The sequence below is a fragment of the Saimiri boliviensis genome, chromosome 10, assembly GCF_048565385.1.
Source record: "Saimiri boliviensis isolate mSaiBol1 chromosome 10, mSaiBol1.pri, whole genome shotgun sequence".
Taxonomy (NCBI): domain Eukaryota; kingdom Metazoa; phylum Chordata; class Mammalia; order Primates; family Cebidae; genus Saimiri; species Saimiri boliviensis.
Window position 1 is genome coordinate 18,607,392 of NC_133458.1, and position 576,716 is coordinate 19,184,107.

General features: G+C 43.8%; 5 protein-coding genes, 5 non-coding genes and 5 pseudogenes across 18 annotated transcripts; 11 read left to right on the forward strand and 4 right to left on the reverse strand.

Moving 5' to 3' along the window:
* Positions 1–27,290: 27,290 nt before the first annotated feature.
* Positions 27,291–178,824, forward strand: KIAA1549 (KIAA1549 ortholog). Of its 4 annotated transcripts, none has more exons than XM_074379018.1 (21): positions 27,291–27,578; positions 91,680–94,367; positions 98,868–98,956; positions 100,043–100,220; positions 102,199–102,329; positions 104,233–104,416; positions 106,254–106,313; positions 107,538–107,686; positions 113,302–113,479; positions 117,799–117,983; positions 130,803–130,999; positions 132,742–132,857; positions 135,635–135,649; positions 141,272–141,477; positions 142,856–143,079; positions 144,122–144,275; positions 151,091–151,408; positions 161,409–161,455; positions 170,077–170,234; positions 175,208–175,353; positions 177,341–178,824. In XM_074379018.1, exons 1-21 carry the CDS (start codon positions 27,392–27,394, stop codon positions 177,593–177,595), a joined length of 5,865 nt encoding a protein of 1,954 aa, XP_074235119.1. In that variant the 5' UTR covers positions 27,291–27,391; the 3' UTR covers positions 177,596–178,824. The 4 variants fall into 4 exon arrangements, with proteins under 4 accessions (XP_074235119.1, XP_074235121.1, XP_074235120.1 ...); XM_074379020.1 differs by having other exon boundaries at positions 177,389–178,824; XM_074379019.1 differs by lacking the exon at positions 135,635–135,649.
* Positions 71,994–72,100, forward strand: LOC120365431 (U6 spliceosomal RNA). Its single transcript, XR_005580373.1, has one exon. It is a non-coding gene; the product is annotated as a U6 spliceosomal RNA (small nuclear RNA).
* LOC120365353 (small ribosomal subunit protein eS10-like) lies at positions 80,890–81,376 on the reverse strand (annotated as a pseudogene).
* LOC101046739 (translocon-associated protein subunit gamma pseudogene) lies at positions 82,455–83,276 on the forward strand (annotated as a pseudogene).
* On the forward strand, positions 135,827–135,933 carry LOC120365438 (U6 spliceosomal RNA). Its single transcript, XR_005580379.1, has one exon. It is a non-coding gene; the product is annotated as a U6 spliceosomal RNA (small nuclear RNA).
* LOC120365429 (U6 spliceosomal RNA) lies at positions 149,815–149,921 on the forward strand. The gene has a single exon (XR_005580371.1). It is a non-coding gene; the product is annotated as a U6 spliceosomal RNA (small nuclear RNA).
* On the forward strand, positions 161,462–163,821 carry LOC141580034 (small ribosomal subunit protein uS15m pseudogene; annotated as a pseudogene).
* Positions 178,825–199,557: 20,733 nt separating the features above from the next.
* TMEM213 (transmembrane protein 213) lies at positions 199,558–208,895 on the reverse strand. Its single transcript, XM_003929750.4, has 3 exons — positions 208,811–208,895; positions 205,602–205,673; positions 199,558–203,855 (listed from the first exon to the last, which is right to left on the reverse strand). The coding sequence occupies exons 1-3, from the start codon at positions 208,890–208,892 to the stop codon at positions 203,686–203,688; spliced, it is 324 nt and encodes a 107-aa protein (XP_003929799.1). The 5' UTR covers positions 208,893–208,895; the 3' UTR covers positions 199,558–203,685.
* On the forward strand, positions 208,836–307,656 carry ATP6V0A4 (ATPase H+ transporting V0 subunit a4). 4 transcript variants are annotated; one of them, XM_074379021.1, is made up of 23 exons: positions 208,836–208,922; positions 222,741–222,827; positions 237,269–237,495; positions 240,302–240,435; positions 242,665–242,743; positions 243,031–243,125; positions 249,445–249,570; positions 250,023–250,117; positions 252,257–252,383; positions 257,051–257,133; positions 257,790–257,883; positions 260,649–260,861; positions 263,952–264,102; positions 265,980–266,119; positions 268,932–269,089; positions 275,591–275,684; positions 281,615–281,733; positions 284,743–284,959; positions 287,223–287,324; positions 294,376–294,507; positions 297,326–297,443; positions 302,262–302,433; positions 304,730–307,656. In XM_074379021.1, the coding sequence occupies exons 4-23, from the start codon at positions 240,319–240,321 to the stop codon at positions 304,821–304,823; spliced, it is 2,526 nt and encodes an 841-aa protein (XP_074235122.1). In that variant the 5' UTR covers positions 208,836–208,922; positions 222,741–222,827; positions 237,269–237,495; positions 240,302–240,318; the 3' UTR covers positions 304,824–307,656. The 4 variants fall into 4 exon arrangements, with proteins under 4 accessions (XP_074235122.1, XP_010338670.1, XP_003929798.1 ...); XM_010340368.3 differs by having other exon boundaries at positions 294,382–294,507; XM_003929749.4 differs by lacking the exon at positions 237,269–237,495.
* A 350-nt stretch (positions 307,657–308,006) lies between these two features.
* Positions 308,007–309,098, reverse strand: LOC101044948 (cytochrome b-c1 complex subunit Rieske, mitochondrial pseudogene; annotated as a pseudogene).
* On the forward strand, positions 308,946–423,486 carry SVOPL (SVOP like). Of its 2 annotated transcripts, XM_003929748.4 has the most exons (16): positions 308,946–309,549; positions 326,095–326,210; positions 326,678–326,769; positions 332,783–332,881; positions 345,801–345,872; positions 349,246–349,370; positions 353,542–353,605; positions 366,711–366,836; positions 369,972–370,100; positions 380,737–380,810; positions 382,803–383,008; positions 383,994–384,105; positions 385,741–385,822; positions 390,717–390,806; positions 420,031–420,144; positions 423,140–423,486. In XM_003929748.4, exons 2-16 carry the CDS (start codon positions 326,129–326,131, stop codon positions 423,149–423,151), a joined length of 1,479 nt encoding a protein of 492 aa, XP_003929797.2. In that variant the 5' UTR covers positions 308,946–309,549; positions 326,095–326,128; the 3' UTR covers positions 423,152–423,486. The 2 variants fall into 2 exon arrangements, with proteins under 2 accessions (XP_003929797.2, XP_010338668.1); XM_010340366.3 differs by lacking the exon at positions 420,031–420,144.
* Positions 386,600–386,728, forward strand: LOC120365498 (small nucleolar RNA SNORA40). Its single transcript, XR_005580423.1, has one exon. It is a non-coding gene; the product is annotated as a small nucleolar RNA SNORA40 (small nucleolar RNA).
* Positions 423,487–431,803: 8,317 nt separating the features above from the next.
* On the reverse strand, positions 431,804–560,755 carry LOC101043963 (transcription intermediary factor 1-alpha). 2 transcript variants are annotated; one of them, XM_074379023.1, is made up of 19 exons: positions 560,085–560,755; positions 507,176–507,294; positions 492,219–492,366; positions 488,546–488,678; positions 481,067–481,183; positions 477,287–477,401; positions 474,235–474,381; positions 463,034–463,151; positions 454,246–454,412; positions 448,309–448,482; positions 444,906–445,079; positions 442,008–442,143; positions 440,840–440,912; positions 439,705–439,873; positions 437,955–438,283; positions 436,806–436,938; positions 435,655–435,729; positions 433,762–433,911; positions 431,804–432,996 (listed from the first exon to the last, which is right to left on the reverse strand). In XM_074379023.1, exons 1-19 carry the CDS (start codon positions 560,449–560,451, stop codon positions 432,787–432,789), a joined length of 3,054 nt encoding a protein of 1,017 aa, XP_074235124.1. In that variant the 5' UTR covers positions 560,452–560,755; the 3' UTR covers positions 431,804–432,786. The 2 variants fall into 2 exon arrangements, with proteins under 2 accessions (XP_074235124.1, XP_039328824.1); XM_039472890.2 differs by having other exon boundaries at positions 454,144–454,412.
* Positions 496,133–499,729, forward strand: LOC120365352 (cyclin-dependent kinases regulatory subunit 1 pseudogene; annotated as a pseudogene).
* On the forward strand, positions 528,816–528,919 carry LOC120365513 (small nucleolar RNA U13). Its single transcript, XR_005580435.1, has one exon. It is a non-coding gene; the product is annotated as a small nucleolar RNA U13 (small nucleolar RNA).
* Positions 560,756–576,716: the final 15,961 nt, after the last annotated feature.

The window sequence follows — 576,716 nt, forward strand, 5'->3', positions numbered from 1 at the left end:
TCTACTAAAAATACAAAAAATTAGCTGGGCGTGGTGGCACGTGCCTGTAATCCCAGCTACTCAGGAGGCTGAGGCAGGAGAATTGCTTGAACCCGGGAGGCGGAGGCTGCGGTGAGCCGAGATCGCGCCATTGCACTCCAGCCTGGGTAACAAGAGCGAAACTCCATCTCAAAAAAAAAAAAAAAAGAACACTAAGGTCACAGGCAGGAGAGAGACACAGAGAGAGAAAGAGAAGGAAAATGGGTGAGTTGGGGTAAGCGGGTTAGGCAGCTTTAGGACTGGCTGGAGTCAAACTCTGGAAACTATCTGAAGAAATTTATGCTGAGCCAAGTATGAATGTCACCATGGCCAGTGACACAGCCCTCAGGAAGTCCTGAGAACATGTGCCCAAGGTGGTCAGGGTACAGCTTGGTTTTATACATTTTAGGGAGGCACAAGACATCAATGAAATACATTTAAGAAATACATTGGTTTGGTCCAGAAAGGCAGGACAACTCAAAGTGGGGGGTTGGAGGGCGGGTGCAGTGGGTTTCCAGCTTCCAGGCTGTAAGTAAATTTTAACATTTTCTTGTTGACAATGGGTTGAGTTTGTCTAACGACCTGGGATTGATAGAAAGGATATGTTCAGGTTAAGATAAAAGACATGGAGACCAGAGTTCCTTTGAAGTTATTATTATTTTTTTTTTCAAGACAGTTTCTACTCTTGTCACCCAGGGTGGAGTGCAATGGTGCAATCTCGGCTCCCTGCAACTTCCACCTCTCAGGTTCAAGCAATTCTCCTGCCTCAGCCTCCCAAGTAATTGGGATGACAAACGCCTGCCACCAGGCCTGGCTAATTTTTGAATTTTTTTAGTAGAGATGGTGTTTTGCCATGCTGGCCAGGCTGGTCTGTGAACTCCAGCCCTCAGGTGATCTGCCTGCCTCGGCCTCCCAGAGTGCTGGGATGACAGGAATAAGCCACTTTGCCCTGCCCCTTTGAAGTCTTATAGTGGCTGCCCTCAGGACAATAGATGACAGGTGTTTCCTATTCAGACCTTTAAAAGGTGCTAGACTTTTAGTTAATCTCTTCGGGATTAGGATGGCCTGGAAGAAAAAGATCCAGTTATGTTAATAAAGATTCTTTACAGATGAAAATTTCCCCCAACAAAGGACAGCTTTGCCCGGCCATTTCAAGATACGACAAAGAAACATGTTTTGGGGTAAAATACTTGTTTTTTCTTCCTTGTCTCGTAATGTTATGCCAGAGTCAGGTTGGAAAGTAAGTCATGATATATAGGGTTAAATAAAACCCATCTGATAATGGTTTGGCTGTGTCCCCACCCAAATCTCAACTTGAATTGTATCTCCCAGAATTCCCATGGGCTGTGGGAGGGACCCAGGGGGAGGTAACTGGATCATGGGGCCGGTCTTTCCCGTGCTATTCTCATAATACTGAATAAGTCTCACGAGATCTGATGGGTTTATCAGGGGTTCCGCTTTTGCTTCCTCCTCATTTTTCTCTTGCTGCTGCCATATAAGAAGTGCCTTTTACCTCCCGCCATGATTCTGAGGCCTCCCCAGCCATGTGGAACTGTAAGTCCAATTAAACCTCTTTTTCTTTCCAGTCTTGGGTATGTCTTTATCGGCTGTGTGAAAATGGGCTAATACAGGTTAAATAAAACCCATCTGATGAGAATTTATGGCGTGTAGGGCATGATTCCCCAGACCCCTTGGATAGGAATTTGGACAAGATACAAAAAATCAGAGCTTAGTCCTCACTAGTTCGAATAATAACTGTGGGCTCTGCGATGTAGCATCTGCCCCAAGCTGTCTGTCCCTTGCTTTGAGATGATTAGGGCAGGGGAGTGGTGTCCTATAGTATCAGAGCCCAATAATGTGGCTGGAAGGAGCTGGGGGCTCTGGACTGGTTAGTCTGATGAAAGGTGACTTGAGGGAATCATTTTTTATCACTAGGAATCCAATAACCCTGAGAGGGGCAGTCCTTCTCTAGTTTCAATGATAAAACTTCAGGTACACAAACTTTTTTTTTTTTTGAGATGGGGGTTAGCTCTTGTTGCCTAGGCTGGAGTAGTGCAAACGCACAATTTCGGTTCACTGCAACCTCCGCCTCCCGAGTTCTAATGATTCTCATGCCCCAGCCTCCCAAGTAGCTAGGATTACCGGTGCCTACCACCACGGCCAACTACCTTGTTGTATTTTTAGTAGAGATGGGATTTCACCGTGTGGGCCAGGCTGTTATCGAAATCCTGACCTCAGGGAATCCACCTGCTTTGGCCTCCCAAAGTGTTGGGATTACAGGTGTGAGCCACTGCACCTGGGCACAGAAACTAATAAAACACTTGGTTATTACAATGTTTTAAGTACCTCAGTCCTTCCTGGGCAGGGCTTAACATTAGCTATCTGCCCAAATCCCATACCGGGTGATATGCTGGTGGTCACTTGGCTGTGGATTTGCTGCCTGGCCATCCTTTTGTATGAGACACCTATAATAGTAGCAGATAGTTTGCAAAAAATGGCTCAATACCTCTCCCTATATCCACATCCTTTGCAATGTGAGTTTGCAGCTCCTCCAGTCAAAAGATGGAGTCTCTCTCCTTACTCGTTGAATCTGGGCAGGCCACGTGACTCCTTTTGACAAACAGAATGCAGGGGAAGAGAAGGTATACCAGTTCTCAGCCCCTCTGAGAACTCAGTAAACACTGAGGCACAGGATACTGTTGACAAAAAAGCCTAACTCTGTAAAATACTTGAAGAGATTGATTCTGAGCCAGATGTGAGGATCATGGCTCGTGACACAGCTTCTGGAGGTCCTGAGAACATGTGCCCAAGGTGGTTGTGTTTCAGCTTCATTTTATACATTTTTAGGAGGAAAGCAGTTCCAGACATCAAGCAATGCACATAAGGTGTACATTGGTTTGTTTTGGAAAGGTGGTACAACCCAAAGGGGTGGGGAGGGGCTTCTGGGTCATAGGCGGTTCTAAAGATTTTCAGATTGGCAATAATTTTTGGTGGGGGGTTAGGGTCTTGCTCTGTTTCCCAGGCTAGAGTGCAGTGGTGCAGTCATTGCTCACTGCAACCTCTAACTCCTGGGCTCAAGTGATCCTCCTACCTCCTCGACTGGAGTAGCTGGGACTACAGGTATGCGCCACTATGCCTGGCTAATTTTTCTTTTTTCTTTTTCCTTTTTTCAGGTAGTGATGAGATCTCACTATGTTGCCCAGGATCGTCTCAAACTCCTGGATTCAAGTGGATCCTCCTGCCTTGGCCTCTCAAATTGCTGAGATTACAGACATAAGCCTGTAAGATCTGGCCCTGATTGGCAATTGGTTGAAAGAGTTATTTAAAATACTGGAATGAGTAGAAAGGATTGTCCAGCTTAAGATAAGGAACTATGGAGAACAAGGTCTTATTACATAGTTAAAGTCTCAGAGGTGGCCACCCTTACAGATAGGCAAATGTTTCCTATTCAGATCTTTAAAAGGCGATAAATAGATGGCAGATGTTTCCTATTCAGATCTTTAAAAAGGGCTAGACTCTCAGCTTATCTCTTCAGTGTCAGAAAAGGCCTGCAGAGAGGAGAGGAGTCTCTACAGAATTTAAATTTTCCCTATAAAAGACAGCCTTGCGGGCTGGGCGCTGTGGCTCACGCCTATAATCCCAGCACTTTGGGAGGCCGAGGCGGGTGGATCACGAGGTCAAGAGATCGAGACCATCCTGGTCAACATGGTAAAACCCCGTCTCCACTAAAAATACAAAAAATTAGCTGGGCATGGTGGCGCGTGCCTGTAATCCCAGCCACTCAGGAGGCTGAGGCAGGAGAATTGCCTGAACCCAGGAGGTGGAGGTTGCAGTGAGCTGAGATCGCGCCATTGCACTCCAGCCTGGGTAACAACAAGAGAGAAACTCCGTCTCAAAAAAAAAAAAAAAAAAAAGACATCGAGAAACTGTCTCAAAAAAAAAAAAAAAAAAAAGACAGCCTTGCAAAGCCACTTCAAAATAAGTCAAAGAAATATATTTTGAAGGTTGGGTATGGTGGCTCACGCCTGTAATCCCAGTGCTTTGGGAGACCAAAGTGGAAGAATCACTTGAGGTTAGGAGTTCAAGACCAGCCTGACCAACATGGTGAAATCCCGTCTTTACTAAAAATACAAAAATTAGGCAGGCGTGGTGGCACACACCTGTAATCCTACCTACTGGGGAGGCTGAGTCAAAAGAATTGCTTGAACCTGGGAGGTGAAGGTTGCAGTGAGCTGAGATCACACCACTATACTCCAGGCTGGGCAGCAGAGAGAGACTCCATCTCAAAAACCAAACCAAACCAAACCAAAACATATATATATGGAGAGAGAGAGAGAGAAAGGGAAGGAGGAGGGGGAGAGAGAGAGAGAGAGAAAATAATTTCAGGGCCTGCTGTCTGTCTGTCATATGATTATGATAGAGTCAGGTTGGAATTTGGTATCTTATTGCTACAGAGTCTGTTTTGTCAGCCTTAAGAACTCTGTTTTAATGTTAATGCTGGTCAGCTGTGCCTGAGTTCCAAAGGGAGGGGGGTATACTGAGCCACCACACCCCCTTATTTACCATCATGGCATGAACTAGTTTTTCAGGTTTACTTTGGAATCCCCTTGGCTGATAGAAGGGATTCATCATTCAGTCAGTTGTGGGGGAGGGGAGAGTTTAAAGTTTTTTTTGTTGTTTACAGTATATACAAGGTCACTTACTTCATGTGTGATAGAGATGGGCTTTGAACACAGCAATCTAACTTCGGTGCCTGCTTTCTTCATTACTCTCTTTTTCTGCCATTCCCCTATTGCCAGTGAGACCTAAGTTTCAGTCACTCTCAACAGGCTCCAATGCCATTTCTTTGCCTGTCTACCCAATGCCAAATACCTAGTCCCAAGATAAGATTCTGTTAGTATCATTACCCATCTAACCCAGTCCATAGATCCTTCTAGAGGTTTCCATATTCCTTTTTCAGAGAAGCAGATAGTTCAAGTACATGTTAAAAAGTCTTTTCTGGTGCAATACTTTATCTTAAGACAATGTAAAAATTCTGTTAACTCTTCAAACTGTGTCACCCATTAGTTTTAGCATCTATTGATGATTCCTGCCAGAATCAGTTATTATCATGATGATTACCAAATGGTAATTTGTCAATTCCATAATTTATTCTACTTTTATTGGTTGGCTTTCTACTATAAGAGAATAATTTTCTCTTTTTATTTTAATATCAGTGTAGACTCATGGATTCCTTATTCAATGATTATAATCCTTTACTGTTGTACAGGAAAGGGGTTCTGATCCAGATCCCTTGAGAGGGTTCTCAGATCTCGTGCAAGAAAGAATTCGGAGTGAGTTCATAGAGTAAAATGAAAGCAAATTTATTAAGAAAGTAGTGCTGGGCGCAGTAGCTCACACCTGTCATCCCAGCACTTTGGGAGGCTGAGGCAGGTGGATCATGAGGTCAGGAGTTCGAGACCAGCCTGACCAAGATGTTGAAACCCTGTCTCTACTAAAAATACAAAAACTTAGCTGGGCGTGGTGGCACACACCTGTAATCCCAGCTACTCAGGAGGCTGAGGCAAGAGAATCACTTGAACCTGGGAGATGGAGGTTGCAGTGAGCCGAGATCGCGCCATTACACTCCAGCCTGGGTGACAGAGTGAGACTCTGTCTCAAAAAAAAAAAAAAAAAAAAAAAAAAAAAAAAGAGTAAAGGAACAAAAGAATGGCTACTCTGTAGACAGAGCTGTCCTAAGGATTGCTGGTTGCCATGATAACATAAGGAAGTTACCCTATATGGTCTAAAAAGGGGAAGCATGAATAATCTACCCCTTGTTTAGCATATAATCAAGAAATAACCATAAAAATGGGCAACCCAGACCTACTGGGCTGAGAATGCAGTCCAGTAGGTCTCAGCCCCATTTTACCCAGTTTCTATTCAAGATGGAGTTGCTCTGGTTCACACACCTCTGACATTCCCCCCCGCCCTCCATTTTATAAGAGAACTTTTTTTTTTTTTTTTTTTTTTTTTTTTGAGACGGAGTTTCGCTCTTGTTACCCAGGCTGGAGTGCAATGGCACGATCTCGGCTCACCGCAACCTCCGGCTCCTGGGTTCAGGCAATTCTCCTGCCTCAGCCTCCTGAGTAGCTGGGACTACGGGCACATGCCACCATGCCCAGCTAATTTTTTGTATTTTTAGTAGAGACGGGGTTTCACCATGTTGACCAGGATGGTTTTGATCTCTTGACCTCATGATCCACCCGCCTCAGCCTCCCAAAGTGCTGGGATTACAGGCTTGAGCCACCACTCCCGGCCCTATAAGAGAACTTTTAATCCTAAGAGTTGCAGAGGGATGGAGATCCATCTTCTTCTTCAGACTGAATAGGGGTGATGACATTTCTGCCTAACTATTATGGTCTGTTGTATTTGGGGTAGAGAGAAGATCGGTCAGAAAGCATCAGTATGGTGAGAGCCATTCATAACTTTTGAGTTCTGACAGGAGGTGATATCTGGAAGATTCATAAGAGTTCAGTTTAAGAAAACATTCAGTAAGCTTGTCCTACATTTCTACACAAAGAGTACAACAGCAAAATATTCCGTAAGAGTTAAGTAAAATAATCCCAAGTAAATTAAATTAGAAAGCTTTCCATGAGCTGGGCAACTATTGGAACCAAGCTGATAAGGGATTGCTAGCTAATTCCAATATGTGTCCTGAATTAGAATATTGATTCAGATTTTTACTTTACCCATAACTCTTGTTTCTTCTGAGCAGCCAGAGATAACTGGTTGGTTCACAGGAATAAGCAAGGTTAGCCTAAATTGCAAAAACAAACTTAAAACAATGGATGAGACTAGAATTTAATAACAAGCATACCATAGTTCTTGAAACATGACTTTTCTCTCTCCAGTTTCCCGTTTTTACTAAAGACAAATTATGGCAAGACTGATTTGTTTTATTTTACTTGACCTGATGTGTATAAAGTACAGCAAGAGTATTTTTCACATAAGCTCTTTTTAAATTGACTTTGATGGAACTCTGCTATATAGAAGGAATCTCAAGCCGGGCGCGGTGGCTCAAGCCTGTAATCCCAGCACTTTGGGAGGCCGAGGCGGGTGGATCACGAGGTTGAGAGATCGAGACCATCCTGGTCAACATGGTGAAACCCCGTCTCTGCTAAAAATACAAAAAATTAGCTGGGCATGGTGGCGCGTGCCTGTAATCCCAGCTACTCAGGAGGCTGAGGCAGGAGAATTGCCTGAACCCAGGAGGCTGAGGCAGGAGAATTGCCTGAACCCAGGAGGCTGAGGCAGGAGAATTGCCTGAACCCAGGAGGCGGAGGTTGCGGTGAGCCGAGATCGCGCCATTGCACTCCAGCCTGGGTAACAAGAGCGACACTCCGTCTCAAAAAAAAAAAAAAAAAGAAGGAATCTCAGATAAGGCTTTTCAAAAGCTCAGCTCAGCCGTGGGTGTGTACCCTCAAATACCTATGAGTTGAGTAAATTCCTCACCTTTTGAGGTCCCAAGAGAACCTGAGGCTCCTGGACCTGTGAGGAAATGACATTCTTCACTTACCACAGTCCTTGTAGAAGCCATGTACAGGGACTGTGTAGGCAAGGTATGAGGCCAGTTCTCCAAGGGGTTTTTATTGGCTCTGTAAGTCAAGTTTAATTTCTCAAAGGGAAGCACACCATTCCAGTCAAAGCCTTGTATCAATTATTCCAATTGTGTCCTGTTACAAAAGAAAACAGATTCTTATTGCACTTATGCAAATAACTATTGCCATAAGTTAAGAATGCTCACAAGTAGTTTCTAAATTCTGGAGAAATTAGGTAGAGAGAAATAAATATGCTCCAAATTTTGTTCATAGGAGTATGCTTTACTCAATTGCTAAAAGCTGTAAATAGCTCAAAAGAAGTTTCCTTGACTCTGAAAAGCAAAGCAAAGGATTAGCAATGTTTTAAGCAACATTAAAAAGATTACTTCAGTTTTTTTATTGGTTCAGTTAGTTTAGTTAACTCCTGTCTTGCTTGATACTCATGAACATTTTAGCTCTCTATGAGAGTTCTGAAAATTGTTTCCTCTATTCTAATGTCACAATTTTCAAAGTTATTAGAAACCTGCATTCAGGAAAACCTGTTAGAGTCCAATAGCCAATTATAAACCACCTTCTAAAGAGGATTAAAACAAGACAGCAATTGTCTGTGGATGCCAACATGTTTTAGGACAGCTACATTCAAAAACACAATCGATGAAGAAATTTTGTTACCTCTGTCATATAATCATACAATGATTTTTTTGTAACAATTATACTTATTAAGAACATACAGTAAGTCATATCAGAATTATAGGAGTTTCCTATAATTTTGGAACATATACTAATAATACATTTATGCAAATATAGCCCAAAGAAAACCAAACACCATTTCATATTTGATAATGCTTCCTGTATAATTTTTATACCAAAGAAGCCAAATGTCACTGTTGCATTAGTGCACTGTTGATGTCAAACTCAATTCTTAATGAAATCTTATAGACAAATGTATTGTCTTAATCAGTTTAATGATAATAGTTCCAAGGTAAGATTTTCATAAACCTTTTATAACCTTTTACAAACTTTTACAATATCAGTTTGATGATAATGGTTCCAAGGTAAAATTTTCATAAACCTTTTATAACCCTTTATAAATTTTTGTTAAAGAGCAGATCATAGCCGGGCGCGGTGGCTCAAGCCTGTAATCCCAGCACTTTGGGAGGCCAAGGCGGGTGGATCACGAGGTCGAGAGATCGAGACCATCCTGGTCAACATGGTGAAACCCCGTCTCTACTAAAAATACAAAAAATTAGCTGGGCATGGTGGCGCGTGCCTGTAATCCCAGCTACTCAGGAGGCTGAGGCAGGAGAATTGCCTGAGCCCGGGAGGCGGAGGTTGCGGTGAGCCGAGATCGCGCCATTGCACTCCAGCCTGGGCAACAAGAGCGAAACTCCGTCTCAAAAAAAAAAAAAAAAAAAAAAAAAGCAGATCATAAGCAGGTTTTTGCACTAAGAAAAGCCTGTTGTACTTTTATTCCAATGTTCAATTTATGAAAAACTGAGTGATACCCCTTTAACTTTAACCAATATCTTCAGAATTTCTTTTACAAGATTAATTTTTCATAAATGTTTCACAACTTGTTTAAGCCTTTAGATTTTTCCTAACTTAAAACAATCCTTTAACTCTTTTAATCTAGGCAAGAAAAAAATCCACATTCCCATGACTTCTTATCATCTTTTGCCCAAAACACATTTATTTTACTTTCTTTATGTATCTTGCACATAAAACTGTTTCTTCAGTAGTCTCAATTACATGTTGTAATGTTTACCCTTAGTGACTTCTACTTTTGGTAACACACCTTGGTAAGTAGCAATTTTAATTGTGCACTACATGTGGAGCCTAACCTAGGACATACCAGGCAGAAGTGCAGATAAGGGCTGATGCCAGCATAGCTAGGGGGCATGGCTAACTCTTACATGTCCTAGGCCTTATCTAGAATCTAAAGCTCAAAAGTTCAAGAAGCAGTCTATGACCTTAAAAGCATTTAGCAAACTTAATATCTGCCTTGGATAATTTAGACCAAATGCTTGCATTGTGAAGATATTTTAATTTTACCAATAATCTTTAAGATTGTCTTTATTTCCCAAAGATTACTTAAGTCACATGAACTAAAAGGTACTATGCTTTTTAGTTTTCTGATAAAACATTTGATTTAAGCTCTTATTATTATTAAACCAGTTAGTTAAAGCTCTTTTATATTACACACACAACATACATAAATAGACAGACAGAAGATAAAGGATCATTCCGTAAGCTGGCAATTCAACCCTAAGCCTGGGCCACCATTATGAAAAGAGAAAGCATGGCCACATGGTTCCCAGGTCAGGCTCCCAAGGATGTACAAGAAGGAAACTTCATCCAGTTTTTTTCAGGGACCTGCAACAAAGTCTGTAACTGACCAGTTTGCTGGGCCATCTTGAAATCTGAGCTTATAGCTGTCCCAAGCCAGTGTTCTATCCTGAGGTACCCCTCTTTATGACAGAACAATACAGAAAAGACACACAACACATTCACTATGGCTTACAACTAGCCTCATAAATCCTTTTTGTTTTCACCAATCAAAACTTTACAGAGGGGATAAACAGTATTTATTTTTTATTTTTATTTTTTTAACCATTTAATCAACCAGTGTGCACAGAGAGAGAGAGAGAAAGGAGAGCATTGCCCGAGGCAGGGTGGGAAAGGCTAGGTGCTCAAAGAAGCCAGAGAAAGACCCACCCATTGCAGTGAGGCTGAAAAGTTCAGGAGGCTGCTTGTAGGCAGTGAGGGATCTTTTCCAGCAGTCCTGCCAGCTCTCAAATTTCCGCTCTTAGGCAGGAAAAAGCTCCCCGCGTCCCACGATCCTGTACATGCCTAATCCTGTCACCCACAGCCATTTGCAAAGGATTACAGGCATGCACCACCATGCCCAGCTGATTTTTGTATTTTCTTTTCTTTCTTTCTTTTTTTTTTTTTTTTTTTTGAGACGGAGTTTCGCTCTTGTTACCCAGGCTGGAGTGCAATGGCGCGATCTCGGCTCACCGCAACCTCCACCTCCTGGGTTCAGGCAATTCTCCTGCCTCAGCCTCCGGAGTAGCTGGGATTACAGGCACGCGCCACCATGCTCAGCTAATTTTTTGCACCATTAGCAGAGACGGGGTTTCACCATGTTGACCAGGATGGTCTCGATCTCTTGACCTCGTGATCCACCCGCCTCGGCCTCCCAAAGTGCTGGGATTACAGGCTTGAGCCACCGCGCCCGGCTGATTTTTAGTAGAGACAGGGTTTCACCATGTTGTCCAGGATGGTCTTGATCTCTTAACCTTGTGATCTACCTGCCTTGGCCTCCCAAAGTACTGGGATTACAGATGTGAGCCAACGTGCCTGGCCCCATCTCATCTTTTTATGATACTTAGTAGAGATGAGGTGTTGCTGTGTTGCTCAGGCTGGCCTCAAACTCTTGAGATCAAGTGATCCTCCCACCTCAACCTCCCAAAGTGCTGAGATTATGAGCAAGAGCCACCATGCCTGGCCAATTTTAATGAATTCTTAGAGACCAAGTATGGGCTAGCACGTCAATTTGTAATAGCTCATAGCAGAGGAAAATACTGAGAAAGTTATGTAAGAAACACCAAAAAAAAAAAGACTGTGATAATTAAGTCTTCCCTCCTACACACAGTGTCAGAGATGAGATGATCCCCATATTATAGAAATGTTTATGAACACAGAAAAAGATGAAAATAAAATGATTAATACCTAGTTTGGATAAGGGGCCGGACGGCTGGTGCTGCCATATACTGCTGGAGGAAGGAATAGTGGAAAACAAGTTGGCTATATCAGAAAAGCTTTTAAACATATACATGCTAGGCTGGGCGCGGTGGCTCAAGCCTGTAATCCCAGCACTTTGGGAGGCCGAGGCGGGTGGATCACGAGGTCGAGAGATCGAGACCATCCTGGTCAACATGGTGAAACCCCGTCTCTACTAAAAATACAAAAAAAACTAGCTGGGCGTGGTGGCGCGTGCCTGTAATCCCAGCTACTCAGGAGGCTGAGGCAGGAGAATTGCCTGAACCCGGGAGGCGGAGGTTGAGCCGAGATCGCGCCATTGCACTCCAGCCTGGGTAACAAGAGTGAAACTCCGTCTCAAAAAAAAAAAAAAAAAACATGCTATGCGATCCAATAATTCCAGCTGCTGAAATGTATTATATACTAACAGCAAAAAAAGGTAGAGAAATTTACTTATACAGTTGTTTCTATTTTCCAGCAAAAAACAGATGGCACACTTAAGCTGGAAAAGTGAAGTGAATTTAATGAAGGACTATTTATAAAGGCATGGGCAGGGTTAAGGGAAATCAGCAAAAGATAGGGGAGTACTCTGGGGCTAGGAACAGGAGGAACACCTTTCCACCCTAAGCATGAAGGTGCAGGGGAGAGAGCTATTACAGGAACCCAGCGAGGGAGGTCACGGTAGAAGAGAACCTCCAGCCGGGTGTGGTGGCATCTAGTTCAGCTAATCAGTAGCCCTTTGGGGAGCAAGCTTGGGGCAGAAATATCTTGATATCCCTTTTGTCCTATCCTCGGATTTCTTGCTGGTGCCTTCCCTTTACCAAACCTACTGGAGTCTAGAGGGCAAGGAAGCCCAGTGATGTAAAGGTCAGTCTCCCGAACCAAACCAAACAACATGGTGGAGAAGGGTAGAGGATGCACCGAAAGCTATTCAAAAGATCCAGCACGATGTTTGCCACGGCATTGCTTATAATGGTAAAATATTGGAAACCATCTAAAGTCGAACACTTGGGAATTTGCAAAACAACTTCTATTAGGTTCATATCTGGGGATATGTGCCACCATTAAAATTTAAGTTTTGGAAGTAATATTTATTAAGATGAAGAGATGTTCATAATCTATTGTTGAATGAAACAAAATTTTGTATACACTCTGATCACAGTTTTCTGTCATCATTTTGTGTGTGTGTGTGTGTGTGTGTGTGTGTGAATTTTTACATTAAAAATGTCTGGGCGAATCTAATGTTAACAATGCTTCTTTGGAGGTGGTGAGATTACAGATCATTTAATATTCATAATTTTGTTTCTCTATTCTGCTTTTTCTACCATGTGTAATAAAAAAATTAAAGTTCTTTTTTAGAAAAATGAGAGAGATGGCATGATCCCAGACTAACTCTGTGAGTTAAATAGGTCCTATTATTAATGCTGATAAGGAAGATTCCTTAAAATTTCTATTAGAAGCCAATTTCATTTACACATAGTTGCAAAATTCTTAATTAAAATTTCAGCAAAGACTTGGCAATAATAATCATTGTATATTTAACTAGAGGCCAATTACTGCAGTGGGTAACTTACCTGATTATCTAACTTATTTTCATACAACCCTATGAAGAAGGTATTAACATTTCCATTTTAAGGTGAGGAAATCAAAGCTTAGGAAAAAACCTATGTCTAAAGATACATGGTTAACAAATGGTAAAACTATATTCAAAGTCAGGTCTGTCTTCATCTAAACCCAGTGTTTTCAACCCCATGACTCAATAGAAGTTATCTATCTCCAAATACAAGACCAGCAGATCAAAAAGAAAACTTTGAATGTATTACATCATGTCAACAGAGTGAATAGTGAACATCAGAAGAATATAGACACTACTAAGACATTATGTACTTTTTATTTATTTTTGGGGGAAGGGATCTCACTCTTACCCAGGCCTGAGTAGGTCTTGGCTCACTGCAACCTCTGCTCTCTGGGTTCAAAAAATTAAATTCTAGTAAGCTCTAAGAAAGAAGAGACCAACAGAAATTACTTATTTGGATGGAATGGGATAGATGGGGCAGGCTGGGGTGAGGAGGAATGCATCAGGTGCAGGGTGGGTGAAGGGAGAAGGACACGGGGCCTGCAGGGTGGGTGAAAGGGAAGGGACACAGGGACACCCAGGGCAGTGCCTGGAAGGACAGTGCCACAGGCTGGGCTTCCCTGAAGGAGTCTGCAAACCTTTGCCGGGCACGCTTAGCAGTGCATTTTATTTGATGGTTGAGAGGGAAGCTTTGGAAGTTTGTTTTTATATTTATGAAATGTTCATTTTCACTGGGGATATTTTATCTGCAGATGTCTTTTATTTTGGGGACTTTCTCAGACATCTGCTGTGGTCACCGGTGATGGTGGCTGAGTTTGATTTTAGCCCACATGACAGGCAAAGACTACCCAGCAAACTTAAACTGTGAATTTCAAGTTGATTCTCAGAAGTTTACCAGGGCACGGTGCTGGTTAAGCTGAGGAGGTAGGAGGTAGTTATTATTATTTGTATTATTCCCATTTCACAGGTCCAGTCTAGAGAGTTGTGTTTGCTATGTAAATCAGTGTCTATCATGAAACAAGTCTAGCAATTGTGATCAGATCTGAATCATGTTCATATGTTGGCAGTTTCTGTGAGTTTTCCATGCGACAGCCATCATACTTTTTTTCCTGCTCTAGAGTTATGCTGTCCAATATGGTAACACTACCCACATGTGGATATTTGAATTAAAATTAAATGACATTAAAAATTCAGTTCCTCAGTGGCACCAGCCAGAACGCAAGTGCTCGATAGCCATTTGTGGCCAGTGGCTACTTCACTGGAGAGCACAGGGCTAAAGAAGAGTTCCCCCATCTCAGAAAATTCTGGGCAGTGTCAGTCTAGAAGTTTCTTAATTTTCTCTTTAAAATAGTGGATGACTTCCACACACGGTTGCTTATGGGCAGATAATTTTATTATTCAGCTTCTCACAATTTTTATCCAAGAGCCTATAAAATTCAATTTCGATAAACATACTTTATTGTCTGGAGATTGTCATTTCCTAAAGGGCAGAGATGTTCTTCCTCTATTTCTGTGGAGAGGCTTAGTTCACTAAATTTAATAAGTGTTTGCTGGTGCCAATTACTGTAGCATACTGAACTCTGCACAAGGCCAAGCAAATGTCATGTCTGAGGCAGCCTTAATATTTCTCAAGCAATCTCTGTTTGGTTTCATAGCATGTAGAAAAGGAATCCGGCATTTCTTGGCATCCTTGGAAGTTCGAGATGTTACTGTGTCAGTGCAGGGATGGGTACATAGACGCCACAGTTCTTCCCTAGCAAAGAACTATGGGCAAACTCAGGGTCCCCACTTAGATTAATTCACTACCTCAGGGAGCAGAAATTGGTAGGATGAGGGGTAAGAGACCAGCTTGGAGCTTAGTTCTTGTACTTCCATGTATTCAATCAACAAGCATTAAGGGAACCCTATGACCTGCCAAGCATTGCAATAGGCACTGGGGACTGAAGAGATGAAAATGACAAGGTCCCTGCCCTTGAAGAACTTATAATCTAGTGGGGAGCAGACAATGAAGGTTTAATTCCATGCGTCCAATTTTAATTCCATGCGGTAAATGCAGTGACGGGTGTCAGGGGCACTATGAGGAGATGAGGGAAATCCTCCTGCAGAAGCAATGCCCACTATTATAGGAGGCCCGAGAGCAGATGTCTCTATGCTAGGAGGACTGTGCATCTGGGAATTGGGGAGAAAAGGGTGTTCTAGAGAAGCAGAGAAGTTGGGACAGATGTATAGTTGATGTGGGTTTGGCTTCGTTCATGTAATTGATGGAAACTCATGACAAGATGGAAGAGCAAGGAGCAGACCTGGACTATTATCATTCTCCTCATTCTGAGTTTGAGCCAGAGTTGATGAGTTTTAGAGCACAGTCATATGTGAGTTGGAGTTAGTGGAATGCCAGAGAATGAGGGTGACTCTAAAAATAGCTGTCACCAACTGTTGCCGTGATTCTAACGTGGATTTTTGGCATGCTTCGGGAGAGCTATCCGTGGGTTTGGGGCTATAGCAGGAAATGACCATGGAGAATGTGGGCAGAGGACTGAGCCAGTTGATCTGCGGCAGCTTGTGTCTTAGAGGGCGGGGGCTTAGAGGCACAGGAGGTGAGAAAAACTGCAGTAGACAGGGAGGCAACGCGTGGGATCTGCCTCAAGAACACTCTCATTTGCCGTTATTGCTACCAAATTGTGCAAGAGGAGTAGACATCTCCAGGCCAATCCATCCAACCAAGGATCCTGGTTTACATCCTTTACCCATCGTCATGGGCACTCAGTATGTGTCTGTCTCCACGAGCTTCCCTTCTGATAGGCAGAAAGTCTTCCCTAGTGATTTAGGGAGACGGAGGTAGTTATTTAGTTGAGATCATGGTAGTCTTTGGCATGGTCTGTCTAACTCATGGCAGGTCTAAATCTGACCTTCTCCTACTTATTTGCTCTTTTATCTTCAAATTCCTCAAAATTGCTTTTCCTCTAGTCAGGCAGGCCTGTCCGAGGTCACATTCTGTTCGTTTCTGCCTTCTTGCCTTTTGCTTTCCTCTATAATACACTCTCTCTTTCTCTTCTTTTTCCTTCCTTTAACAAATCCTACCCATTGTTTTCAATGTTCAAGACCCAGCTCATGTAATCTTTTCCTCTGTAGGATTTTTGTGTTTTAGTCCAAATCCTGCCATCTGCCATGGAGACATTGATGTTGAAGAGAAGAAATCACTTTAGAGACCACTTAAGACCTTTATCTTGATTAATCTGTTCTTTCTCTCTTCTTTTGGAAGAAGACTGTTCGTTCTTGTAGACATTTTCTAGTGAAAAGACAAATATAACATCTTCATCACAGGAGAGGATGAATGCCCATAATCCCACTATCTTGATACAACAATTTTCAGTACTGCACACTTCCCTCTCAGTCATGCATATTGTTTTATATCAGCTCATAAACCATTTTGTATTGTTTTTTTTTTCCTCCAGTCAACATTATAACCCAAACACTTCCTATGTTTTTTCACAGAAGTATAGCATTCCCACTTGTTACTGTACTGTGATTTTATCTAGCCATCAAGTCACTCTCCTGATACTGGACATCAGGAGACATTGGACATTGGGCTGCTGAAGCTGTATCTCTCTCTCTCTCTCTCTCTTTTTTTTTTTTTTTTGACATGGAGTCTCACTCTGTTGCCAGGCTGGAGTGCAGTGGCACGATCTCGGCTCACCGCAACCTCCACCTCCCGGGTTCAAGCGTGTGTAGTAATAAATTAGGTGTATGAAAAAGTACAGGTTGAGTAGGGTTATGATGGCTATAACAAATAAGAATCAAGTGATTCTCCTGCCTCAGTCTCCCAAGTAGCTGGGACTACAGGTGCGCGCCACCACACCTGGCTAATTTTTGTAATTTTAGTAGAGATGGGGTTTCACCATGTTGGCCAGGATGGTCTCAATCTCCTGACCTCATGACCCACCTGCCTTAGCCTCCTAAAGTGCCGGGTTTACAGGTGTGAGCCAGCTGTTGATTCCATCTGCTCTTAGCTCTGAGAATGATCCACTGATCCCTCTCTTGCATCGTGTTCTCTCATTGTCTCCAGACACCTCTTAAATGTACACAGATGTTTAGTCTTATCTATCCTAAAAAATATCTTAACCCTGTTACATGCCACCCTCTGGGGCCTCCACCACTCGCAACCCCTCATACTTTTACCCCTTCTTATCTGCCTCTCCTCTCCGCACTTCAACATGGTATGGAGGGGTCTCAAAAAATTAAAAGTAAAACTATCTTATGATCCAGCAGTCCCATTACTGGGTATATATTCAGAGGAAATGAAAGCAGTTGAAGAGGTATCTGCACCCCCATGTTCACTGCAGCTTATTCACAAAAGCCAAGATATGAAATCAACTTATATGTCCATCATGGAATGAATGGATAAAGAGAATGTGATGTATATAGACACAATGGAATACTATTCAGCTTTAAAAAGGAAGGAAAGCTTGTCATTTGAGACAACATGGATGAACCTGGAAGACATTATGTGAAATAGAATGAGCCAGGCACAGAAGGACAGTCTTTTTTTTTTTTTTTTTTTTTTGTAGAGACAAGGTTTCTCCATGTTGGTCAGACTGGTCTCGAACTCCCGACCTCAGGTGATCCGCCTGCCTCAGACTCTCAAAGTGCTGGGATTATAGGCATGAGCCACCCCACCTGGCCTGACAGTCCCTTTTTAACAACTCATCTCCAAGTCCAAAGAGGTCTTCTCAGTCCTGTTGTCCTTGACACTGACTGTCCCCTTTATTTTGAAACTTCTTTCCCAGGCTATTGGTGACACCACATTTCCATTGTGCTTCTCTGCGTTCCTTCTAGATCTTTTTTTTTTTTTTGACGGAGTTTCGCTCTTCTTGCCCAGGCTGGAGGGCAATGGCACAATCTCGGCTCACTGCACCCTCTGCTATGGGGTTCAAGCGATCCTTCTGCCTCAGCCTCCCGAGTAGCTGGGATTACAGGCATATTCCAATGCACCTGGCTAATTTTGCATTTTTAGTAGAGATGGGGTTTCTCTATGTTGGTCACGCTGGTCTCGAACTCCTGACCTCAGGTGATCCGCCCACCTCAGCATGAGCCACTGCGTCTGGCCCTCTCTAGATCTTTCTCTGCCTTTCTCATGGACTCCTCTCCAGCCTTTCCAAAAGGAAGGTCTTTCTCCTGGGCTCTCCTTGGCCCTCTTTTCTTGCCTTCTCCCCTCTCTAGGCAGTCATTTACTCTCACGTCTTTAGCTAATGATGCCGTGCGAATGATTCCATATCCATGGTCACATCTTCCAAGCCCTCAGCTCACCTTCGCCATCGCTGGTGTCAGCACAGCTCCCTGGTACTGGTCCAGCATCTCACAGCCAGCACACTCAGGACCCAACCCTCCATCTTTGCTTGTCACCCGGGCTTTCCAGCTGAGTCCCTTTTTTTCCTATCCTTTCACAGATGGTCCAAAACCTCTGAATCATCTTTCATTCTTTCCTCTCCTCATATCTCGCCGACTGATTTAGCATCCAGAATGTGCCTCCTCCATTTTCTAATTTCCATTCAAAACCACAAAGTTTTTCTTTAGAAAAATTTTGAAATACAAAACCAGGCCGGGCGCGGTGGCTCAAGCCTGTAATCCCAGCACTTTGGGAGGCCAAGGCGGGTGGATCACGAGGTCCAGAGATCGAGACCATCCTGGTCAACATGGTGAAAACCCGTCTCTACTAAAAATACAAAAAACTAGCTGGGCTTGGTGGCACGTGCCTGTAATCCCAGCTACTCAGGAGGCTGAGGCAGGAGAATTGCCTGAACCCAGGAGGCGGAGGTTGCGGTGAGCCGAGATCGCACCATTGCACTCCAGCCTGGGTAACAAGAGCGAAACTCCGTCTCAAAAAAAAAAAAAAAGAAACACAAAACCAGTATAGGCTGGTGTCAAAAATTCAAACGATATCTAATCTGTCACAGGAGTAGAGCTAAATAAATGAAAAAAAGAAAGAAAAAAGTTCATATGATATGATGTGTATTAATCACATGTAATATTATTGTAATCAGGTGTATGATTATGTGGGGCAAAAAGTGAATTTCTCTCTTCATAAATTCATTCCCCAACTGCTCTCCAAACTTGATTTCCTTTCCCAGTAGAAATGACTGTTTACACTCATACTTTTTTTAAAAAGTGGATTTATAATCATAATCACACTTCTTTCATTAGTGGGATTATACTATACAGTATCTTACTCCCCCATCACCATGTAATGCGTGAGTCTTCCACGGAGAGGATACAAAGTCCATAAATAAATCCACACATACATAGGCAATTAATTCTGAGAAAGTATAAAGTCAATTCAATGGCAAAAGGACAGTCTGCAACAAATGGTGCCATAACAAGTAGACATCACACACACAAAATTAACTTCAGTCTTTCAATCTCACAAAATATATACAAGTTGACATAGATGGATCATAGACAGAAACATAAGGGCTAAAACATTAAGTTTCCAGAAAGAAACATGGGAGAAATATTTGTGACCTTGAGCTAGGCAAATATTTTTTAGGACACAAAAACATGAACCAAAAAAGAAAAAAATAATAAAGTGTATTTCACCAAAGTTAAAAACCTCTGCTCTTTGAAATATACCATTAAGAGATTGCAAAGGCAAGTTATGGACTAGGAGAAAACATTTGTGAAACACACATTGGATAAAAGATATGTATTTAGAATATATAAAGATACAATTTGGTAACACAAAGACAATCCAATTGTAAAAAGAATAAAAGATTTGAATAGACATGTCACCAAAGAAGACATATTGATGGCAAATAAACACATGGAAAGTGTTCAGTATCATTAGTCATGAGGACAAGGAATATTAAGTGCACAATGAGCTGTCACTAGACACTTGCTAGACTGGTTCAGATGAAAAAGGCTAACAAAAGCAAGGGCTAACAAGGGTATGGAACAACTAGAACTTTCATACATTGCTGGTGGGGATCTAAAATACATCCCACCTTGGAAGACAGTTTGGCAGTTTAAATTTACCTTCATCACACCATCCCGTTAAATTTCTATTTATCACATGACTTAGCAGATCTAGGTATTTACCCAAGAGAAATGAAAACATGTGTTTACATAAAATACCTACAGACAAATGTTTTTAGCAGCATTATTCATAATGACCAAACACCTGGAAACAATCCAAATGTTCATCAATTGGTGACTGGACAAATTGTGGCATATCCATTCAATGGAACACTACTACTAAGCAATAGAAAGGAACAAGTTACTGACACATGCAACAACCTGGATGAATCGAAGACATTATGCTAAGCAAAAGAAACCAGATACAAAATGCTACATACTGTATAATTCTATTTATATCAAAAGGCAAAGCTGTAGAAACTGAGATCAGATTAGTGGCTGCCAGGGGGAGGGTAGGGGACAGACTGTAAAATGACATAAGGGAACTTTAAGGGCAGTGGAAATGTTCTATACCTTGAATGCGGTGATGGTTACAGAATTTCATAGAGTTGCTGAAACTCACCGAACACTTTTAAAAGCTGAATTTTCATCAAACTGTAAACTGCTTGTGATTGTGGATGACTTTGTTCTTTGCTTCTTGTGTTTTTCGGTTTTCTAAATTGTAAATATTAACTTTTATTTTTTTGTTTTTTTGAGACAGAGTTTTTGCTCTTGTTGCCCAGGCTGGTACATATTAACTTTTAAAAAATAAAGATTATTCTAAAAACCTGAGAAAAAGGTGATTTTTTTTGTTTGTTTGTTTTGAGACTGAGTCTCACTCTGTCACTTGGGCTGGAGTGCAATGGCATGATCTCAGCTCACTGCAACCTCCACCTCCCGTATTCAAGCTATTCTCCTGCCTCAGCCTCCCGAGTAGCTAGGATTACGGCTCCTGCCACCACGCCCAGCTAATTTTTGTATTTTTAGTAGACACAGGGTTTCACCATGTTGGCCAGGCTGGTCTTGAACTTCTGACCTTGTGATCCACCTGCCTTGGCTTTCCAGATGCTGGGATTACAGGTGAGAGCCACCTCGACTGGCCAGAAAAGATGAATTTTATCTGATTGAATTATGTCACTAAGTTTGCCTGGCTGAATGAAACTTGACTTAAAAAAAAAAAAAAAAGGAAAAGAAAGTGAGCTGATTTTACATTTTGATAGATAAGTTTAAATTATCCTCCAAAATGGCTATAGCAGAATTTAAGAGTACCTATTTTGCTATACTCTTGCACAAATGAATATAATCAAAATTTTAAAAACTTAGTCTATTTGATGGTGAAAAATGTGATATTCCTTGATACTTCATGCATGCCACATTAAGATCTTGTTCTGGCTGGGCGTGGTGGCTCCAGCCTGCAATCCCAACACTTTGGGAGGCCAAGGTGGGTGGATCACGAGGTCAAGAGATGGAGACCACCCTGGCCAATATGGTGAAACCCCATCTCTATTAAAAATACAAAAAAATTAGCTGGGCATGGTGATGCATGCCTGTAGTCTCAGCTATTCGGGAGGTTGAGGCAGGAGAATCCCTTGAACCCAGGAGGCAGAGGTTACAATGAGCTGAGTTCGCACCACTGCACTCCAGCCTGGCAACAGAGTGAGACTCTGTCTCAAAAACAACAAAATAAAAATCTCGTTCTAATTGGTCTCCCCATTTTTAGTTTTCTCTCTCTCCAAATCATCTCATATATTGTTAATAGAGTCATCCTTCTTGTGCTTAGTTCTAATAATATCACAGCAAATCTCTAATGATCCACCATCACCTACAAAGTGAAGTCCAAACGCTTTAGTCGGATCTTTAAGCTCTCCTGGTTCTATGCCAGCTTCCCTTTTCTCTCTTCTCTGCTGTGTCTTTCTTTTAGTCAGTGATTAGAAAGGCTGACTCTTCGAGTTCTAGCTCAGTGATTCTTAACTCTAGTCTGTACATCAGAATCCTGGGGAGCTTTTAAAAGACCAGACTGTCCAAGGCTTGTCTGCAGAGATTTAGATTTAATTGGTCTGAGGTGTGGCCTGGGGGTGTTTTGTTTGTGGTGCCCGGGTGATTTTAATTTGCAGTCGGCATTGTGAACCACTGTTCCAGCTGATCTGGCCATCAGCTGGATACGTTTCATGCATTCCTGCCTTTACGTCTTCTACTGTTTGTCCCTCCATCTGGAACACCTGTCCTGTTCTCTTTAGCTGTCCCAAGTCCTACTCATTTTTAGGGGCCCCCTAAGGCCCAGCTTCGATGCAACGCTACACTGAAGCTTTGCTTGATCTCTTATGCAAAATACGATTTCTCCTTTTTTGAACATTTTTTAAAACTTCCTTTTCACACTTGTCATGTTTTGCTTTGTAATATATAGTGTTTTTGTTTGTTTGTTTTTGAGACGGAGTTTCGTTCTTGTTGCCCAGGCTGGAGTGCAATGGCTCGATCTCGGTTCACCGCAACCTCCGCCTCCTGGGTTCAGGCAATTCTCCTGCCTCAGCCTCCTGAGTAGCTGGGATTACAGGCACGCGCCACCATGCCCAGCTAATTTTTAGTATTTTTAGTAGAGACGGGGTTTCACCATGTTGACCAGGATGGTCTCGATCTCTTGACCTCGTGATCCACCCGCCTCGGCCTCCCAAAGTGCTGGGATTACAGGCTTGAGCCACCGCGCCCGGCTGTAATATATAGTTTTTATATTTGTTTTTTCTCTGTAAGACTGTAAACTAATTGAATAACTGTAATTAATCTTTCTTCTTTCTCTTTCCTTCTCTCTTTCTTTTTCTTTCTCTCTCTTTTCTTTCTTTTTGCTTTTTTTTTTTTTTTTTTTTTTTTTTGACACAGGGTCTATCTCTGCCATCCAGGCTGAAGTGCCCTGGCACGATCACAGCTCATTTCAGCTTTGACCTCCTCAGGCTCAGGTGATTCTCCCACCACAGCCTCCTGAGTAGCCGGGACTACAGTTGCACACCATCATGCCCAGCTAATGTTTGCATTTTTTCGTAGAGATAGAAGTCTCACTATGTCCCTCAGGCTGTTCTCAGACTCCTAGGCTCAAGCAATCCACCTGCCTCGGTCTCCCAAAGTGCTGGGATTACAGGTGTGAGCCACCGTGCCTAGTCTTGTTTTGCTCGCTATTATACCTTTAGTGCCTGGCATATGGTACATGCTCATACAAATATTCATTGAATTTAATGAATGACCTTTGTGAACATTCATCTTATTTTGTATAATTCTCTTAACAACCCACAGCTAAGCAAGGTAGGCATGTGAAGCCCATCACCAGATAAGAATATTTGAGGTTTGACACCACATGTTCTCACTCATAGGCAGGTGTTGAACAATGAGAGCACATGGATACAGGGAGGGGAGCATCACACACTGGGGTCTGTCGGGGGGAAATAGGGGAGGAACAGCAGGGGGTGGGGAGTTGGGGAGAGATAGCATGGGGAGAAATGCCAGATACAGGTGATGGGGAGGAAGGCAGCAAATCACACTGCCACGTGTGTACCTATGCAACAATCTTGCATGTTCTTCACGTGTACTCCAAAACCTAAAATGCAACGAAAAAATAAAGAAAAAAGAATATTTGGGGTTTGAGAGTAGGGTGAAGCACTTTGTTCAAGGTCATAAGCTTTTGTGTGACAGAGCGGAGCACAGAACTCAGCCGTCCTGATTCCTATTCCAGGGCTCTCACACTACCCTCTACTGACGTGCAGCCATCCTTGAACTTCAGTCTCTCCGACCCATCCTCATCCAGACCCACCCCTAAGAAAGGAGGGGCCCAGGCCAAGAGTACGTGTAGGGGCTCACCCAGCCCATTTCACATTTGGCATGCTGATCGATACTTCTATCAGCAAGTTACATGCCAAGCAAGCAAACTGTGAAATAAGTCTGTTCTACCTTAACATATACATGCCTTCAGAATTGTTAGGCTGGTTCACAGGCAGGATTCGCAGACTTCCTGCCGCTGTGAGCAGAACATCGCACAGCCAGGTTGCCATGTGAACCTGAGGTGTGCTCGATTGCTCGATCCTCTCTTCCCACCCCTGGTCCTCTGTTTCATTCCTATAGGCTTCACGTGCACTTTTTTTTTTTGAGACAGAGTCTTGCTCTGTTGCCCAGGCTGGAGTGCAGTGGTGCAATCTCGGCTCACTGCAACCTCCACTTCCCAGGTTCAAGTGATTCTCCTGCCTCAGCCTTCTGAATAGCTGTGATTACAGGTGTGCACCACCACGTCTGGCTAATTGTTGTGTTTTTAGTAGAGACAGGGTTTCACCATGTTGGTCAGGTTGGTCTTGAACTCCTGACCTTGTGATCCATCTGCTTTAACCTCCCAAAGTGCTAGGATTATGTGCATGAGCCACTGCACCTGGCCCATGTGCACATCTGTAGATACCCCTCCTGCGTAAGTCCTGCCCCTCCCCAGTAAACAACTACCCCTTGGGACCAGACACACGCTTGATGCAGCCTTGGGAGAATGGACCTGAGGAAGAGGCCATATAGGCCTGAAGGTGGGCCTAGGGTGAAACGGGCAGGAGGCCGGGGTCCTGCGAACCTGAGCATGGGAAGATGGGCTGCTGCAAAGGGTGCTTCCTGGACTTCCCAGACTCTGTCCTGCGGAGAGAGGTGAAGTTGGAGAAGGCCCAGAGTGGGGCCCTCCAAAGTTGGGGCCTGCTTTGCCTAGGTCTAAGGATAGTTCTGAGCCTACCTCTCCTGGTCCCCAAACCAGACTGTAAGCCTATTGAGGACCTAGGCTAATTTTCTCCCTCCTCTGGAGGGTGTGTGGTGTAACTGGAGATGACAATTTCAGTTGGAGTTGAGCCTGATGGACATAAATGAATCTCTCTGGCTTCTTTATCTGTGAGAATTGGTTGAGATAATCTTTAAAATCGACTTTAAAGTCTTGCACACACACACACACACACACACACGTGCACACACTCTCCTACCTCCAAGGACCAATCATCCCCTCTGGGTCTGCAGAGGCACACCACCTACCAGCTGGACTGGGAGCCTGGGAGGTGGTTTCCCAGACGCGGAGGCAGAATGTCCTAAATCCTAACAGAAATAAAGTTTTGTTTTATGCCTTCAGATCTTGGAGACCAAGGTACCCTAGGGACCTCACTTTCCTTAGAGAGGTGGTGCCCATGAGACATTCCTATTATCTCAAAGTTCCAATTTTTTTTTTTTTTTTTTTTTTTTTACTTCCAACTGATGTCAATCTCTTAATGGCAGAGCAAACACTATTGTCTTTTTGTTGGCAGATAATGGAGAGGGAGCCTCCTATATTTTGTTTTGAGATGAAGTCTCGCTCTGTCGCCGAGGCTGGAGTGCAATGGTACTCCGCCTTCTGGGTTCAAGTGATCCTTCTGTTTCAGCTGAGATTACAGGTGTGTACCACCACACCCAGCTAAATTTTTTTTCTAATTTTAGTAGAGACAGGGTTCTCCATGTTGGCCAGGCTGGTCTTGAACTTCTGACCTCAAGTGATCCACCTGCCTTGGCCTTCCAAAGTGCTGGGATTACAGATGTGAGCCACTGCGCTGGTGATGCAGCCTCTTTTCTCTGATATCGAGAGGGGTCTAACGTAGACGGCAGCTTGCAGGGGGCTGAGGCCAAATCTGAAGACCAAACCTCTTCACTGGTGGAATGCATGCTCTGGCTCAAATCAACAAGTGTTTACTGAGGGCTTATGGGGGGCCATGGGAAATCCTAAGCAGGACAGCACCAGATTTCGACTTCATATGCATTTATTGGGGGTGGGGTGGGGGATGTGTGTGCAAAGCATCAATTCATAAAAGGTAAAACAACACAACAGGACAAGACCATTCAAGAGTTGGACAAAGGCGGTGGTTTGTGGTCAAATGTGCTGTTATCCAGAGTTCAGAGAATAAAGAGAAGTGTGTGAAGAAGAGGTACCAGATCTATGGCCATGGTGTCCTGGGACCAGGCATAACCGGGCAGTCTCTTAGGTACTTGCCTGCGTGTGCAGGTAGAACCCTCTTTGGGAGACAGGAGCAGTTGCTGTAATAAACAGAGGGGCTGTGTGATGGGGAGGTCATAATAACGTGTAAAAAAACCCCCAGGAACATCAACAAAAGCTGTTAACCTTTATTCTCATTTTCCTTGAAACTACTAGGTTTCAGGTTTCAAGTACCTACCTGTAAGGATCAGGTGGGTACTTACAGAAGAATGCTCCCATCCTATGCTTAGGAAGAACTATTCGCCAAGGGCAAGCCGCCCAGATGGGCTGGAGCTGCAAGGCTGGGCAGCCCCTTCAAGGGCTGGTCCTGGCAGGGGAACCCGACTGAATAGCCACCAGGATCCGTCGGTCAGTGTCATGACTCACATTTTCCACTCTCTGCCATTGTTTTTTTGGACAATAAGATAGTGCCCCACATACACATGGCTAATACCTGCTTGGTGCAAGAATGCCTGAGGATGCAATGATTCAAAACCCCCAATGCCTCCTCCCTAGCCCCTGAAGCTGAAGCCACGGGGCGTCTTCAGAATAACTCGCCTGGCACACAGTAGGTGCTTGACAAATATCAACGCTCTTCTTCCCGTTCCTCCTTCCCCCAGGACTCCAACCTTCAAATGCTCTCTGGGCATCCTCTCCACCCCCAGGAGCGCTACTTTCCCTGAAACAGCCTGGCGGTGCGGGAGTCTCCCCAGCTCCACGCCCACCTATTCGCTTCGGCAGCCGCCTGCTCAAGGCCTGCTAAGCGCCGGGTCCCGCGGGCCTCCCAGGCCCTGAGCCCGGGGTCGCTTCCCGAGGACCCGCAGAGGTGGCCGCACCTTCCGAAGGCAGGAAGGCGGGGGAGAGCTGCGTGCGCTCTGCTCGCCCCTGCCCTGCGCGCTGGGCTCTCGCGCCGGAGTCCGACTTGCCCGGCTTTGTTCCCTCCGCAGCTGGAGGCCGTCCTGAGAGCGCGGCGCCCCACACACCTGCTGCCCGCACGGAGTCGGCGGGAGAGGAGGAGCGAGGGCGGCGAGAGGCCCCCTCCCCGGGCTTGCCGGCCTACCCCGCTCCGAGCGCCCCGGGCAACGCGCGGGGGCACCAGGGCGGCGGGACCCAGGGGTGGGTGCGGGTCGGGCGGCACCGCCCGGCCCGGGCCCCCGCGCCCCTCGCGCCCCCTCAGGGAGGCGGGTCCTGGGGGAGGGCTGGGCCCCGCCGCCCTCGCCGCCTTCGCCTGCTCTGCCGCCCCGCAGTCAGGCAGCAGCAGGCGCCTGGCCGGCCGGGAGGGGGTGCTCGCCGCCCCGCGCCCGGGCCCGCGGCTCCGAGGCTCCGAAGGGGGCGGAGCGGCGAGGCGGGCGTGCGGCTGGCGCCCCTGTCCGCGGTTCCGGCCCGGCCCGCCCCCGCCTCGCCGGCCTCTCTCCGCGCCGGTGCGCGGCGCCCCGTCCCAGCCGCAGTCGCAGCGGCCGCCCCGCCCGGACCCGAGAGCTGCGGAGCCGCGAGGCCGGGCCGGGGCGCCGGCCGGGAATGCCGGGGGCGCGGCGCCGACGCCGAGGCGCGGCCATGGAGGGGAAGCCCCGCGCCGGGGTCGCGCTGGCCCCGGGGCCGAGCGGTCGAGGGCCTTCCGCCCGCCGCCGCCGCCGCCGCCGCCCGGGGCTGCTGCTCCCCGGCCTCTGGCTGCTGCTGCTGGCCCGGCCGGCCTCGTGCGCCCCAGGTAAGCCCCGCCGAGACCCTCGGGACGCGGCCGCGACCCCGCCTGCCTTTATCGCTGCTGTTTTCAAAACCCCGGCTTTCCCCGCCCATCCTCTTTTATTCTCCGGCTCCCTCGCTGTCCTTTCTGGAAGATGCTTTGCCATTCTTCTGGGGCCCAGCAAATAAAGGCACGGGGGAAATAAATAATTAAAAGGAGCAAGCGAGCGGCTTCTGGCCGGTCTTGCTAAGGGGTCTGCAAAGCTCTTCTCTTGTCCGTGGAGCCCGAAGCGGCTCTAGTGGCTTCGTCTCCGAAATGTGCCTGGTTTTTCCTGCAGAATGCAGGCAACGGACTGCTGTTTTGTGCAAGGCTGTATGATGTGGCATATCGAATGTTTTGAGATACTTTATTGTCGGGGCGATGGGGTGCCGTAACACAGTATTGCATTCAGGGTGTGCTTTAACACAGTATTGCGTTACTGGGACTAGCCCAGCGTCCCCCAGATGCGGGCAGGCCGGGACCCCAGTGTAGCAGGACACAAAGAACATTCAAAGAAAACCTCTTGGAAAGCGCCCTGGGCACGGATCTTTCCAGGGAAATAGCGATTGGTATTACTTCTGCAAGGCATTATTAGTACAATGGAGTGTGAAAATATTTTGATTCTTAAGTGTCAGGGCATGAAAGGAGTAAGGGCTGTTTTTAACACAGATTCATTTTAGTGACTGTTCTTCAGTGTGGAACGAAGAGGCACGATTTATGAAGAAGCATGAGGGTTTTGTTGTGGAAGAAATGATTGAATTCCTATTGCTTCTCCAACGTGTTTGTCTACCCTGAGCCCATACCCAGGATGGTCTGGAAACCATCTCTGAGCTGACACCGCAGGCCAGCGATTGTCCCAGCACAGGCACTTGACCACTCTGAGGCGGAAAAGGAGAGGTGGAAGGAGCAGCTCGGGGTGGAGAGCTGCTGCACACAGAACAAAAAAACAGAAAGCCGGGAACGCTCCTGCGATCCTCCCTTCTCGTGGGAGCAGGGCCAAAGGGCTGCTCAGTGGCTGGCAGGAATTGGAACCCATTTGAAGGTGTTCTTTGGACCAGTGAGAATTATAACCAGTGCCGTAGAGGGGATAGTTCAATAGAAGCACAGGGAGGACTTCAGGGATCAAGGAACGGGCCACTCTGCTTACCAAAGAGGAAACCAAGGCAGAGAAGCGCCTTGCTCAAGGTCACGGTCATCACCCCCCACCCCCGCGCCCCCCACCAGCTCTTGGCCCATAGACAAATCCACATATCCACACCCGAAGTCTCCGCAAAGGTTTCCCATATCTGGGTGGGACCGGGTTGCGGGTGACAGATGAGTCTCTTTTAGGCAGTGTACAGCTAGTGCAAACACCTTCCTCTAACGTGGCAACTCCCGTCTCAGTTTTGCTCCCGTGAGTTCCAGCCCTGTGTGTCCAGAGAAGATGAGATCGTCGTGAAGGGTTGCTTGGCTTTAGTCAACAAAGAGAGCCCATCTGATACTCGTGGATTCTTCTGTCACAGGACACAGCAGATACCTGGTTTCCACTTCCTGAATGATTTCTGTGTGCCAGGTGTCGAATTTTATATAACGATGCCAATCACGTTGTGAGTCAGGCATAGTTATCCCCATTTTACAGATGAGGAAACTGAGGCGTTGAGTTTAGGTTGGTTTGGCTTCAGACGCTATGACATGCTTCTTATGTGCATGATGCCTTCCCCATGTGAGTGTGGCCATCTGTGGGTACTGCAGAGGTGGAGGAGAATATAAATGCTGCTTCTGGTAACTTTAAAATGAATAGTGGAGCTGTTTGTACTGCCCATTCCTAACTTTCACTTCTTTAGAAGTCCTTTCCTGTTTTCCCTCTCTCCTCAATACAAATATTCAACCTGGAGACATGAAATTAATTATATTTCCATTCTAGAGCTGACATCATAGAAACAGAGACTTCATCCTTTCACTAATTTGTATATTGACTTCAGCTGCTGCCAGGCTCATAGACTGGGAGCTAAGGAGTGGAGGGCATGGCCCTGTGCTCCAGGTTCCAGTTGGAAACAGAGCAGTGAAGGAAATACAAACCCTTGCCCAGACCATTCCTGGGCAGGAAGGCAGGGTTCCTTACGGATGACCTGCTGAAGGTGGCCACATCTGCTTCTTGAAGACTGTGAGGAACGATCGTGGTGGAGGGTGGCTTCCTGATATAGCTAGGCTGTGTGTAGGCTCCTGGGCGGTGCTGTTGTTCCCGGGAGGAGGGTGCATTGCAGTTGCTTGGGCCACAACTCTTCTGTGTGCCTCCAGGACACGTGTGCTCCCAGTCCTAAGTCTGGTATTTTCACCAGGAGATTTGGAAGTTAGGGAGGTTTTGCCGAACACTGTCGTGGTAGTTGGTTCTCTCTCTAAGGAATAAGCAGTGCTAGTCAGAAAATGACATGGCTTAGCCCTGTTTTGGACTTCCTATGTGAGGCAGCCTGCCCTTCGTGGCTGTCTGAAAGCTATCTCCTCCTTCAGCCGGCTTCTCTTTTCTCGTTAACTTTTGTTCAATAGAGCTCACTTTCCAGGTGGTCCCCTTATTACAGTCTTTGGTTAAATCTCTATGTTGTATCGATTTCTTGTCTATTTCTATTTCATTCAGCATTTTGAATGTGCTTTAAAAAAATTTTTTTTACGAGTTTGGTCTGACTGTTTACTGTTGTGGAAACAACTTGTCATACCTTGGACTTACTTTTGAATGCCTTGCTCTTAAGCGATTAGCCATCCACAGTGTTAAAACAAAGAACACGCCCCATTTCTTCACCTTATTCGGAGGTAAGTTTTAAAAAAATAATAGTTATTATGAAATAGATTGCTTTGTAAGGGATTTAGAAGTTACTGAAAGATACAGAAACCAGTCACCCATAATCTCACAGCCACTAGATAACACTAAATAGTTTTGTTCTCTTTTTGTTAGCATTAAAAAAAGAATTGAATTACCCCACAATTGTGTTTACTACCGTTTTCACTCGACATTTACCTTAAGCATTTTTCCATTCATTAAATCTTACTTGGAAACAACTTTCTATCCTAATGATTCATTTTTTAATTTCCATTTTTTGGGCTGCTATAAGTATTGCTGATGAATAGTTGCATAGAAAAGGCCTTATGTATGTTTCTGTGTGTGTGGGGGGTTTTCTTGAGTATACATTTGTGGAAGGGGTATTAGAGTGTGATTAAAATGTAAGACCCACCAGGCTGGGTTTCTGCATGTTTGTTCCAAATGCTGGGTACCTAGTAGGTACTCAGTATGTGATTATTGAATGAAGCAACGTTTGAAAGTTACAATGCTGACATAAGCCCTTGAGGTTTATGCAGGGGTCTCCCATGATCACTTGCACTGAGTATTATTTCCCTTCATCATTGGCATTGAATGTTACTTTAAAAGCCCTTGTTAAATAAATTTGTAATACATTGTTTTAACCTGCACATTGACTGCTTTACACTTGAGTATTTTTTATTTTGTATTTGTGTTCTGTGAATTTTCCCTGTGCTTTATTCATTTACCTGTTGTGGCATAGATAGGCATTTAAATCTTTATGCATTATAAAGATAGCAAGCGTTTTTCTATTTGTTGTGTTTTCTTCCTTCCAGAGAAATTTCTTATAAATTTTAAATAATTCGGAAAGGTTTTGGTTATTTTGATTAGCAAGACCTGCCATTTGTTCTTTTAACAATTTTTTATTGCATTCATGCTTATAGTGTGTTACTTTTTTTTTTTAATGTGTTACATTTTTATCTTAATGCACTATTTTATTATTGGCCATTTCTAGGTGAATATTTATGCTTTGGGAGTGGTTTAGTATATTATAAACAAATATTTAAATGTTTGGAGAGTGCAGCCCCTAGGCCTCCTGCATCAGCATCATTTGGGGATGTGGGGTGCTTGTTAAGAATTTAGATGCCTAAGGCTCACGCTTAACCTCTAAAGTAACTCTGGCTGGCGGCAGTGCCTAAAATCTTCATTTAACCAGTTCACAGCTCATTTTTAGGCACTGAGCATTGGAACCACTGATCCAGATACTGTAAACCCAGTAACTGAAAATCAGCAGTATTTTGAAGATGTAGTAGTCCTTCCTTATCTGCAGGGGATGTGGTCTGGGACCCTCAGTGGGTGCCTGAAACTTAGGGTGGTATTGAACCCCATATATACCATGGTTTTTTCCTATATGTACCTGCCTGCAATAAAATTTATTTTAAAAATGAGGCACAGTAAGAGATTAACAACAAGAATTAATAACAAAATAGAACAGTTCTAACAATCTGTGTTAACAAAACTTGAATGTGCTGTGTCTCAAAATACCACAAAATATTTTCAGACCACAGTTGACCTCTGGTATCCGAGACCTTGGATGAGGGGGGACTACTGTATACCAGCTTGGAATTGTCTTTTACTGTTAGAACAGTTGATTTTAAATAATTATGTTGAGGCCAGGTGCAGTGGCTCACACCTGTAATTCCAACACTTGGGGAGGCTGAGGTGCAGGGATCACCTGAGGTCAGGAGTTCGAGACCAGCCCGGCCAACATGGTGAAACTCTGTTTCTACTAAAAGTACAAAAGTTAGCTGGGTGTGGTTGCGGGCACTTGTAATTCCAGCTACTTGGGAGGCTGAGGCAGAAGAATAACTTGAACCTGGGAGGCAGAGGTTGCAGTGAGCTGAGATTACGCCACTGCACTCCAGCCTGGGTGACAGAGCGAGACCCTGTCTCAAAAAAGTAAGAGAAATAAAATGTCGAAACCATTTTCTGTTACATGTTTTTGCTTGGTTTTGTTTGGGTCGGGATTGAAAGGGTGCAGAGGACTGCATTTTCAGTGCTCACTCCTGCCCATTTGGGAACAGCTGCTGCAGTCCCTGTCAGGAAGTGCCTCACTTAATCCTGAAAACAGAACCCAGCCAGGGACTTGTTAAAAGCCGCTAGGGACCTGGGAGCCACAGGTTTTTCTATCAGTGCCCTGAATGACAGAGGCAGCTAATTCCCATCATTATAATGACACGAGGTTGATTTTCCCAGATAGGAAGACACTGTTCTAACTGATATAATTTCTTTTCAAGTTGTGCCCGCCTACCTTTCATCTGGAGCTCACAATGCTGATTTCTTTTTCTTGTTTTTTAGGCAGCAGGATTTGTTGAAAGGTGAGTCAGAAAACCTGGGTGTGTGCCTTTCTGCCCATAACTTTGTGACTATGGACAAATTACCTTGTTCTGGGTTTCCTCCTCAGTGTAAGAAAGGGTTAATGAGATTAGCGCTAATCTCATTAACCCTCTAGCTCCTTGTAGCTCCTTTCTCCCTGTAGCTCCTACATATCAAGTCAATATCTTGGATGTCTTGGAATGCACTTATAAGCAGTATTTGCCCCTTTTCTGTTGGGTTGTTGTGAGTGTCATTTCTCTTTGCCTAGTAGATGTTTTAGGCCAATGACCTGCTGAAGGCAGCTCACTCTCACCATTGCAGATGGCTCTTCTGTTTAAAAACTCCCTTTATTCTTCCCTCTTACATCCACACAATCAGGACACATACTTTGCTTTCTCTTATTCTTTCTCTTTGTCTCTTTCTTTTTCCATCTCCTTTGATAGCGTCAGGCAATTCCTTCTCATTAGTGAAAATCTCATCTTGTAGTCCCCACACTCAACATCATCACTGCTGGTAGCTTGTTAGAAAATGCAGACTCTCAGGGCCCACCCCGGACCTTCTGAATCAGAATCTGCATCTAACAAGATCTCCCTGGCTGGGAAGAACAAGTGCCTCCTGTTCCAGCCTGCTGTGAATAGGTACTGTTGGAACACTGAAGGCTGTCAGCCTGGACTAACTCTGGAACTCTCCAAATCTCCAGAGACCTTGAGAGACACCTGCTTTTGGGACTGAGTCTGTGTGAATAGTGTGCAAGAGGTATATTTCCTTTGACCAGGCAACTAGATTAGAATGGTCCCCTAGACCTGCTGTTTTCATTCATTGTGAGCATTTGACTGGTTGTTAAAATATTAAAATAAGGTCAGGTGCAGTGGCCCACGCCTGTAATCCCAGCAGTTTGGGAGGCCAAAGCAGACGGATAACCTGAGGTCGGGAGTTTGAGACCAGTCTGACCAATGTGGAGAAACCCTGTCTCTACTAAAAATACAAAATTATCAGGGCATGGTGGCACGTGCCTGTAATCCCAGCTACTCAGGAGGCTGAGGCAGGAGAATTGCTGGAACCCGGGAGTCGGAGGTTGTGGTGAACCAAGATGGTGCCATTGCACTCCAGCCTGGGCAGCAAGAGCGAAACTGTGTCTCAAACAAACAAAAAAACAAAAAACAAACACTAAGATACAGGCTGGGCACGGTGGCTCATGCCTGTAATCTTAGCACTTTGGGAGGCTGAGGCAGGTAGATCACTCGAGGCCAGGAGTTTGAGACCAGCCTGGCCAACATAGTGAAACCTTGTCTCTACTAAAAATACAAAAAAATAGCTCGGCATGGTGGTGAGTGCCTGTAATTCCAGCTACTCAGGAGGCTGAGGTTTGAACCCGGGAGCAGAGGTTGCAATTAGCTGAGATCGTAACACTGCACTCCAGCCTGGGCGACAGAGTAAGACTGTCCCAAAACACAAAACCAAACCGCTGAGAAACTATCATAGCAGTTGGTAAATAGCTGCTGTACTGAATATCCCTTGCTCCCCACCCCCAAGTACCCTGGGCCTCACTACCCTCTTTCAGGACTCGTCTCCCACGGACCACTGCTGCACTCACCTCACCGAGATCCAGCGGCTGAAGGGTTAATGCTCAGCATGACAGTTGCCTCAAGGACTCTGCTTTAGTTTTTTGGCGGAAGACCATTCTGGCAGATGTGAGGTGCTATCTCATTGTGGTTTTAATTTGCATTTCCCTAATGATTAGGGATGCTGAGCAATTTTTCTTTACCTGTTGACCATTTATGTGCCTCTTTTGAGAAATGTCTGTTCAGATCCTTTGCCCATGAAATTAGCATAGCTCCCTTTCCGACTGTGAGTGCCTGTGCTCCACTGCTGTTAACTGTGTTGACTGTCGCCTGTACATTCATTCATTTTTTTAAACTTATCCCAGATCCAGTACTTAAAAAAAAAAAAGTTAGGCTGGGCACTGTGGCTCACACCTGTAATCCTAGCACTTTGGAAGCCCAAGGCAGGAGGATTGCTTGAGCTCAGGAGTTTAAGACCAGCCCGGGCAACATAATGAGACCTTGTCTCTACAAAAAATACAAAAATTAGCCGGTGATGGTGGCATGCACCTGTAGTCTTGGCTACTCGGGAGGCTGAGGCAGGAGGATTGCTGGAGCCCTGCAAGTTGAGGCTGCAGTGAGCTGGGATTGTGCCACTACCTGCCAGCCTGGGCGACAGACTCAAAAAAAAAAAAAAAGGTGGATTAAATGTTGCACTCGATGATGGTTGAAGTCATAGATGTGGAAGACATGAGTGAGGGGGGAGCGTGGAGAGTTAGGAGAGAAGGTGGCCAAGGACAGAAACCCTGGAAACTGGCATCAAGGAGAGGGAAAGAGAAAGAGGAACACACAAAGGAAACTGACCATCATGACAAAGGAGTGTTGTGAGAGCCAGGAGAGGGGAGAGAGTTTTCATCTAGGTAAGTGATCCGTCATGTCAGACGCTGCTATACCAAACTCTTTCTTTTTTTTTTTTTTTTTTTTTTTTTTTGAGACGGAGTTTCACTCTTGTTACCCAGGCTGGAGTGCAATGGCGCGATCTCGGCTCACCGCAACCTCCGCCTCCTGGGCTCAGGCAATTCTCCTGCCTCAGCCTCCTGAGTAGCTGGGATTACAGGCAGGCACCACTATGCCCAGCTAATTTTTTGTATTTTTAGTAGAGACGGGGTTTCACCATGTTGACCAGGATGGTCTCGATCTCTCGACCTCGTGATCCACCCGCCTCAGCCTCCCAAAGTGCTGGGATTACAGGCTTGAGCCACCGCGCCCGGCTCCAAACTCTTTCTTGAAGGATGGGATGAGGGCCAACTGATCAGAATCCCCTGGGATACCTGGTGAAAACCCGAACTCATGGTCACGCAAGAGCTGCTGAAACAAGTGATGCCTGAGGATTTGTATTTTTGAAATGTTCCACAAGCTCTTTAGGTTATTCTTAGGCGTGGTGAGGTTTGAGTTACTCCCTATCACTTAATGGTGGTGGGGGATGGGGGGAGTTGGTGGAAGTTTTAAAAACATGTTATAGACTTGATTGCCTTTGTAGACTTCAAGGAAGAGGCAGTAAATAAAAATACAGTGGTTGGACCAGGCATGGTGGCTCATGCCTGTAATTTCAGCACTTTGGGAGGCCAAGGCAGGCAGATTACTTGAGGTCAGGAGTTCGAGACCAGCCTGGCCAACATGGTGAAATCCTGCCTCTACTAAAAATATAAAGATTAGCCAGGTGTGGGGGTGCGCACCTGTAATCCTAGCTACTTGGGAGGCTGAGGCATGAGAATCGCTTGAACCAGGGAGGCAGAGGCTGCAGCGAGCTGATTGTGCCATTGCACTCCAGCCTCGGAGACAGAGCAAGACTCTGTCTCAGAAAGAAAACCAAAAAACAGTGTTTGAAAATTTAAGAAAGTAGACGGAGGAACTGATGGCTAATTCACCGAAAGTGAGGAAGTTCATGTGAGCAGTGAGGACCACCCTAAGAAGAGTTGGGAAGAAGTAATACTGGCAGAGGGAATCAGAGGGACTGGTGGAGGCTGGGAGTGAGGTCTAAGGTAGTAGGGGATATTGCCAGGGATCCCGCCAAGTGATTTTTTGTCCTCAGGCACTGGACATTCCAGTGTGTCTGGGAAAGGTGAGCCATTGGCCTGAGCCAGGGCTGGGGAATCGCAGGGCAGGTGTGAAGAAACAAAGGGGATTGAAGGAGCGGGCAAGAGGTGGTCTGGATGAGGTGGTGTGGGGTCTGGTCTGGATGAGAAAGGGAGGGAACCATGGATGGAGCATTGGGAAAGGGACTGGGAGGAGGGGGTGCAGCTGAGCTCCCAGGGCCGGTGTTGGGAGAGAGGTGGGAGAGGCGGGAGGTGTTGGAGTGTCATTGTGCCAAGTCTCAGAAGTGGATCATCTCTGCTTTTGGTCTTGGGTGATGCCCAGGGTCGGGTGTAGCAGTGGGAATGAGTTGTTGCAGTGGAGCATGGAGGAAGGCTTTGGCGTGAATACCTTCTGTGGATGTTGAACTTGCCAGGAGTGAAGAAGAAAGGAGGTGGGCCGGGCACTGGCTCCCCAGTGAGTGAAGGAAAGCTTTCAGAGGACTGTGTGTGGGAGGGGAGACGTCCCTCCTGAGTCTGTCCACTGTGCCATTGCCACGGTCACTGCCCTCGTTCAAGCTCCCAGCCTCTCTTCTCCAGGTGACTGTTGGGGCATCTACTCTACTCTCGCTCCTCAAAGTTCATCCTTCAGCCAGAAGGACCTGCTAGGAACAGGTCACGTCACTTCCTCCTTGCTTGACCGTCTGCAGTGGCTTCCATGGTTTTCATTACACTCCACTTCTGAGTCGAAGCCTGCGTGCTCAGATAGCAAGTGTACAGGGTGGGGTGGGAGTCTGGGATGTGGGAAAATGGGCTCGGAAGGTGCAGCATATTCCACATATTGGTACTGAAAGGGGTGAAGATCTTTCCAGCAAGAGAAGTGAAGTAATGCGATTTGGAGGCTGAGTTTTGCCCTCTTGAGGTTGAGGTCCAGCTGCAAGATGGTCTCTCAATGCTAGGGGGTGGGTTTTGTTGTGGCAGATGGCCACTGACTGGGTAGGACCCAGCCCCTCGGAGGGCCAGCTTCTGCAGCTTCTGCAGCATGAAGGGTGCTGTGTGTGCGCAGGAGTGAAATAAGGTGGGAAGAGGGAGTGGTAAGGTAGAGGCCATCTGTGCAGGTGAGGGCTAGGAGAAGCCGATCTGGGGTGCAGTTGGAAAGGGAGGCAGAGAGGACAGGAGCGAAGTCTCCTGGGGGCTTGGAAGGGCTGGGATCTGGGGCAAGAGTGGAGGGTTTGTTTGAGAGAGGAGGAAAACAGAAGGAGAAACAGGTGGCTCGTCTGGGACAGAGACGCATGGGGGAGTGAAGGACTATTCGTGGAGGGTGGAAGGCGAGCAGATCTGGAGAGAGGACAGCAGCGTAGGGGGATTGGGAGCTTGAGAAAACACAACTGGCCTCCAGAGGAGAGTGAGGAGGGAGGAGGGGAAGAGTTGCCAGGCAGTGGCAAGGGCCCAGTTGTAGTTGGAAGGCCAGTCTTGGTCACAGTCCAGGCGGATGCTCTGCTTGTCCCTCCAGCAACCTGGGTGGCCCAGAGCCTTGTTGGAAGATAGGAAAGGCAGGCTGCAGCGGTCCTGGAGTGTTGTGTCGAGGGCAGGGCAGCTGGAAAGGCTCCTCGCTCCTGCCTGGTGGTTTCCTGGTGGTTCCCAGTCCTTTGGAGTCACTTGGAAACGCTCCTTGTCGCTTCTTTCTTCTTTGTTCTCTTGTTTGGGCCTGAGGAAGGAACCCTTCATCACTTACTGTTTTGGGTGATAGGATTAATTGTGGAGCCAGATCGTCTGAAGAGCTGCCTTAAAACCCTGGGTAAATCCCACTGGGGAGCTTTCAAAGGAGGAAGCCCCAAACATACAAAACAGATGCTCTTATGGAGCCAGCTTCCAGGGGAACTTGGGCAAAGCCCAGGAGACAGGTACGAGCAGGTGGGAGGCTGCCAGGTCCTTGCTGCTCCAAGTGTGGTCTCCAGATCAGCAGCATCAGCGTCGCCTGGGAGCTTGTCAGAAATGCAGAATGTCAGAGCCCACCCCGGACCTGCTGCATCGACCTTTTGAAAGCATCTCCAGGTGATTTGTATGCACACCAAGGCTTGAGAGGCTCAGAACTGTGCAGTTGCTCATTGAAGTTGGGTGTATTTCAAAGATTTTTGGTTATCTAATTAGTGGAGGAGAGTCCATAGCTCATAAAAATGCAGCCCAGGTCTCAAGTCAGCGGGGAAAACGGAGGGTAGGAGCAGTAGTGGGTTCCGAGCTGAGCTGGCGCCTAGTTGGATGTGCTGCTCAGAGGAACTCTCCCCGCCCCCACCCCAGCGTGCTTACCAGCTTTAGTCCAGGCCTGAGTTCCCTGAGCCGGTCTTAGCAGGCGCTAGGGTGCTTGACTACCAGGAATGACAAAAGCACTTGGAGACAGTTGAAGCAAAGGGGTGTTGAAGCTGAGGCGGAGGCAGAAGCGACCCACATGTCGGTGGACAGAGGAATGAATAAACAAACTGTGGTCTAGGGGGATGTGGGGAAGGTTAATAGGTACAAAAAATAGAAAGAATGAATACGTTGAGTTTATATAGGAAGAGAAATTTTTTAAAAAGAAATTTAAGAATGAATAAGACCTAGTATTTGCTAGCAAAGCAGGGCGACTGTAGTAAAAAATAATTTAGTTGCACATTTAAAAACAGCCAGTATGATTGGAGTGTTTGTAACACAAAGGATAAATGCTCGGGGTGATGGAGGGCGCCATTTACCCTGATGTGATTATTATGCATTGCATTCCTGTATCAAAGCATCTCATGGGCTGGGCACAGTGGCTCACACCTGTGATCTTAGCCCTTTGGGAGGCCAAGGTGGTCAGATCACCTGAGGTCAGGAGTTCGAGACAAGCCTGGCCAATACAGTGAAACCCCGTCTCTACTTAAAATACAAAAATTAGCCAGGCGTGGTGGCGCAGGCCTGTAATCTCAGCTACTTGGGAGGCTGAGGCACGAGAATCGCTTCATCCCGGGAGGCAGAGGTTGCAGCAAGCCGAGATTGCATCACTGCACTCCAGCCTGGGTGACAGTGTGAGACTCCATCTCAAAAAAAAATCTCATATAACCCATAATTATATATATCAACTATATACCCACAAAATTGAAAATAAATAAAATTTTTAAAATGTGGTCTAGCCATACTGTAGAATATTATTCAGCCTTAAAAAGGAAGGAAATTCTGACAAGTGCTACAACATGGATGAACCTGGAAGATGTTATGCCACGTGAGATGAGCCAGTCACGAAAAGACAAATACTGGAGGATTCCACTTCTTTTTTTTTTTTTTTTTTTTGAGACGGAGTTTCGCTCTTGTTACCCAGGCTGGAGTGCAATGGCGCGATCTCGGCTCACCGCAGCCTCCGCCTCCTGGGTTCAGGGAATTCTCCTGCCTCAGCCTCCTGAGTAGCTGGGATTACAGGCACGTGCCACCACGCCCAGCTAATTTTTTTGTATTTTTAGTAGCGACGGGGTTTCACCATGTTGACGAGGATGGTCTCGATCTCTTGACCTCGTGATCCACCCGCCTCGGCCTCCCAAAGTGCTGGGATTACAGGCTTGAGCCACCACGCCCGGCCTAGGATTCCACTTCTATAAGGTCTCTAGAGTAGTCAAAGCCATGGAGACAGGAAGTAGAAGGATGGCAAGGGCCTGGGAGGGGGCGAATGGGAAGTTATTGTTTAGTGGGGACAGAGTTTCAGCTTTGCAAGATGAAAAGAGTTCAGGCTATCAGTTGCACCACAGTGTGAATATACTCAACATTGTGGAACTGTCCACTTAGAAATGGTTAAGATGGTCAGTTTGGGGGAGCTAAGTGGTAAGAACTTATGAACAGAGAATCAACAGACACTGGAGTCTCCTTGAGGTGGATGGGTGGGAGGAGGGAGAGGAGCAGAAAAGATCACTATTGGGTACTGGGCTTAATACCTGTGACACCTGTTTACCTGTGTAATAAACCTTCACTTGTACCCCCCAAACCTAAAATAAAAGGATGCTGGGAGGTCGGGGGTTAGGGGAGGGATAGCAGTAGGAGAAATGCCTAATGTAGATGATGAAAGATGGATGCAGCAAACCACCATGGCACATGTGTACCTCTGTAACAAACCGGCACGTTCTGCATGTGCACCCCAGAACTTAAAGTATATATGTAAAAAAAACTTAGAGACACGTCATTCAAATGTAATACATGAACTTGTCTGGCTTCTAGTTCAGAGACAAACTCTAAAAAGACAATTCTATTAAAGCTAAATATATTCATAATCTATGACTCAATCATGTCCCTTTGGGGTATATATCCACCAAATTAGTGCTTAAGTCCACAAAAATAATTTACGAGAATGCTTAGTTTATAACCAAAAGCTACAAACAATCTAAATGCCCTCCATGGTAAAATGAACAAATAAATTGTACTAAATCCATATTATGAAATACTATACAGCAAGGAGAAGTTGAAATGAAAGAACAAATGTGTCACAACTGCAAAGGTGAATCTCATAAATATAACATTGAGCAAATTCCATTTATATGAAGTTCAAAAACGGGCAAAACTAATATACAGTGATAGAAGTCCAATGGTGATTACTTTTAGAGGTGGGAAGGAGCTGTTATTGGCTGGAATAAAGCACAATCAATCATTTGGGATACAGAAAGTGTTCCATATCTTGATCATGGGGATAGTTACAGGGTGTATCGTATGTAAACATTCATTGAATGGTGCACTTAAGATTTGTGCATTTTTCTGAATATATGTTATATCTCAATCTTTTTAATAACATAGAAACTAAAATAGAAAGCTGAAACCAAGAAGGAAATATTATTGGAGCACAAGGTTTTATACTTTGGCTGTACTAGATAGGTTGACAAATCAAGCTCTGTTGACTATCTGACCTCTAGTTTGTTTCCTTTTTAAAAATATTGATATACCACTGCTGCAATGAATTACCTTTAAATAAAAATTTCTGTTTAACATTAATACAACGATGGTAAATTTTATATTTTTAACCACAGTTGTTTTTTTTTTCGTTGTTATTTTTACTTCTGGAATACATATGTAGGACATGCAGGTTACATAGGTAGGCATGTGCCATGGTGTCTTGCTGCACCTATCAACCCCTCATCTAAGCCCAGCAGGCATTAGCTACTTTTCCTAATACCCTCCCTCCTCCCACCGCACCCTGCCACAGGCTCCGGTGTGTGGTGTTCCCTTCTGTCTGTCCATGTCATTTCATTGTTTAGCTCCCACTTACAAGTGAGAACATGCGGTGTTTGATTTTTATTCTTGCATTAGTTTGCTGAGGATAATGGCTTCCAGCTTCATCCGTGCCTGGTGGAGTGGGAGCTAGCTGGTAGGGAAGCAGGAGTGGACGTTGGTCAGAGCCGGGAGCCACAGTGGTCTTGGTGCAGAGCAGGAGCACCTGAGAGGTGCTTGCCAGCAGCGGAGGCAGGTGACAGGCTGGGACGGAGGGGCATCCGTTCAGGCTGGATCTGGATGGGCATAGGGAGGCACATCAGCCACTGGTGGCCAGGCCAGTGGTGAGGATTATTGCCCTTGGCTTTGTAGCAGCAGCAAAAATCTCTGAGCCTCTCTGCCCTTGAGTTGCTTCACCTCGCCTCACCATGCTTGCACTGTCGAGTGCTTTCTCCTGGACAGCTGTTTGGTAGAGGATGGGCTGGGGGACTGGGCTGGGGAAGGCAGCTCTAGGAAGGGGTTAGAGTTTTCAACCTGGGCCTGAAGAGAGTCTTAGGAATTTGAAAAATTAGATGGTTTTTCGTAGCCCCTGAAATTGGGCTTTTCACTATCTTAATGCCTTTTGAGAATACAATCTCTTTATTGGCTTTTGCCTGATTACAAGAACGATATGCATTCATTGCAATCATTTGTCCTTGCTATTCCCTCTGCCTAGAACTTTCTCATCTCAGAAATAATTGACACAGTTTATTCCTCTTCCTTCAGGTCTCTGCTCAAATCTCCTGTTATCAGGGAGGCTTTCCCCAATGCCAGTGTCAAAAATTAGCAACCACCTCCGTAGTTCCTCTGCTCCTGCCTGCTTTTTTTGCTCTGTGACACTTATCGTTGTCTTCTACATATTTGTCTGGGAATTCGGCCTTCCTCCCCCAGACTGTGGACCGCACCAGGGCTGACTTTGTGTAGTTCAGCGGTGTTTGTCCATGTATTCCACAAATCTTTGAGTGGCTGCTCTGTGCAGGCACCGTGCTGGGCCCTTGGGATACATCAGTGGACAACGTTACTTATGTGATATATTACTCTGTGGTGGGTGCCGTGTGTAAATGCAGCAGGTAAAAACAGCTTGGACTGATGAGTTGCAGTTTTAATCTGGGTGTTTCGGGAGCCTCGTTGAAAACGGGGCTGGATTCATTTGCTCGGGCTGCCGTAATAGCGCATCACATGCTAAGTGGCTTACGCAACCGAAGGTTATTGTCTCATAGTTCTGGAGTCCAAGATTAAGGTATCAGCAGCACTGTGCTTTCTCCGAAGGTGCTAGAAAAGGATCTGTTCCAGGCCTCTCTCCCAGCTTCTGGTGGTGCAGTGGTTAATACTGTCAACTTGATTAGATTGAAGGATGCACAGTATTGATCCTAGGCGTGTCTGTGAGGGTGTTGCCAAAGGAGATTAACATTTGAGTCAGTGGGCTGGGAAAGGCAGAGCCACCCTCAATCTGGGTGAGCACCATCTAATCAGCTGCCAGAAAGGCTAAGATGAAAGCAAGTAGAAGAACGTGAAGAGGCTTGACTGACCTAGCCTCCCAGCCTTCATCTTTCTCCCATGCTGGGTGCTTCTTGCCCTTGAACATCGGACTTCAAGTTCTTCAGCTTTGGGACTCAGACTGGCTTCCTTGCTCCTCAGCTTCTAGTTGGCCTATCGTGGGACCTTGTGATTGTGTGAGTTTAATACTCCTTAATAAACTCCCATTTATGTATGTAGCTATCCGATTAGTTCTGTCCCTCTAGAGAACCCTGAGGAATACGGGTGGTTCCTGGCTCATGGCCATGTGACTCCAGTCTTCACGTGGTGTTCCCTCTGTGTGTATGCATGCAACTTTCCCCTTTTCATTGGAGCTGGGCTCACCCTACTTTAGTATGACCTTATTTTAACTACACTTGTGATGACCCTGTTTCTACATAATGTCACATCCAGAGGTTCTGGGGTTAGGACTTCAACATGTGAATTTTGGGGACACACAGTTCAGCCTGTAGCGGTGACATGTAAACTAACATTTGAAGGTGGCAAGGGGGCAAGACAAGCATGGGGGAACAGTGTTCCCGGCAAACGATGTGGCCAGTGCAGAGGCCTCGAGGCAGGAGTGTGCCTGGGGTTGGGGGAGGCAGAGGAGGCCTGTGCACCCGAAGCAGGGGGTCGAGGCCGAAGGCAGCAGGCGCTCAGGGGTAAAGGGAAGTGGGTCCTAGGGGTGGAGGATCATAGAGGGTTTTGCTCAGAGGGTGATGTGATGAGACTTACAGTGTAAAATTTCTGGCACATTGAATAAAGTCAGGTGGTACAAAGAAGGTGTAAATTAGAAAGCAAACATCACCCAAATCCTACCAGTCAGACAACTGCTATGACACTTCAGTGTCTCTCCTTTCAGACTTGTTTCACATGTACAAGCACATACACAGAAAGCAGTGGTATATTCTACATGTGGTTTGGCAGCTTGCTTTTTCTGCTTCACACTTTATCACGGAATCTTTAGTTGTCAGGAAATACAGATCCACACCATGATTTTATTCGATGCTGTGGTTGTTCCACACTTCATTTATCTGGTTCTCTGTTGATGGGTAATTGTATTGCCTTCAGCTTTTGATGTTACAAGAAAACGTTGCCGGGCGTGGTGGCTCACGCCTGTAATCCCAGCACTGGGGGAGGCTGAGGTGGGTGGATTGCTTCAGCCCAGGAGTTCAAGACCAGCCTGGCAGCCCGGGCAACATGGCAAAATGCCGTCTCTACAAAAATACAAAAAGTAGGCATGGTGGCATGCACCTGTAGTTGCAGGTACTGGGAAGGCTGAAGACGGAGGATTGCTTGAGTCCAGGAGGTTGAGGCTGCAGGTGAACCAAGATCGCACCACTGCACTCCAATCTGGGCAACAGAGCAAGACCCTGTCTCAAAAAATGAAAAAATAAATAAATAAAAAGAAAGCACTTCTATGAGCATCATTGTGTATACATCTTTATACACTTTTCTAATTACTTCCTTAAGATAAATTCCCAGAAATAGACTTGCTGGACTAGGTAGTATGCACATATTAATTTTGGTGCATATTGCCAAATTGCTCTCTGGAAAGGCTGAAGCAGTCCACTTTCTCTCTAGCAATCCATCAGAGTGCCAGCTTGCTTCTCCCCTTCGTAATACAGGCTATTACGATTCTTTATTGACTTTGCCCAACTCTTAGGTAAAAAGTATGTCCACTAAAGGTACATTTCTCTGATCGTTCATTGGCATTTGGGCCTTTGAATGAGGTCCTCTGTGCACTTCTTTCTCTGGTCCTCTCCTGCAGAAATCTCAGGGCTGAGCTGGGAATAATAATAAGACCCAACAATTATAGAGTGCGTGCTGTGTGCCAAACATCGTGTGAGGAGACGGTGTCTCTGGTTTAATCTATGCAATGATTGTATGAGGTAGGTACTGGAAGGATCTCCGTTTTACAGATGAGGAAAATAAAGCTGAGAGAAGTTAATTGACTGGCTCAAGGTCACAGAGCCAGCAACAGTTTTTCCTTCCCTGGGGGTGGAAATGTGCACCCCCAATCATGGTCTCCTCTGTTCTGGATCTGGGTTAGGGAATGACTCTATGATCTCTCCCATTGAAGCCCCCAATCACAGGCTTCGCTTCCAGGGCAGAGTGAGCTCTGTGAACAGAGGCACCTGCCAACTTCCTGTCCCTGTTAGAAGCCCTGACTGTGAAGTCACACCCTGGTCTAGTCACCTGGTCACCCTGGCCTAGCCCATAGAAGATGCTCACCAAACATAGGTTAAGAGAAATGAACAAAGCAGGCTTTCAAAAGCTACCGTGTTGTGTGGTGGTGCATTTTACTTTATTTCAGCAGGTTAAACATTTTAACAATAAAAAACCCTCAAAAAGTTAAAAATCAATTATGAGCCATATTCCATTGTCTCCAGCAGTGAGAATAATATTTTTCTTAATACTGAGTGGCATTTTCTTACCGCATTTCTGCTTTTATCACATCCTGGATTGTTTCCTTGCGGTTTTGATACCATTTTTGTTTTGTTTTGACTATGCTGTTTTTCTGTTGGTTGTTTCTGACAGCAGACTGTGTGGTGGCATACATCTTCTCTGTTAATTAAGTTTGCGTATACCGCTGGTTTAAAATCAATTTCTCATTTATTTGAAATTTTGGTGGGAGGAAGTCGATGCCTTAAAATAAGTACCTTGTTCAAAAGCTAACTGGTCCAGCCAGCTGTCCTGCTTCATTTGTTTTATATGCCCCTTGAGCCTTTTTGGTTCTTCATAAAACGCAGTGTGTTAACGCCTTGCGTTCTTGCCTAGATCTGGTATAAAGTTTAACCTTCTGAATGAAATCTTGGACCTGCAACTGTTCTGTTTTGTTCATTGTAGTTTATATTGACTTTACTCATTGACAGCCTTCAGGTTCCTCTTCCAATTGTGTTCAGTTCCCCTGAGAGGAAAAGGAGCTCTACTTGCAGAATGTATACCCTACCAGTCCAGATAAACTAGCAGGGATGTGGAAATACTCCCCGAATCTCAGGAGCTTTCCCCTTGTGACTTCTGATGCCCCCAGGCAGATCTTTCCCTTCGTCTCTCTCCTGCACCTTTTGCATCTTGTCTGGTTCTGGGAAGGGTGCTTGCCTGGATCCTGTTTTTCGTTCTTGCATCTTTGTCTTGGGTTTGCCAAGGTGGCAATGGAATTTCATCAGTGGGTAGCCCTATTTCCTCCTGCCCCTCGTGGGCTAGCCTTGTGATCTTCTCTGACCAGCAGAATGCAGCAGAGACAACTTTTGAGCCCAGGATCTTAAGAGGACCGCTAGCTCCTGCTTCGTTCCCCTTAGAAGCCAGCTGCCCCAGATAAGTCCTACTATAAGGAAGTATAGTGTAGATGAAATTCATGAAACGTTGCCAAGTCTGTGGGCAGACCAGTGTGTGGTGGTTCCAGGCCGGCATGTCTGCATGACTCAGTCAACATTGTTGGAGCACTCACTGCCATGTGCTGAGCACTGTGCTAGATGTTGGGATGTTAAGAAAAATATGGCAGTCAGTCATGGCCCTCTAGCAACTCTGTCTTATGAGGGGAAGTAGTTCTGTACATAAGTGACTATCCAGTGGCATGTGAATTGCTATTGCAGAGGACTGCAGTGGTGACGCAGAGAGGGCAGTAACTGTTGGTGGATGCAGGACCACAGAACTGTGGGGGATGTTCGAAGATGGATGTGAGATGGTACATTCTTTTTTTTTTTTTTTTTTTTTAATTGAGATGGAGCCTCGTTCTGTCACCTAGGCTGGAGTGCAGCGGTGTGGTCTTGGCTCACTGCAACCTCTGTCTCCTGGGTTCAAGCAATTCTCCTGCCTCAGCCTCCTGAGTAGCTGGGTTGGGACTACAGGTGCATGCCGCCATGCCTGGCTAAGTTTTTGTATTGTTTTAGTAGAGACGAGGTTTCACCGTGTTGCCCAGCTGGTCGTGAACTTCTGAGCTCAGGCAGTCGCCCTCCTCGGCCTCCCAAAGTGCTGGGATTACAGGCATGTTGTTGAAGGGGAGCATCGTTTCAGTTATCTATTGCTGCATAACAAATCACCCCAAAAAAGTATGGTTTAAAACAGTAATGGTTTATTATTTCTCATGATTCTGCGGATCAGGAATTTGGACTGGTCTCGGATGGATAATTCTCCTGCTTCGTGAAACTCCGCTGGGGTCACTCACTTGGCTGCGTTCGGCTGGCTCCGGGGCTAGGCTTGAAGGCTGAGGCTGTTTCACCCCCACCTCGTATCTTGGCGTTCCTCACATGCCCTCCCTCTCTCTTCCCAGGTGGCCGGCTTGGACTTCCTTATAGTAGGACTTTGTATGGGGCAGCTGGCTTCTAAGGGGAATGAAGCAGAAGCTAGGGATCCTTTGAAGATCCTGGGCTCAAAAGTTGTCTCTGCTGCATTCCGCTGGTCAGAGAAGATCACAAGGCTAGCCCACGAGGGGCAGGAGGAAATAGGGCTACCCACTGATGGGTCAAGTAGCATAGACATGGACGTTGATGGTGGCCGGCTTCGGAGATTAGCTGCCATATGCACAAAATGGTTTTTTTTTTTTTTTTTTTTTTTTGAGACGGAGTTTCGCTCTTGTTACCCAGGCTGGAGTGCAATGGCGCGATCTCAGCTCACCGCAACCTCCGCCTCCTGGGTTCAGGCAATTCTCCTGCCTCAGCCTCCTGAGTAGCTGGGATTACAGGCACGTGCCACCATGCCCAGCTAATTTTTTGTATTTTTAGTAGAGACGGGGTTTCACCATGTTGACCAGGATGGTCTCGATCTTTTGACCTCGTGATCCACCCGTCTCGGCCTCCCAAAGTGCTGGGATTACAGGCTTGAGCCACCGCGCCCGGCCACAAAATGGTTTAAGGTAATGGAGAGAAAAGATACAATTACTTGGGAACGTTTTCAGAGAAGACAACGATAAGTGATAATAATAGACAATAAGTAACTAAAATTTAATGTGCACTTACATATGTCAGGCATTCTTCTAGGCAGTTGATATATATTAATTGTATTAAGCCCTTTAATCCTGATAACAATCCTATCCAGTACAATGATGAATCCCATTTTACAGATGAGGAAATATACAATGAGATGAATAGGTCACATAGCTGGTAACTGACAGGGGAGAGAGTCACACTCCAGTGCATCCTTGCATAGGGAGAATGGTGCCTCTTTCACTGAGACAGGTGGGAAGAAGGGAGTGATGGCTACAGGTTTGGATGCATGCAGGTAAGGGGGTGGGAGGATGATGCTATCGTGGAAGTTGATGTCTGGTAGCTTTTTTCTTTCTTTCTTTCTTTCTTTCTTTTTTTTTTTTTAAGAGACAGAGTCTCTGTCACCTAGGCCAGAGTACAATGCCGGAGTGCAGTGGCGTGATCATCTCTCACTGCAGCCTTGAACCACTTGGATCAAGATGATCACGCCACCGCACTCCGGCATTGCACTCTGGCCTAGGTGACAGAGTGCTGGGACTACAGGAATGAGCCTCTGTGCCTGGCCACATTTTTCTTTTTGTTGGTGGCATAGTCATCATTTAAATGAGACGGGGCAGGAGCAGGTCAGGTTCTATGAGAAAAGTAGTTTATAATTATAGTATCTGTGGGTCACAGAAGGAGGACTAGAGCAGGAGGCTGTGAAAGGATTGTTGAGTGGTCCTGGCCTGGGGGAGGTGAGGACCTTTTGTGTGCAGCAGCACCCTCCCGTGGTCCTGTGGGGAGTGACAGCCTGGCAGCCTCATGGCAGGGTAGGGAAAGCGCATCATGGGGCTGACCCCAAAGCGGCTCTCTTAGCCCATGGTGGGAGTCTAATAGATCTGTTTTCTGCCCAGCTGCTCTGTTTGCCTTGGTCTCACAACACTTCCCCCAGTTGCTTTCAGAATGCAGCATTTCCATCACAGACTTCAAAAGAAGAACGCCAGGATCTCCTGGCATGGAGCCCTCCTGTGTTCTTTGACCTTTAATTGGATGCCTTCCACGTGTCAAACTTCAAGTCTTGAGACTGCTCCTAGGACAACAGGAGCAGCTTAGACTGGGATTTCAACCACCTACCATGTCTCTAGAAGAGACCCCACTCTTTGGTGGGCCAGAAGATGTGGGCATTGACCGTCACTCAGATCCAAGCGAGGGACAGTTGGCTCCTGCTCCCTGGGCTTGCTGTCCGATGGCCTGCAGGGGGTCCGTCTGTCGGAACTGCACAGGGAGAGGTTATGAGGGCATGGAGGAAAGACGCAGTTCGTTCCCATTCATCCCTTTCTATGGCCCATGTTGTGTGGAGTTTGCAGCGCTCTTGGAATTTCCCAATATTCTTATTGATGACAATCCAGAAGACATCACCACATGCATTTCTAGTCCTACAGGGCCTTAGAAAGCATTTCTTGAGAAAAGCGCATGCAGTATGGAAAGAGCAGCTTTGCTCCCAGCGGCTGCAGATACACGTCTATGAGGTGACTGCTGTGGCAGCCTGGGCTCCAGATGGGGGTGTCTGGGAGGTTCAGCCCTTTGTTGGTGTTGGAAGCATTTTAACATGTATTAAATTTTTTTTGTGTGTGTGTGGCTGGGCACAGTGGCTCACGCCTGTAATTCCAGCACTTTGGGAGGCTGAGGGAGGTGGATCACCTGAGGTTAGGAGTTCAAGACCAGCCTGGCCAACCTGGTGAAACCCTGTCTCTACTAAAAATACAAAAAAATTAGCCAGGCGTGGTGGCAGGCACCTGTAGTTCCAGCTACTCAGGAGGCTGAGGTGGGAGAATCCTGCCTCAGCCTCCTGAGTAGCTGGAATTATAGGTGCCTGCCACCACGCCTGGCTAATCACTTGAAACTGGGAAGCGGAGGTTGCAGTGAGTGGAGATCGCACCACTGCACTCCAGCCAGGATGACAGAGTGAGACACCATCTTGAAATAAATAAATAAAATAAAATAAAATTTATTTGTTCAGAGATGAGAGCTCACTGTGTTGCCCATTCTGGTCTCGAACTCCTGGCCTCAAGTGATCCTTCTGCGTCAGCCTCCCAAAGTGCTGGGATGACAGGTGTAAGCCACCGTTCCCAGCCTAGTGTATATTTTTGACACAGGATTTACACTGTGTCACAGAGCTGCAGGGCACAAATTCTCCTGGACCTCAGTGGCCCAGTCAGCCTTTCACCAACTGGAGTTGGGCGGTCACTCTAATTCCTGTTTGATTCACCCTATCTTGGAGTAATGTTTTGACACATTTCAGAGCTTGTTCGTGTTAAGGGACCAGTAGTCTATCTTTTGCCCTCCAGTCCTGAGAACTGACCTGGTCCCACACACATGTGACATTTGGAATTGAAAATTGTTAGTCCTTGAGAGAACTGTTTAAAGAGGGGTCGGATCTGAGTAAGAGGCACTGTTGCTCTCTGGTCATCACAAAGGAAGTTAGGTTTACACCTCTTGACCCAGTAGGTCAACTCTTAGCAATTTATCGAGTTACACCTCTTTGACAGTAGCATCTACATACATTTATAAAGAGATTTGTTAACGGATCTTCTCATCCAGAAAAAAGTAATGTTTCTAACTTTAACGTAAATTTGTATAAATTCTAATTATGACCAAACTTTCCTGACGTATTTCCTGCTGAAATAATTGATAATCAACAATCAGGGTTAAAAATAATCGTAACAAAGACGACATTTTCTCCATTGGTCAAATGTGGATTAGGTTAATTGCAGGCTTTTTATGGGAAGAAAACATAAAGACCCTTTGTCCTGTGCAGTTTGGGCCTCTCTGCTGCAATCCCCGACTCCCTTTTTCTAGTGGTGGGAGGCCTGTGAGTGTCACCTTTTTATTCCACAATGTCCACCACAAGGTACTGCATGAGAGACGAATGCATGAATGTGCAGATAAATGGTACTTTTCTAGTTGTGTATGGTTATGATTTGTGGTGCTATTTAAGTCTTGATGTTTAGTTGATTGCCAAGAGGGAATCCATTAATATACACCAGAGTTTTAGAATTATATTAAGGTCATTTGTTTAAAATATAATGTATGAGAACTTTTGTCCCAGCACTTTGGGAAGACAAGGCAGGCGGAATCACTTGAAGTTAGGAGTTTGAGACCAGCTTGGCCAATGTGGTAAAACCCCATCTCTACTAAAAATATAAAAAATTAGCCAGGTTTGGTGGTGGGCACCTGTAATCCCAGCTACTCAGGAGGCTGAGGCAGGAGAATCACTTGAATCTGGGAGATGGAGGTTTCAGTGAGCTGAAATTGTGCCACTGCACTCCAGCCTGGGTGACAGAGTGAGACTCAATCTCAAAGGAAAAAAAGAACTTTTGGTCATAGTGCAAAAACAAATCTGTATATCTCTGATCTTGTAATCGGTACCTACCTGGACAGGAACAGCTTCTGAATCTTACTGGTTTGTTTGGATCACCTTGGGTTGTTGCTGAGTGACCCGAGGAAGTATCTGTTGTCCACTGTTAAGGAGTGCTCGGCAAAACCAGTCCTCTCTGTGGCAGGGAGGAGGAATAGCTGATGTGAGATGGTGGGATACTAATAAGCTAAACTAGGGGGAGAGAAAGAGTTTTCAGTGACAGTCCCAGCAAGGCTGTCATCATGGGACGTATGTGAGACTGTTAAGCTCCTGAGTCATAGAATTTTACAGCTGGGAAGTTATATAAATATTCATATATATGTCAATTTCCACTTCTGTGGCCCTGACAAGATGCCTCAGGGCCTGCAGCTTGGGGATCTAGGCTGCAGGAGTTGAAGACTCTTCCTTCAGGGCACAGCCAACAGAACGAATTTCAGCCTTTTAATCATTCTGTCTGAGATTCAAATTTTGGGGAGAGAGCCTGGGGCATGGGATACTTGCCCATCACTTGGTCAGGAGAGAATGGGCATCCTGAGTGATGGTGGTACCTGAGATCCGGTGCCACGGTGGAAGGAGTGTTCCTCAAGGCAAGACTTGTGTGTGGGGGTGGGCGCCAGGCAGGCTGAACCCGCAGATGTTCCCTCCCGTGGCCCGCGCATGTGGGTCACATGCCTACTTAGGCTCAGCATATGCACACAGGCACATGTGTAATTGTAAACATGCGTGTATCCAGAGGATGACAGTTGTGCAAAGACAAGGAAAGACAAATGTGTATTCACAGACGTTGCCACAGCAAAATACAAAACATGGATGCATGAGTCCAAGTGTATGGGTTAATAGCAGTATATGCAGAGTTGCACGTACAAGGAAATGCACGCATATATGCAGACATACTGACTCATGGGTGTGCACCCATTGTGAAATGCATGGTTGTTTGGAGGGGAAGGCTGAGCAGAAGAAGTGGACACAGGAGAGGGAGTAAGGGACAGTAAAGATAAGGAGGTGGCAGCGAGTGACTCTGGAATACCAGTTGCGTCCATAGGTACATGTTTTTAGGAAAGTTGGCCGGGTGGTGGCCCATGCCTATAATCTCAGCACTTTGGGAGGCTGAGGCGAGTGGATCACCTCAGGTCAGGAGTTTGAGTCAAGCCTGGCCAACATGGTGAAACCCCATCTCTACTAAAAATACAAAAATCAGCCAAGCGTCATGGCACACACCTGTAGTCTCAGCTACTTGGGAGACTGAGGCAGTAGAATCGCTTGAACCCGGGAGGCGGAGGTTGCAGTGAGCCGAGGTGGCGCCACTGCACTCCAGCCTGGGTGACAGAGTGAGACTTCATCTCAAACAAAAAAAGAAAGTAGTCGGCCAAGATTCAGGATTTGACATTGGGTTTCTGCTTGTGCCCTTATTGCTGGGCTCTCGGCTCAGTTTCTTGCCAGTGTGTTCACTAAGTTCACTCGATCAGGACCGTGTGGTGCCTCCCGTGGCAGTGTTTCTGCTTTGTTCAGTCCTTGTTTTTCTTGATCTGCCTGTGTTACTGGAACAGCCTCCTCTCCCCTCTCCTGCCTGTTGCCTGCCTCTCTTACCATATCGCTCTGGCAGTATGGTCACTCCCCACATGGAGAACTGCGCTGAACTGTTCTCTGCCCCTGTGCCTTTGCACATGCTGTTCTCTCTGTGCGGAATGCACTTTCTCTTCTTTATTTGCTTGATTCTGTACCTCCTTCTGGAAGGCTTGCAGAAAGCCCAGAATGACTTAGATGCTCATTGTCCCTGTGCATCCCTGTTGTAACTGTGACCACCATAATTGTTCCTAACTAGCTTTTTGAGGACAGAGATCGTGAATAAGTCACTCTTAAAGCCCCCTACCTAGCACTGGGCCTGGCACAGATTAGGCCCTCAATAAATGTTTGTTCAATTGTTAAGTGGGTGGATGTAGGAAGGAATGCTTCTATGAGTGAACAATTAAATAGGTAAGTGATTGTATGAATGATTGAATGGACTAGAATTGGTAGTGACTTGGTGTTTTAGTCTGTTTTCACACTGCTGATAAAGACATACCTGAGACTGGGTAATTTATGAAGGAAAAGAGGTTTAATGGCCTTATAGTTCCGTGTGGCTGGGAAGGCCTCACAATCATGGTGGAAGGTGAATGGCAGGTCTTACATGGTGGCAGACAAGAGAGGATGAGAGCCAAGCAAAAGGGTTTCCCCTTATGAAACCATCAGATCTCGTGAGATGTATTCAGTCCCATGAGAACAGTATGGGGGAAACTACCCCCATGATTCAATTATCTCCCACTGGGTCCCTCCCATAACACGTGGGGATTACGGGAGCTAGAGTTCACGATGAGGTTTGGGCGGCACACAGCCGAATCGTATCACTTGGTGAATTCAGTACCGTGGCTTCTCCCCGGACTTGTGAGTTGCTTTAAAAAGCTGGGCTTCTTTTCATCTTTCTCTGCCCCTTAGCTGCTTTCTCCTCTTGAATCTTAACTCAGAATGCCTTTTCATATCTTCTCTCCTTTCTTGAACATCATAACCACTCTCTTGGCTTCAGGAGTGGCCTCCATGTAGTTGAACCTTGAGCTACATATTCATCCCAGACCTGTTCCATGAGCTAAATCCCTGTGGGTGATTAGTTGTCATTTTAAACCCAGCACTGACTTTGGGAGGCCGAGGTGGGTGGATCACTTGAGGCCAGGAGTTCAAGACCAGCCTGGCCAACGTAGTGAAAACCCATCTCTACTAAAAATACAAAAATTAGCTCAGCATGGTGATGCACACCTGTAGCCTCACCTACTTGGGAGGCTGAGGCAGGAGAATTGCTTGAACCCAGGAGGTGGAGGTTGCAGTGAGCCGAGATCATACCACTGCACTCCAGCCTGGGCGACAGAGCAAGACTCCGTCTCAAAAAAAAAAAAAAAAAAAAAACCACCAAAAACCAAAAAACCCTCAGAGCTGTCAGTGCCTGAGTTCCCTGCATGTTGATTCTCTCTCTGTTGGGATAAAAAAAGTTTGTCTCTGATTACAAATGTCCTCATTTGTAGGTACTTTGGAAAGTACAGAAATATATTTAGTAGAAAATAATTATCTTTATTTCTGCTGCCTAACAATAGCTATTACATAAACAGTTTGATATGTGTCTTCCTAGTGTTTTAAAATATGTATATGAGGCTTTACTTTTTTCATAAAATGGGATCATGCTATCTATACAATTTGCATCTTGCAGTTTTCACAGTATTGTAAACATTTTCATGCCATTATAACCTTTCCCTCTGCTGTGCCGTCACCACCAACATCCATCTCCACAACACTTTTCACCCTGCAGAACAGAACCTCAGCCCATCAAGCAACTGCTCATTTCCCCTCCCCGCATCCCCTGGCAACCACCCTCCTACCTTCTGTCTATGAATTTGACTCCTCTAGGTACCTCCTATAAATGGAATCATCTGGTATTTCTTTTTGTGCCTTACCGTAATGACCTCAGGCTTCACCCGTGTTGTAGTGTGTGTCAGAATTTCCTTCCTTTTTGAGGCGGAGTGATACTTCGTTGTGCGTCGGTACTATAGGCTGTTTATTTATTCTTCAGCCAGTGGACAGTTGGTGGGTTGCTTCTGCCTTGTGGCTGTTGTGAATTACAGTGATTTGTTTTTCACTTCTGCTTTTAATACCAGCTGGTGGACAGTGGGGAGCAGGGACAGTGTTTGACTCGTCTCCGTTTCCTGGAAATCTAGTGGTGTCTGTGGCACATAGTAGGACACGGATCGGTGTTGGAATGAAGACATGGCAGAGGCAGTCGAGAGGGCTTCCGAGGAGGGCTGTGGGGGCTGGGACTTAATCCAAGGGCTGCCGTGGTCTGCGGTGCCAGCAGCCTCTTGGGCCGTGTGGCTTGCATGCCCCAGGATGTTCCCGTCTCCCTGTCCCCCTTATCCTCAGCCCCGGGGTCCCCCTTCCAGACGCCCCTCACATCCACAGCTTTTCTTTCCCTGGCTTCGCTTTGGTTTTCCCCACCTCATCTGAGATCACTCAGTTTCTTCTGCAGTGCGGGAGTCTTCCTGCAGTTCTTGCCAAGCACCCTTCTCTTGAAGCTTCAGTTGCTCTGCATGAGCCGGGTGCCGCTCCAGGAGTGGCAGAGGCTTCTGTGAGCCTGGAGGGTGGTCGGAGAGGACATCCAGAGAGGGGACCCAAGTGGAAAACTGCCTGTGGCATTGTTGGGGGGTGGGTGGTGCCATGGAGGCAGAGGAATTAGCTGACAGACAAGGGGGAAGAACCAGACCTTTTTTTTTTTTTTTGAGACGGAGTTTCGCTCTTGTTACCCAGGCTGGAGTGCAATGGCGCGATCTCGGCTCACCGCAACCTCCCCTGCCTGGTTTCAGGCAATTCTCCTGCCTCAGCCTCCTGAGTAGCTGGGATTACAGGCACGCGCCACCATGCCCAGCTGATTTTTCATATTTTTAGTAGAGACGGGGTTTCACCATGTTGACCAGGATGGTCTCGATCTCTCGACCTCGTGATCCACCCACCTCGGCCTCCCAAAGTGCTGGGATCACAGGCTTGAGCCACCACGCCCGGCGAACCAGACCATTTTTGGCCAGAGAGCAGGAGCCGGAGTGGTTCTCCCAGGCTATCGGAGAGAGCCTGCGCTTTGGCAGGGGCGGCTGTTAAGGATGCCAGCTTGTTTGATAAAATCCAAACTGCTTAGTTTGGCAGTTCAGGTCTTCTGTAGTCTAACCCCAGTACCCACCCAATCTTCATTGTGTCCATACAGGAGCGGCCCACACTATGATTTAGCTGTGCCCCGTGAGGCTTTCTGTTCTTTCTTTAATATCTTACTCGTGCTCTTTTCTCCAAAGGGAGCTCCTGCCCAGGTTCCCCGGTTTTATAACTTTTGGCCATGTTCAGAGCAAACTTTAGCCCTTACTTTTACCAGTAGAATTAAATTGCATGAGTGCACTCTACTTCACATTCTTTTAGCAATTTCTGTCTACCACTGTATATTTATTTGCTGCTGTTAGAAGCTAATTTTATTATTAATCTATGTTTTTATGCATATATCCTTTTTCCCTAAGTAGCTTACTAGACCATTGCCAGCATTTTGCACATAGTAAAATTGAGCTGTTGATTACTAAACATAATATTTCATTGACACTAAGATGCCATCAATAGTGTGATGCACCATTTATTTTCTGTACCTCTGAGAAAGATTGTGAAGAAAAAACGCTGCCATTTAAACCGTATGCACCAATAACTGTAGGTTTGCTCTGATTTCAGATACCTTAAAATGTGAAAGGAAAGGTCTTAGAATGGATGAATCACAATAGATATGAAATAAGTGCTTATTTAATTTATTGTGTATATATTTATATTGTATGGACGATAGATGAGAAAATTTATAAACAATGCAAGAAAAGGCCTTAACATTTTATTATTGAAAAATTTCCTAGCCGGGTATGATGTCACTCGACTGTAGTCCCAGCGACTTGGGAGACTGAGGCCAAAGAATCGCTTGAATCAGGGAGGCAGAGGTTGCAGTGAGCCGAGACTGTGCCACTGGACACTCCACCTGGGGCAACACAGCGAGACTCTGTCTTAAAAAAAAAAAAATTCCAGTTAAATTCTTGTTGAGTGTCTGCTTGGGAAGGTGGATCATATCACTTTCCCTTTTGAATTCAGTACATTTACTTGTAGTATATGCTCTTTCTTCAGGAAGCTTGCCTTATTTTATTTTACTTGTTTTCTTTCATATTTTGTTTTTATGCTATAGATTTTTAAGTTTGTGTGTGTGTGTGTGTGTGTGTGTGTGTGTGTGTGTGTTTTGGCAGTGTTTTACATAGGAGGAGTGACCCTTCTTAAAAATATATCTTTTTAGAATTGCTTGTTTTTATCATTGTTTTTTCCTACTATTATTGTGTTTGAAAGGAAAAGTAGGGATGAAGCTGCACTTACTATTGTTTACCTTTTTTTTTTTTTTTGAGACGGAATCTTGCTCTGTCACCCAGTCTAAAGCGCAGTGATGTGATTTCAGTTCACTGCAACCTCCACTTGCTGGGTTCAAGCGATTCTTGTGCCTCAGCCTCTTGAGTTGCTGGGACTACAGTTGTGTGCCACCATGCCCCACTAATTTTTGTGTTTTTTAGTAGAGACAGGGTTTCACCACATTGGCCAGGCTGGTCTCGAACTTCGGGCCTCAGATGATCCACCGGCCTTGAAAAGTGCTGGCATTACAGGTGTGAGCTACCACATCTGGCTACAGCTGCTTTTAAAACAAGAGTGATTCGCTGGGCTCAGTGGTGCGTGACTGTAGTCCCAGCTACTGGGGAGGCTGAGGTGGGAGGATCGCTTGAGCCCAGGAGTTCTGGGCTGCAGTGCGCTATGCCAGTTGGGTGTCCACAGTAAGTTTGGCATCAATATGGTGACCTCCTGGGAGTGGGGGACCACCAGGTTGCCTAAGGAGGGGTGAACCAGCCCAGGTTGGAAACGGAGCAGGTGAAAACTCCCATGTTGATCAGCAGTGGGATCGCGCCTGCGAATAGCCGCTGCACTCCAGCCTGGGCATCATAGGAGACCCCGTCTCTTAAAAATAAATAAATAAATAAAGTAAATCAAGAGTGATTCGGAACAGACTTTGAAGCAACAAAATTTGATCACTTCTCCTCTTAAAAGAGAGCTAACTCATTTGTCCTCCCAGAGGAATCCATCACGTGGTGATAGGAGAATATTCTGAATATTCAGTCTAGACTCCCTTGTTCTTTATTCGCCTCAGGCTTCTCCTTGCCAGGCTTTCTCCTTATTAGACGTTACTTACCAAGGGTTTCCACTCACTTGGGGTGGTGGTGATGCTTGTTTTAAAGGCGTTCTAGAACCTTCTAGATAGAACATCTCAGGATCTGAAAATCTCAAGACGACCACAAAGTAACAAGCCATCAGAACCAGAGCTAGTGTCTCCAATGCCAGGTGCAAGTTTCAACGCATGAAAAATACATTTTCATATTCGGGTATGCACGTTTTGTTAAAGAGGTCCCATTAGGCGATTCTTGTATCAGCAGCTGGTTAGAACTTCAGGCCCTGGAGATTCACATCAGCCCTTCACAGCTCCTACTGCGCAGTGGTGAGTGACCTTTAAGATCACCATTTGATACACAGAGTCCTCAGTTTATTCCTGGGAACTACATTATTCCTGATTTTTACTGGCTGAGAAGAACAGAAACGAGAAAACATGTTTGTCTGCCTATGCTCTCAACCCCATTTTCCCCTAGGGGTCCCGATTGTTAGAGTACTGCTCACTTGCCTTAGTCTGATTTCTTCGATGTGCCTCGTGTTGTTTAGATCCCGAATCCTGGATTCTTACTTTCCAGGCCACGTTATTAATAATTGCATGCACAGCTGGCATTATTTTTGAAAGCTTGCCGTGTATCAGTCCAGTGGCTCTTGACCTTGTGCAGATTATAATCACCTGGGAAGTTTTAAAATCCCAGACCATACTCAGCCACCTTGAGTCAGAATCTCTGGGTGTGGGATCCAGGCATGGGTAGAGTGCCGGGGACTTTGACCTGTGGCCAGAGTTAGTGGTTTCTGTGCATTCACCCATGCAGTCCACGTAACCACCCTGTGTGTTCTTTATAGACAGAATCACTGAGGACAGGATTGGTTAACCCAGCATTCGTGGAGCTTCCAATCCAGTTTGTCCGATCCCAGAGTGGATTATTTTAGTATTTCTTTAGTTGTGCGCTGGAGCCAGAGTGTTTGATTAAAACCAAGCAGTTGCATTCTGTAGTATTTATAAAAGCAACTCTTTAATGGTCGTTTCTTTTAAATTCCTGGCTGTTGCTTCGACATCTGTATTATGTTCTTTTCTTGTATAGGTTGCTCATCACGATGTATAGAATTTCTCTGTTGGTTCAGGAGTATTTGCCACATGAGCATTTTTATGAACTCAGATTGTCCCTGAATGATCTTAGAGGAGTGACTTTTTAAGTTTTGGGTACTTTAGAGAAATGTTTGCTCATTTTAAATCAGCAGTTTTGTGGGGAAGGCAGGTGTCGTCATCTGACAAGTGGGTTTGTAGCCTAAGCCAGCACGATCGGGGAGCAGCTCACTGAACTGCAGATAGAGACATAGGCAGTGCTGGGGTCAGCCTGTGTGTGCAGACTGTTCAGAGAAAACTTGCGGGAAGGGGATGGGAACTGTGTGCTCAAAGAAACGCCCAGGGAAGGGAAGGAAAGGAAATAGGAAAAATAGTTTCTCCAGCAGGGTCAAGGAGAAACTGCTAGGGAGAGAGGACTGCTGATGTTTGAAGGTGAGGGAGAAGACCCTAGTGAAGTGGGAGAAGCAAAGACGAGGGTGGAGGGAAGTGTCCGTGAACCCTGCATCCTGTGATGGATCTGGGATTCAGCTACCTCCAGAGGGAGGGTGCGGCTGGGCGCGGTGGTGCCTGTCTGTAATCCCAGCACTTTGGGAAGCCAAGGCAGGAGAATCGCTTGACCCCAGGAGGTTGAGGTTGTGGTGAGCTGAGATCGCACCACTGCACTCCAGCCTGGGTGACAGAGTGAAACTGTCTCAAAAGAAGAAACAAAACAAAACAAAACAGAAGGGAGGGTGCATAGGAGGGAGAGGGGGTGGGCAGGCCTGACCTTGGGGTTAAGGAGTAGGTCGGGAGGTAACTTGTGACAGCTGGGCCGAGGTGAGGGTGAGGTGGTCCGGGACCTCATGTGACATGATGCTGATAACCTCAGCAGGGTAGAGAGAGCGTCTGATGAAAGTGTGAGGTTTCAGCCCCAGGGGAGGTCCGGAGTCCTGGAGCCACAGTGAGGTGGGACTTCCCACCTCCCCACCACCCGCTGCCATGCCAAGACATACATGCAGGTTTGGGCCAGAGCTGGTGGGCCTCGGCCGCCTTTGCTGTCAGTGGTGCCTGGGAGCAGTGTGGAAGATATGTCCCTTTTTTTTTTTAAGCAAACCGAACTCATGTGACGGTTGCCCTGAATGTGGAAGATAAATCTGAAGTGATTATCCTTGTACCAAATAGTCTTTAAATGACAAGGGTCCCCTAAGCTACCTTAATAGAATTTGTATTCCAGAGGTGAATTTCCACACAGCTCTTCAGGAATTCATCTCACCGCAGGATTAAGTGAAGGCTTCCAGTTCCTCCTTTCTTGAAAGACTAGGAAGGCTGGAGGGGAAATTCGAGGCAGGCTTTGCCTTTTCTGAGCCTTAGCTGAGTGGCTTTCACACTTTGTTAAGGGGATCTGTTAGGCGTGTATGTGCAAATTTGATATTTAGTTTTTGAAAATTTATATATATTCTGACATTTTTTTTACAATTATAGTAAAAGATCGAATGTGTTAATATATGAGTATTCATAAATATACAATGAATTTTCACAAACTGGATGGCTGTATGGCAACACCAAGATCAAGAAACAGAACATGGCCTGCCCGTCAGGAGCTCTCATGCCCCCTCCTGTCACTGTCACCCCCAGCTGAAATATTAAATCAGCACATGCAATCAAGCCATACACACTTTTTTTTTTTTGAGACAGAGCTTCACTCTGTCACCCAGGCTGGAGTGCAGTGGCACCATCTCAGTTCACTGCAACCTCTGCCTCCCGGGTTCAAGTGATTCTTCTGCCTTAGCCTCCTGAGTAGCTGGGACTACAGGCACACACCACCATATCCGGCTAATTTTTTTTTTTTTTTGTATTTTTAGTAGAAACGGGGTTTCACCATGTTCACAAGGCTGGTCTCAATCTCCTGACCTTGTGATCTGCCTCCTCGGCCACCCAAAGTGCTGGTATTAGATATGAGCCACGGCACCCAGTCCATACACACATTTTACCGCAATGGAGACCACCAAGTGTTAGCTTATGTTACTGGGGTAACTTGTTCCTGTGCAGATCTTGAAATAAGGTGGCCTCAGCCATCGTCTTGAAACTTTGGCACCAATTAGGAAGACTGTGGGGCTTGGCACGGTCTTGAAGTCAGGTATTCACTGCTCTCATGACGTTGCGTGAACTGCCCCTGGCCCCTGCTGGGGTTGGCCCAGATGTGTTAGAGTGTGTGACCCTGGGTCTCCGAGAGCCTGGTGCATCATAGGCCGTCTTGGGGTCTGTCGTAGGTCCTCAGCGCTCCTGGGGTCTGTACTCATGCAAGGCCACACAACTGTTTGGTGACTTTAGGAACTTTTTAACCTTGCAAACATTTCCTGGTACTCTCCTTTTAAGCTTGAGCCAGATTGGACCTTTATTCATCCAGTTGATTGGCGCTGGAATACTGGTTTAGGTGTTACTGGAGTTCTCCAGGGTGGCATTGGAACCTTGTCTCTTCACCAGCTGTATGCTGAGAGACAGCAGAATAGGCTTTTGGTCTCCATGGCAGGGCATGGGAAGAAAACATTAGAACTTCCATTTACTTTTAAAAAAATACTGATTTTGTATTTAAAAATAAAATTTAACTTTTACTAATACCTAATATGTGGGTCAATGCTGACATTATCACTTGGTCTATATGACAGAATGTTTTGTGTCACATATGGAGAGTGAAGTGTCCTGAGGACAAACAAATCCCATGCCATGGAGGGGTTGATGGTGAGTTTTTTTTTGAAATGGAGTTTCATTCTTGTTGCCCAGGCTGGAGTGCAATGGCATGATCTTGGCTCACTGCAGCCTTCGCCTCCTGGGTTCAAGCGATTCTCCTGCCTCAGCTTCCTGAGTAGCTGGGATTACAGGCATGCACCACTACACCCAGTGAATTTTGTGTTTTTAATAGGGATGGGGTTTCTCCATGTTGGTCAGGCTGGTCTCGAACTCCCAATCTCAGGTGATCTGCCCACCTCAGCCTCCCAAAGTGCTGGGATTATGGACATGAGCCACCTCACCCGGCCCTGAGTTTGTCACTTTTTTATCTTTCAGTGACTTGGGGTAGATGAAGGTGATGACTGCTCTGTTAAGCGAATTTTCAAATTATAGAAATAATTCCAGGTTTTATATTCACAAATTTTCCCTTAGTAGACAAATGACTCAAAGTGATTTTTTTTAAGGGAGGAGAGTTGTAGATTGGAGATGATTTTAACAGTGCAAACACAAGCAGGTAAGAAATGACAGAGCTCTTACTCCTAGTATGAGCTCCTTGTCAACCTCATTACCCCCCCAAAAAAAGTATAAACCCCATAATCCATTGTACTCTCATGGTACAATTACTCTTTCTTTTGCTTCGCTATAGGGAGAGGTCAATCTCATTACCCCATAAAAACAGTGACAGTATCTATTGGTTTGCAAGGGCCGTGTAACAAGGTCCCACACACTGGCGGCTTAAATGACAGAGGTTGACTCTCATAGTTTTTGGAGCTCAGAAGTCCAAAATCAAGGTATCAGCAGGGCCATGCTCCCTCTGATGGCTCCAGGGAGGATTCTTTCATGCCTCTTCTGTTTGCCTGGCAGGCCTGGGCACTCCCTGGCCCATAGCTGCATCACGCCAGCCGCATGGCTGTCTTCATCCTATGTGTTCGCAACATCTTCCCTCCATGCGTGTCTTGTCTCTGTGTCTGAATTCCCCCCTTTTCATGAGGACCCCTTTCATGTTGGATTACAGTCCACTCCAGTGACCTCAGTTTACCTTGATTGCCTCTATGAAGACCCAATTTCCAAGTAAGGTCACATTTTGAGATAGTGGGGGTTAGGACTTCAACATGTCTTTTTGGGGGATACAATTCCTCCCATGAGATTATCAAACCAGACGTGATAAGAAGTTGGTCCCTGAGGCCCGTGTGGTGGCTCATGCCTGTAATCCCAGTACTTTGGGAGGCTGAGGCAGGTGGATCGCTTGATCCCGGAGTTTGAGACCAGCCTAGGCAACATGGTGAAACCCCGTCTCTACAAAAAATACAAAAATTAGCTTGGCTTCATGGTGCATGCCTATAGTCCCAGCAACCCAGGAGGCTGAGGTGAGCAGATTGCTTGAGCCCAGGAGACAGAGCTTTCAGTGAGCCGAGATGGTGCCACTATACTGCAGCCTGGGCAATAGAGTGAGATGCTGTCTCAAAAAAACCCCAGAAAAGTTGGCCCCTGAATATTGAGATTCAGATGCATCAGAATGACTGGAAGTGTAGTTTATATCTACGGTTATTATCGAGGAATCTCAGAAAAGTTTGGTTTTGCCTTCAGATGTTAGCAAGTATATTATGAGGTTATTTATTGTATGTTTCCTTCATTATTTTAAAACTTGGTATAATGTATGTTTTGTAGGATTCTTCATATGAAAACAGGAGTCTGTGTATATAATTTTAAAACAAAGTATATAGGTGGAGGTGTACTTGGGAATTTTTTTATTAATGGGATGTGGACTCAGGCAATGTGAGACCACCCCGGGGCTGGCTGCTCGGTGGGGTCAGGTGCATGCAAACCCTGGCTCCACATCTTACTAACATTCAGCCTTTTTGGGTTTTTCAACCTCTCTAGCTTCAGTTTCCTCATTTGTAAAGTGGGTGTGAGGAAATTAAGTGATGTACTGACAGAAGGTGCTTCGCCTAGAATTTGGCCTATAGTAGGCATTCAGCACATGGAAGCCATCATGGATGCTAAGAAGTTCACTTGTTTTCTGTGGTAGCTTATTTTTTTAACGTTTCAATCTTGGGTCAGCTGGTCAACATGGGGCTGCAAATTACCCAAGAAACTCAGCTACTCAACTGCATGAACAGTGGTTCTATACTAATGGACTTAAAATGGAAGGGAGCTAGAGTTGACTTACTATCCTGCTTGGCGGGACCATGTAGGTAAATACAATCCCAGTGGATGCTCTACTGTGGCTTCTCCTGCACCTGTTGGCAGTGGGGGCTGCTGGGAGACCAGGGGTTGTTTACCTGCTCCCATCAGCCTCTCTCCGAAGGCCACACAGTAAAGCTGCAGTGAGCCCCGGAGGTTCTCAGCTGGGCAGTGTCACCTGCAGAGGCACTGGGCAAAGCCTGCAAGCCTTTGCTGTCATCATAGTTGGGGGAGAGGCATAGTTGGGGGAGAGGGGGTGGGGTCAGGGATTCCAAAGAACTGGGGGCCTCTAGATGCCTCCATATAGAACTGCTATTAGGCCTTTTTTTTTTTTTTTTTTTTAAAGGTACGGTCTTGCTCTGTCACCCAGGCCGAAGTCCAGTGGTGTGATCTCAGCTCACTGCAACTTCTGCCTCCTGGGTTCAAGCGATCTTCCCACCTCAGCCTCCTGAGTAGCTTGGGCTACAGGTGCATGCCACCTCGACTGGCTGAATTTTGTATTTTTGGTAGAGACAGGGTTTTGCCATGTTGCTCAGGCTGTTCTTGAACTCCTGGTCTCAAATGATCCACTCGCCTTGGCCTCCCAAAGTGCTGGGATTACATGCTTGAGCCACCGTGCCTGGCCAGGCGTTTTTTTTTTTTTTTTTTTTTTTCAAAGTTCTGTTTTAGAATATCTTTAGCCTGAGACAGACTTTTCCTCTTCTCCCTATGGCCAAGCAAAAGAAAGAGTAATTGTGCCATGACAGTAGAGTGGTTTAAATTTTCACTGAAGATAGCCTGTGTTTCTTATCTAAATAGGGTCAGTAATCAAGAGTCTTTTTATCTAAAGGCCACTGATTCCTCTGCAGAAATCAACTAAGGCTTACATACAAGCAGAAAACAATGTTTTAAAGAGAAAACTATAACCAGTGTTAATAAGCAGAGAATAAAACGCCTCACTCAGTAAATGTAACAATGAATGTAATATATTATGTGACTTCATATTATTATATGTTAAACAAGTTAAAGAGAAAAGAGCAGATGAGAGGCAGTAAGAACATGGGACTGGGGAGAGGCAGGCAAAGGATGGAGAGAGCTTAGGGTGGGAGACAGCAGAGGGGAGGAGAGAAGGGGAAGGGGGACTTGTAAGCTCAGTTAGAGAACCCTCTTTTTTCTTCTTTTATTATTATTATACTTTAAGTTCTGGGGTACGTGTGCAGAACGTGCAGGTTTGTTACATAGGTAGACACGTGCCATGGTGGTTTGCTGCATCCGTCACCCTGTCATCTACATTAGGTATTTCTCCTAATGCTATCCCTCCCCTAGCCCCCCACCCCCTGCTAGCCCTCCCCTAGCCCAACACTGCCCGACAGGCCCCAGTGTGTGATGTTCCCCTCTCTGTGTCCATGCGTTCTCATTGTTCACCACCCACTTACAAGTGAACATGTGGTGTTTGGTTTTTTGTTCTTGTGTCAGTTTGCTGAAAATGATGGTTTCCAGCTTTATCCATGTCCCTGCAAAAGATATGAACTCATCCTTTTTTATGGCTGCATAGTATTCCAAGAGAACCCCCCCTTAAACATACTGTTTTTCAAGCTTCCCGTTGACATCGATTGTGGACATTCTATTTTTTTGATACGCAGTCTCGCCCTGTCATCTGGGCTGGAGTACAGTGGCACAATCATGGCCCATTGCAGCCTTGAATTCTGGGGCTCAAGCCATCCTCCTGCCTCAGCCTCCAAAGCACTGGGATTACAGGCATGAGCCACTGTGTCCAGCCTTTGTGGATATATTTTTTAAAATCACCACATCAAATGAAAAAAATATGTATCTTTTATAATCTAATTTTAAGTGATCTGTGTTAAAGGATGATTTTAATATGCCTGTAAGAAAACATATTAGCATTCTGGTTTTAAAGTAGAGGTGGCCAGAAGTCACAGTCTTGGGCAGGATGGCGCAAGTGACTTCATGCTTTAAATACATAAAATTGGTAGACAAAATGTGAGCATGGAGAGCCAAAAAGTCTCAGCTCAAAAGCAAATCATCACCTGTGAGGACCAGAAATGATCCAGAGCTGCCAGGTGAGGGCAGAAGCTGCCCTTGACCCACCAAGTACCTTGGTTTGCACAGTGCAGCTGAGACCTGAACACAGCAGATGCGAACAGCCCAGAGGTAGTGCTTAGACAGGAGCTGTCAACACGGCTAGAGTGGAGCGTTAATAAGGAGATGATTAACACCTTCAAGAAGCTCTGAGAACTGCCTGGAAGGCTGGGGATGAGATGTCTTAGACAGTGGCTACTGCTAAGGCACCTGGCGGGAGTGTAAAAATGTGCGTTCCTGGGCCCCACCCCCTCAGAGTCTGGGAAGAGGCCTGGAGATGCATATTTTAAAAAGATCCCCAGGTGATTCTGAGAGCAAGACTCCTCCTTGAGAGACGCTATCCTGGTAGAAAATAAGTGAACTTTAAAAAAATAATAGCTGACCCAAGTTAAACTGGGATAAGGGTATCTAACTGGACCGAGGAGGTTTTTCCATTGGATGCCTTCAATTGGCTGCCTTAAAATATTTTTTAGTAAAATATGCATAACATAAAATTTACCTTTTTTTTTTTTTTTTTTTTTTTGAGATGGAGTCTTGCTTTGTTGCCAGGCTAGAGTGCAGTGGCTCGATCTTGGCTTACTGCAACTTCCGCTTCCCAGGTTTAAGAGATTCTAGTACCTCAGCCTCCCAAGTGGCTAGGATTACAGGCACGCACCACCACACCCAGCTAATTTTTGTATTTTTAGTAGAGATGGGGCTTCACCATGTTGGCCAGGATGGTCTCTATCCTGACTTCATGATCCGCCTGCTTCGGTCTCCCAAAGAGTTGGGATTACAGACGTGAGCCACTGCACCGGGCCAAAATTTACCATTTTAGCCATTTCAAAGTATTCAATTCAGTGACAGTAAGTACATCCACAGTATTTTGCAGCCACAAGACTGGCTGGACAGGGTACAATAGACCCCTGTCTAGTTCCATTGCACCCTCCTTGCCCCTGGCAGCCACAACCTGCTTTCTGTACCTATGGGTTTGCCTTTTCTGGATATTTCATGTAAATGGAATCATACAGTATGTGTTTGTGTGTGTGTGTGTGTATGCGTCTGGCTACTTTCAGTTAGCATAATGTTTTCAAGGTTCATCTGTGTTGAAATATGCATTGGTCTTCCATTGCTTTTTGTGGTTGAATAGCATTGCGTTTTATGGATAGATCACCTTTTATTGATTCATTGATTAGTTGGTGGACATTTGGGTTGATATCATCTGTTGGTTTTTGTGAACGATGCTGTATTCAAGTAGAAATTTTGGTTTGAATGCTTGCTTCCAGTGTTGTTTTTTGGGCATATAGCTAGGTGTGGAATTAGTGGGTCGCGTGATAATTCTATGTTTAACTTGTTGAGAGTCCAAATCCCTGCCAAACTCTTTTCCACAGTGGAAGCACCAGCTGTGTATAAGGGTTCCAGTTTCTTCATAGTTTCACCAACACTTATTTTTCACTTTAAAAAATACAGCCATCCCATGGGTATGAATTGGTATATTATTGTGCTTTTGATTTTCATTTCCTTGATGACAAATAACATTAAGCATCCTTCTATGTACTTCTTGGCAAATATATGGCTTTTGAGTGAAAAGTTACTCAGATGCTGGGCTGGTGTTGGGGCTGGGGTGGCTGCAGAGACGTTCATTAAAGGATACAAAATATCATCTAGAAGCAGTCAGTTCAAGAGATCTATTGTACAATGTAGTGATGATGTTACCAGTTAATACCAATATATGGTAATCTTTAAAAATGCAAAGAGAGGGCTGGGCATGGTGGCTCATGCCTGTAATCCCAGCACTTTGGGAGACCGAGATGGGTGGATGATCATGAGGTCAGGAGTTTGAGACCAGCCTGGCCAAGATGTTGAAACCCTATCTCTACTAAAAATACAAAAAATTAGCTGGTCACAGTGGCACACATCTGTAATCCCAGCTACTCAGGAGGCTGAGGCAGGAAAATCGCTTGAACCTGGGAGGTGGAGGTTGCAGTGAGCCGAGAGCGTGCCATTGCACTCCAGCCTGCGTGACAGAGTGAGACTCCATCTCAAAAATAAATAAATAAATAATGCTAAGAGAGTCCTGCTCAGAGACTCCCACCTATAATTCCAGCACTTTGGGAGGGTGAGGTGGGAGGATTGCTTGAGCCTGGCGGGGTTCAAGACTAACCTGGGCAACATAGCGAGACCCTGTCTCTATTAAAACAAAATGCTAAGAGACTAGATGTAAGTGTTCTTATCACAAAAACTAACCTATGTGAGGTAATACGCCTTTGTTAGCTAGCTGGATTTAGCTATGCCACAACGTATATATACGTCAAAACATGTTGTACGCAACAAACACACAGCTTATTTGTCAATTATTAAAAAAAAGTTGGGGGGAAGCACAGTGGCTTACGCCTGTAATCCCAGCACTTTGGGAGGCCGAGGCGGGCAGATCACAAGGTCAGGAGTTTGAGACCAGCCTGAGCAACATGGCAAAACCCTCTACTTAATTAGCTGGGTGTGGTGGCAGGTGTGTGTAATCCCAGCTACTCAGAAGGCTGAGGCAGGAGAATTGCTTGAACCCAGGAGGCGGAGGTTGTAGTGAGCCAAGATCATGCCACTGCACTTCAGCCTGGGTGGCAGAGCAAGACTCTGTCTCAAGAAAAACAAAACAAAACAAAACAAAACAAAACAAAACAGAAAAGAATAAAGGAAATAATTTTTGAAAACTTATTCATTTGGGTGGTGTTTTCCTCCACAGGCGTGAGTTTTGTGTGCAGTGACTGAGACTGCAGGCGCCAGGGGCAGACAGCCCAGGGCTCTAGTCTACATTCTCTGGCAGGAATTTGGGTAAACCTGACGTCTCTGTGCCGCCTGCCCTGCTGTAAAATGGAGATGAGAACAGTGGCTTCACCATTGGGCTTTGTGGGACTCGAGGGGGACTCGTGGAGCATCTGGGCACAAAGCAAGCACTCTGGAGTCATTCATCATTGCCACTGTGGTCACAAGCGAGGAGATCGGTGATTATTTCCATGCGTCTTCCTTGTGGGTCTAGCAGGCTGCCTTAGCTTCCTCAGAGGAGGAAGATTGTCTGCAGGAATACGCATTGGTTGCTCATCCGCTGTTCGAGGCCCAGGCGGCCCTTAGTAGGTTGCTGGGGGCAGCAGGCAGGTCTTTGGTTCATTGTGTTTCTTGCTTGACTTTTGTTACTTCTGGTCCAACCTCCAACTTACTTTTGCAGGTAAGGGAGCGCTGTTTCACTAGTGCAGTGCCTAAGAAAGCTGGTGGCTGAGACAGTTCCCAGCTTTTCATACCGCTGCTCTTTGGGTCTCCTCGTGAGCCTCAGCCACCAGAATCAGGTTCCAGGTTTTCCTGTGGCAGCATCCCCCTGCAATGGTTCAGAGCCGATGGCAGGAGCTAGCCTCATACCTCTCTGGCTTTAGCATCTGAGATACTGTTTTCACCGTGTTGCTCTTTTACATGTTTAAACCTCCTGAAGTTGATGGGCCTGTGTTGAGATGCAGTGAGTAGAGTTTCCAAATTGGGAAGCAGTTTTTTTTTCTTTCTTTCTTTCTTTTTTTTTTTTTTTTGGTAGAGACGGGGTTTCACCATGTTGACCAGGACAGTCTCGATCTCTTGACCTGGTGATCCACCCGCCTTGGCCTCCTAAAGTGCTGGGATTATAGGCGTGAGCCACCGTGCCCAGCCTGGGAAGCAGTTTTTAATAGAATTCTTGTTTGCCTTCAATTAGGAAAATTTTTGTATAGAGCTGCTCAAGAATGATATTCTGGAAACTTCTTTTGCAAACTCTCAGTACACCTCTTCAGAGAGGCAGTGTGGTGCTGTGCCCAGAGCAAGGGGGTTTGGCAGTAGATGGATCTGGGTTCGAATCCTGGGTCCATCCCTTACCAGTTGTGGGACTTAAACAAGTTACTTAATCTTTTGGCGCCTCGGGTTCTTCACCAATGAAGTGAGAAGGATAATGGAGCATAGCACCTGGCAGAGGATGGCTGTTGGTCACACGAGCCTATAAAAATTGAGCATCGTGACTTTTAATGTGGTCGAATATACATAACGCAAAATTTACCATTTGAATCACTTTTAAGCTTACAGTTCCGTGGCATTCATTACAATGTGTTTAACATTTCCTTATTTCCTTTTTAGAAGAGTTTAGGCTCCCTCATCTTACTGGTCCCTGAAGGTTGTCTCCTGCTTCCCTTCCCTACCTTCTTGCAGCAGGCTGGGCAGTTCAGTTCAGCAGAGTGCTAATTGCTCTCCGGAGTGGAAGTTCTTTAACCCAGGGGGAAGTATAGGTACCTGTGAGGCTTGGCTATTAATAGAGGATTTCTCAGGGTCATTAAGTGATTATGCGGAAGGCATTAACTGGCCTCTGTTTTTGAAGGGAGGAGGAGTCTTCTGTTTACGAAGATATTTTACGGTTTATTAACACTTCTCTGAGTAGGGGATGGGGAGAAAAGGATTCAGATTCTTTTTTGCTGTTTGTAGAAACTCTAGGAAGAAGAGGAATTTGAAACTGTTTAACCATCGTGTCTTCAGGTTATTTCAGCACTTCTTTAATCTGTTCTTTGGAAACGTGCTGTAATAAATGCACTGCTTTGGAGATATTCTGACATTGCTATTGCCTCCTTCCCTCCTTCATAAGTGTCATAATTTCCAAGATCTGCCTTATTCTTTACTTACTGTCTTTATGGAACTGTAAACTTTGGTGGGGGAGGGGGCTTTAATACATTCACAGGGTCAGTGATGTGTGTGTAATATTTTTAAAGAACAGTACACAAATCAGCATCTTTGTATTGAATTTCTCATCAGATGACCTATTAAATGTTCTTACAAAACACAAATAAAGTGATTGTGCCAGACTACAAATTACTATTCTTTCTATAATTCCAGTGTTGGAATATCTTTTTAAATTATTTTTTGAAAGAAAAAAATTTTTTTATAGCAATGGGGTCTCACTGTGTTGCCTAGGCTGGTCTCAAACCACAGGCTTCAAGCAGTCCTTCTGCTTGGGCCTGCCAGAGTGATAGGATTATAAGCGTGAGCCACTATGCCGGGCTAGAACATCTTTTATTAATGCAGTCTTAAAAAAACCCAACCTCCCTAATGAAATAATGGATGGAGGCAGTGTTGATCAGTGACTGCTTAGTCATTATGTGAAGAGTTGATGAGGAGCCTTGTAATGGGTGGAGAGGGCTGTCACCTCTTAAGCCCTTGACAAATTTTAGTATCACTCAGAATAGGACATTGAGAAATCAGGCACCTCCTGCTGTGATACAGTGGAATTACAGAGGACCCCCTAGAGAGTATTCTTGCCAAAAACATTGATTCTGAACCTAATGAAGCCTCTTGATCTAACAACCAGTTTATCAGAAATTTGGGGGAAGAACATATTCAATGACACCATGAGAAGATAGTCAGCCAAATACAGAATGTGGACTGTCTACAGGGACAAGTGACCTCTCTTCAACAAGTAAATAGTGAGAGCTTAAAAAAGGGAGAAAAAAAAAGAGGAGAAAACTGTTATAAAGTTAAAGAGACCTAAGAGACACATGAACCAAAGCAATGTGTGTACGTTGTTTGGATTCTGGTTAGAAGAAAGCAATTGTACTGGTACACAACAATATTTTTGTACAATAACAAGCTCTGTCGGGCCTTTTTTATAAGGACAGTAATGCTATTCATGAGGCATTGGGGTCCTCATGACCTATTCACCTCCCAAAGGCCACCAAGGAAAACCAAGTTTGAAATGCATAATTAGTGTTTGCTTCAGCAGCCCATATACTAAAATTGGAACGATACAGAGAAGATTAGCATGGTCCCTGTGCAAGGATGACACCCAAATTCGTGAGGTGTTCCATATTAAAAAAAAAAAAAAGAAATGAGATACATAATTAGGTGATATTAGGAATTATTTTGAATTTTGTTGGGTGTGATAATTATATTGTGGTTATGATTTTTGAAAAGTCCTTATCAGAGATGCTAAAGGATTTATAGAAATGAATGATGTCTAGGATGTGCTGTATTTGTGTTTTAAAAATAAAGTTTTTCGGGTTGAAGTTGAGTATTGGGTTCTAGTCTTTCCACTTTTGTGTATGTCTGAAACTTTTATAATAAAATGTTTAATCATTTTTTTTGAGAGAGGGTCTCACTCTGTCACCCATGCTGGAGTACGGTGGCTGAGATCTCAGCTCACTGCAGCCTCTGCCTCCCAGGTTCAAGCTATTCTCCCGCCTTAGCCTTCAGAATAGCTGGAATTACAGGTGTGCGGCACCACGCCCAGCTAATTTTTGCATTTTTAGTAGACACAGGTTTTTGCCATGTTGGCCCGGCTGGTCTTGAACTCTTGTCCTCAGGTGATCCACCCATCTCGGTCTCCCAAAGTGCTGGGATTACAGGCATGAGCCACTGTGCCCGGCCTATAATAAAAAGTTTAAAATGCCAAAATTGGGTTGTTTGGCAGCATTTAAACATTTTATCGTAATAGCAAAAACAAGCATAGAACTCTACATGGAAGGGACTGCAGCTTTAGAAAATTGCCTTCTGGCTTATCTATAGATTCGATCTGGTTAGTTTCTCGTCAAATTCATATTTACATTAACTTCATGTCATTCCTTATCATGGAGTCCCACAGAGCCCTCAAATAAACCAAGAGAAGTCATCATTATAGACACTTAGAGAGTTAATGCTATGGATAATTGCTAATCAGTAGGCTCTTCATACCAATAAGCAGGCAGAACAGGGGGTTTGAGAAAGATTGCCAGTGAATGGAAATAAATTAAGGAAGGATGAGAATGAATAATATGTATGCTTGACTGAATTGGATTACAGAAGTCTATGTAACTGGCACTCAGTGTGGTATGTGTCTTAGTCTGTTTGGGCTGCTATAACAAAATAGCTTGGACTGGGCCATTTATAGACAATAGAAATTTATCACTCACAGTTCTGGACGCTGAGAAGTCCAAGATCAAGATCATACATAGCAGACTCGGTTTCTGATGAGGGCTTGTTGCTCATAGACAGCGCCTCCTGTGTGTCCTTATATGGCAGAAAACTCTCTCGGGCTTTTTAAATAAGAACACTAATCCTTTTCATGATTAGGGGCCCTCATGACCTAATCAACTCCCAAAGGACCCTTCTTCTTCTTCTTTTTCTTTTTTGAGACAGAGTTTTGCTCTTGTTGCCCAGGCTGGAGTGCAATGGTGAGATCTTGGCTTACTGCAACCTCCGCCTCCCGGGTTCAAGTGATTCTCCTGCCTCAACCTCCTCAGTAGCTGGGATTACAGGCACCCGCCACCATGCCCAGCTAATTTTGTATTTTTATTAGAGACAGGGTTTCTCCATGTTGGTCAGGCTGGTCTCAAACTCTCAACCTCAGATGACCTGCCCACCTTGGCCTCCCAAAATGCTGGGATTATAGGTGTGAACCCCCGTGCCTGACAGGCCCTATGTCTTAATACCAACAGCTCAGGGTTAGGTTTGAACATATGAATTTTAGGGTGACACAAATATTCAGACTATAGCAGTATGATTGCTAAAGTTGGCCCCTCCTGACTGCAGCAGAGCACCCTTAAATGAACGTGTTACTGAAGGGCTTGGAGGTCAAACTCCCCCCACCTTCCTTGATATCATTTGACCCCAATGATCATCTTTCTACAGGTAATCACCAATCTGTATCGTTGGCCCAGATTTCTCTCTCAAACCGTAGAGTCACATTTCCATCCACCCCAAGTTGGCACCTCACCTTCCATTTGAGCTTCAAATGACAGGTTCCCCTTGGTGACCCACACCATTCATATCAGCCATTTGCACATCTGTCAATCTCCTTCCCACTTCAGGCCGCTGCACTCGCCACCCCCTCTGCCTGCAGCAACCTTCCTGTCTCTTTCTCTCTCAGCTCCTCATCCTTTCCTGACCTTCCTTGTCTGTCATTCTCCATCCCAGCACCTTGCTTATTTCCTTACCAGTCTTCTCAGTTCATCATTATTGTCTGTCTCCTTTTCTCAACCATGAAGTTGTGAACAGGGGACCTTTCCATCTTGGCTAACACTTCATACCCTGCGCTAAGCTCACATGGCTGGTAGTATTTGTTGGACTTTGAATAAATGAATGTTAGTCTTTGGGTTGGACAATGGGAGGCACGCTGATGAGACACAGCCTCTTCCTTCAAGTAGCTCGTGATCTGGGGTGGGGTGAGGGGGACAAGTGAGTAATGAGGAAACCAAGGATACAACTTCAGTGTCATGAGAAAAGCACATGCAGAGTTCTGGGGAAGATGGAAAAGGGGGTTCTCGGGTATGATAGGAGTTAGGGGAAGGAAGAGAGGCCAGTACCAGTAAAGGGAACAGTCTGCAAAGGCGTGGTGGTCAGAGCACGCGTCGAATGGTTGGGGCATGGGCTGCTGTGGGGAAGGGGGATCCTAGTGGGACAGGCAGGAATGGGGAGCTGAAGGCTCTTTTGTGTATCAGCTGAGGGCTTTGGATTTCTGAAGGCTTTTAAGAGCCACTGGAGGATTTTAAGAATAAATGACTTAGTTCGATTGTTTCTTTTCTTTTAGATGAACTTCATGTATACAGAATGGATTGATCAGCTCTGTGTGTTAGAAAACTCGAGATGGATTGGAATAGGCTAGAGGAGACTGCAGAGCTTAGGGTGGGTTATGGCTGGTAGAGAGAGACCATAGCCTGTCTGATTACCATGGCCAGGAACACACACCTCTGATCAGGGCCAGAGCAGTGACAGGACGGGGTTTCTCAGCACACCTTCCCTTGGCCCACAGCCCCAGCGTTTGGGGTGTGTGTGTTGGGGGGGTGGGGGGAGTCACACATCTCTAGTGACACTGCTTGGACAAGTTGGGAACTTGCCATGCTGGAAGTACTGCCCCCCTTTGCATATAGGGCTTATCACACCACCTAAGACGCACTATAGACGCCATTTAAAAGGATGTTTGTGGATGCCGTGGCCTCTCCTGGTTTCCGAACCAAACTCAGAGCGGGCGAGGAAGCAGGCGATGTCTGTGGTCTCAGGACACCTCTGCCTCCTGCGCTCCAGTGTCATGGAAAGCCTGTCTCCCACAGAAGCTGTGCAAGGCGGGGTTCTGAGCAGGTCTTCATAAGGTCTAAGTTAATTGGTGGCGGTGGGAGGAAGGCGTGTGAGGGTCAACAGTGCTAGCAGGACCTGGCTGTGGGCACGAGATGTTAAGTGGCATATGGGGGAGGGTCAGAGTTTTTTAGGAGCCTGTTGAATACTAAGGTGGAATTGCCTAGTGGGCAGTTGGAACTGTGACTTAGAATCAGCTGTGACTTTTCGTTGTCTTCCCCATCCATCCCGTTGGTGCTGAATTTGATCATCTATCTTACCTTAGTGCAGCCTCTCGGACTTGGAACTTCTTTTCTGTTGCCTTCACTGTCCTGATCACACTCCTGGCCCCATCAGCCATGCATATCTGTGTGTATGATGGAGCACTATTTTATGCTTCTTTCTGCTCTCCCAGATTGATTTTTCCGCAGGATAACTTTGGTCAAAAAGCTGCTGTGCTCAAAATATCCGATTGCGCCCTATTGTCTGTCGACGTTCTCACACCCTTGGGCCAACTTTTCTAGTATTATTCTCTCCAGCCAAATCCAGCCACTGCAGACACATCCCACTTTGTCCAGATATGGTGCCTTTGTCCTTGCTGCTGCTTCCAGCTGGTGTGACCCCTCTCTCCCTTAAGCCTCCTGATCCCTTGATATAAAATAAAAGCTTAATTTAGAGCCGAATTAAGGCATTGAGCCTGCTGCATAAGCTGTTTACTGTTTGTTGGACTTAATACCCCCCAGGGAGGCGGTGGTGTCTCCTGGCTGCTTGGGCATTGGTGTGGATGTTCACTGCTGCTGGCTCCTGCTGTTGGGAGGCGGGAAAGTGCCTGCTCATGCTGAGTCATGGGATGTCGTGTACCACCCCTGCTCTGAGCGTAATAGGAGACAGAAGATTATCTGGAAGCTGATAGTGTCCTTTTCCCTGTTGTTCCAGGACTGTGTTTTAAATTAAATTATTTTAGAAACAGATGGTCGACAGAGAATTTTTTTTGCCTTTGTTCTTAGTGAATTGAGTTATTTAGTTGAGTTTGTTTTGGTTACTCAAAGTGCTGACGATCTTGCTTTCTAGGTTGGTGAAAGAGGATTGCGTTTTATTTGGGAAAGAATAAAGCAAAACAAAGCAAAACAGAACATCTTCTAATAAATACTGTGCACCTTGCCTTCAATTAAACCAACATTTTAATATCCTTAGCTCCTCAAATGTCATGTACAGAAGTAGTTCCTAAACCCCAACCTGGTGTTTTAGGTAGAATGGTTGAATTTTTTTTAAGTCTTGCCGTATCTGTATTTCAGTATTGTTTGGTCGCAGTCATTGTTTTCTGAAGTTACACATGAGTTCTCTTTATGTTTGGGTGAGGTCACTAATTGTTATCTGTGTCCCATCTTTAGAGAAGGAAATGGAAGCGGTGACTAATTACGAGGGATTTCTCTGGGGGAACTGAGCAAGTTGGAGATAGAACGCGCCCAGTTCTGTTCCCTGTGGAATGTTCTGGAGACTTCGGCCCCATTGTCCGTCACTAGATGGGATTGTGTTTTGCCAGTGCTGAAGAGCTGTGCTTTTTATGAGCTGGTATTTTTCCAGCTAAAACTGAAGCTGCCTACTGCTGGTATCATGACCATTTATCATTTTGGGTCTCCCCTTTCTCTTTCTGGGGAACCCCTTATGGTTTGAGGGTTACAGAAAACCTCATAGCATATGCACAGGGTCCTATTTCCCTTCCACTTGGGCAGTCAGACGTCAACACCCATTTTTCAGGTAGTAATTATCAGGGACTGCATATCTTGTTAGCAGATGAGGGAACGGAGATCCAGGAATGTGAAACGGCTCCTCCAGGTGGGCCGGGGTGAGGCCCGAGGCCTGCAGGCTCTCATCTCCAGCACACACTGTCACACCATGGTGCCTCTTATTTGAGTCAGGAATCAAAGATGTTACGTATGGCAATTCAAACATTTTAATGTTGTCTGTGACCTAATAAAAGTCAAGAAACAAAGGATGTCAAAGGAAGACTTCAAAATGAAGTTTAAGAATCTTTGTGAACTAGGCCAGGTACGGTGGCTCACACCTGTAATCCCAGCACTCTGGGAGGCTGAGGCGGGCGGATCACCTGAGGTCGGGAGTTCAAGAACAGCCTGACCAACATGGTGAAACCCTGTCTTTATTTAAAAAAAAAAAAAAAGAATCTTTGTGCACTGAAAACAGATGGGGGTGAGCTGCAGTCAGTTACTTTTCATTCACTCCCAGGCTGGTATTTTCTGTGTTGCAAGATTATCCAACTACAGCCTGAAACACTGATCTGGAAACAGCAGTTTTTCCTCCCATGGACATAGGAAACCTGTCTTCTGGTTTTAGGCAGAGCCCGGCCATCCTATCTCATTTCCATGGACGGCTCCCTCTCCTCTGCCCCTCCAGGTCTTTCACGAATTCTCCCCTCACCTGGTGTGCTCTGCCCCATCCCTCAGCCACTCCTGACTTTCTGTGGATGACCTGACCTTTTTTTTTGTTAATAGGAAATACTGGATCCAGAGGAGCCCTTTAACCAGAATTCCCACAGATTCTCACAAGTAAATCTATAAAGTTTCCCGGTCTCTGCAGTCTCTCAGTCCGTCCTCCATGGTAGTAATTTTCAGGGACACTGTCTGGTGGAGGATCAAAGGCCACTTCTTCTCTGGGTTCGCTCCTTCCCTCCTTCTTCTCTCCCTCCCTCCCTCCCTTCTCAGCCCCGAGGGCTCCTCACTGGTCCTTGCGTCTTCACTGCCATCCTGTCCTCTGCATTGCTCCATCGGCAGTGCTCTTACCCTTTTGATGTCATTTGAGTCAACCTTTGTTCCACTCATAGGTTCCAAAACACCAGTAAGAACAACCACGCTAACAAAAACCTATCCATTACTTTCTGAGTCCCATGCCCAACCTGATGAATGAGCACCTGAGGTTTTTTTTCTTTTTTATTTTGCAAGAATTTTATTTTATTTATTTTATTATTATTATTATTATTATTATTATTATTATTTTTGAGACGGAGTTTTGCTCTTGTTACCCAGGCTAGAGTGCAATGGCGCGATCTCGGCTTACCGCAACCTCCGCCTCCTGGGTTCAGGCAATTCTTCTGCCTCAGCCTCCTGAGTAGCTGGGACTACAGGCACGTGCCACCACGCCCAGCTAATTTTTTTGTATTTTTAGTAGAGACGGGGTTTCACCATGTTGACCAGGATGGTCTCGATCTCTTGACCTCGTGATCCACCCGCCTCGGCCTCCCAAAGTGCTGGGATTACAGGCTTGAGCCACCGCGCCCGGCTTATTTTATTATTTTTGAGACGGAGTCTTACTCTGTTGCCCGGGCTGGAGTGCGGTGGTGCGATCTTGGCTCACTGCAGCCTCTGCCTCCCGGGTTCAAGCGATTCTCCTGCCTCAGCCTCCCGAGTAGCTGGGATTACAGGTGTGTGCAACCATGCCTGGCTAATTTTTGTATTTTCAGTAGAGACGGGGTTTTGCCATGTTGGCCAGGCTGGTCTTCAACTCCTCACCTCAGGTGATCTGCCTGTCCTGGCCTCCCAAAGTGCTGGGATTGTAGGCATGAGCCACTACCACCTCGCTGGCCTATTTTGCAAGAATTTTAGACATAAATTTGCAAAATTAATGCACAGAGTTCCCATATACCCTCATTCAGCTTCCCCTAATAATAACATCTTACATGATCATAGTGGAGTTATGAAGTTAGCATTGGTTCAATGCCAGCCATGAAACTACAGACTTTACAGGGTTCTTCCAGTTCTTCCTCTTTTGTTCTGGAGCCCAGTCCAGACTTGCACATCACGTTTAGTTGACCCGGCTCCTCAGTCTGCTCGAGCCTGTGACAGTTCCTCTGTCTTTTCTTGCCTTTTATGACCTTGGCATTTTTGAAAGTTGAGTATTTTATAGAACATCCCTGGTACTGGGCCCATCTGATGTTTCCTCATGATGAGAGGAAGCGTTTTGCATAAGCTGCTTTGCCTTTTTAGAAACTTACATCTTTAACCAGCTCCTTGGTGATTCTTCTCTCTCATCTCAGAACCAAGCGACTTCCCCAGATCCTCCAGGTGTCTGCTCCCCTCCCCGTCGCACGCAGCAGAACTGCTCATCAAGTTGTCTGTGTGGATCCCGTTTCCTCAGCCGCCCTTTGCTAGTCAGCCTGTCTTCTGCCACCGTCAGACACGTGCATACCTAGAGGGCCTCTCCAGCCTGCATGTGCTTGATCTTTCAGGGTCATTCAGCGCAGCGACCCTTCCCGAATATTCACCAATTCTCTGTGTTCTTGTCACCTCCCATTCCTGGTTTTCCTCGGTCTCCCTGGCTTCTCCTCTTCCCATTTGCAGGTTTATCTCAGGCTCGGAAATCCATTTGCATACTTAATATTACCATGTGAATTTCCCTAAAATGAATCTCAGGCTAGTGCTTCTTAAACTTTAATGGGCACATGAATCACCTGGGGATAGTGTAAGACCTGACTTTCATGTCTTACTGTGTAAGAAATACATTTCCTGGCTGGGTGCAGTGGCTCACTTTGGGAGGCTGAGGCAGGAGGATTGCTTAAGGCTAGCAGTTTGAGACTAGCCTGGGCAACAGAGTGAGACCCTATCTCTGCAAAAGAAAGATTAAATAAATTATCTGGGTGTCATGGCACATGCCTATAGTTCCAGCTGTTTGGGAGCCTGAGCTGTGGGGGACTGCTTGAGCCCAGGAGTTCAAGGCTGCAGTGAGCTATGATTGTACTCCTGTACTCCAGCTTGGCTAACAGAGCATGACACTGTCTTTAAAAACAACAACAACAACAAAAGAAATATATTTCATAAGGCTCTAGCTGCCATAGGTAGTGATTCCTCTCATGGGTCTGAGGAAAGTACATCAAAAGCATTCTGGAAAGGGTTTACCATTCTAGATGTCATTAAGAATATTCATGATATGTGAGAGAAAGCCACAATATTAACATGAATAGAAGTTTGGAAGAAGTTGATTCGAAACCTCATGGATGACTTTCAAGAGTTCGAGACTTTGCTGGAGGTAGTGGCTGCAGATTGAGTGGAGAACCTGAATTAGAACCTGAAGATGCGACTGAACTGCTGCACTCTCATGGTCCAGTGTAAACAGATGAGGAGTCACTTCTTATGGATGAGCAAAGAAAGTGGGTTCTTGAGATGGAACCTAGTCCTGGTAAAGATGCTGTGAACATCACGGAAATGACAACAAAGGATGTAGACTGTCCCATAAGCCTAGCTGATAAAGCACTTGGCAGAATCGGAGAGGATTGACTCCAGTTTTGAAGGAAGTTCTGCTGTGGGTCTAATGCTACCAAACAGTGTCACAGGCTACAGAGGAGTCTTTCATGAAAGGAGCGGCAGTTGATGAGGCAAACTTCATTGTCTTAAGATATAGCCACCCTAACCTTTATCAGCCCCCACTCTCAGCCAGCAGCCATCAACACTGAGACAAAATACTCCACCAACAAATAGACCAACTCGCTGAAGGCTTAGGTAATTGTTAGCATTTTTTAAAAGTGTTTTTGCCTGTAAGTTTATTCAGTGCAAAACAATCCTCTCCAATTTTACTGAGGTCCATGACCAAATCCACCTGTAAACTGGAATTGGGCTGCTGACCCAGCCCCAGCCTCGGCTTTCTTGTTGGCACCAGGGGGCACAGCACTTCGTCTGCAGGTATCTCTGTTGGCTTACCCTCTTGTGAGTCTTGCAGGTCGCTCACCCTCCAGACCTTTAGGCCGAGGCCTGCCAGTCTCTGGATGGCTGCGGTGTAGAGTGGCAGGCACAGTCTCCGGGGGCAGATGAAGTTCATCACAGAGATACTGGATACCCTCATTGGTAAGGTGCCAGTAGAAATGTTTCCAGGCAAACGGTTCCTTCACGTACCCTCAGGACTTCAGAGACTGCATGGCCTTCATGACATTGAAGGTTGACACATTCTTGTCTGCCAGCTGCGGGTGCCTAGGCATGTGGACTTCCTTCTTGGCCACTATGACTCCCCTCCTTAAAAAGGAGTTCATAAATGGCAATCCAGTTCTTCATAGGCATTAACATCCCAGCGGCTGTAGGCTCTGGAGCCAGGGCTGGAAAGGAAAAAAAGCAGATAATTGTTAGCATTTTTAGCAATGAAGTATTTTTAGTTAAAGTGTGTGTGTGTGTGTGTGTGTGTGTGTGTGTGTGTGTGTGTGTCTGTGTGTATATATATATATAAATATATTTTAGACATAATGCTATTGTGTACTTAATAGACTACAGTATAGTATAAATGTAATTTTTATATGCACTGGGAAACCAAAAAATCTGTTTGACTTGCTTTATTGTGATATTTGCTTTATTAAGTTGGTCTAGGACCAAATATACAAATCTCAAAGGTGTATTTATATGTCAAGAATGCCTTTAGGCTAGGCGTGGTGGCTCACGCCTATAATCCTGGCATTATGAGAGGCTGAGTTGGGTGGATCAGGAGGAGTTCAAGACCAGCCTGGCCAACGTGCTGAAACCCTATCTCTACTAAAAATACAAAAATTAGCTGGGCGTGATGGCACATATCTGTAATCCCAGCTACTCAGGAGGTTGAGATAGGAGAATTGCTTAAACCCAGGGGGCGGAGGTTGCTGAGACTGCGCCACTGTACTCCAGCCTGGGTGACAGAGTGAGACTCCATCTCAAAAAAAAAAAAAAAAAAAAAAGCCTTTAAATCAGAAAGAAGAAGACAGACAGTCCAGGAGAAAAATGGGCAGTAGAACTGAAAAGACAATAGCAGAGGCAACATGAGTGGCCAGCAGTTATTGACAAGGTGATCAACCTATTATAATGAGGGAAATGCAAATTAAAACCACAAGGTTCACACCAGCCAGATTGGTAAAAATGTGGAAGTCTGGGGCTGTTGAGTCGTAGTGAGGATTTGCTGCCATCAAGTTCTCATATTTTGCTCATGGGAGCATAGATTGGTTCAACGACTTTGAGAAATTATTTGGTATTATTTAATAAGTTACAGGTAAACATATCCTCTGATCCTGTAATTGCATTCTTACACATACACAGATGTACATGCGCACACATTTACATAGCACATACTTTAAATATGTGCACCGGAAAATGTGTAGGAAAGTTCATATCAGAAATGTTTGGCTTTTGCCCGGCTTGGCGGCAGGCGCTACCTTCCCTGTTGTAGTCTCCCGCTCCGCCATGGCTCCCAAAGGCAGTTCCAAACAGCAGTCGGAGGACCCGCTCCGGCAGGATTTCAGCCGCAACCTCTCAGCCAAGTCCTCCGCGCTGTTCTTAGGGAACGCGTTCATCGTGTCTGCCATGCCCATCTGGTTATACTGGAGAATATGGCATATGGACCTTATTCAGTCTGCTGTTTTGTATAGTGTGATTACCCTGGTAAGCACATATTTGGTAGCCTTTGCATACAAGAATGTGAAATCTGTTCTCAAGCACAAAGTAGCACAGAAGAGGGAGGATGCTGTTTCCAAAGAAGTGACTCGAAAACTTTCTGAAGCTGATAATAGAAAGATGTCTCGGAAGGAGAAAGATGAAAGAATCCTGTGGAAGAAGAATGAAGTTGCTGATTATGAAGCTACAACATTTTCCATCTTCTATAACAACACTCTGTTCCTGGTCTTGGTCATTGTTGCTCCCTTCTTCATATTGAAGAACTTCGACCCCACAGTGAACTACATTTTGTCCATAAGTGCTTCATCAGGACTCATCGCCCTCCTGTCTACTGGCTCCAAGTAGACCATGTCTGCTCGCCCCCTGGCTTTGTGTCTATGGGTGGCCTGTGGTATATGGAAAAGTAGCAGGGTGGTCAGGGTGGGAGACACACAAGATGTTTTTACAGTCTAGAGCCTTTAAAAAACCCAACAAAACGTAATTCAGTATTTGTTTATTGGCTGTTTTTGACAGATTGTTGAAATTAAGTGAATTGAAAAGGGGAAAAAAAGAGAAATGTTTGTAATAACAAAAATTGGCAGTAGTCCAACCCTCCATCCACTATAGATGATCAATTTTGGCCTGTTCTTATGGTGGAATTCACGTTGAAGTGAAAATGAAAAAATTATAGCTGTGTACAAAAAAAGACATAGGTGAATTTAAAAAAAACAATATGGAGTGAAATAAGTTGCAGTAGAATGTGCGCAACGTGATCTCATTTTGATAAAGTTTGAGAACATGCAAAGCGAAAGAATCTATTATTTAGGGCCACATATATATGGTCACACTATAAAGAATAGCACGGATTTGAGAAATGCATAATTTAAAATAGTGGCTACCTCAGTGGGGAGGAAGGACGTCGGGAAGGGTTACGCTGCGAACGTCGCTGGTAAGGGTAACGTTCTTCTTCCCAAACTGGGTGATGGGCACTCAAGTGTTCTTTGTATGATTGACATAACTTATATATGTATATGTATTTATAAATAATATTATCTCCTTAATATTTGATAATAAAGCCGGTACCAGTTGGCGAAGTGGGTAACCTGGTAGAAGGCATTGGTGTACATTTGGCATTGGAGAAACATGGCGAAGGCACTTTTTTCTAAACCAGGAAGAAAACTAGAAGGTGGGGAAGGGGAAAGGATGGTTTTAGGAACAGCACTAAAAATCTGCCTAGGACAACCTGAGAACTAGAAGAAGAAGAAAAAGTTGGCCAGGTGCGGTGGCTCACCCCTGTCATCCCAGCACTTTAGGAGGCCAAGGCAGACGGATCACTTGAGCTCGGGAGTTTGAGGCCAGCCTGGCCAACATGGTGAAACCCCACCTCTACTAAAAATACAAAAATTAGCTGAGTGTGGTGGTGGATGCCTGTAATCCCAGCTACTCTGGAGGCTGAGGCATGAATCGCTTGAACTCAAGAGGCAGAGGTTGCAGTGGGCGGAGATTGCACCACTGTACTCCAGCCTGGGTTACACAACAAAACCTGTCTCAAAAAAAAAAAAAAAAAAAAAAAGAGAAAAATTTGCTGGAGATTTGTGAAATTGGGGGGTGGTTTAATGATCAACTGTTTTTGTTTAAAAACTCTTAGAAATCCTGGGGGCCAGGAGCCCTTGTTTTTTAGATTTCACATTCCACAGAGAGTTGAGATGACTCATCATGTTTTAAGAAACTCCACAATTTAGCGAAGAAGCAAAGATAATGTTTCTGTCTGGATGAAAGCTCTTTAGAGACGCTTGACACTGCTGTCCCTTGGGCCTCCCAGGCCAGCCCTCAGGGGAGGTGGTGTTTTGCCAGCATCTGTGCCTGCAGCTGTGAGCTGTCCCCAGGTGGATTGCGGGGCCTTGGAGTCCAAAGCATGTGCCTGCCCGTAAGTTTTAGTAACAGAATTTAGCAAGTGCTTTCAACTCAGTTGTACTCTAACATAGTTTAGGTTTTTTATTTTTTATTTTTTTGAGACGGGGTCTGGCTTTGTTCCCCAGGCTGGACTGCAGTGGCACAGTCTCAGCTCATTGTAGCCTCCACCTCCTGGGATCAAGCAATCCTCCCACCTCAGCCTCTCAAGCAGCTGGAACCACAGGTGTGCACCACCGTGCTCGGCTAATTTTTGATTTTTTGTAGAGACGGGGTTGCACCGTGTTGCCCAGGCTGGCCAGCTCTGGGGCTCCAGCCATTTGTCCACCTTGGCCTCCCAAAGTACTTGCATTATAGGGGTGAGCTACTAGCACCTGGCCATTTAGCATGTTTTTTTTGTTTGTTTGTTTGTTTTTGTTTTCTTTTGAGACAGAGTTTTGCTCTTGTTGCCCAGGCTGGAATGCAGTGCACCACCTCAGCTCACTGCACCTTCCACCTCCCGGATTCAAGCAGTTCTTCTGCCTCAGCCTCCCAAGTAGCTGGGATTACTGGCATGCATCACCATGCCCGGCTAATTTTGTATTTTTAGTAGTGATGGTGTTTCTCCATGTTGGTCAGGCTGGTCTTGAACTCCCAGCCTCAGGTGATCCTCCTGCCTCAGCCTCCCAAAGTGCTGGGATTACAGGCATGAGCCACTGTGCCTGGCCCTAGCAGTTTTTCAACTAAATTTTCTTGCCAGCAACTTTAATTTGGTGGCCTGATTTGACAAAACTCAGTGTGGTATGAAGAGCCCTCAGCCGCTAGGAATGCAGAAACCTGCCTCGTTCTGTGCTGGCTCTTCCGGGTGCTATTTTGAGTCTTATTTGAACCATGAGGGATTGACCTAGGTCCTAAAGGATCCATTAATCTAGAAAAATACATGATTCCATGATTAACGACTATAGTTCAGGAAGATTTCCAGATAGAAAAACATGACTTAAAAAAATATATAAGGGCATTACTTGGTCTTGCTTGTGACAGTCTGAAACAGACAGGTTTTGGAGACAGCTGGGCCTCTTCCTCACTAATGTGTCATCATGGAATTGGTGTGACCTGTCAGTGAGAGTGCCGTGGTTCCCTGCTGTGACGTCCAGCATGGCCAGAACCTGGCCAGGGCCAGGCACAGGTGCAGGGTAGGGTCCCAGTGAACGCGGATTTGCTGCCTAAATAGAGAAGAGGCCTCAACGCTGGCTACTTGGAGTGGGTGGTAGGGACGCGTCAGCTGGGAGTGGTGCAGGAGTCCAGGGTCCCGCGTCATTCAGGCAGGCGTCACAGTCTGAGAAGCACCCATCTCACCCCAACCCCTTTTCTTTCTCTGTCATCCAAGAGAGACGCTTTCCCTCTTTTGTGAACCTACGCTTTAGAGCTTGAAAATTGATCTCCAGGGCTTGAAATTGGAGTCTCTGATGCCTTTTATGCTGTGAGAGACTTGCCTGGGTTTTCTAGTTTCCTCCTGAGTTAACTGCAGAAGTGATTCCCCTTGGCACCGCAGCCGCTTTGTCCCTCCTGGGGCTTGGCACAGAGAAAGAAAGAAAAAATGCCTCCCAGCTTGGCACGCCTTCCATTTCTGAATACGAAGTTTTTGTCCCCGTCATTTCTAGTCAGGAGAATTTTTTTTGTCCCCATGGCTACTTTGCCTTCCCCGTTCCCTGTCCTTAGAAGGCAGAGTTGATTTAATTCTAGCTTGCATCAGATACCCAGGTTCATAAATTAGCCACTAAACATTGCTTTTCTTTGTTATTTTATCTCTTGCAGTCTTCCAGTTCACTTCCAAATGCGTCTGTGATTTTTTTTAAAAGAGAACTTGCTCCTTGTTCAGATCTAATATTTCAAAACAAACGATAACGTAGCAGTTTAAAAACAGACACATAAAATGATTTATCCTTAGGAAAACGTTCAGAATTCTGTGGCACCCGATTTGACAGAACTGTGATGTTATTACTTCTTACATTTATAACTTGTAAGCCTTTGCTGTAGAAAAGAACAGCTGCCATTTTACTGTGGTCAGTGTGGTCATAAGTATCATGTTCTCTTTCACCTGTGCTCGGGATGCGACAGGTAAGTGATACAAGCACTCAGGCAAGGAATCCTAGAGCTGGGGTGTGTGGAGGACAACAAATGCCTTAGAGTATTGCTGTGAAACAACTTAAAATATTGACGAAAAAATCTTTCTTATATTGTTTATTCATTTTAAAAGTTCATATGATGGAGAAAGAAATATGACCCTTTAAGCATTGATGAAAAAATCTTTCTTTTATTGTTTATTCATTTTAAAAGTTCATATGATGGAGAAAGAAATATGACCCTTTAAGCATTTTCTATATGGTTTAAGTTGGTGACTTTCAGATGCTAGGAGAACCAGCTGGAAATATTTTACCTGGGGCACTAAATATTATTTACAAATTTTGGTATATAAAAACAAAAATCTATTTACAGAATTTTGTCTTAACTCTTGATCTCTGGCTCTGCTAGTAAGTCGATAATACCTCTGGCTGTCCCTCTTATAGCTTCTATGCATAACTATTTTAATTCCATATAATATGTCTTTTGTAAACTCACAAATTACATAGCAGTATTACTGTTCATTTATACCATCAATATTTGTTTAGATGTAACCATATGTTTATCTTTTTTTTTTTTTTTTTTTTTTTTTTTTTGAGACAGAGTCTCGCTCTGTTGCTAGGCTGGAGTGCAATGGTGTGATCTTGGCTCACTGCAACCTCTGCCTCCAGCTCAAGCAATTCTCCTGCCTCAGCCTCCCAAGTAGCTGGGACTGCAGGTGCGTGCTACCACACCCCAGCTAATTTTTGGTAGAGATGGAGTTTCACCGTGTTGGCCAGGCTGATCTCGAACTCCTGACTCAGGTGATCCGCACGCCTCAGCCTCCCAAAGTGCTGGGATTACAGGTGTGATACACCACATCTGGCCATATGTTTATCATATATTCTCTATTCTTAGATCTTCTTGCTGAAGATAATAACCCATCTTCTTGAAGGGTATCCTTATTTAGAAGCTCCTTTACTGTGGGTCTTCTGTTGGTTTAACCACTGTTAGCTGAAAATGTTTTGATAGAGAGTTTTCCTGGTTATTCACATCTAAGATGTGAGATAGTTTCTCTCAGCCCTTGAGGATTTTGTTTCATTGTCATCTGGCTTCTAATTCTGTGAGGCAGTTACTTTTGCTAGTTTAGTTGCTGTTTCCTTTTTCTCTGACTGCTTTGACAATTTCTCTTTGTCTTTAATCTATGGTATCATTATGTCTATAGATACGGGTGGTTTTTTTTTTTTTAAATTCACTCTCCTTGGGATTTTTTTGGTCTTTCTGAATTGAATGGTTCATGTCCCTTATTAATTTTGGTAAATTCTTAGCACCATGCCTTTGAATATTATGTCTACCCTATTCCCTTTTTTTTTTTTTTTTCCTAAAACTTTGAGGAAATGTATGTTGGACTGTCTTATTCTGTCTTCTATGTCTCTTAACTTCTTTTTTAAATATTTCACATTTCTTTGTTTCCCTGTGCCCTTTTCTGAGTAATTTCTTCAGACCTATCCCCCAGGTCACTAATTCTTGCTTCAGCTCTGTCTAAATTGCTGTTTTACATGTATATTGAGTTTGAAATTTATTAATTATAAAATTTTTATTTCTAAATGTGTTAAAAAGTATTTCTGGCCAACTTTTATAGTCTCGTGCTCATTACTCATGTTTTCAGTCTTCTCTTTTTTTTTTTTTTGAGATGGAGTTTCGCTCTTGTTACCCAGGCTGGAGTGCAATGGCGCGATCTCGGCTCACCGCAACCTCCGCCTCCTGGGTTCAGGCAATTCTCCTGCCTCAGCCTCTTAAGTAGCTGGGATTATAGGCACGTGCCACCATGCCCAGCTAATTTTTTGTATTTTTAGTAGAGACGGGGTTTCACCATGTTGACCAGGTTGGTCTCAATCTCTCGACCTTGTGATCCACCCGCCTCAGCCTCCCAAAGTGCTGGGATTACAGGCTTGAGCCACTGCGCCTGGCCTAGTCTTCTCTTTATTATTATAAATGAACTGAATAGAACTTTAAAAAATGGATCTCATAATTCCAGTATCTAAAGTCTTTATAGATGTGATTCAATTTAGTTGGCCTTTTAAAAAAATACTTTCTTCATGGGATTTCTCTAGACTTTTGTTCATGGTACTTTGCTTTCCTGTGTATTTTGTAATTTCTAATTCTGTGTTCTGCAGCTCTAGCTGCAGGAATACTTTGAAACCAGGCTGTGAGTGTGTTCTTCTGGGCATGTTGTGTGTTAGTTTCTGACAGGTGCTAGAGACCTGGTCCACTTTAAATTATGACTCAAGCATACAGTTGTCAGGACCATACAGATAATACAGGGACGATGTTTCGTACCATAGCCATACAAAGTCAAAGTTGAGACATCTATTTTTCCTTTGTTTGACTTAAACAGCAGAAAGTTATTGTCTTACCATTCTGGAGGCTAGAAGTCCAAGTTCAAGGTGTGGGTTCCTTCTGAAGCCTGTGAGGGAGAATCTGCTGCAGGGCCCTCCCCTAGCTGCTGGTGATTTGCTGTCAATCTTTGATGTTCTTTGACTTGTAGATACATCATCATGATATCTGCCTTCATCTTCACATGGTGTTCTACTTCTGTGTATGTCTGTGCCCAGATTTTGACTTTTATTTGAGATGGAGTCTCACTCTGTCTCCCATGCTGGAGTGCAGTGGCGTGATCTCAGCTTACTGAACCTTCCGCCTCCCAGATTCAAGTGATTCTCCTGCCTAAGCCTCCCAAGTAGCTAGGATGACAGGCATGTGCCACCATACCTGGCTAATTTTTGTATTTTTAGTAGAGATGGGGTTTCACCATGTTGGCAAGGCTGGTCTTGAACTCCTAACCTTGTGATCTGGCTGCCTTGGCCTCCCGAAGTGTTGAGATTACAGGCATGAGCCACCGAGCTTGGCCCAAACTTCCACCTTTTATGAGGTCATCAGTATATTAGATGAGGGACCCACCCTACTTCAGTATGACCTCATCCAGGCTGATTACATCTACTGACCCTGTTGCCAAATATGGTCATATTGTGAGATCCTGGGGGCTGGGATTTCAACATAGGAATATTGGGAGCATATAATACAAGTCATAGCAGTGTCTTAACCTGGATTTAACCCCCAGAAAGCAAAGCCTGAGACATGAATGTATGTGCATATTTTATTCTAGGCCATGATCCTGAGGAACAGTAGCGAGAGACTGAGGAGAGTCCAACAGGGAAAAGGGAAAGTCAGTCCAGGGTGCTCTCAAGTCGGACTGTATTGGAAGCCAGTAGCTGCTTTTGCCGTCTTCTGAAAAGTGGACATATTTCCTCCTAACTCACTCTTTCTCTGAGATTATGACACTTCCTGCCTCCACTTTTGGAAAATGGTCTTCAATTGGGGTCTTTCCTTGTCTAGGCTAACACTTGTCCCTTGGTCCCCTGTGGCCTAAACAGCAGGCCAGCTGGTCCAGAACCTGCCTTGGATCCCCAGTCTCTGCCCTAATGCAGCTCCTGTTTTATTCCCGCACTCAGCACTTTCTCCTTATGGTCTTGCAGGCCATCCAGTCGCTTAGAAGATGGTTTTCAAACATTTCTTAAGTAATCTTAAATGTTCTGAAGTAGAGAGTTTTAAGATCTCTAGTCTGCTATATTGCTAGAAATAGAATAGAAATGACTTACTTAAAAAAAAAATAGAGTGAACTCAAGACTATCCTTATACCATTTCACACAGATATGTTCTGATAGACTGCTGGGATTAGAGAAATGAGGTGTTGTTATGGATTGTGATAGTTGCTCAGTCCCCGGCCTGGGCTGCCGAGGACCGTCCCTGGGCCCTGGGCTTTCATCAGTGACTGGGCTGTCACTTGTCCTGTTTCTCTAGGCTACGTTGTATCTGAATTACAGGTGGAGAGGCCTCAGGTTACTAAATGATAATGTCAGCTGTCACAAGGTTAAGGAATAAACATGTTTGAACAGATGTTGGGATAATCCTTGGATTCCATTCATTTATCGAACTGTTACTGATTGAGCTCCTACTATAGATCATTTACTGTGCTGGGCACTGGGGAGGCAGGTATACAGTGCCTGTCCTTAGAAAGCCCGGAATCTAGTGAGAAGACAGTTCATTTCGGTGGGCATGATAAGCACAGGGAGAAGTCTAGGGCGAGGCGCCAACCCAGCTTTAGAGAGTTGAGGATGAAGCTCTTATCTGTGCTGCGTCTGAAGGGCCAACAGGAGCCATCCAGGTAGAGAACGGGGAAGCACATTCCAGGTGGTGGTGAGAATGTGCACAGCCATGGAGGCCACGGGGTGTTTGGGTTTGGGGAACTGCCAGGTTCCAGAGCATAGCTGGGAAGGCCTGAGAGTGGGGCAGGATATGATGGAAGCTGAACCTGCAGGAAGCCTGGGGCCTTCATGTGGAAGCCTCAGCCACTGTGTTCGGGAGCACAGCTGGAGAACGAGGGAGCTCTCTAACTTGGGTAGTGACTGATGTAATGAGTTGCTGTGTTCATTTCTCTTAGAAGCCAGCTTCTATCATGGAAGAGAAAACACGCAGGCTCTGGAGTCAAGGCAGCCTTATATTCAGATTCCAGCTCCACTCTGTCTGGGTGGTCTTGAAATTGATTTGTTTACCTTCGGGAAATCTCTCTTTCCTCATGTCATAAATGAGAGAAAATGGACTAAACAGCCTCCTCTGTTTCTGGTATCCCATGGTTCTGTGGGAAAAACTAAGTAAATGTGTAAACCCCCCCACCTCCCCGCGACCCCAAACACACACAGCTTAGGTTAAAAACAGTGGCCAAGTTTAGGAATATGTGCAGATATTGTCCTGATGGTAATTCTGTCCATTTCTGGTTTCCAACTAGCTGTGTAACTTCTGATGGTGATTCATGGATATTTACGGTGAATGGATGTTTGTTTGATGAGTAAATTCTCTCATGCCTGAAACGAAACGTTAGCCGTGTGGCTTCCAATGCATTGCGCTAACCCAGCTCTGATTTTCTCGATAGATGAGCTCTCTTCGGAACAGCACAACCTTTCCTTATACTCCGTGGAGCTCGTGCTGAAGAAAAGCACTGGGCACAGCGCTGCACAAGTGGCCTTAACAGAAACCGCGCCAGAGTCCCAGCACAGCAGTCCCCTCCATGTCACAGCCCCGCCATCTGCCACTACTTTTGATACAGCCTTTTTTAACCAAGGAAAACAGACCGAAAGTACAGCAGCTCACAGCATCTTTGTGGCAACTTACGTGTCGGTGACGAGTAATGAGGTGGCCGTCGATGACGATGAGATGGATAACTTTCTGCCAGATACTCACTGGACCACTCCACGGATGGTTTCTCCAATACAGTATATTACGGTCAGCCCACCGGGGCTGCCTGGAGGAGCGTTGGAACCCATGCTCACTCCATCATTACCCATGGTTTCTTTACAAGATGAAGAAGTGACATCGGGCTGGCAGAACACAACGCGACAACCAGCAGCATATGCTGAATCCGCCAGTCATTTCCACGCCTTTCGGTCAGCTTTTCGCACCTCTGAGGGCATCGTTCCAACTCCTGGCAGGAATTTGGTGCTTTATCCTACTGATGCTTACAGTCATTTATCAGGCAGGACTCTGCCAGAGATGGCGGCTTCCCTAACAGAGGGTGTGGAAACCCCCCTTTTTTTAAGCTCCTGGTCTTTAATGCCACAGCCATTAGGCAATGGCGTTACTAGACCGTTTCCCTCCTTGGGGGAGGTCTCACAGCCTCCAGAGGAGGTTTGGGTCACAAGTACAGACAGATACCCTGATGTGACCACTGTGTTGAGTCAAAGTCTAGAAGAAACCACCTCTCCAAGAACATACTCTACTGTGACTGCGTCACACACTGCCCTTGCATTTGGCAGGACACATTCTGCATTGCTTTCAACCTCTCTTGCATTTGCGTCCTTTTCTGCTCCACCAACCGATGTTTCGTCTAAGCCCTTTCTCCCTAGTGACTCCAGCAAGACATCAGAATTGCTCAGCCATTCAGCTCTCTCCAGTCCCGTGGACAGCACTCCCCTCCTGAGCCCGGTGTCCTCATTCAGACCACACACTTGGTGCGCAGCCTGCACTGTGGCTTCACCTCGGCACGTTCTGGCCACGAGCCTCGTGGAGAAAGACGTGGGATCAGGGGATGGTGCAGAGACCCTGACCATGACCGTGCTGGAAGAAAGCAGCATCTCTTTAATGAGTAGCGTCGTAGCAGACTTCTCTGAATTTGAGGAAGATCCTCCAGTGTTTAATACGCTTTTCCCCTCCAGACCTGTGGTCCCACTTTCTTCCAGATCCATGGAAATCTCAGAGACGAGTATTGGTGTTTCCGCCGAGGTGGATGTGAGCAGCGTGACAACCACACAGGCTCCCCCTGCGCATGGCCACCTCTCTGTGCCGGCGTCACTCCATTCCGCTGCTGGCTCCTTGTCTGTTGTGGAAACGCAGGTGATACCATCCAGCGTGACCGCTGCGTTCTTCTCGGTCATCACCAGCATTCTCCTTGATTCATCTCTCTCTGCCATAGCGAACAAAAACACACCATCGCCTGCCGTCGGAGACCCAAGTGTTTTTACGCCTTACAGCGTGGTTCCTGCAGTGGAGTCTTCACTTTTCTCTGACCAAGATTCTTCCAGTTTTTCCGATTATAAACCCGGAGGTGCTTTGAATTTCGTATCCAGCTTTTTCTCAACGCCCCCGCTGGAACTCAGCGGCTCCGTCTCTTCACCTTCGGAAGCGTCTCTGTCTCTGATGCCGAGTGACCTGTCCCCCTTCACGTCTCAGCCTTTTTCTACCTTGGTTGAGACATTTAGATTGTTCCACTCGAGTGATCTGCAGTCATCTCGGTTGTCTCTTCCCAGCTCCACAGGTCTTGAATTTTCGCAGCTGCAGCCAAGTTCTGAGCTGCCTTTAAACACCGACACTTCCCGACCTAGCCTCTCTAAAGCGTCGCCACGGTCAAGCTTCCCTTCTGATTCTCTGGAGTTTGTTGGAGCGTCGATGGTTTCACGGATGGATTCAGAAGCTCATTTTACCTCAGCTTTCACTGAAACTACCTCCTATCTTGAGTCTTCACTCTCTTTCCGTGAATCCGCAGTCACCACACTGGTGCCCCCCAGCTCTGGGTCTTTTGACATCTTGACTGCCGGGATTCACGCAACTTCGCCATTGACCGCTGTCCACGCAACACCCATTTTACCTGCGTTTTCTTTGTTCTCAACTCTGACACCTCCTGACGATCAAATCAGTGCTACAGACGGTCACGCGTCTGTCCTAGCCTCTTTCTCCAAAGCCATTCCCACTGGCACGGTGTCGATCACTGACACATACCCGCCAGCAGGGTCCTCGTTTGTTTCTGAAGCGACCCCCTTCCCTCTGCCCACAGAGCTGACCGCCGTGGACCCATTGCTCACACCCACAGAGGTGCCACTGAACAGCTCCACGGAAGCGAGCCCAGCCAGCACCGGTGCTGCCACTGCTGGTCCCCTCGACTCCATCCTGATGAGCGACGCCCCAAGTCAGAGCCCCCCAGAGAGCAGCGCTGCTCCTCCCCTGCCGTCCCTGCATCCCGTGACCGCCTTCACTCTGGAAGCAGCAGTCGACACGCCGACACTGGCCACCACCAAGCCGCCATACGTTTGTGATATCACAGTCCCCGATGCCTATCTGATCACAACTGGTAAGGCCCAACTTCCTGCCGCCTCTCTGGAGTGGGCAGTCTTTCTAAGGAGCTTGTGTGCAGTGCCTCTGGGGCCCGGAGCTTTGTGGTTAAGAGCAGAGGCGCTGGGCTTAGATAACTCCCAGGTAGCATTCCTCCGCTTACCTCCTTCGAGTTCTCGGGACAGTTATTGAGCCTCTCTAATCGTCTGCTACCTCACCCATTAAACAAGGAGCTTAGTTAAACCTGCTTCATCGGGCTGGTGTTCAGATATAAAGGCATCAGTGCCTGCAGCACACTCCGCCCCTGCCTGCCGTATGAGAGGCACACGCGGGATGATGCCTATTACTCAGCAGTCACAAGGAGAACAGATATTAGAACAAATCCAAGAACTAAGCAAGCCTTGGAAGTTCTTGGTAGGATCTTTGTCCTGCCATAACCTAGTAGGTGCATAGATGACATAGTTTAAGCAAAACACTTTTTTGTTTAGTTCAAACAATGAGTTGGGCAACTACGCGTAAGGGTAACCCTTGCAATTTCTTACTCATTTACTCTTCTTACTTTTCTTTGAAAGTAGACTGCACTTTGCTCTCATAAGTCCCTGTAAATGGTACTTTGGTCCTGAGGAAAGAAAAGTAGAGGCCGGGCGTGATAGCTCATGCCTGTCATCCCAGCACTTTGGGAGGCCGAGGCAGGTGGATCACTTGAGGTCGCGAGTTCGCGACCTGCCTGACCGACATGGAGAAACCCCGTCTCTACTAAAAATACAAAAAAATTAGCCAGGCATGGTGGTGCATACCTGTAATCCCAGCTACTCGGGAGGCGGAGGCAGGAGAATCACTTGAACCCGGGAGGCAGAGGTTGTGATGAGCTGAGATTGTGCCATTGCACTCCAGCCTGAGCAACAAGAGTGAAACTCCATCTCAAAAAAAAAAAAAAAAAAAAAAAGAAAAAAAAAGAAAGAAAAGTAGAGGAACTAAATGTCCTCTGAATCCGGTTTCAGCCTGTGGTTCCCTCCCCCGGCAGCCTGGGTTGCTAGCAGACTGGCCAGCAGCTTCCCTTGCAGTGGCATGACTGTCGTGGGCACATGAAGCTGACGTCCCCCTAAGGACATGCCTGATAGGTAGACTTATTTTAAGGGTAACCTCCTGCGATGGTGGCCTGCTTGGTCAGGGTCTCCGCATTTCTCCTTGCAAGAGATGACAGGTGTGTGTGGTCTTGAGGGCCATGACTGTGTCTGAACCACAGCTTGATTGATTCTGGTAGGAGTGGAGCACAGAAATGGAAAAGGGGACAAAAATGGCAGAAGGGGTAGAGGAGTGGGGTGGAGTGGACCAGGAAGGAGAGGAGCAGAGAATGTGGAGGGGGAAGAGGAGGAGAACGGTGGGTCTTTTCCCTCCTGCGATTGGGGCACGGGGCTGGGAGCCTTTGCTGACCGTCACAGTGCCTCGTCCCTCTGAGCAAGCAGGTGGGAGCGAGGATCCTGATGGCAGGTACGTGTCAGTGATCAACACCGTACTGGGGGAATGGCTTTGGAGAAAGAGGCTGGGACAGCCTCTTCTCCCTACACCTCAAAGGGAAACAATTCATTATTCCATGTGACAAGGGATGATTGAGCACTTAGTATATGTGTGGTGCTTCTGGAAGCTTTTAGGGATATACAGATGGGTAAAATACAAGCCCTCCTTTGAGCAGCTCAGGGCCCAGGAAGATGGTACTGAGCCACAGAGTAACGGTGGTTACCATGGAGTTTCCAAAAGTGGCTGTTTGGGATGATCAGGGACAGGTTCAGAAGAATGTGAAACTGGAGATTCCCACAAAAGGAAGAATAGAATGTTGTCATTTGAGGATGAAGAGACAGTGTCTTCTGGGGAAGGAGACAGTGATCATGGCTGGAGATGAGGCGCTGTGATGGAAGGAGCTGGTAATTATGCTAGGAAACGTAGCTGTAACAAAATCAGGAACTTGACTCTCAAGATGAGAGCAGTCCAGAGAGGAAGGAAAAGCCTTTCTCATGCACATGATACTTTTCTTCCTTTTTACAAAATTATTACGAAGTAGGTACAAAATTGTTACAAAGTGGTCAGTTGTAAGCAGCTCATTAAGAGAGTTATTGAAAGCTTCTTTAGGAGTCCTCATAGCTGGATTTAACTTTCATATGCAGTTTACGCTTAATGACATTTGGTGCCTTTATTAGGTATCCATGTATTTTTAACAGCTTTTTGGAGTAAAATTCAGCCATTGTAAGTACACTTGAACAGTTTATGTAAATGTTCAGAGTTGCGGATAAGTGTCCATTCTATTAAATTGTGTCTTTTAGCAGAGATAAGTGCCGTCATTTGCTCCCGGTGATACTTTTGACCCAGAGGAAATAATGGCTTATTTCTCATCTTCATTTAGATTGGACCTTGCTGTCCTTTTCATAGTTATCTGTTAGTGAGAGTGTGGTGAGGGGATTGAGGTGACTCCACGAAAGGATTCTTCGTGTGCACTCTGTGATGGTAAAGCAGAGCCACTCTGGGTGCTGGGGGTCCACAATAGCGGAGGAAGCACTTGCCTGCATGCACCCTGGGAGGCGTGAGCCGCGCTTCCACCCAGAGCCTTTCTGACCCTGTGCTGCCTCTGGAAGTCTCTCTTGCCTCTCTTCTGTTAGCTCTGGAAAAACTAGACATTTGGGAAAAGATCTATAAGAGAGTTGTTTGCTGATGATCCCTTTTCCCAAAGACTAATGTCCTCATATCCTAATGTTGCAGTTTTATATCTTTCTCAGATTCCCCAGAGAAGGTGGAGGTCATAGTGGTGACTGTAGGGACTTTGCAGAGTGACAATTGGACCGATGATATCTTTATCTATGTGGGGCGGCTTACAATGCATTCTTCCTGCTTTCCTATTTAGGGGTTTTCTGTTTCTGATTTCTCATTCTGCCTCTATTTCCCCAAGTTTAGCTCTTGAGTTCCTCCCCCGCCCCTCCCTTCCCCTCCCCTCCCTCCCTCCCTTCTCTCCCTCCTTCCCTTTACCCCTCCCTCCCTCCCTCCTTTTCTGCTCCTTCCTTCTTGTCTCCCTTCTCCCTCATTTCTCCCACCCTCTTAATTTCCTTTTTTAAATAAGGCATTTTTCCTTCTTTCTACTCTTTCCCCTTTCCTTCCTACTCATTTTATCTTTCCCTTTCAAATCTATGGCATAGTCCAACCCACTTGGAGCCTATGTGGGCTATGCAGAATTGGCTGCTGGTATGACTCAGCAAGGTGGTTAGGGGCTGTGGATTTGTTCCAATGGCCTCATAAACTAATAAAGAAGCCCCCACCCACCTTTAAAAAAATGCGGATCACTGATTCATAGGAAAAAACAATCAAATGTAACTTAAATATTTGTTTTTTAAAGAATGAAGAATGCAGAATGATTCAGTCTCCAGTTTTAAAAATTAAAATCAGGAAATGGAAAGCAATTACAGGATCAAGTGTATTCTAATTCTGCATTATGGGAAGTTGATGGAAGAGGAGAGAAAAAATAGGGAAAAGAAGAACAAGCTTATTAAACACTGGACAGGCTTCTTAGTACAGATCTTTAAATGGAACTTTTTAAATGTGAAGAAAGTTAAATAGAACTAGACTTTGGTTATGAGAAATATTTTCTTTTCTTTTTTTTTTTTGAGACGGAGTTTCGCTCTTGTTACCCAGGCTGGAGTGCAATGGCGCGATCTCAGCTCACCGCAACCTCCGCCTCCTGGGTTCAGGCAGTTCTCCTGCCTCAGCCTCCTGAGTAGTTGGGACTACAGGCACGCGCCACCATGCCCAGCTAATTTTTTTGTATTTTTTTAGTAGAGACGGGGTTTCACCATGTTGACCAGGATGGTCTCGATCTCTTGACCTCGTGATCCACCTGCCTCGGCCTCCCAAAGTGCTGGGATTACAGGCTTGAGCCACCGCGCCCGGCCCCAAAATATTTTATTTTCTACATAAAATTTTAATATGTGGGAATTGTGGAAATCTTTTTTCCTTATTATTAGTGGTAAAAACTCTTCACGTTTTGCCTCGAAACAGTAGGGTAGGAGACCTTATTTTACAGAGGAAGGCGTCATCCGGTTTTGTTGAGTAACATTTTAAGGCCGTTTAAAATGTTACTTCTGAGAGCTTTTAAAGCCTCCTGTTTTGTTGTGAGGGACAGAACCAAGAGGGAGCCTGGAATTTGTCCAGGTGAAAATGAGAACTAGAAGCCCCTTGTCCCCTGGCTGGGTCATTGCTGCCGATTCCTGATCTGACCTGTCTGGGGCAAAGATGGTTTTCTTAGTGTGTTGAGCTGATGCTAGGCAGAGTTGACCTCATGTCTTCAAAGTCCCCACTGCTGTTCTTTTCCAGGTAGTTAGCAGCAACTAGATCCTTAACCCCTGTTCTGTCTTGGTCTGGCCTTTGTTTTACAAAAAGACTTTTGGAGTTGCTAACGCATTTTGGCACAGTGCTGGGGTCCAGAGATGTGATTCATACTGACATTAAAATGCATTTGGTGGTTGGCTTTAATTTGTAGTGCTGGCCAGAAGAGCTGTGCAGGAGTACATCATTACAGCAATCAAAGAAGTACTGAGGATTCACTTCAACCGTGCAGTGGAACTGAAGGTGAGTCCCAGAGGCTCAGGAGTACGATGTCTGATGGTACCGGGGCGGATGTGAGAACCCCAGGTTAGAGGCAGGTGATTATGGCCATGGAATCATTCTCTTTCCTCTCTTCCCTCCTGTCCTGGGTAACTCCTGCTCATCATTTGGATCTCCACTCCACTGTCACTACATTGGGAAGACCTTTCCTGATCCCACATGAGGTCAGGGTTAGTCCTTTGGGGGATGTGTTGGCAGAGTTGGAACAAAGGGCTCTCAGACCAGAGGCAGCAGTAAAATCATCTATGTGATTTTACTTCCCTTGATTTACCTGAAAGGACTTGGATTCGTGTTTACATTAGATGTTAGAGTGAGTACAGGTGCATCTTTCTGGACATTTGGTGGGATAGAGATGTAGATCTAAGTCTTTTAGACTGGATCCCATGCTGGTACCACTTCTCAATGATCCCAGAAGGCCACGGTCCATCTAGAGCAGAGTCATCCAGAACCAGAACTGCAGCCCACGCGTGGCGACACAGCAGTGAAATGGGGCTTGTCCAAACTGAGATGAGCTATGGGGGAAAATACATACATGCAGAAAGACAGATAGATGACAGACTCCAAAAATGCAGTGAAAAAGGAGTGTAGAATATCTCATTAATAATGTTTGTATTGACTTCATGTTGAAATGATATTTTAGATATGTTAAATAAAATGCATTTAAAGTTAATTTCACCTGTTCTTATGTCTTTTAATGTGGTCACTAGAAAATTTTTAATTACATGAGTGGCTCCTTGTATATTTATTTTGGACAGTGCTGCTCAGTAGAGTAAGTACCCCTCTCTGTGTGTTTTAAACACAACAAACACCTTGAATGCCCTATAACTCATTATTACTGACTGTTCCTTCTTGCTGCTCTCATAATTTTGTGCTGTTTTTGCAAAGATTGACAGAGAGTAAAAGCAGTAACTAAAATGAAATTTTGATGATCTGTGATGCGCTGCCCCTTCATTTGAAACTACCAGTTTTTTAGTTTATTTATAACTTTTAATTTTTCTAACACAGCTTCCTTTTAAGTTTGAATTGTCTTTGTATTTCTTACTTCTCTAGGTTTATGAACTATTTACTGACTTCACTTTCCTGGTAACATCCGGTCCTTTCGTTTACACGGCAATATCGGTCATAAATGTGCTTATAAACAGTAAGCTTGTGCGTGACCAGACTCCTTTAATCTTGTCTGTGAAACCTTCTTTCCTTGTGCCAGAGTCCAGGTTCCAAGTTCAAACAGGTGAGACAACTCAACAGAGTTGTTTTGATTTGTAAAAAGAATTTAGTTTTATTTTTCTGTATTTAAAAAATATTGGAAATCTTTTGTAGAATTGATTATGATGATGATGATTTTTAGAGACAAGATCTCACTCTGTCACCCAGGCTGGAATGCAGTGGGGTGATCATAGTTCACTGAAGCCTCAAACCCCTGAGCTCAAACAATCCTCCTGCTTTAGCCTTCTGAGTAGTTAGGACTAAAAGTGTACATCACCATGCCTGGCTAATTTTTTTGAAAATTATTTTTTTAGACCAGTTGTGGTGGCTCATACCTGTAGTACCACCACTTTGGGAGGCTGAGGCAGACAGATAGCTTGACCTCATGAGTTTGAGACTAGCTTGGGCAACATGAGGAAACCTTGTCTTTACAAAAATAAAAAAATTTAGACCAGGTGTGATGGCTCATGCCTGTAATCTGAGCACTTTGAGAGGCTGAGGTGGTTGGATCACTTGAGGTCAGGAGCCTGAGATGAGCCTGGGCAACATGGCGAAGCCTCATCTCTACTAAAAATACAAAAATTAGCCAGACACGGTGGCATATGCCTGTAATCCCAGCTACTTGGGTGGCTGAGGCAAGAGAATTGCTTGAACCCAGGAGGTGGAGACTGCAGTGAGACAAAATTGTGCCACTGTACTCCAGCTTGGGCAACAGAGTGAGACCCTGTCTTTAAAAAAAAATTAAAATAAGTTATGTTTTGTAGAGACAAGGTCTCCCTAAGTTGCCCAGGTTGGTCTTAAACTCCTGGGCTCAAGCGATCCTTCTGCCTTGGTTACCCAAAGTGCTGGGATTATGAGTGTGAGCTACCACACCCGACCTTATTATTTAACTTTTAAAAAGTGTTTATAATTATGGGAAATTTCAAGCATATACAAAAGTATATAGGATAGTTTAACAGACCACCATGTACTCATTGTGGGTCCTCAATCATTTTTCTGTTCTGGCCAGTCTTGTAGCCACACCCCCATCTACCATCTGCTTCCCCTCCTCTTGCACTATCTTGAAGTAAATCTCAGGCATTATATCATCTCACCCACACATATTTCAGCCTATATAGCCTCTAAAAGAGGAAGACTTTAAACATGTATATGAAGTTAACAGTACTTTCTTTTTTTGGGAGACAGAGTCTTGCTCTGTTGCTCAGGCTGGAGTGCAATGGTGCGATCTGTGCTCACTGCAACCTCCGCCCCCAGGCTGGAACAATTCTCCTGCCTGAGCCTCCTGAGTAGCCGAGATTACAGGTGCCTACCACCATGCCTGGCTAATTTTTGTATTTTTAGTAGAGATGGGATTTCATCATTATAGCCAGGCTGGTTTCAAATTCCTGATCTCAAATGATCTGCCCGCCTCAGCCTCCCAAAGTGCTGGGATTACAGGCGTGAGCCACCACGCCTGGCAGTTAACAGTAATTTCTAAATGTATTTGACTTTTCACTGTAGACATAGTCAAACATTTACAAAAGTAGAGAGAATAACATACTAAGCCTACATATACCCACCGTTAAGCTTAAAAAAATTATCAGCATCACCAATTTTGTTTCATCTATCCCCCATGAACGTTTTTGTGGACACTAGAGTGTTTTAAAGCAATGCCAGATGTCATGTAATTTCACCCATAAATACTTAAGAATTAATCTACAATGAATTTATATACATTTGAAATGGTTCTATCCCTTGCATCTTTTGGTGCTCACATTCTTATCTTATGTTATTTTTCATTTTAAAATGATACCAGTCACCTTCACATTGCATGTCTTCATTTACCGCAAAGTCGCTTTTTACATTTCCATGCAATATTAAGTAGAAATGGTACATCACAGGACTTAATCCCTTGCTGTGGATGAATTAGTTAATTTAGATACTGTGTTTCTCTCTCTTGATTTCTTACCACTTCAGAAGCAGGAACACCTCATTGGTGAGACTTTGCTTGTTTTTCTTTTCAGTCCTTCAGTTTGTGCCTCCAAGCGTGGATACTGGCGTCTGCAACTTCACCCAGCGCATCGAGAAAGGCCTAATGACAGCTCTCCTTGAAGTGAGAAAACACCACCAGGGAACGTATAACCTCACGGTGCAGGTGAGAACATCACTGAACGCAGAACAGAAGGCTTTAGCCTTTAAAGGGGAAATTGTTCCACGTCATTTAATTTAGGATGCACTTACCTCTTAGTCCCTCCAGTGGTGGAAACCCAGTTTACCTGGGTCGGGATGGATCTCTTCCTGTGGCGTAGGGTCGGCGTAGTGTGCGTGGGCTGAGCAGCTTTGAAGGTTGCAGAGTAGCTGGTACCCGGGGAACTCAGATATGGTGAGCTGAAGAGACGTGACCATATTCAGGAAATTCAAGAATTACCTAGAAAGGAATGGTGTCGCCCTCAATATCCAGTGGGGGAATGTCTACCCATACTGTTGTTTCCGTACAGCTACTAAGAACAGGCGTTGTACGTATTGCATGGAAACTGCTAATGTTTTTATATTTCTTTGGTTTTTTTCCGTCTACATTCTTTCCTCTCTTTTTCCAAAATGGATGTCAAAATAGATTTGGGTGCTCCTGGATCCACTTTCCATGTTTCTTATTTTTTCCTCATATTTTCCATCTCTTTTTATTCTCTGTTTCTACAGTTACTAAATTTTGTCTTCCAAGTCATTAATTTAGTCCTTAGTTGTGTCTGTTATGTTATGCAATCTGTCTGTTGAATTTTTTAGCTTCTTTTTCATTGTTCTTTGCTCCGTTTTCGTTGTAGGCTTTCCTGTGATGATACAGTATTGCCTTGAAAGCCTCTGAGGACGTTAATTAGAATTGTTAAAATGCGTCTCCTGTTCCCTAAGTCATTCCTGTTTTCTCTGCAGTCCTTGCTCTGCGTGTTGATCTCCATGCTTTGCTTTTGTGCTGTTTGTTTCTGTAAATCTGGAGACTGCTGGTTTGTTGTTAGGAATGAAGAACCAAGTTGTTCATTTTAGTAGCTGGCACGGCTCTCCCCTTGAGCTGTGGGATATCTTTCTATGTCAGCTCCATCTCCTGGTGGGAAGATTCACTGGAGCGCTGGGTCCGGGGCAGAATATGTCAGAGTGGGCTTCTCTCTGGGTGCGGTGTGTGGTCAGATGCAAGCAGATGGGGAACCCCCTCCTTCCAGCGTCAAGATAAAGAGGCTCTTCCTGGGGGACGGGGCACTTCAGTGTGTGTCTCAGGGCAGAGCCAGCTAGCTGTGTTTTCATTCATTTTCTTTCCTTGTCTGTGGTGTGCATGGGAGTTGTCTTAGTCTCTGCCCACCTTCTTGCTTAGGGCCCAGACCTGCCATAGTCCTCTTAGGCAGGGGTGTGTTTTCCCCAGGAGCGGTTCTTTGGCCTGTGCTGGGTGAGGGCCTGGCTGCTGCTAGCACCTCTGTGTTGGCCTGGGTGTGACAGTTAGGAAGGACTGAGGAGGAAGGCAATGGACTCAGCTCTTGGGCACAGCCTTGTGATTAATTACACCGATTACCACTGTGGAGGCTGCTCTTGGTCTCGTGCCTGCTGGTCTCCACCACGGAGCCCCTCCTGGTCCTCTATGGGGAGCATGGCCCTCTGCTCTGCTGTAGCTGGTGCTTGTGTGTATGTTGGATCCTGGCTCACTCCCTTCTGGTTTATATCAGTCCAGTCCCATCCTTTCTCCCTCCGAGGTTTTTGACGGAATCACTGGTTTTCTTCCATTCTCAGTGCAGGTGTGGATTCATTCCCCTTTGTTCAGCTTATTGTTATTTCAGTGGGATTTGGGGTAGGAGGGGCTGTACATGTGCTCAGTTCATCACTTAATATAAGAAACATTTTCAGTAAACTGAGCATTTAAACTCTTACACAGGGAACCAGGTTAGAAAGCCAGTTATTTTTCCTTTAAACACTTTACCTTCTTTTAAAAAAATCAGAGGACCTGTGAGAGAGAGAGATCAGGGTTAAGCCGTCAGCAGAATGTTTTATTTTTGAAGCTTATTCTGGCTTCATTCTTTCAGATCTTGAATATCACCGTCAGTTCCTCAAGGGCGACTCCTCGGCGGGGCCCGGTGAACATCACCTTTGCAGTTAGAAGCGCACAGGGATTCTTGAATGGGTCGGAAGTGAGTGAGCTGCTGAGGAACTTGAGTGTGGTGGAGTTCAGTTTCTATCTGGGATACCCGGTGTTGCAGATTGCAGAGCGTGAGTACGGCCCCCGTGGACACGCTGGGGAGGTCATGTGGCAGGCATTGTTGTTGGTAGACCTCTTCAGAAAATTTTTTTAGTTTTTAAATGACTTGATTTTTAAAACATTATTTTATTTTTTTCTTAAGGTGTTAGGGTACCGGTGGCATTTGGTTGCATGACTAAGTTCTTCAGTGGGGATTTTTTTTGAGATCCTGGGCGCCCATCACCCCAGCAGTGTGCACAGCACCATATTTGTAGTCTTCTATCCCTCGCCCCCCTTCCATTGTCACCCACAAATCCCCCAAATCTAGTGTATCATTCTTATGCCTTTGCATCCTCATAGCTTAGTTCCCACATATCAGTGAGAATATACCATATTCGGTTTTCTATTCCTGAGTTACTTCACTTAGAATAATAGTATAAGACTTGCTCTTCTAGTGAAGTTTTGGATTCACAGCAGATGTGATCAGAAGCTTGAGTGATTTCCCATATACCTCCTGCTTCTGCGCATTTGTCACCTCCCCTGTTATCAGCATCCCCCGGCACAGTGGTCCATTCGTTACAGGGACCAGCCTGCATTGACGCATTGTCATCACCCAGAGCCCATAGTTTACGTTAGGGTTCACTCTGGGTATCATGACTGTGTAATGACATGCAAATGGCATGGATTCTCCATTTTAGTATCATACAGAGTATTTCCACCTGGACAAGTTTTTTTTTCAAGTGAAATATCTGACTGAGTGGCAGAATATAAATCTGACAAAACTGGATTCAAGCCAGGTGGGTCTGCAGAGCTCTGCTTACCCACTGTGCCTGGCTTTATTACTCGGAGAATAAACGGGTCTTATTAAAAAGTACACGAGTTCTGGAAAAGGCCTAACTGCAGGGAGCGAGAATGGATTTGTGGTTGTCAGCGCTTAAGGGCAGAGGGAAAGTCCGACCACAAAAGGGTGGCAGAAGGCAGTGTTTTGGGGGCGATGACACTGTTCTGTATCATCATCGTGGTGATGATTATGTGACTATGTATATACATTTATCAAAACCTGTAAAACTGTATGCTGAAAAGAGTGACTTTTACTGTAAATAAAAAAAAAAAAAGTGAAAACATGAAACCGTTCTTCCTGGCCAAAGCAAGTAGGTTCACAATGCAAATGGAGGCAGACGGCCGCGTTGGGGTGAGGCGGAGGTGGGGGGTGAGGAAGGGGAGATATTTATTTAAAAAAAAAAATAGTAGATTCCAGAGTTGAAGTCAGGCCAAAAAAATTCAGATTCTTTTTCAAAATGAAACAACCAAATGGCCTAATGATTTGTAATGTATTTCAGCATATTGTTAATTAAAAGGAAGAACTTTGCAAGTTATTCTATATGAAAGTAGACAGAGATAAAGCTTTTATTTACCAAGAGCAGCTTTCAGTGTCCGTGGTGCATATATGCCTGCAATGAGCCTGCCGGACAGCAGGAGCCCACTGACTGACCCGGGGCAAGTGAACACATGTGGTCACTTTACCCTGAGACATGGCTGGAAAAGCCAGGCTCTGGGGTACACAGTGTGAACATGCTTTGCTGTGGAACAGTGACATTCAAAGGAGATCTTGCAGGTGACCTCTCTGTGCAGCAGCGTCCTACGATGTGGCTGGAGCCAGCCCTTCATTTCTTTTTCTCTCTCTCTTTGTTCTTGAGACAAATGTGTTCAGCAATTGCTCCTGTTCATGTCCTCACACGAATCTGACATTTTGTTCTTTCATATTTAGAGCTAAGTCGTAAAGGCAATGTGTTGTGACTTTGTTGTAAACCTGGGGTTTTTTTTCTTACAGATTTTTTTTCTCCTTCCCTCATTCTTTCCCTTTTGTAGCCTTCCAGTATCCACAGCTCAACTTATCTCAGTTGCTGAAGTCCTCTTGGGTCAGAACAGGTATGTTTAACTTATGTAATGTTTTGGGTGCTGTAAGGATATACAGTCTAAGCAGGCGTATTGAGAATGATGCTGCCTTTCCTGTTTCCTAAATTTAGGGCAAAATGTACCTTAAATTCTTGGCAAAGAATGAATGAGAAAGGGATTCAAATTTGGCTGTGGGCATGTATCCCACTGAGTTATAGAACAAAAAGGACTGACTTTCTTTAAAATTCATGCCTCAAGTTCGGGGCAGAATCTAACAGGAACTGACAATCTTCTGACCCAAAACAGGGTGAGGTTCAGAAGCAAGAATCTCTCTGTCTCTCTCTCTTTTTTTTTTTTTTTTTTTTCCTAAAAGTGTTGTTTAGTTTAATAAGGACAGGCAGGGTGGCTTGGCACCTAGGAAGCTTTTTTCTTTTTTTGTCTTAGGGGAGGGGGTCAGGTATTTAGAGGTATGGGATTGCAGTTAAAGGCTTTCTAATGTAGTGCACAGAAGTCTGAACAGTAGTTACGTTTAGCTGCCCAGCGTGCATGCAGCACAGGAACTAGCTGGGCACGAGACAGCATGTGGAGTAGTGAGAGTCACCATTCACGGGGTTCCTGTACCTTGCAAGTTCTCTTTGCTGAACACACAGCATCTGATGTCAAGGCCCCGCTTCTTTGCATGGTGCCTTCAGCGGTCTTTTTCAGGTAATTTCCATAGTAATGAAGTAACTTGCTCCTGGTTGTATCTCAAAGAACTTAAACCAGTTCTAGTTGAAAAACACATGTTCCTTCCTCCTTGACCATGTTGGCAAGTGATTGTCGAGATAATCTTGTCTGAAGTAGATAACTAAAGATGGGCAGGCCTCCTTTTTTCAAGTTAGTTTGTGAGTCCAAGTCTCAGGGCAAGATCATGAACTCACACCAATTCCAGAAGTGTTGAGATAAATGCAGATGAAGTGTTTGATCTTGTGTAGGCGTCCTTCACGCCAGAGAGCCTGCAGTGCTGAGTTCCTGGGACTTCTGCCTGCCAGTCTGGGTAACACTGAGAGCTTGGAGCTTAGATAAGATGTATGGGCTGCGTTTCCTGGACTCTCCCCATTCCTGATCACTGTGTCTCCTTTTAATGTCTCCTGTCTAGGGACTGGCAATTTGTGGCAATCTTGCATTAATTTCAAACACATATGCACACACACACACACCCCGTTTTTTCACTGCTGGCTTGTTTTGGGTGCCGCATGTGTTTTCTTTTAAATGTAGTTCTCCTGGGTGTCGTGGAGAAGCAGCTCCAGAATGAAGTGTTTCAAGCCGAGATGGAACGCAAGCTGGCCCAGCTGCTCAGTGAGGTTTCCACCAGACGCCGGATGTGGAGAAGGGCCACTGTAGCTGCGGGGAACAGTGTGGTGCAGGTACTCCACCTCAAAGGACGAGGGGAAGGAGAGAAGGAGAGGGAGAGCTTGTGTGAGTGCACACACCGTCGGAAACCCTGTATTTTTATGCCAATAAGAAGTGCCATGAGAAAATTCTGATTTAGACTGATTTCTATATTGGGTAGCAGGTGAATCTGGCAGCATTTCAGTTCAACTAGCGTCTAGACAAATATTTACCAAGGCCTTAGTAAGTAGTAGGATAACGATAGACCTTGGGGAGCAGAGCAGGATTGTCCAACTGGGGCCATACTATCATAGGACCTCGTTTATCAAATAGTAGTTTTTAATTAACAAAAGTGTAGCCTGTCTGATAGAATGGTCCGTATTATTGATAGCACCGTAGTGATATATCATTCAACTGGAAGAGACCGTAGATCAGATAGAGGAAAATATGCCACCCTCTGCTTGAGCACTTCATTTTCTCTGTTTCCATGGTATCATGGAGTCATCACTTTGGTTAAGATTTTCAGTTTATTTTCTGAGTGAAATCACATCTCTTTAGAAATTACGTAGCCAATTAGAGAAATTTTGAAAAAGACATGTAAAAGATGTGTAAGGAATAAAACGAAAATCACCTAAAATTCAATCAACCAAAGAAAATCACCGTAAACATTTTAGCATATTTCCTTCCATTATTTTTTCCTTGGGAATTCTGTATTAACATTTGGATGATACTGCATACATCTTTTTGTAGCCTCTTTTCACTTGAGCTTGCTTTCTTTCTGTCTTTTTTCTTGAGGTAGAGTCTCGCTCTGTTGCTCAGGCTGGAGTGCAGTGGCACAGTCTCTGCTCACTACAACCTCCACCTCCTGGGTTCAAGCGATTCTTCTGCCTCAGCCTCCCGAGTAGCTGGGATTACAGGTGCCCACCACCAGAGACACCTGGTTGTATCATATTACCCTAAATCTTCTTTACTTGGTAAAACTGGCAGACAGGTACAAAAGACGGATTTGTTTGAATTGAAACGTGACCCATTTAGAAATGCTCATACTCACAGGAAGTTGGAGGTTGGAGCTGTCCTTAATTTTCATCTCCATATGCATTACGTGGATTTTTTTCTTTACCAATTGCTGACTTGTTGAGCTATGAAAATGGGATATTTAGAGCTATGGCATTTCAGAAACAGGAAACCCGGGTAGAACTCTGAAGCAGGGGGTGTGGGCTGGCAGGCAGGGTGGGGAGGTGGGTGGGTTAGAGGCATTAGAGAAAAAGACGCAAACGACATTGGCTGTGGGTGGCTGGGTGGGGGTGTGGACGTGTTGCCTCAAACTGCATCATTGTCCTCTAGCCCTTTTACCAAGTGTGTCCCCCTCATCATAACCCCCTCCCAGAAATGTAATTCTTAGGTTTCTAAAATAGTTCCTTTGCCAGATGCAGTAACTTACAGCGCAATTTCAAAACTAATCACAATTGGGAGTAATTATTAAATAAGTATTAAAAAAGAACACAAATTAGAATGAATTATAAAAGCTTTGTCTCACTCAACAATTCCTGGCTTCATAGAGCCTAAGGCCTAGGTGTGAGTTCACTTAAACACATAAAACTGTTACAGGATACCATAAAAGGATATAATACGGTGCTAAATTTGACATACAAGCTCCCTAAATAGGCATGCAGGGTTAGGAAAGTTAACCAGGCTGTCCAGGCGAATGTGCCGTCTGGTAGATTGCTTATAAGCCGTGAGCTCTGCTTCTCTTCCCACTTAGAGTGATGAAACAAGAAGATGTAGACAAGTATTTGTGTACACAGTACATGGCTGTCCATCAAAACTTAATTTGTAAACGTGAAAGTGTTGGAACAATCTAGATACCCAGCAACTGGGGAATGGGTAAATAAAATTATAGTTAATCTTTCTGTGTTGGAATTTTATGCAGCCATTAAAAAAAAATCAGTGAGTGATAAAGAAAAGTGTTCAAGTAGGCCGCCGGGCACAGTGGCTCACACCTGTAATCCCAGCACTTTGGGAGGCTGAGGTGGGTGGATCACTTAAGGCCAGGAGTCTGAGACAAGCCTGGCCAACAAGGTAAAACCTGATCTCTACTAAATTTATGAAAATGATCTGGGCATGGTGGCCTGTGCCTGTAATCCCAGCTACTCAGGAGGCTGGGGCATAAGAATCACTTGAACCCAGGAGGCAGAGGTTCCACTGAGCTAAGAGCACACCAGTGCACTCCAGCCTCGGGGACAGAGTGGGATTCTTTCTCAAAAAACAAACAAACAAAAAACAGTAACAACAAAGCTCAAGTGAAGAGAGGTTACAAAAGTATTTATGCTGTGTAATCCAAATGTTAATATAGAATTCATGGAGAAAAAACTATAGAAAGAAAATACTAAGGTGTTTATAATGATATTCTTTGGTTGGTTGAATTTTAGGTGATTTTCATTTTTATTCTTTCTTTCTTTTTTTTTTTTTTTTTTTGAGATAGAGTTTCGCTCTTGTTACCCAGGCTGGAGTGCAATGGCGCGATCTCGGCTCACTGCAACCTCCGCCTCCTGGGTTCAGGCAATTCTCCTGCCTCAGCCTCCTGAGTAACTGGGATTACAAGCACACGCCACCATGCCCAGCTAATTTTTTGTATTTTTCGTAGAGACGGGGTTTCACCATGTTGACCAGGATGGTCCCGATCTCTTGACCTCGTGATCCGACCGCTTCGGCCTCCCAAAGTGCTGGGATTACAGGTGTGAGCCACCACACCAGGCCCCATTTTTATTCTTTCTATCTTTTTTTGCATATGGTTTTCAACATTTCTCCAATTGGCTCGGTAATTTCTAGAGCGATGTGATTTTACTTAGAAGATAGATTTAAAAATCGAACAGAAAATGGCAACCAAAGTGATGATGACTCCGTAATACCATGGTTATGAAGGTTCCAGATAGGAATCTGATAGGTCTAGAGAGAACGCTGCGATTCACTTTTCCTGGCTCACTTTCCGCCTGGGTGTCTTAGTCCATTGATGTTGTCGTAAAGGAATACCTGAGGCTGAGTCTGTAAAGAAAAGGGTTTATTTGACTCACAGCTCTTCAGGCTGTACAAAAAGCATAGCGCCAGTGACATGGTGAAGGCTTCGGGCTGCTTCGCCTCTTGCTGGAAGGTGAAGCGAAGCCAGTGTAGAAATCACATGGCAGGAGAGAAAGCAAGAGAGAGAAGGGAGGGAGGTGCCGGGCTGTTTCCAACACCAGCTCTCTCAGGAACTAGCAGAGCAAGAACTCATTACCTTGAGGTCAGCACCAAGCCATTCATGAGGGACCTGCCTCCCTGACTCAGATACCTCCCATCCGGCCCCTCCACCAACACCAGGGATCACATTTCAACATGGAGAGTTAGAGGGGGTCAAACATCCAAACTGCAGCAGTAGACAAACCTGTAGAATCTTTCATCAAGGTAGGTATCACTGGGTTTGTGGGGATTTCTACAGTTTCTACAAGAAGAAACCATACATTTAAAATTTGTTAGAACTTTTTTTTTTTTGTGACAGATTCTTGCTCTGGCCATCCAAGCTGGAGTGCAGTGGTGTGATCTCAGCTCACTGCAACCTCCATCTCCTGGCTTCAAGCAATTCTCCTGCCTCAGCCTCCAGAGTAGCTGGGATTACAGGCACATACCAGAATGCCCAAATAATTTTTTGTATTTTTGGTAGAGTCAGGGTTTCACCATGTTAGTCAGGCTGGTCTTGAACTCCTGACCTCACGCAACCTGCCTGTCTCGGCTTCCCAAAGTGCTAGGATTATAGGTGTGAGCCACCGTGTCTGGCCTAGAACTTTTAAAATGCAGTAAGTAGGTACATGGGTAGAGAGACAGGTGGATGTAATCTACTTCCTTTTCAGTAGCCCTTTGATAGCATTTCATTCTAAAAGCTAATAAAAAGTTAATCACACTGGGTGTGGTCACCTGTGCCTGTAGCCCCAGCTACTTGGAAGGCTGAGGTAGGAGGATCACTTGAGCCCAGGAGTTCTGGGCTGTAGCACTATGCCAATTGGGTGTCCGCACTAAGTTTGGCATCAATATGGTGACCTCCTGGGAGCTGGGGACCACCGGGTTGCCTAAGGAGGGGTGAACCGGCCCAGGTCGGAAATGGAGCAGGTCAAAACTCCCGTGCTGATAAGTAGTGGGATCGAACCTGTGTATAGCCACTGCACTCCAGCCTGGGTAAGATAGCAAGACCCTGTCTCTTAAAATAAATAAATAAAAATAAAAAAAAGAAAAGTTAATCACCACAACGCCATTGTCAGGGAGGGAGTAGCCAGTCTCCTGACTGGCTTTGAAATAGCAGCCAGAGGGCAGGACAATGAGTCCTTGTCAGGATGAAGCATAAAGAACAGGTTGTTGAGGGAAGAGGGTTTAGATGTGTGCTGTTAAGGATCTTTAGACATGATCTGGTAGAAGGAGTTCACAGTGAAATCATACAACTGCTCATCTGCCAGAAGTTTCCCATGATGAAGGAGGAGTCCAACAGCTCTTTCCAGAGCACAGGGTAGCATCCCACATCCACACATGTGGACAGAGAAATAGCAGCTGCATTTTGCCAATGGCAAATGTAGAGACCAAAGATGTAAATGGCGTGTGTAAAAGAAGGAGCTCGGAGTCACCGCTGATCCTTTTCTTAGGACAAAAGTCTGGAGTTTTCTTAGAGTCTAAAGGGGCAATAAAATTGTTGCATATTATTAAGAGAAATAGAGCGAAATGAAAAGGTGTTGTAGGTCAAGTGTGCTAGATTTTGAAATAAGGGTATAAAAAGATTGCCTTTTAACACCAGAGAGAGAGAGAGGTTTTGGGATGAATCAAAGTATTATTTGACCCACAAGATTATGAATTTATGAGGTTTATTGTCCGTAGACCAATAGTGGTGGGGGTGATTTTGTTCTCCAGGATGCATCTGGCAGTGTCTGGAGATGTTTGGGTTGTACCTTGGGCCGTGCAGGGTGGGGGCATTGGTGGGTTGAGGGCATGGATGCCACTAACCATCTACAGTGCTCCCCACATCAAGGGATTGTCGGTAGAACTGAGGTTGAGAAGCCCTACCCTAGAAGAATGAGGAGGAAGTATCAGTAGACTCAAGAAAGACAGAACCTTTCTTTGTTAGGAGAGCTTGGCTGTTAGGCAACTGTGCCACTTTGCTCCTGGCCAAATAAACCCTCCTTCCTCCTGTTAAAAAAAAAAAAAAAAAAAAAATGAAGAAACGATTGGGCAGAACCATTAATAGTCTCAGAGAACGAGGGAAGTACCTAATCCCACGGTTAATGTTGGGAGGATGGTGCTCTTGTATGATGTGATCAGCACGTCCGAGATTGTGGGGACAGTTCTAGACCACCTGGACTCACCAGCCTGGTTCTGTGCATCCTCCCTGCCCCTCTGTCCCAGAGAAGAGGTAGAGTGAGATCAAGCAACCTGCTACTCCACACAGAGGAACTCTCCACTGTCCCTCTTCCCATCAACAGAGAGCACCGTGGTGATTCTGGGCCCCCCGGATCCCTTACAGAGCTTGTTATGAGAATTGGAATAAATCCTGAGTGACACGGTCAGGATTCAGCGACCTGAGAGAGGACATCCAGAAACCCAAGCTTCTGCAATGTAGATGGTTTCTGTTATCTTTCAGGTGGTAAATGTGTCGAGGCTGGAGGGAGATGACAATCCTGTACAGCTCATCTACTTTGTGGAGGATCAAGATGGAGAAAGACTCAGTGCTGTCAAGTCTTCGGACCTGATTAACAAGATGGACCTCCAGAGAGCAGCCATCATCTTGGGTTACCGGATTCAAGGCGCCATTGCCCAGCGTAAGTGCCCTGAGGTGCTGTTGCCTGGGCAGCGCTGGGCTCCAGAGCCAGGCTCGTCCTGACAGTGAGCTCTCAATGTGAAGCATTCTGATGTGTGTAAACCCTGATGGTGAAGTACCAGTTGTTAAAATTCATTCACCGAGACCTTCTTTATTTGGATTTCAGTGGCTTGTAGGTTTGGCCTACACTGCGGTTTTTTTCTACCTAGCGCTTTACGTGTGGAGTGTTATAGTGATTTATGCTACCTTACATCAGCTTTAATAGCTGTCCCTCATTCCTCTACTACTTCTTTTTTTACTATTATAAATTTTGTCTTAGGCAAAGTAATGTGTTTGCTCTGTATTTATTCCAGAATCTTCTGTGTCCTATTTTGAACATTGGCAGGGACAGTGAGTCATGCAGGAAGCGGAGAGGTACACCCTGGATTTACTGGCTTCCTTCAGGGTCTTTTAACACAAAGAAGTCCTTGATCCTTCCCCTTTTCAATCCTGTTTCTCTCCTACCTATCCTCACCCCTCTCTGCAGTGTAGACAGAGGTGTTCTGATGTTTCTTTATTATTGTTGGAAGATTTCACCCCTGCCTGCCTGGCCCTGGCTGCTCTCAGTACTCTCCACCACACAGATTTTGAGTATTTAAAAGTGAAGAAACAGGAGGCACATGAAATAGTGTATTTTTCTAAATATACCTTCAGGGTATGAATCAGATCCCTCTTTTTTTTTTTTTTTTTTGAGAAAGGGTCTTGCTCTGTCACTCAGGCTGTAGTACCACAGCTCACTGCAGCCTCAACCACCTCAGCTCAGCCTCCTGAATAGCTAGGACCACAGTCACTATCACCAAACCTGGCTATTTTTTTTTTTTTATCATATGTAGAGACAGGGTGTTGCCATGTTGCTCAGGCTGGTTTTGAACCCCTGGGCCCAAGTGATCCTCCCACCTTAACCTCCCTAGGTGTTGGGATTATAGGCATGAGCCACCATGCCTGGCCCAGATTCCTCTTTCAATGTCAGTGGTTTTCCTTTATGATTCTGCAGGCAGTCTTGGTAAGAGCTTGGTGAAACTTGCCCCCAGCAATAAAAGGAGAAGTAAACATTTAGAGGAAATCCAGCATCAAAGAATACAGAAAAACTCTCTATGGAGAACATGTAGGAGATAAAGGCAGTTTTTTTGTTTCGTTTCGTTTTGTTTTTAAATTATCCTTGGTAGTGGAAGGTTTTTATGAAATCTGTACTTGTCCCTGGAGACCAACCAAGATGAGAGCTGATGGGCATAATTTCTCTGTTTTATGGAAGATGATGGGAGAGTATAAGGAAATAATCACTGGCGTTTGTGTTTGTGTATTTGAGATGTGATCACATACTGACGTGTTCTTCTCCAAAGCAGTGAGCAAAAAATAACAAAAGCACTTCCTACGTTTCTTCATATGTGCTATTCCTGATTGTAGGAGATGTGTCCTATTCCAGCCAAGCACTTGACATTAAATAGTTAATTGCAATAGGATATGGGCACCTTTCAGATCTGATCTTGTACCTCTTTCCCTCAGTTTTGTACTGAAAACCACGTGGGTAAAGATCGTGGGATCTTCAGGGCTGGCGATTGAAGGAAGCTTCAGCTAACACCAGGGAAAGCCCAAAGGCAGCCCCGGGACACTGGTGTTAGGGCCCAGTTTGATCAAATTCTGCCTCATCAGGGTTTTCCTAGGTTAGAATAAAAAGAAGCAGGTATGATGCCTCACGCCTGAAATCTCAGTACTTTGGGAGATGGAGGCAGGAGGATCACTTGAGCCCAGGAGTTCGAGACCAGCCTAGGAAACATAGCAAGACCCCATATCTACAAATAATAATAATAACACGCAAGCTGGGCATGGTGGGGCATGCCTGTGGTCCCAGCTGCTTGGGAGGCTGAGGCGGGAGGATCACCTGAGCCCAGGAGGTCAAGGCTGCAAGTGAGCTTGGTTATACCACCCCACTCCAGCCTTGGTGACAGCCCGAGACCCTATCTCAAAAAGAAAAAACAAACAGCCACCCTCCCAAAAGAACTAAGAAGAGTATCCAGTTGTTTCATCTTCTCAGTTTGATTCTATCCCGACTTCCGTTTTGTCAGTTGCTTTTATGCAAAATGAGCTACATATTTAAACTATATTCAACCCAGATGAAAAAATACAAGTTTTTCACTCTTTGTGGCTTTTTACCACATCCCATGCAGCCTCTGCTCTAATTCGTGCTTTTTTTCCTGGTGCATTTGATTTAGAATGCCTGCAACCTCCCTTGTTACTCCCTCAGGTGTCTAAACCCAAAGCTAAACCAGCACCAAGAACCTTTTTCGTTATTACGTCATAAGACTTAGTCCCTGCCCATGACAACTAAGATGTTTTTGAAGAGACAAGACTTGGCGTCAAGACTGGATGAATGAGCGCAGAAGTGTAGCACATCACGGATGATCCATTTATATGACAAGAAGCATTTTAAATGAGCAATAAGGTGCCCTGTGCAAAACAGAGAGCTAGTGAAGGACATTAGGGTGACCGAGGAGTTGAAGTGCTACTGTCCTAGGCCCTGGAAGAGGAGGAGTGGAGGCGGGGTGGGATGGGGGTGGCAGCAGGGTGGGGAGTGGCGAATTCAAAATGAGTAAGATTTGCATCCTGTAAAGTTGACAACTGGTACCTTGAATAACACCGTTTTGATAAAGAGTCATGTTTCAGAGGTTTAGGGAGAGAGACAGGTGGGGCAATGAGAGCAGTGCCTATGGGATACTTCCTAGGATTTAGTTTCCAAATTAACACATTGAAGCTTCATTTCAGAAAACATAAGAATCATCTTCCTTCTTTGTTTTTTTTGATACGGAGTCTCACTCTGTCACCCAGGCTGGAGTGTAGCAGCACGATCTCAACTCACTGCAACCTCTGCCTCCCGGGTTCAAGTGATTCTCCTGCCTCAGTCTCTGCCAAGCAGCTAGGATTACAGGCACGTGCTACCATACCTAGCTAATTTTCGTATTTTTAGTAGAGATGGGGTTTCACCATATTGACCGGGCTGGTCTTGAACTCCTGACCTCGTGATCCACCTGCCTCAGCCTCCCAAAGTGCTGGGATTACAGGTGTGAGCCACCAACCCCAGCCCCTTCTTTTTTGTTGTGGTCAAATATACATCACTAAATGTACCGATTTAGCACTTTTAAGTGTGTACTTCAGTGGCATTCAGTACATTCACAACACTTTGTGACCATCACCACTATCCATTTCCAGAACTTTTTCATCATTCCAAGCAGAAACTTTATGAATTTTTTGTAGCTACCTCATATAGGTAGAATCATACATCGTTTGTCCTTTCATGACTGGTTTGTTCCATTATCCTGATGTTTTTAAGGCTCCACTGTGTAGCAGAAAGTATAGATTTTCCTTCCCTTTTAAAGCTGAATGATATTCTGTTGTATGGCTATACCACATTTTGTTCATTTATTCATCTATGGATGGATATTTGGGTTGTTTTCTTGTTTTAGGCTATCATGAATAACGCTGCTGTGAACATCAGCATCTCTGTCATTTTTCATTGCTGAAGGGGAAACGACCAGTTGCTACATTCGTTCCCATGTTGTATCTCCTCACTCTGGTTTGCTTTGTGTATGGCGCTAGGATGATAGGAAATTATTCATGATTCATTTACTTGATCATTTTCCCCTTCCCTCACTAGGACCTAATCACCTTGAGGGACTTGGCCTGTTCATGTTGAGTCTCAACTTTCCAACTGTGTCCAGCACACTTAATAAACATTTGTAAACATGAGAAACTTGTAGTAAGGGGAGGGAGAAGGCGGTGCAGGACTTTCTTCCATAAACCCCCAGTGGAGATGCGTGTGCTTTATGTGATCTGGGAGGGTGTCAGTCCTGTTGTACTTGATGCAGCGGTCAGGACTGTGTTCTGGAGACATAGCTGTTTTTCTCTTCACTTTTGAAGGGAACTGCCTTTGTATAGAGTTGTATAGAATGAGTTTGGGCATGGAAATGTCCTGCAGTGAAAAGTTAGGGGTGAGCGAGTAGAAATACTGGAATTCGGGAGACCAGGAATTAACCTAGTGGTGGTGGTAATTCAGCCTTGTAACTTTGGATATATCACATGTATCATTGTGATCCCTGCTGTATTCTAACCTAACCTTGTATATTGTGTTTCTTTGTTGGTCATATTTCCTGTCATCAGGAGGTTAAAACCTAGAACCAGTTATCTGGAGCTGAAATGTCAGGGACTTCTGAGTTTCTCATAGAAGAGACATGCAATCTAGAAAATGAGTGAAGGAGTTATTGAAAGGCCTTTCTTCCTTGCCCACAGCTGTGGACAGAGTGAAGAGGCCATCTCCGGAATCCCAGAGCAGCAACCTGTGGGTCATTGTTGGTGTGGTCATCCCGGTGCTGGTGGTGATGGTGATTGTTGTCATCCTCTACTGGAAACTCTGCCGCACGGACAAGCTGGACTTTCAGCCTGACACCGTGACCAACATTCAGCAGCGTCAGAAGGTAAGGGGCAGCCTCTTCTGCCAGTGTTCCCATAAGCAGTTTCGCGGGGCAGGGATAGGATGAGTTTATGCTCTTGATACTGGAAGATGGGGAAGAGGGCTATTATAGAAATCTTCTGGTTTTAATGGTGGCATCGCTTTGCCTTGTTTCTGCTTCCTGAAACTTTGCTTCTGGGTGAGTAAATAAAGTCCAAGAACATGAAGCTGTATACAAGCTTATCCATGATAGGCGCTCTGGGTTCTGTGATTTTTATTTCATTTTATTTTTTTGAGACAAAGTCTGGCTCTGTCACCCAGGCTGGAGTGCAGTGGCACGAGCTTGGCTCACTGCAACCTCTGCCTCCCAGGTTCAAGCAATTCTCCTGCCTCAGCCACTGAATAGGTGCCATTACAGGTGCGTGCCACCACACCTGGCTAATTTTTGTATTTTCAGTAGAGACAGGGCTTTGCCATGTTGGCCAGGCTGATCTCGAAGTTCTGGCCTCAAGAGTTCTGCCTGCCTTGCCCTCCCAAAGTGCTGGGATTATGGGCGTGAGCCACTGTGCCAGGCCGAATTCTGATTTATTTTACCCCTGGATATTTTCGGAGAACAGGAGCCAAGGGAGGCTTTCTCAGATCTGTTTATTTCATACGCCACTCCATAGGGCAGCTGCTTTATTTTCTGTTCGCCATATTTGGAAGCCCACTTATCCACCTTGATCCTTAAAAACCAAGCAGTACATACCTTGAACATTTTAACTTAAAATATATGAACAGACATTTATCTGCCAATCCTTCCGCATATCCCAAGTCTTGTTTTGCTTTGTTTTGAGCGTCACTTTACGGAGAGGAATCATGTATGGTCTTTCTCGTAATAACACCCATAATGTATCAGTTTCAGGTTCCAGTTTGGGTTTCTTTAGAGAAGAGCAAAGCTACCTGAATGCAAAGTTCTCTAGATTTTTTTTAATACCTTCCCCCACTCCCTGTCTCCTAACTTTGCAGACTTTTGAGTTGATTCACCTACATCTAATTTGACAGCAGATTTTAAGTAATCAGTTTTTCCTATGTCTTTCCAAAGCATGCAACTTAGGTTTTATAGAAATAGCAATTTTCTTTTCCCACATACGTTTCAGCAGTTTCCATAGTATTTGAGGGCCACACCAGGTTTCAGAGCAAAGAAGTTGACTTCTGGTCAACATCCGGCTCGCCTGGTATGAGCAAAAACATGCCAGAGGCCTAGAGGAGAACTCGCTAGCACAGCATAAGTATCAGTCAGCCTGTTTTCCAAGGGAATGGAACGTGGTAGTCAGTCCACTGTTCTTAACAGTCTACTGGATTAAATGAACCCTTTGTGGGTCTCCTGGATTTGAAGGACTCATTCTGCTTTCAAAGCTTGATAAAAAAGCAAAAGGCAAAAAACTAAAGAATAGGCCAGGCACAGTGGCTCACACCTGTAATCCCAGCACTTTGGGAGGCCAGGGTGGGCGGATCACAAGGTCAGGAGTTTGAGACCAGCCAGGCCAATATGGTGGAACCCTGTGTCTACTACAAATACAAAAATTAGCCAGGTGTGGTGGTGTGCGCCTGTAGTCCTAGCTACTTGGGAGGCTGAGGCAGAAGAATTGCTTGAAATGGGGAGGTGGAGGTTGCAGTGAGCCGAGATCGTGCCACTGCGCTCTAGCCTGGGCGACAGAGCGAGACTTCGTCTCAAAAAACAAATAAATAATTAAGTAAATAAACAAAGATTAAAATATTGCCTTATTTATTCTTTTTTTTTTTTTTTTTTTTTTTTTTTGAGACGGAGTTTCACTTTTGTTACCCAGGCTGGAGTGCAATGGCGCGATCTCGGCTCACCGCAACCTCCGCCTCCCGGGTTCAGGCAATTCTCCTGCCTCAGCCTCCTGAGTAGCTGGGACCACAGGCATGTGCTACCATGCCCAGCTAATTTTTTGTATTTTTAGTAGAAATGGGGTTTCACCATGTTGACCAGGATGGTCTCGATCTCTTGACCTCGTGATCCACCCGCCTCGGCCTCCCAAAGTGCTGGGATTACAGGCTTGAACCACCGCGCCCGGCTGCCTTACTTATTTTTAAACTTTATTTTGGTTGTCTTGGTATGAAAAATTCTGTATTTACAAACCTAGACCTGTTGAGTGAAACAAAAAATGCATTACTTTAAAATTTATTTTACTTTTATAAAAGCGTATTTTTTTTGTATGAACTAACCAAAAAAATGCAAAATCTTGGTTAAATTGCAAGCTTACGGCTGTCACAGACATTAAAAACATTTGATATATTAATATTATGCTTGTTACCTATTTGCGTTTCTTATTTACATAGTCTGCTAAGATTCTTTTGTTCTTGGGATGCTGGTGAATGGCATGGGGAAACCTGGAAGAAAAGGTGATTGGTATCCTAAATGATTCATAGTGTGAATTTCATCGTAAAAAAGATCAACAATAGGCTTGGAAATGTTTTTGTTCTGGTGAAGAGTGTTACAGAGAGTTAACCCACACAGACGGTTATGTATTTAGGTCTTTTATGGACCACATTTTCTAACGTCAGCAATGCCTTGGAAGTCCATCTATTATCTGTTACTTCAGGAAATGATCAGAGGACAGCATCTCTTGGGTTCAAAACAGAATATTTCCCAAGCTTTCTCCTTCTCTCACTTTTACTTCCTAAGCATTTTCAGGTCCCAGATATTGGGAGTCAAACGGATAGTTTCAGATGGAACTTCCAGCGCTTAGAGTTGCTTTTTCCTCCAGGGCTGCAAAGATCTGCACATACATTCTGACAACACATTTACAGAAAAGGCCCTGCAGGGAGGATTCCCCAAAAGATGAACTCTCTTCTGATACTGTTAGGAGGGCAACGCCTTGCCAGTGTTGCAGAAGCTCAGGCTTGTTTTGCTTGGCACAGGAACTCGCCCTATAGATTTTGTCATGTGTTTATAATGACGCTTTCCATTTAGTTTGAAAACAAATGGCTTTACTTCACACGTCTTTCTTTTAAGGCCATGTGGCCATAGTGAAGGGCCTCTAGCCTCGTCCTTAGGGTAATTTTGCAGAGATGCCACCCTCCCCTGTGACTTCAAGAGTTCTTTCTCCTGCCTATGTGGCTGTTGTCTGTTTCCATTCTGCTCACTCCACCTTCTGATGCGCCTCCCCGCTCCTCTCTGAAATCCTTCAGCAAATCCCAGAGCTGCAAACATCTGGAAACAATAAATCTGCTGACCTAAAATCCACACCCCTTTCCCCTTGTAACGAGAAAGAAACCTCTTCAGATTGTCTGGGAGTAGATTAATTTTGAAATATGATAGGAGGGAGAGGCCATTCTGTCTTGTTTTGAAACAGGGCCTTTGCTTATTTTCAATAATAAAGAAAACCCACTTAGCTTTCTTTTATCGGTATTCTCTATCTATAGACTAAAGTTGTCATTTGTTACTATTGCCTGAAAAACTCCAGCTTGGATCTTCTTTATCATGATTGGCATCGGCTGGATACCACTGCCCTTGTGGAAACTTGTTCCTTCTGATGGGAGATAGTCTATACGAAGGCGTCCCCAAACTACGGCCTGCGGGCCGCATGCGGCCCCCTGAGGTCATTTATCCGGCCCCCCGCCGCACTTCAGGAAGGGGCACCTCTTTCATTGGTGGTCAGTGAGAGGAGCACAGTATGTGGCGGCCCTCCAACGGTCTGAGGGACAGTGAACTGGCCCCCTGTGTAAAAAGTTTGGGGATGCCTGACACCTTGTTATTGGTGTCAGAGCTGAGCTCCTGACTGCCCTTGGTTGCTTCTAAAGGGCAGTACTTTGGGCAACAGACTGGGGCTGCCTACGACACTGGGTGTCACTCACCAAATGCTGAGCATTTGTTCTGAGCCAGGCCAGATCCGGCTCAGTTACCAACACAAATAGCACGCAATCTCTGCCTTCCAGGGCTTTAGTAAGGGAGAAGGACAAGCCGTCCAGAAGCAGTTATCCGGAGTATAAGGATGTCTGCAGAACACAGAGGAGGAGTGCAGGCCACTCCAGTGGTGGGGTACCTCCACCTTCTTCAAGGAGGTGATGCCAGGGCTGAAGCTTCATGGTCGAGATGAAGATGGGCCCAGCAGGGGAGCAGCGGGCAGCTCAGGAAGCTGGAGCAAAGGTCGTAAAAAAAAGGGTACAGCCAAAACTCAGGTGGCAGAGAGCCAGGCTCTGGGGAGTTCTCAGGATATAGAAGGGATTGCAAATTACGATGTAGGCAGTGGGCAGCCATTGAAAGGTTTTCAGCAGGGAGAGCAGCTTGAACAAATTTGCATTTGGAACAGTCCCTTCGGGAGGCAGTGTGGACAGTGGATTGAAGAGAGGCTCCATGAGAATTTTGTTCTATCAGTCAAGGTCAGCTCACTCCCTGTGGTTGCGGCTTGATTCTCTGCAAAGGTCCCCATCACACTTAACGTGGAGGTGGTCTTTGTCCGCCCACAGCTGGCCACACCCTGCTGGGTGTCACCTGTGGGTGGGAGAAGCTGGGAGCACTGCTCTCCCAAGCTCCAAGACCACAGGGTTACCGGAGTCTCTGGGGGAGGGCTGCCCTGAAGACAAACAGATGGCAATAACTCTGCCTTGTCTTCACCTTCTAAATGGAAACAGCCTGGAGGCTGTGGTGACTTTTCACAAATGACATCAATCAGGTAATACATGCTTACAATGGCAGTGACTACATGATGGCACACTTTTATTCAGAAGCTTTTGGGGTTTGCTCTGTTTCTATTGTCATCTTAACTGCTCCTGCTTAGGGGCTCAGGCTAACCAGAATACTGGGGGCTTCCCTGGCTTCCGGTGCCACCTGGGCGGAATTGCATTCATGGCCGACGTGTTTACAGTCACCAGGCGTCTCTCTCTTCTTCCTTGGCTGACCTGCCCACCAGCCAGTCTCCTTGGCTTGTTGGCGACATATTCCAGAGGGGCACAGACACTGTGGCCTGTTCCCTCTGTGATAGATGAAAGAAGGAACAAAAGAGCCATCCTTCTTCAGAAATAACTCGGTCCTAATATGAATATTGAATACCCTAATTAATCTTGACTCTTCTTTTAGAAAATACTGATTTAACCTATGCCGAGCGAGGGAGGGAGCTGGACACATGGTACACCAGCCAGACCGAACTCTAGATTCTATTTTAAAAGTAGAAAATCTAGTAAAAGTGATCGGGCAAATAGGGATGAGACAAAAGAAGGGAGGAGGGGCAGTGTTCCTCTAGGCTTTCCCTTTTGTGTATAGATGCTTTTGTTCTGTGCATCATAAGCACAGATTGGTTGCCACATTTCTATTGCTATGGAAGGCGATGGCTCACTCCACTTCTGAGAAGTGCCAAGATCTAATGGATATATTTAAAGATGTTGGTCAGAATCAACTGTAAGTCAACAGGGCTTGTATATTTCATTTATGACACGTGCCCTTTTCTTGGTTACCCATGAAATCCAGTAAGTTTGGGAGTTCGGTTGACTGTTTTGAAATTCACTGGCCCATCAGATATTTCTTGAGGGACCCTGGGTCACGTCGCGTTGCTGACTTAAGGAAATATTGTATCCAAATTCTTATTTACAACTAGATCTGATGCCTTAGAATTCTTAGCTGTATATTAACTGCTTGATGTTTCATCAATCAACAGTAATGATAATGGCGTCAGCATCATTTGTATGATACGTCGGCATTTATGAAGCATTTTCGTGGATACTAGCATGTTTTTTACTACACAGGCCCTGAAGAGTCTGTGAGGAAAGACATTTAGATGCCTAGGCCTGGGCTGCGAAGACCGCCCTATAGAGGCAATACTGTTTGTATTTTTGCGTTACTCACTTTGGAGACCTGTGCTTTGGGGAGGCCATCTGTAGCTCCTTCTCCAGTTTTGGGAAAGCAAACCACCTAACTTGTTAAAAACAAAACAGAGCCGGGCGCGGTGGCTCAATCATGTAATCCCAGCACTTTGGGAGGCCGAGGCGGGTGGATTACAAGGTCAAGAGATCGAGACCATCCTGGTCAACTTGGTGAAACCCCGTCTCTACTAAAAATACAAAAAATTAGCTGGGCATGGTGGCGCGTGCCTGTAATCCCAGCTACTCAGGAGGCTGAGGCAGGAGAATTGCCTGAACCCAGGAGGCGGAGGTTGCGGTGAGCCGAGATCGCGCCATTGCACTCCAGCCTGGGTAACAAGAGCGAAACTCCATCTCAAACAAACAAACAAACAAACAAACAAAAAAACAGAACAGTTGCCCAGTCATTAGAGGCGTTCACTTTCTTACTGGGAAGTATACCAAAAAAGGATTTCAGCAAGATTTACTAAATGATGGAGGTGATGATCAAATGATTGTGCATTATATCTGTTTTCTTTCACTTAGAGGCACCTTGTATGTAGTTAAATGAGGTGCTGCTGGGGTAAAAGCAACCCCCTAAAATTGGAAATTGCCCCTGCTAGGATTTTTATCATCAGCTGTGAATAAATGGCATCAAATTTCAGTTTTCTCAGCCATCTGAAACAGCCTTGACAGATGGACATTTGAGAATTATATGGATGGATTAGTATTTCCTTTCAATATGGAAATAACATTTATAATCATATTTCATAAATTAGGACTGCATGTCAAAGTCTGAGAAAGGAATCATCTTAATCACACAGAACGGGTTTTTTAATGTGTAGGAGTGTTACCTCTTAGCCTGCCTAATTTTTCATACACCATACATTCATCAGTGATTTGCTTTTAAGAGAGCAGTTGAATCTTTGTGGAAATTTACAACAAAAGGAAAAAGTATTTGACTAGTAAGTGCGGGGTTTAGAAAAGACACATAGATGATTGCTGTTAAGTACATTATGGTAGAATCCAAACATGTTGCTGTGTAGTTAATTCAAATCTAATAAGTACACAGGGACAACAGATAAACCAGCAGAGAGAGGAGTCATGGACCAGTGAATAAGAGACTGGCATTCAAGCGAACTGGACACAGATGTGCAGTATCCAGTAATCACTTGAAAGACGTTAATGAAAATATCCTGCAAGTCTGAGGAAATGTGCAGGAAAGTATACAGTATTAACTCAGCTCTCTCCTATTTGTTTCTTTGAAGTTACAGTTTTGATCTTTCAGAAGTAAACATGTTGGACCTTTTCACTCCTTTTTCCTTTTGATACAAAACATGTTGTTAAGGGCCCAGCTGAGTCCCCGTGAACAAGGGTGCTTGCCAGGCTTTCATTCCTGAAGATGGTGAGCTCCCAGAAAGCACGTGCTTCATGGCACCTCTGGTTTCCCACACCCTGCTGCCCAGATCTTGAACGTTACAGTTTTCATATAGAGAGATAAAGCACAGAGCCCTGTCATGAGTTTATCCCCGAGATGACATGAGACAATGCCCCTGGGATTTCTCACTGCCATCCTCTTCTCGGTTCTCATTGGATTTTTCTGCGGCAGCAAAGTGTTCTTCAATGATTGGAGATGGCAGAGGGGAAGCTGTGAAATAAAACCCTCACTGCTGCTGCTGCTTCTGCTTCTGCCGCTGCCTCCTCTACAGAATATCTAAGTTCACGTCTTCCCAACGTGGAATGAATTGTCCTATTTCTTGACTATATTTCTCTCTCATTTCTTTAAGAGAGAAAGCAAGCCATACCACAAGTTGATTGTCCCTTGATCTACCAAGACCAGCATTTTGAATTGTGATTTTATTTGATGTTCCCGAGGTTTCTGCATCTCTGGCCTCTCTTCCGTAAAGTGGGAGGACTTTGGGAAGGGATGAGGGGAGGGGAGCCAGCATGCTGCCCGGACCACAGGCTCAGGCCTGACAGCGCTCAGGAAAATCAGTGGTAGGTGGGGGCTTGTACAGAGGTGTGCATCTGGAATCATCCCCGTAAAAGGGCCACCTACTCCTAGAAAAGTGTGTGTCTGCACCCCGGGGTTTGGGTAGACCAGTTGAAACTCAGGATACTAGTCCATGGATCAGATGAGTAAATAAACATATTTTATTTAAATACTTTTTAAAAAATTATTTATTTTTTTAATTTTTAAAAATTATACTTTAAGTTCTGGCATACATTCACAGAATGTTTAATTCATGTATTTAAATAAATAACGATGTATTTTATGTAAATATTTAACAATAAATTTAATTTAAATAAATAATAATTTATATAAATGCTTAATAAATTTAATTTAAATAAATATTTAATAATAGGCCAGGTATGGTGGCTCACACCTGTAATCCCAGCACTTTGGGAGGCTGCAGCAGGCAGATCACCTGAGATCAGGAGTTTGAGACCAGCCTGGCCAACATGGTGAAACTCTGTGTATAATGAAAATATATATATGAAAGTTAGCTGGACATGGTGGTGCACGCCTGTGGTCCCAGCTACTCAGGAGGTCGAGGCAGGAGAATTGCTTGAACCCAGGAGGTGGAGGTTGCAGTGAGCTGACATCCTACTCTTGCATTTCAGCCTGGGCAACACACTGAGACTCCATCTCAAAAAAAAAAAATTTAATAATAAATAAATTCATTTAAATACTAAATAAACGGGGCATGCATTGGAGCAGCAGTTTTGGGGTTGTCATTCGCAAAACGGTGTTCTTGGGCTGAGGGGCTGTGACGCTCATGTACTGCTGAAGTGATGGTGTAGACTACTCCTGTAACAGGAGCTCATTAATTGGAAAACAGAGGAAGTCAGTGTTCGCTTTTTGTTTCATTTTTGTAAACTGTATTTACTGTAAGTTTTGTCCCCCTCTACTGGCAGAAATCATTATTGCAGATGACAATCCTTCCGTTGATCTGAGAATTTTAGCATGAAAAATCACGTCTGTAATCCCAGCGCTTTGGGAGGCTGAGGCAGGAGGATCACTTGATCCCTGGAGTTCAAGACCAGCTGGGCAAGGTAGCAAGACCCTATATCTACAAAAATGTTTTAAAAATTCGCCAGACATGGTGGCACACGTCTGTGGTCCTAGCTACTTGGGAGGCTCAGCTGGGAGGATTGCTTGGGCCTAGGAGATTGAGGCTGCAATGAGCTGAGATTGTGCTACTGCACTCCAGCCTGGGTGGCAGAGCGAAGCTGCATCAAATTAAAAAAAAAGACCTTAGATCACAAACCTAAGCCACTAATGTTGTCACTCATTTGTGCATAAAGTTAGCACAAATACGACAAAGCCTTTTGTGTCTGTGTGTAATCCATTGTCTAAAAGCACTCCGTACGTCTGTTTGGGCTTTACATTTTGACCAACAGGACTCTGAGGGGGTGTGCATGTGAGTGGAAAAACTCAAACCCTGTTTCTCCTCTGCTCTCACACAAGTCATCACAGAAGACTTCTGTGGCCAAATTTGTGGGGGCTTTCCTCCCACACCAAGCCCCGGCGATCAGCTGGGTGTCCTTGAATTCAGTTCTGACGCTGTCCACTGGGAGGTAGCCTCAGATCCGACAGATGGAGGTCTCAGTCCCCAAGCCTGCCCTCCTCCATCTGCACTGGTCACAAGCATAGGTCTCTGGAACTTCTGACCAACTGGCTTCAAGTTGGGGTTCCCACCATCCCTTTTTGGGGTTAATTTGCTAGAGCAGCTCACGGGACTTAAGGAAACTCTTATGTTTACCAGTTGATCACAAAGGATATGTTAACAGAAAAACCGCACTCTGTAAAATATCTTAAAGAGGTTTATTTGGAGCCAGTATGAGTGACCAGGGCCCCGAGAAAGCACAAACCCAAGAAGCTGTGAGTAAAGGGCCCCGAGGGGGTCAGATTACGATTTGGGTTGATGCTGTTGCCACTGCGTCTGGCTGGGCCTGTCATTGTGGGCGGTAAAGGAATTTACCGAGACGGTTGTAGGTAAAGAAAGGCAGATGTGGCCAGTCATGATGGCTTGCGCCTGTAATCCCAGCACTTTGGGAGGCCAAGGTGTGTGGATCACCTGAGATCAGGAGTTCGAGACCAGCCTGGTCAACATGATGAAACCCTGTCTCTACTAAAAATAAAAAATTCACTAGGTGTGGTACACGTGCCTGTAGTCCCAGTTACTCGGGAGGCTAAGGCAGGAGAATCGCTTGAACCTGGGAGGCAGAGGTTGCAGTGAGCCGAGATCATGCCACTGCAGTCCAGCCTGGGTGACAGAGTGAGACTCTGTCTCAAAAAAAAAGTGGGGGGAGGGAAAATTTATTAGCGAAAGTATGAAGGTAATGTTGCAAGTTTGCACTGGCCAGCTAGCAGAGAAGAGGCTGTCGGCCAAGAGATGGGGGCAGGAGGGAAGCTTTATTGGGTCATGCTGCTGGGGCTATATGCAGAACGAGGTGTTTGGGAGCAGGATATCATGCCAGCAGGTTGTCTGTGATGATCCAGTTCTCAGAACAATTATTCCTGGGACCCCTTCCGCGTTGTTACTTAGCAGGATTCCATGTATACGTTTTAAGGAGACAGGAGTTACAGGAAAAGAAACCCAATACGTAGAAGCTCGGCCTCAAAAGGTGGGATATCTTGAAATGAGGGGCTTCCAAGTCTTAGGTATGTCTTAGGGATTCTTTAGTTGGCAGTTGGTTGAGAGAATTAAGTTTTGTCTAAAGACTGAAAGTCAGTTCAAAGGAATGCTTAAGGTAAGGGATCTGCTGTCTGCCGTGTGATGCTATACCAGTGTCAGGTTGAAAAGTAAGCCACATTATACCAGGCTAACTAAAAATAAAACAGTGTAACCAGATGTTATTGTTTGTTGGATGTCACTTAACCCTTGCTGTGCATAGCTTTAGGTCTTGTTTATGATTTGGTATCTTAGTACCACAAAGAGTCTGTTCTGTCAGTCTTACAATCTTGTTTTAGTAATAATGCTGGTCAGTTTTGCCTCAACTTCTAAAAGAGAGGGGCTGTGATGACGCCTGTCCCACCTCCCTTCCTGCTACCACCAAAAACTCAGTCCTTCAGGTATCTCTGAAGTCCCTTTGGACACTGAGGCCGGGGAAGAAATCACACAGGCTATGCTGGATGGGTCAGAGCGTGGGAGCGTGAGAGAGAAGTCCAGCCTGTGTACGGATGACTCCAAAAACGCCAGCTTCTAGAGCTGGCCCTTTGGGAAATCAGAAAACCACTAAACATTTCTAAACAGGCAGATTTCTAAAATCCAAGCACACAGGACACTGAGGAAGCAGGAAGACAGCCCGGCCATGGCATGTGCATAAAATCACGAAGACGTGAGCCCCAAATCTTAGCAGTAAACATGGGAAGGAATGAACAGCTCTAGGGATCAGGCAGAAAGACCTAGAAGCCAGACAGACACAAGAGTAGCTGGGATTACAGGTGTGCACCACCATGTCTGACTAATTTTTGTATTTTTCTTAGTAGAGACGAGGTTTCACCATGTTGGCCAGGCTGGTCTTGAACTCCTGACCTCAAGTGATCCACCTGACTCGGCCTCCCAAACTGCTGGGATTACAGGCATGAGGCACTGTGCCTGGCCAACAAATAGCATTTTTGATGACATAGTATCTTACCACAGCTGTAGAAGCTAAGGCCTGGCATCCCTAGTTGCAGGCTCAGGGGTCTGTCATGGGTTTGGTGTGGGGTGATGCCTCGTATCCCTGGAGAGGAATCCTGCATCCAGCAGTTTGAGTGGGGATGTTTTTGAAGAGCCCTTTCCCCTTCAGTTTGGTGCCCCATGACTTCCTTTGACCACTTCTTTCTAGAAATTCTTTGTTCCCTTGGCTTCTATTACATGGAACTTTCCAGATTCTTCCGTTTCTCTGAAATCACATTCTATTTTCTTCCTTGCTTTTTCTCTTCTTAGCCCCAAACTATTAGATGTTCTCCAATACTTTATCCACAGAATCGGTATTTATGTTGAAAAACGTAACTCCCTTACTGTCACCTTTATGGGGGTGGTTCTTGAAGTCACATCTGAGCCTGCACGTTCCCCCAGGCCATGGTCCCCCATCTCCAGCTACACCAAGCTGACATCCTTTGGGGCCTTAAATTAAGTGTGCTTGAAATGAAGCCTGTCATTTTGTCTCGAGCCATCATTCCTGTGTGACTCGCCTCTTTCCCTTGGTGTCACTTCCAGGCTTCACGATGATGCCCTGGCCAAAAATGTATGTCGTCATCAGCTGCTTTCTCTTCCTTTGCATCTTGTGTCTGTCTGGCTTCTAGGTCTTTCTGCCTGGTCCCTAGAGCTGTTCATTCCTTCCCATGTTCACTGCTAAGATTTGGGGCTCACGTCTTCGTGATTTTATGCACATGCCATGGCCGAGCTGTCTTCCTGCCTTCTCGGTGTCCTGTGTGCTTGGATCTGAGAAATCTGCCTGTTTAGAAATATTTAGTGGTTTTCTGATTTTCCGGAGGGCCAGCTCTAGCAGCTGGCGTTTTTGGAGTCATCCGTACACAGGCTGGACTTCTCTCTCATGCTCTCATGCTCTGACCCATCCAGCATAGCCTGTGTGATTTCTTCCCTGGCCTCAGTGTTCTCTGGTTCCTGATATGATCTAGAACATGCTCTTTGTAGCCTCCTCTTTCTGCTTCCAAGCCCTGGCTGTCCTCAAGGCCTGGCTCTGGTCCCCATGACCCTATAAAGAATATCTTGCTCCTGCCCCATGGCACGTGGCGCGCTGCCGTGACAGCGGGTCAGGTGTTGTCTTAGGCTCTAGCTGTTTTGTACTCTTGTTTAATCTTTCACAAGTGTCTGTCTTCTCCTCAAACTCTGCGTATAAACAGAACCTGGCACGCAGTCCATGTTTCAGTGACGCTTGTTGGATTGGAGTGGTGGAATTGCCAGCACAGTCTTGGGTCAGAAGTTGTGTTCCTCTCATGAGCTTTGGATTCGAGGTTAACAATCTTGTTTGTATGTGTGTGTTTCAGCTGCAGGTCCCTAGTGTGAAGGGTTTCGATTTTGCTAAGCAGCACCTGGGTCAACACAATAAAGACGACATATTGATTATTCATGAGCCAGCGCCACTGCCAGGACCTGTGAAGGACCACACCACGCCCTCGGAAAACGGAGACGTGCCAAGCCCCAAGTCAAAGATCCCGTCCAAGAACGTCCGTCACAGAGGAAGGTTATTACTGGGCTTTCTGTATTGTTCTTGGTTGCAGGCATGCTTCTGTTATCAGGCTGTCAGTTTCCGATGTCACAAGGGCCGACGGTGAGTCCAGCCCTGCCTCTGCAGCCTGGGAGACTGATGACTTGGCCAAAGTCTCACACGAGTCCAAGAATGTTTCCCAGCCACTCCCACGGGCTGCCAAGGAAGGCTTTGTGATTTCTTTCCCCACGCGGTTGAAGATCATGAATCACTATCTGTGATAGTTTGGTGGCCCCTGTCAGACTTGATTAGGGATTGACCAGCTCACGTGTATATATCCCAAGGGGAGCATGCTAGGCCCCGTGGAGATAATATCAGCAATAACATATAAGGAGTGCACGGCACCCAGTACACGCTCAGCCTGTGTGAGCCTCTGTGTCCATGCCTGGGATGCCAGCAGCTGCTGTGACTGCATTGCTTTGTCTGCAGGTGACCTTCATCACGTCCTCCTGTGTTTTCTTTGTTTTCCTCCGGCTGCTCACGTGTGTCACCTTTGTTAGGATATCGCACAGGACTCTTCACCACCTCCTCCCTGCCCCGCTCCCCATTCCCAGTTCATTTCTCTTCCTCCTCTTAAAGGATAGCACATAGAGAATTGCTCATTAATTTTCCAAACTACCTGGAAGCCCCTCGTCACCCTCTGACCCTGTGAGAAGGGCTGTAGCTCTGTGAAAGAAGACACAGTTCAGAATCAGGTGTGTTCAGTTGACTTTTGAGCACAGGCTTTGGCTACTGAAGCCTCCCGTTGTCAGCCTTTCTTTGAGCGTTGGAACTCTAAATCCTGATTTCCTGCTAAGAGCAAAAAAAGTGTGTGATCATACGAACATTTGAAACGATGTCATGATTTCTGTCTTATCAGAAAACCTACCCCGGGGGTTCTGGCCTAGTTTTAAGAATCTAATAGATGTCAGAACATGATCTTTACAAAAGAAAACGAGTTATGTAGAGAGATGCTCTTTGCTTAATGATTTTGCTGGCTAAGAATAAATGGAATCATTGAAGATTATTTAATATGCAAGTAAAATTTTGCAAAGTCTTTTTTTTCCTTGCCTGCTTGTCTTGTCATTGATATTTAGTCACGGCAGCTCAGTGGTCTGCGTGGTTAATACGATGTTTTAGCATCTTTTGGGGCACCAGCATATCTTGGCATTTCACATTGTCATTGAAGCCAGGGAGCCTAAGGAATCAGGGAGCTAATGGATGAAGGATTTTTCCCTGGTGCAAGCTGGGTGCCACAATACCCTTGCTTTTTATATATAGAATCAAATCTCAGTATAAGCACGTCCCAAAGATCTGGGGTTATTTGGGGTGACTGCAGGGCTACGCCAGCTTCCCGGGGATTCTCCAGATCTAGTTAATCCTGAACCCCAAGTCCTCTTTGATCCAACTGATGCTAAACCCAGATTGCTGGTCCAGAAATGACAGGGCCACGGGCTGGGCCTTGAGCCCTGGTGGCTGTGGGACCTTCCTGCTGTCTGGCACTTGTTGAAATGCAGCCCGCTGATGCATTTAGTAAGCTGTATTAGTCTGTCTTCAGGAGGTGACTATGTGGTGTTAATGTTATCCTTGAAGACACTGTGCTGTGGAATAATTTTTTCGATGGTTTCATTTCTGCTGGTTTTGCCTGGAAGTCCCGACTTCCACACCCAAATTAATGGGACTTTTTCTTTTTCATTCTTTCTTGTTTCTGACACTTGCAATTCATTTTGTGTCTGCAGAGTTTCTCCCTCAGATGCTGACTCTACGGTCAGCGAAGAGTCCAGCGAGAGGGACGCAGGAGATAAGACACCGGGAGCCATCAATGACGGCGGGTCCCACAGAGCCCCGCAGAGCGGTCTGTGACACTTCTGGTTCTTCCCGTTACAAGTAGTCCCTATGAGAGTCTATAAGGCTGAGGCCTCACACTAACTTCAAACGCTAAACCCTTAAAAAATACCTGTGAAATGGGGCATTCATCATTCCCATGGTTGCTCAGCACCAGTTGTCAGCATTTGATGTGGTATTGGTATCTGCTTTGGGGCTTGGGATTCACTGGGGGGTACATGTTAAGGTGAATAGCCTCATTTCACTCTGGTTTAGAGTCCTCATGATTTTCCTGTCCATAGGTCAAGGAGGAAGTGCCCTGAAACCAGATTCTCAAAAACCACCCCCAGGATTCAGTAGCTTTCGTAGGAGCCAATTCAAGGATTCACAGCCATCACTGTCAGGAAGTTGTTTGTTTATCATCGGCCCAAATCCGTTATGTTTAGTGTTGTCCCTAGATCTTTCTTCCAGCAGGGGGTTAGTGTGAGCAGATGGTTTAGCATGTTTGTGTGTGGGGTCCCGTATAGCTTCATAGGCCAGGTATGAGATGAGCCTCCCTCCTGTTCTGTGAAGACTGATGCCCTGTCAGAAAACGAGACCTACAGGTCTTTAGACTTGGGAGCATGTTTTTTGGAATGATAGCACGGTAGCTTGTTTTAGTGTAATCGATTGTATTAATTAGATGTGCTACTGCAGCTGTTGTATTTGCTGGAGGTTTATTTTGATTTAAGGATTGTATTTCAGTAATACAAAGATAATTGAGAGGCCGGCCTCAGAATGTTATTATTACTATTTTTTTTTGAGACAGGGTCTTACTCTATCACTGAGGCTGGAGTGCAGTGGCGCGGTCCCGGCTCACTGCAGCCTCGACCTCCCGGGTTCAGGCGATCCTCCCACCTCAGTCTCCCCAGTAGCTGGGATTACAGAAATGTGCCACCACATCCAGCCAATAGCTGTACTCTTTTTGTAGAGACAGGGTTTCACCATGTTGTTTAGGCTAGTCCTGAACTCCTGGACTCAAGCGATCCATCTGCCTCAGCCTCCAGAAGTGCTGGGATTACAGGCATGAGCCACCACGCCCAGCCAGGATATTATTTTTAACAGGAATTTTTATACTGAACAGTTTTTAATCATAAATTTCTGTGTATGGAAATGCAGCACAGCATGAACTGTATTCTAGATATGAACAGACTCTGGACAGAAGCCCAGGGGCCTCTCCTCTCCCTGACGCGCTTGTGACCTCAGGGTCGCTCAGCCTCCGAGGTCCGGTGGGGCTCCCCTCGAGTCCTTGCAGTTCTTCCGGCTCCTCCCACTTGGTTCTTTTATAATCTTAAGGATATCCCCTTAGAAAAAGGGAAGAGGGTTTTCTTTGGATCTAGTTTTTCAAAATCTGAAAAATTATTTAGCACTGTGGTAACAGATGCTGTTTCAGATAGACGGGATTAGAATCTAGTTTTGGGAAAGAAATATTTGGGGGAAAAAAAAGAGCTCTGGATTTTATCAAGTTCTGTTCATTGCTTATCTGAGCAAACCTTTCAGTGCCTATGTTTAACTCCTTCTGATGGTATTACAACCAGTATGGTCTATAAGAACAGCAAAAATCAAACACCACTCTTAACATAGGTTCAGAATCCAGGTAGCCAGCATTACAGCTCTGGGGCCCAGAGTTGAATGTGAAGGAGATGAATTAGATGATTTTGTGACTATTAGAAGCTCAGATGCTGCTGTTATAATTTGAAGAGATATCAGAATCTGTACATTATTTTCATGTTGTAGAAAGACGGTTTTCTCACTATAAATGTCAATATACTTTGAAAACTTTGTTTACCTCTTGAAAGGTGCTATAAGATAGCTTTAATGCTGCCGTATAAGTATTTTATTGCTTGCATAGAAACTTAAATATCCTATTTTAAAATATTCTGAGTTTTTGTCCTAGGTTTGTTACTTTATTTTTTAATTTTTAAAAAACTTTTGCTTTTTGAGACAGTCTTTCTCTGTCACCTGGGCTGTAGGGCAGTGACACGATCTTGGCTCACTGCAGTCTCTGCCTTGCAGGCCCAAATGATTCTCCTGACTAAACCTCCCAAGGAACTGCGATTATAGACATATGCCACCACGCCTGGCTAATTTTTTTATTTTTAGTAGAGACAGGGTTTCTCCATGTTGGCCAGGCTGGTCTCGAACTCCTGGCCTCATGTGATCGCCTGCCACGGCCTCCCAAAGTGCCGGGATTACAGGCATGAGCCACCGCGTCCAGCCTATTTTATAATTCAGATCAAAATCTTTCTCTTGTTGCCAGCCAGAATGAAGTAAAGGTTAATGGAGGCATAGGGCAGGGAGGCGCTTGAGACCTATTCTGGAGCCCTCTTCTATGTTGCCCTGGGATCAGCGTTTCCTCTCACTCCTGTGGGTGGCACAGTTACCGGCTCTCAGGCTTCTTGGCAAGGCTTTTGACAGCTGTCCCAGGTCATGTGGCGTATTAAGGACCCACCTTGCAGTGGAAGCTGAGAGAAGACTCTTGTTTCAGTTTTGGTAAACTGGAGGTTGTGTTTGATTCCTTTACTGGCTGACTGTTTCTGGAAGGTGACTAGACCATGACACGTACCCTCACGGCCATCCGTGGACCCTTAAGAGATTACTTACTCAAATGTCGCTGTGTTCACAGTTACTGCAGCTCTAGAATAACTCACATCCTAACCCCTGGTTACCCTTAGTGAAGATGGGAAGGGAGAGATGAGGTAGGAGTGTGCTGCCATTGCTGTGTCTGTGCATAATTGTGGTTTTTCTCTCTCTCCTCTTCATCGTCAGGAATATACCAAGTAGGTAAGGATTGCAAAATACTCAGCATTCTTTTATGCTCTCCTTAGATTGCATGTGTGCAAGTGTGTGATTTTTAAGTAGTTAAAACTTCATTCCTTTGCGTTCCACAAGTTCCAAATTCTAGAATTTCACATGCAAACTAAGCGGCCGTTGACTTTTGCATGTGCTAAGGAGTTTGCAGTGCTCACTTAACCAGCATATATAATAAAATTGAAACGCAACACAGAACATTAGCATGACCCCTGCGCAAGGATGACATGCAAATTTGGGAAGCATTCCATGTTTTTTTAAAAATTAAAGAAGTTTGCCAAATAGTTTAAATGAGATTGAGTTCATATAACATTGAAGTTTTTCAAGCAATTTGGGAGTACCCATATATAAAATGATTGGGTTCATAAAATATAATTCTTATCTTTTCATGAAAGCAGATTCCCAGAGACCTTTTCAAGGTAAAACATAGTGGAGATGACTGTAGTCATTGAGTCATCCATTTAGCACATGCTTACTAAACGCTGTGCTGTATCAGGTGCTGGTGACACAGTGAAGATGAGACAAATGTGATTCCTGTCTCACAGGGTAGTAACGTAGGCTTCACACCTTGGTAAAGATGCGATTTTTCCAGCCTGGGCAACATAGCGAGACTCTGCCTCTACAAGAAATAGAAAAAATTAGCCGGGCATGGTGGTGTGTGCCTGTGGTCCCAGCTACTGAAGATGCTGAGGTGGGAGGATCGCTTGAGCCTGGGAGGTCAAGGCTGCAGTGAGCTGTGATTGCATCACTGTACTCCAGTCTGGGTGACAGAGCGAGACCCTGTCTCGGGGGGAAAGAATGTGGTTTGACTATATTTACCTGTAGATAATGAAATAATATTTCTTTAAAAATGCTCTCTTGCTTTGACATTTCAGTAATTCAGACTGAACTTTTCTCTTTCATTCTGCTTTGTTGGCATTATCCTATTCTGTACAATCCTGTATATGATTACATGTTTTTTATTTTTATTTTTTGGCTTACCCTGTCTGGACTGCAGGGGCACAATCACAGCTCACTGCAGCCTTGACCTCCTGGGCTCAAGCAGTCCTCTCACCTCAGCCTCCTGAGTAGCTGGCACTACAGGAGCATACCATGCCCAGCTAATTTTTTATTTACTTTTTGTAGAGATGAAGTCTTGCCATGTTGTGCAGGCTGGTTTTGAACACCTGAGCTCAAGCAATCCTTCTACCCTAGCCTCCCAAAGTGCTGGGATTACAGGCATGAGCCACCATGCCCAGCCTTTTTCTTTCTTTTTAAGATTTTTATTTATATTTTAACTGATGATAAAAAAAATCATATATATTTATAGTGTACAACATGATGTGCTTTTGCTTTTATTTTTAGTTGGCATATAATACTTGCAAATATTTATGGGGGACACTGTGATATTTCCATGTATGAATATACTGTCTGATGATCAAATCAGGGTAATTAGTGTATCTGTCACAACATAAGAAGTTATCGTTACCTTGGAAACATTCAAAATCTGCTCTTCAAGCTAATGAAAAATATACAATAAATTAGTAGAGTCACCTTACGGTGCCTACAGGTGCTAGACCCATATTCCTCCTCTCTAACTGTGCACTTTTATTTTTATTTTTTTTGAGACACAGTCTCACTTTGTTGTCCAGGCTGGGATGCAGTGGTGCAATCATGGCTCACGCAGCCTTGACTTCCCAGGCTCAGGTGATCCTCCTTCCTTGGCCTCCCGAGTAGCTGGGTCTACAGGTGCACATCACCATGCCAGATAATTTTTTGTAGAGATGGGATTTTGACATGTTACCCAGGCTGGTGTAGAACTCCTGGGCTCAAGTGATCCTTCTGCCTCAGCCTCCCCAAGTGCTGGGAGTACAGGCGAGAGCCACCATGTCCAGCCTCTGGTTGTGTTTTTGTATCTGTTAACCAACCTTTGTCTTTGTCCCTCCCCTTCCCTTCCCAGCCTCAGGTGACCATGAGTCTACTCTCCACCCTAGATCAGCTTTCTAGCTTCCATATACGAGCGAGAACAGTGCGCTGTTTATCCTTCTGTGCCTGGCTTATTAATGTCATCCAAGCTCGTCCATATTGCTGCAAATGGCAGGGATTTCATTCTTTTTTATGGCTAAATGGTGATGTTTTAATTTATGTATGCATTTTGGAAGGGCGAAATCGAGCTATTTACCATGTGCATTACCTCAGATGCTTATTTTTTTGTGATAGCACTTAAAATCCACTCTCTTAACTGTTTTCAAGTATACAATATATTGTTATTAATTATAGTTACCACGAAGAGCAATAGGTATCTTGACTATATACTAAAATTTATATCATTACTCTTAAAAAATAAGAGAAAGGGGTTTTAATCCCAAGTTCTTGCCTTAAGGCAGAATTCACACAGCATTAATCTCTGTGTGTCCACTGTACTTTGTACTAATCATTATTATACAAGTAGCTTTTTTAGAAACATTGTGCAGTGCATAGCAAACAATATATATTATATAATTAGAACATATATTAATATATGATATATAAATATATATAATGAATATAATAGTTATATATTACTAATTGTTATATATTTATATAATATATATTTACATTATATATAGTTCTATAAACCAAAATATACAATTATAATATATGTGATATAATTATATGTGTGTGATATATAACATACATTATATATATATATGTTAAAAATTAAGGCCAGGTGCGGTGGCTCACGCCTGTAATCCCAACACTTTTACAGGCTCCCGCCTGTAATCCCAGCACACCTGTAATCCCACCAGCCGAGGCAGGTGGATCACGAGGTCAAGAGATGGAGACCATCCTGGTCAACATAGTGAAACCCCGTCTCTACTAAAAATACAAAACATTAGCTGGGCATGGTGGCGCGTGCCTGTAATCCCAGCTACTCAGGAGGCTGAGGTAGGAGAATTGCTTGAACCCAGGAGGTGGAGGTTACAGTGAGCCGAGATCGTGCCATTGCACTCCAGCCTGGGTAACGAGCGAAACTCCCTCTCAAAAAAAAAAAAAAAAATTAAAAGCACCTCTTTTCAGCCATGCTGAAGGGCTGGGCTCCGGGCAGTATGGAAGCTGGAAGATTTTCTGCACCTCTGACTTCCTCTCCTCTGCTTAGTCCCTCAGCTCTGTAGAGTGGCCCGAGGTCTGTGCATCCCCTCCTTCTCTGGTTGCAGTCTGTGAACAACTAAGCAAGGATGAAGCAAGGACTGTGACTGCAGTGGGGACGGGGTGGCCGGGCTGTGGACAGGAGTCCAGTGTCAGGCTGCCGCTCCAGTGGTACCCAAGCAGGGCTGACAGCACCGTGGGGAGGGGCCTTTTTTGTTTCTATGCCTGTCACCCTTGTCTACCTGCAACCCAGAGGTCTCTGCCACCCTGGAGGAAAACGATCCCACCTCTAGGTATCAGTAGCTTAATGGGCTACCCTCTGTGACATTTGCTGTTACTCTACAGTCTGGGTTAGCAGGGCTAGCCTGTCTGGTGAAGCTGATGATCTTCTTTTACGCATTACGCCTGCGACTTCAGTAGCTGTCCCTGATGAATGGTGGTGCCCGGCTGTGCTCCCACGGCACAGATAGTCAGGTTCCTTCTAGGTGTGGGGCCAGGAAAGAAAGCTTGAGCATAGCTGGAATCCAGACAGTGGTGCCCCCTTGCTAAGAGAGACATCATTCATTCAGAGTCAGACAAATAACTTCTAATTGCTTGGGATAATGAATATGATTCAAATTGAGAGAAAATACAGGCGTACTTACCAATGCTGTGTTTTCCTTATATGAAATATCAACGACCGCTTCTTACTGCTTTGCTCTCATCTATGTTTTCTGCACTGAGGAGAGACCTTTGTATTTTTCACTTATGCTTTGAAGTTTCAGATGTCAGGCTTTTGTTTAGAGGCAGTTTCTGCATGCACGCATTCCCTCTGTCAGCCTGCTGGTCATTTATTTGAAAGCAGCATCCAGAAGTGACTGTGGCTGATTAGAGGAAGGGCACAAATTGATCTTTTTTTTTTCGGCGGGGCGGGGGTACAGGGTCTCACTCTGTCACCCAGGCTGGAGTACAGAGACGTGGTCTCGGCTCACTGCAACCTCTACTTCCTGTACTCAAGGGATCCTCCCACTGCAGCCTTCTGAGTAGCTAGGACTACAGGCATGTGCCACCACACCCAGCTAATTAAAAAAAAAAAAAAATGTAGAGACAAGGTCTTAAACTGTATTGCCTAGGCTGGTCTCAAACTCCTGGGCTCAAGCAATCCTGCCTTGGCCTCTCAAAGTGCTGGGATTACAGGCATGAGCCACTGTGCCCGGCCAGCTGATCTTCTTAAGTGTGACTAATTAGCTCTTTCTACTCAGCCGTGCTGTTTATTTTTCTCTTTCTCTTTTCAAAATTAAAATCTATTCGGATTATCTCTACTATCAAAATAATAATACAGAAAATCCTTATTATCAACAATAAAAGACATTGGGAAAAAAAATCCCATCATGTGAAGATTCAGTCTCTGTTAACATTTTTGTGTTTATTTTTTGTCTTTTTTGGTGCATTTAACTTTCTTTTTTTCCATAGGTCTGATTAGTTTTTAAGAAAATTATTGCAGTTAAATATTCATAGCCTAAAATTTGCTGTGTAACCATTTTTGCATATACTCTTTACCAGTTTATAAAATAGGAACTAGCGCTGGAAGCATTGGCTCCTGCCTATAATCCCAGCAGCACTTTGGGAGGCTGAGGCAGGCGGATCACTTGAGATCAGGAGTTCGAGACCAGCCTGGCCAATATGGTGAAACCCTGTCTCTACTAACTAAAGTATTAATACAAAAATTAGCCTCGTGTGGTGGCACGCACCTGTAATCCCAGCTACTCAGGAGGCTGAGGCTGGAGAATTGCTGAAACTTGGGAGGTGGAAGTTGCAGTGAGCTGAGATCATGCCACTGCACTTCAGCCTGGGAAGAAGAGTGAGACTCCATCTCAAAAATAAATTAATTAATTAAAAAAATAAATAAAGTAGGAACTAATTCCCTGCAAGCAACAGCTTTTTCTTTTCATGTGTCTTCAACTTCATTTTCTTTCTACATCAGAATTGAAAAGTCATTTGACAACTGGTACATGCCTGCATGTTCTTATCTTCCATTTTCTCCGTAGTATGACGTTGCCTTGGCAACTAAGTGTGTATCACTCCAGCAAGCTCCCTCCCTGATGGTAGCAAGAGTTCAGAGCTACTATAAATGTATTTTCTAAAAGTTCTGTGAATGGCTTATTGACAACTGAGCAACTTCAGGCTCCTTCTGGCCTGTATTCTTTCTGGCTGAAGATTTTGAACCATAGTTGTACAAAACAGTGCAGCTTTTGACACAGTATCATAGTGCTTTCCTCACATCTTCTCTCAGGGCACTTGTAATTTTTAATGAAGCTAGAGGATACAGTATATAGCCCAGACGATTTAAGCTCAGAGAGTGAAATTGCAAGTTCTGCCACTGGAGTGGGGATGTATTTTTGGTCATGGCCCCATCTAAGGATTCTTTAAGGAATAATTCACAATTCTGATTATTTGCTGTTTCTTTAAATGACTTTCTGTATATGTTTTGCTTTTCCTTCTGTTCAGGACCACCACTGCCCAGTTCAGGAAACGAGCAGCACTCATCAGCCTCCATCTTCGAGCACGTGGACAGGATCGCCCGCCCCCCGGAGGCTAGCCGGCGGGTCCCCAATAAGATCCAGCTCATCGCAATGCAGCCGATCCCGGCACCCCCTGTGCAGCGCCCCTCCCCAGCTGACCGAGTGGCAGAAACCAATAAAATCAACAAAGAGGTATTTGCTTTTATTAAAAAGACTGTTAATTCAAAAACTCAACTGGGCACAGTGGCTCACGCCTGTAATCCTAGTACTTTTGGAGGCCAAGGCAGGCGGATCACCTAAGGTCGGAAGTTTGAGACTAGCCTAGCCAACATAGTGAAACCCCATCTCTACTAAAAATACAAAATTAGCCTGGCTTGGTGGCATATGCCTGTAATCCCAGCCACTCGGGAGGCTGAGGCAGGAGAATCACTTGAATCCAGGATGGGGAGGTTGCAGTGAGCTGGGATCATGCCACTGCATTCCAGCCTGGGTGACAGAGTAGGACTCTGTCTCAAAGAAAACAAAAACAGAAACAAAAACAACTCACACTCTGACACTCTGATTTGGTCAGTGTTTGAAAATGAGCGTAAGTTACAGTATCAACTGGTTATTAAAGTCATAAGCTGTTGACAAGGATTCTTAATGGAAAACCTCATGCTTGTTGGAGATCAGATACTGTTCATGGAACTGTGGGGCGCATTGGCAGACGTGCAGAAAAGTGTTAGCATGAACGACCAGGGGCTGCTCTCCTCAGAAAGAGCTGCTTCAGCTTCTGATCCTCCTCACGCTAAGACTCCATCTTTGGGGATGACACTCTGCGGGGCAGGAGGGTCTCATGTCAGGGAACTTGTTTCAGTGACATTAGGTAATTATCTTCCTTATATCTTTCAGTCTTATTTAAAAATCTCTAAAGGAGGAAAATATTCTTGTCTCAGGGCATATTATATCTAGCTATCAGATGTGTCTTCAAAGTTGTCACCAGCAGATTACCAAGGTTCGAGTGATTTTTTCCTCCCTGCTTTTGGGAATGGTGACAAGACTCCAGTGCACCTTGCCTGGGCTGTGCCTGTCACCCTCTTGGTGACTCTGTGGAAACTACAGACAGCAAATTAAGGGTGGGCGAGATGAGCAAAGCAGGAAGGCTTTCCTAAAAGGCTTTGCTGGCAGGCGTGGTGGCTAATGCTTGTAATCCCAGCACTTTGGGAGGTCAAGGCAGGCGGTCAGGAGGTCAGGAGTTCAAGACCAGCCTGGGCAACATGGTGAAACCCCGTCTCTACTAAAAAATACGAAAAAAAAAAAAAATGAGCCGGGCATGGTGGCAAGTGCCTGTAATCCCAGCTACTCAGGAGGCTGATACAGGAGAATCACTTGAACCCGGGAGGTGGAGGTTGCAGTGAGCTGAGATCATGCCACTGACTCTAGCCTGGGCGGCAGAGTGAGACTCTGTCTCAAAAAAAAAAATACATAAATAAAAATAAAAATAAAAAAATAAAAGGCTTGGCGAAGTGTGTGTCCCAGAAGCCTCCCAGGACTTCCGCGGCTGTCGTTCTCTCCTGTCCCCCTTCCTCAGATTCAGACCGCGCTGCGGCACAAGTCTGAGATCGAGCACCACCGCAACAAGATCCGCCTGCGCGCCAAGCGCCGCGGCCACTACGAGTTCCCGGTGGTGGACGACCTGTCCTCGGGCGACACCAAGGAGCGGCACCGGGTGTACCGCCGGGCGCAGATGCAGATCGACAAGATCTTGGACCCCACGGCCAGCGTGCCCTCCGTGTTCATAGAGCCCAGAAAGAGGTGGGCTGGGCGCCTGTGGCTGGGCTGCTGGGAAGGGCGTGCGCTTTGGGGGCACAGGAGCAGGACAGGAGCCCCTCTGCTGCTGTAGGGCCTGTGGCAAAAGGACCCCATCCGCGTTCACGCAGAGGTCACTGAAAACAGTTGAAGGGGTCCCTGCACTGAAGGGTGTGGAGGCCCCTCGGAAGGCATCCTCTGGCTGAGGGTCACCTTGGTGTGGGAGGCGTCGGCCTTGTTCTCACCTCTGCCCCTCCGCCTCTCTCTTTCAGTTGAGCCTGTCTAAAACCGCACTCACCCTTTCCTTCCCACCCCAGCTCCTTCTGTGGCCTCCTTGGTTCCTCCTCACCTCCCACTCTGTCACCTCCACTATTTTCATTTCCGGGAGCCACCCAGGCGCCCAGCTGCAGGGTCTGGGGTCTCACCTTCTCCCCGGCCTCCCAGACTCCCGCCCCAACATAGATGCATTTTCCTTAAACACAGCGCTCATGTATGTCCTTCTCTGCTCAAAACCCGGGTGGCTCTCATTGCCTGCCAGGTGGGACGTGTGTACCTGTTGCAGGCTGGTCCTGCCCCTCCACTCCAGCTCTTTTCCATGGGTCAGCCACACAGACAGAACCGCCACCCAGGAGACCGCCTGGTAGTCCCTGGGCATTCGCCTGCCTGTGGTTTCTGCCCCTGGCACCTGCTTCCCACATCCCTCCCTGGCTGCAGGTCCTGTTCACTCTCTAAGACCCCGTTCGGGCCCACGGGGCTAAGGGTCCCACTGACCTCTCCTTTTCTGAACGTCTGTATGGCTAAATGATGTCATGAATATAGAGGGCTTTGTATCATTCTGTGTTGCTCCCCGTGGGTTAATAGGTCTGTTTGGGTAGGTGCTGAGCTTCCTTAGAGCAGAGGTTGTGTCGTAGGTGCCGTTTATATCCTAGAGGGTATTTACTCCAGTGGCCAGCGCATGCTGGGTGCCCAGGGTACTTAGTGTTTAGTTGATAAACCAGTGGCAAAAAGGGTTATTTCCTACCAAGATAATTTCTCTTTTTCTTGGCAGCTCACGGATAAAGCGTTCTCCCAAGCCTCGCCGGAAACACCAGGTCAATGGCTGTCCTGCTGATGCTGAGAAAGACAGGCTCATCACCACAGACAGCGATGGCACCTACCGGAGGCCCCCTGGCGTCCACAACTCGGCCTACATTGGATGCCCAGTGCGTGCCCATGACTCCAGCTTCTGAAACCGGGGCAGGGCGGGGCAGGGCGGGGCAGCTCCTAGAAGATGCTCCAAAGAGGGCGGAGAAGCAGCCCAGCCTCCGCGCCGTGTGGTGTCCACACCTGACGGCTGATGCACCAGGGCCCTCTAGGTCATGAAGTGGGTGGGGTGGCCACCCTTTCTAAGGGGAGACTTGAGTCCCGTCAACCAGGGTGCTGCCGAGTGCCACCTCTGGAAACACACTCTGTGTTTTTCCTCTTTATATGTAAGCCTTGCTCTCAGACTTCACAGTGGGACATGTTCGAGGTTAACTGGGAAACAGAGAGAGAGAGAGAGAGAGAGAAATAGCCTCACGGTTTTTTTTCCTTTTCCCTAGTCAGAGGGTTATTTGGTTTTGTTGTTGTTTTTTATTTTTATTTTTTTGTGAGACAGGGTCTTACTCTGTTGCCCAGGCTGGAGTGCAGTGGTGTGATCATGGCTCACAGCAGCCTCAACCTCCTGGGCTCAAGTGATCCTCCCACCTTGGCCTCCCACAGTGCTAGGATTACAGGTGTGAGGGCATGACCCTGAGATCAAGAGTCTCATGCTGTACTGACTGAGCTAGCCCAGCTGGGTTTCCTAATGGGAGGAGGGATATTTAGGGTTTTATTTCCCCGTACTGCCCTTGGAGTGCTAATAAGATAGTGCGTTTGCTTATATATATTTTACTTTTATGGGAGAAAGAGCTTAATGGAAATTAAGAAATAATGAATGGTGGCTCATACCTGTAATGCCAGCACTTTGAGAGGCTGAGGTAGGCGGATCACTTGAGCCCAGGGATTGGAGACCAGCCTGGGCAATATAGTGAAACCCTGTCTCTCCAAAAACTACAAAAATTAGCCAGGCATGGTGGTGCATGCCTGTAATCCCAGCTACTTGGGAGGCTGAGGTGGGAGAATTGCTTAAGCCCAGGAGGTTGAGGCTGCAGTGAAATTTTTGCACCATTGCACTCCAGCCTGGGTGACAGAGCAAGACCGAGGCTCTAAATCAATCAATCAATCAATCAATCAATAAGGGACTTTTTCTTTTTCTTTTTCTTTCTTTTTTTTTTTTTTAAAGACAGGGTTTCACCATGTTGGTCAGGCTAGTCACGAACTCCTGACCTGAGGTGATCTGCCCTCCTTGGCCTCCAAAGTGTTTGGATTACAGGCGTGAGCCACCACGCCTGGCCAGGGATTATTTTCCCTAAATTAACAGAGGTCCAGACAACTTTGCTTCAAGTGTTAAAGGCAGATATTGATAGCATAAGATGCATACACACAGACTGCACTGAGTAGGGGAGAGAGACCCGGCCTCACTTAATGCCCATGAGAAATACAGACACAAAGACACCCCAAGACAGAGAGGACGAGCCAGGTGCAGCTAACCTCGGCAGCACTGGAAAACGCAGGGCATCCTGAACTCCGTGCCAGGAGAGCCCTGCCTTGCTGCAGCAGGCGCCTTTCTCTTCCTGGAGGTACTCACAGGGCCAGCCTTGTTTAGAGACATGTTAGCAAAAAGCACACCCTTCCAGAAGGGATTCACGATGGACGTGATCGCCTTAGATAGAGCTTATGCCAGCAGCCATGTCTTAGTTGAGGTTTGTATTTTTTCCTAAATTATACAACTAATAAGCACTTAAAGATGCTAAATATAATTACACAAATACTATGTATACTGAGTATATATAGTATGCTATACAGAGATGGGGCCTAAATACAACTGAATTATGATCATCTGAAAGAACCAGACTTTTCCTTAGGAACTTATGGTATTTCTAGGCTCCTGAAGACTGACCTTCTTGATCTACTCATGAGGATTGGTGTGATTCCAGAGAGTTGGGCCTTCTATAAATCAAAAAACTACTCTCTTCCTCAGAATGAATTGAGTAGTTCCTGTTACTTTCTAGATGTAGCGCTTGGCTGCTCTTACAGTAGGTGGTGCTCTTGTGCTGTGTTGGGTTTTGGGGGCATTTGGGCATCTGTGGGGTTTGGCTTGATCTGGGAAGCGCTTCCCAGGGTTGTCACCTGGAGCTTTTATCTGTGCCAAGTGGAGGCTTGGTGTGGTGTGGAACTAACAGATAGAAAGGGCAGCCTCCCTTCTTCCCCTTCACTTCCCCAGCCAACCTGGGCTCCTCTCTCAAAGGAATCTGTGGGGAGCCTTCTCAGCCCCCTCCCTTTGATTTTTTAAATGCTTGAGTTTTCTATGGGGGGGAACCTGTCTTCATTTGCCTGCCTCAGTGACCCTAGATGAAGCTTCTTTCACGGTGGCTTGCACCATCTTTTTTTCTTCCTTTTTTCGTTAGCAGAGAGTGCAGATTCTCTGGGTGCAGAGAATCTTTTTTCTCTGTGGGTGCAGGGCATCCTGTGGGTGCAGAGCAGCTTTTCCTGGAAAACACCACCCCAGAGGCCTTTCCTTCAGAGACTCCTTCTTTCAAAGATTTCCCCAAAATAAAAATATTCCTCAGATTTTGAATTCTGAAGCACTTACTTTCAAAGATAATGCCTTTCTCAGAAATCATCTTTTCTTAGGTAGTTTACCTTCCAGCCCCACCCACACACCAACTTTTATTAGAGAATCAGTGGTGTATGTACAGGTTTTTTTTTTTTTTCATCTTCAAACCTATACTAGGGAAGTACTATGTGTTTTTGAATTACATTGAATTTTCCATGTTCCCTTCAAAAATACCTTCTCCTTAAGGGCTCTGTTCTCCTAAGGCCAAGAGAAATATTCTTTGGTTCCTTGTAATGAGGGTTACCATTATAATTCAGGCCTCACTGGAAATCCAGCCAGCTGCCTTTTTTTGTAAGTAATTTTTCTTTTTTTGAGACACTTCGGCTCTGTTGCCCGGGCTGGAGTGCAGTGGCGCAATCACAGCTCGCTGCAGCCTCCATCTCCCCAAGCTCAGGTGATACTCCCACCTAAGCCTCCCAAGTAGCTGTGATTACAGGTGCATGCCACTTTGCATGGCTGATTTTTGTATTTTTAGTAGATCTGGAGTTTCGCCAGGTTGCACAGGCTGGTCTCAAACTCCTGGGCTCAGTGATCCTCCTGCCTTGGCCTTCCAAATTTCTGGGATTATAGACATGAGCCAACCAAGCCTTGCCTAAATAAAGTTTTATTGCAACAACCACACCCATTCGTTAGCTTGATATCAATGACTGTTTTTGCTGCAAGGCAGAGGTGAGTAGTTGCTACAGACTGTATGACTCAAAAAATCTAAATATTTACTGTCTGGTCCTTTACAGAAAAAGTTTGATGCAATTTATCATCCAATCCAGACACTTTTGAAAGTGTAAGGGGGTGTCCTCCCCCATAGTGGGACAACAGGCATAAGCTGAGGTGGTCCTGGGCAACCAGGCTGTGTGATCACTCTCTTACAGCACCCACAAAGGATGGCAAAATTGGCGCCAAAATACTTAACTTTGATGACTAACAGTAAACACATGCAGGTTTCTTTCTGAAGAATGATAGACTGTATCTGAACACGTCTATGTGAAACATCTGTATTCTAAATATAGATGTTAGAATATAGAAAATTGAGTAAAACCTCTTCTTGGCCTGTAAGTTCTGACAGTCTTGCCTGCAAAATGAGGAGAAAACAGGAAGAGGAAGGACAGGAAGCGGAAGTGTCCTGGCCCAGGCGCTCCCGGCCTTCTGGCAGGATTCACGGGGCCCAATGGGAATCCAAGGGCACCATCCTTCCCATCGGCAGGTCGCCTCTGTCGTGTAGAAGTGTAGCCTTCTCTGAAATGCTGGCTGCCAAGAATGAGATTGGCGGTGGTTGTAGCCGCTGGGGCCTCTCCTCAGGCATCTGAGATCCGTTCCCACAGTGGAATCTCAGTGTCACTGGCAGTTTTTTGGTCACCATGCTGCAGTAGAGCCACACAGGCAGCCACCGGAATCACCGCCAGGAACGTCGTTTCTGTCTCTGGAGAAACCCTCTTACTTGTCAGTAGGCTGTTCCTCCAGACACGCCCTCCCTTCTTTCCACCCGTGAGCTGTAGGTTGATGGTACTTTGCTGACCAGGGTTCCTCATCTGCTCTTCAAGAAGATCAAGAATTGGAGAAGGGCCTGACTGTGGACCTTTATCCCCCATAAGAAAGGAGCACAGGTTCCTTCCAAGGTGACATCATCAACCAGAGGCCACCTTGGGGCTCCACATTCTCACTTAGAATTCCTTAAGGACAAATCTCACTTAGTAGAACCTCTACTGGGATATTGCGATTTGGGAGAAGTGGACTCATAAGCCCAAGCGTGTCACGTGCATGAGAGGGAGGTCACTGGTCGAGACTGCCGTGGAGAGAAGAGCAGAGCACCTGCCTCACCCCACAAGGGCAGTCGCTGCTTCCCGGCAGCTGGTGGTTCCTGTGTGCGGTGAGGGCCTGGTCATGCCGGAGCCTCAGACTCTACAAAAAGATCCCAGAAGTCTGAGTGTTAATATGAAATTTCCAGATGTTTAAAATAATGGTTATCCATGAAAAGAGTGTGCAGGCCCAGTAAAACCTGTCTGTGGGCTGACCGTGGTTTTACGAGTTCCGTTCAGTCTCAGTTTGGAGTTAAGAACCTACTGGCCTTCACGCTGGCAGGAATAATAACTGATCACCTGTTAGGAAGCATTTTCCAGACAGGGGGTTAAGGTGAAGACTATGTCTGTGGAGTCGTTTATCTTTGTAATAGACTCACTGATCCAGACGGTAAGGGAATGTCTTCCTTGGCCCCTTGAGTACGATGGTCCACCTCGCTGGGCTAAACTGCAGGCACGTAGCAAGTGAAGCATTCTAGATAGAGGCTGCCCACCCTTCCTCACAGAGGAGATGGGGTCCCCAGCCCCTTGAGCAGAACCTCTTCTCTCTTCATTGTGATGCTGCAGTCACCTTGCTGTTTGGGCTTGTGGAGCCTGTAAGACCAGAAAGGACTCTGCTTCCGTTGGTTCCTAATTTTGTCTCTTACAGTTTGCCCAGTGTAGATTACGACCATGTTTTCCTCATAACAGTATTGAGAAATGAGATTTTTTTTTCTTTTCTTTTTTTGTTTGGAGATAGAGTCTTAGTGTGTCGCCAGGCTGGAGTGCAGTGGCGCAATCTCTGCTCGCTGCAACCTCCACCTCCCGGGTTCAAGAGATTCTTCTGCCTCAGCCTCCCAGGTAGCTGGGACTACAGGTGCATGCCACCACAGCCAGCTAATTTTTGTATTTTTAGTAGAGATGGAGTTTCATCTTGTTGACCAGGATGGTCTTGATCTCTTGACCTCATGATCCGCTCACCTCGGCCTCCCAAATTGCGGGATTACGGGCATGAGCCACTGCGCCCAGCCTCAAAATAAGAGTTTAAAAAATCTTTATTGTTGCTTATATTCCTACCTCTTAAACAGTAGGTAGAGAACATAATTGAAACCTTTCTTAATGACTCGTGATCCAGAGATACCTTCATTTTAAAGACAAATGGTTCTGAATAGTTTTCGTAAAATATTGTAATTGCTTACACAATATACTGAATTTTTTTTTTAAGAGTCTAGGGTGCTCGCTTCGGCAGCACATATACTAAAATTGGAACGATACAGAGAAGATTAGCATGGCCCTTGCGCAAGGATGACATCCAAATTCATGAAGTTTTCCATAGAAAAAAATTAAAAAAAAAAAAAGAGTCTCGGTCTCTCTGTCACCCAGGCGGGGATGCAGTGGGGCAATCATAGCTCACTGCCACCTCCACCTCCCAGGCTCGGGAGATTTCTCCTGCCTCAGCCTCGCAAGTAGCCAGACCTGCAGGTGCTCACCACCACCCTCAGCAAACTTTTAAGCAATTTTTTGTAAAGATGGGGGTTTTGCTATGTCGCCTAGGTTAGTTTCAAATTCCTGGCCTCCCTGGAAATGATCCTCCTGCCTTGGTCTCCCATGTTGCTGGGATTACAGGTGTGAGCCACTGTACCCAGCCCACATACATAGTTTTAATATGCATAATTTTGAAAGTTTTGACCTTTTAAGGGTATGTAAGGCTATTTTCTGACAGTCAATAGACTGCTTTACTTTTTGGCTTCTATTTATGGAAATTTTACTAGTTTTTTTTCAGTACATATACTTTGAAATACATTTTTTGGCTGTTTAGGAGCTTTCAGTAAAAGTGTTCATTTCCAGGCACTGAAATGCTTTGGAAATAGAGTGTTATTGAAAAACTGATTGTTGAATGTTGCCAATGTTTTTCTGATTCAGGCCTCCCCATTCCTTCCCATGAAATGTCATGCACGTTCCTCAGATGTCATTTTTTAAATTTTTTTGAGACAGGGTCTCACTCTGTCATCCAGGCTATAGTACCATGATGTGATCATAGCTCACTGCAACCTCAAATTCCTGGGCTCAAGCTATCCTTTCACTTCAGCCTCCCAAGTAACTGGGACTACAGGTGCACATGACCATACCTGGCTAATTTCTTTCATGACCATACCTGGCTAATTTCTTTCTTTTCTTTTCTCTTTCTTTCTTTCTTTCTTTCCTTCTTTCCTTCTTTCCTTCTTTCCTTCTTTCCTTCTTTCTTTCTTTCTTTCTTTCTTTTTCTTTCTTTCTTCTTTCGAGCTGGAATCTCACTATGTTGCCCAGGCTGGCCTTGAACTCCTGGCCTCAAGTGCTCCTCCACCTCAGCCTCCCAAAGTCTTGGGATTCAAGGTGTGAGCCACTGGGCGCAGCCTCAACTGTCAGTTTGTAATTCTTAGGATAGAACTTCTCCTCAGTGTCAGGAAAACCGTTGAGGGTTGCCACAAAAACTCATGTGTGATTCTTCCTTTGCCATTTCCCACTGTAGTCGGATCCTGACCTCCCAGCCGATGTGCAGACGCCATCCTCAGTGGAACTGGGGAGGTATCCAGCCCTTCCCTTCCCGGCCTCCCAGTACATCCCACCGCAGCCATCCATCGAGGAGGCACGTCAGACCATGCACTCCCTCCTGGACGACGCCTTTGCCCTCGTGGCCTCCAGCAGCCAGCCTGCCAACGCCACGGGTGCGGGCCCAGGAGTCCCACCGGGCCTGCCGGTGAACAGCACCCCTTCCCGGGAAGAGAGGCGAGCCACCCAGTGGGGGTCTTTCTACAGCCCAGCCCAGACGACCAACAACCCCTGCAGTGTAAGTACTGGCCTAGAATTCTCTGGTGGGCAAGATGTTAAAGCTTTGTTGCCTGACTGCCACGCTTTGAAGCTCCACACAAAACTGTGGCTGCATTTTGGTAAGAATTAAAACACGGATGATGGGTCTTAGTTTTGATCTTCTACTATATTAATTCTTCATGTTGGAAGTATCCTTTTACGCAGGTTTACAGGCTCATGCCTGTAATCCCAGAAATGTAGGAGCCCAAGGCGGGAGGACTTTTGCTTTGCAGAGGAATGGAGGGGGATTTTATGGAAGCTTCTTTCTGGGTTCCTCACAGTATCATGGAATGGAGGTGGGGTAACTGTCGAATGCATCCTTGTTGATGTCCCCAGAAAAGTTGCAGTTTAGAATGTATCCAGATCATTCAGCTTCTTCTACAGCCACCTGGTACTGGAGAGACCCCTGAGGTTCCGGGACTATAGGCAGCCAGTCCCCATGTGGGCAGTGACAGCCACCTTCAAATGTCAGCTTCCCGTCTTAGGGGTTGACATTTCAGCATTTCGTCTGCCTTGGTTATCATTTATGTTTTTCTTAGACAGTCCTTTCAAGTTTACCTTCCTGAGAGACGGAGAAGTAAAACTCAAGGAAGTAAAGCTAACATTATTTTCTGCTAATTTTAGATGAAATGATTGGACTAAGATTTGACACTGAAGAGAAGTTAATAGGTCATGGTATGAATTTATTAGACAGAGAGTGTTTATACTGGTCCACGTTGTGATGGTGAAATTGAGTGGCAATAACCATATGGTAAAATATTTTTTACCTCTGAAATGGATTTGAATTTTCAAAGCAGGCCTTTAGCAATAGCTTGTTTCTTTCGGGGCATGGGAGGCATGGAGCCTACAGTGTGGGTACCTGCTGTCATGTGGGGTGGGGTGGGAATACCAGTCAATCGAATCATCCTTGTTTTTAATTTTAATATATAGCTTGTTCCAACAGATATCTTCAAAATTATAGCTGGTTTATAATTCAGGAAATGTGTGGTACAGAGCAAACCTCGGTGATAAATGTGGATACCGCTGCCATCTGGTCACTAAACTTTACTCATTTGCTTATCCAGTCAAATATATTTACAAAGCACCGGCTGGATTGTAGGTCCTCTGCTTGGGTGCTGGAGATAGAGTAGTGTCCAGTACAGGCTCCTGTCCTCCGGTTCTTGCATTCCACTGGAGGCTCTGAGACAATCGAGGCTCTGTGGACAATCGAGACTGTAATTCCAGTACAGCATGGAAGGTGCCATGGCAGGAGGAGGTGATGTGGGAGGGGCATCTCGCAGAGCCTTGAGGTCTTTTGCGAAGGACTTTTCTGGACGAAATAGCATCTCTGTGGAAGTCTCAAGGATAATTAGTGGTTGTCAGTTGAAGAATGTTGCAGGTGGTGGGAAGTATAGCAGAGGCACAGAAATTAAAGTGTATGGGACAGGCTTCTTTTGGACAAGAGGGAGGAACAGAGCCTGGGTTTACCTTCCTTCCTGAAACATGAAAACACTGAAAGGAGGGCTGAGCGCAGTGGCTCATGCCTGTAATTCCAGCACTTTGGGAGGCCAAGGCAGGTGAATCACGAGGTCAGGAGTTCAAGATCAGCCAGGCCAAGATGGTAAAACCCTGTCTCTACTAAAATACAAAAAATTAGCTGGGGATGATGGTGCATACCTGTAATCCCAGCTACTCGGGAGGCTGAGGCAGATAATTGCTTGAACCCAGGAGGTGGAGGTTGCAGTGAGCCGAGATCACATCACTGCACTCCAGCCTGGGCCAAAGAGTGAGACTCCGTCTCAAAAAAAAAAAAAAAAAAAAAAGGAAAACAAAAACACTTAAAGGAGTATCTGGGTGACATGACATTAGACATTAGACTAGAAGGGACAGGTATCAATGAGAAGTGAATTGAGCCCTCCAGTTGCTCCAGCTTATGTCGGGAGTTTGTAGTCATGGTGCAGGGGCTAGCACCCCAGGCAGAGCCCTGTGGTCTCCCTGAGTTGAAGAAATGGAGTTTGGAAGTCTGGGGAGGAAAAGGCAGCTGAAGTTCACAAGAGAGAGTACAGGAAAGGAGAGAGATGCCCCGAGCAGGATTGTAGGCATCTGCAGAGAATCTTTGAGTACTGATTGGTTTATGGGTGCACAGAAACTACCCAAAAGAGCCCCCCAAAAAGATCAGAAAAAAACAATCCTCAAAATTCACACAGGCCTGGGAATAAGCTGTTGCTATGGATTGAACTGTGTCCTCCCCAAAATCACAAGTTGAAGCCGTAACCCTCCACGTGACCGCATTGGAGATAAGGGCCTTTAGGGAGGTGATTAAGAGCAAATGAGGCTATAGGGGTAGAGTCCCCATTCAATACAACAGCTGCCCTTAGAAGATGAGGAAGAGACTCCAGAGCTCTCTGTCCAACCAGGTTAGAACACAGAGAAGGCAACTATCTGCAAGCCAGGAAGAAAGCCCTCACCTGAAACTGAACACTGCCAGACGTTGATGTAAGACATTCCAGTCTCCACAACTACCAGAAAATAAGTTTCTGTTGTCTTCATCCACCAGTTCTAAGGTATTTTGTTATGGCAGCCTGAGCAGGTGAATACAGTTTCTTTCCCAGCAGTCAGTGGAAATTGCATGATTCATGCAACATCAGTTAGAGTACTCGGAAGCATTTTGCCTTAAAGCTGTTCTGGTTCCACCTAACAAACCACAAAAGCATGACATCTAAACCCAAGCAAAACTCAAGAATATTTATAGAAACACAAAAATATGCAGCAGTCAGTAAGGTAAAATTAATAATGTCTGCATCAAATCAAACTAAACAGACAAATGAAGAAGCAAGAAAGTGACACACATGATAGAATTAGTAGACACGCGGTATGCAGTGGCTCACACCTGTAGTCCTGGCATCTTGGGAGACTGAGGCAGGAGGATTATTTGAGCCAGGACTAACCTGGGCAACACAGTGAGACTCTATTTCTACAAAAAGGTATAAAAATTAGCTGAGCACTACTTAGGAGGCTAGGGTGGGAGGATCACTTGACCCTGGGAGGCTGAGGCTACAGCAGTGAGCCATGATTGCACCACTGCACTCCAGCCTGGGTGACAGAGCAAGACCCTGTCTCAAAAAAAAAAAAAAAAAAACAAGAAAGAAAGAAAAAAAAAAAGAACTAGTAGACAGGATATTAAAAGAATTCTTACAATGGAGTTCCATAGATTAAAGAAGCTAGAGGAAAGAGTATACACATTAACTAGAAGCATTGAAAATATTAAAGGACAATCAAGCTTAGAAATAAAAGCTACAGTCTCTGAGATGAAAAAATATACTGGATGGGATTGAAGGCAGAGTACATATTGCAGAAGAAAAAAACTAGTGGGCTGTAGTAAGAAAAACGGTATGGTAGTGGCATAAAAACAGAAACACACACCAGTGGAACAGAACAGAGAGCCCACGAATAAATCCACACGTATGTGGTCAGCTAACGTTTGACAGGGGCAGCAAGAGGACGCAATGGGAAAAGCACAGTCTGCTCAGTAAATGATGAGGGGAAAACTAGATTTCCACACGCAAAAGACTGAAGTTGGACTCCTGTACACAAAAATCAACTCAAAATGAATAAAAGACGTACGTGTAAGAACCGAATTATAAAACTCCTAGAAGAGAACATGGGGGAAAAGCTCTTTGACATTGACCTTGGTGATGATTTTTTGGATATCACACCAAAAGCTCAGGTTATAAAAGCAAAAATAAATAAATGGTGCTGCATCAAACGAAAAAGCTCTGCACAGCAGAGGAAAACATTGAAAATGTTTCCGTGAAAAAGGCAACCTACGGAATGGAAAATTCTTATACCACATGTCTGATAAAGACTTAGTATCAAAAATTTATTTTAAAAAACTCTTACAACTCAATAGCGGAAAAATAAATAATCCAATTTAAAAATAGGCAAAGGATTTGAACAGACATTTTTCCAAAGAAGACATGAAAATGGCCAACAGGTATATGAAACAGTGTTCAATATCACTTGTCATCAGAGAAATACAAATTAAAACCTCTGTGAGGCTGGGTGCAGTGGCTCACGCCTGTAAGTAATCCCAACACTTTGGGAGGCTGAGACAGGCAGATTGCTTGAGCTCAGGAGTTCAAGACCCATCTGGCTAATATGGTGACACCCCGTATCTACTAAAAATACAAAAATTAGCTGGGCATGGTGGTGCATGCTGGTAATCCAGCTGTTGTGGTTGAGGCACAAGAATCATTTGAACCCAGGAGGCAGAAGTTGCAGTGAGCCAAGATCATGCCATTGCACTCCAGCCTGAGTGACAGAGCAAGACTCTGTCTCAAAACAAAACAAAACCCTTTAGGAGATACTGCTCACACTTGTTAGAATGAGTATTATCAAAAAAGTTAAGAAATAATAAATGTTAGCAAGGATGTGGAGAAAAGGGAACCCTCGTACCCTGTTAATGGCAATGTAGATTGGTATAGCCATCACGGAAAGTAGTGTAGAGGTTCCTTAAGAAATTAAAAATAGAACTACCACATGACCCAGGAATCCCTGTTCCTGGTATGTACCCAAAGAAGGTAAAATCACCATCTTTTAATGATATCTGCATTCCCATGTTCATTTCTGCACTATTCACAATAGCCAAGATATGAAAATAACCTAAGCATCCATTGATGGATGAATAGATAAAGAAAATGTTGTGTATGTATACAATGGAATATTATTTATCCTTTAAAAAGGAGATCCTGCTGTTTGCTACAACATGGATGGATCTGGAAGACATTATGCTAAGTGAAATAAGCCAGAAACAGAAAGAAAAACATTGCATGATCTCGCTTACATGTGAAATCTTAAAAAAAAGTACTAGAGGTGGGAGGGGCAAGGAAGGGAGACGGAGATGGAAGGATACAAAGTAGGGGATGTGTAGGATAAGCAGGTCTAGAGATCCAAAGTGCCAAATGAGGACTATAGTTAATAAAATTTGATTATATTGAGGATTTTGTTAAATAAGTAGATTTTAGCTACTTCTGTCCCAAAAATATATGTGAGGTGATAAATATGTTAATTTGCTTCGCTGTAAGTAACCATTTTACTATCTGTATGTAGCCAGTACTATTACGTTATAAACTTCAAACATACCCAATAGAATTGTTCTTAAAAAGATATAATGGCCCAACATTTTCCAAATTTGGTGGAAACTGAAAATCCACAGATCCGTTGGTTGGTGAACACTGTGTAAAAAAACATGAAGAAAACTATACCAAAAAAGGCCATAGTCTAAATTGCTTCAAACGAATCAAAAAGATCTTAAAAGCAACGGAGAACAAGAACTCATTATATACAGTGGAACAAAGATAAGGATGACAGAGGAAGTCTCATTGTCCAGAAGACAGTGAAACAAATCTTCAAAGAACGGAAGGACCAAATGATTAACCTAGAATTCTGTATCTAACAAAAATATCTTTCAAAAACTAAGGTGAAATAAAAACGTTTTCAGACATACAGAAGCTGAAATAATGCATCACCAGCTGACATGCATTATAAGAAATGTTACAAGAAATCTTTAAGGCAGAAGTACCGTGATACCATATGAAGACCTGAATCTACATAAGTATATGAAAAACAGTGGAAGTGTAAATATGTGTGTGGGGAATTATTTTTTAAAACCCTCTCTTCATTATTTAAAACTTAAAAAAGGATTGACTCTTTAAAATGAAAGTAATAAGCATATATTGTGGGGGGTAATAAATATATAGAAGTAAATATATGAAACAGCAGCACAAAAGGCCAAGAAAGGAGAAATGGAAGTTTGCTATTTTAATGTTCTATTGTTCTAAGGAAGCAGGATAATAGTGCTTACTGGTAGACTGTGATAAGTGAAAAATGCATAATGGAAACCATGAATAAGCCACAAAGGAGTCAAAATGAAATCATTTTTTAAAAGCACAAAATAAGGCAGAAAAGGAAGTGAAAGCAATAAAGCACAGATAGGAAAAATGATAAACAGATACCAATATGGTTGATTTAAATCCAGCCCTATCAGTAATCATATTACATATAAATAGTCTAAACATCCCTATTAAAGGGCAGAGCTTGTCAGTTTGGAAAAAAAGGAAGATTTGAGTATATGCTGCCTACAAGAAATTTTCATTAAATGCAAAGATACAAATGGGTATTAAGGAGAAGTATGGAGAAAAGTTTGGAGAAAGATATGCCATACTACCACTAATCATAGAAAGCTGGCGTGGCTGTGTTAATATGAACCAAAGTACCTCTCATAGTAAAGAATATTATTAAAGATTAAGAAGATCATTTCATAATGAAGTGGTCAGTTCATCTGAAAAACATAAAGTCTTACATGTTTATATACATAGTAATAGAGCTTCAAAATACATTAAGCAAAAACTGATAAAATTGCATGTACAAATAAATCTACAATTATGTTGATGAGAATGTGAACAACTGGAAGTCTTATGAACTGCTGGCGGAAATGTAAAATAGCACAATCCCTTTGAAAAACAGTTTGGCAGTCTCTTTAAAAAGTTAAACATATATCCTACCACATGAACCAATATTCTATTCCTAAGTATCTACCCAGGAGAAACAAAAGCATATTTTCATATAGAGACTTGTACAGATTTATTTAAAATAGACCCAAAGAAAATAGCAGCATAAAATAGTATTCCATTTATGGATATACCACATTTGTTTATCCATTCACATGTAGGGTCTACTATTTAAAATAGGGTTCTCCAGAGAAATAGAACTAGGTGTGCATGTGCACCCCCGTGTGTGTGTGTGTGTGTGTGTGTGTGTGTGTGTGTGTGGAGAGAGAGAGAGAGAGAGAGAGAGAGGCAGGGAGAGAAAAATGTACTTATTATGAGGAATCAGCTCATGTAAATATGGCTGAGAATCCCATGATCTGCTCTCTGCAAACTGCAAACCCATGGAAGCCAGTGGTGTAGTCTGAAGTCCTGAGAGGTGGATTCCAGTCTGAATCTGAAAGCTTGAGAACCAGGGGCTTCAAGGATGGGAGAAGATTGATGTTCCAGCTCATGCAGTCAGGCAGAGGAAGCCCAAATCCAATCTTCCTCCATCTTTTTATTCTATTCAGGCCTTCAACAGATTGGAACATGCCCACCCATATTGGGGAGGGCTGCCTTACTGTCCACCAATTCAAATATTAATCTCTTCGTGAAACACCCTTCGTACACACCCAGAAATAATGTTTAACCAGACATCTGGGGTATCTGTGGCACAGTCAAGTTGATGCATAAAATTAACCATTACAGTATGTTCTAAGCCAGGCGTCCCCAAACTTTTTACACAGGGGGCCAGTTCACTGTCCCTCAGACCGTTGGAGGGCCGCCACATACTGTGCTCCTCTCACTGACCACCAATGAAAGAGGTGCCCCTTCCTGAAGTGCGGCAGGGGGGCGGATAAATGGCCTCATGCGGCCCGCAGGCCGTAGTCTGGGGGCGCCTGTTCTAAGCAGTGAAGTGAGTTCTGGCTGAGTAGTACAGAGTGGGCACTAAAAGTGGTGAGACATGAGGCAGGAGAGGAAAAGCAAGAACCTGATGGTTATGGAGCCTACACCTCATCCTGAGGGTGATGGCTGCACATGAAAGGGTTTTGAGCAGGTGGAGACATAATTAGGCATGCCTTTTTGAAAGATCAGTCCCATTGCAGAGTGAAGAATGGTTGTCAGAAGCAGAGAGACCAGTAGAAAGCTGTTGTAATACTTTTGGTGAGAGAGTTGGTGGCTTGTGCTAGCGCAATGCAGTTGATAAATCCAAGAGGAGGAATCAGCAGGTCTTCAGCATGTTTAATGGCTGATGGTACCGAGCCAGGGCAGAAGAGTTTGACAGTTCACAAAGGGGAAGAGACGAATCTGGAATACCAGCAGAGGCGCTTTCTTTAGAAATGAGGGGATATAGTTCTTCTAATGTAATGGGAAAGAGGAAGGAAAGGTTGGGCAGAGCTGAAATCAGCTTGCAGCTGGCTGGCAGGAGGTTGAGGAACCAGCCATCTCAGGACTTTAATCCTCACAGCAGAGAAGGCAGAGTCATCCATTGAGAATGAGAGGAGAAATGTGGCAGGGCCAGAGGTTTAAGGGAGAGTAGAGATTTGAAAGACCTGTTACGGAGAATGAGACAACACAGATGAGGGACATAGGAATTATTTCTTAGCCTTGAGGCTGGTTGAGATTGAGTATCATGCAATTGCAGTGGTTGTAATTAAAGTTCTTGAGTTTCATTGATCAACATTCAATACCCAAGTATATGCATTGGGATTGATGAAGACCAGGGCTTTGTCAGGCACGTGTGACGTGCACGTGAGAGGGAGCAGTCGAAATGACAGACCAGGTGCTGCGAAGGAAAGGTATGGAAAGCTAGGGCCATTTAAACATGCCAGAGCTTTGCTGATTCTTCCTCTCAAATCCATCCACACCGGGACAGTAGTTGGAGCCACTGTCATCTCGTGAATAACCTCTCTGGAGTCTCAGATCTCCCTTTAATTATTTGGAAAAAGAGTGGAAGCTTCTTTTCCTTCTCTTCCTGCCTTCGTCCATCACCCGCTTCCCCTTGTTTTGCCTCAGTTGAAGAACTCCACAAGGTTCCACATGACAGCCAAGGGGATGGAAGCAGAGGATCAGCAGATGAAGTCATCTGACCACAGTTTCATATTTAATAATCCCCTCAGAACTCTATGAATGTGGAGATCATTGTATTCTCTTGGCATAAAGGAATAGGCCCAGGGATGTTAAGCCAGTCTGTCTGACTCCAAAGCCTCTACTTTTTTCCTCACAAAATAGATATTTGTTCACAGGAGAGTGTCTGGTTTGGGAAACCATGGGCAGTGCTAGGGGACTGATGAAAAGCATGGTCTTTGGAGTCCAAAAGACTGCAGGAGGAAATCACCTAATTTCTTTGTGAGTTGGTTTCATCCATAAAACGAAGCAGTGAGTACTTTGTTAGTGATGTTGTGGGCCTGCGTTAATTCTCATACAGTGATTAACACAAAATACTAATTCTGTAAATGACAGCTTGGAAAAAGAAAAATGTCATCGCAAGTTCAGAAGCAAGGCTGACTTACTCATCTCAGACAAACCATTGGTTCCAACTGACTGCAGATGGACAAACTCTGCCCACAGTTACCGTTCTGCTGAAATAGCTGATTCCAAAAATAACAATTCAAGTTACTGAAAAGAAATATTGAAATAAGAGTCCCACATATATTAGGGTTAGGATATGTTGATTTCACGAGGAATACAACAGATTTCTTAGATGTGTATTTCTTTAAATCATGTGGCATATTGTTTTAGTCAAAGAACACTTGGCTAGTTCACATTAGCTCAAGGAAAGCGAGTTGACCGAAAAATACAGGAGGCACCTTATGGAACTTACAGGCAGAAAATATAGCTGGGTCTCCTGGGGACCAGAAAACGAGTCAGAAACAGAAGGTGCTGCCTTTGTCTTTTACAGCCTCCCTAGTTTCTGGTTTAATTGTTTTGCAGCATTCTACACCATGAGACAGCATTTTATACTTTAGTTGCTTGAGGTATTTGAATAGGTGCTGGGCACCCACTGGGTCTGCTGATCTTTGTGGCTCGTGTGGTTGGAGTCGCTGTGCTAAATGTGGGCCCTCATGCCTACCTTTTAGCAGAAGATAAAGGTTTGCAGCAGAAGATACAGATGGATCTGTAGGGAAGAGCAGACACAGAAAGCCTGCCAGTTATTCATATTTGTAGTTGTAATATGAAAAAGAAGGAAAGATCTAGAAATTAGTTGTGTCTTTTCTGAAGTCTGGTAGCGCAGGTCCCTGAACTGAAAGCTGCAGCATCACTTGGTGGCAGAGTGCCCGCTAACATGCTAAGATTTAATGAGAAAATAATTCTTTTGATAGTTGATCCTGTAAAGCTGAAGTTACGTTTGCTGTTGTCACTTTATAATAAGTATTAAATATTAATCTTCATGTTATTTTGAATGTCTTCCAGAGATATGAAGACTATGGAATGACTCCCCCAACGGGTCCATTGTCAAGGTAAGGTTTTCAAAACAGGATGTATTACCACTTTTTCACATAGGCTGTTTTTAAAAATTTTATAAATTCACTAATTTTAGCTAATATGAGCACATACAAAACTCTGAGTTGTATATTCTCTTGATCTAACCAGAAGAGGAAGGAAAAAAAGTTGGAATTTAAGTTCTGCTTCCAGTAATGACAGACTAGGTCATTTGGACCAACCCTCCTGCTGAGGACAACTGGAAAAGCTGAACAAGATATTAACGTTAAAAACCCCAGAGAGGATTTTGGTCGAGCTTGGGCCAGCATGGCGACGCTCATGTAACCCGGTCTGTGCCGCAAAGGGGATGGCGGCCGCAGCGCGCACCCCGCGGAGGTGAGCGGTCACCATGCTGAGGGCTGCGTGGAGGGCGCTGAGTTTGATTCAGGCCCCAGTTCCCGGGCTGCTGGGCAGTGGGAGTGCCAGGTTTCATTCCAGCCAGCAGGGCTTGCAACCTCGAAGTCTCCTCCTCCGGGCCGTGCAGCAGGTATGTCATCCAGAAACCAGCCCAGCCAGGCGAGATGATGACCCACCTCCTTCTACGCTGCTCAAAGACTACCAGAATGTCCCTGGAATTGAGAAGGTTGATGATGTTGTGAGAAGACTCTTGTCTTTGGAAATGGCCAACACAAAGGAGAAGCTAAAAGTCAGGCAAGAACAGTTGATGAAAATTGCTGCAAACCCTGAGGACACCAGATCCTGGAGGTGAGAATTGTTGCCTTGATCATCAACATCAGCAGTTATGAAGAACACCTGCAGAAACATTGAAAGGACAAAGCACACAAACGCTATTTGCTGATGAGCATTGACCAGAGGAAAAAGATGCTCAAAAACCTCCGTTAACACCAGCTGTGATGTCTTTGGGAAGGTTTTCCAGGAAACTCAAAAGCTGGAGAAGCAGAAAAGGGCCTTAAAGCCTCTTTAACAAGCAAAGCAGAGGAACAAAACGAACAAAGCAGAGGAACCCAGACAGTCCTACCAAAGCCGGACCAGAGACACTCAGAGACAACCAATAAATTGTTTGATCATTTAAAGAAAAAAAAAGTTAACAGGGCAGTGAAGCGGTGTAGGACCAAGATCCAGGAAACCCAGAAGCATGAGCCCTGCTTCTTGGGCCACTTTTCCCCCAGGGACACCTGCAGATTCCAGAAGAGGCAGCTGGGAAGCCAGGCAAAGCCTTTGACAGACTCCTGGGGCTGGGAGCACGAGGGGAGACCCTGGCAAACATCCAGAGCTTTGAGTTTGGACCTTTAGGGCTTACGCTCTAGGAGTAAGGGTGAGTCATAAGTAGATCAGTCCCTGCAGGCAGTGTTTGAAAGTGGATTGGTGTTGCTCCCTGGCAGAAACAAATGAACACCCCTTTTAGAAGAAGATAACGTCACTCTGGGCCTTACATTATTGCTATAGTAGCTCCCTGCTTCTACACACACACCCACGCCCACACCCAGGCATATGAGAAGAAAAGAAAATACAGTTTGTTTTTTTTTTCAATTAAAAGAAATAGACAATAGAAGCAGAACTACAGGGGATCCAGACAGTGGAGTCATCAGACACAGATTTTAAAATAATTACACTCAGGCTTAATATGGAGCTAAGGTCCATTGTCCAGGAAGATGTAAATGTACTACTTTAGGTTAGACTGTTATAAGTGAAGGATTCTAGTGTAGGTCTAGGCTCACTAAAAGAATGCTTAAATGTAAAATAATAAGGAAGAATAAAATAATCCAAAAGAAGGTAGAAAATAGGAGAAGAAAGAACTTAGAATTTGCAGGACATGCAGAAAGATAATTTTAAATGATAGATTTCTAAATCCAGATCTGTAATTAATTACATTAAATGTTAATAACCAGAGATTTCAATTAAAAAACAAAGGTTATTAGATTTGATTTTTAAAAAATATATTTGACTTATGAGAGACACATCAGAAAATACAAAGATACAGAAAGGATATAGAAGATTGGAACAACATGATTAATCAATTTGACCTAATTGATGTATATAGAACCCTGGACTCAACTGTAAAATGCATCTTCCTTTAAAATGTATTTTAAAAAATTTACCATATGCTGGACCATAACAAATCTTAACAAATTTCAAGAAGTGAAATCACGCAGAGTGTATTTATTAATCCTAGTAGAATTAACTTAGAACAAATCATAAAAGATAAAACCCAAGACTATAAAAACCTTGAAAGACAACCTAGGCAGTAGCATTCTGTACAAAGGAATGAGTAAAGATTTCGTGAAGACACCAAAAGCAATCACAGCAAAAGCAAAAATTGACATATGGGATCTCATTAATCTTAAGAGCTTCTGCACGGCAAAGGCTCTAGTTTGCAAATATTTTCTCCCATTCTATAGATTGTCTGTCCTATGGAATGGGAGAAAATATTTGCAAATTATGCGTCTGACCAAGGCCTAATACCTAGCATCTATAAGGAACTTAAATTTACAAGAAAAAGAACAAACGACCCCATTAAAAAGTGGGCAAAGGACACAGACACTTTTCAAAAGGAGACATACATGTGGCTGACAAACATGAAAAAAAGCTCAGTATCCCTGGTTATTAGAGAACTACAAATCAAAATTATAATGAGATATCACCTCATACCAGCTCAGAATGTCTATTATTAAAAGGTCAAAAATTACAGATGCTGGCGAGGTTGTGGAGCAAAGGGAATACTGTTGGTGAGGGTGTAAATTAGTTTAACCATTGTGGAAAGCAGTGTGGCGATTCCTCAAAGACCTAAAAACAGAACTACCAACTGGTGTCAGAAAACACTGGCACAGAGTGGATCCGGCACAGACCAGATTGTCACGGAAAAGATGCTTCATAAGATGTGTTTTGATTAGTATATTTAAATAAATGTAATGTAATTGATGTTAAAAAACAAACAAACAAACAACGAAACTACCTTTTGACCCAGCAATTCATTAATGGGTAGATACACAAAAGAATATAAATTGTTCAGCTGTAAAGAAGCATCCATGCAAATATTCCTGGAAGCAGTATTCACAATAGCAAAGACATGGAATCAACCTAAATGTCCATGAGTGACAGACTAGATAAAAAAAAAAAAAAAAAAAAGTGGTATGCATACACAATAGAATACTATGCAGCAATAAAAAAGAACAAAATCATGTCCTTTGCAGGAACATGGATGGAGCCAGATGCCATTATCCTTAGCAAACTAATGCAGGAACAGAAAACCAAATACAGCATGTTCTCACTTGTAAGTGTGAGCTAAATGACGAGAACTCACAGACACAAAGAGGGGAACAACAGACATTAGGGCCTACTTGAGAGTGGAAGATGGGAAGAGGGAAAGGAGCAGAAAGAGTAACTGTTGGGTACTAGGCTTAACACCTAGGTGATGAAATAATCTGTACAACAAACCCCTGTGGCATGAGTTTACCTTTATAACATACCTGTGCGTCTACCCCTGAACCTAAAATGAAAGCTGAAAAAAAAGAAAAGAAAAATTTCTATTTGCAAATTAATTAGTACTCTTCTAAATAACCTATGGTACACTGAAGAAATCAAAATGGAAATTGAAACATCCTAAAATGAATAGTAATGAGAATACAATGTATCAGAAGTTGTGAGATGCAGCTGTAGCAGTGTTTGGGGAAAATTTGTTGTCTTAAATGCATATATTGGAAAGAAAAGTGGCTGAAAATCAGTGATCTAAGCATCCACCTCAAGATATAAAAAAAGAAGATCCAATTAAATGGAAAGGAAGTAGAAGTAAAGAAATACTACTACTAATATAAATTAATGAAATAGAAAATAAATACCACATTAAGAGAGGATTAATAAAGCCAAAAGTTAGTTCTTTAAAAACTAATAAAATTGATGGATTCTCACAAGCTTGATCAAATAATCTGTGCAACAAATTATCAATAAGAGAAATTAAAAGGACGCTTAATCCAGATCTTACAGACATTAAAAAGGAGATTTTATAAACTCATTTTTCTTAATAAATTTGGGGCTGTATGCAGTGGTGCATGCTTGTAATCTCAGCTACTCTGGAGGCTGAGATGAGAGAATCACTTAAGCTCAGGAGTTTGAAACTACCCGGGGCAACATAGTGAGACCCTGTCTCAAATTTTTTTTTTTTTTCTTGGAACGGAAAAATTTCTAGAAAGAGAAAACTTGATTAGTTCTCTAACTATGTTTAAAGCAGAAATCATGATTACAGTTCTTCCTACAAACAAAACTCCAAGTCCAGCCGGCTTCAACAATGAATTCTACTAAAAACACTGAAGGAGGAAGAGGTACCAGGATTATACAAACTCTTCCACAAAATACAAAAAGAACACTTTTCAATTCCTTTTATAAAACCAAAATCTCCTTGATACCAGGGTCAAGGGCAAGAAGGACAAGGACATTGCAGGAAGGAAATTGAGGGCCAGTTTCTCATGAATGTAGATATAAAAAAATTGAAACTAAATATCAGTGAGCATAACTCAGCAGTAGATACAAAAGGATATCATGTTACAACCACATTGGATTTCTTTCCAGCAATGTAAGGGTGATTTAGCATTTAAAAACCAAGCAGTGTTAAGTTACTACTTTAAGGAGAATAAAGGAGGAAAAACTTGTGATTTCAATAGATGCAGCAGGTGGTAAAATTCAACATGCAATCATGGTAAAAATCTTAGCAAACAAAGAATAGAAGTGAACTTGTCTATTCTGATAAAAGGTATCTTGACAAATATTACTCAATAGTGAAATGTTAAAAAGCCTTCTCTCTGAGAGCAAGAACAAGTCAAACGTTCCTGCACATGACTTCTATTCACAATTACCCTGTAACAAGGCAAGAAAAGCATGAAAAGAGTAAAGAATTCAAAGAAAGGAGTAATACTGTTATTATTCACAGATGATATGATTCTGTAGTAGCAAATCCTAAAATGTCAACACACACAAATTGTTAGAATTTAGGGAATTTAGCAAAATTGCCAAATAGCAAGCCAACTAAATTGCAAAATAACTGGATATAAAGTTAGTCTACAAAAATCTGTTTTATATAAGCAGCAAACAGAAGACTTTTAAGCCCTCTAAAGAAAGATGTTCACAGATTGGCAACTCAATATTTTTAAAATGTTATTTCTCCTCCTATGATTTGTAGATTCAATACAATCCCATTCAGAATTTCAGTAATTTTTTTAATATGTGGAAACTGGCAGACAGATTCTAAAATTTATCTGGAAATGCAAAGGGCCAAGAATAGCCCAGACACCTTGAGAGAGAAGGAGAAGATGTTGGACCATTCTAAATGTTGTACCTTACTGTCACGTGATTAAGATGGTACAGCATTGCGGTGAGGCAAGGGAAATAGACCAGTCAACCACTATGTGTGGACATTGGTTTATTACAAAGCTGGCATTGCAGTAAAACAGAGTGAATCTCAGAAATCAAACCCAACCATCCCTTCAGTGACCAGAAGTCACACAGAAGAAGGAATGTTATCTGCTTCCTACCTTATTTTCTATTTTTTTAAAAATCCATCACCATTTTCAGAGCGGTTTGCTTTGCTTTTCTCCAGCCTTCCCTACCACACAGCTCTGTGGTCCAAAAGCAGTGAAGGTGACACTGGCAAGGTGAGGTCAGGGGATGCAGGACAGAAGTTAGAGATGGGGACCATGACCGTATAAACGGGTCCAGTTACCCGGGTTAGTCCCATTATTAATAGCTTTCACCCTCGAAAGTGTTGTGGTGTGGATGATGAATCGTATAATCACCCACTTTAAAGGATTTTAGAGTGTTGGATTGCAAACCGTGTTAAGAATAAAGAGGGGGAAATGTAGGCAAGAGGTGGGGGGCGGGGGAGAAGGAGGAATTAAGTGAATGGGAAGAGCTAGTTCGTGGGTGGACGGTCCAGAGGTTGTGGTTAGGTGAGGTGTGGACTCCAGTTTATAGGTCCTGAAGGAGGAGCATGCCTCATGGGAAGCTCTTAGATGTATCAAGTCAGGGGTGTCACACATCCCTCTCTGAGGCCAATCTAAAACAGCGGCAGTTATTTAAAAAGAGTAACACAGGTAACCTGGGTTTCAGTTTATGAGATACACTCTAGAAATCACACTGGACAGTAAGTGCAGGTCAGTCTGCATTCTGACCAAACTGGTGAAATCTGTGAATTACTGGTTCAGCATCATTTGCAAAGAACTATAGAGTGGTCCTCAGGGTGGGGTTCTGAGACTCCTGGAGGGTGCTTGAGACCTTTTCGGGGGCAGGGGGAGTCTGTGAGATCAAGACAGTTTTTATATAGTAAGATAGTAAGATGTTACTTTCCTTTTTCCATTGTATTGACATTTCTACTGAAGTGCAAAGCAATGGTGGGTGAAACTGCTAATCTTTTTTTTTTTTTTTTTTTTTTTTTTTCCTTGAGACAGAGTCTCGCTCTGTTGCTCAGGTTGGAGTGCAGTGGCATGATCTCGGCTCACTGCAACCTCCACCTCCCAGGTTCAAGCAGTTCTCATGCCTCGCCTCCTATCTGGGATTACTTCCGTGTGCCACCACGCCCAAGCTAATTTTTGTATTTTTAGTAGAGACAGGTTTTTGCCATGTTGGCCAGGATGATCTCGAACTCCTGACCCCAGGTAATCTGCCCACCTTGACTACAGGTGTGAGCCACCGTGTCCAGCCAAAACTGCTAGTCTTTAGCGTGCATCCAGGCAGTGCTACCAAATTGTATGAGTAGTCATTGTATTCTTCACTGCTCTGTCATCAGTTTTAAACATGCCGGTTTTCTGTTAGCATGCCCTTGGTGACATAGTCAAAATCATAAATCTTATTAAACCTAGACTCTTAAGTCTTTAGTAGTCTGTGGGACAAAAGAGGAAATACATAGAAAGTATTTCTGTGGAATATAGAATTTTGAAGGAAAAGCCCTTGCTCCCATTCTTCGAGTTAAGACTGAACTGAACCAACTGCTTTTATGCTTTTTACTTGAACAAACAGCTGGGAGACGTGATTATTCAGACCCGGATGTTTGGCAGGCACTGTCTTGAAAATGAATGAAGTGAGCCTGTCACTTCAAGAAAAACAACTGCCAGTCTTTGTTGCTAATGATAAAATGAGCTTTCAAGTGAAAATTTGAATTTTGGAAAGTTGCCTGCCACTGTGAACGTGACAACTTCCTAGTACTTAAAGACTCTTCAGGCTGAGTTCGATGATGAGATTAGTGAATGGGATTTTTCAGTGCTGCAAAATGAGAGGTAACAATATTGAGAAAGTTTGCATAACTCAGTGAACTATGTTCCAAGTGATGGACGTCGTAAGATCAGGCATGGCTTAGAGATCCATTCAAAGTGCAAGAGGGAGCTTTGGGTTTTAGTGTAACAGAGTATGGAAGGTTCACCAGTATCATTTCAGATTACACATCGCAACTGACCCCTGAAGAACTACCACTTGTTGAATTTTGGTGTGGTCAGGAAGAATGTCTGAATTTTTTATTTTTTTGAGATACAGTCTCTGTTGCCCAGGCTGGAGTGCAGTGGCATGATCTCGGCTCAACCTCCCCCTCCTGGGCTCAAGTGATTCTCCTGCCTCAGCCTCCTGAGTAGCTGGGATTACAGGCATGCACCACCACGCCCAGCTAAGTTTTGTATTTTTAGTAGAGACGGGGTTTCACCATGTTGGCCAGGATGGTCTCAAACTCCTGACCGCAGAATCTGCCCGCCTCGGCCTCCCAAAGTGCTGGGATTACAGGTGTGAGCCACCACGCCCAGCTGAAATATTTTTTTAAAAATATTATTCGAAAGGCTATTAAAATACTCCTTCCTTTTCCAGCTGTGTATTCTGTGAAGCCAGATTTTCTTCCTAACATCCAGCAACTGACAGGATGCAAACTATATGAGAATCCTTCTATTAAGGAAATTTGAACAATATGGTGCTACTCTTCTCACTACATTTTTTTGACGGGGGATTGATAAATATAGTTAATTTTAGAAAAGTTATGTTAATATATGTTTAATTGTTATTTGTAAATTTTAAAAATAAGTATTGACATTTTTTCCATTTTAATTTCTAATCTGGTAAATATCAGTACAATCCACATAAACAAGAGCTCTTGGGAGTCCTCAATAATTTTTATGAGTCAAAAGAGGTCTGGAAATAAAAGTTTGAGATCGCTGCTTTAGAACACTGTTTTTCAGCCTTGATGGGCACCAGGATCATGTGTAGTCTTAAAAATTACCACCACGTTGGTCTCACGTTTAGTGCTTCTGTTTGAACTCATCTGGGATGCAGTGCGAGCATGGTGATTTTTTTCAGGCTCCCCAGGTGATGCCAACATGTAGCCGGGGTGGGAAGCACAGCACTAGGCAGATGCTGGAGACAATCAGGCCCTGGGTTTGTCAGTATCAACTGTATTGCAGGCACTGTTCTTAGTGCTGGAGGTAGGGCAGTGAACAAATAGAGAAGTCCCCCCTTCCCTCAGGGAGCAGGAGAGACATCTCTTCCCCTTCCAGGAGGGGAGATGGTTAAGCAGGTAGACAAATAAGTGTTACCTTTCTTAGAGCTGGGGGTGGACCTCATGAAATACCAGGGCCAGGGTGCAGTGGAGTCGTGATGTGCCTGTTTGCTTTGCCTTCAGACCAGGTTTTGGCCCCGGTTTGCTGCAGTCTTCAGAGCTGGTGCCTCCTGACCCCCAGCAGTCACAGGGGTCCGCCGAAGCCCCGTTTGCTGCCCGAGGGATCTACTCAGAGGAGATGCCGTCAGTGGCCCGGCCTCGGCCTGTCGGGGGCACCACAGGTATATGTGGCTATTTAGCTTGCATTTCTGAGCTATGGGGCATTTACTTTTTGGCTAAATGGAAAGAAACTTGATTTTGGGCTTCTCAGAGTGTCAGCGTCCAGCGTGCAGGGGCCTCTGCCGTTTTTCAGGGATGTTTCTGCTCAGATCCTGACCGAGATGGAGGTGGGAAGGGAGAGAGAGGCTGAGCTCCACAGCTGCTGTCTGCCGATTGGCTCTGGAACCAGCCCCTCCGTGTGAAATTCATGGCTCGCTCCCTCCAGGAAAAACGCTTCCAAATCCTTACTGTAAATGAAAGATCTCGCTCTGAGCACTTTGGATGGCATGAAAACAAGAGTCAGTTTTAAAGAAGTTGCGTTTTTCAGCTTGTAACGAACAACTCTCAGAGTCTGGGTGACAGAGCAAAACTCTATCTCAAAACCAAACAAAAGCAAGTAGTTTAAGCCAATTCTAAATTTGCAATAATTGGTTGATATTTTTTCATTATGATTTTTCTAGGAAATTCTTTTATTTTACATTGTCTATTAGTCTGCAAAACAAATCATGTCTCCTGGAATCCTATAGGATTTCCTGAACTTTATAGGTGCTTTGGTCTGCAGTGAGTCTTGATTCCCCTGTTAATTGCTAGATCTTTGAACCTCCCTACATGGCATATTTACTAAGAAAAATTAAGATATATTAATTTTTAATTTAAAATCTGAACGAGCTGGGTGCGATGGCATGTGCCTGTAGTCCCAGCTACTTGGGAGGCTGAGGTAGGAGGATCGCTTGAGCCCAGGAGTTCTGGGCTGTAATGCGCTATGCCAATTGGGTGTCCGCACTAAGTTCAGCATCAATATGGTGACCTCGAGGAGCGGAGGACCACCAGGTTGCCTAAGGAGGGGTGAACTGGCCCAGGTCGGAAACGTAGCAGGTCAAAACTCCCATGCTGATCAGTGGCAGGATTGCACCTATGAGTAGCCACTGCACTCCAGGCTGGGCAACATAGTGAGACTCCATCTCTTAAAAAAAAAAAAATTTTTTTTAATCTGAAAGAATATAGAAATTACACATATAAAACATTCAAAAGGAAATTATTTTTAAATTTCTATTAGATGAAATTATGTAAAAATTTATGGAAAATGTTTAAGATCTATTAGGAGGATTACCTTTTTAACTATAGAACTTTATGACACATGTATATGTCTGAAAATTGCCAATTATTTTCAAAAAAAGAAAATAGCACCTAGGAGAAATTTATAGCACCTCACAATCAAGAAGTATTTTTATTGTAGAAGATACCTCATATAAATTAAGTGGGCCAACCTGAAAAGGTCAGTGGGAAAAGGAAAAAGGTCCAGTTTTTAAATTATTTTAAAAATGAAAATTAATACCATAATGCACCATTTCAATCATGAAATTATTTTTATAATGTGGTATGGTAAAATTAGCATCCAGTTTCTTCATCTGTGCTACGGATATTTGTACTCACCTCCTTGGTGGTTTGGCTGATAAAAGAAGAAGACAGAAGTGCTTGAAATAGTGCCTGGCATAGCAGAAACTTTCAGTATATATCAGCTGCCATGACTGTCGTCACTATTATTCTCAGTGGTGGCATAAATTATTAAACATTTGGAAAGCAATCTGGCAGTTGGACTTACCAAGCTTTGATTTGGTAATTCCAGTTTTGGAAATCCGGGCTCACTCTCCTAAAATCCAAAATATTGGGGGAAAATTACATGTGTCAAGATATTTATCACAGCATTATTTGCATAATAGCAAAATATTGTTAGCTTCCCTAGATATACCTAGTAGGAAGGGCATCCCTGAGGAAATCGTGCAGCTACTTAAGATGAAGAGGGCATAAAAAGCCAGAAAAGGGGAATTTGAGATTTACCAGTTGCTTCCTATGCATTTGATGCTTGATCTGTTTTATCTCTTTTTAATCCTTGAAATAACCCTCTAGGGTAGATTTTTTTTTCTTTTTTTCTGTTCTTGTTACCCAGGCTGGAGTGCAATAGTGCGATCTCAGCTCACTGCAACCTCCGCCTCCTGGGTTCAGGCAATTCTCCTGCCTCAGCCTCCTGAGTAGCTGGGATTACAGGCACGTGCCACCATGCCCAGCTAATTTTTTGTATTTTTAGTAGAGACGGGGTTTCACCATGTTGACCAGGATGGTCTCGATCTCTTGACCTCATGATTCACCCGCCTCAGCCTCCCAAAGTGCTGGGATTACAGGTGTGAGCCACTGCGCCCGGCCCCCAGATTTTTTTTTTTCTTTTCTTTCTTTTTTTTTTTTTTTGAGAGGAAGTTTTTGCTCTGTCACCCAGGATGGAGTGAAGTGGCACTATCTCATTTCACTGCAACCTCCGCCTCCTGGGTTCAAGTGATTCTTCTACCTCAGCCTCCTGAGTAGCTGGGATTACAGGTGCATGCCACCACAACCAGCAAATTTTTGTATTTTTAGTAGAGATGGCGTTTCACTATGTCGACCAGGCTGATTGTGAACTCCTGCCTTGGTCTCCCAAAGTGCTGGGATTACAGGCGTGAGCCACCATGCCCGGCTGAGGTAGACTTTTTATCCCTGCTGGAGAAGTGAGGAATCAAGGCTCAGCGGTAGCCATAGCCAGTCACTCACGGTCACAAGGCTTGTTGGTGGCTGAGCTGGAATGCAAACTCCAGCTTGCTGGGCTCAGTGCTGACTTACGGGGGGAAGCCTGTGCTGTGTTGTTAAGTGAACAACGCAGGATACAAAAATCCTACCAAATGATGATTTCCGCTACTATAGTGGCTTTCCACAGGAGGTGTGCTTTTCTCCCTGTGCAGTTGGTTGAGCCTTTGGAAATGGTGGCAACAGTGCGCTGTTCTTACAGCATTTTGCAAGATTTGCTCAAACAATGCCCATTGGGCAAGGAGCGCTAGTAGTCCTGATCATTTTAATACCGTTCGGGTTTTTCAATAACTGACCTGGTGCTCCAGTAGAGTGCATTGCTCTGCCCAGAGCCATGACAGCTTTTCCTGACTTTAATTATCGTTAAATATCCAAATAAAACCATTAAGGAGTTCTGTTTTTTTTTAATGTGGTTGATTATTGGAGGTTGTTGGTCAGGTATTGTAGCTCACAGCTGTAATCCCATCATGGTGGGTGGCCAAAATGGGAGGATCGCTTGAGGCTAGGAAGAGTTCAAGACCAGCCCGGCCAACATAGTGAGACCCCATCTCTTAAAGAATTGAGAGAATTGAGGTCGTTAATTAGGCAACTGGAGTCAGGATAGACTGAAAGATGGAGGAGGTGCCTCCCTTAGCTTTGGGCGCTTGGAGCCGTTGTAGCGCCAGTTGGAGCATCACAGGTGCGTTTGATGATACCAGATTTGGAAATTTTTTTTTTTTTTTTTTGGAGATAAGAGTCTCACTCTGTGGTCCAGGCTGGAGTGCAGTGGCATGATCTCGGCTCACTGCAACCTCTGCCTCCCAGGTTCAAGTAATTCTCCTGCCTCAGCCTCCCGAGTAGCTGGGATTACAGGTGCCCGCCACCAGGCCAGGCTAATTTTTGTATTTTTAGTAGAGACAGGGTTTTACCAGGTTGGCCAGGCTGGTCTTGGACTTCTGACCTCAGTTGATCCACCTGCCTCAGCCTCCCAGAGTGCTTGGATTACAGGCGTGAGCCACCGCGCCCAGCCAGAAATAAGTATTCTGTTTCACAGTACTTAAGGATCACTTTTTTTCTCTCTTAATTTGCAGTATAGGTGTATTTCCATATGCCACAAGTTGATGAGGAAGAAAACTATTGTTGATTACCTGGCTTCCATAGCCACAGGAGGCTGCAGATGTCTGAACATATGAGTGTAATAGAGTAATTAGCTCTACAGAGTCCTCTGGCTCTGTCACCAGCTCACTGCACCGATGAAACTGGGGGACTGGTTTTAATTATATTGTGGCTACATTACAGACACTATATGAGTTATAATGAATATATACTTCAAAATGCTGAATTTAAATACACATATATCCTGCCTTTTAAGGAAAAAAATAAGCGTATTGTATATCCAGGTTCCTTGTGAATCTCAAAGCCACAAGCAAGAAAGAGCCAGGCTTCAGCTTCACGATGACTCCAAACCTTTCACTCCTTTCTTAATTGATGAGCTGCTCTTTATTGGTAACCTCTACAGAGGTGAATGGAAGAACCTTCTGTTTTGCCATTTATCCCCAGTCCTGATGTCTAGCCACGAAAATAAGGGCAAGCACTGTCAGCCTCTGAATTCAAAGGAAATCAGAGTCGAGCAACCAAGAAGCTCATGGTCTGTTTCTCTTAGGAAATACCATTTCTGGAGATAGAACTGGTACCAAGTCATGATTCCTTGTCCTTAAGGAGTGCACTGGTCAGAGCTGAGCGTGTCTTCTGACAGGGTGTTTTGGGGGGAATACACCCTGCCTAGGCATGGGGAACCCGTGGGGAAACAGTTGTATCAGGGCTGGGATGGGGGTTCCACTGGGCTGTTGCTGTGCTCACGGGGAGGAGGGGTCACCCTCACGCAGCACTTCAGGAGAGGAGCCAGCAAGCTTTCTGATGGGCTGCTAGGAAGCGCATGGGAAAGAGGAATTGGGGATAGGGTATCGTTTTTTAGATCTGAGCAAGTAGGACTGCATAGTCCTGTGTGGAAATGGGGATGGTGAAATGGGGGACAGGCTTAGGCAGGGGTGAATGTTGAGGAGTCAAGAATTCTGTTTCAGACTTTCTGCAATGGGATTTTCTTCTTTCATTTGTTTATTCTGATCGCTTGGTCCACGTTGCTTCGTGGTGCATTTCCCTACCTCCCGGACCCTCAGGAAATGCGGACAGTATGGCCGTTGAGGTGAGATTTCTGGAGCTAGAACTGGTACCAAGTCATGACCCCTAGTCCTGAAGGAGTGCAGTGGTCGGAGCTGACAGTGTCTTCCTCAGCAGCCACACTTGCCTAAAATGTTGACCAGGCCACTCCACCGTGTTCTTCCAGGCTCCCAGATCCAGCACCTGACGCAGGTGGGAATTGCCAGCAGAATGGGAGCTCAGCCGGTAGAAATCCCATCAAGCAGAGGCAGCCAGTATGGGGCGCCAGGCTGGCCTTCGTACGGGGAAGATGAAGCGGGGCGAAGAGAGGCCGTGAGTATCTCCTGTTTGAGTCGCCAATTAAAATTTAGTTATAGGCCGGGCATGGTGGCTCACACCTGTAATCTCAGCACTTTAGGGGGCTGAGGGGTCAGATCATGAGGTCAGGAGTTCAAGACCAGCCTGGCCAACATAGTGAAACCAGATCTCTACTAAAAATACAAAAAAACCCCACAAAAATTAGCTGGGCGTGGTGGCGGGTGCCTGTAGTCTTAGCTACTTCGGAGGCTGAGGCAGGAGAATCACTTGAACCCGGAAGGCGGAGGTTGTAGTGAGGCGAGATTGTACCGCAGCACTCTAGCCTGAGTGACAGAGTGAGACTCCGTCTCAAAGAAAAACAAATGTAGACACAATCCCTCAATTTAGCAGCTTCTGCTTTGTGGGTCCCTTTTTAAAACCGACGTCAAAAAAAACTTCAGATCTCTCTCACGTTTCCCAATTGCTTGTGTTTCGGTTTACGGTTTTAGCATCTCGCTTTGGGGAAGTATATAATTTTTCTTGAGGCAGAGTTCAAGCTTTCAGTAGTAAATTTGAATCTGTAGTTGACTAAACTCTGGAGTTCATGTTTGGTGGGATCGCCGTATAGAAATTCCTGCCCTTCCACAGCATTGGTGATTCATTGTGGGTTTATTAACGTCATTTGTATTGTGACCATGAGTAGGTAATTCTGTAATAAGCACACAGTTGGGGACATTTTAAGACACAGGCTTTCTTTGTGAGACTTCTGTTCGCTCACTCAGTATGAGCACCAGTGATTCCTGCAAATGCTTTCATTTGCTTTTCTCAAGAACTGTACATCCTGGGGGAATAAATTAATGAAGTTGAAAATGAAAACCAGAATATTCCATTTTGTTTTATCCTTATCGTTATGCTATAGCTTTCGTTGCATTTCTGTACCTTCCCAACAGACACACCAAATTCCTTTCATAGTTGGACGCTCTTGTGTAATGAAAGGACACTCACTAACTTTAGAATATGACGTTTCCCTAAAAGAGCCATTGTTATAGTCTCAGATATCTGCTTTAAGTTTGCTACCATTTTTCTTTTTTTTGTCTTCATGTTGCCCAGCTTAGCTTCATGAGGTGTTTGGGGTTGGATTTGGTGTTTTGCTTTTTTTTAAAAAAAAAAAAAAAAAAAAAAATGGAGACAGGGTCTCACTATGTTGACCAGGCTGGTCTTGAACACCTGGCCTCAAGGCAGTCCTCTCTCCTTGACCTCCCAAAGGATTGGAATTCCAGGCGTGAGCCACCGTGCCTGGCGTGGGGTGTTAAGATTTTCCTGTCACATCCACTTTGGAGCACCACTTGGTCACTATTTGGAGCTGGAATGCCGTCTTTGGCTCATGAATCACTTGGCCCCAGCATATGTTGTTTAGTACACAGATTTAAGTACTCTTACATATAAATGCAAAGAGACATTTTTTTCCATTGAGAGAGAAAAAAAAAAAAAACATGAAAAAAAAATTCTGAAAGTGTAATAAATCTTGTGAAACTACTGCCAAATTAATCTGCATGCTGCAGATATCAGCAACACTATTTTATGCTTTAGTGCAGATAACTTTTTAAAGAAAAGGCTCTACAGAGCCCCCAGTAGACAGACAGACACACACACACACACACACACACACACACACACACACACAGTACCTAGATAAAGCGGAAGATGGTGGTTTCGTGGGCTCCAGTCCAGGGCAGAGGCAGCTGCCCCCCTTGTCTGTCTTGCGTGGATCCCTTACCTCCTTCAGCAATCAGATTATCACGCGGCCTTTCACCTCCAGCCTCCCCGCTCCCTGTTCTCCCCCGCCCCCTGGTGTCTTCACCCCTCACCTCCACACGGGGGCGCAGGCAGCAGGGCCCTGTTGGAGGGCTGAGTTCGTGGACGGATGTGGGCGGTCCTGGGAACCTTCCCAAAGCCAGTTTGCACTTGACGTTCCCGCTTTTCCTTCTGTAGGAAGTACAGTAACGTTTGCCGTGTTTTTCAGACACACATGCTCGGACATCAAGAGTATTCTTCTTCACCGCTATTTCAGGTGCCAAGGACTTCAGGCAGGGAGCCCTCAGCTCCTCCCGGGAACCTCCCCCACCGGGGGCTGCAGGGCCCCGGGCTGGGTTACCCCACCAGCTCCACGGAGGACCTGCAGCCGGGCCACTCCTCAGCCTCTCTCATCAAAGCGATCCGCGAGGAGCTCCTCCGGCTCTCCCAGAAACAGAGCACCGTGCAGAACTTCCACAGCTGATCGGCCCGCCTCGCAGATTTGCCAAGTATCCGCTTCCCGTGGAAGCAAGACCGAAAGGAAATCAGCTGAGTGGGTGTTTGGAAGAGGAAGGAGCGCCTCCTGGGCAGCCTGCCCGCCGGAGGGAGCAAGTTGCGATGTCCAAGCTGCCAGAAGTCATGTGACAGCTCGCGCGCCTTTCACCGGGCTGGCAATTGTGTGACCACTTGGGTTCGGCTGAAATGTATGTACTTTGGCCACAAGCCAGCAGCACTTCACAAAAGCAAAACACAAAGCTAAGCTAACGCAAGGACTGCATTCGGCTCTTTTTTAAAGGCAGTGATTAAAATGTATAGACGGCATAGGGATGGAAGGAACCAAGCGTTTCCGTGGGATGGAGACTGGTACGCGTACGATGAACCTGCTGCTTTGTTTTCTGAGAAGAGGTTTGAAGACATTTTATGAACAGCCGGATTTTTCTCTTTTACTCCATAGGAACTTATTTTAATAGTAACATTAACGACAAGAATACTAAGACTGTTTGGGAATTTTAAAAAGCTACTAGTGAGAAACCAAATGATAGGTTGTAGAGCCTGATGACTCCACGCGAAGCCATCACCTGCATTCTTCCTCCTCCTTCTGGTGCTACAGTTCCAAGGGCCCTCCCCCTTCATGTCTGAAATGCAACTTTGGGTTTTTCAGTGGAAGAATAAGTTAAAGGTTTCATTTTGTCCTAGAAAAAAAAAGAAAAAATCCCTCCCAAAGCAGGGCAAAAAGCTGGATATTTATTTGGTTATCCCAAATACAGATCGAAGATTAGATCTCCGTTCTTAATTACTTTTGCTGTTTCCTAATTGGGCACACGTAACTCCTGGCCACATCCCAGCTCAGCACCGATCGCTAAGCCCAATCCTATAAAATGAGGCTTTGGAGAGGCCCTCACTGATACTTTCTTCCCCTTTGCTGTTGATTTGTTCACAAATTATGTTTGAATGAGAAATCTTCTGTAAGCAGAAGTTATGTAATAATTCCCAGGACCACCAAATTGTTATGCATACATCTCCACCAGTCACATGCCCTGTGTTCAAAACCTGGAAATGAAATTGAGTTCAGTTCAGCCTCTCTGTAACGAATCAAGCAGTGTAAAAGAGCTTTGGGACTTCAAGGGAAAGGAGAGAGTTGCTTCTCATTTCTGATTTTATTGTGCTGTTATTCTGTCGAGTGGCTATTAAAATGGTCTTATTCTCTTTGGGCCTAAGAGGGGATCATCTTGATGAAGATTTACTCCTGATGTAAACATTTCCCCACCATTCCAAATCATGGTAAAGAAAACAGTGACAAGGGCCTTTCTGTTTTCTGGTACCTGAGTGAAACTCAGAAGAAAAGCAGGCTTAGCTAAGAGATTTTTCACTATGAACCTGCTTTTATTAGATCAACGAATACAGTCATGCATCGCTTAACGATGGGGATGCATTCTGGGAAATGTGTCATCAGGCTGTTTTGTTGCTGTGCCAACATTCTAGAATGTACTTACACAACCTACATGGTCTAGCCTCCTACACACCTAGGCTGTGTGACATGGTCTATTGCTCTTAGGCTGCAAACCTGTACAGCATGTTACTGTGCTGAACACAATGGTATTTGTGTATCTAAACATATCTAAACATAGAAAAGGTATGATAAAAATACAGTTTTATAATCTTATGGGACTACCATCAATATGCAGACCGTCATTGACCAAAACATCCTTATGTGTGCATGACTGTACTTTTAATTGAACAACAGGTGAGGGGCTAGAATTTGGGACTCGGACTAGTCAAAACCTGTGTATCTGTGCCAAGTTTTGAGATCCCTAAAACAGCTAAAACAGGTTTCCAAAGTGGAATCACTGGATTTCAAAACCGTGTTTCAGGACTGTCGTACAGATTTAGAGTCTTACAATCTGAGGAAAGTTGGTTCTGGGGAGTTACGGTGGAGCCAGTTTTCATCTGGATGCCCCTGAAACAGAAGGGGTGCAGGAGAGTAAGTCTCTCAAGGATGATAAAGGACGGGCGGCATCTTGTTGGGCGATCCTCAGAGGCTCCAAGGAGCACTGGAGAGAAGGGCTCCTTCTGGGTTTGAAGTCTTGGTCTTGGTTTAATACTAGACTCTCCCCAAACTGAAGGATTCTCTTTGCATGTCACTCAAAAATACCAGGTTTGCTGAATATTGTATTAGGAACTTCAGATATCTAAGTGGAATTTTATTCTGGACACCATATAGTGAATTCAAATCATGCGACAGCAAATGGGATAAATGGCCCTTTCTCTCCCAGTTCTGCTCGGTGCCATAAGGGTTTGCATATAGAGTATATTAAACATGGTGACCTCCTTTGAGCATTGCAGAAAGAGGGCTCTCTTTCAAAGTGGGCTGATTGTAACAGCAATTTTGATGCCTTTCAAACTACCATAAAGGGATTTTAACTGTATTTTTATTCTTAGAAACAATACACCTTTAAACAGATGTCCAGACCAAAGATGATGTGTAATAAACAGCCGGCGGTTGTGGGGTGGTGTGAGCAGGCCCCCGGGTGCCCCGATCACCGGCACCCTGTCGGTGGTCATAAAGCACACGTGGTATGTACTTGCTTCCTCCCAAGGCCTGCCGCAACAGTTTCACCAATCACCAAACTCAGAACAAACCAGCTGTGTGGGCAGCACCATCCCCCCAGTCGTCTTCAGACACTCAGTTAACGTGATCCGTGAAAAGAAGGTCCTCGTCTGGATGGTGTGTGGCTTTGGAGTCCATTTCTGGAAGCACTCTACCATGAACAGCTGAATTTCGTGTCTCTTCTTTTTTCCTATTTTAAAACGTTCTAGTGGTAACACAAACTGTACATTTGAGTCAGAATGTTTGGAGACATGATCGTTTTTTTCAGAGTCTACTTTGTCACTCACTGACCGTGTCAGATTCCTTCTCTGAACTTCATTCTCTCCATCAGCCAAACAAGAACAGGCCTCCCCCGCCACCTTCCAGGCTCCCCAGTTGTGAGAATCAGATGCGATCATGTGTGCAAATGTTCTGTGAGGAGGGAGCATAAAGCACCGTGAAAATGTAACGTGCTGTCGATGCGGATGCCCTAGGATGAGCATTGTGATACGCTACGCCCCTGCAGTGAGTGGCTTCACACGTGGCTAATGAGCAAAACAAAGTTCCATGTGACTCATCTTCCTCACTCCCATTTTGCTTTAAATTCCCTTCCTTCGCTAATTTTCAAATGGCATTTATTAAGCATCTTTCTGCTCCCGACTTTCTGGCGTCTCTGGCCCCAAATAAGCCAGCAGACATGAGCCTTGCCTTCTGAGATTTTAGAACCTAAGATAGTACGAGTGGGTATAAAAGCTGGAAGATGCAGATAAATAGCATCAATAAGATTGATTCAAAGAGGTCAGGCGTGGTGGCTCATGCCTGTAATCCCAGCACTTAGGGCGGGCGAAGCAGGTGGATCACTTGAGATCAGGAGTTTGAAACCAGCCTGGCCAACATGGTAAAACCCCGTCTCTCCAAAAAATACAAAAATTAGCTGGGTATGGTGGTACTTCCTGTAGTCCCAGCTGAGGCATGAGAATCGCCTAAACCTAGGCGACAGAGATTGCAGTGAGCTGAGATTGCACCACTGCACACCAGCCTGGGTGACAGAGCAAGAGTCTCTCAAAAAGAAAAAAAGACACGAATGCATTAGGTACCCAGAAGAAGTTGCAGAAGTTGCAGGTTTGGAAATGCGGGATCTGGGGAGGAGCCGTCCACTTCAGAAGTGACTTTGAAGGCAGGGCAGCTACCCAGGCAAATGGTGTGGAAGGAAGAGCCGAGCGTAGGCCTGGGAAAGGCTATAGGCATGGGGTGCAGCTGCCAGTGAAAACGAACCTGATCTTGATCCACTTTAGTATGGGGACACAATCCCCGACTCCACTACTGAGGGAGTTTTAGAAGAGAAGGAAGAGGTGCTGGGAGGGTGCTTTTGCAGTCATACAGCAAGGAAATGACTAGGGCTGTGAAGATCTACAGAGGAAGTGCTCAGTGTGAGGGTGAGGGCAAGGGAAGAGGATGAAAATGATGAGAAAGACATTGAGGTCGTCGTTTCGAGCCGATCTCGGCAGTGTTTGGCCACGCCAAATCCTTTGTGGAGCATAGTGAGTTATCAGTATATATATTCAGCTTTTTTACAGCTACCTACAGGTTTTCTCCAAATTTTGTTAATTTCGTAGTGTTTTGATTTGGGTGGCTTTTAAGCTGCGGGTGTTTGCCAGCCAGATATTTCCTGGCATGCAGCCTGTGAAGCAAAGCACAGGTGAAGGCAGGCACGAAAGCTTTGGGCTAAAACCAGCAGTTCTTTGCTGTAGCAGTCTCTCATTTCCTGCGGACGGGGTCACTGGTCCTGCATTTGCACAGTAAGTGCTCCAGTGACCAAACCAGTCACTCGGACACTGATATGCAATGCATTAGTGGTCATTCACAAATTAATCATTACATAAGCCTCTCCTACCCCTTTCATACTAGATTCTCAGACATGAATGAATTTGCCGTTGGGAAGGAAAGCTGGTTAAGGTTCTGGGCACAGAGGTAGGGGGACTCCAGTCTTAACTCCCACGCTAACTTTAGTGGAGTTTTCACTGTTGTCATTTCTACCTCCGGAGCAAGTCTCCAACACCAGTCCCAGAGCCTGCTTATCCATATTTGCCCTGGCCGGGAGCAGGAGAAAGTTCACTTCTGCACCAGCAGACAGCATGTGAACACAAAACACATTTCTATGGCATAGTCAGTTGAACTTCATTTTTACATTTAACATGTTAACACATTCTAACAGGGTTTCTATAAGCAGCTGCTATAACATAAAATGTAATAGATTTAACGCTTGTTATCTAATGAACAAGGAGTGTGTGTACTTCAGGTTTCTTTTGATATTCTTGGAGGTGATTGTCAGTGTTTAAGTAGGACTACTTTCTTCACTATGAAGATGACTTGAAAATTGCAACATCATGGTACATTGCTAAGTTCATGCCTGTGTGTTTGACAGTGGGCTTGATCATTTATCTTAAAACACAGCAGCATTGAAATTTTGGAAAAGAATGTTAAATGCCTTTGGAAACATGAAATAAAGTTAGGAGCCAGTGAGAAAGTGACAAGCAATGAATGTCTTAATGCACTATAGTTAAAATGGCTTCCCACAGGGTAGAGAATTATCCAGGATCCTTACTTTTCCTTCTTCCTCTAGGTCTTTCAGGGGTCACTTCACATTTCTAAAAAACAGTGAGTAGTCTGGGCCTGGTGGCTCATGCCTCTAATCTCGACACTTTGGGAGGCTGAGACAGGAGGATTGCTTGAGGCCAGGAGTTTGAAACCAGCTTGGGCAACATAGTGAGACCCCGTCTCTACAAAAAAAATTTAAAAATGAGCTTGGCATGGTGGCATGTGCCAGTAGTCCCAGCTACTCAAAAGGCTAAGACCGGAGGATTGCTTGAGCCAAGGAGTTGGAGGCTGCAGTGAGCTATGATCATGTCACTGCACCCCAGACTGGGCTACAGGGTGATGTCCCATCTCTTAAAAAAAAAAAAAAGGAGTGAATAGGTAAAAGGGACAGAGGTGAAATTTTGAGTGATTTGAGTCTCTTGCAGTCTCTGATTACGCAGAACCTTTCTGGGCTACTTGAGCGTCAGGATAGTCTTTCTAGTACTTGCCAGATTTCAAGTATTCATAACTTGACTCCCTAAGTGTACAAGTTGGAAACAGTACAGAGCCAAGTTCAAGTCACATACCCTGGGCTGTGCCTCCTGCAAATGCGGGGAGAGAAGAGGGAGGTACTAGAGGAATTGAGGCTCCACTCACTCACTTAGTTGCTCTAAGTACGGGAGAACGCGTTTCAGAGAAGGGGAGTAGAAACACCCTCCACTCTGCCCTCCTCCGGAGCGTCTCTGGGACGCATGGAGCCTGGGCTAGCGTGAACAGGAAAGGTTGCTCGGCACAGCTGCCCTGGCGTGCCGATTTGTCTCCCCCTCCTTTGCCAAGGAGGCTCTTCCTGCACACTCATTCCTAGATTATGAGCGTTCATGTACGAAAATGTGCAGAGCAAATTGAGGCCACCTGTGGCGTCAATACTGCAACTTAAAACTTGACAATCATAGTTTGCTGGTCTCAAACAGGCACTTAAATCTCAGTATGGGTATACGATTTAATAATCGACCCCTCCCTTCTATTTGTCGGTTATGTTTCTATTCTTCAATAGCTGCACTGTTTTCTAATGTGCTGTAGAGTTTTTGAAATAATTTATGCAAGTATTTGGTTTCCATGTTTACAGTTTATACAGCTTTCCTAGCATTTTAAATGGAAATGTCAATAAATGCTATGAATTGGTGTCAAAGTGATATTTTCTGTTGATTTCCTTTGCAACGTGATTGTTTTCTTGTTTGTAAAACGTGAGATGTTGGATGAGATGATCTTTCTGTTCTCTAATTTGGTGTCTCTGGTGAGAACATCTAGTCTTTTGTTACTGGTGGAGGGTGTCCAGGTTTTTGGCGTCTTGAACAAAGAATTGGACAAAACTCAAAAGCAAGGAAAGAATGAAGAAATATGTAGAAAATGAAAATACACCCCACAGTGTGGGAGCGGGCCTGAGCATAGGGGCTCAAGGACCCCGTTACAGAATTTGTGGGGGTTTAAACACTCTCTAGGGGTTTCCATTGGTGTACGCCCTATGTAAATGAAGAGGATTAAGTAAAGTCACGCGGTCAATACAATACCCTGTGGAGATCTTTCCTGTCCTAGCTGAAGGGTGACTCGGCCTTCTGTTCCCTATCTCCGGACCCCATTTTCCTGCCTCACTTTCATTGTCCAGGGAATTCAGTTGAAGGTATTGTATTCAGTGTGTGGAATTTGCAGACTTGTTTTCACTCCTGTTGGCCTGTGCCACTCCTTTCTACTCCGTTTAATTTGACTGCTACCCCCTTATCAAATGCATGGACTCCCTAAGAGCAGATTCAGCTTGAAATTAAAACATGAGTACCATACAGTTTAGAAAGAGGAGAAGATCAAAGTCCACACAGACTTGAAAGGTAATAGGGTAAACCCGGAGTTGTTTACAAAACCCAAGACAACAAGAATCCCTTGAAACTTAGAAAAGAGGATGGGCATGGTGATTCATACCTGTCGTTCCAGCACTCTGGGAGGCCGAGGCGAGTGGATCACTTGAGGCCAGGAGTTTGAGACCAGCCTGGCCAACATAGCTTAACCCCATCTGTAATAAAAGTACAAAAAAAGGAATTAGCTGTGCGTAGTGATGGGCACCTTTAATCCCAGCTACTTGGGAGGCTGAAGCAGGAGAATTGCTTGAACCCGGTAGGCGGAGGTTGCAGGGAGTCAAGATCGTGCCACTGCATTCCAGCCTGGGAGACAGAATGCAACTCTGTCTCAAAACCAAACCAAACCCCAAAAACAGAACTCAAGAAAAGGAAAAGGAACTCAAAACGCAGTGGAATATGTGGAATATAACAACTAAATGACGCAGAATCCTGGATAGGATCTTGTAATGACAGCAATCACAAAAAGAGAACATTAGTGGGAAAACAGGAAACCCAAATAAAGTCTATAGCTAATAGTGTTGTGCAAAGATTAATGTATTGGTTTTGCTAACTTTATTATGGTTATTGAGATTTTAATGTTAGAGGAAGCTATGTAAAAGGTATCCTGAAACCCTCCGAATCACTTTTGCATCTTTTTTTCTAAATCTAAAAGTATTTAAAATTATAAACATGAGCCAGGCGTGGTGGTTTATGCCTGTAATCCCAGCACTTTGGGAGGCTGAGGTGGGTGGATTACAAGGTCAGGAGTTCAAGACCAACCTGGCCAACTTGGTGAAACCCCCTCTCTACTAAAATTACAAAAATTTGCCGGGCGTGGTGGCACATGCCTGTAATCCCAGCTACTCAGGAGGCTGAGGCAGGAGAATCCCTTGAACCCGGGAGGTGGAGGTTGCATCACAACACTGCACCCCAGCCTGGGTGACAGAGCGAGACTCCATCTCAAAAAAGAAAAAACAAACAAACAAACAATTATTATATATATTTATATAAACAGGAATCTGGCACAGATTAAAGCCCACAGACCTTCTGCAGAGGCTAATATAATCCTGGCCTGTGCATCTACAACCCAGTGACTGCAGCATGTCTCAGGGTAAGCTGCTAACTTTGAAACCACAGTTAACAATTCCAAGTCTTGGCAGAAAATAAGCCTTCAAGAAGGAGAGCTCATGGGATCAACCAAAAGGATAATTTAAATCTAAAAATTCAAGAAAATAGGCCAGTATGAAAGAGATAAATAATGTTAGATGTTTAAAGAGATTAAAAAGAACTAAGAACAGGATATTACATAAAGGTCTAAGCAAATTTGCCAAAACCAAAAATAAGTTCTCAGAAGAAAATGACTTTTTTTTTTTTTTTGAGACAGAGTCTTGCACTGTTCCACAGGCTGAAGTGCAGTGATGCAATCTCAGCTCACTGCAACCTCTGCCTCCCAGGTTCAAGCTATTCTCATGCTGCAGCCTCCCAAATAGATGGGACTACAGGTGTACACCACCACGCCTGGCTAATTTTTGTATTTTTAGTAGGGACAGGGTTTCACCATGTTGGTGGGCTGCTGTCTATCTCAGCTCACTGCCACCTCTGCCTCCCAGGTTCAAGCAATTCTCCTGCCTCAGCCTCCCAAGTAACTGGGATTACAGGTGCCCACTACCACTCCCAGCTAATTTTTGTATTTTTAGTAGAGATGGGGTTTCACCATGTTGGTGGGCTGGTATCGAACTCCTAGCCTCAAGCAGTCTACCCACCTCAGCCTCCCAAAGTGTTGGGACTGCAGGCGTGAGTCAGGCTGCACCCATCCAGAAAGTAAATTTTTAAAGAACACAATATACACACAGTGGTCAGATATTTTAATATTTTACACATAGCTGAAGAAATAATTATAACAGTTTTAATTAATAACTTTATGTTTTAATCTAACTTTAGATAGAAAACAACAAAAATAGTGGAAACTAACTGGTAGAACTTACTACCCTACAAGATTTTATATGCTCCAAATGGAAATGGAAATGATAGAAGAGCAAGGAGTTTCTAGAAACGGGTAAGACTTACAAGAAAGGGCAGGCTGGTCCCACACTCACAGCCTGAACCCTGAGTTTAAATGAATATAGCTGGGTGTGGTGGCTCACGCCTGTAATCCCAGCACTTTGGGAGGCTGAGGCAGGTGGATCATCTGAGGTTGGGAGTTTGAGACCAGCCTGAGCAATATGGAGAAACCCTGTCCCTACTAAAAATACAAAATTAGCCGGGTGTGGTGGCACATGCCTGCAATCCCAGCTACTTGGGAGGCTGAGGCAGGAGAATGACTTGAACCCGGGAGGCGGAGGTTGCAGTGAGCACAGTAGTACAGAATGCAATACTATTCTGTTTTTTGAAAAAGTGTACAAAGTGATTGTGCCATTGCACTTCAGCCTGGGCAACAAGAGCAAAACTCCGTCTCGAATAAATAAATAAATAAATAAATATGGATTTGAGCCATAATTGGCATTTCTTGTCTCTCTCTCTCTCCTCTTCCTCCTTGCAGCTGCCAAGCAGAGCTTAAAGTATAAAGAAAAGAATAACAAGAACAGAGCTCCTTTTGTTCAGCTTCTGAGTTAGGTAAATTAATGAAACATTCTCATTGGATGATGCCCTATTAAGTAACTTGCTTCCCCTACAGAACTGTAGCACTTTCCTTGCCACACCCATCCCGGAATAAATGGAAGTGGGTGAGTTTGATTTCTCTACTGCTAAAGACTTGAAAAATTATAGCTACAAACCTAGGTAAACCACATTTGTGTAGCTGAACTATTTTTTGTTGTACTCGTGCCTAAGTATAGCGTTACAGAAGTGTAAAACACAGAACCTATTTGGAAACTTGGGAAGTTGTTTCTGAGTGCCTGGAAGTTGTTTCTTGTTCCATCAGTATCTTGAAAATATGCATGAGTGTAAGTCCAGGTATATGTTGAAGATACTGCAAATTCGGTTCCAGACCACTGCAGTAAAGCAAATCATGAACTTTGTGATTTTCCACTGTATACAGAAGCTATATGTACACTATGCTGTAGCCTATTAGGTATGCAATACTATTCTGTTTTTTAAAAAAGTGTACGTGCTCTAATTTAAAAATACTTTGCTGTTGAAAATGCTAACAATTCTCTGAGCCTTCAGCAGGTCATAATCTTTTTGCCGGTGGAGTGTCTTGCCTCCCTGTTGATGGCTGCTTTCTGATCAGGTGGTGGTTGATGAAGGTTGGAGTGGCTGTGACAATTTCTTAAAATGCACGACTTCTTAAAATGCACAATTTCTTAAGATGAACTTTGCCACATCAATGGTGTCGGAAATAGATGCTTGGTGCCGCAAAGAAAAATTAGCACTGAGACAAAGGGTCTTTCAGCAACGCAATTTTTACTTCCTGGACTGCAGGAAGAGTACTCTCACTAGCCATCTTGCCATAAGAGTATAACGAATAAAGGAACACACACAAATTTATCCCTTATGCATTTGGGGTTATCTTTTTGCTGTGTCTGATCTCTGTTGGCTGGAGCCAGACCTCACAATCTAAACTAAAACAACTTAAAACTTTTCTAAACAGGTAAAAGCAATGGAGAGCTGGGACATGCCTGTGAGCACATCCAGCACAGATATCTTGGTTAAAGTACAAGGACATAGAGTGTACTACGTGCCTGTAAGCACGGCATTTCTAACAGCTACATAGCTTAGGGCTTAACAAAGTTATTAACACTTATTCTCTAACAAGAAAGGAAACTTTAAAAAGGAATGTTTCTACTTCCCACAAATGGATTCTTTCTTGATGGAAGGTTTCTCTGCAGCATGTGATGCTGTTTGATAGCATTTGACCCACAGTAGAACTTAATTGGAGTCAGTCCTCCCAAACTCTGCCAACTGCTTTATCAGTTAGGCTCATGGGACATTCTACATCTTCTACCTCCTTTGTTGTCATTTCAATGATGTTTATGGCATCTTCATCAGGACTAGATTCCATCTCAACAAAAACCACTGTCTTTCTTTATTCATTCATAAGAACTCCTCAACTGTTCGGGTTTGACCATGAGATTGCAGCAATTCAGTCACATCTGTGGACTCCACTGCTCAAGCTCTTGCTAATCCCACCCCATCTGCAGTGACTTCTTCCGCCGAAGTCCTGAACTCCTCATCCATGAGGATTGGAATCAATTCTTCCAAACCCCTATTGATGTTGATATTTTGACCTCCTCCATGAATTGTGAATGTTCTTAATGGCAACTAGAGTGAGGAATCATTTCCAGAAGGGTTTCAATTGACTTTGCCCAGATCCATCAGGGGAATCAGTATCTATAGCAGGTATAGCCTTATGAAATGTTTTTTTTTTTTTTTTTTTTTTTTTGAGACAGGGTCTCATTCTGTCACCCAAGCTGGAGTGCAGTGGTGTGATTGGTACTTACTGCAACCTCCACCTCCCAGGCTCAAACAATCCTCCCACCTCAGCCTTCCCAGCAGCTGGAACTACAGGAGTGTGCAACTACACCCAGCTAATTTCTTTGGAATTTTTGTAGAGACAGGGTTTTGCCATGTTGCCCAGGCTGGTCTCGAACCTTTGAGCTCAAGCAATCCAACTGCCTTGGCTTCCCAAAGTGTTGGGATTACAGGAATGAACCACTGTATCTGGCCTGAAATGTATTTCTTAGTGAGACTTGAAAGTCAGAATGACTCCTTGATTCTGGGGCTACAGAATGGGTATTGTGTTACAATTGTAAACAACATTAATCTCTTTGTACATCTCCATCAGAGCTCTTGGGTAACTAGTAGCACTGTCTCTGAGCAGTAATACTTTAAAAGGGATCTTTTTTCTTGAGCAGTAGGTCTCAACAGTGGGCTTAAAATATTCTTTAAACCATGCTGTAACAGATGTGCTGTCATCCAGACTTTGGTGTTCCATTTATAGAGCACAGGCAGAGCAGAGGTAGCATAATTCTTCAGGGCCATAGCATTTTCAGAATACTCCATGAGCACTGGCTTCAACTTGAACTCACCAGCTGCATTCACCCCTAACAAGAGAGTCAGCCTGTCCTTTGAAGCTTTGAAGCCAGGCATTGACTTCTCCTTCTCCTCTCTTGCTATGAAAGTACTAGGTGGCATCTTCTTCAGTGGAAGGTTGTTTAGCTACACTGAAAATCTGTTCTTTACAGATTTCATCTTCATCAGTTTTCTTAATTAGAGCTTATGGTTAACTTGCTGCAGCTTCGAAATCCGCACTTGCTGCTTTACTTTTATGCACTTGTATGTTATAGAGACAGTTTCTTTCCTTCAACCTCATGAACCAACCTTTGCTAGCTTCAACCTTTTCTTCTTCAGCTTCCTCACCTCTCTCAGCTTTCATAGAATTGAAGAGAGTTAGAGCCTTGCTCTGGATTGGGCTTTGGCTGAAGGGAATGTTGTGGCCAGATTGATCTTCTATTCAGACCTCTCCGACTTTCTCCATGTGAGCAATAAGGCTGTTCCACTTTCTCATCCTTTGTGTGTGCACTGAGGCAGTACTTTTCATTTCGTTTAAGAACTTTTTCTTTACATTCATAACTTGGCCATCTATTTGGCACAAGAGGCCCAACTTTGGGCCTATCTCAGCTTGTGACATGTCTTCCTCACCAATCTTAATCATTTCTAGCTTTTGATTTAGAATGAAGGACATAGGATTCTTCCTGTCACATGAGCACTTAGAGGCCATTGTAGGGTTGTTAACTGGCCTAATTTGAATATTGTTGTGTCTCAGGAATAGAGAGGCCCCAAAAGAGGGAGAGAGATCGGGGAATGGCCAGTTAGTGGAGCAGTGAGAACACACACAACATTTATTGATTCAGTTCATTGTCTTATATGGGTGAGGTTTGTGGCACTACAAATGATTATAGTAGTAACATCAAAGATCACTCGTAATAGATCACCATGACAGGTATAATAATAATGAAAAAGTTGGAAATGTTGCAAGATTACCAAAATGTGGCACAGAGACCCAGGAGCCTCTGCTGTTGAAAAAATGGCGCCAATGTACTCTACAGAGTTGCCACAAATCTTCGATTTGTAAAAAAAGTGTAGTGTCTGTCCAGAAATCTTCGATTTGTAGAAAACTACAATATCTATGAAGCGCATTAAAGCAAAGTGCAATAGAATGAGCCATGCTTATGTGTACCTAGAGATATAGATTTATATAATTTTTTTCTGCATAACATTTCCCTTGGATGGATCTACCATAATTGTTGCCCTAATGTTAAACCTATGGTTGTTTTTAATGTTTTGCTATTATAAATAATGGAATGCTATCTCTGTATCTCTGTATAAATTGTCTAGGTCTCATATTGTTCCTTTTTTTTTTTTTTTTAGACAGAGTTTCCCTCTTGTTGCCCAGGCTGGAGTGCAATGGCGCAATCTCGGCTCACCACAACCTCCCCCACCGGTGTTTAAGCAATTCTCCTGCCTCAGCCTCCCGAGTAGCTGGGATTGCAGGCATGCACCACCACGCCCAGCTAATTTTGTATCTTCAGTAGAGACAGAGTTTCTCCATGTTGGTCAGGCTGGTCTCAAACTCCTGACCTCAGGTGATCTGCAAGCCTTGGCCTCCCAAAGTGCTGGGATTACAGGCATGAGCCATGGTGCCTGGACAGTGTCATATTATTTGTTTAGAATAAATTCCTGGAGGTAAAATTACTGAAGCAGATGGCCTGAATAGATTGAAAGGATTTTATTCCAAAATATCAATTATGTTTCAGAAATCCTGGTTAAACTTATTTCCCTAAAAAAATGTATATCCCTAATGTTCATGTTTGACAATACATCTAACTGTACCTTCACCAGCATTAGGATTACATGTATATACTTTTTAGCATTTTATAATTTGGCCAATTAAAAAATTCTAATGAGTTTTCATAGTTATCATTTGTAACTATATAATATCCCAAGTAATACTATTTTGCCATTACCTTGTTATTTGATATTTAATTTCTTTTCCCAATATATTGCATTATCTAGAATAGCAAATTATTAGAAGCAACTATTATTTTTCCAGATTATCTCCCTAGCTTTTAGCTTTTTTTCTTTGAATTATTTTTCTATTAGGCAAATTATTAAAATTCGGTTATAAGATGTGCACATTTTCAGTATATAGGATTTTAAGAGACCCCTTTATAATGTGTTGACTATCATTCACTGGTCACCAAATAGAGACAGACCATCTTTCTTGAGGTGTGGCTAAATGGGTATGTGTGTGTGTGTGTGTGTGTGTGTGTGAGAGAGAGAGAGAGAGAGAGAGAGAGACAGAGAGAGACAGAGAGAGACAGAGAGAGACAGAGAGAGAGAAAAGAGAAGATGGAACTTGGCTTCTAATGTTTTCAGCTCAGATTCTGTGACTCACTATATTGTCCCAGTATCTAAAGCAGTCTTGCGGATGAGGGTTTAAAGCAGAGAACTTCTAGCCTGGAGAGGATCAGCTACTTTTAAAAATATCCATGCTGAGCTGCTTAACCTGATGTGACTTTGACCAACTCTTATTATCTCCTTAGGTTTCATGGAAAGCCATAGATACAAGTAAAAAATAAATTATGTGACCAACATGAAATGTTCAGCTGAACATCTCTGGGTAAAAACTTAAAATGTCATCACCGTTAGATAATCATTAAGGTCTGATTTACCTTACATGCAAATTCCTCCCATCATGCAGATGACCCCTGGCCAGCACCCCCGCACCTACGTCCCCACCCCAGGGCTTTTCAAAGGGAGTCACCTGCCCTTGCCCTCGGGAAGTTGGGAGGTGAGAGTTTGTATGCTCCTGTGATTTGGCTGCATTTCATGTGGTCTTCATCCAGAGATGGATTGGAAAGCTGCCATCCCTGGAAGCAGACTGGAGATGCTGGGAGACTATGGGAGGTTTTATTTGTCTCCAGGAAAATTTAGCTCTTGCAGTGATGTATAAAGTCTATGAAAACTTTTTTTAACTATTAAAAGTCATTTTAAAGATCTGGGCGTGGTGGCTCACACCTGTAATCCCAGCACTTTGGGAGGCTGAGGTGAGTAGATCACCTGAGGTCAGGAGTTTGAGACCAGCCTGGCCAACATGATGAAACCCTGTCCCTACTAAAAAAAAATACAAAAAATTAGCTGCGTGTGGTGGTATGCACCTGTAATCCTAGCTACTCAGGAGGCTGAGGCATGAGAATTGCCTGAACCTGGGAGGCAAAGGAGGTTGTGGTGAGCCGAGATCATGCTATTGCACTCCAGCCTGGGTGGCAGAGCAAGACTCTGTCTCAAAAAGAAAAAAAAAAAGTCATTTAAAAATTATTAAAACTCCTGCCTACCTGGCATGTACATTCTAGTGTAAACCTTCTAGGGCACAAGGCTAGAGGTTTTTCTCTCCAGCTTGGTGTGTGACACAGCTGTCTTCTACCCTCCTAACCTGGTTGTGTTGTTTGTTTTCACTGCTAGACAGACTTTCAGAATGGAGTGATAGACAATATCTGCATTTTAGTTCATTTCTGGGAAAAACACACTGTGGTTTCATACAGAGTTCCAAAAAAGTCAACAACAGGGTTGTCGTCTTGAACACATTTTCTTCCTTTGTATCTCCCCAAATCTGGCATGATGCCAGCCTATCTGAGGCTGAACATTTATTTTTAATTTTAATAACCTGGCCTCAGGTATAAAGGTAAAAAAATCTACCCACAGGTATATAGTAAGAGGGAGGACATTTATTATTTAATTCAGCTAAAATGCACACTCCCTAGAATTTTATTCGTAACTATCTTTTTAAAAATCATGTTAGGCTGGGCACGGTGGCTCACGCCTGAAATCCCAGCACTTTGGGAGGCTGAGGTGGGCGAATAACCTGAGACCAAGAGTTCAAGATAATCCTGGCCAACATGGCAAAACCCTGTCTCCACTATAAATAAATAAATAAATAAGCCAGCCGGCATGGTGGCAGGTGCCTGCAATCCCAGCTACTTGGGAGGCTGAAGCAGGAGAATCACTTGAACCCGGGAGGCGGAGGTTGCAGTGAGCTGAGATTGTGCCACTATACTCCAGCCTGGGCAACAGAGGAAGACTCCATCTCAAAAAAAAAAAAAAAAAAAGTTAAAACTAATATGCTAACTCTGATGCAAATTGATAGCAATGTTGTCTTTAGATTCAAAATAAAATTGGATTCAATAAATTGCATTTCATATACCATGGGAATACTATGCATATTATTCTTAGGTGAGGGATAAACATGACTGATGTCTATCATGAAATAGCAAGATAGAAAGAAACAATGAAAAGTCAATTTCCATTTCTGGGTCCACTGAATGAAAGATCCTTATGTCAGTTTAAGTTGTGTGTCATCCCATAGTACTGAGTTTAATTAAGCTGTTTCTGCTGTGACTTAGTGATACTACATCTGGCAATATTTTCCAGGAAAATCCAATCACAGGCCCATGAATGAACAGGTGAGGATTTTCATCCCAGTGTGATATGAAGTGAGACTTGGAGGCGGCTGAGGCGTTGGTCTACCAAAGAACAGAGAAATGAACTGGGTGAGCTCACGTGATAGAACCCTCTGCAGCCACTGGAAACTCTTGACCATAGGCACATAGCAGCCTAAGGAGATCTTGGAAATGTTTTACTACTCATTGAAAACACTTAAGAAGCAGCATGAGCGCCAATGTAAATGCAGACACCTGAACTTATTATAACACTTTCACAAGACACATACAGGGGCTCATATGGTTGCCTGGGGGAAATAGCCATAGAAGAATGAGAGAGGAGGATGGGAATAAAAGAGATTAAAGAGTGAAATGAGGCCGGGTGCGCTGGCTCATGCCTGTCATTCCAACACTTTGGGAGGCCAAGGCGGGTGGATTGCTTGAGTTCAGGAGTTTGAGGCCAGCCTGGCCAACGTGGTGAAAACCTATCTCTACTAAAAATACAAAAATTAGCCAGGTGTGGTGGCAGGCGCTTGTAATCCCAGCTACCTGAGAGGCCGAGGCAGGAGAATCCCTTGAACCTGGGAGGCAGAGGTTGCAGTGAGCTGAGATCATGCCACTGCACTGGTCTCAGCCTAGGTGACAGAGGGAGTCTCCATCTCAAAAAAGTGAAGTGAGGGGACCTTGCAGAGACCAGTGGTGACAGAGTGACAGGGACTAAGAGGAATGATAAACTGGAGTATCTGCCCAGACATCAGAAAGCTGGGGTTAGATGAATAAAACTTCATGTAAAGAAGAGCCGGGCCTATGGGAAGTAGCCATAGGAGAATGAAAGGGGGGATGGGAAGAAAAGGGATTACAGAGTGAAATGAGGCTGGACGCAGTGATCCCAGCACTTTGGGAGGCTGGGGCTGGGAGGTCATACATTTTGGCTGCATGTCATATATTTTTCCAGAACAGATGAGAATAGTTTTCTTAAGAGTAAATGAGCCACTTCTAATTGATTGTGATTCTGCGAAGGGACTTGATAAATGAATTTAGTTTGCTCTTGGTACGTAAGATACAGATGTTATCCTACCAGTACGTTTTGTTGTTGTTGTTGTTGTTGTTGTTTTAAATTTAAGGGATTTGATGCACAAATATTACCATTTCTAGAGTGAGTACTAAGACTCTGAGATGCTCTTAACAGTTTCTTTTTTCTTTAAATAGACTTTAGAGCAGTTTTAGGTTCACAGCAGAACTGAGCAGAAAGTACAGAGTCCTCACCTATCCCCTGTTGCCGGTGCACAGCTCCTCACTATCAACACCCCCAGCAGCCTGGTACATTTGTTGCAGCTGATGACCCTGCATGGCCACATCAGTATCATCCAGAGTCCAGAGTTTGCATTAGAGTTCACTCTTGGTGCTGTACATATGGGTCTGGACAAACGCAGGGCATGTACCCAGCATTATAATGTCCAAGTAGTTCTGCTGCCCTAGAAATCCTCTGTGCTCTGCTTATTCGTCCCTCCCTCCCCACAAACCCCGGGTAGTCACTGATCTTTTTACTGCCTCCATAGTTTTGCCTTTTCCAGGATGTCTTAGAGCTGGAGTCATTCAGTATGGAGGCTTTGCAGATTGGCTTTTTTTCACTCAGTAATATGCAAATAAATATCCTCCGTGTCTTTTCTTTCCTTTTTTTTTTTTTTTGTTGAGACTGAGTCTTACTCTATTACTCATTCTAGATTGCAGGGGTACAAACGCAGCTCACTGCAGCCTCAATCTCCCAGGCTCAAGGGATCCTCCTGCCTCAGCCTCCTGAATAGCTGGGACTACGGGCATGACTACAGGCATGTACCACCACACCTGGCTGATTTTTCCTTTTTTTTTTTTGTAGAGATGGGGGGGGGTGGTCTTGCTATGTTGCCTGGGGTGGTCTCGAACTCCTGGGTTCAAGCTATCTTCCCACCTCAGCTTCCCAAAGTGCTGGGATTACAGGTGTGAGCCAATGAGCCTGGCTCTCCATGTCTTTTCATGGCTTGATAATTTAATTATTTTCTGTGCTTCATATATTGTTTATAATAATACAAATTTAGGAAAGAAGCCACTTGCTCAACCAATGAAAAGAGAGAGAAATTTGCTTGTTTTTAAATGACCATTTTGGTCCTGATTTTTTCTTGATAGAAATGAACATGTCATAAAAGACATGTGAGAATTGCACTTTGGTCCTTTCTGTGTTGGTAGGAAAGAGAAATGTGGTGCTATGTACACTGAAATTGCACCTGAAGTGCAGTTTCACATCAGTTGCACTCAGGATGGGAAACTGAAACTCCACATTCACAGCCTGTGGGATGGGATTGTCATCCGCACTAGGCTCCTTCATCAATGGCTCTTGATCAGTCTGGCCCTGAGATTGATTATGGTTTGGAATTAACTTTTTTAAACTTGAGTCTTTGTTTTTATCACAGTTTGAACAACACATATGCAAATATGCCATGTAGCAAGTGTGCTTTGTACCACTTAAGCATGTAATGGAAGCCAGGTGTTAGACCTTTTTTTTTTTTTTGAGACAGAGTCTTGCTCCGTCACCCAGGCTGTAGTGCACTGGCATGATCTCAGCTCACTGCAACCTCCACCTCCTGGGTTCAAGCGATTCTCCTGCCTCCGCCTCCTGAGTAGCTGGGATTACAGATGTACATCACCATGCTCATCTAATTTTTGTATTTTTAGTAGAGACAGGGTTTCACCATTTTGACCAGGCTGGTCTCGAACTCCTGACCTCAGGTGATTCACCCGCCTCAACCTCCCGAAGTGCTGGGATTATATAGCTAGTGTTAGATCTTATGTTCAGTTTCCTTTTTCCTTAGGTTTTAGCAGCCCTTAGGAACTGCTATGCACATTTTAAAGGGTGCCTCTTCCTTAAGGAAACTGAGTTGTTATGAACAACATGGGCTTCTGCTGGAGGGCTTTCTGGATCCCAGCGGGCAGCAGCATGGTTGCCTTGCATGCTTGAGTTTTACACTCCCATGCATCCTGAAGCCAAGTACACCCGCCCCTCACACACTTGGCATTGCACTCCCTGCTGCGGTCCTGACTCAGGCAGGGGTGGAATTGGCTATAGGTTGTGGGCAGGGAAGGGAAGTGAGCTCAGGGATCCCCAGAGCATAGCCAAGACAAAGCGCTGGGGTGTATGTGTGCATGTGCGGTGTGGGTTTATGAGAGGGGTTTACTGGGAGGGGGCTTCCTGCTGCCCCAGGACTTGGATGAGAGTCCTGGATTTCCCACCGTGCCCCCCGTCCAACTCTCACATAGGTTAGCTCCGTTTGGATGGGCACAGCACCTTTGTACCATGCATATGATGTGCCTGGAACCTGGCCTGGCATCACTCACCTCCAACTGCATCTCTCAGGCCGGGTCTCCACCTCCTGCTCATCCTAGGGATGCGGCCCGGAACGGTTAGAGGCTGTGTTAGTGTTTGGTCAGGTCTTTAAATGTGAGGGGAAGAGGGTGGATGAAATCATTTATGCTGAGGATCTGTAGTTTTTATAAGCCAAGGTTAACGTCTAGTTGAGAAGAAGGCTCAAAAAACGCCTGGCTAGAGTTTGCTCAAGGAGGGGGTGTGTGTGTGTGTGTGTGTGTGTGTGTGTGTGTGTGTGTGTGTGTGTGTGTGTGTGTCTATCCAGAGAGGAGGCAACTTGACTTGGAAGACCAATCCCAGTAAACCAACCAGGAGTAGGGGGCCTCGGAGGAGGAGGGGAAGCAAGGACAGGCCCAGGTTCATGGGACCTTAAATGTAGACAGTTAAGGAGAGGTTGTCTTAAAAAACAATGCAAAATTAGGAATGCAGTATTAGACTGAGGGCCTCGGAGGGGCTCATTCAACTAAGGGGCCCCGAAGTTTAACCTTCTGTAGGTTCACAGCAGATCTGCCCCTGGGGAAGGGTACATGGGGTCCAGGCCATAGGAAAAGCAAAAATGAAGGCCAGGAGGATAGAGTGTTTAAGGAATGGAAATCTTTTCCAACCCGGTTTGCACGAAGGATATGCAGGAGGTAAAGCTAGAGAAATGTCTGGAGATCCAATTCCGGGGCTCTTTTGGCTCAACCTGAGTAAAAATCCTATTCCGTCAGCTGTGCAGAGCCACAGAAGGATTTTGGAGGGAGGTGATTTGATCACTTCTTTATGTATTAGATCACTCTCAAAGAAGTGAGGAGGAGGGGCTGGAGCCAGGTAAGGCTGGAAGCAGATGCCAGGCTCAGGGGGTTTGCAGGCACTCCTACCACATGGCGAGGAAGATTCCCCCATAGATATATGACTTCAAAACAGATGCCGGGGTTCAGACAGAGCAGTTTCTTCATCAAAAACATCTAGATTAATATTTCCCCAAGTTTAAAAACATGCTTCTGTATATTTTTGTGAAAATGAGGCCTCCCATAGACTGAATATTTATGTCCCCCTAAAATTCATGTTAAATCCTAGTGCCCAAGGTCATGGTATTTGGAGGTGGAGCCTTTAGGAGGTGATTAGGTCATGTGGTTGGAGCCCTCACAGTTGGGATTAGTGCCCTTGTAGAAGGGGCTCCAGAGAACTCCTTTGCCCTCTTTCCACCCTGTGAGGACGCAATGAGAAGCCCGCTGTCCGTGAACCAAGAAGTGGACCCTCCTCAGAAACCAAGCAGGCTGGCACCCTGATTTCAGACTTCCAGCCTCCAGAACCATGAGAAATAGATGTCTGTGGTTTAGAAGCCACACAGTTTATGATAATTTGTTACAGCAGTCCAAACTCACTAAGACAAAGCCTAAGCTATCCTGAGACTTGCTTTTGATTAATTCTTTTCTGTTTTGCTTCATATGTTTAGAGACAATGTCTTGCTATGTTGCCCAGGCTGGAGTGCAGTGGCTACTCATAGGCATGTTCACTGGGTACTGCACCCTCGAAGCAATTAATCACTGGCCCCAAGCTGTCCTCCCTCCTCAGATTCCACAGTAGTTGGGACCACAGATGTGTACCACTGGGTCCAGCTAATTAACCTTGCATGCTGTAACATTTAGTTGTTAATAAAAAATTGCATATTTGTTTTGTTTGCCTTAGGTGTCATGCATATAAAAAAGAATAGATTTTTAAATGATTTTAATTTTATTTAATGAATTAATTTTTTGAGACACAGTCTTGCTCTGTTGCCCAGGCTGGAGTGCAGTGGCCTGATCTCGGCTCATGCAACCTCTGCCTCCCAGGTTCAAATGATTCTCCTGCCTCAGCCTCCCAAGTAGATGGGATTACAGGCACCTACCACCACATCCAGCTAAATGTTTGTATTTTTAGTAGAGATGGGGTTTCACCGTGTTGGCCAGGCTGGTCTTGAACTCCTGACCTCAGGTGATCCACCCGCCTCGGCCTCCCAAAGTGCTGGGATTACAGGCATGAGTCATCTCACCTAGCCACTAAATGATGATTTTTAAAGACAGATAATTATGCCACACCTTAATATTTAATAATTTATTTCTACATATGAGATTTTGATACAGACATGCCCCATATCATATTGACTCTGTGTTACATAAACTGTAGCTGTGTTGAGGACAGTGTCTGCTGCTAAAGGCAAAGCTTTAAAATGAAAAGTTCATCTACCATTAGTCAAGTCTTGTTGCTTTAAGTTAGAAAGTTTTATTAGATCCCTGGAAGTTGATGCCTGCTTTTCCTCTCAAATTTTCTTCATTTTTTCTTTTTGAGACAAGATCTCACTCTCACCCAGGCAGGTGTGCAGTGGTGAGATCATAGCTCACTGCAGGCTCAACCTCCTGGGCTCAAATGATCCTCCCACCTCAGCCTCCCAAGGAGCTGGGTCTACAGGCATGTGCTATTAGGCCCAGATAATTTTTTTGTATTTTCTATAGAGATGGAGTTTTGCCATGTTGCCCAGGCTGGTCTCAAATTCCTGAGCTCAAGCAATCCTCCCGTCTTGGCCTCCCAAAGTGCTGGAATTACAGGCGTGAGCCACCACTTCCAGCCCAGATTATCTTTTTTAACTTATTGACAGATAAAGATCTGGTCCGCTGTAATCAAGAAATTTCCTGGCCGGGCGCGGTGGCTCAAGCCTGTAATCCCAGCACTTTGGGAGGCCGAGACGGGTGGATCACAAGGTCAAGAGATCGAGACCATCCTGGTCAACATGGTGAAACCCCGTCTCTACTAAAAATACAAAAAATTAGCTGGGCATGGTGGCGCGTGCCTGTAATCCCAGCTACTCAGGAGGCTGAGGCAGGAGAATTGCCTGAACCCAGGAGGCGGAGGTTGCGGTGAGCCGAGATTGTGCCATTGCACTCCAGTCTGGGTAACGAGAGCGAAACTCAGTCTCAAAAAAAAAAAAAAAAAAAAAGAAATTTCCTGTTGAGGCTAGATCTGAGAGGCAGCATCTTGGAAGTAGAACCAGCAGACTCTATAACCATTTTTCTTTACAGTCTCAAGGAAAAGAGTGGCAGTATTGGTTCATTCTGCCCTTCCTCCTGTGCAGATGAAAGAAAAGCAATTGACAAAATACCTACATTTTAATGTGAGATGGCAGAGACTCCACATACTTCACTTCAAGGTAGTCTAAGAATCTACGGGCTTCCCCAGACTGGAGGGCATCTCAGATGCCAACTGGTGCCCTGACCCTTCACTTTATAAAGCAGAAAAAAATAAAATAAAATAAAATAAAAACCTACTGCAAGGTTTAATGTATGTCACAAGAGCCAAGCTGCTTCGGGTTGGAAGAACAGTGAGCCCCATGCCCACCCCGATTCCATGAAGTGACTGAAATGGCCCCATGAACTTTTGCAGCTCAGCTTGAAACTGCTCATATGGTCCAATTCATCTATTTTTCACTTATAAAATTGGTGCCCAGTGAGATAAAGTGACTTATTTCTGTTCGCATTGACCAGAAATAAATCTTAATTTCCCTTTTCAAAACGATAACTCTCACCGCTATGTCACACACTGTTATATTTTTTAAATGTTTGCAGGTGTTAAAGCCTGCTCCTTAATGAATCTTTTCATCTCTTGGGAAATAAACCATCACATATTGTGGAAATTCTTCCTTTGAATTTCTAAAAACATGGAACATATACTCATATGGTATATCCACAAAATGCACCAGGTATTATGCAGACACTTTTGTTTCTTTCAGATAAGGTCTTACTGTGTTGCCTAGGCTGGAGTGCAGTGGCACAAACATGGCTCACTGCACCCTTGAACTCCCTAGCTCAAGTGATCCGCCTTCCTCAGCCTCCTGAGTAGCTGGGACTATCAGTGTGCACCACCACGCCCGGCTAATGTTTGTATTTATTTATTTAATAAAGATGAGGTTTTACCATGATGGCCAGGCTGGTTTTGAACGCCTGACCTCAGGTGATCCACCCATCTCAACCTTCCAAAGTGTGAGGATTACAGTCGTGAGCCACCATGTCCTGCCTGTTTTTATTTTTTTGTAGAGACAGGGTCTCACTATGTTGCCCAGGCTCAGACACCTCTATATATGTGATCATTTAACACTTTGGAACAAAAAATTCATCCCATTGTACTGATTCAACATCCGAGATTCAGAAATTACCTGTTTTTGTTTTTGTTTTTTGGAAGACTACAAGATGAACCAGGCAATCTCTTCAGTTCCTGTTGTCAGGGAAATTTACTTAGATTTTCTGGAAGAGCATTTGAGCAGTTCTGAGTCATTTGCCTCTTCCAGAGATTGTTTCTGTTTCAGAGGGCTTTCATTTTTCTTTTTTGTATTTTGACTATTTAGAGTTTATCCAATCTAAATACATGTTTTCTCACAGAGGGCAGAAATTGTTTCATAATGAGTCATTTTGTCCTTTCTTTCTTCTGATAAACCTGCCTCTCCCTCCTCTGCAAGAGTTCACGGTGATGTGCAAGGTCCACCCTCCACGCTAAGTGACAGTGACTGTAATTTGCTGAGAAAGCAGTGACCAAACCATTGGCTCCTTCAGAGGCTGGTTATTTCAACCGTCTGGAGAAAAATGGAGGCTCCTAATGCAGAGGGAGGATCTTAAGTCATCTAGAGCAAAGACTCATTTGTTCATTCATTCATTCTCCCATGCACTCGTTGGACAAACTTGAATGGTGTATTATGCCCCAGAGGTGTGAAGAAGGATAAACTATGGAGAGGCCCATTCACATGTCAGGGCAGAGCAGAAGTGCTCTAAGAGCACCAGCTCCAGCTCACCCAAGGATGACCGGAAGGCTCCAGGCAAATCAAGCTTTCGAGCTGGGCTTGGAGGAATGTCCTTGTTTCTCGAGGTGGAGTTGGGAGGCAGCCATCCCAGCAAAGAAAATGTCAGCAGAGAAGCTGGAGACACCCGAATGAGGAGTGGGCCCGTCAGAGTCCTTATTCCCAGATGGCTAGGAGACAGTTGGAGTCCTACAAAGACCTGAATGTCGCATCGAGAAGTTTTAGTCATTAGGAACTACTGACTGTTGTCAGCAGAGGGGGACAGCGCCTATCCTGGTAGCTGCCCGTGGGGAATGGTGAGCTGGGGAGGAAGATCCTCAAGGCCGTGAGGACAGAATGCAATACCCCTGATGTGGTCTAGGGAAAGGCAGTGAAGGCCAGAGCTAGGGCGCCGGCGGGGAGGGTGGGTGGGCAGGAGAGCCGTGGAAAGCCGGAGGAAGCCAGAAGGAGAGCTGGAGAAGGACCCGAGGTGGGGGTGAAGACGGTGGGAGTGTCAAGGGGATTCTCACATTTTTATTTTTAACTTTTAAAAATTTTTTAATAGAAACAAAGTCTCACCATCTTGCCCAGGCAGGTCTCAAATTCCTGGGCTAAAGTGATCCTCCTGTCTCAAGTCTCCCAAAGTGCTGGGATTACAGGAATGAGCCACCATGCCCAACCTTACATTCTTTTATTTATTTATTTTTTTGATACAGAGTCTCGCTATGTCACCAGGCTGGAGCGCAATGGCTCGATCTCGGCTCACGGCAACCTCTGCCTCCCAGGTTCAAGCGATTCTCCCACCTCAGCCTCCCAAGTAGCTGGGATTATAGGCATGCACCACCACGCCTGGCTAATTTTTGTATTATTAGTAGAGATGGGGTTTCACCATGTTGGCCAAATTGGTCTCAAACTCCTGACCTTGAGTGATCTGTCCACCTCAGCCTCCCAAAGTGCTAGCGTTACAGGCATGAGCCACCGTATCTGACCAGTTCTTACATTCTGAAATGACGGTTCAGCCCTGGACGCAAGCCAGGGACAGAAGCCAATGAACAGATGAGAAGGTTATGTGTGTGTTTCTGAACGTGTTGATGATGAGACTAAGTCTTATGTTTCTTGTGCACCTCCCTTGGTGCCTAGAAGAAAGGTTAAAACAGGGCAATTCGCAGAGGGACGATCTTAAGACAGGAGCCATCTGGGCACAGGGGCCCTTGGGAGCAAGGTGCAAGGGCAGCACTGGCTTGCCTTACGTGGTTCTCCTACTCTTTCTTCTTTCCCTTGCAAAAGTAACTGAAGCTTAAAGGTGAAAATGACTTTTAAATAGTAGAAACTATGTTAGCCCTATTCCCCTCCCCCATTAGCCCCGGATTGGTGGCGATCACCGTTTTGTGCACTGAGCCTGTGTCTCACGCTTGCAAGTCCTTGGGCTCGTCCGGAGTCAGCTTCATCAGTTTGTCCACACAGAGCAGGATGAGAGTGAGGAACCAGAGGCTCCAGCCAACCGCCGCCGCGATCCAGCCGTACTCGTCCACCCCAGCGCGGCAGCACCGGGCTGCCTGTGGGCAGAAGTCCACGTCTGGTGGGGAAGGGAGAGCAAGGATGACTGCAGGCACCGCCAGCCGCGCCCAGGCTTCTCTACCGTGAATATTCACAGAGCAATCCACACGGTAGCAGACACTGCTGAGGGCCTCCTACCTGCCGTGCACCGTGCGGAGCGCTTTTACACGTTAGCTCATGCCTTCCTCACAAAGCAACAGGTGCGATTTTTATTCTCCTTTCACATGGAGAGACTAAGGCTGTAACTTGGCCGAGGTCACAAGATGGCAGAAGGAGAACTCGAACCCAAGTCTGCAGGACTCCAAAGCCATACTCTTAACCGCTATGTGTTAGTCCCTATTACCTTTCCTTTTGTTTTGTTTTGTTTTGTTTCGTTTTTGAGACAGAGTCTAACTCTGTCACACAGGCTGGAGTACAATGGCACGATCTCAGCTCACTGCAACCTCCGCCTCCTTGGGTTCAAGCGATTTTCCTGTCTCAGCCTCTCGAGTACCTGAGATTACAGGCAGCAGCCCCCATGCCTGGCCAATTTTTGTATTTTTAGCAGAGATGGGGTTTCGCCATATTGGCCAGGCTGGTCTCAAACTCCTGACCTCAAGTGATCCACCCAACTTGGCCTCCCAAAGTGCTGAGATTACAGGTGTGAGCCACCGTGCCCGGCCTACCCTTTTAAGTGCCCAGAAGTTCATGCTGAGGTTCCTTCATCCAATGAGGGCAGGATAAAAGGAACCAGACAAAATAAAGCAAAACTTTTTTTTTTTTTTTGAGATGGTGTTTAGCTCTGCGTTCAAGCAATTCTACTGCCTCAGCCTCCTGAGTAGCTGGGACTACAGGTGCGTGCCACCATGCCCAGCTAATTTTTGTATTTTTAGTAGAGACGGGGTTTCACCATGTTGGCCAGGATGGTCTCGATCTCAACCTCGTGATCCACCCTCCCTGGCCTCCCAAAGTGCTGGGATTATGCCTGGCATCTTTTTTTTTTTTTTTTTTTTTTTTTTTTTTGAGATGGAGTCTCACTCTGTCACCCAGGCTGGAGTGCAGTGGTGTGATCTCGGCTCACCACAACCTCCGCCTCTCATGTTCAGGCCATTCTCCTGTCTCAGCCTCCCTGGTAGTGGGTGCTACAGGCACACGTCACCACACCCAGCTAATTTTTTGGTATTTTTAGTAGAGATGGGCTTTCATCATATTGGTCAGGCTGGTCTCAAACTCTTGATCCTAGGTGATCCCACCTGCTTCAGCTTCCCAAAGTGCTGGGATTACAGGCGTAAGCCACTGTGCCCAGCAGCAAAACTTTCTATTAGGTAGACATGTATAATAGTGGTTGGTCTATGAATTACTGAGCCCCCTGTGGCCAGAAGTACACGAAGAGGAAGAACATGCACAGAAGAAGAAGAAATATGCATGCCAAGGGGACCAAAACCAAGCTCTTGCATTGGGTAGAAGTTGGACTCGATTTTTTATGGCCTTTCCACCTCCAAACTTCTTCAAGCATTTGAACCTAGGTCATCGTTAGCTGCTGACCTGGGATGGGTCATTAAAGCCATCTGTGCAAAAGATCGTGCACCCTGATGGGGATCAGAGCCAAGACAGCTTTTTAGACCTGCTCTGCAAATAGATCTGGGACAAACCACACTGGTGCACAGGAAGGCCAGGCAGGCCCTTGGCCATTTGGCATCAATCAGCGGAAAATGGGGAGGCCTTTGTCTCCCTCCCAGGCTGAGGGCCAGTTCTAGGGTTAGAGCGGTCGGCAGGAGAAGCTTACTGAGGCACTGTTCCAGGGTCCCCGGGTCTGGGTGGTGGGCAGTCAAGGCTGAATTGTTGTTGCCACTCGCTTCTGGAAGAAAAGACAGGAGATCGTCTTAGGCACTAGCAAAAGCCATTCCCAGGCATAGATTTTGAAATCTTTTTTGGAAATCAGTAGTGAGCATTATGAAAGTATTGTAAAAGCTCCAGTATGGGCATATTGAGGCTTTATGCAACAAAGCTAACTCCCTGTTACGGGCTGAATTATGTTCCCCTCTCCCCAGATTCATATATTGAAGTTCTAACCCACAATGTGATTGTATTTGGAGATGGGACCTTCGAAGAGGTAGTTAAGCTTAAGTGAGGTCCTATGGATGGGCCCTAATCCAATATGGCAGGTGTCCTTATAAGAAGTGGAAGAGGCCAGGTGCAGTGGCTCATGCCTGTAATCCCAGCATTTTGGAAGGCTGAGGTGAGCAGATCACCTGAGGTCAGGAGTTCAAGACAGCCTGGCCAATGTGGTGAAACGCCGTCTCTACTAAAAATAGAAAAATTAGCTGGGCATGGTGGTGTATGCCTGTATTCCAGATACTTGAGAGGATGAGGCAGGAGAATCACTTGAACCCGGGAGGCAGAGGTTGCAGTGAGCTGAGATAGCATTGCACTCCAGCCTGGATGACATGAGCAAAACTCTCTCTCAAAAAAAAAAAAAAAAAGTGGAGACATCAGCATTGCATATGCACAGAGAAAAGTCCACGTGAGGACACAGTGAGAAGGTATCTATCTGCAACCCAAGGAGGGAGGCGTCAGGAGAAATCAAACCCTCCAACACCTTGATCTTGGACTTCCAGCCTCCAGAATGATGGCTGTCAAAAAATAAATAAATAAACATCATACACGCAAGCCCTGAGATTGCCAGAACATGCAGCACGTAGATTGATTCATGAGCAAGGAGTGGAAAGATAAAAAGGACTTTAGCATGAATTCTTAAAGTCCTATTGGCTTGGGGCGTGGGATTGGTTAGAGATCTAAGGCATCCAGGTTCCCGTCCATAACTGACAATAAGGAGAGAGATGAGCTCTAAATCCATACTATTCAATACAGCAGCCACTAGCCACTTGTGGTTGTTCAAAGTTATTAAAATTAAATTCAGTAAAAAAAACTCAGCTTCTTGGTTACATTAGACACATGCCAAGGGTTCCATCAGCGCGTGTGACTAGTGGCTACCATCCTGATAGCACAACTCAGACATGAGACATTTCCACCCTCAATGGAAGTTCTATTATTAGACAGTGCTAATGCTGATCTAGGTAGATGGGAACCAAGAGATGGATGGGACGACTTCCTAGAAATTATATTGCTGTTCAGTCTGCTTCTTTGGGAATGCAAAAAGAGGGGAAAAAAAGGTGGTGGGTGTGGAAACTCTCAAGGCTCCCCTGACTGTGAGTCAGTATGTCCTTCAAAGGTGCTTGTTGTCACACAGCAGGACGAGTTAAGAAACCTGCAGTTTAGCTAAAGCCGTGAAATTGCTGCTGAGACTAATTTTATGCCACCCAACCCCCAAGCCACTCCAATGTCCTGCTTAAAGTATAGTAATGGGCTCGATGCAATCTGTTACTGTAAATTATTTACAGCTAAATGGCTTCGAGCCTGGTCTTTATTTGTTTTGGAGAAACTGATTCCTCGTCATTCTAATTTTCCTTCTGACTCAAATAACTTCCTTGGTCCTAACTTTCATCTCACCTCTACACCTAGAATGGAGGTGTCCTCTTCCAAAGTGAGGGGGAAAAACCCCTAGTTAGCTGAATACTAGGATCAGGTTCAAGCTCATGAAATTGCCGTTGTTATAGGTCAAAATTGTTCAAGATGAGCAATTTTCTGTGGTTCAAAGGAGATAGCCCCGGTGGAAATTCCTAAGAATTTAGACATCACCCTCCTTCCTTAAAAACAGAGCCAGAAGCGAGGCAGGGACTGGCCCCACTTGGTACAGGAAAAGCTGCTGGGAAGACCCAGTTCAGTGCAGTTAAACTTGGCTTTTGTTTTTGAGCTCCCATCGTAAGCAAGGCACTGTGAGGGTAAGTGGCAAGAAACTCGACGCTCTTATTTGGGGAGGGATGAAGTTGGAAAATAAAACCAACGTGTTTACCACAGTTGCTGACATTCACTATGTGTGTTCTATGAGCTATTTCTACGTTCTTTACCTGCAATTATGTCAATTCCTCTTGACCACAGCCCTGTGAACAAGCACTGTGATTGTCCTCATGAGATAAAGGAGGAAACTGGGCACAGAGAGGTAAAGTAATTTGCTGGAGGTCGCATAGCGAGTGAGTGTCGGACACTGGGGTTGAGTTCAGGCTCAATGGCTCAAGAGTGCATGTCTGGAACGTCCACGCCAACACCCCTGGCAGTGGCGACAGAAGAGAGTCTGTGGATGACAGGGGCAGATACAGGACTTGGCGGGGCAGGGCTGGTTTTGAGAAGGGGAAGTCTTGCAGGGCAGAGAGGGTGTCGCAGTGTTCTGAGGTAGCTGAGGACAAGATCAATGCCAGGAGCATGAGATGATAACCAAGGGCCCTCTACCATGGGCTGCAGAGCCTGGCTGGGAAGGACAGAGCCGGGGACAGATCAGCCTTCCAGCCTCCGTAGGAAAATGGGGAGATAACCCAGCATTTCCAGCACCCCGGGGAGGCAGGAGGGTGGGAGACGGCGAATGGCAGCCCTGTGCCGGTCGGGTTTTGTGAAAGTCACAGAGAAAGTACAGGGGGCAAGGAGGGATGGAGGATTTCGAAAAGGGAAGGTCAGACGCAAATGTGCATAGGGAGGACAGCCAAGCAGGGCAGCCTGGGGAAGGCTGAGAAGGAGCCTTCGGGACACAGCGGGCCAGGAGAGTCATTCTGGTTTCCTGATAGGTGAGCCTACAGCAAAAACCTTTTTCCTTTCTTTGTGGCCAAGGCCAACGGAGGTGGCTGCTCCTGCCCCAGCTGAGGAATTGAGAATCTGATCTCTGCCTTAGGCAAACCTAAGACCTACCCCCGCCTCGTGCTCCCCGAGGCCCACCTCCCACCCTCGGCCTAATCCTCCAGATGAGAAAGTTCTGTTTCCTCCTTCCTGGGTACGGGACCAACCCTGGCCAAGGAATCCTCCCCCTCCCCTTCCTTCCCTCCCACCTCTCTTCCCTCCTTCCCTCCTCCTTCCCAGACTGGCCACGAATAAAGCTCAGCACCCTACCTGCCGAGCAGGCCGAGTGGAAGGAGGCGAAGGCCAGGCTGAGGATCAGGACGGCCCTGGTGGCGGCGGTGAGGCGCTGCATGCTGGAGGCGGTGCCGAGCGCCGGGCGCAGGTGAGCCGGTCCCGCGGAGGTCGGCGGGGTCCCGGGGGCCGGTGAGCCAAGTCCGACCTGCAGGAGCTGGAAAGCAGCTCTGCCAGAGGTGAACTTGTGCTGGGTGTTTGGGGAAAACGCGATGGGGTGGAGCAAAGGAAACTTGGCCTGTCACACCTTCGCTCACCTCTCTAGAAGGGAAGTCAAACTGTTGGCTGAGGAGGGAAGGGAGGGGCAAGCTATGCCCTTCTCCGCTGAGCACAGATTTTGTCCTTACTGAGAAAAAAGAGGAGGACAAGAGATACCTGTGCCATGCCGGTTCCTGGGGATGAGTTGGCTGCCGCTCCCATCTGCAGGTGTAGCATGGATGCCCAATTCCATTTGGTCCAATATTCACTGAGCAGCTACTGTGGGCGTTGACTGCACCCTGCTAAAGTCGGGAGACGCCTGCTCTCCAAGTGCTTTCATTACAAACACGCATCATTCAACCCCAGAGCAGGGTTTGAGGAATGGCTTGGGAGTGATAAAGCACTGTGGGTTTCAATAGTGGAGGCTGCATCTGCTGATGGGATGCTTCAAGAGGAAAATGGCATTTGGGGTTGGCCATGGTGGCTCATGCCTGTTATCTCAGCACTTTGGGAGGCTGAGGTGGGTAGATCACGTGAAGTCAGGAGCTCGAGACCAGCTTGGCCAACATGGTGAAACCCCGTCTCTAATAAAAATACAAAAAAATTAGCCAGGTGTAGTGGGGCATGCCTGTAGTCCCAGCTACTCAAATCGCTGGAACCCGGAAGACAGAGGTTGCAGTAAGCCGAGATCATGCCACTGCACTCCAGCCTGGGCAATATCTGTCTCCAAAAAAAAAAAAAAAAAAAAAAAAAAAAGAAGAAGAAAGAAAGAAAATAGCATTTGACTGGGGCCTTGAAGGTTGGCTAGAATTTTGACAGGGGGAGAGGTGAAGATGTAGGTAGAGGGACAGATGAACAAAGACCCAGAGGTAAGGAGGTGTCAGAGGTCCGCTGTGACCACAGCACCCAGAAGCACAGGTGAGCCAAGGAGGGTGAGGTAGGGAGGCAAGCGGAGGAGAGCCGTGGGCTGAGCTTCTTTGTGCCTGGTAGAGAAGTCTGAAACAAAGTCAGGAATCAAAAGGGAAAGTTCTGTAGAGATTTTGAGCTGAGTAGTAACTTGGCTAGAGCTCTGCATTCAGTCTAAAACATTTATTGTACATACAAGGTCTTGGCCGGGTGTGGTGATTCACGCCTCTAATCCCAGCCCTTTGAGAGGCTGAGGTGGGCAGATCATGATGTCAGGAGTTCAAGACCAGCCTGACCAACATGGTGAAACCCCATTTCTACTAAAAATACAAAAAAATTTAGTTGGGTGTGGTGGTATACGCCTATAATCCCAGCTACTCAGGAGGCTGAGGCAGGAGAATTGCTTGAACCTGGGAGGCTGAGATTGCAGTGAACCAAGATGGTGCCATTACACTCCAGCTTGGGCAACAAGAGTGAAACTCTATCTCAAAAAAAAAAAAAAAAAAAAAAAAGTCTCATCCTGGGCATTGGAGACTGAGATGACCAAGATGCAGCTCTTCCCCTTGAGAGCACAGTTCAGCAGGGGCCAAGCCTGGAAGAAAGAAATGTGATGCAGTCTGGCAAGATTCAGATAGGGGTGCCACCGCGATGGGAATAAAAAGGTGAAAGCGATGAAATCTGCCTGAGAGGTGAAGGGGAAGGATTCCCAGAGAAAGTGACATTCGGAGGCCGGGCACGGTGGCTCAAGCCTGTAATCCCAGCACTTTGGGAGGCCGAGGCGGGTGGATCACAAGGTCAAGAGATCGAGACCATCCTGGTCAACATGGTGAAACCCCGTCTCTACTAAAAATACAAAAAATTAGCTGGGCATGGTGGCACGTGCCTGTAATCCCAGCTACTCCGGAGGCTGAGGCAGGAGAATTGCCTGAACCCAGGAGGCGGAGGTTGTGGTGAGCCGAGATCGTGCCATTGCACTCCAGCCTGGGTAACAAGAGCGAAACTCCGCCTCAAAAAAAAAAAAAAAAAAAAAAAAAAAAAAAAAAAAAAAGAAAGTGACATTCGGACTGGGTGTCGAAGTTTGTATGTGCAGATTAGAGTTGATGGGCTTTTCAAGTCAAAGGAATAGCGCAAATACAGGCGAGGGAGCTGTTTGTATGCACACAGCCTGCCACGTGTGGATGTGCTTCTGCACATGTATGGGTCTGGTAAGGGTGAGGGGTGGACTTCAGCTCTGTGGAAAGACATGGAAGGTGTGAATACGCCCCAAGGAAGGATTTCCTATTGGAGTGTAACAGCCCAGAAGAGGCATGATTTTTCTAATTTGCTCAAAGATATAAAATAGTTGGTGGCCTGTGTTCCTGGATTTGGGGACGGGGCCAAAGTGTTTTAGGAAGGCTGATTTTCAGGCAGTGCATACAGGTCCAGTTTAGGCATTACTACTAGTTGAACATTAAACAGTTGCCAAGTAGCAGCTGCATGCCAAGTTCTTGGTGTGGGGGCCTGGGGGTGAGAAAGACCACACAGCTCTTGTGCTCAAGGAACTCGAAGTCCCCACAGAGAGGACACTGCTTAATAGAACAAATGCTGTCCTTGATGTTTTCCTCACAAGTGAAGCCTGCAGGAAGATTCACAGGGCAGGGCTGATTTATCCAGTGGGTACTAGGGATAACAGCAATGCATGGAAATCTCCAAGATTTTCAAGGATCTCAAAAATGTTTGAGACCTGAGAAAATGTTCTGGGATCCAAAATTTGAACAACAGATCAGGCATATTGGCACATGGCTGTCATCCCAGCATTTTGGGAGGCCGAGATGGGAGGATCACTTGAGCCAGGGAGTTCAAGACCAGCCTGGACAACATAGTAAGACCCTGTGTCTACAAAAAAAAAAAAAACACACCAAAAAGTACAAAAATTCAGCCAGGTATGGTAGCGTGCACTTGTAGTCTCAGCTACTCAGGAGGCTGAGGTGGGAAGATCACTTGAGCCCAGGAGGTCAAGGCTGCAGTGTGCTGAGATGGTACCACTGCACTCCAGCCTGGGTGACAGAGGGAGACCCTGTCCCCAAACAAACAAAAATTTGAACAACAAAAAACTGGGCAAAATGAGTAATTGTTTCAAAAGCAAAGTTATATAGTTCATTTGAAATGTTTATACAGAAACGATGTCATGTGGGTTGTTGGGTGCATTTCGATGTGTTTGACACGAGCAGAGCCTGTCCCTCCTATGGGACCAGACCTGGGACATACAGATAAGTACGATGGCCTGTCCGGGGTTGCTGTAGGGTGGGTTGAACAGCATCCTAGCCTAAGCTGAGACGGTCCTATCAAGTCCTATCAGGGAAGCTTTTCTTGGAAGCAGTGAATGTGGAGGAGGGGGATAATGTTTTGTCCCTTGATTTTATCATTGTTATGTGATGTTTTGTGACTATTTTAGATGAGCTGTTTCTAGGACAAACAAACATCTATAGATGGAAGAACTTTGTTATTCCAAAATAGGATAGGCTGGGCCTGGCGTGGTGGCTCATGCTTGTTATCCTAGAACTTTGGGAAGCTGAGGCAGGTGGGTCACTGGAGGTCAGGAGTTCAAGATCAGCCTGGCCAACATGGTGAAAACCCATCTCTACAAAAAAAAAAAAAAAACAACAACAAAAATATTAGCCAAGTGTAGTGGCTTATGCCTGTCATCCCAGCTATTTGGGAGGCTGAGGCAGGAGAATCACTTGAACCCGGGAGGTGGAGGTTGCAGTGAACCGCGATTGCGACACTACACTCTAGCCTGGGCAACAGAGCGAGACTTCATCTCAAAAACAAAACAAAACAAAACAAAATATGGGGGCCTGGACTGGCCACTGATAACTATTAACCCCAAAGAAAGGGCTGTGTGTGTGTGGCCACATTTTACTTTCTGTCACCAGTATTCGCTGTTTTTTCTATTATTTAATTTTTTTTTAGTATTCGCTGTTTTTAACGTTTCCTCACTCATACATTTTGCATCAAGTTTACTTTGGAGGGCATACCAGGAAGTTGCCTTCCTCAAAGCTAGACTTTCTCAAGACTTTTTTTGTTTTTAATGGTTGAGATAGGTATTTGGTTACACATACTCTTTGAAAAGTTCAGGCTGAAATGTCTGTGGCCAGGCGCCATGGTGGTGGTTGGAGAAAGGGTGGCCAAGAGTGGGATTCCAGGGCTCTCATTGGTTCCAGTTTCACCTGTTATCCCTGATAAGATTTCATGTGAAAGAGAAAAGAAGTGGGCAGAGAGTTTCCGGGGCTAAAAGATGGAAAACCTGCCGTCTGTGGGCTGGAATGGCCCCTGCCTATGGGAAGAATATTATACTGTAAAGAAGCTTCTCTTGTGGTTCTGATAGGCCCCTTTGCCACCTGTCCATCTCGGAAAAAGATCTCTGGCCTTGAACTTGGGTCTTTCATCTTCAGTTAACCCAAAATCCATTCAGAGGATTGTGGCCCTAACTGAGCCTGTGCCTGCCAAGCCGCAGCTCCCTCGTAGAGATGGGGTTGATGGCTCTTCTTGTTCCCGGCTCTGTCAGGATTCATTTCTACAAAATAATATCAGGGTCTGGGTGCTTGTGGCACCGAAACATCTAGCTGCACTTAGTTTGTGGAGGAGTTCACCTCACTCCTTGCCCTTCCGTGATGGGTCTATAACTTGGGGAGAAGGAGAAGCTCCCTTTTAGAAAAACTTGAACTACAGGTGTTAAGATCCTGCCATAGAGTTGATGAAAGTAACAAAGTCAGCAAGGAAGGCCTGGAGTCTACCACTCGGAATCATTTCTGGACACTTCCCAGGACGATTAATTCAGCTTGTTCAAAATTGCACTGGGAGGAGGTGCAACTATGGCCCAGACACTCGGAGGTTAAGGAAAACGGGGTCCTTCCTCTTGGTGAAAGCAACCTTCCACCTGGGTCCTGTATCCTATCCCTTCCGTCTTCTCTGAAGTATATTTCTTAATTTCCAAACATACGGAGGTTTTCTAGTATCCTTTTGTTACTGATTTTTAGCTTAATTGTTAGCTTAACTGTGATCTGTGAATATACTTGGATGATTTCTATGTTCTGATATTCTTTAAAAGATACCATAGGACCAATTTTTGCCGTTCTTGAATGTGTCATGCAGTTGTGGGCTCCATGTTCTAGGCAACTCCATTAGATCAAGGGTGCTAATGGTGTGGTTCAGAACGTCTACACTTTTTCCTGTCTTTTAAAAATGTGGTCTGATTATTCTATTGAATACTGAGATGATTGTGGGTTTCTTTCTTCCCTGTGGCTTTGTCAGCTTTTGCATTAAATATTTGAGGCTGTAACTGAGGTACAAACAAATACAGAATTTTGACACCTTCCCGGCAAATTGAACCTTCTTTAAAAAATCATTTTGAAATATCCGTTATCTCTTTATTTTGAGATGGAGTCTCACTCTGTCACCAGGCTGGAGTGCAATGGTGCAATCTCAGCTCACTGCAACCTCTGCCTCCCAGGTTCAAGCGATTCTCCCACCTCAGCCTCCCAAATAGCTGGGATTACAGGCACGTGCCACCATGCCCGGTTAAATTTTGTATTTTTTTTTTTTTTTTTTTTTTGAGACGGAGTTTCACTCTTGTTATCCAGGCTAGAGTGCAATGGCGTGATCTCGGCTCACCGCAACCTCCACCTCCTGGGTTCAAGCAATTCTCCTGCCTCAGCCTCCCGAGTAGCTGGGACTACAGGCGTGCACCACCATGCCCAGCTAATTTTTGTATTTTTAGTAGAGACGGGGTTTCACCGTGTTGACCAGGATGGTCTCGATCTCTTGACCTCGTGATCCACCCGCCTCGGCCTCCCAAAGTGCTGGGATTACAGGCTTGAGCCACCGCACCCGGCTAAATTTTGTATTTTTAGTAGAGACAGAGATTTCACCATGTTGGTCAGGGTGGTCTTGAACTCCTGACCTCAGGTGATTCACCCTGTCTCACTCTCCCAAAGTGCTGGGATTATAGGCATGATCCACCTGCCCAGAACATTCTTTATCTCTAGTAATGCATTTTGCTATAAACTTTATTTTGTCTGATATTGCCAGAGCTACCACAGGCTTTTTTTGTTTTATTTGGCAAGCTAAATCAGTTTGCCATCATATTACCTTCAACTTTTCTAAAACCCTGTGCTATGTTTCAGATACATACCTTCTAAGAAAATACAGTGTCGAAATTTTTTTTTAAATCCAGTCTGACAATTTTTGTCTTCAATTTGGCCACTTAATCTATTTACATTTGATATATTTACTGACGTGTTTAGGTTTAAATCTATCCTTCTACTGACTGGGCCAGTGATTTATACCTGTAATCCCAACTCTTTGGGAGGTCAAGGTGGGAGGATTTCTTGAGCCCAGGAGTGTGAGATCAGCCTGGGGAACATAGCGAAATGCCATTGCTACAAAAAAAAAAAAAAAAAAAAAAAAACCCAAAAAAAACAACCAAAAAAAAAACTAGCTGAGTGTGGTGATGCAAGCCTGTGGTCCCAGCTACTCAGGAGGCTTAGCTAGGAGTATTGCTTGAGCCCAAGATGGCAGGGAGCCATGATGTGGTGACAGAATGAGACCCTGTCTCTAAAACTTAAAAACAAACAAACAAATCTATCATCTCACCAAATGTGCTGTACTCTTCCCGTCCAGCTTATGTTTCTTTTTTCTCACTACTTTTGGATGGAGCTTTTTTGTTATTCCATTTTGTAGAGATTACAATGTGTGTTCCTTTTTTGTTGTTTGTAAAGATTATTTTATTCTGGAACCCAGGAGCATAGATCCAAGTTACTCTGAATATACGTTCTCACAAGTGCATTCTTAACATATCAGAGTCTAATTATTTATTTATTTATTTATTTATTTATTTTGAGACGGAGTTTCGCTCTTGTTACCCAGGCTGGAGTGCAATGGTGCGATCTCGGCTCACCGCAACCTCCGCCTCCTGGGTTCAGGCAATTCTCCTGCCTCAGCCTACTGAGTAGCTGGGATTACAGGCACACACCACCATGCCCAGCTAATTTTTTGTATTTTTTTTTTAGTAGAGATGGGGTTTCACCATGTTGACCAGGATGATCTCGATCTCTTGACCTCGTGATCCACCTGCCTCGGCCTCCCAAAGTGCTGGGATTACAGGCTTGAGCCACCGCGCCCGGCCGCCAGAGTCTAATATTAATTGACATTCTTATGATCTTCACAGATAATATGAAGTCCTCAGAACATTAGCTCTGTTTATCTATTCCTGATTCTTATACCATCATAGTCACGTATGTTAGTTATTCGCATATGTTTTAACCCAGTAAGTCATTATTATTATTTTCCAAGTGAATACATGAGTGAAATGTATTAAATTTATTTACGTATTTATCAGTTTATTGTTCTTGATATATTTCTGCATGTCTGATCTTCCATCTGCGATCATTTGCCTTCTCTTTGAAGAATACCATTTAGTATTCCCTCACTGGAACGATTAACATGCTGTTTTTGTTTGTCCGGATATGTTTTTATTCTTCCTTCATTCTTGGAAAATACCTTCATTGGGTCCAGAATTTAAAGTTGGCAGATATTTTCTTTCAGTGCTTTAAAGGTAACATTTCATTCCTTTTGACTACCATTGTTTCTGTCTACCTCACAGGGGCTCCCTTGCAGATGACTTGTCTCTTTCATTTCTTCGGTTGTTTTTAAATTTTTCTTTGCCTTTGGTTTTCGGCAGTTTTACTCTGATGTGCCCAGATGTAGATTCCTTTTTTTTGTCCTGTTTGGCTTTGTAAGCAATTGGATATGGAGCTTGATCTTATTCATAAGTTTTGAAAACTTCTCAGCCATCGAATACTACTTGCGAACCCATTCTCTTCTCTCTTTTTGTGACTGATTACACATAGGTTTGCTCTTTCTACTATATTTTCTAATTCTTTTACCTTCTTTTTTTATTCGTTCTTTTTTTCTTTTTTTTTTTTTGAGACGGAGTTTCGCTCTTGTTGCCCAGGCTGGAGTGCAATGGCGCGATCTCGGCTCACCGCAACCTCCGCTGCCTGGGTTCAGGCAATTCTCCTGCCTCAGCCTCCTGAGTAGCTGGGATTACAGGCACGCGCCACCATGCCCAGCTAATTTTTTTGTATTTTTAGTAGAGACGGGGTTTCACCATGTTGACCAGGATGGTCTCGATCTCTTGACCTCGTGATCCACCCGCCTCGGCCTCCCAAAGTGCTGGGATTACAGGCTTGAGCCCCCTCGCCCGGCCTTTTTTTTTTTTTTTTTTTTTTCTGTTGAGACAGAGTTTCACTCTTCTTGCCCAGGCTGGAGTACAGTGGTGCAATCTTGGCTCACTGCAACCTCTGCCTCCTAGGTTCAAGCGATTCTTCTCCCGCAGCCTCCCAAGTAGCTGGGATTACAGATGCTTGCCCCCACACCCAGCTAATTTTTTTGTATTTTTAGTAGAGATGGGGATTCACCATGTTGGCCAGGCTGGTCTCGAACTCCTGACCTCGGGTAATCTGCCCATCTCAGTTTCCCAAAGTGCTGGGATTACAGGCATGAGCCACTGGTCCCTTCTTTATTCTTTATCTTTTTGTTTTCCTGTGCTTTACTCTGGATATTGTCTTCTGCCCTATCTTTTATTAAATCTCTTGCCATCTGCGTCTAATCCCCTTTATAACTACCCATTGGGTTCTTAATTTTGATTATCTTAGTTTTAGTTCCAGAATTTCCACTGTGTTCTTTTTATATTTCTTCTCTGCCAGGCTATTCAGTCCTGTTTTTCATCTTCATCAGCAGAGGGGATAGAATTCCTTTAAAATCTGTGTCTGATAACCTCAGTCTTTGCCACTTTTCTCCCATGAGTTCATTTCCATTGTCTGTTATTTCTTTTGTTTTCCATCGTGTGGTCATGTTTCTTTGCATACTTGGTTTTTTTAATTGTGTGCAAAATGGCAATTACACACAATTGTTTATAGAAATAACTTGAGACCTAGGAAAATGCTGTCTTCCTGTAGGCATGATTTTCGTTGTCGTTGCTTTAATCAAGTGCTTGGGAGCAACAGAAACCTGCTCTCATGTCATTCCAGTCTCTGGAATCGAGATAATTTGTGTCAGTTTATTTTGGGTACCTTTTCTTCTATCATGTAGCCCTTTAGAAATTTTATCCCCTGGGCCGGGCGCGGTGGCTCAAGCCTGTAATCCCAGCACTTTGGGAGGCCGAGGCGGGTGGATCACAAGGTCAAGAGATCGAGACCATCCTGGTCAACATGGTGAAACCCCGTCTCTACTAAAAATACAAAAAAAATTAGCTGGGCATGGTGGTGCGTGCCTGTAATCCCAGCTACTCAGGAGGCTGAGGCAGGAGAATTGCCTGAACCCAGGAGGCGGAGGTTGCGGTGAGCTGAGATCGCGCCATTGCACTCCAGCCTGGGTAACAAGAGCGAAACTCCGTCTCAAAAAAAAAAAAAAAAAAAAAAAAAAAAAAAAAAAAATTTATCCCCAAGGAGATAACCAGAGATAAGCACAAAATGCATATCTAGGGTTCTCCATCTCAATATTGCAATGTTTGTAAAAGTAAAAGCTTGGAAGCAGCTTATAATAAAATAAAGGGTAGCTAATTAAAACAGTTTTTGGGGCCAGGTATCATGTCACACCTATAATCCCAGCACTTTGGAAGGCCAAGATGGGCTGATCACCTGAGGTCAGGAGTTCGAGACTAGCCTGGCCAAGATGGCAAAACCCCATCTCTCCTAAAAATACAAAAACTAACCAGGACTGGTGGTGTATGCCTGTAATTCCAGCTACTCAAGAGGCTGAGGCGGGAGAATCGCTTGAACCCAAGAGGCAGAGGTTGCAGTGAGCCGAGATTATGCTACTGCTCTCCAGCCTGGGTTACAGAGCGAGACTCCATCTCAAAAAAACAACAGCAACAACAACAATGACAAATTCTTGGGTAACATTTAATTATTTGGGAAAACGTTTGCCATATTATACAAAACAGAAAAAGCAGGATATAAATCTATATATCAAAATAATTCCAGTTTTGTAATATATACACATATACAATGAAAAATGTTTGGAATGAATCCTCTCAAAACGTCAGTAGTGGTCATATCTAGGATGTACAATTTTGGGTGGTTTCAATTTTCTTTTTAATACTTTTTTGTGTTTCCATTTTTAAATAATGTATATATTGTTCTTATGATCAAGAAATGAAATCAAGTTAATTCTTCTCTTTTTTTTTTTTTTTTTTTTTTGAGACAGAGTCTTGCTCTGTCACCCAGGCTGGAGTGCAGTGATGTGAACTTAGCTCACTGCAACATCTGCCTCCCAGGTTCAAGTGATTCTGGTGCCTCAGCTTCCTGAGTAGCTGGGATTACAATCACCCGCCATCACACCCGGCTAATTTTTGTATTTTTGTAGAGACGGGGTTTCACCATGTTGGCCAGGCTGGTCTCGAACTCCTGACTTCAGGTGATCCACCCACCTCAGCCTCCCAAAGTACTGGGATTACAGGTGTGAGCCACTGTGCATGACCTAAGTTAATACATTTTTAACAAATATTTCACAGGAAAGCAATATAATGACAATGAAACAGATAGACCACATTTTATGTATCTGTCCCATTACCTGGAATAAATTTTCAATATCAGGGAATCTTCTTTTCCATTAAAAAATAAATAAATAAATAAATAAATAAGAAGCTAGCCAGGCACAGTGGCTCACCCTTGTAATCCTAGCACTTTGGGAGGCCAAGGCGGGTGTATCACTTGAGGTTAGGAATTCAAGACCAGCCTGCCCAATGTGGTGAAACCCATCTCTACTAAAAATACAAAATTAGCTGTGTGTGGTGGGGGTGCCTGTAATCCCAGCTACTCAGGAGGCTGAGGCAGAAGAATCACTTGAACCCAGGAGGCGGAGGTTGCAGTGAGCCAAGATTGTGTCACTGCACTCCAGCCTGGGCAACAGAGTGAGACTGTCTCAAAAAAAAGACCAGAAAAAAAAAAAACAACTTTACGTTTTAAGTTTCACACGGTACAGATTACTGCCTATCATGGCCTCTGCTCTTGGAGTGCTCACGGTCACAATGGAATGTACAGACATATCCAGGAATGGTCAGGACACAAAGAAGACTAGAAAGAAGACACAGGATATAACATAGAATTGCAGTTACAATCTCGGTGTTGGAAAACGACCTCAGAGACCATCTGGGCCAATCTTTAACCTCGGAAGAATGCCCTCTGTATTAATCTGTTCTCAGGATGCTAATAAAGACATATTCGAAACTGTGTAATTTGTAAAGGAAACAAGTTTAATGAACTCACAGTTCCACATGGCTGGGGAGCCTGAATAATCATGGCAGAAGGCAAAGAAGAAGCAAAAGCATGTCTTACATGGGGGCAGGCAAGAGAGCTTGTGCTGGGGAACCCCCATTTATAAAACCATCAGATCTCTGAGACTCATTTCCTATCAGGAGAACAGCACGGGAAAGAACCACCCCCATGATTCAGTTACCGCCCAGAGATTTGGGTGGGGACACAGCCAAACCATATCACCTTCCTATAAAGAAAGTAGGGTGTTACCGGAGTTTCATGCAGCTGCCTTTGACCTGTCCTGCTTCTTAAGGTTGTTAGTTCAACTTCTGCTTAAATGCCTCCAGTGACCAGTTTCTCACTAATTTTTAAGACAGCCCATTCATTTGTGGGATAGCTCGGGTAGAAAAGTTTGTGAGTTACTGGCATCAAACAGGTAAGGGCATTTGAAGGTGAAGTTAATACACAATTGGAAGGGAGGTCTTTTCAGCTCTCAACTCTATGATTGGCAATTTCTGGTTCCCTACAATTAGTCTTACCATTTGTGTGAAATCTTTCTGTGGGCACAACAAGCTGAGCCTTTGGTCAGATTCATCTTCTGTTTAATAAACAGAGATGTGTGTTCTCAAAGAGTAACTTTAAGCTAAGGTTTTTGGAAGTAAGCTGCAGGTTTGTGATAAACATTCCACCAATTTTTCTTCTCCAGTTTTGTTCACATAAAACTGAGAGGAACCAGATAGTCAAGTTTGGCCCCATCTTCTGAACATCCAAAGACCTCTCTCCCACTGTGTTTCTTGGCCTCTTCTAAAACTTTCCTTCATTGTCTTTCTTTCTATTTTTTTCTTTTTCCTTTTTTTTAGACAGAATCTCACTCTATCTGACAGGCTGGAGTGTAGTGGCACAATCACAGCTCACTGAAGCCTCCACCTCCTGGGGCTCAAACCATCCTCCTGCCTCAGCCCCCTGAGTAGGTGGGACTACAGGCATCCACCACCACACCCAGCTAATTTTTTTATTTTTAGTAGAGACAATGTCTTGCTCTGTTGCCCAGGCTAGTCTCGAACCCCTGGGCTCAAGCAATCCTCCCGTCTTGGCCTCTGGAAATGCTGCGACTACAGGTGTGAGTCACCACGCCTGACCTCTTTTTTCTTTTTTTGAAAATGCTTTGTCCATTTATTTCATTTTGTTTATTTATTTATTTAGAGACAGGGTCTTGCTATGTTGCCCAGGTTGGAGTACAGTGGCTATTCACAGGTGCAATCACAGTTTATTATGGCCTCAAACTCCTGGGCTTAAGTGATCCTCTCACCTCAGCCTCCTGAGTAGCTGGGGCTACAGGTATGCACCATGCCTAGCGTGACCTTGGAGAAGTCATGTAACCTTGGCATTGATGCCACGTTCTAGGAGGGGAAGATCTGGGGGAATTATGCCTTCCATCCTTTGTGACCCCTTGTCTCTGGGGTCCACAGGACTCTGCAGAGGGGGTACATGCTGCCCAGAAGGGGATTGCTATGTATAGTTCCTAACATACATGCGTGTTAAGTACTGTGAGAAACAACTGAAAAGCTATAGTGATGGCATGAAAAGACCCTGAAATGCAGAGCTCTGGGTTCTGCTTCTGGCTGTGCTACCAATTAACTGTGGGACCTCAAGCAAATTGCATCCACTCCCTGGAGTTCTGTTTTCTCATCCCTAAAGTGAGGAGGCTGAATGAGATGATCCCTAAGTTTCTTCGAGTGGTAGATTTCTATGACTCTGTAGTCAATGCAGGATATTAAGCGGAGAAAGGAGAGAAACAAGCTACTACATTTAAATTCTTGTTTTTCTCTTTTAGAAAGTGGAGGTGGAAATCACGGTATGAAACTTACCTGTGTGATTGAGTGTAAATATTATTACAGAAAACGCACATAACTGGGGAGGTGCTCTCAAGTGAAAAACTTAGGCTAGTGCTGGGTATGGTGGCTCATGCCTGTAATCTCCACACTTTGGGAGGCCAAGGTGGGAAGGGTACTTGAACCCAGGAGTTTGAGACCAGCCTGGGAAACATAGTGAGACTCCATCTCTCTCTCTCTCTCTCTTCTCTCTCGCTCTCTAAACCTTAGGCTATAGGTAAAAAAAATCCATCCATGATAAACTTCAGGGCATTCTGTTATCGCTCTTTTTTTTTTTTTTTTTTTTTTCTGAGACAAGTTCTCACTCTGTCACCCAAGCTGGAGAGCAGCGATGTAATCTTCATTCACCATAGCCTCGACCTCCCCAGCTCAGATGATCCTCCCACCTCAGCCTCCTGAGTAGCTGGGACTACGGTGCACTCCATAAGCCCAGCTAAGTTTGTTTCTTATAGAGACAGAGTCTTGCTGTGTTGCCCAGGGTGGTTTCAGACTCCTGGTCTCAAGCAATCCTCCCACCTCAGCCTCCCACAGTGTTGGGATTACAGACATGAGTTGAGCCCAGCCCATTCTATTCTCTCTATGATAAGACTTCATTTTACTAAATCTCATTTCCAGTTCCTTGGTGACTGGCAGGTGAAGACAGGATTGAAAGGAATGTAAAGCAGCTTTGCTCTGAAGAGAAGAGAAAGAGACACAGCCAAGGTACGCTGAGGTGGAGAAGAGGAAAGCTGGAGGGCTCCGTGGTGGAGGAGGATCTTCTAAGGAATGAGGTGGTCGTGCGCTGAGGGGAGTGGGGAGGAGTGGAGGGTGGAGGAGAACGGAGCTGTCTGAGAGCCACTGGGAGGGCTCTGTGTCCTGGGATGTGATCTAGAGGACAGAAAGTTGTAGAGCAGCAGTGAGCACTGAGACACCTTCCTGGAAAAGGTCGTGGCCAGGAGGAAGTGGAAATGTGCATGGCTCAGATGATCCTGGTTCCAACATCTGTAGATTTGATCTCAGTGTGCTGATTCACGAACTCTTGGACCTTACTATCAATGAATTGCATTCAATTGCATGTGTGTGTGTGCGTGCGCGCATACGATGGAGGAAGTTGAATGTCATGCCCTCTTTTTTTTTTTTTTTTTTTTTTGAGATGGAGTTTCGCTCTTGTTACCCAGGCTGGAGTGCAATGGCGCAATCTCGGCTCACCGCAACCTCCGCCTCCTGGGTTCAGGCAATTCTCCTGCCTCAGCCTCCTGAGTAGCTGGGATTACAGGCACGTGCCATCATGCCCAGCTAATTTTTTGTATTTTTAGTAGAGATGGGGTTTCACCATGTTGACCAGGATGGTCTCGATCTCTCGACCTCGTGATCCACCCACCTCGGCCTCCCAAAGTGCTGGGATTACAGGCTTGAGCCACCGCGCCCGGCCCATGCCCTCTTTTTTTTTTTTTAGCAACCTCAAATCATTCTTTTCTGTCTCAAGCACTTTGTCTGAGTGCATATTGTAATGGATGGTGGGTGGTGGAGTCAGTGCCTGGCCAAAGATGAAGAAGTATTCAGCTTGGCTAGGCTTGGTGGCTCATACCTGTAATCCCAGCACTTTGGGAGGCCAAGGCAGGTAAATTGCTTGAGGTCAGGAGTTTGAGACCAGTTATTGAAACATGGTGAAACCCTGTCTCTACTAAAAATATAAAAAATTAGCTGGGTGTGGTGGTGCACACCTGTAATCCCAGTTACTCCAGAGGCTGAGGCAGGAGAATCACTTGATTGAACCCAGGAGGTGGAGGTTGCAGTGAGCTGAGATTGCGCCACTGCACTGTAGCCTGGGTGACAGAGCGAGACTGTCTCAAAAAAAAAAAAAAAAAAACAACTATTCAACTTGAGTGGGTGATAAAATCAATTATTTGAATGAAGGCGACCTGGTGAGAATTCAGTTCAGAAAAATTAGACACTTTTTAGAAAAGTCAGAGAGTCACTTTTACAGCTAGATTATTATTTTTGGATTAAATTTCTTGCAAATATTTTAGCTGGCTCTCTATTTATCCTTTGTTATCCTCTTGTAAATTGATCTTGTACAGCTGAACACGTGATCATGCACAATATCTTCCTAATCCTGGTTACAAGGATCTGAGAACACAGGAAGCCCTGTGTCTAAAGGAATGCCCACTTTAAAGGAACATAAGTGGAACACTCATCTCTTGACCCTCAAAAGCCATTTTGTAGAAAGTCCTCAGGGCATGAAAATGCCTTGCCAGGGACCTTTGAGGCCAAGTGTAAAGCATTTGGAACTGGCAGTGTGCCCCAGCCTTGTCTAAAGAATGGTAACAGTGGCATGAAACACCAAATGTCAAAAGCAGTGTTCATTTGGATAATATAGAAGATCAGTTCTGCCCTAAGAAAGTTGTTTCTCTCAAGACCTAATGCTGAATTGAAATATTATTTTCCTTCGAAGTATCGACTGAGTTGACTTTGAGAGTATATACAAATATTCTATTTAAGGATTCATAGGAGGATGACTTTCAATGACACAATTAGAGAAATAAGGCTGTATTATGTGGCTTTGGGCAAGTCATTTAGCCTCACCGTGCCTTACTTTTCTGCAAGAGTGTATTGAACTAGATCATCTATATCCCACCTTTTGGGGGCCAGAGCTATGTGCGTTTCTTCTTTCCTCCTTTCTTTCTTCCTTTACTCTTGAGGTTCACATAGGGAGCTTAGAAAGTTTACTTTGGGCTGAGCGTGATGGCTCACTCCTGTAATCCCAGCATTTTGGAAGGCCGAGGCAGGCGGATCACCTGAGGTCGGGAGTTTGAGACCAGCCTGAGCAACATAGTGAAACCCCGTCTCTACTAAAAGTACAAAATTACCCAGGCATGGCGGTGCAGGCCTGTGATCGCAGCTACTCAGGAGGCTGAGGCAGGAGAATTGCTTGAACCCAGGAGGTGGAGGTTGTGGTGAGCTGAGACTGTGTCATTGCACTCCAGCCTGGGTGACAAGAGCGAGACTCTATCTCAAAAAAAAAAAAAAAAAGAAAAAGAAATTGACTCTGGTTTTGGATAAATCGGACTGTGTTTGCTAGTGCTTGGCCTGTTTCAACTTTCCATGAATCAGCAATGCTATGAAATGTTGCACATTTGAGAAAAAAATTGAGCTCAGACAGGAAACTTCTAGTAAAATGTCAAAGATGTCACGGTTCAAAGAGATTGTCTCAAACGTACAGCATGAGTCAGAAAAAGTAGGCGTTCCCATTTAAAAAGTTATTTTTTTGAGACAAGGTTTTACTCTGTCACCTTGGCTGGAGTGCAGTGGCACAATCATGGCTCATTGCAGCCTTGCACTCCCGAGCTCAAGTGATTCTCCCGCCTCAGCCTCCTGAGAGCTGGGGCTTCAGGTGTGCACCATTATGCCCAGCTAATGTTTAAATTTTTTTGTAGAGAGGGGTTCTCACTATGTTGCCCAGGCTGGTCTCAAACTCCTAGGCTCAAGCAATCCTCCTGCTTCAGCCTCCTAGAGTGATGGAATTACAGACACGAGCCATGTACCTGGCCCCATTGTTTAAATTTTAAATTAAAAAAAAAATTTTGGCCAGGCGCGGTGGCTCAAGCCTGTAATCCCAGAACTTTGGGAGGCCGAGGTGGGCAGATCACGAGGTCAAGAGATCAAGACCATCCTTGTCAACTAGGTGAAACCCTGTCTCTACTAAAAATACAAAAAGTTAGCTGGGCATGGTGGTGCATACCTGTAATCCCAGCTACTCAGGAGGCTGAGACAGGAGAATTGCCTGAACCCAGGAGGTGGAGGTTGTGGTGAGCCGAGATTGCGCCATTGCACTCCAGCCTGGGTAACAAGAGCGAAACTCCATGTCAAAATAAATAAATAAATAAATAAATAAAAATAAAAAATAAAAAATAAATTTTAAGAAACAGTCTTGCTATGTTGCCCAGACTGGTCTTGATCTCCTGGCCTCAAGCAATACTCCCACCTCAGTCTCCCATAGTGCTGGGGTTATAGGGTGAACCACCGTACCGAGCCATTGTTCTCATTTTCTAGATGTGTTTACCAACTAGAACTCACTGAATTTGGCGGGGGGCTGGGGGGGATGTTATCAACTGTTCCTTCTCTTGAAAAAAATAAATAAAACCCTCTCCTGATGCTTCATTTCGTCTTCAGCTGCTGCGCTGCTCCCTCCTTTCTCTTCACAGTTGGTGTTTTTGAAAGAAAGTTGTTTGTAGTTGATTTCTGTGCCCATCTTTTTATTTATTTATTTTTGACAGAGCCTTACTCTGTCGCCCAGGCTGGAGTACCGTGGCATGATCTCGGCTCACTGCAGCCTCTGCCTCTTGGGTTCAAGCAATTCTACTGCCTCAGCCTTCTGAGTAGCTGGGATTGCAGGAGTGCACCACCACACCTGGCTAATTTTTGCATTTTTAGGAGAGGTGGGGTTTCACTGTGTTGGCCAGGCTGGTTTTGAACTTCTGACCTCAAGTGATCCTCTCGCCTTGGCCTCCCAAAGTGCTGGGATTACAGGTGTGAGCCACCATGCCTGGCCAATTTCTGTTCCCATCCTTTCTTCACCCGCCACTGACTTTTCTCTGAGTCCCCAGTTCCTACTTTGAATCCTGCCGATTGCACTCCGTTGAAGTGGATCCACGGGGTCCCCAGTAACCTCCAGATCCTTCTCAGCCCTCCCCTTCATGAACACTCCATGATTCTTGAGACGTTTTCTTCTTTTGAGTTCTCACTCTTCTGATTATCCTCCTCCCTCTGTTTTTTGTTTGTCTCCTGTTGGAAATAGATGCTCGGTGCTGCAAAGAAAAATTAGCACTGAGACAAAAGATCTTTCTGCAACGTAATTTTTACTTCCTGAACTGCTAGCCATCATGCCACAAAAGTACAAAGAACAAAGGGCATACACCCAAATTTGTTCCTTATTCCTTATGCATTTGGGGTTGTCCTTACTGCTGTGTCTGATCTTTATTGACTAGAGTCAGACTTCACAATCTAAACTAAAACCCGATTGGCTAACAACTTAAAACTTTTTTTTCTTTTTTTTTTTTTTTGAGACAGAGTTTCACTCTTGCTACCCAGGCTGGAGTACAATGGCACGATCTCGGCTCACCGCAACCTCTGCCTCCTGGGTTCAGGCAATTTTCCTGCCTCAGCCTCCTGAGTAGCTGGGATTACAGGCACGTGCCACCATGTCCAGCTAATTTTTTGTATTTTTAGTGGAGACAGGGTTTCACCATGTTGACCAGGATGGTCTCGATCTGTTGACCTTGTGATACACCCGTCTCAGCTTCCCGAAGTGCTGGGATTATAGGTGTGAGCCACCGCGCCTGGCCTAACTTAAAACTATTCTAAACAGGTAAAAGCAGTGGAGAGCTGGAACATGCCTGTGAGCACATCCAGCACACATATCTTGGTTAAAGTACAAGGACATAGAATCTACTATGTGCCTGTAAACATGGCATACCTAACAACTACACAGGATAGGGCTTGACAAAGAGTTATTAGCACACTTACAATTTATTCTTTAACAAGAAAATAAACTTTAAAAAGAGACTTTTCTACTGCCCACATCTCCTCTGAGCAGCCTTAAAATCCTGGAATTTCTCTGTATTCGGGCTTGGACCCCCATTGCCTCTCCCTAGCTATGGGCTAAAGTGTGCCACCCTGTTCCATTCGTATGTTGAAGTTCTAACCCTGAGGAGCTGAGAATGTGACCATCTTTGGAAACAGGGTCTTGGTGGAGGTAATTAGTTAAGATGAGATTATACCAGAGTGGGGTGGGCCTCTGATCCAATATGACTGGTGTCCTATATATAAAAAGGGATTCGGACACGGACACATTCATGTGAAGGTGAAGGCATAGTTTGGAGTGATGCTTCCACAAGCCAAGGAGTGCCAAAGATTGCCAGCAACCACCAGCAGCCAGGCAAGAGACATGGAAGGTTCTTCCTCATACCCCTCAGAGGGAACCAACCCTGCCTGCCATCTTGATTTCAGACTTCCAACTTTCAGGGCTGAGTGATACATTTCTGTTGGTTAAGCCACCTGGTTTATGGTACTCTGTTACCACAGTCCTGGGAAACTCATACACCCATTCTGCTCCTCAGACTAGTGGTTGTCCAGTGTTTTGGTCTCAGGTCCTCTTTACACTGTTGTTTTGTTTTTTTTTTTTTTAGAGATAGGGTTTCACCATGTTGGTCAGGCTGGTCTCGAACCTCTGACCTCGTGATCCGCCTGCTTCAGCCTCCCAAAGTACTGGGAGTATAGACGTGAGCCACTGCGCCCGGCCTGACACTGTTAAAAATTATCGGAGTGCAGGCTCAGTGGCTCACACCTGTAATCCCAGCACTTTGAAAGGCCAAGGTGGGAGAACTGCTTGAGGCCGGGAGTTTCAGACAAGCCTTGGCAACATTGTGAGATCCCAACTCTACCAAAAAAAAAAAAAAAAAAAGAAAAGAAAATTTCTTAAAAACAGTTGCTGAGAAGATTACGAACAAGGCAAGGACATTCTCCCTCACCACTCCATTTCACATCATAGTGGAGTCCTAACTAATGCCATAAGAAAAGGGAATGAAAACCGTACTGATTAGGAAGGAAGACATAAAATTTTATTCACAGATGACTTCATTGCCCATATGGAAAATCTGAAGGAGACTGGGCGCAGTGGCTGATGCCTGTAATCACAGCACTTTGGGAGGCTGAGGTGGGTGGATCACAAGGTCAGGAGTTCAAGACCAGCCTAGCCAAGATGGTGAAACCTCGTCTCTACTAAAAATACAAGAAAAAAATTGCTGGGCATGGTGGCCGGTGCCTGTAATCCCAGCTACTCAGGAGGCTGAGGCAGAGAATCACTTGAACCCGGGAGGCAGAGGCTGCAGTGAGCCAAGATCGCACCACTGCACTCCAGCCTGGGGGACAAGAGCGAGACTTGTCTCAAAAAAAAAAAAAAAAGAAAGAAAGAAAGAAAAAAGATAAAAAGAAAGAAAATTTGAAAGAATCAACAACAAAAAAGGCTTCTTGGAACTAGTTTAGATTTTGTAAGCGAAACTTGTCTCAAAAAAAAAAAAGATAAAAGATAAAAAGAAAGAAAATTTGAAAGAATCAACAACAAAAAAGGCTTCTTGGAACTAGTTTAGATTTTGTATCACAAATCTCCTTCTCTCCACACCTGTTCATAGGACCAGCAGAAGCAGGGTGCTTTTAGCTGGTAAGGCCAGCAATACACCTTCACTGTGCTACATCAGGGGAACATTAACTCTCTAGCCTGTGCCGTCATTTAGTTTGCAAGGATCTTGATCATCTCTCTGGTTCATAAAATATCACAGTGGTCTATTACACTGATGATAATATACTGATTGGACCTAGTGAGCAAGAATAACAACTATCATAGACTTATTGATAAGACGTTTGGATTCAGAGGAATAAAGTCAACAAAAATTTATGGGCCTTCTCTGTGAAATTTTTTTATTTTTATTTTTATTTTTCATTTTTGAGACAAAGTCTGGCTTTTTTGAGACAAAGTCCAGTCACGCCACACTGGAGTGCGGTGACGTGATCTCAGCTCATTGCAGTCTTGACCTCCTGGGATCAAGTGATCCTCTCAACTCAGCTTCCATGTACCTGGAACCACAGGCATACATCACCACGCCCAGACTTTCATAGAGATGAGGTCTCACTGTGTTGCCCAGGCTGTTCTGAAACTCTCTTTCCCCAGCCATCCCTGACATTGCCCAATGGGCTCATGAACAAAGTGGCCATGGTGGTTGGGATGGAGGTGCTCATGGGCTCGGCAACATGGACTTCCACTTGCCAAGGCCAACCTGGCTATGGCCCCTGCTGAGTGCCCAGTCTGCCAGCAGCAGAGACCAACACTGAGCCCTCAAGATGGCACTATTCCCTGGGGTGATCAGCCAGCTATGGTACTGGGGGTCCATAGACTGGTACCAATCCATGGCCTGTTAGGAACTGGGCCACGTGGCAGGAGGTGAGTGAGCATTACCACTTGAGCCTCCACCTCCTGTTAGATCAGCAGCGGCATTAGATCCTCATAGGAGCGTGAACTCTATTGTCAACTGTGCATGAGAGGAATCTAGGTTGTGTGTTGCTTAGGGATCTGATGCCTGGTGATCTGACATGGAACAGTTTCATCCCAAAACCATCCCCCACCAGCCATCTGTGGAAAAATTGTCTTCTACAGAATAGGTCCCTGGTGCCGAAAAGGTTGGGGACGGCCGCCTTCCTGCATCTCTTAGTGTGACCCTGCTCTTTAATTAAGGTCAATGGGAAACTGCAACACCACCAGCCAGGTAGGACCACAAATGGCTCACACTCCTCAGGAATAAAAGTTTGGATCTCTCCACCCGGTAAAGAACCATGACCAGGGCCGGCCGCAGTGGCTCACACTTGTAATCCCAGTACTTCGGGAGGCCGAGGCAGGCAGATCATGAGGTCAGGAGTTTGAGACCAGCCTGACCAACATGGTGAAACCCCGTCTCTGCTGAAAATACAAAAAAATTAGCCAGGCATGGTGGCAGGTGCTTGTAATCCCAGTGAGCTGAGATCATGCCACTGCACTTTAACCTGGGTGACAGAGTTAAAAAAAAAAAAAGAACCATGACCAGCTGAGGTGCTTGTTGAAGGCAAAGGGAATATTGAATAGGTATTCTGTAGTATAGGTAGTTATAAAAACTGGATACAACCACATCGCCAGTTCCAGAAACAAAGACTATCATCATCAATCAGAATCTTTTCCCTTATTATTATTATTATTTTTATTTTAGAGACAGGGTTTCACCATGTTGGTCAGACTAGTCTCGAACTCCTGACCTCAGGTGATCCGCCTCGGCCTCCGAAAGTGCTGGGATTACAGGTGTGAGCCACCGCGCCTGGCCTTTTCCCTTATTTTTTCTGAACACACTTTTGCATATGTATATACATATTAAGCAAATACCTGTTTTCTTCTCTCTTTTCCCCTTATTGTGAAATATAAGATATATTGATTTCATATCAGTATTTAAGTACTGTTAATTTTACATCATAGTAATGAAATTATGGGGTACAGGAGAAGAATAAACACCCCTCAAGGAGTTTACCACCTCTTCTGGGGAAGAGATTAGTGCAGTTTTAGTCATATCATGTTGGGTGGAATTATAACCCTATCATTGTCTTTATTTGGAAATAAAATGTGGTTTAAGAGTTGTGTAGGGCCGGGTGCGGTGGCTCACGCCTGTAATCCCAGCACTTTGGGATCAGGTGGATCACGAGGTCAGGAGATCAAGATCATTCTGATTAACACGGTGAAACCCCGTCTCTACTAAAAATACAGAAAAAATTAGCCAGGTATGATGATGCGTTTCTGTAATCCCAGTTACTCAGAGGCCGAGGCAGGAGAATCGCTTGAACCCTGGAGGCAGAGGTTGCAGTGAGCTGAGATCGTGCCACTGCACTCCAGCCTGGTGACAGAGTGAGACTCCATCTCAAAAAAAAAAAGAGGTTGTGTAGGGGTGCCAAGCTGACAAGGGCTGGACTTGGGATGGTTATTTTTATGGTCAACTTGAGTGAGCTAAGTGATGCCCACGTAGCTGGTAAAACATTGTTTCTGGGTGTGCCAGTGAGGGTATTTCTCGACTAGATTAGCATTTGAACTGGTAGACTGAGTAAAAAAATATTCCATCTATGTGCCTATCCTTCCACCAATACTACAATCTTTTTTTCTCTTTTTTAAAAAACATTATTATTTTTTTAATTAAAAAAAAAAAAAGATAAAATTTCTGACACCTCCTGCTTAAAACCCAAAAGGTCAGAAGGATCCTGAGGCCCCGCTTTCACGGTTTGTAGTCATACTGAAAATCAAGAGCTGGCGAGCTTTTGCGCTTCTGCTCCACGGGAGGTTTCTATATCCTCCCTGAGCTCACCTTAGTTTTTTTTTTTTTTTTTTAGACAGAGTCTCACTTTGTCACCCTGGCTGAGTTCAGTGGCATGATCGTGGGCTACTTCAGCCTCGACCTCCCCAGGCTCAGGTACTCCTCCCAGGTTGGCCTCCCAAGTAGCTGGAATCACAGGCACACACCACAAACCTGGCTAATATCTTTATTATTATTATTCGTAGAGGTGATGGTCTCCCTGAGTTGCCCAGCATGGTCTCAAACTCTTGGGCTCAAGCAATCTGCCTGTTTTGGCCTCCCAAGATGCTGGGATTACAGGCGCGACCCATCGCACCTGGCCCAGTACTACAGTATTGATTACTGGTGCTTACAGTAAGCCTTGAAGTTGGTAGAGCGTTTCTCACACTTTATTCGATTCAGATCTTTGCTGATACCACCCAGGCTAGAGGAGCAGAGATGCCTCGTTACTGCTCCACACGTGACGTTCACCACCAGTGATGGGGAGGGGAGCTTATTATCAATGGGTGGGGTAACAGTTCTGATTAGGTTTCTTCTGACACCCCCAACAGGGGTGAACAAGGGAGCCTTGTTACCACAGAGTGGGGCTGAGGTTCAGACTCCCCACTCAGCCCGGAAGGCTAGGCTCCCCACTTGGGCTTTGCTGGCAATGGGGTGGCGTTTAGCTGGATTCGAGTGTTGATTCTCTGAAAGTTTTCTTTCTTGGTAGGCTGCGCCTTTCCTGGTCCTTTTGCAGGAGCGAGCAGGTTTTCTCTGGAACTTTTCTGCTGCACATGTTACTGGCTTCTGCTACAATGAGTCTGGAATATACAGGTTGATTATCTATCCCTTATCTGAAATGCTCAGACCAGAAGTGTTTTAGATTTTTTCAGATTTTGGAATATTTGCATATATATATATATAATGAGATGTGAGATGTTGTGGGGATGGGACCCAAGTCTAACCACAGAAGTCATGTATGCTCTTTTTTTTTTTTTTTGAGATGGAGTCTCGCTTTGTCCCCTAGGCTGAAGTGCAGTGGGGTGATCTCGGTTCACTGTAAACTTTGCCTCCCGGTTCAAGTGATTCACCTGCCTCAGCCTCCTGTGTAGCTGGGATTACAGGCACTCACCAACATGCCCTGCTGAATCTTTTTGTATTTTGGGGGAGATGGTGTTTCACTATGTTGGCCAGGCTTGTCTTGAACTCCTGACCTCAGGTAATCTGCCTGCTTCGGCTCAATCTGTAGGAAGTAACAGGAAAACCCAGAGAACTCAACCTCTGTGTTGGTCCTTGCATCTTGAGATTCCTAGAGGCTTTGTTTTCTGTCCGTCTTTCATAGTCTGCTTATGTTCTCTGTGCATATACTCTACAGGGTTTTTATTTTTACTGACTGGGAAGAAAAAGTATTTCTACTCCATTTTTTCCAGATGCAGAAGCCAAAGTAAAAAAAAATTTTTTTTTTTTTTTGAGACAGAGTCTCACTCTGTCCCCAGGCTAGAGTGTAATGGTGCAATCTCGGCTCACTGCAACCTCTGCCTCCTGGCTTCAAGTGATTCTCCTGTCTCAGCTTCCCGAGTATCTGGGACTACAGGCGGGTGCCACCACACCTGGCTAACTTATATATATATATATATATATTTTTTTTTTTTTTTTTTTTTTAAGATGGAGTTTCGCTCTTGTTACCCAGGCTGGAGTGCAATGGCGCGATCTCGGCTCACCGCAACCTCCACCTCCCGGGTTCAGGCAATTCTCCTGCCTCAGCCTCCTGAGTAGCTGGGATTACAGGCACACGCCACCATGCCCAGCTAATTTTTTTGTATTTTTAGTAGAGACGGGGTTTCACCATGTTGACCAGGATGGTCTCGATCTCTTGACCTCGTGATCCAACCGCCTCAGCCTCCCAAAGTGCTGGGATTACAGACTTGAGCCACCGCGCCCGGCTAATTTTTATATTTTTAGTAGAGTTGGGGTTTCACCATGTTGGCCAGAATGGTCTCATGATCTGCCCAACTCGGCCTCCCAAACTGCTGGGATTACAGGTGTAAGCCACCCCGCACCTGGCCCGAAGTAATATATTTAAAAATGTGAAACAGATGATGCCATTCCCTTGCTTAAAATTTTCCAAGGGATTCCCAATGCTATTAGAATAAAAGCCAAATTTCTAATTGGCCCAGCAGACTTCACATGTCTTGCAGACCTCACGTGGTGTGGCGTCAGCCTCCTGGTCTGACATCCCATGCACATATTTCTTTTTTGTTTTTTTGAGATGGGGTCTCACTGTGTCTCCCAGGCTGGAGTACTGTGGTGCGATCTTGACTCACAGCAATTTCCACCACCTGGGTTCAAGCGATTCTCATGCCTCAGCCTCCCGAGTAGCTGGGACTACAGGTGTGCACCACCATGCCTGGCTAGTTTTTATATTAGTAGAGAAGTAGGTGGGGGTTTTACGGTATTTGCCAGGCTGGTCTCGAACTCCTGGCCTCAAAGTGATCTGCACGCCTTGGGTTCCCAAACTGCTGGTATTACAGATGAGAGCCACCACACCCCACTATGTCTCCACTTTCTAAATAAGCCTCTTCAATTTTTCAGATAAGGTCACTGAGGCCCTGGGGTTAAATAGCTTTCCCAAGGTCATGCATGGTAAATGGCAGAGCTGGCATCCTGACTCCGGCTGTCGGGCCGGAGCCTCTGCTCTTAACCATTAGGATGTACTCTTTTTCCCTTATGTTCCTGGGTGGTTTCTGAGCACCCAGACGTTTAAAAACTGCTGCCCCACCCACTGGCTGGGAGACACCGCAAATGCCCGCCTTGGGGAAGAACAGGATAAGGGTGGGCGGGGGAAATGGAGAGGGGAGGGAGGCCCGAATTGAGGCCAGGGTTCCTAGTGCCTCCAGAGCTCATACGAAGGGAGAGGTAGAGTCAACACTGGTAATGCCTTTTTGCAGTTTTCAGTTCTTATCTTCCTGCTCGCCTTTGCAGATCTTGAGTTCAGCCTTTGGAACGCCACCCAGGTGAGTCTGGATTCTTGGGCGGATCTGCCCTGGCTGGATGGGTGGGTGCAGCTCTGCCTGTCAAGAAACCCAAGCAGCTCCCTTCCTCTAGGGCCTCAGTACAGAACACCTGCTCCCTCAGAGGCCTGGGCCTCCAGTGCCCAGGTTCACAATTGCTGCGTCTCCTTAGCTGATTTTTTCAAACCGCCTACACCCAGCTGCTTCCCAAGCTAAAGTTTGATTTCTCACTGTGTTCTCTAAACAATGGTTCTAATATGATCATGCACAGGTATCAGCTGAGGAGCTTATTAAAAATGCAGATCTTGGCCAGGCAAGGTTCACACCTGTAATCCCAGCACTTCGGGAGTCGGAGGTGGGAGGATTACTTAGGCCAGGAGTTGGAGGCCAGTCTGGGCAACATAGTGATTCCCTGTCTTTATGTTGTCACATTTTCTAAAAATAAAAATAAAAATAAAAAAATTAATCAAGCATAGTGATGCACACCTGTAGTCTTAGCCACTCAGGAGGCTGAGGTGGGAGGATCGCTTGAGCCCAGGAGGTTGAGGCTGCAGTGAGCAGTGTTTGCGTCACCACACTCCAGCCTGGACAACAGAGCAAGACCCTGTCTCTTAAAAAAAAAAATGCAAATCTCAGACAATCTAGGAAATTGGAATCCTGATGGGATATTTGATATTAGGGCAAATTTAATAATTATTGAATTTTAGGAGTGACTAGTATTTTATGTGTTTGCATGTGTGTGTGTGTGTGTGTGTGTGTATTAAAGAATCCTTATCTTTTAGAGATATATGCTGAAACATTTTTGAAAGAAATAATATGTGTGGGATTTGCTTCCAAATAATCAGAGGTGGGTAGGGGAATTGGGAAGGGTGTGGATGATAGAACATTCACTAACTGCTGTGGCCGAGTGGGGGGGACATGGGGGTTCCCTGTACTATTTTCTGTACTTTTGCAGTTGTTTTAATGCTTCCATACTAAAAAGTTAAAAAAAAAAAAAAAGCACGCCCCTCACTCATTCTGGGGTAACTTCTAAGGCCCCCCCCGGGGGGCGGGGAGGGGAGAATCCCTGCAGGGGATCTGTGCCATCGCTCTGGAGAAGCAAAGCTGTTGCAGCCGCCCTCCCCCACCAAAAGAAACTACCTAATTGGCTTGTTCTGCCCCGCCCACCCTCTGTCAAATAGTAGGAAAAGACAAGACCCCCTCCAAAGGAAAAGGGTACATTTGCTTCTGTCTCTTTTTACCTGGGCCACAGTGGAAGCTGAATTTTAGCCATTGGGCATTTTGTAAGGAGTCTTCTATTTTTCTTTGAAAGTAGAATGTTTGGTTAATAGTTGATAGGATGGTGTGATTTTTCTATTTTCCAAAACTATTTTTATTTTTTCATTTTGTATTGTTGTTATTTTTGAGTTGGAGCCTGGCTCTGTCACCCGGGCTGGAGCGCAGTGATCTCGGCTCACTGCAACCTCTGCCTCCTGGGTTGAAGCAATTCTCCTGCCTCAGCCTCCTGAGTAGCTGGGATTACAGGTGTGCGCCACCACGCTCTGCTCATTTCCTTCTTTCTTTCTTTTCTTTTTTTTTTGGGGGGGGTGGGGGGACAGAGTTTCGCTGTTGTTACCCAGACTGGAGTGCAAAGGCACGATCTCGGCTCACCGCAACCTCCGCCTCCTGGGTTCAGGCAATTCTCCTGCCTCAGCCTCCTGAGTAGCTGGGATTACAGGCACGTGCCACCATGCCCAGCTAATTTTTGTATTTTCATAGAGACGGGGTTTCACCTTATTGACCAGGATGGTCTCGATCTCTTGACCTCGTGATCCACCTGCCTCGGACTTCCAAAGTGCTGGGATTATAGGCGTGAGCCACCGCCCGGCCTCTGCTCATTTCTTTTTGTATTTTTAGTACAGACAGGATTTCACCATGTTGGCCAGGTTAGTCTCAAACAACTGAACTCAAATGATCCGCCCGCCTCAGCCTCCCAAAGTGCTGGAATTACTGGCGTGGGCCACCGAGGACCCGGCCCCCAAAACTCTTTTTAAACGTTATTTTGTTTCTACAGGTTAAAGGGATATTTTGGTTTGCCGGGGTCCTTCTAAAGCCTCCAAGAATCTTGTCCTCCACCCTCAGCTTCCTGAGGGGCAAGTTACTTTCATTAGAAAACAAATGAATGCTTCCTGCTGAGGACTTAAGGTCATGGCAGAGGGCACAGGGGGGCGGGGGCCGAGCGGGCTGGCCGGTGGGACAGGTTTGACTTCACCCACAACAGGTCCGTGTTGATACAACAGAGCCGCCTCCTGGTTATTTGGGAGCCTGGGAGGAGAAGGAGCCGGGAGGGGCGCTTCGGGGAGGCCACCTGTGGATTCACCGGCTGCAGCTCCGCCCAGGACAGCCCTTAGGGCCGCCAGACTTGTGGCTCCCTGCTGCGTGCATCAGGTCGGGGAAACCACTGTCTACCCCAGACCCCCACCCAGGACCGGCCTGGAGGAAGCTGGGGTAAGAAGGGTGTTGATGCTGTGCTTTTGATCTGCATGAAGCGAATGCCTGGGGTCTCTGGTCTACGTTCGCTTGGCTGTAGTTCTACTAGACTGGGCAGTAGGAAAGCTTTGAATTCATCTTGAAGTCAAAAGGTACAAATATGGGGCCAAACCATGCACTTCTTCAGGGATGATGTTTATCCTCTGGTCCACACGTGGGAAAATGGTTTCGGAGCGCCCACTGGGTGGTCCTGTTGACCTAGACTGGTGTGCTAGTGGAAACAGGGCGTGCGTCTAGCCTCATGGACTTCACTGGTTTGTGTGTGGAGAATCCAGGGAGTTAAACAAGTGATTGCAAATGATTGCTCTTCTGGGAGCATGCAGGAGGGGGCTCAGCTCCTTGGGGGTGCTGGGGGTGCCAGGGAAGGCTTGCGGAGGAAGAAGATCCTTACGTGGAGACTGGAGGAGTGACAAGGTCATGCGGGGCATGGGACGGACAGTGGAGAGGACAGAGTTGAGGTTCCAAACCCGGGGAAAGCCTGGGCAAAGGTCCTGAAGGGGATGGGAGCTGGGGAGAAACACGGGTCCCTGGAGAGGCCAAAGCTGGAGGAGAGCACAGAGGAGGCCAGGTCCTGCAGCCTTTGGCTGGGCAGCTTGAGGACGTTAGACTTGGTCCGACGGGGAACCGGGACAATGGATCGGCCCAGGAGATACTCTGTACATGAACAAGTTAAATCGACTCTGGAGGTGTGGAAGTTCTTCCAGAAGGTTGACTTGGGGGGAAACAGTGTGGTTTGGCAGCAGGAAGGCCATCAGGATCTTTGGGAATAGCTTCTGTGCCCTCCTTCTGCCCTTGGCTCTCATTTGGCCTTCAATTGAGCCATTGGAAAGAGCTTCACTTCCTTCCAATCCCTGGGAGGTGTCCTTCCCTGCCGCCTGTTACCCAAGTGACACCAGAGGCAGTCCGACGGGCAGCATGACTTTGATGGTCTATTAAGGAGTGGAAAAATGTTCAGGAGTGACAAACTGCTACACCCCAGGGTCTGGAATGCATTGATTGCTGTTGGGAGGCCTCTGACGCACCGGGGCTGGGTTTCCTGGCTGTGTATGCTGTGTGTGGACTGGTGGCACTGGCTTGGAGACCATCTCCCAGTTTCACAGTTAAACTCTGGACGTGCCATCTGTTAGAGCATGGTGGATGTTTTAATCTATTTCAGTCTATATGTTTGAGATTCCCCTTTCAGGAGTGTAAGTCTTAGTGTTTTTTTTTTTTAATCAGCAGTGTCGATACGCACTTAAGTGCGGAAATATATCTTGCAGGTCAGTTTTGGCTTACCTAACTCACAGCATTCCCCTCCCCCACCTACCCGTGGGTGTCCTTCTTCCATATATATGACATACAGATTTATTCCTGCTGACTGCGCAGGGCTCTATTTAATCATTCTCCTGTTGATGGATATTTAGGTTACATCCCTTTATTATAATGATTACATACAATGTTATAAGAAACATCCTCGTTCATCTGTTTCTCCCTACATATCCAGATCTATCTGGATAAATAGCAGTAGAAATCTTGATTTGTGGGTATGAGGGATAGACGATGTGACAGACATTGATAAATTGCTCTCTGAAAAAGCTACAAAGAATTTACACTTTAACATTGGATATACCCAATGGGCATATGGATTCACCAAACCTTGTTCTGATGACAAAAACTATTTTTCCTGACTAGACAAATTGAGGACAAAGTATTCTGGAATCCAGAGTTGGTTGGATACCCAGGATTGAGTTCCGGAGTGCCATTCTAGTGTATGAAAGGGCCTGTTTTCTCATACTTTCTATAACTTGAGTCTTTAGTCATATTTTAAAATATTTTGCCAGCCATGTACAGTGGCTCATGCCTATAATCCCAGCATTTTGAGAGACCAGGGTAGGAGGATCACTTGAGTCCAGGAGTTCAATACCAGCCTGGGCAACACAGCAAGATCCTGTCTCAACAAAAACAATTTAAAAATTAGCCAGATGTGGTCGTGCACACCTTTAGTCCCAGCTACACAGGAGGCTGAGGTAGGAGGATCTCTTGAGCCCAGGAGGTTGAGGCTATAGTGAGTTGTGTTTGTGCCACTGCACTCCAGCCTGGGTGACAGAGCAAGACTCTGTTTCGAAAATAAAGTATAATATTTTGCCAGTCTGATGGATGGTATAAAGTGCTATCTTGTTTTTGTTTTTAGAATCAGGATAGCCAAGCATGGCGGTATGTACCTATAGTCCCAGCTACTCAGGAGGCTGAGATGGGTGGATTACCTGAGCCTGGGAGGTTGAGGCTACAGTGAGCCAAAATTGCACCACTGCACTTCAGCCCTGGGCAACAGAGTGAGACCCTGTCTCAAAAAAAGAAAAAAAAACTCTCCCCAAATCAGGAGTGATTCCTAATGCATTTATTTTCCCTGTTAGATTTTAATTTATCTTAAACATTTCATCCAGGCTGGGTGTGGTGGCTCATGCCTGTAATCTCAGCACTTTGGGAGGCTGAGGTGGGAGGATCACCTGAGGTCAAGAGTTCTAAACCAACCTGACCAACATGGAGAAACCCCATCTCTACTAAAAATACAAAATTAGCTGGGCGTGGTGATGCCTGCCTGTAATCTCAGCTACTCGGGAGGCTGAGGCAAGAGAATCTGGGAGGCAGAGTTTGCGGTTAGCGGAGATCACACCATTGCACTCTAGCCTGGGCAACAAGAGCGAAATTCCGTCTAAAAAAAAAAAAATGTCCTAAGGTTTTCACACATTTATGACCTTAAATGTTAATATCTTTTTCTCCTTAGACCAAGGCTGGGCCAAGATGTCGTCTGTGTTTCGAAGTGAGGAGATGTGTTTGTCACAACTGTTTCTCCAGGTGGAAGCTGCGTATTGCTGTGTGGCTGAGCTTGGAGAGCTGGGATTGGTTCAGTTCAAAGATGTAGGTACTGAGTTCTTTGGAGATAAGAGGAAGGCAGGGGCGGGAGCGGATAACTCTTGCACAACACTTGTTTGTGGTGAACAGTAGCCATTGTGTAGGGAGAGGAGCTGTGAGCTGAAATTGATGAAATTCTGTAGTTCTAGTGCTTCTTGCTGGGATTTGTCATGACCAGGCAAGTCATTAAAAAGTGTGTTACTCCTCCCTCCATGTCTGTCTCCTCTGTAGGAATGTCTTGAAGCTCTAATGCAATCACTACATCTAGATGTCATGGAATTTTTTTTTCTTGTGTAGCATCTTCAAACATTGAATATAGCCAATGAGTATGTAGATTACCAAACCTTGTTCTAACTGTAAAAACTATTTTTCCTGACTAGACAGGTGGAGGACAAAGCATTCTGGAGTTCGGAGTTGGTTGTAATACCCAGGGTTGAGGTCCAGAGTGATATTCTGGGGTTAGGGTGTCTTGATTATGACATTGGAGTATCATTTCCCAGGGGCAGTTTAGATCCTCACCAAGCTCTTAGTCTAATTTAGAAAATCAGTCCTTCTTTACTTCTTCACTAAGGTCAAGGTCAGAGCTAAGCTCCTGCAGGGAAGGATCATATCTTGTTCTTCACATCCCTAGTTCTTCACGCAGGACCTCATATGAAGCAGGTCCTCAATAACATTTATTGAGCTGAGCTGAGAGTTGAAGTTGTTTTTTGTTTTTGTTTTTGTTTTTTTTTTTTGAGACGGAATTTCACTCTTGTTAGCCAGGCTGGAGTGCAATGGCGCGATCTCGGCTCACCGCAACCTCCGCCTCCTGGGTTCAGGCAATTCTCCTGCCTCAGCCTCCTGAGTAGCTGGGATTACAGGCACGCGCCACCATGCCCAGCTAATTTTTGTATTTTTAGTAGAGACGGGGTTTCACCATGTTGACCAGGATGGTCTTGATCTCTTGACCTCGTGATCCACCCGCCTCAGCCTCCCAAAGTGCTGGGATTATAGGCGTGAGCCACCGCGCCCGGCCAGAGTTGAAGTTTTGTTTGTGACTATGATACATTACATGGAGCTGTGTAGTCTTCAAGGCCTGGTTGTTTTCATGACCCCACTGAGGATTTTCAGGCTCATTTAGATAGCCAAGCCAGAGAAATAAGGAAAACTTAGATGAAGAAGGTCCTTCCTTCTTTCCTTCTTTCCTTCCCTCCTTCCTTTCCTCCCTCCCTCCCTTTCCCTCCCTCCCTTTCTCCTTCCTTTGACAGATACATGATTTGAAAGATACATGATTTGAAAATGACAGATATATGACTTTCTCCCATGCCGTGGAATTTTTCACTTTCTTGATAGTGTCCTTGGATGCACAAAAATTTTAAATTTTGATTAAATCCAATTTTTTTTTTTTTTTTTTTTTGAGGCAGCGACTTGCTCTGTTTCCCAGGCTAGAGTGCCCTGGTGCAGTTGCGGCTTATTGCAGCCTCAACCTCCCAGGCTCAAGCCATCCTCCTGCCTCAGCCCCCTGAGTAGCTGGGACTACAAGTGTGTGCTACCACGCTTGGTTAATTTTGTAATTTTTTGTAGAGACAGGGACTCGCTATGTTGCCCAGGTTGGTCTCGAACTCCTGGGCTTAGGCGATCCACCAGCCTTGACCTCCCAAAGTGTCGGGATTACAGGCATGAGCCACTGCAGCTGGCCAGGACTTCGTTTCTTTTAGAAACGGTAGGGTGAAAGTTGAAGCATTTGGGCGATTGAGTATAAAAACACCAAGGGGTGTTTTGCCTGTAACTCACCTGTCATGTGCATGGAAGTATGTATTCCTAAGATAATTCCAGCAACTTCTCTAGCATTAAAAAGATAATACAATAACCAAAAGAGGGCGGGGCGCAGCGGCTCACGCCTGTAATCCCAGCACTTTGGGAGGCTGAGGTGGGTGGATCACCTGAGGTCAGTAGCTTGAGACCAGCCTGGCCAACATGGTGAAACCCCATCTCTACTAAAAATATAAAAATTAGCTGGGCATGGTGGTGGGTGCGTGTAATCTCAGCTATTTGGGAGGAGAATCGCTTGAACCCAGGAGGTGGAAGCTGCTGTGAGCCAAGATCACACTACTGCACTCCAGCCTGGATGACAAGTGAAATTCCGTCTCAAAACAAAACAAAACAAAACAAAACAAAACCAAAAAACAAACCAAAAGGAATATGTTGGCAGCTGTTGCTACTAATGTGTGTCTTGTGATTTTTTTTCTCCCCTAGTTAAATATGAATGTGAACAGCTTTCAAAGGAAATTTGTGAATGAAGTCAGAAGGTGTGAATCACTGGAGAGAATCCTCCGTAAGCCAATTTTTTTTGCTTACTGTTCAAATGTGAACTGGCAAGGGTGTCCAGAGTTTGCACATTAACAAATGTGTCCCTATTTGCAATACTTTTTGAGGTGGTCCTGGAGGACCACCTGGAGGGAATGGAGGGGGCGTTGGGGGTGGGATCCCGGAGCTGTGGCAGCTCCTCGGACAATTCAGGCAGCTGAGGTGAGCGAAGGGCACACATCTTGCTTGAACTCGTTTCTTAGTCATGAGGAAACACAGTCACCTTGGGGTTTCTGGTGGGTTTTCATTCCTCAGGTTTTCTGGAAGATGAGATGCAAAATGAGATTGCCGTTCAGTTGCCTGAGAAATGCCCACTGACCCCGCTCCCACGGGAAATGATTACCCTGGAGGTAAGTTCTTCTCCACTTTGCTGGCCTCCCAAGCTCAGGACAGTCATGAAGCCTGTCTCCTGGAAAGCTCTGAGAGCCGCTCGCAGGTCCCGTGCCTGGTTGCTGAAGGCACGGAGGTGGCAGGCTTGCATGACTGTCCTCTTCTCAGGGTTATGGCCCCAGGAAAATCCCAGGGTGCAGTTTTTAAGTCTGGAGAGAGCGGTTTTCCTTTCTCAGCATATCCTGAAGGAAGCTTAGCCCACTTTGAGGAGTGATTGCTTTTGTGGGCTTATGATTCTTACAGGCAGTGGAGTCATCTATGGGGTCCTGCTGAATGGGCTGACTATGGGCTTAATGGATGTTTTCTCATTCTCTGTCTGGGGAAGCAGCTGATGAGTTGGACCCATTCTAGATGGAGGCTGCTCCTCTGATTGGCTTCTGTAGGTCAACTGGGAGAAGATTTCCGTTTTCAAGGACATTTCAACTGCTGGGGCTCCCCCTCTTTCCTTTCCCTCTCTGTTTCCTTCCCCTCCGTCTTTTCTAGAACACTGAACACTGGCTGGGCATGGTGGCTCACCTCTGTAATCCCACCACTTTGCCGGGCGCGGTGGCTCAAGCCTGTAATCCCAGCACTTTGGGAAGCCGAGGCGGGTGGATCACGAGGTCAAGAGATCGAGACCAACCTGGTCAACATGGTGAAACCCCGTCTCTACTAAAAATACAAAAAATTAGCTGGGCATGGTGGCACGTGCCTGTAATCCCAGCTACTCAGGAGGCTGAGGCAGGAGAATTGCCTGAACCCAGGAGGCGGAGGTTGCGATGAGCCGAGATCGCGCCATTGCCACTCCAGCCTGGGTAACAAGAGCAAAACTCTGTCTCAAAAAAAAAAAAAAAAAAAAAAATCCCACCACTTTAGGAGGCCGGGGCAGGCAGATCACAAGGTCAGGAGTTCCAAACCTGCCTGGCTAACATAGTGAAACCCCATCTCTACTAAATGTATAAAAAATAGCCGGGCATGGTGGCAGGTGCCTGTAATCCCAGTTGCTTGGGAGGCTGAGGCACAAAACTCACTTGAATCAAGGAGGCAGAGGTTGCAGTGAGCTGAGATCACGCCACTGCACTCCAGCCTGGGTGACAGAGAGAGACGCTGTCTAAAAAACAAACAGACAAAAAGCACTGAATACCTGCCATGTGCAAGGTACTTTAGAGAGAAATAAACATGACTATGCCCTCCAAGGGCTTGTAGAGCAGATGGTGGGGACAGGAATGAGGGGCAGGGCTGAGAGACGAAGTAAAGAGGTAGGCAGAGCCAGACCGTGGAGGACCCTGGGGGGCTTAATTTAAAAAGTAGCTATTTTATCCTCAGCGGTGGAACGGCTTATTCAGGGTATGGGCAGGTAGGCAAGTCTTCACCAAGCTGAGCCTTTTCTCTGGCTGGGATTTTTTTTTCTTTGAAGATAACTTCAAATTCTTAAAAAATTTAAAGCCATCAGCAGTATAAATTTTGATACTCACATCAAAATATTAGATTGCCATCTTCTAGAAAATATTTTGGACCTTGTCATATTTCTTTTGAGATGGAGTCTTGCTCTGTTGCCCAGGCTGGAGTGCAGTGGTGTGATCTTGGCTCACTGCACCCTCTGCCTCCTGGGCTCAAGCGATTCTCCTGCCTTAGCCTCCCAAGTAGCTGGGATTATGGGCACATGCCACCACACCCAGTTAATTTTTGTATTTTTAGTAGAGATAGGGTTTCACCATGTTGTCCAGGCTGGTCTTGAACTCCTGACCTCAGGGGATCCTACTGCCTTGGCCTCTCAAAGTGCTGGGATTACAGACGTGAGCCACCATGCCTGGCCTATTTATTGATTTTTACTGTATGACAAATTAAAATGGAAAAGTATGTAAAATATTTGTGTATTAATTCAATTGAAAATAACAATAAGATCTCATTACATGCTAACATGTTTTACATGAAAAATGACTCTTTTCCAAGACAAAAAACACTTTCATGAGAAGGGTGGCATTGTTGTGAATTTTTTAAGTGCTTGCCTAATAGGCACTGGTTACTCACACCTGCTTCTGCTTTAAATCTGTTGGTGATATGTTGTTTTTATTGAAATAGGGGAAGGTAATCCAGCCTTACACAGATAAGTAGTTGGAAAAGGGAGGAATATTTTCATCGACTTTTCAAATAATTGTGAATATTCTTCTCTGATACTACACTGAAACTTGACGAGCATAGAGCCTGTCTTGATTTTGTTAAACAGGTAACAAGTACTTTTGTTTTCAAATTGAGTTGGCCGTAGTACCTTTAAAAAGTAATTCATCCAACTGGGTTTAGTTTTGGCCGATTTCAACTATGCCAAGGCACACACATTTTCAAGTTTCACCACTTTAAGTTTAAAAGATTCTATTTTGACTGAATAATAACTAATAAGCTTTCCTGGGTGGGGGAAGCTAAAATTTGATTGAATGGCCCTTTTTATTTTTTACTTTTCTGTGAAATTCATTGTTTTGGTCTTTATTGTTTATCTTTTTTTTTTTTTTTTTTTTTTTTTCTGAGACGGAGTCCTGCTCTGTTGCCCAGGCTGGAGTGCAGTGGCGCAATCTCGGCTCTTTGCAGCCTCTGCCCCGGGGATTCAAGTGATTCTCCTGCCCCAGCCTCCTGAGTAGCTGGGATTACAGGCATGCCCAGCTAATGTATTTGTTCTCTTAGTAGAGATGGGGTTTTGCCCTGTTGGCCAGGCTGATTATTTTCAACCTCAGAGTGAGACCCTGTCTCAAAACAAAAACAAAAAACACCAGCATAAAATTAGGAGAGTATTATCTTTTATCATTCATTGTTGACTGGGATTGATTTGTTGGTTGATTGATGCAACTAACCTGCAGTTAGCTGTGCTCCCCCAGCGTTGCTAGAGAGTCTAATCCTTTGGCAAGATACACCAATGGCTCTGGGTCCCTGCCTCGTCAGTTTCTAAAGCGCCTTTTATAACAGTCCTAGAGGAAATACTAATTCAGGAGGAAGAAAAAAAAAGAGCCATCCCAGCAGAAACTGCCCTGACTTTTCCTTGTTTTCAGGTGTTACTCTCATGCAGCTCTATTTTTATATGATTACATATCCATTATGTACGGTAATGGCAGCATTATTTTTTGGTATCATTAAGTGGAGAGAGGAAATTATTAGGAAATGGAGATTTACTTCCCCCTCCAACTTTGTGTCATTATATCGAGGGTTCAAAACTCAGGATAATGGCTGGCTCTGTGAGGGGACAGAACGGAGTGTAACTGAAGCTGGTTGATGGGTGGATGCGATTTGTTCTGCTAGTGTGTGTTTGAAATTTTCCATAGTAATTCAATTTTGTCTAATCCTAAGCATTTCAGGGGGAGCTAACATTTACAGGATTATCATTTTTTATTGTTATTAAAAAAAATCTCTTTATGCCAGGCATGGGGGCTCAGGCCTGTAATCCCAGCACTTTGGGAGGCTGAGGCCAGTGGGTCACTTGAGGTCAGGATTTCAAGAGTAGCCTGGCCAACATGGTGAAACTCCATCTCTACGAAAAATACAAAAAAATTAGCTGGGCCTAGTGGTGCACACCTGTAATCCAAGCTACTTGGGAGGCTGAGGCAGGAGAATCGTTTGAACCTGGGAGGCAGAGGTTGCAGTGAGCCACGATTGTGCCATGGCACTCTCGCCTGGATGACGGAGACTGTCTGAAAAAAACCGAAAAACAAAAAACAAAAAAACTCTGTTAACAGTATCTCTTAGATGTCTTAGATGGACTAAAAACTATCTAGCATGATGATCTCTTTAGGAGATGACCTTACTCCATTTCCATTTATTGTGATTGCTGATTCACTGGCTTCTTGGGCTATCATTCCTTTTGTTTCTTACGACCCTTCCCTTTCCTGTCTTTCTGAAATACCTGCCAGCTCTTCCCCATGACCCCTTGGTGTGCAAGCTACAGATGACAGTTACACTTGACACCTCAAGACACATAGTCACTCAAGTCTTCTCATAATATCTGATGCTGGTTCAGTGATCACCCCTCTGTGGATATATGTCCTTTTTTTCCCTTTAAGGTTTTATCTTTGTTCTGTGACAACCTGCTTTTTGCCAGCTAAAACGAACTCTCTCTTTTTCTCAGACTAAAAGCTGCTCAGGCTTTATGTTAGCTCCTTGAGCTGGACAGACTCCATCTTAGCTTCTTCATTTTAGTTATTTTCCCACCATTAAGTATGTAACTGTGGTATGTAGCTGGGGCAGGCTGACACTGGGCACCTCCAGGAATGCATTTGTTGATAACAGGCCGAGTTAAGTGGTACCAGCAGAGCCCGGGAATGCAGATGCCGTCGAGCGCCCAGAGCCCCCATTATCTGTAAGTTGTACGTCTTTCATGACAGCGTTACCCCTCGCACCTGGCACTGTTTTATTTCTCATGTACCAGTTTATCTTTTAACTTTTTTGCTTACTCTGCTTTTGTGAAAAATTTGCTTCAGCTAGGCTCCCCCCACTTCCCTTCAAAACTAGGGTATAAAAGACCACCTAACTTTTTCTTAGGGTCCGAGAGAATTTGGGGCGTTAGCCACCTCTCGGTTACTGGCATAATAAAGGACTCATAATTCAGTCTCAGAGTGTGGCGCATTCCTTGACTCGCTCGAGTATAACGGTTCTGTAGTTTCACTCCTGTGTGTTTCAGTGTGGATTTGTTATTGTTTCCATTAAACATTAAATTGAATTAGTAGAATTTGTGTGTGTGTGTGTGATGGAGTTTTGCTCTGTCACCCAGGCTGGAGTGCAGTGGCACGGTCTTGGCTCACTGCAACTTCCACCTCCCAGGTTCAAGCGATTCTCCTGCCTCACCCTCCTGAGTGGCTGGGATTATAGGCGTGTACCAGTATGCTCAGCTAATTTTTGTATTTTTAGTAGATTTGGGGTTTCACCGTGTTGGTCAGGCTGGTCTCGAATTCCTGATCTCGTGATCTACCCACCTCGGCCTCCCAAATAAATTAGTAGAATTTTTCTTCTTTTTATACCTGTAAGGTATAAAACATAAGGATCAGCAAATACCATGTGTCTGTCGCCCTGTGTAAGGTAACAGTACCCACAGGGACACTCATGGAAACCTGGGTGCCCTTCCTCACTCTTCTTCATCTCCTTTCCCCTTTTCCCTTTGAGATCATCATTGTCCTAATTTTTGTATTTTTCTTTATTTGTAGTTTTATTACATATTTATTTTTCTAAATAACATATGGTATAGCTTTACACATTAAAAAATTTTCTCTAAATGAAATTATATTGTTTATTCTTCTGCAACTTGCTATTTTATCATTTCATATATATATATATATTTTTTTAATTTTTTTAATTTTTGAGACTGAGTCTCAAAAAAAGCTTTGTCGCCTAGGCTGGAGTACAGTGGCACAATCTCTGCTTACTGTAACCTTTGCCTCCCAGATTCAAGCAATTCTCCTGCCTCAGCTCCCCGAGTAGCCAGGACTATAGGCATGCACCACTGCCTGGCTAATTTCTGTATTTTTAAGAGATGGGGTTTTACCATGTTGGCTAGGCTGGTCTTGAACTCCTAACCTCAAGTGATCCCTTTGCCTCAGCCTCCCAAAGTGCTGGGATTACAGGCTGAACCACCACGCCCGGCCCCTCATTTTCTGTTTTAAGACTCCATATTGGTTTATGTTTCTGAAGTTATTTTTATTTTTATATTTATTATTATAATTATTATTATTATTTGAGATGAGTCTTGCTCTGTCACCCAGGCTGGAGTGCAGTGGTACAGTCTCAGCTCACTGCAGCCTCTGCCTCCTGGGTTCAAGCAATTCTCCTGTCTCAGCCTCCCGAGTAGCTGGGACTACAGGCACATACCACCATGCCTGGCTGATTTTTCTATTTTTAGTAGAGATGGGGTTTCATCACTTTGGCCAGGCTGGTCTCGACTTCTGACCTCAAATGATCTGTGCACCTCAGCCTCCCAAAGTGCTGAGATTTCGGATGTGAGCCACCGTGCCTGGCCTGGCCTAGTGTTTTAAATGAGGAGAGGTGTGATTTGCCAAAATGTCTTGACTTCTCCATGAAGTGGCCATCCACTCCTCCAAGTACTTCCTACCTCTCATATGGCGATGGAATTCCTAAGAGAGCGTGCACGTGTGTGTGTGTTTGTGTGTGTGTGTGTGTGTGTGTGTATGTCTGTGTGTGTGTGTCTTAGGGTCTGCAATCATGTTATGTGCTGATTCCTTTGATTTTTTTGTCATCTGTTGTGGGTAATGTATGTTAGGAATGTCATAGCACTTTCTGCTGGCTTACCTTCTTTTCCTTCCGGCACAGACTGTTCTAGAAAAACTGGAAGGAGAGTTACAGGAAGCCAACCAGAACCAGCAGGCTTTGAAAAAAAGCTTCCTAGAACTGACGGAACTGAAATACCTCCTGAAGAAAACCCAGGACTTCTTTGAGGTGGTCATGTGGTGATGATTACTAAAGGGGCTGTTCCTCAGAACCTCAGATTTCCATTTTGGAAACTGGCTGGCCTGGGATCTGAGTAAATCGCTCTGTTTCTGTTCCATGGCTGGGCTATTGGTAAGGGCGGGAGAGTATTTTGGGTGGAATAATTGTAGTGCCGGTTGAATTGAAGGCAAAAATATAATGGTGCTCAGTAAAATGTATGTGCTTAAAATGTCAGAACCAAGCCCAGCAGTTGGTTTGAGAAGTTTTAGGGTTTTGGTAGGAAGAGATCAGGGAAGCTTTTTGATCAGGCCAGGAGCACTCTGTTTTCTGACTTTTGTTAAATTTTTGTGGAAAATTAAAGCTTCACTTCACTAAAACCAGACGAAATCTTGAGGTGTGGGTGCCTTTTGAGTCTCCCTAAATATATTTAAATGAGAAAATCATAGTGCTTTGACTTTCAGACGGAAACCAATTTAGCTGATGATTTCTTTACTGAGGACACTTCCGGCCTCCTGGAGTTGAAAGCGATGCCTGCATATATGACTGGAAAGTTGGGGTTAGTGTAACTCCTCTATGTAGATGGGTCCCTGGTCCTGGTGTGTGATTTCTGAGTGAGTGAGTGAATGAATGAGGGAACAAATAGCTGCTGGAATGGGGACTGTTTCCTATGGATGCAAAGCCTTTGCTGAGAAATAGACCCACATGTAACTTACTAGGTTGGTGGAGTTGGAAATGGTGTTAGTTTCTTGTTAGTGGTGATGCTAGCCTTCTTGAGCCTGAAGACTGAAATGTTTATATTGCCCCCACATGGGAAGCTGTGGGGCCCATTGTTGAGATGGTTATCACAACTCTTCCCTGGCGTTGGAACAAGGCTATGGGGACATATGTTTTTCCTTTCTCTTTAAAATACTATTTTGGGGGCCGGATGTGGTGGCTCATACCTGTAATCCCAGCATTTTAGGAGGCTGAGGTAGGTGGATCGCTTGAGGTCAGAAGTTTGAGACCGACCTGGCTAACATGGTGAAACCCCATCTCTACTAAAAATACAAAATTAGCTGGGCATGGTCACATGCGCTTGTAATCCCAGTTACTCAGAAAGCTGAGGCAGGAGAATTGCTTGAACCCAGGAGGAAGAGGTCGCAGTGAGCCAAGATTATGCCGCTGCACTCCAACCTGGGTGATCGAGTGAGACTCCAGCTCAAGATAATAAAATAAAATATTACTTGGAGTTTGAATTTTTATTTTATTTTATTTTTGACATGGGGTCTTGCTCTGTTGCCCAGGCTGGAGTATAGAGGTGCCATCATAGCCCACTGCAGTCTTGACCTCCCAGGCTCAAGTGATCTTCCTGCCTCAGCCTCACGAGTAGCTGGACCACAGGCACTCACCATGATGCCAGGCTACTTTTTAAAAACTGTTTAGTAGAGATGAGGCCTCGCTGTGTTGCCTGGGATACATTTTTAAATGTAATTAGAAATGGAAGCCAGATTTGGTAGCATGCTTATAATCCCAGCACTGTGGGAAGCTGAGGCAGGAGGATCACTTGAGGTCAGGAGTTTGAGACCAGCCTGGACAAAATAGCAAGACTCTGTGTCTACAAAAAAATTCTTTAATTAAAAAAAAAAAAAGAAATGGGATAGTTATGCAGTCAAGTTATTTCCAAGAAGCAGTAATATGATGTGTGATAGCCATGAAAATAACGTGGTGATTCAAAATGGTGGAATTTTGTTCAGTGTCTAAGTGAAATTGATGCATCTGAAAGCATTTCTGAAAGTTATGAGTTTGGGATTTATGGTATTTGTTCAATAATTATATGAGGGCCTGATATTTGAGGCACTAGGCATTAAATTTGAATTAAAAATAAAAATAATGTTTATTGGAAATATTTGATCAGAAGGTAAAGCAGGATCAATGTACATTTAAAGTAATAAGCCAGTGAAAGCCACTGGCTAACATGAGAAGTTTGGGTCAGCAGTTAGCTATATAATTGGATAATGGGAAAAGCAGAGATATATAGACATCAGTGTATGTTTCCCTCTTAGTATTAAAATATTTTTGGGAAAATGCATAGAGACCACTGTTGAATGTTTGCTACTGTTAGCTATGAATGGTCTATCATATTCTTTTTCTTCTGAAATGGAGTTTCATTCTTTTGCCCAGGCCGGAGTGCCATGGTGCAATCTTGGCGCACTGCAATCTCTGCTTCAAGGGTTCAAGTGATTCTCCTGCCTCAGCCTCCTGAGTAGCTGGGATTACAGGCGCTCACCACTACGCCTGGCTAATTTTGTATTTTTAGTAGAGACAGGGTTTCACCATATTGGCCAGGCTGGTCTCAAACTCCTCATCTTAGGCGATCTGCCCACCATGGCCTTCCAAAGTGCTGGGATTACAGGTGTGAGCCACCATGCCTGGCTGGTCTATCATATTCTCAGCTGCACTTAGTGAAGATATAGTATTGGAATGATTAAGGAAATTTCAAGATAGCAAAGAAAACAAAAGGTCAAAGGGATGTGGGGCAAGCCGGGGCTGGATGCAGGGTGGCCTTGGGACCCCTGTCGGTAGAGCTGTGTCGGGGTCCCTCTGCTCACAGACTGAATGGCCCTTCCTTTCACGGTCCGTCTTCACATCCTGCAGGGCCTTCTCTCTGCACCCCAATCCCTGTATCTCATGAATGCCTTTCCTTCTGGCTCCCTAGGTTCATAGCCGGTGTGATCAACAGGGAGAGGATGGCTTCCTTTGAGCGGTTGCTGTGGCGAGTTTGCCGAGGAAACATCTTCTTGAAGTTCAGTGAGATGGACACCCCTCTGGAGGATCCTGTCACGGTGGGAACCTCGGGCTGTGAGAACTTTCTCTGAGGCTTCCATAGCCCTCACTAGAAGCACTTTGTTCTCCCAAAACATGGAGTCTTTAGTTTGATGAGACTAATATATATTTTCTTTCTCCTTTCTTTTCTTTCCTTTTACTTTGTTCCTTTTTAAAAATATATCTTTTAGCTGGGTGTGGTGGTTCATGCCTGTAATCGTAGCACTTTGGGAGACTAAGATGGGTGGATCACCTGAGGTCAGGAGTTCGAGACCAGCCTGGCCAACATGGTAAAACCCCATCTCTACTAAAAATACAAAAATTAGCTGGGCATGGTGGTGCATGCCTGTAATCCCAGCTACTCAGGAGGCTGAGGCAGGAGAATCACTTGAATCTGGGAGGTGGAGGTTGCAGTGAGCCGACATTGTGCCACTGCACTCCAGCCCGTGCAACGGGAGCGAGGCTCCATCTCAAATATATATATATATATAGTATTTGAAATGTCAGTTTCAAGAACTGATTCTTGTCAATACCTTATAATTGGTTCATTCTTCCCAGAGACATAGCTATACTTTTCTCTAGATCTTAGTTATGCTAGTACTATCCCAGGTGGCAGCTGTGTCTTTAAGATCTGAGAACTGATTAAGGTCAGCTTCTCAAGCTTCAATGTGCATGCCAGCATAGAGGTAACTTGGGGATCTTGTTAAAATGCAAAAATTCCAGGCCAGGCATGGTGGCTCCTGCCTGTAATCCCAGCACTTTGAGAGACCAAGGCAAGAGGATCATTTGAGGTCAGGGGGTTGAGACCAGCCTGGGCAACACAGGAAGACACCATCTGTACAAAAAATGTAAACAGTTAACCTGGTTTGGTGGCACACACCTGTAGTGTCAGCTACTTAGGAGGCTGAGGTGGAAGGACAGCTTGAACCCAGGAGGTCAAGGCTGCAGTGAGTGATGATCACGACACTACGCTCCAACCTAGCCAACACAGTGAGATCTTTTCTGCCCCCCTCAAAAAAAAGCCAGGCACAGTGGCTTGTGCCTGTAATCCCAGCACTTTGGGAGGCTGAGGTGGGTGGATCACCTGAGGTCTGGAGTTCAAGACCATCCTGGCCAACGTGGTGAAATCTTGTCTCTACTAAAAATACAAAAATTAGCCGGGCGTGGTGGCTCACACCTGTAGTCCCAGCTACTTGGGAGGCTGAGGCAGCAGAATAGCTTGAACCCGAGACACGTAGGTTGCATTGAGCCGAGATTGCACCATTGCACTCCAGCCTGAGCCACAGAGTGAGACTCCCTCAAAAAAAAAAAAAAAAAAAAGCAAATTCTGATTGAGTGGGTCTGTGTGGGGCCTGAGACTCTGCAGTTCTTGCAACTCCCAGAGAACACTGATGATATATTTGCTAATAGATTCCACACTTCAAACAACAAGGCTTCGAGGGGCTGGTCCCTGAGTGCCATACGATTGTTGCTGTGAATTCTGGGTATTGCTGTCTCACCTTCCAGTTTGCATTTAATCCACTTACCCTTTAATTCCAAGAAACTAGGCTTATTTCTGAGTGTCTATAATCTTTTTCAGATTAAAGACTAAAAAAATTAAATTTTTTTTTTTGTTTTGAGACAGTCTTGCTCTGTTGCCTAGGCTGGAGTGCAGTGGTGTGATCTTGGCTCATTGCAACCTCTGCCTCCCAGGTTCAAGCAATTCTCCTGCCTTAGCCTCCCAAGTAGCTGGGAGTACAGGTGTGTACCACTGCACCCAGCTAATTTTTGTATTTTTAGTAAAGATGGGGTTTCACTATATTGGCCAGGCTGGTCTTGAACTCCTGACCTCATGATCCACCTGCTTCAGCCTCCCAAAGTGCTGGGATTACAGGCGTGAGCCACAACACCTGGCCTAAAAAAAATTAATGAAAAACAACAAAATTCATTTTGATGAAAAACAACTTTAAAATAAATGAAATTTAAAATAAGAAAGATTGTGAAAAAAATGAGAAACCCCATCATCAATTTAATGTCTTTATTTTTATTTTGGCTCTTGTACTATTTTTCTCTGGGGCCATAGACAGGTATAATTTTATATGATTGTAGTATACATGGAAATTTTTTTTTTTTTTTTTTGAGATGGAGTTTCGCTCTTGTTACCCAGGCTGGAGTGCAATGGCGCGATCTCGGCTCACCGCAACCTCCGCCTCCTGGGTTCAGGCAATTCTCCTGCCTCAGCCTCCTGAGTAGCTGGGATTACAGGCACGTGCCACCATGCCCGGCTGATTTTTTGTATTTTTAGGTAGAGACGGGGTTTCACCATGTTGACCAGGATGGTCTCAATCTCTTGACCTCATGATCCACCTGCCTCAGCCTCCCGAGTAGCTGGGATTACAGGCATGAGCCACCACACCTGGCTAATTTTGTATTTTTAGTAGAGACAGGGTTTCACCATGTTGGTCAGGCTGGTCTTGAACTCCTGACCTTCGGTAATCCACCTGCCTCAGCCTTCCAAAGTGCTGGGATTACAGGCTTGAGCCACTGCGCCTGGCCAGAAATTTTTTTCCCTCTTTTTTTTTTTTTTTTTAACCTAATATGAGATCCCTCCCCATATTACTATGCATCTCTTGTAAAGATTATTTTTAAAATTTGACATTGAATCATCACTTTTCTTTTTTTTTTTTAAGAATATATTTTTTATTATTTTATTATTTTTATTTTTATTTTTTTTTTTGAGACGGAGTTTCGCTCTTGTTACCCAGGCTGGAGTGCAATGGCGCAATCTCGGCTCACCGCAACCTCCGCCTCCTGGGTTCAGGCAATTCTCCTGCCTCAGCCTCCTAAGTAGCTGGGATTACAGGCACGTGCCACCATGCCCGGCTAGGTTTTTTTTGTATTTTTAGTAGAGACGGGGTTTCACCATGTTGACCAGGATGGTCTCGATCTCTCGACCTCGTGATCCACCCGCCTCGGCCTCCCAAAGTACTGGGATTACAGGCTTGAGCCACCGTGCCCGGCCGAATCATCACTTTTCATAATCCTGTTCTGACATGTAACAGTCATGGTGGGAGAGAAAGCATAAGCATCTAGAAAAAGACAAGCATGGACGCTGAAGGCCACCAAATGGAAATCATGAGATTAGAACAGATTCCTGATTCTGGTGGATCAGAAGAAAAGAAAACCCAAGAGATTCAGAGAAGGACCAGGGTAGACTCTATGGGCAAAGAAAGCTTTTGGATCCGTATGTGGTGGCTCACACCTGTAATCCCAGCACTTTGGAAGGCTGAGGCGGGTGGATTACCGGAGGTCGGGAGTTCAAGACCAGCCTGCTCCCGTAGGCAACTGTTAAAGAGAGGATTTGTTTTGATAATATTTTAAGGGATGCCTCATGTTTCCACTGAGTTGCTGTGATATTAACCACGTATTTTAGACACCTTATTTCTCATTTTCTCCAGAATGTAGACACCATTATGAGCATCTTTATGCATGTGGATTTTTATTTGCTTTTGAATTACTTCCATAATAAACAAATTCAAGGAAAATAGGATTGCTGGCTCAAAGGGTGTGTGCCTTTTAATGACACATGATGGCTCCTGACAAATGGCCTTTCAGTGATTTTTCTGATTCCACTGCCTTGAGTAGTATGTGATGAGTCTACTGGATTTGTTACAGCTTTTCCAGCAGCGGGTTTTGTTTTTGTTTTTTGTTTTTTGGTTTTTTTTTTTTTTTTTTGAGATAGGATCTCACTCTGTCACCCAAGCTGGAGTATAGTGATATGCTCACTGCAGCCTTGACTTTCTGGGCTCAAGCAATCCTCCCACCTCAGCCTCCCTGGTAGCTGGGACCACAGGTGTGAACCACCACACTCGACTAATTTTTGTATTTTTTGCAGAGATGGGGTTTTACCATGTTGCCCAGGCTGGTCTTGAACTCCTGGGCTCAAGCAATCCACCCACCTCGCCTCCCAAAGTGCTGAGATTACAGGTGTGAGCTACTGCACCTGGCCTGAGTTTTGTAATTTTACCTTTACCCCCTCAAACTAAATAAGAGTGAAAGAGTGCATTGTTTCGGTTCATATTTCTCTGCTTACAGTGAGTTAAACATTTGCATGTATGCTTGTGGAACACAGCTTCCTTTCTTGTGAATTGTCCAACTTGGACTTGACAGGTGCGATGTAAGCAGCAATCTTATGGCACACAAGCAACTGTGAGTCAAAAAATCTGAGCAACTGTATGTATGAGTCAAAACCTGGGCATGGCTTTACCTTTGTTAAATATCAAACACCTACTCATCCCCAAAATGTCAGTGTTGTGTGTTAATTAACTCCAGTGAGCCAGTGTATCAGCCAGCTAGCTTCACTTCAAGCCTTGCAATCTTCTCTTCTGAATGTTTTCTTGTTTATTGTCACATCTCTTAAGTGCGGGGCTTAGAGCTGAATATAAGGTCTGGTTGTGGTCCAAACAGCATAGCGAACAGGGAGCCTCTCACCTTAAGGCTGCATCAGCCTCTGTGAAGTTCTGGACCACCTTGCTCTCAGCTGTGAGCCATGAATTTAGATAAACTGGGGAAAGTTACGGTTTCCCAATTTTAAATGTATGAGTTTTGTAAGCCTAAAAACAGGACTTTACATTTCTCTCTATTACGTTTTAACCAGAAAGAACCCCCCAACTCACTTTTTTTTTTAAAACTTATTCTGATTTTCCAGAAAGAAGAAATTCAGAAGAACATATTCATCATATTTTATCAAGGAGAGCAGCTCAGGCAGAAAATCAAGAAGATCTGTGATGGGTAAGAGGGAGTGAATGGCTCTTTCTTCAGTGATCTGGGCCAGGTAAAGAGATGTGCAATGCCAAATGCACATGACCGTGGCTTCTAGAGGTCAGTAACTTTCTCACATAAAAGTCAGCCCCAGCTGATTTGTCATAGTTGTGAGAATATGAATAGGGAGAACTTGAATACGCAAAATGTGAGGGTAACTAAAAGTGGACACGGTCCCCCTTTCGTTTTATTCCATCTTAGACTCTTCTTCAGCTGCTGAAGAGTAAGCCAACTGCGTGGCTGTTGCTTCTGATTTTATAGAATCATGTTACATGTAGCTCCACAGAAGCAGAAGAGTCTCAGTGCAGAGGATATTAATACATTAATAGATTCTAAAAGGAACAGGCAAGTCCAGCCTGCAGTCTTATTTACCTGACAACTCGCAGATCTTATGGTTTGAATGAAGCTCATTCATGTAACAGAACTGCAGGCTCAATTCACAGCACAAGTGATGTCCTGGGAACACTTAGGACTGGGACTCCTTTTCCAGTGGCCAAAGATGCAGTTATTCTGGGATAGGCTGGTCCTTTAACCAGAGTCAGCAAATAATGTTTTAGCAGAAGAGGGGGTGCAGAATGCTCTGTAGCGAGAACCCACCTGTGTCCCTTGGAATATATTAAACACAGATTTCGAGCCACAGTCTACCCTTGCCCGGAGCCTGCTGTGGAGCGCAGAGAGATGTTGGAGAGCGTCAACGTGAGGCTGGAAGATTTAATTACCGTGAGTGAAGGGTTCGGGCTCCTGATCCGAAGGGGGCTGCCGCCTCTGCTGTTTCCATACAAGCCCTGCCCCCAGCGGCTCTTGCTGGGAGTCCCGCTGGAATATTCGCTATGCATTCTGGCTGTGGCTGTGGAAGGTTTCACAACTGGGAAACTGTTAGATGAGCTAGAGGGGATGACGGTACAGGTTAAGAATGTTTTGCCCAGGCTCAGAATTGACCACAGCCCTAGTCAGCCTTTGGGTGGCCACTCCGATCTGATAAAAGCCACCCTTTATTTCCAGCCTCAGCCTAGACTAAATCTATGATACAACCACCCAGCCAATTAAGTTGAACAACCAGTATAACTGATTCTTTTCCCACTGAATTGCCCCACTGTTTAAGCTGACTGATTAATTCTGTAAAAACAGTGAGTCTAGTTTCACCGTGTGAATGTTCATTCATCCCAAACTCAATTCCTTTATAAAGTATATCACCATCCAGGGTGACACTCAACACATTTATGATCAGAATGCTCTCTTCAATCACAGCAGCTTTGAAAGTGATCACTGAAAAAAGCTGGGCCTCCCTCAGCTGGAAAGTTCTCATCAGTGCTAGAGTGCAGTAGAACTTTCGGTTCTGATGAAAGGGTCACGTGGCCTTTGCTGTCCAACGTTGCAGTCACGAGCCACATGTGGTTACTGAGCCCTTGAAACATGGCTGGTGCCACTAAGTCTTTGAGTTTTTATTTTTATTTAATTTTAATTCAATTTACATTTTAGGGCTGGGTGTGGTGGCTTATACCTGTAATCCCAGCACTTTGGGAGGCCGAGGTGGGTGGATCACCAGAGGTCAGGAGTTCAAGACCAGCCTGGCCAACATGGTGAATTATTTTTACTAAAAATAAAAACATTAGCCAGATGTGGTGGCAGACACCTGTAGTCTAGTCCCAGCTACTCAGGAGGCTGAGGCGAGAGACTTGCTTGAACCCAGGAGACAAAGGTTGCAGTGAGCCAGTTGTGCCACTGCACTCCAGCCTGTGCAACAAAGTGAGACTCCATCTCAATATAAAATAACATAAAAGGAAATAAAATTAAAATGTAGTAGCTGCATGTGGCTATGGTAGAAGTCAACAGTTTTAGATGCTCGGCAATATGTGAAGAAATTAGGTGTGTGTATCTTTCAAAACTCTCAGGCTAGCACGGAGGGTTTTCCAGAAAAATCTGTGTTTAATTTTTTTAATCCTCTCTATTCCTTGTTTGTCACTTGTCAAGAGGACTGTTTCCCCTGAAGCCATTATCCTTGAAATCCTTTTCCCCCAATACTCCATGTTTGATTTTATGAAAACTTCATGAGAATAGGAAAGAAATTCTGCTAAACGCAGGCTTAGATTTACTATGACTTGGCCGGGCGCGGTGGCTCAAGCCTGTAATCCCAGCACTTTGGGAGGCCGAGGCGGGTGGATCACGAGGTCAAGAGATCGAGACCATCCTGGTCAACATGGTGAAACCCCGTCTCTACTAAAAATACAAAAAATTAGCTGGGCATGGTGGCGCTTGCCTGTAATCCCAGCTACTCAGGAGGCTGAGGCAGGAGAATTGCTTGAACCCAGGAGGCAGAGGTTGCGGTGAGCCGAGATCGCGCCATTGCACTCCAGCCTGGGTAACAAGAGCGAAACTCCGTCTCAAAAAAAAAAAAAAAAAAAAAAAAGATTTACTATGACTTGGTTGCTGCTGTGTCGGTGGGTTCAGGTGATCCCAGCTGAGTGGCTTCTGCAGGGACAGCTCCTCTCCTTTGGTTCAGTCTCTGCCAATGACGAATCTTAGACACTATCTGATGCTGAGACATTTGGCTTCTAAAAGTCACATCTGTGCTGAGGTGGGCTTGTCTCCTGGAAATCCCCAGGCCAGGTGGCATTATACTGCTAAGTGACAGGAGTACTGGGTTTGTGAGATGCTTTAGTGGGCCTCATGGCTCTCATTAATCTTAGAGCCACAACATGTCTCTTACAGTGTGTCTCTTACAGAGGCCACGTGTACTGAAACAGATTACCCTGTTTGTTGTATCATCAAAACATAAAAACGATTTCCATTAAATAAATTGTGTGGGCCAAATTATCCATTCCTTCCTTCCTTCCTTCATTTACTTGTCCTTTATTGGAGGGATTATGTATATAAAGGGATGAGGTAGATGTGGTAATCTCTTGGGGTTGCTGTAAGAAATTACTGCAAGCTGGGCAGCTTAAGACAATAGGGATTTATTCTCTCGGGGTCCTGGAGGCCAGAGGTCTGAAATCAAGGTGTCAGCAGGGCCATGCTCCCTCCAAAGACAGGAAGGGAGCTCCCTCCTTGCCTCTCCCAGCTCTGGTGCTGCAGGCCATCCTCAGCATTCCTTGGCTTGTGGGCACCTCCTTCCATCTCTGCCTTCATTGTCACATGTTCTTATCAGGACAGTGGTCATATGGGATTAGGGCCCATTGGAATCCAGTATGACCTCATCTTAACCTGATTCCATCTGTAAAGACCCTCTTTCCAAAAAGGTCATATTTGCAGGTATGAGAGTTTAGGACTTCCACCTATCTTTTATTTTGACAATTCAACCCATAACAATAGGACTATGAGGAATTTAGAGGAAAAGGAAGATACAATCTCTGCCTAAGGGTTTGAGCCTCTGGTAGGGGAGATAAAGGTGCTCAGGGGAATTAAAGGTCAGGTGAGAGCCACAGGTCAAAGGAACCTGCTGTGAACAGCTCTAGGAATGTTGCCTGTGTCCTGTGCTTTTCGTGTAGGTCATAACACAAACAGAGTCTCACCGCCAGCGCCTGCTGCAGGAAGCGGCCGCCAGCTGGCACTCCTGGCTCATCAAGGTGCAGAAGATGAAGGCCGTCTACCACATCCTCAACATGTGCAACATCGACGTTACCCAGCAGTGTGTCATCGCCGAGATCTGGTTCCCAGTGGCAGATGCCGCACGTATCAAGAGGGCGCTGGAGCAAGGCATGGTGCGTGGCAGGTGAAGCCGGGAGGGTCTGATGAGTCAGTCCCTCTGTTGGGCTCTCAGAGGGTGTCGGCATCATGGGTCACATGAACTTCTCAAGTGACTTGCTGGTAGGATTGTTTTCATCATCATTGTGTCTTCAGTTCTCAACCCAACTCTGAGCACTAGGACATAAAAGAAGCGGATCACAAGGTCAGGAGATGGAGACCATCCAGGTCAACATGGTGAAATCCCGTCTCTACTAAAAATATGACAAATTAGCCAGCCGTGGTGGTGTGCTCCTGTAGTTCCAGCTACTCGGGAGGCTGAGACAGGAGAATTGCTTGAACCCAGGAGGTGGAGGTGGCAGTGAGCCGAGATCCTGCCACTGCACACCAGCCTGGGTGACAGAGCAAGACTCCATCTCAAAAAAAAAAAAAAGAAAAAGAAAAAGAAATTCCATTGTTTTCTCAGTGTTTGACAGTTCACCATTTTTTGAACTTTTGTGAGTATATACTGAATTTTTTTTTTTTTTTTTTTTTTTTTGAGATGGAACCTCACTGCGTCACCCAGGCTGGAGTGCAGTGGCACAGTCTTGGCTTACTGCAACCTCTGCCTCCCAGGTTCAAGTGATTCTCCTGCCTCAGCCTCCCGAGCAGCTGGGATTACTGTGTTTAGTCACTCATCCTCAGAGCCCAGGGGAGAAGGACACCACACGCCATGCAGGGCCACACAGGGCTTGCCCTTGGGAATGGTGCTTGGGAGCCTGGTGAACTGGCAGAGGCAGCTCTGTAGTGAGAGAGTGAGGTGACCTTTGGTTCCTGCAGGAGGATGTGATGAGCTTGTTTGAATCATTTCACAGGGTGGCAGGAATGAAACTGATAGATTGAGGACTGCGTGGTATGCGGCTGGTTCGGCCGATGGGGAACTAGCTGGGTGGGAAGCCTGCCCTGCTGGTGACGTATCTGGTGACAGCAGGGGAATCTCATGGGATCTAAAGTGGCCCCTTCTGAGTAGGTGGCATTGATACCATGGGAAAATGGGGGGCAGGAGGAAGGGTTTTCAGGCAGAGGGGTCTGAAGGTAATCAATTCCTTGCCATAGGAATGGATTAGAAGGTGGGAACTTTTTTTTTATCTCCTTTGTACAGATAAAGAAATTCAGGCACAGAATGTAGAAGTAACCTGACCACAGTCCTATAGCCAGAAGGCAGGATTTGAATACAGAAACCGTTCTTCATACTCTCCCATGTCCCCACATCGTTCTTCATACTCTCCCATGTCCCCACATCGTGGTCCAAAAACCACCTAAATGGGGCATTTAAAAAGCATTTCGACCAAGCTGAGTAGGGCAGGGGTGCATCCCTGAGGAAGCGGTGCATGTGCGCGTTGGTGGAAGGCTGGTCAGGGAGCAGGTGGAGGGAGGCGGGGTGGAGCGGGGCCTCCTGAAGGCAGCGGAGGGTCCGTGAGCACTCGTCCAGCTGGGGTCAGGTCTCACTGGGTATGCAGATGGCAAGTGCTACTGGGTGTGCGGTGGCTGTACGGTTCCTGGACAGGGAGCACTAGGAATTGTTAAGATTCGAGTAAGTGGAGGTGGGGCGCAGTGGCTCACACCTGTAATCCCAGCACTTTGGGAGGCTGAGGCGGGCAGATCACCTGAGGTCGGGAGTTTGAGACCAGCCTGACTAATGTGGAGAAACCCATCTCTACTAAAAAATACAAAATTAGCCAGGCGTGGTGGTACATGTCTGTAATCCCAGATACCTGGGAGGCTGAGGCAGGAGACTCGCTTGAACCCACAAGGCAGAGGTTGCCGTGAGCCGAAATCACGCCATTGCACTCCGGCCTGGGCAACAAGAGCGAAACTTTGTCTCAAAAAAAAATCCCCAGAAAACAAAAAGACTCAAGTAAGTAGAACAGTTGCAGTGGCTCACCCTGTAATCCCAGCACTCTGGGAGGCTGAGGTGGGAGGATCGTTTGAGCCCAGGAGATTAAGACCAGCCTGTGCAACATAGCCATGTATAGCTGTAGTTCCCGCTACTCAGGAGGCTGAGGCAGGAGGATTGCTTGAGCCCAGGAGGTCAAGGCTGCAGTGAGCTATGATTGTGCCACTGCACTCCAGCCTGGGCAACAGAGTGAGACCCTGTCTCAGAAAAAAAAAAAAAAAAAAAGACTCAAGTGAGTGGAGAAGAGAGGTGGCTAGTGTAACATGGCCAGTTTCCATGGGGACGTGTGGGGATGGCTGAAGGTGGGAATGGGGGATTAAGGCAATATTGTTAAGTAGTCCTGATCAGAAGACTAAAGAGTTTTGATTTCATCTTTAGGGGATAGGCAGCCTTTGAAGATTTTAAAGCAGGAGTGTAACATGAGTAAAATGGTTCTTTTTTGTTTGTTTTATTAAGAGTGCTTAAGCAATCTGGGTGTTAGATAAACGGAGATGGGAGAGCCTGGCGGAGAGTCTGAGGCTTGGAGCTAGGGTAATAGCTGTGGGAATTGGAGGGAGGATTCCGAAGGGAGGATTAGCAAGCCTTGGTGGGTGATCGACTGACTGAAACCAGAGAAGGGACACATCCGTGATTGTAAGGCGTTAGGAATATGGGAGAACGGACGAAGGAGGAGGGAGAACGTGGCGCTGTTCTTACCCAGGCAGGGACCTGGCTTTGGGGCAAGTTGATGGATGCAGGATTAGGCTCCTGGATTTTGTGGCGTTGGTGACACATTGGAGTTTGAAAGTCTGAGCAGGCACTTAGGAAAAAACTGGGGAAGGGTCAAGGCCATTTGGAAGAGAGGGATGAATTGAGAAAGCAGAGAGAGAGGAAGCATAGAGGGCCACGAGTCGTAACATTCACATTTACAGGAGCTGGAAAGGGGAGATTGTCAGAGACTCCAGAGACTCTCTTCTCTTGATAGCCCTCCTGTGAGGTGGATTGGATAAGCATTGGCAAGGTATTAACGCTCTACAGATGAGGTCGTGAGTCTCAGAGAGATCAAGGGATTGCCCCAAGTTTACTCAGCGAGAGATGGCAGGAGCTGGGACTGTGACCTTGTGTGTGTGACACCCAGCCCAAGACTCTTCTCCTTACGACTTTGTTGCCTTTTTTTTTTTTTTTTTTGCAGGAACTAAGTGGCTCTTCCATGGCCCCCATCATGACCACAGTGCAATCTAAAACAGCCCCGCCCACATTTAACAGGACCAATAAATTCACAGCTGGCTTCCAGAATATCGTGGATGCATATGGCGTCGGCAGCTACCGGGAGATAAACCCAGGTAAAGATCTGGTAAATTGCACAACTGGGCAGCCTGAAAGTGAAAACTAGGTAAGATGTACCCCTGAGTGACTGAGGAGGTGAACTTGTTAAAACTGTGAGGCTTGGGGCTAGGTTAGTAGCTGTGGGAATCGGAGGAAGAAGTAAGATAGTAGGGGCAAGCTGAAGGATTCCTAAATCCTGCTCAGTTTCCTAATACCCTGGGGTGTCGTCTATAAATGGCGATTGGTGAGAGTTGTTCTTTGTCTTCACCTGTTCACCCTTAAACTATAACCTCCTCAGGCAGCTGAAGTCAGTGATTGTTTCCTTCACCAGTTCAATGAGGGCCTTCTCTTGGCATCTTCACGGTTGTAGCTATTGTGTGGGAAAGACACAAGCACACAGAACTTAGAAGACTCGATTCTTGGTGTCCTAAGCTGTGGGATCTTGCAAGCTTGGTTAATAAAATAAAGGCGTGGGCTGGGCATAGTGGCTGACATCTGTAATCTCAGCACTCTTGGAGACTGAGGCAGTGGATCACTTGAGGTTAGGAGTTTGAGACCAGCCTGACCAACATGGCAAAAACCCTGTTTCTACTAAACATACAAAAATGAGCAGGGTACAGTGGCAGGCACCTGTAATCCCAGCTATTCAGGAGGATGAGGCAGGAGAATCGCTTGAACCCAGGAGGCAGAGGTTGCAGTGAGCCAAGATCATGCCACTGTACTCCAGCCTGGGCGACAGAGTGAGATTCTGTCTCAAAAAACAGATAAAACAAAAGGGTAGACTAGATACCCTTTATCCAAGCAGTGCATGGCGCTGTTCTCCAGCCTGAGACTCAGTCTAATTTGTGACCTGTAATGCAGGAGCCTCCTGGGTTGAGGTTCCCTGCGAGCAAACTGCTGGTGGTGTGTGATGCATGTGAATGGTGGAGAAACAGGCAAAAGATGGGTGTGGAGGAGTATAAAAAGCACCTACGAAGAGAAAACTGATCTGAAGTTCCGTCAAACTTGACAAGTTTTTTTGACTTTGTAATTTTTTTTTTTTTTTTTGAGACTGAGGTTGGCTCTGTTGCCCAGGTTGGAGTGCAATGGCATGATCTTGGCTCACTGCAACCTCAGCCTCCCGGGTTCAAGCGATTCTCTTGCCTCAGCCTCCCGAGTAGCTGGGATTACATGCATGTGCCACCACAGCTGGCTAATTTTTTTGTACTTACAAAAAAATAAAACCCCGTAGAGACAGGGTTTCTCCATGTTGGCCAGGCTGGCCTCAAACTCCTGACCTCAGGTGATCCACCTACCTCGGCCTTCCAAAGTGCTGGGATTACAGGCGTGAGCTACTGCTCCTGGAAAGACTTTGTGATTTTTGACAAGTCACTTAGCCTCTCTACGCCTCAGCACATCTGTAGTGTGGGGACTACCTACTCATAGACTGGGCACGGTGGCTCATGCCTGTAATCCCAACATTTTGGGAGGCCGAGGTGGGAGGATTGCTTGCAACCAGGAGTTCGAGACCAGCCTGGGTAATATAGTGAGACATCATCTCTACAAAAAATTTTAAAAATTAGGTAGGCATGCTGGCACACACCTGTAGTTCCAGCTGCTCAAGAGGCTGAGGTAGGAGGATTACTTTGAGCCCAGGAGGTGGAGGTTGTAGTGAGCCATGATCGTGCCGCTGCACTCCAGTCTGGGTGACAGAGTGAGACCCTGTCTCAAAAAAAAATTAAAAAGATTGCCTAGAAACTGATGTGCTCATTTATATGGCAGCTAAGCAAGTGTCAGGGTCGGCAGGGTGAGACAAGACAAGCAGAAAGTCTAAAGGAAACCAGCGCGCAGATTGTGCAGCTGTGGGAGGGAACCCGTGCTGGGGCCTCAGGTGTTGTGCGTCCCCCCTCCACAGCCCCCTACACCATTATCACTTTCCCCTTCCTGTTTGCTGTGATGTTTGGCGACTGTGGTCACGGAACTGTGATGCTCCTGGCTGCACTTTGGATGGTGCTGAATGAGAGACGCTTGCTCTCCCAGAAGACAGACAATGAGGTGAGTGAGTATCCTTGACTGCCTTGCCCCATTCATTTTCAGAATAGGAAAATTTGTATGTGGTTTTCACCTTAGAAATAACACGTTGTTATGAAAAATAAGGGAAAGAAAGAAAGTAAAAAAGAGCCAAAATTAACTTAAAACTTCTGGCCAAAGGTAATTCCTTTGGATGATTTGGGGCTGTCCCTTTCAGCATTTTTGAGTTTTTGTTCATGACTTGATAAAGCATCAATTTTTCTTTTTCATTATGTATGTTTTCTAACCCTGATTTTTTTCTCTGATTATAAAAGCAATATAGCCCAGTGCGGTGGCTCACACCTGTAATACCAGTACTTTGGAAGGCTGGGTTGGGGTGGGGAGGCAGATCATGAGGTCAGGAGTTCAAGACCAGCCTGACCAACATGGTGAAACCCCGTCTCTACTAAAAAACACACACAAAAATTAGGTGGGTGTGGTGGCCCATGCCTGTAATCCTAGCTACTCAGGAGGCTGAGGCAGGAGAATCACTTGAACCCGGGAGAGAGAGGTTGCAGTGAGCCGAAATTGTGCCATTACACTGCAGCCTGGGTGACAGAGCAAGACTTTGTCTCAAAAAACAAACAAACAAAAAACCCAGCAATTCATAATCATTGTAAAAATTAGAAAAATGCAACCATCTAGTGATGTAAAGTCACAGTGAATGTTTTTTGATATCTTTCCATTTTTTTCGTGCTTATACACCAATTTTTCAAAAACTGGCGTCAAGTAGTGCACAGTATTTGTATTGTTTTTACTTAAAATATCACGAGTATTTGTTCCTGGCGGAGCAGCCTGGGACCAGAGCCCTTTCGAACACTGAGAAACCCTGCCTGTCGTTTCCCCGCTCTTAGCTTCAAGTTTCTCCACCTTTCGCGAGGTCCCTTCGCTGAGTGCTGTGAAGGCTGGGACAACTCAAGAGGGTGCATTGGCTCGCAGTTGATTAGCTGGGCAGGCGCAGTGGCTTATGCCTGTAATCCCAGCAGTTTGGGAGGCCATGGTGGGTGGGTCAGGAGTTCGAGACCAACCTGGCCAACATGGTGAAACCCCATCTCTATCAAAAATACAAAAATTAGCCAGACATAGTGGTAGGTACTGGTAGTCCCAGCTACTTAGGAGGTGGAGGCAGGAGAATCTCTTGAATCTGAAAGGTGGACATTGCAGTGAGCTGAGATCTTGCCATTGCAGTCCAGCCTGGGTAACAGAGTGAGACTCCGTGTCAAAAAAAAAAAAAAAGTCCAACAGTTAATAGAAGTTAGTAACTTTAAGTTCATGGTAATACATTTTAAAAAGGGGAAACAGGCTGTAGCTGTGCTCTGATTTTAACAATATCTGCAGGCCAGGCACCATGACTCATGCCTATAATCCCAGCACTTTGGGAGACTAAGGTGGGCGGATCACCTGAGGTCAGGAGTTTGAGACCAACCTTACCAACATGGTGAAATCCCACCTCTACTAAAAATACAAAAATTAGCGAGGCATGGTGGTAGGCACCTGTAGTTTCTGCTACTCAGGAGGGTGAGACTGGAGAATCACTTGAACCCAGGAGGTGGAGGTTGCAGTGAGCCGAGATCATGCCACTGCATTCTAGCCTGGGTGACAGAGCAAGATTCTGTCTCAAAAAAAAAAAAAAAAAAAAAAAAAAAGAATATCTGCAATGTTTGATTACAGGTTGAATTAATTACAGCTAGGTTAGCGATATCGAGGTTAGTGGGCAGAATCCACCCGTGACCAATATAGTTTTCCATGCCAAGCTTAACATTTTGATTTTCAGAGTTACCCTTCAGCACTGCTTGGAATGATTGACACACATCATTCAGTATTATGAGAAAGCACTTCATGCTTCTCAGCAGACATAGACAGACAGGGACTCAACTTCACAGTGACAAGACACAAAATGAGTAGAGATCTGACTTGTCATAAATGTAGCAGCCATGAGAGGCCAGTTCAGTGCGTGTCTCCTGGAAGCACTTGAGGCAAAGCCACCTGCTTTCAGGTCCCTTTCGAAGCAGGTGAGGCCGTGCTTGCACTTAGTTTATTTTCTGATGCAGGCGCAATGCAAGGAGCTGAGGCTTATATGTTTTCATTTTTTCAAAATGGAGTCTGGCTCTGTCACCCAGGCTGGAGTCCAGTGGGGCGATCTCAGCTCACTGCAACCTCTGCCTCCCAGGTTCAAGTGATTCTCCTGCCTCAGTCTTCCAAGTAACTGGAACTAATGTGCACACCACCGTATCTGGCTAATTTTTAGTAGAAATGGGATTTCACCATGTTAGCCAGGCTGGTCTCAAACTCCTGACCTCAGGTGATCTGCCTGCCTCGGCCTCCCAATGTCCAGAGTATTGGGATTACAGGTGTGAGCCACCATGCCTGGCTTTTTTTCTTTCTTCTTCTTTTTTTTTTAAAGACAAAGTCTTACTCTGTCACCCAGGCTGGGGTGCAGTGGTACGATCTTGGCTCACTGCAGCCTCCACCTCCCAGATTCAAGTGATTCTTCTGCCTCAGCCTCCTGAGTAGCTGAGATTACAGGCCTGCACCACCAAACCTGGCTAATTTTTGCCTATATAGTTTTTATTTCTGCGATAACAAATACCAGTCTAGGACTTTTTAGTGCACCTATATGTTCCAAAAACCAGGATGCTGTGTTCTTCCTGTCTGGATGATTGATGTCTGCTGTGTCATGTGGTCCACCCCAAGGATGCCTGTGCCGGTGAAGCTGGAGACATTCTGTGGCATGCTTCCCTCCGGGGTCTGGTTCAGAGCCCACTGACAATCATCCTCTCTGTCTCTCTGAGGCCAGATTTGGAACACCTTCTTCCACGGGCGCTATCTGATTCTCCTGATGGGCATTTTCTCCATCTACACGGGCTTGATCTACAATGACTGCTTCTCCAAGTCCCTGAACATCTTCGGCTCTTCTTGGAGTGTCCAACCCATGTTCAGAAACGCCACCTGGAAGTGAGTTGATGGACAGAGATGGCACACTCGCTGGCCAGTCAGGTGGCCTCAGTGGCTGTTTTCATAGTAGGGAGAGGCTACCCCTAGCTCAGCTCAGAGGTACACTTGAAAATTCAACAAATAGGCCAGGCGCGGTGGCTCATGCCTGTAATCACAGCGCTTTGGGAGATTGAGGCAGTTGGATCACTTGAGGTCAGGAGTTTGAGACCGGCCTGGCCATCATGGTGAAACCCATCTTCACTAAAAATACAAAAATTAGCTAGGTGTGGTGGTGCGGGTGCCTGGAATCCCAGCTACTCAGGAGGCTGAGGCAGGAGAATCACTTGAACCTGGGAGGCAGAGGTTGCAGTGAGCTGAGATTGTGCCACTGCACTCCAGCCTGGGCAACAGAGTGAGACTGCATCTCCAAAATAAATAAATAAATAAAAGAAAAAAATAAATTAGCTAAGTATGTTGGCCTGTAGTCCTAGCTACCTGGGAGGCTGAGGTAAGAGGATGGCTTGGGCCCAGGAGGTCAAGACTGTGTGAGCTACGATCACGCCATTGCACTCCAGCCTGGGCAACACAGCAAGATGCTGTCTCAAACAAAAGCAAATAAGAGGCTGGGCATGGTGGCTCATGTCTGTAATCCCAACACTTTGGGAGGCCGAGGCGGGAGCATCACTTGAGGTCAGGAGTTCAAGACCACTCTGGCTAACATGGTGAAACTCCATGTCTACTAAAAATACAGAAATTCACCAGGCATGATGGTGCGTGCCTATAATCCCAGCTACTCAGGAGGCTGAGGCACGAGAATCACTTGAACCCGGGAGGTGGAGGTTGCAGTGAGCCAAGATCGCGCCATGGCACTTCAGCCTGGGCAGCAGAGCAAGACTCTGTCTCAAAAACAAAAACCAAACAATGCAAATGAGGAAAGGATTGGTTTTGCAATGCTATCTCCCTGTGTTTGTCCTGTGGCTGGCGGAGTGGGGGTTGGGGACTGTAGAATAGAGAGGCCTGGAAGCTCTCTAGATCTTCCCCTGTGCATTCCACAGTGATTTTACACAGTTCAGCAGACGCGCAGTCTTTAGAATGGAAGCACAACCTTTCAGGAATGGAGATTTGTCTGGGGAGGGAGGAAGATTTTAGAGTTTGAGAGGTAGGTCAGTTTAATGAGCTGGGGAGAATACGAGACTGGAGGATAGGGGACTGTGAAGTGAACAAATAGAAATCGCGACGGCCTTGTGATTTTTGGGGGGAATCTTAGGCTATGGGCATAACATACTCGAGAGTCCCATAGTAGCGTGAGGGCTAATCTGTGAAACCTACATGTCATTGATGATATTTCCTAACATGTGTCTCTGCCCAGCTTCTTTGGGTCAGCTTAAGATTTCCCTGCCTCATTCTGGAACTTCGATTTGAACAGATGAGAAAAGACAAGCAAAAGAGAAGGCTGAGCTCGGTAGACTGTTCACAATCTGTTTTCCCATTCTTCCTCTCCCAAGGAAGGAGCCTTACGGGTTTCACTTGCTCACCCAAATCTGTTGTGAACGTCATAAATGGGGGACAGAATGAACCATCAATTTCATCCAAGAGTTTTTCAGTTAGAAAAGATTCAATCCTGGGTTGTTGGTTTTTCTTTTTTTCTTTCTTTTTTTTTTTTTTTTTTTTGAGACGGAGTCTTGCTCTGTTGCCCAGGCTGGAGCATGGTGGCACGATCTCGGCTCACTGCAACCTCTGCCTTCCGGGTTCAAGCAATTCTCCTGCCTCAGCCTCCTGAGCACCTGGGGCTACAGGCACACGCCACTACATCTGGCTAATTTTTGTATTTTTAGTAGAGACGGGGTTTTACTGTGTTGGCCAGATCTCCTGACCTCATGATCCACCTGCCTTGGCCTCCCAAAGAGCTGGGGTTGCAGGTGTCAGCCACGGTGCCCGGCCCAATCCTGGTTTTCTTTTGACAGAGCTTTCCTGAGGGCATTTGAGGGGCTTGATGTTGGCACAGAGGCTCCAAGAGACTGTAGCAATCTTCATTGTGGGGCATGGAGATTCTAATTCAGTCCCTTCTCATTTCTCTGCTAGGCCTAAGTTCCCTGAAGTAGAGATGGGATTCCCCACCTTAAATAAACACAGAAGAATTAAGGATAAAATGTTTTCCAGAATGACATACAGACACCTCTATCTGTGTGTTTTGATTTTGTTTTTGTTTTTGTTTGTTTTTTTGCTTTGCAATTAGTATTCTAAAGAGATGCCCAAAAGAATAAAACAAAACTTCCATAAATGTAAAAACAAATTAGGTCGAGCACAGTGGCTCACACCTGTAATCCCAGAACTTTGGGAGGACAAAGTGGGAGGACTGCTTGAGCCCAGGAGTTCAAGACCAGCCTGGGCAATATAGGGAGGCCCTGTCTCTCTATATAAAATGAAAAAAAAAAAAATTAGCTGGGCTCAGTGGCACGTGCCTGTGGTTCCAGCTACTCGGGAGGCTGAGGCAGGAAGATCATTTGAGCCTGGGAAGTTGAGGGTGCAATGAGCTGTGATGGCACCACTATATCCAGCCTGGGCAATACAGCAAGACCCTGTCTCAAACAAACAAATACATACATTCTTATACTTAGTTCTGCTCTTTAGATTTAAAGTCATAAGTATAGAGATGAGTTTTATTTTTTATTTATTTATTTTTTTTTTTTGAGACGGAGTTTCGCTCTTGTTAACCCAGGCTGGAGTGCAATGGCACGATCTCGGCTCACCGCAACCTCCGCCTCCTGGGTTCAGGCAATTCTCCTGCCTCAGCCTCCTGAGTAGCTGGGATTACAGGCACACGCCACCATGCCCAGCTAATTTTTTGTATTTTTTAGTAGAGACGGGGTTTCACCATGTTGACCAGGCTGGTCTCGATCTCTTGACCTCGTGATCCACCCGCCTCAGCCTCCCAAAGTGCTGGGATTACAGGCTTGAGCCACCGCGCCCGGCGAGTTTTATTTTTTATTTTGAGATGGAGTCCGTTCTGTGGCCCAGGCTGGAGTGCAGTGGTGCAATCTTGGCTCACTGTAACCTCCGCCTCCTGGGTTCTTGCAGTTTTCCTGTCTTAGCCTGCCAAGTAGCTGGGATTACAGGTGTGTGCCACCACACCCAACTAATTTTTGTATTTTTAGTAGAGACGGGGTTTCACCATGTTGGCCAGGCTGGTCTTGAACTCCTGGCCTCAGGTGATTCACCCGCCTTGGAGTCCCAAAGTGTTCGGATTACGGGTGTGAGCTACCACGCCTGGCTGAGGTGAGTTTTGAAACATGTAAAATCTGCATAATTTCACCAGACTACCAACATGAAATTCCATTTCCCCTGGAGCGTGACTGTGAAAGGCCCAGTTTAACAGTCTTGTTATCATTCTGCAGACGTGGGTATGAATATTGTTCTTTTGTTTTGCTTATGTTTTTTTAGACAGAGTTTTGCTCTGTTGCCAAGGCTGGAGTGCAATGACATGATCTTGGCTCATTGCAACCTTCGCCTCCCGGGTTCAAACAATTCTGCCTCAGCCTCCCAAGTAGCTAGGATTACAGGCACGTAACACCACACCTGGTCAATTTTCTATTTTTGGTAGAGACAGGGTTTTTCCATGTTGGTCAGGCTGGTCTCAAACTCCTGACCTCAAGTGATCCACCCGCCGTGGCCTCCCAAAGTGCTGGGATTACAGGCGTGAACCACCGTGCCTGGCTGTTGTGAATGTTGTTCTCTTCTGCACCTGCAAATGACTTCTTCCCCAATTCAGGATTCTTTGGTCTTGAATTGGAGCAATGCTCAGGCACATGTGAAGGGTCAGTAGTATAAGGAAGAGCCTCATTATCAGTGTGGCAGAAGAAAATGACAGCTGAAGTACACAGTGAGCTGATTCTGGTCATCAGCTGCAACCTGGGTTTTGAGCCTGTTTCCTTGATGGTTGAAAGGCCACTGAAAACATTCCTGCAGTCACCGGAGTTGGGTGTATTGACTCAACGAGGGAGAAGGTGCAGCATTGCGAAATCCATGTTTGTTAGGAGGCTGTTAGAAAGGGCTTAGAGCATTTGGCCTGTGTTAGGATGCAGGGATGCTGGGTCGTTTTTGTGATTTAGACTATGTCCTTCTTTCTGCCTGTATCAGGGTGTGATTGTGGAATGATCTTGTTTTTTCTTGTTCGGTCGGAGTCGCCAGGTGGTGTCCGACGGTGGTGTTCTGTGAAGCTGTTTATGCTCAGCAGGAGACACGATGGCTTAGCCGTGGGTGCCAGGCCAGTTCCCTCCTGTCTGGGGTGACTTTTCTCTTTGTGAATACACAAACACTTCTCTGCTGTGGAAATCCAGCCGTCTGCACCGACACATGCCATTAGGACAGGGGTTGTGACTGGGAGAGTGAGTCACAGTCAGCTGCTGCCACCGTATATGGAAGGCCAGGACAGTAGGGCCGGGCTTCCCGATTCCCTCAGCTGCCACCTAAGGCCCCCAGTGCCTCGCTGCGGAAGGGAGGGAATGTATTTCTTTCTTTCTTTTTTTTTTTTGGAGACAGAGTCTTGCTCTGAAGGGATCCGCCCTCATCGACCTCCCAAAGTGCTGCGATTACAGGCGTGAGCCACTGCGCCCAGCTGAGGGCCTGTATTTCTAGGCAGCCTGGCAAGACTGTCCACTGTCTGTTCTTCATTTCATTCTTTTTTAAATTCCATTTTATTTATTTTGTTTTTTGAAGATGGAGTCTCGCTCTGTCGCCCAGGCTGGAGTGCAGTGGTGTGATCTCGACTCACTGCAACCTCTGCCTCCTGGTTTCAAGTGATTCTTCTGCCTCCTGAGTAGCTGGGATTACAGGCATGTGCCACTCTGCCCAGCTAATTTTTGTATTTTTAGTAGAGTCAGGGTTTTGCCATGTTGGCCAGGCTGGTCTCGAACTCCTGACCTCAAGTGATCCACCCACCTCAGTCTCCCAAAGTGCTGGGATTACAGGTGTGAGCCACCACGCCAGGCCTGTTCTTCATCATTTTAAATGCTCATTCCTTGGGTCCTTCCACAGATGCAGGTTATTTAAAAAAAAAAAAAAATTAACTCAATATTCTCATCCCCTTAAGGCTTGCAAAGGTAGAGAATAAGAAATTTCTGGGCCGGGCGCAGTGGCTCACACCTGTAATCCCAGCACTTTGGGAGGCTCAGGTGGGTGGATCACTTGAAGTCAGGAGTTCAAGACCAGCCAGACCCCAACATGGTGAACCCCATCTCTATTAAAAACACAAAAATTAGCCGGATGTGGTGGTGCATGCCTGTAATCCCAGCTACTCGGTAGGCTGAGGCAGGAGAATTGCTTGAACCTGGGGTGCGAGGTTGGGGGCAGGGGGCAGAGGTTGCAGTGAGCCAAGATCGCGCCATTGCACTGCAGCCTGAGCAACAAGAGTGAAACTCCGTCTCAAAAAAAAAAAAGAAAGAAATTTCTTCCCATTCATGTGCATGCTTCTGGGTGAAAAGGGACACAGATTTAAAGATAGTCTACGGGCTACGTGTTTTTAGTGGTAAGTTTCATAGCAGTTGAGGTGTATATGTAAAACACCAATCTATCCTTCAGAAACAGCCCCCACGCTCCCAGGGGAGACTTCCCAAGCGTGTCCGTGGGCTGGGGTTTCTTTTTTTTTTTTTTTTTTTTTTTTTTTTGAGACGGAGTTTCGCTCTTGTTACCCAGGCTGGAGTGCAATGGCTCGATCTCGGCTCACCGCAACCTCCGCCTCCTGGGTTCAGGCAATTCTCCTGCCTCAGCCTCCTGAGTAGCTGGGATTACAGGCACGCGCCACCATGCCCAGCTAATTTTTTGTATTTTTAGTAGAGACGGGGTTTCACCATGTTGACCAGGATGGTCTTGGGGTTTCTTTCCTTCATGCTCCCAGAATCCCTGCCTTCTACCTTATTTCTGATGTGATGTGAGTCCTGATTTCCCTTCCTTTTCCTTTCTCTTTTCCTTCCCTTTCTCCTTCTCTTTTTCCTCCTCTCCCTTCTCCCCCTTCCTCCTCTTTTTTTTCCTTTCAACAGAGTCTCACTCTGTTGCCCAGGCTGGAGTGCGGTGGTGTGATCATGGCTGACTGCAGCCTTGACCTCCCGGGCTCAAGCAATCCTCCAGCCTCAGCCTCCCAGGTAGCGGGAATGAAAGGCAGGTACCACCACACCCTGCTGGTCTGGAACTCCTGGGCTTAAGGGATCCTCCCGCCTCAGCCTCCCAAACGGCTGGGATTATGAGTGTAAACCATTGCTCCCGGCCGTGATTTTCTTTACTATAGCACATCAGGCTGAGATCTCTTTGGAAACTCATGCTGTGAACTCCTTAGGGGCCAGATGGTAATTTCTGTCTCCTCAGTGCTTAGGACAATACTTGATGCATAGAAGATATTGAATCAACCAAACTGATGAGTTGCATCAGTAGTGGGGCTTTGATGGGCCAGTTCATGACTGGTGGTTCTATAGCATTTTTTTCTGCCTCTGGTTGCTCATTGTTTGTTTTTCTCCCTTTCTCTCTCTAAAGTACTCATGTAATGGAGGAAAATCTGTATCTGCAGCTGGACCCAGCCATACCAGGAGTGTATTCTGGAAATCCATACCCATTTGGGATTGATCCGGTAATAATGTCGTCTTGGGTTAAATATTTACTGTGTCAACTGCCTAGTGGAAGAGACCTCTGGATAGAGAAGAGAAGGCCAGCAAAGCCTGTCAAATCAACAAAGCTTGTGTTGAGATAAAATAACTTTTGCTGAGGTTTTTGTAACACACAGAGCCGGATTCAAATAAATATTCTGTCTGCACCCTCTAGCCGGCCCCATTTTCCATGCAGTTCCCCAAACATCTGCCTCTTTCTCCATCAATTACATCCCTGGTGGTTAATAATTGCTTCTTTAAAAGGCACTTGATTGCCTGGGAAGTATGCATATTAGATAAGCTATTTAGCATCCTAATCAAGTTCAAGTTTCCTGCTTGATGTTTTCTTGCAGTGGGAAACATTTCCCTTTTTTCTAAAAAAGTGTAGATTTGCTTTTATGCTTGTTTTGTTTTGTTTTTGAGACGAAGTCTCATACTGTCACCCAGGCTGGAGTGCAATGGCATGATATCAGCTCACTGCAACCTCCGCCTCCCGGGTTCAAGCAAGTCTCCTGCCTCAGCCTCCCAAGTACCTGGGACTACAGGTGCCCACCACCACACCCGACTAATTTTTTTGTATTTTTAGTAGAGACGGGGTTTTACAATTTGGCCAGGCTGGTCTTGATCTCCTGATCTTGTGATCTACCTCCCAAAGTGCTGGGATTATAGGCATAAGCCACTGTACCTGGCCTTGTTTTGTTTTACTGTGTAGAATTGACACTTTTTTTAAAAGGGTATTTGCTTCATTTTATTTGTTTGTTATATATATCTCAGTCAACTAGATTCGAGCTAAGCAAAATGATACTTCCTCAAAGCCTGTAGATGTAAAGGGGTTTTGAGGAGCCATACATATGCCCATTCATGTAAAGCCGTTTATTTCTATTGGCCCAGTGCATGCTGCCACCAGGTGGCGGCCTTATGCTCCAAATGAGCGTGAACTGAACTAGAACTGAACTTGGCAAATGTCTGTAAATGTTTCTTCTAAGCTCTCCTTTGTACAAGAGAACCTGAGACCTCACTTTGTGTTGCTGACAGTTGGGAGTAAATAGTACTAGCCCTAAAATTGGTTCTCCAGTCTCTCTTGTCTTGCAGATCACCTCCTCTTAAGTCTTCCTGGGTCATCCTGCTGTCTCCTGCCTCCCCACCTTTATGAAAACAGAAACTTTGCCAGAGATTTGTTTGTACTTGCCATCCAGGCACACTTGCATTCTAAGTTTTATCATAAGTGGTAACGTCCTTGAAGGCTGGTTTGTAAGTTGGAAAGTGTTAAAAACTAATTTGAATTGTTTTTGTGGCCTACAAGACTTTATTGTGGTCAAAGGCATTTCAGGTTTAGTAAGCAGGTGGAGAAGGAATCTAGAGGGGATGATCTTAGGGTCTGGTTGATCTTCCTTTGTTTGGAATCTCATTCCTCCAATGGTCTTGTCTCTCCCCTTCGTGGCCCACAGTTAATTCATCAGCAAATCCTGCCTGTCCATTTCTGCTCCTCAGGCAGCATGGGGCTACAGTATTTCATATCGCAGAGCTGAGTGATCCTGAGTTTCTGCTCTGCATGCAATTTTGTCATCTGCCCACAAGTTAGAAAAGCAAGAAAATACATTAGGGTGAAAGAGAATGTGGGATATTAAAAATAATTAAATTTGTTCCTAGTAACATTTAGAATTTTGAAAAATTCTGGTCTTTCTCTTCTGAAATAGTACATATATATGATTTAAAAAAATCTATACAACATAAAATATTATATAATGAAGAGCTGGAATTGGCCTGATGTGATGGCTCACACCTGTAATCCAAGCACTTTGGGAGGCCAAGGCAGGTGGATCACTTGAGGTCAGGAGTTCAAAACCAGGCTGATCAACCTGGTGAAACCTTGCCTCCACTAAAAATACAGAAATTAGCTGGGCACAGTGGCACATGCCAGTAGTCCCAGCTACTTGGGAGGCTGAGACAGAAGAATTGCTTTAACCCAGGAGGTGGAGGTTGCAGTGAGCTGAGATCACGCCACTGTACTCCAGCATGGGCAACCAGAGTGAGAGCCCATCTCAAAAAAAAGAACGTAAAAATACCAAAATTAGCCAGGCATGGTGGTATATGCCTGTGATCTCAGCTACGCAGGAGGCTGAGGAAGTACTGGAATCTGGGAGGCAGAGGTTGCAGTGAGCTATCGCACCACTGCACTCCAGCCTGGGCGACACAGAGAATCTCTGTCTCAAAAAAAGAAAAGAAAAGCAGGAGTTGCCTTTCCTTTCCTACTTCTCGGTTCCTATTCCTCAGAGATAACCACTTTAACAGAACATGTCTGTCTTAGTCCATTTTCATGCTGGTGATAAAGACATCCCCAAGACTGGATAGTTTATAAAGAAAAAGATTGTGTCGGGAGGCCACACAATCATGGTGAAGGTGAAAGGCACATCTTACATGGCGGCAGGCAAGAGAGAAAATGAGAACCAGGCGAAAGGGGTTTCCCCTTATAAAATCATCAGCTCTCGTGAGACTTATTCACTCCTACAAGAACGGGATGGGGGAAACCACCCCTGTGATTCAACTATCTCCCGCCGGGTCCCTCCCACAACACATGGGAATTATGTTAGCTACAATTCAAGATGAGATTTGTGTGGACACAGCCAAACCATATCAATGTCTGTGCCTGTATTAGTACTTGTGTCATACATATATTAATCAGGGCTTACCTTTTACATAACACAAATTCGTACAGTGCATTTACTGACTGCATTTGGCATCTATCTGTGAATCTAATCAGAAAATATTTGGCCTTCATCATAGCTGGTCTCAGGTGTTTTTGCAAATTTTACGACAAATGAACATAATACAATGGTTAAGAGTCTGAGCTCTTCACAGAGGAATCAGACTGCCTGTGTTTAAATGTTTGCTTTTCTATTTCCTTGCTCTGTGAGTTCGGGCATGTTAACATCTCTATGTTTGTTTCCTCACCTATAAAATGCATGTAATGACAGCCCTAGGCCCGGGTGGGGTGGCTCACATCTATAATCTCAGCACTTTGGGAGGCTGAGGCAGGTGGATCACCTTTGGTTAGGAGTTCAAGACCAGCCTAGCCAACAGGGTGAAACCCCGTCTCTACTAAAAATACAAAATTAGCCAGACGTGGTGGCAGGTACCTGTAATCCCAGCTACTCAGAGACTGAGGCATGAGAATCACTTGAACCTGGGAGGCAGATGTTGCAGTGAGCCGAGATTGCACCATTGCACTCCAGCTTGGGCGACAAGAGCGAAACTCTATCTCAAAATAAATAAATATATTACAGCACTAACTCCCGGGACTGCTCAGCAAAAGAAATTATGTTTACACGTAAACCCCCAGAGCAGAGTCTGATGCACAAATGTGGTTAATGCTCCTTGAATTTAGTTACTCTTATGTCATTTCTTCCTAGGTATGTAAGTAACTTAATTTTGCTGAGGTTATAATAAATTACCTTATCTGTAAAATGACAATACCTGTATCTCATAGAGTTTTCAGTGGAATTAAATGAGATACACATATCTAAATTGCTTAGTATGTGCTTGGTACTTAACTATTAACATTTTAAAATTTCATATTTATTTATTTATTTAGCAATAGGGTCTTGCTCTGTTGCCCAGGCTGTAATACAGTGGCATGATCATGGCTCACTGCAGCTTTGACCTCCTGGGCTCAGTCTTCCTGCTTCAGCCTCCCAAGCAGCTGGGACTACAGGCACATGCCACTCCTTGCTGGGCGAAATTTTTTTTTTTTTTTTTTTTTTGAGACGGAGTTTCGCTCTTGTTACCCAGGCTGGAGTGCAATGGCGTGATCTCAGCTCACTGCAAACTCCGCGTCCTCCTGGGTTCAGGCAATTCTCCTGCCTCAGCCTCCCGAGTAGCTGGGACTACAGGCACGCACCACCATGCCCAGCTAATTTTTTTGTATTTTTAATAGAGACGGGGTTTCACCATGTTGACCAGGATGGTCTCGATCTCTTGACCTCGTGATCCACCCACCTCGGCCTCCCAAAGTGCTGGGATTACAGGCGTGAGTCACCGCACCCGGCCTGGGCTAATTTTTTAAAGTTTTTGTAGAGGCTGAGTGCGTTGGCTCACTCCTGTAATCCTAGCACTTTCAGAGGCTGAGGCGGGCAGATCACAAGGCCAGGAGTTTGAGACCAGTCTGGCCAATATGGTGAAACCCTTTCTCTACTAAATATAAGAAAAGTAGCCTGGCGTGGTGGTGCACGCCTGTAGTCCCAGCTGTTCAGGAGGTTGAGGCAGGAGAATCGCTTGACCCTGGGAGGTGGAGGTTGCAGTGAGCTGAGATCGTGCCACTGCACTTCAGCCTGGGTGACAGAGCAAGACTCTGCCTCCAAACAAAAAAAAAAAAAAAAAAAAAAAAAAAGTTTTTGTAGAGACAGGGTCTCAGTTTGTAACCAGGTTGGTCTTAAACTCCTGACCTCAAGTGGTCTTGCCATCTTACCATCCCAAAGTGGTGGGATTACAACATGAGCCACTGTCCCTGGCCAACATTTTTAATGTGTCAGATTTGGCTGGGTCTAAAGTATCCTAGCAGACCTGCCCTCACTGCCTCCTCAGTGGGTGCCCCTCCGGCCTAGCTCAGGACATTGCAAGGAATAATCAGTGCAAATTAGCGCCCGACCGTGTGAGCATGTGTGTGTGTGTGATGGAGCGAGCAAGATGATTGTGTTTGAGGTTGTGTCTGATTGGATGTTGGCCCCTTAACAAAAGCAAAGAAGTTTGGTGGAGGAAGTCATTTAGGAGCAAAGATGAGAAAGACATTGTACCTTTGTCGCCTTTGACATGTCCCAGAGGAAGCCTGAAGACAATTTGGGATGTACCTCAAGTTCAGGTGGGACAGGGGAAGGAGCAAGGACTTGGAACCATTTCCATGCAGTGACAGTGGAGACCATGAGGCTACTGAGATTTAAATGGGGAAGAGGAATATTAGCGACTCTGGTCATTAGCCAGCGTGAGATCCCAACCACTCCCCTCCACCCACCTGCCCCCTGCATGACCACCCAGTGTGCTTTCTCCTCATGTCAGTATCATCAGTATCGTTTGGGGCAGGACAGGTACACATGATCCCCACCTGGCGGTGCTGTTTAAAACAAGGGCTGTGTAGAAGGCAGGAACTGCATCTGACCCATCGTGCTTACAGAGATTGGTTAAAGGAACGGCTTCTTGAGAAGGGCCTGGGGAAATGCTTTGTAATGTGAAGCACTATAGACTTTCAGAGTAAGAGGTAGTATTGTTTAAAAGGATTGGATACATCCATGGGCCAGTGATCTCTAGGCCATGATGAAGGAAACTGAGGCAAGTTTGAGATCTTTGCATAATGGTACAGCTTATCTTTCCTTTTTTTTTTTTTTTTTTTCCGAGCCTGAGTCTTGCTCTGTCGCTTGGGCTGGAATGCAGTGGCATGATCTTGGCTCACTGCAATCTCTGCCTTCCAGGTTCAAGCGATTCTCCTGCCTCGGCCTCCTGAGTAGTTGGGATTACAGGCATGCGCCACCATATCCTGCTAATTTTTGTGTTTTTAATAGAGATGGGGTTTCACCCTGTTGACCAGGCTGGTCTCGAACTCCTGACCTCAACTGATCCATCTGCCTTGGCCTCCCAAATTATCTTTTCACATAGGATTTTTCTCCCCTGTTTTTCCTCTAGCAATTTGATAATAGCACTAAGGATCCTGTTATTTTTGTCATTAAAGTTGCATTTATAAAGGGCTTCATGCTTTTTTCCTTTTTGGAGACCAAAATGCATGTATTGAGCGGGACTGAAACATGAAAGTGCAGTTTCCAGAGCGATTTGCTCAGGGAGAGTTTTGCTATGGCCCTCAACTCCAGTCCAACTTCTAAGACTCTCTCTCAGGTGGGTTTTTTTTTTTTTTGTCCCATTTCCCATCCAGATTTGGAACTTGGCTTCAAACAAACTCACATTTTTGAACTCCTATAAAATGAAGATGTCAGTGGTCCTGGGAATCGTCCAGATGGTTTTCGGTGTCATCCTCAGCCTTTTCAATCACATGTAAGTTTCCTGATTCACTGTCTGCCTGTTCTGTCTGATCACACTGATGATGAATGGTGACAGAGCCACTGGCTTGGGACCTGCATCTCTCTGTGCAAGTTTTCTACCTGTAAGGGGTACTTTCCTGCGCATCTTGGCTTGAGCCAAGACAAGCTGGTTGGCTGGAAATGGAAGCACCTCCGTTTCTCCTGAGCAGAATCTCTCTAAGGTAAGTGTTCCTCTGGCCCAAGAAATATTTGAGGGCTCAAAAAAACAATGGAGGCTGGGCACAGTGGCTCATGCCTGTAATCCCAGCACTTTGGGAGGCCGAAGGGTGGATCGCCTGAGGTTAGGAGTTCAAGACCAGCCTGGCCAACATGGTGAAACCTCATCTTTACTAAAAATACAAAAATTAGCCAGATGTGGTGGCGGGCGCCTATAATCCCAGCTACTCAGGAGGCTGAGGCAGGAGAATTACTTGAACCTGAGAGGCAGAATTTGCAGTGAGCTGAGATTGCACCATTGCACTCCAGACTGGTTGACGGGGTAAGACTCCATCTCAAAAAAAAAGAAAGGGCCAGGTACAGTGGCTCATGCCTGTAATTCCAGCACGTCAGGAGGCCAAGGCGGGTGGATCAGGAGGTCAAGAGATCGAGACCATCCTGACCAACATGGTGAAACCCCATCTGTACTAAAAATACAAAATTTAGCAGGGATAGTGGCAGGCACCTCTAGTCCCAGCTACTTGAGAGGCTGAGGCAGGAGAATCACTTGAACTTGGGAGGCAGAGGTTGCAGTGAGTTGAGTTCACACCATTGCACTCTAGCCTGGGCGACAGAGTGAGACTCCCACAGTATCTGGTGTTCTCCCCAACTTGAAAGGCCTTGATTGGTGCTGTCTCCAAGCTCAGATCCCACCAAATGGGCCAAGAGAAATATATATGAATTTTGGCCATGATGCCCTCAGGCCCTGCCTTCTACTGGTAACGTTTCTTTCTGCTGGCAGCGGCCTTTCTGTCACTTCTTTGGCTGTTGATGTTGCCATGTCTGTTCCTTTCCTTCTATCAAGATCCATCATTGGAAAACATCTTAACTTCATTTATGCTAAAGGTATAAATGTTTGCAAACAGCTTCAAACGTGCCTTTCACATGTGCCTTTTGTGAACATGGCTATTGACTTGTAGGTGCTGCTGAGATCCCACCTCTATGGAGGTGAGCGGTGGAGGGGCCCCATGCGCCACATAAATGATGAAATGTTTGGAATCAGAAGTTTAAGTCTTAGTTCCACCTCTTAGTAGCTGCGTGATCATAGAGTCAGTCATTGCTTAATGTCTGTGAGATGATTGTTTTTACAGAATGGGAATACTGTACATACTAAGAATGGGTTAGGCTATTGTGTGTAACAAACAGACTCCAAATTTCAGTAGCTTAAGACCATGACACATGCCATCATGGGCCCCCCAAGACTCTGCTCCTGTCATCTTTGTCAGTTCTCACAGCGGAAGGAGGGAGTGAGTTACACATCAATTTCTTTTTTTTCTTCTCTCTTTTTCTTTTTTTTTTTTTTGAGATGGAGTCTCGCTCTTGTCACCCAGGCTAGAGTGCAATGGAGCAATCTTGGCTCACTGCAACCTCTGCTTCCTGGGCTCAGGCGATTCTCCTGCCTCGGTTTCCCAAGTAGCTGGGACTACAGGTGTGCGCCACCACTCCCAGCAAATTTTTGTATTTTTAGGAGACATGGGGTTTCATCATACTGGCCAGGCTGGTCTTGAACTCCTGACTTCAAGTGATCGACCCCGCCTCAGCCTCCCAAACTGCTAGGATTATAGACGTAAGCCACCGCGCCTGACCCGAAATTGCGTTTAATACACCTATCTACCAAACATTAGAGCTTAGCCTAGACTACCTTAAAAAGGTTACCAGAACACTTACATGAACACACTGCTGGGCGAAATCAGCGGACACAAAGCCTGTCTTCTAATAACATCTCCTGTAATTTACTGAATGCTTCACTGAAAATGAAAAACAGAATGGTTGTATGGGCAGCATTGTAAATCCTAAGTTGAATTGTGGTAGGTTGGGGACCATCTGCGCTCGGCTCTGGTGTCGTAGTAGGAGTGCAGCCGTAGGCAATACATAAACAAGTGAACGTGGCTGTGCACCAAGAACATTTTATTTGTGAACACTGAAATGTGATGTTTATGTAATTTTCATGTATTACAAAATATTCTTTGGGTTTTTTTTGTTCTTTTTTTTTTGAGATGGAGTCTCACTCCGTCGCCCAGGCTGGAGTGCAGTGGTGCGATCCCGGTTCACTGCAGCCTCCACTTCCCGGATTCAAGCAGTTTTCCTGCCTCAGCCTCCTGAGTGGCTGGGATTGCAGGTGCACGCCACCATGGCTGGCTATTTTTTTTTGTATTTTTAGTACAGACAGGGTTTCCCCAAGTTGGCCAGGCTGGTCTTGGATTCCTGACCTCGTGATCCACCTGCCTCAGCCTCCCTAAGTGCTAGGATTACAGGCTGGAGCCACCGTGCCTGATTTCTTTTGGGTTTTTCACGTCAATAATTTAAGAATGTAAAAACCATTCTTAACTTCCGGGCTGCACAGAATCAGATGTTAGGCTCAATTGGCTTGCGGGCCAGTTTGCCGAGCCCTATCTTAGAGCATTCTTAGGAAAAAGCTTCCAAGTCCCCCATTCTCGATCCTCTTGCCTTTAAATGTGCAACTGTGAGCTAGGTCTGTAAGCAAAGCTGTGCTCAGATCACCACCCTCTCTGTGTGGGCGTGACCTTTGCTTTAGATGTTACTTCTAGACTGTGGTTCTCTCTGACTCTTTTGTGCAAAAGCACAGTATTTCCTTTTTGTATTCTTTTCTATGCATCAATTCAGGATTGCTGTTTGCTGGGGGATGCGTGGCTCCGTTGCAAAAAAAAAAAAAAAAAAAAAAGCATTTTGTGCTTTGAGAGAATAATGAAGTCCTAATGTTCCCTTGATATTCTCTCTTGTGTATGTGTGTGTTTTCCACCCCCAGATACTTCAGAAGAACTCTCAACATCATTCTGCAATTTATCCCTGAGATGATTTTTATCCTGTGTCTGTTTGGATACCTGGTTTTCATGATCGTTTTCAAATGGTGCCGTTTTGACGTCCACGTGTCTCAGCACGCCCCCAGCATCCTCATCCACTTCATCAACATGTTTCTGTTTAACTACAGTGACTCTTCTAACGCACCCCTCTACAAATATCAGGTATTCCTGCTTTTTTAAGTCTTCTTTTATGTACTTGATTATGTAAAATTTCTCTCCCACTCTTTTTTTTTTTTTTTTTTTTTTTTTTTTTTTTTTTTTTGTGATGGAGTCTTGCATTCACCCAGGCTGGAGTGCAGTGGCGCCATCTTGGCTCACTGCAACCTCTGCCTCCCGGGTTCAAGTGATTCTCCTGCCTCAGCTTCCTGAGTAGCAGGGATTACAGGCGTGTGCCCCCATGCTTGGCTAATTTTTGTATTTTTAGTAGAGACAGGGTCACACCATGTTGGCCAGGCTGGTCTCCAACTCCTAACCTCAAGTGATCCACCTGCCTTGGCCTCCCAAAGTGCTGGGACTACAGGCATGAGGCGCTGAACCTGGCCTCTCTCCTGCTCTTGAGTGTTGCAAAGAGTAGTTATTTGTAAAACTGAGCCATCCAGTGAAGGGTGTTACATCCTTTACATTTCAAGAGGGTCTTATTAAATGAAGGCACAAGCACTGTGGACTATGGCGTGGCTCCAGCAGTTCTTGTTGGGGTAATACATGAGAGGGATTATTGCAGAGAGGTTGAAGATTGTCTTGTACATGGGCTATGAAGAAAGGAAAAAAAAAAACTCTTCACATTGATGGACTTGCAACTGTAAAATGTTCTATATGGCACCTTAATACTTTATAGTCTTTTATTCAAAGAGTGAACTCTAGCTAAATTAACAAGAATAATAATTGAAACAGAATCAGGAAGAGAAAGCCCTGTATTCACATGGATAGATCGTTTCTGGAAAACTGCGAATTGAATTGTTGCTGTTCTGTGAGTTTCCCAAGCTGGTGGGAGCTGCTGATTTTTTATTTTTTGCGCCTCTTCCAGAGACAGTTCATCCCAACGCCGCACCTTGTTGCCACTCTGATTTCTTCCGTTTCTTTTAGCCTTGTTAGCAAGTCAATATTTTATTTATTTATTTAATTATTATTCTTTTTTATTTTCGGAGATGGAATCTCACTCTGTCACCCAGGCTGGAGTGCAGTGGCATGATGTTGGCTTACTGCAACCTCTGCCTCCCGGGTTCAAGTGATTCTCCTGCCTCAGCCTCCCGGGCAGCTGGGATTACAGGCACCCCCCACCCCACACACACCAGGCCCAGATAATTTTTGCATTTTTGGTAGAGATGTATTTTCATCATGTTGGCCAGCTGGTGTTGAACTCGTAACCACAGGTAATCCGCCCACCTCGGCCTCCCAAAGTGGTGGGATTATAGGTGTAAGCCACACGCCCAGCCAATATTTTATTTTTAAAAGGTATAAAAATCCTATTGGAGCGGGATAGAAAAATAACTCAGTGTGTATCCCGGAGCCTGTTGGGTAACTTGCCCACATTGAACGGATGAAAGTCAGGTATCAATTGTGAGGAACTTTTTTTTTTTTTTTTTTTTTAAGCAATAGGAGCAAGAGAGCTCAGATAATTATCTAGGACTCAAAATAGAAAATTACCAATTGAGGCTGGGTGTGATGGCTCACTATTGTAATCCCAGCATTTTGGGAGGCCAAGGTGGGTGGATCACAAGGTCAGGAGTTCAAGACCAGCCTGGCCAACACAGTGAAACCCCGTCTCTACTAAAAATACAAAAATTAGCTAGATGTGGTGCCGGGCACCTGTAATCCCAGCTACTCGGGAGGCTAAGGCAGGAGAATCGCTTGAACCCTGGAGGCAGAAGTTGCAGTGAGCCAAGATTGTACCACTGCACTCCAGCCTGGGCGATAGAGTGAGACTCTGTTTGAAAAAAGAAAAAAAATTACCGATTGAATAATGTTTGTGACTTAAAGCGACCCAAGGACTTTTAAGTACCTCTGAGTGATTGGTGAAGTCATGAGGCCTGCCATAGTTTTCATCCAGACCCAGGTGAAAAAGAACCCCACAGAACAGAGTTGAAGACAGGGGCTGCCTTTATTATGTGTACTTCTTGTTAAAAAAAAAAAAAAAAAAAAAAAAAAAAACCTGGTTACACATGGTACAGCAGCTACTCAGAGATAAGGAATATAGAGAGTGAGTTTCCAGCATCCACCCTGTGTCGAGCATTGGACACACTGGACAGATATTTCTCTATCTGCAAGGGGAATGCGCCAGATATGAAGGTGAATGGATTCATTGAAATGTTTTAGATCTCTCAAAATAAAGTGCTAGTGACGTGGCCGGTAGTGAGGTCACTTTTCATGTAAGACATGCTTTTCTGTCGTGTGAAAATGATGGGATCTCACCATTTTGGTCTTGCAGCAAGAAGTCCAAAGTTTCTTTGTGGTTATGGCTTTGATCTCTGTGCCGTGGATGCTTCTGATTAAGCCGTTCATTCTTAGAGCCAGTCATCGGAAATCCCAGGTAAGGGCTGTTTGTTTCAGTTCACCCAACTTTGCATAGGAATGTGAGTTTCTGGAAAGAAAAATCTGGGGTTTAGAGAGAGTGCTGGGCAGCCAGAGCCAAATAATGGTGTTGAGGAACTGAGTTGCCTGGCGTATGTTTCCTTCTATGGAGCTAGACTTTTCCACTGGGCCCTCTTATTTCTAGCAAGATGCTCTATTAAGGGCAAGCATGTTTAAACTTTATGTCTTAGCAGTGCATGATGGCCCACACCTGTAATCCTAGCCCTTTGAGAGGCTGAGGCAGGTGGATCACCCGAGGTCAGGAGTTCAAGACCAGCCTGGCCTACATGGTGAAATCCTGGCTCTACTAAAAATAAAAAAATTAGCGAGGTATGGTGGCACGCACCTGTAGTCCCAGCTATACACGAGATTGAGGCAGGAGAATCACTTGAACCCCGGCGGGGGGATGGTGGCAGAGGTTACAGTGAGCCAAGATTGCACCACTTCACTCCAGCCTGGGTGAAAAGGCAAAACTCCATCTCAAAAAAATAAAATAAAGCTTATGTCTTGTAGACTTTGTTCAGGGTGTATGCGTGCTGAGTCTAGTGGTAGTTAATGATTTATAAGGATCTGAATGCGGTGGTTTTATTAGTCATAAATAATATTTTATCATAGTTTTACTTGTAAAACAAATATTAAAAGTTGTTTTTCATTAATATTCTAATTTATGAGACTTTATTGTTACAGATTGTGTTGGAGAATTAGAAGGGTAAACAAATTGAATTAGTGCAGGTCTTGTTTATTGGTGATTTTTTTTCTGTTGCCAAGTACCAGATTGAGCACACTTCCTCTCTTTTTGTCTAAACTGCCCCTGAGCCTCATATGTACTCAGCGGGTGAAGCAGAGTTTAATATCATGCTGAACCAAATAGGATTTAGGAAAATTACTCTTCCAGAGGACATCGGCGTCTAGCTATAACCCACAGACGGTTTGAGATGGTCATTCTCTGCCTTCCTCTGTTAGTACAAATGGTTAAGTGGAATGTGCTGAGACCATGTACGTTTTAAGTGGTTGTAGATGTGTTCAGATTCAATTCTGTTTTTCTAAGATCTTTGTTGGATATTGACCTGGAGGGCGGCAGAGTCAGGGGCTTAGACGTGACGAGACTTGAGTTGAGGAAGTTTGTCCCTATGTGACTCCCTGTTTCTCTGTCACCTGCCTCTCCTCCCACTGTCTCCTTATTTCTTGCCAGTCTGAACTAGTTCCAAAGCTTAGCTGATACATGATCTATATGAGATTTTCATAAAGAGGAAGACAAAGCAAGGAAGACTTGGTTATTGTTTGGCTAACTGGCGAAAGATCAGGGTGGTTGAGGGCTGTCGAGGGGGATGCTTGTCCAGACAGGTGACCAGCTGCTTCAAAGAGGGTGACAAATACCTGTTGAGAGAAGTAGATGCAAGTTTTTTGTTTGTTTGTTTAAAGACAGGGTTTCACCATGTTGGTCAGGCTGGTCTTGAACTCCCGACCTCAGGTGATCCACCTGCCTTGGCCTCCAAAGGGCTTGGATTACAGTTGTGAGCCACCATGCCTGGCCCATTTGGTTTTGTTTTTTTCTGGAGACAAGTTCTGTCTGTCTCTGAGGCCAGAGTGCAGTGGCTATTCACAGGCACAATCACAGCTCACTGTAGCCTCTTACTCCTGGGCTCAAGCCATCCTCCTGCCTCAGCCTCCCAAGTAACTGGGCCTACAGGCATGCCACCCTGCCTCAGCATTGTTTTTTTGTAGAGATGAGATCTCACTATGCTGCCCAGCCGTTCTCGAACTCAGGGCCTCAAATGACTATAATTTTTTTTTCTAGGATCTAAATCTGTCCATAAGCCAAGTGCCGGGTTACTGACTGTAAAATAATAGCTTGTCTTACTCTGCACCACACAAGCTCTTTAAACAGTTGCTGATCTCAAAGTGGTAGATTTCTCCTTAGCCCCGCCAGATGACTTAAGCAGAGGGAAGGAGGGAGAGAGAGGGTTTTCCTAGTCTGCCTTCATGGATGATAGTTCTGAAACCGACTGGTAACTGAAGCTCCTGTCTTCTTGGCCCTAGGGATGCACGGCTGTTGACTACTTCCTCAGGCTGCTGTTTAGGGTCCTTGTGTTTCTTTTTCAGGTTAGAAACATCTCCATTCAACAGATGGTTCTATAATGGCATTATTTGCCGCTCTCCACCTCTCCTTTGTGAAATCTTACAGACCTAATACATAGAGATACACAATTTGTTCTGATGGACTTCAGATGATATGAGCAGGGGTCTTGTCTATTAATTAGCCTTTCCTATAACCCTAGGTTCTGGGTTCCTGCAGAATGTGTCCTGGGAACCTCTCCACTAGAGGGCCGCCATGGCATGGCCCTGGTGGCATGCCCTGTGGGCAGCCAATGAGTACACATCTCCTTCCAAGAGCCCTTGTGGCCAGCAGCTGGGCACCCCACATTCTGTTTCCCCTTCCGTCTTGCTGCTGTGAACCCAGGCTCCCTCACACTCTCACGTCTCAGGGGTTTCCATTTAAAATTTCCATGTTGACATGTGCATTTGTTATGGTAAATGTTATTGAAATAAATAACATACAGAGAAGTGCATGAATAACAAGGCAGCAATCTGTGAAGTATCACAACATGAACGTGTTCATGTCACCAGCACTCAAATCGAGAAACAGGTTATCCTTAGAACCTGAAAGTCCTGACCAGGCACAGTGGCTCACGCCTGTAATCCCAACACTTTGGGAGGCTGAGGCGGGTGGATCGCCTGAGGTCAGGAGTTCGAAACCATCCTGGCCAACAAGATGAAATCCCATCTCTACTAAAAATACAAAAATTAGCTGGGCGTGGTGGTGGGCGCCTGTAACCCCAACTACTTGGGAGGCTGAGGCAGGAGAATCGCTTGAACCTGAGAGGTGGAGGTAGCAGTGAGCTGAGATCGCTGCCATTGCACTCCAGCCTGGGTGACAGGAATGAAACAAACTCCATCTCAAAAAAACAAAAAACTCCCTTTGTGCCTTCCTCCTGTCACGCTTACCCCAAGAGCAAACATTGTTCTGACCTCCGGTACTGTTGGTTCATTTTGCCTGTTCTTGAACTTCATATGAATGAAATCATCCAAATGTCTTCTTTGGGATCTGTTTTCTCTCATCCAACGTTGCAGTGTTAGAAAGTACAAATAGTGATATTATAAACATCCTGTATATACTTTTTGGAATATAGGTTTTAATTTTTTTTTTTTTTTTTAGATGGAGTCTCTCTCTTTTTGCCCAGGCTGGAGTGCAGTGGCGCAATCTCAGCTCACTACAACCTCCGCCTTCCAGGTTCAAGCGATTCTCCTGCCTCAGCCTCCCCAGTAGCTGGGACTACAGGCATGTGCCACCCACCCAGCTAATTTTTGTATATATATTTTTTTAGTAGGGACGGGATTTCACTATGTTGGTCAGGCTGGTCTTGAACTCCTAACCTTGTGATCCACCCTCCTTGGCCTCCCAAAGTGCTGGGATTGCAGGTGTGAGCCACTGCGCCTAGCCAAAGTTTTATTTTTTTTAAATTTTATGTATGTATTTTTAGATAGGGTCTTGCTGTGTTGCCCACACTGGGGTGCAGTGGTGTGATCATAGCTGACTCATCTGGGCTCAAGCAACCCTCCCACCTCAGCCTCCTGAGTAGCTGGGACTGTAGGCTCGCACCACCGCGCCCGGCTATTTTTAAATTTTTTGCAGTAGAGATGAAGTCTTGCTATGTTGCCCAGGCTGGTCTTTAACTCCTGAGATCAAGTGATCCTCCTGCCTTTGCCTCCCAAAGTGCTGGAACTGTAAGTGTGAGCCCTTGCGCTGAGCCACATGTGTTTTTAGAAAGTTGCCAGTTGCTTATTTACACTGACTGCTATATGTTTTACTTCATACGGCACCCAGCTTAAGCCTTGTGAGATTTTAGTGGGAGGACTGCAGGTGGATCTTATCTGGAAGGAAGATAGTCACTAGGATTCTCAGGTCTGATGTCGGCCACGCGAGGGGGCTCACGCCTGTAATTCTAGCACTTTGGGAGGTCCTCACGTGGTAGATCACCTGAGGTCGAGTTTGGGACCAGCCTGCCCAACATAGTAAAACCCTATCTCTACTAAAAACACAAAAATTAGCTGGGCGTGGTGGTGTGAGCCTGTAATCCCAACTACTCGGGAGGCTGAAGCAGGAGAATCGCTTGAACCGGAGGTGGAGGTTGCAGTGAGCCAAGATCGCGCCACTGCACTCCAGTCTGGGTGAAAAAGCGAAAATCCATCTCAAAAACAAAACAAAACAAAAGTCCAATATCACACTTTTACAGAATTATTCCTGTTCATTTTAACTAATTCAAGCATAATGAGCAGAAAGGGTCAGAGTTTAGGGATGGAAATGGGGAAGCCATAATACATTTTTCCTTTGATATTTTCTTCTTTAAGTAGAAGGAGAGAGAAAATAGAATTTCCAGATGACAAATAAAATGTTAACTTGAGCCACATCCCGCTGTGGGATAAAGAACCACAAGGCCTTGGGGAGAGACTTAACCTAGAAGCCAGCTCTTGGCACTTGGCACCCTGAACTCCTGTCTAGATGGACCTGAGCCAACTTCTGGGTCCTACAGAGGCCTTGTTCCCCAGTCTCCTGAGGGCAGACCAGGCCACTGGCATGGGCACCACGAGTCCCTAGGTAGCCAGGGGACAGCTGTGTGTGGGGAATGTGGGTGGAATGTAGGCATTTTGGGTCGGGGGGTCTGTGTACACATACAAGGTCCTCATGATACAGGGTGAAACCAGAGGTCAAAAGAGGGATCCCTGGTCCGGGGCCAGCTCCCACGCTGCCATGGCGTGGCGTAAATTCTGAATTTGAACAGAGACTTCCCCGTTTTTACAAGAATTTATTTTTTTAAGCTAGGAGGTGAGACTGCCCCTCCTCCACCGTACACTTTTTTTTTTTTTTTTTGAGGCAGAGTCTTGCTTGGTCGCCCAGGTTGGAGTGCAGTGGTGCAAACACGGCTCACTTCAGCCTCAGCCTCCCAGGCTCAAGAGATCTTCCTGCCCTCACCTTCTATGTAGCTGGGACAGGGGCACCCCCAAGCCAGGCTACGTTTTTTTTTTTTAGAAATGGGATCTCCCTTTGTTGCCCAGGCTGATCTTGAACTCCTGGGCTCAAGCATAGATCATAATTTATCTAGGAATTTGTTAGCTTGATGTATAACTTTTAAATATTTCAACACATGGCCTGTGAACTATCGTCTTTGCTCTTGCCCAGAGCCCTGCAAATGTTGAATGTAGACGTGCTAAAGAAAGGATTGCCCTGGCTGGGCACGGTGGCTCACACCTGTAATCCCAGCACTTTGGGAAGCCCAGGCAGGTGGATCACCTGAGGTCAGGAGTTCAAGATCAGCCTGGCCAACATAGCGAAACCCCGTCTCTACTAAAAATACAAAAATTAGCTGGGCGTGGTGGCATGTGCCTATAATCTCAGCTACTCAGGAGGGCTGAGGCTGGAGAATCACTTGAACTCAGGGGACGGAGGTTGCAGTGAGCTGAGATCACACCACTGCACTCCAGCCTGGGCGAAGGAGTAAAACTCCTCAAAAAATAAAAAAATAAAAAAATAAATGTAAAGAAGGGGATGGATATGTTGATGCCTAATTTACAATATCCCTCCCATGAAATCATTCTGGAAAAACTCTGGACATGGAGCATTAAGCTTCATGGTGACTTGAAAGAAATATACCATTCAAATTTTAGGGGTAAAACCAGGCCAAGTTGAATGGTGACTATGCCTAGATTTTTTTTTTCCTTGAATTTTTTCCTAAGCTATTTTTATAGTTAATTTCACAAGGCTACATGGAAGTTATGACTGATGATCTATGACTATGTATGTTTCTTCTGACACTGGAAAGGCACTTTTGTATTTGCATGGCTTTATTGTCAAGACTACATAATCTGGCACGTTCTGCAGCATTGTGGAGAAAAAGCGCATGCCCTGGAGTCAGGCAGCTGGGTTTGAATCATGGCTCTGCCACTCACCAGCCTTGCCAGCTGTGTGATCTTGAGTACATTTACTTTCCTTTTTAAAAAGTTTTTTGAGACAGAGTATCACTCTGTCCCCCAGGCTGGAGAGCAGTGGTGTGATCTTGGCTCACTGCAACCTCCACCTCCCAGGTTCAAGCCATTCTTCTGCCTCAGCCTCCCAAGAAGCTGGGATTACAGGCGGGCACTACCATGCCTGACTAATTTTTTGCATTTTTATAGAGATGGGATCTCTCTATGTTACCCAGGCTGTTCTTGATCTTTTGGCCTCAGGTGATCCTCTCACCTTGGCCTTCCACAGCACTGGGATTATAGGCACTTGCCACTGCACCTGGCCTTTAATTTTTTTTTTTTTTTTTAAAGATGGAGTCTCACTCTGTCACCCAGACTGGAGTACAGTGGTATGATCTTGGCTCACTGCAGCCTCTACCTCCTGGGTTCCAGGGATTCTCCTGCCTCACCCTCCCAGGTAGCTGGGAGTACAGGCACATACCACCACACCCAACTGATTTTTGTATTTTTAGTACAGACAGGATTTTACTATGTTGGCCAAGCTGGTCTCAAACTTCTGACCTCAGGTGATCCACCCACCTTGGCCTCCCAAAGTGCTAGGATTACAGGCGCCACTGCACCCGGCCTGATTTTTGTATTTTTAGTAGAGACACGGTTTCACCATGTTGGCCACCCTGGTCTTGCACTCCTGACCTCCGGTGATCTGCCTGCCTCAGCCTCCCAGAGTGCTGGGATTACAGGTGTGAGCCACCGTGCCTGGCTGGGCACGTTGCTTAACCTTTTTGTGCTGCAGCTGACTTCTCTGTAAAATAGGGTGGTCATGGTGCTTACATAAAATGGTTGTTGTGAGGGCTTCATGAGCTAGTGTAGTGTTTAGAACCGTGTCTGATACACAGATCGGATTTGAGGAGAGACCCTTTATTTGTGTAGGATCGTTAGAATTCTCAGGGTGAGTTGAGCGCCTTCCTCCTTTCCTTGCTTGTTGTCAGCTGCAGGCGTCCCGGATCCAAGAAGATGGCACTGAGGACATTGAAGGTGACAGCATCAGCCCTTCCAGCAGTTCTGGCCAGAGGACTTCTGCAGATGCCCACGGGACTCAGGACAACCATGAGGAGGAGGAGGTAGCTGGGATGAGAGCCCCAGGGGAGGACCCCCGTTTACACACATTCTAGAATGGGCACAGGCAGTAGAGCTGGGTGGGTCTGGAGGGCCCTACCGGGCGGCAGCCCTGTCACTGCTGAGTCCTGGAAGGCTGGGAAGGTCTCAGGGAAGGGAATCTAATAGTTGGTCTAAGAGGATCAACACAGTGATTTATCAGCCAGTCTGGGTACATTTCAATATTTTAGTCCAAGTACTGCTACATCTATAAGTGTGGAGTGAATATCAGCCTCAGATCTAGTGACATAGAAGGTCCTGCATGTCACCGAGGCCTCCTTGATTCAGCTCTACGCCCCTATGATCTCTTTCTTTGAGACTGAGTCTTGCTCTGTCGCCCAGGCTAGAGTGAGCCAATCTCTGCTCACTGCAACCTCCACCTCCCGGGCTCAAGCGATTCTCCTGCCTCAGCCTCCCCAGTAGCTGGGATTACAGTTGCACACCACTAGGCCTGGCTAATTTTTTTGGGATTTTTAGTAGAGATGGCGTTTCTCTGTGTTGGTCAAGCTGGTCTTGAACTCCCGACCTCAGGTGATCTGCCTGACTCAGCCTCCCAAAGTGCTGGGATTACAGTCATGAACCACAAGCCACCATGTCCGGCTGCTTTTTCTTTGATCTTTTCTTTTCCTCGTCAATTTGTTGTTTTGTTATCTCTCTCTCTCTCTCTCTCTCTCTCTCTCTCTCTCTCTCTCTCTCCTTTTTTTTTGAGACAGAGTCTCACTCTGTCTACCAGGCTGGACTGCAGTGGCACGATCTCAGCTCACTGCAACCTCCGCCTCCCGGGTTTAAGCGATCCTCCTGCCTCAGTCTCCCAAGTAGCTGGGACTACAGGCATGCGCCACCATGCCCGGCTAATTTTTGTATTTTTAGTAGAGGTGGGCTTTCACCATGTTGGCCAGGCTGGTCCCTAACTCCTGACCTCAAGTGATCCACCTGCTTCAGCCTCCCAAAGTGCTGGGATTACAGGCATGAACCACCGCACCCTTGTTTCTTTATCTCTGAATGAAGATGTTTCCCAAGGCTGGGAGCGCCTCTTTCTTTGAACTTTCCCTTGTTGATCTCCTCTGTCCTCCTGCAGATGTGGTCTCAGGAGTCCATTTCCAGTCTGGACTTTCCTTCTGAGCCCCCGTAGTTCCACCTGTACTCCCATGTGCTGAGCATCTAGTGATGAGGCCCACCGCCATCTGAAACTCAGGATGTGGGAGACCCAACTGCTCACCTCCTCTGTCAATGCCATTCTTCCAACTACTCAGGCTTAGGAGCCTCAAAGCCCTGGCCGCCCTGGCCCTGAGTGGGTAAGGGGCCTTCTCTGTGTTCCCATGATACCACTGCATGCCCTGGTCATTGTGCTTCCCAGAGTGTGGTGTGGGAGCTCTTCTATATATTTTCCTGACTAGGCTGTGAGCAACTCGAGGGCAGGTACAGCACCAGTCAAATTGTCCCCCATGGCTAGGCACGGTGGTTCACGCCTGCAATCCCAGCACTTTGGGAGGCCAAGGCAGGCAGATTGCTTGAGGCCAGGAGTTCCAGACAAGCCTGGGCAACATGGTGAAATACCATCGCTACAAAAATACAAAAATTAGCTGGGTGTGGTAATGCACGCCGAGTAGTCCCAGCTACTTGAGAGGCTCAGGTGGGAGGATCACCTGAGCCTGGGAGGTAAAGGCTGCAGTGAGCCTTGATCATGCTACTGCCCTCCAGCCTGGGTGACAGAGCAAGACCCTGCGCCCTCCACCCAAAAAACTGTATGTCACATCAGAGAGCATGAGAGGAGAAGGCGCCGTGGCTGTCTTCATTCTGTGTTATTCGCCTCTTTCCTGTATTACTGAGCTCATCACCAAAGTGTCCTTTTTTTTTTTTTTTTTGCTTTAAGGCTGTCCCTTCTCTAATCCATGATGCTACCAGGTCTGCCTCTGTGGCTCCTCATTGCATCTAGGTTGTTTCTTCCACTTTACTCCTAGTTTGCATTTCTAGAAATTTCCACACAGGAGCACTGTCTTCTAGTCCTCACCTAACCAAGCTCCCAATCCCCGCCAAATTGTCTCCTTTCCAACTTGACTTGGTGATATTCCCAGCCACCTGCTTTTTCCCAACCAGGGATCCTTTTCCTCCTCAGGAACAATTTCTTCTTCTTCAAGATCACATCCCTACCCAGCCTTCCTGGCACAGCAGGAACCTCCTCTCCCCTTACCACCCAGCTGGCATCTTTGAGCTTATTTTTAGCTATTGCTGGGGGATGTTAATGCACACATAACATACCCGACTTCACTGATAATTCGCTGATAATTCTCTTTCTCCAAGTCTGTTACTATTTCTTTTCCCTTAGGCTGAAAGTATCTGGACAGCAAAGCCCATGTCTTATTCATCTTCACATCATTTCTAATAACTTTTGTATAGAAAGTTCTCAATGAAGGGCCGGGCGTGGTGGCTCACACCTGTAATCCCAGCACTTTGGGGGGCCAAGGTGGGCGGATCATGAGGTCAGGAGATCAAGACCATCCTTGCTAACATGGTGAAACCCCATCTCTACTGTAAATACAAAAAAAAAAAAAAATAGCCTGGTGTGGTGGCACGTGCCTGTAGTCCCAGCTGCCTGGGAGGCTGAGGCAGGAGAATCGCTTGAACCCAGGAGGCGAAGGTTGCGGTGAGTTGAGATCGTGCCACTGAACTCCAGCCTGGGCAACAGAGTGAGACTCTATCTCAAAAAAAAAAAAAAAAAAAAAAAGGAAAACAACAACAGAACAGAAAGTTCTCAATGAAGTAAAGTTAACAATTCTCTTTCAGTTCAACTTTGGAGACATCTTTGTCCACCAGGCCATCCATACCATCGAGTACTGCCTGGGCTGCATCTCAAACACCGCCTCCTACCTGCGGCTCTGGGCCCTCAGCCTGGCTCACGCACGTGAGTGAGCTGCCCGACAGGGGGCAGTAGCTCTCCCCCACACCCCAGGAAATAGGTGCAATGTATTTGGAGGTAAAGGAGCCTTCTCAAGTTGTTTGTGGATGTTTGCCAAAAGAACGGCTCCTTTTTCCTAGGCAGAGGTGCCTTTTCCGTGGGTCTGGCTGCACGTTGCTGGGGTGGTCACTCTCTGTATTAATATCCTCCTACTGCTGCTGTAACAAATTGTCACAAACCCTCATGGCTTAAAACAACACAAGTTTTAAATTGGCCGGGTGCGGTAGCTCACACCTGTGATCCTAGAACTTTGGGAGACAGAGTTTAGGTGAATCGCTTGAGCTCAGGAGTTCCAGACCAGCCTGGCCAACATGGCGAAACGCTGTCTCTACCGGAAATACAAAAAATTAGCTAGGCATGGTGGCGGGCACCTGTAACCTCTGCTTCTTGGGAGACTGAGGCAGGAGAATTGCTTGAAGCTGGGAGGCGGAGGTTGCAGTGAGCAAAGATTGCACCACTGCACTCCAGCCTGGGCGACAGAGCAAAAAACAGAAAACCAGCAACACAAATTTGTTGTCTTCTAGTTTTTGAAGCCAGCGTCCTAAAATCAGGGCGTCGGCGGCCATGTTCCTGCTGGAGGCTGCGGGGAGAATGCGTTTCCTGGCCTTCCCAGCTTCTGGAGGCTGCCTGCAGGCTGTGGCTTGTGGCTCCTCTTCCCGTCACTTCAGTCTCTGGTTCCAGCATCAAATTTCCTTTTTCTCTGACTCCAACCCTCCTGCCTTCCTCTTAAGTGATGACCTTGGGAGTGTCCAGATCATCCGGATGACGCCCACTCTCAGGACTCTTAGCTTAATCTGATCTGCAAGGCCGCTGTTGCCGTGTAATGTAACATTTTGACAGGTTATTGGGATTAAGATGTGGACATCTTTGGAGTGGGGGGAACCTGTTTTTCGGGCTACCATGCCGTCCTGCAAGGTGCTGACCTGTAAGAGAAGGCCTGCTTTGATTAGGAGCATGGCTGGGAGTCAGCTGGCTGCCCGCTGAGCTGACCATCAGGAAGTGCTCACCACCTTTGTGAATTCACAGCAGTCCAGGGGCAGTCGGGCCAGGCCCAGAAATACAATTTATCTATCTATCTATGTATCTATCTATCAATCAGTCTGTCAATCTATCTATCATCTATCATTTGTCTATCTATCATCTATCTGTCTATCATCTATCTATTTATCATCTATCATCTGTCTATCATCTATGTATCTGTCTATTATCAATCAATTAATCAGTCAATCATCTGTCTGTCTGTCTATCTAAAAGAGACAAGGTCTCACTATGCGCCCAGGCTAATCCCACACTCCTGGCCTCAAGGAATCCTCTTGCCTCAGCCTCCCAAACTGCTGGGATTTCAGGCATTGGAAATATAATTTTGATAAAGATTGGGGCCCCAACGGCTGGGTGCAGTGGCTCACGCCTGTAATCCCGGCACTTTGGGAGGCCAAGGAAGCCGGGTCACCTGAGGTCAGGAGTTCGAGATCAGCCTGACCAACATGGAGAAACCCTGTCTCTACTAAAAACACAAACAAATTAGCCGGGTGTGGTGGCGCATACCTGTAATCCCAGCTGCTCGGGAGGCTGAGGCAGGAGTATTGCTTGAACCTGGGAGGCGGAAGTTGCGAGGAGCTGAGATCAAGCCACTGCACTCCAGCCTGGGCAACAGAGCGAGACTCCACCTCAAACAACAACAACAACAAAGTATGTCTGATTATTCAGACTCCAGTGCTCAGCATTTGTGTGACCTTCACAGCTCAGGCTATGTTCGTTTCCTCACACAAATTCACACACACACACTTTCATGTGCACATGAATGCTCAGATTTTCACACGCAGCCCTACAAGTGCCTATAGCACAGATACCCACAAGCACGTATTGACTCCTGTTCAATGCTGTGCATTCATGTGAAGTGGCTATCCCAGGACTGTCACCCACTTTGTTCCTTAAAGTGGAACTCAGCACTTCGTGCAGTCAGTGGTGGTGATGTTGGTCTTCAGCTCCAAGGCCCGCAATAGCTGTAGGACTTGAGTCATGATAGGGCTGAGTCTACATAAGACAGGAGAAGCAGTTTTGGTATTCTTGGTCCCTGGGCCAGAGTTTGGCATTATGTGTCAGGGTGTCCTCTGTCCAGACCGTGCACACTGAGGGGGTCATTTGACTCCTGAAAACCCATACGGTTCATGGCTGCCAGGCCTGGTTCACCCATTGGGTCATTCCAGAAGTCCTTGCTGGACGTGGTTTCCACTCCATACTAACATAGTTGCTTAAAGAGGTAATGTAGAAGAATGGGCAAGGCTGGGCGCGGTGGCTCATGCCTGTAATCCCAGCACTTAAGGAGGCCGAGGTGGGGCAGATTACGAGGTCAGGAGTTTGAGACCAGCCTGGCCAAGCTGGGCGTCATGGCATGTAGTCCCAGCTACTAGGGAGGCTGAGGCAGGAGAATCACTTGAACCTAGAAGGCAGAGGTTGCAGTGAGCTGAAATTGTGCCACTGCACTCCAGCCTGGCGACAAAGCTGTTGTAACTGAGTGAGTTAGAAGGAATGAGCTATGCTCTGAGTTCCAAATTAAGAGTCCTTTATTTAATTAGCCAGCCACCAAGAGACAGCTAACATTCAAAATTCTCTTGGCCCTGAGGAAGGGGCCTGATTATCTTTTATACTTTGATTTAGGTAGGGAGGGGAGTACCTAGCTGAAGCGGAATTTTACAGAAGCAGAAAAGCAGGTTAGAGGAAGGGGCTGTGGGCACAGGTGGTCCAAGAAGGGGGGCAATTAGGCTTATTCTACACAACGATCAAAGGGAAACTTTTTCTTACAATAGCGGGGGGCGGGTATGCCAGGCAGGATGTGGTTACAATGGTTCCAAGTGTTAAGAACAGTACGCTTCAATGCTTCTAAGTGCAGCATGACCCAGTTATGCACCCAACGGGACTGTGGTAGGGAGGGGGAAGCCAGGTTGGAGTTTACAGCTAAGATGGAGTCAGTGATGCTAGCCCAAGGTAGGTTATTACAAAGTGAGACTCTGTCTCAAAAAATAATAAAAAAAAAAAATTAAACAGGTGTAGTCCTATGGTTCCAGCTACTTGGGAGATTGAGTCAGGAGGATTTTTTTTTTCTCCCTGTATCCTCACATGATGTTGACCACACTCTTGACTTTTATAATAGCAAATTTTGTGTATTTTAACATGCTTTTATCCCTTAGCAATTTAGTGTAGTTTTGCATCTGTTTGAATTTATGTGAATAGAATTACTTCTTAGCTCAGGCTACCATAATAAAACACCCTGGGCTGGGTGACTTAGCAGTGGACAGCTACTTTCTCACAGTTTGGGAGGCTGCAAGCCCCAGATCAGGGAGCCAGAAAGGTTGAGTTCTGGTGATGACCCTCTCCCTGGCTTGCAGATGGCAGCCTTCTCCCTGTGTCCTCACATGGTGGAGAGAGGGGAACAGAAACAGAGAGAAATGGAGGGGAAGCTGCCTGGTGTCTCTTCTTATAAGGGCACTAATTCCAATATGAGAGAGCCTCACCCTCAGGATCTCACCTAACCCAAATCACCTAGAAAAGCTCCGTCTCCAAATACCATCATTTTGGGGGTTAGGCCGTCAACATACAAATTTTGGAGAGACACAAACATTCAATCTTTAAAGAATTGTATGGTTTTGCTTTTTTGCGTATGAATTGTGTTACTGGGATTTGTTTATTTTCCCACCAGTATCTATAGTTTGCTTGCTTTCCTTGGTGAATAATATGCCTCCACGTATTTGTCTGGTTTCCTCTTGATGAGAATTCCACCCTTGGGAACAAAGTTTCTGGAAACAATCTTGTGCCATGCCCTAGGGCATACATGCCCAACTTCTCCACCTTGGAGTGGAATCGTTGAATCATAGGATGTGCAGACTTAGGATTATAATGTAAAAATAATCTGCACTTATAGCCAGATGTGGTGGCTCATGTCTGTAATTTCAGCACTTTGGGATGCTAAGGTGGGAGGAACACTGGAGACCAGGAGTTCAAGACTCAAGACCAGCCTGGCTAACATAGGAAGACCCCTTCTCTATTAAAAAAAATTAACAAGGCCAGTCGCCTTGGCTCATGCCTGTAATCCCAGTACTTTGGGAAGCTGAGGTGGGTGGATCACCTGAGATGAGGAGTTTGAGACCAGCCTGGCCAACATGGTGAAACCCTGTCTCTGCTAAAAATACAAATATTAGCCAGGCATGGTGGTGGGTACCTGTAATCCCAGCTACTCAGGAGGCTGAGGTGGGAGAATCACTTAAACCTGGGAGGCGGAGGTTGCGGTGAGCCAAGATTACGCCGTTGTACTCCAGCCTGGGCGATAAGAACAAAACTCTGTCAAAAAAAAAAAAAAAAAAAAAAATTGACAGAGAGTGGTGGCACATTCTTGTGGTCCCAGCTACTTAGGAGGCTAAGGTGGGAGGATCACTGGAGTCCATGAAGTCAAGGCTGCAGTGAGCCATAATTGCACTACTGCATTCCAGCCTGGGTGATACAGTGAGAACCTGTTCAAATAATAATAATAATAATCTGGGCTGGACATGGTGGCTCCTGCCTGATTTCCCAGCACTTTGGGAGGCTGAAACAGGAGGAGTGCTTGAGGCCAGGAGTTGGAGACCATCCTAGGCAACATAGTGAGACCCTGTCTCTATTTTAAATATATATATGTATATATATATATATTTTTTTTTAATTAAAAAGATGAAAAAATAAATAACAATCTGCATTTGCAAGATAACCACAGTGGTTTCTCTCACCTTGCAGAACTGTCTGAAGTGCTCTGGACCATGGTGATGAACAACGGCCTTCACGTGCGAGGCTGGGGAGGCATCGTCGGGGTTTTTATTATTTTCGCCGTATTTGCTGTCCTGACAGTAGCCATCCTTCTGATCATGGAGGGCCTTTCTGCTTTTCTGCACGCCCTGCGACTGCACTGGTAAGGATGGTTGTCCCATGGAAGCTCGATGTGGTGTTGGGAAAGGGGATGGGCTGTGGGGCCAGCCGACTGGTTTCAAATCTTGACCCGTGTGTGACATCAGCAGCTTACATACCTCTTCGGAGTCTTAGTTCAGTCATCTGTTGGTATAATATTAAATGATGTAATATATGTGTGTGTGTGTATATGTGTATACATACACACACACACACACACACACACACACACACACACTCGTTCGTACTTACTCAGACACTCATATCTACACTAAATGTTAGTTTTCATTTACTCCTTCCCTTTTAGATGATCAGTGTTCACTTGTTATTATAATTGGCTTTAACCAAGTGACACTTCCAAGTATTGGTGAGGTGACATCTGAGATAGGCTCAGAGAAGGCACGCTTAGCAAATCTGGAATGTTTGGCTTTTTTTTTTTTTTTTTTTTTTTTAAGACAGGGTCTCACTCTGTTGCACAGGCTGGAGTGCAGTGGTGCAATCTGGCTCACTACAACCTCCACCTACCAGGTTCAAGCAATTCTCCTGCCTCAGCCTCCTGAGTAGCTGGGATTACAGGCATCCAACACCATGCCCAGCCAAGTTTTGTATTTTTAGCAGAGACGGGATTTTCCCATGTTGGCCAGGCTGGTCTCAAACTCCTGGCCTCCAGTGATTCACCTACCTCAGTCTCCCAAAGTGCTGGGATTACAGGTTCGAGCCACTGTGCCTGGTGAATCTGGGATGTTGGGCTCTTGTTGCTGAGTGCAGGATTTATACCAACAAGGTATGAAAGTCCCAAAAGTGGAAAGAGAAGGAGGGTACCACCAGGAGGGAGACACTCACAGGAAGCCCTGGACACACACAGATGTATCCAGTGACAATCAGCCGTCGTCACTAGGTTGATGAATATGGAAATGTGCTCCGACCTCTGGTTTTCTTTCCAAGCTACGTTTCAACCAAGAATTCCGAGTGTGCGGTGCATGCCCTTCAGCTGTACAGACGGTACCCAGTTTGCCCTAATGTTTTCTTCCTCGCTCTATGGCCACTGTTCATAAGGAAGTCTTTGTATTTCCTGTCTGGAGTGAGGAGAGTCACAGCTTCCGCTGCCTCTGTGATATCATCATTTTACTCGATGTCATTGAGGAGATGAACAGAACTCCGTAACTTAATAAAACATAAATGATACTACATGGTACCAGTTATGTAAGTTACAAAAAAAAAATACAGGTTCAGGGTCTTTGTGAGTCTCACAGTTTAGAATTAGACGGAAATGGAAAATGGCATTAGGTAGTGCTGAACAGTGAGGGCATCTTGGCTTGTGATGGGGGTGGGGAAGCCCTTGCACACGGGAAGAGTTGTTATGCTGTGGCTATGAGCCCACAAGCAGAGAGGCCTGAGGAATTGATGGGGAGGGGAAGGGGAAGGTGGTCAGAGACAGGGCTTAAAATATCCTCAGATTCATGGCTTGGCCACAGTGGCTCACGCCTGTAATCCCTGCATTTGGGGAGGCTGAGGTGGGTGGATCACTTGAGGTCAGGAGTTTGAGACCAGCCGGGCCAACATGATGAAACCCTGTCTCTATTAAAAATATAAAAATTAGGCTGGGCATGGTGGCTCATGCCTATAATCCCAGCACTTTGGGAGGCCAAGGTGGCTGGATCACCTGAGGTCAGGAGTTTGAGACCAGCCTGGCCAACGTGGCAAAACACTGTCTCTACTAAAAGTACAAAAATTAGCTGGGTGTGATGGTGGGAGCCTGTAATCTCAGCTACTCGGGAGGCTGAGGCAGGAGACTCACTTGAACCTGGGAAGTGGAGGTTGAGGTGAGCCAAGATCACACCATTGCACTCTAGCCTGGACGACAAGAGAGAAACCCCATCGCAAAAAAAAAAAAAAAAAAAAAAAAAATATATATATATATATATATATACACACACACACACATATATATATATGTAAATTAGCTAGGCATGGTGCCATGTGCCTATAGTCCCAGCTAGTTGAGAGGTTAAGGCAGAAGAATTTCTTGAACCTGGGAGGCAGAGGTTGCAGTGAGCCAGGATCGCACCACTACACTCCAGCCTGGGCGATGGAGCAAGACTCTGTCTCAAAAAAAAGAAAAAAAAAAATCCTCGGGATTCTTACGGCAGCCATCAGCCTGGGCGCCTTCCGCGGCCGACCCTTCGACCTTGTGCTTGATTGTGCAAATGCTCTGCTTCCTCCTTCCCTCCACCTTCCAGCCTCTGAATGACGGGTTTCCATCTCCTTTTTCTCACCCCACGCCCTCCCCTCGACAACAGGGTCGAGTTCCAGAACAAGTTCTACGTTGGGGATGGTTACAAGTTCTCTCCATTCTCCTTTAAACACATCCTGGATGGCACAGCTGAGGAGTAGGCTGAGGCCACCCCTCCTGCAGCAGTCTCTGTGCCAACGAAAGAAGTTCAGTCTTGTCTTTGATATCAGCCCGTGCATGGCGTTCAATGGAAAGATTGTTCTTGGCTCACCTGAAGCATGAAGCTATGTATTATTTCGATATCAGCCTGTGGATTGGATATGACTTAATCATGTCAGAGAGGAATCACTTTGGCAAGTTATTTTGTCTTTGTGTGGGGTATTAATTCTCAAATAATAAAGTAATTGAGAAATGAGGGGCGAATACGAAACAGATGTCTTCTTGCAATATTTTAAATATTCTATTTGAGAAAATAAACATCTGAGTCATTAACTTTTTCCTTAAGATATCTTTATTCTGCCAGGCACAGTGGCTGATGCCTCTAATCTCAGCACTTTGGGAGGCCAAGGCGGGTGGATCATCCAAGGTCAGGAGTTCGAGGCCAGCCTGGCCAACATGGTGAAACCCTGTCTCTACTAAAAATATAAAAATTAGCTGGGTGTGGCAGCAGGGGCCTGTAGTCCCAGCTACTCCAGAGGCTGAGGCAGAATAGCTTGAACTCTGGGGGCAGAGGTTGCAGAGAGCTGAGATTGCACCACTTCACTCCAGCCTGGGTGACAGTGAGACTACATCTCAAAAAAAAAGAAAAAAAAATGTTCCATACCATTTACTATCGACAATTATAGGCCAAAGCTGAACAATAGAGCTACACACACTAATCCCAGAGAAGGATCATGCGAATTCCATTGCCCCATTTCCTCCTTCCGCAAACACCTTTTCCCCTTGTCGAGGGCTAAGTATTACAAGCTTAGAAACTTTCTCATGAATTTTCACGGAGGAAGAACAGATCATGTTCTCTGTGTGGAGGGAGGGCCTCCCCCGTGTCTCTCTGGATTGCTAAATCCTGTGAAATGAAGTGTGGTAACATGATATCATCGTTTGTTTACTGTCCATGCACGTTATGCTGGAGAAGGAGATTGGGAGACAAGTCTGGAAATTGGTGTGCCGGGAGGGAGCGCACCTGGCTCTCTGGCTAACAGGCGGTCTGGCCTGTTACTCTCTGGCTCTGTGGGCCCCAAAGTCATTAGTCATTTCTTAAGTACCTGCACTAGCAAACTCCTAAGAGCTCGATAAGATCTATATATGATATACAAAATAAGATATATATATATATATGTTTGCATAGAGGGAGAGAAAGGATCTCACTCTTGCCCGGGCTGGAGTGCAGTGGTCTGATCACAGCTCACTGCAGCCTCAACCTCCAGGGCTCAAATATTCCTCCCACCTCAGCCTCCTGAGTAACAGGGACTACAGGTGCGTACACCCTGCCCAGCTAATATTTTTTAGTTTTTTGTAGCGGTGCTGTGGGTAGTGGGGGTCTCATTATGTTGCTCAGGCTGGTCTTGAATTCCTGGGCTCAAGCAATCCTCACACCTCAGCCTCTCAAAGTGCTTGGGTTACAGGTGTGAGCACCTGGCCTCACTGACTATTTTGTCTGAATAGCCTTTATCCATGTGGATTATTATCTTTATGGTAACTATACCGGTAGAATTAAGTATAATTATCTTTTTTGGTAGTGTTTTTATAATTTACAAAGTACTTAATAGTATTTAATGTTAAATTTTCTCTTTTTTCTTTCTTTTTTAGACAGGGCCTCACTCTGTCTCAGGACCAGGCTAGAGTGCAATGGCGCGATCTCAGCTCACTGCAACCTCCGCCTCCGGGGTTCAAGCAATTCTCCAGCCTCAGCCTCCTGAGTCGCTGGGATTACAGGCAACCACCACCACGCACGGCTAATTTTTGTACTTTTGGGGTTTCACCATGTTGGCCAGGCTTGTGTCTTGAAATCCTGTCCTCAAGCGATTCACCCACCTCGGCCTCCCAAAAGTTCTGGGATTACAGGTGTGAGCCACCGCAACTGGCCAGTTCTAAATTTTTGCCGTTCGTAAAGTTTCAGAAGAACTGATTAAATTCAAAATTATGCTTTGGATGAGACCCTGTTTTTGAAGTGCCCATGTGCCCTGTGTGCAGTAGAGCTGTCTGGTGCTCATCGAAGTGGCGTCACTCAAACCTAAAAGGAAGCTTCTATGTCACCTTCTGTGCCAGTGTCGTGACTTGTCCAGCACAGTGGAAGGCACATATTAGATGCTCAGTAAATATTAACTTAATGAGGTTGAGCAACAGAATGATAGCTAAGGTCAGACGGTGTACATGTTTGAGTTCCAACTTTGATGCTTTATCATGGGTGCCCTCAGGAAAGAAAAGGAGTTGTTCCCCTCTTTCCCGATGGAACTAATGATCTCCACCTCTCTGGATTATAGAAAAGCTGGTTGTAAAGCCCTGAGTGTGAGGAGACACTGTCAGTGACGGTTGAACTAGAAGAACAGAATAAGACAGGATGTAGATGGCAGCATAAGAAATCCTCCAATCCCACACCGCCGTGGTCACTGGGCGATTTACAGGCTCTCACTCACTACTGTCCTTCTCAACAACTACCTAACAAGAACACTGTGCTTAAATGGATCACCAGCCTTTGACCCTTAATTTTTTTTTTTTTTTAAATACCATCCTGTAGTTTTAAATTAGAATTAGGCCAGGCACGGTGGCTCATGCCTGTAATCCCAGGACTTTGGGAGGCTGAGGTTGGTTAATCACTTGAGGCCAGGATTTTGGGACCAGCCTGGCCCACATGGTGAAACCCCATCTCTACTAAAATTACGAAAGTTAGCTGGGCATAGTGGTGCATGCCTGTAATTCCAGCTACTCAGGGGGCTGAGGCTGGGGAATCACTTGAACCTGGGAGACAGAGGTTGCAGTGAGCTGAGATCACGCCACTGCACTCCAGCCTGGGAGACAGAGCGAGATTCTGTCTCAAAAATAAATAAATAAATAAATAAATAAATAAATAAAAAATTTTAAAGTAAAAAATTAGAATTACCTAAAAGACATTGTACCTTTCAAGTGTATAACAGTGTAACAATATTTAACAGTTGTTTTATTAAGTGAACGCTTGAAAGTATTCAACATTAAATACAATTTACTTCACAGTAATGTTTGCAAATACATTATTATCAATTCTTAAATATTTCAAGTCAAGCAACTTGAAGTTCAGAAGGCTTGCTCTCAAATAACTCTTCTACGGTAACACAAAGACTGAAAGAAGCCTTTGACTTGAGTTGCAGTCTCTAACCCACAAGGACTGTTTCATCACTGGTGAACTCATATGAGGGAGGTTCAAGGTCAAGAGGTGCAGGCCCCTTCCAGATCCTGCCAGACGCATCTGTGTGACCCACAGCAAGGGCAAGAATCACCAGCAAAATCTTCATTTGCTATGGATGAATGCAAAGGCCGAGTAAAGAAACCCGAATGGGTTATCCTGATAAGCATCGCACTCATCCTTTACTTCTTTTTTTAATTAATTTATTTTGTTATTTTCTGAGATGGAGTCTTGCTCTGTCTCCCAGGCTGGAGTGCAATGGCGCAACCTTGGCTCACTGCAAACTCCGCCTCCCGGTTCAAGCAATTCTCCTGCCTCAGCCTCCCGAGCAGGTGGGATTATGAACACATGCCACCATGTCCAGCTAATTTTTGTATTTTTAGTAGAGATGGTGTTTCGCCATGTTGGCTAGGCTGGTCTCGAACTCCTGACCTCAAGTGATCCACCCACTTTGGCCTTCTAAAGTGCTGGGATTACAGGTGTGAGCCACGGCTCCTGGCCCTGAAATCATGCTGTGGGCCCTCAACTGAACTGCAGCTTCTCGGTCAATTTCCTTTTCAGTTTTATGGCATACACACAGGGGCTTTCCTCTCCAAAAGCCATGTTCTTGTCTTCTGGAATATCAGATAACTTGATTTTAAGTTTCAACATGGCCAACTCATTAGCAGAAGCATCGATGCTGGAAACAAGCTGGGGGATGACATTCTTGGCAGCATATGCGACACCCACAGCAGCTGTTGCAGTTACCAAACAGGAGAACCCTTTCCTAGCCTCGCCACCCTCTTTTGAAGACTTTGTCCCATCAAAAATCTCAGTGTAACGGTAATCAGGGAAGTCAGGCACGTTGATGTCTGTATGGGAATAATGAACAGAAGCAGGGACATTGAGGTCCACAGAGTTGACCCAAGACCGGCTCACGCCTGGCCCTCAGTGACTCCTGGCATAGGAAAGGCGGCTTCATGTACAGCACAGACAGCTCCAGGGTGGTGGGCACCATGGTCCATAGCAGGGGCTGCAGCATGCCTGCCACCCTGCAGGATGTGGCTGACAGGATGGGCATGAACCTGCCCCCTAATTCTAAACAATGGCTGTGAGCAAATGTTTGCAAGAGCAAAGCTTCCCTCTGCCCCTTAACTATACCTACTCTTTCAGAAATTCCTCCAGCTGGCCTGAGAACATCATAGTAATCTCCTCCAAGGTTCGGCAGCCTCTTTCAGTCTTAACGAGAAATGTAATTTCCCCTTTAAAAGGGGATCAGGTGCAGGCTGTTGAGAAGAGGGTGTGCCCTAGTTGTCATTCACTTGCCCAGAATGCAAAGTGGGCCCTTAAAGAATCCGGATCTGAGACCTGACCTGAAAGGAGAGGATAAGAGCAGGGGGCCGGGTGTCTTGGGATCGAAAGTCTGGACACCTCCAGAAGCCATCAGCACTCCAGCTTCCACCTAAGACTTGGCCACAGTGAGGGGAGCAAAAGAGCCTGCAACTGGAAGGCCATCCAAGGAGCGTACAGAGGTGAGAAACTTGCGGGCACTGTAGATCTGGGCTGACTTTTCCTGCTGCTGTAGAGGGTGGGGGTGGGAGCTGACTGTTAGTTTGTGGCTGAAGGCAAATAGAGCATGAAAATTTCATTTGATATTGCAAAACAAATTACATCACGCACCACACACATAATTCAGTTTAAAAAAGATCTACTGTGGCCCAATTATTTGAGCTTTAAAAAAATCAGTATACGGCTGGGCACAGTGGCTCACGCCTGTAATCCCAGCACTTTGGGAGGCCGAGGCGGGTGGATCACGAGGTCAAGAGATTGAGACCATCCTGGTCAACAAGGTGAAACCCCGTCTCTGCTAAAAATACAAAAATTAGCTGGGCATGGTGGCGCACGCCTGTAGTCCCAGCTACTCGGGAGGCTGAGGCAGGAGAATTGCTTGAACCCAGGAGGCGGAGGTTGCTGTGAGCCGAGATCGCGCCATTGCACTCCAGCCTGGGTAACAAGAGCGAAACTCCGTCTCAAAAAAAAAAAAAAAAAAAAAAAAAAAAAAAAAAAAAAAAAATCAGTATAACAAAATACAATAGAATAAAATGTCAACCTGTCCTTTAGAATTTGTTTTAATGAAGATTGAACTCCATCTGAGCCTTGAGTTTCAGGGTAAATTCCCAATTTATCTGTTTCTTGCCAGGTTTTGTGAAGGTAGGTCATGGATTACTTTCCCCTTGTAGCTTTTTAGGAACTGATGGTGAGGGATGCAAAGCATTCTTTTCCATCTTATTCCCTATTTTCTTGAGTTAGTCAAACTGATCATCCATCTGCCATCCATCCGTCCATCCGTCTGCTTGTCCGTCCGTCCATCCATCCGTCTATCCATCCATCCATCCATCCCCTTACTGGGTTAGAAGGGATTTAGAATGACATAGGGAACCAAAGAACAGAGAATGTCAACTTAGCCTTTCTAGTGTTCCATTTCTGAGCTAAAATCTGAAGCTTGGCCAGGTGCAGTGGCTCACACCTGTAATCCCAGCACTTTAGGAGGCCGAGGCAGGCAGATCACTTGAGGTCAGGAGTTTGAGACCAGCCTGACCAACATGGAGAACCCCCATCTCTACTAAAAATACAAAATTAGCTGGGCGTGGTGGCGCACGCCTGTGATCCCAGCTACTCAGGAAGCTGAGGCAGGAGAATTGCTTGAATTTGGGAGGCGGAAGTTGTGGTGAGCCGAGATCACACCACTGTACTTCAGCCTGGGCAACAAGAGCGAAACTCTGTCTCAAAAAAAAAAAAAAAAAAAAAAATCACAAGCTCTGTCTCTCGATAATGTCCCTCATCTCCATCTCTCAGACTCCTTGTTCTCTTCTTTCTTTATGAAGCTTTTGGCTGAAACTCTAGAAACTGTAAGAAAATACATTTTGTACATATGCTAACAAACTTCAAGTTTGTGTTTGAGTGTCTTTTTAATGACTTGGAGAGTAAGCCCCTTACAAGGTACAGATGCGAATGCTACAATCCTGATAATCTCCTGCCAACACCCCTGAGCCCACAACATGCTTTACCAAAGGAATCCTGTTGAAAATATATCCTGGCAGGGCGTGGAGGCTCACGCCTATAATCCAGCACTTTGGGAGGCTGAGGTGGGCAGATCACCTGAGGTTGGGAGTTCCAGACCAGCCTGACTAACATGGAGAAACCCCGTCTCTACTAAAAATACAAAATTAGCCAGGCATGGTGGCGCATACCTGTAATCCCAGCTATTCAGGAGGCTGAGTCAGGAGAATCACTTGAACCCAGGAGGCAGAGATTGTGGTGAGCCAAGATCACACCAGTGCACTCCAGACCGGGCAACAAGAGCGAAACTCTGTCTCAAAAAAACAAGAACAATAAAAAAAGGAAATATATCCTATCCTAATGGGGTGGGAATGAGGACTTTCTTTGTTGCAGGTAAACTTACATGTTTGTTTCTTTCCTCTTGGCAAATTCCCCTGACCTTGGGAACCCACCCGGCCTTGACCATCTTCAAGGGCTGTGCATTGGGAAGACTGGTGTCACAATTGACAGGCACTGAACGCTGTTCTGTGGCGGGGCCAGGGCCAGGCTTACTCTGAGTGAGCCACACCTCATCACCAGCCCCTTTCACCCTCACCCCACCCCCTGCACCAACAGTGCCTTTGGGAGAACTGAAGTTTGAAATCTTCTTCCAAAATATATTGATTTTGTAGTGTAGCACGCAGGAGAATTTGGAGTGAAAAGTATCCGTTTTGTTGTGACTCTCATAAGTAAGATCAAGTGACTACTTTGGAGAGGTTTTGAGGTCTTATTTTCCTGTAGGAAATTAGCACACTGAGATCACAATTTCCTTACACCACTCAAGTTCACCCGGGAAATAAAATCAACCTAGTTTAGAAAACAAGTGACTTTTTCTCTCACTTTTGAGTAATTTTTCATTTGATCCCAGTGTGTTCTAATATTAGCAGAACATTAGCAATAAATGCCTTTGGGAGACATATATATTTGGTAACTCTGTAGATACTTTATTATGTTTTTTATTTTTTGAGATGGAGTTTTGCTCTTGTCACTCAGGCTAGAGTGCAATGGCGCGATCTCAGCTCACTGCAACCTTCATCTCCCAGGTTCAAGCGATTCTCCTGCCTCAGCCTCCTGAGTAGCTGGGACTACAGGCGCGTGACGCCATACCCAGCTAATTTTTTGGATTTTTAGTGGAGAAGGGGGTTTCACCATGTTGGCCAGGCTGGTCTCAAACTCCTGACCTTAGGTGATCCCCCACTCCTGGGCCTCCCGAAGTACTGGGATTACAGGTATGAGCCACGGCACCTGGCCTGTAGAAATCTTAAAACATTCCCTGAATAAATTATTTGTGATTATGTTGAAGTTGTAAAAAGTGGTTTGATTGCTTTGCTCAGAGACAAGAGACAATACTACCTTAAGGACTTTTGATGCAATGGCACATTGACATATTTTATAAACATCATCTTGTTTTATTGTCATCATACACTTAAGAGAAAGTTTATCAGTTGTGAATTGCACAAAACTGCAAGTAACAGAGACCAGAAATCACAGTGGCTTAGACCTAAGAGGTGTATTTCCCTCCTTCGCTCATGGTGTCTGGAGGTGAGCAGTCCAAGGCTGGGAGATCTCCTGGTCGTCAGTTTCCAGGCTGTTTCTGTCTTATGCTGGCCAGATTTAGTCCCAAGTTTCCATCTTTCCATTTTCATCATGACTTGATATGCCAGCCGGAGGGCCACCACCCAGCCTCTAGTCTAGTGAGGGGGTGTGAGGAAGAGGCGAGGGGCAGAAGAGGGATTTTCCTGAAGCCCCGACAACCTTCACCTGCATCTCAATGGCCACTGCCACCAGCAAAGTACAAGGGAAGCCCTGATGTCGGGTGGGCAGTAGCAATTTCTCCTACCAGCAGGTAGAATTTTTATTTCCAGATGAGGAAATGCAGACAGAGGAAATGGAGTGAGTTTCATCTCGACCTCACCATGACTACTGACTTGCTTCCTTCTCTCCCTCCCTCCCTCCCTCCTTTTCTTCCTTCTCCTTCCTCTTGTTCTTCTCTTCTACTTTTTTTTTTTTTTTTTTTTTTTTTGAGACAGAGTTTTGCTCTGGTTACCCAGGCTGGAGTGCAATGGTGTGATCTCAGCTCACCGCGACCTCTGTCTCCTGGGTTCAGGCAATTCTCCTGCCTCAGCCTCCCGAGTAGCTGGGATTACAGGCACGCGCCACCATGCCCAGCTAATTTTTTGTATTTTTAGTAGAGACGGGGTTTCACCATGTTGACCAGGATGGTCTCGATCTCTTGACCTCATGATCCACCCGCCTCAACCTCCCAAAGTGCTGGGATTACAGGTGTGAGCCACCACGCCTGGCCTACTTCTTTTTTTTAAAGATAGGATCTGCCTCTGTTGCCCAGGCTGGAGTGCAGTGGGTGGCATGATCACGGTTCACTGCAGCCCCCACCTGTCAGGCTCATTTGATTCTCCCACCTCAGCCTCACAAGGAGCTGGGCCACAGACATGGGACACCACACAGGGCTGACTTTGTAAATAACTTTTCTGTAGACACCAGATCTCACTATATTGCCCAGACTGGCTATTAAAATCTTAATATTTTTGTCATATAATTTATGGTTTATATCTGCTACAACATTTACTGGGTACCTGTATTTTTTTTGGCAATTTTTTGTCTTGTTCTTTTAATTTTTAAAAATTATGGTAAAATACACATAACTTCAAATTTACCATTGTAACAATTTTTTATTGTTTATTATTATTATTATTGTAGCGATGGGGTCTCGCTCTGTTACCCAGGCTGGTCTCAAACTTTTGACCTCAAGCAGTTCTCCCACCTTGGCATCCCAAAGTGCTGAGATCACAGGCATGCACCACCACACCCAGCCTGTTACAATTTTAAAGTGACCAATTCAGTGGCATGTAGCACATTCACAATATTGTGCACCCACCACCACCATCAGAGAGAGGCTGTTGTGCGAGGCTACCCTGTGGACTTCTGACCAATCGTTTGATTGTCTCCAGGTCAAGTGCCTATCCCTGGCCCAATAGGTCATGGCCAGTGATGGAGAGCAGGTGGGGACATGTGGTACAAAAACACAGGCCTTGGCTGGGCATGCTGGCTCACATCTCTAAGTCCCAGTACTTTGGGAGACTGAGGCAGGAAGATCGCCTGAGCCCAGGAGTTTAAGACCAGCCTGGTCAACGTGGTGAGACTTGGCTGGGTGTGACAGCTCATGCCTGTAATCCCAGCACTTTGGGAGACTGAGGTGGGCAGATCACCAGGTCAGGAGTTCAGGATCAGCCTGGCCAACATGATGAAACCCAATCTCTACTAAAAATATAAAAATGGGCCGGGCGCAGTGGCTCAAGCCTGTAATCCCAGAACTTTGGGAGACCGAGGTGGGTGGATCACGAGGTCAAGAGATCGAGACCATCCTGGTCAACATGGTGAAACCCCTGTCTCTACTAAAAATACAAAAAAATCAGCTGGGCATGGTGGTGTGTGCCTGTAGTCCCAGCTACTGGTAGGCTGAGGCACAAGAATCACCTGAACCTGAGAGGTGGAGGTTGCAGTGAGCCGAGATCACATCACTGCACTCCAGCCTGGGTGACAGACTGAGATGCTGTTGCAAAACAAATAGACAAACAATATAAAAGTGAAAATGAAATAACAAATGTCAATCTGCCTTTATAGGATCAGGCTTAATTCAAGAGCAACTGTGAAGCAAATATTTTGGACTGTAATAACTTTGGCCAGGCTCTATGTGATAAATCACCTCTCTTTATTGATAAGAGAAAGGAAATATGTAGGATGTTTATGAGCCATGGAGCCACCTAAGTAGTTTAAAACGCATGCTTATACCACATTAAAATTTGTTCTGGCCCTGGTGCAGTGGCTCATGCCTATAAGCACTTTGGAAGACCGAGGTGGAAGGATTGCTTGATCTTGGGAAGTCAAGACCAGCCTGGGCAATATAGTGAGACCCCTGTCTATTTTTTAAAAAAAATTTTTAAAGGGTGAGTGTGGTGGCTCACACCTATAATCCAAGAACTTTGGGAGGCTGAAGTGGGTGAGTCATTTGAGGTTAGGAGTTCGAGACCAACCTAGCCAATGTGATGAAACGCTGTCTCTACTAAAAATACAAAAATTAACCAGGTGTGGTGGTGCACTCCTGTAATCCCAGCTACTTGGAAGGCTGAGGCAGGAGAATCGCTGGAACGTGGGAGGTAGAGGTTGTAGTGAGCTGAGATCACGCCATTGCACTCCAGCCTGGCTGACAGAGCGAGACTCTGTCTCAAAAATAAAATAAGCCGGGCGCAGTGGCTCAAGCCTGTAATCCCAGCACTTTGGGAGGCCGAGGCGGGTGGATCACGAGGTCGAGAGATCGAGACCATTCTGGTCAACATGGTGAAACCCCGTCCCTACTAAAAATACAAAAAACTAGCTGGGCATGGTGGCACGTGCCTGTAATCCCAGCTACTTAGGAAGCTGAGGCAGGAGAATTGCCTGAGCCCAGGAGGCGGAGGTTGCGGTGAGCCGAGATCGCGCCATTGCACTCCAGCCTGGGTAACAAGAGCGAAACTCCGTCTCAAAAAAAAAAAAAATAAATAAAAATAAAATAAAATAAAATAAAAATAAATACAAACTTGTTCTGGTCAGCAGTAAGTGGAAGACTTCCGGGTTTCTTGCTGTTCTATATAGAAAAAATGAGACTTGATGGAAATTGTTTTATTGCCCCTCTAAAATGTAAGCTTTAAGATTGTTAAAATTGTAAAATATGTTTAGATTGTTATGAGACATCATGAAACATGACTGATAGACGAGATTTAATGTTGACTGAAGACTGAACTCATTGTTAAGCATTTTACTTGTAACTGAACTCAAAATGAACTCACTGGGATTTAAAAATATTATTTTCCCATCAAACTGAATCGTTTTATTCCCAGATGCTATAAATAGCCAGATTCCTTTTGGTTTTTAAGTCTGCTGCTGTGACTTGCATTACTATTTTATTTTTCTGTTTTTTAAAAAGGAATAAACATATAATTGACAATCCACATATATCAAAGTCACCATTTTCAAGGGTACAATTCAGGCTGGGTGCAGTGGCTCATGCCTGGAACACCAGCACTTTGGGAGGCCAAGGCAGGCAGATCTTTTGAGGTTAGCAGTTCGAGACTAGCCTGACCCACATGGTGAAACCCTGTCTCTACTAAAAATACACAAAATACAAAAAAAATAGTTGGGCGTGGTGGTACACGTCTGTAGTCCCAGCTACTTGGGAGGCTGAGGCAGGAGAATCATTTGAACTTGGGAGGCAGAGGTTGCAGTGAGCTGAGACTGTGCCACTGTACTCCAGCCTGGTCAACAGAACGAGACCCGGTCCCATTAAAAAAAAGAAAAAGAAAAAAACAGAAAAAAGAAAAGGGTAGAATTCAATGATCTTTAGTATGTTCACAAGGTTGTGCAACCATCAGCACTGTTAAATTCCAGAACATTTTCATCACCTACCAAAGAAACCCCACACCTATTATCAGTCACTCCCTATTCTCCTTCTCCCCCAGCACCTGGCAACGACTCCTCTATTTCTGTCTCTGGAAATTTTCATATAAATGGAATCACAAAATGTATGGTCTTTGTGTCTGAATTCTTTTGCTTAGCATGCTTTTGAGATTCATTCATGTTGTAGCAGGTATCAGACTTCCATTCTTTCTTATTGCTGAATGATACTCCATTGTATGGATGGACCACATCTCATTTATTCATTCATCAGATGATGGACATTTGGACCATTCCCACTTTTGGCTATGATAAGTGATGGCTCTTGGACTATTTGTGTGAGAGTTTGAAGGGACACATGTATTAGTTCCCCGGAGCTGCCATAACAAAGTGCCATACACTGAGCGGCTTAAACAAGGGAAATTGATCATTTCACGATTCTGGAGGCTAGACGTCTGAGACCAAGGTGTCGGTAGGGTGGGTTCTTTCTGAGGCTGGGAGGGAGAATCTGATCCATGCCTCTCCCTTCGCTGCTGGTGGTTGCTGGCACCCCCTAGGTTCCTTGGCTTGTGGATGCATCACCCCCATCTCTGCCTTCATATTCCCAGGCCATTCTCCCTGTATGCTGTCTCTATCCAAATTCCCCCCTTTTTATGAGGACATCAGTTACAATGGATGGAACTCCCACTCCACTCCAGTATGACTTCATCTTTTTTTTTTTTTTTTTTTTTTTTTTTACTTTTAGTTGCATTTATTTTAATGCTGAATTTACTCTTGTGCCCTAAGTTTTTGTTTCTTCAGTTTCTTCTGGGATATCTTTTCCTTCTGGGTACCTCCTCTTCTGGTTTAGGAACAGTGTGTTCCTTTTCAGTAAGGATCATCTCAGTGTGGCAGCAAGAGCGCTCACGTGTGGGTTAATCTGACCGTGAGCCGTGCAGGTCCGGTGGCTTGTCTTAGGCGCTCTGTTCACTTGGATCTGTTCAATGACCAGAGAGTCTACATCTAAATCCTTAAGTTCTGCATTGCTCTCTGCATTTTGAAGCATGTGCAGCAAAAATTCAACACTCTTTCTGGGACACGGACCTTGTGTCCAGCCCCACTGCCTGGCCCAGGCACACCTGCCAACTCCGCCATTGTAACGATGGAAGGGTACGCACTGTTTCTGTAAAGTGACATCTTTCAGATACATCGTGGCGTTTCGTATCTGCATACCCTTGATGGCCTGGGAAGTGTTATGAGTGTTCTTACAGTGATTTGAACCTCTTGATTTGCATGATTTTATGGGGTTCTTTGGGTCGAGTGAATAGTGAAGCATTTTCACAGATTATCTTGGGCTGCTTAGGGAAAGAAGAGCTGACTTCAGCTTAACAAATTACATCGGCAATGATCCTAATTCCAAATCAGGTCACATTCTGAGGTCCTAGGGGTTAGGTCTTCTACATATACATTTTGAAGGGTACAAAATTCAACTCATTAGATTATGTTCTCAATTCTCCTGAGGTTATACCTAGGAGAGTCTCAGGACATATGGCAACTCTATGTTTACCTTTTGAAGAACTGACAAACAATTTTCTACAGGGGCTGCATGATTTTAAATTCCCACCAGCAACACACAGCATCCTGATGTCCCCACATCTTCACTAACACTTGCTACTGCCTTAAAAAAAAAAATTATCAAGTATGAGAACCATACTGCCTACCTTTTTAATTTTAGGGATCCGGCCAGACATGGTGGCTTATGCCTGTAATCTCAGCACTTTGGGAGGCCAACGCAGGTGGATTGCCTGAGGTCAGGAGTTCGAGACCAGCCTGACCAACATGGTGAACCCCCCCCCATCTCTAATTAAAGTATAAAATTAGCCAGGTGTGGTGGTGCATGCCTGTAACCCCAACTACTTGGGAGGCTGAGGCAGGAGAATTGCTTGAACCTGGGAGGTGGAGGTTGCAGTGAGCCAGGAACACACCACTGCACTCCAGCTTGGGCAACAAGAGCGAAACTCTGCCTCAAAAAAAATTTTTTTAGGCATCCTAGAGTAGGAAGTGGTATCTTGTGGTTTTGATTTGCATTTCCCTAATGACCAATGATGTTGAGTCCTTTTTCATGGGCTCGTTGGCCATTTGCATATCTTCTTTGTAGACGCCTCTATTAAAATCATTGCCCATTTAAATAATTAGGTTGTATTTTTATTGTTGAGCTGTAAGAGTTTCTTGTATGTTCTGGTTACTACACTCTTATCAGGTATATGATTTGCAAACACTCTTCCATTCTGGGTGTTTTGTTTTGTTTTGTTTTGTTTTCCCCACTTTCTTGTTAGTGCCTTTTGGTACACAGAAGTTTTAAATTTTTATTAAGTCCCATTTTTTGTTTGTTTGTTTTTTGGCCAGGTGTGGTAGCACTCCAGCCTTGGCAACAGAGTAAGACCCTGCCACAAAAAATAAAAAATTAAATTAAAAAAAAAAAATGTCAGGGCGGGTGCAGTGGCTCACACCTGTAATCCCAGCACTTTGGGAGGCTGAGGTTGGTGGATCACCTGAGTCAGGAGTTTGAGATCAGCCTGACCAACATGGTGAAACCCTGTCTCTACTAAAAATATAAAAATTAGCTGGGCATGGTGGTAGGTGCCTGTAATCCCAGCTACTAAGGAGGCTGAGGCAGGAGAATTGTTTGAACCCCGAAGGCAGAGGTTGCAGTGAGCCGAGATCGTGCCAGATCTCGGTGACAGAGTGAGACCCTGTCTCAAAAACAAACAAACTTTTAAGTGCTGTTAAAAAGTTTTTAAAAAGGAAAGAAGGCTGGGCACAGTGGCTCACACTTGTAATCCCAGCACTTTGGGAGGCCGAGGTGGCCGGATCACCTGAGGTCATGAGTTGGAGACCAGCCAGACGAACATGGAGAAACCCTGTCTCTACTAAAAATATAAAATTAGCCAGGCGTGGTGGTGCTGCATGCCTGTAATCCCAGCCACTCGGGAGGCTGAGGTAGGAGAATTGCTTGAACCCAGGAGGCAGAGGTTGCAGTGAGCTGAGATCACACCATTGCACTCCAGCCTGGTCAATAAGAGTGAAACTCCATCTCAGAAAAAAAAAAAAAAAAAAGGCTTCCAAATAAGAACTACCCCTCAAGAGAGTGTTCCAACAATGTCTAAAAAGGGAGAAGTAGCTTTAGAATTGTCTGTTCTTATATTCCTTATAACTTTCAGGCTCCCAGATGGACTGAGAGACCAATTATTTTGCGTTTTCCACTATGTGTAAATAACAACTTTTCATGCTTTTTATGGTCTCCATTGAGACAGAGGATTTCATGGATTATCTTTGAGCATTATTGATCTCTTCCCCATCTGGGAATATTTATGTCTCTGTGACAGTGTTTAAGGAAACAATATATACACTGCAGTATAATTGTCTGTTGTGTTTATCTTTTGTGTCCCCAGCTAGATTAAAAACTCCTAGGCTCACACCTGTAATCCCAGCACTTTAGGAGGCCGAGGCGGGTGGATCGCCTGAGGTCAGAAGTTCAAGACCAGCCTGACCAACATGAAGAAACCCCATTTCTACTAAAAATACAAAATTAGCCGGGCGTTGGTGGTACATGCCTGTAATCCCAACACTTTGGGAGGCCAAGGCAGGTGGATCACCTGAGGTCAGGAGTCCAAGACCAGACCAACATGGAGAAACCCTGTCTCTACTAAAAATACAAACATTAGCTGGGCATGGTGGCGGGTGCTGAGGCAGGGAGGCTGAGGCAGGAGAATCACTTGAACCTGGGAGGCAGAGGTTGTGGTGAGCTGAGATCATGCCATTGCACTCCAGCCTTGGCAACAGAGTAAAACCCTGTCTCCAGAAAAATACAAAAACAAAAAACTCCTTAGGGCAGTAACATGTATGTCAGATCCTCCTCTGAAATCCTCCCTAGGAGCTACAGAGCCAACACTTGGCAAACATTAATGACCTTGATGTGCTACTACACAGCTGTTCTCTGGCTATTTTTATGTTCTAGCAAAAGGACACCTTGGCTTGAGTTTTGTTTTGTTTTTCTAACCACTTTATTGAGACACCAACAACATAAAAACTGGTACATATTTAATACATACAACTTGATGAGTTTGCAGGTATCACTGTGAAACCATCACCACGATCTATGCCATAAACCTATTATCTCCAAAAGTTTCCTCTAGCCTTTTTACTTATTATTATTTATGTGTTTATTTTTTGAGACAGAGTCTTGCTCTGTTGCCCAAGCTGGAGTGCAGTGGTGAGATCTCGGCCTACTGCAACCTCTGCCTCCCAGGTTCAAGTGATTCCCCTGCCTCAGCCTCACTGAACCTGGCTGTTATTATTTTTGTGATTAAGAACACTTACCAGAAGATCTACCTTCCTGGCAAAAGTTTAGGTGCACAATACCATATTGTTAACTATAAGCGCAATGCTATGGGAAGATCTCCAGGACACATTTGACTAGTATAGCAAAAATTTTGTGTCTTTGACTAATACCTCCCTATTTCCCAATCCCCTCAGCACCTCAGAATGGCATCCACCATTCCAATCTCTGCTTCTGTGACTTTGGCTGATTTAGATTCATCATGTAAATGATAGTATTCATTCCTCCGTGCCCAGCTTCTTTAGCTTTATCACGTCCTCCAGGTTCATCTACGGTGTTGGAGATGGCAGGATCTCCCTGTTTTTTTTGTTTCCGTTTTTGAAACGGAGTCTCACTCTGTCACTCTGGCTGGAGTGCAGTGGCAAGATCTCAGTTCACTGCAACCTCTGCCTTCCGGGTTCAAGCGATTCTCCTGCCTCAGCCTCCCAAGTAGCTGGAACTATAGGTGCCCACCACCATGCCCAGCTAATTTTTTGTATTTTTGGCAGAGGCAGAGTTTCACCATATTGGCCAGGCTGGTCTCAAACTCTTGACCTTGTGATCTGGCCGCCTCAGCCTCCCAAAGTGTTGGGATTACAGGCGTGAGCCACCTCGTCCAGCTAGGAGTTTCTTTGCCACCCCTCTCCCCTCACCCCTGCTGAGACAGAGTCCTATTCTGTCACCCAGGCTGTAGTGCAGTGGCACGATCTTGGCTCACTGCAACCTTCGCCTCCTGGGTTCAAGTGATTCTCCTGCCTCAGCCTCCCACATAGTTGGGATGACGGGCATGCGCCACCATGCCCGGCTAATTTTTGTATTTTTAGTAGAGATGGAGTTTCACCATGTTGGCCAGGATGGTCTGGAACTCCTGCCCTTGTGATATGCCAGCCTTGGACTTCCAAAGTGCTGGGATTACAGACATGAGCCACTGCGCCCAGCCACACACTGTCGTTTTATTTTAAAATTTTTAATCGTTGATTTGTTTGAATGAACATCCAAACAACCCACTTTTGGTTTGCTGCATCTCTTTGATTTTAGTCTACAGGTTCCCCTTTCCTCATTTTTCCTTGCCACGTATGTAATGAAGAAACTGGGTCATTTATCTTACGCAGCTTCCCACGTTCTGCATTTTCCTTGTTGCATCCACATGGTGTTATCCAACGTGTTTCTTCATTTCCCCTGTAAAGTGCTAGCTAGAGCTAGATGCTTGATTTGATTCAGGTTCAATTCCCTTTTTTTTTTTTTTTGAGATGGAGTCTCGCTCTGTCGCCCAGGCTGGAGTGCAGCGGCGCAATCTCGGTTCACTGCAACCTCCACCTCCCAGGTTCAAGCAATTCTCCCGCCTCAGCCTTCTGAGTAACTGGGAATACAGGTGCATGCCACCACTCCTGTCCTCAACTTCTCTTTATCACAGGTGATGTCGTATATGTCTTCCTGTTGCATCTCATTAGGAGCCAATGCAATCTGCCTGTCTCTTATTTCCATGGCATTACAATTTTTCAGTGGGTTCAGGTGTTATCGGCTGTATCCCTCTCCTAGCAAAGTTCGACATCAGCCTTTCACCTAATAGTTTATCAGCCACTGATGATTGTTGCCTGGATCCATTATTTTTTAGAAGGTACAAAACAGTGATAATTGCATTCCATCCTTTTTTCTGCATATATTAGCTTTATTATTCACAAATAATTTTCTTTCATCAACTGGCTACCCTGATGTACAGACAATCTGTACACAAAAGTCAAGATATTTACTAGTTTTCAGAATGCGTTTGTTTCTTACCATTCTCCAGAGGTGATCAGTGAGGTCTTCATTTTAGTATTACTGTAAACAAATGGATTTTAACAGCTTTAATGTGTTTCAGTTCTTCGCAGTCATTTGCCATTTTGACATTCACATTGTCCCATCTTTGGCCAGTGGGAGCCTTTTCAATTTTATTTTTTTTTGAGATGGAGTCTCACTGTGTCACCCAGACTGGAGTGCAATGGCCTGATCTCGGCTCACTGCAACCTCTGCCTCCTGGGTTCAAGCAATTCTCGTGCCTCAGTCTCACGAGTAGCTGGGACTACAGGCGCGCACCACCACACCTGGCTAATTTTTGTATTCTAGTAGAGACGGGATTTCACCGTGTTGGCCAGACTGGTCTCAAACTCCTGGCCTCAAGTGATCCTCCTCTCTTGGCCTCCCAAAGTGCTGATATTACAGGGATGAGCTACCACGCCCGGCCTTAATTTTAATTTTGTAACCTTTCATTGCAACCCTATGGGTCTTTGATATTGCCCATACTACATAGGCTACAACAAGAGGCCCCAGGCTCAGTTTGTACATTTTCTGTCCCTGAGCCAGAATCAGCCATTTACCTAAGGTGCCTGGATTTGTTTATATTTATTTATTATATATGTATAATATATATGTTATACAATAATATCACATCTCTATTTCCAGTTCGAAATTAGGATTATAGGCTGGGCATGGTGGCTCACTCCTGTAATCCCAGCACTTTGGGAGGCCCAGGCGGGTGGATCATGAAGTCAGGAGATCAAGACCAACCAGGCCAACATGCTGAAACCCCATTTCTACTAAATACAAAAAATTAGCCGGGTACGGTTGTGCCTTACTTAGTCTGAGCTATGTGGGAGGCTGAGGCAGGGGAATCACTTGAACCTGGGAGGCGGAGATTGCAGTGAGCCAAGATTGCACCACTGCTCTCCAGCCTTGGCGACAGAGCAAGACTCTGTCTCAAAAAAAAAAATTAGGATTATAAATTTTTTACATAGCAAATTTGATTTTATATTTATGTTTTTTCTCAATGATGAAAATCTGGGTTCCTAACAGTATTAACATAATTACTCTATTCTTAATATGAACTAATACACAAATAATGATACTAATATTACTAACAACATCATTAGCAAGGATAGTTTAGGATTTCTGTTTATCCCACAAGGAATGTATAATTAGATTACCATGTCTTAAAGTCATTTGAAAAAAAATTCTGTGTGGTTTAAGCTGCTGACTTGATATCCATCTTTCCTTGTCTTCGTTTTCTTTTGGCTTTTAGAGTTAAGAATCCTTTTTAGGGTTAAATGCAAAAAGATGAGGTAAAAAGCAGCAGCCAGGTGTGGTGGCTCACACCTGTAATCCCAGCACTTTGAGAGGCTAAGGCTGGCGGATCACAAGTTCAGGAGATTAAGACCATCTTGGATAACACGGTGAAACCCCGTCTCTACTAAAAATACAAAAACTTAGCCAGGCATGGTGGCAAGTGCCTGTTGTCTCAGATACTCGGGAGGCTGAGGCAGGAGAATCGCTTAAACCCAGGAGGCGGAGATCGCGCCACTGCACTCCGGCCTGAGTGACAGAGCAAGACTCTGTCTCCAAAAATAAATAAAATTTAAAAAGCACTTCATGGGTTTCTGTCAGAATTAAATGACAATGACATGCACAAAAGCGCACTGGAAACACAGGATCTGGGAGAGTGTAAAGCGCTGCTATTGCGACTACTTTCCTGTAGCAAAGCCATGTTCCCTCCCACTGAGGATGCTATTGGCTAAATTGCCACGACCTGACCTGCGTCTGGCCCCAGACTCAGGGTTAGTTACTGGCCTCAGAGTCCTGATTGTCTAACGTGGCCTTTTAATTTAGCTTGATTATCTAATTTAGCAATTTAGTCTCTCTATTTCTCAGGTTCCTTACATGCCACACAGTGATAAATGATAATATCTCACAGATCTTCTGTGAAGATTAGAGGGGAGAATTCATGCATGTAAAGTGATCAGGACAACGATCAGTGATAAATACATCCCTCATATACGGTAACAATAGGAACAGCTTCCATTTATCAAGCACATCAGTTCATGCCAGGTATGGGGTGCGTGCTTTCTGTGAACTAACCCATTTAATAATCATAACAACCTTGAAAGTTGGGTGCCATTATTAGATCATCTCCATTTTAGGAAACTCATTTGAGAAAACTGAGGTGTGCAAAGGGCAAATTTCTCAAAGCCACATACTTAAAAAGTCACAGGAAGGCTGGGTGCGGTGGCTCCTGCCTGTAATCCCAGCACTTTCGGAGGCTGAGGTGGGCAGATCAACTGAGGTCAGGAGTTCAAGACCAGCCTGGAGAACATAGTGAAACCCCATCTCTACAAAAAAAAAAAATAAGAAAATTAGTGGGGTGTGGTGACATGTGCCTGCAATCCCAGCTACTTGAGAGGCTGAGGCACGAGAATCAGTTGAACCCAGGAGGCAGAGGTTGTAGTGAGCTGATTGCAGCCACTGCACTCCAGCCTGGGTGATAGAACAAGGCTGCATCTCAATCAATCAAACAATCAATCAATACAAAGTAGTAGGGAAAAAAAGCAATGAGTTGCTTGGTTCCAGAGGCCAGGTGTGAAAGAGGATAAAAATACATACCTAGCCAGGCGCGGTGGCTCAAGCCTGTAATCCCAGCACTTTGGGAAGCCGAGGCGGGTGGATCATGAGGTCGAGAGATCAAGACCAACCTGGTCAACATGGTGAAACCCCGTCTCTACTAAAAGTGCAAAAAATTAGCTGGGCATGGTGGCACGTGCCTGTAATCCCAGCTACTCAGGAGGCTGAGGCAGGAGAATTGCCTGAGCCCAGGAGGCGGAGGTTGCGGTGAGCCGAGATCGCGCCATTGCACTCCAGCCTGGGTAACAAGGGCGAAACTCCGTCTCAAAAAAAAAAAAAAAAACAAAAAAAACATACCTCGGTCCGGGCGCGGTGGCTCAAGCCTGTAATCCCAGCACTTTGGGAGGCCGAGGCGGGTGGATCACAAGGTCAAAAGATCGAGACCATCCTGGTCAACATGGTGAAACCCCGTCTCTACTAAAAATATAAAAAATTAGCCGGGCATGGTGGCGCGTGCCTGTAATCCCAGCTACTCAGGAGGCTGAGGCAGGAGAATTGCCTGAACCCAGGAGGTGGAGGTTGCGGTGAGCTGAGATCGCGCCATTGCACTCCAACCTGGGTAACAAGAGTGAAACTCCATCTCAAAAAAAAAAAAAAAAAAAAAAAAAAAAAAAAATACATACCTCATTTGATTTTTGTGAGGGCTTCAGGAAATCACGTGTGTGTGTAGTGTGTCTGGCATATACTAAATAGCCAATAACCATTACATTTCTTTCTTTCTTCTCTCCCTTGCTTCCACCAGGTAAGCTGTTTGGGGAACTTGAGCTATTGAGAAGATGGCAACCAAGCCAACAGAGCCCGTCACGATCCTCAGCCTTCGGAAGTTGAGCCTGGGGAACGCAGAGACACAGATTAAAGGTGAGATTATCATGGACGTCTCCAGCTCAACCTGCTGCTTCACTTCCTACTACTGGCCCCTCATATTAACTTGTTTTATAATAATGGGTTGGTAGATTGGCGCCGTGGCTCACACCTGTAATCCCAGCACTTTGGGAGGCCGGGGCAGGTGGATCACAAGGTCAGGAGTTCAAGACCAGTCTGGCCAAGATGGTGAAATCCCGTCTCTACTAAAAATACAAAAATTAGCCAGGTGTGGTGGCGGGGGCCAAGCTACTCAGGAGACTGAGGCAGAGAATTGCTTGAACCTGGGAGGCAGAGGTTGCAGTGAGCCAAGAACGGACCACTGCACTCCAGCCTGGGTGACAGAGCAAGACTCAGTCTCAAAATAATAATAATAATGGGTTGGCTTTCTGAGGCTGAGTGATAGTCCCCACGCATTCCCTTCCCTGCAGAAGCTATTTCTTCCACTTGCCTCTCGTTGTTAGAGCCAAAGACGTTCACCGTGGAAGACGCAGTGGAGACCATCGGCTTTGGACGTTTCCATATTGCTCTCTTTCTGATCATGGGCAGCACTGGGGTGAGTGCTCCTTGCAGACGTGGACACAAAGAGTCAAACTTTGTAAAACAGTTGAAGAGATTTATTCTGAGCCAAATACGGGTGATCACAGCCTGTGACATAGCCCTCAGGAGGTCCTGAGAACATGTGCCCACGATGGATGGGCACAGCTTAGGGAGGCAGGAGACGTCAATGAAATACATTTAAGAAATGCATTGGTTTGGTCCAGAAAGGCGGGACAATTCAAATTCAAAACAGAGTTGAGTGGGAAGAGGGAAGCTTCCAGGCTATAGGTAAATTTAAATATTTTCTGGTTGACCATTGGTTGAGTTTGTCTAAAGACCTGGGGTCGATAGAGAGGAAATGTTCAGGTTAAGATAAAAGATTGTGGTTGCACGTGGTGGCTCATGTCTGTAATCCCAGCACTTTGGGAGGCCGAGGTGGGTGGATCACCTGATGTCAGGAGTTCGAGACCAGCCTGGCCAATGTGATAAAACCCCGTTTTGTTTTGTTTTGTTTGAGACTGAGTCTCGCTCTTGTCACCCAGGCTGGAGTGCAATGGCATGATCTCTGCTCACTGCACCCTCCGTCTTCTGGGTTCAAGCAATTCTCTTGCCCCCACCTCCCAAGCAGCTGGAATTACAGGTGCCCGCCTGTATTTTTTTTTTTTTTTTGTATTTTTAGTAGAGATGGGGTTTCACCAGGTTGGCCAGGCTGGCCTCAAACTCCTGACATTGTGATCCACCCATCTTGGCCTCCCAAAGTGTTGGGATTACAAGTGTGAGCCACTGCATCCAGCTGAAACCGTGTCTTTACTAAAAACACAAAAAATAGCTGGGCGTGGTGGTGGGCGCCTGTAATCCCAGCTACTCGGGAGGCTGAAGCAGGAGAATTGCTTGAACCCAGGAGGTGGAGGTTGCAGTCAGCTGAGACTGCACCACTGCACTCCGGCCTGAATAACAGAGCGAGACTGCGTCTCAAAAAATTTTTAATAAAATAAAGATTGTAGAGACCAAGTTTCTTTTGAAGTCTTATAGTGGCTGCCCTTATGGACAATAGATGGCAATTATTTCCTATTCAGACTTTTAAAAGGTGCTAGACTTTTAGTTAATCTCTTCAGGATTGGGAGGGCCTGGAAGAAAATGATCTGGCTACATTAATAAAGATTCTTTACAGACGCAAATTTTCCCCCACAAAGAACAGCTTTGCAGGGCCATTTCAAAGTACAGCAAAGAAATACATCTTGGGGTAAAATATTTGACTTATTTCTTTTTCACATAATGTTATGCCGGAGTCAGATCAGAAAGTAAGTCACGATATTTAGGGTTAATAAAACCCATCTGATGAGAATGTATGGGCTGTAAGGCATGACTCCCCAGACCCCTTAGACAGGAATTTGAGCAAGATAAAAACAATCAGAGCTGTCCTCAGAGGTGACGTGAGCCTTCAAAGCTAACAAGGTTGAATGCAGAGTCTCTCTTCTGCTGACCTCTGGCTCTGGGCTCTTCAGTCCGGGGGTGTGGAGGGAAGGGTGGGTAGAGATGAGAAAAAGCAGGAACCCCAACAGGTGGATCATCCACAAATCGCTTTCATTCACCTTTGGCAGGTGTTCAGTTATAAGCAAGTGAGCATTTGTATCTATGTTTTGGGAATTCAATGCTCATTTTAAAAAATGATATAAACGGAGGTCCTGGGAAGAAAGGAGAAAACTGGTATTATTTTATGTAAAAACAGAACACATGGCTCTCAAACACTTTGTGTCGAAGAATCGCCAGAGACACCTGCTGTAATTACATATTTTCAGATCCTTTCCGAGGCACTGATGAAGGTTTGTTATTTACTGCTAGGGTTTGAACGTGTCCCTTCCAAAACCCAGGTGATGTCAATGAGATTGTGTTAAAAGGCGGGGCCTTTAAGAGGTGGTGAGACCACGAGGACTCCTCGCTCATGAATGGGATTTAAGGCCCTTAGAAAAGAGGCTTCGCGGAGCAACCGCGTCAGTTTCTTTGCGTTTCTCTTCTGCGACCGCGGTCGTTCCTCCGCTGCGGAGGGAGCGTCCCTCTCCGGGCAGCGGAACCTGCTGGCACTTTGATCTCGGCTCCCAGCTTGCAGAACTGTGAGAAAATAAATTTAGATTCCTTATAAATTGCCCGGTCTCGGGCATTTTGTGATAGCAGCACAAATGGACTAAGACATACGCCATATGCAATTTTGAGGGAAGAAGAATGACAGCTTCACGCAGAGGTTTTCACAGCAGTGGTGATGTCTGTGAGCCCACACTACTACTCCCGCTTCCTCCTTTGGGAGATAAGGTGAGAAAATGTTAAGAACCAGGCGTGGGCCGGGCGCGGTGGCTCACGCCTGTAATCCCAGCACTTTGGGAGGCCGAGGCGGGTGGATCACAAGGTCAAGAAGTTGAGACCATCCTGGTCAACATGGTGAAACCCCGTCTCTATTAAAAATACAAAAAATTAGCTGGGCATGGTGGCGCGTGCCCATAATCCCAGCTACTCAGGAGGAGACTGAGGCAGGAGAATTGCCTGAACCCAGGAGGCGGAGGTTGCGGTGAGCCGAGATTGCGCCATTGCACTCCAGCCTGGGTAACAAAAGTGAAATTCCGTCTCAAAAAAAAAAAAAAAAAAAAAAAAAAGAACTAGGCGTGGTGGCTCATGTCTGTAATCCCAGCACTTTGGGAGGCCAAGGCGGGTAGATCACCTGAGGTCAGGAGTTGGAGACCAGCCGGCCAACATGGTGAAACCCCTGCTCTCCTAAAAATACAAAATTCAGCCAGGTGGTGGCACTCACCTATAATCCCAGCTACTTGGGAGGCTGAGGCAGGAGAATTGCTTGAACCTGGGAGGCAGAGGTTGCAGTGAGCTGAGATCATGCCACTGCTCTCCAGCCTGGGTGACAGAGCAAGACTCCATCTGGGGGTGGAGCAGCGGGAACAAAACAAAACTTCTTGCCCAGATGCATAATGACAATCAGACAGAATGGAAAATCAAAGACAGGGGGTTAGCCCAACAACGGTGTTGGACTGAAGGGTAAAAATGCAAAGGAGGGAGATAAGTGAGAAAATGCTAGAGAGCTCTGACCGACTGGAAGCAGCTAAAAGTTACAGGAAAGGGTTGTGTGGGCCTAGCATGGTGGTTCACGCCTGTAATCCCAGCACTTTGGGAGACCGGGGCAGGCAGATAACCTGAAGTCAGGAGTTCGAGACCAACATGAGGAAACTTCATCTCCACAAAAAATAAAAAATAAAAAATAAAAAAAATCAGCCAGGTGTGGTGGCGCATGCTTGTAATCCCAGCTTCTTGGGAGGCAGAGACTGGAGAATTGCTTGAACCTGGGAGGTGAGGTAGCAATGAGCCAAGATTGTGCCACTATACTCCAGCCTGGGCGACAGAGCAAGACTCTGTCTCAAAGAAAAGAAAAAAAAAAAAAGGTGGTGGGCAATCGTGTGAGCTGGAGGTAGCCATGTGAATTTGACGCATCTTTCAGAAGTATTGTGTTCTCAGGCAATAGTCTATTTCTTTTCCTTTTTCTTGTTTTTTTTCTTTTTTCTTAAGATGGGGTCTAGGCATGTTGCCCAGGCTGGAGTGCAGTGATGTGATCTTAGCTCACTGCAACCTCCATCTCCCAGGCTCAAGCGATTCTCCTTCCTCCCTCCTGTAGCTGGGATTACAGGTGCGTGCCACCACAACCGGCTAATTTATTTTGTATTTTTAGTAGAGGCAGGGTTTCACCGTGTTAGCCAGGCTGGTCTCAAACTCCTGGCCTCAAGTGATCCTCCCGCTTCAGCCTCCCAAAGCGCTGGGATTACAGGTGTGAACCACCTTACCTGGCCAGTCCTGGTCGTCTTTAAGACCTTCTCTGAGGTTGAGAATGAAGCTCCTCTGTGCACCCCACCCTGGCTCCCTGCCTGGCCCCTTTCCCCTAAGGCTACTACTGTATAGCCGAATGGGGTGGAGTTTTACTCCGTATTAGTTTATTTCCTTCTAGAACCCTTTAGAGGAGTGGCATCCTGATTAATATGGATCCAGTTGTTCTGTATTACTGAGGGAAAATGAGTTTCCTAAATCAAACATTCTTCTGAGATTATTAGTGTTATTTTTAGACAGGGTCTTGCTCTGTCACCCAGGCTGGAGTGCAGTGGTGCAAGCTGAGCTCACTGCAACCTCCGCCTCCTAGGTGCAAGTGATTATCACCCTCCCGAGTAGGTGTGCGGTACCACACCCCTCTAATTTTTGTATTTTTAGTAGTGATGAGGTTTTACCATGTTAGCCAGGCTGGTCTCGAACTCCTGGCCTCCGGTGATCAGCTCACCTCAGCCTTCCAAAGTGCTAAGATTACAGACATGAGCCACCAGGCCAGCCTCTTCTGAGATAATGATGTTATCTTACTTCTGATACTTTTTGAACTAAAACTTGCCGGCTGGCCATCTGAACTCTGGACACAACGATAACGCTCTTTGTGGAGAGACAATCACTCTAATATGTGTACTTCAAAGTCCCACACACTAGGGCTGACATAACGCCCTCTTTTTCATCTCAGACCCCCAAGTTATATAAGTATAAACATTATTATAATAACCCATGCAGATATCCTATCAATGTTATCAACAGAACATGTCCCAAACGAATTCGTTTTCTCCTCTATTTTCCTTTTCTTCCTCCTGATAACCTTGTTCCTGTGACTGGTGTCAGTGTTCTTCCCTTCCACCAGGCACAAAAGCTCCATCATCATTCGTGATCCTGTAGCTAATTTTCATCATCTGTCTCTAATTATTCCTTCAATTCTTTTCTAGCATCTCCTTCCTTTGAGAGACAAACCTATCCTTTAGCAGATTGCAAGACACGGATAGAGGATGATACTCTAACTTTGTATTGAAAGAAAGATTTAGTAGCACATGCTACACTGTTTGCTAAATAGACATTTTCGTAGGCTGAGCTCAGTGGCTTACACCTGTAATCCCAGCACACTGGGAGGCCAAAGTGGAAGGATCACTTGAGCCTAGGAGTTTGAGACTGGCCTGGGCAACATAGTGAAGTCCCGTCTTTTTTTTGAGACGGAGTTTCGCTCTTGTTACCCAGGCTGGAGTGCAATGGCGTGATCTCGGCTCACCGCAACCTCCGCCTCCTGGGTTCAGGCAATTCTCCTGCCTCAGCCTCCTGAGTAGCTGGGATTACAGGCATGTGCCACCATGCCCAGCTAATTTTTTGTATTTTTAGTAGAGACGGGGTTTCACCATGTTGACCAGGATGGTCTCGATCTCTCGACCTCGTGATCCACCCGCCTCGCCCTCCCAAAGTGCTGGGATTACAGGCTTGAGCCACCGCACCTGGCCTTTTTTTTTTTTTTTTAAAGACACTTTCCTGCTGATGAACTCATACTATTTTGTACTCATTGCTTTATTTTCTAGCTTTCATGAATCTTACTATCCCAGCTTCTTGAGATCAGAGACTTTTTCAAAAATCCATATTATTATTATTATTATTTAAGATGGGGTTTTACCATGTTGGTCAGGCTAGTCTTGAACTCCCGACCTCAGGTGATCTGCCTGCCTTGGCCTCCAAAGTGCTTGGATTACAGGCATGAGCTACCACGCCCGGCCTCAAAAATCCATTTGTAAGGTGCATGCTCTGCAACTTTCAGGATCATGAGTACAAAACAACAAAGCTGATGAGGATGCTGCCGGTTAGCTGGTTTCACCCCTTAGCAGTGGGAGTGGCCTTCACAGAGCTCCCTCATAGTGCCACCATGCAAATGTATTGCTCAGCAAAATCATCAGTGAATATATGTTACAAATTTTTAGGAACTCTCAAATTGTTCAAACCGTTAAGGTCACATCCATGACAGCTGAAGCTCTATAGTTCCTTATCCAACTAGCAGTGCTGTGTGGGTAACAACAGGTGCTCCCTAAGTGGCGAGGGTCAAAGGGAAGAGGACTAGGTAGGATGACAGCCAGCCAGGTCTGGGATGAAGTGATGACAAGCTGACGCATAGACATGGCATTGTGTCCCTCCTCTTTAAGGTGGTTGAGGCCATGGAGATCATGTTGATAGCTGTTGTGTCTCCGGTCATCCGCTGTGAGTGGCAACTGGAGAATTGGCAGGTGGCATTAGTAACCACGGTAAGTACCTGCCTCCTGTGCTTTTTGGTTCTTGAGGGCCTGGGCTCCCTTTCTTCCATCCTGCAAGGCTGAGAGCCAAAGGGTATCGCACACTGTGGTATGTTGGCTTCCAAAACTCAAGGGTTTGCAGGCTGAAACTCTCATTCAGTGTCTTCCTCACCTTGTTTTCTTTTTCTAGCATGCATAATCTTGAACTGCTTACTATCCAGATGAGAGATGCAAATCAGAAAGTGATCCCTAAGTCATGGGTTAGTCGCAGGTTAAATCGGATCACTCCTTCAACTTGTTAACTCCTTCAACTTGCCTCAAAGACCATGAAGAGTAGCCTTATGGGCCAGGCACAGTGGCTCATGCTTGTAATCCCAGCACTTTGGGAGGCCGAGGCAGACGGATCACGAAGTCAGGAGATGGAGACCATTCTGGCTAAGATGGTGAACCCTTATCTCTACTAAAAATACAAAAAATTAGCTGGGCGTGGTGGCGCACACCTGTAGTTCCAGATACTCAGGCAGGAGAACTGTTTGAACCTAGGAGGCAGAGGCTGTAGTGAGCTGACATTGCGCCGCTGCACTCCAGCCTGGGCGACACAGTGAGACTCTGTCTCAAAAAAGGGGAAAAAAAGGCCGGGCGCGGTGACTCAAGCCTGTAATCCCAGCACTTTGGGAGGCTGAGGCGGGTGGATCACGAGGTCAAGAGATCAAGACCATCCTGGTCAACATGGTGAAACCCCGTCTCTACTAAAAATACAAAAAATTAGCTGGGCATGGTAGCGTGTGCCTGTAATCCCAGCTACTCAGGAGGCTGAGGCAGGAGAATTGCCTGAGCCCAGGAGGCGGAGGTTGCGGTGAGCCGAGATCGCGCCATTGCACTCCAGCCTGGGTAACAAGAGCGAAACTCTGTCTCAAAAAAAAAAAAAAAAAAAAAAGGGGGGAAAAAAAAAGCCTTATTGGCTTGGTACAGTGGCTCATGCCTGTTATCCCAGCACTTTGGGAGGCTGAGGCAGGCAGATCACTTGAGGTCAGGAGTTCAGGACTAGCCTGGCCAAAGTTATGAAACCCTGTCTCTACTAGAAATACAAATATTAGCCGGGCATGGTGGTGGGCACCGGTAATCCCTGCCACTTGGGAGGCTGAGACAGGAGAATTGCTTGCACCTGGGAGATGGAGGTTGCAGTGAGGTGAGATCATGCCATTGGACTCCAGCCTGGGTGATGAGTGAAACTCCATCTCAGAGAAAAAAAAAAAAAAAAGGCCGGGCGTGGTGGCTCAAGCCTATAATCCCAGCACTTTGGGAGGCAGAGGCGGGTGGATCACAAGGTCAAGAGATCGAGACCATCCTGGTCAACATGGTGAAACCCCGTCTCTACTAAAAATACAAAACATTAGCTGGGCATGGTGGTGCATGCCTGTAATCCCAGCTACTCCGGAGGCTGAAGCAGGAGAATCGCCTGAACCCAGGAGGCGGAGGTTGCGGTGAGCCGAGATCGCGCCATTGCACTCCAGCCTGGGTAACAAGAGTGAAACTCCATCTCAAAAAAAAAAAAAAAAGAAAAGAAAAAAAAAGAAAAAAAAAATAGCCTTGTAAGTTGCACATCAGGTTTTGCTAGAAAATGGAATTGAAGACTGGGCATGGTGAGTGGCTCATGCCTATAATCGCAGCACTTTGGGAGGCTGAGCTGGGCAGATCATGAGATCAGGCGATCTAGACCATCCTGGCTAACAAGGTGAAACCCCATCTCTACTAAAAATACACATACAAAAAAGTAGCTGGGCATGGTGGCACACACCTGTAGTCCTAAGCTAATCAGGAGGCTGAGGCAGGAGAATCTTTGAACCTAGGAGGCAGAGGTTGCGACGAGCCGAGATCGTGCCACTGTACTCCAGCCTGGGTGACACAGCCAGACTCTGTCTCAAAAAAAAAGAGAAAAGAAAAAGAAAATGGAATTGAAGATATATATCATTCTTTCAAAAAGTACTTATTAAGTACCAGTTAAGTGCCAGTGGACACTGTATGCATGAGTGCTGGGATTACTACAAGCAGTATCACATCATCTAAATAGTCAGAGGCAGTGACAGGAGGTGAAACTGCAGAGGTGAGCAGGGCCAGAAACACCCCACCTGCTGAGCGTAAATTCCATTCTATAGCCACTGCTCCCCAACATTGGGCCAAACACATATAAGCTCTCCATCCAAAATATGTGACACAAGGCTGAGAGCAGTGGCCCAGAGCTGTAATCCCAGCATTTTGGGAGGCCAAGGCAGGCGGATCACTTGAGGTTGGAAGTTCAAGACCAGCCTGACCAACATGGAGAAGGCCCATCTCTACTAAAAATATAAAATTAGCCAGGCATGGTGGCACATGCCTGTAATCCCAGCTACTCAGGAGGCTGAGGCAGGAGAATAGATTGAACCCTGGAGGAGGCAGAGGTTGTGGTGAGCTGAGATCATGCCATTGCACTCCAGCCTGGGCAACAAGAGCAAAAACTCCATCTCAAAGCAAGCAAACAAAAATGCGATGCAAATACATATGACAGTTTTTCAGATGACCATTTTGTGTAACAAAAATTAATAGTATTACTGACTTTATGGTCATATATTTCTGATTAGATGGGTATGAAAGTACACCTTCTATCACAGAGCTTTGCAAAATCTTTTTTTTTTTTTTTTTTTTTTTTTTTGAGATGGAGTTTCGCTTTTGTTACCCAGGCTGGAGTGCAATGGCACGATCTCGGCTCATCGCAACCTCCGCCTCCTGGGTTCAGGCAATTCTCCTGCCTCAGCCTCCTGAGTAGCTGGGATTACAGGCACGTGCCACCATGCCCAGCTAATTTATTTTTTGTATTTTTAGTAGAGACGGGGTTTCACCATGTTGACCAGGATGGTCTCGATCTCTTGACCTCGTGATCCACCCGCCTCGGCCTCCCAAAGTGCTGGGATTACAGGCTTGAGCCACCGCGCCTGGCTGCAAAATCTTTGATATTAAAAGAGGCTCCTGATGTTTAAGCATGTTGGAGGGTGGGAATGTAATACTGGGGTTCAGGGTGCTCTCAGCTCCCCTGAGAGGATGTTTCTCCAGGTTCTTGGTCTCCTGCCCTCTCAAGAATGAGAGAGGGGATCACGGTGCGGTGCGCAGTAAATGCCGAACTCAAAAGTGTTTGTAGAAAGTGATTTATTTAGAGAGAGAAACAGGAGAAGGAGAGAGAAAGAAACAGGTAACTCTCACAGGGAGTGAGAGAATCCAGGAGAGGAAAGCAGCTTCCACACTGAGTGGAAGGGAACAGAGAGAGATGGAGTTTAGGAGGGGAAGACAGGCATCCACGAGAGAGTGTGGAAGGGGACTCCAGAGGGGAAATCCAGGACAGAGAAAAACAACTTCCACGAATGGAGTGTTCATGGAAGGAGATACAAATGTGGAATCCGAAGGGGTGTGTAAGAAGAAGAGAATAATTTTTTTTTTTTTTTTTTTTTTTTTTTTTTTTTTTTTGAGACGGAGTTTCGCTCTTGTTACCCAGGCTGGAGTGCAATGGCGCGATCTCTGCTCACCGCAACCTCCACCTCCTGGGTTCAGGCAATTCTCCTGCCTCAGCCTCCTGAGTAGCTGGGATTACAGGCACGCGCCACCATGCCCAGCTAATTTTTTTGTATTTTTAGTAGAGACGGGGTTTCACCATGTTGACCAGGTTGGTCTCGATCTCTTGACCTTGTGATCCACCCGCCTCGGCCTCCCAGAGTGCTGGGATTACAGGCGTGAGCCACCGCGACTGGCCCAGAAGAGAACTTTTAACCTGGGAGCAACCCCCGCCTTCTCTAAGACCCCTGGCCAATGAAAGGAGTTCCTTAGAACTTCCCATGGACTGACTTTTAGTTTCTTCCGCATCCGCAAAATTTAAACAAACTGTTAAATCTCCTGGATGCAGATCGATGGGAGGTGGAGAACATATGGCCCTGGGAAGTTCTTGCCTTAGAAACTACGCCCCCTTGTGGACCCAGTAAGAGAATACATTCCCTCGGGAAGCCATTGGAAGGCTTTAAGGAAGGATGTGGTCAGTTTTCTAAGAACTCCAAGGAGATGAAGCTGCAGGGTAGAAGGCCAGTGAGGGTATGACTGTCGTAAGGTTCATCTTTCCCAGTGCCCAGACAGAGCCAACTTATCAAGCAGGGGAGCTGCTATAAAGTGTTTAATACACATAGAGCTGGCTAAACCAGAGGCCAGAGTTTTATTATTACTTATATCAGCCTTCCTGAAAATTTGGAGGCAAGGTTTTTTTAAAGATCGTTTGGTGGGCAGGAGGCTAGGGAATGGATATTGCCGATTGGTTGGGAATGCACTCATAGGGGTGTAGAAAATGGATCTTGTATGCTGAGTCTGCTTTTGCGGAGGAGGGCACAGGACCAGTTGAGTCAGGACGTCATGGGTCCGGGTGGAGTCATCCTGTCATCAAAAACGCAAAAGTCTGAAAAGATGTCTCAAGAGGCAATCTTAGGTTCTACAATAGTAGTAGTATTTACAGGAGTAATTGGAGAAGTTGCGAATCTTGTGACTTTCAGAACAAAGGTTGTAAAGTGGCTGGTAATCCTTTAAGCCTACATCTTAACAGAATTCAGGCCCCTCTCACAATCCTAACCTGGTGGCCTTTTATTACTTCTATAAAGATGTTTTAGTTTTGGGAAGAGCTATTATCATCTAAACTATAAACTAAATTTCTTCCAAAGTTAGCTTGGCCCATGCCCAGGAAGGACCAAGGACAGTTTGGAAGTTAAAGGCTAAAATGATTTCATTAGGTTGGATCTTGTTCACTGTCATAATTGCTCACCGTTACAATTTTTGCAAAGATTTGCAACTAGCAGGTGAGGAAAGGTTGATTTATTTGGGTATTGCAGCTGGTTTTAATGAAGACAGGACTTTGTAGGTGCCAAGGGAAGACTTCTCGTCACCTTCCAAAGGTTCATTGAAAATCAACGGATAGAAGGTAGATTCACGGGAAATGAGGCATACAAAATTTTATTTTGATGGGCGTAGCAGGGAGGAATCACAAGAGTAATTACCAATAACACAGTGCGATACAGGAACATATATAACCTTTTTCACAGGGGAGAAGGATGGTGGGCAAAGATTCTTTAGAGGAGCAATAAGTCGTTAGGGAGAATGGATGGACCCGGGAGGTGAGGCGGGGAGTTGCAGAGGAACAAAAGTTGTTATGCAGATGAATTTCCCGGGGTGATCTCTGGGAGCTGCCCTCAGGTGACTAGGTGGAAAGTCTGGGGCAAGATAATACCCCCACAGGGTATTATCACAGCTTGTCACAGCTTTGAACTCCTGGGCTTAAAGAATCCTCTCACCTGCCAGGTGAAGTGGCTTTCACCTGTAATCCCAGCACTACGGGAGGCTGAGGTAGGCGGACCACCTGAGGTGGGAAGTTCGAGACCTGCCTTACCAACATGGAGAAATCCCGTCTCTACTAAAAATAAAAAAAAAAATTAGTGGGTTGTGGTGGCACATGCCTGTAATCCCAGCTGCTCGGGAGGCTGAGGCAGGAGAATTGCTGAAACCTGGGAGGCGGAGGTTGCGGTGAGCTGAGATCGCGCCATTGCACTCCAGCCTGGGCAACAAGAGCAAAACTCTGTCTCAAAAAATAATAAAAATAAAAATGAATTTAAATAAATAAATAATCCTCAGCCTCCTGAGTAGCTGGGATGTGGGTCACCACACCTGGCTAATTTGAAGAGGCTGGTCTCTAACTCCTGGCCTCGAGGGATCCTCCTGCCTAGGCCTCTCAAAGTGTTGGAATGACAAACGGAGTCACTGTCCCTGGCCCAGCTGCATTCCTTTCGGAACCAAGCTTCCTTGACCAGATAAGGAAATCTGGTCAAGAGAGTCCTGCCCTGTACAAGTGCCAGTCATGGTTGTATCACTTTCTGAGCCCCAACAACTGAATAGAAAGAGGAGCCCAGGTGCTCAAATCCTCACTAAAGGGAGTGTCAGGGAGGTAAGTAGACTATGATGGGCGGAGGGATAGCAGTCAGTTGGCAGAGGCCTTGGGGACAAATTCTGTAAGATAGTAAGAGTTAGTCTGAAGCTGGTGGTGAATTCTAGAAGGATTCCTCCTGCCCCCTAAGCTTACAAGGCTGTGTGGAAAGGAGTAGCCCCCGAAGGTGGCAGGGTAAGAGGATTCCCTGTCACTCCCTGCCTTAAATCTTACCTGTGAATTTTAATCTTTAGGGGGTACCAGGGAAAAGTCCCCCTCACCGGAGGAACTGGTTAGTTCTCTCAGATAATGGATGGTATTGCCCAATTGTGTTTTGCTTTGTTTTGGAGAGTAGGAAGTTTGGATTCCAGTTGTCTGCCCAATCATAGCACATCTAAAAATCTGCCCTTATTATTATTAACCTAAATTAGATACTGAGGGAAAAATCTCATTCAGCTGAGGTTTATCGAGCCAGAGCTTGAGGGCATGACTGGGAAGAATGTAACGTCCAGCAGGTCAGATCGCTTTCACTGACTCCGTTTCAATTTTGCAGTGGTGGTTTTAAGAACACCAGTTGCACAGAAACATCTGTAGCTTGAAGCAGAGGTTTCTGGGTGACTCAAGATTTATATTCTTTTTTTGTGTGTGTGTGACAGAGGTTCGTTCTTGTGGCCCAGGCTAGAGTGCAGTGGTGTGATCTCAGCTCACTTCAACCTCGGCTTCCTGGGTTCAAACGATTCTCATACCTCAGCCTCTTGAGTAGCTGAGAGTACAGGCACCCGCCACTATGCCCAGATAATTTTCATAGCTTTGGTAGAGATGAGGTTTCACCACGTCGGCCAGGCTGGTCTCGAACTCCTGACCTCCGGTGATCCGCCTGCCTCGGCCTCCCAAAGTGCTGGAATTATAAGCCGGAGCCATTGTGCCTGGCTTATATTCTTTAAAGGAAAGAAAGTATGTAGGAAGCGGTGGGTAGCCAGCCAATGAGACAAATGGTTACATTTTTGTGAGATTTTAATTAATGCCCAGTAAATCTACATTTATATAAGATGAGGTGAACACTGGAAGAAAAGGGGATTAAGGAGACCATCAATTATGTAGACATCTCAGGGTAGGTGGAAAAATGATCTCATCTTCTGCACCTGGGAAAATGAGCTTGCCACCAACAATATCAGTGTGAAATCTAACAGATAGATGTTAGTTGTAGAAGCTAGACTTAGATTGAAAACGTAAGTTAAAATAGACATGTCTTTGTTTTGTAGGAGGATATGGATCTTGAAGGTTTCAAGGCCAGCAAAGAATTTTTGGTGGGGTGAGGGGCTGGCCGATGGATATAGTGCTTTGATGTAAGATTGTAAAGAAACAGCTATTCATCTGGGAAAAGGATGGCCAGTGTTGCGTGACTATCTTCAGGTTTAACCTCCTCTTTGGTATAATGAGTTTGGAAGTCCCAAGAAGTTTTATTTTTTCCATTATTTTTATTTTATTTTTGAGATGGAGTCTCACTGTGTCACCAGGCTGGAGTGCAGTGGCACAATCTCAGCTCACTGAAACTTCCGCCTCCCAGGTTCAAGCGATTCTCCTGTCTTAGCCTCCCAAGTACCTGGGACTACAGGTGGTCACCACCAAGCCTGATTTTTGTATTTTTAGTAGAGACGGGTTTTCACCATGTTGGCCAGGATGGTCTTGATCTCTTGACCTCATGATCAGCTTGCCTCGCAAAATACTGAGATTATAAGTGTGAGCCACCATGCCCATCCTCATTTTCCCATTATATTATTTTAGTTCCATTTCCCTTGTTAAAACTCCTGTTATAGGGAACTGAAGTTGACATCTTGCATTACTTATTAAACTCCTGTTGGCTGGGTGTGGTCGCTCACGCCTGTAATCCCAGCACTTTGGGAGGCCGAGGCAGGCGGATCACCTGAGGACGGGGGTTCGAGACCAGCCTGACCAACATGGAGAAACCCTGTCTCTACTAAAAAAAAAAAAAAAAAAAAAAAAAAAAAAAATTAGCTAGGTGTGGTGGCACATGCCTATAATGCCAGCTACTTGGGAGGCCGAGGCAGGAGAATCGCTTGAACCTGAGAGGCAGAGGCTGAGATTGTGCCATTGCACTCCAGCCTGGGCAACAAGAGTGAAACTCTGTCTCAAAATAAAAGACAAAACAAAAAAAAAAAACCCTCCTGCTATTAATTTTGGTGCCCTGGTTCCTTTTTCTGTTTTTAAAGCCCTAATACTTGTTGTCCAAAAGACCAGCAGGATGGCTAACTAATAGCAAGAACGGCTTTATTGGCAGTAGTGATTTGCAAGCATGGAAGAGACAGTCTCCGGTGCACTGAAGGTGCTCTCTCTTGGAAGAGGAGGACAGGTTAGGCTTTATGTTCCACAAGCCTATCCCTTCCTCATCCGTCTTTGGCAGGTTTAGGGGCAAAGCTGTATGTATCTTCGAGGTGAGCCTACATGCAGACTAGGTAAGCATATATGCAACATACATCACTTGTTCACTTTGGGGCAGGGTTTTAGCAGTAAAATAAGGTGGAATTTGGCTCTTTATATCAAAAGGTGAACTATAGAACATAAACACTGTGCACTGCCTGTATCAGCTTCTGAAACTGGCCTGAGGTCTGCAGTGGCTTATCAGAAAAGAATGTCTGTAAGGCTGGTCCTCTGGCCAGTCAGGACTCTAGTGGTCTGGGTGGTAAATCAGCTTGGTATCTCAGAGAATTCAGAAATCTGCCATGCCTGCCAGGCCCTGAACCCTTGACCTGTAGATAACGTTCCTTTACTTAACCTTGGGGCCCATCTTAGTTGCTGAAGTGGTGTCTCTTCTGGTGTTTCAGATCATATAGAAAAATTTTAGAAATAGAACAAGGTGTTTCCTTAGACTCGTAATAAAGTGACTCGATTGGTTTCCATTTTCTCCTATGTATAAAATACAATTACAGTTTAGAAAGTGTCAACCTAAAATAACAGAGCAGCTATCCAGAGAAATGAGTTTATCTGGAAAGGAATGATAGGGATTACAATTTGGGAATTCCTGTACTGTGGTGAACCATGGCCTGGCCATAGGTGTACCCAGGAAGGCAAGGAAAGGCAAGAGTTTTTTAAAGGCAAAATGAGGAAGGCTATATAAGTTATTTTGAAATACTTGTCCTTGGCTACAAGGATCAGTAACAACAGTGGCATCAGTTCAAGGCTGAACAGGCTGGATATTGTCCTTGCAGAAGCAGTCTTTTTTTTTTTTTTTTTGCCCAGGCTGGCCTTGAATTCCTGGGCTCAAGGAATCAGTGGTCTTGTTGCAAGGCTGTGGTTTTCAGAGTCCTGGGTGCAGTTTTTGTGCAAGGCACGTGTGCATGACAACCCCTCCTCTGTTGCCTATGATCCCATTTTGGTAGGGTGGCCTAACTCCATTTTGGTCCTCATGGCTTTCATCAAAGTGTTACTTGCCAATCCTTGCATCTTTAGGGTGACTCTATAACTTTATATTGCTTTTTGTTTCTTTGAGATGGAGTTGCGCTCTTGTTGCCCAGACTGGAGTGTAATGGCATGATCTTGGCTCACCGCAACCTCTGCTTCCTGGGTTCAAGCAGTTCTCCTGCCTCAGCCTTACAAGTTGCTGGGATTACAGGCACGTGCCACCACGCCCGGCTAATTTTGTATTTTTAGTAGAGACGGGGTTTCTCCATGTTGGTCAGGCTGCCCTCGAACTCCTGACCTCAGGTGATCTGCCTGCCTCAGCCTCCCAAAGTGCTGGGATTACAGGCGAGAGCCACCGCGCCCGGCTAACCTTGTATTTAATTCTAACTGATCTGCACCTCAGTTGGTTTGTATATATGCACGTCTTACTTAGTTCCTTGAGAATGCTGGAGATCCACGTGTGGCATTTGACTTGTTACTATAAAATTACATGATACAGTTTTTTTTTTAGTACATCATACACATGTAAATGCGATATTTACAGCTCACTTTTCATTGGCTGCATTTGTGTTGTTTCCTAACGGTACCTACAGAGGCTCCTTCTGGCAGGTCCGCAGTCTCTGTCCTTAACGCCATCACAGCTCCGAAGACCTCTCTAAGCAACTGAACTCGCCCGAGGCGAGGCTGTGTCCTGCTCTGGGCTCCTCCTGTCCTCCTATCTGGGCTTAGCCCGCCTGACTCTGGCCCTGTTCCTGAGCTTCCTGGGAACAGTTCTGCTAACGGAAGGGCCAGGCTAATGAGCAACTTTGCTACCGTCTCCCGGGCCCCGCAACCCCGTTTTCTGAGCAGTTGTTAATTGAGGAAACTGAAGGATTGTGGAGCTATGACAGCTCTTGTGTTTTGTGAGTCAGAGTTAATGCTGAAAAACACCTCATGTGGTACTTAAATCAGAAACAGAAGAGTCATGTTTCGTATTAAAGACAAGCACCTGCAGAAAAGAGCTGACCCTCGGGATGTGGCGAGAGTGCTGGGGGAGGGGGTAGGGGTTGAGCGCGGGCGGGGGGGGGGGAAATGGGTCGGTCGGTGGGGGGATGGGTGGGGAGTGGGGGTCGAGCACGGTGGAGGGGGAGTAGGGGTCGAGCGGGGGTGTGGGAAGTAGAGGTCGAGCGCTGGGGGGTGGGGAGTAGTGGTCGACCACTGGGGTGGAGGAGGGGTGAGGGAAGGTCGAGTGCGGGGGTTGAGGGGGAAGGTTGGGGCGGTGGGGTAAGTGTCGAGCGCACGGGATGTGAGAGCAGGGGGAAGGTTGAGTGCGGGAGTGTTGGGGGAAGGGTCGAGCGGGGGGAGGGGTGGGGGAAGGAGGGCGTAGGAGGAAGAGTTGGGGGAAGCCGGAGCAGCATGCGGGGGAGGGGAGAAGCGCACAAGAGAGGGTCAGGGGCGTGCGCATATCCGATGGAGGATCAGGGGCGTTAGGAGGCTAGGGTGCGCCTGATGGAGGATTGAGGATGCTGGAAGATTAGGCGTGCACCCAGTGCAGGGTCAGGGGTGCGCCCGATGGAGGGTCGCGGTGCTGGAGGGTTAGGCGCATGCCCGATAGATGATCGGGGTGCTGGAGGATTAGGCCCGTGTCCCGCGGAGGGTCAGGAGTAAGCCGGATGGAGAATACGTGGTGCTGGAGGGTTAGGCGCGCACCCGATAGACGGTCAGGGACGTGTCTGATGGAGGATTAGGGGCGCCAGAGGGTTAGGCACGCGCCGGATAGAGGATCGGGGTGCTGGAGGATTAGGCGGGTGTCCCGCGGAGGGTCAGGGGTGAAGGATTCCGGGCGCTGGAGGGTTTGGTACGCCTCTGTTGGGGGTTCAGGGTCGTGCGGAATAGAGGATCAGGGGCGCTCGAGGATTAGGCGCGCGCCCGATGAGGGGGATCAGGGTTGTGTGGAATAGAGGATCATGGGCGCTCGAGGGTTGGGCGCGCGCCCGATCGGGGGCAGGGGTCAGAGTCGTGCGGAATGGAGGATGAGAGGCGCTCGAGGGTTAGGCGCGCACCCGATGGAGGGTGGTCAGGGTCGTGCGGAATGCAGGATCAGGAGCGCTCGAGGGTTTTGTGCGCCCTACGTGGGGCGCGCGAGCCGAGGAGGACGTCTTCCGGGTGCAGAGTGGCGGGTAGCGCAGAAGGGCGCAGTAGGGCGGGGGCGGGGCCGGCGGGAGAGGGGGCGCCACTGAGGCTTGGGGGCGAGGGAAGGAAGGGGGGAGACGTAGAACCGGAGCCCCCGCGAGCTTACAGGTTTCTGTCTGCACAGTCTAACGGGGCTACTGACGTTTCTGCCCTAGAAAGTGTAGCGCACGGGGCCCCGTCGCGGCTTTTGTCGTGCAGGAATACATACGATGAATTTTTCATGCTTCCGTGTGGGAGAAAGGCATTTGTGTCTTCCCTCTGAAGAGTGAGGGAAGGAGAAAAAAAGCACAACAGCGACAGCTAAAGGGAAACAGAGCCGTGTCTGGTTTGTTTTCCCCAGAAATGTGAGCTAACAGCATTCCTTCGATTGCCCTGGAGGCCGTCAGTCAGGGCTGCAGTGAAGCCTGAGCTGCTTGAAGGCAGGAAAAGAAGGAGCTGAGAGGCGCAGTTATAATAAATAACACCCTGGGGGCAAATCCCAGGTCCTTGAATTTTACCAGGGGAGGGCAGGCCATTGTGAGAACGAGCAAGGAAAAGAAGTAGGTTTATCTTAGGACTTATATATGTTCTGAAGAGTTTTTTAAATGAGTGATTGCATTTGGTGTTTAAAGAAATGTTTGTCATAAAGGGAGACTGCTTCTAGTCATCCCAATTTGTGTGTTGAATAAGGCAGAGCATGAATGGAGACTTCTAAAAGTTACAGTGGAAATTCACAAGTACACATCGGAATGGAGCCGAAGCTGTCCTGTAGCAGCTCCGAGGACCTCGTTTCCACCTGCGGGGCGGGGAGGGGGGGATTGCGGGGAGGTGTCTCCCTTGTTAGGAGATTGAGTGGGATCCGCTAACAGGGAGCATAAACTCCTGCCTTTAAAATCCTGAACATAAGCCGGGCGCGGTGGCTCAAGCCTGTAATCCCAGCACTTTGGGAGGCTGAGGCGGGTGGATCACGAGGTCGAGAGATCGAGACCATCCTGGTCAACATGGTGAAACCCCGTCTCTACTAAAAATACAAAAAATTAGCTGGGCATGGTGGCACGTGCCTGTAATCCCAGCTACTCAGGAGGCTGAGGCAGGAGAATTGCCTGAACCCAGGAGGCGGAGGTTGCGGTGAGCTGAGATCGCGCCATTGCACTCCAGCCTGGGTAACAAGAGTGAAACTCCGTCTCAAAAAAAAAAAAAAAAAAAAAAAATCCTGAACATAAAGTGTGTCAGGAGCAAGCAAGCGCTTTGTGAAACCCTGTTCTTTCAATTAACTCCCATTCCTCACGTATTTCCAGCCTACTTCTAGTGCAAATGGCTCATGGGGTGAAGTAACGTCTAAAAACGACTTGGAGAACCATTTTGTCTCCCTCCCGCCCGCAGATGGTGTTTTTTGGCTACATGGTCTTCAGTATCCTCTTTGGCCTCCTGGCTGACAGATATGGCCGCTGGAAGGTACGTCAGGCCTCACGGTTTCATTTGGAATTTTCTTTTGTGTATTCTTTTGGGGGCAGCCTTATCGCTGTTTCTCTTTAGTAGGCATTTCCCTCGCATTACACGAGACAGAAAATGTGGCTATTTTCCTCCCTCATGGAACATCCCGGGCTTATCTTCTGGACATCTCATTTTTCTCAGGGTACCTGTGGGCACAACTTTTTCTCTGCATTCCAGGTGTGGAGTAAAAGGAAATGCAGGTATTACAGAGTTCCAAGAAATCTTTACCAAGAAGCAGTAGAGGAATGAAGGCCGCTAAGTGGCTCTATTGGAACTCCTAGAGGTTGGGACTTACAAGGAGTCATGGGTTGGTTAGATGTCCCCACCTTGTCCAGTTTACTGTGAGTTAAGGACAGACAGTGGCTCTGATGTCGGTGGGGGAACACGTCCGTTCTCTCTATCCACACATTCACTTCTGGGAGTCAATAAGGGGAAATGGAAAAGGCCCCTTTTGCCCTTCACAGCAGCCACATTTCTCTTGGGAGCTGTTTTCCTCTGGTTTTCTTTTAACTGACGAGTCCACTGATGCAGCTGCAAGCTCGGAAGAAGGTGTTCTTCTTTCAGGGAGACACTTACCTGTCATGAGCAAATGTCCAGAAAGTCTCTAGTCCCCGAGAGCGCTCAGCTGGGTTCAGAGGGAGCAAGTATCCCTTAACTTTGGGGCAAGAGAACTCACCCTTGTGCACCTATTGGTTTGAAACTAGCAGGAATTGGTCACAAATAAAAAGACGATTCCAAGTTACAATAAGTAGGAAACAGATGCAAGTTTTAAAGCATGTGAGGTAATTTTAGAACGAGAGAAAGTAAAACCACTGGTGCTGGATGGCCGAGACCATAAGCCGAACCTGTTGCCTTGAGGCAGAGGCAGAGAAAGCAGGAGTTCTCTGCGGGACCATTTGCCGGAATCTCCTGTCCAGGGACAGAAATGGAAGCCCTTGATCTTAAATGAGAGAGTTTAAAAAGAAGCCCCCCAAAACCCTAGACCTCAACCTAAAGGAAGGGAGGTCCAGATTCAGATAGACTCACCCTTTTGTACCCAGTGAAACCTCTGGAGTTAGGGGAACACGGTGGGTTCGTGTAGCAAGTCCGTGAGGAGACTCTGGGTGATCGTGGGGTAAGGGTCTGATGTTGCTCTGAACCCTGCCAGCTATGCCAGAGACATTGACCTAAAGGAAGAAACAGAGGCAAAATTAATGTAAGTAGGGAGTTCATTTGGACCAAGGTTGAGGATGGCAGCCCAGAAGTCATATGGTCCAGTTGCCCTGAATAATATGCTCCAATTAGCGGCAGTTACAAGGGAGTTTTTTGAAGGAGGGGAGCGAAGAATTTGGGGGCACTTCGTAAGTTAACTAATAATTTACACTGGTTCATTAAAATAACAATCTATCTTACCTTACCCCTCATTGTTCTTTTTATCACAAAATCTCAACACACGGAGATAATGGATGAGCGTCCTGTTAAGCAACTTGTGGTAACATTTTAGGTCATTTATCAGCTAGTCTGGAAACTACAGGGAAGGAAAGAAAAACAAAATGCCTTTAGACAATTACCCAGGGCTTGGGTGCCGGAATGTGACTGACATCCCACTGCTGCTGTGTCTCTGGACCTGATAAATTCTGCATACCTCACATTCCTCAGACTGCTCTGAGCTGCTTTTCTTTCTCAAGTTGATGGATGTACAGAATTAAAACATTAAAATGTGGACATTTGCAGGTATCAACATAGCAGCTACACATTTTGCTCATGTTGGTTTAGCTTTGAAACTAGCTCCTTGCTCAAAGTCACATACCTACTAAGATTAGACATCAAGACATAAATTATGTCTTCTAATGACAAACCCAGCTCTCTCTTTTCTATTTGCTTAATTTCTGGTGAAATTCTCTCTAAGCATAAATACAACTGGAGGAAACTCAAAGGAAAACATGAATAGAATTGGCTGTATGTTTTTTTTTTTTTGAGACGGAGTTTCGCTCTTGTTACCCAGGCTGGAGTGCAATGGCGCGATCTCGGCTCACCGCAACCTCCGCCTCCTGGGTTCAGGCAATTCTCCTGCCTCAGCCTCCTGAGTAGCTGGGATTACAGGCACGTCCCACCATGCCCAGCTGATTTTTTGTATTTTTAGTAGAGATGGGGTTTCACCATGTTGACCAGGATGGTCTCGATCTCTCGACCTCGTGATCCACCCGCCTCGGCCTCCCAAAGTGCTGGGATTACAGGCTTGAGCCACCGCGCCCGGCCGGCTGTATGTTTTAATCTATAACATGAAATAATGATCATAGATTCTTGTAAATATGAAAACACAAGTATCTCAAAAAGCACAAAAAGTCATTTTATAAGAGAAATGCAAATGGTCAAGCAACCTTGAAAAACGGGAAACACAGGATTTATCAAAAACAAAATACACAGCCGGATATAATTTTTCCTTTCAAATCTGTAAGGAATATTTTCCTTAAAGAATCCTGCACCATTGAAATGGACATTTTCATGCTTTGCAAGTATGTAGACACCCTCATTATACCCTTTTGGTGTTATTATATCATCATATATAATAAACACTATTGGTATAATTTTTCTGACCATGAGCTTGGCAGCGTGAATCAGGAACCTTGAAAATATTCTGCTAACCTGATCATTTGTCTTCCAGACATCTAGCTTGCTAAAGATGTCAGAGAGGGCATAATGACTGAAGCACAGATACCATCACAGCTTATTTTAATAATGAGAAGTTCTGAAATAACTTTAACTTCAACAGGAGAGAAAGGTCTTATGTGTTGCATGTGTGAAATTACATCTTTCCACTGGAATATGTACAGCCATTAACACATTGTTTTACAAACAGAAGATAATATGATAAGAGTATTTTCTCTGGGTTGGACAATCAATGGTGTTTCAATTGTTTAATTTTCTTTTTTATGTATTGTTAACTATGAACTTATATGATCCTTATAATTAAGAAAAAAACAAATACCTTACATGTGCTCCTGGTAACCCTCCTAGTGTACTGCCTCACTGTGTCTCCAACAGCCCTGTGAGGAGGGAGGACACGTTTTTGCCTTCTGATGTCCAAGTTCAGGGACCTGCCACCCATAAGGTTGGGCACAGCAGGGTCGTTTTAGAGAATGGTCTGAACTTGGAAGGTCTGGGATTTCAGACACTAGAATGGCATGGATTGGATTGGTGGATGATAGAGAGAGACCAGTGGGCTTGCTATAGATGAGCCCCTCGGAGAAGCCACTGTCGGGAGGGAAACAGAAAATCGCCTTCAGAAGTTAGGGCTTCTTCCCTCTGCGAATGGAGGCAGGTCCCCGTCATCAGTGTTCTGTCGTTGCTTCAGATTCTGCTCATCTCGTTCGTGTGGGGAGCCTATTTCTCCTTGCTGACCTCGTTTGCGCCTTCGTACATCTGGTTTGTCTTCCTGCGGACGATGGTGGGCTGTGGCGTGTCCGGCCACTCACAAGGGTAAATATGTTACCCAGAGGACCCTGAGACAAACACCTACCCCTGCAGGCCCTTACCCAAACCCTGCACTTAATAGACCAAAAGCATTGTGAACCCAGTATGCCCGAGACGGGTTTCGGTCCATTTAGAAAGCTTATTTTGCCAAAGTTAAGGATGTGCCCGTGACAGCCTCAGGAGGTCCTGATGACATGTGCCCAAGGTGGTAGGGGTACAGCTTGCTTTTACACATTTTAGGGGGACGTAATACATCAATTAATACGTGTAAGATTATGGGGTCTGTTGGGGGTGGCAAGGGAGGGACAGCGGCGCGGGGCGGGGGTGTGTGGGAAGGTTGGGGAGGGATAACATGGGGAGAAATGCCAGATGTAAGTGACGGGGATGGAGGCAGCAAACCACCTTGCCGTGTGTGTACCTATGCAACAGTCCTGCATGATCCGCACATGTACCCCAGAACCTAAAGTACAATTAAAAAAAAAAAACATGTAAGATTTACATTGATGACCTCCGGAAGGGCAGGACAACTCGAAGGGTGGTGGGCTTCCAGATCATAGGTAGATGTAAATATTTTCTTTCTTTTTTTTTTTTTTTTTTTTTTGAGATAGAGTCTTGCTGTGTTGTGTTGCCCAGGCTGGAGTACAATGGCGCGATCTCAGCTCGCTGCAACTTCCGGCTCCCAGGTTCAAGTGATTCTTCTACCTCAGCCTCCCAAGTAGCTGGGATTACAGGCATGTGCCACCACAGCTGGCTAATTTTTGTAATTTTAGTAGAGATGGGGTTTCACCATGTTGGCCAGGCTAGTCTCAAACACTCCTGACCTTAGATGATCCCCCTGCCTTAGCCTCCCAAAGTGCTGGGATTACAGGCATGAGTCATTCCACCCAGCTGATCCAAACATATTCTGAGTGGCAGTGGTTGAAAGATTTATTATCAGTAGAAAGGAATGTCCGGGTTAACACATTCTGGTTTCTACAACCAAGGTTTTATCATGCAGATGAAGCCTCCAGGTAGCCAGCTTCAGAGGAAATAGGTTCTAAATAGTTTTGTGTGTGTGTGTGTTTTTTTTTTTTTTTTTTGAGACGGAGTTTCGCTCTTGTTACCCAGGCTGGAGTGCAATGGCGCGATCTCGGCTCACCGCAACCTCTGCCTCCTGGGTTCAGGCAATTCTCCTGCCTCAGCCTCCTGAGTAGCTGGGATTACAGGCACGCGCCACCATGCCCAGCTAATTTTTTGTATTTTTAGTAGAGACGGGGTTTCACCATGTTGACCAGGATGGTCTCGATCTCTTGACCTCGTGATCCACCCGCCTCGGCCTCCCAAAGTGCTGGGATTACAAGCGTCAGCCACCGCGCCCGGCCTTGGTTTTTTTTTTTTTAACCAGACTTAAGGTCTGCATCGATGTTAATGCTGGGGTGCGAAGTGGCGCGTGTATAATGAGGCATGACCGACCCCACTTCCTGTCATGGCCTGAACCAGTCTTCCAGGTTAAATTGTAGAGTGCCCTGGCTGAGGAGGAAATCCATTCAGATGGTGGTTGTAGGGAGGTGAAGGTGGTGGGGGGTTCAAATTTTATTTTTGGTTTACAGCGTTCATAAGTTAGATTTATAGACGTCACTGCGCAAATTCAGCCTGAGCTTTGTTTGGTTTTTGGTGATAGCCGTTTATTTAATGCTCCAGTAGGAGACGTTTTCTCCTTAAAATGAGGCTTGGTGGTGAGGCTAGCCCAGTGCTAGGTCAAACACGTGTTAGCTTTTTTGTTCATAAGGCTATTCGTTGTTTTTTTAGATGTGTCATATTTTGTTACACTAAATACCAACAAGAAGTGCCATATATTAAGTAACACAAAGGTCAACCCAGGCTGCACGCGGTGGCTCACACCTGTAATCTGAGCACTTTAGGAGACCGAGGCAGGTCCCTTGAGCCCAGGAGTTTAAGACCAGCCTGAGAAACATAGTGAGACCCTGTGTCTAAAAAAAGAAAATTTAAGTCAGTCCAAACATAATTTATTGAATTCGTTGGAAGAATTTGGTTTGGTCATAAGCCCCTGGAACATTTAGGAGTAACCACTTTTAAGTAGTAGTATCCTGTGATTTAAGACACCTCTTGTAAAAGGGAGGGGGGACATACGTCAGATACGATCAAACTAGAGTGACTCCATCTTGAATAGGGGCTGGGTAAACTGAGGCTGAGACCTGCTGGGCTGCATTCCCAGGAGGCTGGGCATTCGTAGTCACAGGAAGAGATAGGAGATCCACAGGACTGGTTTCACAAGATACAGGTCAAAGAGACCCTGATGATAAACCAAGATATGGTAAAGAAACTGGCCTAAACCCACTGAAACCAAGATGGTGACCACAGAGAGCTCTGGTTGTCTTCACTGCCCATTATGCCGTAATTATAATGTATTAGCATGCCAAAAGACACTTCCACTGGTGCCATGGCAGCTTACAAATTCCCTGGCAATGTCAGAAGCTACCCTATATGGTCTACAATGAGGAGGAACCCTCATATGTGGGAACTCCCCGCCCCTTGAATTGACAGGGCGCCTTGGGCGATTCTCTTCTGGGTGCCTCGGAGCAGGTTATTAAGATATCTTAGGAGATGTCAAAGCACCTAATTACTGCCTTCATGTGTTAGAAAAAAAATTGTTCTTCCCTGGGGCATACAGTAAGCTTTAGAGCCCTAAAGGAGTAGAAGTTAAGTAAAAATTTAAAACATTCCCCAGGAAACAGCTCAAAAAATATGTCAGAACTCCCAAATTCTGGCTAATAACAGCAACAGAGAAGAGCAATTGGAAAACTGATGGAATACCTATTTTTCTAGTCACAAAGAAAATACGTACTTAATTAGAAACTTGTGCCGGACATGGTGGCTCACGTCTGTTATCCCAGCACTTTGGGAGGTGGATCACAAGGTCAGAAGTTCGAGACCAGACTGACCAACATGGTGAAACTCCGTCTCTACTAAAAATACAAAAATTAGCTGGGTGCGGTGGCGCATGGGATTACAGGCATCTGTAATCCCAGCTGCTTGGGAGGCTGAGGCAGGAGAATCACTTGAACTTGGGAGGCGGTGGTTGCGATGAGCCGAGATTGTGCCATTGCACTCCAACCTGACCAAGAGTAAAACTCCATCTCAAAAAAAAAAAAAAAAAAAAAAATTAGAAACTTGTGCCTTGACTGTCCTCATTACTTGAGAGAACTATTTACCTTCTCTTGGGTATAGTTTTAATTTCCCAATATGTTTTAGAAAAGGGAATCGGGCTGAGTGCAGTGGCTCACCCCTGTAATCCCAGCCTTTTGGGAAGCTGAGGTGCGACAAGTTGCTTGAGGTCAGGACTGACAATGTAGCAAGATCCCATCTCTGCAAAAAATTAAAAAATTAGTTGGGTGTGGTGGTGAGCACCTAAAATCCCAGCTACTTGGCAGGCTGACGTGAGAGGATCTTTTGAGCCCAGGAGTTAGAGGCTGCAGTGAGCTGTGATCAAACCACTGGACTCCAGCCTGGGAGACAGCCACACTTTGTCTCTGAAAGAAATAAATAAGAAAAGGGAACCAGGCTTGGGGAAACATTTTGCCACTGCTTCCCTTGGCAAAACAGATAAGGCTTATATTTTCTTTACTTTTCTTTTTTTTTTTTTGGAGACAAGAGTCTTGCTCTGTCGCCCAGGTTGGAGTGCAATGGTGTGATCTCGGCTCACTGCAGCCTCTGCCTACTGGGTTCAAGCGATTCTCCTGCCTCAGCATCCTAGGTAGCTGGGATCACAGGCACGCGCCATCATGCTCGGCTAATTTTTGTGTTTTTAGTAGTGACAGGGTTTCACCATGTTGACCAGGCTGGTCTCGAACTCCTGATCTCAGGTGATCACTACCTACCTTGGCCTTCCAAAATGCTGGGATTATAGGCGTAAGCCACCACCTCCGACCAAGGCTTACATTTCTTAAGTAATGGAAGGTTTGAAGTATTGGGAGTTAGATGTAAACACAGGAGCAGTTGTCAGTTTAGTTCTTATTTTTCTCTTATGTGGATATTAGCTGTCACAATTACGTTTTGATATATCGTCAACTTCTATGCTCTTGAATTCTTGATCCCTGTGACAAGAAAAACTGATTATTTTTAAAAAGATTATTTAGTTTTTAAAACAAAATTGTGCTTTTTCCTGCTTCCTGTTTAGGTTAATCATAAAGACTGAATTTTTGCCCGCAAAATACCGAGGCTATATGTTACCCTTGTCTCAGGTAAGACAAAATAGGAGTTCTCCCTAGCCTTCTGCGTCCTATGGGATGTGATGTACATGCAGGCATACCTTGGAAATGTCCCTGGTTTGGTCCCAGATCACCGCAATCCAGCGAGTGTCAGAATAAAGTGAGTCACACAAACTTTGGTTTCCCAATGCATGTAAATGTTACACTATCCTGAAGTCTGGTAAGTGTGCAGTAGCATCATGTCTACAAAGCAATGTACACACCTTAATTTTTAAAATACTTGATTGCTGACAAAGTCTAATGATCGCTGAGCCTTTAGAGAGCCATAATCTTTTTGTTGGTGGACGGGCTTGCGTCAGTGTTGACAGCTGCTGGCTCATCAGGATGGTGGTTGCTGAAGATTGTGGTGGTTGTGGCAGTTCCTTAAAAACAGACAACAGTGGGCTGAGCGCGGTGGCTCTTGGCTGTAATCCCAGCACTTTGGGAGGCCAAGGCAGGTGGCTCGTGTTTGAGACCACCCTGGCCAACACAGTGAACCCCTGTCTTTACTAAAAATACAAAAAATTAGCCAGGCATGGTGGCGGGTGCCTGTAATCCCAGCTACTTGGGAGGCTGAGGATCACAGGAGAATCACTTGAACCAAAGAGGCAGAGGTTGCAGTGAGTTGAGACCAGGCCATTGTACTCCAGCCTGGGTGACAGAGTGAGACTCAGTCTCAGAAAAAAAGAAAAAAAGACAGTGCAGTTTGCCACATAGATGGACTTCTTTTCCCAAAAGATTTCTCTGTAGGCTGTGGTGCTGACTGATAGCATTCAACCCGCAGTAGAGAACCTCTTTCAAAATTGCCGTCAATCATCCCAAACTGTGTTATACCTTATCAACTAAGTTTAGGAGTATTCTAAATTCTGTTTTTTTTTTTTTTTTTTTTTTTTTTTTTTTTTTTTTTTTTTTTTTTTTTTGAGATGGAGTTTTGCTCTTGTTACCCAGGCTGGAGTGCAATGGTGCGATCTCGGCTCACCGCAACCTCCGCCTCCTGGGTTCAGGCAATTCTCCTGCCTCAGCCTCCTGAGTAGCTGGGATTACAGGCACGTGCCACCACGCCCAGCTAATTTTTTGTATTTTTAGTAGAGACGGGGTTTCACCATGTTGACCAGGATGGTCTCGATCTCTTGACCTCGTGATCCACTCGCCTCGGCCTCCCAAATTGCTGGGATTACAGGCTTGAGCCACCGCGCCCAGCCTCTAAATTCTTTGTTGTCATTTCAACAATGTTCATAGCCTCGTCACAGGAGTAGATTTCATCTCAAGAAATCACTTTTGTGGCTTATCCATAAATATTAATTCTATAATATATATTACAGTAATATATGTATATATTACAATATATAAAAATATATGTATATATTACACTAATATAGTGCATGCACATACATGTAAATATATTAGTGTAATATATAAATATATACATATATACAAAATGTGTGTATATTTTGAGGTCAGGATATGTAAATATATTAGTGTAATATATAGAAAATATATACATATATACAAAATATGCGTGTATATTTTGAGGTCAGGATATGTAAATATATGTATATTTTACAATAATATATTGCATATACATATATGTAAATTGTGTATAATATGTTGCATATACATATATATAAATTGTGTATATGCAATATATTAGTGTAATATATTGTATATATTGCAAAATATATGTATATATTACACAAATATATTGCATATACATATATGTAAATTGTGTATTTACATACATATATGTAAATTATGTATATGCAATATATTCGTGTAATATATACATATATTTTGTAATATGTACAAAATATATATTACAAATATACATGTCTTGTAATATATACAAAATATGTATTATACAATATATTTGCATATACATATATGTAAATTATGTAAATATACTGGTGTAATATATGCATAGTACATACACATTTATATGCATATATATTACTGTATTTTGTGTGTGTGTGTGTGTGTGTGTGTGTGTAGCTTATATCACCTTAGAGGATAAAAGTGAGGCTCTGATTATTATTATTATTATTTTTGGGACCCAGTTTCGCTTTTGTTACCCAGGCTGGAGTGCAGTGGCGTGATCCTGCCTCACTGCAATCTCCATCTCCCAGGTTCAAGCGATTCTCCTGTCTCAGTCTCTTGGGTAGCTGGGATTACAGGCGCCTGCCACCATACCAAGCTAATTTTTTGTATTTGTAGTAGAGACGAGGTTTTACCATGTTGGCCAGGCTGGTCTTGAACTCCTGACCTCAGGTAATCCACCCGCCTTGGACTCCCAAACTGCTGGGTTTATAGGCATAAGCCACTGTGCTTGGCGGGGTCTGATTTTTTTCTTTTCTTTCTTTTTCTTTTTTGTTTGAAACAGATTCTTGCTCTGTCGCCCAGGCTGGAGTTCAGTGGAGCGATCTCGGCTCACTGCAGCCTCTGCCTCGCAGGCTCAAGTGATCCTCCCACCTCAGCCACGTGAGTGCCAGGGATTAAAGATGCATGCCACCACGCCAGGTAATTTTTGTATTTTTTGTAAAGATGGGGTTTTGCCATGTTGCCTAGGCTGGTCTCGAACTCCTGAGCACAAGCAGTCCGCCCACCTCAGCCTCCTGAAGTGCTGGGATTACAGGTGTGAGCCACTGTGGCCAGCACATTCTGATTTCTTTTAAAAAAAATCAGATTTCTTAAAAAAAAATTAGATAGCCAGATAGATAGGTAGGTAGATGTGGTCTCATGTGTTGACCATGCTGGTCTGAAACTCTTGGTTATTCTCCTGACTCAGCCTCCTAAAGTGTTGGGGTGACAGATGTGAGCCTTCTCACCTGGTGAGCAGTAGTATTTTGAAAAATCTTTTTTTCCCGAGATAGGTCTCAACAGTGGGCTTGCAATGCTCAGTAAACCATGCTGTAAACAGACATGGTGTCATCCAGGTTTTGTGTTCCATTTCTAGAGCACAGAGTAGATTAGCATCATTTAAAAATTTTATTTTAGTGATACATAGATGTACGTATTTTGGGTATATGTGTGATAATTTGATACATTCATGTAATCAAGTTAAGGTAATTGGGATATCTATCATCTTATTTATCTCTTCTATATACTAGGAACCTATGAATTGTTCTCTTCAAGCTATTTTGAAATGTGTAGTCGGTTAATACTGACTATAGTCATTCTACTGAAACACCAGCTCTTATTTCTTCTATCTCTGTGTTGGTGCACAATATTTAGCATAATTCTTATTTATTTATTATTTGTTTTTGAGGGAGAGTCTTGCTCTATTACCCAGGCTGGAATGCGGAGGCATGATCTTGGCTTACTACAACCTCCACCTCCTGGGTTCAAGAGATTCTTTTTTTTTTTTTTGAGACGGAGTTTCGCTCTTGTTACCCAGGCTGGAGTGCAATGGCACGATCTCGGCTCACCACAACCTCCGCCTCCTGGGTTCAGGCAATTCTCCTGCCTCAGCCTCCTAAGTAGCTGGGATTACAGGCACACGCCGCCATGCCCAGCTAATTTTTTGTATTTTTAGTAGAGACGGGGTTTCACCATGTTGACCAGGATGGTCTTGATCTCTTGACCTCATGATCCACCTACCTCGGCCTCCCAAAGTGCTGCGATTACAGGCTTGAGCCACCGCGCCCGGCCTCAAGAGATTCTTATCCCACAGCCTCTCAAGTGGCTGAGATTATAGGAATTCACCACCACACCCAGATAATTTTTGTATTTTTTAATTTTTCTTTGAGACGCAGTCTTGCTCTGTTGCCCAGGCTGGAGTGCAATGGTGTGATCTCAACTCATTGCAACCTCCGCCTCCTGGGTTCAAGTGATTCTCCTGCCTCAGCCTCCTCAGTAGCTGGAATTACAGGCGTGCACCACCATGCCCAGCTAATTTTTGTATTTTTAGTAGAGATTGGGTTTCAGCATGTTGGCCAGGCTAGTTTCAAATTTCTGATCTCGTGATCCAACCTCCTCGGCCTCCCAAAGTGCTGGGATTACAGGCATGAGCCACCACACCCGGACCTGTATTTTTTCTTTAGTAGAGATGAGGTTTTGCCATGTTAGCCAGGCTGGTCTTGAACTCCTGACCTCAAGTGATCTGCCCGCCTCAGCCTCCCAAAGTGCTGAGATTACGCATGAGAACCACCACGCCCGACCCCAAGATTGAGCATAATTGTTAAGGGCCCTAGGATTTTCAGAATGGTCAATGATCATTGGCTTCAACTTGAAGTCAGCAGGAGCAATGACCTCTAATAAGAGAGTCAGCCTGTCCTTTGAAGCTGTGAAATAGGGCTTTGGTTTTTTCCCTCTGTGGCTGTGAAAGTCCTGCATGGCATCTTCTTCCCATGGAAGGCTGTTTCATCTGCATTGAAAATCTATTGTTGAATGTAACCCTGCACTGGTGATCTTAACTAGATCTGGATACTTGCTGCAGCTTCTCCAATAGCACCTGCTGTTTCACCTTGTGCATTTTTTTTTTTTTTTTTTTTTTTTTGAGACAGTCTCTATTACCTAGGCTAGAGTGCAGTGGTATGGTCTCACTGCAACCTCTGCCTCCCGAGTTCAAGCAATTCTCCTGCCTCAGCCTCCTTAGCTGGGATTACAGGCATGCACCACCACACCCGGCTAATTTATTTGTATTTTTAGTAGAGATGGAGTTTCACCATGTTGGTCCTGCTGCTCTTGAGCTGCTGACCTCAAATGGTCCGCCCACCTCAGCCTCCCAAAGTGCTGGGATTACAGGCGTGAACCACCGTGCCCGGGCCATTTTCTTATCACTTTTGCTCACTAGAGTTTATTTCCTTCAAGAACTTTTCCTTGGCATTCACACCTTGCCTATTTGGGGCACGAGGCCTAGCATTTGGCTTACCTCAGCTTTCGACATGCCTTCCTGATGAAGCTTAATCATTTCTAGCTTTAGATTTAAATAAGAGATGTGGCTGGGTGTGGCTGTTCACACCTGTAATCCCAGCACTTTGGAGGCCAAGGTGAGACGACTGCTTGAAGCCAGGAGTTTGAGACCAGCCCACACAACACAGTGAGACCCCATGTCTACAAAAATTTAAAAATCAGGCCAGACACAGTGGCTCTCACCTGTAATCCTGGCACGTTGGGAGGCAGAGGTGGAAAGATCACTTGAGGTCAGGTGTTTGAGACCAATTCAGCCAACATGGTAAAACCCTGTGTCTGCTAAAAATACAAAAATTAGCCTGGTGTGGTGGCAAGCGCCTGTAGCCCCAGCTGCTCAGGAGGCTGAGGCAAAAGAATCACTTAAATCTGGGAGGTGGAGGTTGCAGTGAGCCAACACGCCACTGCACTCCAGCCTGGGAGACAGAGCAAGACTCCATCTCAAAAAAAAAAAAAAGTAATATTTGCAAAGTGCACTAAAGCAAAGCACAATTAAAAGGAGGTGAGCCTGTGCCTGTTGATTTTTGGCTGGTTGATGGTTCTTCAGTTGATACACTGTCATTTGGTACAAACCAAAGAGCCCTGGGAATGCTTGAAGCCATAGGTCCAATTCAAAGGTTTTCTGAATCCAGGATTATCATCACCCGACAGCAGTATTTAGAACGCAGCAATCAAAGAGTCCAGTGACTGGTCTGACTGGAGTGACAGAAGCCTAGGAATGCATCCAGGATGAACTTTCTTCCCCACCCAGCCTTCAGTGGCGGGCCGCTGCTGCTACCCCTTTAGGCTGTGCTGCCTCCCTTCCAAGGAACCTGGTGGTTGAAAGTCCAGAACTGATTCATACCTGAGAGAATGGTGCTCCCAGTTCCTCCTTAGGCCCCTGCTGGCCATTGATTAGAGGTTTTGAATCCAGAAGAGAGGTCAGTCTAGGTGCCCTGTCCCATCTCTACGTAAAGTTCTGATTTTTCAGAGGAACCAGGAAAAAGATGACCCTTCCCACTGAAGCCTTATACACTTGGCAATAAATAAAGCAGTAGGAAAATAATTTCAAATTTATTTATTTATTTATTTATTTGAGACGGAGTTTCGCTCTTGTTACCCAGGCTGGAGTGCAATGGCGCAATCTCGGCTCACCGCAACCTCCGCCTCCTGGGTTCAGGCAATTCTCCTGCCTCAGCCTCCTGAGTAGCTGGGATTACAGGCACACGCCACCATGTCCTGCTAATTTTTTGTATTTTTAGTAGAGACGGGGTTTCACCAAGTTGACCAGGATGGTCTCGATCTTTTGACCTTGTGATCCACCCGCCTCGGCCTCCCAAAGTGCTGGGATTACAGGCTTGAGCCACCGCGCCCGGCATCTTTCTTCTTTTTTTTTAAAGATGAGGTTTCACCATGATGGCCAGGGTGGTCTTGAACCCTTGACCTCAGGTGATCCACCCACCTCGGCCTCCCAAAGTGCTAGGATTACAGGCATGAGCCACCGCACACGGTGACAATTTCTTTCTTTTTTTTTTTTTTTGAGATGAAGTCTTGCTCTGTCACCCAGGCTGGAGTGCAGTGGCATGATCTTGGCTCACTGCAATCTCCGCCTCCTGGATTCAAGTGATTCTCCTGTCTTAGCCTCCGGAGTGGCTGGGACTACAAACATGAGCAGCCATGCCCAGTTAATTTTTTATATTTTTAGTAGAGACAAGGTTTCACCATATTGACCAGGCTGGTCTTGAACTCCGGACCTCAAGTGATCCACCCACCTTCGCCTCCCGAAGTGCTGGGATTACAGGCGTGAGCCACCACGCCCAGCCTGACAAAAAAATGTTTTTAAAGAATCTAAGAGGCCTGGGGCAGTGGCTCATGCCTGTGATCACCCAGCACTTTGGGAGGCTAAGGTGGGTGGCTCACAAGGTTAGGAGTTTGAGACCAGCCTGGCCAACATGGTGAAACCCCATCCCTACTAAAAATACAAAAATTAGCCAGGTGTGGTGGTGGGCACCTGTAATCCCAGCTACTTGGGAAGCTGACGCAGGAGAAGCACTTGAACCCAGGAGGCGGAGGTTGCAGTGAGCTGAGATTGCGCCATTGTACTCCAGCCTGGGCAATGAGAGCAAGACTTTGTCTCAAAAAAAAAAAAAAAAAAAAAAAAAAAAAAAAAAAAAATCCAGCAAGTACTGGATAGTGATTCTTTTCAATCCCTGCAGCTCTCTTCTAATCTTTGTCGAGATAGAGGCACAAGCCAGGTGTGGTGGCTCATGCCTGTAATCCCAACACTTTGGGAAGCCAAGGCAGGCAGATCGCTTGAGCCCAGGAGTTGGAGACCGGCTTGGGCAACAATGTGAAACTGTCTCTACAAAAAAAAATACAAAAATTAGCTGGGTGTAGTGGCGTGTACCTGTAGTCCCAGTTACTCAGGAGGCTGAGGTGGGAGGATCACTTAAGCTCAGGCCACTGAGGGACTGAGGCTGCAGTGAGCCATGACTGTGCCACTGTATGCCAGCCTGTGCAACAGAGTGAAACCCTGTGTCAAAAAACACAAAACCTGAAGACACACACTTCTAATACTTAGTGCTTGGGTCATGCATGTGGTATTATTGACTGAGCATGCTCCTACTCAAGCTCTTCTATGGACATTTTCTCTTCTACCTGCGCCTCTTACTTTGCCATGCTTCCTGGTTATGTCTCTTTCTTGCTGGTCTTATTTTCCATGTCTCCTGGGTCATCTAATATGCTCCAATACTGGGCCAGCTCATGCCTGTAACCCCAGCCTTTTGGGAAGCCAAGGCAGGTGGATCACCTAAGGTCAGGAGTTGGAGACCACCCTGGCCCACATGGAGAAACCCTGTCTTTTTTTTTACTAAAAATACAAAAATTAGCTGGGCCTGGTGGTAGGCGCCCATAATCCCAGCTACTCAGGAGGCTGAGGCAGTAGAATGGCCTGAACCTGGGAGGCAGAGACTGCAGTGAGCCAAGATTGCACCACTGCACTCCAGCCTGGGTGACAGAGTGAGACTCAAACATATATATGTATATGTATAAAATACATAAAAGTATGTATGTATGTATACACACACATATACATACATGCCTACATATATATATTTGTATATATATATGTATGTATATATATATATATATATATATACACACCTCCACCCCTCAATCTTTTTTTAGAGACGGGGTATCTCTCTCTGTTACTCAGACTGGAGTGTGTGTGATTGTGTTGTATCCAAGCGAGTCAGAAGGAATGCGCCACACTCTAAGTTCCAAATTAGCAGTCCTTTATTTATTAGCCGGTGACCGAGAGACAGCTCACGCTCAAAATTCTCTCGGCCCCAAGGAAGGGGCTTGATTATCTTTTATACCTTGATTTAGGTAGGGGAGGGGGAGCCTAGCTGAAGTGGAACTTTACAGAAGCAGAACAAGCAAGTTAGATGAGGAAGCTGGTAACCAGGGGGCAGGAGGTTGCCAGGGTTGTTGGTTGCCAAGGGTGTTTTCACAGTCATCAAGGAGGGTAGCAGGGGGAGCTTTCCATGCAATCAGCCACCAAGGAAGGTATTCACAGTAGCAGGCAGACTTGCCAAGCAGGAAGTGGTTACAGTCGTTACAGGTGCTGGGAACAGTGTGAACCACTCTCAGCGGTTCAGAGCTTCTAAGTGCAGTGTGACCGGCTATGCAACTGTGGGGGCTATGGCTGAGAGGGAGAAGCTAGGCTGGAGCTTACTGCTAAGATGGAGTCAGTTAGGCTAACACAAGCTAGGTTGTTACAATCACAGCTCCCTGCAGCCTCCTGGACTCCTGGGCTCAAGTGATCCTTCCGCCTCAGCCTCCTGAGTAGCTGGGACTACACATGCATGTCATGGTACCTAGCAAATTTTAAATTTCTTTTCGTGGAGATGGGGTCTTGCTTTGTTGCCCAGGCTAGTCTCTAATTCCTGGCTTCAAGTGATCCTCCCACCTCAGCCTCCCAAAGTGTTGGGATGATAGGCGTGAGCCACCACACTGGCTCCAAAATCTTTATCTGCAACCCAGAGGACCTCCTTAGCCTTCAGATCCAGGCAGCCAATAACATGACAGTCACTTGAATGCCTTACAGGCCTCTCAGTACAAGATACTCAGACCTAATCTCTTCTTCCCTTTAAGCCTCTTATTTCTGTTTCCAATCTCAGTTAAGAGCCAACACTTTCCCCTCAGTGATCTTGGACACAAACTCAGGAGGCATCCCAGACCCTCCCTGTCCTTCATCCCTAATCACTAGCCCTACTAACTCACCCCCTATTATTGGACCTGCCTCCTGGTTTCAAGTTACTCTCTTGTCTCAGCCTCCTGAGTAGCTGGGACTACAGGCACGTGCCACCACACCCAGCTAAATTTTTGTATTTTCAGTAGAGATGGGGTTTCACCATATTAGCCAGGCTGGTCTTGAACTCCTGACCTCATAATCCACTCACCTCAGCCTCCCAAAGTCTTGGGATTACAGGCATGAGCCACCGTGCCCAAACTTGCCACCTTTATCTCCAAAACGTATTAATCCATCCGTTAAAAAAATTTTGTACAATTAATGTGTCAAAAATGTGTCAATTAAAAATAAAACTATTGGCCGGCACAGTGGCTCACGCCTGTAATCCAAGCACTTTGGAGGCCATGGCGGGCAGATCACCTGAGGTCGGGAGTTCAAGACCAGCCTACCAACATGGTGAAACCCCGTCTTTAAAAAAAAAAAAAACAAAAAAAAACTTTTTTTTTCCACTGTTTACTACTAAAATCCACTTCTTTTTAAAAAAATTTTTTTATTTTTTTTTTTGAGACGGAGTTTCACTCTTGTTACCCAGGCTGGAGTATAATGGCATGATCTCGGCTTACTGCAACCTCCGCTTCTTGGGTTCAGGTAATTCTCCTGCCTCAGCCTCCCGAGTAGCTGGGATTACAGGCACCCGCCACCATGCTCGGCTAGTTTTGTATTTTTAGTAGAGACAGGGTTTTGCCACGTTGGCCAGGCTGGTCTCAAACTCCTGGTCTCAAGCTAATTTTTTGTATTTTTTTTTTCTTAGTAGAGACAAGGTTTCACCATGTTGACCAGGATGGTCTCCATCTCTTGACCTCGTGATCCACCCGCCTTGGCCTCCCAAAGTGCTGGGATTACAGGTGTGAGCCACTGCGCCCGGTCCTAAAATCCATTTCAATCGCTGACCTGGTCTACTGCTGTGGTCTTGTTACTCACCTGGTGACTCATTGCCTCTCCAGCAGTGTTTTTCTGATGACTCACATCCCACTCTATCACATTTTTCTGTTTTCTTTCCAGCCCTTATTGCTTTCTGAAATAATCTTGTTTTTGTTGGTAATAGAGTTCTTTAATGATGAAATAGTCACCCCAGGTCAGGCGCAGTGGCTCATGCCTATAATCCCAGCACTTTGGGAAGCCAAGGAGGGCAGATCATTTGAGGTTAGGAGCTGGAGACCAGCCTGGCCAACATGGTGAAACCCTGTCTTGACTAAAAATACAAAAAAATTAACTGAGTGTGATGGTGTGCACCTATAATCCCAGCTACTTGGAAGGCTGAGGTGTGAGAATTGCTTGAACCCAGGAGGCGGAGGTTGCAGTGAGCCAAGATCACATCACTGTACTCCAGCCTGGGTGACAGAGTGAGACCCTGTCTCCAAAAAAAAAAGTCACTCCACAATTTCCTCAAAGAGTCTTCTGTATCTTCTCTCCATCTCTGTGAGGTGAATGGAGTTGCTGTTGACTCCCCAACTTCAGATGGTGAAATAATGCTCAAGCTAAGGCCTAGAGTTGTTTTAATCTGACCGGTGGGGCCTGGCCATGGTGTTCTCCGTGTTATTTGCTGATATAATCTCTAAGATACACACACACACACACACACACACACACACACACATATATATATATCCATCCATGTATTTTTTTTTTCTTATTTTTTTGACCCAGAGTCTCACTCTGTTGCCCAGGTTTGAGTGCAGTGGTGTGATCATGGCTCACAGTCTCAACCTCCCAGGCTCAAGTGATCCCTCCTTTCTCAGCCTCCTGAGTAGCTGGGACTACAGGTGCATGGCACTGCACCTGCCTAATTAAAAAACTTTTTTAGATATGGTCTTGCTCTATTGCCCAGGCTGGTCTTGAATTCCTAGGCTCAAGTGATCCTCCTGCCTCAGCTTCCCAAAGCACTGGGATTATAGGCATGAGCCTCCATGCCTTGCGTGAAATATATTTTTAAGTATAAAAAGCAAAGCATATGGCTCACACCTGTAATTGCAGCACTTTGGGAGGCCAAGGTGGGCAGATCACTTAAGGTCTGGAGTTCGAGACTAGCCTGGCTAACATGGTTAAACCCCTTCTCTACTAAAAATAAAAAAGTTAGCTGGGCATGTTGGCATGCACCTGTAATCCCAACTATTCAGTGGGCTGAGGCAGGAGGGATTATGCTTGAGTTAGGAAGGTGGAGGTTGCAGGGAGCCAAGATCACACCTTTGCACTCTAGCCTTGGCAACAAAGTGAGACTCCGTCTAAACAAACAAACAAACAAAAAAAAAGAACATGGAACAGTATGTATACCATGGTACCATCTGTGATAAAAGAAAAACAAAAAATTTCCTATTAGCTTGCTTAGAAGAAATGTAATATTGGTTCCTTCTGAGAATAGAAACTGGATGGCAGAGAACTTGAAGAGGGGATCTTTTCAGTCATCTCCTGCGTGACTTTTGAGTTGTGACCCAGTGAATGTTATCTAGCCAAAAAAGAAATCAACGAGATGTCATGGGGTCTCAGTTTTGTTTTGTTTTGTTTTGAGGTGGAGTCTCGCTCTGTCACTCAGGCTGGATTTCAGTGGCACGATCTTGGCTCACTGCCACCTCCGCCTCCCGGGTGCAAGCGATTCTTCTGCCTCAGCCTCCCGAGTAGCTGGGATTACAGGTTTATGCCCACATGCCCAGCTAATTTTTGTATTTTTAGTAGAGAAAGGGTTTCACCACCTTGGCCAGTCTGGTTTCGAACTCCTGACCTTGTGATCCACCCATCTTGGCCTCCCAAAGTGCTGGCATTATAGGCATGAGCCACTGTGCCCGGCCTGTTTTTTTCTTTTTTCTTTCTTTCTTTTTTTTTTTTTAAGAGGGGGTTTCACCATGTTGGTCGGGCTGGTCTTGAACTCCCGACCTCAGGTGATCTGCCCACCTTGGCCTCCAAAGTGCTTGGATTACAGGTGTGAGCCACCGTGCCCAGCATTTTTTTTTTTTTATAGTTTTACATGCTGGGTGCGGTGACTCAACGCCTATAGTTCCAACGCTTTGGAAGGCCGACTGTGGCAGACTCTTTGAGCCCAAGAGTTTGAGGCCAGCCTGGGCAACATAGCAAAACCCTGTCTCTACAAAGAATACAAGAATTAGCCTGGCATGGTAGCACCTGCCTGTAATCCCAGCTACTTGGGAGGATGAGGTGGGAGGATCACTTGAGCTTGGGAGGTGGAGGTTGCAGTGAGCCAAGATTGTGCCATTGCACTCCAGCCTGGGTGACAGGGTGAGACCCTGTCTCAAAAAAAAAAAAAAGTTTAGTGGTATTGTTAACTCTCTCCCCAGCTTAGTCTCCCACTTAGAGACAAAACTGAGCCATAGAGAAGTGAAGTGAGTTGTCCAGTTCACCCAAGTCATTTGAGGTAGTGATGGGAGTAGAACCTGAGTTATGTGGTTCTCAAAGTCTCTCCCATCTCACCCTTTAATAAGGGCGAGGTCGGGCACTGTGGCTCACGCCTATAGTCCTAGCACTTTGGGAGGCTGAAGCAGGCAGATTGTTTGAGCTCAGGAGTTCGAGACCAGCCTGGGCAACATGATGAAACCCTGTCTCCACAAAAAATAAAAAAAAAAAAATGAGCCGGGGTGGTGGTGTGTGCTTGCAGTCCCAGCTACATGGGGAGCTAAGGGGCAGGGTCACTTGTGCACAGGAGGCTGAGGCTGCAGTGTGCAATGCACCACTGCACTCTAGCATGGATGAGAGCGTGAGACCCTGTCTCAGAAACAAAAAACAATGGCAAAATGCTGGGCGAGGTGGCTCTCCAAAGAGGGTACGTGAAGCACATTGGACAGAAAGAATTTTAATCTTTTTTTTAAAAAAAAATTTTTATCCTTTTTTTTTTTTTTTCCCACTGTCATTATTCCCCAAACAAAGAACTTTAATCTTGGACTTCTCTCTCCCCAGGTGTTCTGGCTCTCCGGCTCCCTGCTCATCATTGGCCTGGCCTCTGTGATCATCCCCACCATCGGGTGGCGCTGGCTCATCCGTGTCGCCTCCATCCCGGGCATCACCCTCATCATGGCCTTCAAGGTGGGGAAGCCCTCATGGCTCCTTCCTGTCCTCCCCTCCTGCTGCTGGTCCAGCGGCTTTCATGCCCACAAATATCTTTTTTTTTTTTTTCTCAAGACAGAGTATCACTCTGTTGCCCAGGCTGGAGGGCAGTGGCGTGATCTTGGCTCACTGCAGCCTTCACCTCCCAAGTCCAGGTGATTCTCCTGCCTCAGCCTCCCGAGTACCTGGGATTACAGACATATGCCATCATGCCCGGCTGATTTTTGTATTTTTAGAGATGAGATTTCACCATGTTGGCCAAACTGATCTCGAACTCCTGGCCTCAAGTGATCCGCCAGCCTCGGCCTCCCAAAGTGCTAGGATTACAGATGTGAGCCACTGTGCCGGGCCCATGCAGTGCACTATTGCTGAGAATCACACACACGCCCCCAGGTGCTTGGGGACCAGTTAGCTTAGGACGCCAGTTGCTTCCTGTGAGCAGATTGTCTGCCTCTGTTGGTGTAGTCTAAGACTTTCTGCTGGCCAGATGTGGTGGCTCACATCTGTAATCCCAGCACTTTGGAAAACCGAGGCAGGAAGATCACGAGCCCAGGAGTTCAAGACCAGCCTGGGCAACATGGCATCTCTACTAAAAATAAAAATTTAGGCCGGGTGTGGTGGCTCACACCTCTAATCTCAGCACTTTGGGAGTCCAAGGCAGGTGGATCACAAGGTCAGGAGTTCAAGACCAGCCTGGCCAAGATGGTGAAACCCCATCTCTACTAAAAATATAAAAAAAAAATTAGCCGAGTGTGGTAGTAGGTGCCTGTAATCCCAGCTGTTTGGGAGGCTAAGACAGAGAATTACTTGAAACGCAGGAGGCGGAGGTTGCAGTGAGCCAAGATCATGCCACTGCAATTCAGCCTGGGTGACAGAGTGAGACTCCATCTCAAAAAAAAAAAAAAAAAAAAAAAAAAAAAAATTAACCGAGTGTTGTGGTCCATGCCTGTGATCCCAGCTACTCAGGAGTCTGAGATGGGAGGGTTGCTTGGGCCTGGGAGGTCAAGGCGGCAGTCAACTATGATTGAGTCACTGCCTTCCAGCCTGGGCAACAGAGCACCACCCTGCCTCTCAAAATAATAATAATAATAAAAATAATAATAAATTAAAAAAAGAGGCCAGGTGAAGTGGCTCATGCCTATAATCCCAGCACTTTGGGAGGCTGAGGTGGGCAGATCATGAGGTCAGTGGTTCGAGATCAACATGGCCAATGTGAGGCGAGCACATCACGAAGTCAGGAGTTTGAGACCAGCCTGGCCAATGTAGTGAAACCCTGTCTCTACTAAAAAATACAAAAATTAGCCAGGTTTGGTGGTGGGCACCTGTTGTCCCAGCTATTTGGGAGGCTGAAGCAGGAGAATCGCTTGAACCTGGGAGGCAGAGGTTGCAGTTAGCCAAAACCATGTCATTGCACTCCAGCCTAGGTAACAGAGTGAGACTCTGTCTCAAAAAAAACAAAAAAACAATAAAACAAAAAAAAACACACAACACCAACAAAAAAGGGCTTCCTTTTGACCAGAACTGTCATTTTCCAGTAATTCACCAAAATGACCAACACAAAGGGAAAGAAGAAAGGTCATCAGGCCTTTTAGACAACATGTGGCCACATACCTATGACTCTGTAAGAAAGATGGTATCATAGCTATGAAGGGGGTGGGCGTGGTTCAAAAGGAATGGCCCACAGGTGTCACCATGGCGGAACTGGAGGAGTCTATGATATTACACAGCGTGCTGTTGGCTTTGTTGTAAACAAATGGGTTATGGGCAGGATTCTTGCCAAGGGAGTTCATGTGTGTATTGAACATACTAAGCACTCTTAAGAGCTGAGATAGCTTCCTGAAACGCGTGCAGAAAATGATAAGAAAAACAAGGAAGCCAAAGGGAAGGGTACCTCGGTTTGACTGAAGCCCCAGCCCTGCTCCACCCAGAGAGGCACATTTATGAGAACCATGACGGGGAGCCTAAGCTGCTGGAACCTACTCCCTATGAATTCATGACATATTAAGTACGAAAAATAAAAAGATCTCTAGACTGTTAAAAAAAAAAAAAACTTAAAAGCATTGGCAGTGCATGGTGATGGCTCATGCCTGTAATCCCAGCCCTTTGGGAGGTCGAGGCAGGCAGATCACAAGGTCAAGATGAGACCATCCTGGCCAACGTAGTGAAACCTCATCTTTACTAAAAAGACAAAAATTAGCTGGGCGTGGTGGCACAAGCCTGTAATCCCAGCTACTCGGGAGGCTGAGGCAGGAGAGTTGCTCGAACCCAGGAGGCGGAGGTTGTAGTGAACCGAGATGGTTGCCACTGCACTCCAGCTTGGCAGCAGAGTGAGACTTCATCTCAAAATGTTTAAGGAAGGGATTTCTGACTGTGGAAGCGGTTGTGTGCTGGGAAGCTGGCATATCACTGTGGAGGCTGGGCATGAGGCAAGAGGAAAAAGGCTGAAAAATCGAGTGTCGGAATAACTGAGAGCAGGACTCAAACTGCTCACTGGCCCTGGGAATGCGGGGTCAGGGGCTGCTGTGGAGGAGCTTTCCTGAGGACGGGCCAACAGCCTTGATTGCATGAGGCGGGAGAGATGGGCAGCGGTCAGAGCTGATGCTCCAGCTTCAGTGGCAGCCCATGCTGTTTTCTGTGTGTGATGTTCAAAATATTCAGCATTCAGTGGGCTGAGGGCTTTGACAATCAGAACTGATTGCTCCATCGTGTGGGTGCTGGAGCCCCCTGCCCCTGTCACCCTTTGGTTGTTGCATGGTGCGGAGGTGCTGGGGTTCCTGGGGAGGGGCTGGAGAGGGGCGCCTGGGGCAGCGGCTGTGTACCAACTGAAAGTGAGAAGTTCATTATGTTAACAGCTGGTTTGGGCCCTACTGGTGCAAAGCTGAGTATCAGCCTGCCATCATCCTGGAAGGCACTATGATCAGAAGAATGTGACCCTTTTTGTAGCAAGTCAACTTTGAATCCAACAGAATGCCTGCTACATTGCATGATCTTTAAGCTGGTTACGTCTTTTTCCTATCTTGGGAAACTAGGACTGTCGGGCATAGAGCGATAAGAGCTGTACCCCTGGGTTCTACAGCAGGGGCCACTCTGATATTCTTGGTAATCTCCACCCAGTTTATTCCTGAATCTGCTCGGTTCAATGTCTCCTCTGGGAACACGCCGGCTGCCCTGGCCACTCTGGAGCACATTGCCAAGATGAACCGTGCCGTCATGCCAGAGGGGAAGCTGGTGGAGCCGGTCCTGGTGAGTGCTGACCCGAGGTCTTCTTGGACCACCAGCGGCCATTGGGAAATCCCCTCAGTTGTGGAAGGCTGGAGGGAGGGGGACCCTTGCTCTCTAGTCCTGTCCTAGAGGCGGGGCAATGGCCGGGAAAGATGTGAGGCTACCTCCATTTTCACTGTGAGCCATGGGACCCTAGTGAGTTACCTATATTTTTCTTTTCTTTTTTTCTTTTTGAGATGGTGTTTCGCCCTTGTTGCCCAGGCTGGAGTGCAGTGGCGCAATCTTAGCTCACCGCAGTTTCCGCCTCCTGGGTTCAAGTGATTCTCCTGCCTCAGCCTTCCGAGTAGCTGGGATCGCAGGCATGCACCACCATGCCTGGCTGATTTTGTATTTTTAGTAGAGATGGATTTCTCCATGTTGGTCAGGCTTGTCTCAAATGCCCGACCTCAGGTGATCCACCTGCCTCGGTCTCCCAAAGTGTTGGGATTATAGGCATGAGCCACTGTGCCTGGCCCTAGCTTTGTTTTTTTAATCAATAAAATGGAAATAATAACACCCACCTTGCAGAGATGTTCACATGATTTGGCATCTTTGACAGTAGATGGGAGGTTGTTTTCTTTTTTGTACTGGCCTGGTTTTATTTTGCTATGAATGTTATAAACCTCATTACGTGACTTTTTTCATATCTCTGAAATAGTTTCTGTAAGATAGATGTTAACTTCCTTGAACATTTAGTAAAATTTGTCTCTAGAGTAGTTTGACCTGATACCTATTTTGAGGGGTTGGAAGATAGTGAGACGTTGTTGAGCAGACAGTTCCTTTTTCATTTTTGTTGCTGTTGTTGTTTTTGGAGACAGAGTCTTACTCTGTTGCCCAAGCTGGAGTGCAGTGGCATGATGATCTTGGCTCATTGCAGCCTCCGCCTCCTGGGTTCAAGCGATTCTCCTGCCTCAGCCTCCCAGGTAGTTGGGACTACAGGCACACACCACCACGTCCAGCTAATTTTTGTACTTTTAGTAGAGACGGGGTTTCACCCTGTTGGCCAGGATGGTCTCGATCTCTTGACCTTGTGATCCTCCCGCCTCAGCCTCCCAAAATGCTGGGATTACAGGTGTGTCTAACTTGTGGTAAAATATGCATAACACTGTAATCCTAGCACTTTGGGAGGCCGAGGTGGGTGGATCACGAGGTCAAGAGATCGAGACCATCCTGGTCAACATGGTGAAACCCCGTCTCTACTAAAAATACAAAAAATTAGCTGGGCGTGGTGGTGCGTGCCTGTAATCCCAGCTACTCAGGAGGCTGAGGCAGGAGAATTGCCTGAACCCAGGAGGCGGAGGTTGCAGTGAGCCGAGATCGTGCCATTGCACTCCAGCCTGGGTAATAAGACCAAAACTCCCTCTCAAAAAAAAAAAAAAAAAAAAAAAAGTATACATAACGTAAAATTTACTGTCTTAACTTTTTAAATATATAGTTCAGTGATATTAAGTACATTTATATTGTTATGAAACCGTAACCTCTATCCATTTCCAGAACTTTTTCATCTTACAAAGCTGAAATTCTATACCCATTAAACAAACACTTTCTGTTCACCCTCCCACACCCTGTAAAACCACCATCCTATTTTTTGTCTCTATAAAATTGACTACTCGAGATCCTTCATATGTAGAATCACATATGAAGGATCTTTTTGTGACTGGTTCATTTCATTTAGCATAACGTCCTTAACGTTCATCCATGTGGCATAGGTCAGAATTTTCTTCATTGTCAAGGCTGAATAATACCTTGTTGTATGAATAAAGCATGTTTTGTGTTAGCTGAACCGAGGTATTCATCAGCAATTATGGCTGATGTTGCTATGAACATGGGTGACTGGATAGTTCTTCAAGGCCTCACTTTCAATTCTTTTTTTTTTTTTTTTTTGAGGCAGTCTCGCTCTGTCACCCCAGCAGTGGTGCAATCTCAACTCACTGCAGCCTCCACCTCCCAGGTTCAAGCAATTCTCCTGCCTCAGTCTCCCGAGTAGCTGAGACTACAGATACCTGCCACCATGCTCGGCTACTTTTTGTATTTTCAGGAGAGATGGGGTTTCACCCTGTTAGCCAGGATTGTCTCGATCTCCTGACCTCATGATAGACATGCCTCGACCTCTCAAAGTACTGGGATTACAGGATGAGCCACCGCACCTGGCCTCACTTTCAATTCTTTTGGATATATACCCAGATGTGGAATTGCTGGATCCTATGATAATTCTGTGTTTAATTTTTGTGAGGGGTCATTACACTGTTTTCCACAGCAGCGGAACCATTTTACATTCCTACCAACATTGCACAAGGAACCTAATTTTGCTACATCCTTTTTTATTTTTATTTTTATTTTTTTGAGATGGAGTCTTGCTCTGTCACCAGGCTAGAGTGCAGTGGCATAATCTCGGCTCACTGTAACCTCTGCCTCCCAGGTTCAAGTAATTCTCCTGCCTCAGCCTCCTGAGTAGCTGGGACTACAGGCACCTGGGAAGCAGAAATTGCAGTGAGCTGAGATCGCACTACTGCACTCCAGCCTGGGCAACAAGAGCAAAACTCCGTCTCAAAAGGAAAAAAAAAAAGAAAAATATAGGTAACTCACTAGAGTCCCATGGCTCACAGTGAAAATGGAGGTAGCCTCACATCTTTCCTGGCCATTGCCCCGCCTCTAGGACAGGACTAGAGAGCAAGGGTCCCCTTCCCTCCAGCCTTCCACAACTTACAGGCACCTGCCACCATGCCTGGCTAATATTTGTGTTTTTAGTAGAGATAGGGTTTTGCCGTGTTGGCCAGGCTGGTCTTGAATGCCTGACCTCAAGTGAGCCACCTGCCTCAGCCTCCCAAAGTGCTAGGATTATAGGTGTGAGCCACCACACCCAGCCAAGAAATCTTTTCATTGCATTCTAGCATATGATTGATTTTTGTTCATGCGTTAGTCTTATTACTTGAAGTATTTCTTTACATGGATTTGGACCTTTTTTGTTGTTGTTTGTTTAAACCGAACTTAAGTTTTCTTTTCAAAAAAAAAATTTCAAATTTTTTTTTTTTTTTTTTTGAGACGGAGTTTCGCTCTTGTTACCCAGGCTGGAGTGCAATGGCGCCATCTCGGCTCACCGCAGCCTCCGCCTCCTGGGTTCAGGCAATTCTCCTGCCTCAGCCTCCTGAGTAGCTGGGATTACAGGCACGCGCCACCATGCCCAGCTAATTTTTTGTATTTTTAGTAGAGACGGGGTTTCACCATGTTGACCAGGATGGTCTCGATCTCTTGACCTCGTGATCCACCCGCCTCGGCCTCCCAAAGTGCTGGGATTACAGGCTTGAGCCACCGCGCCCGGCCCAAAAATTTCAAATTTTATTTATTTTGTGATGGGGTCTCACTCTGTTACCCAGGCTGAAGTGCAGTGGTGCAGTCATAGCTCAGTGTAGCCTTGACCTCCCAGGCTCAGTCCTCCCACCTCAATCTCCAGAGTAGCTAGGACCACAGGAGTGTTCTAATTTTTAAATTTCTTGTAAAGATGGGGTCTTGCCTTTGTTGCCTAGGCCAGTCTTGAACCCCTGGGGTCAAGCAATCGATCCTCCCTCCTTGGCCTCCCAAAGTGATGGGATTGCAGGTGTGAACTGCTGCACCCCGTTATGCTTATTTTACATTCAGGGGATATGTGTGCAGGTTTGTTACGTGGGTCTGTTGCATGCTGCTGAGGTTTGGGGTGTGATTGATCCCATCATCCAGGCAGTGGGCATAGTGCCCAGTAGGTAGTTTTTCAGCCCTTGTCCCTTCCCTCCCTGCTCTGGGAGTCCCCAGTGTCTGTTGCTGTCATCTTTGTGTCCATGAGTACCCAATGTTGAGCTCTCACTTAAAAGTGAGAATATAGGGTATTTGGCTTTCTGTTCCCACATTAATTTTCTCTTTCTTTCTTTTCTTTCCTTTCTTTCTTTTCTTCCCTCCCTCCCTCCCTCCCTTCCTTCCTTCCTTCCTTCCTCTCTTTCTTTTTTTTTTTGACAGAGTCTTGCTCTGTCACCAGGGGCCAGGCTGTTACGCCATGGTGTGATCTCGGCTCACTGCAACCTCCGCCTCCTGGGTTCAAGCAATTCTCCTGCCTCATCCTCCTGAGTAGCTGGGATTACAGGCACGCACCACCATGCCCAGCTAATTTTTGTACTTTTAATGGAGACAGGGTTTCACCATGATGGCCAGGATGGTCTCGATCTCCTGACCTCGTGATCCGCCCAGCTCAGCCTCCCAAAGTGCTGGGATTACAGGTGTGAGCCACCGTCCTCGGCCTCCCGCATTAATTTTCTCAGGATAATGGACTTCAGCTGCACCCATGCTGCTGTAAAGGACGTGATTTCATTCTTTCTTTTGTGGCTTCATTAACCTGTTTAAAATTTTTTTTTAAATTACTGTCTTTGAGAATGAAGGTCCTCAAATTCTATTTTCTCTCATATTAACATATCGAAAGTCGCTTTGGTTAGTATCTTCTGTGTACATCTTTTGCAACTATCTTTAACCTTTCTGTATTGCTTCGCTTTAAATGTATTTCTTGAGTCTGGGTGTGATAGCTTTTGCCTGTAATCCCAGCACTTTGGGAGGCTTGGGATGAGAAGATCACTTGAGCCCAAGATTTCGAGACCAGCCTGGGCGTTAAAACAAGACCCAGCCAGGCACAGTGGCTCACGCCTGGAATCCCAGCACTTTTGGAGGCTGAGGCGAGCATATCACGAGGTCAAGAGATAGAGACCAGCCTGGCCAACGTGGTGAAACCCTGTCTCTACGACTGGGACTACAGGCACGTGCCACCACGCCCAGCTAATTTTTGTATTTAGCTGGGAGTGGTGGCATGCGCCTGTAGTCCCAGCTACTTGAGAGGCCGAGGCAGGAGAATCATTTGAACCCGGGAGGTGGAGGTTGCGGTTAACTGAGATTGCGTCACTACAGTCTAGCCTGGTGACAGAGCAAGAGTTCATCTCAAAATCAAAACGAAACAAAAAAACCCCAAAAAACAAGACCTCTCTGTACCAAAAAAAAAAAAAAAAAAAAAAAAGGCCAGGCATGCAGCCATAGTGGTCCACACCTGTAGTCCCAACTAATTACTTCGGAGTTTGAGTTCAGGAGGTTGAGGCTGCAGTGAGCTATGATCGTATCGTTGTACTGGACCCTGTATTTTAGTAGCCAGGACAACAGAATGAGACCCTCTCAAAAAAAGTATTTCTTGTAAAGCTACAGTTGATTTTTTTCCCTTCTTTTTCCTTTGTTTTCTTTGTTTTTGAGACGGAGTCTCAACCGGTCACCCAGGCTGGAGTGCAGTGGCACAGACTCTGCTCACTGCAACCTCTGTGCCCTGGGTTTAAGTGAGATTCCTGCCTCAGCCCCCCCAAGTAGCTGGTATTTCAGGCACCTGCCACCATGCCCAGATAATTTTTGTTTTTTTAATGGCGACAGGGTTTACAATGTTAGCCAGGCTGGTCTTGAACTGACCTCAAGTGGTCCACCCGCTACAGCCTCCCAAAGTGCTGGGATTACAGGCATGAGCCACCGTACCCAGCCAATATTCTGTCTTTAATAATGAGTTGGATCCACTTACATCTCCTGGCATGTTTGGGCTTCTGTCATTTAGTTTTATTTATATTGTTTTGAGACAGAGCGCAGTGGCTCACACCTGTAATCCCAGTACTTTGGGAGGCCAAGGCAGGTGGATCACCTGAGGTCAGGAGTTCAAGACCAGCCTGGCCAACATGGTGAAACTCCATCTCTACTAAAGGTACACAAATTAGCTGGGCTTGGTGGTGGATGCCTGTAATTCCAGCTACTTGGGAGGCTCAGGCAGGAGAATCACTTGAACCCAGGAGGTGGAGGTTGCAGTGAGGTGAGATTGTACCACTGCATTCCAGCCTGGGTGATACAATGAAACACTTATTTTTTTTTATATCCTATGAGAGTTTGAGTTTCTGTTGACATTATAGGCTAACAATGTAGAGAGAATCAGTATCTTTATAATACTGAGTATTCTTGTCCTGCTTCAAGTATATTTCCCCATTTATTAAATTCTTATTTTTCTCAGCAACATTTTTTTTTTTTTTTGGGAGATGGAGTTTTGCTCTTGTTACCCAGGCTGGAGTGCAATGGCGTGATCTCGGCTCACCGCAACCTCTGCCTCCTGGGTTCAGGCAATTCTCCTGCCTCAGCCTCCTGAGTAGCTGGGATTACAGGCATGTGCCGCCATGCCCAGCTAATTTTTTGTATTTTTAGTAGAGACGGGGTTTCACCCTGTTGACCAGGATGGTCTTGATCTCTTGACCTCGTCACCCACCCGCCTCGGCCTCCCAAAGTGCTGGGATTACAGGTGTGAGCCAGCGCACCCGGCCTCCATTCATTTTATTTTCTGTGTTGTGTGGCTGATTTTTGTACTTGTTCCCTGTAACATTTTTATAGCTTTATAACCCTCTTAACAACAGCAAATACCAATTTCTTGATTGTTCAATGGCACCCGTTCTGAGAGAATTCCTTGTGAATTGGTTGAAGAAGCCATTTCTCTGGAGAACAGCAGGAAGCGTCATTTTTTTCCTTTTCTCTCTCTTTTTTTTTTTTTTTTTTTTGGAAATGAAGTTTCTCTCTTGTTGCCCAGGCTGGAGTGCAATGGCGTGATCGTGGCTCACCGCAACTGTCTCCCGGGTTCAAACAATTCTCCTGCCTCAACCTACTAAGTAGCTGGGATTACAGCATGCGCTACCACATCCGCTTATTTTTAATAGAGACAGGGTTTTTCCGTGTTGGTCAGGCTGGTCTTGAACTCCCAATCTCAGGTGATCCACTTGCCTTGGCCTCCCAAAGAGTTAGGATTACAGGCGTGAGGCACTGTGCCTGGCCCAAGAAGTATCTCTAACATGAGTATTGGGTACATTTGGGCATGCGTACTGTCTAAGCTGACTGCGGGACTTCACCATCTCCACATGTTCATTCCTGGCTCCTGCCTGCATCCCAGCTCCCCACCTTTCTCTCTCTCTGTAGGACATTTATTCTTGGAATTGACAGGCATATAAATCTCAAATTGAGGAGAGAGAGAGAGAGAGAGAGAGAGAGAGAGAGAGAGGGAGAGAGGGAGAGGGAGAGAATGAATTGTGGAGCAATGTGTCTGTTCATTTTGCATTGTTACAAAGGAATAGCTGAGACTGGCTGACTATTAAAAGAGGTTTATTCGGGCTCATGGTTCTGCAGACTGTGCAAGCATGGCACCAGCATCTGCTTGGCTTCTGGTGAGGCTTCAGGAAGCTTCTACTCAGGACAGAGAGTAAACAGGGAGCAGGCCTGTCACATGGCAAGAGAGGTGCCAGGCTTTTTTAAACCAGCTGTCACATGAACTGGTAGAGTGAGAACTCACTCATTACTGCAGGGAGGGCACCAATTCCTTCATGAGGGATCCGCCCCATGACCTGAACACCTTCCATAAGGATCCACCACCCACAATGGGGATCACATTTCATCATGAGACCTGGAGGGGACAAATAATCCAAACTGTATCAAACAAGAAACCCAAACTTCTTTCCAAAGGATGCAGAATGATTCCATTATTCTAGTTTATTTTCCAAATGTTGGAAATACACTCTCATGGGTTTGGAGTTCAGAAAGCTACTATTACAGCATCAGTTCACTTCTGCCTTCCTACTGAGACGCTGACAATCACGTCTTACCTCACAAAGCAGGGTGGGAGGATGAACTAGTTGCTAGGCAACTGTGATTAAAAGAAGGAAGCTGTTACGGTTAGAGGGACGAGAACATAGTCTTTAGGTAGCTGTAAAATTGTGATTGTCAATAGTGTAAACAAAATAGTTGCAAAAGGAACAAGTCTTAGCAGAGATAATGAACTCAAAACCACGCATAGCTGTAAGATTCTCAGCTGAGTACAACCATTTTTGGCATGTGCTTTGTGAATCGGATTGCAGTAGTTCCAACTCCAGGACTGAGGAGCACTCAGGTCAGAAATGAGTGCTCTCTCCTCTTTCCTCCTCCTCTTCCCTCCCTCCTTCACCCTCCCTCCATGATCCCCCAGCCCCATCCCCCGTCCTCCCTGTACATTCTCCAGCCTCCCTTTCCATTCCTGCCTCCTCTGTCTGGCCTCCTCCCTCCTTATCCTACTTCCTTTGCTTTCCCTCTCCTACCTCACCCCTCCCTCCACCTTCTCCATCCCCCATCTTCAGCTTCCCTCCTCCCTCCTTCTGTCCCCTCTTCTGCCTCCTCCCTGCTTTTCTTCTCAAGCCTTCAGCTTGTGGCCTCCATCCGTCATGCCCATTAAGTGATATCCTCCACAGTCATCTCGTTCTTTTTTTGAGACAGTCTTGCCCTGCTCACCCAGGCTGGAGTACAGTGGCGTGATATCTGTTCACTGCAATGCCCACCTCCCGGGTTCAAGCGATTCTGCTGCCGCAGCCTCCCAAGCAGCTGGGATTACAGGTGTGTGCCACCACGCCTGGCTAAATGTTTTGTATTTTTAGTAGAGAAGGAGTTTCACCATGTTGGCCAGGCTGGTCTCGAACCCCTGACCTCAGGCGATCCACCCGCCTCAGTCTCCCAAAGTGCTGGGACTCCAGGCGTGAGCCACAGAGCCCGGCCATCTGTAGTCATCTTTTGAGCAAGGCCCAGAGCTACAGGCAATGGACCCTGCCTTCAGTCTGGTTACAGTCTTACAATCTGGGTAATGAAGTGAACATCACATATGAAGGAATCAATAACAGAACAGAGCCCAGATGCTTAGAACCAGGTGAGTGGTACAGAGAGATGTGTGTTTGTGGGTATGTGTGTGATCAGAGCAGAAGGGACTGAGCCATGGCAGTTTGAGCCACTTCGGGGGATAAATGGGACATAAATTGAGCATTCAAAGGAGGGAGAGCCTGCTGGGAGTGATGGCTTATGCCTGTGATCCCAGCATTTTGGGAGGCCAAGGCGGGTGGATTAGCTGAAGTCAGGAGTTCAAGACCAACCCGGGCAACATGGTGAAACCCGGTCTCTCCTAAAATTTACAAAAATTAGCCGGGCGAGGTGGTGCATGCTTGTAATCCCAGCTGCTCTGGTGGCTGAGGCAGCAGAATCACTTGAACCTGAGAGGTGAAGGTTGCGGTGAGCCAAGATCATGCCGTTGCATTCCGGCCTGGGTGACAGAGCAAGACACTGTCTCCAAAAAAAAAAAATAAATAAATAAAAAAAAAAGGCACTGATGAACTGAGACCAGAGGCAGGAACATGTGGTGGGTCTTGGTCAGACTGGGAAGAGTAGTGGAAGAATGGGGTGGGTTGTGGGGCTGGTTAATGAGTACCCCCCGCCAAATAGAATAATACTAGTTGATAGTAAAACAGTGACTATAGTTAATAATAATTGTACACTTTAGAATAACTTAGAGTATAATTGGATTGTTTGTAGCTCGAAGGATAAATGCTTGAGGGGATGGATACCCATTTTCCATGATGTGCTTATTTCATGAGATGTATCGAAACCTCTCCTGTGCCCCATAAATAGACATACCTCCTATGTACCCCACAAAAATGAAAAATTAATCATTGGAGCAAGAGGCCTCTAAGTACCCTTCAGACTCTACCTTTCTGTGACAACAAAATCCAGGTCATCCAGGATCACGCTCCCGGTGTCTCTAGAAAGAGCCTGTAATCCCAGGTCTATTTCTGAGAAAAGCGCTGTTGGTTTTCAACGGCGTGCCCTCGTCTGAAGCATTCTTAGCTTTACAGAAAAATCCATTACTGCACCATCATGCAACTCATCCTTAATTGTTTTTATCCAAAGGTATTGAATAAGTACTATGGACAAGAAATTTTGCTAACTATACCCCTTAGAGACAGAAATTAGGCATTGTCTCCTCTTTCAACTTAGAGACAGAAATTAGGCATTGTCTCCTCTTTCAACTCTATGCCATTGTTTTCCTAACAAGACTCATTCTCTTTTTTTTTTTTTGGAGATAGAGTTTCGTTCTTGTTGCCCAGGCTGGAGTGCAATGGCGCGATCTCAGTTTACTGCAACCTCTGTCTTCCAGGTTCAAGTGATTCTCCTGCTTCAGTCTCTTGAGTAGCTGGGATTACAGGCATGCACCACCACACCCGACGAATTTTGTATTTTTAGTAGAGATGGAGTTTCTCCATGTTGGTGAGGCTAGTGTCAAACTCCCAACCTCAGATGGTCTGCCTGCCTCAGCATCCCAAAGTGCTGGGATTACAGATGTGAGCCACCGTGCCTGGCTCATACTCTTTTTTTTTAATACAAGAGTTTTCGTTTTAATGCTAATTTTAGATGAATCTCCAATCAGTTTCACAGTACTTTCAAGTTTCCTCCTACCCTCCCCACCTCTGTGCCAGTGCTGGCAAGCAGAGGAAGAGCAAAAGGTTAGCATCTCAAGTTTAGCGAGTTTTGGTACTTGTCAATGATAAGAAAAAGCCAAAAGACAGATTGGCTGTGACAAATGTGTTAAAAACAATGATCTCTGGGTTTGTGTCAGCTGTACTCATAGGAGCTCAGTGGGTATCCCACACCACTGTGCTCCAGTGTGATTCTCATCTTCTGTTATCTAAAACAGTGAAAACACCTTTGTTCATCCTTAACCTGTGCAGTATATTCTGTCTCCCTCTTTTCATTACCCCAGGAAAAAAGAGGAAGGTTTGCAGACCTATTGGATGCTAAATATTTACGGACCACATTACAGATCTGGGTCATATGGTAAGAGTGTAATGATTTCAAAATTAGTTTTAAATAGAGGCATCGGGAGGAAGCCTATTTAAGTAAATCTATCTGAGTGCCACTGGGGAGAAAAACATGACCAACTCCAAATAATCACATCCAGCAATGTCTTGTCTTTCTACAAACACCACCACTGCTAAATAAATCAGTAAATAGATACATAGGCAGATAGAGGAAAAATCTCTTGATTGTCTTCAACCAGTTTTTAAATTTTTCTTATGAGCGTATGAGCTCACTTTCTAACTTTTGCAGCCTGGTGGTTTTCCTCACCACAGGACAGAAACTGGTCCTTTGAAGTCACCAATCAAGTTCAATGGCATAGACTCTCATGGTACCCTCTGTGATTCATTTCTCTACAGCATTATTTTGAGTAAGCACATTTTCTTTTTTTTTTTTTTTTTTTTGAGACCGAGTTTTGCTCACATTGCCCAGGCTGGAGTGCAATGGCACAATCTCAGCTCACCGCAACCTCCGCCTCCTGGGTTCAAGCGATTCTACTGCCTCAGCCTCTTCAGTAGCTGGGACTACAGGCATGAGCCACCACACCTGGCTAATTTTGTATTTTTTTAGGAGAGACGGGGTTTCTCCATGTTGGTCAGGCTGGTCTCGAACTCCTGACCTCAGGTGATCCGCCCACCTCAGATTCCCAAAGTGCTGGGATTAGAGTCATAAGCCACTGTGCCTGGCCTGCAAAGATCTTCTAAATAGGATGAAAACATGCTGGCTGTAACAGAAAAGATAGATGAGTTTTGATACTTTAAATTAGGAACTTAGGAACCATGTCATAAGATATCATCAAGAAAGCTGGGCGCGGTGGCTCATGCCTGTAATCCCAGCACTTTGGGAGGCTGAGGTGGGAAGATCACCTGAGGTCAGGAGTTTGAGACCAGCCTGGCCAACATGGTAAACCCTGTCTCTACTAAAAATACAAAAAAATTAGCCTGGCATGGTGGCAGGCGCCTGTAATTCCAGCTACTTGGGAGGCTGAGGTAGAAGAAATGCTTGAACCCATGAGGTGGAAGTTGCAGTGAGCTGAGATCATGCCACTGCACTCCAGCCCTCAAGCCTGGGCAACAGAATGAGACTCTGCTTTAAAAAAAAAAAAAAAAAAAATCCTGAAGAGCCTGAAAGGTAAGCTTACCCATTGGGAGGAAAAATTTGCAATGTGTATTTCCAACAAATCATATATACACACACACACACACATATATGCATACATATATTATAGTTTTTTCAACAGGAAAAAAGACAACCCAGTTTATTTTTTAAAAAATTTTTTAGGTTTTAAAAAATTATTAAGGTTTTAAAATTTATTTTATTTTATTTTGCATTCATAGAGATGGGTCTTGCTTTGTTGCCCAGACTGGTCTCAGACTCCTGGCCTCAAGCAGTCTTCCTGCCTCGGCCTCCCAAAGTGCTGGAATGACAGGCATAAACCACCATGTCTGGCCAACAGCCCAGGTTAGAAATAGGCAAGAGTCTTGAACGGGCATTTCACCGAAAATGTATACTGGAGAAACACATCAAAACATGCTCAACCTTAAAGTCCCAAGGGAAATACAAATTAAAATCCAACCAGATACCACTCCAGATCCACCAGTCCACGAGAATGGCTAAAATGAAAGACTGATAATACCAAGGGTTGAGAAGGATGCTAAGTAACTGGAGCTTTCATATGTAACTGACTGGAGTTCAAATTAGTACAGTCACTGTGGAAAACTGGAGGTATCTATTACAGCTGGAAGTATGTGTATACTATGGCCCAGCAATTCCGCTCCTAGGTTTACACCCAACAGGCATGTGTGTATCTGCATGATGTGTAAGAGGCACTTCCACAAATGTTCTGTGCGGCAGCCTGGCTTCCTCCCTTTGCATTTCTACATTCTGCACCTTTCACTTGCTGTTCCCTCCCCATTCATCCTTCACGTCTGGTGTCAGCGTTTGCCAGCGACATTCTTTTCTCACTTCCAGGCTTGGAATCTCCTTTGCCTACTACGGGGTTATCTTGGCCAGTGCTGAGCTGTTGGAGCGGGACCTGGTCTGTGGTTCGAAGTCGGACTCTGAGGTGGTCGTGAATCAGGGGGTCTCAGAGGAGGGCCAGAGCCCCTGCCACTGCCACGTGTTTGCATCCTCCGACTATCGGACCATGATCATCAGCACCGTCGGTGAAATTGCTCGTAAGTGTCCCTCTGCATGTAGGGTGGCCTGCGTTCACTTGAGCCTCAGTGGAGAGAAGTATGACCCTGTAACGTGGGTCCTGCCTTGCAGAACTGAACAAGTTGCTAAATGGTGCCAAAAAATAACCAGTCTGGATTGGTGTTGGCAAGAGAAGTCTGGAGCTTTGAAGTGCTGTATTCTATCAGTCCTAAGGTGTTTTCCCCTCCTCACATTTTAACATCTATGAAATTGGAATGTGGCTTACAATGGCTTGCTGGATTGCAATTGACAGCATTATTTCTATTTTATTTATTTATTTATTTTTTGAGATGGAGTTTCGCTCTTGTTACCCAGGCTGGAGTGCAATGGCACAATCTCGGCTCACAGCAACCTCCGCCTCCTGGGTTCAGGCAATTCTCCTGCCTCAGCCTCCTGAGTAGCTGGGATTACAGGGACGTGCCACCATGCCCAGTTAATTTTTTGTATTTTTAGTAGAGACAGGGTTTCACCATGTTGACCAGGATGGTCTTCATCTCTTGACCTTGTGATCCACCCGCCTTGGCCTCCCAAAGTGCTGGGATTACAGGCTTGAGCCACCGCGCCCGGCCTATTTCTATTTTAGTAGACATAAAATGATGGTACTTGAAAATCAATGGCTGAATGTTAAATTGAGCTGATGAAAAAAATCAATGGCACCTTGAATTTGATGAAAACGTATAAAATATTTAAAATGCCGGCCTAGCAAGCTGGCAATCTACAGTAGATCTGCACGATATAATAAGTATCCTGGGCACCAGCACTTATCATTCTTGGACCCACGTGGGTAAAGTATATTAAAAGAGTCTTGAAACTGATGATAACGTGACTGGATTTTGGCTGGAATACTCGTGAGGTTTGGATGAAGTTGCTTCTTTCTGAAATGTCAAGGATGAGTCCGTGCCAGGGTTGCAATATGCCACTTGCCTTCCAAGGTCCCAGAAATTGTCTTTACTGTTTGCTTTCTAGTGAATCCTTTAAATATCCTGGGCATCAATTTCCTGGGAAGACGGTTGAGCCTTTCCATTACCATGGGATGCACGGCTTTATTCTTCCTTCTCCTCAACATCTGCACGTCAAGGTATTTGCTATTTGGTTGCTTCAAGTTTTATGCAGTGGTTTCTTTTTTTTTTCTTTCTTTCTTTTTTTTTGAGACGGAGTTTCGCTCTTGTTACCCAGTCTGGAGTGCAATGGCACGATCTCGGCTCACCGCAACCTCCGCCTCCTGGGTTCAGGCAATTCTCCTGCCTCAGCCTCCTGAGTAGCTGGGATTACAGGCACGTGCCACCATGCCCAGCTAATTTTTTGTATTTTTAGTAGAAACGGGGTTTCACTATGTTGACCAGGATGGTCTCAATCTCTTGACCTCGTGATCCACCCGCCTCGGCCTCCCAAAGTGCTGGGATTACAGGCGTGAGCCACTGCGCCCAGCTGTAGTGGTTTCTAAATAGAGTCTCCTGAACCATGGTGTTCGGTAGTTTCAGGGACAAGTCCCTTTCACCCAGGAGAGTAGAGAATGGGCTGCCTGTTTGACTAGAATGGTCTTGCCTGGTCCCTGCTACTCCCCTTCCCTCTTCTTACGGACCCCATTTTCTTCCAGCTGTCACAGGATTATGGGTGCCAGTGATGTTGTGCTCACTTTACCCACCAAAATGCTGAGGATCGTTATGTAATGCTTCCCGGATAATTGGGACTCTGGTTTTTTATCACATTATTTGAACCAATACCAAGAAAGTTTTGTAATACAGACAACGTGCTTACTTGTGCCTTCTGCTCATTTCACTCTTAATTTGCAGTCTTGGGTCGGCCTGAGCTCTCATGTGTGTCATTTATTCTACAAGTTGTCTGTACTATTTTCCAGGGCATGGTAGCAGTGGATGTGCTTTTTTCCACCCCCTTAAAGACAGGGTCTCTCACTTTGTCACCAACGTTGGAGTCCAGTGGTGTCGTCTCAAGTCTCTGCAGCCTCCAACTCCTGGGCTCAAGCCATCTTTCTGCCTCAGCCTCTTGAGTAGCAAGGACTACAGGCACACACCACCATGCTGGGCCAATGAAAACAAAACTTTGGTGGCTCATACGAATAATCCCAGCACTTGGGGAGGCTGAGGTAGGTGGATCACTTGAGCTGAGGAGTTGGAGATCAGCTTGGATAACACGGCAAAACCGCATCTCTACAAAAAATACAAAAATTAACCAAATGTGGTTGTGTGTGCCTATAGTCCCAGCTACCCAGGAGGCTGGTGGGAGGATCACTTGAGCCTGGGAGGCTGAGGCTGCAGTGAGCTGTGATTATGCCACTGCATCCCAGGCTGGATGACAGAGCCAGATTCTGTCTCAAAAAAAAAAAGAGAGAGACAGACAGTTTTACTATGTTGCCTAGACTGGTCTTGAACTCCTGGCCTCGAGCAATCTGTCTGCCTTGGCTTCCCAAAGTGCAGGGATTACAAGTATGAGCCACCGCACCCAGCAGGTGTGCCAATGTGAGGAACCAGGGTGATTGGCAGCTGTGGGGAAATGGAGAGGGTGGTGGAGAGTAAGATTGGAAGGAGGTTTGCTTAAGGACCCCACAATCAGGCCGGCTGAGAAGCAGTACCCTACTCGGGTTCTGAGTTATCTGTGGGTGTGTCTTAGCATCCACAGTGCCCTTGGAGCTGGGCCACCCGAGGTGGTTCTCCATGCTGCCTTTTATGATTTCTGTCCGCTTCCTGTTTTCTAGTGCCGGCCTGATTGGTTTCCTCTTTGTGCTGAGGGCTCTGGTGGCTGCAAACTTCAACACCATCTACATTTACACAGCTGAGGTGAGTTTCCATGCAGGGCTAGCTTCCAACAGGGTGTGTATGGTGAGTCCCTTCGGGTGTCCATCGAAAGGTAATGCATCCCTGGTTTCTGCTGACTTTTGATGATTTTCTAAAGACGGTCTGTTAAAAAGACACCAGAAGTTTATTTGATGTGAATTTCCCCTTACCCATTCAGTCTATTGAAAGCCAGTCTCTGGAAGATAGCATCTTCTTCCTTCCTTTAAATAGCATGCATATAAAAAACACCTCATTGCCCTTGCGCTAGCTAGGCTTAGAACACTAGGCTTAGAATAGGTAGCTGTCAAATGTCAAATTTCTTTTCTCTCTTTTTGAAATTAGAACACATTTTTCACTGTTAACTCTTTGGGAAGATCCCTTTCCCTCCATCTGTTATTTGCTACATGTAGCTTAAACTTGAATATAATCTTAATTTATTCTTAGTTAATTTATTGAATTAGTAATTTATTGAATCTTCATGCAAAGTACTGCCTGAGGTAGCTGGAGTATTTCCTCATAAACCTCCCACTTTAAAGAACTAATATTCTTAGAAATGAAAGAGTATTTGAATAGGGAACTTAACAGTATTTTCACTAGTTTTGTCATTCATTGAGCTACAGGAAATAGTGCTTTAGACACTGATAAAGCTGCCTTCGAATGGGGAAGTCTATTGTGATGGAAGATTCAGGATGTCAGAAACCATTAAACCTGCAGAGAAAAGTACTTTTTCTCCCACACACAGATAAAAATAGAAAACTATGTGATATTTGAATTATACATAAAACTTTATTTAGTTCCATTAACAAAATCTAAGTTGACTTATAGACAGGTGCAAAAAATAAATTCTCTTTTGCAATCCAGAACTCATTGTTCAGTGTAAGTTTTGCTACAAATGATACCTGAGACACTTAAATGTGATTGGAGTATTGATAACCATCAAGGGTGGTTCTATGCTAGGTGCAGTGACTCATGTCTGCAATCCCTAACCTTTGGGAGGCTAAGATGGGAGAATCACTGGAAGCCAGGAGTTCAAGACTAGCCTGGCCAAGAAAGCAAGACCCCCATCTCCACAAAATTTAAAAATTAGCCAGAGGTAGGTGCATGCATCTATAGTTGTAGCTACTTAGGAAGGGGAGGCTGAGGCAGGAGGATTGCTTGAACCCAGGAGTTGGAGGCTGCAGTTTGTTCTGATGATGCTACTGCACTCCAGCCTGGGCAGCAAAGACCCTGTCTCTAAATTAAAAAAAAAAAAAAAAAAGAGCCCGGCATCATGGCTCATGCCTGTAATCCCAGCACTTTGGGAGGCCAATGTAGGCGTATCACAAGGTCAGGAGTTCGAGCCTGTCCTGGTCAACATGGTGAAACCCTGTCTCTACTAAAATACAAAAAATTAGCTGTGTGTGATGGAGGGCACCTGGAATCCCAGCTACTTGGGAAACTGAGGCAGGAGAATAACTTGAACCCAGGAGTGCAGATCATACCACTGCACTCCAGCCTGCCTGCCGACAGAGTGAGAAAAAAAAAAATTGATTTTACGACCATAGAATAGAGAGTTTGAAAGCATAAGGTATGAGGAAAATCTCAGCTACATCAAATTTGTATTCCAGTTTGATGTTGACTTGGTATATCAGAATGACTTTTTGTTTTAATGGCTTTTATCTTGAGCACCTGATATCTGAGGTTAAAGATGTTGACATTTTTCACAGGTCTGTACTGTTCTCGACTGTGATAGCTTAGGAATGAATATGATTTGAACTCACTCATGTTTACAGAGGGCATCAGATGGAGAAGGAGGCAGATCCACCCACTCCAAAAATGACCCTAAAGTAAATTGGTCGAAGAAGTTAGATCCCAAAGATTCTTGGTGAATTTTGAAGTCTTCATCTCTATATCCATATTAAAAGGAGATGAAAGAAGCCAAAATAAAAGAATTAGGGCCGTGAGGACAACGGGTTTAAACATCAGTTCTGTGAAGAAGGGCTAACTTGAAATAATTCATTTGATGATAAATTTTATTCCCGATCTGTAGGGGAACTAAGGTGACCTTGATGAACTGTGGAAGGAATTACAACATGAAATTCCTTGAATAAAAGTTAATTCTCTGGGTGTGGTGGCTCATGCCTGTAATCCCAGCCCTTTGGGAGGCAGAGACAGGCAGATCACTTGAGGTCAGGAGTTTGAGACCAGCCTGGCCATCATGATGAAAACCCATCTCTGCTAAAAAAATACAAAAAGTTAGCTGGGCATGGTGATGGGTTCCTGTAATCCCAGCTACTTGAGAGGCTGAGGCAGGAGAATCACTTGAACCTGGGAGGCAGAGGTTGCAGTGAGTCGAAATTGCACCACTGCATCCAGCCTGGTGACAGAGAGACTGTCAAAAAAAAAAAAAAATTTATTGACTTCAAATAATTTCGTGTAGTTAAAAAAATTGCATAATAAAACAAATCTAAAGTTTAGAGTTAATTTGTCATTTTGTGAACCAAAAAGCCTGTGTGTAACATGGCATACTTCTAGAACTACATTTGGAATGTACCCTCAAACATTTATTTTGGGAATTTGCTCGTTTTGAGGGTCATCTCTAAGTATTTTATTTTTTATATTGATTTCTTTTTTGTGTTTTTGAAATGGAGTCTTGCTCTGTCACCTTGGCTGGAGTGCAGTGGCACGACCTTGGTTCACTGCAACCTCCACATCCCTGTTCAAGTGATTCTCCTGCCTCAGCCTCCCAAGTAACTAGGACTACAGACATGTACCACCACGCCCAGCTAATGTTAGTATGTTTAGTAGTGATGCGGTTTGACCATGTTGGCCAGGATGGTCTCGATCTCCTGACCTCGTGATCCACCCACCTCAGCCTCCCTTAGTGCTGGGATTACAGGCATGAGCCACTGTGCCTGGCCTATATTGATTAAAAAAAAAAAAAAAATCAGACGTGTAACTAAAAATGATAGTTTTCTGTTATTCTGTCTTCCAGACAACTCAGAATGTGAACAAAGGACTTTATCAGTATTATAGCAAAGAAACCATCACGTGAATTCATTATTTTCAGTCAGAGCAACCTCATTTTTCAGAAAATAATAAAGCTTCCCAAAAAGATATTCCACCCCCAGGCCTTCTCCTGTAAATATAGCTGTGTCCTATGAGGCGGGAAAGCATCTTGCTTTTTGCATTTGACAGATGGTGGCAAAGATGTGGCCAACTAAAGGATGCTACGTGCTTTGCCTTAGAGAGTTGATAAAACTGTTTTATCAGTATTTTATAGCACTAAGAAAATGTTCCAACATTTTGAGAAACAGTTCTTTCCTAGAAAGTATTCTTCATATAATTCTATGTATTCAGTAATACTTGCTGACTTCTTAAACGTCTTCTAGCTCCTTTAAGAATTTTGAATCAATGAAGGACCAATTAAGAATGAAGAATTATTAGGTTTTACTATAAAAATAGAAAAGTTGCAGCAAGAAAGTAGAATACGGCTGGGTGTGGTAGCTCGTGCCTGTAATCCCAGCACTTTGGGAGGCTGAGGCAGGAAGATTGCTTGAGCTTGGAAGTTTGATATCAGCCCGGGCAACAAAGCGAGACCTCGTCTCCATAAAATAAAAATAAAAATTTAATAAAATGTTAAAAAGGTCTGGGTGCGGTGGCTCACACCTGTAATCCCAGCCCTTTGGGAGGCCAAGGAGGGTGGATTACTTGAGGTCAGGAGTTTGAGACCAAACTGGCCAACATGGTGAGACACCTCCCCACCCCACTAAAAATACAAAAAGTAGCTGGGCATGGTGGCTCACACCTATAATCCCAGCTACTTGGGAGGCTGAGGCAGGTGAATCACTTGAACCCAGAAGGTAGATGTTGCAGTGAGCCAAGACTGCACCATTGTACTCCAGCCTGGGCAACAGAGTGAGACTTCATCTCTAAATAAATAAATAAATATGTTAAAAAGAAAGAAAGTAGAATTTGTGCTAAGATTCTGCAACAGCAAAGAGGCTAGGGAATTTTAACAAAAACACAAGGGCCGGATGTGGTGGCTCATGCCTCTGATTTCAGCACTTTGGGTGGTTGAGGTAGGAGGTTTGTTTGAGGCCAGACACTCAAGACCAGCCTGGCCAACATAGCAACACCCCATCTCTAATTAAAAAAAAAAAAAAGAAAAGAAATAAAAATAAGAACACAGGGGAATAGTGTGGCAAGTACCTAGCCTTCTAGTCAATTCTCTTAGCTGTATTTGAAGACTTCATTAGATCTCTGGGGAGTATTTTCTTTCCATTCTGGTGAATCACTTTTATATATTTATAGTTCTGAAGTCTTTCTAAAATTATATTTGGAATATTCAGTGAAACACATTTTTGGAATTTGCTCATTTTTTTTTTTTTAATTTTATTTTTTGAGACTAAGTTTCACTTTTGCTGCCCAGGCTGGAGTGCAATGATCTCGGCTCACTGCAACCTCCACCTCTCGGGTTCAAGCGATTCTCCTGCCTCAGCCTCCCGAGTGGCTGGGATTACAGGCATGCACGCCCGTGCCTGGCTAATTTTGTATGTTGAGTAGAGACAGGTTTCTTTCATGTTGGCCAGGCTGGTCTCAAACTACCGACTTCAGATGATCTGCCGCCTTGGCCTTCCAAAGTGCTGGGATTACAGGCATGAGCCACCTGCCGGGCCTTGGAATTTGCTCATTTAAAGGATAATTTTGAAGTGTTTATTTTTTGCTGATATTATCCCCCAAATTTAAAGTTATGTGCCTGAGAAAGTGAACACCTTCTGTTTTATGTTCTGTAACTGTGTTTGGCATTCTGTGTATTCCAAAGCCTGACGTGGGGAGGGAGGGTAAGAGGAGGGCTCGGGGAAGGACAGACAGACAGACGGAAACTGACTGGTGCTTTCTATGCCTCTCCCTGCAGGTCTACCCCACCACGATGCGCGCTTTGGGAATGGGAACCAGCGGCTCCCTGTGTCGCATTGGTGCAATGGTGGCGCCATTTATATCCCAGGTACGGCCAAGGACTCTGTAGGGAGAGTGAGTCTGAGAGAGGTGGGAAAAGCGGAACCCCAGGGCCCTTCAGATGAAAGGTGTAACCAAGGATTTCTATGGACTTTGTGAGTTTTCCAGAGGTGCCGTTTCCCCGCGGTTTGGTGGATTTAGGTAGAGAGAAGCCACGTGACTGCTACCAGGCTTCCAGGCTTCCGTCAGTAGTATGCATTGCATTGCATTCAGGGTTTGCTCCGTTTTATGCTGGGTATTACTGGGGGAAGATAGAAAACAATGGACAACACGAGAAGCTTGGGCAGCTGAACGACAGTGGCTCGAAACCTGAGTTAGAATTGTTGGTCTGGTCCGTTGTCCAGGTGGCAACTGAAAAACAGAGCCTGAGCGTGCTGGCAAGTTCAACTGAGGTGCAGGGAGGTGGCGCTGGGCACAGGTGAGCCAGGCGTAGGCTGGGATAAGATCCAGGGGTGACTTGGAGCCGTGGATGGAGCCTTGTTTTGGGAGAAACAACAGAGGCAGCTACGGTGCCCCTCAGAGTCATGGTTCCTCAGAGGTCTGTGGAGCTTACCATTTTGCATTAGTCAGTCTTTTTTTTTTTTTTTTTTTTTTTCCTGCAAAAAACAGAAATCCAGGCTGGGCACAGTGGCTCATGCCTGTAATCTCAGCACTTTGGGAGGCTGAGGTGGGCCGATCACCTGAGGTCAGGAGTTCAAGACCAGCCTGGCCAACATGGTGAAACCCCGTCTTTATTAAAAATACAAAAATTAGCCAGGTGTGGTGGCTTGTGCCCATAATCCCAGCTATTCAGGAGGCTGAGGTGGGAGAATCACTTGAACCCAGGAGGAAGAGGTTGCCATGAGCCGAGATCACACCATTGCACTCCAGGCAGGTGACAGAGGGTGACTCCATCTCAAAAAAAAAAAAAAAAAAACAAATCCACATGACCTGGCTGTAGCAAAATAAGGCAGGAATGAAACTGAGCCCGGGGAGGGCCTGATCCAAGAGTGGGGGCTCACAGGGGCCCCTCTTCCTCTGTCTGGTGCCCATGGTCACTCATTTCCACCCGAGCATGCAAGCTTTCCCCCTCCCTGAGAACCAGGGTGCTGTGGGTGCCTGTGCACATGGCACTCCAGGAATCCCAAACACATACCCTTTGCTCTGGCCTCCGGAAGACACTGATTAGTTCTCTCTGAATCCCGAGATAGAGACCCCCATTGGCCCAGGTCTGGGCACTTGTCCATGCTTGAGCTAACTCAGCTGTGTTTCAGAGTCAGGGTTATGTGTAAGTGCAGCTGGGGGAGGTGAAATTGCAGAGAACGTGAGTTGGGGTGGGCTGAGCAGACCTGAATGTGTATTGCCTACAATTTCACACAGGGATTTTGCTACCACAAATTTCTTTTCTTTTTTTTAACTATCTTGGGAATCTTTTTTTTTTTTTTTTTTTAAACATCTGAGAAACCAAGCTAATCCCCACCTGTCTTATAGAAAAATGGGGATGGCTTGTGTCTGTTGCTTTTGCTTTTCAAAATTTCTTAGTTCTTATTTTGTCATTTTCAGAGAAGAACCTAGTGATGAAAAATAGTTGTCATTGTTTTTTTTTTCCAGAGACAGGGTCTCGCTCTGTTCCCAGGCTGGGGTGTAGTGGCACAATCATGGCTCCCTGGAGCCTCAGTGCCCCCAGGAGGAGTCTCACTATGTTGCTTAGGCTGGTCTCTAACTCCTGGGTTTAAGCGATCCTCCTGCCTTGTCCTTCCAAAGTGCTGGGATTACAGGAGTGAGCCGCTGCTCCCTGCCAGGAGTAAAATATTAACCCTATTTCTGGATGACTGGACTGAGACATGGTTCATATTCCAAGCTTTCATTAGGAATTGAGTTCTTGGCTAACCGGAACCTTTCCCTGGGCATTTGTGGGTATTTATCCCAGAGGCTACACTGCTGTTGGTGGGTTTGTGGATTAGGAAACAACCCAGCTGGAACCAGGTCTCCTGGGGCCACAAGGCCCCGCTCTGCTCAGCATCCTGTAGCCGGGCTGGATTCTCAACTCTTTGTAATTGATTCTTAGTTATCTTTCTCTGCCACCCTCTTTTCTTTTTCTCTTTTCCCTTCTTTCCTTTTTTTGAGACGGAGTCTTGCTCTGTCGCCCAGGATAGAAGGCAGTGGCGTGATCTCGGCTCACTGCAACCTCTGCTTTCTGGGTTCAAGCAATTCTTCTGTCTCAGCCTTCTGAGTAGCTAGGATTACAGGTGCCTGCCACCATGCCCTGCTAATTTTTCGTAATTTTAGTAGAGATGGGGTTTCACCATCTTGGCCAGGCTGGTCTCGAACTCCTGACCTCAATGCGGTCTGCCCACCTCAGCCTCCCAAACTGCTGGGATTACAGGTGTGAGCCACCACGCCCAGCCTGCTACCCTCATTTCTAAAGTAGAGATAACTAATAGCACCCACTACAGAGTTTTGCTCTAAGGATGAAATGAGATGAATACATATAAATCAATCAACCCAGTGTTTGACATAGAGTAAGCACTTGGTAAATGTTAGCTAATAGGACCACAATGGTGAATAATGATCAAGGTGAAATGCTATTCCAATGGATACTTCTCTGTAATTTAACTTTGAAGAGTGTTGTTCTACCAATCACTGTGGAATCGAGATGCTCTGCTTTCTTTAGCAGGTTTGGATTGGGGAGCTTTCGAATCTGGGAAGCTTTGTGCCAGCTCCTAGGATATTTGCCTCAGTTTAGGATTAGGTGAGCTGCTTCAAGTAGACAGTAGGGTTAGGTGTGACTGTCATGAGCTGATTAGTCAGACTTCCCTTAAAGATAATTCTCAAACTTTAGTGCTTCTCAGAATTATTTGGGTAACTTGATAACAGAAAGATGCTTTTTAAAAATTAATTAATTAATTTTACTTTAGGTGCATACTGTATCTGGCATTTCTCCCCATGTTATCCCTCCCCACCCCCTGATGTCTCTCCCCAACTCCCGCCTCCACCTGCCCCCAGTGTGTGATGCTCCTCTCCCTGAGTCCACGTGTTCTCATTGTTCAATACCCACCTATGAGTGAGAACATGCAGTGTTTGGCTTTCTGTTCTTGTGTCAGATGGCTGAGAATGATGGTTTCCAGATTCATCCAAGTCCCTACAAAGGACACGAACTCATCGTTTTTTATGGCTGTGTAGTATTCCATGGTGTATGTGTACCACATTTTCTTTGTCCAGTGTATCGTTGAGGGGCATTTGGGTTGGTTCTAGGTCTTTGCTATTATACACAGGGCTGCAATGAACATATGTGTGCATGTGTCTTTATAGTAGAACAATTTATAGTTCTTTGGGTATATACCCAGTAATGGGATTGCTGGGACACATGGAATTTCTATTTCTAGATCTTTGAGAAATTGCCACGCTGTCTTCCACAATGGCTGAACTAATTTACACTCCCACCAACAGTGTAAGAGTGTTCCTATTTCTCCACATCCTCTCCAGCATCTGTTGTCTCCAGATTTTTTAATGATCACCATTCTAACTGGTGTGAGATTATACCTCAGTGTGGTTTTGATTTGCATTTCTCTGATGACCAGTGATGATGAGCATTTTTTTTCATGTGTTTGCTGGCCTCATATATGTCTTCTTTTGAAAAGTGTTCATATTCTTCACCCACTTTTGAATGGGGTTGTTTGATTTTTTTCTTGTATATCTCTTTTAGTTCTTTGTAGATTCTGGATATTAGCCCTTTGTCAGATGGGTAGATTGCAAAAATTTTTTCCCATTCTGTTGGTTGCCCATTTACTCTAATGATGTTTTCTTTTGCTGTACAGAAGCTCTGGAGTTTATTTAGATCCCATTTGTCTATCTTGGCTTTTATTGCCATTGCTTTTGCTGTTTTAGTCATGAAGTCCTTGCCTATGCCTATGTCCTGGATGGTTTTGCCTACGTTTTCTTCTAGTGTTTTTATGGTGTTAGGTTTTATGTTTAAATCTTTAATCCGTTTGGAGTTAATTTCAGTGTAAGGTGACAGGTAGGGGTCCAGTTTCTGCTTTCTACACATTGCTAGCCAGTTTTCCCAACACCATTTATCAAACATGGAGTTCTTTCCCCATTGCTTGTTTTTGCCGGGTTTGTCAAAGCTCAGATGGTTGTAGAATATAGAATGTAGCTCAGATGTTTCTTCTGGGGTCTCTGTTCTTTTCCATTGGTCTATGTCTCCGTTTTGGTACTAGTACCATGCTGTTTTGATTACTGTATCCTTGTAGTATAGTTTGAAGTCTGGCAGTGTGATCTCTCCAGCTTTGTTCTTTTTGCTTAGGATTGTCTTGGCTATGCAGGGTCTTTTGTGATTCCATATGAAGTTTAAAGTGTTTTTTTTCCAGTTATTTGAAGAAGGTTATTGGTAGCTTGATGGGGATAGCATTGAATCTATAGATTACTTTGGGCAGTATGGCCATTTTCACAATATTGATTCTTCCTAACCATGAGCATGGAATGTTTCTCCATCTGTTTGTGTCCTCTCTCATTTCCTTGAGCAGTGGTTTGTAGTTCTTTTTGAAGAGGTCCTTTACATCCTTTATTAGTTGTATTCCTAGGTATTTTATTCTCTTTGTAGCAATTGTGAATGGAGTTTGCTCTTGATTTGGCTCTCTGTTTGTCTGCTATTGGTGTATAGGAATGTTTGTGATTTCTGCACACTGATTTTGTATCCTGAGGGTTTGCTGAAGTTACTTATCAGTTTGAGAAGCTTTTGGGCTGAGATGACGGGGTCTTCTAGATATACAATTATGTCATCTGCAAATAGAGACAGTTTGACTTCCTCCTTTCCTAATTGAATACCCTTTATTCCTTTTTCTTGCCTGATTGCTCTGGCTAGAACTTCCAATACTATGTTGAATAGGAGTGGTGAGAGAGGGCATCCTTGTCTAGTGCCAGATTTCAAAGGGAATGCTTCCAGCTTTTGCCCATTCATTATGATATTGGCTGTAGGTTTGTCATATATAGCTTTTATCATTTTATGATATGTTCTGTCAACACCTAGTTTATTGAGAGGTTTTAGCATGAAGGGCTACTGAATTTTATCAAAGGCCTTCTCTGCGTCTATTTAGATAATCTTGTGGTTTTTGTCTTTGGTTCCGTTTATGTGATGGATTACATTTATGGATTTGTGTATGTTGAACTAGCCTTGCATCCCTGGGAGGAAGCCTACTTGGTTGTGATGGATAAGCTTCTTGATGTGCTGTTGCAATCTGTTTGCCAGTATTTTATTGAAAATTTTCGCATTGATGTTCATCATGGATATTGGCCTGAAGTTTTCTTTTTTAGTTGAGTCTCTGCCTGGTTTGGGTATCAGGATGAAGTTGGTCTCATAAAATGAGTTAGGGAGGATTCCCTCCTTTTGTATTGTTTGTTACAGTTTCAGAAGAAATGGAACCAGCTCCTCTTTGTATGTCTTATAGAAGTCGGCTGTGAACCTGTCTGGACATGGACGTTTTTTGGTTGGTAGGCTATTGATTGCTGCCTCTACTTCAGTCCTTGTTATTGGTCTATTCAGGGTTTCAACTTCCTCCTGGTTTAGTCTTAATAGAGTACAAGTGTCTAGGAATTTATCCATTTCCTCCTGGTTTACTGGTTTATGTGAGTAGAGCTGTTTGTAGTATTCTCTGATGGTAGTTTGGATTTCTGTGGGATCAGTGGTGATTTCCCCTTTATCCTTTTTTATTGCATCTATTTGATTCTTCTCCCTTTTCTTTTTTATTAATCTGGCTAGTGGTCTATTTTGTTGATCTTTTCAAAAAACCAGCTCCTGGATTTAGTGATTTTTTTTTAAGGGTTTTTTGTGTCTCTATCTCCTTCAGTTTGGCTCTGATCTTAGTTATTTCTTGTCTTCTGCTACCTTTTGAGTTTTTTTTTTATCTTGCTTCTCTAGCTTTTTCAATTTTGATGATAGGGTGTCAATTTAGATCTTTCCTCTCTTCTCTGGTGGGCATTTATTGCTATGAATTTCCCTCTTGACACTCCTTTAAAGGCGTCCCAGAGATTCTGGTAAGTTGTGTCTTCATTCTGGTTGGTTTTGAAGAACATCTTTATTTCTGCCTTCATTTCATTGTTTATTCAGTCAACACTCAGAAGCAAGTTGTTCAGTTTCCAAGTGGTTGTGTGGGTTTGAGTGTGTTTCTTGATCCTGAGTTCTAGTCTGATTGCACTGTAGTCTGATAGACTGTTTGTTATGATTTCTGTTCTTTTGCATTTGCTGAGGAGTGATTTGCTTCCAATGATGTGGTCAATTTTAGAGTAATTGCAATGTGGTGCTGAGAAAAATGTATATTCTGTGGATTTGGGGTGAAGCATCCTGTATATGTCTATTAGGCCCACTTGGTCCAGCTCTACATTCAAGTCCTGGATATCCTTCTTAATTTTCTGTCTCGATCTGTCTAATATTGACAGTGGAGTGTTGAAGTCTTCCATTATTATCGTGTGGGAGTCTAAATCTCATTTTAGGTCATTAAGAACTTGCTTTGTGTATCTGGGTGCTCCTGTGTTGGGGGCGTATATATTTAGGATAGTTAGCTCCTTCTGTTGGATTGATCCTTTTACCATTATGTAGTGTCCTTCTTTGACTCTTTTGATCTTTGTTGGTTTGAAGTCCATTTTATCAGTGACTAGGAGTGCAACCTCTTTTTTTTTTTTTGTTCTCCATTTGCTTGGTAAATCTTCCATCCCTTTATTTTGAGTCCATGTGACTCTTTGCATGTGAGATGGGTTTCCTGAATACAGCACACTGATGGCTCTTGACTTTTTATCCAGTTTGCCAGTCTGTGTCTTTTGATTGGGGGCATTTAGGCCATTTACATTCAATGTTAAAATTGTTATGTGTGAATTTGATCCTGCCATTTTGTTACTGGCTGGTTTTCTTTCCCATTAGTTGACTCATTTTCTTCATGACATCTTTGGTCTGTGCCATTTGATGTGCTTTTGCAGTGACTGGTACTTGTTCCTTTCCATGCTTAGTGTTTCCTTCAGGTCTGCTGGTGACAAAATCTCTTGAAAATTGCTTGTCCATAAAGGATTTTATTTCTCCTTCATTTACGAAGCTTAGTTTGGCTGGATATGGGATTCTGGGCTGAAAGTTCTTTTCTTTAAGGATGTTGAATATTGACCCCCACTCTTTTCTGGCTTGTAGGGTTTCTGCCGAGAGATCTGCTGTGAGTCTGACTGGCTTCCCTCTGTGGGTGACCTGACCTTTCTCTCTGGCTGCCCTTAGCATTTTTTTCTTCATTTCGACCCTGGTGAATCTGACGATTATGTGCCTTGGGGTTGCTCTTCTTGAGGAATATCTTTGTGGAGGTCTCTGTATTTCTTGAATTTGAAATTTGGCCTGCCTTGCTAGGCTTGGGAAATTCTCCTGGATAATATCCTGGAGTGTGTTTTCCAGCTTGGATTCATTCTCCCCGTCATATTCAGGTACACCAATCAAGCATAGATTAGGTCGTTTCACATAATCCCATATTTCTTGGAGGCTTTGTTCATTTCTTTTCGCTCTTTTTTCTCTTGTCTGCCTTCTCTTTTTATTTCGTTGAGTTGACTTTCAATTTCTGATATCCTTTCTTCTGCTTGATCAATTTGGCTATTAAAACTTGTGTTTGCTTCACATAGTTCTTGTGCTGTGTTTTTCAACTCCATCAAGTCGTTTATGTTCTTCTCTAAGCTGGTTACTCTAGTTAGCATTTTGTCTAACCCTTTCTCAGGGTTTTTGGTTTCATTGCATTGAGTTAGAACGTGTTCCTTTAGCTCAGAAAAGTTTGTTATTATCCACCTTCTGAAGCCTGTTTCTGTCAGTTCATTGCACTCCTTGGTCAAGTTGTGATCCTGTGCTGTTGAGGAGTTGTGATCCTGTGTTGTTGAGGAGTTGTGATGCTGTGTTGTTGTTGAGTTGTGATGTTGTGTTGTTGAGGAGTTGCTGATCCCTTGAAGGAGAAGAGGTGTTCTGGTCTTTGATGGTTTCATCATTTTTGTGCTGGTTTTTTCCCATCTTTGTGGATTTACCTGGCTGTGTTGTCAGGGAGTTGCTTGATGAGGTTGCCTGTCTGCCTGTGGAGGTGCTACTGGGTTTCTAGGGACTCCTTCAGGTTACTAGGGAAGCTTCCTGTGTCTTTTTTGTTTATACTGGGAGATTAGGCCTGTCTCTTCTGCTGACCTGTAGGCGCTGCTGGGTTGTCAAGAACACCGTCCTGTGGCTACGTAGGCTCCCTGTGTTTTTTGTTAAAACATGTAGCCCAGTCGCACCCCTCTAGTGGTGGGTTGTGCCCTTCCTCCCCTGGGCTGGATCATTCAGGGTTCATCTCAGACTGTGGCACTGGCTGCGCAACCCACTAGAGTCAGAGCTTCAGCCCTCTGGGGTGTGTGTGGGAGGGTAGGGACCCACCCAGCCATACTCGGCAGTCTCCCCCTTTCAGCTTCCCCTCTCTCCAGTCATGGGGTAGGGGCCCGCCCAGCTGCTCCCGCTCACAGCTCCCTCTCTCCGGTTAGTGGAGGGAGTGATAGCTCAGTCTGCAGGCTCTTAATCAACTCCACCCTTGTAATTCCCAGCGCTTGACTGACAAAGATCCCCTGTTCTGTGTATTGCTGAGGCTTTGGGGGAAGCGCTGTATCTGGACCGGAGTGCAAGAGGGGGAGCCTCCCACTCGCTGGTCAGTTGTACTTTCTGGGTGAAGCAGCACCCCTCCCTGCCTTGGTCTGTCGTGAGTGGGTTTTGCTCACCATTGGACCAGACCCGTTGAAATGCACCTGGTACCTCGGTTGGAGCTAGGAGATCTCTGAATTTCTGCATCTCTTTCACTGGGTGTTGTGTGCTGGAGTTGTGTCTAATCCGCCATCTTGGATCTTCAATAACAAAAGATTGTTGGGTCCCCCATTTTGTAGACGGGGGATCAGTTACCTACTTTTTTTTTCCTTAAAGATAAGGTCTCAGCCCGGCACAGTGGCTCATGCCTGTAATCCCAGCACTTTGGGAGGCGGAGATGGGTGGATCACGAGGTCAAGAGATCAAGACCATCCTGGCCTTCATGGTGGAACCCCATCTATACTAAAAATACAAAAAATAGCCGAGTGTGGATGGTAGGTGCCTGTAGTCCTAGCTACTCAGGAGGCTGAGGCAGGAGAATTGCTTGAACCCAGGAGATGGAGGTTGCAGTGAGCTGAGATTGCACCACTGCACTCCAGCCTGGCAACAGAGTGAGACTCTGTCTTAAAAAAAAAAAAAAAAAAAGAAAGAAGATAAGGTCGCCCAGGCTGGAGTATAGTGGCATGACCAGGGCTTACTACAGCCTCCACTTCCTGGGCTTAAGCAATCCTCCCACCTCAGCCCCACAGATAGCTGGGACTGCAGATATGTGCCACGATCCCTGGCTAAGTTTTTTGATTTTTAGTAGAGAGGAGGTCTCACTCTTTGCCCAGGCTGGTCTCAAATTCCTGAGCTCAAGATCTTCCCTCCTTGGCCTTTCAAAGTGCTGGGATTACAGGTGTGAGCCACTGAGCTCGGCCTCAGTTACTTATATTTGTAAGTATCCCCAGCAAATCGGAGGCAGCTGATGGTAGGCCACCCTCTGGGAGGCCCTGCTGTCGACAGGGAGGATTGGGAGATTAGCTCTTCCTTTCACTTAGTTCTTCCTCTTGTTCTTCTACTTTTTCTTTTTCCTTCTTCTTGCTTCCCCTTCCTATATTTTTTGCCCTAAAACAAGCTGTTAAACCAGTGAAACTAAAGCGCTTACATTTTAATCGGTAATATGTTTACACATTCTAATGACTATATGTTTAATACAAAGGTCTCTTTGAAAATGAATGTTTACTGCTGAGCACAGTAACACACACTTTGTAGTCCCAGCGCTTTGGGAGGCCGAGGTGGGCAGATCACATGAGGTCAAGAGTTTGAGACCAGCCTGGCCAACATAGTGAAACCCCATCTCTACTAAAAATTCAAAAATTAGGCCAGGCGTGGTGGTGGGTGCCTGCAACCCCAGCTACTCTGGAGGCTGAGGGATGAGAATCGCTTGAACCCAGGAGGCGGAGGTTGCACTGAGATTGTTGAAGATTGTGCCACTGCACTCCAGCCTGGGCTATAGAGCAAGACTCTGTTTCAAAAAAATAAAGGAACGTTTCTTCCAAGCATAATGGCATGCACCTTTAGTCCCAGCTACCTGGGAGGCTGAGGTGTAAGAATTGGTTCAGCCTGGGAGTTCAAGGCTGCAATGACCTATGTTTGCACCACTGCACTCTAACCTGGGAAACAGACCAAGCTAAATAAACTAATCAATTAATTAGTGATGATCCATGCACCCAACTACTTTTAATAAGAACACATTTTAAGACATTTAATTGTTAGAAACTAATGATAGTAAAAAATAATAGTAGTCATGAGTATGTAGTTCAAGAAAACAATAAAGGAAAAGTTTGCAATGAAAGTAGAAGACTCACATACAGAAGGGACCAGTGCAGGGCCTCTGCCTGCAGGTCAGGGGCTGCCTCCCCACTCATTCTGAGCAACTTCAAGAGATCAGTGACTGTAGCCCAAGCCAGGCGTCTTAGTTGAGGCTGCTATAGCATGTACCACAGACTGGGTGGCTCATAAAAACAGAAACATCTTTCTCATCGTTCTGGAGGCTCGAAGTTCAAGATCAGGCACTGGTATCTTTGGGTTCTAGTGAGGACTCTCTTCTCAGCTTGCAGACAGCTGCCTTCTCATCATGTCCTCCCATCCGGAAAGAGGGGAAAGAGTTTTCTCTGCTCGCTTTTATTTTTATTTTATTAAAAAAAAAATTTCCTTTCTCAAGCCGAGTGGTCCATCTGTGATCTTTTTTGTTTCCTTTTCCCCAAAGTCTTGCTCTGTCACCCAGGCTGGAGTGCAGTGGCACAGTCTCGGCTCACTGCAACCTCTGCCTCCTGGATTCAAGCAGTTCTCCTGCCTCAGCCTCCTGAGTCGCTGGGACCACAGGTGTCCGCCATCATGCCTGGCTAATTTTTGTACTTTTAGTAGAGATGGGGTTTCACCACGTTGGCCAGGCTGTTCTTGAACTTCTGACCTCATGATCCCCCCTCCTTGGCCTCCCAAAGTGCTGGAATTACAGGCGTGAGCCACTGCACCCGGCCTTGTGATCTCTTAAGGGCACTGCTTCCATTCATGAGTGCGGCACCCTCATGACCTAATTACCCCCCAAAGGCCCCACATCAGCAAGTGATGTTGAGGATTCCACGTATGAATTTTGGAGGGACAGAAGCATCCAGGCCATAACACCAGACATCCCTTGGTTCAGTGATATGCGAATGGACGGTTAAAGCCCTTTCCGCATATCCATGGCGTTGGGCTTCACCCTAGGTTTGCAGCACAGACCCTTACAGCCCCAGGGTGTGTGACTGTGATTTGGGTAATGCAACCAAGACCTCTCCCTTGTGGCCATACTTCACATAGTGTCTACTCAAAGGAGATGCTATAGCCTCCAAAAGAAGCATTGAAAAGCATGTGAAGTCTCTATAAAAGCTCCTCAAAGAGATGTCACTGGAAAAGCCCATTTGTGACTGGAGCAAAACTTTTAAGCAACCGCTTTGCCTGACTCACTTCTGTTGTCATCAGTCGCGTAGCTGTTATCCCCAATCTCCAGTCTTGTCCTCTCAAACCCACCACACCTTCAAAGTTCAAATGCTGGCCGGACATGGTGGCTCACACCTGTAATCTCAGCACCTGGAGAGGCTGAAGCAGGTGGATCACTGGAGGTCGGGAGTTTGAGACCAGCCTGGCCAATATGGTGAGTCCCCATCTCTACTAAAAATACAAAAATTAGCTGGGTGTGGTTGCATATGCCTGCAAATCCCAGCTACTCAAGAGGCTGAGGTGGGAGAATCGTTTGAACCCAGGAGGCAGAGGTTGCAGTGAGCTGAGATCACGCCATTGCACTCTAGCCTGGGCAACAGAGCAAGACTCTGTCTCAAAAAAAAAAAAAAAAAAAAAAAAAAGTTCAAATGCTGCCAAAACTCAGCTGAACTAGCTTTTTTCCTAGCCTCCTACAAACCCCCTTGATATATTTGCTATCTTCTCTGCATTTTCGAACTGGAAACATTCAGCCTTTCAGGTTTCAGAAGAAAGCAAAGTAGACAAATGGAGACTCTGTTAGGAGGAAGGGAAGTTCCTTAATTCAGGGTCCTGTTTTGGGGACCATTGAACAAGTTCTTTCTGGACTAATTCTCTACCAGTTTTAGAGCCCTTCTTATACAGTTTGGCAGCTAGAGCACCAAGAGACTCGATTAGCTGCGATCTGTTTGTTAGAAGAGAATCAAGAATTTTTTTTATCCGAACTGAATGTTCAGCACGTTTATGGAACTTGTCCTCTGTGCCTGCCATTTTCCTAGTTCTATTTATTTGTAGTAATCCATAAGCCAGATAGATGCCAGTGGGTACTGGAGCTGGTCTGGACTGGCTTTTGAAAGCCGATTGTTAAATTTTCCGTAAAATTTGCAACTGGTTAATGTCACATTGTTTTAAATTAGGCATGGCCGTAGTGAGTACACTGTGGAAATTGACAAATGATGTACATCAGGGCTTTGGGTTTTTTTTAGAAGATGTTGTTGAACATTTTGACTGCACACCACCACAAGGTTCCTGCCCTCAAGAGACTTACGTTCAAGTTGGGTACTTTATCAATAATGCAATTAAATTAAAATAACTCCAGATTGTGATTAGTGCTTTGGAGGTAACATGGCAAGGAGTAAAAGGGATGACAGCCTTTTTTAGGCAGTCCTCTCTGGAAAGGTGACATTGGAGTGGAGATCTGAAATATGAGGAGGTGGCAGCTGTGTGAAGGGAAACAGCATTTCAAGTAGAATGACCTCTGTTTTGAGGGCCACATCCATGTGTTCCAGGAATAGCCATGGGGAGAAGTGAAGGGACAGTGTGCGCCTTCCAGGCATATTAAGGACTTTAGATTTTTATCTTAGGAGAGTGGGGGAAGAAATGTAAGGGTTTTAAGCAGGTGAGGATGATATAATCAGTTTTGTTTTTTAAAAAAGATCACTCTGGCCAGGCTCGGTGGCTCACGCCTGTAATCCTAGCACTTTGAGAGGCCGAGGTGGGCAGATCACCTGAGGTCAGGAATTCGAGACCAGCCTGACCAACATGGTGAAACCCATCTCTACTAAAAATACAAAAATTAGCCAGGCATGCTGGCGTGCATCTGTAGTTCCAAGCTACTTGGGAGGCTGAGGCAGGAGACTTGCTGGAACCCTGGAGGTGGAGGTTGCAGTGAGCCAGGATTTTGCCACTGTACTCTAGCCTGGGTGACAGAGTAAGACTCTGTCTCAAAAATAAATAAATAAATAAAAAGCTCACTCTGATTGTTTGCAGGGAATAAATTGGACGAGGGAAAGGGTAGAGCAAGCTTATAAGACAATTTTCATTTGTCGTAGTACATAGTCATGTACTACTGCTGTGAGAGGAAAAATTTCAGAATTTTGGAAAACCCTTTCCTAGTATACTGGAAAGATAGAGGAAAAGATGGGAAACCTGACTGCGTAAAAAATTTAAATTTCTGGCCAGGTGTGGTGGCTCACGCCTGTAATCCCAGTACTTTGGGTGGCGGAGACTGGTGGATCACTGGAGGTCAGGAGTTCAAGACCAGCCTGGCCAAGATGGTAAAACCCAGTCCCTACTAAAAATACAAAATTAGCCAGGTGTGGTGACATGAGCCTGTAATCCTAGTGACTCAGGAGGCTGAGCTAGGAGAATCCCTTAGAACCGGGGAGTGAGAGGTTGCAGTGAGCCAAGATGATACCGCTGCACTCCAGCCTGGGTGACAGAGCGAGACTCTGTCTCAAAAAAAAAAAAAAAAAAAAAAAATTGTTTTTGCACAGAAGAGAAGTCTGTCTTGGATAAGGATTAAAGGGAAACTCTTACCTTTTGAGGGTCACAAACTCTAATTTAATGGTCACAGCTGAACAATGATCTTTTTGTCCTATTTAAATGCCTGATGTTCTCTTGAAGCATAGGAAAAAATCAGCACATAAGACGGCAAAGTGCTTCCCAAGTTAGTGAGAATCAAAATACATCCATTTAATCTTTTCATAAGTTATTTCCCATAAGCAGTGAACTTACTGAGATACTGTACATTGTCAAAGATAAACAGAGCTGGGCACTAGTTAAAGGGGTGAGGATTGGTTTGGGTTTTTTTGGGTTTCTTTTGGGGGATCAGTGGTTTTTTGAGACAGAGTCTTGCTCTCTCACCTAGGCTGGAGTGTGATGGCACAATCTTGGCTCACTGCAACCTCTGCCTCCTGGGTTCAAGCAATTCTCATGCCTCAGCCCCTGGAGTAGCTGGGACTATAGGCATACACCACCATGACTGGCTAATTTTTGTATTTTTAGTAGAGACGAGGTTTTGCCATGTTGGGGAGGCTGGTCTTGACCTCCTAAACCTCAAGTGATCTACCCACCTTGGCCTCCGAAATACAGGTGTGACCCACCGTTCCTGGCCCAGGTTTTGATCAGTAATAACTATGGCAAAAGAGAAGAGTCCATGGTGAACTGAGCTCAGCCTCCATTTGTACAGAGGTGACTGGGTGTTTCACAGGGAGAGTAGCAGGTAGTCTAAAGAGGGTGGCAGGGGATTGAGCAGGGTCGGTGACGTAAACAGTTACAGATACCTGCAAGGGGGCATCAGTCTGTATAAATCCCACCTGGATTTGCTAAGTGGCACTCTTGAAAGTTGGACTCCTCCAAGGCTGGGAGATGGGGGCCCTATCTTCAGGTGTCAGCTAGAACAAAGAGATTCTTTGGGCAGCTTTGAGTTTTCTCAGGCAGGTCCTTCGAGGGTGGGTGGAGCCCCATGGGGGTGTGTCCTTGAAACTAGCTTAGTGTTTGTTCAACTGTCAGGGCAAGGTTGAGGCCTAGTGGGGAAGAGGGATCCTAGGAGCTGGGCTGGGGTCTGGTCAAGGAGAGGGTCTTAGACTCTGATTTATAAATATGTTTGTGTGTGTTGTATTTTGAGTGATTTAAGAGATTTCCAAGGGCAATTTTGACCACAGGTGGTTTTTTTCTTCCATCCGGAAAACACAAAAACCTACAAAGTAGAATTGAAACTTTACGAATATTTCACCATTTAATGATAACAAATAAAAATATTTTACTGCCGGGTGCGGTGGCTCAAGCCTGTAATCCCAGCACTTCGGGAGGCCGAGGCGGGTGGATCACGAGGTCAAGAGATGGAGACCATCCTGGTCAACATGGTGAAACCCCGTCTCTACTAAAAATACAAAAAACTAGCTGGGCATGGTGGCACGTGCCTGTAATCCCAGCTACTCAGGAGGCTGAGGCAGGAGAATTGCCTGAACCCAGGAGGCGGAGGTTGTGGTGAGCCGAGATCGCGCCATTGCACTCCAGCCTGGGTAACAAGAGCGAAACTCCGTCTCAAAAAAAAAAAAAAAATACTTTAATGGGGTTTTCAAAATATATTTTTCTATGTATGTGTGTGTGTAAATATGCATATACATTGTTAATGATGTAGGTTCAAATGAAAGAAAGTATAAATGTCACCCAAATATCATAGTTCATATGTAGTACATTTTATAGCCTGTTCTTTTGTTCTTTTTTTTTTTTAAATGTATGGTCAGAGGAGAGGGAGGGGAGAAAGCAAAGGAAACGTAGGAAGGAAAGGTAAGAAAAGGATCTTTTGTTCTTATGTTGCAGACATTTTTCATGTCCGTAAATATAAAACACAAACATTAAGCTGAAAATATGTCATTGTATGTGTATCCCAAAAGTTACTTTTCAGTTACTTAATTCTGTATTATTAAACATCTCGACTATTTCAGAATATTTTTAATATAAACAACATGGTGGCTCACATCTGTAATCCCAGTGTTTTAGGAGGCCGAGGTGGGTATCACTTGAGGTCAGGAGTTTGAGACCCGCCTGGCCAAAATGGCAAAACCCCGTCTACTGAACAAGCAAAAATTACCCAAGTGTAGTGGCAGGTGCCTGTAATCCCAGCTACTCCAGAGGCTGAAGCAGGAGAATTGCTTGAACCTGGGAGGTGGACGTTGCAGTGAGCTGTGATGGTGCCACTGCACTCCAGCCTTGGCAACAGAGCAAGACTCCATCTCAAAAAAAACAAAAAAACAGTAATGAGCATCCTTGTGCTTATTTTTATTTATTTTTTTGTTTTGTTTTGAGACACGTTCTCGCTCTGTTACCCAGGCTGGCAGGCAGTAGTGCCATCACAGTTTATTGCCACCTTGACTTCCTGGGCTCACGTGATCATCCTCCTGGCTCAGCCTCCTGAGTGCTCATTACCACACCCAGCAAAATTTTTTTTAGAAATGGCATCTTGCCATGTTGCCCAGGTTGGAGGCTGGGCTTGAACTCCTGGGCTCAAGCAATCCTTCCATTTTGGCTCCCAAAGTGCCCGGATTACAGGCGTGAGCCACATGCCCAGTTGTGCTTACATTTTCATCCAGTTGTACAGTTATCTCCTGAGGGTGAGTCCCTGGACGCTGGATTGGTGGGTGAAGGCATCTGCTTGCTTTCATTTTGGCACATTGTGCTCAAGTCCTTTTGGGGGAATTTGTACCAATGCCTGAGAGCCTTGCCGCTTCACGTATCTGCCACAGATGTTAGTCCTTCATCTTTGCCAATCTCACTGGCAATAAATGATACCTCTTTATGGTTGTAATTAGTGTTTCTTTTATTAGGATTGGTACTAAATGTTCTTATTCATATTGTAATTGGGTAATTTATCTTTTTTTAGCTTGCCCATCAGGTACTTGCGCGTTTTTCAATTCAGTCTCTAAAACATGGATGGGTAAGAGTCTCTCATAAATGTGTGTGTATATATGTGTGTGGGTATGTGTCTATAAAGGATTTTTAGCAATTTTTCTGATATATTACAAATATTCTGCATTTGGCGATTATGTTGCAGAGATTTTTTCATTTGTCTTTTTGTTTTTTGACAGAGTCTTGCTCTGTCACCAGGCTGGAGTGCAGCGGTGCGATCTTGGCTCATTGCAACTTCTGCCTCCTGGGTTCAAGCAATTCTGCTGCCTCAGCCTCCTGAGTAGCTGGGATTACAGGCACCCGCCACCACACCTGGCCAATAGATATAGATATATATATATTTTTTGTAGTTTTAGTAGAGACGGGGTTTCACCATGTTAGCCAGGATGGTCTCCATCTCTTGACCTCGTGATCCACCCGCCTTGGCCTCCCGAGGTGTTGGGATTACAGGCGTGAGCCACTGCGCCCGGCCCTCATTTGTCTTTCATTCTTGTTCATGTTCTTCTTTTTCTGTGCAGGCTTCAGAGGCATCAAATGTATCAGTGTTTCCTCTTTATTTCTGGAGTCTGCAATCAGGATTATAAAAATAGACAAGCTCTTTTCTTCTAGGCTTTCTATGGCATTTACTTTTTTGAGAGGCCAATAGGGGAGTGTACCCTTTTGATTGAAGTATAACATACACATTGAAGTGCCCACATCCTAAGTGGTTAACTTACTCAGATTTCACACAATGAACGCCTCCCAGATTCTGACCCAGAAATCCCTGCCTCACCCTCTTCCAGGCCATTGGTGTCAATTGAGGCGTGAGGTCCAATGCCGGAAACAGCTGTGCCGTTTTTCCCGTGGCAAGCCGGTTGTCCCAACACGACATATTAAAAATCCATTTTTTACTCATGGGTTAGAATTGCCTGTTTGCTTATGTTCCCACAATTGGCCTATTTCGAGCTCACTGTTTTAGTCTATTGATCTGTCTGCTTTTGTCACTGACATGTTCTCTTTATTACCCTAGTGAGATTTATAGCACATTTTAAAAACTGGCTGTTAACCCACTCCATTGCTCTTTCTCAGAATCACTTAGTAGCAGTCTGCCCAAATCCTATTAACATTTTAATTGTTAATGTGTGAAATATATGGGTTAACTGAGGAAAAACTGACTCTTTTTTCTTAAGGTTTCTCTCACCCTTTGTTCAATTTTCCTCCCGTGGCCCTTGCTGGGATTTTATTGTTTTCTTCAAATGGATCCTGCGTGTCTTGTTATGTTTATTCCTAGGCATCTCATGGCATTTTTCCGTCATTGGGTATGGATTATTTTCTTTCATTATAACTTCTATTTTAACATTCCAAATAGCTATCTGTTTTTAGAAGGCTATTGATTTTTTTTTTATTATTGATTTTTAAACAGCCAGCTTACTGAATGCATTCCTAATGCTTTCTCATTTGAGTCTCTTGAGTTTTTCAGGTTTATAATTGTAGGTCTTCTGTGATTTCTATCTATCCCTTGATGCTGAATGCTTCCAATCAGCATTTAATGTGCTTCAGATTCCACAGCTTCCAAGCTGCAAAATCAACCTTGTTCACAATCGCTTTTCTCCTCTTTCCAGCTAAGCTGCTTTAAAGGGTTCCCTTCCCTCTTCACTCATTCCTTCCCCTCCTCCGAGCTGGATGCAACCATCTCTACTCACCAAATTTTTCTTGGTAAGGTCTCGAGGGACCTCCGTGTCTCTAGGTTCAAAGGTGGTTTTAATTTGTCATCTCAGCCGACCCTTCACCCGCGTTAAGGACTGCCGGCCGTGCCCTCCCTCTGGCATCCTGTGTTCTCTTCTAGTGGCTTCCATCACTTGCACCCATGGGTTTCCTCCGACCTCTGTGGCTGCTGCTTCCCCATCTCTTTGTGACTCATCTTCCTCTATCTTTTGTTGTGGATTTCTTATTGCTCAATACGAGACCTTTACCGCTTATTTTACCTTCCATTGAGAGGATATCATCCTTATGACTGTAGTTACCAGTGATTTACTCATGAGTGCCACACTTCCAGCTCTAGACAAGGCCTTGCTTCCATACTTCAGATTCATCTACCTGATTACCTCCCCAGCATTTTCACCTGGATGTCTCAAAAGCATCTTAAATCCAGCATGTTTGAAATTAAACTCCTGAAGTCTCTCCCGACCCAAGTCTGGCCTCCCTGCTGTGAGCTCCTGACACTTTGTGCTTTTCTGTCTTATCACTTACTGTATTCAGAGAGGCGAATGGGGAAAAAACAAACAAGAAAACAGTTAAGCAGACAGTTAAGGCAAGTCCTCCGTAGAATTTTTTTTTTTTTTTTTTTTTTGATACAGAGTCTCGCTCTGTTGCCCAGGCTGGAGTACAGTGGTGGGATTCCGGCTCACTCTAACCTCTTCCTCCTGGGTTCAAGCGATTCTCCTGCCTTAGCCTCCTGAGTAGCTGGGATTACAGGTGCCAACCACCGTGGCTGGCTAATTTTTCGTATTTTAGTAGAGACAAGGTTTCACCATGTTGGCCAGGATGGTTTCGATCTCCTGATCTTGTGATCTGACCGCCTCAGCCTCCCAAAGTGATGAGATTAGAGGAGATTACAGGTGTAAGCCACTGTGCCCCCCGCTCCTTTTTTTTTTTTTTTCCCAGGCTGGTCTTGAACTCCTGGCCTCAGGTGATCCTCCCATCTCAGCCTCCCAAAGTGCCAGGATTACAGGCATGAGCCACTACACCCAACCTTCTTTCACATCCTTAATGCCATGATTTTTTACTTGATTTCTAACTAGGTTTATTTTTTTCCTAAAATAAAATACTTCATGCATTAATTTATCAACCTCACTTATTTCCATTTTCCGTATTCATTTATCCTTTTGTTTTTATTCTGTTGCATGAATTTCTTAGGTTTATGAACTTTCACTTCTTGAATTGGAAAAGTAGTTCATTGTTTTGATTATTTCTTTTATATTAATGTATTTTTTTTCTTTTGTTTTTGAGATGAAGTTTTGCTCCATCACCCAGGCTGGAATGTAATGTCATGATCTCAGCTCACTGCAACCTCTGCCTCCTGGGTTCAAGCAATCCTCCTGCCTCAGCCTCCCAAGTACCTCTGGGTTTACAGGCTCCCACCACCATGCCTGGCTAACTGTTGTTGTATTTTTAGTAGAGATGGGGTTTCGTCATGTTAGCCAGGCTGGTCTCGAACTTCTGACCTCAGGTGATCCTCCCACCTCAGCTTCCCAAAGTGCTGGGATTACAGGCATGAGCCACTGCACCCAGATCTCTATATTAACATATTATATATTAACGAAGTTTATAATCATTTACATTTTTTTCTTAGTGTAAAAATATGCTTGTTATTGGCCGGGCGTGGTGGCTCACGCCTGTAATCCCAGCACTTTGGGAGGCCGAGGCGGGTGGGTCACGAGGTCAAGAGATTGAGACCATCTGGTCAACATGGTGAAACCCCGTCTCTATTAAAAATACAGAAACTAGCTGGGCATGGTGGTGCACGCCTGTAGTCCCAGCTACTCGGAAGGCTGAGGCAGGAGAATTGCTTGAACCCAGGAGGTGGAGGTTGCAGTGAGCTGGCATGGAGCCATTGCACTCCAGCCTGGGCAACAAGAGCAAAAAACTCCGTCTCAAAAAAAAAAAAAAAAAAAAAAAAAAAAAATGCTTGTTACAAAGCTTCAGACATAGAAGTATGTAACTGAATATCATCAAAATTAAGGCTGTTGAGCAGTCATGGTGGCTCACACCTGCGCTCCCAGTGCTTCAGGAGGTGGAGGTGGGAGGATCGCTTGATACTAGGAGTTAGAGACCAGCCTGAGCAACATAGTGGGACCCCATATCTACAACAAATAAAAAATTAGCTGGGCATGGTGGCGCATGTCTGTAGTCCTAGCTACTTGGGAGGCTGAGGTGAGAGGATCGCTTGAGCCCAGGAGGTCGAGGCTGCAGTGAGTCATGACTATACCACTGCACTCAGCCTGGGCAACAGAGTGAGACCCTGTCTCAAAGAAGAAGAAAAAAAAAAAAAAGAACAGGCTGGGTGCGGTGGCTCACACCTGTAATCCCAGCACTTTGGGAGACCGAGGCGGGTGGATCACGAGGTCAAGAGATGGACACCATCCTGGTCAACATGGTGAAACCCCGTCTCTACTAAAAATACAAAAAAATAGCTGGGCATGGCGGCGCGTGCCTGTAATCCCAGCTACTCAGGAGGCTGAGGCAGGAGAATTGCCTGGACCCGGGAGGCGGAGGTTGCGGTGAGCCGAGATCGCGCCATTGCACTCCAGCCTGGGTAACAAGAGCGAAACTCCGTCTCAAAAAAAAAAAGAAAAAAGAATAAAGAAATTAAGATTTTTGAGATAGAAATAATTTTGTAAAGGTTTATTGAAAGCCAAATGTGATGACCACAAAGTTGGGAGTGTTCTGGAATCTGTCACAAGGAGAAAAGTTTTTATAGGAAACTTTAAAAGAAAGAAGTCTTTTTATGTCAGAGTTATTCTCTTTTCATTGGAGGGTATAATATAGAGATTACGATCATTAGCTACAGATTATAACAAAGGTTACAAAGGTCTATGTGCAAAACAGTCAGTAAAATTTCATGCTTTAGCTAATCATTTTTTTTTTGGACAGTCTCAGTCCGTCGCCAAGGCTCAAGTGCAGTGGTGCAGTCTTGGCTCACTGCAACCTTCACCTCCCGGGTTCAAGGAATTCTTGTGCCTCAGCCTCCTGAGTAGCTGGGATCACAGGTGCGTGCTGCCACGCCCAGCAAATTTTTTATTGTTAGTGGAGGAGGGGCTTCACCATGTTGGCCAGGCTGGTCTTGAACTCCTGGTCTGAATTGATCCATCTGTCTTGGCCTCCTGAAGTTCTGGGATTACAGGCGTGAGGTACCACACCTGGCCTGCTTTAGCTAATCGTTAAGTAAATCTGCACCTGTTCAGTGTTAGCAGGTTTTCCATTGATCAGTACATCAGCAATATGAAAAGTTTATCATAAGATACTTGACTTGGAGCCAGAATGTCACCATCAGATCGGAAGACCTCCCCACAATGGATTAATTTGGAAGCCTGCTTATTTCTAAACTGTCAAATGTGACCTGTAAGTTACAAGAAAGGGAACATTACCTGTAATTCATTACCAGAGATAATCACTGTTCGTAGTTCTGGGTATATTTTTCCAGATGCTTTTGTATACATATGTTTTGTCCCTCTGGGCATGTCTGTGTGTGTTCCAGTCATATTTGTATATATGTGGATGTGGATGTTTATATAGCTAGGTGTTTTATGTACATGTTATATGTATGATATATAGATGCTTGTGTAACGTGTTTATATGTTACATGCATTATATATAGATGCTTATGTATCTGTAGATATATTTACCTCCATGAGTATCTGTAGATCTATCTAGGTATATCTCTGGATCCATGTTATGGTGACCTGCCGAGGCAGACGAATAGCATCCTTTTCAGAGTTTGGTCCAGGTGTTGAGACTGATGGTGCCACACACATACACACCAAGAGGATGTAAAACGGTTTCTTACCTTGTTACAAACTGGAAGTCCTGGGAGAGCAGGACATACCTCTCAAGCAGGTCAGAAATAGCCCAAGAGAAGGGGCCAGGCGTGCGTGGTGGCTCAAGCCTGTAATCCCAGCACTTTGGGAGGCCGAGGCGGGTGGATCACGAGGTCGAGAGATCGAGACCATCCTGGTCAACATGGTGAAACCCCGTCTCTGCTAAAAATACAAAAAAGTAGCTGGGCATGGTGGTGCTTGCCTGTAATCCCAGCTACCCAGGAGGCTGAGGCAGGAGAATTGCTTGAACCCAGGAGGCGGAGGTTGCGGTGAGCCGAGATCGCGCCATTGCACTCCAGCCTGGGTAACAAGAGCGAAACTCCGTCTCAAAAAAAAAAGAAAGAAAGAAATAGCCCAAGAGAGCAAGGGAAGGTGACTGGGCTGAGCGTTTACTGTGGTTAGGGGTGGAACCGTGGTGAGGGCCCCTATGCAAGGGCAGGGGCTTTTGTGGTTTAAATTTCCTGCTGGCACCAAAGGAAGGAGCACTCGGGCTTTCTCATAAGCTTGTCCAGATGTGGAACACAAAAGCAGGGGGAGGGGTGAGGCTTAAAGGCCATGAGCAAACATCAGATGGAGTCGGACATCTCTTTACACTATATAGCTACATCTGTGTGATATGCACATATGTCTGTGTATACACATCTGTGTGAGTATGTGGGTATGTCTGTGTACAAACACACACATCTCCATACATAGATTGCAGTTGTCTTTTCTCACTAATCTTATGTCAGTGCATGTAGATTACTCTCATTCTTTTAAGTAGGTATATAGATTTCTGTGGTATGGATACGTCATAATTAGATAGCCATCACCTTGTCAATAAATACATTGTTTCTGTTTTATTTTTTTCTGCTATTTACAAGCAATGGGAAACTGAACATTATGCATAATACACCTTTGTCCACGTGCAGCTATTTTTTTTCAAGGTACAGAGTCTTGCTTTGTTGCCCAAGCTGCCAAGGCTATTCACAGGAGTGATCATGGCTCACTGTAGCCTCAAACTTTGGGCGCAAGTGATCCTCCTGCCTGAGCCTTCAAATATCTGAGACTACCATGCCCGGCTTATGTGCAACTGTTTTAATCATTTAACATACAGTTATTGAGCCTTTTAGTGTTCCAGACCCTCTAAAGTAGTCAAGGTCTCAGATTCTTGGAAGTACCTACTAGTGGAGAACAGACAAGGGATGAATAGTCAAGTAATATGTCAGATATGATTAACGCTATGAAAATGTAAAACAGGAAGGAGCTAGTGATGTGGTTAGAGAGAGTTTCTACAATAGGACAGAGACGTGGGAAGTAAGGTGGTGACTCAGGAGCATGTTGGAGGGAAGAGCAGAATTCTGTAGAAAAAGTCTATTGAATTATTTCTAGGTCCAAAGAGTGTACATTTAAAAGTGGATGACCAATCTTACCAAATTATGTTTCCTATTTTTAAAATTTTATGCACTTCGCATTATAATAATTTATTATAAATACATTCTTTTTTTCTCCCCTACATCTTCCCATTTCCCCCTACTCCTGGTAATCATCGTTTTAGTCTATGTATCTGATTTATTTTTTAGATATATAAGAGAGATCATGCAGTGTTTGTCTTTTTGTGCCTGGCTTATTATCATTTTAGCATAATGTCCTCTAGGTTCATTCATGTTGTTGCAAATGGCATTTCCTTCTGTTTTAAGGCCACCTAATCTTTCGTTGTCTGTATATATCACAGTTTATTCACCTTTTGGTAGACATTTTGGTTGTTTCCATATTTTGGCTAATGTGAATAATGCTCCAATGAGCATTTGCAGAGGGAGTGCAGATATCTTTACACGGCGGTAATTTTCTTTTCTTAGGGCATATATCCAGCAGAGGGATTGCTGAATCATCTGATAGTACTATTTTTAATTTCTTTAGGAATATCACAGTATATTCCATAGTGGCTTCACCAATCTGCATTCCCACTGACAGTGGGTTTCCTTTATCTACATTCTCGACAAAACTTATCTCATCATTTTGATAAACGTGATATCTCACCACATGTGAGGTGATATATCTCTGGTTTTGATTTTTATTTTCCTGATGATCAGTGAGGTTGAGCACATTTTTATATACCATTTGTATGCCTTCCCTGGAGAAATGTCTTTTCAGTTCTATAAACACATTGTTAAGCAAGTATCCATTTCTTTTCATCATCACCAAAAGGGATAGCAGTCTTTTCTTTTGAGACAGTGTCTCGCTCTATCACCCAGGCTGGAGTGCAACAGCACAATCATGGCTCATTGCATGCTCAAACTCCTGGCCTCTGGCTATCCTTCCACCTCAGCCTTCTGAGTAGCTGGGACTACAGGCGTGTGCCTCTGTGCCTAATTTTTTTTATTATTATTTGTAGAGACAGGGTCTCCCTGTGTTGCCCAGGCTGGTCTTGAACTCCTGGGCTCTAGTGAGGGCTCCTCCCACCTCAGCCTCCCAATTTTGACACTTAGAGGTGTGAGCCACTGCACCCAGCCAGGGATAGCAGGTTTTTAAACCTTTTTCAATCTGGTGAGCAATAAATTATATCTTGTCTTAATTTGCACTTTGTTCATTATTAATAAAGTTGAACAGCTTTCATTTACTATCTTTTCCTATTGTATTAATTTTTTTTATTTATGTGATTTGCAGTTTTTCTACAGGCTATTAGCCATGTACTGTCGTACTGCAGATGTTTTTATATTGTTTCTATTTTGGTTTTACTATCAAGTTTTTTGGCAAACAAAATATTAAATTTGTATGTAGTCAATTTCCCAATTATTTTCACTGATGGTGTTTGTTTTCAGTCATGCTTAAATGGCCTTCATCACTTGTTCACTCATATTTCTACAAATATTTATAAAACATTGAAAGTTCAAAGGCTTTCAGTGTTTCGTCTAACACATTACATTGATTTTTTTCATAATTTATGCGTAAGGCCTGAAGTAAGGATCTAGCGTGCTCTCTCTCTCTCTTTTTTATTTTTTTTGAGATGGAGTCTCGCCCTGTCACCCAGGCTGGAGTACAATGGCATGATATTGGCTCACTGCAACCTCCGCCTCCCGGGTTCAAGCAATTCTCCTGCCTCAGCCTCCTGAGTTTACAGATACCTGCCACCACACCCAGCTAAGTTTTGTATTTTTAGTAGAGACAGGGTTTTACCATGTTGGTCAGGCTGGCCTCAAACTCCTGATCTTGTGATCTGCCTGCCTCAGCCTCTCAAAGTGCTGGGATTACAGGCCTGAGTCGCCATGCCTGGCCTGGATCTAGCTCTAAAAAGCCACAAAATGCCCAGCTAGTTATTCTGAGGCCATCAGTCATCCTTGCCCGTCTCCCTCTAATGATTAAACATGTCCCTGTTAGAATAAACCAAATGTCCATAGATACTTGGATCTATTTAATGACTCATTGCTTTACCGATCTCTTTATTCCAGCACCAACACCACGCGGCTAATGATTGCAACATTAATTCCTCCAAGGCCAGTAATCTCTCTGACTCCTTCTACCCCCACATGTTTTCAGAAGTTGCCTAATTTTTCTTACATATTAATTCTTTCTAATTAGCTTTACTAAAGAATCCATTTATTTTAAATGTTGTTGTAATTTGTCTTTTGACATTTCTATATCTCTTATTAATTTTTCTTGCTATGTTGCTCAGGTTGGAGTACAATTATAGTAGCTATTCTCAGGTCAATTATAGAACTCTGCGGCCTCTAACTCCTGACCTTAAGTGATCCTCCTACCTTAACCTCCCACGTATCTGGGACTGCAGTTGCGAGCTACTCTGCCCGGCCAAGTTAACCTTAGATTTTGTTTTTCCTCAAGATCCTGCTGGGATGTTAATTTCTATTAGAATTACAGATTGTTTTGGAGAAGATTATATTTTTACAAGATTATATCTTCCTAAAACTGAAATAGATTTTTTATGTGCTTAGTAGAGTTACAGTTTTCTCATACATTTCTTGTAAAGTTTATTCTAAGTATTCTATTTTTGTTCCTATTAGCTGTGTCCGGTAAATTTAATACGTCATGTTTTCTTTCCATTCTGTGTATTTTTAGTTTTTTCTTGAGACTTCTTTGGTGACTGGATTACATAGAAGTGTTTGGAGATTTTGCTGTTAGCTGTTCTTAGCTGGACATCCTTTTGGGACAAGAACACACACGATGATTTCAATTCTTTTAAATCTGTTGAGGTTCGTTTTATGGTCCTAGATATGGCTTATCTTGGTGAATGTTAAGTGGGCATGTGAACAGAAGATGTATTTTGCTGTTACTGGGTGGACTGTCCTACAAATGTCAGTTAGGTCTCCTTGCTTGATGGGGTCAAAAAATTCTATGCTGATTTGCTGTCTAATAGTTCTATCAGTTGTTGAGGTAGGAGTATTAAAGTCTCCAACTATTTGTGGATGTCTTTTTCCTTTTATTTCTAACAGTTTTACTGAATGTATTTGGAAGCTCTTTTGTTTGATGTATAACCTTTAGTATAGCTTCTTGGTGGGCTGACCTTTTTGTCATTATGTAATATCTCTCTTTATCCCTCGTCTGGGCTGCTTTCTAGAAGAAGAAATTAACAACAGATCTCTTTCCTTTTAATACAGTAAATCTGGAGTGGTGTCTGAAAATCTGCATTTTAACAAAATTCTAAGATGATTTTTATAATCTTATAATTAGGTATTACTCAGAGTTCTTGCTTATAAACAATAGAAACTGACTTTAGTAAACTTAGAATTTATCAAAAAAAATATCCAGTAACATCTCCTGGATTGCTGAGTCTTGCTATGAAGCTTCAGGGAAGCCAGAAAGCCTAGGCAGTTACTCCCCCTGACCCTGGCTGATGGAGCACAGTTATGTGACCTAAACTCAGCCCATCAGGCTTTCACACCACCCAGGACTTTAAATGTAGTGTAAAGGATGTAAAGTAGGGATCATTTAGGATTCATGCTGGTGGTGGCAAGAATTTTGGTGTCCAGTAATAGAAGTAGCAATAATGGCAGAATCTAGACACATGCCTGATTATGGCATGATCTGATCTTAGTTCAGACTGCTTGGCCTTTTGCTTTCTATCCCTTTTCTAAGCTTGCTTCCCAAACTTCCAGCAGTAAACACACACACACACACACACACGGTATACAAACTCCTGTTTGGGGAAAATTGTAATTATTTTGGGAGTGAAAATCAGCATAGTACCTATCACTTGCTAGGTCAATTGCAAAATAATGAGTAAGGTTAATATTGTGGGTTCTGTTTGCATGGTGAGTGGAATTATTTAGTGTTTTGGAAGCCAGCAGCCCTGATACTCAGGAGGTAGGCTCCCCAATAGTGTATCATAAGGGAATCTAAGTGTGGTGGTAACACCAGGCTGTGTGTCGGGATCTGTATCTGGCTTTAGACAAGTAGTTACTGAGACTAGTCACTTAGTCTAGGCTTACCAGTAAAGGGAAGAAATTGTATTAAGCCAGATAGTTTCTGGTCCTTTCTTAATTATAATATGTTATTCTGTGATTCTAGAGAGCTTGGTTAACCTCTTCATACTCTATTGTCGTGAGATTAGTGGAGAACTATCAAGAACACAGACCAAGAGAAACTGAAGTAGGAGACGTAGTGTCTGAATTAGTATCTGAGTGGAAAGGTCAAGGCCAAAGAATGTACACAGATGGACAGAAACCCACTTACTGTGGAAAAATGGACACCAAAGAGTTTTGGTGTCGCACAAGATTTGTCACCCAACTCCATAACTGGAGGAAAGACACATCAGTATGTAATTCTTTCAGAGATGCTGACATAACATCTCTTCCAAAATGAACTTTTGCCTGTTTTCTGCTGTCTGGACTAAAGGGAAAGGGATATTTGGCAGAGAGAGGATAGAGCATGACGTGAGAGTTAGAAGTTAAGCAAGCTGAACTGGTATGAGAGAGAGGGGTTGGGAAAATGGGCACATTCCCCCATCTTCTCCAGATACCAAAACCTGGCTCTGGAGATGCCTGACAGGCAGGTGCCAAGAGAGGTCTTACCTGGCCAGTGAGTATTAATGCAGTCCCTGCTCTTTTTTTCTTTTTCCTTTCCTTTTCTTTTCTTTTCTTTTCGAGACAGAGTTTCGCTCTTGTTACCCAGGCTGGAGTGCAATGGCGCGATCTCTGCTCACCGCAACCTCCGCCTCCTGGCTTCAGGCAATTCTCCTGCCTCAGCCTCCTGAGTAGCTGGGATTACAGGCACGCGCCACCATGCCCAGCTAATTTTTGTATTTTTAGTAGAGACGGGGTTTCACCATGTTGACCAAGATGGTCTCGATCTCTCGACCTCGTGATCCATCCACCTCGGCCTCCCAAAGTGCTGGGATTACAGGCTTGAGCCACCGCGCCCGGCCTTTTCTTTTTTTTTTGAGATGGAGTTTTGCTCTTGTTACCCAGGCTGGAGTGCAATGGCGCAATCTCAGCTCACCGCAACCTCCGCCTCCTGGGTTTAAGCAATTCTCCTGCCTCAGCTTCCCAAGCAGTTGGGATTACAGGCACGTGCCACCACACCCAGCCAATTTTATGTTATTAGTAGAGATGGGGTTTCTCCATGTTGGTCAGGCTGGTCTCGAACTCCCGACGTCAGGTGATCCACCCACCTCGGTCTCCCAAAGTGCTGGGATTACAGGTGTGAGCCACCACACCCGGCCCAGTCCCTGCTCTTGAACTAATCACACAAAATGACTACACCAGATTGGCTCCGATAAATCAATCTGTCAGGAAGGTACAACCTGCAGAATGGCTGCAAAGGACCATCTTAGTGAAGTGAATCCGTATTTTCTTTTCCACATAAAGAAGAGTTTCGAGGTGACTGGAGCACCATAAATTGAGTAATTCTCTTGTAATTTGTAGGTTCTTATGAGTGCATCAATATTGGGGTCCCTGTGTCTTTTCTCATCCGTCTGTGTTATATGCGCCATATCTGCGTTCACTCTCCCCATTGAGACCAAAGGACGGGCCTTACAGGTGAGTGGTGCAGGGAACTCTGAAGTCTTTCTGACTACCGCTTTTGCCCAGAGGAAATGAATGTGGTATATGGGCATCCTTCTTTTTAGCAGATGTGATATCCATGTTTGTATTAAATACAGTATATGTTTAGCAGCTTTCAACAGAAAAACTGAGTCTGCAGTTTTTTCCACACATAGCTTTGAACATCATTTTAGTTAAAATAACTAATAATTTATATCAGATTTCTTTCTGTAAAATTGTAGTTTGAATAACAAGAATTTTTATTTGCTTTTTGAGACAAAAATCTCACTCTGTCACCAGGCTAGATTGCAGTGGCACGATCTCGGTTCACTGCAACTTCCGCCTCCCGGGTTCAAGTAATTCCCCTGCCTCAGCCTCTAAGTAGCTGGGACTACAGGCATGCACCACTATGCCCGGCTAATTTTTTGTATTTTAGTAGAGATGGGGTTTCACCATGTTGGCCAGGCTGGTCTGGAACTCCTGACCTTGGGATCCACCCACCTTGACCTCCCAAAGTGCTGGGATTACAGGCGTGAGCCACTGTGCCCTGCAATAACTTCTTTTTCTAATGACAGTTGTTGAGGCCTCAGGATTCTACCCTTCTCACTTTTTCTTTTCTTTTTTTGAGATGGAGTCTTGCTCTGTCACCAGGCTGGAGTGCAGTGGCAGAATCTCGTTTCACTGCAACTTCCGCCTCCTGGGTTCAAGCGATTCTTCAACCTCAGCCTCCCGAGCAGCTGGGACCACAGGCGCGTGCCACCACGCCCGGCTAATTTTTGTATTTTTAGTAGAGACGGGGTTTCACCATGTTGGCCAGGATGGTCTAGATCTCTTAACCTCGTGATCTGCCCGCCTTGGCCTCCCAAAGTGCTGGGATTACAGGCGTGAGCCACCGTGCTCGGCCCCTTCCCACTTTTCTGTCTGGATGTAAGCCTTGCTGCAGAGCTGAAAGTGGCTTGCAGAGCTGCAACAGCTCTTTGTGCCGCCCCTGGGACCGCGTGGTTTCGGTGTTGGCCCAGCTTCATTTACCTCTGGTCCCTGTGGGAGGAACTGAGTCAGAAGCTCCAATGCTGCACCAGTCACCATTCAATACTAACGGCAGCACTGAATGCTCACTCTATTTTGCCAAGTACATTAAAAAGAAAAATGACCCCTTAAAAGTGTAAGGCATGCTTCCAGGCTCAAGGTTGAAGAGAGGGCCCCTCCTACCCCTACCCCTACGATTGGATTCAGTGAAGGATGGTCACATCCAAGTACAGGTGGTGGGTCTGACATTTTCCTGCCTTCAACACAAAGCTTGTAGCTGGCATACAAGGACATGTGTGTACTTATGGGGAAGGGGGAGAATTGTTGGGTTAGGCGACTGGTCACGTAGTTTAGTTGACCCTGAGCTGCCATCTCTCCCTGAGGCCGTAGAGTCATGATGTTTCTGTGGCTGAATGTGACTTGTCCTGTCTGCCATGTCCTACTCATAGTAAACCTTATTCATACTTGTTTCGATACCGATATGCTTTGTTTCTCTGAGTAGACACAAGGAAGACGCTATTGAGTATTAAAGGCTTAATCTTTTGTCTTTTGTTGTAACAGTCTAACTCTGTGGCCCAGGCTGGAGTGCAGTGGCACAACCTCAGCTCACTGCCCCCTCTGCCCCCTGGGTTCAAGTGATTGTCCTACCCTAGCCTGCTGAGTAGCTGTGATTAAGATAAATAACCTTATTATCTTGCCTTACCCCCAACTATTAACCTACTAGGAGAAATCTTTGTAGTCATAACTATACCACCATGTCTGGCTAATATTTGTATTTTTAGTATTGACACCATGTTGGCCAAGCTGGTCTCGAACTTCTGACCTCAAGTGATCCGCCTACCTTGGCCTCCCAAACTGCTGGGGTTACAGATGTAGGCCACCAAGCCCGGCCTAGTTTGTCTATCTTTAAGGCTAGTTTATCTTTAAGGTAATAATGCATTTAAATCAGATTAGATGGTCTATTATATAATTGTGAATTTAGAGCTTTAAGTTCGTTACTCAGAAAGGTGATTCATTCATTGAATGCTTAAAGCCAGAGACTTAGATAATTGATATGCTTCTTTTTAATCATAAGCTAAAAGATGATCAGATCCTTTACACAAATGAGAAGACTAAGGCACAAGTCGAGTAACTTGTATAAAGGAGCACACAAGTATTGTAGTGGGGCTGGCATTTAAACCAGACGGTAACACTAAGGGAACAGGAATTTAGCATCACTTAATTTTGCAAATAATGATAAATATAAAAAGAAACCTGACTCACCATCTAAGGTGTCTGAGAATCTCCTATTCAAGTCATATCCACCTAGAAGACTTTTGTCTTCTGTTGACTGGGACTTGGTTTTAGCAGTATGGTGAAACGATTCTGCAAGATTGTTGACAGCCTTTTAAGCAAACAAGTAGGCTCAGTACAGTTGTCTGGGCTTATATCCCTTGATGACTGCCATGGCTACATGTCTTTGAGCAAACCTTAAAACACACACCCATACCCTCTCCCCCTACTTCAGTGTTGCAAGTGGTTACCACATGAAGCCACCTGCTACCAATACATCTTCTAGAAATGTTTGTAAGGACATGCCAAAAATGTTAACTTCCTTCCAACAACACACAAACACAGCACCCTAATAATGTGGATGAGCCAGCCTGGCCAATAGTTTTCAAGTGGTGTTGATTCTGTGTTACAGCTACCCTCTGAAACTGTGATTCAATGAGTCTGGTAAACTAAAAATCTGAAAACACCATCTAGAAAGAGAATATTGGCCAGGTGCAGTGGCTCATGTCTGTAATTTAGGAGGATGAGGCAAATGAATCACCTGAGGTCAGGAGTTCAAGACCAGCATGGGCAACATGGTAAAACCTTGTCTTACAAAAAAAAAAAAAAAGAAAAAAAAAATATATATTTTTTTAAATTAAAAAGTCTATTTTTAAAAAGTCCATTACTGATCTATTAAATAACTCTCTTCCAGCAAATTAAATGAAGACCTGCAAAGCTACGTCTACCAGATGAGAAAAATGACTTCCATTTTCAGAACTGTGGTGCATTACTTAAAACTTGGTTTTACTTCTGTATAGTACTCGGTAATGAAGTGATGATGATTTTTCTTTTTTTTTTTTAAATAAGGCATTTATGGGAGTGGGTGGGTAACTGGATATTGATCTCTTCCTTGAGAGACAATATATAAAGTACTTTTATAAAATATAATTTAAGCTTTGAAAGGGGTGTGAGAGGGAGATGGTGGGGAGAAGATGGCTTTTCTTCCTTGAAATCAAGTCTGTAAACCTTTATATGAATAAATACTAAATTATAAACTTATATTTGATATTCTCCCATGAGGTCTGTAGCTTAACTTGTACTGAAGTTTTGTAGCTAAGGCAAGAACCTGAGATAATATCATTAATTCTTTTTTTTTTTTCCCCACTGACTTCCCATCATTAAATCTTTCAAAACGATTAGAATAGCCACCAAGTTCAAATTAAAATTAGTCTATGTAACTTATATCCTCCATAGTTTGATAAAAATTGCCTATTCATAAAATGCTTACATTAGAATATTACATATAATCACCAAGAAGCAGGGAATAAACTATTTCCCCCCTTACATTCCCAGCCTTTAATTTTTTTTTTAATAGGGGGAATCTTTGAATCTTGTGATAAGAGATTAATGAATGCAGCAGGTTTTCCTACATCATGTAATTACAGGCATGCCATTATTTTATTGTGTGTCTGTATGCTGCACTGTTAAAAACAGCACATACTTTGACTCTGTCATATTTTGGTAATCTGTTATAGTGATTGGTGATCTTTGACGCTACTATTATGTTTTGGGAGTGCCACTAACCACACTCATGTAAGAGGGCAAACTTAATCGCTACATGTGTGTTCTGACTGCTTTGCCTACTGGATGGTCCCCCTTCTCTCTCCTTTTCCTTAGCCCTTCCTATCCCCTGAGACTCAGTAATATTGAAATTAGGCCAAATAAGCCTATAATAGCCTGTAAATGTTCAAGTGAAAGGAAGACTTGCACATTTTCCATTTTAAATCAAAAGCTAGAAATGATTAAGTTTAGTGAGGAAGGCATGTTGAAAGCTAAGACAGGCTCAAAGCTAGGCCTCTTATGCCAAACAGCTAAGTCGTGAATGCACAAAGTTTTTGAAGGGGACTACTTTAGTAAACACACAAATAAGAAGAAAGCACAACAGCCTTATTGTTAATGTGGAGAAAGTTTGGTCTGGATAGATCAAACTATCCACAACATTCCCTTAAGCCAAAACCTAACATAGAGCAGGACCCTACCTCTCTATGAAGGCAAGTGCAAGGTGAAGCAGCAAGTAACTAATGGAGACACAGCAGCAACTTACTCAGATTTAGCTAAAATCACTGATGGTAGTTACACTAAACAACAGATTTTCATGGAGATGAAACAGACTTCGTTTGGAAGAAGATGCCAACTAGGACTTAAGTCAATGCCTGGCTTCAAAGAATAGGCTCTCTTCTTAGGGATAAATGCAGCAGGTGAAGCCAATACTCATTGACTGTTGTGAAAATTCTAGAGCTCTTAAGTATTACACTAAATCTACTCTTACTTTATAAATGGAGCAGTGCTTAGATGACAGAATTATCTGATTATGGGATGGTTAATTTTTTAAGCTCATTGTTGAGACCTACTACGGGAAAAAAAGGACTTCATCTGAAACATTACTGCTCACTGACAATGTGCTTAGTCACCTAAGATCTCAATAATTTAATGCCTGTTAACAAAATAGCCGTTATGCAAACCATAGATCAAGAAGTAATTTTGACTTTCAAGTCTCATTAAGAAATACATTTCATAAAGCTATAGCTGCCACTGATAGTGATTCCTCTGATGAATCTGGGCAAAGTAAATAGAAAACCTTCTGGAAACAATTCACCATTGTAGATGCCATTAAGAACATTTGTGATACATGGGAGGCAGTCAGAATAACTCAGGAATGAGAAGGACTTCAGTGAAGAAATGTACTACAAATATGACGGAAACACCAAGAGAACTAGAAGTGGAGCCTCAGATGTGACTGAATTGCTGTAATCTCAAACTTTAACAGATGAGTACTTCTTGTGGGTGAGCAAAGAAGGTGGTTTCTTGAAGTAGAGTCTACTCCTGGTGAAATTGCTGTGACCATTGTTGAAATTACAACAAAGGATTTAGAATATTATATGAACTTTGTTGATAAGCAGTAGCAGAGTTTGAGAAGATGGACTCTAATTCTGAAAGACGTTCGTTCTACTGTAGGTCAAATGCTATCAAACAGCATCATGTGCTACAGATAAATCTTTCATGAAAGGAAGAGTCAACTGATGCAGCAAACTTGATTAAGAAATTCCCACAGCTACCCAGCCTTCAGCAACTGCCACTATGAACAGTCAGCAGCCATCAATATTGAGGCCAGACTCTCCATCAGCAAAAGATTGATATGTGAGAAGCTATTTGGTGAAAGTTAAGGTATGTACATTTTTTAGATATAATGCTATTGCACACTTAATAGGCTGCAGTATAATCATAATTTCTAAAGCACTGGGAAACCAAACTGTTTGTGACCATTTTTGATACTCACTTTATTGCAGTGGCCTGGAACTGAAGCTGCAATCTCTGTGGTATGCCTCTACTTACATGCTGTTTGTTTTGAAACCACTCCATGCAAGGCATCACACCTGTGCAAACTGTACTCTTAAGGTTATGTATGCTGTAGAATGAAAGCAACTAAGGTCTATTGCATTTATGTTTTCCCTCTTAATTGCTGTTCAGTCTTGTTGTAGAGTCTCTTTAAAGCACAGTCTACAATGGCAAAAACTACTTTTATAATATGAATGCCAACATATTTTGTACTTTGGTTTTTTTTTTTTTTAGATAAGAGTCTTGTACCATTGTCCAGGCTAGAGTGCAATGGCACTATCTCGGCTTACTGCAATGTCCACCTCCTGGGTTCGGCCTCCCAAGTAGCTGGGATTACTGCCACACCCGGCTAATTTTTTTGTATTTTTAGTAGAGATGAGGTTTCACTATATTGGCCAGATTAGTCTCAAAACCCTGACCTTGTGATCCACCTGCTTCAGCCTCCCAAAGTGCTGGGATTACAGGCATGAGCCACCACACTCGGCTTGTACTTTGGTTTTTCTTAACATGCATTCTTATTGGTGAATCCCTAATAGGACCAGTCAGATAACCAGCATCACTGTCAAAATCTGGCACTTGCTGGCCTAGTTTGTTGTTCTAAGAACATCTTGGGTTGAGTGTGGTGGCTCATGCCTGTAATCCCAGCACTTTGGGAGGCTGAGGCAGGAGGATTGCTTGAACCCAGAAGACTGAGGCTGCAATGAGCAGTGATGGTGCCACTGGACTCCTGCTTGGATGACAGAGGGAAACCCTGTCTTAAAAAAAAAAGAGAGCAACCTGATTTTTCTTTAGGGATATGCCACTTCTCAGGTCAGTACATTGTCATTTCAAAGGCGAGGAGTGCTTAACGAGGGTTGATCTGTGTATTCTACCCTCTCCCCCAAAGAAATGGCAATGAGGCTTCAGTCATTTGCAATGGAAAGATTCCTGACTGAATTTTCTGGCTCAGTTGTCTTGGGGTTAAAAGCATTAGAACATAGGCAAAGAATCCACATTCCCAAGTATCTTGCAGGGAATGTTGTTAAAACAGCCTTTCTTCCATACCACGTGTGAAAACATGGGAAAATAATTTTATTGGCCGGGCGCGGTGGTTCGAGGTTGTAATCCCAGCACTTTGGGAGGCCGAGGTGGGTGGATCACGGGGTCAAGAGATGGAGACCATCCTGGTCAACATGGTGAAACCCCGTCTCTACTAAAAATACAAAAAATTAGCTGGGCGTGGTGACGTGTGCCTGTAATCCCAGCTACTCAGGAGGCTGAGGCAGGAGAATTGCCTCAACCCAGGAGGTGGAGGTTGCGGTGAGCCGAGATCGCGCCATTGCACTCCAGCCTGGGTAACAAGAGCGAAACTCCGTCTCAAAAAAATTAAAAAAAAATTTTATTGAATGTTTAACTTGCAACTAACAAGGAAAGATTTTTTAGGACTCAAATTAGGACTTAAGTATTCTAATTGAAAATTAGGCCGGGCGCGGTGGCTCAAGCCTGTAATCCCAGCACTTTGGGAGGCCGAGGCGGGTGGATCACGAGGTCGAGAGATGGAGACCATCCTGGTCAACATGGTGAAACCCCGTCTCTACTAAAAATACAAAAAATTAGCTGGGCATGGTGGCACGTGCCTGTAATCCCAGCTACTCAGGAGGCTGAGGCAGGAGAATTGCCTGAACCCAGGAGGCGGAGGTTGCGGTGAGCCGAGATCGCGCCATTGCACTCCAGCCTGGGTAACAAGAGCAAAACTCCGTCTCAAAAAAAAAAAAAAAAAAAAAAAAGAAAAAAAATTAAGGAAGCAAATAGGTTGGCCCCATACGAGATCTGTTAACACATCCACTAGTAAATTTAAAAAATACTCCCAGCACTTTGGAAGGCTGAGGCAGGCAGATCACGAGGTCAAGAGATCAAGACCATCCTGGGCAACATAGTAAAATCCGTCTCTACTAAAAATATAAAAAATTAGCTGGGTGTGGTGGTGTGTGTCTGTAGTCCTAGCTGCTTGGGAGGCTGAGGCAGAATTGCTTGAACCTGAGAGACAGAGGTTGCAGTGAGCTGAGATCGCACCATGCACTCCAGCCTGGTGCCCGGTGACAGGGTGAGACTCTTGTATCAAAAAAAAAAACACTTTTCAGAAATTATGAGAATCGGAACCTTTCAGACTTTATAAGTGGAATTAACATAGCTAAAATATTTAAATGACTTCCGAAAGTCCCCACCCCATGTCTTTCCCACTTCTCCAAATGAGTTCCAGACAAGTAGAAGTTCTCATAGCATCTTTTGTTCTCCTACTCTGGGAGCGGCTGGTGGGAGGCAGAATAATCCAAGAGATTTGCCACTGGCTTTCCTTTCTGTCAGACTTTTTTTTTTTTTTTTTTTTTTTACTCTTTTAAGGCTGGTGAAATACATCTGTTAGAATTTTAAAAACGGTTTTCCTGTTACAGCTATTTGTGGACTGGTAGCTTGCCCCTGTTTGTATCCATGTTACAGCTGGAGGAACGACAGAGGTAGTAATGGAGACTCAAAGTAGTTAGAACTCTGCTGAAGTCACATTCAGTAATTTTTCCTTTAAAAAATCTTTGTGGTAAAATAGTCACAGTAAAAATCCATCAAAGTTAATTTTTATTAAAACCAAAGTGCCAATCTGCCCCCCAAAATTAAAAACAAAAAGACTCCTGCTTCAGATGTCCTTCACAGTAAGTAAAACCTTCATGGAGAAAAATCTGTGATCTGATTGGCTGGCATTATTCTCACTCAGAAACATGACACCAGTATGTGAATTATGACAGTAAATTCACATCCAAGATGAATATGCAATAACATTTATAAAAAGACATCGACTATTAATTTACGTAGGGCTATAAAATACTTTTAAAAATATGTACATGGTTATTGAAAAGGAGGAGCTCAATTTCAGTAAGAAATTAAATGGCTGAACTCACGGTCACCATATAATGTTTTGAGACAGTTTTGCCCTTGTCACCCAGGAGTGCAATGGTGTGATCTTGGCTCACTGCAACCTCCGCCTTCTGGGTTCAAGCAGTTCTCCTGCCTCAGCCTCCCAAAGTAGCTGGGATTACAGGTGCCTGCCACCACATCCAGCTATTTTTTTTTGGTATTTTTAGTTTAGACGGATTTTCACCATGTTGGCCAGGCTGCTCTTGAACTCCTGACCTCAGGTGGTCCATCTGCCTTGGCTTCCCAAAGTGCTGAGATTACAGATGTGAGCTACCGTGCCTGGCATGGTGAATTTTTTTTTTTTTTTTTTGAGACAGTTTCGCTCGTTACCCAGGCTGGAGTGCAATGGTGCAATCTCGGCTCACTGCAACCTCTGTCTCGTGGGTTCAAGCAATTCTCCTGCCTCAGCCTCCTGAGTAGCTGGGACTACAGGTGTGCGCCACCATGGCATGGTAATTTTAATGGCCAATCAGATCACTCAATTTCTCTCATAACAAATACATATAAACCATAAAATGATTAGATCTTCCATTTAAACCTAAAACCTTTTGTTCGTATGCAGCAGCTGACTTTTGGGATTCACATGAATTTGGACCAGAGCTCAGCAAAAGGAGTTCTGTTTTCACTCTCTCTCCTTGGAACTCAAATGTATGTGTTTAAGCACAGTAACAGCATAGGATATTGAAATGCAGTTTCATAAATGGAGCGATTGGCTGTATACTCACCCTTTTGACTATGGAAATAACCTTTTTGAAAGCATTGCTAACCAAGTTATACTGCATCTGTGCTACTGCGTGGTAGTAAAATACAGTAGTAGTAAAGCCGGTTGTTTTTAGCTTAGAAAAGAAAGTAAAACTACCACGATGAGAGGATATTTTCCTTTCCTTTTCTTTTTTTAAGATAGGGTTTCATCATGTTGGTCAGGCTGGTCTTGACCTCCAAAGTGCTTGGATTACAGGTGTGAGCCACCATTCCTGGCCACATTTTCCCTTTGTTTTAGTACCTTCCACTTTCCTACCCTTCCATTCAGAAAAGACAAGCAGGACATGTTAATTCAAAAGAAAAAATGATTGCAATGCCAGATACTAATATAAAATGTAGTCTGTATTCAATATGGTCTACATCTGTTCATTTTGCCATGGCCGTATATGTCACTGGGTTTCCTTCTTGCAGGAAAGTCAGTTGCTTGGCACCTAGAAAAGCTATCAGTGAGGTGGAACTGAGTAAATCCTAGCTCCCACATGGTCTGCTCATCCATAAGCCCTAGCCAAAGGTATGGTAACATTCAGCAATGGGGGCCCACTGGGCTCCTGGTCTCAAATCCAGAGGAAAATCTCCCAGAGTTTATGGTCAAAGATACACACTAGAGTGTACAAGTTCAGGTCAGGTTTACCTAAATCGCACTGAACTTTTGGCGGAATGCTTGATAAATGAGTGTGGGTTATAGTTTAGGCTCATTGTTTGGTTTACTTCTATTCAAATAGAATTTAAGGATGAGATCCACCTGGGCACACAAGTACTTGTAATAAAGTGAATGGATAGTAATCTAAAGACCATTACGCAAGGGCTATTTACAGAGAGAAACTCAAGACCTTTACTTTTTTTTTTTTTTTTTTTTGAGGTTGAGTCTCTCTTGCTCAGGCTAGAGGTATGATGGTGAGATCTTGGCTCACTGCAACCTCCACCTCCTGGGTCAAGTGATTCTGCTTCAGCCTCCCGTGTAGCTGGAATTACAGGTGGGCACCACCATGCCTGGCTAATTTTTATATTTGTAGTAGAGATGGGATTTCACCATGTTGGCTAGGCTGGTCTCAAACTCCTGACCTTGTGATCCACCCACCTTGGCCTCCCAAAGTGCTGGTGGGATTACAGGTGTGAGCCACTGCATCTGGCCCCAAAACCTTTACTTTTAATATTATTAATTATGTATGACCAAAGATGGTTCTGCCTTTCATTCAGCCAAAGATTGTTAGGGAGAAACAAATACTGTGTTAAAACGTAAATATGGCACTGCATGTAATAGTGACAGTTTGGGGTTCATTAGGAAATTACAGTTTTACTCTCACAAGTTCTAACTCCCTTTGTGATGATTCTCAAAATAATTTATCTGCATTGCTGTTTTAACTCAGGAGACAAGTATGGAAGAACAAACTGTCAGATGACAGTATTCTAAGATACCAATAACTTATTAGCAAAAGCTCCACAGCTGCTGTGCTAAAAATAAAACAAACACTAGAGCAAAGAAAGAAAGACAAAAGGTGTATGCACAGTTACCAAAATCCATTCCAATACTCTTTGGAGAACAAATGTCAAATGCATCTTTAAAACAGTGACAAACATTACCATGTAACACACATCTGGAAAAGTGATTAGATCGACTTTTTAACAATATATAATTGACATATTATGATTAAGACCTATATATAAACAATGGGAAGCTATTGCTAACAAGTTATTTTCTATTTTATCTTTAGCAATACCTGAAAAACCCAATGAATTAGCCACAGAATACTTTCCACTTTAAGAAGTAAAGCCATGTAGATAAAACCAAGTCGTCTATGCTGAATTTATAGGGGGAGATATAATGCAAATAATAGCCTTCTTTCAAGTCAGCTTTTTATTCTATCATCCTAAGGAGACAAATTTACTGCAGTTAATGATTTATAAAGGAAGATTAACTTTGGCAAACTAAAAATAGGTGTTTTGTCAAATGCTGGATTAGTGTATGGCACAGCAATTTTCTCTTAATCTGGTTTCTTTCTTTGACATTTCATCTGATCCTAAAAAAAGCATTGAACAAGTAAAAGGAATAAATTTTTATCAGTTGAACTGGCTAGGTCTGGCCCATTAAGAATATGCTTGTCCTCAGAATATAGGTCTTTTATGTCTCTATCAGGAAAATCAGAATTAAGTCAGATCAAAGACTAAATGTGATGTTCTGACTCTTGAAAGAAAAACATGACTGATAGATGCTTCAGGAAAAAAAAAAAAAATTCACTATTTCTCCCAACTGCCTGTTCCCAAAATCCCACAACGCATTTTCATTCCAAATTATAGACAGATGAAAACCACAAAAACGAGTCCCTTTTAGAGGAACTTATATTTAATGCCCAGTAGGGTGTATGATGAAGAAACCTCATATCAAATACAGTGCACACTGCTGTTAATTTATATTTTGAGTAGTTCCACTAAAAGCTATACTGCAAACAAGGAGGCTGTTGTAAAAGGATCACCTGTATAGTTAAACCACACACAGACACACAGCAAAACCAAACATGTATACTTCCTTCAGTGGAAGAAGTTGAAAATCTAGATCTAGAAAGGTATGAAAAATGGCCTTGAAACCCAGCTATACCAGTACCTCTATAGACAAGATAAAAACAAAAACATCAAAGGTTTGTTTTCCTGATTTTTCTTTAATACAGTTGCCCTCTTACATAATGTACTATTAGGTGCCTTCTTAATAGCATCTAATCTACCCTTCCGTTGCACCGGTTGGCCTCCTGGGATGGAACTCTTGTTACCACCCATGTTTGTGGAGTACTGTTCTTCAGTATACTAAGCCTAACCCATATGGTCAGGCCATGTACTTCACGGGTAGTGGTATTAATTTCTAAAACTGAATTAGCGCACACATCCAAACCACATATACTTTTCAACTTAAGAGTTCATACAAAGTCTATTATTTCCTTTCTACAGTAGCCATCGCTCCAGATTGTAGTTTAAAAATCCAAGAAGTGGGAAGAATGTCTTTGTATTCAATGCTTCCTTCTTCCATCCCTTCTGCCTTCCCACCACGTTCGTTCTTTATTCCATTCATTTCCTTCTTTATTCTTTTTCTTTCTTAGTGATAAGAGGTTAACAAAAATGGGTTATTAAGGAAATCAAAGTCTAGTAAATGGCCAAAACGGAGATCAGAGTAGTCACAAACTCTTCTTTGTAGTGATGTTAAATTACTGACAAATGTTTATTGAAAACAAAAAAAATCTAAAAACCAGCACAAGCCCATGGTGCTGCGTATTATTTAAGCAACTGGCGTTCTTCAATGCTTTTGAGGCGTTTCTTTCGGGGCTGTACAAAGTCATCATCTGAGTCATCACTGTATTTATTATCTTCTGATTCATTCCTGAATTCTGGTTTAGGAAATCTTTTTTCTGGATAGAGATTCTTTAGAAGTTCTTCAAAATAATTTTCAAGTTTTATACCAGCATTAGCTACTTCTGAATCAGGCTGTTAGGTAAAAATAAAACAAGGAATAAATCACACTTTTGACTTCTGAGATTGTACATATTAATGAGCTGTTTTGAAAAGTATAGCTCATTTGAAATGCATAGTCATTGAAATAAATAGTCTAGGACTAGACAAAGCCTACAGAAGGTGAACTAAAATAAAAGATTCAGAAGTGTGGAAAAAGATAAAGAAAAGCAAATAAAAGACTGACTTATTCTAAAAGAAGGTGGTAATGGTAGGACTGTATTGCCAAAGATAGATCAGTTAAGATGCTGTAACCATAGGATCACGAACCCGGTATTTCTAGCAAACTAAATGAAATATGTAGTACTTAGAATGAGTAACAAACAGAACAAACCACCAGCAGCAAAAGTGTTCTGTCTGACAGATGTTTAGATGAACTGACAGATGAGAAAGTTTTAAATTACAGCTATTTGGACCACATCCTTAGTATTTCAAGATCAACATAAAAAATAAGAAATAAAGGTGGGAATGATAAAAAATGTTTCTAGGTCAGAGAAAAATATGTTGTCTTTCAGTTATAGGCTGTGATTTGCATTTCAATCACCATCTAATAAACCTTTGAATATAAATGTGGGTAAAGTCATCTGAATTCTCTCCTGCATTTCCTGACCTGAAAAATTAGAAATTTATTCTAACACAGACCTCTTGGTATCCTCATATGTTGACAAGGTGTTTAGTGTAAAATGATTTTCACACTGCTATTCCTTCCTGCCCCATCCCATTCCCTCCCCTCAGCCTCACCTCATTGAATTCAGCACAGTTTTGAAAGATCAATCTAAAATCGGCTACAAAATCTTCAGGTTTTGAGTACATGGAATAATCTTCCTGTAGTCTCTTCTTGATGGTTGACAAATCCATCGGATTTTTAATTATTTTGTAATAATCAGGCACCTTTCGAAAAAAAAAAAAAAAAGGAGATGCTATAATACAAATAGATGAATTCTACATTGTCCTAAATACATTTTGTAAGATATATTTACTTGGAATGTTCTCATTGCTCTTCTCTGTGCTATTTGTCATTAGTAAAGAAACACATTTAACAGTGTTTACAAGTGTGCACTGCACCTACCACACAATGGTAAACGTTTGTGTGACTTTTTCCCAAAAAGTTTAACCAATTATTTTTGAGACAGGGTCTCTGTCACTCAGGCTGGAGTACAGTGGCACAATCTCAGCTCACGGCAAAGTTTGCCTCCCGGGCTCAAGCAACCTCTCACCTCAGCCTCCCATGTAGCTGGGGTTACAGGCATGCACTCACATACCAGGCTAATTTTCTTGTAGAGACAGAGTTTTGCCATGTTGCCCAGGCAGGTCTCAAACTCCTGTGTTCAAGCAACCTGCCTGCCTTGGCCTTCCAAAGTGCTAGGATTATAGGCATAAGCCACTGTGCCAAGCCCCAATTATTTTAATGAAAAAACTTGTCTTCACATATTCTCTCTTAAATCATCTAGGGTTTCCTTGTTCATTATTAAATATAAAGCAATTACTAGAAAGACTATCATTTCTAGTAGAATCTGACATGTTTTTTCTGCATGTACTATAGCAAGTGATAAAGAGGAAGGACTTTGGATCTGGGTTTAATCCCCAGCTCTGCTGCTCAGTATCATGATCCTGGTAAGTTACTTAACCTTGCTGAACCTTAGTTTATTCATATTCCAAATAGGGATAATCCTACCAAATGCTCAGTATTTTGTAGAGATTAAATGAGATGATAATTATTAAGAAAAAGGGGGCTACTTTGTCATTGCTGTTGATATTAATAACATAAATGTAAGCCAGGATGATAAAAAGCGCAATTCAAGGTTACATTTTCAAGTTGCTACTGTTGTTACAAGCCTCTCTTGACGACTTTACCCTGCCTCTTTTGGGTACAAAAGATCTTCTCCCTGGAAGTATTTATTTCCTATATCTAGTTCTCAAAACCTGTTCTTAAGAAAGAAGCTATTTATCAGCTGAATTTATTTACTAAGCTGGTTTTCTTCTTCTAACTTGGGATTAATTTTTGAGATTTATCAAACTGTAGAACAAATTTATTAAATTTTAAAAGGAATTTCAGGCATTATAGAAGTTTGTTTGGTTTTTTTTTTTTTGGGGGGGGGGGAGGGCTGGTACCAGGCCCTTTCCAGTACTCTAAAATTTGTGTTAAAGTCACATCAAACTTTCATTATGAACCGTTTTGAAGTCAATAGTGCGTGCATACACACACACCCTTCAACTTTTTTTTTTGTATTTTTAAAGCCTACTTATTTACCTGAAGTCTGGACCTACAAATAAAAATACAGAAAATTTTGCTGGGAGAAATGATGCCTTTATTTCAAACAAAGTTCTTTTTCCAACAGCTTTGGAAACATGCCTGAAACTCCAGAGATAAAATTAACAGAAATCATCCCAAACATCCCAGAAAATAGTAAGTAAAATAAGAGAAGAAAGAATACCTGAGAAATGAACACAAGTTTTGGGCCACTTACTAAAGTGTACCTATTTAGGATCAAAGCATTCACTATGTATTAATAAGCTTTAAGACTGAGATATTAAAAAGTATTGAAAAATGACATTTAAACTAGATTCCCGTAACAAAATTCCAGAAAAAGCATTCCACTGTGTAAACATGCATGAATTGACATTAATACTTACAGTTAGAGGAACAGGGTCTTGAAAAGCCAGGCTCATTTCATGGCAGTAAAGAAATAAAAGTAGGCGCTCACACTTCTAAGCAAAAATAAAAATTGAGATAAAATATAAAACAATTCATGGTTTATTTTAAATAATAATTTAAAATAATCTCAGAGGCCCCAAAGTGTCAGACTAAAAAAATCTGATGAATACAAAATTATTGATTCTTGAAGATTTCTTCTCCTTCCCAGTCATTAACTGAACTGTACTACTTGACAATTTAGGGTGTATGTGATATTTGACAGTCTCTATAATTAAATGTACTAAGACAGTATCACTATAAACCCATTTGAAGTTCTCTAACAATAAATTTACACTTACTGCCCCAGTCTATTATAAATTACTAATAGTCAATAAAGGAAGAACCCATGTCTCTTAGGAGAACCGGAGGTGGAAACTTCTCAATGTGCATCTAGACTTAAGGCCCCTCTCTGCATATAGAAGGTTCAACCATATGCTCTGCTATTCATACTTCCCTGCTTGTGGGTTTATCCCAGTAAACACTGAGTAGTACTGGAAGTGAATGGGTATGTGCCCTCTTGCATAACAACTTCCATAGTATTACTCTACTTAATAATTTAGCAAAGGAGTTTCTTTGGTAACAAACTGTTGACTGGGTAGCTGTAAATGTTATTTACAATTAAATATATCAGGTGGCTTTGATGCATAAGCCTAGTCCTATTCAGTTAAAAAAAAAAAAAAAAAAAAAGAATTATTTCCAGGAAGAGTGTAGAAAAAACCCAGCTCCGTGTTGGCAATTCTGAGGAAAAAACTTATCTATGGTAGAAATAAAATAAAATAGAAATTTACTTAAGGTAGATTAAATTTAAAAGTCAAGGTACATATTCCATCTTGTTCAGGTACAATAAGCTTCTATAAAATACATGCATAATTCTATGATTTTTTTTTTTTTAATTTAAAGAAAGTGTGTCTTTAAGATTCATATACCTTTGTGAAAAAAAAATACACCTAAAAGGATCAGTATAAAATCTGATTGGATAAACACCTCTTTGATGAAAGGCACCACAGTAAAATATTGCACTACAATACAGTAATGCATCTTACCAAAAAAATTGTCTAACATTGTAGGTTGGAAATGCTCAAAGACTTACCCTTTTATCTATAGGTGTTAATTTAACAAGGCCTTCAGTTTTCCTTTTTTCTGAGTTGTGACTGGGAGCATCACAATCATACTCAACTTCTGGTTTAGATAAGTCTCGGCAGAAAGTGCAAATCCACTCTCCACTGTTGGGGGACAATGTACTTTTGAATTCCTAATGCATCATTTTCTCCCTTCACTATTTCCCTTTCCCACCTCCTCCATTATATCTATGATACAGAGTTGTTTATTTGGCATGAATTTTAATCACTGAGCATTTACCACATACCTACTAGGTATACTGCACCATGCTGAAAGGAAACAGCAGAAATATAATGCAAGGCCCTAAGTTAATATCAAAATCTAGTTAAGAAGGCATGAAATACATACATGGAAAAAAACGCCTAAATAAACACATTAATCTAGGGCTCACATATCTAGGGCATAATTGAATTTGTCCCCCAAAGGATTCAGGAATCAGCAAAGCTTTCTGTACTATTCTTGTTATTCTAAGTTTGTAAAATTAAATTTTCAAAAGTACAGCCTTCAAAGAACTGAGAGATCAACCCAATGGCTCTTAACCATCTTGGTCATGCTGATGATCATCATCATCCCACAGAGTTTGAGAATTTACTTGAATTACTTATAAATGAGATTTTGAGGCCTGGCAAAAAGATGTAATAAACTGTGGTAGCTATTATGCATAAAGACATTATTCCTTATGGTGACCCCCTGTGATAATTTAAAGGGCCTGTTTTTTTTTTCTTACATTGACTAGGGAGAGGGTCTTGCTCTGTTGCCCAGTCTGGAGTGCAATGGTGCAATCACAGCTCACTGCAGCCTCAACCTCCCAGACTCAACCAATCCTCCCACCTCAGCCTCCTGAGCAGCTGGGACTACAGGCAGGTATTACCACACCTGGCTAATTTTTTAAGTTATTTGTAGAGACAGGGTCTCCCTATGTTGCTCAGGCGGAATGATTAGTTTTTGGAGAGAAGCACAAGGAGTAAGTGGTAGGGTATGGGAAACCCTAGACTATTCATTTGGATTTTGGAATATACATTTGTGCCAAGTTGAATTTAAGTTTCTACAAAGGCTTTCTGTTAAAATAATCTTCAAAAGTTTATAGTAAAACAATGTGGGAAAGGAAGTACTATCTTACCTTGGAAAATTTGTCAATGTGGGCACATGACAAGAAAGATGGAATACTTTGGGGCACTTTTCACAGCACAGGAGTTCCCCTCCATTTTGACAAACTGCACACCAGTCCTCATTTGGGTCATCTTCTTTCCTTGTCTCTCCAACGTGAAGGGGTGACTTCTGGGAAGGATCCAGCCACTCAGACTTTCCATTTGAGGAATTCTCCTGGTGAAGTCCAGGTTGATCTCCTGTACTATCGGGGGCATCTGATCTTAGCACAGTCTCCTCAGAAGTAGAGCTCTGACTGCTATTTAAGAGCAGGGAGGTGAGTATGCTTCTTGGATAATTGGCCTGCAGTAGATTAAAAAATTTTTTTTATCACTACTGCAATTCTGAATTATAAACCACTCTGTAATGAGCACTTGGCTGCTTCAAAAGAATCTTTTTTTTTTTTTTTTGAGACGGAGTTTCGCTCTTGTTACCCAGGCTGGAGTGCAATGGCGCAATCTCGGCTCACCGCAACCTCCGCCTCCTGGGTTCAGGCAATTCTCCTGCCTCAGCCTCCCAAGTAGCTGGGATTACAGGCACGCGCCACCATGCCCAGCTAATGATTTTGTGTTTTTAGTAGAGACGGGGTTTCACCATGTTGACCAGGATGGTCTCGATCTCTTGACCTCGTGATCCACCCGCATCGGCCTCCCAAAGTGTTGGGATTACAGGCGTGAGCCACCGCGCCCAGCCCAAAAGAATCTTAATGAGAATAGTATATGTTTACTGCTAACTGGTATAGAAGACATGGACCTCTACTAAAAAATATCAAAATATAAAAAAAGTCTTTGAGTCTGCTGATGGCTACAGAAATTAGAAAATGGGTGGGTAGGGTGGAAAATCAACCAAATGACCTATAAATACACTTCACTGAAACTGTTCATTCAAATTATATGTAAGATAGAAAAGTTGTAAGATGAATCTAAATTTTCTGTTGGAGCCCAGGATGGCAAGAATTTCAAATCAATAATAAAAACTATCTCCTTCAAATGTTTTCAAAAATTTCAAAGAAATAAATGTAGATATAATTAAAGCACTCATTCCTTTGAAGTACTATTTTCAAATCTAGCTTTTTCTTCTGCCGTTTACATCCATATTTCTAAATAAAATGATTGTTAAAAATTGCAATATATCTATAATCCTTACTAGTAGAAGATCAAGAGATTAGGTTTTTACATCCTGATTCTCCAACCTTGTTCTCCTTCCATTTAGACATACACAAAGCCACCACCACCATTCACCTCATCTTTTTAACATCATTTTTATGAAGCATTGATTTAGTTGGTAGGTGCCAGTATAACTGTTTATTGCCAGTATCTACTCCAACTGACCAGTATTTGTCTGTACTGGTTAAGTATTCTGAAAATCTCAATTTTTGGTTAAGTGCATATTCAGGTTATATCCTGATTGTGTCACAGTTCTAGTTACATTTGTACTCTGGTGTTTGTTTATATCATTATGACTATGATTAATAATTTGCCTGGGTATAAAACTCTGGTTAGAGAATATCTCATTTTCAACTTTCCAGGTTCCATATTTGAGCCTCAGATTTTTAAAAACCTTTCTGTTCTTCCATCTTTGCTTTTTAATTTACGGAGAGATTAACATAACATTACCCCCACCCCCCCCCAAAAAAAACCCAACCCTCCTAAGAGCTATTTTAAAGTTTCTCTCACCCGGCCCACCATGCATAGGAATAGTATTGCAAGCCTTCATATAATTACATTTTGAGGCCTGGATTCTTCATCTGATTCTTGCTTCACTATAACAACAGGGAAATCATAATTTTCAGGTGGTCCACTGTTTTCTTGTTTTATTCGAATTGGCTCCAACATTACCACTGGGACTTTGTGTGTAGAATCAGCTCCTGCTGGTTTGCTGGAAGAGCCAGAGCTGTAAGTATGAGAGAGAAGAAAAAACCATCTAAGAATGTGAAGCTAAATACCTCATAAAAAAGTATAACAACAACTTTCTAAAATAATACTGTTTTTTCACAACAATAATTACCTCAGCAACTAATGCTACATAACTGAACTGTAACTGCTGTGAGTTTCATTTATGATAAAAATGTTTTATATATTAACCTATCTAAATAGTTAAACATCTGGAAAGATATTTCAATAAACCTAAATTTAAAAAAAAAACTGAGGCTTTATAATTAGGCAACCAGATTTAGTATCTTAGAACTGGCATTTGATTTTAGGCTTTCTCATTTCCTTCTCTAGTCATTAGCAAAGTAAACTCTAGGCTCACATTAACACTTTGTCAGTGTCTAAAGACAATAATCATTTATTTAAACAATGCTATTTAAAGAAGGTAGTGGACAAAAACCTTTTACAGATATTCATTATGTTTTCATGGGATTAAAGGCAAACTTTTCTCCCTGAAACAATTCTGCCACATGATTAAGAAAGTAAGAATTGGGTTCACTAGCTAGGAGGGAATTTTCAGGCATAATGCAGGGAAGGAAGAGCAGTTGCTTAAAATAGAATTTCAATAACTGTACATTTATTTATTTTAAAGTATAATCATTTTTTCATCATTAGAGATCAAATTAGCATAAAACTGTATCTTGTCCCTAAGTTTGTGTTTCCATATAATGTACTGTTATACCTATTCATTTTTATGTTTTCCTTGCTATTATGTGAATATCAGACATTTATTTTCAACATATAGTCTTCTATTTTCAAAGGTAAATTTGTACTTTAATCTCTTAATTTATTAAATTGTTATTAAAATTTTAATTAAAAATAGAAGAAATTGTTCAAAATATATTGAGTACCAAAACATGTTGAACACTGGCAAAAGAAATCTAGTTAGAGATTTTATGTACTAGAAAATATGGTTTAGTCAGTTTACCTTCCTCGGCTTCCAACGCTGGAGGCACTAGGTGAACGTATTGGGGGGTGTACACTAGTCATAGTAACAGGTCCTGAGCAGGGACAAATCAGACATAAAACGAGTAATTATGCACTGAAGTCCTATTGAATGTGTTAACTTAGCACTATATTGAAACTAGGAACCATAATGAAATTCTATGAAACAGTAGTTGCTGAATTCTCAGTAGTCTGTTAACCTCTGCGCTACTGACTTTTGGACCAGATAATTCCTTGTTGTGGAGGAATGTCTGTGCATTACAGGATGTTTGGCAACATCCCTGGCCTCCACCAATTATTAGATACCAGTAGCATCTCTCTATACTTCCCAGCTTGGGGTGCGACAATCAAAAATGTCTTCAAACATTGCCAAGTCTTTCTGTGTTAAGAGTAACAGGGGTAAGACCTTAGTGAGACCCCACTGCCAGTGAAAGCTACAGAAGACAACAGAAGGTACCTGTGTCCTCAGAAGTAATATTACAGTTTTCCTGTCAGAGAAAATGAGTATGTTAAGGTATGTTAAGATTCACAAATGAAATTAAACACCAAACAAATCACCAAGAGAGTGATAACTCTACTTATTGTCACTAATAAATTTTGATCCTAGGCAAATTACATCTTTAAAAAGACCACATCACAGGCAACTTAAGAGAGAATATAATACTGATTTCCCCCTTGGAAGTACTATAATGGCTGGAAGTTGAAAAAGCAAAGGTGGTCTGGTGTGATGGCTCATGCCTAATCCCAAAGCTCTGAGAGGCCAAGGTAGAAGGATTGCTTAAGGCCAGAAGTTCAAGACTGCCTTCTACCAAAAAAAAAAAAAAAAAAAAAACAAAATAGCCACATGTGGTAAAGCAGCACACCTGCAAGAAGTCCCATTTACTCAGGAGGCTGAGGTGGGAGTGAGTCTGCAGTGACATATGATCACACCACTGCACTCAAGCCTGGGCACAGAGTGAGACTGTGACTTGAAAGAAAGAATGAAAAGATAAAGAAATTTAACCTTTGTTTACTTTGAAAGCACACTAATTTTAAATAGTGGAAAAACTCAGATTAAGCATCAAATAAAAAAGGAGAAGAGGGGTAATTTTATTCCAAGTAAAGTGAAAACTAGAAACCCTTTCACAAAAATCAAAGGAAGCCCACTTTACCTGCTAGGCCTGGAGATGGCACTGATGAATTTGGTGACTGGACGGTTCTGTTTGAGGGTGGTCTTGGCTGGCCATGATCTATATTAGTATCTTTCCTCACAATATTGTCCAGCATAATAGTACTTGAACAGTCAATCTTACAAGAAAAGAAATTATTTCAGGCATTCTGACTTTGCAAGTTAAAAGCTACTTTTAAATTTATAAGAACACTTCAATAACTTAATTATGAAACAACAAAAAATAAATACCACATTTGAGAAGTTCTAACAAACATTTTCCCCATAAACAATGCTGAATAAAGGTTTTCACTATTTTAATATTTCACCTTAGTAAAATATTGAGGACACTATTTCAGAAACAAGAGCCAAAGGAAAGGAGTCTCAGGTCATTCCCATTCTTAAAAATTGAAAAAAAATTTCTTCATTTAAAAATAAACAACAAAAGGTTGCTATATGAAAAACACAAACTTGGTGAGAAGACTATCACAATTTCACATTTCTTGCAAGTCTCTTTAATGTCTCCCTAAACAGCATTCAATCTATTGTGGTGTACCGTTTTCAATCTAGCCTCACACAGATAGGACTTAGTGGACCCTCTGAAGGGGATACTTACACAAACTGATGCTCTGCTATGTGCTAGACAGATGAAGTCCATATATCTCCAACACTAACCTCAAGAGTAATGTATTAGTAAATATATTACTGTTGTTTTGTAGGAGAAAAGTTGAACCCTACAGATTCTTGCTTTACGCTGGGCAGGGTGGCTCACACCTGTAATCCTAGCACTTTGGGAGGCTGAGGCAGGTGGATCACCTGAGGTCAGGAGTTTGAGACCAGCCTGGTCAACAAGGCAAAATCTTGTCTCTACTAAAAATACAAAAATTAGCTGGGTGTGGTGGCACACACCTGTAATCACAGCTACTCCGGAGGCTAAGGAAGGAGAATCGCTTTAAGCCGGGAGGTAGAAGTTGCAGTGAGCCGAGACCGCACCACTGCATTCCAGCCTGCACGACAGGAGTGAGACTCCATCTCAAAAAAGGAAAAGATTCTTGCTTGAATGTAATAGGAATATAAATAACACTGCTTTTCCTAATTCATTGCCAGGCTAAAATACTTACAAACCCCTAAGAAGAGTTTAACACTTTAGACACTAAAATTATTTCATGCCTACAAAGACCAAATTTCCCACAAATGTTTTTGTGCTTTTCCAGTTCAATTCTTTAACATAGTTTGTATATAATGAATTAATTTCTTGCTTATGCACCTAGAATGGTACTAGTTATGAAACATCTTTGGGAGAAATCAAAAAATGGTCACTCATTTCGGTTTATTCTGTAATCCAGATGAGGAATTTCAGGTAATAAAAACATTCACCTCTATGAGGACTGCAAAGGAAAAAGCAGAAAGACAATTTTACTTTCTGTGGGTTCTCTTTCATGGGGGCAGGGGAAATCAGGGCAGGTGGTTAATACACAGGGTCATTTTTGTTTAAATATTCTTTTGGCAATACATGGCCAGTATTTCTCAGAGAGTACAAAATGTACTAGAATAACTAAATTTGTGAGAACTTAATACAAGGAAAGTTGTTTACATTGTGGAATAATCCTAAAAGCCAAATAAAACTATGGGGATTACATGTAAGTTTTCCTATGTACCATCCATGCATGAAAAAATACATGCATTGTACTCATTTAAAGTACACAAAACTATTTAAAAAATGGAATGATTCTGGTAAGATTAACAATGTAACTATTAGGAAATATGAATTGATCCAATTTGAAAAGCAAATTAAATAATGAAAATAAGAAAGTTCTTTTCACAATCTTATAGGTAATTTGATCCAAGTGAAGAATACAAGGTATTTCCTAAAAGCTTCTTAATGTTAGGTTGTGTATGTATATGTGCACGACAGTGGGTTATCTAACCTTAGGTTTAAAAAGGACCAAACACAGAATCAACCTATACATGGAGATCTGTCTACAGAATGTAGTCATTTCTGCCTGTGGAAAAGTCATACTGGCTGGGTGTAGTGGCTCATGCCTCTAATCCCAGCAATTTAGAAAGCCAAGGCAGGAGGATCCCTTCAGCCTAGGAGATCAACACCAGCCTGGGTTAACATAGGAAGTCCCCTATCTCTATTAAAAATAAAAATCATTTAAAAATATAACAATAAATAAAAAGTCATACTGACAAAGAGTTTGGAGAGTGAGTTTAATTTACATATAATATAAACCAGAGGTAATTTTGCACTTGTCAGTATGATCTAACAGGATTTCTATTACTAAACTTGTCTTCATCTCTTCTGATGTCCAGCCATTCAACTTTCCAGCGTATCTTTCCATGTCCTTTCTTTTTTTCTATCCATCATCATAATCATTCATTTACAAACACCTTTAACTCTGGTGCCTTGAAAGACATTAGGTTATGTGTCCAATGTTCATAACCGTTTTATTTTTACTACTGTTGTAATATTCTAAAGGATTAAAATTAACTTGTAAAAACAACCTATAATCTAAAAAATTCATGCCTTCTACTACATCCAAATTCACTGACAATTTTCTTTCTTTCTTGAGACAGGGTCTCGCTCTGTTGGTCAGGCTGGAGTGCAGTGGCGTAATTTCAGCTCACCACAGCCTCTGCCTCCCAGGCTCAAGTGATTCTCCTGCCTCGGCCTCCCATATAGCTGGGATTACAGGCATGTGCCACCATGCTTGGTTAATTTTTGTATTTTCTGGTAGAGATGGGGTTTCACCATGTTGGCCAGCATGGTCTCAAACTCCTGACCTCCAGTGATCCGTCTGCCTTGGCCTCCCTCAAAGTGCTGGGATTACAGGAGTGAGGCACTGTACCCGGCCGACAATTTTCAATAGAAATTAGTATAAATGTTGTGTCTACTTACATCTGGAAGAGAGGGAAGATTATAAGAACCTCCCACCGGTGAGCTCAAATCGATCATAGGTGAACCAAAAGCCTTTCCATCATATCCTGCTGCACTAGTAATTGTGGGGCTGGAAGGAGTAGAGGATGTGCTGTTGGTAGTTGATGGGGCACCCTGTCCACTGCTGATCTGCCACTACAGTAACAAGAAGGGAAGAAAAAAGGCTATCAACAAGCTTATAAAAATACGTCTATCTAATCACATACATACAAAATGTAGTAGAAGAGTGCAACTGTAATTTACATGGAAGGAGAATGGGACAGGGAGACTGCATTAGGTATGTGTAATTTTCATTAATCCTGTAAAAACAAAAACAAAACAACCAAACAAAAAGCAGTAAAAAGCACTGATTTTTACTGAAAGACAACATGTAGTATATACCAGAAAATCACAGTATACAATCTTGACAGGTTTATACATACTGGAAAAAAAAAGTAAATATATACATGGCAACTACAAGATAAAGATGGAGGGTTGAAAACATTTCTTCTATCCCTATCTGAAACACTTAAAAATAATAAGCTACAGACCAGTGCTTTCAGGATTTTATATTCCTCTTTCTCATATATGAACATTAATTAGACCTCGATAAATATCTGAGGAAAGTACTGTCAGTCATGCTGAGATAAACATATTAATTAAGATGATGACAGGCATGCCGAAGTATATAAAGGTGAAGCGTGCTGCTGTCTGCAGTTTACTTCAAACCCTACTGAAAAATATGACGGGCCAGGTGCGGTGGCTTGCGCCTATAATCCCAGCACTTTGGGAGGCTGAGGTGGGCAGGTCACTTGAGGTCAGGAGTTCAAGACCAGCCTGGCCAACATGGTAAACTCCATCTCTACTAAAAAATACAAAAATTAGTCAGGTGTGGTGGTGGGCATCTTTAATTCCAGCAGGAGAATCACTGGAACCCAAGAGGCAGAGGTTGCAGGGAGCCAAGATAGCACCAGTGCACTCCAGCCTGGGCTACACAGAGGAAGACTCCGCCTCAAAAAAATAAAAAAAACAAAACCAAAAAAAAAAAAAAAAAAAAGAAAGAAAAATAGGAGGACTTGATGAATAGACAAAGGAATAAATATGCAATAAGGCAAGTAGAACAAAATTAGAACAAATGTTTCCTATATAATTCTTTCAATTTTTGTTATGTTTGAACATTTTCATGCTGGGAGAAGGAAAGTAACTAAGCAGTACTGCAAGATGCTGTATTTTCCAAACATAGTCATTCATAAATGAACAGCGCTATATAGGAAGCCAAGGCAGGAGGATGAAACATTTTAATTTTGAAAAACCTAATTTATATATTCCATTGTAAAAACTACATACAGAAGCATATGAAGTTGCATATGAATGTCCTCTTTACCACCTATTCCTTCCTCATATTCTTCACCCCTATGCCCCCCTCCCCTTTCCTCCTTCTCTACCAAGAACAATCGGTGGATCTTTTCAGGTTTGTTTTCTATGTACCTGATGAGACTGGAGGAAAATACACACAAATATCTCACAAAAATTCTACATGTTTTTCCTCCCATAATATACTCAGAAAATCATATCTGGATTATTGATTTTCTTAATATCTGAAAAGTATTCCACTGTATCAGTACATTCTAATTTGTTAAACTCATTTACCACTTAAAACCAATTTTCCACTAGATTCTTTCCTGGCTTGTTCATTTACTTATTCATTCATGTTTACATTTTTGGTCAACAACCATTTTAAAAACCATGTTTAGAGTATCTAACTCATCAAAGTATAATAAATAGGGAAGAGATAAAGTAAATGCTTGAGTATGGAGTATGTGGTACGTGCTTGTACATACTGAAGAATAAATTCTCAATGTAACTCTGACAAGATACTCATTTTATAGCTAAGGCAAGTGAAATGTGAAAAGTCACAAAATTATTAGGAAAATAAGTAGAATTTAAGGCCAAAGTGAAGCGTGGGTCCTTTTTACTTTCCTTCTCATGATGAATTATGAAGTTTATTTAAAGTAATTAAAATATTAAGAAAATTTAGTGATGATATAGCAAAGCCAAATTGATTATACAAACTTATGTATAGACACAAAGTATGCATACTTTTATAAAATATTTAAATGATTTTATTAAAATGAATGTTATAAAATTATGAAAATTGCATCATCTTTATTTTGGTCTTGCAGGAAAAAAACAATCGGTCTACAATCAGCTGGACAGGAGATTGTCATGGGAGCTTTTTAGAAGACAAACACTGTTATAACTTTTACTTTAAGATAATGTAAAACATAAAATATTTTTACCTGAAGACATTAAGAACATAAATATGGCTGGGTATGGTGGCTTATGCCTGTAATCCCAGCACTTTGGGAGGCTGAGGCAGGCAGATCACTTGAGGCCAGGAATTTGAGACCAATCTGGCCAAAACAGTGAAACCCCATGTCTACCAAAACTAGAAAAATTAGCCAGGCGTGGTAGTGGGTGCCTGTAATCCCAGCTACTCTGGAGGCTGAGGAAGGAAAATCGTTTGAACCTGAGAGGTGGAGGTTGCAGTGAGCTGAGATCATGCCACTGCACTGTAGCCTGAGTGACAGAGCGAGACTCCGTTTCAAACAAACAAAAAAAGAATATAAATAATAAACTGTATTATATTAATATATATTAATTTCTTTTTTTTGGAGATGGATTTTCACTCTGTCACCCAGGCTGGAGTGCAATGGCACAATCTCAGCTCACTGTAATCTCCACCTCCCTAGTTCAAGCAATTCCCCTGCCTCAGCCTCCCGAGTAGCTGAGATTGCAGGTGTGAGCCACCATGCCCAGCTAATTTTTATTTATTTATTTATTTATTTATTTATTTTAATTTTAAGTAGAGACAGGGTTTCACCATGTTGGCCAGGCTAGTCTTGAACTCCTAACCTTGGGCACTCCATCCGCTGGGATTACAGGCCTGAGCTACTGTGCCTGGCCTAAATATTAAACTTTATCAGATATTTATGTATTGCCTCTTGAAATTGTGCCATAACTAAGTTTGTTTCCAAGAAATCTTCGAGACACTTCAGAAATTCATTTATTGTTCTTTGTAGAATACAACTTTTATTTGTTAGAATACTTTTATCTTAGGAAATTTCATATACTCACCTAAAAGTTATCCATACATAATTAATACCTATGACTCATTATTTATATTGGACCATCACTTCTACATAAGTGGTTTGATTTCTCTTATTGATGAAGCATCAAACTTTGCAATTCACATTTATTTAATATATGAAAATGAAAGCTTGCTCTTGGCTCTTTATAACCTGTTGCTTAATCTATAAATTCAATGTGATCTGAAAGTAGAAAGCAGCAGAATAGCAACTGAGAAAAAGAAGTAGATACATACCTGTTTTATGGCTTGTTGAGCCAAGAAAGCCATTTGTAGCGGGTTGGGCTTTATTGCTTGTCGTGGTATATTCTGATTTGGTGGATATCTCAATTGTTGAGGATGAGGAGTAAGAACTGGTCCATTGGGTTTAGGGCTGTGATTCTGAAAGTTTATCAAACGTGGAGGGGGTTGCTAGAAAAAAACAAATTAAGAAGATTGATTTAGTAGCAATCTTCTGAAAAACAAATGATAAATCCCTATCTTATAAAACTTCTACAGAAACACAGAACTCTGCCATAGATCAATGAATTACCAAGATTACAAGGGAATGAGGAGTGGGGGATGGGCAGACTTTCAGAATTTGTGTAAACAACTTTTTAAAAATAATCTCATTAGGAAAGAACCTTGGGATAGGGATTGCCACCTAGGTAAGTAGGTTGTACCAGAATTGGACCTAGGCCATGTTAAGAAGTAGGTAAAATATATCTTTGGTATCCTTCTAAGTCCTTCATGATTATCTGTCACAAAGAACTACACTCTTGAAACCTCCAAAAAAAAAAAAAAAAAGTGATTGCAGAATTCTAACTTCTAACATTTACTGAGCAGTTATTAAGTGCCAGGTACTGCTTTAAGTGCCTCATATGTATCCACTAATTTAATCATAACACCAATATTTGGAGCACAAATTATTTCTATTTTGTAGATAAGAAAACTGTAACAAAGTACAGAAAGTTTAGTGCATAAAGCTGGGATTTGAACAAGTAGTCTGGCTGAACAGGTCTACTCAAAAATGAACCAATTGTTAATAATGAAAATAGTTGATGTTAATGAAACTTAATAAGCTTTAGATCTTATTGAGCCTGCCAGGGATTTCACGTATTATTATGTCATTGAGCCTTATGAAGTAGGTATAATTACCTTTGCTTTGCAAATTAGGAAACTAACAGTTAGAAAACATAGAAAAAAGTTACATAGCTAATAATATCAGGCACCACACCCAGGCTTTAATAAAAATCTAGTCTGCAGCTGTGTGCGGCGGATCACGCCTGTAATGCAGGCACTTTAGAAGGCCGAGGTGGGCGAAGCATGAGGTGAGGAGTTTGAGGCAATCCTGGCTAACACGGTGAAACCCCGTCTCTCTAAAAAAAGTCTAGTCTGCCATATCATTACCACAACATGTTAAGATCCTGAGTATTTACAACTTAGAGGATCAGTCTCCTTAGAAGAAAACACATTTTCTGTTTGTTTGTTTTTTTAAATTTTTTTTTTTTTTGAGACAGAGTCATGCTCCCATCTCAGCTTACTGAAACCTCCACTTCCTCGCTCAGTTAAGCGATTCTCCTACCTCTGCCTCCCAAGTAGCTGGAATTATAGACATGCCAACCATGCCTGGCTAATTTTTGCACTTTGGGTAGAGACAGGGTCTTGAACTACTGACCTCAAGTGATCTGCCCATCTCGACCTCCCAGAGTGCTGGGATTACAGGCGTGAGCCACTGCACATGGCCAGAAAACATATTTTCCAAAAAAAAAAAAAACTCTTTAAGAACAACCCTGGTTGATTACAGAAGGCTGAGTGAAGGAATCACAAACAAGGCAAGGGCTAGAAAGGCAAGCCTACTCTGGGCTCATAAATACTAGCTCTGGAAATTGAGATCAGTCCTAGAAGAAAAAGGTAGCCTTATATGCCAGTCTCCTCTTGACTGATTCTTTCTACAGCTGGAAATGTATTGCAAAATAAATATTCTTTTTAGCATATCTTAACTGTATGATCACAATTTCTCAAAGAGAAGCCTATTTCCTCCTACATACATTCACAGGGGGACAAATAAACAGGTACTCTTTAAGGTTGAAGCAGCAACACCTGAAACTTTGACACTGTGAAGGCAGACAGCTATAAAGTATAGTTCTATCCGCTTTATTATTTTTCTTCTTCCTCCCATTTTTGGAATTTACTATCCTCTCCTGGGTCAACTGCTTCGCTCTTAAAAATTAGTTTGCACTGAGTTTACCTCTCATTAACTTTCAAGAGTAGCCAGCAATTACAGACCTAGTGAAAAACAGATTTAGATGCTGATTCTAAACAAGTGGAATTCTGTAGGTAAAGTGTAGAAAAAATTATTTTCTTAACCCAAAATGGTCCTTAAGGGAGAATAAAGGTAATCATAGAAGTCTTTTAAGTCCTTTACCACCTTCATCCAGACTAATGTTTACATATTGACAACCAAGAAATGTCACTTAATGCCAGTGCAATGTGCTATGGTATGTAAGATGTCAACCATGCCATCAAGATGCTTATGGTGATTTTCCCCCCACTCTCCTAAACTGTTATGGTTGCGTTAATGTCTAAGAATCCTGTGACAGGGGAAGCAACTTAAAAAATAAAATTAGGAAATAGTTAAAAACCTAAAGAAATAGCAAAATATATTATATATGTGACAGTGTTCTGTCACAACTTCAGATCCACTGGAGTTTAATGGAATATACTGTATAGAGCCAAATAAACAGAAATGTACGTCTATTGAGTTTGCTTCACTTAGTTTTACCACTATTCTACTTTTATTATTACCCAACTCTTTTAACCATGCAGATGACATGGTTAATCTTCAGAGGAAGAATATAACTGTCATGTAAGTGATTTTTAGAAACAGTTCTTTTCAGTTTACCTGTATATATAGGCAGATGCAGAGTATAAATTGCATATACTCATAGTTACACAGACACACCTGCTGTGTGCCTATGCCTAGACAGATATTTTTCCATATGTACATACAAATAAGTTGGTAGAAAACAAACCGTAGGAGGGCAGGGCAATATACAAATTTACAGAAGAGGGACACCAAATAGTGAAGACGTATGAAAGGGCATTTGGCAGATAACAGATAATAATGAGTGATGAGAGGCTAAGGGCAGTGGCTCACAAGATCAGGCATTTGAGACTAGCCTGGCCAATATAGTGAAACCCTATCTCTACTAAAAATACAAAACAAACAAAAAATTAGGCATGGTGGCAGGCACCTGTAATCCCAGCTACTCAGGAGGCTGAGGCAGGAGAATCGCTTGAACCTGAGAGGCAGAGGTTGCAGTGAGCCAAGGTTGCACCATTGCACATTGCACTCCAGCCCAGGTGACAGTGTAAGACTCCGTCTTTAAAAAAAAAAAAAAAAAAAAGGTCAGCTGTGGAGGCTCACACCTATACACAACCCCAGAACTTTGGGAGGCTGAGGTGAGCAGATCATGAGGCAGCAGATGGAGACCAGCCTGGCCAACATGCTGAAATCCTGCCTCCACTAAAAATACAAAAAAATTTGGCCGGGCATAGTGGCATACACCTGTAATCTTAGCTACTCAGGAGGCTAAGGCAGGAGAATCGCTTGAAACCCAGGAGGCAGAGGCTGCAGTGAGCCGAGATTGCACCACTGCACTCCAGCCTGGGTGTCAGAGCAAGACTCCATCTCAAAAAAAAAGAAGTGATGAGAATGTGAAAGAAACTGCAGGAAATTTTCAAAAACTGACAGAAAAAGAACAGTAAGTGATGTAAGAACTGCAGTATGTGAATGTTCCAAGTGTGAAAATTAGGTTATATAATAGAGACTATACAGATTATAGCACTAAATTAAAAGAGAATTTATGAGAACATAGTGTCTATTAACTGCCTCGGTTACTTTTTTTGAGACAGTGTATTGCTCTCTCACTGGGCTGGAGTGCAGGGGCATGATCATGGTTCACTGCAGCCTTGACATGCCAGGCTCAAGAAATCCCTCCTATCTCAGTCCCCCAAGATAGCTGGAACTATAAGCATGTGCCACCTCACCTAGCTAATTTTTTATTTTTTGTAGAGATGGGGGTGGGGGAGGTCTCCCTGCGTTGCCTAGGCTGGTCTCCAATTCCTGGAGTCAAGTGATCCTCCGACCTCAAGTCTCCCAAAGTCCTGGGATTACAGGCATGAGCCACTGTGCCCAGCCGTTCTTGACTTCTTAGTGAAAAGGCAATTAACTCAAATGATGGATTCATTCCTTTTGTTGTCAATAAACTACTAAATATTTAGAAGGTAAATATTAATACGTGCAAATGCTTAGCACTGGGCATTCTAATATTTTCTCATTTCCATTATCTAGCTTCAGAAAAATTTTAATCATCTTTGCAGTCTATCTGAAATATGTCATTGCGCCTTCAATTTTCTTAACAAAATTTCTACTCTGCTAGGTATTATACTCCTAGTATATAAAGTAGAAAATTATCTTCCCATGGAACACATTAGATAGCAATATCTATATTATTCTTGTTTCCTTTTTGCTTTGGTTGGCAAGAAGTTCTGAGCTGAGTTGTCTTTTTCAGTATGAGAATTCTTAGCCTACGTCCGCATACTTTGACTCTTAGTAAACTCTGCTCAATTTCATTGGTATCCTATACTGTAAATCACTTCAAATTCTTTGCAGAAAAAGAGTATACATAGCCGGGCGCAGTGGCTCATGGCTGTAATCCCAACACTTTGGGAGGCTCAGGCGGGCAAATCACCTGAGGTTGGGAGTTCAAGACCAGCCTGACCATGTGGAGAAACCCCGTCTACGAAAAATACAAAATTAGCTGGGCATGGCACATGCCTGTAATCCCAGCTACTCAGGCGGCTGAGGCAGAACCTGGGAGGCAGAGGCTATGGTGAGCCAAGAAGGCACCACTGCACTCCAGCCTGGGCGGCAAGAGCAAAACTCCACCTCAAAAGAAAAAAAAAGAGTATATAAATAAATGATGTAACTGAAAACAACAAATTATATAAATTAGACTTTACATTCCTTACTAAACTTGTATTAAATCTAAGTCTGCCCACATGTAAACTGATAGGAGAGTTAAACAAACAAAACAAAACAAAAAAAGGGCCGAGCGTGGTGTCTCACGCCTGTAATCTCAGCACTTTGGGAGGCCAAGTCAGGCGGATCACCTGAGGCCAGGAGTTCAAGACCAGCCTGGCCAACATGGTGAAACCCTGTCTTTTAAAAACAAACAAACAAAAAATATATATATACATTTTATCTTCAAAAACTGGACTGAGGCCAGGGACAGTGGTTCATCCTTGTAATCCCAGCATTTTGGGAGGCTGAGATGGGCAAATCACTTAAGGTCAGGAGTTTGAGACCAGCCTGACCAACATATTACAAATATAAAAATTAGCCAGGCACGGTGGTGCACACCTGTAATCCCAGCTACTCAGGAGGCTAAGGCATGAGAATTGCTTCAACCTGGGAGGTAGAAGGTGTACTGAGCTGAGATCGTGCCACTGCACTCCCACCTGAGTGACAGAGTGAGACTCTGCCCCTCAACACCCTGCAAAAAAAGATGGGATTGTAGTAAAAATAAAAATGGTAAATCGTGTATTGGCTCAGAAATAAAGTTTGAAAAGGCAGATTATAATTAACCACACTTTTGCCCTTTTCTATTTCACTCTGCCCTAGTTTCTAATATGCAATGTGGTTTTCTAAACACTGCATCCTCACAGAGGACAGATTCTTAATGTAGTCATCATTCTCAAGCACTAATATAGGAATTACAGGTACACAGCTTTTCCCATCAATCACAGGGCTTGGGTTATTTAGGAATACAAACATTTATCCCCTGCTTTAATTTGAAGACAATGAAGGGTAGGTAGATGAAAATAGATTTATCAGCTAAATAAACCATTAAATCCTTTTTAAGTAGGGATAAAAACTAGGCATTAAGTCAGGGATGCTTAATGTGATAAATTTTTATAAATGCAGATATTTAGATGATGGAAAATGGATGTCTTTGTTATTTTGAGCTGCTTAACACAATTATACTATAATTATCTAATTGAGGACAGGCCTGCTTCCAAATTTACCTGATGAGAGATGGAAGGTTGCTGGATGGGCCCCTGCATTCTAGGGTTTGGTAAACCCACAGGTGCTGGCCTCCGTTGCACCTGTTGCCTCTGAGCCATTACCTGTTGCTGCATATGCTGGAGCCGTAATTGAGCTAGGCTGATCTGTGTCGGGAACTTGGATAACTGGTTTGATGATAAACCACTTGGTGGCTGTGAATTCTGTTCCACGACAGGATTCTGCTTAGGCATTTGTGGCTGGCTCTCTTTATCCTCGATTACTAAAGAACCTGATTAAAAAGAAAAGGTTAAGGGAAAAAGTTTTTCAGATAGGTGGTAAAATATCACATTTTGTAAGGCTATTTTTGAAAATATCAGAATTGTCAAGAAATCCTCTGGTCTCATGAGCCCTTTTACACTCTGAAATATAGAGGATCCCCAAACAGCTTTTGTTCATTTAAGTTCTAGTCACCAAAAATTATAATATTAGAAATAAAAATACTTTTTAAAATTACTAATTCATTTAAAAATAATAAAACCATAACAACATGTTTTTATAAAACTATATTATAAAAAATTTGGTAAACAGTGGCACTGTTTGATATTTTAAAAAATCTCTTTGAATGTCTGGCTTAATAGCTGAAATCTCATTATCTGTTTCTGCACTATCATTGTTAGGTTAAAATGTACGAAAAAAATTTCACTCTCACTGTATGGCAGACAGCACCTGACAGCAATAACTTAAGTGTACCCTGAGAGTGACCTGTGCAGCCTAAGAAGAATGCGTGTTTGCAGTTCCGAGCTAAGGAACCCAGGATTGGCCAATGCGGAGATTCATTCTTTATCAGTGAAGAATATCTGAACTCCCAGCCCAGCCTGCGGAATCCAGGCCATATAGGGGATGGAGGCCTTTTATTTTGTGTTAAATGAAGGTTGCCACATGGAGGTTGCTAGAGAGAGGGTGCTAAATGCTATTTAAACTACTTACTGGTGGTTCTCCCATCCAGACCACTGCCACTGTACTGTACTGTATGTAAGTTCCCTCAATAAACCCTATGTCTCGTTCACTGGCTTGAGGTCTCTTCTTGGGCCTCTCAAACATGGCACCATCCCTACCGAAGTCCCTAGAGGTCTGGCACAACAGTCATTCAGACATGCAGTTGGAAAAGGGTGGCCTTTGTGGTCCCCTGGAAGAGTACCAGACTACACTTTGAGAACTGCTGTCATGTATCAAAACAAGCAAATCTGAGACTGGCTCTAAATAAAATCCCATAAAGTATTTCTAAATCTTTATTATTAACAAGTTGTGATCTCTCAAGTTTCCTATACCTTTACAATGTATACATATTGTGTTAACTTTTTGATACAGAATATGTTGACTGGCTTAAAAACTAGTTTTAAAAGTTTAATGATGCCTTTGAAAAGTCAGATCCAAGATTGATTTCAACAGTAGAGACTCAAATGTTTATGATTTACTAAGCAAATGCATTCTAAAAATACAGTTATTCATTAAATGTTTACTATGTGTAATTCACTATGACAGGTAGGTATATGTATATATTTAAAAGAAACAATAATATTCTCTTTTACACATAAGGGATCTCAGGTTTAGAGAGACTTTAAAACTTATCCAAAGTCACTCAAGACACTAACAAAATATTCATCTAGATCAATATTGTTCCCTACCACTCTTCTCTGTTTCTCAGAAGCCATGGGTAACAAGTTTAGAAAACTTGTCTCCTTCTTTAGAGATTTACATGAATTTACAGTGCTGTAAATGACAGGAGAAATCCTACAGTAAAATATATTGTTTAACTTCATTGTATCAGTTTCACAAACTATTAGACTAGAAGATCCTGTTTTTGTTTTGGCTAAAGTAGGTTTATCTGAAACTACAACCATTTATGTGTGTACAGTTTTAAATATAATTCTTAAATATACTTATGTCTATATGTGGGTGTATTTAACTATTGTGATGTAAGTATATACATCCCTACATCTATGACCAACTTGTGTGGATTTATACCTTGTGATGGGTTCTGAATACAGATGAATGTGTGGTGACAGTCAGGTGTGGTAACAAGAGTTACTTATACACATTTTGTATTCTAAAGATGCTTCTTTGTGGTAAAATGCGTGTGTATAATTCCAGTTGCCTGCTATGTATCAATATCCATGTCTGTATCTAAAGCAGTCTGCAAGGGTCTCCTTATCACCTTGGCTTCCAGGATTCTTTCTGTTCTTCCCTCACTTGGGTAAGATTGCCTATTTCCTCCTTTCCTAGTGAGTATGGGCTATTTTTCCAGTCATTTTCTTTCCTTACCCAGAATCTAGCATTGGAGATGAGAAACCATCTTTGATGATTCTGAAACAAATACAATAAGCTCCCCCTCCGCCGCCCAAAAAAGAAATCATCAAAGGTAATATTGGTTGCTGATGAACAGACAATGGGTTGCTAAAGGATGGGGATACGTTCTGAGAAATGTGTCATTCAGGCAATTTTGTCTTTAGGCAAACGGCAGTTTACTTATGTAAAAGTATACTGTATAGCCTACTACACACCTAGGTTACATGGCATAGCTTATTGCTAGGTAGAATCCAGGCTACAAACCTGTACAGCATGTAATAGTACTAAATTATCTAGACAATACTGTAGGCAATTGTATTGTAACACAATGGTATCTGTGTATCTAAACATAAAAAGATATAGTAAGGCCGGGCGCGGTGGCTCACGCCTGTAATCCCAGCACTTTGGGAGGCTGAGGCGGGTGGATCACGAGGTCAAGAGATCGAGACCATCCTGGTCAACATGGTGAAACCCTGTCTCTACTAAAAATACAAAAAATCAGCTGGGCATGGTGGCGTGTGCCTGTAATCCCAGCTACTTAGGAGGCTGAGGCAGGAAAATCGCCTGAACCCAGGAGGCGGAGGTTGCTGTGAGCCGAGATCGCGCCGAGCCGAGATCGCGCCATTGCACTCCAGCCTGGGTAACAAGAGGAAACCTCTGTCTCAAAAAAAAAAAAAAAAAAAAAAAAAAGATATAGTAAAAAAAACCCTCAGTATTTGTTAAGTCATAGATGCTGTTAGTTGATTGAGACAGCATTATGCAGTATTAACTGTTTAAGATTTGGGTACTGCCGGGCGCGGTGGCTCAAGCCTGTAATGCCAGCACTTTGGGAGGCTGAGGCAGATGGATCACGAGGTCAAGAGATCGAGACCATCCTGGTCAACATGGTGAAACCCCGTCTCTACTAAAAATACAAAAAATTAGCTGGGCATGGTGGCGTATGCCTATAATCCCCAGCTATTCAGGAGGCTGAGGCAGGAGAATTGCCTGAACCCAGGAGGCGGAGGTTGCGGTGAGCCGAGATCGCACTATTGCACTCCAGCCTGGGTAACAAGAGCAAAACTCCGTCTCAAAAAAAAAAAAAAAAAGATTTGGGTACTTGTCAATATGTATGTTATACTTCAGTTAGTAAGAAATTTACATAACTGAATGTGATGAAGAGAATGAATCCAAGCTGGAAAATACTCTTCAGGATATTATCCAGGAAAACTTCCCCAACCTAGCAAGGCAGGCCAATATTCAAGTCCAGGAAATACAGAGAACACCACAAAGATATTCCTCAAGAAGAGCAATCCCAGGGCACATAATCATCAGATTCCCCAGGGTTGAAATGAAGGAGAAAATGCTAAGGGCAGTCAGAGAGAAAGGTCGGGTTACACACAAAGGGAAGCCCATCAGACTCACAGCAGTAGAAACTCTACAACCAGAAGAGAGTGGGGGCCAATATTCAACATCCTTAAAGAAAAGAACTTCCAACCTAGAATTACATATCCAGCCAAACTCAGCTTCATAAGTGAAGGAAAAATAAAATCCTTTGCAAACAAGCAAGCACTCAGAGATTTCATCACCACCAGGCCTGCTTTACAGGAACTCCTGAAAGAAGCTCTACACATAGAAAGGAACAACCAGTAACAGCCACTCCAAAAATAAACCAAATGGTAAAGAGCATCAACACAATGAAGAATCTATATCAACTAATGGGCAAAACAGCCAGCTAGCATCAAAATGGCAGTATCGAATTCACACATAACAATATTAACCCTAAATGTAAATGGACTAAATGTCCCAATCAAAAGACACAGACTGGCAAATTGGATAAAAAGCCAAAACTCATCAGTGTACTCTATCCAGGAAACCCAACTCACAGGCAAGGATACACAAAGGCTCAAAGTAAAGGGATGGAGGAAGATTTAACCAAGCAAATGGAGAGTAAAAAAAAGCAGGAGTTCCAATTCTCATCTCTGATAAAATAGACTTTAAAGCAACAAAGATCAAAAGAGACAAGGACATTACATAATGGTAAAAGGATCAATGCAACAAGAAGAGCTAACGATCCTAAATATGTACACACCCAATACAGGAGCACCCAGATACATAAAGCAAGTTCTTAATGACTCACAAAGAGACTTAAGACTCCCACACAATAATAGCGGGAGACTTTAACACCCCATTGTCAATATTAGACAGATCAACCAGACAGAAAATCAACAAGGATATCCAGGCCTTGAACTCAGACCTGGAACAAGCAAACCTAATAGACATTTACACAACTCTCCACCCCAAATACACAGAATATACATTCTTCTCAGCACCACATCGCACCTACTCTAAAACTGACCACATAATTGGAAGCAAATCACTCCTCAGCAAATGCAAAAGAATGGAAATCATAACAAACAGTCTCTCAGACCACAGTTCAATCAAGTTAGAACTCAGAATTCAGAAACTAACTCAGAATCGCATAGCCTCATGGAAACGGAACAACTTGCTCTTGAATGTTGACTGCATAAACAACGAAATGAAGGCAGAAATAAAGACTTTCTTCGAAACCAATGAGAATGAAGATGCAACATACCAGAATCTCTGGTACACACTTAAAGCAATCTCTAGAGGAAAATATATAGCAATGAGTGTCCACATGAGAAGAAAGGAGAGATCTAAAATTGACACCCTATCATCAAAATTGAAAGAGCTAGAGGAGCAAGATAAAAAAAAACTCAAAACCTAGCAGAAGACAGGAAATAACTAAGATCAGAGCAGAACTGAAGGAGATAGAGACACAAAAATCTCTTCAAAAAAAAATCAATAAATCCAGGAGCTGGTTTTTCAAAAAGATCAACAAAATAGACCACTAGCCACATTAATAAAAAAGAAAAGAGAGAATAACCAAATGGATGCAATAAAAAATGATAAAGGGGATATCACCACATATTCCACAGAAATTCAAACCATCATCAGAGATTATTACAAACAACTCCATGCACATAAACTAGCAAACCTGGAAGAAATGGATACATTCCTGGACACTTGCCTCCTTGCAAGCCTAAACCAGGAAGAAGCCGAAACCCTGAATAGACCAATAACAAGGTCTGAAGTTGAGGCAGCAATTAAGAGCCTACCATTCAAAAAAAGCTCAGGTCCAGATGGGTTCACAGCCGAATTCTACCAGACACACAAAGAGGAGCTGGTACCATTCCTTCTGAAACTATTCCAAATAATCCAAAAAGAGGGAATCCTTCCCAAATCATTTTATGAGACCAACATCATCCTGATACCAAAACCCAGCAGAGACTCAACAAGAAAAGAAAACTTTAGGCCAATATCCATGATGAACATAGATGCAAAAATCTTCAAAAAAATACCAGCAAGCCGATTGCAACAGCACATCAAGAAGCTTATCCACCATGATCAAGTAGGATTCATCCCAGGGATGCAAGGCTGGTTCAGCATACGCAAGTCCATAAACGTAATTCAGCACATAAACAGAACCAAAGACAAAAACCACATGATTATCCCAATTGATGCAGAGAAGGCCTCTGACAAACTTCAACAGCCCTTTATGCTAAAAACCCTCAATAAACTAGGTATTGACGGAACATATCTCAAAATAATAAAAGCTATTTATGACAAACCAACTGCCAATATCATACTGAATGGGCAAAAAATGGAAGCATTCTCTTTGAAATCTGGCACTAGACAAGGATGCCCGCTCTCACCACTCCTATTCAGTATAGTACTGGAAGTTCTAGCCAGAGCAATCAGGCAAGAAAAAGAAATAAAGGGTATTCAAATAGGAAAGGAGGAAGTCAAATTGTCTCTATTTGCAGATGACATGATTGTATATCTAGAAGACCCCATTGTCTCAGCCCAAAATCTCCTGAAACTGATAAGCAACTTCAGCGAAGTCTCAGGATACAAAATAAATGTGCAAAAATCACAAGCATTCCTATACACCAACAACAGACTTAAAGAGAGCCAAATCAAGAATGAAATGCCATTCACAATTGCTACAAAGAGATTAAAATACCTAGAAATATAGCTAACAAGGAACGTAAAGGACCTCTTCAAGGAGAAATACAAACCACTGCTCAAGGAAATAAGAGAGGACACAAACAGATGGAGAAACATTCCATGTTTATGGTTAGGAAGAATCAATATTGTGAAAATGGCCATACTGCCCAAAGTAATTTACAGATTCAACACTATTCCCATCAAGCTACCAATGACCTTCTTCACAGAACTGGAAAAAAAACACTTTAAACTTCATATGGAACCAAAAGAGAGCCCACATAGCCAAGTCAATTCTAAGCAAAAAGAACAAAGCAGGAGGCATCAACACTAGCGGACTTCAAACTATACTACAAGGCTACAGGAATCAAAACAGCCTAGTACTGGTACCAAAACAGATATAGACCAATGGAACAGAATAGAGGCCTCAGAGGCAACACAACATATCTACAACCATCTGATCTTTGACAAACCTGACAAAAACAAGCAATGGGGAAAGGATTCCCTGTTTAATAAATGGTGTTGGGAAAACTGGCTAGCCATGTGCAGAAAGCAGAAACTGGACCCCCTTCCTGACACCTTACACTAAAATTAACTCCAGATGGATTAAAGACTTAAACATAAGACCTAACACCATAAAAACCCTAGAAAAAAATCTAGGCAAAACCATTCAGGACATAGGCGTAGGCAAGGACTTCATAACCAAAACACCAAAAGCATTGGCAACAAAAGCCAAAATAGACAAATGGGACCTAATCAAACTCCACAGCTTCTGCACAGCAAAAGAAACAGTCTTTAGAATGAATCGGCAACCAACAGAATGGGAAGAAATTTTTGCAGTTTACCCATCTGACCAAGGGCTGATATCCAGAATTTACAAAGAACTAAAACAGATTTACAAGAAAAAAACAAACAAGCCCTTTCAAAAGTGGGCAAAGCATATGAACGGACATTTTACAAAAGAAGACATACATGAGGCCAACAAACATATGAAAAAATGCTCATCATCACTGGTCTTAGAGAAATGCAAATCAAAACTACATTGAGATACCATCTCATGCCAGTTAGAATGGCAATCATTAAAAAATCTGGAGACAACAGATTCTGGAGAGGATGTGGAGAAATAGGAACACTTTTACACTGTTGGTGGGAGTGTAAATTATTTCAGCCATTGTGGAAGACAGTGTGGCGATTCCTCAAGGAATTCTTCACTGAAATAGAATTCCTCCTCAAATAGAAATTCCATTTGACCCAGCAATTCCATTACTGGGTATATATCCAAAGGATTATAGATCGTTCTACTATAAGGACACATGCACACGAATGTTCACTGCAGCACTTTTTACAATAGCAAAGACCTGGAATCAACCCAAATGCCCATCGATGATAGACTGGACAAGGAAAACGTGGCACATACACACCATGGAATATTACGCAGCCATCAAAAGCGATGAGTTTGTGCCCTTTGTAGGGACATGGATGAACCTGGAAGCCATCATTCTCAGCAAACTGACACAGGAGCAGAAAATCAAACACTGCATGTTCTCACTCACAGGCGGGTGTTGAACAATGAGAACACATGGACACAGGGAGGGGAGTACTACACACGGGGGTCTGTTGGAAGGAAACAGGGGAGGGACAGCAGGAGGTGGGGAGTTGGGGGCGGGGGTGATGGCATGGGGAGAAATGCCAGATATAGGTGAGGGGGAGGAAGGCAGCAAATCACACTGCCACATGTGTACCTATGCAACAATCTTGCATGTTCTTCACATGTGCCCCAAAACCTAAAATGCAATTAAAAAAAATTTAAAAAGAAATTTACATAACTATTACCTGATCAGGCAAAAGAGAAAAAGTCTTCCCTAAGCAAGATAAAGGATTGAACCATTAGGTTCCTACTGAATGGTTCTAAAGATAAGCCAATAAAAATAAAGTCGTTTAAAAGTAAAACTTTCTAGATACCAAAAACCCTTTATCAATGACAAGTCAAGTTAACTCATTCTGATAAATTTAGAGCAATTCTAAGCAAAAAGAACAAAGCAGGAACAAACCAGATTTTGGGGGAGGGGGGGTGAGGTAACAGGACAGGACACCTAAATCCCTAAGTCTAGAGACCCTGTAATTCAATGTTATAGAATGTTTTCTTATCTGTACATGTATGTGTGTTTATATTGATGTGTATGTGTCACCATATATATACAATACTAGCAAAAACAGCATGCCTTTTTAAAACAAAATAATCAAAGCATTTTCAATGTGAGAAAAGACATTTTCTTTAATCCTCCAGTGTCAGCCTTCTAAGTAGCTAGGACTACAAGCATGTGCCACTACCCTTGGCTAACTTAGGTATCTTATGTCAAAATGGGCTCTCCCTGTGTTGGCCAGGCTGGTCTTGAACTCCTGGGCTGAAGTGATCCTTGAGTGATCCCAAAGTGCTGGGATTACAGATGTGAGCCACTGTGCCCAGTCTAAGAGACCCTATTTTCAGTAACATGTCATAATCACTGAGAGTTCTACAAACAAAGGCCACTCTGAGAAATGTATATAATGGCCTACCTAAGTTGATAATATTTTGAGCCCAGAAACTAGGATCACAGTGAAACTGGATGGTGTTGTTGGTGACTGGGGATGCATCACATCTTGCACGAAGGAGGTGCCGCAACCGGTATGTAATCTAGAAGAAAAAGGAGAGACAACCAAATATTAGGAAAGTAATTTATTAAGTGCCCAGTAAATACCTAAAAGCAGTCTCTGATATATACATCAATACAAAATAAACAATCATATATAGGTTCAAAGCATGTTAAAAAGTTTTGAGGCATAACTCAGCTGTACTATTAAACCTATTTAGAAGTGACAGGTTAAAGTCAGTTTTTTGAATTATTAATAAAGCTTTGTAGAAGCACTAACTTAAATATTTGTAAAATAAAAATTGTTAACATATCTTAATCATCAGTGAGGATCTAGTAATTCTCCCTCAGCTCTTGAAGATTTTACTTCTTGGTTCACTATCACCATCTCCAACGTAAGTCCTGTCGCAATTTTGGAAGATTTCAATATCCAACCCAAATGATTCTTCTTTCACTTCCTCTAGTGCCCAAATACCAATACTCCTACAAACCTATCCGTCTTTTCATCTCACTTTACCCTTGCCTCTAGCCCTCAGTTCCTCATTATCCAGCTTCAATTCCAGTAATAGTTTCCTTGCATATATATCTTGTCAACTCACTCAATTATGTATGCTCACTTCACTCTCAACGTTTCCCCTAGATAAAGCAATCTACCCTGGTTAAATCCCACCTTCTGCCTGAGTATCACTGAACCGATCTCACTTCAAACACTTGACCACTAACTTCAGCTAGGCCATTAAGGCTGACTAGCTATCATATGACATTTCTCTAGTCCAATCACTTCCCTAACTTTCCTAAGTAACTATTTCCTACTTTCTTTTCTCTTTTCTAACCTCCAGTATTTCCTCCCCCATTCTTAATCTTAGCTGATGTACTTGCTTAGCATTTCACTGAAAATCAGCAATAATCAAAGGTCGTCCACAAACTTCCGCCACTTTTCAGTCAGTATCCCCTCCTTTTACAATGGATGATGAAATGTCCATGTTTCTAGTTAAAGCCAGCCTTCCAATTAGAGCCCACCCTGTGTTGCCTACTCAGTAATTTTCATCCCTTTTCTGTATCACCAATTTTCCCATTTTACTGGATCACACCCATCAACATATAAATATGCTTTAAGTTTTTGCAGGTAAAAACAAAACTCTTGATTCCTTTTGTCCTACCATCAACTACCTCATTTCTTTTAAAGCAAAACTCTACAAGTCTCATCTAGGTCTATATCTCCGATCCTTCCCTTCCCATTTTTTCCTGATACTATTATGTTTAGGCTTGTAGCAGTTTTTCACAAAGGTGGTCAGTCTGCCTTCATGGAAACACTTTTTTCATTTGGCTTCCAGCACACACTATAATCCCATGGTTTTCCCTTGTTTCACTAGCTGCTACCCTTTGGAGCCACTGAGAATAGATTTAGGTTCCAATGCCAAACTGTTTTTAAACTCTCCAGTAAGGGCAGGGATGCACAATCTCAGTCTCCACTGCGGCAATGCACAATCTCAGTCTCCACTGTGGGCGTTTTCTTCTCTCCCACACTGCTATGTGCTGGAATGCCCAGGGCTCAGTTTTTTGACCACTCTTCCCCTGCATCCATATGTAGTCATGCACCACATAGCAGTGTTTCAGTCAACAATGTACCACATGTACAAGAGTAGTCCCATAAATTATAATGAAGCTGAAAAATTTCCATTGCCTAATGATGTTGGAGCTGTTGTAACATCACAGCACCAGGCATTACTTGTGTTTATGGTGATGCTGGTGTAAATAAACCTATCGTGCTGCCAGTCACATAATGATAATAAACAACTATATTATTGGTTTATGTTTTACTATACTACTTTTTCTCATTATTTTAGAGTGTATTCCTACTATTTACTAAAAAAAGCGACTGCCTCAGCCAAGTCTTTCAAGAGATAGTCTCAGAAAAAGGATTTTTTAATAGGAGATGAGAACTGAATGCATGTTTATGCCCCTGAAGACTTTCCAGTAAGACAAGATGTGGAGGTGTAAGACAGTGGTATTAATGTGAATCTTGGGTAGGCCTAGGCTAATGTGTGCATTTGTGTCTTGATTTTTAACAGAAAGTTTTAAAGTAAATAAATACAAAGATATAAGGAAATAAAGTATGTGTGCAATGTTTGTGTTTTAAGCGTTATTAGCTTAAAATAACAGTAGCTTGACTCTGACAAGAGAGTCAAAGCATTTAAAAAATTTAAGTTTTTAATAAAGTTAAAGCTTTAAGTAAGCTGAAGTTATTACTGAAGAAAAAAATATTTTCAAATAAATTTAATGTAATCTATATGTATGGTGCTTATAAAGTACCCAGTAGTGTATAGTAACGTCCTACGCCTTCACAATCACTCACCATTCCACTCAGTTGCTCACCCAGAGCAACTTCCAGTCCTGCAAGCTCCATTCATGGTAAATGCCCTACACGTGTACTATTTTTTTGAGTCTCACTCTGTCATCCAGGGTGGAGAGTAGTGGTACGATCTCAGCTCAGCTCACTGCAACCTCCATGGTGTAACATTTTTTAATCCTTTGTATTTTTTGACTGTACCTTTTCTATGTTTAGATACACAAACACCATTATGTTACAGCTGCATACGGTATTCAGTACAGTAATATGCTGTACAGATTGGTAGCCTAGGAGCAATAGGGTGTATCATCTAGGTTTGTGTAAGTACATCCTATGATGACACACAATACCAAAAATCACTATTTCTCAGAATACATCCCTGTCATCAAGTAACACATGACTGTACTTTTTATCCTCAGGTGTACTCTTCCTATAATCCTCCCCATCTCAATTACTGGCAATACTATTTTTTCCTACAACGTAAAAGTCCTTGGTTCCTTTTTCTCATACCCTGTATTCAACATGTCAGCAAATCCCATTGGCTCCATGTTTAAAACATATGTATAAGCTGGGTGGGGTGACTCATGCCTGTAATCCCAACACTTTAGGAAACCAAGGTGAGTGGATCACAAGGTCAGGAGTTTGAGACCAGCCTGGCCAACAAGGTGAAACCCTGTCTCTACTAAAAATACAAAATTAGCTGGGCGTGATGGCACATGCCTGTCACCTCAGCTACTTGGGAGGCTGAGGCAGGAGAATCACTTGAATCCAGAAGGTAGAGGCTGTGGTGAGCCAAGATGGTGCCACTGTACTCCAAGCTGGGCAAAAAGAGTGAAACTCCATTTTCAAAAAAGAGGGGAGGGGAGGGGCCCAGCCTATATTTCTTTCACCCAAATTCCCCAAGTGTTAACTTATGCCCACATTTGCTGCAGTACTCACCCAACTGCTCCTACACACATTATTAGTCTTTTTCCAAAACTTTGGAGAGCAAGCTACAGACATGAGGTCCTGTCTCCCCTAAATACTGCAGTATGGATATCCTAAAACAAAGGTAACTAAATCCCAGATTCCAAATTCATAAGCCAATTGTTGCAACACAGCCATCCAGTTTAAATATTTCATCTAAACGCCAACAGTTTCGGCCATCCTTTCCATGATGCTATCAAGGAATACAAGTTGCTTAGTTGCCTCATTTTTCAGTTGCTCAGACTTTCTCTTTCGTTCATTTCCCTGATGTGTTTTGAAGATCTTATGCCTTACATTCTGTAGGATGACCTTTAACCTGAGTGATATTTCCTCCTGATCAGACTTATTTACAGTATTCTTGTCAAGAATACCACACATGATGATGTGCCAGGAAACATAGGATGTCAACTTGTCCTACGACTGGTGATATTAATCTTGATCTGTAATTCTGCTACTCAGTTTCTTAACCTTAAAGTTGAAGAGGTATTCTAAGATTTTACTAATACTCTGTTTTCCATCAATCCTCGACCCAGCATATTTGCAGCCACTGACTAGTCCTCCCAAATTACCTCTATGATAGTAACCAAATGTGCTCCTTTATACCCATTATTCTTTCTACAACCATAACTTTTTATTTTGTTATCAACTTGTCCCCCAATAACCTACTGTTTACTGATTTATATATTATAAACTCATGTATTCTTATTTAATTCAGTGTGTTATAATCTATTATAGTGACTTACTTTGATCCTCAAATTTATTTTTCGTTTTCCCAGTGGGAGCCCTTTTACACTGAATCCTGTTTCCTTTGACACGTCCCCATTATCATCTGAGCATTTCAGTAGTTTTCTGGTATAACATTATGTTCTGGGCACACCTTTTACTTTCCCCCTCTCTCCCTATTATTTTGAAACCAAGATATGGAAGAAGTGGGCTCAGTGCTGTTGAGATGCAGCACACCAACAATGAATACATATGTACATATAGATGGATACATATACATCTGTAACGATTTCTAGATCTGAGTCCAAGAATAAAAATAAAACTCTAAGTTCATACTTGTACTCTTAATTCCATCCAACACATCTTTTGGCCCTTCCTAGCCTAACTGCTTTCTAAATACCTTCTCTGGAAACTAGGCTGCCATTACCTTCAATATATTTATTTACTTATTCAATCCATTTGCTTATTTACTCAATATAATCCAAAAGACACTGGCTAATTCTTCTGAACACCTCTGTATTCCTCCCTCCCACTTCACATCTGTGGCTATTGGCTTCATGCCTGCTGTGATTCCCCAACCCTCTCCAATATCCAATGATCTCACAGTCACCATGCTGATGCCTCCATGCCAGGAAGATAAGTTAAGTCAGTTAAGATTATTGATAGTTTTGGCCGGGCACGGTGGCTCACGCCTGTAATTCCAGCACTTTGGGAGGCTGAGGCGGGTGGATCACGAGGTCAAGAGATCGAGACCATCCTGGTCAACATGGTGAAACCCCGTCTCTACTAAAAATACAAAAAATTAGCTGGGCATGGTGGCGTGTGCCTGTAATCCCAGCTACTCAGGAGGCTGAGGCAGGAGAATTGCCTGAACCCAGGAGGCGGAGGTTGCGGTGAGCCAAGATTGTGCCATTGCACTCCAGCCTGGGTAACAAGAGCGAAACTCCGTCTCAAAAAAAAAAGATTCTTGATAGTTTTTATGTTAATGTATAGATACACACACACATACACACATTTTATGTATTATGTATATTGATAATCCTCTATCTTGAGGATAGGGACCAAGTCTAAACATGAAGTTTATGTTTCATATACCCGACATACGTAGCCTGAAAGCAATTTTATACAGTATTTCTAACAACTTTGTGCATGAATCCAAGTTGTGTTCAATTCTTATGTGTATAATTTTCCACTTGTGGTATCACGATGGTGCTCAAAAAGTTTTGAATTTTGGAGAATTTCAGATTTCAGTTGGGATGCTCAACCTATGTAAGAAACTCATGCAACTCAATAGCAAAAACCCAAATAAACATAATTTAAAAATAAGCAAAAACTTTGAATTTCTATTTTTCTAAAGAAGACATATAAAAATGTCCAATAGGCATATAAAAAGGTGCTCCACATCACTAATCAATAGGAAGATGCAAATCAAAACTGCAATGAGCTATCACCTCATACCTGTTAGGATCCAGCTAATATCCAAAAAAAAAAAGACAAGTGTTGGGCAGGGTGTGGAAAAAAGGGAACCCTTGGTATACTTGAGGTGGAAATGCAGATCGGTACAACCACTATGAATAAGAGTATGGAGGTTCTTCAAATAATTAAAAACAGGACTACTGTAGGTCCAGCAATCTCTCTGTGGGGTATTACTAAAGGAAATGAAATAGGTACTTGTAGGGATACCTGCACTCCCATGTCATTGCAGCATTATTCACAAGAGACAAGATAGAAAAACAACCTGTATCCAATGATATATGGATAAATTGTGTTAGATATATAAAAGAGTATTATTCAACCTTAAAAAAACAAAAGAAATCCTGCTATTTGTGGTAACAGAAACTTGAGCTCACTATAAGTGAAATAAGCCAGACCCAGAAAGAAAAATACTATATAATTTCTCTTATACGTGGATTATTTTTAGAAGTTGAAGACAAAGTGGAATGGGGGTTACCAGGGGATAGATGGGTAGGAAATGTAGAGAAGTAAGTCAAAGGGTACAAATTTGCAGGTAGGTAGAATAAATAAACATTGAGATGTAGTGTACGGTGTAAGAACTATAGTTAATAACATTGTAAGGCCGGCCAGATGTGGTGGCTCACACCTGGAGTTCCAGATCAGGTGGGGTGACAGAGAAAGACCTTGTCTTTACAAAAAAAAAAAACAAAAAACTAGGTATGGTGGCATGCATGTGTAGTTCCATCTACCTGGGGGACTGAGGCAAAAGGCTCACTTGAGCCTAGGAGTTTGAGGCTGCAGTGAGCTACAATCATGCCAGTGCACTCTAGCCTGTGCGAAAGACAGAGACCCTGTCTTGAAAAACAAACAAACAAAAAAACCAAAAGAACAAAAACTTCTATAATAATAATATTGTAATGTATATCAAAAATTTGTTATAGACTTTAGGTGTTCTTACCATACACACAGATACAAGGTAGCTATGTAGGGTGATGGATATCATGTTGTACATTTTAAATACATAATAAAATATAAATAAATTTTTTAAAATAGCAAGCCAAGCTTGAGGTTTCAGGCCTGCAAGGCATTTCATTTTATTTTTTTTAAGCGTATAAAATCCATCATTTAAAGGATAACCTGAGTAAACAAGGCTATATTTATAAAGCAGAACTCTGGAGAACAGAATTATACAATAGAATGATTTTCACTTTTTCTGAAGTTAGAAAGTCCTTCTAAATGTTTAAAAATAATCAGGAACCTCAGCTCTGCACGCATTACAGGCAAATTACTTTATTATCTACAGCTGCTACAGAAATGCATCAATGCTTACTTGGGTTCCACAGGATTTTTAAAGTTTAGTTAACCAAGAATATGGTTAATACTGGTACTATATGATTTGCTGTTCTTATTTTCTCCTATGTATCATATAGATGACTATCTCTTTCATTCCTATTTCAACAGATCATTATGTAAATTAATTTATCCCATCTCCAATTTTTATTTTTTCCGTAATACAATCAAACAAAATCAGAACAGAATTTTAAAAAACACATTTTTAAATTGATAAGGAGATTGACAGAATGCTCATGATTGTGTGAATAATCTGTATAACATACACATATAAGAATACTCATGATGGGTTGAAAAATACAATTCTCTATTCCCTCTATCCCTTTTCTATCTGACTTTCAGAAAAATGTAGGTAACAGAGAACAGAAGGTATATAGTATACAGATGTTTTCCATTAAGACTACTGAAAAAAATAAGACTCTGGATGGAGACTGTATCACTGATAATTGTGAAAGGAAAACAAATCCTAAGAATTAAGTGCAATTCATGATTAAGAACAGTTATAGAACTCTGATGTCATTTAATATTTGAAGTTATTTTACAATGTTTATCCAGAATCGCATCTCCTTATTTTAAAATTGTATAGAAAATTTCTGGACTTCCATTTTTTAGAATAGGTGACAGAAAACTTGATTTGGAGGTAACAATACAAGCATACCTTTTTTTACTGAGCTTTGCTTTACCGTGCTTCATAAATACTATGAATTTTACAAATTTAACTTTTGTGACAACACCATGTTGAGAAAATCGGCAGCATTTTTCCAACAGCACACGCTCACACTTTGTGTCTCTGTCACATTTTGGTAGTTCTTAACAATAATCTGTTATGGTGATCTGCAGTCTTTGATGTTAATATTGTGACTGTTTTGGGACCCACAAACCATGCCCATGTAAGAGCAAACATAATTGATAAATAGTATATCCTGATTGCTTGAATTTAGCTCTTCTTTCTTCCTCTCCTCAGGCCTCCTTAGTCTCAGACATAACAATATTGAAACTAGGCCAATTAATAACCCTGTGATAGTTGCTAAGTGTTCAAGTGAAAGGAAGAGTTGTATGACTCTCACTAATCAAAACTTAAGAAATTAGTAAGCTTACTAAGGAAAGCATGTGTCAAGCTGAGACAGACTAAAAGCTAGACTTCTTGCACCAGTTAGCCAAGTTGCAAATGTAAAGGAAAAATTCTTGAAGGAAATACAAAGTGTTACTCCAGTGAACACATGAATGATGAGAATGCCAAGTAGCCTTATTGCTGACAGGAAGAAAGCTGCACGGTCTTGATAGAGGATAAAACCAGTTACGACATTCCCTTAACCCAAGATCTAATTCAGAGACAGGTCCTAAAACTCTTTAATTTGGTAAAGGCTACAAGAGGTGAGGAAGGTGCAAAAGAAAGTTTTAAGGTGGCAGAGGTTGGTCCATGAGATTTATGGAAAAAAACCATCCATTCTGCAGTCTCCACAATATAAAAGTACAAGGTAAGGCACCAAGTGCTGATGTAGAAGCTGCAGTAAGTTAATTGTAAGATCTAGCTAAGATCATTGATGAAGGTGGCACGCTAAACAACATGTTTTCAGTGTAGATTGCTCAGACTTCTACTGGAAGATGATACCATCTAGAAATTTCAGAGAAGACAATGCATGGCTTCAAATCCTCAAAGGACAGACTCACTCTTATTAGGGACTAATGCACCTGGTGACCTGAAGTTGAAGCCAATGCTCATTGACCATTCCAAATATCCTAGGGCCCTTAAGAATCATGCTAAATCTACTCTGCTTTTGTGTTCTATAAGTGAAAACAAAGCCTGGATGATAGCACGTCTACTTACAGTATATTTTGGTAAATACTTTAAGCCCACTTTTGAGACCCACTGCTCAGAAAATAAAGGATTTTAAAATATTACTGCTCACTGACAAATATAACTGGTCACCCAAGAGTTCTCAAAGAAATATATATAGAGATTAAGGTTATTTTCATGCCCACTAACACAACATTTATTCTGCAGCCCATGAATCAAGAAGTTATTCTGATTCTCATGTCTTTATTTTTTTCTTTTGGTAGCAACAGGGTCTTACCCTGTGGTCCGGGGTGGTCTTGAACTCCAAGCCTCAAGTGATCCTCCCACCCCTGAAGGCCCTGGATCAGGTTTTACATAATCTGGGAGTTAAGTCTGTTCAAGCATCTTACATTATACACTCGGCTTCTCAGTGTTGGTATTATAGGTGCATGTCCTCAAATCTTACTAAAAAAATACATTACGTGGCTGGGTGCAATGGCTCATGCTATAATCTCAGCACTTTGGGAGGCTGAGGCAGGTGGATCACTTGAGGTCGGCAGTTCATGACCAGTCTGGAAAACAGAGACTCGTCTCTACAAAAAATAGAAAATTTAGCTGGGCGTAGTGACACATGCCTGTAGTCTCAGCTACTGGGAGGCTGAGGCAGGAGAATTGGTTGAACCTGGGAGCTAGAGCTTGCAGTGAGCTGAGGTCATGCCACTGTACTCCAGCCTAAGCGACAGAGACTGCATCTCAAAAAAAGAAAAAAAGAAAAAGAAAAAAACCCAGAAAACATAAGGCTACTTTAATAGCCACCATACATTGTGATTCCTCTGATGGATCTGGGCAAAGTAAAGTAAAAAACTTTTAGAAAGGATTCATTATTCTAGTTGCCTTTAAGAACCTTAGTGATTCATGGGAGAAGGTAAAAATATCAACATTAACAGGAGTTAGGAATAAGTTGATTCCAACCTTTAGGGATGACCTGGAGTAATTCAAGACTTCAGTGGAGAAGGAACTACAGATGTGGTAGAAACAACAAGAGAACTGGAATTAGAAGTAGAGCCTGAAGATTTGACTGAATTGCTGCAATCTTATGATCAAACTTGAATGGATGAACAGTTGCTTCTTATGGATGAGCACAGAAAAGTGGTTTCTTGAGATAGAAATTACTCCTGGTGAAGATGCTGTGATCATTGTTGAGATGACAACAAATAATTTAGAATATTCCATAAACTTAGGTGATATAGCAGCTACAGGCTTTGAGAGGACTGACTCCAATTCTGAAAGAAGATCTATTGTAGGTAAAATGCTATCAAATTATCATTGCATGCTATGGAGAAATCTTTCATTAGAAAAGAATCAATCAATGCAAACTTCATTGTCATCTTATTTTAAGATATTGCCACAACTATCCCAACCTTCAGCAACCGCAACCCCAGTGGCCATCAACTTCTCCACCAGCAAAAAGATTATGACTCTTGTAGGCTCAGATGATTAACATTTTTAGCAATAAAGTATTCTTTAATTAAGGTATATACATTGTATTTAAAACATAATACTACTGCACAATTAGATTACAGTATTTATAGTCAAAACTCTGATATGCACTGGAAAACTTTTAAAGAAGTGTATGGCTTGGCTCATTGATAGTTGCTTTATTGCAATAGTCTGAAACTGACCCTACAATTTATACTATACTTTGGAGTATAAATCTCTGTTCAATCTTTAATAAAATGAATGTAAAGCAAGAATTTTTAAGAATGTAACTAAATGTCTTTTATACCTTTGCTACTCAAAGCACAGCCCACAAACCAAGTAGCATCAGCATCACCTGCAACCTTGTTAGAAATTCACAATTCCCACCACAGCTCTTCTGATCAGAATCCTCAAGTGATGTGGATGTGGTAGTCACATGTTAAGTAGCAAGATTCTAGACCAATGGCAAATGGTTCACCAAATCACAGAGCTATTTTTCTGTTGCAAAAATATCCAGCAAGACAGATTGCCATGTAGCGCTGACAAGAGGAACACAGGCTCAGGTTATGTCTGAGATCATATAAACCCGGGCTATTCCTCTTTCTGTGTGACGTTAGGCGTGTTATATAATCACATGCCTTAGTTTCATCATTTGTAGAATGGGGGTAAATAGGTGTATCTCATAAGAATGAAACAAAAGTTTAAACATTATATGGGAAATGCTTACAATTAGTACCTGGCACACCATAGGTAATCAGAAAATGTTTACTATCATTCTTATTTTTGGTATTAAGTTCAGTTGCTATGAAGACATGAATAGTTGGAAAGAACAAAAAAGAAATTCATGATAAGACTAAAACTAAATTATGTCAGGTAAAAATATTTTTTAAACCAAAATATTTTGATAAATATTAGAAATAGGTAAAAAGCATTTATACACAAACAGAATAAATTTTAAGCATTCCAATGGCTCCACTGTTTTACTGTGCATTTTTACAGTATATTAAACAGCATACTTTTATCTTACCAGTCGTTTGCTATAAAGTAATGCTGTACTACTGCCACTGGAAACTGCCCATTTAGAAAAATGCATGACATGCTCCAACTGTTTAGAAAGTCCAGCCACTTCCTGTTGTTGTTGCATAAGTTTCATGCGATGGTCCTTTGCAAGGCTCTGAAAACAATAATTTCGAAATTAGTATCAGCATATAACATACACTTTAATGGTCATTTCCAGGTAAACAAATTAGAATAACTACAATCTCTAAGTACTCGATTTACTGCAACTAAAAATATTCTTAGTGTTTTCCTTGTTACAAAGGATCGCTTTCACTACAGCAAAAGCTGCATTGCAAATGTGACCCCTCACCCCTGAAGTCCCTGGATCAGGTTTTACATATTCTGGGAGTTAAGTCTCTTCAAGCATCTTACAATTCACAAAAAAGATGGATTAGCTGTAATACAGTGAACGCCCATGAAATTCAGCACTCACAAATAAGAAAAATGTATTGTCCAGCAAACTAGTAAAGTAACTGGATCACATAATTTACTCAATCATATAATTTCACATTGTAGAGATATTACTTAATAGTTGCAATTGCAAGTAGTTTGTGCAAAACACAGTCATGGTGTGTTGTAGGTGACACTTATTCTCTGTATGTGGTAATTTTTTTAAAAAGCGTATTATTTCTGTCTATTGAGAATTAACATGGGTGCCAACAGATAAACTGAATGACTGTGCCAATGCACTCTAAGAAAAGCTACATTAAAGAATATAAGCCGGGCGCGGTGGCTCAAGCCTGTAATCCCAGCACTTTGGGAGGCCGAGGCGGGTGGATCACGAGGTCAAGAGATCGAGACCGTCCTAGTCAACATGGTGAAACCCCGTCTCTACTAAAAATACAAAAAGTTAGCTGGGCATGGTGGTGCGTGCCTGTAATCCCAGCTACTCAGGAAGCTGAGACAGGAGAACTGCCTGAACCCAGGAGGCGGAGGTTGCGGTGAGCCGAGATCGCGCCATAGCACTCCAGCCTGGGTAACAAGAGCGAAACTCTGTCTCAAAAAAAAAAAAAAAAAAAAAGAATATAGATTTTGCTAAGGAGAGTATGTATGTACTTTCCTTAGAGAAGACAGGATAATCAAAAGTAGAGCACACCGAACTTGGGTTATTTTAAAGGTTCCTATCCAAAAGCCTCATCCTAGACCTAGCAAGGAGAAGGGAGGGGCACGGGACTTTCTATTATCTCAGACAAATTAGAGAAGTTTTAAAGCAAAATTGCTATACTACTACATGGACTTACATATTCTCAATAAAAAGTGGACCCAGATTCTGGCCCTAGTCAGTTCCAGATTTGGAAAATACCCATGAACTACGCTGAATTAAGAGGGAAATCACAGTTGCTATTTGAGGTACTGACAATAGCCAATGGCTCTGCCATATCTAATTTAAGTTAGAGACAGTAATTTGCCTATTAGGCTATTTTTGACTTCTGTAAAAATTTAATAAGTGTTTCTCTGGAAACATTCTAGTAGGAATGGAAATTCCATTTACTTTCGAGAACTTTGAGAATTAAGAATTAGAAGCCCTGGTTTTTTGGTCTTCTACGCTAATTTCTATTTCTTACAAGTCCTAACAGATAAAAGGGATTATGTTTATTTGCCTTTAAAAGGGACTCCGACCAGCCTGGGCAACACAGCAAGACCACATATCTCTTAAAAAAAAAAAAAAATAGCCAGGAGCAGCAGCAAGTGCCTTGTAGTCCCAGCCTCTCAGGAGGCTCTGTCATGAGGATTGCTTGTAGTCCCAGCTTCCTGGGAGTTTGAGGCTGCAGTGGGCCAAGGCCATGCCACTGCACTTGAGCCTGGATGACAGACTGAGACCTCGTCTCTAAAAAGTAAAATAAGAAAATTCACTAGAGTGAGACTTCATCTCTATATAAATAAAAAGTTAGTTAGGTATGGTTGCATAGCTACTCAGGAGGCTGAGGTGGGAAGATTGCTTGAACCTGGGAGGTAAAGGCTGTAGTGAATACACCACTGCTGCATTCAAGCTTGCACAACAAAGACAGACACTGTATCAAAAAAATAAAAAAATTAAAAGGTGAAGTGGGGTAGCTTACACCTGTCATCTCAGTACTTTGGGAGGCAGAGGCGGGCAGACTGCCTGAGCCCAGGAGTTCAAGGCTAGCTTGAGCCAACGTGTCAAAACCCCATGTCTTAGAAGGGATAGAACTTTCTGACAGAAACCTTAAAATTTGGTCAACTATGACATAAAGAGGATAACCTATATTATTCCTAGAAGTCTTATGTTTCCCCAAATCTTCAGTCATTAGGATTCTTTTTTAAAAAATGCTTTACTGTATCAATATTCTTTCTATGTCAACATACTAAAGGAATACCTAAAGATCACACAATTAATATGACACATTAATGTACCATGTAGGTTATAGAAGCTCATATTATTTAAAGTCAAACACCAACTTTGGATCTTGACCTTCTTAAGTTTTAAAAAGCTGAGGAAGATAGTAATTTTTTTTACCTGCAGTGAGAAACATCTAAGTGCCTTGAGCATGTCTCTCTAAATGCTGCTTTCGCAATTAGAATTATAAAATGTTGACTGCAGGGCTAGCCATATTCTTTTACCTAACTTCTCACAGGGTTAAATATATATATTTGAGAGCTAAATCGAACAGTGTTATCTTTCTAGAAAATTTTGTTCCACTAAACCGCTTTGGTGATGCAAACATCTATTTAATATTCAGAGATCCTCCTATAAGCAAGGCATTACAATTTGTGCTATCAGTTGTCAGACATTTATAGCATATTACTAAGCTATAAACTGTCCGCTACGATATAAAACCCAGCAAAGAAAAATTTGGGAGTGGACAAAATATTATTAAATCACAAATGAAACAATTATATGAAAAGCACTATGATTTCTAATTCACAGTATGTTAGGAAATACTATTTTTTTGTTTGTGCTTTTTTGGGGGGGGGGGCACAATTTGACCTTTCAATGTTATCCAAGGAAATACTATGTTGAATCAATATAAGATACTATCCCATGGGCAATCACTTACCTCTAACTGATGCAGTAGAGCTTTTCCTTTTTTATTTATTTCTACCATCAATGTAAATATAGCAACTTTAATATCCTGTTCCACCTGTTTTTGATTTTGATTTACTTCAAAAATTCTGAAAATTAAAGGGGAAAAACGTAAGGCAGATTTTTTGTATATTATTTAAAATTGATGTTTTAATGTCTAAATTAGATCAAAATGTTTTCAGCCCTTAGAAGCTCTATTTCTGAGTCCTTCAGTTTAAACTGTTTTGAAGATGAGACAGCAGAAATATACTTCTTCTAAAAGATATCACCACTCAATCTTTTTTTTCTTTTTTTTTTTTGAGACAGAGTTTTTGCTCTTGTTACCCAGGCTGGAGTGCAATGGCGCGATCTCGGCTCACCGCAACCTCCGCCTCCTGGGTTCAGGCAATTCTTCTGCCTCAGCCTCCTGAGTAGCTGGGATTACAGGCACGTGCCACCATGCCCAGCTAATTTTTTGTATTTTTAGTAGAGACGGGGTTTCACCATGTTGGCCAGGATGGTCTCGATCTCTTGACCTCGTGATCCACCCGCCTCGGCCTCCCAAAGTGCTGGGATTACAGGCTTGAGCCACCGCGCCCAGCTGGATATCACCACTCAATCTTAAAATTAAATCTTGAACCTTAAATGTTAAAAAAAAATATGCAGTTAGAAGATAATGAGTACATTTTAAGAAAGTATGGTTTGGAAAAATTATGGTGATACCCGGGAAAATCAATGCTCTACCTAAAAGGATGGGGGGGGGGGCGGTGGAGGTGGAGGTGGACTAAAAAGGATTTATAAACCATGTTTCTAAACAAGTTCTACTATATTAATTGCAACCAAAAGCTAGAAAAGTGTATATGTGATACTCTTTTCTTAGTAATTTTAACTGCTGCAGTATTCATATACCTAAATAGAAAAAGACAAAAATAGTAGTTTGCTACTTAAACCTATTCTTCACAAGATTAGCAGCCAAATAACTATGTTTCATCAACCACATACTTTTCTTACAGAAAGAAAAACATATGGTCTACACCAGAATATCTTATAGAAAATAACAGAGCATCCACCAAACTTTGTGAAATTAAATTAAAAGCTTCATTTCTTTTGTAAGCTTCTCCCATAGTTACCCTCCAAAACTGAAGACGAAAATGGCAGAGACTTTATTTCTTGCTGGAAAAGACAATTGTTTGATATCAATGTTACTACAGGATCCAGGGAACCAGATAAACCCGAGAAGAAACCAATTTCAAAAAACTCATTTAAATATTCATGATGGTAGAATAGGATGAATAAGGGAAAAACAGTGCCGTGGAGGCAAATGCATAAAATATAACCCTTTTATAATCAGATAGACTATATAGATATGTAAGCAATTTGCACTTAACAAAGATTCTTTGATTTTTGCCTCAATTCAGAAATCAAAATTGTTCTATACAATGTTATTATTTTGTAGAAGAAAAGCACAAATCACTTTACAAAAATAAAAGATAAAAGAACATTATCTGATTTTAAGAGTTACTATAAAAAGCTACAATGATCAAGATCATGAAAGTGGAGTACTGGCAAAGAGAAAAACATAATGGAGCAGATTAATAATCCCACACATATATGGTCTATAAAGGTGTTGAAAAACAATTCAACAGAAAAATAAAATAGCTTTTCCAAAAAATGATAGTGGAAGAAATGGACATCCATATGTTAAAAAAAAAAAAAAAAAAGCAAACTCTGACCATAACTCAAACCATATACTCAGTGAAAGACTAAGAAAAAAGTCAAAGGGATAAATTTCATTAAGGGCAGATCTTTAATTTAGAATTAATTATTATACAATTGCTACCTTTTGCCACTAAATGATAGAAATGCCTATATTTATTTATCTCTCTTCATTCATTTGATAAATATTCATTACAAATTTTCAATTACTCAGAGTCAAAAAATGTTAAACCAACAAATTATTCTACTTGGGAAAATATACTATTCTAATTGGAATATGGTAAATAAAGGAAATAGTATTTCATTAACTACAGTTCTGTCAAAGAGAAAAGTAAAAACAGGGCCTGGCATAGTGGCTCACGTCTGTAATCCCAGGGCTCTGGGAGGCCGAGGTGGCGTATCACCTGAGGTCAGTAGTTAGAGACCAGCCTAGCCAACATGGTGAAACCCCATTTCTACTAAAAATACAAAAAATAGCTGGGCATGGTGGTGGGCACTTGTAATCCCAGCTACCCAGGAGGCTAAGGCAGGTTAATTGCTTGAACCCAGGAGGCAGAGGTTGTAGTGAGCCAACATTGCATCACTGCACTCACTCCAGGCTGGGTGACAGAGCGAGACTCTTGTCTCTGGGGGGAAAAAAAAAAAAAAAAAAAAGCAGGTTGGGGGGAGGAGGGGATGCATAAAAACAAATGAGAGCTGATAAGGAAGAATGAGAAAAACTAAAAGACACATTACACAATAATAAATAGATAATAATAATGATGCTGGGGCATCAAGAAATGGTAAAAACTATGTTTAAAAGCCGGGCGCAGTGGCTCATGCCTGTTATCACAGCACTTTGGGAGGCTGAGGTGGATGGATCACCTGAGGTCAGGAGTTGAAGACCAGCCTGACCAACATGGAGAAACCCCATCTCTACTAAATACACAAAATTAGCTGAGGTCTGGTGGCACATGCCTGTAATCCCAGGTACTAGGGAGGCTGAGGCAGGAGAATTGCCTGAACCTGGGAGGTGGAGGTTGCGGTGAGCCAAGATCATGCCATTGCACTCTAGCCTGAGCAACGAGAGCGAAACTCCATCTCAAATAATAATAATAATAATAATAATAATAATGTTTAAAAATCTCTTTTAAGGAAATCAAGCAATACAGGGAATTAATTCCCTTTAAAAAATTCCCAAATGTTCCACCCCCAGCTATGTTCCAAAATGACAGTAACAGATTATGATGATTTCCTTAAAGGCTGACACAATTTATACAAGGAACATTTAAATTCTCTGTGAAGTCTTTTGCTCTGGCACATTCTAATAAACATTCCTTGACTTATTTAGGCAGTGACATTACTTTTGTGTGTAAAACAGTAAGTCATGGGATTTCATAGGTGTGTAAATTAAGTATCAGTATGTGCCCTAAATGGCATTTAGACAACATCTACACCTGCCCCTACTCCAAGGAGGTTAGTGGTTTTCTCCCCAATAATTGATGTCTAAGATATGAAACTTGGGACAGGTGATGATTTACTTACCAGGATAAAAGGCCTAACAAGTAATTGCTTAAGCATTTTATCAGACAAGGAGTAAAAGGTGTGTGAATAGTTTAACTATCCCTGTCTCCTGGTGTCTTAAAATTTCTACCACTTTGCAGTTAAAAAAAAAAAAAAAAAATCACAGCATAAGGCAGGCATCTCAAATTTTAGCAAACTTGAAAATAACAATTAAGGATTCATTCACGTGTTAGAACATTTACATTACTGGCAAAAAATGGTTGATTTTGCATTTAAATCTTGGGATTTCTTTAACATTGGAAAATAAGTGATAAGTTATCAATACCTACTAAATAAATGAGCTATTATAATCCTAAGTGTAGTTTATTATCATATTCATTTTGAAATTTTATAGCAGAAAAGAATGCTTTCCAACCAAGTTTCTGGGAAAGTCTTAGGAACGTGTTATTGCAGTCATCTGAAAATTTACTGCTTAACTGTGAGTTAAGGAAAATGGTCTGTTCTAAAAGCAAATAACAAGTTATATTAAAATGATTACATAATACGATAAAATTACCTGTTTTGGATCTGATTTCCTGTGAATTTTATGTATTTTGTTTTTTCCATCAGTTTGGTGATTAGTGTATCTATGATCACTTTCTGATTCTGAAAAGCTTCTTCTATAAATTGATATCTGAAGAAATAAGTAAGCAAATTATTTCATACAAAAATATAAAATGAGAAAAAGTCCAAGAATAAAGAAATGACTGATAAAAATATAACAGGATTAAAAAGAATTCATGTAATAATCTTTAAAAACACCAAATGTATCCCTAATAAGGCAAGTTTTCCCTACGTCTTAAATTATCCCTTAAGAAAGATTATGAACACGTAAATATTTTGAAAGTTTGAGAACCACATGCATCCAACATTCAGTTTTATAAGCTTACCAAGTTTACTTTCACTTGGTGGAATTGGCAAAAAAAAGTTAATGATATATAATCAGATTTATTAACTATTTACAATTTATTAATTATGTAAGCCTGCTGTAAATAAACATTTTAAAAGATCACTTTTAAGTAATAGTTATGTTCTAGGGGACACAAAGATAAATCAGGATAAATACAGGGAGTGAAGGGCAAAATTCCTGATGTTATGCCTTGAGATAAAACGTTAAGCAATAGTATAGTAAGATATAGCACTTTAAAAAGTTTATAATTTCAAAGTGAGGAAAGATGATTTACTTTGCCAGACTATGTTTGATGACTGAAGAGAAGTTCTAGAGAAGACAGACAGGCAATGATACAGAAGATACATATAAAGAGTTTTACTTAAATTTTTCTATAAAATACACAAAATACAGTATTTCTAAATTAACATATTTTACAAGTGATTTTAAATGTTTACATCTAATTAAATAAAGGTGCCAGAATTAGAAAAAGGGGATACTCAGTTAATAATTATATTGGCATTTCCTTTGTATATAATCACATCTGTGAATAACAACATTTCAACTACTTTTATAGGCAACTCAAGTTTTTTTATCTTAGTAAACTTTTTCTTTACTACACTTATTTGATATAAGGTTACATGAAATAGTCACCCTTATGTTGTTACCAATCTCAATGCAAAGACTTTCAATATTCTAACATTAAGTATGTGTTTCTACTTTCCACAAATAATCTTTATCAGGTTTAGGAAATTCCCTTTTATTCCTAGTTTGCTAAGACGTTATACCATGAACGTATATTTCATTTTTATGGAATGTTTCTACTGTTTCTATTGAGATAATCATATACTTTTTCCTTTATTCTTTTAACATGACATGAAAGATTTTGGCATCAATAATTTTGACATGTTAAATGAATTTTGTATCCCTAAAATGAAGCCAAATTGGTTTGATTACAACTGTCCCAAAATGACAGTACTACGAGATTTAAGGCAAGTCTTCTCTTCCTCTCAAATCATCTGTTTTCTTATTTTCTGCTTCTTGGAATTTTTACATTCATTTCATGGATGAGACTGGTCTGTAATTTTCCACTTCTATTCATTGTCAGTTTTTGGTGTAAAGGTTATGCTGGGTTCATATAACAAGTTGGAATGAATTCAGTTTTTTGCCATTCTCTGGACAAGTCTGTATAAGAAAGGGACTACAGTTACCTTAACTATGTGGTACATTCACCAGTGTCGTTTGTATGTGTAATTCCATCTCCCCACCCCCCCTTTTATTTTTTTTGAGATGGAGTTTCACTCTTGTTGCCCAGGCTGGAGTGCAATGGTGCAATCTCAGCTTACCGAAACCTTCACCTCCCAAGTTCAAGTGATTCTCCTGCCTCAGCTTCCAGAGTAGCTGGGATTACAGGCATGTGCCAGCAGCCCAGCTAATTTTGTATGGTTAGTACAGACAGGGTTTCTCCTTGTTGTTCAGGCTGGTCTCAAACTCCCAACCTCAGGTGATCGTCCGCCTCAGCCTCCCAATGTGCTGGGATTACAGCCACTGCACCTGGGCTGTATGTGTAATTTTCTTTGTGATAAGGTTTTAAATTATGAATGAACATTAAAAGACTATTCTGATTTTCTACTGTATTTTGCGTAAGTTTTGGTAAAAGTTGCATTTTCTAAGAGTCCACATATCATGTCCACATTTTCTTATTACTTAGAGATATCCTTTACCTTTGAAAATGCATTTAAAATATGTAATAACGCCACCTTCCTACTTCTGGCAGTGGTTATTTGGGCCTGCTCTCTCAATCACTCATACAGAGAATTGTTGATTTTTCTAGTCGTTTTGGCTTTGACTATTTCTACACTTGTCTTTATTATGTTTCTTTTAAAACCCACTTGCTTTGGGTTTAATTTGCAACTTTTCCTAAACTGCAGTAAATGTTTAGTGAATTGACTTTATCCTTTACATAATACAAATGCATTTAATAATATAAATTGTCTTCCAAATATGGCTTTAATTATTAAAAAGAAATACCTCAAGGCTTGATTGATATCTTCACTATTATTCAGATCAAAATGTTTTCTACCATCTATTGAAATTTCTTGATTATTTAGATGTATTTAACTATTTTTAAATAATTTCAAAGTTAAATTTAAATCTGTAATTTTTAAAATAATATTTCAACCTATAGACCATGTTTTTTAATAGTATCATTTGTCTAAACAATGTCTTTTAAATAACTTTGTTCTGCGCCGGGCGCGGTGGCTCAAGCCTGTAATCCCAGCACTTTGGGAGGTCGAGGCGGGTGGATCACGAGGTCGAGAGATTGAGACCATCCTGGTCAACATGGTGAAACCCCGTCTCTACTAAAAGTGCAAAAAATTAGCTAGGCGTGGTGGCGCGTGCCTGTAATCCCAGCTACTCAGGAGGCTGAGGCAGGAGAATTGCCTGACCCCAGGAGGCGGAGGTTGCGGTGAGCCGAGATCGCGCCATTGCACTCCAGCCTGGGTAACAAGAGCGAAACTCTGTCTCAAAAAAAAAAAAAAAAAAAAAAAAAAAAACCAACTTTGTTCTTTAATCTAGGATATAATTCCAGGATTGTGCATCAGTACACTTAGTTATCACAAGAATTTCATTTCCAAATATATGGTATCTTTCAATCTTTTCAAATTTAAGACTTCAGCATATGGTCAAACTATTTTATTGTATGCTTGTAAAGAATGTGTATTTTGGGGTACAGTGTTCCATAATGTCCATAAAACACTATGCTATGTTATTCAGTCTTCTTCTTTTTTTTTTTTTTTTTTTTGAGACGGGGTTTCGCTCTTTGTCACCTATGCTGGACTGCAATGACATGATCTTGGCTCACTGCAACCTCCGCCTCCCAGGTTCAGGCGATTCTCCTACTGCAGCCTCCTGAGTAGCTGGGATTACAGGCGTGAACCACCACGCCCAGCCCTTATTTCTCTATCTTTACTGATTTTTCAGTCTGCTTGTTTTGTTCTTTATTTATTTGTTACAGATAGGCCTTACTCCCACCTCAGTTTCTTGAGTAGCTAGGTAGCTAGCACTTACAGGTGCCTGCCACACTGCTTGGCTTAAATTATTGCGTAAAGTGGTAACTCCACTATGCCAATGGTGTTTTCGATTAGTTTGAAGTTCTTTTTTTTTGGAAATTTATAATCTGTATAAATCTACAACGCATATCTTTTAAGATGAAGAGAGCCTTTTCATCCTTACAAAGTGTCCCTCTTTGCCTCAAGTAATGGATTTTGTCTACTATGCAATCTTGCCTTTGGTTAGTATTTACATGGCGTGTCTCTTCCCATTAAATCTTTTATATATTGAGTTTTTAGATATATCTCACAAAAAGAAAATAGTACATTTTTGTCTTTTCCTTCTTATCCAGTCCGAAACCTGTTTTATAATTTGGAACATTTTGTCTGTTTACATTTATGGTCTATTTGTAGATCTACCAACTTACCAAGGCCTCATTACATTCCATCTGTTGTTTATTTCTTTTTCTCACTTTTTGGTTTTTGTTTATACTGATTATTCCACATTCCCACAACTGCCCACACCTTGGTAATTGTATATACTTACTATTCTTTTAGTGACTACTCTAGACATTACAAAAACAAATTTTTACATGTCATCATTTAATATCTATACTTTTCATGCTCTTCCATGCATGGACCTTAGAACATAAATTCCATACCCTTTTAGCACATTTGCTGCTATGTGATATACATATACACACACCACGCCAACAAGATATTATTGTTTCCTAAGTCATCATTTAGATTTACTCATACCTATTATTTTAATTGCTCCGTATTCCTTTCTTTATCTCCTACTTTTCTCCTGCTAAAAGGTACTTCAAGTGAGACTTTACCTGGGATATGCTTTCCCAGTTTATTTTGTCTGAAGTGTTTTTATCTACCTTCATATTTAAAGAATATGCAGGCCAGGTGTGGTAGCTCATGCGTGGAATCCCAGCACTTTGGGAGGCCAAGGTGGGCAGATCACCTGAGTTCAGGAACTCGAGAACAGCCTGGCCAACATGGTGAAATCCCGTCTCTACTAAACATATAGAAATTAGCTAAGCATGGTGGCGCACACCTGTAATCCCAGCTACTCGGGAGGCTGAGGCAGGAGAATGGCTTGAACCTGGAAGGCAGAGAGTACAGTGAGCTGAGATCGCATCATTGCACTCCAGCCTGGGCAACAAGTCAAACTATGTCTCAAAAAATATACATATGCTTACTGGGTACAGAATTTTAGATTTGAAAGGTACTTTATTTTTAATTTTAAAAAAATATTATTTTCTTAATTATCCTGGTAGGCGTTTGTGCAACTTCTTAAATATGGGCTTAATGTCTTTCATCAGCTTCTGAAAGTTCTTAGCCATTATATTCTGTCTTCAGCTATTGCTTCCTTCCCCGTTTCTGTACTTTGCATCCTTCTTGGACTGTAATTACATCCATGTCTCTTCTACTTTTCATCCTCCTGTTTATCATGCTTCTTTAAGGATATTTTCTTAATTTTCTTCTAGCTCATTAATTCTCATTTCATGCTAAGCCAAATCTGTTCTTAGGCCCTTCTACTGAGTTAATTTTAGTTATTGTAATTTTTAGGGTTTTCTGCTTTTCTTTCTTTTTTAAAACACAGGATCTCATTCTGTCACCTGGACTAGAATGCAGTGGTGCTATCACTGCAGCCTTGAACTCCTGGGCTCAAGCAATCCGCCCACCTCAGTCTCCCAAGTAGGTAGGAATACAAGCACATACCACTGTGACTGACTAATTTAATTTTCTGTGGGCATGGGGTCTCACTGGGTTCACAATGTCTAATCTCATAACAAACCTGGTTATTTCTAATTCTGTGAATATTGCTTTTGCAAACTTCATTACTGAATAAGTTAGAGGCCTAGAATGTTTTCTTTGTCTTTCTGGTAAGGATTTACATTTGATTCTACCAGGAAACTTGAGAAACTAGATATGATTTCACTTTAATCCAATTTTAGGTACGGAGTTTTAGTCCCTGTGAGGAAATACTTACTAGCTAATTACCTTTACTGTAATAGTGTACTTTCAGGGTCCCAACTCAAGACAAGCAGCAGCATTCACCATGCATGATCCTTACACTCTAAGCTATGATTTCTCAGCCCTGTGAAGCTAATAAAAGTTCTCCTCTATCTCTAGAAATACCTCAAGGGGAGAAAAAAGCTCCTATCATTCTTTGCCCCCACTCTAACCCAATACTGTCCAATATTGCTTTACTATTTTATTAGCTCTAGCATTTCATATAGACAATTTCTGTATTTTGTCCAAGTTTTCTAGTCATTCTCACTGTTGGTCCAAATTATCTAAGTCTGCCATTATCAGGAGCCTAGACCATCATAAGCAATTATATTTTTATCAATTTGAATCTTACCATATAAATTACCTGTTGCTGACCTGAATGTCTACTGAGATCAGATTTTTTTTTTTTTTTTGAGACAGAGTTTCACTGTTGTTACCCAGACTGGAGTGCAATGGCACGATCTCAGCTCACTGCAACCTCCGCCTCCTGGGTTCAAGCAATTCTCCTGCCTCAGCCTCCCAAGTAGCTTGGACTACAGATGTGCACCACCACGCCCAGCTAATTTTTGTATTTTTAGTAGAGACGGGGGTTTCACCTTGTTGACCAAGATGGTCTCGATCTCTTGACCTCGTGATCCACCCGCCTCGTCCTCCCAAAGTGCTGGGATTATAGGCGTAAGCCACCGCGCCTGGCCCTGAGATCAGATTTATAAGCAAGCTTTATGCCAGGCACGGTGGCTCACGCCTGTAATCCCAGCACCTTAGGAGGCCAACGCAGGAGGATCACTTGACGTCACGAGTTTAAGACCAGCCTGGGCAACATGGTAAAACCCCGTCTCTACTAAAATACAAAAAATTAGCCAGACATGATGTGGCGGGTGCCTGTAATCCCAGCTACTTGGGAGGCTGAGACAAAGAATCACTTGAACCCTGGAGGCAGAGGTTGCAGTGAGCCGAGATCGTGCCGCTGCACTCCAGCCTGGGTGACAGAGTGAGACTCTGTCTCAAAAAATAAAATAAAATAAAATAAAGATCAGAACATTTGCTGGGCGCGGTGGCTCATGCCTGTAATTTCAGCACTTTGGGAGGCTGAGGAGGGTGGATCACCTGATGTCAGGAGTTCAAGATGGTGAAACCCCATCTCTTAAAAAATAAATAAATAAATAAATAAATAAAATAAGGCCGGGCACGGTGGCTCAAGCCTTTAATCCCAGCACTTTGGGAGGCCGAGGTGGGTGGATCACAAGGTCGAGAGATCGAGACCATCCTGGTCAACATGGTGAAACCCCGTCTCTACTAAAAATACAAAAAATTAGCTGGGCATGGTGGCACGTGCCTGTAATCCCAGCTACTCAGGAGGCTCAGGCAGGAGAATTGCCTGAACCCAGGAGGCAGAGGTTGCAGTGAGCCGAGATCGCGCCATTGCACTCCAGCCTGGGTAACAAGAGCGAAACTCCGTCTCAAAAAATAAGTAAATAAATAAATAAATAAATTTTACAAAGTAAGCTTTGCTAGGAACTATAATGAACTGGAAAGACTGGAAAGGGCATGTCTCAAATGTTGACATGAAAATATAGGGCTAGAAAATCCAGACATCTAGATATTTAAAAAAATGTAAAATCTCCTCATTTTGCAATGCTGGCAACTAGTTCTGTATATTTTAAAAGTGTGTCGGCCAGTGTCCTCAACTCAGGATGGTTTTTCTCCTTCGGCGGTTGCAAATGTCTGGAGCTATGTTTTAGTTGTCACAACTGGGGAGGGTTAGAGGGTTACTACTGGCATCTAGTTAGTAGAGGTCAAGCATGCTAACCACCATATAATACACAGATCAGTCCCCAGCAATAATTATCTAGCCCAAAATGTCAGTAGTGTCAAAATTGACAAACCCTGTTATAGGCCAGCATACTGCTGGCCAAACAAACCTATTTGCAGACTGCCATTTGACCAGGGTTGGCAGCAGTCTTTTAGTCCTCTAAAGCTATCGGTGCATCTATACACAAATCTATGTAACTGAAGACGCTGGTACCTATGCTCTTTATGTTCTAATAACTGACAGTCTCGACATGTCAGTTTGTCACATGTCTCACAGTACAGCTTCAACTGCTCCTTTTTATGAAAAGGACAAAACACTGGTCGCTGGCTGGTGACACCAACTGCCTCTGCAGAAACAATGGGAGAAAAAGAGAAGAAAACATAATTGAATAGTAAATAATTATTAGATTTCCCATTTGAATTCACATCTATTGATATAAACACTACAGCTTCACCTATACTATACTGTAACTTTTACTAAGAATTACAGATATTAAGATATCACATATTGTATCAGCATTTCAGGAAAAAAAATTAACCTTTTCATTTTTTAATTAGAAATTAAAATTAATTCAGAAGTAAACAAAGGAACTAAGTGTAGTTAAAAATGTGTTTTACTGCATTAAAAAGTCTTAAGAAGACAGCCCTGGTGAGTTATCAACCACCTGGATGTCTTCTATCCCAAATATGAGATGAGAATTTTTGAACATGCAATTAGGAAAATCAAGCTGGGCACAGTGGCTTACGCCTATAGTCTTGGCTAGTCAGGAAGCTGGGTTGAGAGAATCGCTTGCTTTAGTCCAAGCGTTTTTTGAGTCTAGTCTAGGAACACTGCGTGACCTCACAGATAGAGAGGCAGAGGAAAAGATGGAAAGACAGGGAGGAAGAAGGAAAATATAATACAAATGTCTAAAAAGAGTAGTCTAATAAATTATTAACCCACTTTTGTAAAAATCCTAACAGAGGATACCCATCGACACAGAAATAATGTTTTCATTATTACACTCGAGTTTTCTAGTGTGGGGATAAAACTGGAAAATGTTTACATCATAATTTTAAGTGGAAAAATCAGAATATGAATAATATAATAGTAAACCTCAGTTATTTTACTAATAATTAAAGGCAAAATACAAACATTTCAGAAATAATCCTACCTCCAGAGATAATTACTATCAATAACATGGTGTGTACTACTCTGGTTTTTCTAAATATGGAAGTATATATAGTATAGTGCTGCATTTTATAAAACAATTAAATGGTAGTACATATATTGTCGAGATTTTTTTCTCACTTAACTCTACCTTAGATACCTTTCTATATTAGTAAATATATCCACCTCATTCTTATTAACTGTATAGTATTTCATAAAACAGATATACCACTATACCACTTACAAAGGATATTTATAAGTTATTCGTTTTTCAATATTGCAAATAGTGCTGAAATAAACATGGAAATTATAAATCATTTAAATGTTTCCATAAGGTAAATTCCTAGTAGTAGAACTGTTAAGTCAAAGGGTAATTCATATAGAAAAATAATAAATAATTGTGCCAATCTGTACTCCAACCAGTGTAGAGTGGCTATTAATCATATTAACGGGGGGAACTCTCTAAATTTTCATCTTTGACAATTTAATAAATGCAAGATAGTAAAGTATGTATTTTACTATCTAGAATGCATTTCTTTGATCACTGAGATGAATCAACCTTCAGTTATCAGCCATTTGCATTTCTTTTTCATAATGCACAGATCAATCCCCAACAATAAAGAATTATCTAGCTCAAAATGTCAACAGTGCCAAAACTGACAAAACTGATCTATATGCAGACTGCCAGTAGGTTTTGTTTGGCCAGTAGTATGCTGGCCTATACCAGGTGTGGTGGCTCACACCTATAATCCTAGCACTTTGGGAGCCTGAGGCGGGTGGATCACTTGAGGTTAGGAGTTCAAGACCAACCTGGCCAACATGGTGAAACCCATCTCTACTAAAAATACAAAAATTAGCCAGGCATGGTGGCACAGGCATGTAATCCCAGACACACAGGAGGCTAAAGCAGGAGAGTCGCTTGAACACGGAAGGTAGAAGTTACAGTGAGCCGAGACTGCACTACTGCACTCCAGCCTGGGTCACGAAGTGAGAGTCTGTCTCTCTCTCTCACTCACACACACACACACGCACACGCACACACGCACACCCACACCCTAAGGTAACCTGAGAGGAATTACAGATAAAATTAATAAACTAAAAAATATAAAACAGACAAATTCAAGAGCTACTTCTGAAGACAAAAATATGTAAACATGTAGAATTCAGAATGAAAATGAAAATAATCAGAGAAAACTGGCAATATATTATAAGAATATTCAAAGCACAACACATCAAGATGACATATAGAATTAACTCCAGCAATGCAAAGATGGTTCAATCTTTTTTTCTTTTGTTTTTTCTTTTTTTTTTTTTTTTTTGAGACAGGGTCTCACACTGTCACCCAGGTGGAGGGCAATGACAATGATCACAGCTCACTGCAACCTCAAGCTCCCTGGTTCAAGCAATCCTCCTACTATCTCACCTCCCAGGTTGTTGAGATTACAAGCATGTACTACCATGCCCAGTGAATTTTCTGATTTTTTGTAGGTAAGGTTTCACCATGTTGCCAAGGCTGGTCTAGAACTGCTGGGCTGAAGCAATCAATCCTGCTTTAGCTTCCCAAAGTGCTGGGATTACACCAAATCTTTCACTAGTCTCAAAGAAGCAAACAAAAAAAGAAGTTTTGCTACATTTTGATACATGCTATTACATGAGTGAATTCTTAAAATATTATGCTAAGTAAAATAAGTTAGGTATCAAAGGACATCATACCATATGATTCCACTTATGTGAAATACCTAGAATAAGCAAATTTATAGAGACAGAAAATAAAGGTTAGGTGCAGTGACATATGCTTATAATCCCAGCACTTTAGAAGGCCAAGCCTGGCAGATCACTTGAAGTCAGGAGTTTGAGATCAGCCTGGCCAACACAGTAAAACATCGTGTCTACTAAAAATACAAAACTTAGCCAGATGTGGTGGTGCATGCCTGTAATCCCAGCTACAGGCAGGAGAATTGCATAAACTTATGTGGCAGAGGATGTAGTGACTGAGATTATGCCACTACACTGCAGCCAGCCTAGGTGACAGAGAAAGACTCCATTTAAAAAAAAAAAGAAGATAGGGTAGAAGTTACCAGGAGCTAGGGGAAGAAAATTGGAGTTATTAAAGGGCACAAAAAGGAGATGCTGACTGGGGTGACGAAAAGGTTTTGAAAGTAGTAACGTTGGTTGCACAATGTGTAAATGTAATAAATGCCGCTGAATTGTAGACTTAAAAAGTTAAAATGACAAATTTTATGTTGCATGTATTTTACCAAACTAAAGAAATGTATTAGTGAACTGCATTAAAAACAGGACAATAAAACCAAGAATAATAATTACATTAAAAAGCCTCTCTGGCTATCCATATATCAGACAAATTTCAAAAAGGTTTACTAGAGGAATGTCAAAAGGAAAAAGAGTTATAAAATATTTGAGCCCACTCCTTGTTGTTACCTTAGAGATAAAAGAAAAATAAGAAAAAGCCAATTTTTTCTCCATTTGTTCTATATTCACACCAAATGAAGACATTTATAGAAGCAGAAAGACAGGCAGTATGAATGTAAAACAGGGTTCTACATCTATTCACACTTTCCAACATTTGTAAGCACTTAAATTTCAATTATAATATAAACTTCTTTTAATTAAGACTACATTTAATACTTAACAAAATGAATGTGTCAAAACAAGTCAATACAGGAAGGAAGACAAGACAGGGGAAAGACAGAAGAAAAAAAAAGAACTCATTTATTACCTGGAGATACTTCCTCTTTCTGTCTGACAGTGTGGTCTTTTGTGAACTTGACCCTCTGATGAGCTCTGATACATGTCTTGCAGAGCCATTCAACACACTCTACACAAAAGCCATTAGCTTCTGCGTTGTCCTCACAGCTTGTGCACACCTGACAAGAAAAGAACCACGGCACGTGAATTTCTGACATAATGAAAAGCTGGTTCTATCACCAGCTTTACACACATGATACACCAACTATACTGGGCTAAATCAGTTGTCTTCCTAACAGTGTTTGGAAATTTTAAACTGACATTGTGTGTTACATTACACACATAAGAAATTTAAATACCGTGAAGAGATAAGAATATAAGTACATTTTCTCCTTAATTCAGTATCCCAAATATTTTAGCTAGGTGTTTATTTCCCAAACATTATGCTAGGTGTGAGAATAAACAGTCAGGAAAAGCAAAGATGGTCCAGGCCTTTATGATACCTACAGTCTTGTAGATAGTGCAGGTTCAAATCACAGTTCCCTCACTTACTAGAGCTCAGTGGTCTTGGGCAGGTTACATAGAGTACTCATCTTTAGCATGAGGATATTACTGAGTAGTAGTTGTGATTATTATTACCACTTTAATAGTACAGACATTACTGAGTAGTTGTGAAGATTAAATGTGAGGCACATGCACATTATTAGAATAAGCATATCAATATATAACTGCAAACTGATCAATATATAACTACAAACTGAGAAGCACTATAAAGGAAATATATGGAAAGTAATATGAGCATATAATGAAGAATGAATCTCATTTTAGTGCAGTTGGAAGGCTGGGGAAAGCATGAGGAGAGATTACCCAGTGAAGGCTCTTACTTCTAGGAAGAGACAATAGCATGTACAAAAGTCCCAGGCAAGAAGAGCAAGAAGGTTCAAAGAACTGAAAGAAGGCAAGTGTGACTGAAGTAGTGCAATCGAGGGGAAGACTGGCAAGAAAAGCTAGGACAAGACAGACAGGGGCCAAATCAAGCAGTCACAAGGCAATTTTGGTCTTTGTCCAGAGAAATCTATTAAAAGCATTTAAGAAAATGACATGGCCAGATTTCCATTTTTATGTCACAATGGCTGCAACGTGGAGAACAAATTAGAAAAGGAGCAAGTGTTCTCTGTATAATGACAAGCTAGGAGGATTTTTCAGTGGCTTTGGTGAGGGTTGCTGGAAGTGGTATGTATATGGAGATGAGAACAGGCTTGACAGTAAACTTCTACTTCAGTGGTTGCCACAAGCCGAATTCCACATACCTGATTATGTTCATAAACCAAAATCTACCTTTTCTCTGCACTTATCATCTTGAATCTTTCTAACATCACTTGATACCACTGACTCCTGCTTCCTGGAAGCCATGTGAATTCCTTACTACCTGCCAATCCTCCTATCTCCCTGATTTTCCCTGTGGATCCTACCCTTCACCCTCTGATTCTGTAGTCTGTGTTAGATTATAGGAACGAATCTCATCTACTTCCTTAGCCTCACATCACATCTCTAAAAGGTTGTAATCTAAGGCCGGGCACGGTGGCTCACGCCTGTAATCCCAGCACTTTGGGAGGTCGAGGCGGGTGGATTACGAGGTCAAGAGATTGAGACCAACCTGGTCAACATGGTGAAACCCCGTCTCTACTAAAAATACAAAAAATCAGCTGGGCATGGTGCCGCGTGCCTGTAATCCCAGCTACTCAGGAGGCTGAGGCAGGAGAATTGCCTGAACCCAGGAGGTGGAGGTTGCAGTGAGCCGAGATTGCGCCATTGCACGCCAGCCTGGGTAACAAGAGTGAAACTCCGTCTCAAAAAAAAAAAAAAAAAAAAAAAAAAAAAAAAAGGATGCAATCTAAAATTTAATCTCCATCATAAGCTATAAAAAGAAATAAGTACTTTCTATTTACACCACTTAGGAGAGATTGCTAGTACAAAGTAAAATAAAACAGGAAGTGTGTGTGTGTGTGTGTGTGTGTGTGAGATGCTACTGCTTATTCAAGAAAGATGGTGATATGGTTTGGATCTGTGTGCCTGCACAAATTGCTGAATTGTAATCCCCAATGTTGGAGGTAGAGCCTGCCGGGAGATGGGTGGATCATGGGGGTGGATTTCCTCCTGGTGCTGCTCTTTTGATAGTGAATTCTCTTGAGACCTGGTTAAATGTGTAGTTGCCTCCCCCCTCTTTTGCTCTTGCTCCTGCCATGTGGATGAGCCTGCTTCCTCTTTACCTACTGCCATGATTGTAAGCTGAGCAGATGCCAGTATCATGTTTCCCGTAGAGCCTGCAGAACCATGAACCAATTAAACCTTTTTTTTTTTTTTTTTTTTTTTTGAGATGGAGTCTCACTCTGTTGCCCAAACTGGAGTGCAGTGTGTGATCACAGCACCCCACAACCTCTGTCTCCCGGGTTCAAGTGATTTTCCTGCCTCAGCCTCCTGAGTAGGTGGGATTACAGGCACCCGCCATAATGCCTGGCTAATTTTTTTATTTTTAGTAGAGATGAAGTTTCTCCATGTTGGTCAAGCTGATCTCAAACTCCTGACATCATGATCCAACCACCTTGGTCTCCTAAAGTGCTGGGATTACAAGTGTGAGCCACTGCACCCAGCACCTCTTTTCTTTATAAGTTACCCAGTCTCAGATATTTCTTCATAGCAATCTGAGACTGGACTAATACAGAACATTGGTACCAAGGAGTTGGGTACAGCTATAAAGATACCTAAAAGGCTGGCCACAGTGGCTCATCCCTGTAATCCCAGCACTTTGGGAGGCCAAGGCAGGCGGATCATGAGGTCAGGAGTTCAAGACCAGCCTGACCAACATGGTGAAACCCTGTCTCTACTAAAAATACAAAAATTAGTCGGGCATAGTGATGCGTGCCTATAATCCCAACTACTCTGAAAGCTGAGGCAGGAGAATAGCTTGAACCTGGGAGGTGGAAGCTGCAGTGAGCTGAGACTGTGCCATTGCACTCCAGTCTGGGTGACAGAGCGAGGCTCCATCTCCAAAAAAAACAAAACAAAACAAAACAAAAACCAAAAAAACCAGATACCTGAAAATGTGGAAGCAGCTCTGGAACTGGGTAATGGGCAGAATTTTAAATGGTTTGGAGGGCACAGAAGAAGGCAGGAAGGTGAGGGAAATTTTGGAACTTCCTAGAGATTTGGCAAATTGTTGTGACCAAAATACTTACAGTAATATGGACAATGAAGTCTAGGTTGAGGAGTCTCAGATGGAAATAAACTTATTGGGAAATGGAGCAAAGGTCACTTTTGTTTTACCTTGGCAAAGAGCTTGGCTGGACTGTGCCCCTGCTCTAGGGATCTGTGGAACTCTGAATTTGACAGATGATTTATATCTGGTAGATGAAATTTCTAAGCAGCAAAGTGTTCAAGATGTGATCTAGCTGCTTCTAACAACCTATGCTCACATGCATGAGCAAAGAAATGAACTAAAGTTGCAACTTAAATATTTCAAAGGGAAGCAGAGCATAAAAGTTTGGAAAATTTGCAGCCTGGTCATGTAATAGAAAAGAAAAGCCCATCTTTAGGGGAGGAATTCAAGCAGGCTGCAGAAATTGGGGATAGGGGAAGGACTTGAAGGCATTTCAGAGACATTCTAAGCAGCCACTCCTGTGACAGGCCCAGAGGACGAAGAGGATTGAATGGTTTTATGGGCCAGGCCAGTCCAGGCTCAGAACACTGCCCGCTGTGTCCCAGCCTCTCTAGCTCCAGCCATGGCTCAAAGACGGCCAGATACAGCTCACACTGCCGCTTCACAGGGTGCAAGGCATTAAGTCTTGGCAGCTTCCACGTGCGGTTAAGCCTGCAGGTACACAGAACGCAACAGTTGACACTTGGGAACCTCTGCCTAGATTTCAGAGGATTTATAGGAAAGCCTGCATGGATGTCCAAGCAGAAGACTGCTGCAGGGGCAGAGACTTTGCGGAGAACATCTACTTGGGCAACGAAGAGGAGATAGGTGGGGCGGGAGTACCCACACAGAGTCCCCACTGGGGCCCTCCCAAATGGAGCTGGGAGGAAAGTGCCACTGTCCTCCAAACCCCAGAATGGTAGATCCACCAGCAGCTTGCACTTTCAGCCTGGAAACGTCACAGGCACCCAAGAGAGTAGCTCATGAGAGCAGCTACGGGAGCTGAACCTGCAAAGCCACAGGAGTAGGTACAGCTGCCCAAGGCTCTGGGAGGCCACCCCTTGTACCAGTGGGTCCTGGATGAGAAATGTGAAATTAAAGGAGATTATTTTGGAGCCTTAAGGTTTAATGACTGCTGCTGGGTTTTGGACTTGAGCAAGGCCCACAGCCCCTTTCTTTTGGCCAATTTCTCCATTTTGGAATGGGAGTATTTACCCAATGCCTGTACCCACATTGTATCTTGAAAGTAACTAACACGATTTTGACTTTACAGGGTCATAGGCAGAAGGGACTTGCCTTGTCCTTCTAATCTCAAATGTGAGACTTTGGACTTTCGAGTTAATGCTAAAATGGTTAAGACTCTGAGGAACTTTTGGAAAGGCATGATTGTGTTTTGAAAGGTGAGAAGGACATTAGATTTGGGAGGAACCGGGGTGGAACAATATGGTTTGGATCTGTGTCCCTGACCAAATTTCATGTAGAACTGCAATCCCCAATGTTGGAGGCAGGACCTGATGGGAGGTGACTGGATCATGTGGGTGGATTTCCCCCTTGGTGCTGTTCTCATGATGAGTTAACATGAGATGTGTTCATTTAAAACTATGTGGCACAGCCGGATGCAGTGGCCCATGCCTATAATCCCAGCACTTTGGGAGACCGAGGTGGGTGGATCACCTGAGGTCAGGAGCTCGAGACCAGCCTGGCTAACACGGTAAAACCCTGTTTCTACTAAAAATACAAAAAAAAATTAGCCAGATTTGGTGGTGCAGGCTTGTAATCCCAGCTACTCAGGAGGCTAAGGTAGGAGAATTGCTTGAACCTGGGAGGTGGAGGTTGCAGTGACCTGAGATTGCGCCATTGCACTCCAGCTTTGACAACAAGAACAAAACTCCATCTAAAAAAAAAAAAAAAGAAAGAAAGAAAAGAAAAAGAAAAAAGTGTGTGGCACCTCCAACCCTCTCTTTTTGCTCCTGCTCTGGCCACATGTGACATGAACCTGCTGCCCCTCTTCGCCTTCTACCATAATTCTAAGTTTCCTGAGGCCTCCCCAGAAGCTGAGCAGATGCCAGCATCATGCTTTCTTTATAAATTACCCAGTCTCAGGTACTTCTTTATAGCAATGCCAAAACAGATTAATACAGATGGGATGGAGTGGGATAACTTGTTTTTAAATTGTATATTAACATAATATTTAAAAAGGAAGGATAAACCATAAAGGACATTTAAATAGTTACCTGTAAGGTTGGAAAGAAATAAGGTAGATGGGTAGACAAAACAGGGATGAAGTTTATCGATTTTACTTTCAAACAACATGAATGTTTTATATGTAGTTATTTAAAATTAAAAAAATTTAAATTCCTAAATGACAAAGGCAAAATTTAATAAACGAACCTGCCTAATCAAGTGAGTGGCTTAACCGCACAGAGAAGATTTATTTATTTCAGGTCAACTTTAAAACATGATTTGATAGGTTGGGCGCAGTCGCTCACCCCTGTAAGCCTAGCACTTTGGGAAGCCGAGGCAGGTGAACTGCCTGAACTCAGGAGTTCAAGACCAGCCCAGGCAACACAGTGAAACCCCATCTCTACTAAAATACAAAAAAATTAGCTGGGGGTGGCGGCATGTGCCTGTAGTCCCAGTTACTCAAGAGGCTGAGGCAGGAGAATTGCTTGAATCCTGGAGGTGTAGGTTGCAGTAAGCCAAGACTGTGCCACTGCACTCCAGCTGGGGTGACTCCGTCTCTCCAAAAAAATATATATATATATTTTTTTAATTTAATAACTGCTGTCTTTCTTGCTGTTTTGATACACTCTACAACTTCTATTTTCAGCTCCAACACCACTCTACTATAAACTCTTAATCTGCAAGCCACATTTACGCTTTACAAGCTGGTTTCACATTTTTATCTAACAATGGATAGTGCTGCAGGAAGAACATAATGCCAGAAGAAGGCAGTTGATTCTCATAGTTAGCTTCCTCTTTTCTTCCTATCTGCATGCAATTTCTGTGAGCATCACTCCAATTAATGCTGCTTCATTCCAGCTGCAGGAGTTCCTTCCTACAATGAGCTAGCTCTGGTTTCCAGTTTTTCCAATATTTGTAGAACCAGCTTTACTATAATCCACTTCAGAAATGCCAGCACCAATACTTCTGCCTGTCAGAAGTCTGAGTCCCAAGCCAAACACCAAGACCCCATCACCAGCCAAGTTGCACTTCCTGAGCTTTAAGTTCCACGAGGCCCTTCCTGAGCTTTACCTTTTAATAATTCCAGCCTAGCCAGGTGCGGTGGCTCAAGCCTGTAATCCCAGCACTTTGGGAGGCCGAGGTGGGTGGATCACGAGGTCAAGAGATCAAGACCATCCTGGTCAACATGGTGAAACCCCATCTCTACTAAAAATACAAAAAATTAGCTGGGCATGGTGGCGCGTGCCTGTAATCCCAGCTACTCAGGAGGCTGAGGCAGGAGAATTGCCTGAACCCAGGAGGCGGAGGTTGCAGTGAGCCGAGATCGCGCCATTGCACTCCAGCCTGGGTAACAAGAGCGAAACTCCGTCTCAAAAAAATAAAAATAATAATTCCAGCCTTTTGCATTTGTTCCCTCAGGTGCTTCTCAAAGTTGCTACCTCTGTGATACTTTAAGAATTGTATTTGTGTCGTTTCAGAAAACCTTGTACCTAGTTTACAATTCCTTATTTTACTTTATTGATACGGAGTCTCCTTCTGTTGTCCAGACTGGAGTGCAGTGGCACGATCCTGGCTCATTGCAACCTCCACCTGCCGCGTTCAAGCAATTCTCCTTCCTCAGCCTCACGAGTAGCTGGGATTACAGGCATGTGCCACTATGACCAGGTAATTTTTGTATTTTTAGTAGAGATGGGGTTTCACCGTATCGGCCAGGCTGGTCTTGAACTCCTGACCTTGTGATCTGCCTGCCTCAGTCTCCAAAAGTGCTGGGATTACAGGCATAAGCCACTGTGCCCAGCCTTTTAATTCTTAAAGAATTAAAATGATTCTTGGGGGCTGAAGGTTAGCAGACGAAGTGATCCTGTCACACAAACAAATTTACTACTCGGACAAATACAACGACGAGGAGTTTGAGTATCAGCGTGTCATGCTGCCCAAGGACATAGCCAAGCTGGTCCCTAAAACCCATTTGATGTCTGAATATGAATGGAGGAATCTTGGCGTTCAACAGAGTCAGGGTTGGGTCCATTATAATCCATGAACCAGAACCTCACATCTTACTGTTCAGGTGCCCACTACCCAATAAGCCGAAGAAAGGAAGCTGGCAAGCCACTTTTCAGCCCCAAGTTTTACATAGCTGTCCTTTCCTAACATCTTTCTGATGACATTATTGTGTTGCCTTCTTGTTTCTCATTTTGATATTTAAAAGATGTTCAATATGCCATTTGAATCAGCTGGTAACTGCTTTGCTTCTTGAGTAGAGCCAACACCACCATAGCCCAGCCTGATGAGTGCTCTGTGGACTCACAGCCTCAGTTGAGTGTGACCCCAGAAGCCACAGTGTGCTGTGTATCCAGAACACACTTGGCAGATGGAGGAAGCATCTGAGATTAAGACCATGGCTGTTACAGGAATCGTGCAAAATTGTTTTTGTTTTTTTCTGCTGGGTGTTGTATGTATGGTGACTTGTGGATTTATGTTTCAATGTACTGGAAACTTTCCATTTTATTCAAGAAATTTGTTCATTTTATAAACCTTGACTAAAGACGAAGTTTTTATAATCTAAAAAAAAAAAAAAGATTCTTGATTGACCCAGATTACATATTATACATGTAATAAATACTATGCATATACTATATATTACATACATATATATGTATATGCATATATACACATTTGTGTACCATATACACATTTGTGTACACGTGTATATATACACATATATACACACACACATTTGTGTATTTGTGTGTGTGTGTGTGTGTGTGTGTGTTTTGTTTTTTTTTTTTGAGATGGAGTCTCACTCTGTTGCCCAGGATGGAGAGCAGTGACACAATCTAGGCTCACTGCAACCTCTACCTCCTAGGTTCATGTGATTCTCCTCCCTCAGCCCCGGAGCAGCTGGGACCACAAGCGTGCATCAACATGCCTGGCTAATTTTTGCGTTTTTAATAAAGACAGGGTTTCACCATGTCGGCCAGGCTGGTTAAGAACTCCTGAAGTGATCTGCCCACCTCGGCCTCCCAAAGTGCTGGGATAACAGGCGTAAGCCACCGTGCCCGGTCATACTACATATATATTATACACAAATATAAACTTTTTTCCTAAAGAAAATAAATTACATCAGTGCAATTAATAACCAACAATTCTGCTGGGTGCAGTGGCTCACACCTGTAATCCCAGCATTTTGGGAGGCTGAGGAGGGCGGATAATTTGTGATTAGGAGTTCGAGACCAGCCTGGCTAACATGGTAAAAACCTGCCTGTACTAAAAATACAAAAATTAGCCAGGCATGGAGGTGGCCACCTGTGATTCCAACTACTAGGGAGGCTGAGGTTACAGTGAGCCAAGATGAAGCCACTACACTCCAACCTGGGTGACAGTGGGGGAAAAAAAAAATAAACCAACCTTTCTAGTATAGAAGAGATACAAATATAAAATCAAAAAAGCAAAATTCCATGATTCTAAATTTGACTTTAAAATATCAATATATACTTATGTTTGACTTTATAAATAAAGACTGTTAGGCCCTGAAGGCCTAAGTAGGTGACTAACTCAGCGATGATGAGCACCCACCATACCATACTGTGGTCTCCAAACATCATTTCCCACAAAAAGGAATCAAAGCACCTAGGAGAAATGGCTGCTTCAAGGTCTAGAACAGAAAATGTCAGAAAAAGAAACAAGGGAGATAGTAATGACTACTGCAGACTCAAACAGAGGGATACACACACACGCACACACACACGCACGCACACACACACACACACACACACACACACAATCTCTCTCTCCCCCCCCAGAGCCCCCAATTAGTCACTTTCCGAAGAATGCTAAGAAATTAACTCACCGCTCTAAAAACTGGCAACTAGACAGAAGGAATCAAAATCTAAAAACCGGCAACTAGACAGAAGGAATCAAAATTGAACTTACCTTTCCTGGATGAACTATAGTTCAGAGTAATCAAAAAATTGAAGGAAGCTTTTGTTTTCTATTCCAGTTATGAAATAAAGAGGAGTAACAGAATAAAAATGTCACTATTTTTCAAAACCCTAATGAAACATATGGGATCTTGGCAGTGATCATCAATGGCCATTAACATCATAAAAAGAAAGACAAACCCAGACACCATATGCCTCCTGATGTGGACATACAGATCAAAGTATTCTTACCCTTTTCCTCTAACGGAACCAGAATCTAAACAAGCCACTGTATTTTCATTCAAAATTTCCCAAAATATAGAATCAGAATGTTATATGACTTTATGGAAATTATCAGCAAAATTCATAATAAAACTAACTCTATTGAACATGCAACCCAGTTTATGCAACAAAAATGTTAAACAGGAAGAAAAGAAAAGCAAGAGAAGAAAAGGGGTAACTTGAGATTAATTAAAAGATAGGTTTGAGACAAATCAACCAAATGTACTGTGTAGGCCTTGTTAGATTCTTATAGAAACAAACCATTGTTTTAAAAAAAAAAATCTATAATAATTAGAGCCATTTGATTACTGCTTAGATATTTGGTAATATTAAAAGATCACTAAGCATTAAATTTTTTTTTTTTTTTTTTTTTTTTTGGAGATAGGGTCTCACTCTGTCACTCAGGCTGGAGTGCAGTGGCATGATTATGGCTCACTGCAGCCTCCATCTCCTTGAGCACAGGTGATCCTCCAGCCTCGCCTCCTAACTAGCTGGGACTACAGGTGCACACCACCACCACCACGCCTATATGCTTGCTTTTCTTTCTTGTTTATTCATCCATTCATTCATTCAGACAGGGTTTCACCATGTTGCCCAGGCTGGTTCTTTTATTTTTTATATAGGAAATTGACATGTTCTTGTTGGTTATGTTTACAGAAAAAAAATACGACTGGACGTGGTGGCTCACACCTGTAATCCAAGCACTTTGGGAGGCCGAGGCGGGTGAATTACGAGGTCGAGAGATCGAGACCATCCTGGTCAACATGGTGAAACCCCGTCTCTACTAAAAATACAAAGCACCTAGGAGAAATGGCTGCTTCAAGGTCTAGAACAGAAAATGTCAGAAAAAGAAACAAGGGAGAGAAGAAAGAAAGAAATGTAATGGTTATTGGCTATTTAGTATATGCCAGACACACTACACACACACGTGATTTCCTGAAGCCCTCTCAAAAATCAAATGAGGTATGTATTTTTTTTTTTGAGACGGAGTTTCGCTCTTGTTACCCAGGCTGGAGTCCAGTGGCACGATCTCGGCTCACCGCAACCTCCGCCTTCTGGGTTCAAGCAATTCTCCTGCCTCAGCCTCCTGAGTAGCTGGGATTACAGGCATGTGCCACCATGCCCAGTTAATATTTTGTTGTTCTTGTTGTTGTAGAGACAGGGTCTCACGCTGTTGCCCAGTCTGAAATGCAGTGATGTAGTCATAGCTCACTGCAGTCTTCAACTCCTGGGCTCCAGTGATTCTTATACCTTAGCCTCCTGAGTCACTGGAACTTCAAGCTCACGCTGCCATGCCCAGCTAACTAATGTGTCATTTGGTAGCATTGTCCAAGGTTTTGGATTTAGAGATCCAGTGGTGTTTTTCTTTTCTTTCAGGATGGTCTCGATCTCTTGACCTTGTGATCTACCCGCCTCAGCCTCCCAAAGTGCTGGGATTACAGGCTTGAGCCACCACGCCCAGCCTCTTTCTGACTTCTATAACCTATATATAAAACATTTCTGTTGGCTTCTTAAATCTAGATGTCAGATCTATCATGCATAATCTATAGTGCTCCAGTGGGGATTAGCCATGTTGAGATTAATTCTACAGCTTGTGTTAAGTATAGTGTATCAGTCTGCTTTACTGAAGTACATACCAAAATATTTACAGATGAGGCTGGGCACAGTGGCTTACACCTGTAATCCCAGCACTTTGGGAGGCTGAGGTGAGTGGATCACCTGAGGTCTGGAGTTCGTGACCAGTTTGGGCAACATGGTGAAACCCTGTCTCTACTAAAAATACAAAAATTAGCCAGGTGTGGTGGTGGGAGCCTGTAATCCCAGCTACTTAGGAGGCTAAGGCAAAAGAATCACTTCAACCCAGGATGCAGAGGTTGCAGTGAGCCCAAGACCTCGCCATTGCACTCCAGCCTGGGCAACAAGAGCAAAACTCCAATCTCAAAAAGAAAAGGCCGGGCGCAGTGGCTCACGCCTGTAATCCCAGCACTTTGGGAGGCCGAGGCGGGTGGATCACGAGGTCAGGAGATGGAGACCATCCCGGTCAACATGGTGAAACCCCGTCTCTACTAAAAATACAAAAAATTAGCTGCGCATGGTGGCTCATGCCTGTAATCCCAGCTACTCAGGAGGCTGAGGCAGAGAATTGCCTGAACCCAGGAGGCGGAGGTTGCGGTGAGCCGAGATCGCGCCATTGCACTCCAGCCTGGGTAACAAGAGCGAAACTCCGTCTCAAAAAAAGAAAACAAAAAAAGTTAGAGATGAAATTATAATAATGGCTGGAATTAACGTCAATGTAAACTACTGGCTGGGGATGCAGTATCAGGGTATGCACAAAACAAGAGTTGATGACTACTGATCTAAATGACGGGTCTATGGGAGTTTGTTATGTCAATTGTTTCTTTGGTAACGCTTGAAATTATCTACAACGAAGATAGAAGTTTTAAAACTTTTCAGCCGGGCGCGGTGGCTCAAGCCTGTAATCCTAGCACTTTGGGAGGCCGAGGCGGGTGGATCATGAGGTCGAGAGATCGAGACCATCCTGGTCAACATGGTGAAACCCTGTCTCTACTAAAAATACAAAAAAGAAAATTAGCTGGGCATGGTGGCGCGTGCCGGTAATCCCAGCTACTCAGGAAGCTGAGGCAGGAGAATTGCCTGAACCCAGGAGGCGGAGGTTGAGGTGAGCCAAGATTGCGCCATTGCACTCCAGCCTGGGTAACAAGAGCGAAACTCCGTCTCAAAAAAAAAAAAAAAAAACTTTTCAAAATCACCAGCTATGAACTCCCTTCAGAGCTCCACTCTAACCATGGATGACACCTCTACTTTACAATCTCATAGGCAACGCAAACTCAATCACATCAAAAACCAACTTATTGCCTCGACCTACCTCCCACCCTCTTTATCATGATCTCTGTGAAAGGCACCATCCAGGCAGTAAAACATCCCTCAGCTTCCACACCCAGTCAGAATTATCAAGTTCTCTGTGGAAGGTAACTTCCTTTCCTTATTGTTACCATGCTAATTCAGCTCTCACTACCTCTTGCTAAGTACTGCCTGGTTCCAATCAATCCTCCATATAACCTCTCCAGTCTCCATCCTCACCAAATGCCTCCAGCAGCACCCTATTCTCATACCAGATTTCATACCCCAAACCCATGCAAGCCCAGTATCAACATATAGTATGTATATTGGACTTCATCTCTAGTTTAACTTCTTCTTACTATGTTTCTGTTACAGAAGCAGACTAAATAAAAATAAATGTACTGACAACTAACTGATCATATGGAGGTATAAAGCAGCCTCTTAAACTTGTCCTCTGGATTAGAATCCCTTTAACTTTCATATCCTGTTATCATTTCATGTCATATAAATATTCTATCTGGTTGACATTTATTTATGCTACTTTACATTTGAGGATTACTTATGCTACTGTATTTATGAGTTTTCTGGATTAAGCATGCACATATACTACTATGAATCTAATAAACAGTATAGCTACTACAATCACATGTAAAGCAAAGTGACATGACACAATGGAAGACAGAAACAAAATCATTTGTATTCAAAAGAGAACTTTCAGAGGACTTAAGTGCCCAACGCAGTAGCCCACATAAATAATTATGTTTCTTTCTTTAAGGGTGGTTTCACAATTACACAATTAGAAAGTTTATCTCCTGCAGCAAGCTCGGTTTTGGCCTTTGATAAGGTTCAAATCAGGAAGAATTGTGGATACTTTCCAAACTACAAAAACATGTGTTTTAGTCAGCAGTGGCTATGGTTATTCAAAGCGAACCTTAAATTCATGCAGTTCTCCCAACGAACAGCAAACTGAAAGTTCAACGAAAAGTACAGAAATTAACCACGTGATTACTAAAGAGTCCTGATAAACATAGCTAATAATCACTTTTTCCTAACCAGATTTAGTTCTTTCCCAGATCTTCCATTCCAAATTAAGGGAACTGCCTAGAGGAATCATCAATGAATCATGATCCAAAAGCAGACTGATACACTATACTTAACACAAGCTGTAGAATTAATCTCAACATGGCTAATCCCCACTGGAGCACTATAGATTATGCATGATAGATCTGACATCTAGATTTAAGAAGCCAACAGAAATGTTTTATATATAGGTTATAGAAGTCAGAAAGAGGCTGGGCGCGGTGGCTCAAGCCTGTAATCCCAGCACTTTGGGACGCCGAGGCGGGTGGATCACAAGGTCAAGAGATCGAGACCATCCTGGTCAACATGGTGAAACCCCGTCTCTACTAAAAAGACAAAAAATTAGCTGGGCATGGTGGCATGTGCCTGTAATCCCAGCTACTCAGGAGGCTGAGGCAGGAGAATTGCCTGAACCCAGGAGGCGGAGGTTGCAGTGAGCCGAGATCGCGCCATTGCACTCCAGCGTGGGCAACAAGAGCGAAACTCCGTCTCAAAAAAAAAAAAAAAAAGAAGTCAGAAAGAAAAGAAAAACACCACTGGATCTCTAAATCCAAAACCTTGGACAATGCTACCAAATGACGCATTAGTTAGCTGGGCATGGCAGCATGAGCTTGAAGTTCCAGTGACTCAGGAGGCTAAGGTATAAGAATCACTGGAGCCCAGGAGTTGAAGACTGCAGTGAGCTATGACTACATCACTGCATTTCAGACAACAACAACAACAAACCCCAAAACACAAATGAAGCTTTCAAAGTAATACCATGTAGAAAAGAAGGCTCTCTTAAAAATGTAAAAACCTTACTGATCAAAGACATGGTGTCTTTCATAGGTATCATTATAGAGCTTATCATTAAAATAGAAAAAAGTGAGAACTGAGCTTTGAATAAAAATCTAATTGTCAATACCTAGTAAAAGTACAAAGAAATGAAATAATATCAAATATAAAACAATGGTTTCTCTGGAGATTGGAATGTGGGTAATGCAATCAAGAGCTTCTGCACTGTCGTTTTATTTCTTATGGTGAATTATTCATTATTCTTTATATACCTTTCAAAATATTACATAATTTTATAGATGAACTATCTAATGTTTGATTCCTTTTACTTTAGAGACCTCCAGCATTTTACGTTACCCCATCAATAGTTGACAAAAGAGGCCAGGCGTGGTGGCTCACAACTGTAATCCCAGCACTTTGGGAGGCCAAGGCGGGTGGATCACTCGAGGTCAGGAGTTCAAGACCAGCCTGGCCAACATGGTGAAACCCCATCTCTAGTAAAAATACAAAAATTAGCTGGGTGTGGTGGTGCATGCCTGTAATCCCAGATACTCACAAGGCTGAGATGAGAGAATCACTTAAACCCAGGAAGCAGAGGTCACACAGCTGCATTCCAGCCTGGGTGACAAAGCAAGACCCAATCTCAATTTTTAAAAAATTGGCAAAAGGTTCAAGATGTAATACACTTACCTGATTTGACTTTTCTACTGTACTGCTGGGAACCTCAGTAGTGTCCTTCACAAAAAAGTTATCTATGATGTGTCTCTCTGCACATTCTTGGCTGCAAACTGGGCATCGAATGACTCCAACTGGGAAAGACAAAATTATATCCTAAATTTTAATGCAAATATATTGAGTACTCAACCAATATATCTCAAACTGTAACTGTTCTTTTTCAATGTCCATTCTTTTTAAATTCATACCTGCTGTCACTTAATAAAGGACAACTGTTTATGTAAATATACTAATTTTATCTGTACATCACACATGAAATATTAAATGATGCATAAATTCTTCAAAATTTTAAATGAAATGCCTCCCTTCCCCCATATCACCATGGGCTAAATGCCTTTACTATTTAACAACTTCTCTAGCTGTGGTTTTCAAACAGAAATGTACAGAACCACATGGGAGATTTATTTTAAAAGAACAAGGAGGTGGCTGGGTGCAGTGACTCATGCCTGTAATCCCAGCACTTTGGGAGACTCAGGCAGGTGGATCACAAGATCAGGAGTTCAAGACCAGCCTGGCTGGTGAAACCCCATCTCTACTAAAAATACAAAAGTTAGCCAGGCATGGTGGTGCGCACCTGTGATCCCAGCTACTCGGGTGGTTGAGCCAGGAGAATTGCTTGAACCAGGACCTGGGAAGTGGAGGTTGCAGTGAGCAGAGATCACACCAATGCACTCTAGCCTGGGCTACAGATCGAGACTCCGCCTCAAAAAAAAAAAAAAAAAGAAAAGAAAAAACAAAACAAAACAAGGAGCTAAGGTTTTCTCTAGACTTACAAAATCAGGATTTCTGGAAGCAGAAAAGAGACATGTTTCCTTTTGTTTGAAATCTCCACAGAGATTATGAAATACCATTTCCTTTTAACAAATGCAAACAGTATTCCTTCAAACAAAAAAGAATAGTCTTTCATAGCGCTTGGTAAACAATAAAAAATAATACCAAATGAGTTAAAACTCTAATATAAACTTGATGCTGTATAATTTATACTAAGGAAGACTGCAATAAGGTTCCCAGATATATTTTTTAATGAAATGCATAAGAATACAAAGTAATCCAAAGGCCAATTTCATTTGTATAAAGAAACAACAAATAAAAATTTAATTAAAAAAAAAAGTTTTACAATAGCAACAAAAATATATTAAGTACTTAGAAATAAATTTCAAAAGACTGTGAAGGTCATTGTGCAGAAAAATATTCAGCTATATTTAAAAACATTTAAAAATATCTAAATCGGCCGGGCGCGGTGGCTCAAGCCTGTAATCCCAGCACTTTGGGAGGCCGAGGCGGGTGGATCACGAGGTCAAGAGATCGAGACCATCCTGGTCAACATGGTGAAACCCCATCTCTACCAAAAATACAAAAAAAAATTAGCTGGGCATGGTGGCACGTGCCTGTAATCCCAGCTACTCAGGAGGCTGAGGCAGGAGAATCGCCTCAACCCAGGAGGCGGAGGTTGTGGTGAGCCGAGATTGCGCCATTGCACTCCAGCCTGGGTAACGAGTGAAACTCTGTCTCAAAAAAAAAAAAAAAAAAAAAAAAAAAAAAGCAGAAACTACCGACCTACCCAGTATTAAAGGGATAATCTGAACAGCCCTATAACTATATGAAAATCAAATGGTTCTAAGCAAAATAAAATAGGTGTAAACCCAACAAAACATGCTGAAGATTTGTATGCTGAAAACTATAAAATGCTGATGAAAGAAATCAGAGAAGTTCTAAATAGCCAAAGAAATGTGGATTAGGATACTCAATGCAGTAAACATGCCAATTCTCCTTAATGTGATCTATAGGTTTTTAAAAAACTCCTAATATAGTCCCAGCAATAATTTTTTGTGGATGTAGGATTATTTTAGTATTTATGTAGAAATGAGAATGCACTGTAACAGCTAAATCGCTATTGTAAAAGAAGAATACAGTGGAGGAATCACGATACTCAATTTACAGACATTAAATAAGTTTTATTTATATAATAAGCTTATTATATAAGCTACAGTAATCAGGAATGTGTATTACTGACCAAGGGATAGACACCTAGTTGAATAAAACAGAATAGAGAACCTGAAAGAGACCCGTAAGTAGAGTCAACTGATTGACAGAAACACAATAACTTATTTATGCTAACAAATATAAAATGCTGGTAAGATAAACTGAAGACTTAAATTCCTGGAAAGATATAATGTGTTCATAGACTCAAGATAGTAAAGATGTCAATTTTCTACAAATTGACCTATAAGCTAATGTATTCCTATCAAAATCCCAGCAAGATGTTTTTTACAGATACAGACAAGATTATGGCTGGGCATGGCGGATGATGTCTGTAATCAGCACTTTGCGAAGCCAAGGCAGGTGGATCACCAGAAGTCAGGAGTTTGGAGACCAGCCTGGCAAATATGGCGAAACCCTGTCTCTACTAAAAATACAAAAATTAGCTGGGCATAGTGGCAGGCACCTATAATTCCAGCTACTAGGGAGGCTGAGGCAGGAAAACTGCCTGAACCCAGGAGGCAGAGGTTGCAGTGAGCTAAGATCATGCCATTGCACTCCAGCCTGAGCAACAAGGGCAAAACTGTCTCAAAAAAGATTATTCAAAGATTTTACATGGAAAGACAAAGGAACTAGAATGGCTAAATCAATTTTGAAAAAGAACTGAGAAGAATCTCTATGCTCAATTTTGTAATTTCTAGAGATAAAGTCACTGAGACAGTGGTAACGGGGGAAGGACTGTCACACAGATGAGTGGGGAAAAAAAACACACACACACACACAGAACCCAGAAATACACAAGTAAGCCAAACAGATTTTTGATTAAGGTATGGAAGCAATTCAATGGAATAAAAACAGACTTTTCAACAAATTGTGCTGGAACAACTAGATATCCAGATATACAAAGGCAAAAAAAAAAAAAAAAAAAAAGGAATCTTAACTTAAACTTTATATTTTACATAAAAATTAATTCAAAGTGAAGTGGAAAATTTTAATGTAAAACATAAAATTATAAAACCTTTAGAATAACACATTAGGAGAAAATCTTAAGGACTTATGACTTAGTGAGGAATTCTTAGACAAGATACCAAAAGCAATCCATAAAATAAAAATCTCGATGAATTTGACTTCACAAATTTTAAAATTTTTCCTCTGCACAAAGACTGTGAAAGGATGAAAAGACTGGGAGAAAAATATTTGCAAATCACACATCTGACAAAGGATTCATAACTATAATACATAAAGAACTCTCAAAATGCAACAGCAAAAAAACAATTAAAAATGGGCAACAGACATAAAGAGTTATTTCACAGATGAAGACATACACACATTCACAGTAGGGAATATAAAACGGTACAGCCACTCTGGACGGTTTGACAGTTTCCTTAAAAATCAAACATGTTTGCCATATGACTTGGCAATCTCACTTCTAGGCATCCCAGAGAAATAAACTTAAGTCCATACAAAAACTTAAACATCTATGGCAGCTTTATTCATAAGAGCCAAGAAGAGCCAAAATCTTCTCAAATACATTAATCATTGTCCAGGCACAGTGACTTATACCTGTAATCCTGGAGTTTTGGGAGGCCAAAGCAGGAGGACTGCTTAAGCCCAAGGGTTCAAGGCCACCCTGGAGTAACACAGTGAGACCCTCATCTCTACAAAAATTTTTTAAAAGCTTAGCAAGCTGTGGTGGCATGCACCTGTAGTTCCAACTAACACAGAAGCTGAGGTGGGACAATGATCTGAGCCCAGGGCATCTGAAGCTGTAGTGAGATGTGATTGCACCATTGCACTCCAGCCTGGGAGATGGAGTGATATCCTGCCTTGAAAAGAAAAAAGGTTAAATATACTTGATATATATCCATAACACAGAATACTAGATAGCAATAAAAATGAACCATTGATACATAAAACAAACTGGGTGGATCTTAAGGGCATCATTCTGAGTGGAAAAAAGCCGATTTCAAAAGGTCACTATGAATGATTTCATTTATGTATCATTCTCAAGATGACAAGATTGTAGAGACAGAAAACAGATTGTTTCTCTGTAACCAGGGGTTGAGGATGAGGGTGGGTGTAACTATAAAGGGGCAACATGAAGGAAAACTTTTTTTTTTTTTTTTTTTTTTTTTTGAGACAGGGCCTCACTCTGTCATCCAGGCTAGAATGCAGTAATGTGATCTTAGCTCACTGCTGTCTCCAACTCCTGGGTTCAAAGTACTGGGAATACAGGCACCCACCAACACAGCTGGCTAATTTTTTTTTTTTTTTTTGAAATGGGGTCCATTTCTAAAATCACTTGAAGCCAGGAGGTAGAGGCTGCAGTGAGCCGAGATCGCGCCACTGTACTCCAGCTGGGAGACAAAGCAAAACTCCATCTCCAAAAAAAAAAAAAAAAAAAACTATAAAGAAAAGCTAGGGAATGATTAATACAAAATTCTGACAGTGGCTATGCCTAGAAAGGAGAAAAGAGGAAGCAGCTCCTCTCCAATACTATTAATACCTTCAAAACCTATCTTTTCCGAACCAGTTTCTAAGGTGGACAAGGGTGGTACAAATGAGGCCTCAGGCCCAGTCTAAGACCCGCTGGCTACCTTCTAGGGTTAGAAGAGAGCCTGAGGTCTAGTAATTTTCACAACCCAATTCTAGTGCATTAAAAGTTACCCTTATTTTATAGATGAGAAAACTCAGTGCTATGACTGGTCCATGGTCTCACAACCACTAATGACACGTCATGTGCACACTCATTATATAATAAGTATTTAAATGGAGATACAGCATGGACTGTAAAGCTGTACAAGACTTAGATTAGCCCTCCTCATTGATTGCTCTGTAACTCCGAAACAATCTGAGCCTCTGTTTTGTCTTCTGTGAAACAGTAATACATGGTAATCATGATGATGGTTATTCTATTGAGAACTTGCTGTGTTCTAGTTATTGTGCTCAATATTCCACTTCCATTAGAACAACTCTGAGGCACGACTGTTATAAGGATTACATCAGTAAATGTACAGAACAGGTCTAACCTAAGATGGTACCTGGTTAATCTAGGCAGTAAGCCCTGTACTCTCCAACTAAAATCAGATGACAATAGCTGGCTTTTTCTAAATCAGGTAGATGAGGACCAGCACAATCTCATCTACACTGATTCTCTCCAAGAATGATCTCTAAGGCTACAAATAAATTCTGAGTCACGGATGTACCCCTACCTAATAAGCAACAATTGAGACCAAATGTTAGCAAATCCCACATTTACATCTCTACCAGAACTTCATTCCCAAGCCTCAGATGTATCTTTTTTCAGCAATAGAAAAACAAAGCACTACATATTACACAGTAAATACAATCATGAGCTGCATAACATTTTTTGTGTTTTTTTTTTTTCCTTTTTTTTTTTTGAGACGGAATTTCGCTCTTGTTACCCAGGCTGGAGTGCAATGGCACGATCTCAGCTCACTGCAACCTCCGCCTCCTGGGTTCAGGCAATTCTCCTGCCTCAGCCTCCTGAGTAACTGAGACTACAGGCATGCGCCACCATGCCCAGCTAATTTTTTTTTGTATTTTTAGTAGAGACGGGGTTTCACCATGTTGACCAGGATGGTCTCGATCTCTTGACCTCGTGATCCACCTGCCTCGCCCTCCCAAAGTGCTGGGATTACAAGCTTGAGCCACCATGCCCGGCTGTATTTTTTTTTCTTTTGAGATAAAGTCTCGCTCTGTCACCCAGGCTGGAGTGCAGTGGTGTGATCTTGGCTCACTGCAACCTCTGCCTCCCCCGGTTCAAGCGATTCTCCTGTCTCAGCCTCCCAAGTATCTGGGACTCTAGGCACATGCCACCACGCCTGGCTAATTTTTTAATTTTTAGCGGAGACGGGGTTTCACCATGTTAGCCAGCATGCTCTCAATCTCCTGACTTCATGATCTGCCCGCCTCAGCTTCCCAAAGTGCTAAGATTACAGGTGTGAGCCACTGTTGCTGGCCATTGCACAACAGTTTTTAACTAACAATGGATCGTATATATGTCAGTGCTACCATAAAATTATAATGGAGCTGAAGGCTGGGCATGAAGTTCTTCTGCTTCAGCCTCCCAGCTACTCAGGAGGCTGAAGCAGGAGAACTGCTTGAACCCAGGAGGCGGCGACTGCAATGAGCCAAGATCACGCCACTGTACTCCAGCATGGACAACAGAGACTGTCTCGAAAAAAAAAAAAAAATTATAATGGAGCTGAAAAATTCCTATCACCTAGTGAAAGCTGTGGTAATATAGATAATATTGAGGTGCAATGTATCACCCGTGTTTAGGGTGATACTGGTATAAACAAGCCTAGTGAGCTGTCAGTCATATAAAAGTATGTAATAATGTTCTAGGCCCCCTTCATATGCACTCATCACTCACTACCTGACTCACCCAGAGCAACTTCCAGTCCTGCAAACACCACTCATGATAAGTGCTCTCTATACAGGTGTGCCCTTTTTTTAAAAAAAAAAAAATTATACTGTATTTTTCTAGGTTTTAGATATATTTATATATACAAATACCATTGTATATCAGTACAGTAACATGCTGTACACATTTGTAGCCTAGTAGCAACAGGCTGTACATACTCACTTGATGTATAGTAGGCTATACCACAAAGGCTTGTGTAAGTATACCCTATGATATTTAGACAGCAAAATTGCCTAATGACACTAAGAGACCAATGGACGATGGTATCTCAATGTTGGGATGAAGGAAGTGACTCTTTTGACACACTATCCTGGCAAGAGTAGAATACTGGGGAAACATAAATCAATTTTTCTTTCCTTTTTTTTTTTTTTTTTTTTTTTTAAGATGAGTTTTCACCATGTTGGTCAGGCTGGTCTTGAACTCCTGACCTCGGGTGATCTGCCCACCTTGGCCTCCAAAGTGCTTGGATTACAGGCATGAGCCACCACGCCTGGCCCAACTCTCCTTTTTATGAGAAAAAATATGAAATCACAAAGGCAGAGAATCAACTTCAAAGAGAAATATTAAAACAAATGAGCCAGTATAGTTTCTATAAATTGCTTCTCTTTGTCAATACAAACAGGTAAGAATATGTGCAGAAAACAATGAAACTACCTGTTTATTAATTAAGTTGGAGCAACTAACACTTCCAGTGTCATATTTTTTGCATTTTAAAGAGCTGTTTAGGTTTGATGCTCATTACCCATCTAAATCTAATTGACTGTGTTTGCTGAAATCATGAAACATGTTTAGATAACTGTAGGCAAAAAACACGACTGACTGGGGCAGGCGTGGTGGCTCATGCTTGTAGTCCCAGCACTTTGGGAGGCCAAGGCAGGTGAATTGCTTCAGTTCAGGAGTTTGAGACTAGCCTGGGCAACATGGCAAAACCCCGTCTCTACAAAAAGTTTAAAAAGTAGTCAGGTGTGGTGGCATGAACCTGTAGTCCCAGCTACTCAGGAGGCTTGAGGTGGGAGAATCACCTAAGCCTGGGAGGTTGAGGCGCCAGTGAGACAAGATTGCACCACTGCACTCTCCAGCCTGGGCAATAGGTGAGACCCTGCCTCAAAAAAAACAAAAACATGACTGACACGATAGCCCATAAATTATACACTTACAAAAGTAAGCAGACTTAAAATGAACTTACTAGATTCTGATTTTATTCTTTTTTTTGAGACAGTCTTGCTCTGTCACCAAGACTGGAGTGCAATAGCATGATCTTGACTCAGTACAGTCTCAACCTCCTGGGCTCACGTAATCCTCCCACCTCAGCCTACTGAGTAGCTGGGACTACAGACATGCACCACCACGCCTGCATAATTTTTTGTGTGTGTGTGTGAACAGACAGAGTCTCACTATATTGCCCGGAATGGTCTCAAAGGATCCTCCTGCCTCAGCTTCCTAAAGTGCTGGGATTACAGGCATAAGCCATGGTACCTGGCCTTATTCCCACCTCCTCGCCTTTTCTTTTTAAGACAGGGTCTCACTCTGGTTGCCCAGGCTGGAGTATGGTGGCATGATTTTGGCTCACTGCAGCCTCAACCTCTCAGCATCAGGTGATTCTCCTACCTCAGCCTCCTGTGTAGCTGGGACTACAGGCCTGTGCCACCATATCCCACTTAATTTTTCGCATTTTTAGTAGAGTCAGGATTTCACTATGTTGTCCAGGATAGTCTCAAATTCCTGGACTCAAGGAATCTGCCTGTCTCAGCCTCCCAGAGTGCTGGAATTACAGGCATAAACCACCACACCTGGCCTCTTATTCCTTTTTTCTACAAATGAAATATTTCAAGCTTTTGGGATTTGAGATGTGAATATGATTTGTTATCTCCTTTCTGTGATGTTTTAGTTTCTAAACCTAAGCATAATGCAGGGCTTATGTTTAGACACTGTGGGCTAGGAATGGCTGGCACTTTGATTGCCTAGCTCCACAAGAGACGTAGGTGGACTTAAAGTCTCTTATTACACACTGTAGATAACAACACAAGTGAGTTTAATGACAGGGTCATGAGATGGATCACCACCAGCAAAGCAACTTTATTCCAACCTCCACAGCAGACAAGGGAGAGGCTATATATAATGCAAAATACCACCATCAGTGGTCCTGTCAATACCACTAATGATACTGAGTCTTACATACATAAATAACAACAACAAAAAAGAATAAGTGCTATCTACAAGAAATCTACTTCAAATATACAGAGGTTAAGAGAAGAAAAAAACAGGATGCTAACAGATACACATTCAAACAATAAGCATATGTACAGGGTAGTTCTCCAGGTGGCCTTAAATCAAGCCAGTTCCCTGACCCACCCCATACCTTTGTGTAACTGTATAACATGCTGAGAATGAAACATCCTGAGACAAGGAGGAGCTGGTTGGAAGAGCCTCAGTTTCTGTTCCTGTCATTTCCTCCACCCTCAAATAGGATGTCCTTCAATGCTTTAGCCAGATGAATCATGGTACCCCTGGGACATAAAACCTTCTTTCCTGGGCCCTCAGCTATGGGTCACAGACAAGAGACCACCCACTCTGAGCAGCGTTCCCAAGCCTTGAGGGACTGATTTGCAATAAAAGCTAGGCTTCTCCTGTCCCTTGCTGCCTATCTGTGGGTAATAAAACTGGCTTCACGTAACTTGTTGTGATTATGAATGTTTTGACTCACTGGACTCAGGCAAGTAGTAAAAATGCAGTCCAAGATATAGTGGGCTAAAATGGTAACCAGTACAGAGTGAACATCCTTCATAATATGAAACCAGAAGGACTTAATACTCTCAGACAAAGAACACTTCAGAACAAGGACTATTACAAGAGATAAAGTAAGAACATTGGGTAATGATAAAGGGGTTAACTCATCAAGCCATAATCCTAAATGCATATGCATCTAATTAACAGAGCTTCTGAAAAAATAATGTAGAAATTGATACAGCTAAAAGAATTAACAGAAAAAACCCCAAAAAGACAAATCTACATTACATTTGTTTATTTCAACTCTACCCACTCAGAAATCAATAGAGCAGCAGACAGAAAAATCAGTAAGCATGAAGAAGACCTGAACAAAAGAATCAAACCTGATCCAAATGACACTTAAAAAACAATGTGCGCAGGCCAGGTGTAGTGGCTTACACCTGTAATTCCAGCACTTTGGGAGTCTGAGGCAGGTGGATCACCTGAGGTCAAGAGTTGAAGACCAGCCTGGCCACCATGGTGAAACCCCATCTCTACTAAAAATATGAATTAAACAGGCATGGTGGCACATGCTTGTAATCGCAGCTACCTGGAAGGCTGAGGCAAGAGAAGCGCTTTAACTCAGGAAGCAGAGGTTGCACCACAAGATCACACCACTGCACTCCAGCCTGAACAAAACTCCATCTCGAAAAAGAAAAAAAGATAGAGAAGGCACATTCTTTAAGTATGCATGGGATATTCACCAAGATAGAACATATACAGGAAAACAAAATGTGTATAAATTTATAACTAAACCCATACAAGGGGTCAGGCACAGTGACCACACCTGTAACCCGAGCACTTTGGGAGGCCAAGGTGGGAGGACTGCTTGAGCTCAAGAGTTCGAGACCAGCCTGTTCAACATGGTGAAGCCCCATCTCTACTAAAAACGAAAAAATCAACCTTTTGTGATTTTTTGGGCGCCTGTAATTCCAGCTACTCATGAGGCCGAGGCAGGAGGATCCCTTGAATCCGGGAGGGACAGGTTGCAGTGAGCCAAGATTGCACCACTGCACTCCAGCCTGGGTTACAGAGTGAGACACTGTCTCAAAAAATTAAAAAATAGTAATAATTAAAAAAACAAAATTGAGCCTGGCATGGTGGTGTGTGACTGTGGTCCCAGCTACTCAAGTGAGTTTAATGACAGGATCAAGAGGCTGAGGTGGGAAGATGTCTTGAGCCCGGAAGGTGGAGGCTGCAGTGAGCTGAGACTGCACCACTGCTACCCAGCCTGGGTGACAGTGTAAAACCCTGTCTCAAAAAATAAATAAGTAAAAATAAAAATTTTAAAAACCACATAAGTCCAGGCACGTTGGCTCAAGCCTGTAATCCCAGCACTCTGGAAGGCTGAGGCGGGCAGAGCACTTGAGCTCAGAAGTTCAAGACCAGCCTGGACAGCCTGACCAATGTGGTGAAACCCAGTCTCTACTTAATACATAAAATTAGCTGGGCGTGGTGGCAGGGGCCTGTAATCCCAGCTACTCGGGAGGCTGAGGCAGAAGAATTGCTTGAACCTGGGAGGTGGAGGTTGCAGTGAGCAGAGATCGCACCACTGCACTCCAGCCTGGGCAATAGTGCAAGACTCCATCTCAAAAAAAAAAAAAAAAAAAAAAATTGAATTTGTAACTGAAAACCTTCCCGTGGGCCAGGTGCAGTAGCTCATACCTGTAATACCAGCACTTTGGGAGGCCAAGGTGGGAAGACTGCTTGAACCCAGGATTTCAAGACCACCCTGGGGAACATGGCGAAACCCCTTCTCTACAAAAAATCCAAACCAAGCCAAACCAAACAAACAAACAGAAACCCTTCTCACAAAGAAAAGTCTAAATCCAAAGGGCTCCACTGGTGAATTCTATTTAACATTTAAAGAAGATAATCTCATTCCTAAACAGTTTCAGAAAATAGATAATCCCAACCTTATTTTATGAGGCCAGTATTACCCTGCTACTAAAATCAGATAGCCATTACAAGGAAAGAAAATTATAGACCAATCTCTCTCATAAACAAAAATTAACAAAAAATCATTAACACCAGAAAATCAAACACAGAAATACATAAAAATATATATTCATCATGATTAAGTAGAGTTTATTCCAGAAATACAAGGTTGGTTGAGCATTCAAATAATTCACTATGTTAACAAAATAAAGGAGAAAAGCCATATTTGATCATTTCAGTATATCCGGGGAGGAAAAAATCTGAAAATTTTGGATGGGCAGAGTGGCTCATGCCTGTAATCCAGTGCTTTGCGAGGCTGAGGTACGAAGATCACTAGAGGCCAGGAGTTCAAGACCAGCCTGGGCAATGTAGAACGATCTCATCTCTACTAAAATAAAATACAATTAAAAAAGAAAAAGGAACCAGGCACAGTGGCTCACGCCTGTAATCCCAGCACTTTGGGAGGCCAAGGTGGGTGGATCATCTGTGGTCAGGAGTTAGAGATCAGCCTGACAGGGAGAAACCCCATCTCTATTAAAAATACAAATTTAGCCGGGCATGGTGGCACATGCCTGTAATCCCAGATACTCAGGAGGATGAGACAGGAGAATCGCTTGAACCCAGGAGGCAGAGGTTGCAGTGAGGCTAGATTGCAGAGAGACTAGATCACAACATTGCACTCCATCCAGCCTGGGCAACAAGAGCGAAACTCCATCTCAAAAAGAGAAAAAGGAAAAAAAAAAATCTGAAAGGTTCACCTATCCATAACAAATTTTCAGCAACCTAAGAACAGATGGAAACTTCCTCAACCTGATAAAGACCATCTCTGAAAAACCTATAGCTGATAGGTATTTAATGATGAAATATAGAATGCTTTCTGCTGTGACTGGGAAGAAGGCAATGATGTCCACTCTTACCACTGCTATTTAGAACTGTTTTAGTGAGTGCAAAAAGGCACAATAAAGAAAATAAATCCAGACTGGGAAGGAAGAAATAAAATTATATTCACAGGTGATGTGATTGTAGAAACTGACACATTGATCCTAAAATTTAATGAAAAAGCAAAAGACAGAGAATTGCAATAACAATTCAAAAAATACCAAATTTGGAGGACTTATGCTACTTGATTTCAAGATACTATGGGTACAGCTGCTGTAATCAAATAGGGTGGTATTTGAGAGAGGAGAGAAATATATACAAACAATGGAAAAGAGCAGAGCCCAGAAATAGACATACATATAGATTGCCTAACAATTTTCAGAGTCTCAAAAGGATGGACCTAGAGAAAATAAAATGGCCAAGAATTTTGTTGAAGTGAAGTAACAGATTCTATTAAGTTTTCCAAGTCCAGTGACTCCCAAGTACAATAAAAAGAAACTAACATCTAAATGTATCACGCTAGACAGGATACGGTGGCTCATGTCTGTAATCCTGACATTTTGAGAGGATGAACCAAGAGGATTGCTTGAGGCCAGGAGTTTGAGACCAGCCTGGAAAACACAGTAAGACTCCATCCCTATTTTTAAAAAATGGAGAAAATAAATATACCATCCTAAAACTGCAGAAATCAAAGACAAACAGAAGTCTTAAATACAAAGAAAAAATGATAAATTATGAAAAAAGACAAAAGTAGGGCTGTTATCCTACTTCTCGTCAGCTAAAACGTTCAGAAGACAGTAGTAGGCTGTCTTCCAAGTGCAAAAAATTGCCTAACCAGAATCCTAAATCCAGAAATATTGTTAAAGATTAAGATGTATTAGTTGAAACAGACTGTGAGAATCAATAATAAAATGCCAATATATGCTGCTGCGTTGCCAGTTTGATACGTTTTGTAGGTTCACTACTTTTAGAGTTTACTTTTTGTTTTGATATAAAAATATTTTTGAATATGTAAAAGATTTACATGGGTTTAAAAGTCAAAAACTGTATTAAAAAGTATAGCAGGCTGGGAGCAATGGCTCACGTCCATAATACCAACACTTCGGGAGGCCGAGGCAGGTGGATCACAGGGTCAGGAGATCGAGACCATCCTTCTATACGACTGGCTAACATGGTGAAACCCTGTCTCTACTAAAAACACAAAAAATTAGCTGGGCTTGGTGGTAGGTGCCAGTAGTCCAAGCTACTCAGGAGGGTGAGGCAGGAGAATTGCTTGAACCAGGGAGGCAGAGATTGCAGTGAGCCAAGATCATGCCACTGCACTCCAGCCTGGGCAACAGAGCAAGACTCCATCTTTTTTAAAAGTACAGTATAGCAAATCTCTCTTCCATCTTTTTTTCTTTATAGTCAAGAGTGTGAGTCTTTTTATGATACTTTCATTGTATCTATCAAATAATATAAATTATAACATAATTGGATTTCTCACAGGACACTACTATCAATTTTAATTTTAATTTCATTATTATACTTTAAGTTCTGAGATACACGTGCAGAACATGCAGGTTTGCTACATAAGTAGACATGTACCATGGTGGTTTGCTTAACCCATCAACCCGTCATCTACATCAGTTATTTCTCCTAATGCTATCCCTCCCCTAGCCCCCAACCCTCTCTCCATTTATATCACTCAATTCCATTTGCCCTACTTGACCTGCCCTACAAATAATCATTTTTATTAAGCCATGTTTTCTGGTATCCATCCAGTATTTTTTTCCTTTTTCTTTTCCTTGAAGTTCTTTTTGGAAAAAAAAAAAAAACAAAAACAAAAAAACAAAAAAAAACACTGTACTGCAGCTTGTTTTTGTTTGTGTTTTCCACTTAACAATACATTCTGGTGATCACTCCTTATCAGTGAATATGGATCTACCTGCATTCTTTTTTTCCTCACATTGTATGTACCTCAACCAGTCCTTTTTTACAATTTATTTCCTATCTTTTGCTATTACGGTGATGACTCAGTGAATAACTCTGTCTACATATCACTTTACTAGTGGCAGATGTACCCTTAAAATAGATTGTTAGAAGTGGGTTTGTGGGTCAAAGGATAAAAGGATCCGCAATTTTGTTAGAAACCACCAAATGCACTCTCGTTGGAAATGTGTAACAATATCCAGTTTATCAAAGTCTCAAATAGAGTATTTTAACAAACATTTGGATTTTTGCCTGATAGATGAAAAATAGCTGTATTGGTATAGTTTTAGCTGACATACTCTGTATTGTAAGGCTTAACATCTTTCTTTTTGTTGTTGTTTCATTTTATTTTCCTTTTTAAAATACAGATGGGGTCTTGCTATGTTGCCCAGGCTGGTTTTCAACTCTTGCCATCAAATGTTCCTCCTGCCTCAACCTCCCAAAGTGCTAGGATCACAGTTATGAGCTACCACTCATATTAATCATAAAAGTAATTCCAGATTAACAGAAACATGCCAGGTATGGTGGCTCATGCCTGTAATCCTAATATTTTGGGAGGCCAAAACGGGAGGGTCACTTGAGGCCAGGTGTTCAAGATCAGCCTGGGCAACACAGGGAGACCCTGTCTCTATTTAAAAAATAGTAACAATAATAAACAGATATAAAGGGCATTTTTGGGAAAAGGGAGAAAAAATGGAAGAGGGACTTATATTAGACTATTGGGAAATAATACATATTTTAGACAGCTGTGATAAAATTATTGGTATTATCAAGGTGACTATCTATCTTTGGTAAGAGAGTGGTGTGTATGAACCAGCTACCATGACTCCTTCGATTGTCCTGCTGCAACACAGGGACAGCATTCCGAGAGTGGCTCACTGTTGCTATAGTGAACAGTAAGGACTTTGTGCTCTAAAATTCTGGGGTGTGATTTAATTGGTATGGCAGTTCCCTGAGGATCAGCAGAGATGGCTGGCTGTATCTGATCCCCTTAGGCTTATGGTGGCTTCCCTGGTGTCATCTATCAGAACATTTAAAAGGAATACACACTAGTTTTTAAGAATCTAGACATTTAAAAATATCTGAGACGCTGAAAGCAGATACAGAGTTAATCGGACAGAAACTTCAATAATCCACATAATAAGGAACACAGACTTCGCAAAAATCATTTGGAAAAGTCACTATACAAATAGACAACTTTAGATCTCAATAAACAACAAAATAAATCCCGAGTAGAAGGACAATATGTGTTTGAGCTACCACCACATTGTAATACTCAAATTGACTGGTTCTCAACAAAAAAATTTTAAATCATAGAAAGCACATGGCTGGCTGACAGAAAAAAAGTAATTTGACAGCAAACCATCCCTGGGACAGCCCAGATAGTCAAACTACTAGTCAAGGATGTTAAGTCAACTGTCTCAAATAGGCTCAATGAAATAAAAGAAACTACGCACAAAGAGTTAAAGGACATCAGAAGAGTGTATGAACGAACAGGGAATGTCAGTGAAAAGACAAACATTATAGAAAGGAACCAAAAAGAAATTCTGAAGCTGAAAAGCCCAAGGGCTAAAACAAAAAAAATCATACAGCAGTGCAAGGGCAGATTTGAGCAGGCAGAAGAATCAGCAAACATGAAGATAAAACAATTGAAATTATCCAGTCTGAAGATTAAAATGAAAAAATAGAAAAAATGAACAGAAACCAAGGCACCTGTGGAACACCATCGAACAAGTCCTAGAAGAGAAAGAGGAAAAAAAAAAAAAAAGTGGAAAAATTAATACCTAAAAGTTTCCAAATTTGATGAAGAACATGAATCCATACATGTAAGATGCTCAATAAGCTCCAAGCAGAATAAATTCAGTAATTTTTCAGCTTCTAAGGGGTGGCTTAGTTTTGCTTGTTGATGGTTAGTACAGTCCATTTGCGACTTTCCCCAGAGCAGTAGCCTCTCCCATCATCAAGCACTCCCCTGGCTCCACAATCTGAAAGTTGATTCTGGTCATTTTTTCCAGTTTACTGGTTGTTTCAATGTGAGAATTAACCTGTAGAGATTCCTATTCTGCTACTTTGCAGGATGCCCTCTTAACCAAAATCAAAACTAGAGTACATCAAAGGACATTATCAAGAGGGTAAAAAGACAACCCACAGAATGGGAAAAAATATTTGCAAATCGTGTATCTTATAAAGCACCTTGGTATCCAGAATATATACTTTTACAACTTAACAAAAATTCAAAAATAGATAAAGAACTTCAACAGATATTTCTATTCTTTTTAAGACAGGGTTTCATCCTGTTGCCCAAGCTGGAGGGCAGTGGCGCCCAGGCTGGAGGGCAGTGGTACAATCACCTCTCACTTTAGCCCGCACCTCCTGGGCTCAAATGTTCCTCCTGCCTCAGCCTCCTGAGTAGCTGGGACTACAGGCATGTACCACCATGCCTGTCTAAATTTTTTAAATTTTATTTTTGTAGAGACTGAGTCTCCCTGTGTTGCTCAGTCTGGTCTCAAACTCCTGGGCTCAAGTGATCCTCCCACCTCAAACTCCCAAAGAATTGAGATTATAAGTGTCAAGCCACTGTGTCACTGTGTCTATTCAACATTTCTCCAAAGATGATTTAAAAAAAAAAAAAAAAAAAAAAAGACCATCCTGGTCAACATGGTGAAACCCCGTCTCTACTAAAAATACAAAAAACTAGCTGGGCGTGGTGGCGCGTGCCTGTAATCCCAGCTACTTAGGAGACTGAGGCAGGAGAATTGCCTGAGCCCAGGAGGCGGAGGTTGCGGTGAGCCAAGATCGCGCCATTGCACTCCAGCCTGGGTAACAAGAGCGAAACTCCGTCTCAAAAAAAAAAAAAAAAAAGAAAAAAGAAAAAAAAAAAAAAAAACAAAAACACCAAGCATATTAAATGATTTTCAACATCATTTGGGAAATGCAAATCAAAACCACAATGAGATTATCACTTCACATCCACTAGGAATGGCTTTCATCCAAAAAATTAAAAAAATAAAAGGAAAAATAAATATTGTCCAGGATGTGGTATAATTAGAACTCTTGTGCATTGCTGATAGAATGCAAAATGGCAGAGCTGCTGTGGTAAACACTTTGGTAGTTCACCAAAAAGTTAACAGCCTTTATACACCTATACACCCAAAAATAACTGAAAACAGGGACTAACAGATACTTGTACATCAACGTTCATAGCAGTATTATTCATAACAGCTAAAGAGTAGACAACGTAAATATTCACTAAAAGATCAATGTGTAAATAAAATGTGCTGTACCCTTGCAATGGAGTATTATTCACCAGTAAGAAGTGAAGTCTGATATATGCTACTGTGGGATACAGTAAATTCCTCTTCAAAGAACCAATGTCAGTATGCTCAGCTTCCCTATTCTTTGTTCTCCATTTTAAAGTTTAACTTCCTTGTTCTTTACTTGTCTCCTTGCCCCTGGTTTCAGTAAACAACCCCCTCCTAATCTCTATCACCTGCTTTGTCCTTAATCATCCTTTGTCACCTGCTCTGTAACCATCCTTCCCACCAAAACTACTCACCCAGCCTCTCTGGATCATACCCTCTGCTCTCTTTAAAATAGCCAATCAGAATTAGCTAAGACTGTGGTGTCCAACCCTAGCCAACAGGGGAAAGACACAGCAGTAGGGACTAGCTACATCAGGGATAGGACCCCCTTCTCCTCCCTTGTCCAGTACGCTCTCACCATTGCTTCATCCACCAGACACACTCTTCTATAGAAATAAATTTGCCTTGCTGAGAAGATTTATGTTCAAGTGCTATTTCTTTTGCAGCACTGAAAACTTGTTTCCAACACTATGCTTTGGATAAAACTTGAAAATATTATGCTAAAGGAAATCAGTCAGATCAGAAAAAAACAAATATTGTATAATTCTATTTGCATGCGGTTCTAGAATAGGCAAATTCACAAGGTCAGAAGGAAAGAGGAGCAGCGCAACAGTGGTTGTCAAGAACAAGCACCTTACAAAAGGCAGCAAAGGGAGCCAAGAAGGTGGTTGATCCATTTTCTTAGAAAGATTGGTATGATATGAAAGCTTCTGCTATGTCCAATCTAAGAAATATTGGAAAGACACTAGTCACCAGAACCCAAGAAACAAAAATTGCATCTGATCGTCTCAAGGGTCATGTGTTTGAAGTAAGTCTTGTTGACTTGCAGAATGATGAAATAACATTTAGAAAATTTAAGCTGATTACTGAAGATGTTCAGGGCAAAAACTGCCTAACTTTCATGGCATGGGTCTTACCCCTTGACAAAATGTGTTCCACGGTCAAAAAAAATGGCAGACTATGATTGAAGCTCATGTCGACATCAAGACTACTACTGATGGTTATTTGCTTCATCTGTTCTGTGTTGGTTTTACTAAAAAACCAACAATCAGACACAGAAGATCTCTTATGCTCGGCACCAACAGGTCTGCCAAATCCAGAGGAAGATGCTGGAAATCATGACCTGAGAGGTGCAGACAAATCACCCGAAAGAATTGGTGAATACATTGATTCTGGATAGCATTGGAAAAGACATAGAAAAGGCCAATCTATCCTCTCCATGATGACTTTAGTAGAAAAGTAAAAATGCTGAAGAAGCCCAGATTTGAACTGGGAAAATTCATGGAGTTTCATGGTGAAGGTAATAGTTCTGGGAAAGCCACTGGGGATGAGATCAGTGCTAAAGTTGAATGAGCTAATGGATATGAACCACCAGTCCAATAATCTGTTTTCAAATTGTGGCAAATAAAATGTTCTATTGGTGAAAGTAGGAAAGGGGTTACCAGGGGCTAGGAGGAAGGGGCAATAGAGAGTAGTTCTTGCTTAATGGGTAAAGAAGTTCTGCTCAGGATGATGAAAAAATTCTGGAAATAGTAGTTAAAGTTACAGAACACTATGAATGTACTTAATGCCACAGAATTATATTTTTGAATGATTAAAGTAGTAAATTTTATGTTATGTATATTTTACCACAATAAAAAAAGTATTCAGAACATTGATAAGGCATAGTAAAATATGCTCAAAGAAAACAGAATAAAATTAATAAAATAAAATAGAATTATTAATGTATTTTTTCAAAGAAACCAATAAAATTCAAAATCCATATTGAGGAAAGAGAAATAGAGAAGCTATAAAATCAGCACCAGAAATAAAAAAAAAATTTCATAACTTTAGATAACACAGACAATTTCCAAGGTTATTATCAACTACCTATATCAATAAAATTGAAAATGTATATAAAATATACAGATTCCTAGAAAAAAAGAAACTGTCTACCATAGTCTCTCAAGTAGAAGAGTCCTACAGATAAACCTTTAAGAAAATGGAATCCAGAGTTAAAATCTTCCCACAAAGAAAAGCCTGGTCCCTGACTGCTACCATATATTCAAGATATACACTTTAATTCCAATCTTACACAAATTTCTACAGGGAAATAAGTAGCACTCTGTAATCCATTTTATGAAGTTCACCTAACTCTACAAGAAAACTCACAAGGGCAGTATTACAAAGAAGAACCACAGGCCAAGGTAATTCATAAACACAAAAGCAATAAACAAAGTATTAGCAAACCACAACCTACAGCATGTGAAAAGTATAATATACCATCACTAAGTAGACTACTGTCTAGGAAAGTAAGGTTATTTTACTATTAGAAAATCAATTCTTAGAACTCAACACCTAACAGATTAAAGGAATTATGCTTTCACTAGATATATAAGTACATTTAAAAAAAAAAAAATCTAAGGGTAGGCAGGGTGGCTCAGCCTCCCAAAGTGTAATTCCAGCACTTTGGGAGGCCAAGGTAGGTGGAGTGCCAGACCAGTCTGACCAACATAGTGAAACTCCATCTCTACTAAAAATACAAAAATTAGCTGGGCATGGTGGCACATGACTGTAATCCTAGCAACTCAGGAGGCTGAGACAGGAGAATCACTTGAAACAGGGAGGTGGAGGTTGCAGTGAGCTGAGATCACACTATTACACTCCAGCCTGGGCAACAAGAGCAAAATTCTGTCTTAAAAAAAAAAATAAAATAAATATATATATACATATATATTCATGATCAAAAAGATAGACACACAGACACACAACAGATAGCCACACACTCTCTGTAAATACTAGGAAATAAATGGGGGGAGTATATGGCCTAGAACTGAGGTTCAATATTATGTACTGCCTTGGTTCTGGTAAAATTGGGAGGACCTTGAATAGCCTAATCACAAGTTCTTCTCCCCATTCTATTTCCACAGATAAGGTCCCTTAACCAAATACTTTATTAAAGCGACCAGACACAATTTCTGCTTATGCTTAAGTACTGAGTTTCAGTTCCTTGCCAGTCACAGAATTATTCACACAAGCCAAACACATTCTCCTGTGGGAACCAGGGGCATCCCACTTTTATGATACTACATAAAAGACTACCTTCCACAGTCCCTGTATGTTTACTCTGTCCCAAGTACAACCATTGTATGGCCCTGCCTGTCAATGTATTGTCCTCCCCAGGGCTATATAAATCTATGTAACTAATAAACTGTTGTCAATTTCCTCTGTCCAGTCTCAGATGTTATGTATTGGGCCAACCTCATAATCCGAGGGCAGGAATCCCTCCCTCACCAACGGGAATATCTACATGCTTATAAAAGATCTGTATAAAATTCTACGGCAAACTTTCCATTTAATTGTGTAATGCTGAAACTTCCTTTCTGAGATCAGAAATAAGTTAAAAATATCCACTGGCTTGACTTTTATTCAGCAATAGAGAGTTCAGACACCATGATAAAGCAAGAAAAAGAAAAGGCATAACAATTGAAAATAATAAAATAAACATTGTTATTATTCACAGATGACATGATTACATTTAAGAGAAGCCAACAAAGCTACAGGGAAATTACTAGAACTAGAAACTTTCAACAAAAAGTTATTGAAAAAAAAAAAATTAAGACACATTTGGAGCCAGGCCCAGTGACTAATGCCTAGAATCCCAGCACTTTGAGAGGCCAGGGCCTGAGGAGTGTAGGGATTTGAGACCAGCCTGGGCAACAGAGTGAGACCCCACCTCTACAACAATGTGCAAAAATCAGCTGAGCGTGGCGGTGCATGCCTGTAGTCTCAGCTACTTGAGAGGCTGAGGTGAGAAGATCACTTGAGCCCAGGAAGTTGAGCCTGCAGTGAGCTGTGATTGTGCCACTGCATTCCAGCCTGGATGACAGAGCAAGACTGTGGCAAAACAAAAAACAAAAAACAACAACGAAAAACAAATTAAGAAACAATATATTTGGGCCAGAAATGGTGGCCAAAAGCTCTCAGCACTTTGGGAGGCCAAAATGAGAGGATCGCTTGAGTCCAGGAGTTCAAGACCCACCTGGGCAACATAGTGAGATGCTATCTCTACAAAAAATAATAAAAAGGAAAAAAAAAAAAAACCCACACATTTGTATTTATTTTACCAGGAACAAAAAGGTAGAATGAAGTAGATGACCATTTACGGTAGCATCGTAACCTATCAAGTACCTAGAAAAACCTTAAGAGAAGACATGGAAAATCCCAGTGGGAATGATTATACTTAACAAGTCACTAAAGAAAGCATAAGATCCCTTTGTAGTTCATAAGCATGATGATCAGGTTTTCAGGCACATGTGTGCGATGTGTCTCCCTCAAACTTTGTTAGGATGCCAGCAAGCTACCCATTAGACTTGAAGGAAAAAAAAAAAAGCATGAGATATTTTCCCCACATTGAATTATCAATTTCTCATAATCCCAATTAATATCCTATCACGTTTTCTGTGAAATCCGATAGGTGAATTCTTTTTTTTTTTTCAGACAGGGTTTCGCTCGTTACCCAGACTGGAGTGCAATGGCGTGATCTCGGCTCACCACAACCTCCACCTCCTGGGTTCAGGCAATTCTCCTGCCTCAGCCTCCTGAGTAGCTGGGATTACAGGCACGTGCCACCATGCCCAGCTAATTTTTTGTATTTTTAGTAGAGATGGGGTTTCACCATGTTGACCAGGATGGTCTCGATCTCTTGACCTTGTGATCCATCTGCCTTGGCCTCCCAAAGTGCTGGGATTACAGGCTTGAGCCACGGCGCCCAGCCACAAATTCTTATATAATAATTCAAATAGCTAAAAAAAAAAAAAAAAAAAAAAAAAAATTAGAAACTTCTGAAAAATAATTACATGTAGTGGCAAGGGAAAACGTAACGACTTGCTTTATCAGTTATCAAAAACCATTGTAAAGAGAATGTGGGCCAGGTAGTGGTTCATGCCTGTAATCCCAAGACTGAGGCTGGAGGACGGCTTGAGGTCAGGAGTACAAGACCAAATTGTGCAACATAGCAAGACCCCTTCTCTAAAAGGAAAAAAAAGTGTGGTACTGGTGCAGGTAGTAACAAACAGATTAATAAATCAAAACTGCCCGAGAAAGAGAAATCAGACTGCTAAGAAAGAAACAGACTCATGCATACGTAATTTATAAGCACAGCACTGTAGAGCACTGGGAAATGCTGTGAAATTGGACTGCAACTTCACCATATATATATATAAATCAACTGCAGATGAAACAAAAATCCAAATGTGAAGGGCAAACTATAGAGCTTTTAAAAGAAAATATTTTCTTTTTTTTTTTCCCTTTTCTTTTTTGGAGACAGGGTCTTGCTCCATTACTCAGGCTGGAGTGCTACGATCAAGGCTCACTTCAGCCCCAACCTCCTGGGTCCAAGCAATCCTCCCACATTAGCCTCCCAAGTATGGGGATCACAGGCTTGTGCCACCATGCCTGGCTGTTTTGTTGTTGTTGTTGCTGTTGTTGAGACAAGTTCTCCCTATGTTGCCCAGGCTAGTCTCAAACTCCTGGGCTCAAGCAATCCTCCCACCTCAGCCTCCTCAAGTACTGGGATTATAGGTGTAAGCTACAGCACCCAGCGCTGTAGGGTCTTAAAACAAGAGTGCTTATCACAAAGATTCATAAAATTAAAAAGGACCCTATAAAAAAGGCAAATGGAATGGAAGAACAGCGAGAATATAAAATAACTTCTATTAAAATTAAAATAGACAGACATGGTGGCGCATACTTGTCATCCCAGCTATTTGGGAGGCTGAGGCAGAAGGATTGCTTGAGCCCAGGAGTTTTGAGACCATCCTGGACAACACAGCAAGACCAAGTCTCATAAAAAAAAAAAATAATAACTTTTTAAAAAATGAAAAAGAAAAAATGTTTAACCCAACAAAAAGAAAAAATAGGAGAGATTCGAACAAGTACTTCACAATAGCTGAAATCCAAATGATGGATATGAAAAGTGCTCAACCTAACTGGTACTCAGGAAAAGCTTCTCAGATCCCAATAAGTTAATAGGAAACACCCACAAGATTGCCAAAAGATAAAAAGACTGATAACACAAAATGTTAGGGAACATCTACATCTCTCAACAGGAACATAAATGAACTGCTGGTGGGTACATGAGAGATGGTAAAAGTTAACTTGAGCATTCACCTTCTCTATGATCAGGAATTCTGCTTTATAGTGTATTAATAAAAATAAAATTAAAAAAAAACACCAAAACCTCAGGACTCACATACATGAATAGCAGGATATATTAACAAGAATGTCAATGGCTTCATTGCTTTAAAAAAAAAAAAAGCCAAAAACAAGCAACATTTCCAATACACAGCAACAACAGAATGGAAAAACTGTGGTATACTTGCACAATGTATTTACAGCATTAAAAATGAATCACTATAGCTATATGCAACAACATGAATGACCCCTTCAATGTTAAATGAAGACAGAAAGAAAGAAAATATACCAGCACCATTCCTTTCAAACAAAGTCCCAAAACAGACAAAGCTAAGTTAAAGCATTTACCATAAAGTAAATGAAGGAACTGTTAACATAAAAGTGGGGCAGGCCAAGTGCAGTACCTCACACCTGTAATCCCAGCACTGGGAGACCGAGGTGGTAGGACTGCTTGAGCCCAGGGGTTCAAGACCAGTCTGGGAAACACAGGGAGACCCTGTCACTACGAAAATTTTTTTAAAAACCTGAATATTCAGGCATGGTGGCACATGCCTATAGTCCCAGCTTACTCAGGAGGGTATGGCTGGAGGAGCACCTGAACTCAGGAGGTAAAGGCTGCAGTGAGCCATGATTGCTGCACTACACTCTAGCCTAGGTGACAGAGCAAGACCCTGAGACAGACAGACAGACAGACAGACAGACAGACAGACACACACACACACACACACACACACACACACGTACGTCAGGCAAATGGTTACTATCTAAGGGAGAGGGAAAAAGATAAAAATATAGTAGACAGGAAACTTCTGGGGGTAATGGCAATGTGTGTTTCTTGACCTAAGTGGTGGTTACATGATTATTCACTTAATGTGTTAATTGTACATGTGATTCCCTCACACTTTTTGAAAAGCTTAAGCATCCTGAGTTTTCAGTTCATGGTGGAGAGACATCTTCAACAAGAATGAGAAGGCACCCTCAGAGACAGGAAGAACAATTAGGAAGCAGCTGAAATGACCTTAGGACATAAAGATGGCTTGAACTAAGAAGATAAAAAGAAGACAAGGCCGGGCACGGTGGCTCAAGCCTGTAATCCCAGCACTTTGGGAGGCCGAGGCAGGTGGATCATGAGGTCAAGAAATCGAGGCCATTCTGGTCAACATGGTGAAACCCCGTCTCTACTAAAAATACAAAAAATTAGCTGGGCATGGTGGCGCGTGCCTGTAATCCCAGCTACTCAGGAGGCTGAGGCAGGAGAATTGCCTGAACCCAGGAAGTGGAGGTTGTGGTGAGCCGAGATCACGCCATTGCACTCCAGCCTTGGTAACAAGAGCGAAACTTTGTCTCAAAAAAAAAAAAAAAAAAGAAGAAGAAGACAACAGAGCTCTGAGATGTAGAACGGAGAAATAACACGATTTATTAAGGGAAGGTTAGTTTTTTTTAAAAAAGTCAAGGATGGAGCCTTAACTTTTAGTCTTTTTAATCTCTATCAAAATAATTAATTGGCAGCTGGAGACAGTGGCTCACATCTATAATCTCAGCACTTTGGGAGGCTGAGGTGGACGGACCACGAGGTCAAGAAATCAAGACCATTCTGGCCAACATGGTGAAATCCCATCTCTACTAAAAATACAAAAATTAGCTGGCCATGGTGATACATGCCTGTAGTCCCAGCTGCTCCAGAGGCTAAGGCAGGAGAATCACTTGAACCCAGGAGGTAGAGGTTGCAGTGAGCTGAGACTGCGCCACTGCACTCTAGCCTGGCAACAGAGCAAGACTCCATCTCAAAATCATCATCATCATCATCATCATTAATTGAGAGGCCACTATGCTGAGATGGCCATAGCACCTTGGGTTCCTACTTAAGCAAAAAGAAACCAAACTTGTTCAGAAACCAACAACTAACCTCTAGCGACTTTATGAATCAGAAACTGCCAACTAGCCTCTAACTAGGTACTTCCCATTGTCTTGATGCCAGAACACCTTATCCAAGTTTCCCACTCCTGCCCCTTCTGTGGAGCACTGAGCTGCTTGCTCAACTGATACTGTCCATTCATGAATCCATGAGTTCTAAAATAAACAAAAGCTATCTGGGTGTGGTGGCATGCACCTGTAGTCCCAGCTACTCAAGAGGCTGAGGTAGGAGGATTACTTGAGCCCAGGAGATAAAGGCTGAAGTGACATGTGTTTGTACTACTGCACTCTATAGCCTGGGCCACAGAGCAAGACCCTGCCTCAAAAAAATAAAAAATAAAAATAAAAAGACAGAGTTTTTACTATGCTGCTCAGACTGGTCTTGAATGCCTAGCCTCAAGTGATCCTCCTGCCTTGGCCTCTCAGAGTGCTGGGACTACAGGCATGGACCACCATGCCCAGACTAAAATAATTTACCCGGTCCTTTAATATTAAATCAATATACTCAGTTTACTTTATACTAATACATAAACTTTTAAATATAACATTATCTTTTTAAATTATTAACATTCTAAGATTTATAAAACACAAGAATTACATGTCCAGTCTTACAGTGGAAAATGTAGGTAAGCCCCCATGCAAAAATCTCTTTCCTCCTTATCCTCCTGACATTTATTTCTATTAGTTTTCCAACAAATTTATAATTTTAGTTGGAAATTTGATAAATGAAAAATATATATTTATATATTATGAACATTTAATAATATTCACAACGGAGCTGCAGAGCATAGTACACTGTGTCCTTTCTCAAGCAATTTCATTCTTGAATTTAACAGTTGCCTGCATTTAAAAAATCTGTTTAGTTTTTAAGTATATATCACTTTCCGGGCCGGGCGCGGTGGCTCAAGCCTGTAATCCCAGCACTTTGGGAGGCCGAGGCGGGTGGATCACGAGGTCGAGAGATCGAGACCATCCTGGTCAACGTGGTGAAACCCCGTCTCTACTAAAAATACAAAAAATTAGCTGGGCATGGTGGCACGTGCCTGTAATCCCAGCTACTCAGGAGGCTGAGGCAGGAGAATTGCTTGAACCCAGGAGGCGGAAGTTGCGGTGAGCCGAGATCGTGCCATTGCACTCCAGCCTGGGTAACAAGAGCGAAACTCCATCTCAAAAAAAAAAAAAAGTATATATCACTTTCCAACAGAACTGTACATTCTTTTCAATATGTTTGAATATATCAGCTAATCAAAGAGTTTTACATTTGTGCCCTCAGATGTATCCTCCTCTGAAATCTGAAGTCCTTATTCCAACTCCAAACCTTTTCAAGCCTACTGCAAGCTGTCATCCTGGAATTTTCCTTCACCATTATACTGGGAATTCCTATGCCTAATGATATTGCCACAACTATCTATTTGTTTTATGTCACATGAAATCTCAATAGTTTCAAAATACCAACATATCCATTAAGAACACACCACTGAATGCAATATAAGCTTTTTTGTGCTTACAATATAGCATACTAGGTATGCACAATCAATATTGTAATTGAAAAATCAGTTTCAAAAATCCTTTATCATGTAGGTAAAACAATTTGGTTAATACAGAACAATGTTCATTTGTTTTGTTTGCCGGGGAAGCAGGGGAGTTACATATGTTTTTATTTGCTTAGTTATATAAAATATTTACATAGTTCCCAAGCCAATACTGTGAACTGGTTACATTTACAGAGGTCTAATTTTCTTCTCTAATTCCTTCCCAAATTTTTCTTCCCCCACTAGCAGCCATTTTTAGGTATTTATTCTTCCATTGTTTGTTTGTTTGAGATGGAGTCTCTCTCTGTCTCCCAGGCTGGAGTGCAGCGGCCTGATCTCTGCTCACTGCAACCTCTGCTTTCTGGGTTCAAGTGATTCTCCTGCCTCAGCCTCCCAAGGTGTGGGATTATAGGTGTGAGCCACCATGCCCAGCCTCCATTGTTTATTTGTAAATATAAGCATATATTTTCTCTTTCTCCTTCTTATTGTCACAGAAATACTGTTGCTTTAGATCCTTTTAGTGGATAGAGCTAAGGGAAACACACACACACACACACACACACACACACACACACACACAGACAGTAGCAGATAATACACATTCTTCTTTACCTCATTTCTACTTAACAATACATCATGGAATTCACTCCACAGCAGTACATATTTATCTTTTTCATTCCTTTTTTACATCTGCACAGTAATATACCATAGTTTATTCCACCAGTCATTTATTGCTGGTCATATCAATCTTTCATTATTATCAACAGTGCTACAAATAACCTTGTGCACACTTCACTTTATTCTTTTGCATCTGTATCTCTGACATATATTTCTAGAAGTGGAGGTTGCCAGGTCAATGAGGAAAGGCATTTGCATTTTGCTAGATATTGCCAAATTGCCTTCCAATTTGCATTCTTCATTCCCACCAGCAATATAATGGATTATCTTCCTTTCCCCAGTTTCACCCAAAAAGTATAATGCCAAAGTACAATGCTGTACCTATTTTTGGGGAAAATGTTTAAGAGTTTTCTTTGTACCTCAATAATCATTTTTCATGAGCATCCCATGTGCATTTACAAAAACGTAATATCTCTTATACGTAATAGATAACCCTAAGATCTACCTTTCAATTGTGTTATTTAGGTCCTCAGTTGCCTAAACATTTTTGTTCACTTGATCTATCTTAAACTGAGATGGATTTTAGGTCTTTTATTATTTATATGTTCCTAATTCTTAACGACTCACCTGAAGCTTTTTATTTTTTTTTTATGAAAGCTGTCATGAATATCCATGTTCCCAATATAACATATCTTCATTATAGACTGCACCTTATAGCATTATAATGTGTCCTACCTCCTTAATGATTTCTGGCCTGAGTTTTACCTTATGTAAAATAACTATAATAACCCCTTTTTATTATATTTGTCTGGCTTATCTTTGCCCAACCTCTTAATCTTTGAGTTTTTTGGTTTTGCAGATGTATCTTTTACATAAATCACAGATTTGGGCTGGGTGCAGTGGCTCACTCCTGTAATCACAGCACTTTAGGATACTGAGGCGGGTGGATCACTTGACGTCAAGAGTTCAAGACCATGAACTCTTGGCAAAACATGGCAAAACATCATCTCTACCAATAATACCAAAAATTAGCTGGGTATGGGGCATTGTGCCTGTAGTCTCAGCTGCTTGGGAGGCTGAGGCAGGAGAATCGCCTGAACCCTGTAGGTCGCAGTGAGATCACAACACTGCACTCTAGCCCAGGTGACAGATTAAGACTCAGTTTCAAAACAACAGCAACAAAGCAAAACCACGGAGTTGGATTTTGCTATGTTAACCTAAAACTATTTTTTCTCTTAATAGGCCAGTTAAGCCTATTATTTACTAAGATCTCTATGTGGTCTCAATTTTATCACTGAGAATATCTAAGTTATTTCATTGCATTTGTTTCTTTTGCTCTCCTTTCTGCACCTCTCCACCTCCTCCCTCCCGCTGCCAATAATTCTTTTGTTATCTAGAAAGGTTTGGGCTTTTGCCAGAATGGTTAGCTTTATATAATATCCTTCCTTAAGTCCTCTCTTTGTTAGACACTGTCTTTTGATTCCCTAGTATGAGCAACATAGAAATTAGTTCCATCCTTCCCCCTCTGCATCCCCACACAATATCACACAGCATCTATTTAAAGTAATAATATCCCTTGATGTCCTGGTTAAGTTTTATAAGGCAATCAATCAATGAGCCTATTAAACCATTTCTTGGTTGTGTGAAACTTAATTCTCTAACAGCTTCCTCAGGAAGTATTCACATAAATTATATTCCTTATGCTCCTGAATAACTTATTATCTCCACATTGTTAGGGCATATAACAAGTACATACTACTTTTCACCCCTTTTCTCTGTCATTATATTTAGTTCTACAGTTAGAAACAGGATTCCCTGCAGAACTGTTTTCCTGACATAAGATTTCTTGGCTTTAATACAGACTCAACAACATGATATTAGTGTAAAGATACACACATAAAAAAACAATGGAATAGAAGAGAGTTCAGAAATAAACACAGACGTGCATGGACAACCCATTTTTGACAAAGACAATGCAGGAGAAAGGACAGTCCTTTCAACGTTGCTAGAAAAACTGCATATCTATATATAAAATGAACTTGGATCCATATCTCATACCACATACCAACATTAACTCAAAATGGATCACAGATCTAAATGTAAACCTCAAAACTATGGTACTTCCAAGAAGAAAATGGAGAAAATACCTGTGTTAAAGAAATATTTCTTAAATATGGCACAAAAGAATAATCCATAAAAGGTAAACTGGATTTCACCAAAATAAGGAAACGGGGCTCCTTAGAGAGCTGGCATAGAAAAAGCACAAGATAAAACTAGAAATTCTTGTTTTGCCAGGAAATAATAAAGTGCTTAACTGGGTGCCGTGGTTCATGCCTGTAATCCTAGCACTTTGGGAGGCCAAGGAAGGAGGATCGCTTGAGCTCAGGAGTTTGAGACCAGACTGAGAAACGTAGGAAAACCCTGTCTCCACAATAAAAATTAAAATTAGCCAGGTTTGGTGGTACGTGCCTGTGGTTCCAGCTCACTTGGACCTGGAGAGGCTCACTTGGACCTGGAGGGTTAAGGCTATAGTGAGCCATGACTGTCAACTTTTAGATGTTTCTATTGTCCAAATTAGGGCAATTTGACTATCAAAAGAAGAAACGGCTATAACATACTAAAATATTTCATAAGCCCATGACAGACAAATGGAAAAAGAAATGGTTATCCATACAGCAGATTATCAACTAGTAAGCATAGAGTAACAGAAACATCATTTTGTACTATCACAGTAATAACTGATAAAGGCAAGAATCAGTGGATGTCAACCTAAGTTTTGAGAACCAAATATTCACACAGACTCCAAAGTATCTCCTAAAAGGATGTTTGTTAATTTGAAAAGGAGGGGAGGAGATATCTTTAGACTGGAAAAATCTGGCAGTCACCACCTTAAACAAGTGATCAAAGCCAACACGAACAAGGGGACAGAATAACAATATGTTTCCTAAAATGTGAAGCACTGAAAAAGACAAATAGCTTTTGCCCAAAATGATGCATCAGTCTGGATACAGTAGAGAGAAACCACACATTAATTTGAAATAAAGTTTAACATAAGGAGTTATTATTATTATTACTATTATTTTTGGAGACAGAATCTCACTCTATTGCCCAGGCAGGCTGGAGTGCAGTGGTGTGATCTCAGCTCATTGCAGCTTCTGCCTCCTGGGTTCAAGTGACTCTCGTACCTCAGACTCCTGAGTAGCTGGGATGACAGGCGTGTGCCACCACACCTGGCTAATTTTTGTATTTTTTGTAGAGATAGGATTTCACCACATTGGCCAGTCTGGTCTTTAATTCCTGTCCTCAGGTGATCTGCCTGCCTCAGCCTCCCAAAGTGTTGGGATTACAGGCGTGAGCCACTGCACTCAGCCAACATAAGGAATTATTAACCACTGCAAGGGATCGAATGGGAGGCCAAGGCAGGACTGCTTGAGTTTAACCGGACTAGCAAAGTGAGGCCCCATCTCTGCAAAAAAAAATTTTTTTAAGCTTGTGTCAGAATGTAAACCAACGAAAATCATTTAGTTCCGCTGGATGAACGAAACAGTACACTGGTTAAAATTCTGTGACAAGCTCCTAATCTTGTTTCAGACCCTTGTTTCAGCTCATGAACCATGACTTGAGTAGCACTGCCCTAAAATACCCTGCTTCAAAAAGATGCTAGATAGCACTGTAAGAAGACAGACAGGTATCACTGTTAATTCACAGTATCTAGCAGCAAACAAGTCTTAACACAACTTGCCCTAACACTACATTTTATTGGCTTCAAAACTCCTTTCTCAACCTTGTTTGACTCCGGTTTCCCTCTTAACTCTCAGCAGATGACCTCACTTTCTGTTTAAGGGAGAAATCAGCACAGGGCTCAGAATACAGAAATTCCATCCATTTTGAAGACACACAAACCTATGTTTAACACCTCTTCCTACCTTCTCTCCTGTCTCCTATCCAAAGTCACCAATCTCTACCCATGCCTTAGATCAATGCCTGCCTTCTCAGAAGCCTCACAAATGCACAAATTTTTATTATTACATTCAATAGTTCTCATGGATCCTTTCTATGTACATTTAAAGTGCTTAAGCCTCTCTGATTTACAAAACAAGAAAATAAGAAATCTTCCTCAACTTCGTATTTTTTTCTCCCCTTAAGTACTGCCTTATCCCCTTCCTCCCCACTTGGAGTTGTCTAAACTTTCCAACTGTGTCTCTTCCTCTCCCTCCCATTGTTTAGCCTACCTCAATCTGGCTTCCACTATCTCTCAACCTATATGCTTTCCATGGTTGGTTTTTTCTTTTGCTTTTTTTTTTCTTTTTGGTCTACTTGACCTTGCAGAAGGAGCATGACCCTGTAAAACACGCTGCCTTTGTTAACAGATGCCAGGAGACTCTTCACCCATAATCAAAATAAAATAAAGATCTTCTGGTAGTCAGGATTCCTAACTCCTATAGAAGACATTTTTCTTTTAAATTTATTATACTAGGCCAGGTGTGGTGGCTCACACCTGTAATCTCAGCACTTTGGGAAGCTGAGGTAAGGGGGTCACCTGAGGTCAGGAGTTCAAGATCAGCCTGGCCAGCAATGGTGAAACCCCACCTCTACTAAAAATACAAAAAGTACCTGTGTGTGGCGGTGTACACCTGCAATCCCAGCTGTTGGGGAAGCTGAAGCACAAGAATCACTTGAACCCAGGAGGCAGAGGTTGCAGTGAGCCAAAACTGTACCACTGCATTCCAGCCTGGACGATGGAATGAGACTCTGTCTCAAAATAAATAAATAAACACAGAATAAAAATTTATTATGAGATGACAACCTATAGATTATTTATATTGAAAAAAATCAGAAGAAAGTCCTTAGAGAAATAAGGTGGTTTCATAATGTAAAAGAGGATAGGGCATTTTAAAAAGGTTTTTGAAAGACTAGTTCAAAAGCAAAAATACTCAGGCAATTCAGGTAACAGTTTATGTTTGTCATTTTAGACAAAAATATTTGAGTATGTACTGTACATACCCCATAGTACTAGTATATCCTATATATAATAAATCATATATGCATAAAACATATAAGGAATAAAATCAAGATGAAGTAAATTTTTTAAATGTCTCACTAATCAAGATAGCTTCACACTACTGTCAACTAATGCTTTAAGTATACAGTTAAAGCATGGACCATCATTTGCAATGGAGATGTCAGTCAATTTCAAGAGGATTCTTGTTAATTTTGAACTTTTAGGCCAAATTCTTGTTAGATGCGGTTAGATAATCAGTTGTTAACTTCACAATAAAACTGGTAAGAAGAGCCTATAAAGTGCCAGCACTGCCACTTTAATGCTATCATACTTGAAAAGGAATATCGTACTTGAAAAAGGAATACTATATTCTTATCATAACTGAAAATAAGACTTCAAAGATTCAAATAATTTAAAGCTGGTGAAAAATTAAAGCTCCATCAACTCTACACACCTGAAAAAATGAAACATAAAATGAGACAATAAGAGCTACAGCTTTCTATAGGACAGGGATCGCCTTGCCCGCTCATCTCTTTGTCAGCTAATTGCATATTCAAATCCCAAGAATGACAGGTATACATCCATCTACTCAACATTGGTGAAGGTACAGACTTAAATGGAACCATCTCTATGTTGTTAATTGAAACTGACGATCACTTTTTATGGTTATTATACATGTGTCCTATATCCTACAACTTCGGGACTTCCCAAACTGTTGAAATTAAGGGGCTTTTGTGAGCAGCCTCCATATGGGACTTCCCTAAGAAATGAGATTAAGGGTTTTATGCCAGAGGCCTGGTAATGACCTACCATAATCTTCTATTTTTATTGTTTGTTGTTTTTTTGAGAGGGGGTCTCATTCTGTCACCCAGGCTGGAGTGCAGTGGCATGGTCTTAGCTTACTGCAACCTCTGCCTCCCAGGTTCAAGCGATTCTCCTGCCTCAGCCTCCCAAGTAGCTGGGATTCCAAGCACGCACCACCACGCCAAGCTAAGTTTTGTATTTTTAGTAGAGAAGGGGTTTCACCCTGTTAGCCAGGCTGGTCTCAAACTCCTGACCTCATGATCTGTCCACCTCGGCTTCCCAAAGTGCTGGGATTACGGGCATGAGCCACTGCACCCAGTCTATAATCTTCTAGTTTTTGACAGCCCTTTAGTTAAAAACAGATATTTGTGGGCAGCAATAGCCTCCATTTTGTGATCTGCTCAGCCATGTTGTGGTTTGCACAAGTTAAGTTTCTGTTTCCCCGTTGGTAAGTTTCAGTTTACTGAAACGTAAACTGAAACTTACGTAGGCCAGAATTTCCCAACTGCAAGCTACCTTTGCCCTGCCTCTCTGCCTGCAGCTTACTTAAGCTGTGAGCTTAGCAACAATAAAGGAGACTTGATCAGACTCCTGTCTTGTCTCCATTCTTCACGTCTCCTGTTCCCATCCATCCCCACTCCCTCCCTTTGAGCTCCTGTTGTTGTCCTGCAGGGCGGGACAGTCTGGCGCCCAACATGGGGCTCAATTTAAGAGGGACACCGTGAGGAACGTCGTCCAAGCCGGCCGGATTGAAGGTAGAAATCCAGAGGAGAAGTCACCACGGGAACCTGCCGCAGCCTTGCTCTCTGGTAAGTGAACTACGATATTATGGGTCAGGAAATTAGTCAGCATGAATTGTTCGTTGAAGGGCTCAGCAAAGCCTTAAAGGCGCGAGGAGTAAAGGTGAAAGTAAGCCGGTTAATCAAGTATTTTGATTATATTAAGGATGTTTGCCCCTGGTTCCCTCAAGAAGGAACCATAGATCAAAGACGTTGGAAAAGAGTAGGGGATGCCCTAAAAGATTATTATAGTGCTTTTGGGCCTCAAAAGGTCTCTGTAACTGCTTTCTCATACTGGAATCTGATAAATGAGATCATTACCCAAAAACATGATGATCCAGTCATTGTTAATGTCATAACCCAGGGGGAAACTTGCCTGAGAGACACATGTAAAAATTTGTCTGATAAAAGCCCCCCCTTAAAAGAAGATCCGTTAGTTTTGGAAAAACCAGAACCCAAAGAGGGCAAGGAGAAAATGTCAGGGGAAGCTGACTTAATGTCATTTGATAGCGACTCTGATAAAGAGGAACAAAAACCCGCGGAGAGCGGTGGGCTTGTGTGTTCCTTAGAGAAATTTGCTGAACGTGTAGCCGCGGGCCTTAAACAAAAATTAGCTAACCCAAAATATCTAAAGAGGACTGTATGGCTAGCCAGTCGAGCCAATAATTCAGAGGACGAAGGCATTGATGAGGGTATTGATTGGGATGATCTTGAGGATGAAGTGGCTCGATACCAAAATTCTGATTGGCCGCCTGCCTCATCTCAGCTACCTCCGTATGTGGCTCAGCCTTCAGCTCCACCTATGGCTTTCCCCACCGTTGATCCTCAAAAAGAAATCCAATCTAAAATAGAATATCTTAAAACTCAAATAAAACTTGAAACTGAACATCAGGAACTTATTGATCAATTAGAAAAAATCAAACTAGGAAAGGTAAAAGGGGATGCTTGCTTGCCCATCACCCCTCCACCTTGTACCGAAGCCATACCTAGGCAGCGACCTGTAACCATGGCGCCCTCCGGTACTGACCCTTCCGTGTCCACTGCTTTTCCGGTCACTGAAACCATGGACCAACAAAATAACACCTGGCAGCACCATAATGGATTTGATTTTAAGATCATAAAAGAATTAAAAACAGCGGTGGCACAATATGGTGCAACTGCCCCCTACACTACTGCCATTATAGAGTCTGTGGCCGAAAATTGGCTGACCCCCGGGGAATGGCAGACGTTAGCGCGAGCCACACTCTCCGGTGGGGATTATTTATTATGGAAGTCAGAACATCATGAGTGTTGCAAAGAGACTGCTCGCCACAATGCCCAAGCTAATAATAATTGGACTTATGATATGCTAGCCGGCGAAGTCAATTTTGCCTCCAGTGACATGCAAATGCAATATTATGCTGGCCTGTATACCCAAATACAGGCCGCGGGTATGAAGGCTTGGCGAAAGCTCCCCACAAAAGGGGATGTCAGCTCCTCCCTAACTACCATAAAACAAGGCCCCAATGAACCTTTCTCTGCGTTCGTTCATCGCCTTCTTACGGAAGCGGGCCGAATTTTCGGCAGTGCTGAAACTGAAACTGACTTTGTTAAACAACTTGCATTTGAAAATGCTAATGCTGCTTGACAAGCCGCCATACGTCCGTATAAGAAAAAGACAGATCTTTCCGGCTACATCCGCCTTTGTTCTGATATAGGCGCCGCCTATCAGCAGGGCTTAGAAATGGCTGCCGCTTTACAAGGCTATACAGTCAAACAATTTTTAACTCATCAAACGAAAAGAAAATGTTTTCAGTGCGGAAATGTGGGACACTTTGCCAGGGATTGCGGGGCAGCCAAAAACCCTACCCCTAAGGCTCCTGGCCTCTGCCCTCGATGTAAACGTGGCAATCACTGGGCAAACGAATGCCAATCAAAAAAGGACGCCCAGGGACAACCGCTTCTTCCACGGTCGGGAAACGGGCACAGGGGCCAGCCCCAGGCCCCAAACCAGAAACTAATTTTTGGGGCAGTCAGTTTTGTACCGCAGGGCCATCAAACTCCCAGCAATCCGTTTCAACCCTCTACAGAGCCACAAAAGGAAGCGCAGGACTGGACCTCTGTTCCTCCACCCACACAGTATTAACACCTGAAATGGGGGTCCAGGCTTTGCCAATTGGTATTTTTGGACCACTGCCAGACGGCACATGTGGAATTGTTCTGGGACGTAGTAGCCTAACCATGCAGGGCTTGCAGGTTCTTCCCGGATTAATAGATAGTGACTATTCTGGGGAAATTAAGGTTATGATTACTTCTCCCGAGGTCATTAGTACCATTTCCCCTGGACAAAGGTTCGCTCAATTGTTACTACCTATGGTAAAAACCAATAATCCTGCAAAAAAATGCCAGCGAGGGGATGCAGGCTTTGGCTCCTCAGATGTTTACTGGGCTCATTCTATATCTCATAATAAGCCTATGATGACCTTGTGGCTAGATGAAAAACGATTTGAGGGACTTGTAGATACTGGAGCGGATGTTACCATTATATGCAAATCTCAGTGGCCTCCCAGTTGGCCCAGTACCCCCACACTTACCAGCCTTACCGGCATTGGACAGTCTAAAAATCCAGAGAAGAGCTCTAAATTATTAGTCTGGAGGGATGAGCAAGGCCACACAGGAAACATTCAGCCTTATATTCTGGAAGGCCTTCCCTTTAACCTCTGGGGCAGAGATCTTCTCACCCAGTTGGGGATTGTAATTGGTAGCCCTAATGATATTGTCACTGCTCAAATGCTTAACAAAGGGTATGTCCCAGGCACTGGACTTGGAAAAAAAAACAATGGGCTCCTACAGCCTTTACAGCCTAGTGGAAAAACCGATCCTACTGGTCTAGGGTTATTTTCCCTAGGGGCCTCGGTCTTTCCTGTAGCCCATGCTGAAAAAATCACGTGGCTGTCGGATCAGCCCGTGTGGGTTGACCAATGGCCCCTCTCAAAGGAAAAACTAGCCGCTGCACAGCAGTTGGTACAGGAACAGCTGCTGGCTGGACATATTGAACCTAGTAATTCTCCCTGGAATACGCCAGTTTTTGTTGTAAAAAAAGAAGTCAGGAAAATGGTGGTTGCTACAAGATTTAAGGGAAGTAAATAAATCCATGGTCCTTATGGGAGCTTTACAACCCGGCCTTCCTTCCCCTGTGGCCATACCTCTGGGATTCTACAATGTTATTGTAGACCTAAAAGACTGTTTCTTTACTATCCCTCTCCATCCAGAGGATTGTAGGCCTTTTGCTTTCAGTTTTCCCGCAATTAACTTTAAAGAGCCTATGAAGAGATATCAATGGAAGGTTTTGCCTCAGGGCATGGCCAACAGTCCCACCTTATGTCAGTCATATGTGGCCATCGCCATTGCTGAAGTTAGAAAAGATTGGAAGGATGTGTACATGATCCATTATATGGATGATATACTTTTAGCAGCAGCAAAAGAGGAAATGGTCTTGTCTTGTTTCAAAAGTCTACAAACTGCCCTTACAGCTAATGGATTGGTCATCGCCCCAGAGAAGGTGCAACTTACTGATCCCTACACCTACCTAGGATTTCAGTTAAGTGGAACTCGCCTATCAACTCAAAAGGTGCAACTCAGGCTAGACTGTTTAAAAACCCTCAATGATTTTCAAAAATTACTAGGAGACATAAACTGGCTGTTACCTTATCTAAAATTATGCAAAGCTGATCTCAAGCCCCTATACGATATATTGGTAGGGGATCCCAGTCCTACTTCTTTAAGACAACTCACCCCTGAAGCAAAATCAGCTATCAACAACCAAACCATCACCTTTTTCGATATTGACAAACCACTCCAATTTATTATATGTCATACCTCATTATCTCCCACAGCTGTGTTCTGGCAAACTGCTCCACTTATGTGGATCCATCTTCCTAATATGCCCACTAAAGTCATTGAAACTTACTACCTTATGGTAGCCAGTCTAATTACCAAAGGAAGAACCCTAGGCAAGGAATATTTCGGACAGGAACCTAACAACATTGTCCAACCTTATACCAAACAGCAGATCCATTGGCTCATGCAAAATACTGAAGCATGGCCCACTGCACTTGCCTCATATACTGGCAACCTCGATAATCATTATCCTCCCAATAAGCTTCTAGATTTTGCCAACAGACATGATTTCGTTTTTCCTAAAAATACCAGACTTCATCCCCTTCCAAATGGAATTACAAACTATCAGCTTTCAATCCCAATCTTCGTCTGCCCAATTAGCAGAGCTACATGCAGTTATAGCTGCGTTTTCCATGTTTCCCAATGATCCTCTCAATGTTTATACAGACAGTGCATATATTGCTACCTCTGTCCCAAAGTTAGAAACAGCCCCATTCATAAAATTCACCTCAACCGCTGCAAAACTATTTTCTCAACAAAAGCTATTAATTTCCAGAACGCGACCTTTTTACATTGGGCATTTACGTGCTCATTCAGGCTTACCCGGTCCATTAGCCTCTGGAAATGCCAAGGCAGACCTAGCCACCTGTGTTCTGTTAGTTAAACTCCCTAACACCCCTCTAGCTAAAGCACAACATTCGCACAACTTGCATCATCTTAATGCCCAATCCTTAAGACTACTCCATCACATAACTAGAGAACAAGCCCGACAAATAGTAAAGTCCTGCACACAATGTGCCCCTCACTTACCGGTCCCACATCTTGGAGTTAACCCTCGAGGCCTCCTACTTAACGCCCTTTGGCAAATGGATGTCACCCACATCCCAGAATTTGGAAATCTTAAATATGTTCATGTCTGCATTGATACTCGTAGTGGATATATCTTTGCCACTTTGCAAACCGGAGAAGCCACAAAACATGTTATTGCTCATCTTTTAACTGCCTTTGCATCCCTGGGGTGTCCACGTAAAATCAAAACTGACAACAGGCCTGGTTATGTCAGTACAGTCTTCACTCAATTCTGTACTCACCTAAACATTCAACATGTTACAGGCATCCCGTACAACCCCCAGGGACAAGGCATAGTAGAAAGAGCTCATCTCACCATAAAAATCACTCTAAATAAAATTAAAAAGTGGGAATGGTACCCCCATAAGGGATCACCAAAAAACCTTTTATCACACTCATTTATTTTAAATTTTTTAACACTGGATCAAGAAGGACACTCTGCTGCCGATCGACACTGGCATTCTGAATCCAAAAGCCATTATGCATCGGTAATGTGGAAAGATCCCATGACGGGTGCATGGCATGGCATGGCCCGGACTCGGTCCTGATTTGGGGTCGAGGATCGGTGTGCATTTATGCCAAGGAAGCCGATTCGGCCAGGTGGCTTCCTGAGAGACTTGTAAAGCAAGTAGATACCAAAAAATCCGAAAAACTAACTCCACCCAGGGACGACACCGAGCCCTGAGGGTCTTCTATCTTTTTCCTTTTTAGGAGTCAACAACATGAGATTATTTATCCTGATTGCTTTCCCTCCTTGCGTTTATGGAGGATTCGGAGGCCCGTAGGACGTGAATCAGAAGTGGTCTTGCAAAACCATCGCAGCCTCGACCTCCTCACGGCAGAAAAGGGACGCATATGCCTAGCTCTAGAAGAACAGTGCTGTTTTTACGCCAATCAACCTGGAATCGTGAAGGGCAAGCTTAAAACACTTCAAGGGCCGGGCGCAGTGGCTCAAGCCTGTAATCCCAGCACTTTGGGAGGCCGAGGTGGGTGGATCACGAGGTCAAGAGATCGAGACCATCCTGGTCAACATGGTGAAACCCCGTCTCTACTAAAAATACAAAAAATTAGCGGGGCATGGTGGTGTGTGCCTGTAATCCCAGCTACTCAGGAGGCTGAGGCAGGAGAATTGCCTGAACCCAGGAGGCGGAGGTTGCGGTGAGCCGAGATCGCGCCATTGCACTCCAGCCTAGGTAACAAGAGCGAAACTCCGTCTCAAAAAAAAAAAAAAAAAAAAACACTTCAAGAAGAATTAGCTAAGAGGAGAAAGGCTCTTAAGGACAATCCTTTCTGAGGAGGCTGGAACGGCCTCTTGCCCTATCTGCTTCCTTTCCTTGGCCCCCTTGTAGGGCTCCTTGTCTTACTGTCTATCGGTCCTGTTATACTCAGCAAACTCATGAGCTTCTTAAGATCACAAATTGAGGCCATAAAGATGCAGCCCATTCAGGTCCATTACCACAGGCTGGAAATGGCAGACCTAGAGATGGAGCTTGATTCATAAAACACAAAGGTTATACCTTTCCTCTCAGGTCACCCGGCGAGCTGAACCGGTTAGCCAATGACGGTCAACTGAGGAGCATGAGTAAGGACACTCCGCCTAAGATAGGGAGGAAAACGTTTTTCCCCTCCCCATGATGGATAAGGAGTCAATGTCCTCTCATGTGGGGTCCTCTGACCTAAGACAGGCACGGTTCCCGTGGGCATAACTACCCCTCAGCCTAATTTCTAAATAAAATTAAAAAGGGGGACCTGTGGACAGCAATAGCCGCCATGTTGTGGTTTGCACAAGTTAAGTTTCAGTTTCTGTTTCCCCTGCTGATAGGTTTCAGTAAAGTTTCAGTTTCTGTTTCCCAGCTGGTAAGTTTCAGGTTACCACTGGATCCAGCTTTCTGGGTCCTTTAATTTGCTGTATATGTGCTCTATACTAAATGTAATTAACTGAAACTTACATAGGCCAGAATTTCCCACCCTCAAGCTACCTTTGCCCTGCCTCTCTGCCTGCTACTTAAGCTGTGAGCTTAGCAACAATAAACAGACTTGATCAGACTCCTGTCTTGTCTCCATTCTTCGAGTCTCCTGTTCCCATCCATCCCCACTCCCTCCCTTCGAGCTCCTGTTGTTGTCCTGCAGGTCGGGACAGATATTAAAACCCAGAAACCTACTTATACAAGTACATATAAATTATGTTTCAAAGGCTGGGCACAGTGGCTCACGCCTGTAATCCCAGCATTTTGGGAGGCCGAGGAGAGTGGATCACGAGGGCAAGAGATTGAGGCCATCCTGGCTAATATGGTGAAACCCCGTCTCTACTAAAAATACAAAACTTAGCTGGGTGTGGTGGCACGCGCCTATAGTCCCAGCCACTTGGGAGGCTGAGGCAGGAGAACTGCTTGAACGCAGGAGATGGAGGCTGCAGTGAGTCGAGATTGCGCCACTGCACTCCAGCCTAGTGACAGAGTGAGACTTCGTCTCAAAATAAAATAAAAATTATGTTATAACTTGTATCAGGGAAAAAGAAACAACAGAATCTGCAGTATTGAAATCCCATTTCCTCTAAGGCAGCTGTGTTCAGTTAGATAGGTTATATAGCACAAGGGACTGCCTGACTTGTGGAGAAATGGGGACTTACAGGCAAACGTGGGTCCACATTCCACTCCCTAAGGCATGCAACCTTTGGTCCCATATGTCAAGAGGACTCTTTTTTCCAACTCACACAAATGCTATTTGGGCTTGAGGCAGCCTTAATTCCTTCTCTCAGGATACTCCATACAGCATATGTGAAATGTAACCACTTAATATACTTATTCATGTGACTGTGACAAACTACATACCAAGTACTTTAAAGCTCAATTTCTGAAAAGAAGTTCTAATGTCTTCCTTCATGTTAGTGGATATTTTACTGCATAATATGGTACATTTCCCCCATGAAACAACTATCTAGACTTTTCCCATATGACCATTGTCCCGTATTAAAATTCCTTAACATCACATAGCAAATAACATCATTCACCAGACATAGTGAATAAATTATAATGGCATTATAGAATAAAATATAATGGCATTCAGTCATGCCATTTTGGAGACTACTGGTCTAAGCGTGTGTTCAAAATGCAGGAGTAAAATTGAGAAAGGGGACCGGGCATGGCAGCTCACACCTGTAATCACTGCACTGAGGAAGGCAGAGGCAGGTGATCACCTGAGGTCAGCACCTCGAGACCAACCTAGCCAATGGGATAAAACCCTGTTTCTACTAAAAATACAAAAAAATTAGCAGGGTGTGGTGGCATGTGCCTGTAATCCCAGCTACTCAGGGATTAGCTGAGGCAAGAGAATTGCTTGAACCTGGTAGGTGGAGGTTGTAGTGAGCCAAGATCCCCACTGCATAAGACACAGTTTCAAAAAAAAAAAAAAAAAAAAAAAAAATTGAGAAAGAGGTCAAGGTTACATTACAGAAAGAAATTTGAGAAACTTGTGCATCTAGGTGATAGTTTAACTTCTCAAAGAAAAATTAAAAAGAGAAATCTAGAGACCTAGGAATGAAAGTTACAAATTACCCACATTTGGGTATATTTAAAAAGGTACAATGAAATTAAAAAGCATTCTTCTGACATCAACTTTCCAGCAGGATAGAGTAACTAGTACTAAGACAAGCTTTCCTGCCATTAATTACTGTACATAACCAGGACAAATACACGAGACAACTTTTCAGACAACGGACAAAAGGCAATGTTGTAATCCCTGAGGAAAGAGAAAAGGCAATACAGCTAGTGCTCGACTTACGACCACGGTCGGGACCACGGAACGGTCGTGAGTAGGCTATATGTACAGTTGAAATGGTGCACGCGGAGATGGTAGTGCTGCAAGAAGCTGGTCCGCACTGTCGTACGCCCAGCTGGGCAACGTTTGCGCTGCCAGACACGGAGCAGTCGTGGCTAGCGATTGTGGTCGTAAAGTACGTTGCATAGGTCGTAAGTCAATCAATACCTGTACTGTGATCCCTGAGGAAACAAGCAGCTCAGGTGAGCCCCCTAAATCTTGATTCTCTAACTGAGGACTATTGTGTAATCATGGTTCAATGGAGATACAGCCAACGCAGAACACAGCAAAGGAGCCAAAGAGATTCGGGAATTGTGAACCAGATGGAACATATAGGGCAAAGCACTTGGGAGAAGGGAGCTGAACAGAGGAAGGGTGCCAGCAGTCTATGTCAGGGTTTTGTCAAGTCCTTGGCTGAAGGCTACTACACATGTGCAGAACAAGTCCATGAGAAGTTTACCAGAGAGCAGCTGCTAAGGGATTGAGAGAAGAGCAAAGATACTGAAGGCCAAACAGAAACAAAGATAAAACAAATAAAAAGATATCAGTCTTATAACCCTGACATATCAGCAATTATGTAAAATACAAATGGATTTAAAAAAAGGAAAAATTAAAAGCTGGGATGAAAAACCAAGACATCTATATGCTATATACAAGAGACACTTAAAAAAGTTAGAAGTTAATGCATGGGAAAAATATACCATTCAGACAGATGAAAAAAATGCCATTAATATCAAAGTAAACCATAACAAACCATTATAGGAAACAAAGAAGATTTCACCTTAAAAAAGGGCAGGCAATTCATCAAAGCTTCAAAATACCTGTAGCAAAACCAAGTGAGGTACATCTCAAGAATGCAAGATTGGAGAGAGATCCAAGATGGCTGATCACTAGCAGCTTGGTATTGTAGCTCCCAGTGAAAACGAGAGGACGCCACACCTTCACATGAGTTCTTGTTACTCACGCACCAGGAGGTTCCCAGCGGAGGAGCCCCACGGGTCGCCAGGGCGACTCTTGTGACCGGCGAGGCGGTTTTGCCAGCGCCTCGGAGCGTCGGTTCTTGGTGCAGAGTCAGAAAAGCACGATCAATCTTAACGCCGCTGATTTAGTTGGCGCAGTGGGTTGCTCAGATTTCGGCGCTGAGAATCAGTAAGTTGGACGTCCACTCAGAAACCCAATTACAAAGACGGTAATTATAAAGACCACAGATGGATAAATCGACAACGAAGGGAAGAAAACCGTCAAAAAAGGCTGAGAATAGCCAAGATCAGAATGCCTCTCCCTTAGCAGGGGATCATAGTTCCTCATCAGCAACGAACAAGGCTTGATGGAGAAAGAGTGTGTTCCAATTACAGAAGCAGGCTTCAAAATGTGGATAATAAGAAACTTCTGTGAATTAAAAGAACTTGTTCTAACACAATCCAAAGAAACTAAGAACTTTGAAAAAAGGTTTGACGAAATGTGAACAAGAATACAAAACTTAGAGAGGAAAAATAAGTGAATTGATGGAGCTGAAAAACACAATACAAGAACTACATGAAGTATGCACAAGTTTTAACAGCCAAATCGATCAAGCAGAAGAAAGGATATCAGAGGTCGAAGACCAACTCAATGAAATAAAACTAGAAGACAAGATTAGAGAAAAAAGGATAAAAAGGAATGAGCAAAGTCTCCAAGAAATATGGGACTATGTGAAAAGACCTAATCTACGCTTGATAGGTGTACCTGAATGTGACCAAGAGAATGAATCCAAGCTGGAAAATACGCTTCAGGATATTATTCAGGAAAATTTTCCCAACCTAGTAAGGAAGGATAATATTCAACTCCAGGTAATACAGAGAACACCACAAAGATATTCCTCAAGAAGAGCAACTCCAAGGCACATAATCGTCAGATTCACCAGGGTTGACATGAAGGAGAAAATACTAAGGGCAGCCAGAGAGAAAGGTCAGGTTACCCACAAAGGGAAGCCTATCAGACTTACAGCAGATCTCTCAGCAGAAACCCTACAAGCCAGAAGAGAGTGGGGACCAATATTCGACATCCTTAAAGAACTTTCAACCAAGAATTTCACATCCAGCCAAACTAAGCTTCATAAGTGAAGGAAAAATAAAGTTTTTTTGTGAACAAGCAAGCACTCAGAGATTTCATCACCACCAGGCCTGCTTTACAAGAGCTTCTAAAAGAACCACTACACATAGAAAGGAACAAACAGTATCAGCCTTTCTAAAAAATACCAAAAAGTAGGCCGGGCGTGGTGGCTCAAGCCTGTAATCCCAGCACTTTGGGAGGCCGAGGCGGGTGGATCACAAGGTCAAGAGATCGAGACCATCCTGGTCAACATGGTGAAACCCTGTCTCTACTAAAAATACAAAAAATTAGCTGGGCATGGTGGCGCATGCCTGTAATCCCAGCTACTCAGGAGGCTGAGGCAGGAGAATTGCCTGAACCCAGGAGGCGGAGGTTGCGGTGAGCCGAGATCGTGCCATTGCACTCCAGCCTGGGTAACAAGAGCGAAAACTCCGTCTCAAAAAAAAAAAAAAAGTACCAAAAAGTAAAGAGCATCAATATAATGAAGAATTTACATCAACTAATGGGCAAAATAGCCAGCTAATATTAAATGGCAATATTAAACTCACATATATCATTATTAATTCTAAATTTAAATTAACTAAATTCCCCAATTCAAAGACATTCAGGCAATCTGGACAAAAAACTAAAACCCATCGGTATGCTGCATCCAGACCCATCCCACATTCAAGGATACACAAAGACTCAAAACAAGGGATGGAGAGAGATTTACCAACCAAACAGAGAGCAAAAATAAATAAATAAAAAGCAGAAGTTACAATTTTTGCCTCTGATAAAATTGTCTTTAAAGTAACAAAGATCAAAAGAAGCAAAGAAGGACATTATATAATGATAAAAGAATCAACGCAACAACAAGAAGAGTTAAAGATCCTAAATATATACGCAGCCAATACAGGAATACCCAGACATACAAGACTTATAAAGAGACTTGGACTCCCATACAATAATAGTGGGAGACTTCAACATTAATATTAGACAGATCAATGAGACAGAAAATTAACAACGATATCCAGGACTTGAACTCAGATCTGGAACAAGTAAACGTAATTAACATTTATAGAACTCTCCACTTTACACAAAATATACACTCTTATCAGTACCACATCATATCAACTTAGAAGTTTAAACGAAATGTTGGTTGGCTCCTTGTTTGTTACTCTCTTCCCTCATTTTCTTTCATGTCTTCATTATTAAGGACAATTATAGGCATACCCATATTTAGACTGCATTCTAGCCCGGGCAACAAAGCAATACCCCCATTCTCTCTCCCTCTTCCTCTTCTTTATTCTTTTTCTTATTCTTTAAAAAAATATATATATATGTTTTTCACTGACCTGATGCTTTTGTACAAAAAATAATAATAAAAATCTAAAAGTTAAAAATAAAAAACTTCTCCTTTCAGGGTAACCACTACTAAACTAAATGGATAACTTCCCCAAACACATTCAAAAAAAAAAAAAAGAATGTAAGATTGGTTTAACATCTAAAAACCAATGTAATTCACACATAACAAAACAAGGAAACAAACTGCAGGACCATTTCAACAGACACAGGAAAAGTACTTGGCAAAATTCATCACCCATTCTTAATAAAAATTCTCAGCATATTAAAAACAGAAGCAAACTTCTTCATTTGGATAATGGGAGAAAACAGCTAACATTATTAATGGTGAACAATTGTTTTCCTCCTGAGATGAGGAATAAAGCAAGGAAATCCTCTCTCATTTAACACTGAAATTCAATTTCTAGTCAATATTGTATTGGAGTCCTTGCCAGTGCAATAAGACATAAGTTATGAAGAACAGGAAACAAGAAGTAAAACCATCTCCCTGTAGACTACATAGCAAATCCTAAGGAACTGTCAAAACAAAAACAACCTACTATATTTAATGACTGAATATAGCAAGATGAGATGCAGCCAACAATCATATTTCAATATACTACCAACAATTTAAAATAAAAATTTAAAAAATATCATCCAGGTGTAGTGGCTCAAGCCTATATTCCCAACACTTTGGGAGGCTGAGGTGGGCAGATCACAAGATCAGGAGATTGAGACCACCCTGGCCAATAAGCTGAAACCCCGTGTCTACCAAAATACAAAAAAAAAAATTAGCTGGGTGTGGTGGTGCACACCTGTAGTCCCAGCTACTTGGGAGGCTGAGGCAGAGGAATCGCTTGAACCTGGGAGGTAGAGATTGCAGTGAGCAGAGATCATGCCGATGCACTCCAGGCTGGTGAAAGAGCAAGACTCTGTCTCAAAAAAAGGGAAAAAATATATATACATATATATATATATAAAATACGTGCGTGCACACACACACAAAAATATTTAACATTATAAAATATTTAATATTTATATTATCTAAACAAAAATTGTACAAGACTGCTAAAATGAAAACCATAAAACTGCTGAGAATTTAAATTATCTAAATAAGAGATAAAACATATTCACCAATTGGAAGAATCAATAATTAAAAACATTTTCCCCTTACTCAAATTGATATCTAGATTCAATGCAATTCCAATCAAAACCATGACAGACTTTTGTGTAGAAACTGAAAAGCTGATTCTAAAATGTATTTAAAAAATGCAAATGACTTCAGAGAATCAAAATCATTTTGAGAAAAAGAACAAAGTGTCGTATTTCAAAATTTGCTAAGAGTACTGTAATCAAAAAACATTATGTATTAGCTGAATGGACAAATCAATAAAGAACAGACCACACACAGATGGTTGATTTTTGTATAAAATTATGTATTATTTTGGCATTTGTATATACATGTCATAGAAATGCCGAAATAATATAATGAAAAATTACTTTCTTCAATAAATGGTGCTTTAACATATAGTTAAAAAAAAACATGAACCTCAACCTCACACAAAAAAATAACTCACTAAACGGATTACGGGCTTATATTTTACTAAAACTATAAAAACGCTGGGTTAAAAAGTGGAGAAAATCTTAGTAAACTTGGGGTAAGCAAAAAAATTGTTGTAGGCTGAGGCAAGAGAATCGCTTGAACCTGGGAGGTGAAGGCTGCAGTGAGCCAAGATGGCACCATTGCACTACAGCCTGGGCAACAGAATGAGACTGTCTCAAACAACAAAAGAAGTTTAAAAGACTGACAGTACCTAAATTGGGGAGAGTGTGAACCAACTTTGGAGGGAACTGCTAGAGGGAGTATAAAGCAGTACACCAGTGTAAACATACATTTATCATAATAACAAGAAACTCTTAAGTGTTTACTCAGGCAAAGGACAGTGTATCCACATCAAGACTTTTCTACAAATACCTCTAAATTTTATTCATAATGGCCCCAAATAAAAAAAAATTTTGATTTCTACCAACAGGTGAATAAACTATGTATAGAATTATACAGATCATTCTTTTTTTTTTTTTTTTTTTTGGCGCTCCAGGTTGGAGCACAGTGGCACAATCTCAGCTCACTGCAACCTCAACCTCCCAGATTCAAGTGATTCTCTTGCCTCAGCCTCCTGAGTACCTGGGATTACAGGCACCTGCCATTGCATCCAGCTAATTTTTGCATTTTTAGTAGAGACTGAGTTTCACCATGTTGGTCAGGCTGGTCTCAAACTTCTGACTTTGTGATCCATCTGCCTTGGCCTTCCAAAGAGCTGGGATTACAAGCGTGAGCCACCATGCCTGGCTAGATCATTCTTAAATATTAATCCTTTGCCAACAAAGCTTGCACTCATGAGATGATTTATACTTTTTGCCAAGAAATTAGTCCAGAATAGTTACACATCTCGTATACTGCCAGTTAGTAAAGAAATCTTGGAAAAGGAATTTAGTCTTTTTTTTTTTTTTAAAAGATGGGGGTTTCACCATGTTGGTTAGGCTGGTCTTGAACTCCCAACTTCAGATGATCCGTCCACCTTGGCCTCCACAGTGCTTGAATTATAGGCGTGAGCCACCACACCCGGCCAGGGAATTTACTCTTGTATTTTACCCTCTCTAGCCAAATAATTTGATACCTTTCAAAACTATGTTCTCAGCATGTTATAAATAGCTCTTCAATATTGTCTACTAGGTATGAAGGGAAAAAAATGCTCTCAAACTCTCAGAGTTTGCTACTCGTGCGCTGAATAGTACATTAACAACACAAAATACTACACAATGTCCTAACATTTCTCTAAGATCGGTTGTTTTCTGAATGTACATAAAAGAAAATCCATTTCCTGAAGTTTTGCCTCTTTCTTAGATATAACTGCATACTAAGAAAATGACAGTTAAGACTGAAGGAGTCATCCATCCAACTTTAGCTTGTGGTCATTTACCCTCATCCCATCCAACATGTGGGCTGACAAAAAAGGACAGTTAAACCAAGGTTTTAAACAAATGTTCTCAATGGGGACTTGGTGGCTGGTGATATTGTGCCTGAGCATTTATAAATTATAACTTTCTGCTATTATTTGCTTCATTTTATATCTCCTTTAAAACAGTTCAAACATTATGTTTACTTTTGTAAGAAAAATGTATTAGGAAGATTTTTTTTGAATGCAATTAATTTAGGATGACAAAGAGAGCATGAAAAAGTATTTTACAGAAAGGGAAACTAGATCTGAAACTGTTTTAGAATACTGCTTGCATTAAAGAAACAACTAACAACTCTGGAGTATAACCATATTATACTCTAGAATTCTGAAACTATGCCAGATTAGGTAGAATCGGGCTTTCAGGAGGCAGGAACCTAAAAATCTAACTTTTTTTTTTTTTTTAGATGGAGTCTTACTCTGTCGCCCAGGCTGGAGTGCAGTGGCATGATCTTGGCTCACTGCAACCTCCACCTCCCAGGTTTCAAGTGATTCTCCTGCCTCAGCCTCCCTAAGTGCTGGGATTACAGGTGTGAGCCACAGTGCCCAGCCAAAATCTAATTTTAGATGATTCTAGTAGTGTTAACGTTTGAAAATCTCCAGTTTTTGAAATCTACAAAGTGTATGAACTATAACATATTTGGCCTCAATAAACCCATTGTTTGGCATATAGCATGGGCCTATAAAGTAATTGTGTGCATACATATTTATGTGTATAAACAGTCACACATTTTTAATTACTTGACAATGTCTAATACTAGAAAAACTTTGTTCAAAAATCCAGATTCAGGCCGGGCGCGGTGGCTCAAGCCTATAATCCCAGCACTTTGGGAGGCTGAGGCGGGTGGATCAGGAGGTCAAGAGATCGAGACCATCCTGGTCAACATGGTGAAACCCCGTCTCTACTAAAAATACAAAACATTAGCTGGGCAAGGTGGCACGTGCCTGTAATCCCAGCTACTCAGGAGGCTGAGGCAGGAGAATTGCCTGAACCCAGGAGGTGGAGGTTGCGGTGAGCCGAGATCGTGCCACTGCACTCCAGTCTGGGTAACAAGAGCAAAACTCTGTCTCAAAAAAACAGACTTTGCATTAAATAAAAGATTCTTCAATACTTGCCCTGCACCCACATGACAAACTGCTACAGCTAAGCAGTCTGCCTCCTGCTTGCACTCCCCACCATTTGCTATCATTTTACCCCCAAGGCTCACAGTTCTCCATCCCAACTACCTGCTTACCCTTGTGTAATAAATATTACTTGAATCATGATGCTTGTACTCACAAATTTATTAGGAAAATAAAGAACTGATTTGACCAAATGAACCTGTTACTTCATTAAGAAATGTCTAAACTTTTGCTTCAGCTAGTATTAAAACAAGTATGCAAGGAGAGAGAAAGGGAGAAAATACCCATCACTAAGACTCGGCATAGCATTTTTAATTTACTAAAGATAACTAATCCTTTTAGAAGTGTATTTTAAAGTATAATTTGTTAAAACCTTTTTCTTTAGTGTAAAAACAAAAACATCTTCCAATTTGAATGTTTTCTTTGAACTCTTGCTTACAATACAGCATAAAGATTAAAAAAAAAAAACCACTCAGATTGTAATTACATACAACATTTTGAGAAATATGGAATTCCAAACTTGTCTCAGAATTGAGAATGAGAACTTTATGACCTATGTTCTCATTAATTCAAGTCCACATGTCATGGCCATGATGCAAACAATACACAAAAATTCTATAATCATGCACAATTCAGATCTTAATTGGCTACTAGCCTGTTTAACCATTTAAAACATAAATAGAAGAGGCCAGGCAGCGTGGCTCACTCCTGCAATCACAACACTTTGGGAGGCCGAGGCAGGTGGATCACCTGAGGTCAGGAGTTCAACATCAACCTGGCCAAAATGGCAGAACTCCCTCTCTACTAAAAATACACAAATTAGCTGGGTGTGGTGGTGCCCAGCTGAAAGACAAGAATAGTTTGAACCAGAATGAGGTTGGAGTGAGCTGAGATCACCCGTGCCACTGTACTCCAGCCTGGGTGACAAAGGAAGACTGTCTCCAAAAAAAAAGAAAAAAATAAATCTTAAAATACATCTAAGAAGTAAGAATTAAGATTTAAGTTTTCACCTGTACAAACTTTCCAGTCATGGGCCTCTTCAGAGCAAACTAGTGTGAACCATCTGAGAATATGTCCAACTTGCAAGCCAACAAATAACCTTACCAGTTTCATGGATGGTGACAAAAAGACACTCAAGGGTCTGAGACAAAGGGCCGTTTCTTTAACTCACAGGAACAGCATAAGCCAAAACATCAAGATTTTTGCACTAGTTCTCAAAACTCCAGGTTCCTATTGGGCAAACTGAAGAGAGCCAGTTGACATCTACCCAGGCAGTTCCTTCTCTACAGGACAGGAACCATAAGCTTAGGGAACCCTAATCTTTTAAAATGGGCAGTAAGCATACCTACCCTTTTGCTCCAGGGGGAGACACTAACCTTATTATACCGGATAGTATGCCTTTTGCTCTGGTGGAAGACACTGTTATCTTAGAAGGCTGCTCTTTAGAGAATATCCATGAAAAAATAGAAACAAAGGGCAGTCAGTATCTCCCTGGCAAGAGTGGAAGAAACGGAGACCTATGGAAAATTGTCTCCTACAAGTGGATACTGCTGGTAACATATAGTTAAATAAACGAGTCGCAGACTACAATCTATTTAAAGTATCCATTTCATACACCCCTGGACCTAGTGTAATTACTTAATTAGCATTTTATTTCAAACTGAACGATTCCCTCTGTCAAGTATTCAAAATGCTTCTCCAGTTACACTGTATTTTTTAAAAGAAGGTGCTCTAACATTTGCAATAATAAAATTTAAAAACCGGGAAGTGTTCTACCCGAAACTGTACTTAAACTTACTTTAGATGTTTCAAACCTGTTAACGTTAGCAATGAGAACTACCTGTCAAAAGTCTTTTTACAGCAAAAAAACACCACAAAGAGTAACTTCCAGCATTGTCTATAAAATACCAAAAAAACCCTGCACTCCAAATCACTTTGTACTATTTCTCTTTACCGTCTCAAAATAAAACCTTTGAAAGAGACAGACAACAAAACAACGTCTCTTGGTTCCTTTGTCCCCAGCAAAGGAGAGAGGAGAGAACTGGAAACTCATTACGGTAGAGCCCCAAACATGCAAGACAAATAAATGACATCCGATCTGCAATCATCAAAGAAAGTCACCAACACTTCATCTTCATCCCTCCCTTCCCCCTCTCCAGCTCAAATAACGTGAATATAGACGAGATGATCAGGATCATATGGACCTGGACAAAGCTCAGCGGAGGCAGCTGGCCGGTGGCAGTTAACTGGCTGCGGCCGGCAAAGAAGCCGAGATTCCGGCTGCAGGAGACTCGGACCGAGGTCTGCAAAAGTGCGGGCGGCGCGGGCCGCTCGGCTCCGGAGAACGCCGAGCAGCCGCGGCGGCGGCGGCGGCGGCGCAACCAAGTCCACAGCGCCCGGGGAAGTTGCTGGCCGAGCGCGGCACGCCGCAGAGCGCGGGCCCTCCATGTCACCGTCGCCAGCACAGACCCTCCCGCTCGCCCCTCCCCCGCCGCGCTCCCCGGGCGGCGGCGACGTGACAGCGGGTCGCGCGGCACCAGGGCGCCCGCCCCCCTCCCAGCCCCTTCCCCGGGCTCCCCCGCGGCCGCGGCCGGTTCTCACCTTGCGTGGCGAACGGCGACGAGCCGCTGACCGGCGAGCCCGGGGCGGGAACGGGCGGCGGGGTCTCGGCCGAGCCCAGCATGGGCGCGGGCAGCATGAGGTACCGCTGGGGCGCGGGCAGGCAGCGCTGGCAGAAGGAGTGCAGGCAGGGCAGCAGCTTGGGCGCCCGGCTCTGGATGTTCTGGTGGCACACGGCGCAAGTGTCCAACAGGTTGAGCCGGGCCGCCTCGCCGCCGCGCTCCGAGTCCGGGCCCTGCCGACTCTCGGCCTCGTTCTCCCCGCTCGGCGCGGCTGAGGGCCCCCCAGAGGCCGCCGCCGAGGCCGCTGCCGCCGCCGCCGCCGCCGCCTTCTCCACCGCCACCTCCATTGTCCTGCCCCCGCCGCCGCCGGGGAAGCGAAAGCGCGGTCTCCGCCCGCCGCCCCCGACGACCTCCTCCTCCTCCTGCGGCTGCTCCTCCGAGGTCGCTCGGTGGACCCGCGGCAGCGCCAGCGAAGGAGGGAGAGCAAGCCGGCCGGGGGAAGCCTCCTCCGGCCCCGGGGATCCGCCTCCCGAGTGGCGCGGCCGGAAGAAGGGGATCTGTCAGCGGAGACCGTTCCTCGCACCGGGGAGGCTGCACCCCGTCCGCTTCGCCAACCGCCGCGGCGCTCGTCGAATCCGCCCAGCCCGCCCTCGCCTCCCCGCCTTTCTCTTCATCCCCCGGCCCACCTCAGGCCCCGCCCCCGCCCTCCCTCTCCCAGCAACTGAGTCCTCGGCGAGGAGCGCGCCGCCCAATAGCGGCCGCGCCTGGCGAGGGGGCGGGGCCCGCCGGAGCAGGCGGGAGGTCGGGAAGTGGGAGGTGCTTTCCCAGCTCCGCCCGCTCCGGGCTTCTGGAACCGCGGCCTCTGATTGGGCCTTTGTGTGTGTTTCCTCCGCTGAAAAGATTAAGGGTTCATTTGTTAACGACCAGACGCCTGATTCGGTCCGCGTTGTTAGCTCCTCCTACGGGGTGGGACCTCACTTGTCTACTCCATGCCGTTAATTAAATAACTGCTTGGAAAACTGGTTTTAATACTGGAGACCGGGTCTTGTAGGAGGAGTAAATGTGGTGGGAGGGTCACAGGAGGAAGGAGCGGAGGTACTGAAGAGCAAAAGAAGGGAAGAATTTTTAAAAATACTGTGTGCAAGAGGTAGTCTAGAGGCAGCATGAATTTTGCAACCTAGGTGTACTCATCTTTAGAATGATGAGCATGAAGAATAAGAGAAGTTCTCGTGCAAGTTGGAAATTTTTAAACTGTTTCCCCAATGAAAAAGGTGAAATTAGGCCGGGCGCGGTGGCTCAAGCCTGTAATCCCAGCACTTTGGGAGGCCGAGGCGGGTGGATCACGAGGTCAAGAGATCGAGACCATCCTGGTCAACATGGTGAAACCCCATCTCTACTAAAAATACAAAAAAATTAGCTGGGCATGGTGGCACGTGCCTGTAATCCCAGCTACTCAGGAGGCTGAGGCAGGAGAATTGCCTGAACCCAGGAGGCGGAGGTTGCGGTGAGCCGAGATCGCGCCATTGCACTCCAGCCTGGGTAACAAGAGCGAAACTCCGTCTCAAAAAAAAAAAAAAAAAAAAAAGAAAAAGGTGAAATTAATTTTTAAAGCCAGTGATTTGCTTTTTAGGTGAACAAAAGCGGTTCGTTTTCCCAGGAATTAATAAAGATTGGGAAATGTTTTTATTGCATAAATATAGCATCATTAAGTAAAAATAAACCTCAATACTTATGCCAAAATGATAACTTCAAGATTCTTATTTTCTCTCTCATCTCTACACTGACATCAGAGTTACGCACATTTTCCACTCAAAAAATGGCGCTGCTTTTAAGGAACGTGAAGAATAGAAACGGAGGGGAGAAAACAAGCTTTTGTATACAGTAACTTTAAGAAGTGTGTATAACCGGGCGCGGTGGCTCACGCCTGTAATCCCAGCACTTTGGGAGGCTGAGGCGGGTGGATCACGAGGTCAAGAGATTGAGACCATCCTGGTCAACATGGTGAAACCCCGTCTCTACTAAAAATACAAAAAATTAGCTGGGCATGGTGGCGCGTGCCTGTAATCCCAGCTACTCAGGAGGCTGAGGCAGGAGAACTGCCTGAACCCAGGAGGCGGAGGTTGCGGTGAGCCGAGAATGCGCCATTGCACTCCAGCCTGGGTAATGAGAGCGAGACTCCGTCTCAGAAAAAAAAAAAAAAAAAGAAGAAGTGTGTATAAATATCTTTTTTCAATACGAATGAAGTGGTACTGGACTTCAGAGGAGGATGGGGTGCGTCATAAAAAGGCTTTGCTAAAATCACAGTTTTCCTGGAGACAGTAGGATGGCAATGGGGGAGGTCTAGGGAACCCAACCTTTCCCTTAAACACAGTCTCCGTAGGCCTCAAGTGAGAGGTTCTTTTACTTAATCACATGCCTTCAACGCCTCTTTCCCCACCCCCGACATTGGTTCTGGTTTAAGCTTGGGTTTTTTGGGTTTTTTTGTTTGTTTGCACGGAAGTAGCTCTTAAACCGTAGTTTGCATAAGAATCACTTGAGAAGCTTAATGAAAAGCAGGTGCTTGGGCCACCTCGGTATTCAGTTATTCAACTTTGACAGCATCTCAAGTGATTCTGACCTAGGTGGGTCCAGAAACACACGTCTATCCCACTTGTCTTCACCCATTCACAAATCCCTCCATGATTCCGTCGTATATGCCTCTCAAGCTGAAGTCGCCGCTATTCTCATGCTTCGTGCTGCAGCAATGTTAAGGCCACTCTGCTTTGCACGCTGTTCCCTTTGTTTTAGTTCCTTCAAAATTCAGACTTAACTGTTATCCCCTAAAAACCACCCCAAAGTTAAACCCTCCTTCCCCAGAATTCAAACCGTACTGTATATTTTTGAAACTGCACCTTGAGCCGGGCGCAGTGGGTCACGCCCGTAATCCAAGCACTTTGGAGGCCAAGGTGGGCGGATCACCTGAGGTCGGGAGTTCAAGACCAGCCTGACCAACATGGTGAAACCCTGTCTTAATTTTTAAAAAATTTAAAAAAAGAAAAAAGAAACTGCACCTTGAAAATCTTCACATGCTAGGAATGGAAATGTCGTATTCAAAATTAACTCCCTTAATATGCTAAAAATTCATTACTTAGGTGGTATACAGGATTCAAGCCTACTAAAGGTAAGTCCCTCTTCTTCCTCAGATGGTGGTGATAGAGAAGGAAAACTGAGAGGTAAAACTGAATACATTTATTTTGAAACAATTCCATGTAATTCAACCAAACCCACTAGGTTGAAGTTTTTCAAATCATCATGGATTTACAGAAAATTATCCTCCATCGTTTTAGCCTTCCTAATTTCACATGAGTAAAACAATTGGACCTTGTACTTCGTTCACGTATATGGCACTTCAAGTCCAGAAAATGAATTTATTATTTTGTTGTTGGTGGTGGTGGTGTTGTTTTTAAAGATGGGGTTTCACCATGATGACCAGGCTGGTCTTGAACTCCTGACCTCAGGTGATCCACACACCTTGGCTTCCCAAAGTGCTAGGATTACAGGCATGAGCCACCGCGCCTGGCTGTTTTTTTGTTTTGTTTTGTTTTGTTTATAAAGATGGGGTTTCACCATGTTGGTCAGGCTGGTCTTGAACTCCCGACCTCAGGAGATCCGCCTGCCTTGGCCTCCAAAGCGCTTGGATTACAGGCGTGAGCCACCACGTCTGGCCTATTATTTGTTGTTTTAATCATATAATTTCTTTATTTGGATATTATTACCCTACAAAGTGTGTTCAAATATATTTCACAAAGATCCACACTACCAATAGATTATTCTTCCTTTTTTTTTTGAGACGGAGTTTCGCTCTTGTTACCCAGGCTGGAGTGCAATGGCGCGATCTCGGCTCACCGCAACCTCCGCCTCCTGGGTTCAGGCAATTCTCCTGCCTCAGCCTCCTGAGTAGCTGGGATTACAGGCACGCGCCACCATGCCCAGCTAATTTTTCTTGTATTTTTCGTAGAGACGGGGTTTCACCATGTTGACCAGGATGGTCTCGATCTCTTGACCTCGTGATCCACCCGCCTCGGCCTCCCAAAGTGCTGGGATTACAGGCTTGAGCCACCGCACCTGGCTAGATTATTTTCCTTAATTACAGCTCTCAACCTATGTTCCTCTCTTGTCCCATAATTTTCTGTGACTCTCCACTGCATCCAAAGCTCTCCACAATTTTATTACCATCTGATCTTCCTGCCTGATGTCTCTGCTTTCCCATATCCGTCCTATGCTTCCGCCTAATTGGATGACATGCTGTTCCTTAACTGCACCACTACCACCACCTGTGAGGAAGGAGATCAAAGCTGTCTGGACTGGAAGAGAAGGACATCAGCAAGGAGAATAAGAGCATTAGATGCTAGTGAGATTTCTCATCCCACCCCTCAAAAGATGCTCGTGGGTGGAAATTCTAGAACTTCCAGGGAATCTTAAGAAAATCATTTCTGCTGGGCGCGGTGGCTCAAGCTTGTAATCCCAGCACTTTGGGAGGCTGAGGCGGGTGGATCACAAGGTCAAGAGATCAAGACCATCCTGGTCAACATGGTGAACCCCCGTCTCTACTAAAAATACAAAAAAATGTCGGGCGCGGTGGCTCAAGCCTGTAATCCCAGCACTTTGGGAGGCCGAGGAGGGTGGATCACGAGGTCAAGAGATCGAGACCATCCTGGTCAACATGGTGAAACCCCGTCTCTACCAAAAATACAAAAAATTAGCTGGGCATGGTGGCGCGTGCCTGTAATCCCAGCTACTCAGGAGGCTGAGACAGGAGAACTGCCTGAACCCAGGAGGCGAAGTTTGCGGTGAGCCGAGATGGTGCCATTGCACTCCAGCCCGGTAACAAAAGTGAAACTCCGTCTCAAAAAAAAAAAAAAAAAAAAAAATCATTTCTGAGGCTGGGTGAGGTGGCTGCTTCAGCCTTCTGAGTAGCTGGGATCGCAGAGGCGCCTGCCACCATACCTGGCTAATTTTTTCTATTTTTAGTAGAGATGGGGTTTTGCCATGTTGGCCAGGGTGGTCTCAAACTCCTGACCTTGTGATCTGTCTGTCTTGGACTCCCAAAGTGCTGGGATTACAGGCATAAGCCACCACACCCTGCCAGCTAATTTTTGTAATTTTTTTAAGTAGATGTGAGTTTTTGCCATGTTGGCCAGGCTGGTCTAGAACTCCTGACCTCAGGTGATCTGTCTGCCTCGGCCTCCCAAAGTGCTGGGCATAAGCCACCGCGCCCAGCCAAGGGAGCATCTTTTTAGAATCTATGTAAATATACTCTATACATATATACCTGCAATACATCATTGAAATTATAATACAAATAATTTTAGTAAGCTTTTAACCAAAAGGTTTGGACTGAATTGTGCCCACTCCCCCACCCACCACCACCAAATTTATATATAGTAGCCCTAACTCCCAATGCAACTGTATTTGGGTCTTTAGGAATAAAGTTAAATGAGGTCATCAGAGTGGGGCTGTAAAAGGAAACCACTTTTTTTCTATATTCACAACACTTCTGCTACCAGATGTATGGGTTTTCCACATCAAGGAATTCTCCAGTTTTCTGCAAACCACACTAGATGTCCAAAGACTCAATTCAGTTCTGGCATTAACCATCCAGAGTTGACATCAGAATCTACAGGCTCAAGGTTCACTCTGAAAAGACTGCCCCTCACTTTATTTTTTCTCTATTTTTAATAAGATATGCTCTCAATATTTCCTAGACTGGTCTTGAACTCCTGGCCTCAAGTCATCCTCCTGCTTCAGCCTCCCAAAGGACTGGGATAAGAGGCTGCTGCACCCAGCCTGCCTCCCACTTTAGATGCCAATTGCAAGTCCCTGGCCCCTAGTGCTTCCAGCCAACTTGGTTACAAATGGGGGGGCTCTCACAACCCCTTACTCAGGTTTGATAATCTGCTAGAACATCTCACAGAACTCAGGAATGTACTTTACTTATGTGTATTGGGTTTCTATAAAGGAGAAAACTCAGGAAGAGCCAAATGGAAGAGATGCACTGTGTAGCGTAAGGGACAGGGGTGGGGAGGAGGTGTATGTCCTTCTGGGGGGCACCACTTTCCCCCAACCTCCATGTGCTCATCAACCTGGAAGCCCTCCAAACCCCATCCTTTAGAGTTTTTATGCAGGCTTCACTACATAGTCATACTTGATTAAATTATTAGTTAGTAGTGATTAGGTCAATCTCCAGCCCCTCTCCCTTTCTCAGAGGCTGGAGAGTGGGGCTGAAAGTTCCAACCTTCCCAGTCAAATGTTGGTCTGGTTTTTTTTGTTGTTGTTTTTGTCTTTTTATTTGAGACAGAGTCTTGCTCTGTTGCCAAGATTCGAATGCAATCTCAGCTCACTGCAACCTCTGCCTTCTGGGTTCAAGCAATTCTCTGCCTCAGCCTCCCCAGTAGTTGGGATTACAAGCGCCCACCACCACGCCCAGCTAATTTGTTATTTTTAGTAAAGACGGGGTTTCACCATCTTGGCCAAGTGGTCGTGAACTCCTGACCTCATGATCCACCCCCCTCGGCCTCCCAAAGAGCTGGGACTACAGGCATGAGCCAGTGTACCCAGCCAAATATTGGTCTTTCTGGTAACCAGATTCCATCCTGCAAGAGTCACTTCATTCCCACAAATCCCCTATGGTTAAAAGATGCTTATTATGAATAACAAAAGGCACTGCTCTCACCCCATCCCTGAGGAATTCCCAGAGTTTTAGAAGTTCTTGTGTCTGCAACCAGGGTCAAAGACCAAATATTAGAACAAAAGATACTCCAAGCACCCTTATCACTCAGGAAATTACAAGTTAGGGGCTCTGTGTCAGAAACTGGGACACAGATCAAATATATATTTTATTTTATCACAAGCCCTAATCCAATAGAATTGGTGTCCTCCTAAGAAGAGAAAGAGAGTTATGGTCTGTCTTCCACAGGCACACACCAAATAAATAAATAAATAGCCATGTAAGAACCTAGGGAGAAGACAGCTGTCTGCAAGGCAGAAACAGTGTCTTCCTCAGAATGGAATCGGCTGGAACCTGGGAGTTTCCAGCCTTCAGAACAGTGAGGAATAAATTTCTGTTGTTTAAAGCCACCCAGCCTATGGTACTTTGTTATTGCACCTCAAGTAGATGAAGGCACCCGATAATACCTATGGACATCTATAGATTTACAAAATCTATTTGAATGCTATTTTTCTATAATAACATAATTGGTGGAGGGTGGGCAGGTAGCTGTATCAAGAGACATTTGGTTGGTGCAGTGGCTCATACCTGTAATCCCAGCACTTTGGGAGGCCAAGACAGGGGGGTCACCTGAGGCCAGGAGTTCAAGACCAGCCTGGCCAGCATGGTGAAACCCTGTCTCTACTAAAAATATGAAAATTAGCCAGGTGTGGTGGCACACACCTGTAGTCCCAGTTACTCTTGAGGCTGAGGCACAAGAATCACTTGAACTTGGGAGTTGGAGGTTGCAGTGAGCCAAGATTGCACTATCTCACTCCAACATGAGCCACAGAGTGAGACTCAATCTCTCTCTCTCTCTCTCTCTCTCTCTCTCTCTCTCTCTCTCTTTCTCTCTCAGAAGAGGATGAGGATGGGGGCGGGGGGAGACATTGAAGCCTATATTAGTTTAGTCATGAGTTAGGCTGATATGACAATTTCAGTGGCTCCAATAACAGCAAGTTTATAACACGGCCCTGGGTGGGGCCACAGCTCCACTTCTCCATCATTCAAAGCAACCAAAACTCCTCCCATATCCAGACATTATACAAGGATTCACCTGTAAGATCTTCTAATGTGTATATTTTAATAGGCAATGCATTCTTATGGTTTAAAGATTAAAATACAAGAAGAAAGCTAGACAGTGAAAAGTCTTGCTACTTCCCCTAGCTCCATCTGTCTCATTAACTCCATGGCCCTCTTTCTCTCCTGGAAAATCTACTGTAAACTCATGAAAGAATGGGAAGAAAACACAGATAACATATCAGCATTATTTCAAAAATAGTTTTGACTTCACAGACCTCCTGAAATTGCAGCAGAGACCTTTAGGGTTTCTCAGACCACATTTTGAGAACCACTGCCCCGGTCCAAGACTAGCAGGTAGAAAAATTTCCCGAAAAGCTAGTTGAGAGGCAGGTACCTGTTTGCTGATATGGGAGGATCCCTTGAGCCCAGTAGTCTTTGACCAGTCTAGGCAACATAGCAAAACCTGCATCTTTAAGAAAAACATTTTTTACCCTGGAAAGGCAAGACTCTCAGAAAGAAGAAAGGAAAAAAAAATTTTTTTTTTAAAGATGAGATTTCACAACGATGGCCAGGCTGGTCTTAAACTCCTGACCTCAGGTGATCCACCCACCTCAGCCTCCCAAAGTGCTGGAATTACAGGTGTGAGCCACCACACCTGGCCGGAAAAACATTTTTTTTTTTTTTTTTTTTTTGAGACGGAGTTTCGCTCTTGTCACCCAGGCTGGAGTGCAATGGCGCAATCTCGGCTCACCGCAACCTCCGCCTCCTGGGTTCAGGCAATTCTCCTGCCTCAGCCTCCTGAGTAGCTGGGATTACAGGCACGCGCCACCATGCCCAGCTAATTTTTTGTATTTTTAGTAGAGACGGGGTTTCACCATGTTGACCAGGTTGGTCTCGATCTCTCGACCTTGTGATCCACCCGCCTCGGCCTCCCAAAGTGCTGGGATTACAGGCTTGAGCCACCGCGCCCGGCAACATTTTTAAATTAAAAAAAAAAAAAAAAAACAAAAAAAAACACCCTGGCTGGGCCCAGTGGCTCGCACCTGTAATCCCAGCACTTTTGGAGGCCAAGGCGGGCAGATCACCTGAGGTCAGGAGTTCGAGACCAGCCTGACCAATGTGATGAAACACACTAAAAATACAAAAATTAACTGGGCATGGTGGTGCATGACTGTTATCCCAGTACCTTGGAGGCTGAGGCAGGAGAATTGCTTGAACCTGGGAGGCGGAGGTTGCAGAGAGCTGAGATCACACCGCTACACTCCAGTCTGGGCAACAAGAGTGAACTTCCATTTCAAAAAAAACAAAAAACAAAAAACGACAATTGAACAGATTGATTTATTAAATAACCACATAGTTTGTTTAGTGATTTACAATTAATATAATACTTTCTATGTGACTGTTTGATAGTATTATTTATTTTTAAATTAAGCCACTATGAAAACTTGGAATAAAGAATAATGGCTCCCATCCTGGTGCAGTGGCTCACACCTATAATCCCAGCACTTTGGGAAGCCAAGGTGGGTGGATCACCTAAGGTCAGGAGTTTTGAGACCAGCCTGGCTATCATGGTGAAACCCTGTTTCTACTAAAAATACAAAAATTAGCTAGAGCCAGGCACAATGGCTCATGTCTGTAATCCCAGCACTTTGGTAGGCCAAGTGGGCAGATCACAAGTTCAGGAGTTAAAGACCAGCCTGACCAACATGGCGAAACCCCGTCTCTACTAAACCACAAAAATTAGCTGGGCATGGTGACACATGCCTGTAATCCCAGCTACTCAGGAGGCTGAGGCAAGAGAATTGCTTGAACCTGGGAGGCGAAGGTTGCAGTGAGCTGAGATTGTGCCATTGCACTGCAGCTGGGGCAATGAGAGAGAAACTCCATCTCAGAAAAACAAACAAACAAACAAAAGGAATAATGGCTCCCACAGCTCTACCCAGCTCTTATTCTCCGCCTCATGGTAACCATGGAAACAGTTGTTGTACATACTTACAGGTTGTTTTTCTCTGCATACGTATTCATATACACATGTGCACTTGGGGCTTGGGGTTTGTATTGCTCAACCTCAACACACACACACACACACAAATAAGATTGTGTTGTATATAATTTTTCTGTGACTTACTCTTTTTACTTTATGGTCTGAAGATCTGTTCATATTTTTTACACATAAATACACTTTATTATTTTGCACAACCATGTACGATAGTAACAACTCTGTGACATGGACATTCTATTATTTCTAGAAGCAGGGAAGGGAAGGAAAACCAGGTTAATTTTTGCTTTCACATAGATGACCAGTGGTACCAACTACATTCGTTAAATGGCTCATCTGTTTCTAAGTTGAAATGCCACCTGTAGCTTATATCAGATTTCCATATATGCATGGGTCTGCCTTTTATTGATTTGTCTATTCTTAACTACACTTTTAAGTTATACATCTTTATTATGTAGTATTTCAGTCTAAGAGAATAAGTCTACTCTGTTTTATTTCTCTTTTCAGATTTTTGAATGTTTACTGTTCCAAATATACTTTGCAATCAATTTATCAAGTTATATAAAAAAACCGAATTGTGATTTTTTTTTTAATGAAATTATAAATTTTTGAATAGAAATACATGGACTTAATGCAAAATTCCAAGTGTATACAGGCATACCCTGTTCACTGAATATGTGTGTACTATTGAGAAAGCAGTCATGGTAGGTGTTATGGTTGCTAAAAAAAATTAACTCATGGCTGTACGTGCGGTGGCTCATGCCTGTAATCCCAGCACTTTGGGAGGCCAACATAGTGAAACCCCATCTCTACTAAAAATACAAAAATTAGCTGGGCCTGGTGGTGGGTGCCTGTAATCCCAGCTACTTGGGAAGCTGAGGCAGGAGAATCGTTTGAACTCTGGAGGTGGATGTTGCAGTGAGCCAAGCCTGTACCATTGCACTCCAGCCTGGGTGACAGAGTGAGACTCCATCTCAAAAAGTAAAAAAAAAAAGAAAAAAAAATTAACTCATGATGATCTTTATATCACTAGTCTGGGTCATCGCCATTAATTCTACCTATGAAGACCTATAGAATTAGGTTGTAGCTCTACTTTGAATCATTTTTATTATAGTTTATTGTATATACAATTGTATCTGTCTCCTCAATGCAAGTTTGGGCTTCCCAGGGATAGCATTTGTGTTGATTTCTCTTTGTATTCTAGTGCCAAGGAGGCAGCCCCAAACCTTGGCTTGGTATTAAGGAGAGAAAAAGAGTTGGTTTTGATGTGTAGAGGGTGGGCTCCACGGGACATAGACACTAAAATGGAAAACAATTGTCATTTAAAATATGCAAACAATTCTTGGCCTCCTAGAGGGAAAGCCTTGATTTACACGTAGATCTACCATCTCAGAGTTCTAAGAAACCAATCTCACATTTGCATTTTGCTTTAGTTATGCAAATGCGAAGTGAAGACACTTTCTAAAGTGAAGCTGTGGTCTAAAGCCTGAAGCGCTCTTCAGGGTTCTATAACGTTAGTCTGAATGCAGGTAGAATTCTGTATCTTAATATTCTTCCCTTGAGACTCTCATATAGGGAAACATTTGTTTCCTAGAGTCTGCCTGCCTCATGTAATTGATTCTTTTTCTTAATTTAATTTTTTTTTTTTTTTTTTGCAATGAAGTCTTACTTTGTCTCCTAGGACGGAGTACAGTGGCGTGATCTCAACTCATTGCAAACTCCATCTCCCAGGTTCAAGCGATTCTCCTGCCTCAAGCCTCCCATGTAGCTGGGATTACAAGTGCCCACCACCATACCTGGCTAATTGTTGTATTTTTAGTAAAGATGGGGTTTTGCCATGTTGGCCAGGCTGGTCTCGAACTCCCAGCCTCAGGTAATCTACCTGCTTTGGCCTCCCAAAGTACTGGGGTTATAGGTGTGAGCCACCGCGCCCTGAAATTGCTTCTGTTTACTCTTGGGCCTTGTCTGTAATGAAATCATTTATTTTGCATTTACTCACAGCAAATCAGTGACACTAAACATTGATGAAATGATATTTAGACCTGGTCATCCCTTCATGCTGGAGAAAAAAACTGCCCAAAGCGCTAGACTTGTCACTAGTGGAGGGTGTCCAGGTTCTTGGAGTCTTGAACAAAGAATTGAACAAAAAGCACAAATGAAGAGAGGAAGGAATGAAGGGATTTACTGAATATGAAAGTACACTCCAGGACCGGGTATGTTGGCTCACATCTGTAATCCCAGCACTTTGAGAGGCCGAGGTGGGTGGATCACCTGAGGTCAGGAGTTCGAGACCAGCCTGGCCAACAGGGTGAAACCCTGCCTCTACTAAAAATACAAAAAAATTAACCAAGTGTTGTGGCAGTCACCTGTAATCCCAGCTACTCAGGAGGCTGAGGCAAGAGAATTGCTTGAACCTGGGAGTTGGAGGTTGCAGCGAGCAGAGGTCATGCCATTGCACTCCAGCTTAGGTGACAGAATAGGTCTCCATCTCAAAAAAGAAAGAAAGAAAGAAAGAAAACACACTCCACATTGTGGGAGCGGGTCCAAGCATGGGGCTCAAGGGCCCTGTTACAGAATTTTTGGAGTTTAAATACCTTGTACTTGGAGTTTGCCCTATGTAATGAAGAGAATGACAAATCATTTACTCAGCATAGACTCTATGGAGACTATCATGGCCGAAGTGTGAGTCAGCCTTATATTTCCTGCCTCCAGACCCTATTTTCCTGCCTCACACTGATCACACTATATGACATAGACTTGATCATTGACAGCACATTCTTTAATTCAAGACTGACTATCCCAGACTTTGATAACAACAACAAAAGATTAGAGTCAAGTGAACTTGGAATAATTTCCCCTTTCTTCAGATTGAAACTAGAGGAAGCTCTTTTGTGGATATGATCAATTTCCCACAACATATAACCAATTCAGAACCCTCCCCTTTTCTCCCCTCCCTTCCCTTTTTCCTTCCTCCCTCCCTTTCTCTCTCTCTCTCTCTTTTTTTTTTTTGTAGAGATGGGGTTTCGCCATGTTGCCCAGGCTGTTCTCCAACTTTTGGGATCAGACAGTCTTCTCACTTTGGCTTCCCAAAATGCTGGGATTACTGGCTCATTGTGAGCCATTGTGCCAGGCCCAGAATTTTTCTTTATCTTCTCATAATTTCCAAAAACTGTCATACACAATACAGTGAGCTCTCCTTAAAAACATTCAATATATTCTATTCTTATTCTCTTTTCATTTTCTTTATTACATCCATCTTAGTTCAATGGTTAGTTTTCTTCTTTCTGGACCTTTTTTTTTTTTCTTCCACCAATACTTGTACCTTTTGGAGATTCATAGCTATTTTGCTCTTGAACTGTTTTTTTTTTTTTTTTTTTGAGACGGAGTTTCGCTCTTGTTACCCAGGCTGGAGTGCAATGGCGCGATCTCGGCTCACCGCAACGTCTGCCTCCTGGGTTCAAGCAGTTCTCCTGCCTCAGCCTCCTGAGTAGCTGGGATTACAGGCATGCGCCACCATGCCCAGCTAATTTTTTGTATTTTTAGGAGAGACGGGGTTTCACCACGTTGACCAGGATGGTCTCGATCTCTCGACCTTGTGATCCACCCGCCTCAGCCTCCCAAAGTGCTGGGATTACAGGCTTGAGCCACCGCGCCCGGCTGAACTGTTTTTTAAAATAAAACTGTAACACACAAAAAAAATTCTTTAGGACAAATGAAGGCTAAAGACAATAACACCTTAAAATAGCGTGAAGAAGCTCTATCACTTAATGCACATAGAAACATACACAAAAGTCAAACAAAACATACAATTCAAATGCACTGCATATGATATTCTCTCATTAGAAACTGTCATGCCAAGGTAATCAGTGAGTGGGACTTTGAAACCACGAGGTCAAAATATTCTCATAAGATATTTAGTTAGTATATTTTTGAGTGAAAATCATTATTATTATTATTTCTTTTTTTAAAAAGGATTTAGAAAAGGAACATTTTGGCCATTATGGTAAAAGGTTAATTAAACAGTTGCTGTGGGTTAAGAATAATAAAAACCAGGCCGGGCGCGGTGGCTCAAGCCTGTAATCCCAGCACTTTGGGAGGCCGAGGCGGGTGGATCACGAGGTCGAGAGATGGAGACCATCCTGGTCAACATGGTGAAACCCCGTCTCTACTAAAAATACAAAAAATTAGCTGGGCATGGTGGCACGTGCCTGTAATCCCAGCTACTCAGGAGGCTGAGGCAGGAGAATTGCCTGACCCCAGGAGGCGGAGGTTGCGGTGAGCCGAGATCGCGCCATTGCACTCCAGCCTGGGTAACAAGGGCGAAACTCCGTCTCAAAAAAAAAAAAAAAAAAAAAAAGAATAATAAAAACCAAAAAAATTAAGTCTGATGTCTTAAAATTTTATCCTGAAGTCATCAAGCATTTGTTAAGTCTTGTTAAATGTTTCAGTGAGGCCCAGTGCTGTGGCTCACCTCTAATCCCAGCACTTCAGAAGGCTGAGGAAGTGCTTGAGCCTGGGAGGTGGAAGCTGCAGTGAGCTGTGATCTTGCTACTTCACTCCAGCCTGAGTGCCAGAGAACCTGTCTCTCTCTTTTTTTTTTTTTTTTTTTTTTTTTTGAGACAGAGTTTTGCTCTTGTTACCCAGGCTGGAGTGCAATGGCGTGATCTCGGCTCACCGCAACCTCCGCCTCCTGGGTTCAGGCAATTCTCCTGCCTCAGCCTCCTGAGTAGCTGGGATTACAGGCACGCGCCACCATGCCCAGCTAATTTTTGTATTTCTAGTAGAGACGGGGTTTCACCTTGCTGACCAAAATGGTCTCGATCTCTTGACCTTGTGATCCACCCGCCTTGGCCTCCCAAAGTGCTGGGATTATAGGCGTGAGCCACTGCGCCCGGCTGAGAACCTGTCTCTTAAAAAAAAGAAAAGGAAGAAAGAGAAAAAAAAAAGACAGTGTTTCAGCTAAGTCTTAGCTGTCATCACTGGGAGAGGAAGGAAATGCACACGTCTGCAGTTGAACTAAGCAGTAAGAGAAGGAGGAGCTGTTTAGAGCCTGTGGAATAAGAAGTATCCTAGGCTGGGCGCGGTGGCTCATGCCTGTAATCCAAGCACTTTGGAGGCCAAGGCGGGCGGAGCACCTGACATCGGAAGTTCAAGACCAGCCTGACCAATATGGTGAAACCCCGTCTTTAAAAAAAAAAAAAAGAGGCCGGGCGCGGTGGCTCAAGCCTGTAATCCCAGCACTTTGGGAGGCCGAGGCGGGCGGATCACGAGGTCAAGAGATCGAGACCATCCTGGTCAACATGGTGAAACCCCGTCTCTACTAAAAATACTAAAAATTAGCTGGGCATGGTGGCACGTGCCTGTAATCCCAGCTACTCAGGAGGCTGAGGCAGGAGAATTGCCTGAACCCAGGAGGCGGAGGTTGCGGTGAGCCGAGATCGCGCCATTGCACTCCAGCCTGGGTAACGAGAGCGAAACTCCGTCTCAAAAAAAAAAAAAAAAAAAAAAAAAAAAAAAAAAAGTATCCTAAAAGCAGCAGCTTCTGCTTCTGCTTCTTCTTCCTTCTTCTTCCTCCTCATCTTCCTCTTCTCTTTTTTTTTTTTTTTTTTTTTTTTTTTTTTTTTTTGATGCAGCTTCTGGTCTATTGGTCTATTGCCCAAGGGTGTGATCTCAGCAGTGATCAGCTCACTGCAACCTCCACTTCCTGGACTCAAGCCATCCTCCCACCTCAGCCTCCTTCCAAGTAGCTGGGACCAGAGATGTGTGACACCATGTCTGTTTTTTGTTTTTTGTTTTTTAAGAGACAGGATAGGCAGGATCTTTTCATTTATTTATTTATTTATTTATTTTATTTTATTTTATTTTTTTTTTGAGACGGAGTTTCGCTCTTGTTACCCAGGCTGGAGTGCAATGACGCGATCTCGGCTCACCGCATCCTCCGCCTCCTGGGTTCAGGCAATTCTCCTGCCTCAGCCTCCTGAGTAGCTGGGATTACAGGCACGCACCACCATGCCCAGCTAATTTTTTGTATTTTTTAGTAGAGACGGGGTTTCACCATGTTGACCAGGATGGTCTCGATCTCTTGACCTCGTGATCCACCCGCCTCAGCCTCCCAAAGTGCTGGGATTACAGGCTTGAGCCACCGCGCCCGGTTTTCCATTTATTTTTTTAATTTTTATTTTCTTTGGTGCCGTGACTTAGGATCTTACTCTGTCACCCAGGCTGGAGGGCAGTGGCATGATCATAGCTCACTGCAACCTCAAACTCCAGGGCTGAAGCACTCCTCCTGTCTTCCCCTCCCTAAGTACCAAGATTACAGGCACAAGCCAACATGCTTGGGCAATTCTAAAAGCTTCTAAAGGAAGGAAAAACAAAGAAACCAGGTCATAGATAGAGACCTAAGAATCAGAATGGAATCAAACTTCTCAACAGCCACACAGAAAGCTAGAGACAATGGGAAAAAGCCCTCAGAAGTATGAGGAAAAATCATTACCAATCCTGAACTTTTTTCTGTATTATTCAAATGATTTTAAAAAGATAATACCAGTGCATAGCTTTATGATTATATTGAGAGAAGCGAAAGGAAGAAACCAGTCAGGCAGGCAGTTAGGGTGGGTTCTCAGCTAAATTCTTTCAAACAAAAGAACAGCCTGAAAAATCAAGCTGCAGGCACAGATAGGCATGGAGGGGTGCCTAAGACATGCTCACAGTCACACAGATAAGATAGGCTATACAGCTGACTTGCCCAGACATGCCTGCAGTGGAAAATTCTGTCCACTGACACATGCGCAGTAAGGGGAGCAAAGCAATATAGAGTAACTCAAGCTAAGGGCCCACATGTGCAT

Coding starts and splice junctions, on each gene's coding strand:
- KIAA1549 (XM_074379018.1), top strand. CDS start 27,392: ATGCCGGGGGCGCGGCGCCGACGCCGAGGCGCGGCCATGGAGGGGAAG. Junction 27,579..91,679: donor GCCGGCCTCGTGCGCCCCAG/GTAAGCCCCGCC, acceptor TTTTCTCGATAG/ATGAGCTCTCTTCGGAACAG. Junction 143,080..144,121: donor TTCATAGAGCCCAGAAAGAG/GTGGGCTGGGCG, acceptor TTTTCTTGGCAG/CTCACGGATAAAGCGTTCTC.
- ATP6V0A4 (XM_074379021.1), top strand. CDS start 240,319: ATGTCGTCTGTGTTTCGAAGTGAGGAGATGTGTTTGTCACAACTGTTT. Junction 275,685..281,614: donor ACCCATTTGGGATTGATCCG/GTAATAATGTCG, acceptor TTTCCCATCCAG/ATTTGGAACTTGGCTTCAAA. Junction 302,434..304,729: donor CACGCCCTGCGACTGCACTG/GTAAGGATGGTT, acceptor CCTCGACAACAG/GGTCGAGTTCCAGAACAAGT.
- LOC101043963 (XM_039472890.2), bottom strand. CDS start 560,451: ATGGAGGTGGCGGTGGAGAAGGCGGCGGCGGCGGCGGCGGCAGCGGCC. Junction 448,483..454,143: donor AACCTTCCATCTCTCATCAG/GTAAATTTGGAA, acceptor GTTTTTTTCTAG/CAACCCCCTCCACGTTTGAT. Junction 442,144..444,905: donor ATCTTCCCTCTCTTCCAGAT/GTAAGTAGACAC, acceptor TTTTCTTGTAAG/ATTGACTGTTCAAGTACTAT.
- SVOPL (XM_003929748.4), top strand. CDS start 326,129: ATGGCAACCAAGCCAACAGAGCCCGTCACGATCCTCAGCCTTCGGAAG. Junction 345,873..349,245: donor ACAGATATGGCCGCTGGAAG/GTACGTCAGGCC, acceptor TCGTTGCTTCAG/ATTCTGCTCATCTCGTTCGT. Junction 353,606..366,710: donor ATATGTTACCCTTGTCTCAG/GTAAGACAAAAT, acceptor CTCTCTCCCCAG/GTGTTCTGGCTCTCCGGCTC.
- TMEM213 (XM_003929750.4), bottom strand. CDS start 208,892: ATGCAGCGCCTCACCGCCGCCACCAGGGCCGTCCTGATCCTCAGCCTG. Junction 205,674..208,810: donor CCACTCGGCCTGCTCGGCAG/GTAGGGTGCTGA, acceptor CTTTTCTTCCAG/AAGCGAGTGGCAACAACAAT. Junction 203,856..205,601: donor GACCCTGGAACAGTGCCTCA/GTAAGCTTCTCC, acceptor CTTCCCCACCAG/ACGTGGACTTCTGCCCACAG.